Source organism: Odocoileus virginianus, chromosome 10 (assembly GCF_023699985.2).
Source record: "Odocoileus virginianus isolate 20LAN1187 ecotype Illinois chromosome 10, Ovbor_1.2, whole genome shotgun sequence".
In the NCBI taxonomy this organism is placed as follows: Eukaryota; Metazoa; Chordata; class Mammalia; order Artiodactyla; family Cervidae; genus Odocoileus; species Odocoileus virginianus.
The window spans coordinates 60,995,843-61,572,558 of NC_069683.1; the positions used below are offsets into that span (position 1 = coordinate 60,995,843).

At 41.1% G+C, this 576,716-nt stretch overlaps 3 protein-coding genes, 1 long non-coding RNA gene and 1 other non-coding gene across 13 annotated transcripts; 2 read left to right on the top strand and 3 right to left on the bottom strand.

Annotated features, from left to right (window-relative positions):
- Positions 1-28,855: 28,855 nt before the first annotated feature.
- On the bottom strand, positions 28,856-421,625 carry MAML2 (mastermind like transcriptional coactivator 2). The gene is made up of 5 exons (XM_070473659.1): positions 420,273-421,625; positions 157,689-159,218; positions 49,137-49,340; positions 37,601-37,712; positions 28,856-33,238 (listed from the first exon to the last, which is right to left on the bottom strand). The coding sequence occupies exons 1-5, from the start codon at positions 420,786-420,788 to the stop codon at positions 32,220-32,222; spliced, it is 3,381 nt and encodes a 1,126-aa protein (XP_070329760.1). The 5' UTR covers positions 420,789-421,625; the 3' UTR covers positions 28,856-32,219.
- Positions 156,726-163,047, top strand: LOC139037201 (uncharacterized). Its single transcript, XR_011490061.1, has 4 exons — positions 156,726-156,907; positions 159,208-159,272; positions 160,930-161,043; positions 161,526-163,047. It is a non-coding gene; the product is annotated as an uncharacterized lncRNA (long non-coding RNA).
- Positions 421,626-425,486: 3,861 nt separating the features above from the next.
- On the bottom strand, positions 425,487-457,246 carry CCDC82 (coiled-coil domain containing 82). 9 transcript variants are annotated; one of them, XM_020891899.2, is made up of 10 exons: positions 457,154-457,246; positions 456,669-456,853; positions 454,832-454,915; positions 451,378-452,108; positions 450,681-450,894; positions 440,746-440,838; positions 439,311-439,435; positions 436,196-436,366; positions 430,501-430,686; positions 425,487-426,748 (listed from the first exon to the last, which is right to left on the bottom strand). In XM_020891899.2, exons 4-10 carry the CDS (start codon positions 452,092-452,094, stop codon positions 426,683-426,685), a joined length of 1,572 nt encoding a protein of 523 aa, XP_020747558.2. In that variant the 5' UTR covers positions 452,095-452,108; positions 454,832-454,915; positions 456,669-456,853; positions 457,154-457,246; the 3' UTR covers positions 425,487-426,682. The 9 variants fall into 9 exon arrangements, 7 of the variants coding, with proteins under 7 accessions (XP_020747558.2, XP_070329761.1, XP_070329762.1 ...); XM_070473660.1 differs by lacking the exon at positions 457,154-457,246 and having other exon boundaries at positions 456,669-457,066; XM_020891903.2 differs by lacking the exons at positions 425,487-426,748; positions 457,154-457,246 and adding an exon at positions 426,808-430,116 and having other exon boundaries at positions 456,669-457,069.
- A 78-nt stretch (positions 457,247-457,324) lies between these two features.
- Positions 457,325-461,182, top strand: JRKL (JRK like). The gene has a single exon (XM_020891904.2). The coding sequence runs from the start codon at positions 457,938-457,940 to the stop codon at positions 459,510-459,512; it is 1,575 nt and encodes a 524-aa protein (XP_020747563.1). The 5' UTR covers positions 457,325-457,937; the 3' UTR covers positions 459,513-461,182.
- A 101,042-nt stretch (positions 461,183-562,224) lies between these two features.
- TRNAE-UUC (transfer RNA glutamic acid (anticodon UUC)) lies at positions 562,225-562,296 on the bottom strand. The gene has a single exon. It is a non-coding gene; the product is annotated as a tRNA-Glu (tRNA).
- Positions 562,297-576,716: the final 14,420 nt, after the last annotated feature.

Genomic DNA, 576,716 nt, shown 5'->3' on the forward strand with positions numbered 1-576,716 from the left:
ATCACTGGAGAACTATAAATCTAAACCATGATGAGATTCTGCTTCTTACCCACTGAGATGGCTACTATTAAAAACTCCCCAAGTAACAAATATTGGTGAGGATATGGAGAAATTGGAATGCTGTGCACTATTGATGGGGTTCTAAAATGCGTCAGTACAATGTTGGAGGTCCCTCAAAAAATTAAATGCAAAACTATCAGACCAAGAGGTCATGGCAACCCACTCCAGTATTCTTGCTTGGAGAATCCCATGGACAGAGGAGCCTGGTGGGCTATAGTTCATAAAGTTGCAAAGAGTGAGACGTGACTGCAGAGACAGCATGTACACACGCATGATCCAGCATCCTGCTTCTGGATATATATGCAAAGGAATTTAAAGTGGGATCTCAAAGATGTATCTGTACACCTATATCATAGTGGCAATATGTACGATAGTCAAGAGGTGGCAGCAACCCAAATGCCCATCAACAGATGAATGACTAAACAAATATGTTATACATATATGCAATGGAATACTATTTAGGCTTAAAACGGAAATGAGTTCTATCATATGATATAACATGGATGAACCTTGAGGATACTATGTATTGAAATATGAAAAATGAAATAAGCTAGTCACAAAAAGACAAATACTGTATGATTCCACTTACATGAGGCAAATAAAGTAGTCAGCTTCTTAGAAACAGAAAATAGAATGGTGGTTGCCAGGGGCTGGGAGGCATGGGGAAAGGGGAGTGTAGAGGGGGAGTGTTCAGGGGGTGTAGAGTTTCAGTTTTGCAAGATGAAAAAATTTCTAGACATCTGTTATACAATGAATACATAGAGTGGACACCACTGTACTGTATACTTAAAAATTGTTAAGATAGTAAATTTTGTGTTATGTATATTTACTACAAAAAAATAAGTCAATATAAACAGGACTGCCATATGATCCAGCAATTCCTCTTGTGTTTCAAAAGATTAGAAGTATGGCCATTATTTACCTTTCTGATGATTCAGATGTTACACAGTTGAATTCAGCTTCTGTCTGGGCCAGAACTTAGTCACAGATCAAGCACTTACTGCAAGAGGAACTTAGAAGTACAGCGTTTAAATATATGCATTTATTCATTTTCTATTGTTGTATAACAAGTAATCACAAATTCAGTAGCCTAGCCTGACACATATTTATTATGTCACAGTTTTTGAGGGGCTTCTTGTGGCTCTGACAGTAAAGAATCTGCCTGCGATGCAGGAGACCTGGGTTTGATCCCTGGGTTGGGAAGATCCCCTGGAGAAAGCATTGGCTGCCCACTCCAGTATTCTTGCCTGGAGAATCCCATGGACACAGGAGCCTGGCGGGCTACAGTCCATGGGGTTGCAAAGAATAGGACACTAGCAACTGACACTTTCACTTTCACAGTTTTTGTGGATCAGGAGTCTTGGCAAGATTTCACTGGGTATTTTGCTCAGGATCTCACTAAACTGAAATCAAAATGTCAACCAGATTTTCTTCTCATCTGAAGACTTGACTGGGACAATCTGCTTACAAGCTAATTCAGGTTATTGCAAAATACCCGCACTTTTGCTGTGTAATGCGATCTTTCACAGGAGTGAAATCTCACCACATTCACAAATTCGGCCATACTCAGGGTGAGGGGTTTTACAAGATCTGTACACCAGTGTTAAGAATCTGTGATTGATCTGTCCATTTTAGTGCCCATTGGTCCAAATTTTTTTAAATAATTTTAATTGTGCAAAATGAAGGAAATGGATATTGGGGACAATTAAAATGGTCTGAGAGCAGTCAACTTCCACTTTGGTGAGACCATTGTTATGGCCCCTGTGAAATTGTTCATCTCTTGAGTGTTAATACCTCTAGGTCACCTAAGCACAAAAAGGAGATGGAAGCAGGCATTATTCAAATAGATAGTTAGGTATAACAGTGAGTGAAACCACTCTCACTTCTATGCTTGAGTTACAGACCCATATGTGTCAAAGAGGGAACGTGCACCATATACTGGAAGCTGTCTCAGGATGCGTTGTATTCTGTGTGAAAGAACATCAATCTTCTAGATATAGTTCCTTGGACAGTGTTATAAGTGAGTCTTCACTATATATTCACTATTCTATAATAATAATACCAGCTTCTTCTGGATGACAGGACATGGTAATACCCTGAATCTGATGGAAATTACCCATTGTCCCACTTTAGCTGTAAAATGAGCCCATTATTCAAATGCAGTGTTATGTGGGATGGTAGCAAATAAGGCTTTTTGTTAATTCTGAGGACGTTGGTGCTGGGCAAAAGCATGACAGACAGAGAAAATAAAATTAAGCATCCAGATTAAACAGACTGGGGTTTCCCAGGTGGCATATTGGTAATGAATCTACCTTCCAATGCAGGAGACGCAGGTTCGATCCCTGGCTTAGGAAGATCCCTTGGAGGAGGAACTGGAAACCCCTCCAGTATTCTCGCCTGGGAAATCCATGGACAGAGGAGCCTGGCAGGCTACAGTCTGTGGGGTTGCAAAAGAGTCCATGGGATGGCAAAACAGTTGGACTCAACTTAGCAAGTAAATAACAACAACAACTAGACAGAATAAGTATTAATATCTATTCTTCTGAAGGCAAATAGTTGCCACTTCATAATTGCTATGAGTAACGTAGACTGTTTATACTGGGTGATCAGTTGCTCCCTTCCAGGTATGATACCATATTGAAAATTCAGCATTAATCTTTGCTATTGGTTTGTTAGACATTCAGCAGTAGAGGTCACTAGATGAGCTTTGTTCAAACAGAAAGTCCATGTTGGTCAGTCCATCTTTAGCTTAGATTCCTGCCGTATATAAGCTCATTGAACAAGTTAAGTACTAGGGTTTGCTAAGAAAAGAAAGCTCTCACTAATAGCCACAAAATAGGTCATCTTGTAGACCTAAACAGACATTTCTCCAAAGAAGACATACAGATGGCTAATAAACACATGAAAAAATGCTCAGCATTGCTTATTATTAGAGAAATGAAAATCAAAACTACAATGATACATCACCTCACATGGATCAGAATGGGCATCATCAAAAAATCTACAAACAATAAATGCTGGAGAGGATGTGGAGAAAAGGGAACCCTCTTGCAATTTTGGTGGGAATGTAAATTTATACAGCCCCTATGGAGAACAGTATGGAGATTTCTTTAAAAACTAGGAATCCTATCATATGACCCAACAATCTCATTACTGGGCATATACCCTGAGAAAATCATAGTTGAAACAAGATGCATGTACCCCAATATTCATTGCAGCATTGTTTACAATAACCAGGACATGGAAGAAACCTAGTTGTCCATTGACAGATGAATGGATAAACAAGTTGTGGTACATATATTGTTGCTGTTTAGTCTCTAAGCTAGTCTGACTCTTTGCGACTCCATGGATTGCAGCATGCCAGGCTTCCCTGTCCTTCACTGTATACAATGGAATATTACACAGTCATAAAAAGGAATGAATTTGAGTCACTTCTAGTGAGGTGGATGAATCTAGAGCCTGTTATACAGAGTGAAATAAGTCAGAAAGAGAAAAACAAATATCGTATATTCACACACATGTATACGGAATCGAGAAAAGTGATAGTGATGAACATATGTGTAGGGCAGCAGTAGAGACACCGACATAGAGAACAGACTTGTGGACATGGTGGGGGAAGGAGACCGTGGAACGAATTGAGAGAGTAGCTTGGAAACATCCATTATCATATGCAAAATAGATAGCCAGTAGGAATGTGCTGTGTGACACAGGGAAATCAAGCAGGTGCTCTGTGACAGCCTAGAGGGGTGGGATGGAAGGTTCCAGAGGGAGGGAACATAGGGGTACCTACAGCTGTTTCATGTTGAAGTATGTCAGAAACCAACACAACACTGCAAAGTAGTTATCCTTCAATTAAAAATGAATACATTCTAAACATAGATCATCTTATCGTTAGATTGTTTGGGCCTCTTCCCTTGTAGATTCTTCTGGGTGGGCATTTTCATAGAATAAAAATTTTCACACTCTGGACCCATTCCAAGACATCAATCTACAATTTCTTCCTAGGATTCCTTGTTATCAGTCTTCCAATCTGATTTATTCCCCTTACTTGAGTCTTTGGCCAGTTTGACACTAACCATAAATTGACATAGAGCTAAAATTATGACCAGCTCTCCTTATAACCTAAGTGAACAACAAAAGAGAGCTCCCTACGATAGAGCAGAATCCACAGTAACATCTGAATGTTGTTAAATATTATTTTGAGTAAAAAATAAAAGGTAGTAGAAAAAATAGTTCAGAAAACACCATAAATGGTATTAAGAGAACTACAGTGCAAACATAGAATGTGAATCTGTGTCTTTCAAGACCAGTAGCTCCGTATAGCAAAGAAGACAATGACAACCCACTCCAGTACTCTTGCCTGGAAAATCCCATGGATGGAGGAACCCGGTGGGCTGCAATCCACGGGGTCGTGAAGAGTCGGACACAAATGAAGTGACTTAGCAGCAGCAGCAGTTCCGTATAGCCGAAGTCGGTACAGCACTGTGAATCAACTATATGTCAATTAAAAAATAAAAGACAAGGGTATCCATAAATGTAAATATTTTACAAAATCAGTCAAAAAGAAGAGCAAAATGTTGAAATGCAATGACAAATATGGCAGATAATATTTCCCAAATATTGTGGCAGAAATAAACCTATCCCACTCCCCCTTCTTACAATGTGATGTTAATACTTCTCCATCAAGAGAGGGAGGCTATGTTCTTTGCTTTTAAATCTAGATGAGATTATGACTACCAAAATAAGTGACGTTTTGCGACTTCTGAGCTACATCATGAAAGATACGGTTTCCACCTGACTTTCTGTCTCAAGATAGTTGCCCTTGGAACCGACCCAGTTGGGGAAGTCACATGGAGATGTTCCAGCTGTTAGCCAACATCGATGGCTAAAGTTCTAGCCAGCATTTTGCATCAACTGCAAGAAATGTGAGTGAATAAGCATTCAACTGATTCTAGCCCCCAGCCATTAAATCTCTGTTAGCCTTTGAGTTACTTAGTTATAGTGAAAGAGAAAAAAGTTATGCCCTCTGTGCCCTGTTGAAAATATAGAAAATATGTGACCACAACAAAAGGTCATTATATGTCATTTAATTTGGGGATTATTTTGCTCCATAGCCACAGAGCGCCAGAAAAGTAAATGCCTAAAATTGGACTTTATTGGCCTGGCACTCAATTATCCCATAGTCCACAATATGTTGTCTATTATAGTGAGTTAACAAATAGAAGCATGAAGGAATCAAAGATTGTATGTCATTTTCAAGCTCACAATACAGATTAAGTTTTTATTGTTATTATTTAAAGAGCAATTATTATATAGCTGTGATATATAATAAACAAGATGCATTCAGAACAATGGGACAGATAACCAGCTTCATATAGGATTATCAGGGCAACTTGAGGTAATAGTTTACTAAATTATTCAACGTTTTTGAGAAGTAACACTCAATACTGAGAAGACTGCAGTGAAATAAGTAAATTCATATCTGATTGAGAACATTGAAAACTGAAGAAATCATGTTAGTAATATGGCAAGACGCGACAAAATCCATAAAGATATTCACACCAATTTATGCAGTAATTCTACTATTAAGGATTTGCCGATTAAACGAGAAGGGGGAGGGTGGGAAGGAGGGAGAGAGAATGAAACTCTTCATTGCAGCAGTATCTTTAGAAACAAACAATAAAAGTGTCCAAGAATAGGGGAGAAATAAGGGGCAGTACATCTAAACAATAGATTATAGCCACTCAAGTAATAATTAAGAGGGACTTCCCTGGTGGTCCAGTGGCTAAGACTCCACACTCCCAATGCAGGGGGTCCAATATCGATCCCTGCTCGTGGAACTAGATCCCACATGCCGCAATTAAGACTAGGTGCAGCCAAATAAATATTTAATAATAATAATAATTAAGAAAAACTACTTAGAAACATGAAAATGTGTTTATAGTATTAAGAGAAAGAATATTTGTTCAGTTGCTAAGTTACTTCCAACTCTACGACCCCATGGACTGCAGCATGCTAGGCTTCCCTGTCCTTCACCATCTCCCATAGTTTACTCAAACTCATGTCCATTGAGTCAGTGATGCCATCCAACCGTCTCATCCTCTGTCGTCCCCTTCTCCTCCTGCCTTCAGTCTTTCCCAGGATCAGGTTCTTTTCCAATGAGTCGGCTCTTCACATCAGGTGGCCAAAGTATAAATATCCCTTTATTACAATTGCATAATATACATGTATTTCATTACCGAAGCAATGAACATGAACTTGGGCAAACTCCAGGAGATGGTGGGGGACGGGGAGGCCTGGCATGCTGCAGTCCACAGGGTTGTGAAGAGTCAGACATGACGTGGAGACTGAACAACAATATACACACATATAGTCTTATGGATTGGAGCTAGACAAGAAGATATCACAAGGCACAATGAAGACTAGAGTGTCATCCAAAACCAAACTTATGTAGGTGTGAGGATTAATTATATGGTAAAAGTGATTTCAAAGCAGTGGAGAATGAATGGCTTTTCAAGTCAGACATGACTGAGCGACTGAACTGAATACAATTGGTTATCCATTGTGGGAAACATTAAAAAGATAGATGATAGATAGATACATATATCTTTAGTCAATCAGAACTCTTTTTATTTATGATTTGAGGTAGAAACTAGCTATACATCTTACAAAGAATAGGAAAAACAGTAGTACTAGAAGAAAATACAGAAGACTTTTTAGAATTTTTGGTAGAAAAGACATTAAGCAAGACAGAAGAGCAGAAACCAAAAACGGAAAGCCTAACAGATTTAAATATGTAAACATATGAAACTTCTTTCTGTGAGTGATACTGTAAACAAAAACAAAAGTGACAGCCTGGAATAAAATCTTTGCTATGTATAAAATAAAAAGGAGAAATATGGCCATAGTATATGGAGTGTCTATAAACCATGGGAAAGGCAACAATTCAGCAGGAAAATGGACAGAGAACAAAAAAGCATATTTCATGAAAAAAATACAATTAGCCAATAGCATATACATTAAAATATGCAACACCTCATGGATAATAGGGTAAATGACAATGAAAGTAGCAGTGACTTTTTCACTCATTGGATAGGCAAAAATAAACATTGATAATAACTAATGTTTGCAAATATCCAAAAAAAGATGCTTGTGTACTATTAGATGCTTGTATACTGTCAGAGAATGTATAATATGGCACAGCCTTATTGGGAGATTTTTTGACTATACTATTGAAATTAATATGCTCTTTGACCAGACACTCCACTTACAGGAGTTTAACTTAGTAAAATATACTTACTAGTACAGGAAGATATATGTATGTGTTAAAGAGTGCTCATTATAGACACACAAGCATTATAATGTCCTCCTACTGGGAAAGATTGAAGGCAGGAGGACATTATAGACACACGAGCACACAATAGATATACCTTAATTATCCATTATAAAATACTACATTACCACACAACTATCCAAAGACATATTGTTAACAAAAGTAAACAAAAAATAAATATAAGTAAAGTAAAATATATTTGATTAATATGTATTTAGAAAAAATGAAATTAAATTTAATTTAAATTCATGAATATAAATGAATGTTAAAAGATTTGCAAGAACAAGTATTGCTAGTAATCATTATCACTTCTTGGAAAGGAAAATTAGTCATATTGAGAAAGATAAGGGTGAAATGGAATTTTTACTTCCTACTGTATATATTTTGATACATTATAAAATTTTGATATCAAGCATCTATTTATGTAAATTGAAAAGCAATGAAAATCAAGAGGAAAGAAAGTGTATTATAAAGGTATCTAAAATGATCTTTAATAATAATCATTGATATAATGCATTATTACAAATAATTTTTAAAGCTCTTTCATATACACAGTATTATCCTTTACAACAATTCTATGAGATAGTTAAGTAGATAGATATTATTATCCTCATTTTATAGTTGAGGAAACACTCTTAGAGAAGTTAAGTAATTTGCTATGCTTTGTATTTATTGTATTCACTGAAAATGCTGTCTCTTTCCTCATCTTGAGATAGAGGCAAATATAAAAAGGCATTTGTAGTTTAATAGAGGCAAATGTAGTTTATGAGAGCTTATACTGAAAAGATAGACATGTGGCTTTAGTGCATTTTGATAACTTTGAAGAAAACTAACTAACTAGAATGATCTTAGGATCACGATATATAATCAAAGTATGAATGTAATATAAACAATAAGATGCTATGGAAATAGTAGTTATAGTGGTCCTGCTGAGTAGCAGATGGCTTAACAGAGCTAGAAATCCTGAGCAGAATCCATGCTTTAATATTTCTTAGTGAATATAGACCAGTCATCTAACAGCTCTGCACTCCTATAAAATGTAGCAAGTCTTCCCTCTGCTTCCCCATCTTCCTACATGAGCACACACATACACATCGGAATGTGAGAATTAAATGAGATGATACACATAAAAGCATCTGGTGTGGTGCCTGACATGTTTAGAACAGGTTACACATGTTCTAAAAATAGTAGTTTTCTATCTAGTTCATTAAAAGAATAAAGGGACATACAGTCTAAGTCAGACCAAAGAAGAACGGAGGACTGAACATTGCTGAAATTTTGTCAGTAATTGAAGACCCCGGCATCTAGTTGACCTTGGGGATGTGTTAAACAACATCAACAGCTATCTGAAACACATTTCAAAAAGTCTCTATGTTTGAATCTATTAATCTCATACTTTCAGATGATATGATCTCTTTAACTGTGATTTACTTTATCAACTGTCACCTCCCCATTGAGTAAGCTGAATTGTCTCAGCTTGATCACAGTTCCTAAACTACACATCTGTGGACATGTTGCCTTCCGTCTTTGATTCATTAAAATTACTTTCACATTCATGGCATTTTCATGACTCTTTGATATATTACTTCAGGCACTGGGAAGCAGATAAAAGATTTCTGGCATCTTGGGAAGGATGAATTTGTCCTGGAGGAGATTGCATCTTGATGTATTGTTATTGAATCTCCTGGAAAGTGTTGTATGAACTGTCAAGCCTTGGTACCTGCTTTGAGCATCTAATGTTGGATATCTAATGTATATCACATTTATGTGGTGTGAGTTGTCTATACGCCCAAGGTCATCTACTGCATTTTTGCTCCAGCTCGTAATAACTAAAGGGGGTGTATGAGACAACCACCTCTCCTTGACCTTAAATGAAGATTGTGTTTGGAGCGAAAACTAATCAGAAACCTACTTGTCTTCACTTAGGGCTGCCATTACTTTGAAACATTCAGAACTGAAGGTAAAATTGAGTCAGAATGACTTGGAGTTTTTTGGTGTTTTGCTTTTTTCTCTCTTGTCATAACATGATGATTTTGACACATCTTTACTAACAACTTTTCTATCCTAATATTAATGCCCTCACACCTCCATCAAACCTTTGTTCACATGTCTCCTTCTCGAGACATTTCACATAAATTCTACAAACAGCCCTGCACTTCTATCTTCCTTATCCTCTTCTAATTTATTTCATTCTACTTATCATGATAGTCATGTACATTACTTATTTATTCCATTTATTGTTATTATCTGTCACCTCTAACTAGGAATCCTTGTTGGTTGTAGAAAAGAGCTTGGCAAAAAGTGGGCATTTGACAACACGTATTTTTTCTTTTGAATTTCTTTATTTCTTTTTGGTTGCACTGGTTCTTCACTGCTGAGCCCCGAAGGTGAGCAGGGGCCACTCCCTAGTTGCGGTGCATGGGATTCTCACTGTGGCAGCTTCTCTTGTTGTGGAGCACAGTCTCGAGGGCACACAGCCTTGCCACACTTTTGTGGCCAACTGGGTTAGTTGCTCCAGAGCACGTGCAATCTTCCTGGACCAGGAACCTAGCCCGTACGTACCCTGTGCTGGGAGGCAGATTCCCAACCACTGGACCACAAGGGAAGTCCCAATAAACACATATTTGAATGAATGAATGAATGAATATATCTCTCAGGCACTTCCAAGAGAATTCTTGATCTGATTTGATAGTGTTCATGAGAACACTGCCTAATCACAAGGGAAAATGGTATTCACTGTCAACAATGTTTTGGGTGAGGGAGGGATGACTTCCTGAAGAATATGTTCTCTTGGCAGAATATATTTGTATTCTTTCCCCTACCAGGCAATCTGTCCATCACTAGGTTTAGTGATTCATGTTCTACAATGCATGTTCATTTCTTTGTAATGCTTTCACATTATTCCTCATCTACAGTTGTCTGTATATTTCAAGATATAACATCTGTGCAGTATGACAAAGATAAAAAACTAACAACGTTTTTTGCAGTACCCAAAAATGGATCTTTGGATCTGCATATAATAGAGATCTTCAGATCTCTGCTTCTGAATTTCAAAGCTTGAATTCTATCATCACATGGCCATGTTGATAAACGTTATTCATACACTCAAAAGGACTTACAGCAAATTAAGTACTGATTTTTTAAAAAATTGAGAAGCAAAATAATGGGAAATCACAAAAAATCAGTGACATGCTTAGGAGTAATTTAATGACAGAGTAGAAACACCAACAACTCCTCGCCCCCACCCCCTGCATCTCAGGGCTACAGTTGCAAAATATGAAGAATTCATATATGTGTTTGCTGGGAAGGTCAGCAAAAGGAAACTTGCATGTAGCATTTGACGGGGAAAAAAAAAGATTAATGCAAACAACTTGGAAGGAAGATAACCATGAAACGTTGCTTCCGGAGCCCAAATCTATTTAATTAAGCCCTTGGAATACAACTTCAGGTTTAATAAACCCTTTCCGTATTGAAAACAGATTCACTAAGAATATTTAAACAGGTCTAAACTGGTGCAGTTGACTTCAAAAAACAAAGAACCTAAGCTAAAAAGAGAAACAAACCAGAGATACTGACTTAATAATTCATCTTTGCTATAGATGAGGGAATTTACTAGAAGGTTGCCTTCTTCATCTACATTTTGTTTTTTAAATATTTATCAGAATCTCACCTTTTCCATACAAAAGAGATTGCATAATCAGTTATATCATCCTCATTATCAGAAAGGAGGAATCATGAATTTTTCAGAAGAAAGAAAAGCTTTTTATAGTACTGAAGATATATCTCACAAAAATTTTATGTAAAGGATATAAAAAAAAAAAGTGAAAGCCACTCAGTCGTGTCCAACTCCTTACAACCCCATGGACTGTAGCCCACCAGGCTCCTCTGTCCAGGGAATTCCAGGCAGAAATACTGGAGTGGGTTGTCATGCCCTTCTCCAGGGGATCTTTACAACCGAGAGATCTTCCCAAACTGGTGATCAAACTCAGGTCTCCCACATTGCGGGCAGATTCTTTACCGTTTGAGTTGCTCAGAAACCCAAAGGATATAAAGTAATGTATGAAACAGCATTTTTGTGGTAAGTTCAGTAGTTTATGTGGCTCTTTGTTGTAATAATTTTTAAATGAACATAGGTAACATGATCAGAAATAAGTTTAAGGTAGTTTGGAAGCACTGAATAGGGATAACTGGCTCAACCTAAGGTCTAGGGGAGGCTTCCTAGAGGAAATGAGTTCAGCCACTCAGTCGTGTCCGATTCTTTGCCACCCCGTGGACTGCAGCACACCAGGCTTCCCTGTCCTTCACCAACCCCTGGAGCTTGCTCAAACTCATGTCCATCAAGTCGGTGATGCCATCCAACCATCTCATCCTCTGTCATCCCCTTCTTGTCCTGCCTTCCATCTTTCCCAGCCTCAGGGTCTTTTCCAATGAGTTAGTTCTTTGCGTCATGGCCAACGTACTGGAGTTTCAGCTTCAACATCAGTCCTTCCAATGAATATTCAGGACTGATTTCCTTTAGGATTGACTAGTTTGATCTCCTTGCAGTCCAAGGGACTCTCAAGAGTCTTCTCCAACACCACAGTTCAAAAGCATCAATTCTTCGGCACTCAGCTTTCTTTATGGTCTAACTCTCACATCCATACATGACTACAGGAAAAACCAAAGCTTTGACTAGACAGACCTTTGTTAGCAAAGTAATTTCTCTGCTTTTTAATTTAAAAACTTTTAATTTTTAATTAAAAAATATGCTGTTTAGGTTGACCATAGCTTTTCTCCCAAGGAGCAAGTGTCTTTTAATTTCACGGCTGCAATCACCATCTGCAGTGATTTTGCCGCACCCCAAAATAAAGTCTCTCACTGTTTCCCCATCTATTTGCCATGAAGTGATGGGAATGGATTCCACAGTCTTAGTTTTTTTAATGTTGAGTTTTAAGCCAGTTTTTCACTCTCCTCTTTCACCTTCATCAAGAGGCTCTTTAGTTCCTCTTTGCTTTCTGCCATAAGGATGGTGATATCTGCGTATCTGAGGTAATTGATATTTCTCCCTGCAATCTTGGTTCCAGATTGTGCTTCATCCAGCCCAGCATTTCTCGTGATGTACTCTGCATGTAAGTGAAATAAGCAGGGTGACAATATACTGCCTTGACGTACTCCTTTTCCTATTTGAAAACAGTCCATTGTTCCATGTCTGGTTCTAGCTGTTGCTTCCTGACCTACATACAGATTTCTCAGGAGACAGGTTAGGTGGTCTGGTATTCCCGTCTCATGAAGAATTTTCCACAGTTTGTGGTGATCCACACAGTCAAAGGCTTTGGCATAGTCAATAAAGCAGAAGTAGATGTTTTTCTGGAACTCTCTTGCTTTTTTGATGATCCAACAGATGTTGGCAATTTTACCTCTGGTTCCTCTGCCTTTTCTAAATCCAACTTGAACATCTGGAAGTTCTCGGTTCACTTACTGTTGAAGCCTGACTTGGAGAATTTTGAGCGTTACTTTGCTAGTGTGTGAAATGAGTGCAGTTGTGTGGTAGTTTGAACATTCTTTGGCATTGCCTTTCTTTGGGATTGGAATGAAAACTGACCTTTTCCAATCCTGCAGCCTCTGCTGAGTTTTCCAAATTTGCTGGCACATTGAGTGCAGCACTTTCACAGCATCATCGTTCAGGATTTGAAATAGCTCAACTGGAATTCCATCACCTCCACTCACTTTGTCCATACTTTGTTCTGAGTGACGCTCTTAAGAGGAGATGATGATCTCTTGAAATTGAAATATATGAGTTAGCCAGGTGAAAAAAGGCAGGAAGGGTATTGCAACAAAGTAAACAGAATATCTATGACTTGCTCTTAAAATAAGCTGATGTTCAAATAGTTATATAGCATAGTTAATGTGTTTGGTATATTTTATTTTCTTTTTTTTTGGCTTCATCTGCATGGTGTGTGGGATCTTAGTTCTTAGTTCCCTGAACCTGTTCCCCCTATAGTGTGAGCTCTGAGTCTTAACCACGAAGCACCAAGGAAGTCCCTGATTTCTTATTAATATGAGTAATTAAGCAAAAATTGCAGCCACTACCATTCTAAAAATCTCAATTAAGTTATTTCATTGAGTTATTTCAAACCAAATTTGACCTGGTTCCCATGAGAAGAGAGAGAAATTTGGGGAAAATACTAATAGGTCACATAGTATAATGTGCTCACAGCTGTCCTTCAAATCCCTGTGACATTCCTAAAATATAAAACACTGTGAGATGGATTTAGGGAAGCATAGAGTCCTTAAAATAACACAAACTGGGCCCTTCCTTTGGAGTTAGAGGTTCCAGGGTACAACATATGCAGATTATAAATGCAACTGCATCGGATACTCTTTTTTTATCATCCACCTCATGACTCTCGAAAAGTAATTGCAGTTGGTAGTATCTTCTAGGTTGATCATCCCCATCTTTTTTATCCAAGTGTAACCGAGATGATTTCTAGAATAAAGAATGGATGATTTAGAATGGCTCCATTCGTCATAGGATTGGCTCCAAATCTATGAAGAAGAGCAAAAGATATAGATAGAGCTGACATATTTCCACTCTGGTCCAATAGAATAGTTTATGAGGTGGTGATTTAAGGCTAATGCTTCAGCTAAAAATAAAGACTATTTGCTTTCCTAGACTGTTGTCTGTGTTTGGAAGCCTTGGTCAACTAGTATAATGGCCAAAGGTGGCAGGATAAAACTTTGAAATTAGGGATCATAAACGTATCAGGACTAATACTATACACTTAAATAATCCTTTTTTAGCATTGCTTTGATAACAAGGCAAATCGGATAGATCTTTGGAGGCAGACTGATAAAAGTATATTTAAAGCTTTGTGTTTTGACATACTGTGCCCTCCTAAATTAAAAATAATTTACTGATGATTTAAAACCATCTACTTACTTGCTGAAATTAATCCTGCTGATGAATTAACCAGCTGGATGACCCTGAGAAACTTATTTACTCCCTCTTTGCTTTACGTTCTACTTTAGTACTAAAGAAATAATAAAAACTTCATAGAAATTTTAAAGATGAAATTAGGACATGCTAAATGTGTGTCTAATATAAAGAAAAAACTTAGTAAGTATAAATTGTTAAACGTGTAGTTGTTATTATTATCAATATGTAGAATGATCTGAAAATAGACCCTCTCAACTCCCCCTTTCACTAGAATAAATATTGATTGGATAAATGAAGGTTTAGTTATGTATCACCTTATAAAAATAGTACTTTTTTCACTGCTCAAATGGATCTTCTATAGGTAAATATTTTTATCCAATTTATACATTCAAGGACTTCAACATTTAAAGAAATAGGGTGGGGACTGGAATGTTCTAAGGGAAGTTGGATGGACTAGGCAGGGTACACTAGAGACAAACCCATCCAGCTTCCATTACTCAGGCTGTGGACAGTCCTTACAGCTTCTTCCCTTATATTAGCTGTTTGGCATTTAATAAGTTTCAAGAGCAGAAAGGAGTAAGAAATAAAGTGTAATACACTCAATGTATTTTAAAATAATCTTTAAAATGTTAATTAAATAATATATTGATGAAAGAGAAATGTAAATACCTTTTATCATTAAAAATATTCATCTTTGTTTCATTTAAAATAAATTTAAAAACAAAGAGAGAAATGTAAGCAGATGGAATAGTACAGTAGAAGCAAATATGGGATATAGGAAGTGAAAAGAAGAAAGAAGGATTAAGAATTATTGATACATCCAGTAAAATAATTACAACTGGAGGACTGACAGATGAAATAGTTGAAATAATAAAATAGGCTGAAACTGTATGACTATATCACCAACGTGTGATGTTAGGTGGTGGTGGTTTTGTCGCTAAGAGACTCTTTTGTGACCCTATGGACTATAGCCCATCGGACTCCTCGGTCCATGGGATTTCCCAAGCAAGAATACTGGAGTGGGTTGCCATTTCCTTCTCCAGGGGCTTTTCCTGACCCAGGGACTGAACCTCGTCTCCTGCATCGGCAGGTGGATTCCTCACCAGTGAGCCATCAGGGAAGCCTGTGATTTTAGGTAGAGCTGATTTAAAAAAAAATACATATAAGTTAAATGGGAATATTAGGGAGTTCCCTGGTGGTGCAGCAGCTAAGAATCAATTCTCCCAATGCAGGGGACCCAGGTTCAATCCCTAGTCTGTTAACTGCATCTCACATGCCGCAGCTGAGAGATCATATGCCACTACTAAAGATCCCGCCTGTTGCCATGAAGACCAAAGATCTGACATGCTGCAGCTAAGACCTGGCTCAGCCAAACAAAATAGAATAAACAAATAATATATATATATATATGTATTTTAAAAGCCTGCTTTATAAAAAGAAAAACAAAAGCAAAAACGGGGGAGAGGGTAATAAGTCAGCACTAACAGAAAGGTAATAGGAAGATTCCAGTGAAAGTAGATAAAACGTCTAGAAGAGTCTCAGCTGCTTTTGTCTTCCCAAGTTTTCCTCAAAGATGCCTTAGGCTAATACCCTCAGAACACAGACCAGTATTCTGTGACTCTGCTCTATGCCTTAAGCCTCAAAAGCAGCTTTTAAACTACAGCTATCTATTCATCTTCCTCCAAAATAGCAGAAGTCAGGTGGTTTCCCTTACTCTGACCCTCTCATTTGAAAACTTATGTTTTTGATATCATTATCTGCAAATTACCCGATATTATGTGAGACAGTGCTCCTGAAATGTCTTTGGTCTCCGTAGCACTTTAGTGAGGCCAAGCAAACAGACAATCTCTGAAAAAACTGGTGCTGATCTTGAAGAGAAATCAGTAACACGTTAGACTTTTATTATCATATAGAAAGTATTTTTTCATTGCAAATGCAAATATATCAAGGTTTGAATTTTATAGAAATGGATATTCTTTTAAAGTCCAGCCAGAATACCCTCTTTGGTTAAATTACATAGGACAGCATTTGTCTAACTATACCATAGAATGTCAATAGGGATTATGTGAAAAAACTCAAATAAAATTTTAGGAAATTGTAGTTTTAAAAATAAGTTAAACAGTTTTGTTTACTAAAGAAAACTTTCAAAACACCATATATAAGTGTCCCTTATATAGATTTAAGAATGCATTCTAGTACTTTTCAACCTAATCTGACAATGGAAGCCCTTTGTGTGTTGCAAAGCTCGGAACTAGTAGTTCATGAAATATACTTTGGGAAGTGCAGCTTTAAGAACTATACACAGAGATGGGAATTCTAGTTCTCTAATAAAGGCTTTAGATTCTTTTAATCCAACTGTGTTATTAAAAGACTAAGAGGAAATATCCATAATGTAGTTTCTGACTTTATATTGCAGTAGGATGAGAAGCATCAGATATTTGGAAAAATGATAGAGTTAAATGAACTTTAAAAAAAACCTGAACTTTCTGAATGGAGCACTACATGTTTTAACTTTAAACAAAACAGTTTGAACATATTTCTCGGAGGTGAAATACATCTTGACTGTTTTGAATTTTTTTTTTTAAACAAAGAAATACACACATGCAGTGTTTTATTTGTTTAATAACTCGCAACCAGTGTTGGTGAAATTTCGAGATACAAATTTTTACCCTTTTTTTTTTGAGATGATCAGCTTTTCTCTCCCTGTCACAAAGAGAGTTCATGTCACTGCCCAAGTGCAAATAACTTCTTCAGGAAAGAAAAACTACTGTGAAACATGCACAAGTTTGATGTTCTAAGACATCTGTGGGCACAATGGACATTCAGAACTCCCCAGTACGCATTATTTTATAAGCCTTTGCATATTTAGTTTTCAAATTCTATTATTATTGTACATAAAAGAAGTGAAACTTTTTCTCCCTAATATTATCCATAACCTTTGAAATGCTAACTTGAGAGCCTTTGAAATGAGTTTTGAAAAAATCTTAATAACCAATATCATGATAGATATGTAACACTAAATGAATTCACTCAGTCACTGCCCTTTAACAGCTATGTTTTTTTCCTTATAACCTTTCATGCTAATGTTTACAACTGTCTCCTCCATGAATATACTCTCTGGGTTAGATAAGGGATGTGGAATTTTTTCCATAATAAAGTAGTCATCTGGATTGAATTGTCAGAATCCAATCTGCACATCACTCTTACTTTGTTTTGTGGAATGAACAAAGACGTCTACTTCGACACACTCAGAGCAGGGCTAAGACATCCTTCAAACCTCCTGATTATTCCAAAGATTAACAAAAATTCCATGCTGACTTTGACGAAAAGACTAGATATAATCTTCTATTTTTCCAGTAAGTGTTGAAAGGCAGAATCACACAAATGGAGACACATTTATAAATGAGGTTCATGTATCTCTCTCTCTTTTTATATATTTAACATTTTCTTCAGTGCTTTGTAAAGTGACATGTTGCTTTCAAGCTAGTGTATGAGTGAGTAATGAGTTAAAACTACTTTGAAGATTATTTATGTTGTGTCCATTCACATTGGAGATAATCTTCCTTAATATTTAAGCCTTGCATCTTCTCAGGAATGAATGTTAAGGATCAAGCTTACTTTTCAAACATATATAACCTCTGTACCATTCTATCCTCACCTCCCAATAGTTCTCAAAGCCTTATGCAAATTAAAAAAATTTAGTTTATCCCTTAATGTTTAGTAGAATAGATGTCTTCCTGTATGATGTCAACAGAGTTGGTAGTTGGTCAGTTAATTTTAGAAAGAAAATAAAATTGGATTAAAGAGAAAATTATATATCTGTGCATACATAAATTATATACATACAAATATACATACACATTAAAAGTTTTAACAAAAAGTAAATTTTAAATACTAAAATATGTAGCTTATAAAGCACCTTTGTACATAAATTTTTTGATGTGAAGACCCAGGCCTTTCTTTTTGGTATTGTTTTGCAAATGGGAGGACTCTGAACCCTTTCTTGCATAAATCACATATGTAATGCATCTTGTATGATTTCAAGCTCTGATTTCACTAAAATGGGGTGAAAACAAAACACTTGTTAAGCAATCTGAGTGCAAAATCCTTGCACTTAGTGAATTGTTTGATTAATTGCAATCTTCCTTCTGTCTTTCACATACCTAATATGACAGCACTTAAAAATTGTTTGTCATGAAGTATATCAAATACAAAGTATAAATAAAATGCATATGTATAATTTAAAGAATAACTGGCATACACACAACCAAGTTAAGAAATAGAATATTTCCAGTACCTTAAATGCCCTTTCTGTTACACACCCCAGAGGCAACTATTAGAATGACTAGGAGAATGATAATCATCCTCCTGCTTTTCTGTCCAGTGTTGCTGTCCTATTTGCATCTTTAAAGTATATCTTTAGTTTGCTTTTTAAATGCGAAACAGAATAGACCTGTATTTTGGTGACTTGCTTCTTCCCCTTAACATTGTGGTGATGTGTGTAGCTAATTCTCTTCTGCAGCATAGCATTCTATTTCAGGACAACACTTCAATTTACCCATTCTACCATTGATGGACAATTTGGGCTTTTAGCTTAATTCTCCCCAAAGTAGATCCTAAGGCAAAGATTTGGGTATAAGCAGCTTTTCTGGGACGTGATTCTGGGAAGCATTGTAAAATAGGAGGAAGTAAGACTCAGAAAGAAGAAAAGCTGATAAAATATGTGTTCACGAACAAGTGATCACTATGGTTTTATTCCTGCTGGCAGCTCTGAAAGAGTACGAAGCACACAGAAGATTTATCCACTAAGGGAGGTGGAACTTAGAATATTTATCCACCCATTCCTGTCCTAAATTGGTTGAACATCACCCTAGGCCATCAGCTCCCCTTATAGCTTGTCCCTGTGTGGGTTGCTGAGGGTGCCCGGAAGCAGAGATACACAGGAAGCAATCATCTTGCACAAGAGCTGTCCAGGATAGGTGGAGAGAATAAAGTGGAGTCCTTCTTGGATCTGCTACAAAGCAGCCATTGTACCACTCAGATCCACTCAAGCCCTGCAATAGTTTCACTCTGTCCTGTCACTGATTCTTCAAGGTTCAAGATACAGTTCCCTGAAAAGGGGAAAAAACAATAAAGCACTAAACAACGGGTGAGTTAATGGGCCAAAGTATAGTCCCTACGGCTGAGGTTGGTCCTAAGACTATTATTAATATTCATCAACCCCTTTACCGCCCATTATAAATTTCTCTTGGTCAGAAATTCTCAAGGAGCTTGCCTTCGTGGGGCGATCCACTCCATCATCTTTGAGGGAACTGAATTCTTGGTTACTTTGCCTTTGTAAAGACTGGATTGTAGAAATTGTCTATATGCTACTATCATTGACATGGAAGCACCAGGAAGTATCCTTGCAAATCCCTCAGCATTGGATAAAGTTGAAGACACTAAAATATGGAATCTTCCTGTCCAAGAACCTGGTATGACTTTCTATTCTATTCTTTCTATTCATTTTAAAATGATTTTTATTAAAATTTAATCTTTTTATTCATACAGAGTTTTATTTATATTCAATACATCTTAAATTTTTGTTTTTGATGTTATCATGAATGATGTTTCTCAAGTTATACTTTTTAATAGTTGGTAGTATACAAAATTCCTTCTATGTATCAATTTAGTATTAAAAAAATACTCCTTGGATTCTTTGGGGGTTTTCTAGATAATCATATCTATTAGTGATTATCCAAATAATGTTTATTTTGTCCTTCTTATGCAATGTTTATGTGTTTTATTTCTTTTCTCATTTCATTGCGTTGAGTAGACTGATTGAGAGTGATGATAGCTGGCATCTTTATCTTGTTCCTATCAAGTTTTAAAATATCAAACCAAACATATTCCCGGGAGAGACCCAACTTGGTTATAATGTAGTATGCTTTTTATATATTATACTACTGGGTTGTGTTGACTAAAATTTGGTTTAGGGATTTTCAAAACTATGCTCATGAGTGTGGCCAGTCTGTAATTTTCCTATCATGTGCCTTCCATCCATGTCTTGTTTTGGCACCAAGGTTATGCCAGCTTCAGAAAGTAAGTTGGAAAGTATTACTTGTTTTTCAGTTCTATGGAAAAATTCATGTAAAATTGAACTTAACTGTTCTTTGACTGTTTAGTAAAATCTTTCTGTTAAGCTGCTTTGTTCTGCTGTTTTCCTTATAGTAAGATTTTGAACGAGTATCCCAGTTGCTTCAATGTTTCATGTTATCCGGGTTCTCCATTTTTTATTAAATCAGTTTTGATGAGTAGTATTTTGTGGTAGTTCATCCATTATCTCTAAATTTTCTAATGTATTGCCATAAATTGATTCATAGTAGTGAATAGTTATATTTACCTGGCTTGGGAAGATCCCCTGGAGGACGACATGACAACCTACTTCAGTATGCTTGCCTAGAGGATCCTACAGTAAGAGGAGCCTGGCGGGCTACAGCCCATGGGGTCACAAACAGTCAGACACAACTGAGCGACTGAGCACAGCATACTTCTAACTTTTCAAGTTAGATTTTTAAAATTTATTCTTAGCCTTTTTTTCCCAGACAAAAAATGTTTAAGGGAATAAATTTCTCTTCAAGAATGCCTTAACCAACATACATTTTCTATTTTTGTTTAGTTACAAACACTTTGTATACTGTTAGAGTTCTTTCATTGATCTGTGAGTTGTTAAGATTTTTAGAACATTTTCAAGTGAGTGGAGTTTTCCAAATAATTTTAAAGTTCATTTCTAATTTAAGTGAATTGGGAATGGTGAATGTGGTCAGTGTAATACCGATGCTTTGAAATTTGATAAGACTATTTCATGGTATATAATGTTATTAATTTTTATGAATATTCTCTGCACACTTAAACATTTACTAGGGACAGTTTTCAATTTGTGCTGCTATTTCTAAGCTTCTGTTTCTTTCTTTCTGTTTATTTCATTTATATGTATTAAGTTTAGGGGGTTTTTGGTGTCTGTTCTTTCCAACATCTGGGTCTTCTACTGTCGTTTATGCTGGTTCTCACTTATAATGCTTTGTTTACCTGTATGTTTTGTGATTTTCGATAATGGATCTGATGCTGGTTTTCTCTGGAACTTAGTGAAAAACTTCTGAAACTTCCTAAGAGCAACTGGGCTTCCCTGGTGGCTCAGTGGTTAAAAAAAAAGAAAGAAAGAAAGAAAGAAAGAAATCCACCTGCAATGCAGGAGACTCGGGAGATGTAGGTTCGATCCCTGGGTTGGGAAGATCTCCTGGAGGAGAGAATGACAACCCACTCCAATAGTCTCACCAGAAAAATCCCATAGACAGAGGAGCCTGGCAGGCTTGGGGTCACAAAGAGTCAGACATGACTGAGCAACTAAGCACAAAGAGGAATTGCATTTGTTTTCTTTTTCCTGAGAGCACAACCAACCTGAGGATAACTCACATAAAATTCTACACTCATGTTTTTTGTTTGTTTGTTTGTTTTGGAATGTGCAAATTTCTGTGTATATAAATCCAAGCTCATTTGAATGCTGACTTGATTATGTTAGGGCTTCCTTGGTGGTTCAGTGGTAAAGAATCTGCCTGCCAATGTAGGAGACCTGGGTTCAATCCCTGGGTCAGAAAGATCCCCTGGAGAAGGAAATGGCAACCCACTCCAGTATTCTTACCTGGACAATTCCATGGGCAGAAGGGCCTGGAAGGCTGCAGTCTGTGGGACTGCAAAGAGTTGGACACTAATGAATGACTGAGCACTTCCAGGGAAGGATTCATCCCCTTTGTACCGGAGCATGGTTTATTTCATTTTCACCCTTATGCTGTGGTTTTATAATTTTGGATTAGTGGCTTTTTGTAGGGATCTTTTCATTGGACTTCTTATCTTGAACATGCCCTTGCCTCTATATCCTGTTCCCACACCCTGTGAAGTTGCCAAAATCCAAATTCAAGGTCTCCAGATTTTAGCAGAAACTGTCAGGGCCAAAGTTGTTATTGACACTTGCTTATGTTCAGGGATTCCTGGTCTTGCTTCATTTCTGGGCATGGCATATTGGTTACTTTGGCGGCAACTCACTGAGATCTATTTTTTTTTTAATGCCCCTTTATTTTTTCTTTTTAAAATAGTTTTATTGTGCTATAAATCACAGAACATAAAATTGATTCGTTTGATACATCCAATTCAGTGTTTTTTATATACTTATTATATGTATGTGTCTGTATAAACATCCTACTAGTTCTGTGATTCTTTTTCTCTGGAGATCTATCCTGATATTAATATTGTAGCTATCTTTTCATTTCATTGATCATTGCCTTGGCTCACAAAAGTTTTTTCTTTGGATGAAGTCCAATCCACCTATTTTTGTTGTTGTTGCTTAAGTTTTTGGTGTCATATCTAAGAAACTATGGCTCAGATGGTGAAGAATCAACCTGCCAATGCAGACAAGGGTTCGATCCCTGGATCAGGAAGATCCCCTGGAAAAGGGAATGGCTACCCTCTCCAGTATGCTTGCCTAGAGAATCCCACGAAAGGAGCCTGCTGGGCTACAGTCCACAGGGCTGCAAAGATCTGGACACCACTGGGAGACTAAGCACAAGAAATCTTGCCTAATCCAAGGTCATGGAGATCTATATCTGGTTTTTCCTAAGAACTTTATACAGTTCTTAATTTAGGTCTTGTGAACCATTTTAAGTTCACTTTTGTATATGGTATGAGGTAGGAGTCCTACCCCATTCTTTTGCATGTGGATATCCAATGTCCCCACACTATTTTTGAAAAGACTGTTTCCCCTCCTTGAATTGTCTTGGCATTTTCAAAAATTGTTTGATTGTAAATGTGGGGATTTATTTTTCTACTCTCAATTCTACTCCATGGGTCTTTATGATTATGCTTATGCCAGCCACACATAGTTTTTATTTTTGTAGCTTTTCAGTAAGTTTGGAATCTTCCTTTTATTTTAAAATTTAGTATTTTAGTTAGGATGGCCTTTCAGTGTATCTCATCTGCATACCACAACAAATCTAAATCAATCACTGTTTATATTCATTCATTTATTCACAATAAAATGTGTTAGTGAAAACTCCAAATAATTTAACTTAGTTTTAATTTCTAAGAATCTATTTCAGATATATAAAAAGGCATCGAAAACAGCAGTCACGTAATTTTTCATTGGAAAATAACATAATTTGAGTCCCTCGTGTGTACCTTCTCAATCACATTTCTCTATAATCCCTCAAAGATGATTAACATCTCGAATTCATTTGTTTTTCATTCTCATGCATGTCTTTATACTTGTATTTACCATCATTTCCAACCACCTGTTTCCCTTGCTATTGTTTGCTATAGTGGCTACAACTTTAAATCCTTAATACCCAGCCTCTGGTAAAGATCTGAAAGGCTATAGACACAGTCATCGCTAATGAGGTGTGGTAGAAGTCTCTGAGGCGGAGTGACCTTTCCCGAGTGGAAAACTAAAGGTTTTCTGTAAGCAACACTTTTTGCGCTTCATAATTTTGCCTTTCATGTTGCCAGCTTGGGACACAGACTTGAGGCTAAGGTAACTTTCTTGTCATCACAAGGTGACAAGAATGAGGAAGAAGACATCTATGCTTCCTCACGCAGTAGGGAAGAACAAGTCTGACTCTACAGTAGCTCTGTTCCTTTTATTTAAACCTTGTGCTCTGAAGAAAGTGAAAGTGTTAGTCACTCAGTCGTGTCTGACTCTTCGCTCATCTCAGGATGCCGTAATCATCCCATTCAGCTTCTCAGCTCATCCATCACCCATGGAACCAATCCTTAGCACCAATTCCTTGCATCGGAGTTTCTCTGACACTTTAACGATTTGAAGTGGCTCTTATTTCCCTGACTAGAAGCCGGTGATGCTTTTTGACAAGCTGAACTCTCAGTCCTAAACTAAAATGACCGCACACTCAAACAGATGAGCATGGTAGTGGGAGATATAATTGGGACTTGAGATAAGTCAGATCCCCTGGGCCCCACCCCAACACCTACTGTAATATACTTCCTGAGGAAAGGGGTGATTATTCTCATTGTAAAATGCAGCTGGCATGCATCCTGAGGAAAGAGGGGAGTTCCTAATGCTTCTCCTGCCCAGACCATTGATGTGAAGGCTCCAAGGCAGAAAAGTCTTGATCTTCTTGGTCGGAAGGATGTGATGTTTACATGTCAGTTTCTCTTCCAAATAGAACTCCTATTACCATCATCCTATTCTTTCTCCACCTGCATACATGGGAGGGAATAAACATCTTTTGAGCTTAGATTGCTGGTTCATCTTGACCCGGCAAAAGAGAGCGTATCTCACTAGGGTGTGTGGGACTAGGAGGTGGATGCAGTAAGTAGGTTTGATTTGGAAGTTGTTGAGTATGCTTGAGTTGTTGGTGAGATTTTGACACTGACGATGTGAGAAAACCAGTGTGTGTGGAAATACTGCAATACTGCAGTCAAAAAATGCTAGTACACATTTGGGGTTTTATTTTCAATGTCTTTATCTCCCTCCCTTGCCCTCTGCCCTCCTTCTGTCCCTACTTCCTTCTCTCTTCTTCTTGCTGCAAGAAGGAGTCAATTCTGACTCCAGGTTGGAGTTATTTCTTTGACTTGCTTTCCATTGCTTTTGTTATTATAATCATACATAAAGGCCTGCTTCAGAGAATCCTGCTCCTCGCCTGCCCTTTAAAGTTCCTTAGTTCAGGACCTTGTCCACCTGTGGATGTCAGGAAGAAAGAAATGAACACATTCCCCCCACATGGCTTGCCATTCTAGGGGGTATTTGCAAGATTAATGGCCTTTTTACTTTGTTTCCTTACCTCCCCCCATCTCTGATCTCTGATGCATAAAAGAACCTGGCATCCAGACCCAGGTAAGACAGTTATTTGGAGATATTACTCTGCAATCTTCTCAGTCAGCCAGCTCTCCAAATAAAGTAATTCCTTGCCTCAATACCTCTTGGATTCATTGGCCTGACATGTGGCAAGCAGAGCGAGCTTGGACTCAGTAACCCTCTTTTTTTCTGACAATACAGATTTTCTTTTGAGAAATCACCTCTTTTCTACCCTTAGTTCATATAGTTCGGTAGTATTAACACTTCGTCTGCCTCTAGGGAAAGGCATTTGACTCCGGACTTGCTAATCAGACCTCACCTCTCTGGCCAAAGTGATTGTCTGGGAATGGGCACATGCCCGAATCAAAGCTTGTGAGATGCAAAGTTGGTCACACGAGACTGGGAGTTCCAAGGATTTGTCTGGAGCTTCTAGCAACCATCTTGCCACCATGAAGAGGGGCCTGCCTGAGAAAGTAGTCAAGAGAACAGGGCAGCAAAGGTGAGGGACAGAAAAGAACCAATTCTTGATGACGTTGTTACCTGCTGGATTCAGCTGTGCCTAAATCCAGAACTAGCACCTGGCCTTTGTAGTTACGTCCACCAGTAAATTCTTTTCACTAAGCCTGCTTGAGGTCTTTTTCTCCCTTTTTCCCTTTCTCCTTCTATCCTTTTTGCTGAGAGAACCCTGTAAAAACCTTCTATGTGTTTACAGTCATTTACATACTATTCTCTCTTTCTCCTTTCCTTTTACTGATAGAATTCTAAGTATTGTAAAAAAGTTTCTACATAGTCATGCATATCCCCGCACTAATGTGGAGAAGGAAATGGCAACCCACTCCAGTATTCTTGCCTGGAGAATCCCTTGGACAGAGGAGCCTGGTGAGCTGCCGTCTATGGGTTGCAAAGAGTCGGACACGACTGAAGAGACTTAGCAGCAGCAGCAGCGGCACTAATGATGATTCAATTTGGCAAAAAGGAAACTCAACAAAAGGCTGCTTTTAATATTATTGCATGCAGGTTAGAAACGACAGCATTTAGTTTTAAAAATCTGAGGTCAGTATGTTTTCTTAATTCTCACGGTGTGGTGTTTTAGTAATGTTATTATTGACAATGAAGTTAATAGTAGGGCATTACCTGTACTTTGTCTCTTATAGGAACTTAGGGAGTGTATTTAAAAGATATTATACTGCCATTTAAAACTCACGAAAGTCCATTATTATATAGCCAATGAAGTACACTGCTCATTGTATGTATGAAGTATGGAATTTCTTCTCACTGGTAGGCAAATAGTTTGTGAAATTCTATGATCTCACAAGAAAATGACCATTTACTATCACACCCCAGCTTTTGATTTTCAGGACTGGTATTTAGTCAGTGGGCACCTACATCTATGTTATTTTTCTATTTGTCTATAGACAAGTTCTGGCTTACTTTTGATGAAATGTCATTCTCATGTGATCTAATTTTCAAGAAGGATGCTTTGGTAAATAAAGGTGACTAGAAATCTGAAATTTTTCAAAAGGTTGATTGGACAGTGATTTCTGTATTTTGAAAATGATGCTTTGAGTCTTTTCGGTTAACTTTCCACTTAGCTTTGCAAAAAAAATCAATCACAGAGTTTTAAGAGTTGGGAAGAAGTGAGAATCATCTCAGCCCCTAGTCCTCATCTTGGAGTGAGGAAACACAGTCACAGAGATATAAAATGGAAATAGCAGATACACCATTTAAGCCTGTGTACTACCTTTGGCAAGCACAGAGGAAGACGCTGAGCTTTCTCTTGCTTTTGCACTCATATGTCTACCCTCTTTCTTCTCAGGTATCCTTCTATGGGTACATACTAGGATTGATTTGATAATTTTAGAATTATATATTTCATCTTTATTTTTGCTGTCTTTTATTTCCTTTTTTCCCCCCTGCACTTAAAATCGGTAAATTTTATGGTATGTGAATTACATCCCAATGTATCTTTTAAAAGTAAAGTAAGGTTATAAACCATTTGCATATTATATATGTTGAAAATATACTTTTCCATTTGTCTTAGGCCAGGGAAAGAATCTACCCGCAATGCAGCAGCTGAAGGACATGCAGGTTCGATTCCCTGGGTCAGGAAGATCTCCTGGAGGAGGGCCTAGAAAACCACTCTCATATTCTTGCCTGGAGAACCCATGGACAGACAAGCCTGACAGGCTATACAGTCCATGGCGTCACAGAGTGTCGGACACAACTGAAGTGACTTAGCAGGCAGGTAGGCAGTCTTTGTTTAGTACAGAAAAATTAAGTATCTGTGTGATCAAATCTGTTAATCTTTTTTTTAAAATTTGTTTTTTTATTTCAATAAAATATTATTATCCTTTTGGATAACTACTTCACAGAATTTTGTTGTCTTCTGTCAAACCTCAACATGAATCAGCCATAGGTACACATATATCCCCTCCCTTTTGAACTTCTCTCCCATCTCCCTCCCCACCCCACCCCTCTAGGTTGATGAAAAAGTAGTTGTAATGCCTATTGCTTTCACACCCCTCCAGCCTGTGACTCCCACCACCCCCGTATCTCAGAGTTTCTGTCACCCACCAGAGTTTGTCTCATTCTTATTTTTCTATTTTCTTTTCCAAATTCAACTCATCGGGAAGCCATTAGAACGACCCATTCAATAGCTCAGCTCCTTCATTCATTCATTCCATCACAAACACAAACACTTGTGTTGTCCCATGTTTATCATCTATGCCTTATATAAATTATGAATAAATATCATATGTAGTGTGTTTCCATATCTATGAAGTGTATATTGATGCACATTTAAAAGTTTTCCAATTTAGACTTCCCCACTTCTTTTCTCTCATGAGGTTTTCCTTCAACTTTGACTTTGCTTCATCTCTTCCCTCCCAACAGTACAAACTGCATCCTGGAGGAGTTTCTTGCCTTTGTCTTTTCTACCTAGGAATTTTTTGTTGTCATCCATTTTATTTTCCTTGGCTCATTTCTGGCATTTGGAAACACGTTTGCCCTGTGGCACCCTTAACAATACTGGGTAGTACAAGGAAGATTAGCAAAAAAGAAAATATAAAAATGTGTCCATTGGCCTAACCTCACCAAGGGCTTTCAGATGGCCTTTCTCGTTCCTGGACACTTTTGGTACCTGATGTCCTTCTTGGGTGAAGGAGTAAGTCTTTGTAAATCATGAATAACAATGGATCCTGTTGACTATGGGTTTTTTTTTTTTTTCTTTTTTTTTTTATGTGCTTCTTTTGTTATCTTTTAAAAAATTTTTATTTATTTATTTTTATTGAAGGATAATTGCTTTACAGAATTTTGCTGTTTTCTGTCAAACCTCAACATGAACCAGCCATAGGTATACATACACCCCCTCCCTTTTGAAACTCCCTCCCATCTCCCTCCCCATCCCACCCCTCTAGGTTGATACAGAGCCCCTGATTCAGTTTCCTGAGCCAGATAGGAAATTCCTGTTGGCTATCTATTTTACATATGGTAATGTAAGCTTCCATGGTACTCTTTCCACACATCTCACCTGCTCCTCCCCTCTCCCCATGTCCATAAGTCTATTCTCTATGTCTGTTTCTCCATTGCTGCCCTGTAAATAAATTCTTCAGTATCATTTTTCTAGATTCCATATATCTGTGTTAGAATCTTTCTCTTTGATGCTGACTTTATTTGTTTACAACCTTCCAGAGTCATTGGACAGGCATTGGACATAAAATATCAATTTTATTATTGCTCCATTAATAATGCTAATAAAAAGGATAATGTCACACATCTTTTTTTGGCAGAGGAGGGAGGGACAATGGAACCCCAACAACATAATTCAACAGTTGAGCGAGAAAATTTGATAGAAAGGTTCCCCTTGTCTCCTGCAAAGGCCCATCTTTCTCTCAATCTCCTTGACTCCCAAGAAGGACTGTGTAAATATGCTCAGTGAGGCTGTGTTTACCTTGTTTGGTGTTCAGTCAGCCTGGTTGACCAAATGCCACACAGCAGGCCAGGCAAGGGTTCACCATGCCTGAGAATTAGGCAATGTTTCTCCAGTATTTGGTAGTTGCTGTGGATGTGGGATCTTAATACAAACTTTCTAAGTGAAATAAAGAATACTGAAATGAGACAAGTCAGCACTTCACTAGTGGTAGAAGCTTCCCAAAGAATAAATTTGCCCATCAGAACTTTCTGTGATAGTGCAACAGTATTGTTGGTGACTGAAACATGATTTCATACAAGAGAACCACTTCGGAATTTTTTAAGCTATTTTTTTTAACACATGAAATTATACACGATACAAAATACTTGTCTTACAAGTTGAAATCTTTACAGTTATGGGTACAGTTACAGTAATGCAAGTAATATTAGTGCATTCACTTAGAACAGAGTTATCTGTCTTCATTGGGCTTAACACAAAGCCAAGAATGAATTATTTGCTTAAATTACTTTCTAGTCTTTGAATTTAAAAAAAAGGAAAAATTACTTCTACCTCATGGATACTGTGTTAGAATGATAAGCAGTGCCAACAATTAAGAAGTCTGGTATTTCTATAAAAGGGAGATTGCATTCCCATAGCTTTTAAGTTGTAAATCCTGAAGTTTTGGCTGCAAATGTCTATCAAATCGTCATTATCTCAGCTTACATCATCTTTGGTAATAGGCTGCCAACAAACAGAAACTATAGACTACACCGTTTTTTTTTTCCAAAGAATCCTGTATTTTAATGAATAGCTGAATAAATAGACATTAATTATGAAATTCACATTAAGATAGAAGAAAATCCAAACATTCTGATTGCTTTATCTCTTAAATTTGATATCTACTACAAAAACATACTATTTATGTTAGGGTAAAAATAAGCTGAATCACAGGAGTGTAACTGGGACGTGCTGGCAGATATATATACAGTAACATGGAGAAGCCATAAAACAAAAGTGTTCATATGTACATAAATTCTTCCTTACTTTTTTGCATGGAGAAACACTGTTTTATAAAAATGGGAAAACACAGTAGAACATGCAACAAGGACAATACACTGTGCGCAGCAGAATAAACAAGACACGGGAACTATGGGCTTAAAAGAGGATTTGGGAGCCGGAAAAATAAAAAGGAAAGAGTTGAAACCTGGAATGCTTTCTTATTGAGGTTTCAGAATATAAATTTGTCTAACAAGCCTCTTGATAGTTTTCAAAAGTTCCCACTTGACCATCTAGGGTGAAGTGTAAGAGCTAAAAATAAACCATCATATTATACAAAACTTTGTATATTAGCATACAAAAGGTAACAATTTACTTTTTGTATAAAATATAACCTTTTGATAGTATATTTATTTCACATATGTATAAATATAACCCAAAGAATATGCTTTAAGTATTTCTACCAAAATATTCTTTACAAAAGTTTACAAAACAAGTAATTTATTTATATTTACAACCTAGCACAGAAAAGATTCTGGGCCAGTGATGTTGGTATTGTGTAAAAGAAAGAGAGTGCTTCTAGACATTTTAAAGATCACAAGAGGGCTTTGCAGAACTTTCAAAATGTGTTCTTCCTAGAACAAGTATTTAAAGAGTTATTAAATGATTTCAGTTAAATATCTTTTGATAATTGAATATGTGAGTATATAACTAAACAGGCTAAAGATAACCTGTGTTCCTCTGTAATGAGGAAAATGATAGTAATATTTTGCATACATCCCAAATCAGCATACATATTCCCCATTTTATAGCTGATCTGTTTCAATTCAGCAGGAACTCTTTCTTTGATACAGTGCTCTGCCCTGAGGGAGAAAACCTGGATATGAAGGGCCCATCTAGCATGTGGCAATGATTCATCACATCAGGGACAACAGAATGAGCAGACTGCTACTGACAGATCACATTCTATTTAGTTGTTCATCCAAATAATGTGTCTAAATAAGGCCAGATTGTTTTTTGTTTTGTTTTGTTTCAATTACACTTTCCTTCAAACCCTATGACATAGATATGTACCCACCATCCCTGGTTCTGACCTTTTGCTTCTTATCTTCAACCAAAACATGACACTTTATAATTTCAGTTTTGGTCTCTAAACTTCCTTTTCTTACAAATCAGTCACTGACCATCAAAATAAGCAGACAGGGCCAGGTTCAGTTTCACTCAGTATGGAAACTAACCAGCAGGCATCGTCAACAATAAGTAACACCTCAGGCTATTTGTGGTTAATACATCTCCTTTAAAGCAATGCCCAATGGAGTGTTTTCTCTTTTAAATAGTGGGATCTGATGCAGACTGGTGTGCACTAATATTTCAGTATGATTAGGACAGACCATAATTGAAGCTTAAGATTCAGAAACTGGGTTTGGAAACTGGTTGTGGAAAAAAGTTGACCAGTTCTGTGTTCCTGTTCCTTACTAGACACAGCATCTTGCTGAAGGACAGGATCGGTGGGAAAACTGGAAAAGTAAGGGATGAATCTGAGGAAGAAAGTTGAGAGTCCACTGGATATTCTCTGTGTTCTCCGGTTTTCCCTCACTTAGGTCACTGGTTACTCCAAACAAATCTATAACATTTCAACCAACCCTGGAAGTTTTAGGAAACCTAAATGAAAAGATGGAGTGGAGAGGTTAAACCACACATACATCTGTTGGAGCAGATTAAGGAATTTGTTGCTCGTTGCTTGGAACGAGTACCTCTGCATGGGATTTAAACGAGCTACAAGTCCTATTCCTTTTCTTTTGGGGAGAAGAGGACCTTGGGAAGCCTATTTTATACAACTAATTGTACATCGACAATGTTTGTTTGGATAAACATTGTCCAAACATTGTTTATCCAAACAATGTTCTGTTTGGATAAACTGGATACTGTGCCCTGGGGTTTAGATAGGCAAAGGTGATCCCAATGCTTTACTTCCAGGTTTGAGATTTAAAACAAGCATTTGGACCAAAACGTTCACCACTACAGTTACTTTCTGCTGTCCATTTTTTAGCCAAGGTATCTTCCCTAGAGTCCAACTAAAAGTCAACAGTTTGGCCTTTCCAGAGTCCTTGTAAAATACTGCCTTCTAGTGCTTGCAGTTTGTGAACTGTCTCCCTCTTCTCCTCTAGGAGTTGTTCCCCAAGATTTCATCAAGATTGATGTCTTTCATCCAGTCATCATTACCAGGCTCTGTCTTCAATAAAGAATCGATGAAATCAGCATCACTGTTTAGGGCAGGGCCCATGTTATCAGTCTGCTGGTTGAGAAAGTCAAAGGCTAAGTCGCTGCCATGGTCAGTTCCTTGAAATGCCCTGGAACTTTGGTTGGGTGAAGGAAAACCGCCGGCTGCCAGGGAGGGTGGCTGGCTGACTGTCCTCGGCTGGCTCAGCCCTGTCCCTGCCTGGTTCATCGTCGGCAAAATCTGTGTGCTTAGCTGATTTGGTCTGAGATTCAGACTTCGGAGCGGACCCATGTTTTGTCCATTTAGTGTCTGGCTCATCTGGTTCATGGGTCTCATTTGCACGGCTGGTGTTAACTGATTAGAAGGAGCCACTGCTCTCTGGGAAAACTGCTGGCTGCCTACCGCCTGTTGCAGTGACTGGTTTGGCGCATAGGCTGTGGTCGTGCCGGTGGGGAAGCGCACTCCTGCAGACTTCAGCGCCTCCTGTTGTTTGGCTGTTGCTTCTTGAGAGGCCCAGTTGGGTGCTGCCGTGTTGGACGTGATCATTACATTCGATGTTCTCTGTGCTGGCATGCTGGCCATGCTGTGGGTTAAATTTGGTCTTAATGGTTGCGAACTGCCAACAGATCCAGCCCCAAAAGTGGCCACATTATTATTGTTGTTATTACTGGGCCCTAAAGTGGGCGGCCGCGGCATCAGAGGGCTGCTTTGATTTGCTATCAGTTGGTTCGGGTTCCTCGGCTGGGTCAGTTGACTCATTCCTGGAGTGACGCTGTATGTGCTGGGCTGACCACAAGGCAGGTTCCCATACATCCCTACATTCTGAACGCCTGTGGGTAAGGACGGCATTCGTGTCCCATGAGGAGGAGACATGAGGCTGGAATTCGGAGTTAGGATGGTGTGCGTTGAAACTGGGTTTGCCAAAGCCTGGTTAGAGTTTAAATTTGCTGTCGATGATCCACCTAAGAAAAAGAAGAGAATTATGTTAGTTCATAACAGCAGGTTATCTCCTCTCTTACAGCAGTTGACAACAGCTCATCGGCTCTGAGGCTGCCTTTGGGTGTAAGAACAAAGTAAGAGAAATAAGCATCACAGCGTATTACATGAAAGGAATGACAGCTTTTGGGGGGAAGCATCACCCTAAGTTATCCCTTGGTCAAGAGTTTACACATTATAGAAAAAAGACTGGAAATAGAATGGTTCTATTTTTCAGGCTTTACTCTCCTTCTGGAAACACTGAGGAATGATAGTCAATCTTCCATTCTGAATTACCTTTACTCTGTTTCAAGACCAAAGACTACAACTTTGACTTCCCAGCTGTCCTAAAATCCATCCTACTGGTTACCCCGGGGTCCAAATTAGAACATGTGGATGCATCTCATACATGGCTACTAGATCAATGGTCCAAATCTATGGCCTGAAAATCATGTCCAGTTTTCATCTTTATCATCCCCACTCAAGAATTTGCCACAAGATGGGTAAATTCCCATCTCTTCAAACATTTGGAATTCAGTGCAATCCCTGTTTCAGTGATAATCTCCATACGGAGAGTACTCTGCTCTAGGAGGTAGTTATCATGGCATCAGTATCCACACACCATGAGCTACTTTCACTCATGCCATTTCCTTCTCACAGGATGCCCTTCTTACTTCACCAAGTCCTATCTTTTCTTCAAAGGCTCAGGCCAAGGTCCAGGCTCCTTCATTAAGCTTTCCCGGATATTCCAGCCTCCTCTCCCAAGCAGCATTTGCTCTTTCAAGTTTTACTTAGCATTTAGCTTCTGTACTGGGAAATCCACGGAGCTACAGTTGAGGCTACATCGATGCCTGTAAATAAGTGATTGAATGTGGGACTGTTCAACCACAGCCTGCTAAATAGGGAGGCTCCACCCTATTAGATGGTGATTAATCAATACATTGAAATCTTCCTGGCTTGGGGAGGTTAAAATCATCATGGGAAAGACATCTTGAGAGGTAAAAATGGAATGCCAGAAAGGTAAATAAAAATGCTTGCTAGATGATAAGTTACATGAGAGAAAGAATTTTTGCCTGTTTTGTTCACTATCATATTCTTGAACTGTAGTGGATGGTGCATTCAACTGATAATTATTCAATTGATAATTATTGAATGAATGAATGAGACAATGAAACAAAGCTATAACTTGGAAATCAGAGATACTGAGAAACAGATAATTAGACACATATGAAAATAAGAATGGCAGTGTGTGAAAAAAGAATGGCTGCAATTATAACCCAAGGCTATCCCCTACTGCTTGAGGATAGCTAGCATGGTACACACCTTGAAAGACAGAAGTCCTTGCTGTTTGTTTAAAAATATGTGCTACTAGACTACATTCCTCTTGAGGCAGGAGCTGTCTCTTGTGTCTCCTTGTATCTCCAGGTTTAGCACAGGGCCCTGACTGTGTTTGCAGGGCAGTGTTTAATGAAGAGGGATCAGAGTCAGATAGGAGATACTTGGACAATAACTCAGAGTTCACAGGCTGCTAATGACATTAAGCAATATCATCTTGGTATCTGGAGGTTTCACAAAAAGGCAATTTCCATTATAGAAACGCTATGGAAAACACTTTAGAGGCTTTAAAAATCACTCCCTGTAGATGCCCCCTATTTTAACAATATGCTCTGAAAAGGTTTGTGAGTAGAGCTGTGCTTTTTTATGTTTTCCAAAACATTTATTGTTAGGGTCGCTTAAGTAGCAAACATCTGGGGTGACATTAGCATAGAATCAATTTTGCAAAAGTTCAACTCAATTCAGTTTTCCAAAGGTGATAGCCTGTAAGACCAAAGTCTAGGATGGTGATGGTTATGGAGTGAACATGTTGTATTAAGAAGACATCTTTCAAAAGTTGATATATTTGGCTGGTGTTATTGTCTTTTTTTTTTCTTTTCAAAATTTGCACCCTTTATTTAGGTTACTTTACACTCTTAAAAATTATTCATTTATTTATCATTCAAAGTGTTTTTTAAACTGGAGTATAATTGCTTTACAGTGTGTGCACACACACATTATTTATTAATTAAAATGTATTCATTATTTATCAAAGTATTTTTTAAACTGGAGTATAAGTGCATTATTACCACGTTGTCTTATTTCCTGCTGTAAACATGAATCAGCTATATGTATACATGTACCCCCTCCCACTCCCCCATCCTACCCCTCTAGAGAGCTATATTTTTAAACGATCAGAAGAGAATTTCCATATAGATCACAAAATATTAATCACAGTCAACATTTAGAAGCTCCTGATATGTGGTAGAAATTGTTCTAGGTGCTTTTCATACAGCATTTCTAAGATTAACATCTGGCCGAAGTGACTATTATTGTCCTCAGATTGAAATAAAGAATGATAAAAGAGTTTATGTTGTGCTTGATGTTTATTTCATTCTTAGAAGACATGGGAAATACAGCACTCTAGAGCAGTGATTCTTACCCATCTGGGAGTTAGCAGCTAGATTCTAAAGATGCCTCCCTTACGAAATGCCCATATACACTGTGGAAGAGACTTATAGGTCTAAATAACCAACCTCCATGTCTCCCTTAGAAACACAGCCTTCATTCTGCAGCAATGTGCCCAGCTGAAAAGCCACAATTTGCCAAACTTCTTTGCTGATGGGGTGGGGGTGGGGGGTGTCCATAAGAATAAATTCTGGCTAAAGGTAGAAATTACTAGTTGAGTATTCACAAAAACCCTACTTTAAAAAGGGAATCTGATTCATTTGGAAGGCCATTTTACCTCTTCCCTTCTTTCATCTTTCTGCCTGGAATATGGAAACGAAGCTGGGTGATGTGGTGGCCACCAGGCAACCTTTACAATGGAAGCTACATGCTCAAGAAGGCAGAGTAGAAAAATAAAGAAGCCTGGACCCCTGATAACATGATAGAGCCACTAACCAGCCTCTCCCTGCTCTCGCTGGGGATCTTACATGGCTGGGGAAAAAAAACCCCAAACGTTCGCTTTGAATGTGGCATAGTATTTCAAAGTGCGCTTAGCTTACCCCAAGCCCACTGGTGGGCCAAGAAGGCTGTGGTATAAGAAGCCATGCTCCAAATAAAACCCATCTTGTCATTCAGCCTCCTTGAGGACAGACTCAAACAGCGAATCCTGTTTTTGCCCCGAGGCAAAGGAATCTTAGAGAATGGAATACATATATCCCACTCCTGATTTTAGTGGAAAGAGGCAATCTAGTGCATTTGAAAGAGTCGAAATAAATAGAACAATATATTGGCTACTACACTTAACAGGATTGGAAAATATTAATGAACAGAAATATTCACATACCCCTCCCTCTTTAGAGCATCTCCTTTATGGTTTCCTGGACAGATGAAGATAACAGGTAAAGCAGAGAGAATCTGGGACACTCAAGGACAAGCTTAATTGACATGAGAAGGTCCAGGGAGTTCTGGATAGAAAAGTCTGGAATAGATGCTGACTAGGAGAAAGCAGGGGCCACACAGGCTAGGTTTGAGAGAGGTTTTTTAGAGTTCAGAGACTGGAAGGAGAGAGATTTTAGGGGTAGTGTCTGTCATCTGTGTTATATTGAGAGATCTGTTAAGAAGTTTTGCTTTATATATACATATATATATATATATATATACACATAGCTTTATATATACATATATATGTGTGTGTGTGTATATATATATGTATTTGGCTGCACTAAATCTTAGTTGCAGTATGCCAACTCTTCACTGAGACATGTGGGATTCTAATTCCCTGACCAGGGATCAAACCTGGGCCCCAGGAATTGGGAGCTAGGGACCTTAACCACTGGACCACGAGGGAAGTCCCTTGCTTTATATTTTACATGTAATCCACCTTTGGTATTTTTGAGAGACTTCCTAAAGACATAATTTGCTTTTCAATTATTTTTTGGTAATAGGGCTATTTGTCTTAGGGAGATGAGCCCAAAGTGGAGACAGAAACATTGGACTCTATGTAAATTACAAATGGGACCGTGAGGGTGAAACATCTGCTTATCTTACACTGTCTGAGTCAAAATATGCTGTTGGGAGAAAAATGGTTGAACCTAGCATTTAGAAAATATTTATGCTTTTTAGACTCTCAGAGGTAATCCCGAGAGCAGTGAAAACCATGAATGAGGAACAAAAATAAGTTAGAAAAACTAATGCCTGGACCAAAAAATAGTCCAGTTCGGTCCTTATTGAAAGTTAAATGGGAGCTAGAGAAGGAGTCTAATAAAGATGTTACAATTAAATATGAAATGAGGAAAGGAGGGAATACTAACAACTGAACAGTGTTCTTTTCACAGTTAGGATTTTTATTAATTTTTAAGAACACTTACCAGAATACTGAGCAGCTGGTTGCATGTTGCCCACATTTCTTCTTTGGTCTTTATAATCTGGGGGTGGCCTTGTCAAATGTCTGTTTATCTGATCTTGTGGAGCAATTTTCTCCTAGAAAACACAAATGAAAATATAATAAACTGCATTGTTAGTTTCTCACTTGTAAAAATGTATAGATTGTTATTCAAAAACATAAGAATATTATTATTCAAAAGGTAACAAATTCTGAATAAATAATATTATTCAAAAGGTAAGAAAAATTTTGCAGTCATAGTCAAGAATCACGGATCTTAGTTTTTTGGGTTTTTTTTTTTTCATGTTGTCAAGTCAGTGGCGAATCATGGACCTTATTTAGAGACTGATCTTTTAGATTTCAATTTCCTTCATAAAAGTTTAGTTTCTACCTCTCGTTAACATGCAACATGTGTTTTGAGTCTAGTAACTACTCTCATTTTCTTTACTTTGCAATTAACTTTCAGAGAGGACAGATTTCCTGTGACTTCAGAGATGGGTATTTCTAGTTTTGTTTTGTAGCACACCTGATATATTTCGGTACTTTTATGTACTTCTGGTCCCACCATGTGTGGAAGGTGTAGGAATAAGACTGTCAGACAAAATGCAGGACACTCAGGTATTCTGTGTTTTTATTTGCTAAATTTGGCAACCTGAGAGATAGGAGGAGATAACCTATCAGACAACTGACATAGGCATTCTGTACATATTATCTCATTTTCCCCTTCATAAGGTTGATTAGGGCAAAGGCTAATAGAGTTTTGTCAAGAGAATGCACTGGTCATAGCAAACACCCTTTTCCAACAACACAAGTGAAGACTCTATACATGGACATCACCAGATGCTCAACACTGAAATCAGATTGATTATATTCTTTGCAGCCAAAGATGGAGAAGCTCTATACAGTCAGCAAAAACAAGACCAGGAGCTGACTGTGGCTCAGATCATGAACTTCTTATTGCCAAATTCAGACTTAAATTGAAGAAAGTAGGGAAAACCACTAGACCATTCAGGTATGACCTAAATCAAATCCCTTATGATTATACAATGGAAGTGAGAAATAGATTTAAGGGACTAGATCAGATAGACAGAGTGCCTGATGAACTATGGACAGAGGTATGTGACATTGTACAGGAGACAGGGATCAAGACCATCCCAATGGGAGAAATGCTGGGCTGGAAGAAGCACAAGCTGGAATCAAGATTACCGGGAGAAATATCAATAACCTCAGATATGCAGATGACACCACCCTTATGGCAGAAAGTGAAGAGGAACTAAAAAGCCTTTGATGAAAGTGAAAGAAGAGAGTGAAAAAGTTGGTTTAAAGCTCAACATTCAGAAAACTAAGATCATGGCATCTGGTCCCATCACTTCATGGAAAATAGATAGGGAAACAGTGGAAACAGTGTCAGACTTTATTTTTTTGGGCTCCAAAATCACTGCAGATGGTGATTGCAGCCATGAAATTAAAATACGCTTGCTCCTTGGAAGGAAAGCTATGAATAACCTAGACAGCATATTAAAAAGCAGAAACATTACTTTGCCAACAAAGGTCCGTCTAGTCAAGGCTATGGTTTTTCCAGTGGTCATGTGTGGATGTGAGAGTTGGACTATAAAGAAAGCTGAGTGTCGAAGAATGGATGCTTCTGAACTGTGGTGTTGGAGAAGACTCTTGAGAGTCCCTTGGACTGCAAGGAGATCCAACCAGTCCATCCTAAAGGAGATCAGTCCTGGGTGTTCATTGGAAGGACTGATGCTGAAGCTGAAACTCCAATCTTTGGCCACCTGATGCGAAGAGCTGACTCATTGGAAAAGACCCTGATGCTGGGAGGGATTGGGGGCGGGAGGAGAAGGGGACGACAGAGGATGAGATGGTTGGATGGCATCACCGACTGGACGAACATGAGTTTGAGTAAACTCCAGGAGTAGGTGATGGACAGGGAGGCCTCGTGTGCTGCGATTCATGGGGTCGCAGAGTCGGACACGACTGAGCGACTGAACTGAACTGAACGGAAGGTTGATTATTCCCACTTATACATAAGGAATGGAAGTGTTAGGTAGGAAGTCAGGCCCGAGGGGTGGCCTGTCCGAAAAGGATGCATACTGATCTCTAAACCCCACCCCAGACACGCCCCAATGTGGCACAGAACTCACAGATACGCTGCAAAATAACCAGGGACGGGTCCAACTCCTGCGCATGCGCCCTAGGCACCCAATAATACAAACTGACCACTGGGGCTTCTCCAACTCCAGGGCATGGCCATTGATGCAAAGTTGCATCCTCAAGTGACCTTAGGCAGCCGGGAGTCTATTAAGGGTTCATAAATAGTCTATACACACATGCATCTGATTATAACAGGCTGAATTATGGGAAAGACAACCTGTTGTTATGTAATTCGCAACTGTCAATCAAAACTGTCAGTCCACACCCAGCTAAGTGAATATGTAAAAGCCACGTCTTTAACAACCTCCCCCACTCCGCCCCCACCTCATCATTCTGGCGCCAATACCCCCCTGGGCTTGGCACACCTCTCTCTTGAGGTTCTCTTTCTGTTATTTCTTCTCTTTCTGTTCTTCCTTCAATAAACTTGTTTTGGCCATGGGTAAGACCTCAGCTGCTTCTTTGTGTCTTTACCAAGGCCCATGGAGGAAGGGTCCTTTTCGACCTCCCGAAATCCATGAACAGAAGCTTCCTTAGTTTGAGTAACGTGTCCAAGATCACACAGTAGCAAAACTGAAACCCGATGCTGAGTCAAAAACAGGCTTTCTGATCACGATACAAGGGTCTCTCGCTGCTTCGTTTCTCTGCACCCCATTCTCAAGAGTCCAGACATTTCGCAGATTCCCTGCTTTTCTTCTTTCTGGTATCAGCCACCTTTAGATCTTTAGAGTAGGTGAGTTTGGAGGCCAACAGAGGAAATAGGGGCATTCTTTTTATATGAGGCCAAGTGCTAGTCACCCAGTCGTGTCTGAATCTTTGCAACCCCATGGACCGCAGCTCCGCAGGCTGCTCTGTCCATGGAATTCTCCTTCAAGAATACTGGAGTGGGCTGCCATTCACTTCTAAGGGGACCTTCCCAACCCAGGGACCGAACATGGGTCTCTCGAGTTGCAGGCACATTCTTTATCATCTGAGCCACCTGGGAAGGCCCATATGAGGCCAAAGAACAGCATGAATGCAGTAGGGAAGAACAAGTCTAACTCCACATTAGCTCGGCTCCTTTTCCTTCAACCTTTGTGCTCTGCCGGCTGTGCTTAGTCATGCTGGCTCCGCACCTTCTGTAAGAGAATGTTGCCTAGAGCCTGAAATGTATGAGATATCCCATTCTTGGGGCTCTGATCTTTAAAAGTCCATTCATACAGAGATAAAAAAATTGCAGAACAGATAATAACATCTGTCTTGTTAGAGGTTTTCAGGAACATTGTCACCTGACCTACCTGGACAGTTGCAAAAACAAAGAATTCTGACACCAAGAAGTTTGGCATAACTGACCACTCCCTCCCTCACCTTGCCTTTAGAAGTGCTTCGCTGAAACCCTTCTGGGGTTATGGAGTTTTGGGGCATGAGCCGCCTGTCCCCTTGGCCCTGCAATAAATCTTTCTCTGTTCCAAGCTCTGACGTTTTGTGTTGCTTGCACTCACTGTGTGTCAGGGACATGGATTTGTGTTCAGTAACAGGAATACACCTGTTGGGTTTACCATTCATTGGAGGGAGGACGAAAACACATCATGAGGGACAATAGAGTGTCTCAGCAGAACTGTATTAGAATATTACAGGATTTGGGCTTTGATTGGGTGACTTAGGGTGGGTCTAAGGAAGCGAGGATTTGTTCTAGGTTGTAAGCAATCTGAAAGTGAGGTTGATGCTAGCACTGAGTAAAAAACTACATGTCATGCATTCAGCAAAAGATGGGATATTTTCGTATTTTGTGAGTTGCACAGTGACCTTGTATGTGTTTGTTTGTAGACGAAATTATGAAGTGGCCCTCTTTTTTCTCATTTTATCATGGTCTCAGAGCAATACTGTCTGAGCTTCATATTCTGTAAAACTGTTTAAGTCCAACAGAAAACAAAATAGCCTGGCTGTGAGTTTCATATCAGTTCTGGACATCAGGAAATGCTTTTGTCTTTCTCAGTATGGATCAGGAAGTTTATAGAATCTTTCACTGCAACTTTACATGAAGCTCAAAGAAACTCAATTTTTCCAAGATAAAAATAAGTGGCATAAGTTCAGTTCAGTTCAGTCACTCAGTCCTGTCCGACTCTTAGTGACCCCATGGACTGCAGCACTCCAGGCCTCCCTGTCCATCACCAGCTCCCAGAGTTTACTCAAACTCATGCCCATCGAGTCAGTGATGCCATCCAGCCATCTCATCCTCTGTTGTTCCCTTCTCCTCCTGCCCCCAATCCCTCCCAGCATCAGGGTCTTTTCCAATAAGTCGACTGTTCGCATGAGGTAGCCAAAGTACTAGAGTTTCAGCTTCAGCATCAGTCCTTCCAATGAACACCAAGGACTGATCTCCTTTAGGATGGACTGGTTGGATCTCCTTGCAGTCCAAGGGACTCTCAAGAGTCTTCTCCAACACCACAGTTCAAGAGCATCAATTATTTGGCGCTCAGCCTTCTTTATGATCCACTCTCACATCCATACATGACCACTGGAAAAACCACAGCTTTGACTACATGGACCTTTGTTGGCAAGGTAATGTCTCTGCTTTTTAATATGCTGTCTAGATTGGTCATAGCTTTTCTTCCAAGGAGTAAGCCTCTTTTAATTTCATGGCTGCAGTCACCATCTGCAGTGATTCTGGAGCCCAGAAAAATAAAATCTGTCACTGATTTCATTGTTTCCCCATCTATTTCCCATGAAGTGATGGGACCAGATGCCATGATCTTAGTTTTTTGAATGTTGAGTTTTAAGCCAGCTTTTTTACTCTCCTCTTTCACTTTCATCAAGAGGCTCTTTAGTTCCTACTTTCTGCCATAAGGATGGTGTCATCTGCATATCTGAGGTTATTGATATTTCTCCCTGAAATCTTGATTACAGCTTGTGCTTCATCCAACCCAGCATTTCACATGATTTACTCTGCATATAAGTTAAATAAGCAGGGTGACAATGTACAGCCTTGAAGTACTCCTTTCCCAATTTGGAACCAGTCTGTTGTTCCATGTCCAGTTCTAACTTTTGCTTCTTGTCCTGCATACAGATTTCTCAGGCAGGTAAGGTGGTCTGGTGTTTAAGAATTTTTCCATCTCTTCAAGAATTTCCAGTTTGTTCTGATCCACACAAAGGCTTTGGTGTAATCAATAAAGCAGAAGTAGATGTTTTTCTGGAACTCTCTTGCTTTTTCGATGATCCAACAGATGTTGGCATTTGATGTATGGTTTCTCTCTTTTCTAAATCCAGTTTGAACATCTGGAAGTTCTTGGTTCATGTACTGTTGAAGCCTAGGTTGAAGAATTTTGAGCATTACTTTGCTAGCGTGTGAGATGAGTGCAATTGTGTGGTAGTTTGAACATCCTTTGGCATTACCTTTCTTTGCAATTGAAATGAAAACCTTTTCCAGTCCTGTGGCCACTGCTGAGTTTTCCAAATTTGCTGGCATGTTGAGGGCAGCACTTTCACAGCATCATCTTTTAGGATTTGAAATAGTTCAACTGGAATTCCATCACCTCCACTAGCTTTGTTCGTAGTGATGCTTCCTAAGGTCCCCTTGACTTCACATTCCAGGATAATCTGGCTCTAGGTGAGTGATCACACTATCATGGTCATCTGGGTCATGAAGATCTTTTCTGTATAGTTCTTCTGTGTATTCTTGCCACCTTTTCTTATAATCTTCTGCTTCTGTTAGGCCCATACCATTTCTGTCCTTTATTGTGCCCATCTTTGCATGAAATATTCCCTTGGAATCTGTAATTTTCTTGAAGAAATCTCTAGTCTTTCCCATTCTATTGTTTTCCTCTGTTTTTTGCATTGATCATTGAGGAAGGCTTTCTTATCTCTCCTTGCTATTCTTTGGAACTCTGCATTCAAATGGGGATATTTTTTCTTTTCTCCTTTGCCTTTAGCTTCTCTTCTTTTCACAGCTACTTGTAAGGCCTCCTCAGACAATCATTTAGCCTTTTTGCATTTCTTTTCCTTGGGGATGGTCTTGATCACTGCCTCCTGTACAATGTCAGGAACCTCCATCCGTAGTTCTTCAGGCACTCTGTCTATCAGATCTAACCCCTTGAATCTATATGTCACTTCCACTGTATAATCATAAGGGATTTGATTTAGGTCATACCTGAATGGCTTAGTGGTTTTCCCTAAGTTCCTTAATTTAAGGCTGCATTTGGCAATAAGGAGTTCATGACTGGAGCCATAGTCAGCTCCTGGTCTGGTTTTTGCTGACTGTATAGAGCTTCTCCAGCTTCAGTGGCAAAGAATGTAATCAGTCTGATTTCAGTATTGACCATCTGGTGATGTCCATGGGTACAGTCATCGCTTTCATTGTTGGAAGAGGGTGTCTGCTATGACTCGGGCGTTCTCTTGGCAAAACTCTGTTAGCCTTTGCCTTGCTTCCTTTTGTACTCCAAGGCCAAACTTGCATGTTATTCCAGGTATTTCTTGACTTCCTCCTACTTTTGCATTCTAGTCCCCTATGATGAAAAGTACATCATTTTCGGGTGTTAGTTCTAGAAGGTCTTGTAGGTCCTCATAGAACCATTCAACTTCAGTTTCTTAGATATTATTGGTCGGGGAAAAACCTTGGATTACTGTGCTAGTGAATGGTTTGCCTTGGAAACAAACAGATCATTCTGTTGTTTTTGCAATTGCATCCAAGTTCTGTATTTCAGACTCTTGTTGACTATGATGGCTACTCCATTTCTTCTAAGGGATTCTTGCTCACAATAGTAGATACAATATAGTTACAGAAAAATCAATAAATAGAAAAGAAAACCTTGTAACAGATGGATAAATTAGATGGAAGTCAAATGTGGGCTACCTAATTTAGAACCCACTTAAACCATGTATTTCTCAGTTTCCCATCAAATTCCAAACCTTCTAAGTTGAATAAATCAACTATAAAGGGGAAAAGAAAGTGGCTTTAAAACAACAACAAACCAAATTCAAATTCTTGTTTCTAAGGAGAAAGACTTGAAAGGCTCAGAGGGAATTTGGGGCATCAAGTAATTCATATAAAACACAATTTTGATGAGCTAAGTGTAAATGAATCAGAAACATATGGCTTACATTTCTTTTAAACATGGGTTTACAAATTAAGGGAAAAAGTGGTTGGTGAAACTCTTTCTGGTTTTGCCCAAACCCTAAATGTTCAAGAAACAGCTTGAGATGTTCCATGAACCCAAATGTGGTGATATTCAACCATTCCTGCTGTAAACTATTGTGCAAGCTGACAGTTTTGATTTTTATGCCAAGTATGGGACTTTCTGAAGTCTTCTCTTTTTCAGAGGCATCCATCCTATTTTCTTATGTAATTAGGTGTTTTTGTTCAAGAAAACAGAATTCATGCACATACACATGTGATAATTAGGTCCTTGGTTCTCCATTAAGGACTAGATTTCAAATCTGGATTTATTTTTGTACATATTCAACCTACTTATTGATGTTTTGTTCTTCTGAGGGGTTACTTAGGTTGTTCAAAGAGTAGCATATATATCTCTGGAAACCGAGTTTCTTAAAGTACCTGTTCACAAATAAGTTAGAGTTCCTGGCCTTAAATATGGGCTGTGATAGGACTGCCACCTTGTCACTTTATGGTGCTCCCTTCGTGGTGAAGAGCAACACTGAATGAAGCCTGCTCCATTTGCAAGAGAATGGCATCCCCATTCTAAGCAAGTGTAAACCCACAGACCACCCCTGTGCAACATGAAATTTAACTTCACAACTAGTGTCTCATATTCTGATATCTTGGACCCAAAAAGCTAACATAGAAATCATCTTCTGTGGCCCATATCTGTCTTGCTTCAGTTTTTCCATCTCAAAATGCAAAATGTGGATAATTCTAGGACCTCCCTCAAACTCCTCTTGAAAGGATTAATCCTTTTAATTCTGTAAAAACTCTGCATGGTGCCTGGCACGTAAGTAGTAGGTACCCAAAACACGTTGGTAATTCTGATGCCTGTTGTTAACAAGTTCTACTCATCTCTCTTCTTTGTGTCTCACTGGTGGGAGAATAATAGAGAATAAGGATAATACACTTTTATGAGAAAAATGTCTCAATTTAGGAGTCTATCTAGTCTTGCCAACTGACTGCAAATGACTACAAAGCATATGCTAATGTAAAGCGGCATCAAAGACGGTTTCTTCCTGGATATGCTAAAAAGCACAGGCACCCTCAATGGTGGCCAAACAAAAAGAAATGTGAATGGCTTATAAAAATCACAAAAACAGCAGCCTCATTCCCATTCACCTCCCATAGCTTATGCCCCTGCCCTTTGCACCTGCCCCAGTGGTGACTCAACCGGGGCTCCACAGGAGCCAGGATGGGGCCAGGTCAAGACCCTCAAGGGACATCTCCTCGCCTTTTAATGCGAGCTGAAAATCCAGAAATTCAGCCTCTGCCTGCTGGAAGTCAACAAATTAGTAGTGTTGATGGCAATGATGAACGTGTACCCAGTGAGCCAATCTTAGATTATCTGTTTTTTTAATCTACTGCCCTTGTTTCCAAGCTGTACTGTTTATTGTTAGGTAATTAGAATAGGGAAAAGGAGTCCAAAATGGCGGTGGCTAAAAGACAAGGGAGGAAAAAGCCCGCAAAAATAGAACAGAGGAAGGTCAAAGGAAGGTCTGAGGACCGGAGTGAGGACTTCAGGTAGAACAGCGCTCCTGCCTAAGCCCAATTTGCATGGGGCAGGCCCCGGGGGAAGAAAAAAACATATAAACATATAAAAAGAGGAGCCCTCTCTCTGTCTCCCACACCTGCATATGCTCTTTCTCTCTCTCTCTCTACCCCACACGCTGGCGTGCTCCTCCACTCTCTCCTCTTCTTCGAGGATGGATTCTCCTGCTATTTCCTAAATAAAACAGAGCTGTAACACTGATTTGTCTAAGAGCTATGACACGGTTTGTCCAAGACCCGAGAGCTGTGACACGCCAAGGGGACTTTAATGTCCGTCGCTCCAAATCTTTGTTGTGACGAGACAAAGAACCGAGGAGCATACACTCGCCTGACATTTATGAAGATCATCAGAAGGGAGGGAGTGGGTAGGAGGAATGGAGTTTTCAAAACAATGATTTATGGTAGAAATTAGTTGTGTCATTTAGCCATCCGGTCAGTGGGTCCCCTATACCTTAGGGCAGCATTCAAGTTCACCTGTAAGTTTATTTCTCACTATTCCTTATTTGAGTCAAATAAATTTATTTCTCACTATTTCTTTTCACATGCTCTGGACTCTAAAATTAATTTCATTTTGTCATATCTTTAAAAAATGATTGCTATATTATGATTTGTACTTTTCACTATAAATTAAATATTTCATAATACAGTCTCAAACTAACCAACAAATACACACATTAGGCTATACCTTTTGGTCTCTTTACCAACTGAGCTATCAGAAATGGCAACCCACTCCAGTACTCTTGCCTGGAAAATTCCATGGACTGAAGAGCCTGGTAGGCTATACAGGCCACGGGGTTGCAAAGAGTTGGACACGACTGAGCGACTTCACTTTTGGTCTCTGGCCACCCTCCTGACCCAGGGATCAAATCCATAACTCCTGCATTGTAGGCGGCTTCTTTATTGTCTGAACCATCAGGGAAGCCCCCCCAAAAACCAACTCTTTGGGACCCTATGGACTGTAGCCCACCAGGCTCCTCTGTTCATGGGGTTTCCCAGGCAAGAATACTGGAATGGGTTGCTATTTCCTTCTCCAGGGAATCTTCCCAACCCAGGGATCAAACCTATGTCTTTCTCATTGGCAGGCAGAATCTTTTCCACTGAGCCTCCTGGGGAGCCCTTTATACCTTTATTATAATGCAAATCAAATCTGAACCAAGTACTTATTTGTTGCTAAGTTACTTCAGTCAGGTCTGACTCTTTGCGACCCTATGAACCGTAGCCTGCCAGGCTCCTCTGTCCCTGGGATTCTCTAGCCAAGAATACTGGAGTGGGTTGCCATGCCCTCCTCCAGGGGATCTTCCTGAACCAGGGATTGAACCCACATCTCTTTAGTCTCCTGAATTGGCAGGCAGGTTCTTTACCACTAGTGCTACTTGGAAAGTGCTTATTATGCTGCAAATCAAGTCTGAATCAAGTACTTGTTTAAAATGCTTTGAAGTCCTCTCCATTGCTTTTCAGACAGTGCAAATTCTGATTTGCAAATGCCTCTGGTCTCTGAAATCTGGCTTCCCAAACTTTCATTCCCTATCTGTGTACATATGACCTCCCTCAGCAAGCCCAGTATGTTGTATACTTCATTGTGCTTGAGTCTTTGAATATGCTGGTTCTTCTGGTTGGACGCTTCCCTGTTCTTCCTTCCATCTCCTTCTTCACCTTCAGATCTTCGGTAGCTCTAACTTCCTCTCTGAAACCATTTCTGGTGTTTTCCACATCACAGTGTTTAATCATAGATATTACAATTGCCGGTTTGACTCCCCCAGAAGGCTCTAAGCCCCTTAAGCACAAAGACAGGGTTGTCTTGTTTATGGCTGTAGCCCCATTGTGAATTAGTAAATGTTTACCAAATGAATTATAGCCCTTGTTACACCTGGGCTTCTGCTCGCTACAAAGCTCCTTGAGGATAAATTTGTCCTTATCGTATTTTCTGTGTACCTTAGCTCTATCAATCTGGAGATGGTTAATTTTCCTCTTTCTTCTTTAATTTGGCCAAACAGTTTGAAAGGAATGAAGAAAATCTGGAGAAAGGGCTTTGGTCTTAGGAGGCAGGAAGGGTTTGGATCAGTTGTTGAATGTATGAGTTTGAGACTACAGAAGGGACGAGCAGATACTTGGGTAATAGGTGGGAGAGAATGATCTTGCCTTTAAGGTAAGGCCACTTAAATGTGAAGAAAGTGGGAAATACACTTTCAATTTCCTTAAAAAAAAAAAATTTCTATTCTGAGATGCTTTATTTTGGAAGCCAAATTTTAAGTTTTGGAACTCCACACTGGTTTTTAAAGCTGCTTTGAAAACTCTTTTATCTCTGAAATCAGTTTGGATTTGAGTTGATTAAAGTTTTGTCCCTATTTTCTGCCCCTCGGCACTGTGGAACAACACTGGTTTCTTTTTCCTGATTCCAAGGCCCATGTGGCGGTTCTGAACATTCCTGGGCTGGGCAGGGCTAATCAGTCCAGGTGCTGTGGATTCCAACTGTCCAGCACCTGGTAAATCAAGTTTGTTTTTTTCTTCCCCCTGTAGCACTGTATGTATGGAATTAATCTCTCTTACAGTAAAGACGCCCTGGTTGCTGTGCCATAGACGGACACATATACAAGTGCAGCAAGTAGAAATGGAAACTGATGAATTCCCTCTGTTGGGTGAACAGGTATGCACAGTAGGAATTAGGAGAACATTTTACCGCATCAGCCAGCATCTGCTGCTGGAGGAGAAGCTGCTGCTTCTGCTCCATGATCTGCCTCTGTAGAGTCTGTTTCTTTCCCATCAATTGCTGATTCAACAGTGATTGCTGGGAGTTCATGTAACCACTTCCAGTGTTTGGATTTGAGCAGGGGTTGGGACTTGGACTGGGGCCCGCGTTCTGGCCTACCACAGAGTGTTGATCCTGAAAAAGAGAAAGGGAGGGGGGCGGAAAGCTACTGTGAATTAAAAGAAAAAAAGTCACGCCGAGATCATAAGCTTAGATTCCAAACATTTTTCAGCTTGTTAAGATCAAACAAGGTTAATGGGTTGGAGATCAGAGAATCGCTTTTTAAACGTAGGAGAAATAATTGCATGTCACAGCAACCAAAGCAGCTGGGTTAATGACATTAAGGCACTGGAAAAGCTCTCATATGACTCTGATGGTGGAACCTCCACATTCCAGAAGGTGTTTATGGAACCTCGAAGAAAATTGTCGTAAAAACATACGACAAACCTCTCAATTGCTCAGGAACAAACACATCATAAAGCAACAAGTTCCTCCTTTTCCCTAAAGTTAGCCCATATCACGGCTGATCCTGCAATAAAAATCATTTCAATTCATGTATTTAAATGTTGAATAACCATTTTGGACAGAAAGGGCCTAGCTTTCTGTGATAAGGAGAACCTGTGAGTTTCTATTTCACAAACACTGAAACTTGTTAGGGATTTCACCTTTCAGGGGTTTGTTTCCCTGGTGGCTCAGATGATAAAGAATCTGCCTGCAATGCAGGAGACCCAGGTTCAATCCCTGGGTTGGCAAGATCCCTGGAGGAGGGCATGGCAACCCTTTCCAGTATTCTTGCCTGGAGAATTTCCTGGATAGAGGAACCTGGAGGGTTAGTGTCCAGATTTGTTAATTTTCCTCCCTGATCAATAAGACAAGAACTGCAGCACGTTAAATTAAAAGAACACCACTGACAATTAGAAGTTATTGGTAAAAGACTCACAGTTGCCTATTAAATAGTATTGGTGAACTGCCATTCTGATTAGAGGTATCTATCAATCTTTTGGCATTGACAGGTCAGGACATTGCAGGGCACAAAGCTAAACCCAGCCAGAGATTTTACTAATTCCCAATGGTCTGTGTGTATAGGATTGAGCTGTACACTGTTGGGGTTACAAGAAAACTACAAAACATAGTCCTCATTTTGGAGAATTTACCAGGAAGAAGTGACATGTTTACACATCAAATACAAGAAAGTATAAACTCAAGTTTTAGATAAATGATACAAGTACTAAATCAAAGGATCTGCCTTGCTCCAGAAAACTGAGGCTACAGATCAGGTACCTACTCAGGCGATTCTAATGCTCATGGGTCCAGAGAATACTCTTTGAGAAACACTAGATATATGGGAGCAATAAAATCCAACTTTCATTCCCACCTGGACTGTGTGAGGTTACAAGAGATTAAAAAGATAAAGCTGCTCCCATGATGACTGATGAGTGGTAAGCAGTAGGTACTCCATGTGTGGACTTGCCTTCTCTTTCTTTAGTTATCTATTGAGCTTAAAAAAGAAAAAAAAAAAAAAAAAAAAAGCCACCAGTCCAAAGCCTGGGTATGTATATGGTCTTGCTTTAGTAATCCCTGGGGATACAGAATTCACCAACTGCCTCAAAGGCAAAGGAATACAAAATAATTCTAAAATGACCATGCACTAGGGTTTGATACAGGCCAGTCACTGTGCTTAATAAGGGGCTTCCCAAGTGGCTCAGTGGTAAAGAATCTGCCTGCCAACGCAGGAGACCTGGGTTCAATCCCTGGGTCAGGAAGATCCCCTGGAGCAGGAAATGCTAACCCACCCCAGCACTCTTGCCTGGGAAACCCCACAGACAGAGGGGCTTGAGGGGCTACAGTCCATGGGGTCACAAAAGAGCCAGACACGACTGAACAGGAGCCTGACACACACTGTGCTGAGTGGCTTAGTGTATGGCTCAGCTGGCTTAATGGCCCAGGTGGTTTATCTCAATTCATCCTCCTCACAGAACAATGAGCAAGAACTAGCATTTTCATCCTAATTTTGCAGATGAGAAATCTGCCTCTGAGAGATCACTTGGCTCTAAGTAGCTGAGGAATATTAAGCCAGGCCTGCCTGACTCCAGAAATCCAGTTCTCAATCACTGTACTGTCTCTTAGTTGAGTCAGGAAGAGATAGAGCTTCATACTCTGGGCCAAGCCATCTCTGTGCAGCCAACGTGTGTTGCGCATTCCTTTCAGGGGTGACTCTCAATCAGGCACCTGGAAAGAGCATGTTTTGGGGAGAAAGGCACAGCTGGGGGTACTGGTGGTCCTCCTCATCCGTTCATGAAAAATAATTAGAGTCAGCACTGAGGTAGGAAAGCTCTGACAAACCTAGACAGCATATTAAAAAATAGAGACATCACTTTGCCAACAAAGGTCTGTATAGTCAAAGCTATGGTCTTTCCAGTAGTCATGTATGGATGTGAGAGTTGGAACATAAAGAAGGCTGAGTCTCAAAGAACTGATGCTTTCAAATTGTGGTGCTGGAGAAGGCTCTTGAGAGTCCTTTGGACAGCAAGGAGATCAAAGCAGTGCATCCTAAAGGAAATCAACCTTGAATATTCACTGGAATGGCTGATGCTGAAGCTGAAGCTCCAATACTTTGGCCACGTGATGTGAAGAGCCAACTCACTGGAAAAGACCCTGATGCTGGGAAGGATTGAGGGTAGGAGGAGAAGAGGGCAACAAAGGCTGATATGGTTGGATGGCATCACCGACTCAATGGACAAGTATTTGAGCAAATTCCAGGAGATGGCGAAGAACAGGGAAGCCTGGGATGCTGCAGTCCATGGGGTCGCAAGGAATCAGACATGACTGACTAGACAACAACTGAGGCAGGAACATCCTCTGAGCAGCATAAAGGAACAGAACTGTTCCTAACACATCTGTGCCCAACGTTCAGTCAGAGCTCTCAGCCTTAAATCTATTACGACTCTTGGGAAAGATGGTTCTGCAAGCCACCAAGACTCTCCCATGGAGTGTGCATCTCTGTGGATTAGGGGTTCAGTTTAGGGTCCTGCTACTTTGCTCTTTGCTGTGCTGTTTCTATCATCCAATTTAACAGAGCAATCAGTATACATTTACTATGTACTATGTCTTAATTTCCTCATATAAAATGAAGGTAATTTTATTTATGACCTAAGATTACGCTGGATGAAATTTAGAACAGTTCTAGGCACTAGATGAATTGTAGCCATTACTATTTTTCTTATTTCCCCATTGCTGTATTTGTGTAGAGCAGAGATACTTTGGAAACTGCTGCTTTTGTGAAGGAACTTGTGCTGGATGCGCACTTGGACTACATGTGTGCTATGTTCAGCGCCCATCACTTTAGAAACACCCCTCTGCAGGTGGCCACAGTCCCCACTGTGCCTTATTTTATTACTTGCACCCTTTCCCCCTCATTTCTATTAGTTATCTGGCCCACGTGCGCATTTGAAGTTAAGATCTCTGGCTTTATATTTTAAAGAAGACATACAGATGGCCAACAGGCACATGGAAAGATGCTCACCATCCCTCATTATTAGAGAAATCACAACTACACTGTGGTATCACCTCACACCACGCAGAAAGACCAACATCAAAAAATCTACTAACAATAAATGGGAGAGGATATGGAGAAAAGGGAATCTTCCTGTTGATGGGAATGTACACTGGTGTGGCCCCTGTGGAGGACAGTTCCTAAAAAAGCTAAAGATAGAGTTACCATTGATCTGGAAGAGATGAAAATTCTATTTTGATGGGTGATTTTTAATAATTTCATTTAGCAAATATTATTTAGTATCTATTGTGATTCAGGTACTATGCTAAATGCAAACTGTACAAAGAAGAATGACCTAATTTATTGTGTATTGATTGGAAGTTAATTTTTTACAACTCCATGAAATTAAAGGGAAATTAATATAATTAAATAACTGTTGGCTATATTGGTAAGTGGAATGTGAAAGCAATTAAGAGAACTGATTGTTGTTGATTTCAGCATTATACTCCATGAAAACTGTTTTAGCAGAAATGTTAAATTTAAAAAAATAATTGGAAAAGATACATGCACCCCAATATTCACAGTGGCACTCTTTACAATAGCCATGACATGGAATAGCCTCCATGGCCATCAACACTCACATGGATAAAGAAGATGTGGTATATAAGCATGCATGTGTGCTATGTAGCTTCAGTTGTGTCCAACTCTTTGTGACACTATGGACTGCAGTCCATCAGATTCCCCTGTCCATGGGATTCTCCAGGCAATAACACTCAGGTGGGTTGTCATGCCCTCCTCCAAGGTATCTTTCCGACCCAGGAATCAAACTGGCATCTCCTGTGGCTCCTGCATTGCAGGTGGATTCTTTCCTGCTGAGCCATCTGGGAAACCCATGTGTACCTATATGTATACACACACACACACACACACACACACACACACACTGGAATATTACTCGGCCATAAAAAAGAATAAAATTATGCCATTTACAGCAACATGGATAGACCTAGAGATTATCATACTAAGTGAAGTAAATCAGACAAAGACAAATATATGATACACTTATATGTGGAATCTAAAAATATGATACAAATGAACTTATTTACAAAACAGAAACACATTCTCAGACATAGAAAAAAAACATAGTTACCAAAGGGGACAGGAGTATGGAGAAAGGAATAAATTAGAAATTTGGGATTAGCAGATACTACTATACATAAAATAGATAAACAACAAGGTCCTACTATAGCACAGGAAACTATAATCAATATCTTGTAATGAATTATAATGTTTCTATAATATCTTGTATAATATTGAATATATATATAAATATGTGTGTGTGTGTGTGTGTGTGTGTGTCTATGTGTTAGTTGCTCAGCTGTGTCTGACTCTTTTCAACCACCATGAACTATAGTCTGCCAGACTATTCTGTCCATGGAATTCTCCAGGCAAGAATATTGGGGTGTGTTGCCATTCCCTTCTCCAGGGGATCTTCCTGACCTAGGGACCGAACCTGCAGGCAGATTCTTTACCATCTGAGCCACCAGGGAAGCCCATATGTGTATATATGGGTTTATATATATATATATAAACTGAATCACTTTGCTGTACACCGCAAACAAACACAACATTGTAAATCAACTATAGTTCAATGAGAAAAGGATCTCCAGGGACTTCCCTGATGGCCTGGTGGTTAAGATGCCGCAGTCCCAATGCAGGGAGCATTGATGAACTATCTCATGTGATGCGCAGCATGGCCAGAAAAGAAAAAGAATCTCTGTGGCTTATATTTTATCTGGGAATCTATGATACATACACCACAAGCACCACATATATACTGAAATTCACTGCAGTGAAAAGCAATGTATAATAACTTGCATTAGGTGGTATGACACTAGTGCCTAAGAATTAAAGTCTAGATCTCCTTATGCCCAGTCTTGTCACCTGTGCATCCATCCATCCATCCATTAATGAATTTGATAAATTTTACTGAGTATCTCCTATGTGCTAGGCAGTCCTCTATGTTCTGAAGACTAAGAACATATTTAGGGGAAAACAAAGAGAAAGAAAAGTGGTGGACTGAATGCTTGATGTTGGCAGAATTGGTGAACACCATCAACATAATTTCCAGTGAAATCTGGAAAACCACCCTCTGCTAAGATTTATAAAAGATCTGCATGCCAAGAAAATGTAACTGTTTCTTTCTCTCTCTAATCAAACAGATGGACTATGCCAAATTTAGTCTCATTCCTTTACAATACTAAAAGATACAAAAATAAAGACAAGCTCTCTTTTGGAATTTTGTAGATTTTTAAACCTTGTAGTTTGTAGCCCGTGGGCCTTACCATGTATTCTACCATACACGTTCTTTCTGCTCATGATGGAAGGAATATTCGGCTGCCGCTACATTTTTTTGCCCTTATGTTAGCTATGAAACACAAAACACCTCCTTACACAGGCTTGCTGTCATTGCCAAGATGTTGTGCAAACTTTAGTACATAAAATATTTTGAAAGAAAAATATGCTTCCATCCGTTGGCTTTGATTTCCATACTCAGCCTCACTCTTTGCCTTACACTCAGCCCATGAAGAACTTGACTTAATAGAAACCACCTGTTTCTCCTTCAACACTCATTTTCTCCTCAAAAGCTTGAAGACCGTGGTAAAAGGGCACAATCTCAGCCTGTATGTGACTGTGTGTGTGTGTGTGTGTGTGTGTGTGTGTGTGTGTGTGTGTGTGTGTGTGTGACTGTGAATGAATTAAGCTATTTTTATTAATGTCATCTTTTATATGTTAGAAAACTTATTTCTTAGAGACTAGTGCAAATTATGAACTTGAATGATCTTTCATTTTGTGTGGTTTTTTTTTCTGTTTTTCCAATAAATTATGGTGTTTGATGCTAACATACAAAACAGGCTTCTGATCCTATCCTCCTGGGATTTAATATAAATTTACGTTTAATATGCACTTACAGTTTTCCACATCTGATTGTGTGTGTATGTCTGTCTGTGATATGTATTTAAGATTTTGAATTTCTTTTACAGCACCGGCCAAGCAACTGAGTTACGGTTGTATGCCAAGTACTTAAACATGGTTAAAGATTCTGAATTTTCATTTCAGCCCTTCACAGGACTGCTAGACCTGTATCTTTTTAATAAAATTCTGCCAATAATCAAACTATATCTTCAGAATTATTATCTTCCTCTACTCTTATTCATTCAACAGATATTTGTTGAACATCTATGGTGCCTCATGCATTTTCCAGGTCTTGGGGATCAAAAACCACTCAGCTGGTTGAAAAACCCTGAAGTTTGTCTATGCTTCCAAGTTTTCCAACTGGACTATGGATGGGGAATTTATCTTCCAGAATGGTCTCGAGGATGTTAGGAGATCATGTACATGATGACCAAACCTTTTAGCTGGATAAATCAAAACATGCTCACAAGTGAGTGGCAGCATGTAAGGTTGATTAATGTTTATAGGAAACTGGATACATATTTTAATGTATGGAAAATATGGTAAACGTATACTTTCCAAATGAGTTACTTTATTGACTTCAGATCTTGTCCATGGATCAGCATGGAAAGCACTAACTTGACAAGATCACAAACTGTGTCAATGAAATCTGGCAGAAGATTAAGGAAACACCTGAACTCTTCTAAATGAGAACCTCTTTTCCTTAGAGGACAAATTACCTGTCCTTATTATCACCTAAGGACTTCTTGGTGGCTCATTGGTAAAGAATCTGCCTGCAATGCAGGAGACGCAGGAGACTTGGGTTTGATCTCTGGGTTGGAAAGACCCTCTGGAGGGCTACAGTCCATGGGTCGCAAAGAGTCAGACACAACTGAAGTGACTGAGCATGCATGCATGCCTTATCACCTGTTTCCCTTTAAACATCTTCAAGTACTTTTGAAAAAAATGTCCAAATTAAAAATTAGAAGCAAACTCCACTATTTTAGTCCTAACAGCTAATTCACCAATACCCTCTTCTTTACAATTTTCAGACATAAAATAATTAAAGAGTATGTATGAAGGAAACCCCGCAAATCTCAGTAACAAACACCAGAGTATAGACCTGGCCCCAGGTCTGACTTTGATAAAATGGCTCTGTAAGTCATGGTCAATATGCGAGCAATCTTTTTTAAGATCTTTTTAAAAAATGTTAGCTAATAAAAATGTCAGAATTTCCTCTTTCATTTAAAAGGCATGCAGGGGTTCTGTGAAGCAGGATTGATTTCAGCAAAAGGTAGGATGGGGTCCAGTTAGACATGTCCTAAAGCAGCAAACAAAAATATCCTTGGTTGTATTGAAGTATGTTGAAAAATTAAGACTCATTGAATTCAGTCAGCTTTACTGTTAAAGCAGTTTTGTGGGCTGAACAGTGACATAATAAGTTTCACAAAGCAAGAAGTTATCAGACAACCATTGTTCTCTTAATATTAAAAAAAAAACAAACTAATAATCTGGGCATCTGGGTAAAATGAGCTCTCTGTTTCTCTTGACTTATTCTGGAAGGGGAGTATATAATGGTTTTTTTCCCCCACAAAAATGAAGTAATGTAAGTTACTTAGGATCCATGAGAGTGTTTTGGCGTGGAATGACTGCCCTTTCTTTTTCTTGGCTCCTAGAGCGAAGCATCTGCAATTTGCAAAACAAATTCAAGATAAAGTACCCAGCTGGGCAAGTCTGTACAGTAGATCTCACAAACTGGTTTGCTGTTTCAATCAATCTTTCTCTTTCCCTCCCTTGTCTCTTTCCCTCTTCTTCTTTCCCTGTCTCCGTGAACTAACAGCTCAACTGTTCCTCCAGGCTATTCATCTTCTGAGCTATTTGCTTATGAAGCCATTTATTTATCTCTATGCCTGAGAAACAAGCTGCCTTAACTGTTTCAGATTCCCGACAAGACCGCAGGCCCACTTAAGATACTTATTTGGGGGTATGGAGGGTGAGGTGGCTGCGAGTGGCTAAAATAAATGAAAAGTTATTGTTTGACACAACAATAGTGACAATGATAAGAGAACGAAGATCAGGAAGTCCTCCAGGAAACAACCTTTAAACAGAAAGACTGGAGGGATAGAACACTGCTGTCTTTGGGTTTCCAATCATTTATTTCAAGGGTCGTTAAGCTATGACATGATCAGTCATATGATTATGACATGATCAGTTGAATCCAACTCGCTACCTTTTTTGGTAAATAAAATTTTATTGGAACATAGCCATACACATTCATTTATATATTGTCTGCAGCTGGTTCCACGCTGTGACACAGTTGAATAGTTCTGACAGAGGCCTTATGACCCACAAGCCTAAAATATTTGCTATCTGGGCCTCTGTGGAAAACAATGTGCTGACCTTCGCTCTATTTGGCTGTACTATCCAAGTCATGCTAAGTATTTTGGTCTTTTACATTAAACTGATAAAATGCCTTAGAGAAAAGTACCCAGCAATTTTGGTAGGAACAGGCAAGTTGGGAATTAAGAAATATCTATCATGAGGTCACCAACTCATAGCATCAATGACTCAATGGACATGACTTTGGGCAAACTCCGGGAGATGGTGAAGGAGGGGAAGCCTGGCATGTTTCAGTCCACGGGGTCGGAAAAAGTCGGACACAACTTAGCAAGTGAACGAGAACAGCAACAATCATGAGATCTGTTTACAATAGCCCTCCACTCCAACCACCACTGTGAGTAGTGGAAACTGAAAAGCAACTTACATCATTCATCCAACTGCATTTTACAGTTGAAGACACTGTCCAGAAAGGTTAAGGAATTGACTTATAACAAAGCTACAAAACCCAATGAAAAGATGAAAAACCATATCCAAATCCAGGGAAATACATTCAAGAGAAATGAATGGAATAAAGTCTATATGCTTGAGAGAATGATAGCTTGTTGGATACAACTAGCTCACTGGGGGCTGGGGGATGGGTCGGGAGATATTGAAAGGTAGAATATGCAAACACGGAAGGATGTATTTCTATTAATGTTTTTCTTTATCCTTTGGAACTCTGAACAGTAACTGCTTTTCTCTTCTATTTGATAGGGCATTTTTCTTTGCTTTGCTCAGAACCTTCTCCTCTACCCCGCAGGGAAACCCTGATCACATGTTTACAATCTGTTTGGTTCAAATGATTAGAATGAGTTTGTGGTCACTTAGAGTTCATTCTTCAGATGTTACCTAATTTTCAAGTCACCCGAACACTGTGTCTATTCTTAGCCTCTGGGGTGGACATTTACTTTGGGTTGGCACAGAAGAACAGTTCCATGAGGGAGGAAGCAGCATTCAGGTGGGAGCGTGGCCAGGAACAAAACGTCAGCGGGTCAGGATGGAGTGGGAAGTGTTTGGTAACTCAGGGGAAGAAATGAGAACGTTTTCTTAAAAGAGAAACTCTTCAACTTCAGAAGGGCTCTTTGTGGCAGACCTGAAATGTCTGCTCTCTAACAGCTTTTCACTTGCTCCCCCTAGAGCAGTGGTTTCAAACTTCTCTTTGGATAACAGTGTCCGTTGAGGATTTTACCAAGCTGTGGATTCGGTCTCTACGGCCCTCCCATCAAGTACACACACAGCCAACAATTTCGTTTATAATTTCAGGGTGCTTACAAATCTTTAAAACATTCACAGACCATCCAGAGACCTCAGGTTGAGCACTCCACCTCCCATCCCTCAAAGGTTGGTGTTTAGGAAAGAAGAGAAATGATTTCCCCCTTGGATACACTCTCTATACTGCAAGTCTGGGTTAAAGCCATTCATGGATCCTCCCTGCCTTTGAAATCAATCCTAACTCCCCCAGATAGTAGAGAATTAAGGCCTTCTATGATCTGGCCTCTGTACGTTTCCTCCCATTTCATCTCTCAACATGCCCTTTATTTACTTTACACCATAGTGATATTAAACCACTCGAAATCTTCCAGTATCCCAGACCTCTCTCTCCTCTCCACAATTTTCTACATGCTTACATCCTTTCTGCCTGGGAGACTCTTCCCATGTCTTCCCTACCAAGTAAACACTCACTCATTCCAGGCTCAGCTCAGATGTCATTCTTCGGGGAATCTTCTCTGACTCCCCAAGGCTGTGCAGTGACCTCTCCTATGCTCCCCTAACCGCTGGTACTGATCTGTTAGGTAGCATTTCTCACCCTGTATCCCAGTCACTTGTTTGCTTATATCTATCTCCCGTTACAAATGCTTAGAATTATAAATGTCCATCACGATATTCCCAGGGTACAGTGGACTCGATGCATTTTTTTGTATAAATAAATACATGAAAAAATGAAGACGTGGCAAGTAGCAAATGAGGACAGGACTTGCTGTCAGGCCAATGGGATGAAAATGCTGGCTCTTTCCAAAGGCCACTGGAAAGCCAGTGCAGAAGAGAAGGCAAAGGTGGAGTGAAGCTGCTAAATCCAGTGTTACTTAAATGGATGTGCCGCCTGAGACAGGGCCAGGGCATAAAGGATGTGTTAGGAAGGAAAAGAGCTAGTGGTGAGTGATGATGGAGGTTTTGACGATGATGATGATGACAATGACAATTACTGCCTGTCTGTGTTGTTAGGCGGGAGGAAGGCTCACTGATGAAATACAATTTCTACTGACAGTTACCAGATTTGAAAGCTATATGCCAGGGCATGCATTGCAGGCGTGACATTTATTACCTCTTTAATTTCCACACTAACTCTGTTTAAATTATGATTCCAACTTTAAAGAGGAGGAGACAGGCTAAGAAATTTGATTCTTTTTTCAACACGTATGCCGTGAAAATGCAAAATACTTTGAAGGCTTAATAAAACAAGGTAAAAGGCAAAAATTAAAAAAAAATCCCTCTGTTCTAAAAGCAGTTTGAGTGGGTAGGTAGCAATGGTGAAACGGTCATTCTGGAATCAAACAAAACTAGGTTCAAATCCCAATTCCATTTTTTCCCAAAGTTGTATGTGGGTTCTAATACCTCAAAAGGTGGTGGTTAAAAAAAAATGACATAAAGTAAATGAAGGGCTTCATATAGTAGCAGATGTGCAGTAGACTTGGAATAAATATTAATATTTCCTCAAGTCAATTTGATATTTACTGAATATGAATACAAATATAAACATAGACACAACAAGGCATAGATCTAAATAATATACAATTTCTGATTGTCAGATAGTGAGGAGAGTGTGATCTTTGTAATAATATCAGCAATAAACCAGCAAGCATTAATCATCCAGTGGAGAAGGAAATGGAAACCCAGTCCAGTTTTCTTGCCTGGGGAATCCCATGGACAGTGTAACGTGGTGGGTTGCAGTCCATGGGGTTGCAAAGAGTTGGACACAACTTAGTGACTGAACAACAACGATAATCATCCAGAGATGTGCTCAGTGAGTAGAATTTAACAACAGCTAAGTATTATCACCACTGCCTCCACCAACTAAAACAAGACTAGGAACTTGTGTTTAAGCATACTTTTATTCTTTGTTGAGTTTATTCTATAAATTGTGTCATATTAATCCCCCTTTCTTCTTTCTTTGTATAATGGATAACTACATTAAGCTTATAATGCCTGTTTATAAAAACATTTATTTCAGAGCAACACACGTTAGGAACCAGTTTTATACCCTAAGGTCTTCCCCGGTGACTCACATAGTGAAGGATCCTCCTGCAGTGCAGGAGACTGGGGTTCAATCCCTGGGTCGGGAAGATCCCCCGGGGCAGGACATGGCAACCCGCTCCAGTGTTCCTGCCTGGAGAATCCCATGGACAGAGCAGCCTTGGCGGGCTGCAGTCCATGGGGTCGCAAAGATTTGGACATGACTGAGCGACTAACACATACACCCCAAACTTGTCCCATTCCTCTAGAAATGTTTCAGAAAGTATTATGGTTTTGAATGGGATGTGTTATCAGCATTTTCTGTTCTTATTAAAAGTTAAGGTAATCCAGTAACAAATAGTAATGGAGAATAAAGAAGGGATAACACCACAGTTCAAAAGGAGCCAAAAAAATCTCTTTTAAAGGGATGGTTTTTAAATCAAAATGATGTCCAAATTACATATGAAACAAATCTGGAATTTTTAAGATTTCCAAAGATGGCTTCTATACCTTGAAAAAAAATATAAGATTTTTTCCTTTGGAAATAGAACAAAAATCAACATGGAATTTTGGCCCTAGAATTTCAAGTTAATAAAAGTTTTATAAACTACTTTTAGCTTTTTATATCTTTAGATTGGAGAGATGAGAAACCTAAGAAAATTCTCACACATCTCATGTGATATTTCATGGCAAAAATACTATAATGATGAAAAATGCTGCTTTTGTAGTCGGAATGCCTGGGTTGAAATGTTTCCTCCATAACTTACTAATTGTTCTTGGGCAAGTTATAAAAGCCTCTATGTCTCAATTCTTAACTATTAAGGGGTAACTAATTAATAACCCCTTCCTCATACGATTGCCGTGTTGGCTTAAATTAGATTATGTAGGTAAAACATGTCTCTGGGTCAGAGCAGGTATTCAAGAAAAGTTAGCACCTATTTACACTATTGTTTTCTTTGACCATTTTAACTTCTTACACATTATAACATTCTTTCATTGATTCTTGTATGAATTTGTTTCCTGTGACCTGTGAACCTTGTTAATTTAGGAGTCCTCTCTTCTTACCTCCCTGGGCTTTACTTTCTCCAACTTTAAGAGAAGGAAGTTAGGTTAAAATCTCAAAATTCCATTCTAGTGCTAGAATAGTTGGAATTCCATTTGTATTGAAATCAAGGTGACAATAAATACCCCTGTGATGAAATAATTTGATTCCTTTTTTCTATTGAGTCTGGAATGCAATCTAACAACAGGACATGCGGTGGTTTTATATATAGTGAACAAATATAAGATTGATCCAGGTGGGAGTGGGGAGTGGGGAGTCAGACAGCTTATCTTCTTAAGTGACTGAGGGAAATGAATTGAGCTTGGAGACAGAAATGTTGAAAGATATATTAAACCGAATAATGAACCTGTTCATATGTATCTGTGTGGAAGATACAACCATATAGACACAACTATATGGCAAGTAGAACCATATATATACAGCTTTGTTAATAATATCTGTCTTTACTGAACTGATTCTGTAAAGGAATCTGTATTTTTTCTTGATTCTGTAAAATTTATCTACAAAATATATTGCTAGAGGTAATTTTCACGATTTGAATATCCATTCTGCACTAGAATATATGAAGTGTATTGACCTGCAAAGTAGCCTACAAATTCTGATGTGTCTCCTCTTATGGAAAAGGAGAGAACCTCTTAGTTATTGCAGGTTGTCTGCTGTTGTTTAGTCACTAACTTGTCTCCAACTTTTTTGCGACCCCATCGACTGTAGCCCGCCAGGCTCCTCCATCCAGGGAATTTCCAGGCAAGAATACTGGGGTGGGTTGCCATCTCCTTCTCCAGGGGATCTTCCTGACCCAGGGACTGAACTTGCATCTCCTGCATTGGCAGATGGATTCTTTACCACTGTGCTGCCAGGGAAGCCCTGCAGGTTGTCTGACAGACATAGAAATTTAAATGCAATGATATGGGATGGGGAATACATGTAAATCCATGGCTGATTCATGTCAATGACAAAAACCACTACAATATTGTAAAGTAATTAGCCTCCAACTAATAAAAATAAATGAAAAAAAATAAATAAATGCAACGATACAGTACAGTGACTATTGCCATTGTTCTCAAACATGTCCATCTATTCTAATGTGACATGATTAGCTATTTTTGAATGTATTATTAAAATGACCACAAAGGGCATTAAAAAAGGAGCCATCTGCTCTCTGTTAAATGTAGCCCTGAAGTCTCCCTTGGATTAGTGAAGCAAGCCACTAAATACTTCAGTGGGACTTCAAAAAGCTGAGTTCTCCCTAATAATCACTATGGGATGAACTTCAAAAGCTTAGAGGTTTCACTTGGATCAATTCCCAGAAAATCAAGTTATTTACCAAATCTTATTTATGCAAACTATACAAACACATTTTGATCTGTAGAGTACTAAAATAATGTTTTAGGAAAATGATAACCTTAAATGGAAAGTCTACCACATAGGAATGGGAAAGGTCAACTTTCTTCGGTCTGATTATCTTTTCTGTCTACACTGGTCAAATCATATGTACACCTATTACCAGATCTGCTATTACTGTATGAGTATGAATCTAGAAAAACACCTAAAATTTGACTAATTATATTGAGTGATAAAATAAAGCGTATCTAACACACACACACACACACACACACACACACACACACACAGTATTTTAACTTCTCTGTTTTTGCTGTTTGGAATTACAAGGTGGAGTAGACTGAATTATTTTTAGATGTCAACCACTTTTTAAGACATTTTTTCATCTACAAAAACTTCTAGTTACAAATTTGGGCTTACAAGCTGACTCTTCATATTAATTCATTTGAGTAGAGAATTCAGACAAAGGTATTAGAGAATTCAGACAAAGTCACATAGGTAACTGGGGTAACTGGTGTTGCTTGAGTCTCAAAGATATTTTGTGTTTATTTTATAGACTATAAAACTTATTTGCTTAAATGTTCATTTTCTCTTACCACACTATTATTACTTTAAGAATATGGACTGTTTTATTCATCTATGCATCCCCACTAGCATACATAAGCCTGACATAATATGGATACTCAGTATATATTTGTATAAATAATAAATAATCACTTGAAAATCAAACTTCATTTATAACATGATTTGTAGTTATTTAGGTTTTATTAGAAAGTAACATGGCTATCACAAACTTCAGTGAAAGGCAAATATCAGTATCAAGTATACAAAATGCTTTGCCCAAGAATATTTCTTATTATTTGTCAGTTCAAGACACTATAAAATCTTCTTATGATTAAAATTGTGAACTTTAATTCAGCATATACAGGGTTATCTGAACTTTTAACCTTTTTTCTCAGCAATCTGGGTATGTTGATTGTGGATTCTGTTATATAACTGGAAACAGATCCTTGATTGGAACATAACTGTCCAGTGATTTTTCAACTGGGTAAACATTTGTGGCTTATGTTCCTAACTGCTGATCAGAAGAGAATGTAGGAAGGGAGACTGATACATTATACAGTTTCCAATGTTTATACTTTTTTGTGTTTTCCAGATCCATGTGGTACTTTCTAAAAAGATATACATCTGGGCCTGCAACAGCTCTTCAACTCCTGGCTGGATCCAAATAACAGTTCATTTAGTATCTATCTGAGCATTTCTGAACATTTAAATCAAACTGTGACTACATTTGAACCAATTGGATTCCTTTTATAATTTGAAAATATTGCTATCTAGCCATCCACATAAGACAAAATAAACACAGAAATAATTTTAAAAATTTCTAGCTTGTCCATAAACTTAACAGAACTTGGGCCAAATAGGCGAAATGCCACAACACTGAATATCATGGAAAGTTAAAATCAGTCAACTATTTTTTTGGCTTGTGTATCTCCAAATAATTGGTTTGCAAAAGTTATGGTGGTTCAGATGTTAAAAAACACGCCTGCAAAGCAGGAAACCTGGGTTTGATCCCTGGGTTGGGCAGATACCCTGGAGAAGGGAATGGCAACCCACTCTAGTATTTGCGTCTGAAGAATTCCATGGACAGAGAAGCCTGGCGGGCTATAGTCCATGGGGGTCTCAGAGTTGGACACGACCGAGCCACTCACACTTTCATAGTTTTTACCCTTTAGAATCATTCAAGTAGTTTTTTTTTGGCCTATGTGTTACCAAAAAATTGGCTTATAAAAGTTATTTAAATTAACTAAATCAACCAGTTGTGGTATAAGCTGCAGCTTGATTATCTTATCTAAAGACTTAATTTACCTGATAGATTTTTAGTTGAAATTCATCACATTGATCTAATCCTTGCCAGGTCTTGACTTCAGACCTTGTAGACACAGCTGTGTTGACAGCATTTTAAAAAGTTGATTTTTTTTTTTAAGATATTGGGCAAGCATTAGTATTCCACTTTAGAAAGGTAATTAAATTAATAAATATTTTGAGGGTTAAGTAAGTTTAAAATATTTTGAGTTCTTTAGAAGCAAAGTAATACTATTATTATTATTATTATTTTGGTCATGCCACATGGCTTGTGAAATCTTAGTTCCCAACCAGGGATCGAACCTGGGTCCTGGCATTGAAAGCTCTGAGTCCTAACCACTGGACACCCAGGGAGTTTCTCCCCAAAACACTGTTAAATATAATATTAATATAGCTATCCAGATCATATGATAGGAGGGACAAGTCAGTTCCTTTAAAATAAATACCTATCACTTAACACTAAGATGATCATTCTCTTGTATCTCAGTCCTTCTGTACCTCAATGCTGCAACTTTTCCTTGGCCTTTCAAAAATCTGAATGTATTTCTCACACATTTTCTTTACCTTAATCATTTTTTTTGGCAGCTGGATTCATGGTTTTGTCCCAGGAAATATGACATTCATTCATATACTGTGCTATAGATTTCCATACCAAGAAGGTGGTAATCTTTGGATTTCCCCTGGTCCTTGGTCATAAAAGAAAGTGGGATGGTCACTGCTTTTAGAGGAAAAAAGCAATAAATCTGGATAATACAGCTTATTTTAGTAACTTAATTGTATTTATGGCTTATAAAAGATTAAAGAGAGGCTATTGGTATGTAGTGAATAGCTTTTAGTCAAATTTAACATCAGTGAAACTAACTTGTGTACTTAACTACTACATTGGTCATTAGAGGATAGAAGAAAACAACATGGGCAGTGATATATATAGTCCCTTCAGTTCTTAGGGAAGCCATGAAAAGTATGGTAATTTACTTGTAAGCATCTGTTATAGTAAAGGAAGGCAGTAGTGTTTCTATTTAAATGCAAAGAATAATTCACACTGTTGTATAGAGAGTGATTTATTTTGATACGTACCTTTTATCCCCCTAGGATTTTAAGCTAGTTACTAGAAATATTGCTCAAGGACATCTTTTCAAGGATCTACCTTACAAAATGGTCAAGTATTCCTTACCATTTATATCTCTGGTCAAGGATGAAAACACAGTCAGGCCTACCAAGATTTATAAAGCTTGTCTTTATTGAAAGATATTCCTTAGTGGGTTGCAGTTCCATGAACTGAATCAAGAATGATTTGTAGCTTTGAGGATAATCCACTTGCTGCAAATTATAATATGTCTTAAATGAACAAATCAGTTACAATTATCGTTATCATTGTGAACCTCCTGATTTCGGTCTCAGTTTAGGATATTTCCCCATTGTAACTTCAACACATAAATACTGTGGTCAGAGAAAATTTACATTCTATATCTTTAATTATATGTGGATACTTATATAAACATAGAGGCAAGACTATGAAAATTGAAGTATTTACAGGTGACATATATATTGTGACTATTCTGGCAAGCAAGCTGGATTTCTATTTAGAGATTTAAATGAAAAACTGGTTTCCTGTCTGGGAGGATTAAAACAAATCAACTGGGAGATACAGGGGCTGATGAACTGGCCTTTCCCGGGCCCCTTCCTACCTTTATATATAGGGGGCACTCTGGAAGAGGCAGGGTCTTGGGTGCTACAGGACTCTTGCTGATGTCAGTGCAACATCCATAGTTTCCTGCGGACTAGGGAGAAACATAGCATGCCAACAGAGGCAATATTTTAGATTGCTGGAGTTCCAAACAATCCCTACTCGACTTCCCTGATTACCCTGTAGATGAGTTAAACGGAATAGAGAGCAAAAAGGAGAGAAGAAGGAACTTCCTCGGTGGCCGAGTGGGTCAGAATCTGCCTTTCACTGTAGGAGATGTGGGTTCGATGCCTGGCCGGGGAACTAAGATCTCACAGGCGTTGGGGCCACTGGGTGCATCTGTCACAACTAGAAAGCATGTGTCGCAACTAAGGCCTGAGGCAGTCAAAATTAATTAATTAATTAATTTTTTTAAAAGGAGAGAAGAGTGGGGACACGTGATACTCCGAACCAAATAGTTACATATTATGAAAACCAGAAGAAAAGTTGCTTCATGTAGTCATCACAAAGCTACAGCAAGCTTTTCTGTCAGAGAGAAGTAGTTATGGCTAGGGATTAGTAGTTATAATCTGAGAATGTCACCAACAGTTTTAGTTATTCTATATCTTTTAGTACTTTCACATAGGTGTATATTTATAAAGTAATGTCATGATAATGATGCAATGATGGTTATGAGTTTTAAAGTCTTTTAAGGTCACATTAAGTTATTCTAGAAGAATAACTTTTCACATTTAAAAAGTTTTTTCTTCCTGTAAAATGTTCCATTGATCTTTTATAGCAATAAAATAAAGATTCAAAGACAGTTATGCAAAAGTCTAGAAACCAAGTAGACAATGACAGAATACATGCGATTTTTTTCCCCTTAGTCTTTGGGAAAATGGCAATATATCCTTCAGCCTTTCACACGATTTGGTGCTTAAGCATCTGTTTTGCAGGACACAACTGAACATTTTATTTATTGAAGGCAAGAGAAATGGTAACACAACTTAAAATTTTAATTTCCGAACATCTGTGTTGCCAAAAAGGTGTGCATGTATGTGGTTGGGGGAGAGTCTTTATACCGTTACATTCTTAAAATCTACGTTTATCTACTTTTATTATAAAAATTCTCTGTTCTTTGTTTGCTAAAATCTCATATGCTATAATTCAGCGTAGCCAAACTCTAGGATATCTGCTCTCTATTTTGGGAATGGAGGAACATTTGGTAAACAGCAGGTCCAGAGCCTCTTCTCAAAGCACCACTAGCAGGCACTGTTAGAGCATTTTCATTCAAGTTTATTCTGTTCGGGCAAAAAGGGAACAGCGACTTACATCCACTGAGGATCAGTGAACACAATCTCATAGCAACAGACACCAAAACAGTCCCTCATTACAAGCCTTGTCCAACAATCAAGTCTTTAACAAGAACAAAGGTTGACAGTGATTAATCATTAGGCGGTTCCTTGTTCCTTGATGCACGTGTTCTCAGCAGCCTCCCTGCAGAGGCAGTCTGGCATATTTCCTGTCTCTGCACTCCACTGTGCCATGTCTGAAGGGACGCCTAGGCAGCCGTCTCACTATTTTAATTTCAAATGCTCCAAACATCTACAGAGTTTCTATGTGCACATGTCTTGACTTTTATTCCAAGCCTGGCAGACTCTGAATGGATATAGGGAGTGAGAATATAATAAGCCATTAACTCCACATCTGCTTACTAGATTATGTTCAAAGATGGTAGGAGAAATTGATTAAACACTGCTTTCTGGAATAAACCTTTGAAATCTGTTTGTTTCCTTAAACAACACAATGACAAGTTGATATAATTTAGTTGTGCAGTGAACATAACTTCACTACTGTTTCCACATAAGAATAACTTCTATGTTGACAAAGCACCATGTTTTGAAAAGCAGTAAAAATATTTTCAGAATTCCTCCTTCAAAAGACTCTGTTTCACAAGGCAATGGAGTTGTAATGTTAACTAACACCATTACCGTTTTACTCAGCTGTGCTTTTTAGTTACTTGACTAGATACTACTTATCTGTCTTAGTTGGTCATGTAATAGTATATTCATCTTAATAGATGATTTGGAGGTTCTATTTTTTTCTTGTTCAGCATGTAAATATCACTAACAGGAACCATGTTGCCTATGAACTAGGAGGGCAGATGAAGAGGAAAGAGTAGCTATGAGACAGCTTCTAGGAGGCAAGGGGCAAGGGCGAATGCAAGTAACAACAAAATTACCATGGGAAGTCAGTTATAAAAACAAATACATTTTTTTTCCCCAATAACAAGCATCACATCTAACAAAATTCAAAATGAAGTAATCCTGAGGATTCTCTGTAGTTATTAACTCCACTTTTCCAACAGGTCAAAATTAAGTAATAGCAGGTCTCCTATAGTTCAAGTAGAAGATTTTACCTAGTATGTCTACCATATAAAAGCTAAAGTATGAAATCCAATCACAAAATATAAAATATGCAATTCTCCTGATGTACTCAGTGTTTTAGAATACAGCTGAGTTAATTAATAATTTCTTTAAGCTGAGTTATACTCACTAAGGAGGATGACAATGACATTCTACAAACAAAAAGGCCATCTTATTATTGGTAATTAAGCTCTTCACACAAATGTATGTGACAGGGATGACATAATGGTCGTTGACTCATGTTAAGATCAAAAGCAGCCTGTTAGGAAACCCCAATCAGAAAATGAACATCTTTTGACTGGGGCCTCCTGGGATCAACATTTAAAACTAACAACAGTGAACTCTGAACTGTGAAGGAAAGCAATGATGAACTATAGAAGGAAAGTTTTCAGGGCTTGCGATGGTCTTAGACTCTATTTTACAAACCAACCAATCTTGATAATTTCAACTGAATTCAACTTGGGGTAATCTACGCTAACTGGTTCCATGTATCTCGAGAGTTAGGGTAAATTCACCTCACAACACACAAATTACTTTTAAAATACAACAATGGGCTTGAACTTTTTGCTTATCTTCAATCTTTTTCCAATTACAAGCTAAGCTTGTAACATTTGGGGGCTTATGTCAAAGTGTTTGGACAAAAACCTAAATCAATTACAAGTTAAGGGACTCTCAAACTATGTGTAGATGGCATGGAACACTAAAGCAAGTTATATATCATGGGTATGCAAATCTCAAGGAAACGCCAATACATATTTATTTGAGTCATGATACATAGATAACAACACGGCTCTCATGCATGGGGAACTATTGGTCAGTCGCCATTCTGAGCATTTTATGGACCGTCATATTTCATAACCAAATAAAACTTCTATAGTAGGTGCTATTAATATCCCCATTTTACACATGAGAGAACTGACATTTAGAGACATTAAATAAGTCATCTAAATAGTAAGTGATGGATCTAAAGTTTTAACTCAGGCAGCCTGACTCCAGAGCCCTGCTGTAATATTCAGTTCAGTTGAGTTCAGTTGCTCAGTTGTGTCCAACTCTTTGTGATCCCACGGACTGCAGCACGCCAGGCTTCCCTGTCCATCACCAACTCCCAGAGCTTGCTCAAACTTGTGTCCATTGAGCTGGTGATGCCATCCAACCATCTCATCCTCTACTGTCCCCTTCTCTTCCTGCCTTCAACCTTACCCAGCATCAGGGTCTTTTTACAATGAGTCAGCTCTATAAAATGAGTATGCGAAATAATACAAATCTAACTCAGCCAGAAGGCTTCCCAGGTGGCTCAGTGGTAAAGAATCCACCTGCCAAGCAGGAGACATGGGTTTGATCGCTGGGTTAGGAAGATACCCTGGAGAAGGAAATGGCAACCCACTCTAGTATTCGTATCTGGGAAATCCCACGGACAGAGAAGCCTGGTGGGCTACAGTCCATGGAGTTGCAAAGAGTCAGTCGTGACTTAGAGACTAACCACCACCAACAAACTCAGCCAGAGTCTTTGTTATAAAGTAGTGTTATATATATACTTTTGGCACATAATATGAAAATATAAGCCAATGTGATCTAGTGAACCAAATAAACAATTTGAAGATATAGGGCCTGCATTTGCTCTAGGAGTAACAGCACACTGAATAAGTTGTTTAATTTTTTTGTACTCTAATTTCTCATCTGTAAAAGTAGAATGATGCTTAATTCCTAGGGTAGCATATGAGATAATACATGCAAAAATCACTTCATAAACACTATTCCAGTTGGCTAAAAGAAAAGCATGAAACTGCAGACACATTTTCTGTTGAGCCAATCCAATCTAATAAATGAGGGAGAGCACAGAATAATGAAATGGAAGTGTTAAGAAGGCAACTCATGGAGGCATATTAACTCTGACCCATGGATGTTAAAATGTGTAGAAGACTGTTTGAATCACAGGGAAGACAGAAGCCAAAGTTAATTTTCTGTAGGCATTATGGCACAGTTTGCTAAGAATGTGGACTTTGCACTTAAACTTCAGGTTAAATCCTGGGCAAGTTGTGTGTATGTGTTTGCACGTTCAGTCACTTCAGTCACAACTGATTCTTTGTGACCCTATGGACTGTAGCCTGCCAGGCTTCTCTGTCCATGAGATTCTCCAAGCAAGAAGAGGGGAGTGGGCTGACCTGCCCTCCTCCAGGGGATCTTCCTGACTCAGGGATTGAAATTGTGTCTCCTGCGTCTCCTCATTGAAGGCGGATTCATTACTCACTGAGCTACCTGGGACGCCTGGGCAAGATACTTAAGATCTCTGTTTTTCTCAATAGTGAAATGGAGATGGTGAATGTAGAGACTGCAGCAGATACAGTGTTATATTATAACATATATTATATATTATATTATAATATATATTATATATATAAACAGTGTTTCGTATTAACATAGCTCATAGTTAATACTGGTGACTATTATAATTGCTATTTAATTTATCATGTCATTACAGTTTAAAAGAAAGAGTAAATTTTAGGAGAGGTATACATCAGAGACCACATATTTGTGGCTTCCAGAGCCAAAAACAAAGGAAGCTAAGTCCCTGGGAAATACACATTAAAAAAACGGCATTGGGGGCTGTCTTTAGGTTTATCATCAGGTTGGTTCTCTGGCTCAAAGCTAAATCTTTACACAAACTTATTGACCTCAACAGCTCTTTTTGGTACTTCAGATTGGGTCTCTGTGACTGTGTGGATAGACATAGATAGTTTCATGCAATGCAGTGTTATTGATCAACTTATGACCTAGCTCTCTGCCCAGTCATGAGGACAGACATTGCCTAATTTTATCTGGTGGTGGTTGGGAGTGATTCATATTGGGAGAGAACTGAGCCCAAGAAATTAAGTAGAAGGGAAGGACTAGAAGATGAAAACTAGAGACCAAAGAGTCCCAAAGCTAGAGATCTTACTCCTCCCTGCAGCAGGAAGCTTGAGGTGATCAGTTTATCAGGACCTTTCATAGACCTGGTCCCCTCCAACGTGCCCTCTGACACCCTACTCCTGCCAATGTTTGAATCTCTTCCTCCCCAAGTTTGAAGGGAGCATGTCCACCCTCTCTGGCAAAAGAATGTTAATTGTGGGAATGTGGGATTCCCTCATAGCTCAGGGCTTCCCTCATAGCTCAGCTAGTAAAGAATCTGCCTACAATGCAGGAGACCCCGGTTAGATTCCTGGGTTGGCAAGACCCTGTGGAGAAGGGATAGGTTACCCACTCCAGTATTCTTGGCCTCCCTTGTGGCTCAGCTGGTAAAGAATCCACCTGCAATGTGGGAAACCTGGGTTCGATCCCTAGGTTGGGAAGATCCCCTGGAGAAGGGAAAGGCTACCCACTCCAGTATTCTGGCCTGGAGAATTCTATACAGCCCATGGGGATGCAAAGAATCAGACATGACTGAGTGACTTTCACTTTCTTGCTAGCTATAATAATACCTTACAAGGGCTTCTGGAAATAGAGGGCTTCTTAGGTCCATTGGGATATAAAGACTCAGAATGCTGGTCTAGGTTGCATTTGCACTGAATTATGGGATAGAGGAACATAAAGAAAGGCTTCCCAGGTGGCGATGGTGGTCAAGAATCTGCCTGCCAAATCAGGAGACTCAGGAGACATGGGTTTGATCCCTGGGTTGGAAAGATCCCCTGGAGAAGGAAATGGCAACTCACTCCAGTATTCTTGCCTGGAAAATTTCATGGACAGAAGAGACTGGTGGATTACAGTACATGGAGTCGCAAAGAGTCAGACACAACCAAACATGCACATGCACACACACACAAATAAGTCCTAAAAGATGAGAGTTGAGAATTGACCATTGAAATGGACAACTGGGTATCACTGATGGTTTTGACAAGAGCTATTTCACTGGAAGTCTAGAGATAAGACCCTTAGTGGAATGGGTTCAGGATAGAATGAGAAGAGGTGAGAGTCAGGATTTTGAAGAACTTTTTCAAGGAGTACTGATGAAAAGGAGGGCAGAAAAATAGAGAGGTAGCAGAAAGAAACATGGAGGTTTTGTTTGCTTGGGTTTATATGCTTATGAAAGTAATTTAAGGGGAAATGGCAAATGCCTTAGTAATGTAAACACTTACCTTATTCTTTTTCATCTGCTTCATAATACATGCAGTTTTGCACATTAGTTTTGCTTATATAGAAAACAATACTACTAATAAGTATTAGTAGTGAGGTTATAAAAGTACCAATGATAGTTTTTCGTTATCTTGATCATAGCCATCATTTTCAATGTAAATGTGATATCTAAGGGCTTGGTCTCTAATACCTTTGAAATAGGCAGCTATTAGCTTCATCTTGAAGTCTTCTGGTTGGAAATGCTTGCTGGATATGTTCCAAAAATTATAGACAAGGTTTTGAATAAAGTACACATTATGGGGAAAATGTTATAGAAAGAATTAGCCATTCCAGTCAGTTCAGATATAACTCTTGGCATATCAAATTTTATCTGGGCTAAGGTAACTCAGCTTTCTGAGTCTCATACAAACACATTTAAATTGCCTATTACAGCTACATCAGCAGTGAAAGGCTAACGACAGCAGTAATAATAATGTAGATGTTGAACCAGAGAGCTGGCAGTGAACAGTGGATGCACTAGCTGCTGGAAACAGCACAGCTTGGGGAACAGGTCAGATTCAGAAGACCCGAATATTAGAAGGATGTGGTAGCACATGGTAGTCCATTTTGGGAGAAACTTTTGTTGAAATAAAAAAATCTAGTTGCTAGTTTATAAATCTCCCACCGCAGTCATGACTTAAAAGACATGAGATTTTGGTTGTCATCGTGAATCCCCTGGTTTTGGAATTTATGCTATTCCGTTGTCTAGTGCCATTTAATGAGGCTACGGAGAGCTTTTGGTCAATGGATCCCTGTTCTACATGGCCAATGCTGGGGGCGCAAGTCATTGAAGGGTAGTGCATGTAGATGGAACAATTTTGCACATGCAGATTTAGCAGGGGAAAGGAAGAGCAACAGAGAAGGGGCCTCCTGTGTCCTTACCTCATTTTAAACAATTTTTTAAGTGGAGGAAAATTGCTTTACAAAGTTGTGTTGGTTTCTGCTGCATGACAACGCAGATCAGCCATGTGCTGAGCTGTGCTTAGTCGCTCAGCTGTGTCCAACTCTTTGTGACCCCATGGACTGTAGCCCACCAGGCTCCTCTGTCCATGGGGATGCTCCAGGCAAGAATACTGGAGGGGGTTGCCATGCCCTCCTCCAGGGAAGCTTCCCAACCCAGGGGTCGAACCCAGGTCTCCTGCACTACAGCTGGATTCTTTACTGTCCTCAAACAGTCACCAGGGAAGCCCAAGAATACTGGAGTGGGGAGCCTATCCCTCCTCCAGGGGATATTCCTGACCCAGGAATCAAACCGGGGTCTCCTGCATTGCAGGCGGATTCTTTATCAGCTGAGCTACCAGGGAAGCCCCAAATCAGCTGTAACTATACACATATCGCCTCCCTCTTGATTCTCCCTCTCCTCCCCACACCTCACCCTTTTCGGCCACCACAGGGAGCCAGGCGGGACTCCCCGTTTTATGCAGCAGCTTCCCGATGGCTCTCTGGTTTACATCTGATAGTATATATGTGTCGATGCTACCTTCTCCGTTTGTCCCACTGTGTCCACAAGTCCGTTCTCTACATCTGCGTCTCCATTCCTTCCCTGCAAACAGGTTCATCAATACCACTTTTATAGATTCTATATATGGTACAGAGTGAAGTAAGTCAGAAAGGGAAGAACAAATATAGCATATTTACACGCATCTATGGAATCTTCCCTCACTTCTAAATGCCAGCTACGGCCACAAGACCATCTCCGAGTGAAAGAGTATAAAAGGCACAAGATTCCTTCAAACTCCTTTTCCCTGCTTCTACATCTTCCCCTCTTTGTCATCAGATTTTCATTTTTCTTAAATAATTCTCTTCTGCACACGTCCTGCCGGTTCCCAGGCCCAGCATCCCTCTTCCCATGAAGCTGGGTTTTAAATGTGGTCCTGAAGCAAGTCTTTGGTTCTGAAAGTAAGGCGATGCCTTCGTTCCGAGACCAAGTTCACACCTCGAAGCTGGTTCTGATTTGAGGGGCCCTTTCAGGTGTGGGCGAACACGTTCTGGTCTCTGCAGCACGGACTCCCCAGGGTGAGAGGCACTGTCTAGCTTTTGCCTTCCTGGGTCCCATGACCGTGCTCCCTGTCTGCCTAGATTTCTGCCGCTGCTCCTGCTTCTCTAGCCAGATGATCCACCCGCCAGTCAGGACACCCTGAAGACACTGTTGAATTTCACTGCACTGAATGAATAACTGTATTCCCACCAGTTATCTTTTGCTGTGTACTGTCTGCCGCAGTGATCTCTATTGCTGGCCCCTGTCCCGAATCTGTCCCCCAATCCCAAAGGCTGCCCTGTTATAATCAGGAAATTTTGTCCCAGTTTCCTGCCTTTCCATTCTGCCCTGAATCATTGCAGTTAAATGGGCCATGTGTATTTGTGTCCAGAGACATAACAGATGGGATCTTGGGGATTATGGTGGCAAACGGAGAGCAGAGGGCTTTTAGAAGGATTAGTCTTTCGCCTGGTGGGGAGTGTAGAGAAGGATACTGGGGAGCTGATTTGAAAATGGTCACTTGGCCCCATGAGCATATGTGATGGTTGCTGGATTCAGTCCACTCTCACTGTCCCTGTCTGTCTGTAAAAGAAAGAACCCTAGCCTGAAAGTCAAAAACACAGGGTTGAGTGCCAGCTGTGTCATTTACTGGCTCTGTGACCTCACACAGCTAAATTAACCTCTCTGAGTCTATCTGCTCAGGTGTAAAATGAAGCTAATAACACATCCTTAATGAGGTTGGGACGATCCCCTGGAGGAGAGCGTGGCAACCCACTCCAGTATTCTCGCCTGGAGAATCCCATGGACAGAAGAGCCCAGCGGGCTACAGTCCACGGGGTCGCACAGAGTTGGACATGACTGAAGTGACTTAGCATGCATGCACACAATGCAGCCCTTAATGAGGCTGACGGGGGTCTTGTAAAGATCACGTGTGAAGATCATGTGTTTGCAGAAGCACTGAGCCTACTATAAAGAAGTTGATTAACAATAGGTAGTATTAAGGCAATGAGGGTGGAACAGACAGAGGAAGATGAACTAGTCCCGGGGCATCAGGCTGAACCTTAGAAATAAGTGATGGTGGCCTCTTTATATTTGAATAGAACCAGGCAATTGTCACATTGTAGGAAAGGGATGTGAAAGATCCTGGGTCCAAAGAACTCAAGGAATGCAGGGGTCCCCTGGGATTGGAGGTATGTAGACCTGAAACAAGATTCAGTGAAGAAGAGCGTTTAGGACCCTGAAGTCCTAACCTCTCTGCAGAGGGTGGACCAGAGTCAACTATCCCTGGCAGGACACTGAGCTAATTAGGCTACTCCTGACAGCCCGGACCTTCTTCTCCCCGGCAAGTCCAACCTTGCGGCTTCTCCTGATCTGCAGCTGCGCTGGGCAGATGTGCAAGGGGATAAGCTACAGATGGCACTGTTGCCATGGGATGGAGTCACTGCTTGCCTGTCTTCTTGCCAGGTAGCCTGGAAGCCTCTGGAGGACCTCCTTGCTCTTCAATGAATTCCCAGTGCACCCACTTGCTGAGCCCAGCCCTGTCTCCTCACCTTTCCAGCACATTCCCACACATGTGGAAGCTTTGGCGGCTGCCAGGGAGCCAGGCATCAGCAGTTGGCAAGGCTCCCCAGACTGGAGCCTGGACCACCCAGGTAGTCAGAAGGCTGATGTGGAATGTGGGAGAGAAGCGAGGCTGGACCGCATTGTTGCATGGGGTGTCCCATCCGTGGGAGGGGAATCTTTGGGGCCATGAGGGAAATGCAGACAGACTCCCTGAGTTCTCACAAGAGGCCCTGGAAACATGGGGTGGGGGTGGGGGTGGCCACTCATCACCAGGTTTCTATTAGGCAGATTTTCCTTGAGAGTTGCTCACAGTGCAAACGTCATCAGGCTTCGAGCAAGACGAATATGCCAGGCAGAGGTAAGGGAGGCCCAGGAGGCCCTCTTCCCAGGGAAGAGGTGGAAAGAATCAAGTTATTGAGATGCTTCTAACACGAGGTGGTGAACAAGAGGCAATTTTGCTGAATAAGGCTGGAATCACCTTTGAAATGGATAAGTCTCCTGCAGGAAAGTGACAGATTAATTAAACTGCAAACTCAATCAGTTGTCTAGGGTTGAAGAAAATGAAGATATAGGATGATCATAAAAATGGAACATCCAGATATCAAAGGCACAAAATAGCTGAAGCAAAGCCTAGGGATAAGCTGGTTAAGGGAGATTTCAGCAGTGTTTTAGAGAACTAAAACAGTGAGGGGAAGATCTATTTTTTAATAGACAAGAGTTCTTATTCAGGGTAAAAAATCTTATATTGACAGTGAAAGAGTTACAGTAGTAGAGAAGGTCATTTTTTTTTAAAAATATAGTTGATCTACAATAATATGTTAGTTTCAGACATACAGGCAGTGATTCAGATGTAAATACATACAATATAATACATACATATATTATATATTCTTTTTCAGATTCTTTTCTCTTATATGTTCTTATAAAATAATACAGTTTCCTATTCTATGCAGTCAGATTATTTTATATACAGTAGTGTGTATATGTTAATCCCAACCTCCTAATTTATACCCCCACTTTCACCTTTGGTAACCGTTAAGTTTCTTGAGAAGGTCATTTCTGCAAAGTGCCAGGGCCTTAGATGGTTTACAGACTCAACTCCATGACTTCCTAACTGTGATCTTGTGCATGTTTTCCTCTATATGAACTGGAAACCTTAGTGATGCCAAATCACAGGGATAGCATAGGCTTAAAGCAGATCATGTATATGAAAGTTCTCTCTAATCCACAATGTTCAAACAAATGTTAGCTATCATTATCAAAGAATTTCTCTCGTTTCTTACACTGTATTTTTTATATCTTCTAGGTGTGCAGCTACATGTCCACACTGCAAAAAGCCATCTGCTTGCTGAGTAGTTTGGTGGTAGGGGGAGATAAAAGGAATTAATTAAAAGACTTTCTTTGGCTTCCTACTGACTATAGAGCAAATTTCCAACCATTTTATCTGCGTGTGTGTGTGAAAGTCACTCAGTAGTGTCTGATCCTTTGCAACCCCATGGACTATAGCCCATCAGGCTCCTCTGTCCATGGAGTTTTCCTGGCGAGAATACTGGAGCGGGTAGCCATTTCCTTCTCAGGTCAATCTTCCTGACCCAGAGATTGAACACAGGTCTCCAGCACTGTAGGCAGATTCTTCACCATCTGAGTCACCAGGGCAGTTCATTTTATATGGCAGAGATATTATCTCCCCAGCTTGTGTCTAAGCATCAATTTTGGCCACCTTACCCATTCACCTTATGGAATGTCTCTGAAGTGTTCTCTGAATTGTTGCAGTATTTTCATGACTCGGACTCTGAACACGTTGTTCTGGAGACCCACAATGCCCCTTCTGTGTTTCTTCACATGCTTGCCTCTTATTCCATCCTCAACATCCAGCTTTGATGCCACCTTGGGAAACCCTCGCCTAAGGCAAATTCATCACGTCCTCTCAGTGTTCCCTCAGCAGTTTGTTCAGACTCTGTCATAGCCTCTGACAGTAACAGCAGAAAAACAGAGAGCAAATAAGCCACAGTAACACTTACTGGGGGCTTACAATGTTCCAGACACCTTAAGATACATTATAGATAGATAATCTCATCGACTCTTCAACACATTTTTCCTAACTTAATGCTGTTGTTTTCCTCACTTTTTAGATGAGAAAACTGAGGCTCAGAGAGATTGAGTAATCATCCTCAGTTAGACTATAAGCAAGTCATTAACTTGCTTCCAATTTCAAATGCAGTAATCAATCCTAGACTCGTGTGCGTAATCCCTCTCTGCTGCTATGTTATGATTTGCTCATTTGTTAGTCTTCTCATTTTCCATTAGATCAAGTATATCTAAAGAAGAGGAATCATACTTTAGCTAGCAGTGTACATGCAGATCCTCAATAAATGTTTGCTGAAAATAGAAATGCACTCACAGAACTGGGAAACAAACTTGTGGGCACCAAAGGGGAGAGGGAAGGAGAAGGATAAATTAGGGGTATGGAATTAACAGATACAAATTTCCATATATAAAACAGATAAACTATAAGTATATACTGTATACCTCAGAGGATTGTACCCATTGTCTTGCAATAACCTATAATAGAATATAACCTACAAAAATATTGAATCACTACGTACATCTGAAACTAACACAATGTTGTAAATCAGCTGTATTTCAGTTAAAAAATGTTTCCTGAATAAAAGCATTTGTTTATCAATATGGGTTCTCATATTGAGTTCCCAAGATGGCAGAGTAGAGGGATGTGCACTCATCTTGTCCTGCGAGAACTCCAAAAGTACAACTCACTGCTGAACAACCATCGACAGGAGAATGTTGGGTCCCACCAAAAAAAAGATGCTCCATGTCCAAGGGCAAAGGAGAAGTCCCAGCAAGATGGTAGGACAGGTGAAATCGCATTTAGAATCAAATCCCATACCCACCAGAGATGCTCGGAGGGCTCAAAAAAAACCTTGTGTGCACCAGGAGACCCCACAGAGACGGAGTTTGAATGTCTCCTGCAGAGGTGCAGGTCAGCAGTGGATGCTGCAGGGGCAGGGGCTCTGGGTGCAGCAGACCTGGGTGTGGCATAAGCCCTCTCGGAGGAGGTCGCCGTTAACCCCACCACAGAGCCGCCAGATCTTACACAGGACTGGGGAAACAGACTCTTGGAGGGCACAAACAGAACCTTGTGTGCACCAGGACCCAGGAGAAAGGAGCAGGGACCCCACAAGAGACTGACCCAGACTCGCCTGTGAGTGTGGAAAAGTCCCCAGGAAGGTGTGGTCAGCAGTGGCCTGCTGCAGGGCTGGGGGCACTGAGTGTGGCGGTTTATGCACGGGACCTTTTGAGCGAAGTGGCCATTATCTTCATCACCTCCACCATAGTTTGGTCTCAGGTCAAACAACAGGGAGGGAACACAGCCCTGCCCATCAACAGAAAATTGGATTAAAGATTTACTGAGCATGGCCCCGCCCATCAGAACAAGACCAAGTTTCCCCCTCAATCAGTCTCTCCCATCAGGAAGCTTCCATAAGCCTCTTATCCTTCTCCATCATAGGGCAGACAGAATGAAAACCACAATCACAGGAAACTAATCAAACTGATCACACGGACCACAGCCTTGCCTAACTCAATGAAACTATGAGCCATGCCGTGTAGGGCCACCCAAGATGGATGTGTCATGGTGGAGAGTTCTGGCAGAATGTGGTCCACTGGAGAAGGAAATGGAAAACCACTTCAGTATTCTTGCCTTGAGAACCCCATGAACAGTATGAAAAGGCAAAAAGATAGGACACTGAAAGATGAACTCCCCACGCTGGTAGGTACCCAATATGCTACTGGAGAAGAGTGGAGAAATAACTCCAGAAAGAATGAAGAGATGGAGCCAAAGCAAAAACAACACCCAGTTGTGGATATGACTGGTGATGGAAGTAAAGTCCGAGGCTATAAAGAGACTGGAACCTGGAATGTTAGGTCCATGACTTAAGGCAAATTGGAAGTGGTCAAACAGGAGATGGCAATAGTGAACATTGACATTTTAGGAATCAGTGAACTAAAATGGACTGGAATGGGCTAATTTAACTCAGATGATCATTATATCCACCACTGTGGGCAAGAACCCGTTAGAAGAAATGGAGTAGCCATCACAGTCAACAAAAGAGTCCAAATGCTGTTCTTAGGTGCAATCTCAAAAATGACAGAATGATCTCTGTTTGTTTCCAAGGCAAACCATTCAATATCACAGTAATCCAAGTCTATGCCCCAACCAGTAATGCTGAAGAAGTTGAAGTTGAATGGTTCTATGAAGACCTACAAGACCTTCTAGAACTAACACCCCAAAAAGATGTCCTTTTCATCATAGGGGACTGGAATGCAAAAGTAGGAAGTCATGAAACACCTGGAGTAACAGGCAAATTTGGCCATGGGGTACAAAATGAAGCAGGACAAAGGCTAACAGAACTTTGCCAAGAGAACGCACTGGTCATAGCAAACGCTCTCTTCCAACAACACAAGAGAAGACTCTACACATGGACATCACTGGTATTTCAGTCAATACCGAAATCAGACTGGTTATATTATTTTCAGCCAAAGATGGAGAAGCTCTATACAGTCAGCAAAAACAAGACCAAGAGCTGACTGTGGCTCAGATCATGAATTTATTGCCAAATTCAGACTTAAATTAAAGAAAGTGGGGAAAACCACTTGACCATTCCGGTATGACCTAAATAAAATCTTACAACTATACAGTGGAAGTGTGAAATAGATTCAAGGGATTAGATCTGATAGACAGCGTGCTTGAAGAACTATGGACAGAGATTCGTGACATTGTATAGGAGGCAGAGATCAAGACCATCCCCAAGAAAAAGAAATGCAAAAAGGCAAAATGGTTGCTTGAGGAGGCTTTACAAATAGCTGAGAAAAAAAGAGAAGCTAAAGGCAAAGGAGAAAAGGAAAGATATACCCATTTGAATGCAAAGTTCCAAAGAATAGCAAGGAGAGATAAGAAAGCCTTCCTTAGTGAACAGTGCAAAGAAATAGAGGAAAACAATAGAATGGGAAAGACTAGAGATCTCTACAATAAAATCAGAGATACCAAGAGAACATTTCATGCAAAGATGGGCACAATAAAGGACAGAAATGGTATGGACCTAACAGAAGCAGAAGATATTAAAGAGGTGGTAAGAATACATAGAAGAACTGTACAAAAAAGATCTTCATGAACCAGATAACTACAGTGGTGTGATCACTCACCAAGAGCCAGACATCCTGGTGTCTGAAGTCAAATGGGCCTTAGGAAGCATCACTACGAACAAAGCTAGTGGAGGTGATGGAACTCCAGTCGAGCTATTTCAAATCCTAAAAGATGATGCTGTGAAAGTGCTGCCCTCAACATGCCAGCAAATTTGGAAAACTCAGCAGTGGCCACAGGACTGGAAAAGGTCAGTTTTTATTCCAATCTCAAAGAAAGTCAATGCCAAAGAATGTTCAAACTACCGCACAATTGCACTCATCTCACATGCTATCAAGGCAATGCTTAAAATTCTGCAAGCCAGGATTTAACAGTACGTGAACAGAGAACTTCCAGATGTTAAGGCTGGGTTTAGAAAAGGCAGAGGAACTAGAGATCAAATTGCTAACATCTGTTGGATCATTGAAAAATCAAGAGAGTTTCAGAAAAACATCTACTTCTTCTTTATTGACTATGCCAAAGCTTTTGATTGTGTGAATCACAACAAACAGGAAAATTCTTAAAGAGATGGGAACACCAGACCACCTGACCTGCCTCTTGAGAAATCTGTATGCAGGCCAAGAAGCAACAGTTATAACCTGACATGAAACAACAAACTGGTTTCGAATTGGGAAAGGAGTACATCAAGGCTGTATATTGTCACCCTGCATTTCACTTATATGCAGAGTATATCATGAGAAATGCTGGGCTGGATGAACCACTAGCTGGAATCAGAATGTCAGGAGAGAGATCAATAACCCCAGATATGCAGATGACACCACCCTTATAGCAGAAAGTGAAGAGGAACTAAAGAGCCTCTTGATGAAAGTGAAAGAGGGCAGTGAAAAAGCTGGCTTAAAGCTCAACATTCAAAAAACTAAGACCATGGCATCTGTTCCCATCACTTCATGGCAAATAGATGGGGAAACAATAGAAACAGTGACAGAGGTCATTTTGGGGGGCTCCAAAATTACTGTAGATGGTGACTGCAGCCATGAAATTAAAAGATGCTTACTCCCTGGAAGAAAAGCTCTGACCAACCTAGTCAGCATATTAAAAAGTAGAGACATTACTTTCCCAACAAAGGTCTGTCTTGTCAAACTCTGGTTTTTCCAGTAGTCATGTATGGATGTGAGATTTGGACCATAAAGAAAGCTGAGTGCTGAAGAATTGATGCTTTTGAACTGTGGTGTTGGAGAAGACTCTTGAGAGTCCCTTGGACTGCAAGGAGATCCAACCAATCAATCCTAAAGAAAATCAATCCTGAATATTCATTGGAAGGGCTGTTGCTCAAGCTGAAGCTCCAGTACTTTGGCCACCTGATGCGAAGAACTGACTCATTGGAAAAGACCCTGATGCTGGCAAAGACTGAAGGCAGGAGGAGAAGGGGATGACAGAGGATGAGATGGTTGGATGGCATTACTGAATCAATGGACATGTGTTTGAGTAAGCTCCGGGAGTTGGTGATGGACAGGGAAGCCTGGCGTGTTGCAGCCCATGGGGTCCAAAGAGTAGGACATGACTGAGCGACTGAACTGACTGAGTAAAAAGCATAAGATGGGCTCATTAAACAGCCATAAAATGTCAATATTCTCTAAGAATTGAAGTCATATGTACCACTTAAGAGAGACAATAGTTAACATTTGATTGGCTCCTTGGACATCATTTTCTCTGTGTCTCATCCTTTTGGCAACACCACTGAAAGCATCAGCTTCCCATGAGGTGAGATGCTCCCAACACTCCCCTTGCTATGAAATGATTCGCAGTCAGCAGCACCCTGTAGGGCAGGAGGCTGGACGTCTTCCTTCGTCCTTCATGTAACCTCCTCTGTGAAAGTCCCTTGTAATAGTGATCAAAAGTATTCCTTTTGCATCTGTGTGCTCAGCACACATAGCCACAATGGAATATAGAGAATATATGAGAATATCTTTATATTTATATCTCTATTACTTTGTCAGCAATGGTCCATCTAGTCAAGGCTATGGTTTTTCCAGTGGTCATGTATGGATGTGAGAGTTGGACTAAAGAAAGCTGAGCGCAGAAGAATTGATGCTTTTGAATTGTGGTGTTGGAGAAGATTCTTGAGAGTCCCTTGGGCTGCAAGGAGATCCAACCAGTCCATCCTAAAGGAGATCAGTCCTGGGTGTTCATTGGAAGGACTGTTGTTGAAGCTGAAACTCCAATACTTTGGTTACCTGAGACAAAGAGCTGACTTGTTGGAAAAGACCCTGATGCTGGGAAAGATTGAGTGCAGGAGGGGAAGGGGACGACAGGGGATGAGATGGTTTGATGGTATCGCCGACTCAATGGACATGGGTTTGGGTGGACTCTGGGAGTTGGTGACGGACAGGGAGGCCTGGCGTGCTGCGGTTCATGGGATCACAAAGAGTCGGACGCGACTGAGGGACTGAACTACTAGATAGGGGAAGGGAAAGAAGAAATGATGTTGGGGTACAGTAGGTACAACATGAGGTGGGACTGAGGTGGTCCCTGGGTGGCCAGAGGGAGAAACGTTTCATATACAATGGATTTTTTTAGTATCCTAATAATAAGATAGACATCTCATCAAATCTCCATTCCATCACTAACATCTCTCCCAGTCTCTGGCATGTAGAAGGTACTTAATAAGTATTTCATGAATGAATGAAGAAGTGAATGAACAGCAGTGTGAGAAGTTTCTTCTCCTACCTGTAGGAAGGGCAGGGAGCTGGGAGTCTGGATTCAGAGCTTCGCTAGGATAAAATGAGAAGCTGAGCTCCTTAGGCAGCAGCTGAGACTCTTGCCATCAGTACCTGTTTGAAGGATATCTGTGCCTCTGGAGCTTCTGGGTAAGGTGACAATGTACAGGGTTGAGCTCATGGGACTTTGATCACTGAACTGGCTACAGTCTATAAAGAGAGCTCTCTTGTAAATAAACTAGACTTCAATAAAAAGAAAAAAGAAGGAAAGAAAGAAGGAAGGAGGGAAAGGAGCACCGAACAATCAATCCTGTGAACAAACTTGACATTTTCTCATTCATTCATCCAATTCACCAAATTTTTATAGAGTGTTGTCACAGCTAGACCCTGTGCCATGCACTTCACATACATTATTCTCAAATACTTAAAACAGCTCTAAGAGGCGTATACCATGATTACCCCAGTTCCAAGATGGGGAAGCTGAGTCTCAGAATTGAGTTCTCAAGGATACACAGCACACAGCTGATCTATGATTTCAACTTTTCACCTGATGAACCCCGACCTCAAAGGCTACTCATTCCTTCCATTACACTTGTTTTCACCTTAGGAACTCAAAATTGAGCAGCAGGGTAAGCTGGAAAACAGACACAGTGTGAAGAGTGTTCTGACCACAGTGCACAGTGCAACCCAGAGGAGGGGCGTCTACCTCGGACTGGAGGAGGAAGGACCCAGGAAGGAATCCTCCTCCAGGGGACGATATGCCAGGTCTAGGAGAAGAGTTAGGAGTTCATCAGCCGAAAAAGGCAGAAATACAAAGGAAGCATAGCACATTCTGATTCATTTTCCTCCAGTTTGTATGATGGACTCATTATAAACGAGGCACCAAGAATGTCTGCTGCTGTTGCTGCTAAGTCGCTTCAGTCGTGTCCGACTCTGTGCGACCCCATAGACGGCAGCCCACCAGGCTCCCCTGTCCCTGGGATTCTCCAGGCAATAACACTGGAGTGGGTTGCCATTTCCTTCTCCAATGCATGAAAGTGAAAAGTGAAAGTGAAATTGCTCAGTTGTGTCTGACTCTTAGCGACCCCATGGACTGCAGCCCACCAGGCTCCTCCATCCATGGGATTTTCCAGGCAAGAGTACTGGAGTGGGGTGCCATTGCCTTCTCCCGAGAATGTCTAGCTGTCTGCATGTCTCTACATTATTTGAACCAATGCAGGGGAACCATCCACAGTTTGAGTACACTTGTGCTAAATATTAGACACTTTTTTATATAAATATTTTTAAATTCTAATCTGCTTCCTCAAGACATTTATGCTCCATTTGCCACAGCACCCCTGCACAGCCACGATTCTCTCTGCCTGAAAGGCTCTTCTATTCTCCCTTATAAACATTTTACCAATTGTCCTAGGCCAATTCCTATTTATTCTTCAAGGCTCAGGTTAAACACCACTTCCTCTGGGAGGCCTTCCCGATCTCAGGGTTAGGTCAGGTCCCCTGAGAGTGTCCCCTAAATCTCTCCCATCTTTACACTCATCATGCTTTCTTCCCCATTGACGTAATTGTCTATCATCTCCTGTACAAACTCCATGAGAGCCTAAGGTTGTCTCATTTACTCCCATATTCTCAGTGATCAACAAAGTAGTACATGATAGGCACACAGTAAATATTTGTAAAAGCAATAAATGAATGACCATGTTTTTGATAAGTCTTTTCTTATAAAAAAGAAAATTAAAAAGCAAAGCCTGATATCTAGGAAGTAGTCAAAAGAATAAAAACAAGAATTTTTTATTCTAAGAAAAGGCAAGGTAAAAAAAAGAATAAAATAATGCCATTTGCAGCAACATGGATTGGACCTAGAGATTATTATACCAAGTGAAGTAAATTGGGCAGAGAAAAACATTATATGATATAACTTATACATGGAATCTAAAAAAATGATACAAATAAACTTATTTACAAAATAGAAACAAATTCACAGGCATACAGTTACCAAAAGGAAGAGGTGAGGGGTGAGGCATAAATTAGGAATTTGGGATTAACATATACACACTACTATATATAAAATAGATAAACAACAAGGACTTACTGTATAGCACAAGGAACTCTAATTAATATTTTGTGATAACCTGTATGGAAAAGGAATCTGAAAAAGAATATATATGTATATATGTATATCCATATATGAATCACTATGCTATAAACCTGAAGCTAACACACTATTGTAAATCAACTATACTTCAATTTAAAAAAAAAGGATGTGAGTGATGACAACTTAAATGTTGTCCTAAAGGGATTAATAACATACACCATTATGGAAATATACACAATGGTATTCTTTTTCTTCTGGTTTTCACATTTTATTTTTACTTATATTTAAATTACCATTAAAGGCTAAACTGAAAGGCAGAGTAAAACATGACACATGTGTAGAATTTATAGAATTGCATCCTTTTTTTACCTCCCACCAGTACTTCCTTAAACACATAGTAATTTGCCAGATCTCATCAATAGTAGAATCCAGTTTTCATATATTCCCAACACATGGGCCTTTTTGTTGAAAAAAAAAAAAAAAAGGGTTATAAAAATGTTACTCATCACGTTCAGGGCGGCGCTGCTCTTCGCCAGATTTATGGCATCTGAATAGCATGGAAAGGAAATCCTGCAAGCAGAGGTATTCTCTTTTCAGGCCCCACTTACTATATTCTAAACATTTTGATCTGAATTTTACATTTTTAAGTGGCTCAATTTTTCATTTCAGTCCAAAAGTCCCCGCCTGTTTCTGAAATTTGCAACATCTGCTAGGGAAGTGAGGAGTGAAACAATTTTTTGAAGATCAAGAAATGAAAAAAAAAAAAATCTTTCTTGAAGGATTGTGGATTTTCAATTTGTTCCACATGAGACTATTCCAGGAAATTACCTTTTAACTGGTACTCTTCTCATTTTGTTTGGTATTATTCCCCTGATAGGGATGGACTGTGATCTGAGAGATTTTCATTATGTAAAAATTCTACTGGTCTGTCTTCCAAAGACAGTATCCGGGTTTCTAGCTGTTTGCCATCTCAGTGGGATTCTCTATGTATGTGGGAGACCACATTTTTTTTTCACTTTCTAAAATGAGTCATAATTAAGACAAAATTATTCTTTCCTGTGAACAAACTTTACAGAGGATAGTGTATCTAGATAATGTAGTTTTCCAATTACTGGATATTGGTCAAGGATAGTAATAGGAAAAACTCTAAGAAAAAAATGGGCCAGGTTAGCACATATCCCCTCATCTGTTTTCCCATCTTCTCCTCTGACCCTGTCTCTCTGTGGGCTGGAAATCCCCACCATTAGTCATTCACTGGCTTAAAGCTCTCACTTTCTATGTTCAGTTGACATCTTATAAGCTTGGTGAATGAAAGATTTCAAGGGCTGAAAGAAGGGCTTAGAAGTCACATCTAGAGACACCATCTCATGTCAAGTAGAGCATTTATTTTTTTCATTTTGTATGTCGACAGGTAACAAAATATTATGTTTGGAAGAACTTTTTTTATATACTCATTCTAAAATTCATGTGGAATGATAAAATTTCAAAAATAACTACCATATTTTTGAAAAAAAAAGAAAGATAAAATAGGGGGAATTACTCTCGCAGGTATATGATGACTTTTCATTGTAATTTAAACACTGTGAATTGGCTTTGGAAGAAATGAAAAGATCAACAGAATAGAATAGAGTCTAGAAATAGACTCACAAACACAAGGAAGGTTGTCATATGGAGAGGAAGGACATTATAAATTCACAATAAAAGAATAGAAGTATTTAATAAATGTTTCTCTGACAACTGTCCACCCAAATGGGAAACATAATTAACATCTCCACATCTATGGGAAATTGTAATTAAACCAAACTGAAACAATTTATTTACAACAAAATATCTCAAAGTCATTGATATGCTAAGGTGAATTATTAATTTCAAGAAAGAATAATTCCTTTACATATTTAAAAACAAACAGTTCTTAAAAAGTTTTTCTCACAATAAATCTTGGCAAAATGTAGACTAAAAGATTCCCTGGATCCAGTTTTATGCATTTGGTACTTGCCCACAGTACATGGCATAGTTATGGTACAGGTAAAGGGTTTAATATACCAGTTACTTGATTTTTGTGTTACATTATCTAGTTCTTTGTACATCAGTGGGCCAAGATAGGGACATGTTATCACTCCATCTAAAAGTGAACCCACGGCCTTAAATTTCCTCAAATTAAAAATAGCCAAGGTAAGTCCTGGCTAGACTATGGACCAGCTAGAACTCTTCAACACTGAGGTCAGGAAAGCAAAATGGTTGCAAACACTTTGGAAAACAGTTTGACAGACTTTTAAAAACATACACTTAACACCTGATCCAATAGTCCCAGTCCTAGGTATTTACCTAAGAAAAATAAAAATTTAGGTTCCCACAAATACCAAATTGGGACCAAGCAAAATATCCCTTAGCTGGTGAATGTTTAAATAAACTGATATACTCATACAGTGCAATACAACTAAGCACTGAAAAGGAGAAACTATTCATACATACAACTACGTGAATCTCAAATGCATGATACGAAGGGAAAGTATGTAAATTATAAACCTATATTTTTTTAAATGGCAAAACCTTTTCAAAATAGCCTATAGCTTTATTTTCTAAAATAAAAAATATATATATAACATTTGCTCTTAAAACTTTTTCTTTAGTGGCAAGGAATGTATCACTCTAACCTCCCAAGATGGCTGCAGCTCACAATTTTACTCAAATCCCTCTTCCTGACCTTTACTTTGTATCTGAGTTGGCTTCCAAAACCCTACCTGGGGACATGGGGACACTTACATCTGCTACCACTTCTCTGGCTCGGTGAGTCAAGAATCCACCTGCAGCGCAGGAGACACAGGATGAGCAGGTTGAATCCCTGGGTTGGGAAGATCCCCTGGAGGAGAGCATGGCAACCCAGTCCAGTATTACTGCCTGGAGAATCCCATGGACAGAGGAGCCTGGCGGGCTGCAGTCCACGGGGTCCCAAAGAGCTGGACACGACTGAGCGCAGGACAGCACCACTTCTGCACTGCCTACTGCTATATTGCCTTATCTTTTTTTTTTAATATTTATTTTTATTTATTTATTTGGCTGTGCCAGGTCTCAGTTGCAGCATGTGGGATCTGGCTCCCTCCCAAGGGAATGAGCCTGGGCCCCCTGCATTGGAGCACAGAGTCATATTCCCTGGACCACCACGGGAGTCCTGATACTGCCTTAACTTCTAGTTCTTTCTCCGTGTCTTATCTTCTCTAGATTTGAAGTTCCAGGCAATAAAGAACCATGCCTTCCTTGTACCCACCAGATTGCCTATTAAAATGCCTGGCAGGAGTGCTATTAAAAATGCTTAATAAATAACCTGTAAGCCTATGAGTCCTTCAAAGACTGTGAGCTCCTTGCAGACAGGGGTTGTGCACATACAGTTCTGACCTAGCCGTGCTGCGCTGCAATGCTCAAGAACTGCTTTTTAGTCATTATTGAATGAAAAGGACTCCCAGGGATTCTGATTATGCTTACGCTTTTGTTAAGAGGTGGAGGGAGAGGAGAAACTGGTTGTTGAGAGCAGACCTGGGCTCTGGGGAAAGGACTCACGAGAGGAGGAGAGCAGGGTGTACCCTGAGACGTGTCTTGGCAAACCTGGTGGCAGGGGTGAACGTGCAGCCTTCCAGGCTGCAGGGCTAGGTTTCATTTCTTATCATGAGCATTTTCGGAGAACTCTTGGGAGGGAGCTACTCGACTTGAATCCAACTGGAATGACTAACTGGGGATGGGCTGCAACACTGCACGTGTCCAACTGTGTTTCTCAGGTTTGAAACTGTTCCCAGAAGCAAGGACTATGAAGGTTTCGTTTGTTAAGCAGGAAAATAAAAGCATTTTATAAAAGGTTTTAAGGCAAATCTTTTCTTCTCTTTTATTCTTATCTCCCCCTACTGTTGGCCAATCCCAGGAAGTTTTAATCTCTTTTGGGAAAGAGCAATATTCCTTATAACTATTTTTCTTAAATCAGATTAAGTGGAAGCAGTGAATCCATTTTATTTGATGCATTTTATAAGGTTTTAATTGTTATAATTATAGTTAAACAGCTCAGCATCCTAAACACCTTAGTCCTTTAGGTGGCCTAAGGGGAATTGGTCTCATAAGGATGTTTAATAACATAATGAACCCTTGTAAAGCCAGAGTTTTATGCTCTTTGTATCTGATGACTAACACACTGGATCCAGGAAGCACAGAATCAGACCTCCAGTTCCTTGTTCTTTCGTTGCTTCTGAAACAGCACAGCCAGCCGGCTAGGGCATTTGGTCAAATACTTCGATGTGTGTGTTTGCATGTAATTTCTTCTGGTTTAAAAGTTTGATATTAATTAAAAAAAATTTGTTATTTATTAAACCATTTAAAAGTGACTCCATCAGCTTATTAGAAACCTCCTTCTCACTTAACGCAAAAAAGCTTTGTGGTAATAGAAAAGTAATAAGAAAAGTCCTGTAACATTTCAAGTTCGGCTCCTTATCCTCAAATTATTTTTGATACGTTATTGAGTAATCATGATAGTTTAGGTATGATGTGAAATTTTAAAGGCATAGTCTAAGGAAAAAGATAAGTGCTATTCCTCAGCATGGGCCTCAGACCATCCACTGTGAATTGGAGTCAGATGTTTGCCTAGTTGCCTATCAGAGAATCAAAGTCTGATCTAACATATAGAGCCCGTCAGTTTTGCCCTGGACCCCAGTCATTGTAACTATGGTTCTTTCCATATGTGCTCTAGGTCACATGGGGACATAGGGGTGTCTGGGAGGTTTAGTTTAAAAGTTTAAAAAGATTCTCTGCTTTTCAGTATGACCTGAGCTCTTCTCATAGGCAAAGGGACTGGAATTAAGAATAGATGCACGTCATCACTGTGTATGGAAAGGGACCAAATGGAAAGCTATCTAGAGGAAGCAGAGTTGGAATTTGACTACTAAATAAAAGCATTTGCATAACGACCACAAAGAAAAAATACTGGACTCTGAGAATTGTTTGCTAGTCTGTAAGGAGGCAATCAAGATAAGAGTGAAATAGGTCAAGAAAGGGTCGGTTGACTATCATCAGTGGAAGGCATATGGAAAATAAACAGAACTAGACTAGAATAAAGCTACTGGGAGCCAAGTAAAAGTAATTTAAAATTTTAATTTTAAAATTTGAAATAGAATACCTAAATAAAATAGCATGTGTTTCAGGCATGCCCATTATTTTCTTGTAACACTTTCCTTTGGAACAGTGTGCTTTGCCTGCTGATACTGCTGCTGCTAAGTCACTTCAGTCGTGTCCGACTCTGTGCAACCCCACAGATGGCAGCCCAACAGGCTGCCCCGTCCCTGGGATTCTCCAGGTAAGAACACTGGAGTGGGTTGCCATTTCCTTCTCCAGTGCATGAAAGTGAAAAGTGAAAGGGAAGAGGCTCAGTCATGTCTGACTCTTAGTGACCCCATGGACAGCAGCCTACCAGGCTTCTCCGTCCATGGGATTTTCCAGACAAGAGTATTGGAGTGGGCTGCCACTGCCTTCTCTGGTGCTTTAACTAGGTCAATCAAATTCCTAGTTTTTTTTTTTTTTTTTTTTTTAAGGATGTGGATTCTATGGAACACACGTAGGTTTAGTCTGTCTGTTGTTGGTTCCTGGACTTGTGGTGTAAGAATTGGCATTAAGGTAACCCAAAGCTCTTGCAGGCTGAAGTTAGTGGGCAAAAGAAACTAAGATCCTCGAAGACAGAAGAATGAAAGAGACAATGAGGTCTAGAGAGAAATATAGAGATGCTACTGCGACTTTCTCATTTTCTTGAATCTCAGTATCCTCCCAATATTGGGTTCTCTAACACTTCATTGTATCCATCCAGAAAATATTTTTTTTTCATTTATTTTTATTAGTTGGAGGCTAATTACTCCAGAAAGCCTTTTATTCAAGAGAGGTTGAGGAGATTTCTGTTCCCTGAAATCAAGCACTGTCTCACATACAGAGATGAGATGGAGACTGACAACCTTAGAAGAGGTTGACCTGCATTGTAATCCTGGCTTCAATCATGAGATCCTGGGCAAGTTACATAATCTATTGTAAAGCCAGCAGGTAACAAACCAAAAATCCTTCATCTAATGAGTGATTTAAGCCCATCAGAATGATATCAAACACAGTTCAGTTCAATTCAGTTCAGTTGCTCAGTTGTGTCCAACTATTTGCTTCCCCATGGACTGGAGGACGTCAGGCTTCCCTGTCCATCACCAACTCTGGGAGCCTGCTCAAACTCATGTCCATCATGTCGGTGATGCCATCCAATGATCTCACCCTCTTTCCTTCAATCTTTCCCAGCATCAGGGTATTTTCCAATGAGTCAGTTCTTCGCATCAGGTGGCCAAAGTATTGGAGTTTCAGCTTCAGCAACAGTCCTTCCAATAAATATTCAGGATTGATTTCATTATGATTGACTGGTTGGATCTCCTTTCAGTCCAGGGGACTCTCAAGAGTATTCTCCAACACCACAATTCAAAAGCATCAATTCCTCAGCACTCAGCTTTCTTTATGGTCCAACTCTCACATCCCTACATGACTACTGGAAAAACCATAGCTTTGACTAGACAGACCTTTGTCAGGAAAGTAATGTCTCTGCTTTTTAATATGCTGTCTAGGTTGGTCACAGCTTTTCTTTCAAGGAGCAAGTGTCTTTTAATTTCATGGCTGCAGTCACCATCTGCAGTGATTTTGGAACCCAAGAAAATAAAGCCTGTCACTGTTTCCATTGTTTCCTCATCTATTTTCCCAGAAGTGATAGGACTGGAAGCCATGATCTTAGTTTTCTGAATGTTGAGCTTTCAGCCAACTTTCTCACTCTCCTCTTTCACTTTCATCAAGAGGCTCTTTAGTTCCTCTTCGCTTTCTGCCATAAGGGTGGTGTCATCTGTATATCGGAGGTTATTGATATTTCTCCCTGCAATCTTGATTCCAGCTTGTGCATCTTCCAGCCTGACATTTTGCATGATGTACTCTGCATATAAGTTAAATAAGCAGGGTGACAATATACAGTCTTGATGTAGCCCTTTCTCAATTTGGAACCAGTCTATTGTTCCATGTCAGCTTCTAACTGTTACTTCTTGACTTGCATACAGATTTCACAGGAGGCAGGTCAGGTGGCCTGGTATTCCCATCTGTTGAAGAATTTTCCACAGTTTGTTGTGATCCACACAGTCAAAGGCTTTGGCGTAGTCAATAAAGCAAAAACAGAGGTTTTTCTGGAACCCTCTTGCTTTTTTGATGATCCAGTAGATGTTGGCAATTTGAGCTCTGGTTCCTCAGCCTTTTCTCAATCCAGCTTGAACATCTGGAATTTCTCGGTTCACTTACTGTTGAAGCCTGACTTGGAGAATTTTGAGGGTTACTTTGCTAGCGTGTGAGATGAGTGCAACTGTGTGCTACTTTGAACATTCTTTGGCATTGCCTTTCTTTGGGATTGGAGTGAAAACTGACCTTTGCAAGTCCTGTGGTAACTGCTGAGTTTTCCAAACTTGCTGGTATACTGAGTGCAGCACTATCACAGCATCATCTTTTAGGATTTGAAAGAGCTCAACTGGAATTCCATCTCCTCCACTAGCTTTGTTTGTAGTGATGCTTCCTAAGGTCCACTTGACCTCAGACTCCAGGATGTCTGGCTCTAGGTGAGTGATCACACCATTGTGATTATCTGGGTCGTGAAGATCTTTTTTGTACAGTTCTTCTGTGTATTCTTATCACCTCTTCTTAATATCTTCTGCTTCTGTTAGGTTCCCACCATTTCTGTCCTTTATTGTGCCCATCTTTGCATGAAATTTTCCCTTGGTATCTCTAATTTTCTTAAAGATATCTAGTCTTTCCCATTCTATTGTTTTCCTCTTTTTCTTTGCATTGATCACTGAGGAAGGCTTTCTTATCTCTCCTTGCTATTCTTTGGAACTTTGCATTCAAATGGGTATATCTTTCCTTTTCTCCTTTGCCTTTAGCTTCTCTTTTTTTCTCAGCTATTTGTAAGGCCTCCTCAAGCAACCATTTTGCCTTTTTGCATTTTTTTTTTCTCTTGGGGATGGTCTTGATCCCTGCTTCCTGTACAATGTCATGAACCTCTATCTATAGTTCTTCAGGCACTCAGTCTATCAGATCTAATCCCTTGAATCTATTTGTCACTTCCACTGTATAATCATAAGGGATTTGATTAAGGTCATACCTGAATGGTCTAGTGGTTTCCCCCACTTCCTTCAATTTAAGTCTGAATTTGGCAATAAGGAGTTCATGATCTGAGCCACAGTCAGCTCTTGGTCTTGTTTTTGCCGACTGTATAGAGCTTCTCCATCTTTGGCTGCAAAGAATATAATCAATCTGATTTCAGTATTGACCATCTGGTGATGTCCATGTGTAGAGTCTTCTCTTGTGTTGTTGGAAGAGGGTGTTGGCTATGACCAGTGCATTCTCTTGGCAGAACTCTATTAGCCATTGCCCTGCTTCATTCTGTACTCCAAGGCCAAATTTGCCTGTTACTCCAAGTGTTTCATGACTTCCTACTTTTGCATTCCAGTCCCCGATAATGAAAAGGACATCTATTTTGGGTGTTAGTTATAGAAGGTTTTGTAGGTCTTCATAGTACTGTTCAACTTCAGCTTCTTCAGCATAACTGGTTGGGGCATAGGCTTGGATTACTGTGATATTGAATGGTTTGCCTTGGAAACAAACAGAGATCATTCTGTCCTTTTGAGATTGTATCAAAGAACTGCATTTCAGACTCTTTTGTTGACCATGATGGCTACTTCATTTCTTCTAAGGGATTATTGCCCACAGTAGTAGATATAATGGTCATCTGAGTTAAATTCACCCATTAAAGCCCATTTTAGTTCACTGATTCCTAAAATGTTGATGTTCACTCTTGCTATCTCCTATTTGACTTGATTTGACTTGATTTATGGACCTATCGTTCCAGGTTCCTATGCAATGTTGCTCTTTACAGCATAGGACTTTGCTTCCATCACCAGTCACTTCCACAACTGGGTGTTGTTTTTGCCTTGGCTCTGTCTCTTAATTCTTTCTGGAGTTATTTCTCCACTGATCTCCAGTAGCATTTTGGGCACCTACCGATCTGGGGAGGTCATCTTTCAGTGTCCTATCTTTTTGCCTTTTCATACTGTTCATGGGGTTCTCAAGGCAAGAATACTGAAGTGGTTTGCCATTCCCTTCTCCAGTGGACCAAACACAGTTAGACAATCACGAAAAGCTGGGTTTAAGATAATCCTGTCTATAGGATGGAGCCATTGAAACAAGATGGTTGTTGTGGTTCTGACAACCTGTTTTTGTGGCCTGAGGTTTAAGTGGTTCTGGAGTAGTTCTTTCTGCTCACTCTAGAGAGTTCTATTTACTCTCAGAATGAGCAGTGATTTATCATTCAACCATTTTAAACCCTTTTAGCACTGTTCTGTGCGGGAATATGATGGTGAAGAACACAACAACCATCTGACCCACAGCCACTGGGACTGGCCTGGTGACCACCACAGTCACAGTTATAGTGAGGTGCCACAATGGAAGACAAGGTGTTAGGTGCACATAACAGGATGGTAACAGGAGTACACTGTGATCTTGGGTTTAGCCTTACCTCTTTCTTATAAACTAGATAATAGTAATAGGGCTGATGGTTAGGGAAGTTAGATCTCAAGGTTTGAAAAGATAACCAATATTTTTTAATGACTGTAAATGCAAAGTCAGCTTTAAAAGTTGTAAAAAAAAAATTGGCTGAAAAAATTTTTTTGAAAATATGTTGAATCATGTAACTTTAAAATTAGAGATTTAAGCAAGTGGTTCCATTTGGACTTGGAGTCAAGCTGCTTATGAAACATAACCATGAAAATGTTCACCCCAAATAATGCTCAGTGTCCCAAATCCTCCAGAAATGACTGTCCGTTGCTGACGTCCACGTGCACGAGGCCTTGTGGTTTTAGCTGCTAAGTCGTGTCTGACTCTTTTGCGACCCCATGGACTGTAGCCCGCCAGGCACCTCTGCCCATGGGATTTCCCAGGCAAGAATACTGGAGTGGGTTGCCATTTCCTACTCCAGGGGATCTTCCCGAGCCAGGGATTGAACTCACATCTCCTGCGTTGGCAGGTGGATTCTTTACCACTGAGCCACCAGGGAAGTGCTGCTTCCCAGTGAATCAAAGTAAGACACCCCCTGACACTGGCAGACATCAGAAGGTGCTCTCCCTCTAGCCTCGACTCCCAGTTCAGAGGTCTGCAATCTGAGACACAGAGCACCACCGTAGTAGGCAAGTGAAAGCAAAGCAGACAGTTTTGACCATGATCTACCTCGGAAATTTGATTCCAAACGTCGCCTAGGTGGTTCCTGCGCTGTACTTATGAGCCAGTGGCCCTGGGTTCTTGCCAGGACTCACTTGGAGACCAATCAGCAGATGCATTCTGGGGTGTTTCTGCCCACAAGCAAAACTTTGGCTTGTTTTTCTGCACAGCAACGAATGTCTCAGAGAAACCTTTGGCTTTGCAGTTTCCCTGCTGCTTTTAAACCTGTAAAGCTAAGTGCCGCACCCACCATAAAATAAGAATAAATGCTCTTTTCACCTTTTAAAATTCACCAGTGGCTATGAGAATTCTGGCTAAATTTATCCAAGAGTCCAAGAGTCCAAGTGTTCCCTCTCTCTCATACACACACACAGGCATTTTGAGACAAAAACACTCAGACACAGTTGTAAGACAGTTACAACTGTGAGGGCTGTTTGCAAATTCAGCCTTATTACATGTCTCTGCCGCTGGCTGATGACCACGGAAAACCAATAAATATTTACTTAAGGAGGGAGAGATTAGGGAGCAAAGAAACACAGAATGATACTAGCATTGCTGAGTTTTAAGGCCATCACAAGTCATCTAGCGCAATTCACAGAGGACATGCGAAGCGGAAGAGATAAAAAATACACAGACAGTCAGAAGCGGGGGGAGCTGTGTTCAAAGGCTGCTCATTCATGGAGTCTGGATGCATGTTACCACGTAGGATGTACTCTCACTGGGCATTCTGAGCCTTCGTTCTATTCCCTTAACTGCTATTTGTTTATAGCAAAGCTTACAAACCTGTCTTTGCTATTTTAGCTCCGAATCCTGACAGCAACCAAACATCCCAAGAGACAGCTTTGTTAATAGTGTGAAGATCACTAGATATATATTAAAATTAGGCAGCACAGAGCCGTGAAGATATATACTATATTAACATAGGAAAGAGACTTGAAAATCTACAGTCTTCTGTCATTGATCGAATGATACTGCACTATTCTGGTGTTCATATTTTAATTTAGTTTAATTCTATAAAATTATGAAACAAAGTCAGGTAAATGTTAGGAGTTTAATAAATATGTACTGGATATGAAAATTAAGGAATCTGAAATGACATGTTCCAAACTGAATTTTATGAATTCTAGTGTTTTGTGCTTTATTAATGTGTATATCATGGGAGAAACACACATTAGAAAATCATGAATTAGGTGTTTTGTTTTTTACTGTGAGACTTAGCAATGTTATACTGGTAAATATTATGACTCCTCTTTACTTCTTATACTTATTTGACCACAGAACCATATATGTGTGGTGTAACAGATTTTGCATAATTCAGTTCGGGATATATTCTATTTAACACATTTTAGAAATGCTTCTTTCAGTAAAAATATGAAATGGATTAATAAATGACAAAATCTTGAATAAATTCAATCACTCAGAATTTTCTGCATCTAAAACAGTAAGCTAGGCACCCAAGCCTTATCCCAAGGAACACACACACACACACACACACACACACACACACACACGACTCACACAAGACTCACACAGAAGCCTGCTCTAACAGCGGGCCATCTGCACTTGCTGGTTCCTCTGCCTGGAATGTGCTTCCTCATAGTTCACTTCCTTACTTATCTGCGTCTCTCCTCCAGTGTTGTTGATATAGGGAAGTCTTCCTCATAACTTATCTAAAACAGCACCATGTGTGTGTGTGTGTGTGTGTTCAGTCACTCAGGTGTGTTCAAATCTTTGCGACTCCATGGATTGTAGCCCGCCAGACTTCTCTGTCCATGGGATTCCCCGGGCAAGAATATTGGAGTGGACTGCCATGCCCTTCTTCAGGGGATCTTCCTGATCCAGGGATTGAGTTTGTGTCTCTTGCGTCTCCTGCATTGGCAGGCAGATTCTTTACCACTGAGCCACCAATCATTTTCCAACTCTTTATCTTAATTTCTTTCAAAGAACTCCAAATAATTGTACACACGTATTTATTAGTTTATTGTCTATTTACCTATGGAATTTAGTCCCATGAAAGATAATTTTTGAATTGAATTTTTGAATTTTTCAGGACTCGAATTTCAGCCTTGAATTTTTCAGGACTTAAAATAGCATCTGGGACTTCCCTGGTGGCTCAGACGGTAAAGAATCTGTCTGCAATGCAGGAGACCCGGGTTCTATTCCTGGGTTGGGAAGATCCCCTGGAGAATGGAATGGTTACCCACTCCAGTACCCTTGCCTGGAAAATTCCATGGATGGCGGAGCCTGGCAGGCTTCAGTCCGGGGGACACAAAGAGTCAGACACGACTGAGTGACTTCACTTTTAAAATATCAGATGCTCAATAAATATTTGGCAAATGAATGAATAAAAACAATTCCAGAAGAGTATCATAGAAAGAGTAAAAATAAGACGCTAGAGGAATTTAGGTTGAGGTTTTTAAAGAGAGGCATTATGGAGAAGATGGCATATGAACTTGCCTTTGAAGATGGGAAGGTTTCCAATACAGGTCAGATGACATAAATATTCTAGGATAAGGAAAAAGCCCTCTTAGTTAAAAGTGCTGAAGTAGCTTTGAGAAGCAGCTTTGAGACAGGCATGGGAATGACCGTCACAGCCTTGGGGCTAGCAGCCTACCCACCACACTTGGGAAGGGGGACTGCCAAGGCAACACTGGACCTCGACCAGGTTCCACTTGCATCTTTGAGTCTAGGCCGTTCTATTCATGCCTTCTGATGCAATGCTTTGTTCATTCATTCTGATACTTATTGAGTGCCAGGTACACTTCAAGGTCATATAGAGGCAGAAGTGAGCAAAATGCAGCAAAATCCCTGCTCCTCCTACACTCTAATGGGGAAAGAATGTGATAAACACTATAGTTGCAGCTTATATTAGAAAGTGATAAGTATTACGGAAACATGGAGTAAGGGAGATGAGAAGTATCTCTGGGGAAGAGCTGCACTTTGAAAATTTTATTGGAGTATAATATACGTGTAGAAAAGTACACACATTGAGATTTCCTTGGTGGTCCAGTGGCTAAGACTTCGAGCTCCCAACGCAGTGGACCCAGGTTTGATCCCTGGTCAGGCAACTAAATTCCACATGCTATAACTAAAGACCCCACCTGTGGCAACTAAGACCTGGGGAAGCCAAATAAATAAATAATATTAATAAAGAAAAGTGCACATACCATTAATGAGCCACTCTCTGAATTTTCACACACTGAACTAACCCTGTGTACCCAGCATGAAGAGTAGAAAACTGAATCTTCCCAAGAACCCAGAAACACTTCTTGTGCTCCTCTAGGAACCAACTCCCAAGCCAAAGGTAGCCGTTCAGTTCAGTTCAGTTCAGTTCAGTTCAGTCGCTCAGTCATGTCTGACTCTTTGCAACCCCATGAATCGCAGCACGCCAGGCCTCCCTGTCCATCACCTACTCCCGGAGTTTACTCAAACCCATGCCCATGAGTCGGTGATGCCATCCAGCCATCTCATCCTCTGTCGTCCCCTTCTCCTCCTGCCCCCAATCCCTCCCAGCATCAGGGTCTTTTTCAATGAGTCAACTCTTCGCATGAGGTGGCCACAGTATGGGAGCTTCAGCTTCAACATCTTTCCTTCCAATGAACACCCAGGACTGATCTCATTTAGGATGGACTGGTTGGATCTCCTTGCAGTCCAAGGGACTCTCAAGAGTCTTCTCCAACCGTTACCTGACTCCAAATCATAGAGCTCAGTGTGGCCTGTTTCTGCTCTTTTATACAAATGGAATTGTCTGTTAAGAAGTCTTTTTTAATCAGACTGCTTTTCAGGCAGCATTAGGTTTACAAGACTCATCCATGTTGTTGCATATGGCTGTAGGTTAATCATTCACTTTGATGATTATATGGTATATTTCAGGGTGTGATTATATCACACTTGACCCTTTCAGTTCTTCATGGGCATTTGGATATTTTCTACCTGTTGGCTACTGTAAATATCCCTGCTATGAACATTCTGATGTATGACTTTTGGTGGGGGTGTGGATTTAAATAGGTTTGAAAGTGAAAGTCACTCAGTTGTGTCCAACTCTTTGTGACCTGATGGACTATATAGTCCATGAAATTCTCCAGGCCAGAATACTGGAGTGGGTAGCCTTTCCCTTCTCCAGGGAATCTTCACAACCCAGGAATTGAACCGAGGTCTCCTGCATTGCAGGTGGATTCTTTACCAACTGAGCCAGGAGGGAGCCCTTAAATAGGAATATCAGGGTAAAACTCATTAAGAAGAGGATGTTCAAACTAAAACTTGAAGGATCTCAGGAAGTCAGACATGGTAATCTGGAAAACAGTAGTGCAGTCAGTGAGGACACTCATGAGGCAACACATGGAAGCAACCTAAATGTCCACTGACAGATGAATGGATAAAGAAGATGGGGTACATATACAGACGGACCTAGAGAGTGTCGTACTCTGTGAAGTAAGGCAGACAGAGAAAGGTAAATATCATATGGTGCTGCTCATATGTGGAATCTAAAAAAATGATACAAATGAACTTATTTACAAAACAGAAATTGAGTCACATATGTAGAAAATAAACCTATATTACCAAGAGGGAAAAAGAAGGATAGGGATAAACTGGGAGATTGGGATTGATATGTATACACTACTATATATAAAATAGATAACCAATAAAAATCTGCCATATAGTATAGGGAACTATGTTCAATATCCCGTAATAACCTATAATGGAAAAGAATATGAAAAATTATATTATATATATATATATATATATATATATATATATAAAATGGAATCATTCTGCTGTACATCTGAAACTAACAGAACATTGTAACTCAGCTATGTGAAAAGTGAAAAGTGAAAAAGTCAAGAGTGTTAGTTGCTCAGTCGCATCCGACTCTTTGTGAACCCAAGCACTGTAACCTGCCAGGGTCCTCTGTCTGTGGGATTCTCCAGACAAGAATACTGGAGTGGGCTGTCAGTCCCTTCTCCAGGGGATCTTCCTGACTCAGGGATTGAACCTGGGTCTCCTGCATTGCAGGCAGATTCTCTACCATCTGAGCCCCCAGAAAAGCCCCAAGAATCCTGGAGTGGGTAGCCATTCCCTTCTCCAGGGGATCAACTCAGCTATTCTTCAATCAAAAACAGAGTGTGCCTAATGTGTGAGAAACAGGAAGGAAGTCAAAGGAGCGGGAGTGAGTGGAGAGAGAGGGGAGGTGGAAGATCTAGTGTTTTTCCTGAAGGGTCTTTCAAATCTCTTCTTCTCCCTTAGTTTCCACTGTCTTCCCTGATCTGGGCCCGCCTCTCCTCACATGGACTGCGGCCTCAGCCTCCTAACCCGACTTTGAATGCCCACTGGTCTTCCACCCTGAAGTCAGAATTACCCTTTTAACCTTTTCTGTCACTTCTTTGTTAAAAGTCTCACTGTGCTTCCCTACTGGATGAAGTCCAAACCTTTAGTCTAAAAATCAAAGTCCTTCACCATTGGGTCACCTCCTACTTATATCTTTAAGTCAGGGTTGTGTCTCATTTATCCAATGCTACAGGGCAGAATCAAACCCTGGCTAATATTATGCTGATTATTAGCCAATGCTTAACATTCTGTAACCCAGGTACTGCCTTTAAGTTAGGGTGAGGTCCATTGCGGAACGGGCTTCCCAGGTGGTGCAAGTGGTAAAGAACCCACCTGCCAATGCAGGAGATGTAAGAGATGCAGGTTTGATCCCTGGGTTGGGAAGATCCCCTGGAGGAGGGCATGGCAATCCACTCTAGTATTTGTGCCTGGAGAATCCCATGGACAGAGGAGCCTGTGGGGCTTCCATCCATAAGGTCACAAAGAGCTGGACTTGACTGAAGTGACTTAGCACACACACAAGCACCGCTGGGGAACATATGAAAAACACCATCTTCTTTTAGCTCAGCTAACTTATTCCTCTATTTACATGTTAACCTAGGGAGCGAAGGAGCAACAACAAACACTGATATCATTTTACAGGCAGAAACACAAAAGATTAGACACATTAGCAAGTGGATTTGAGCTCTAACTAGCAAAATAGGCTTCCTCTCATAGAATCAGTGCAATGACTAGACAGGGAGGTCCAAAGAGAAGGTTCAAACCCTCTGTCCAGGAACAGAAAAGCACTTGAAAAGAAGGAGCAACATAAAGAAGCCTTATAAAAATTCTCAAGTGGAAATGTGAAGCAAACTTTGCCATCTGGGTTACAGAGAAAGAGCTGCAAGGGCTGCCAAATGCACGTTCATGGTCATTGGTGGGAAACCTGGTTTCCCCATATAAAGGGAAAGGATTCCAGAACGTATGCTGCACACAGATGGCAAAGCAATTTGCATTTAACATAAAAATTTTCCCACCAGAGGAAGAGCAGAATCAGTCAGAAATCCCTGCTAATTTCCTCTGGTTAAAACAACAACCAAAACTACATGGGCAATAAAATATCTGGTTGAATAATTCAACAAAGAAAAAATATCTTAGGGGCAATTATTACAGACAAGCCACTGTGCTCAGCAAAAATGGTGTTACAGAGGTGACTATGGCAGATGGTTTTCTTTCTAGGAACTTCCAGCTGAAAGGAGTAGAAAGACACATTATACGTAGGAAGAAAGTTGAGAGGAGACTTCCAGCAGAAGCTCTTGAGGAAAGGATTCTATAAGTGATTTTAGTCACTATGGGATGCCCCTTCCACGGCTTTAAAATAAGCAGACAGAGGTGAGTGGCTATGTTGGTCAGGTGAGTAGGGGGCCAGGGCCTGGGATTCTGGGAGCAAAGTATTTGGTGCCAGAGAGAAATCCCAGAAATCACACCTTGCTTTGCACCAGCATGAAGGCTAAGGTTAAGGTATAATTTCTAGATTGTATTGCTACTCTGGGGGCAAGATAAGTAACAGAAACCAAGCTGTGGGCCAGAACAGAGTCTGAAAAAAATCCAGGAGCTCAGAAGTGCTGGTATCTGGCTGGGCAAGAGAGAGGCATATCTGGAAGAATTTGGAGGTAGAATATGGGTGTCTGCAGCAGTTTTCCATGTGGTTGCACTGATGTCTTAAGATTCTGGAGAATATAGAACAGAACAGAACATAAGGCCTCTCTGCCAGGACACGTAGGGTGGTTATGAAGGTTTCCTGACCCCAATTTTCCCCTTCCTGGGCACCGCTTGATGAGACCTGAATCTCACCATTCTTAGAGTATCAGATGCCTACCATTCTCTTCCCTCCATCCTTTCTCATGTATTTATTGAATGGACATTATATACCAGGCATTGTGCTCAGCTTGGGAATTTCTATTAAAACATAAATACCCCAGAAAGGGCAAAGCCTTAAACATGTCACAGGCTGAGTTCTCAATAACTACTTTTCGAATGAAGGCATGAGGCCACCGTCAGCAAACAGCTGGGGAAAGACTGTGACTGCAAGCCAGGAGGGAGGGACAGAGCAGGTAGCTGAGAGGGTGCAGCATCTGGCTGCTGAAAGGAGGCGAATGGAGAGGGAAAGAGGTCTTTCTGGCATGTTTTTCTGACTGCGCAGTGTTGTTCAGAGCTGAATCTGGCTCAGTTCTTCGGAAATAAGAGATGCTAAGGAAAAAAACAAAAAAAAATCTGTCCAAGTCCTTGAAGATGAGTTTCTTCCCCCTTTATCCACTATAAGGAGAGGGCTCTTGTTCCAGATGAGGACCTCGGAATGACCCTTTGTGAATCAAGGGGCTGGCTGCATCTGTGATTCTCTTGATCCATGAGCACCCCCTGGTCAGGACCCCGACATACGTGGTCACGCGAGTTTTGCCCACATAAGAGTACCCAGGTGATGGACCAAGAGGGGACTAAATATATCCAGCCTGTATTTTGCTAGGCTTTGTACTTGGCGTAGGGTGAGGGGTGGGGGTGTGGATAAGCCCTGAGGAAGGGGAACATTTTTCTACTTTTCTCAGAAGTAGTTCTGTCTCTGGAGGTTTTCTAGTTGGTCCTGGGAAAGTCATGGGTCACTAAACACTGGGCAAATTCTGTCCTACTCATTGCATGCTAAGTCACCTCAGTCCTGACTCTGCTACCCCGTGGACTGTAGCCCACCAAGTTCCTCTATCCATGGGATGCTCCAAGCAAGAATACTGGAATGCATTGCCATGTCCTCCTCCAGGGGATCTTCCTGACCCAGGGATTGAACCTGCCTCTCTCATGTCTCCTGCATTGAAAGACAGGTTCTTTACCACAAGCGCCACCTGGGAAGCCATCTGGGAAGTCCTGCTCATTAGGTTCTATGTTAACTCTTAGATTTAGGACAAAAAGCCATCCTTGGCAGTTGGCAGAGCCCACTCTCTAATGTTGGCACAGAGGGACTTGGGGGACAGTGTGGTGCTTGCATATATTTAAAACGGAAAAGAGAACAGGACTGGGGCTGAAGATCCCTGGTGAATCCTTGTCCCAGCACCCCCTCCCTGTATGGCAGTGGGGAGGTCACCTCTTAGTCCCCATCTGTAACACGAAGGGTGTAGATTAGGGAATCTCTGAAGTCCCTTGCAACCTCAGATTTCGATGATCCTCTTCTAATGCCATCAGAGATGAAGGCCTTCATCCTTTCAACAGTCCTTTCTTGCCATTAAAAACCAGTTTCAAAAAAGAAACCCACTAACTTCACTCTAAGTCTTGTGGTTGGAATAGGTTGGAATCAGAGTTATCCAGGTATACTCCAGAGATAACACTGAGAGAATTTACCTTCTCGATTCCTTTGGAAAGTAAGACAAAGATAAGAAATGCTAATCGAAGGCTATCGCACAAGAGAGAAAATGAAAAAAGAATTTGGCAAGTATTGGAAAGTGTCTCTGGGGCTGATCAAAAAAATCTTTGATTCAGTCCAGTCTAGTTCTTAACTTATGCACTGGGTCACAGAGGGAACTGTAATTCACCAAATAGAAGGAAGATTTTTGTTACCCTTCTAACAGCGTTAAATGGAAAGTGCCCTCCAAATGGGTGAAACTCCCTTATAGGGCCTAGAAGATAAGTCAAGAGAGACACCGGTGACCGGAAGAAACACGTGGTTGCGAAGTGAGGTAATGATGGGAGTTTTCCCCTCTTAACCTTTTGTTGCCCCCTCTCTAGTTTTCTACCAGTCAGCAGACTTCTGCTTTTTTCTTGTTTCCACTTCTGTTACGGTTTTTGGTCTTGCCCTTGGCTTTCTCTTTTGCTCGGTCTTATTTCTCAACGAAAGGCTGTTCAACCGCAGGACTGACTTTCGAAAGAACGGGTCTGTTTCCTGCTCCTTCTTTTTCTCTGCTCGCCGGCTGCCATGCCAGCAGGCAGGGCTGATCAGTCGGGAGAAGCTGGTGGGGGATGAGTCTGGGGTTGGAGCGGGAGGAGGAGGAGGGAGGGGGCGGGCGGTGGGGGTGGAGGAGCAGGGGGAGGAGTCCGAGCAGCCCAGGTGAGGCCGCGGCAGAGCTAATGAGAAGCATATGCCGCCAACCATTTGAAAGGCTGGCTTGAGCCAAGGGAAGTGATGAATTGCAAGAATGTGTTGTGTTTAGAGCCGAGGAGCTGGCAGAAATAGCCTAGTTAGAGGACTAGGATGGAAGTTTTTTTTTTTTTTTTTTTTAAGAACTCAGACTTAAAAATACATTTCTCTTTGTCAGCAAAATGTTCTAGTTTCAAAACTATGAATGGTAGATTACCTCTGTCAAACTAATGCATTCCTTTTTCACCTCAATTTTTCTAAGACATATAACTTCCATTCAAATGAAAAGACAAATGTTTCCAATAAATGGGCTTATGGGATAGTGGAGTTCTGAGCTACTTCGAACATTTTTAATACACAGGACACTCTCCGTCCTTGAATTTGCATAAGCAAACGGCATGTATATCAGAGGTCCCTGGGGAAGACAGGTAAAATCTGAGCATAAATCCAGGAAGACTTGCTCTTTCTTTCCCTGTTCTTCCTTCCTTCCCTCCCACAATTGTGTGTATAGTATCTTCTAAGTGCCAGGGTCTCCTTAGGGAAAGACATGGTGCAGAAATGGAATCTCGATCATCATCTCCAACAACTATGCCCTTCAGATGAGCTGGGATGATTATCAAGCCTCTCCCAGAGGCCTATAGACTACAACTTTCTTTAATGTTTAGTCCTCAGAATCATAGCCCTGACTTTCTAATGATGTATTTGTTAGGTTATACTCTGGAGAAAGAGCTCAGCCCAGCTCAGGTCAGAACCTGATGACGGGAAGAATGAATGTTTCAGTTGAAACTCTCAGTGGATGTGTATCAGAGCTTGCCTTTGGAATCCTCCACCTCCCCTTTCTCATCTTTTTCCCCGGGTTTATAGTGCTGCTCCTGACTACTCAGTTCTCAGCTAAGTGACAGGAGTACAGAATCCTCACAGTTATCACTCACTCTCGTTTCCCCTGGGGTGTGGCATAGGGCTGGCCCTTAACAGCTAATCAAATAGTTGTTGAATGAATCCATGAATGTTCCCCCCCTCCAACCTCAAATGCCCCTGTTCAAAATTTCCTTTCAATTTCTTGCTACTCAACCAACTCACTTCCCAATCCAAACTCCAAGCAGTTTTATCTCAAATCCCAGTTCTGCCATCTTGTCATAGGAAACCTTGGGCAGACCATCCCATTCTCTAAGACCCTGTTCCTCATCATTCAGTGGGATTAACTGAAATTTACAGGTATGCTCTGAGGATCCACTAGGTGATTGATGATTTAAATAAAATGCCTAGCCCACCTCTTAGCACATAGGAAGCTTTCAATAGATATTATCTCTGTGTGTGTTAGTCACTCAGTTGTGTCCAACTCTTTGTGACCGCATGGACTGTCTGTCCATGGGATTTCCCAGGCAAGAATACTAGAGTGGGTAGCCATTCCCTTCTCCAGGGGATCTTCCTCATCCAGGGATCAAACCCTGCATTGCGGGCAGATTTTTTTTTTACTGCTGCACCACCTGGGAAGATGATTTAAATAAATACTAGAAAAAGAAATTGCTTAAAGGAAGTCATGCTAAGGTATGAATAAGGAATGGCTTGTCTTCATGGTCTGTGGCAGAAAATATGGAAGTAGTAGCTGGGATAGGTTGGAGAGGCTTAGACCTCTTAGGGTTTCTCTCCACTCTGTGCTGTTTCCATTCATCACATCCTATTTGGACAGTCAGGACCCACTCTAGCTACCATGACACTCTAGACTAGGTGCCATTATGAGGTGTTCCACTTTGAAACACTGCTAACCCTCACATACACTGCAATTCATATTATCTAACCTTTATTTAATGGGAGAGCAAGTTAACAGAAATCAAAGAAATCTGGATTGAGAAATAAGATTGTAAAAGAATAAAAAAAGGTATTATAAAACTACATGATTAAGGAAACAATGTAAATAAATATCAATTCTCTGTTTTTCCTTTGATGTCCCCAGTTAAATAAACTTTAGGGGTGAAACTATTCTGATAAAATCCATCCTGTATTTGCTATAAAACTAATCTTTTGTACTTTAATTCAGAAAGGAAGGAAATGATTTTAACTAAAAAAATTTTTTTTGCACATAGAGGTCATTTTATTCACACACTTCTTTTCTGAGAGAATGTCTTAAGAGGGGTTGAAGGAAATAAAGTGAATTATAAAGTTTTATTACATTTACCTTCACCGAAAAAGTATATGATTGAATGGATTTCTTCAAGTTTCCTTAAAGTGATTTTATCTGACAGAACCAAAGTCATTCATTTTCTTTTTTTCCCTTCTTTTAGATTGGCATGATCTACGAGAAAACACGCATTTATGGGTTCAAAATGCCGACATGTCTACATCTCTCCCCACACTCCATGCAAGTTTTAAAATTTATTTGACAATTAAACTGCCCAGTTTAGAATTTTTCTTGCCAACTGCAAATTCTTTCCTGCACAGATCTGTGAATTAATCAGAACAAAGTAGGAACGTGCTAGCCGTAAGTAGAAGAATTTAGCTTAATTTTTCTTTTTGGCAGGAATACATGTTCAAGTACAATATAAGTAGACAAAACATGGAGTTGAAATTTTGGGGAAAAGCTATTAAACTTTCCACTATAATAAACCAGTGATGCTTCTAATATCTCAAAGAGAATTTTATTGATTTGGAACCCGTTCTCATGCTATTTAGCATGTCTTCAAGGTAGATAATGAGTTGTAATTACTGCTCCTTTGAAAGGGCTCTGACAAGACCAGCTGTGGTGACTTCAGAATGTGCATGCTATGCCTATTTTTCTTTAGTTCCCTTTGTACTTTATGCCCTTTTTTTCCTGGCGATATTTTAGAATAGATAACAATATAAAATAGAGAAAAGAAATTCAAATAAAATGAGAACTTCCTTTTGTTTCACATATATTTCCATCTAAACTCTTTTTCCTATTTCAATAAAATCCCTTTTTCTTTTTGGGGAAAGGAGGTAAAAATAATTTTTAAAGGCAATGTAAAATCCATTCCTACTGCATTTACAGATTGGCTAAATGGGGATAATGTATAACTAGTAAGCCACCTCCCTGAAGATATCACAGAACAAAGAACATGAGACCCAGTCTAATATTAATACTAAACATGGCCTAGTCCCTGGCTCTGCCACTAGTTGGGTGACAGTTGGGAAAGTCTTCTATTCTTTCTGAGTTTTGGTTTCTGCTGAGAAATATAGTTAGTGATATTTGATGACTAAATGAGAGAGTGTAAGTAAAGCACTTTGTTAATAATTTAATAAATAGAAACTATTATCATCACTGGGACAGGGAAATGAATATACTAAGACAAGTTGGTACTCACCAAATTCTCTGGGCTTCTCAGATGATGCTAGTGGTAAAGAACAGCCCTGTAATGCAGGAGACTTAAGAGACCTGGGTTTGATCCCTGGGTCAGAAAGATCCCCTGGAGGAGGGCATGGCAACCCACTCCAGTATTCTAGCCTGGAGAATCCCATGGACAGAGGAGCCTGGCTGGCTACGGTCCATAGGGTTGCAAAGATGCGACTGAAATGACTTTGCACACACAGAAACTTTCTACCACATCATGGCTGTTTAAAAGATGAAATGATCGGAGAGTTTAGTGGTTCCCATGGGTCAAAAGAAGTATCTCCCCAACTACTTTTAGTAAAGATGGCTATCATCACTAATAATATAAACCAGGGAAGTTGAGACTGCTCTGTGCTCCCCACTTAGGAAGATCTGATGCCACTCACTCGTATTTGGAATTCACTCCCATTCACTGAACAGGAAAACTAGTTTGAGTTTTTACTATCGTCCTTTCAATGCTTTGCGTCTTTTAATTTCATTTATCCTCCCAACAAATCTGTAAGGAAGGGCAAAACTCAGAAGATCCTTAATGGTGTGACTTCTAGGCTAGGATAATCTATTAAGACGATACGGGTCCAAGGAAACTGAAATCTTTTGTGTGTTTGTAAAAGTGAGTGTGTGTGTAGAGACCTAACTGTGCTTGGTCTCTGAAGAACAAGATTGCTGAATGGAAGTGGGGGTGGGTGACAGTGGGGGTAGGCTAGTGTCGAGAATTACTGTGCTTGACTCTTGGTTGTTGAAGGGAGGGTGCAGAATGTGGCCACACCTATATAAGTCTACTTTGGGAAATATATCTGGCAGGTATGAGATGTAAGAATGAGTTTTTCACAGGGATGCCGTATAGGTTTCTCAGACTGCGCTGTAAGTAACTATTTAGATGGAGTGGGCATAGAGTTAAAAACTCTTTCCCTTTTTGCATGAGAATCTGACCTTTGGTTAACTTCTTAGCTTGGTTTCCCTAGAAACAGATAAAGATGGTATGTGTCAACTATGTTACTAGGCAACACTGCATATGGTAAAAAAATGACCCCTCATTGGTAGACTGCATCTGGACTGGGGGGTGGGGGGAGAAGTACAAATGAACTGTAAGTACCTGATGGGAATGCCAGGCTTTGGACTCCTCTGAGTGCAGCAGTTCTTGTAACTAGAAGTCCCTTGAGAGGACCCTGCAAGCTGTGTCTTTGGAGTTGCTATAAGAGTTATTGACTGCTGCGGCATATAAGGCTTTTTTACGCAAAGGCAGCTCCTTCACCTGCCCAGCGTGGAGTCCATCAGCTTACACCTGCGCTGGTAGGGGCTCTGGTTACAGGAGAATGTATGAGGCTGATCTGCTGGCAACTATAGTTCCTATCTTATATCCTTCTCGGGAGGCTGATGTCAAACATGGTGCAACAGTAGCCTTGTGAGTCTGAATGTCTAGCTGTGCCTAAGGAACTGCCGGCTGGATGTTGCAAGGTGGTTTAGTGTCATGGTGACTTCCTTTGTGCAACATGTGAGGCATGACTTTCTAGGAGGGGATCTGGAAAGAATGAGATTTTTTTCTTTGGTAGTGCCTTTATCCACATAAACTAAAATTCATTTATCTAGCCAGCCAGCCAGCCAGCCAGCCAGCCAACCAACCAGCCAGTATTCATTAAGAATCTACAATGTACCAAGAATTGTGCTAGATACAAAGATATACAAGGTCCTTTCTCTTACTTAGCCTTCATATCTTATAGAAAAAGGTATGTATTGATTATTAGTAGTAATAGTAATATTAGTGGCCAATATTTATTAAAATACCAGATACTATGTTAAATGGGCTTTCCAGGTGGTGCTAGTGATAAAGAACATGCCTGCCAATGCAGGGACATAACAGACGCAGGTTCGATCTCTGGGTTGGAAAGATCCCCTGGAGAAAGGCAAGGCAACCCACTCCAGTATTCTTGTCTGGAGAACCCCAGGGACAGAGGAGCCTGGCAGGCTACAGTCCATGGGGTAGCAAAGAGTCGGACACGACTGAAGTGACTTCGCATGCATGCACTGTGTTAAACACTTGACATGGATCATCTCATCTAATCCTTAATAAGAATTCTGTAAAGCGGGTATTCTATATATTTCATAGACAGTGAAGTTGAGGCATAGAGAGGTTGCCTCAAACTTACAACTCTAGTGTGGAGTCTGAACTCAGGTGGTCTGGCTTAACTGGCATATTATGTAATATGGGTGTGCACTTTAATAGTAATTAGCTATTACGAATATGTACTAAATTATTTTCATACATGAATAAATAAGGGAATCAGAAGCCAATCTTCTCTTTTCTACACCCTGAAAGTGAAAGTGAAAGTCGCTCAGTCGTGTGTGCCTCTTTGTCGGACTCTTTGTGATCCCATGGTGTATACAGTCCATGGAATTCTCCAGGCTAGAATATTGGGGTGGGTGGCCTTTCCCTTCTTCAGGGGATCGTCCCAACCCAGGGATCAAGCCCAGATCTCCTGCATTGCAGGCGGATTCTTTACCAGCTGAGCCACCAGGGAAACCCTAACGCCTCAGATGAACGACTCTACCCTACTTCTGCCCAGTCTTTACTAAACATGGCCTTGACCACCAAGGACTTCCTACAGGAATTTTTCATGAAGGCGCTCCTGCCTCTCCATCTCCTACAATGCCTGAGAGCCTGCCAATTATTTGCATTAATAGGCAACTGCTCAGGAGGCATCAGCATAACCAGGGATATATAGGTCAAGGGCAAAAAAAGGGCTGAAATTTACCTGGATCTGACTGTGGGTCAGGCCCGAGTCTCTCCTTCTCCAGAGAAATCTTAAGCTACTCTTTGATCCACTCTGATCAGCTTCCTTTTCTACTTCTGAAGGGCCTGGCTCAAAACTTAGCACTATGACACTCTGTCTCCAACAATTCCTTTTAGAAACAAGATCATGAGGTAACATATGTCAAGTGACAAGCACTGTACCTGTCATGTCATAATCACTCTATGCTGTTGTTGTTCATTGCTAACTTGTGTCTGACTCTTTGTGACCCAGTACGCCAGCTTCACCTGTCCTCCACCATCTCCCAGAGTTTGCTCAAATTCATGTCCATTGAGTCGGTGATGCCATCCAACCAACTCATGCTCTATATAAGCACTCTCTAAAGCACAGCTGTTATAATTCTTTCTTTCCTGTTGTCCACAAAATGCTGAAAATTATCAGAAAGGCAGGCATTTCAGTGGCTTTAGCACCTAATATCCTCTTTAACCATGTAGCTTCTTTGTGTGTCTGTCAAGAATCCTTGTTAGGTGCTCACTGGCTGGGCCGTGAGGTCTCAGAGACAAGACAGAGGTCCTCCCCTTCCATCAGGATGCCTGCGGCACACTTAGGAACACAGACTGGGAAATCTGAAAGTGCCTCAGGAACCCTTACAAAGAGGCTCCCACCACACAGAAATCCAAGTCTCTCCAAGCTCTCCAAGTCTCCTCCAGGAGAGAGGCTCGTTGAACTATGGAGGAAGTTAGCTGTTACTAATACGAACGAAGCCATTTCACATAAATAAGGGAACCAGAAGTCCATCTCCTCTCTGCCACACCCCAGTGCCTCAGATTGAACCACCCCCCTCTGTTTCTGCCTGGCCTTCACTAACACAGCCTTGACCAGCAGCCAACCTGCCTCAGGTCCAAACACTCTGTCATGAGGAGAAACCGTAATGCTGGGCGGTGCTACCTTCCTGTCAAGCCATTTGGGTCTTTTCTGGGTCTGGGGTCTCAGGCCAGTTTCCCACTTTGCGATTTCCTTCAAGTCCTAAAAGAACAGAGAACTTGTCTCCAGATTCCACTTCCAGAGATGCTCCGAAGATTCAGTGCCCATCCGAGATTTCGAGACCTCAAGTTCCTGGACTTCTTTGCCGAGGATGAGTCCCGGAGTCAAAAGTAATCCAAGACGAAAGACCTCAGGAGAAGGCCCTCCTCGGATGGGCTTGTCTGGTCTGGATGTCTTGGACTGAGACTTCAGAGCTGGTGTGTCAGGGAACCTGACACTGAATGGTGGACGAGCCCGGACCCTGCTCAGCGCTCAGGTCACCGAATGTCCACTGGGCAGGTATCTGCTACAGTTCAGGGCAGAATGCTGATGACGCCAAGGTGCCTTCCACTGAAAAATTCAGACTCATTTATTGTTCCCGTAAGATAGAACACACTCGGCAGTTCCGCAGCGGAGGCAGGGGTGGGGCGGGGAACCACATTGATTCTCAAGCTCTCACAGAAGAAATGTTCACTATGTCCTCTAGCCTGGAGTTCTAACATGTCTGACTCAATGAAGAAAAATGCCATCAACTGCCACCAGAGCCTCCCCAAATGAGAATTCTGTAGCAGAGTGATCCTGATTATCTCAGAAGCCCCAGACAGAAATGGAAACAATATAAATAAACATAAAAGAAAATAGAGGTGCTGTAACACGACTATAAATTGCTCTTCGCCCCAACTTTCCTCCAGTCATCCAGGGCAAAAGAGGGAAGTTGGTCTTTGTGGCAGAGAATAGACCAACAGCTGTTCTATATCCTGCCAAGAGGAGAGAGACTTATTATAAATAAAAGCCAACAATATGTCCTCTGGGACCAGAGACTCAGCCAGTCGGAGGGGGGTGGTGTGGAGGGGAAAGGGAGGGTTAATGGGATGTGGGGGGGTGACCAACACAGCCCAGGATGAGTTAGGAGAAACCCTATCAAATTTTCCTGTGTACTTATGTTTCTATTACCTCATTAGGGTGATTACATAATGCCACTCCATTTATAAACTAAAAGGGAAATAGGGGCAGCATTCTCATTAGTAGTGGCTGATGCGAGACATTAACCCACCAGTAAGTCATGTGGGCGAACAACAAATATGTTTGGGAGCATCTTTTCTTTCTCTCTTCATCTGTTCAGTATTTTGTCTGCTCCTTCCCTCGTTTTAGCCATATATATGGATCTGTGACTCGGAAATGGAGATGGAGCCGACAACTTGGGTGCCCTCTCTCTGAGAGTTCTTCATGTTAGTCATTTACAGACTGGGTTTTACTGTTGTGTAGTCTACGGGTAGATGGGATAAAAAAGAACCATCTTCTAGCAATCTGTGGGTCACTTCCTGCAAACTCCGCACAGGGCTTCCAAGCCAGTTAGTTGCAGACTGAAGTTCTGAAATTTTGCACTTCTTAGGATGTTTTTCTACTTGCAGAGAAACACTCTTCTTTCACAGACTGCCTTGTCAATGTCCGAATTCTACATTGTAACTCTAGACGGAGATATTTTGGGGGGGGGCTTCTGTTTATGGATATACTATTAATTTGCATCTCAATTTTTAAAATAGCTAACTAGGAGAGTAAAATGGGCTTACCTGGTGGCTCAGACAGTTAAGAATCTGCCTGCAGTGCAGGAGACCCGGGTTCGATCCCTGGGTCAAAAGGTCCCCTGGAAAAGGGAATGGCAATCCACTCCAGTATCCTTGCCTGGAGAATCCCATGGACAGAGGAGCCTGGTGGGCTACAGTCCATGGGGTCGCAAAGAGTCAGACCAAGCAACTAACAACAAATAGGACAGAAAGATTCATCAAGTACTATTTAACAGAAGAAGTTACCGAGTCCCTAAAACGTGAAGTAACCTGCTTTAGATAATCAGAGGAAGAGCCCAGGCTGGGATCCAGAATTAATAGGAGTTACCTAGACTGTGATTGTAATACATAATTTCTAAGGGAGGTTGTGTCATTTAAGGCATGTCTGCTTTATCCATGGGTCTTCTAATGAGGGGGTGGTGTGGGGGTGTTAGGTGGAGATCAATAGTTTTCACGGGTCCTTGGAGAACGAATTAGCTGTTTAGCCTGTATTTATGTCTAACATGTGGTTTTGATTTGATACACTTATCCTTTATTCCTACATAACCCTATTTCATCTCTGTCTCTTTCCATTTTCTTTTATATTATCTCTGTTTTAATTTGAGTGGTTTCCAAATGTATTATTACAAGTTACCCTTTCCCTGAAGATGAGCACTTATTTTGCATTTGTTCTCATGATTGGAAAACTAGGTGAAAAGTCTGAGGGATATAATATTGTGTATGAATAGGAAGGGATATCTTTCTTCAGAGTAGAAACAAAAATAAATTTCAACATTTAGACTGCAGACAATAAATTTGGGACATTGCACTGTAGCTGGGGCCTGGAGATTGCTACGGATGTTGGCTTAAATTAGCAATCAGTCCCCTCTTGAAGGCATACCGTTTCATACGTTTTCTCTTCAGTTTTTGGTTACAGTATCTTAACTAACCAGCAGATGGCATCTGCTTCAAAACTCTCATAAATTCCATTTACTTTTCAAGACAAACAAGATACTAACATATTGAAACCTCCTTTAATTGACTCCTACATTTGATACCTACAAAAGCCTGCTAGAAACATACTTAAGACTAGACAATTAATTCCCTTTGGGAAGGTAAGAGTCATTCTTTTTTCCTTGCCAAGCCCATGGCAGCATCATGGCTAGTAGGAAAACCTCGGTCATTTGAAAGGAAACATAATCAGAATTAGACCCAGAAGCTCTCTTTAAAAACCTATTGCTTTAGTTACTTTCAGCAGCAAACAAGAGCTGAGTATTAAAGGCAGATTCAGAAAAACAAAGCTAGTCCTAAACCTCCTCTGAGAAAGAGAGAAGGAAAAAAAAAAGCGGGGGGGAGCCAGTTCCTATAAGAAGCAAGGGGTAAATGAATACACAAAGCTTTATGGATAGTTACCATACAGAGCCTTCTTTACTGCGTATGAAGAGATGGGTGTGATTGAATGACTTCTAATGTTTAATGACACCTTTGCTCCAGTGCTTTGTAAAGCTCACACATGAATACACTGATCCATTTCCAGATGATCCTGGGGGCCCCATCCTTTTGTGTCAGGCACAAAGAAAAAGGAGAGAGAGGGAGGGACAGAGACGAAGAAACAGCCCATGTAACCAAGCTCCGAACATGATTTAAACAACCAACTTAGTAAACATCAATCTTAGGATGTGTTGTGTGAAATGGAGTCATACTCCAAAAGAAATGTTGGCTACATTTAAAAGATCACTTGGTCGAAAGAAAATGCCAAGTTGAATTTCCAAGCAGTAAGTCATCTTTCTACAAGAAGCTGACAAGACAAAAGCAACAATGGTGAAAAGATGGTTCCTCTGGAAAAAAAAAAAAGTGTTATAACCCTGCTAGTTTTTTTTTTTTTAAATAAGAGTCTGGTCCTCTTGTTTTACATTACATATTTGCTAGGGATCAAGGTGGCTCTGAAAAGAGCAAGGGGTTAGAAATCGGGACTGCTGTGACTTGCTGTGCTATAGGATGTGAAGACAGTCGCCTCCCTGGACCTCAGTTTCCGTCTGTGTAGCAGAAGAGGGTTGGGTCCGAGGACCTTGGGGTTTCTTCTCAGTGAATGTTTCCTCTGATATGCCTCCCTGTGGCCATGGAGCGCCTCTTAGCCCCAAGTGTAAGCGTGAGTCACAAGGATGGACAGTGGGAGCTTGGACGGGGGTAGGGTCTGGAACTCGTTTGCCAAAACTGAGCCATTGGAAAGGTATGCAGCTCGGAAGAATTTTAGAATCCTTTGAGTTGCACTTTCCCCCTTTTAATTCCATGGCTCTTTTCTGAGAAACAAAATAGAAGCTCAGCTTTGGAAGCAAAGTCTCAGTAATAAATCCGTTTTGTTCTCCCTCTCAGCTCAAAAATCAAGTACGTTTTGACCGTTCAATTCTTTGCGTAGAGCATCATGCACGTCTGTGATTCTCTTAAGTTTGAGATTTAAAAATGCCTGACACCTCCTCCTGCCTCAGCCGCAGTTCATATATACAACGGATTCTTGAGAAATGCAGAGTTAGAATGTTTGAAGCAGCTGAATACTGATTTCTATGAAAGCTGAAAGTGTACAGTACCAATAAAACGTATCTTTGACATCTTGGCTTCCAGAGAAACACACTTCCTTTGTTCATTCACAAGTCTACTCTATTTCCACCTCAGATTTAATTATCGTCCCAGTTCTCATTTGCGTATGTGTAGGCTACCATTCACAGTGCGCCTACATGCATGCGGGGAGGCACAAATCTTTTCATTCAAAAACAAAACAAAAAAAAAGTGGACAAGCCATTTTGACTGCATAGTATGTGCACTAGACAAAGCTCCAAAGATGTTGGTTCCAAGAATACCAGTGTCCTTGCAATAAAATTTGCTGTTTGTTGCATTCATCTGTATCGCTTAGTTGAGACTTGCAACTATGTGTCAGATGCACAAAAGAATTAATTTTTTCTATTAAACCCTGAGCTGCTGGAATTGGGAGGACCTTTAGAAAATAATCTAGTCCAATCTCCTCATTTTACAGATGAGGAAAATGAGACCCAGAGATGAAAAGGATCTGCCCCAATTCACTGAGATGGATAGTAGGAGAAGGGAGACTCGGATATTTTTAAACTTCTGCATTAGAATAGGTAACACATTCACGGTTATCACACCCGCCAGATCCACACATCTCTCCATCCAAAACCACATCACCTTGGAGTTGATCTAGACCTGGTAAACAAAATGAAATATCCCTGTTCTTCAGGAAGCTCAGAGTACAGTTGAATTTGACCCTTACTAACCTTCTGGTGAAAAAAGTTTTATAGCTGTTCTTAACAAGTTTTAAAAAAATTAACATTATTACAACGAACGTTCCATTTTCCTTGGTCTCCAAATACAGCAACACTGCATTTATTTGACTTGGGCCGTGCACGAGGTCTTTCAAGTAAGTAAATTCTACAGACCACTGAAATCAAAACTTTTCAACAGAACTCTTCTTTAAAGACTATTTCCTATTGCCCTGCCTTGGGAAACAAAGGATATTGAACATGACTTAATTGCTTTTTTTTTTTTAAAACAAGACTCAGAGTGATCTCTTAGGAATATCCATTATCATACTGGACAGTGACACTGCCCTGTGTCTAATTTTCCAGGTCTCTCTCTTTTTTAAATAGCACTTCAGAAGAGTCAGACTTTTTAAAACATTTAAATTAATTTATTTATTAAATGTATTTTTGGCTGGACTGGGTCTGCGTGGCTGCACAGGCTTTCCTCTGCTTGTGATGCCTCCTCTGTGGTCGGCACAGGCCCAGTCCCTCCACGGCATGTGGGCTCCTCCGGGGGCAGGGATCAAACCCCCATCTCCTGCGCTGATAGGCAGACTCCCCCCCCACGGAGCTACCAGGGAAGCCCCCAGATCTCTCTTCCAATCTCAGGCGGTTGACACTGGTCACACTGCAGGTTGTGTTAATTTGCAGGGCCAAGAGTCATTTCTGAAAATTCATTAATAATTTTATCTTAAATCTGTGTCAGAGGCAATGAGGCTCCAGGAAGGGTCTGAGGTGTAGGATACACGACTTTAACGGGCATGTTTGGGACCCCACATGACAGGTTTTCTTTTCTGATCACGTCCAAGCTTAGGACAGTGCAGGGAGGGTTGGGGATGCCATGCCTTTGGAGCGGGCTGGCCAACACTGCCCGCTTCACACCAGGATCTGTCATCGTATCCCCAGAGCAGAGACCACTGATGAGGCCACAGACCCTCAAGCAGTTTCCAGCAAGAGGGAGATCGCCTCTCTGAGGTGCTTGCCTTAAGGAGAACCCAGTTCTCTCTATTTCGCTTTAGGAACCACCAGAACTCTGCCCAGCTGCCTGCCAGGATACCTCTTGCCCCACGGAGTTCAAGTCCGCCAGGCCCAGGTTCCACTTAGAGCGGGACCACACCAAGTCCTATGCCAAGGCCTTTACGCGCCAGGGATGCACGTGTCACAGCTCTGTGAAGTAAACGTCACTATCTCACTTTACGGGAGGAACCTAAGGCACAGAGAACTGGGGCGATTTCCCTAAAGTAGGCTAGCAAGTGGGGAACTGGGGCTCTTGACTTGACTCTCTTTGCCATGGACATTCAGCCCAAGATGGCGACTGCAAAACTATGACTAAAACAGAAATGAAATTTCTTCAGTCACGTTCCATTTATACCTGATGACAGCACCAGGTTTGAAAATGAGAGCTGCATGGTAGTAAGCAGCAATTTTAAGAAAAATTTCAAGCTGGATTTTAGCTGACTTCTTATCCCTCTATAGACCTTGATTCAAGTTTTCTAATCCCCTATTTTCATGACCTCTGTGTACGCTTTATGGTGAATTATCAGGCCATGGAAAGCAAAAAGAAGCCCAAATTATGTGAGAAGCATAGAAGTGGATAAGATGAACCTCTCTCATGTATTCCCAAAACATTTCCTGGGAGCTCACCATGGAACAGACATTCTCCTAGTCACCAAAGACTTAAAAAGATGGGAAGAAAGTGGTCCCTGCCTTTGGGTTTCTGATTATCCCATGGGAGACTTAGGGTTACCCATGCATTCAATGCTAGAACAGAAATATGCCTAACACTGAACTCTGTAGAAAGAGCTGATCAATGAACTAGGACTAGTCTGTTGAGCAAAGCCAGAAGGCAAGGGGAAGGGTACTTTCGGCAGAGGGAACCACAGACAGAGACAAGAATGAAGGCGCTTCGTGTGGTGCAGCTACCACGGCTGAAGACAAGAGTTGGAGTGGTGAGGTGAGGAGGGTGTGTCCTGAAGCTTCAAAGAGTTCTAGAAAATGATTCCATCATAATAAAGCCCATTTTTATAAATGCAATCACTAAGTGAACGTAGGACTGAATTTTCTGGCACAACTGTAAGTTGAAATTTTTGGAGAAAGGACACTTTACACTCCAGTGAATTGGTGATGCTCTGATATCTCCAAGAGAAACCGAGCCATTCAGAATCTGCCCCATGCTATTTAGCACGTTTCCCTTCAATTACACATTTTGGTCCCCATGTCTCTGTCAGTGGATCTGGACTTTTTAGACCATATAATCCTGTTTTGTTTTTTTTTTTTAATAGAAAATAACACTATCTATATTATCACACAGCAGAAAAGCACCCAAATAACCATTTTATGACATTTCCATGGGAAACATTAATGCAAGAACAGAGGGCCTGTATCTAAATGAGAAAAAGACCTAATGAGAAGAAAATGGGAATTTGAGTGAAAATTACAGGGTGTTGTGCTTTTTTTTCACGAGTATAAATGTGCTGCAGTCCTTTAAAGCTGAAGCCCTCCTTTTAAAGACTGAAGTGCCAGGTTCAATGTTACTACTACTTGGGAGAAAATTAAATCATCACTTTTACAGTCATTGCTAAGTTTTACGTCACTGACAGTAGTCTTGTGTCTGGAATCTACAAGAGTTACTCCTTTCAAAACTGTGCAAGGCAGTAGCTCAAACAGTGGATAATCCAAACCTGTATCTTGAATATCATAATCTGTTTCTCATGATACCAGAGGAAAGTAGCGTTCTTCAGTGTCATGGAAAGGGAAACCAAGAAGCAAGATTCTGGGTCTCATGAGAACTTGGACCTGGAATCAGTAGCTTTGACTCCCATGTTATTCTCAAATTGAAATCTGTGCATATGTAAAGATGAAAGGAACTCAATGAGCAGATAGCTGTGCCCTGTGTATCTGGTGATTTGGGGACAATCACTATTTGCTTGATCATTTCTCCTTGAGGAACTTGGCTGTCAAATTCCCAAGAAAATGCTTCCATGGAGATGCATTTAGAAATCCTCTAAGTTTGTCTTAAGCACAGTGACAGCTATTCTTTTGATGACAAGAAGTCGTCTGCCTGCACTGTTCTTCCCCTCAGGTTTTTCTGGATGAAGTTGCTCAGTTGCTTAGTCGTGTCTGACTCTTTGTGACCCTGTGGACCTCAGCACGCCAGGCTCCCCTGTCCTTCACTGCCTCCTGGAGTTTGCTCAGATTTATGTCCATTGAGTCGATGATGCCATCCAACCATCTCATCCTCTGTTGTCCCCTTCTCCTTTTGCCTTCAGTCTTCCCCAGCATCAGGGTCTTTTCCAGTGAGTCTGCTCTTCACATCAGGTGGCCAAAGGATTGGTATTTCAGCTTCAGCATCAGCCCTTCCAATGGATATTCAGGGTTGATTTCCTTGACGATTGGCTGGCTTGACCTCCTTGCAGTCCAGGGGACTCTTAAGAGTCTCCTCTAGCATCACGATTTTCCAGTACCACTATTTTGGATGAAGAGATGGTGTGATTTCTTGAGATGGGTGAAGGACAAAAATTTACCCAAGAGAGTGAGCATCTGAAGGGTAACTAAGGGCTGGAGACAGGAAACCAAAGTAACGCAGGCCCTTTTCCTGAATAATGTCATGAGAAGAGGAAAATACAAAAGTGGGAAAGCAAGTTTGAAAAGATGAAAACAGTTCTCTATTAAGTGCACCAGTTGTTCAAATAGAATAAAGGAAGTCAGACTTGTTTCCTTGAAATATGGGTGTCTACCACCAGTCTGGTTTTGACACCTGGATATCAGGACACCAACATAGAGTGGAGGATCCGCCAATTCTATGAGACCAGCAGCTTCCTTTCTGTAGGAAAGGTGTAAACACCTGAATGTCAGAGCTCCAAAAGAAATATTTCCAGATAAGTAATTTCCATTTCAAACAAAACTTCCTTTGTTCCTTCTTTCTCTGTTTTTTCCATCTTCTCTTCCCTTTTTCCAGTTTTCTCATTTCTGATGCTTTCTCTGTGTTAGGAGGAAGTATCTCAGATGAATCGTGCTTAATATAAATATGTGGTGTGCTCAGTCGTGTCTGACTCTTTGCAACCCCAGGGACTGTGGCCCACCAGGCTCCTCTGTCCATGGGATTCTCCAGGCAAGAATACTGGAGTGGGTTGTTATTCCTTTCTCCAGGGGATCTTCCCAAGCCAGGGATCAAACTCGAGTCTCTTGCATCTCCTGCATTGGCAGGTGGATTCTTTACCACAGAGCTGCTTGGAAAGCCATACTATAAATATACCCCATAGGTATAAAGGTAACAAAAGAAGAAAAACCGATTTCTCTGTCATTCTTCTAGTACTTCTCCATGAGCAAAAAAGCCTTTGCTTTTCACTTTATCTGGCTTAGAGAGGTGCAAGCTTCCCAGCTGCACATGGGGTACACTTTCTGATAGACAAGTTGATCGCTGTGAGTAACAATAATGCTAACTGAAAACAACAGATCCAAAGGGTGACCAGAGATTACTTAACCTCAGGGATAGAGGGTTCTTTAAAGCAGCGTGAGACACGTTTACTGAAAACCTGCCACGTTCCAAGTAAGGTGAATCAGACAGTTAGCACGAAAGTGGTGCTCAGCACAGGCACGTCACTGAAGAGAAGTCTCAGAACGAAATACGAAGCCTGCACCCTGGGAGAGAGAAGTTCCACTCTCACCCCGATTCAAAGAAAAAAGTTTATTTCAAAGAGAAATGGCTGTTTTAGCCACTGCATGAAAAAAATCCAACAGCTCCTTGCCCTGATGTTCTTTTCATGCATTTAGTCAATAAAGAGAAAGTAAATAGAAAGTTCGAGAGGGGCGGGAGCAGGGTACTTTTCGTCTTGGTTCATCTTACAGAGAATGACTCAAAAGAAAAAGAAAGTTGCTACAACTGTGATGTGGCATTTATAATAAATGGCTCAACCTCATAAGGGCCAGACACTTGGCGATTTAACTGGTAATGCCAGGGGGATGATGTAGAATTTCCTGTACTGTTTTAACTTCTCAATAAGCATGTAGACACGGCAGCGAAGCCCAGGTAAAAAGTTCACAGCTGGAGGGGGTGTATAGGAAGTGCTCTGGAAAGCTGTAAGCTTACATAGGCATCCGGCTGGAAATGGCCCTGGAAGACGGGCTGGGGGAGGGTGGTGTTGGGGGGGTCACACATGGTAATAATTTGAAATTTACAGAATATGGGTTTTAAGCACTACGGTAAAAGTAGCAGAGTTTTCTCCCAACTGGGTTCTGAAATATGGCCTGGCAGAAGGATGGGGAATGTACAAATAGCACCAGTTAACAGAATCTGGGTGTGCTGAAACAGTACGGCTATTAATTTTACTTTTTAAGGTATCCAGGAGGGCAAGCACCCTTCACCACCAGCTCTCCTCATCCAAAGAGTGCCCATTTTTTTTCTTTATTTTTTATTGGGGGTATAGCCAATGAATATACAATGTGATAATTTCAGGTGAGGGGTGAAGGGACTCAGCCATACACGTGGTGGTGCTGGTTTAGTGGCTAAGTCGTGTCCGACTCTAGCGACCACATGGACTGTAGCCTGCCCGGCTCCTCTGTCCGTAGGATTCTCCAGGCAAGAATACTGGAGCGGGTGGCCACACATGTACATGTACCCATTCTCCCCCAAACTCCCCTGCCATCCAGGCGGCACCTAACCACGGGGTTCCCTGAGCCACTGTAGGTCCTCATCGGTTACCCATTTTAACTAGAGCCGAGTGGACCCGTCCACCTCAAACTCCCTAACAGTCCCCCACCCAAAGGCTGCCTATTTTTAAGATGAGTCTCAACTACACTCCCTCTTTTAAAGTCTCACCTAAAACTTTGTACCCAAGAGTATTCTTTTCTACCTAGACCTTCTTTAACCATGTCCTTCTCTTTGTGACCCCTTTCCTCCCCTTCAGCCTCTCCCACCGTGAGATTATAATCATCTCCATGACAAGGACCAACTCCTATTCTCTGTTACCCTGAAGCCAAGGATGACTATGTTGCCAACATTCCCCCCGTTCCCCGCAACCCACAATAAACATTTTAGTGGCTTCCCATTGACTTTAGGATCAAGCCTAACAAGCTCTTTAACGTGGCTCGTACAAGGGTCTCCATAATTCGGCCCCAGTCTGATCCACCCGCCAGTCTGCCTCTGGCCCTTGACCTGTCTTTTCTTGCTAGCACATTCCTGCTGTCTCACCCCTTTGGGTGACTTTGTGTGTGCCGTTCCCCTGCCTGGGATAAGCTGCCTGCCCATCCCTGCCCACCTCTGTCTGCTGCTGACTCCCTCCTCACGGCTCCTAGTCTTCTTCGGGGACACTTTCACACCCCCAACAAAGTTACGCATCCCCAAACTTTCCTGTATTTCCGCTCTCACAGCTCACGCCTCATTTTTATTATTTGTATCTGCTTTAGTGTCTGTTTTCCAGCTCGATGGCAAATTCTAGGAAGTCAGGGTCCCCCCCACCCAGCCCTCTACCTTCAGTGCCTAGGGCATAAGGCTTCGATGTATGGTTCTAGTATATGAGAACTCAATAAATGTTATTATTTGAGTCAATGAATGAATGAATGAATAGCCACTGTAATAAGCACCACCATGTGCTGAGTGCTTACTAGGTGCCAATGAGCATGCCACATATTTTATACACATTTTGCCACTTAACCATCACAGTGGTCCCATTATTGCCTCTGATACATATTATTACTCCTGTTTATAGACGAGAAAACCAAGTCTTGGAGAGGTTGTTAATGACTCTGGTTACCTAGCTGGAAAAGGACAAAGCTGGGGTCTGTGCCCAAGGCTGCCTCACTCCAAAACCTAGGACTTTTTATGGGGTCATAGGTTTCTCAAATAGCTACCCAGTAAATGCTCATTAAAAAAATACACAGAGTACTGAGTAGAGTTCCCTGTGCTATACAGTAGGTTTTATTGGTTACCTATTTTACATGTAGTAGTGTATCTACGTCAATCCCAACTGCCCAGTTTATCCCTTCCTCTCACTTTCTTCTCTGCTAACCATAAGTTTGCTTTCTACATCTGTGATTCTATTATGGGAAGAGAATCTAAAAGAGAGTGGAGATGTATACATATATGTGTGTGTTTATATATATATATAATGGATTCACTTTGCTAGTCAGCAGAAACTAACACAATACTGTAAAATCAACTATATGCCAAAAAATTAATTAAAAAAATACACACATACAGAAAGACTTATGAATATATAAAGTTCTTCTGATTTGAGAATTCCTTTGTAACAGTATTTGATATGAATTAATGTGATTAGAACTAATTCCAACAAAGTCTCTAAATTCCTCACCCAAATCCAGTCCTAAATTTCTTTTTCTTTTTTTTTTTCCAATTAATACAATGTCTTCTGGACCAGAGTTCAACCAAGGGTTTCACTTCTGCTCAGATGTTGCCTAAGTGCTTGGAAGTGAGATGAGTTCATGTCTGTACAACCAGCCAAGGATGGCCAGAAATCTTTTACCAAAGGGATCTGAGGCTCGTGGCTGGCCAGCTATGGGTCACCATTGTATGACACCTTCTTATTCTGTTGCCCAAAAGATACATGATTTGATGCAGTACCAGGTTAGGACCAAGGTTCCTAAGAATGACAATACTTACTTCTCATATTATAAAACGTGCAAGGTTAGGTTACAGCGCATCAGCTTCATATAAGGAAGCTCTCCACTAAGAGGATGACTCAGAAATTGGCCACCTGTCTTCCTGGAGGATGGATGGATGGAAGTAGCAGCTGGGCGAGTACAGATCAAGTCCACTCTCGAAAATGATGGGCACTTTAGGTGGATAGTTAGACAAGAGGACTTCTAATGTCCTTCCAAATTCTGCGAGGAGGAAAGTTTGATGAAATGTTTACATAAAGTATTTTCTGGCTTTGTTTGAATGATGAAAAATACTTGTGAAATATATATGTACATATTGAATATATTCAAGCTCTGGATTCAGACATCCCTGAGTTCAAGTCCTTTCTCTATCCTTACCAGCTATGTGCCTTGGATAAATCTCTGGGCCTCTCTAAGCCTCAGTTTCCTTTTCCATGAATAATAAAATTCACCTTTATACTTGTAGAAGACAATCTATTCAGACTGTTGGATATTCAGGTGCATTATCTTGTGAAGTTAAATAATCCCCACACACCTCATTGTGCTGTAATATGTGGAAGATAATAATAATATCTTTCTCCAAAAATTATTACAAGGATTAAATGAATTAAAAACGTAAAGTGCTTGAACTGTGTTTGGCACAGAATAAATCTTCAACTGGTTTTAATTACTGTTATTATGATCATGGAAAAAACTTATTTTTTCTAAAAACTTTTCATGTAGGAGTTTCATACTGCATAAACTCCATTGCTGTTTGTCCTTTTGCGTGAATTCTAACCGTGGAATAAAAGTTTAGAAATGATTAGAATTCATGCTGTAAACTGGGAAGCCAACTTCTTAACAAGGGACTGTATTCTTAAAAAGCGAGAAGGAATGTTTTTGTGTCAAAGTGGACAGGAAATAGCTGATTTCCAGAACCTAGAGTATCAGAACAAAAGTGATCTTTTGGTAACGATTTGGAAAACGTTCTGAATACATGTCTCGCAGATTATAAAATGCTTATATGTATCTTTTTATTGAATAAAAAAGGTACAAGAAGAGCTACTAAGGAATGTGTTGGTTTTATCAAATATTTATCCCAAAGCCGAGATGAATGGAGTTCTTCTAATGCATTCATGTTTACAGATACTAACTCTCATGGCACAGTGGGGCAGAGTGTGCTTGCTTTTCTAAATCTCCTGTGTCATGCCTGGTGTACAATGCGCTCTCTGTCTCTGCCTGCCTCTCTCCTCTCTGTCTCTCTTCTCTCTGTCTGTCTCTCTCTCAAACACACCCGCACACGGGCACACACACACACACACACACACACGCACACACACACACACACACGCACACGCATGCACACAGAGCAAAGAACCTTAGCTTGGCCTTTAGTTTTCCAAAGTCCCCTGGGATGGCAACATAGAGACCTAGCAAGAAGAGTCATGATTCATTCCATGAATCTCTCCAATATTCATAGAGGGTGATTCAGGTCTCCTCTGGGGAGTTGCCTTGTATTGTGAACTTTCATGTTCCAGGCACTGCTTAACAAAAACAGTCTCATTTAATCCTTATAATAATCATGTACGGAGGATAAAACTCTCATTCTATAGACGATAAAACACGAGAGTGGAGGTACTTTGGTGACAGTCACACAGCAGGGACTGGCACAGTCAGGATTTGAACCAAAGTCTGTCTGACGGCAAAACCGATGCTCTTAATCACTCTCTGCACTGCCCCGTGTTGGGAGCCAAGGAGGGCAGAGCTGGTGCTGGCAGGATTCGGCCACCTCCAGCCTTCTCCTTACGTTCATGCTTGGTCCAGGCTCAACATGGAAACCAGTTAAGCTGGCCTTTGACCCACCCAGCCTCGTAGGCCCACTCCCCTTTGCCTCCTCAACCTCTTCCAAAAAGGATTGAAAACTTTGCTTAAAAGAGTCAGTGACTAGTAATCACTAGGTACCCTGCCAGGGAGCTGTGCAATTCAATCAGCAGCAAAACCAGTGGTTCTTCTTCAGAAAATCAACCCTGCAGGGACACTGGTATCTTCCTCTGCGCATCTGACTCTTCTTAGCACTGCCCGGGCCTTGCTGATCGGACACCAGTGCTACAGAAAACTCTCATGGTGACAACGAGCGTGCAAACAGCGTCGCCACGTGCTGAATGACTCACTGGGGCTGGCACACGCCGCTATTCTGAGGGTACGAGAGCTCTGATGTTGTCATGGAAGAGCAGCAGCTCCTGAAGGAGGACAGGACCAAGGTCTTCATCCTCAAAGGATGCTCTGCCCCTGCTGAGCAGGCACTGAGTAAGCTCAGCGCCACCGAGGCTCGTGGAGGAGGAAAGGGAGGGTGCAGCGAAACAAAGGCGAAAACGGTGTTGCAGAAGGACTGGATGAGCAGCTAGACTCAGCCTTGAGCCACCTGTCTGTAGACCCTTTCTACATGCTCCTTGGCTTCCCAGGGGGTTCAGTGGTAAAGAATCTAGCTGTCATGCGGAAGATGCAGGTTCAACCCCTGGGTCGAGAAGATCCCCTGGAGAAGGAAATGGCAACCCACTCCAGGATTCCTGCCTGGGAAATCCCACGGAGAGAGGAGCCTGGCGTGTTTGCAACAGTCTGTGGGGTTGCAAAAGAGTCAGACACTACTTAGTGACTTCAACAACAACAACAGGCTCTTTATTGATGAAGGCCTAGTGATGTCTCCTTGGATAAGAGTTGACCTAAAGTGAGATCAGATCGCACTGAATCATGGAACCAGACTTCTAGGAGCAGATTATATTGGATGAGGAGTAGGATGAAAAGTCTTCTACAAGTTCAACAAATATTGATCGAGCATTTCCTAAGTGCCAGACACTGAGATATTGGGTAGACAATAGTGAGTGAGACTAAAAGAGCTCCTCGTTTTCACGGTGCTTACATTCTAGCCAGGGCAGACAGTCAGAAACAGACAAGTAAACTGAACAGTGGGTCCTTAGGTGATGGGAACTATGGAGAAAAAGGAACCTGGTAAGAAAACTAGAGAGGCGGCTGGAGAGAGACTCAGAAGTGCACGTTGAGATGAGCAGGAGCTTGGCACGTTTCGCGGGGGTGAGTGTGGCTGGAGAGAGTGATGGAGTTTCCATCAGAGGAGAGGGGTGTGTGTGTGTGTGCATATGCGTGTGTTCCTGCACCTGCAATTTTACAGTCAGATCCTGTAAAGACCTTGAGGACTTAGGCATTTCCCCCTAGTGAGATGGAAACTGGAGGAGGGCTCAGCCGGGACACACTTGATAGAACGCGTGGCCAGACTTTCCCAGAGCTCAGGGCAGCCTACTGCAGACATCTAACTTGCCTTCCCAAACAGGCCCACTGGCGCCACCCTGCAGAACTCTTGCCTGCGGCTGATGAACTTCCATTTACATGCATTTTTCTCTAGCCATAGCATCTCCAGTGTCAGGGCCCAGCTGTCCAGTAGGGCTTGACACTACTCTAAAAACAGCTCTTAAAGACTGCCTTTCAAAATGTCTTCTTCCCTGAAACAGGGCATGAATTTCAAGAGATAACAATGGGCCATTTCTATTGAAGCAAATGTGTTTCTTGCACCCAACAGCAAGGCCCTAGAACAGTAACGTTTCTATTCCAGAAAGAGAGTCTATTTTGTCAGCAAGAACCCTTTAAAACCCAAAGCTGTCACATGATCCCCTTATCTATGAAGGATAAGTAAAAACCCAATACACGAAACATTTCTGCTGAAAATCATATCCCTTTTGGATTTTGTTTTAAAATCTCTCATTGATAAACAGGATTTAGAATCTCAAAATTGCCTCAAAAGTCTTGCTAGGAGAGTCAAAGGAAGGAAAGGAAATGATTGTTTATCAGGGCCTACTGAATTCTTTGAATATGATATTTTGTGTTAATGTGAATGCTGGAACAGAGACAGGAAAATGCATATCCAGGAATACCTGTCTTGTTTTAGCTTTCATTTCAAATCCATCTTACTTATACATTCCCAAAGAACAGCTTCAAATACCATATTCTGTAAGTTTGTGGTTTCAAGTTGCTGATCTAAGGTCTTGCTGACCTCTGGACAGAATTTTAACGTTTTTCCCCCATTTGTCAGCCTGAGGGTGATGACAGAATCAAGTAATGCTTATAAATAGGACCAAATAAACAGAAAATTCTCTCCTAGGAAAGATGCAGTTTGAGGAAGAAATTATCTGCCTAGGACAGTTTTTTAAAAAAACTTCTCATCCACTGACATTTCTGGTTCAACAACTTTTATTCTTAAGGTAGTCAAATGTCAACAAAAGTGTTACTTCTTAATTATCTGAATATCCTGAGTCATAATAGTAATGCATCTATCACTTCACTTAGGAAATGTTCTATTCTCAATGACAGTTATTTTTATGAGAATCTTTACACAGTCATTGAAAGGAAGATGATTTTCCTTTGATGATTCTCTCTACTACAGTAACTGACCTCAGTTGATTCCCTTCAAAATTACGTAAGAAAGCCTGACTTTTCAAAGCTGGAGATAAAGCAAGTCTGTGAACTTCCCCCCTCCTGGTACTTCCCCTAGAACTGTAGTTCTCAACTCTGTTGCACAGCAGAATTTCCTGGGGGAGCTTTAAATATATTTCTAGAAAAAGAGAGAGAGAAAAGATAACCAGGCTCAAACTGAAGAGATTCTGAGTTGAGTGATCCGAGGTGGCCATATGTGTGTGTGCTGAGTCACTTCAGTTGTGTTTGACCCTTCGCGATTCTATGGACCGTAGCCGGCCAGGCTCCTCTGTCCATGGGATTCTCCAGGCAAGAATATTGGAGTGGGTTGGGGTGCCCTCCTCCAGGGGATCTTCCCGACCCAGGGATTGAACCCACATCTCTTACATCTCCTGCACTGGCAGGCAGGTACTTTACCACTAGTGTCACCTGGGACGCCCTCAAGAAAGTATGCGAAAACACTTATTTAGGACCCCCCAAGGAAGTAACTTTGCACAAGATCAGAATTCTCAGATGAGAAGGTAGAGGAAGAAGCTTGTAGCCTGTGAGATGTCAGTTGTGATCTTATGTGACCTCTCTGGGAAAGGTCAGTTTTCATTCCAATCCCAAAGAAAGGCAATGCCAAAGAATGTTCAAAGTACCACAAAATTGCACCCATCTCACACGCTAGTAAAGTAATGCTCCAAATTCTCCAACCTAGCTTCAACAGTACGTGAATTGAGAACTTTCAGATGTTCAAGCTGGATTTAGAAAAGGCAGAGGAACCAGAGATCAAATTGCCAAAATCTGTTGGATCATCAAAAAAGCAAGAGAGTTTCAGAAAAACATCTACTTCTGCTTCATTGACTATGCTAAAACCTTTGACTGTGTGGATCACACAAACTGTGGAAAATTCTTCAAGAGACGGGAATACCAGACCACCAGACCTGCTTCCTGAGAAACCTATATGCAGGTCAGGAAGCAACAGTTAGAACTGGACATGGAACAACAAACTGGTTCCAAATTGGGAAAGGAGTATGTCAAGACTGTATATTGTCACCCTGCTTATTTAACTTATATGCAGAGTATATCATGTGAAATGTCAGGCTGGAAGAAGCACAAGCTGGAATCAAGATTGCTGGGAGAAATATCAATAACCTCAGATACGCAGATGACACCACCCTTATGGCAGAAAGGGAAGAGGAACTAAAGAGCCTCTTGATGAAAGTGAAAGAGGAGAGTGAAAAAGCTGGCTTAAAGCTCAACATTCAGAAAACTAAGATCATGGCATCTGGTTCCATCACTTCATGGCAAATAGATGGTGAAAAAATTGAAACAGTGACAGACTTAATTTTCTTGAGAGCCAGTTGGACTGCAAACCAGTTTGGACTGATCAAACTGGTTTGGTTTGGGCTAATCAAACCTGTCAGTCCTAAATGAAGTCAGTCCTGTATATACATTGGAAGGACTGATGCTGAAGCTGAAGCTCCAGTTCTTTGGCTACTTGATGAGAAGAGCTGACTCATTAGAAAAGACCCTGATGCTGGGAAAGATTGTGGGCAGGAGGAGAAGGGGGTGACAGAGGATGAGATAGTTGGATGGCATCACTGACTTGATGGACATGAGTTTGAGTAAGCTCCAGGAGTTGGTAGTGGACAGGGAAGCCTGGTGTGCTGCAGTCCATGGGGTTGCAAAGAGTCGGACATGACTGAGCAACTGAACAGACTGACCTTATTCGTACTGATGGGCTGTAGAGACATAGGCATTTGTGTGCACTGGGTATTACCCCATCCTTTTATTTCTTCAGTCACCAAACCCCATGTCTTCCATCTGTACCACCCCAAAGGCCCCATTTCCTTTCTCCACCCAAGTCCATCCTGCATGTGCCTAATATACAGAGATAGATTAAAAGAGGTCAACATGACATTTCACCACTGGCCATTCTGAAGATTGGTTGTCTTCACGGGCAGTTGATCACACTAGTCACAGCCATAGAAAAATTGCCCTGCGAGGCAGCTTTCTCTAATTGCATCAGCAGACCCTTAGGGAGGAGTCCTTCCTTCATTTATCTTGGCTGTTGAGCCAAATACACCGCAAAGCCTTAAAATGCATATTGCATTACAAAAATAAAGGAAACTGAGTTGGTGGAGTATAAGATTTGGGGAGACAAGAGATGTATTTTGTTTAATCTTCGCTTTTTTTAAAAATGAAAATTCCAAGCTGTTATGGAATTTCTCAGATTCCTCAGTGATAGTCACCATTTGCCATCTACACTGATCTTGCCTAGGCCAGTTGCTGAATAATGATCTTATTAAGTCAGGTCACATTTCTGTATAGTAAAACCTTGTTTCAGTGTATATCTTGAGGGTATATACGTCGAGGGACTTTTGCATGCGTCTTACATAGAATTATGTGTATCTTTGGTAATACTTCAATTCTAGAGATTTACGGGAAGTTGACCTTGGGGGTCCATTATTATTCTGGAAATCAGATCACTGTTCTCTAATCAGGGGTATGATGAGTGAATCAACTTGGAGAAGCTACTAAATTTCTCTTGTGTTCATGAAAAGGGAGTAATGACTTTATTAGAAACATCTCTAAGGTTCATCCCACCTCTACTGAACCTACATTGGAGCATTTACAGAGTTGAAATAGGGGAAACAATGGAAACAGTGTCAGACTTTATTTTGGGGGGCTCCAAAATCACTGCAGATGGTGATTGCAGCCATGAAATTAAAAGACGCTTATTCCCTGGAAGAAAAGTTATGACCAACCTAGATAGCATATTAAAAAGCAGAGACATTACTTTGCCAGCAAAGGTCCATCTAGTCAAGGCTATGGTTTTTCCAGTGGTCATGGATGGATGTGAGAGTTGGACTGTGAAGAAAGCTGAGTGCTGAAGAATTGATGCTTTTGAGCTGTGGTGTTGGAGAAGCCTCTTGAAGAGTCCCTTGGACTGCAAGGAGATCCAACCAGTCCATCCTAAAGGAGACCAGTCCTCGGTGTTCATTGGAAGGACTGATGCTGAAGCTGAAACTCCAATACTTTGGCCACCTCATGCGAAGAGCTGACTCACTGGAAAAGTCCCTGATGCTGGGAGGGACTGGTGGCAGGAGAAGAAGGGATCGACAGAGGATGAGATGGTTGGATGGCATCATCAACTCGATGGACATGAGTTTGGGTAAACTCCGGGAGTTGGTGATGGACAGGGAGGCCTGGCATGCTGTGATTCATGGGGTGCAAAGAGTCGGACAGGACTGAGCGACTGAACTGAACTGAAGCTATTTTTGCCCCCCTCAGCCAGGGTGAGGTTCAGCAAGGAAAAAAGGAAGAGGGTTGAGTCTGCTCAACTTCAAAGAGCTCTCTCTCTAGGAAAGGGCTGTTTTCTAAAAACTTACTTCATTCTAAGAACAGATTTACTACAAAATGAACTCTGTACGGAACCAGGGATCCAATCTCATGCCAAAGTGACTGTGCCTTTAAAGCAATGAATGCCAAAGCTGGCCTCTTGCCCTGAGCTGCCAGAGGAAGCAAGAAGGCAAATCCAAACCTCCCAAAGTGATAAACTCCATTTGTCACCTTCTCACATGTGCCTCCAAGACTAAACGTGTCTCTCGGTGGCTCCATTTCAGTTAAGTACTTTTAGACCTCAGTCCAAACCCCTTCTCTTAGGATTTGGCTCAAAATATTGATAATCATAAATTTCCATATTTATATTTCCAATCTGTGACGACTTAAAAAAACTATTATGGAAACCAAGTACAATCTTAGGGAACAGACTGTGTATTTAATTTATACAATGAGACTTGGGCTGCAACATTAATACTGTAACAATACTGAATAATTTAACTAAACTGTATTACATTCTTTGTGCTGTAAATTCTGTTACTTTTGAGTCTGGGGCAAAATCATCCATTGAGCCTTGCAAAAAAGACTTTCATTTTGCTTTTACATTCTCCTGTCGCTTTGACATCTCCATTTGAAAAATCTGAGTTCCTTGTTGCTAGATTCACTTCTAACGGAAGGAGTCACTTCAACTAAAACAATGACAATTTAATGGTGTGAAGGACATAGACTATTTTGGGTGGACATAATATGATGTGGTTGGCAGTGCCTTCCATGTTCTAGTTGGCTGGGTGCTGGAAAACATGAACACCTACAGTCCAGTGAAGGAGGCAGTGATGCCTCTCTGGTTGGCTTTTCATTTATTTACTCATTTGTAAATTCCAGGGTTGTGCTTAAAACGTAGAGTTGGAAGGAGCCGCAGAGATCATCTCATCTAACGGTGTTCTATGGACAGGTACCCATTTCCAAGTAGGTTTTCAGTTACCAATGGAACCAAAATAGAACCCTTGTGTTGTGAGTCTTTCAGATTGCTAAATTTAAAGGATTGACACTTACTCAGCAGGTTTTTTTTTTTTCACTTTTTAAATGCTAAGATGCATTTTCTTTCATGAAACAATGGTAGTAGTCAAGTGGTGGTTGTTTTCATGTTTAGTGCCTTTACACAGGAAAATGAAATATAGCAAATTCATGTCAGCCTCCCTATTCTAAAGATGACCTTGAAAGATAGAAGTCTGGGGACCACACATCTGGTCTGATCATCTATTTCATGTGATGTGGGGGAAAGGAGGCCGAGTGGTTACTAGTTTGCAAGCAGCCACCCGATTCATCAATGGCATCAGAGTTCTGTGGCTGTGGACTGTCTCATACTCTGGAGGTGGAGCAGTGGGCGAGGAAAGCACAGGCTGTACCCACCACACTCAGCCGGCTACCCGGAAACAATGGTAATATGGGATTCTGTGTATAAAGTTCTTGTTCTTTTTTGGTGTCATGAGAGTTACAACCAATAGCTGAGAAATGTAATTTCCATCAAGAAACAACCAGCAAAAAAGTAACCAAGGCGAATGGTCCCAAAAGATTCACCTCTTCAATAGACTCTATCTTTGGCGAGATCAATGTGGAGGAAAGATTCAGGGTTAGTGCACTGTTTGTGCAGGTTATGATGGTGGTGTCAAGGCCACCTAAAGTCAATCACTTTTGCAACAACCCTTGGGTTCCATCTTTCTGTCTGCATCAATCATGGAGATGCTGGGTACTGCGAGAGGAATGAAAAGTGTACTGATGAGCATCCTTAATATGAAAAAGATTTCAAGCCGTTTTTGACACTGGAATAAAAGTTAGATTTCTGTGTCTGAGATCTCAAGTTATCTTCGTTAAATGGCTCTCTCTAATTGAATCAGCAAACCCTTACGGGAAAGACTTTTCTTCCTTTCTGTTGTCTGTTATGCCTAGCACACCAAGAGTGCTCAATAAATAATGCTATATGGATACAGGAGGCCAAGGAGAGGGTGTAATATATTTTGCTTTGGATTGTTCCTCTGAAAGAAAGGAATTAAATGACAGAGTGACAAAAGGAGTAAGTAGCAAAGAAATGTAAGAGGAAACTTGAGGGTGACTATTTCACTCTGTAAAGCATTGCTATGTGGTCAATTATATATTAGCTTTCAGTTCTGAAGTTTAGAAATTCAATGCTAGATACCATACAGCTGATCAATAGATTACCCAGAGTAGCTATTGATAATATGTCATATTTTCTTCCTGATGTAATTTTCTCCCAAAGAAATTCATAGACTATTATTATTGATATTGTGCTACCCTGGCAGCAAACTTGAAATGTAAGGAAATAGGATTCTATTCATTATTTATTATTAGGGAAGTTAATAAATCAGGAAGGGAACTAATACAGTTGTCTGTCATCAGTAGGGTTCTCACAAGTTCAACCTTCCTTTGTTTTCTTTTAGAAAGGGTGTTTATAAGTATTAAACAGTTTAGTAAGTTGTCTGATGTCTTGCTTCCCACAGGGAGTCTACTGTCTTCACTTCTGCGTCATAGGTTCCTCAGTACTCCATCAATCACTGAACATAGGTGATGGTGGTGTTCAGTCGCTAGCCTTGTCCGACTCTTTGCAACCCCATGGCCTGCAGCACGCCAGGCCTCCTGGTCCCTCATATCTCTTGGAGTTGCCCAAGTTCATGTCCATTGAATTGGTGATGCCATCAAACCATCACACCCTCTGTTGACACCTCCTTTTGCCCTCAATCTTTCCCAGAATCAGGGTCTTTTCTAATGTCAGTTCTTCACATAAGGTATTGGAGCTTCAGCTTCAGCATCAGTCCTTCCAATGAGTATTCAGGATTGGTTTCCTTTAGGACTGACTGGTTTGCTCTCCTTGCAGCCCAAGGGACTCTCAAGAGTCTCCTCCAGTGCCACAGTTCAAAAGCATCAGTTCTTCAGCGCTCAGACTTCTCTATGGTCCACCCCCCACATGTGTACATGACCACTGGAGCACCGCTGTAGGTGCCTTCAAAGTGCTGGGCTGTGTCCTGCTGGGGTGTATACTGCGGCTGGGGATTGAGAGGTGACAGTTGTTTCGTGAACAAGACAGATCATTCTGGAAAGAGTGAGAAGGGCCGAGCAAGCGGAAGTCAATGGGGGTGGATCTGTCTGACCAGCTTCCTAAAGGAAGTGATGCTGAAGGGGAAACCTGACTGATGAGTAGGAGTTTCCCCAAGTTCTCTTTTTCTTTGTCTTTTCAGGTTATGGGAAAAGCTGCTGGGGTTTGTGGTTGAGAACATACGGTTTCATGTGTCATCTGCTACAATGGTAGATGCGATAAAATGTTTCTCCTCTTCCTAACTGGTGTTCAGATAGTACCTGTCATATCGTCAGTCACAGGCTCACGCATCTGAGCTCCCCGGCCTTGCTGCGCAGCTTCCTCACGGGTCTCTACACTTGAATCATGAAGTGAACCTCGGGGTGTGGGGCGGTGGCATCCTGCGCTGTGAATCCCCTGTGTCCACATGGAGAATCAACTTGTTGACCAACTCTGCTCTTTCCTACGTCAGGGCAATGCGTAGGTGAAAAGCTTCTTCATTTTAAAAGAATTACAAGTTATTCTGACTCTACGGCTGTGAGATGTGAGTCTCACAATCATTTGAAACATCATCCGAGCTGAGTCTCAGAGACACTTCAGGGGGGAAAGACAAGCCTGTAAAAGACAAGCCTGGAAGTGTGAATGGCGCGTATCTTGTAGCTGACTGAACAGAAACGCCAGCCTTGGAGAGAGAAACCAGCTCCCGTCCTAGTCTCTTCACTGCTTTCTATCTGTGTAATTTTAAATTCCACCGATACTATAATGGATGGCTGCTCTCATTCTGAAAAAGCACGGATACATGTATATTCATGACTAAATCGCTTTGCTGTACCCCTGAAACTAATGATTTACAACACTGGAAGTCAACTATAAACTCAAGTGTAAAATAAAAATTAAATTACTGTAAATCAGCTAAAAATTTCAATATAAAATACAAATTAAATTTAAAAAAATCAACATTTACAAGTTACTGATAAGCACTCTGAATCAACAACTCATAGGAGTTATCACTGCTTTACATACATGCCAGATATTTTTCTTTTACCTACCTAATGAATATGATAAGGTGTCACGTTGTTTTAATTTGTATTGCCTGTTTACCAGGAGTATATTTTATCCTGTGTTTATTGGTCTTATTTTCTAAAAAATTTTTCTTTTTTTAACAAAAGATGCCTGTTGGTGTCATGTTCCCAACTTTGTATTGAGGTTTCCTGTTGCTTTTCTCCTATTGATTGGTGTGCAGTTATATGCATGCGTGTAACTATACATATTCTAGGTATTAAGGATTTTTTTAATTCAAAAAAATTTTAAATTGTGCATGTACTATAATGCAGTACTATAATGTACTATATAAAGGCTACTCTCTTTTCACTCACACACACACACACACACACACACACACACACACACACACGGGCACAGCCCTTTAGAGCTGTCTGCTTAACTTCTCCCAGCGACTTCCTCCACTTGGGAGGGGCCGTGGTCCCCCAGGGAAGCCGCGGCATCTGAATTTGGCAGGAAATCCCATTCCCATGGAAGTCAGGGCTGCCCTCACACTCCCAAGGAACAGCTTGCTGAGGTTCTAACCCATTTGCTTCTGGCGTCCCTGGAGGACGTGTGCACCCAAGGTGGACCGAGGAAGGGTCCCTGATATTCCCCAACATCATGTACGCGGGGTGAGAAAACGGCTTGCCTCTAAGTACGAGGAGAAGGAACTCTCTGGGGATCTTCATGAACCCACTGCTCTACAAACATGAACGTCCACGTCAAAATTGGCCGACTGGAGCCTGACTTTTGGGCCTTGGGATGCAATGCTGAGCTCACATCCATTTAGATCTGACCCCATTTCAAGTGTTCAGAGAAATGTGAAAGAATTTTACAGCAGACCCCTCATCACCTACCCTCCTCCACACCGAATGAAAAGTGAGGAGGAAGCACAAATGGCGAGATCTGTGAGTGGCTGGCTTCGTCTGCATGAGCAAACAGAAATAGACAATTTGTCAGAGCTTAAATTGCCTTATAAAGTATCTTTATACCGAGGAAGAGATGGTCAGAAATGCATTTTTTGGCCCCAATTTCCTTTCTTTCTCCCTGGGGGTCTCTTTTTCCCTACATTTTACCCCATCTCTCTGACCCTCTGGTTTTCCCTCCGATTTTGGCAATGTAGGCAGTTTCAATGTCATTGCACATGTGGGTGGAAACCTTATTTTAGGAATAATCGTGGTTGCAAGAGAACTGCTTTTTCAGAAGCAAATAGTTCTGTGCACTTGATTTACAGCACACAAAAAACATAGCCTCATCGGCCAAGTGCTGCCTCCTGGAGCTGGTGTGGAGTCCAGAGCATGGCCTGGTGGGGCCCTGGGCCTGCTGTCTCCCTGGCATATCCCTCACTGCCTGCTGCTCTGTGTGACCCTGTGGGCTGTAGCCCGCCAGGCCCCTCTGTCCATGGGATTCTCAGGATCTTCCCCACCCAGGGACTGAATGCTGGTCTCCTGTGTTACAGGAAGATCCTTCACCTTCTGAGCCACCAGGGAAGCCCCCTTCATAGACTATGGAAATGGAACTGATGGCTCAAAACAGTTTTATCTTGATAAATCAAATAAAATTTAGTCCACAAAACTGGTATAGATGGGCACCTTTAGGTATATAGATAGTAGGTGACTCAGATGGTAAAGAATCTGCCTGCAGTGCAGGAAACCTGGGTTTGATCCCTAGGTTGAGAAGATCCCCTGGAGAAGGGATTGGCAACCCACTCTAGTATTCTCGCCTGGAGAATTTCCTGGACAAAGGAGTCTGGTGGGCTACAGCACATGAGGTCGCAAAGAGTCAGACACAACTGAGTGACTAACACTTTCATACTATCAGTTCAATTCAGTTCAGTCACTCAGTCCTGTCTGACTCTTTGCAACCTCATGAATCGCAGCATGCCAGGCCTCCCTGTTCATCACCAACTTCTGGAGTTTATTCAAACTCATGACCATTGAGTCGGTGATGCCATCCAACCATCTCATCCTCTGTCGTCCCCTTTCTCCTCCTGCCTTCAATCTTTCTCAGCAACAGCATCTTTTCAAATGAGTTAGTTCTTCACATCAGGTAGCCAAAGTATTGGAGTTTCAGCTTCACCATCTGTCCTTCCAATGAATATTCAGGACTGATTTCCTTTAGGATGGACTGGTTGGATCTCCTTGCAGTCCAAGGGACTCTCAAGAGTCTTCTCTAACACCACAGTTCAAAAGCATCAATTCTTCAGCACTCAGCTGTCTTTGTAGTCCAACTCTCACATCCATACATGACCACTGGAAAAACCATAGCCTTGACTAGACAGACCTTTGTTGGCAAAGTAATGTCTCTGCTTTTTAATCTGCTGTCTAGGTTAGTCATAGCTTTACTTCCAAGGAGCAAGTGTCTTTTAATTTCATGGTGGCAGTCACCATCTGCAGTCATTTTGGAGCACAAAAAAATAAAGTCTGTCACTGTTCCCACTGTTTCTCCATCTATTTGCCATGAAGTGATGGAACCAGATGCCATGATCTTAGTTTTCTGAATGTTGAGTTTTAAGCCAACTTTTTCACTCTCCTCTTTCACTTTCATCAAGAGGCTCTTTAGTTCCTCTTCCTTTCTGCCATAAGGGTGGTGTCATCTGCATATCTGAGGTTACTGATATTTTTCCCTGCAATCTTGATTCCAGCTTGTACTTCATCTAGTCCAGCATTTCTCATGATGTACTCTGCACACACGTGAAATAAGTAGGGTGACAATATATAGCCTTGATGTACTCCTTTCTCAATTTGGAACCAGTCTGTTGTTCCATGTCCAGTGCTAACTGTTGCTTCTTGACCTGCATACAGATTATAAATGTCTGTAAATGACCCCTAGGAATGAAGAGCTCTGTGCTCCTTCCTTGTTGATGTTTTATTTTTAATTGGACGATAATTGCTTTACAATGTTGTGTTGGCTTCTGCCATACATCAATATGAATCAGTCATAGGTATACATTTACCCCCTCCTCTTGAACCTCCCTTCCACCTCTTGTCGATGTTCTGACTAATCTCATTTTCCCTCTTCCCTTGGGCTGAGGGCCTGCTTACCTCTGCCATCAAGGTTCAGCAGAAAAATACTCCTATTTTCTGCATTCCAGACTCGGAGCCCGGCTAAGTGGGGAGCCCCTTCCTGGGGGTTTCCATGGCAAAGAGCTCTATACACACCTGGGGTGCACGTGTCTCCCCTGTCCTGTAATCCTCTGCTTCACCAAATAGATTCCATTCCTGATTCCACCACTGCTTCTGGCTCAATCAACATACATTGAACAAATTTTGTTTTTCTTAATGTAATGCTAGAGAAATCACGGTTGGTGCTCTAATCGCTCACCGTCCACATGAGTCAAATAGACTTTAAACACGCTCGCCTGAGGACTTAATAAACTTTCTTTAAATTGTTCCTATGGAAAAATGCACCAGGGGTGCCAAGCAACCAAATTAAAAATGAACTTTTGGAACCCAACACTCCAAAGTGGAGACTGTTCAAAAAGCAGTTACCTGCTTCTAATTTCTGACCGAATGAAAGGGTTCATGTTTCTGTCTCCGAGAGCTGGTGTACTGAAACAGCCGCCAAGATGCTGCTAGAGAACAGTGTTAGGGGTGTGGAGGAACTTCCCCTTTGCTCCAGCCCCAGAATTTTACTGTGTCAAGAGTCTCCCTCCTTTAATGAGAGCTGTAGCCGAAGCGTCAAGCCCGCCAGGTGAGGAAAGCTGTCAGAGGGCTTCACTGTGCCAGCAGGAATGAAATGCACGCATGGTATTTGTTTGCTTCCACATTACTAACATGTCTACTGATTCCATCTTCTTTCAATCATTTAAAAATCCTTTCCTGTGTTTCCACCGCTTGTACTTACTGTCCTGCTTTGTTTCTGAGAGAGCTAACGGTACAGATTTCCAGGCAATGAGAGCTTGGTGTAACCCGCAGGTTTAGAACACAGCCAGAAGCATGTATCATCCCTTCTATGCAGTTAGTTACCCTGGATGTCCCTTTAGGCTGGAGCTAAATGTGATAAATGTCAGCCAATGAACTGACTGGCAGAGAAACCAGAAATCCACCAGGGAGAAGGGCAAAACCACTCACATATTTTCAGTTGTAACCAGATCAGACTGTAACTGCCTAATCCCTAATAAATAGAGGGGGATAAAGAATAGATATCTTCTCTGAAGATGGCTCTGTTCCAGAATTTCAGAGAAAAAATATAATGAAACAATGTACATGGGACTACGAAAATAGATGTTCTGTTAACCAGAGTTAAACTGCACACACACTCACACACACACATGTAACAGGGCAGTCAGCATATTGGGCCAGAAAATTGTCTGACATTGGAGCAAAGACATAGTTGAGCAAACTCCTTGAGGCAAGGATTCTGCATTCATGCTTGTTGGCTAAGAGACACAGTGAATGGAGTGTGGTTAGAAGCAGAAAAACATGATGTGAATTCCAGCTCTGCCACCTGAGAGCTATACGTTGCAGGCAAATTATTAATACCAAGTCACTCTGTTCTTAACTTCCTCATAGATAAAGAGGACAGGGACCTCCCTGCTGGTCTAGTGGATAAGACTCTGCCTGCCGATGCAGGGGACATGGGTTCGATCCCTGGTTCAGGAGGATGCCGCATGCCTCGGAGCAGCTAAGCCCATGTGCCGCAACTACTGAGCTTGAGCTCTAGAGCCCACAAGTCACAAAGAACCCACTGCAGCTACTAAAGCTTGCGTGCCCTAGGGCCTGTGGTCCACCAGAGAAGCCACTGCAATGAGAAGCTCGCATGACACAACTAGAGAGGAGCCCCTGCTCGCTGCAACTAGAGAAAGCCCTTGCAAAAAGCAATGAAGACCCGGTGTAGCCAGAAATAAATAAATAACTTTTTTTAAAAGAGGAAAAACTGATTCTTACTTCTTAGGAATGTCCCATAAGGAGCATTTAGCACACAGTCGGTGCTCAATAATGAAAAGGTCTTTCTCATTTCTTCCTGCACACTCTACAGCTAAGTATGCTTTACAAGGACATTGTCTGTAGTCAACAATTTTTTTGCTTCATGTTTTGAAATTTTTTCCCTATCGTCTCAAACCACTTATGATTTCTACGAAGGGTTCAAGATTTTTAGGAAGCTACTGGCAGACATGTGAAAAGTCAAAGTCGCTCAGTCATGTCCAACTCTCTGCAAACACATGGGCTATAGTCCAGCAGGCTCCTCTGTCCATGGAGTTCTCCAGGCCAGAATATCGGAGGGGGGTAGCCATTCCCTTTTCCAGGGGATCTCCCCGAATCAGGGATTAAACCTGGGTCTCCCACATTGCAGGCAGATTCTTTACCATCTGAGCCACCAATATGAGAGTACATAGACAAACAGAGAAACACAAAGGAGCCAGAAACAGGGACTCTGACAAAGGAAAGACCTGAAGGGGTTCCCAGCATGGTGGCACGAAGGCCTAGGATGATGCTGTGTCAGCAGGCCTAGAGAACAGCCAGCAGGCTCGTCGTGGGGATGGAGGACTCAAGGGGAAACCAACCCAGAAAAGGAAAAGGAGCAGAGAGATTCTCTGACAGGAATCACAGTGAGGAAAATGTGCTGAGATGTTTTACAGAGCTGCTGGCTGGTATGAGAAGACTGAGCCAGAGAGTCAAAGAAACTTCACAAATGAAAAAAAAAGTTGGACACGTCACTCGGGAGAGGAATTATAGTTATATATACTGCTGGTCTTAGCAGGAAACACTGTTTCTCTCTCCATGACCCTGAAAACACTGATAAGGACTTAAGCACAATTTTGACATAACCCTATGGTAGCAGAGGGGGAGAGGTAGAAAGGGCTGGGAATGGAATGAAAATCTTCATCCATTATAATCAGAAGTAGTAGGTAGTGCTCGAAATGAATAAATCAAGGGTATTTGGTATGGATAAAATTAGAAATATGATGCAGAAAAAGCAATTCAAATGATGACAATGTTTCCCCTAGAGACTAAGGGTAGGAGATGGGGGTGCCAGCGAATGGCTTTGCATTTTAGCACTGCTTGTCTTTTAGAATTATGTGCATGTTACTTTGATAAAAATAAAAATTTAAAAATGAAGCCACTAACTATATTTTGGGCTTCCCTGGTGGCTCAGCAGTAAAGAATTCGCCCAATCCAGGAGCTGTGGGTTTGATCCCTGGGTTGGGAAGATCCCTTGGAGTAGGAAATGTAAACCCACTCCAGTACCCTTGCCTTGGGAAACCCCATGGACAGAGGAGCCTGGTGGGCTACGGTCCGTGGAGTTGCAAAGAGTCAGACCTGACTTATTGACTATACAACAGCAACAATTCTATTTTATACACATAAAATTCAGATTATAGAATAAAACTAACAAAAGAAGTAAAGAAGGTCTGATTACTCAAGGTACAATATTGAGCAACAAGTCTGGTTCCAGAATATTCCTGTGCTGTATTTCTCATTCCTACGCAGCCCCTTTTCATACTGTTCATGGAGTTTGCATGAAGCTTCAATACACTGGCCACCAGATGTGAAGAGCTGACTCACTGGAAAAGACCTTGATGCTGGGAAAGATTTAAGGCAGGAGGAGAAGGGGGAGTAAACTTCGGGAGATGGTGAAGGATGGGGAAGCCTGGAGTGCTGCAATTCATGGGGTCGCAAAGAGTTGGACATGAGTTAGTGAACAAGAACAATGCAGCCCCTACCCCACAGCATGTTGATTTGTTGCATGTCTTACAGTAGCTGGCATGGTTTTCTGTATACACAAGGTGCTTAAAATATTTGTTGGATGATAAATATACCAATTGTTGATTTTTTTTCATGGTGATTTTAATGAGCTTGGTGAGTCACATCTGAAGTTTAAAGTTTGGTTTTGTCTTATATGGAGGGAGAAGATTATAGCTTAAATGGATTTGAGAAGTCTCCCTGAAATCTGATTCTGAGGTAGACATTCCACAGGTCTAATCTACTTTACACAGTGCAAGGGTTTGCCAGAGACTCATTCAAAACAATTGATATTTGAGTGAGGCAGTCTAATGGGAATTTTAATTATGCATTCCTATATGATCTCTAAACTCTGCTCTTGGGATAAACCAGAACTCTGGTTTGTAATCTTTGCCCTAAAGGAACCCCGAAAAGGGGAGAAAAGGAAAGAAGTATTCTTGCTAAGAGTGTAAGAAAACCACTGAACAGGGTTGTAGAAAACACTACGTCTGACCGCATTATCTCAGCTTGCTGGGGAAAAGTAGTCACTGAATTAAAATCTAGGATTTTGGCCTCAGATTTCATAATGCAGCTTAATAACAGAAACATCAAAGTAAACACTGCCAGCATCCTCACAAGATTCCCAGTGGAAGACGTCCATCATGTTACCTAACTCCCCCAATGACAAATGGGCCTTTGAATTTACTTCCAGGAAAAACTGTGCTTGCATTGATGAACCAGGACACTTTCTTTTATATTAAAATAAATAAAGAACCCCTACACCCCCACATAATTCCTTTTGCTTTAGTTGTCTGGAAACACAGAGTTAAATGAGAGTTCAGTTTTGGAAATCACCCGTTGCAAGTGTCTACTAACATTTATTGGATTGTTTGAATGGATTTGGTTCGGAGGGTCCTTATTTTGTAAAGAGAAGCAAGCCAGCACTTGTGAATTGCCTACCAGGTGCAGGCCTTGTATTTGTCATATGTCTTATGGGTTATTTCATGAACTGTGTTCAAGAATCCTGTAAAATAGGTGGTGTTCTCACTTACAGATGATGCGGGTCAGTTTCAGGGATATTAAGTGACTTGGCCACAACTGTGGCCATTAAGGCACTTACAACATTTTCAGAAGTAAGTGATGTATACAGTCTCAGTAATGTACATTTGATATTCAGATCAGTGTCAAATTATTCAAGCCTATAATTCAAGACCATACAGCCTTTGATTTCAAGATCACACAGCCTATAACACACTCTCTCACACACACACACACCATAACTTCATTTTATTATCCTTTACCGAGTTTTTAAAATTAATTTTTACTGGAGTATAGTTGATTTATTTCCCTTCCTTCTTTTCTTCTTTCCTCCTCTCGGTTTCTGGGTCTGTATGTTGGGACTTTCTCTGTTAATTCTTGGAGGTACAAAGATGAATGATAAACAAACTCTGGTTTCAAGCTTACTGCTTAGTGGAAGGGTTAAAATACAGACTTAACGACAATTAAAGGTTGAAAAAAGCAATGAGTGCAATAAGAGATGCAGAATGCTTTATGAGTTCAGAGGGAGAAGGGAAATTCCAGGGTCCGAACTCACTAGGAATTCACAGTTCACTGAACTGAGCAGATACTGAACTGGAAGTATAATGCAATGTTCAAGAACTGTACTGGAGGAGTTTTCCCTATGCTGTGTGCACCAAAGGAGGGAGAAACGGGACTTTCTTTCACAGCCTGAGGAAGGCTGATGACAGCAGCATGGGCAATAAGGGTGGGGATGGAGGGGGCCAGGGCTGGTTGTCCAGGACACCTCACAGCTGCCTGCCCTGGTGAATAGGATCTGCAGCCAGTGTAGAAAAGGCAGTGGTTGAGCAAAAGACCCTCAAAGGGAGGAGAGCTGGTACTGAGAAGTGAAGGAGCCTCAACGAGGGACTGGATCTTGGGTAAGGCTGTAATTCCAGCAGGGAGGCCACAAGGGTGTCTGGAACCCCAGCGACTCGTTTCAGCCCTCAGGAGTACAGAGCAAGGCAGAATTTCTTAGACCCGCTCTCCAGCCCACTACTGGGAGGGATGGGGGAATACTGCAATAACATGAACCTGTGGCCAGCAGTAGTGGACACGGAGAAGAACAAGAGGTGTGAATGATCATCAGCGGCCTCCGTGGTACCACCCGGGAGAGTGGACAGGGAAGAATTATACTGACTCAGAGGTCCTGAGTCTGGTTACTGGGAAACTGGGGTGTCACAGGGGAGGCAGGACTGGTGAGAAGTTATTTTGAAAGGGTGTTGAAGACTTGAGCACGCTTGAAGATGGAAAGGTAGCTATAAGAGATCAAACGTATGGACCAAGTCCTCTGGAGCAAGAGCGGAAGTCCAGGGTTGGCCATAGAAAAGCCATGTGTGAGGGGCGGGGTGGGGGGAACAGAGGACCAGTGAACCAGCAGGGACATTCTAGGGTCCCTGCCCCAGACAGAAGGCAGGGGCTTCCTGGGCCCACAGCATGTTCAAAATCTCTGGAATGTTCTTGGCATATAGATTTGGTGAAGGTATCTGTGCCCCTCGCCTGGGGCCCCCCAGTGTATTCCCTACACTGCAACTTTTCTGCAGAGCAAATCTGTTTCTTAAACATTCAACATGTCTGAATTTCGCAGCTACTCTGTGGCAGGCAACAGCTATGCCTCTGTTTAGAAACAACCTGTAGGCTTCTCTCCATAACTTCCTGTTGCCCTCAGGATGAATTCCTAACCTCCTTACAGTGGTGTTTAAGGCTTCTTATGATCTGGCCCCTGCTTACCACTCTAGTCTGACCTGTCCTCTCCTGACCTTGCACTCTGCAGTCCAGCCACATTGAACTGCTTGGAATCTTCCAGAAGAACTCAACCCCTGCCTGGAGGGCCTTTTACCATCTACCTCACTAATTCCTATTCTTCCTTGAGGTAGGCGCTTAGATGATACCTCCTCCAGGAAACTTTTTCTGGTTCCCAAGGCTATACTAGGTGCTTCATCTCTGTATTCCCAGATTACCTGATAGTAACCTCTATCAGAACCGTTATAAAACAACATGATAATCACTTGTTCCTGTCAATTACTTGTGAGGAGGGATTGTGTATGGTCATTATTAGTACTTTATTGATGTTCTATACCTATGGCTGATTCATGTTGAGGTTTAACAGAAAACAACAAAATTCTGTAAAGCAATTATCCTTCAATAAAAAATAAATTTAAAAAAAGCTTAAAAAATCACATGGAATATCATTGATAAAATTCTTTATTGTTCTTATCAACAATATTGGACAGCAAGGAGACTGACCCAGTCAATCCTAAAGGAAATCAAGCCTGAATAGTTGTTGGAAAGACTGAAGCTGAAACTCCAATACTGCGGCCACCAGATGTGAAGAGCTGATTCACTGGAAAAGACCCTGATGCTGGGAAAGATTGAGGGCAGGAGGAGAAGTAGGTGACAGAGGATGAGATGGTTGGATGGCATCGTTGACTCAATGGACATGAGTTTGAGCAAGTTCCAGGAGACAGTGAAGGACAGGGAAGCCTGGAGTGCTGTAGTCCATGGGGTTGTGAAGAGTCGGACATGACTGAGTGACTGAACAGCAACAATTGCTGATAAAACTCTTACTTACATGATTCCCCAGGGTATAGGTCAGTCCAGCTTCCATCAAAAGTGCTTGTGCCTGATCTCTTTCCACAGGATTAACCCAGGAGGCAGCTGAGACTGAACTCTCTGAACTGCTGTCAGGCCCAGGGGGAAATGTCTGAAGGGCAGAGTTGGTATGGAGCAAGGAGGAAGGGCTAGCTCCTTCCCTACCTTCTGAGGAGGAGAGGGGGTGAGTTGGTGACCGTAAGCCCTCAGAACAGAAGGAAGGATGGTGGGCCAGTGGTTCAAGTCCTTTGTTCATTTCTTCAGCAAATATGTTGCAGGTGCCAACCACGGAGTGGGCATATCAGGGACTGCAGTGTGAGAGTGAAAAGAGGGACACGGTTCCTGGCTTCAAGTGGTACGTAGTTCAGTTGAGGAGACACACAAGAGCAAAGATGATGAAAGAGAGGAAGGAGCGGCAACCAGCAGAGAACACAGCATGGGACCTAACTCAGGTTGGGAGGCCAGGGAAACACTGGGCAAGAAATGGTTTAGCTGAGATTGAGAAAGCTTAGGGTTAGGTTAGCCAGCCAGGGTAGAGCAGAGAATGTTCCAGAAAGAAGGAACAGCATGTCTGAAGACCTGCCTCAGGGCAAAAGCCTGGTACTTCTGAGGACTCTGGGGACACGTCTTTTGGAGCGAGCTGGAGGGCACTGTGTCCAGGGGTCTGAGGTCACAGAGGGGTCAAAGGGCGGGCCAAAGGGAAGAAGAATGCTGGGAATAGAAGCCAGTCAACCTGGGGTACTTGGTGGGAGCCAGGTCACATGGGGCTTTCAAAGCTACACAAGGAGCTGTATTTCATTCTGAGAAAATGAAGACCACTTAAGGGGCTGAGGCAGGTGACAGACATGGTTAAATTCCCATTTTAGAATGCTCACTCCACCAGCAGGTCAGGAAGACGGCAAGGATACAGGCCAGACGGCAAAGACTTGATGCAAGAAGGATAATGTTTTGCCCATGGGGGTGTCCACTCAATTCATTCACCTGCGCCAGAGGCTTGCGGGACCCAGAGGTGGCCTGCCAGCTCACCAGGCTCTCCCTAACATGCATCCTTTTCCAGGAAAAGTCTCTTCACTCTTGTTGCCAATAACAACTCCAGTGGCTAAATGTCCTCACCACCCCCGTTTTCCAGGCTTGCCATAAAAGGGGTCTCAGAGGAGTCCAGGGAAAAGAGGCGAGTTCAGAATTGGTCTGTTCCTAAACAGTGAAACAGGAGACGGTACAGACAAAGGCAGAGGGGACTCGACAAAGACTCAGAGACACAAAGTCGAGATGTGAGCCAAAGATGTGTGGGCCACAGGATGCAGGGCCAGAAAAGCTCCTTGTTTACGAAGTACATGTTTCCTAAAGGTGGAGCTGGACTTAAGCTCCTGTGAAAAGCAAACTGTGGAAAATGCCAGTGATTCATGGTGGAGGGGAATCAGCAGTAGAAAGAAAGCGAAACAGGTCAATTACCTCCATCCTGCCATCCCCAGGGACCTCGAAACTTGATTTTTGCAGAATGCACCGGAGAATACTCACTGGCCTCCCTCTATTCTGCTCTAAAGAAGGTGCCACTTTATTGTTCAGATTCACTGCATAAAATACAAATATTCATCCGGAGTTCTCTAATTAGCATCCAGAGAGCTGCCTGGGCTCTGTGGTGTAGGTTGAATCTTCCTTGCTTGCACCACAATGTATTAATAAAAGAGAAAGATGATTCACTCACATCACATCTCTCTGATCCGAGAAGTCTAAATATTTATGTGGTCTTTTGTTTCAAACATAGAACTTATTGTAAGCACCTTCTGAATCTCAAGTCTTTGTGCCTGACTTTAATTAACCATTAATAGGAACATTTACTGATTGGTGCGCAGGCTAAACAGGTTTTGGCTTCCTTTTGATTTCACAAGAAGAATCCACACCACCCCCCTATACCGAACTGATAAGAACTGACATCTGATTAGAAAAGGCAAAACTAATTAGAACTGGTGCAAAGGGGATTGTTTGAGTCACTTACATTAATGCACATTACAGTTAAATATCTGTCAGATTTTCCATTAACCCTCTTGCATTTCCATCTCTAGGATCAAATCTATTTCTTAACCTCATACCCCCTTTTTCCCTAGTTAGAAACTTGGTATTCAACAGGCTAAATTACCACTAATGCTTTAAATGCATAGCTCTTATGGACTGATGCAGCCATGGACAAAGACCTTGAAATGAGAATAATAGAAGCCATTCCCCTAACGATGGATTTAAACCCTATGTATTATGATTACAAGGCCAACATACTCTTCTTGCTACTGTGTTTATTTCTTCATGGAGGGAATCAAGAGTTAATTGTTGCTTTATACCAATTCACTTTATTGTGATCCAAGCTATTGCATACTAGGATGATAAAGTGAAATATGAATGAAAGTGGAATATCCAGCAGAGTTCTAGTCTATAAAAGGTTAAAATATCATGCTCAAAGTTGAACTTGAAAACTTGGGGAAAAGCCCAGATGATTTGTGCTCAGTTACTACATAAAGTGGATTTCAGGATGAGGATGAGATAGTAGGTGTACCCAATGGGAACCCAATAGTATTAGAGAAAGATGTCTCCTTCTGATTAAAAACTCACTGAGGAGAGGAACCATGCCTTCCTGATTTTTAGATGAATGCAATGAGGGTTCTTTGGATCACTTAAGCTTTTAGTTTTCAATTCCAGACACACTGTAGGTTCTCAATAAATTTTCATCATACAAATGAATGAATACATGCAAAAATTATGGTTTCACCCTCTTATAAAACTCTGTGACCCTGAACAGTTTCTGAAATCTTGATGGATCATGTGAAAGGAAAAGAGAGTGATTAAATTTTCTTTATCAGTTCAAAAATCTAACAAAGCCTTTGGATTTTTTGCTTTGCAAACTAAATCACATACCACTCCCTTGGGTTTTTCCCATTTTTATCAGGGGTCAGAGGTACCAGTAAGCCTGGCAACAAATCAGCCTAGTAACAGAAGCAGGAGTAAGTCCACAGTATGATGAAAATAGAGCAACTTGAAAACACTCTCTGATATTTTAATTTTTTAAAACTTACAATATTTTATTTTCTCCCTTACTATATCACACCTTCATCTTTTTTCTCAGTTGTAGTATCAGTAAATACTACTAGTAGAGTAGGGACTCAACAAATATTTTTTTGAATGAATGAATACAGCTATTGCTAGAGTGAAGAATAGAACTGTACTCAGTTTAGCTTAGAATATTTAGTTCTTGGCTCCAGGTTGGGCAAACAGGAGATTAGAGATCTGTAGATTGGGATAAGGCAACTGCAACAAAACTGGCTTAAATTTTGCCTGATGTAGAAAAAACTGAGAATGTAGACAATGGTGAAATGTCAAACAGATATCACAAAGAAAGACCCTATTAGCACAACTCAGACCACCTATAGCTATTTCCTTAGGCGGCATGGTATTTATCACTAGGCTTAAAATCAGATGAGTTACTGACTAACTCTAAGCAAGTTACTTAACCTCTCTAAGCCTCAGTGTCCTCATTTACTGATATTAAAAAAAAGATTAATAATGTCTACCATTGGGATGGTGAAGGACAGGGAAGCCTGGAGTGCTGCAGTCCATGGGGTCACAACGAGTCAGACACGACTGAGTGACTGAACAACAACCATTTGGATGATTTATAAATGGCATAGAGTTGGTACTCTTGTTAAAATAAACCAATGAACACCAATAGAACACAAGCAAAATCTCTTCTGCTAATTTTGCTGGTCAAGAGTTTTCAGTACAAATTATATTAACATATGTGTCTGGAAATTTACTCTCGATTCTGGCCTTAGCACTAGTTTCATGGGGCATCAAAAACAAATTTTGCTTCCTTTGTAAACATAAATGATGTACTATCAAAGATAAAATGAAAATATAAAAATAATGCTCCTTGCCTGCCATGTGCAACATTTGTACCAGCTCTTTCTCCTTTTGCCAGCCTAACCCAGCCAAGGTAAGTCATAATGGAAATCATCAAATGGTTGAGGGTCATTTGTGATGACCACCTAGATTTATCTCCCAAGTCTCTATCCTAATTTCAACTTTAGATTTTAGGTCACTTGTGAAATCATGAGTTTGTTACCATCTTTCAAATTCACTCCTGGATTCTGAGTATACTGACTAATCTTGTTTCCCAGCATTTTTAGGATTTTGGCTAGGTTCTGTCTTTGGCCCTTCATGCTCCTGACTTCCCCTCACTTGATTCTGGCCCCTAAAACCAAACCCTGGCACTAGCCTAACTGACTGACACTTTAACCAACCTCTATCCCCCAGCAAAGGGGTGAATTGAATGTTATATTGTTGTAGAACTATGAATTCACATTCTCCTACTAGAAACGGCATTCCCAGTTGATTGAAGGTTCTATTTTTTCTCTGGAACTTTCTCTGGGCAATTAAAAGGATTCAGAAGCATTGTCAATACATGAGAGAATGCTCCAATGTCAGCTAGGCCAATTGGGAAACAATCTTTTGAGTGTTCATCTTTAAGATTAGCTACACCCAAGACTAACTTAAAGATGAGGGGAGGAGAACACTGTTTGATTTATGCCAATGGTTGATATATAGAGTACTGAAGGATAAACTTGGCTAGGTAGAGAGAGTGGGTTGAAGTTCCTAATATATGATCGAAGAACTTGGCTTTAAACTAAAAAGGAAATGTATAAATTTATGTTTTGGTCATAACAAACCATCCATTCACTGGCTGCCTTCCCTCTCAGAATTTTTAGAGATGGGAAAATTCTAAACCAAATATAGAATCCACTCGAGTTTCATGGCTCTAATGTTAGAAAAAAAAAATTCACACTTTCAAGTGTCTGATTATATAGCTCTGAAAAAGACTGTATTCTAGTTGAAGAGGTTAAGGCTTTGAATTGAACTCTCATGAGCCCTGGTCAACCAATAATTCTCTTACACCTTAAAGGAAGTATTCAGTGACTTGAAGATAAATCAGAACTGCATGCACTGCACCCCTCTCCTGCCCTCTCCCATAACCTTCCAATAGGAAAAAGAAGAAAATTATAGCCAGGAGGGATTTCCATTTGCCAAGCCCCAAACATCAGCAAGACAGAGTTGCTGAAGACATTTTGTGAAACACCAAATACCATTTGTTCTCCCAGCCTCCAGGGAATGGATTACTTAAAACCACTCCAGGCATGGAATGATAAAAATGTCGCCCAACAATTCGATTATGCTGTATCCAACTCTTGGGTGTCATTCACATCTAGAAGAACAGGGTACCCAATAAAGAGAGAAGGACATATGAACCCCTCAATTTCAGCCTCTGCCTGAGCATGCAGCCCTGTGTGGGTTCAGAGTTCTGACGCTGAAGAGAAGGTCATCTTTGCCTAGCCTACTGGGTAAATTCTAAACAAATGATCAACAAATTCAATCTACTATTTTGTAGCAGAGAGCCAAGATTTCCACCATTCCCAAACTAGAGTGTCCCAATTAGCATATCTCATTAGTAAATCTTTCTATGTTTGACACAAAGTGAGTATGACAAGCAGAAAAAAAAAAATCCATGACTACTATTTTTGTTCAGGGTTCTTTAGTTGATAAACATAAGAACTGTTTAATTTCCAATCCCTGTTTGCCCATAACTTTGGTCATGAGTATCAGAGATTTGGCTAATCTGAAATGAGAACACAGTTCTCTACTCTCTGCTATGAATGGCAGAGTTAAAACTACCCTCTTGGAGTTGAGAATACTTGGCAACATACTGGATGAGACAATAAAAATGGAAAAACCTAGAAATATGTACATCCAAGTGAAAATCCCTTCTCAAAATGATCATCTTGGGAAGCAACTCATTTACTTCTTTATTATATTCAGAGAAATTTCACAAAGAAAATTTGCAATGCAGTTCCATCATACTGTAGTTATTCTTTGTTTTTTTGACCCAATGTAGCAATACTCAGTTTGACTGTTTTCAAAAATAACCCTGACAAGATGAATATTACTGTATTGATAATAATCTCCTTGATGTGCTAAAAGCTTTGAAGACAATCCCTGGGAAAAAACTCGGCAACTGTAACAGCACCATGATGAGAATGGGCCCAACCCCTCTAAACATGAATGCTTTCAAGAGGGTGACATTTGACTACAGAACTGTGATACACTTGCTCACAACTCAGACACAGGACACTTGAGTCATACTTCATCAAACTGTTGAGTCGGAAGGGACAATACAGTTCAATTGATAAGGTTGAGGATTAGGCTTTGAATGGAGAGCCACTGCCTGCCAGCCAATGTCACCCACCATTTCTGCTCCCTGAGGTCCTTCTAGAAGATGAAAATTATCTTGGCATCATAAGTGTCGCATGTACCAGGAAAAGTAAAAAACTATCTAACACACTGGAAGATGCTTGTTAGTTTGTCCATTAGCACCCATTGGGGTGCTTGGGCCCTGGGGAGCTGGGGTGGAGGCCAAGGGGTCAGAAATGTGGTGGACAGTTGTTGCTATGAGTGATGGAGGCGGAAATAGGACAGAGGATGTTGGAGGTGGCAGGAAGGCTCCCAAAGAAGGGCTGATGGGGCACCAAAGAGCTATATTTCCTGTTGCACATTGTTTATTTTGGTTAAGCTTCATAATGCTCATTCTCAGGAAGGTCAAAGGTCACACAGATACTTTTTGATTTTTTTTTTTTAACAACTCTGAAGGTAATTCAAGATGAGACTTTACTACCCCCCAAACTTAATTTACTATGTAGATTATGTAAATATGGCTCAGTATTATAAGAAATATTTCTTTTGAGAATTTCACAATGATCTACAAACTCATATCCAAGCAAATCCTACTTGTGAGTGGTACAGCCTCATGGCTGAAAGTACAGCCTTCAAAGTAGACCATTAGAATCATGCGTCTGCTACTTGTTATCCATGTAACTTTGGAAAACTTACTTCTCTGAGCCTCAACTGTTTCAGTTGTAACATGAGAATAATAGTAATTACTTTATATGAGTAAATGAGATACCAGTAAGGGAGACAGAAGTCATGTTAGTCATAAGTAGTCAATAAATCATGACTCTTAGTAATATCTCATTATTTATTATTTCCACTTTTACGATCAGAAGTCCAGGCCCAGGAAAGGCAAATCATTACCCACTCACCATAGTGCTAGACAGAACTAAGGTAAGTTCTCTTTTATTCCTCGAGTACTGCTTATGTTAAAATCTGAGACTTACTACAAGGGATCTCCTACATAAAAGTAATGCTTGTTAAAAATATTTTGATATCATGTAAGGCCTTTTTCATGATAAGCACAGTAGTAGCCAACTTTATACTAGATGCTGGCCTAAGAAAGATATCACCTATTCTCCCCAAATCCTAGGATATACATTATTACCCTCATTTACAGGTGAGAAAACTAAGGCTTACAGAGGTTCACTGGTTTGACTGAGGTTTATACAGCTAGACTATCCGAGTAAGAATTTAAACCCAGATTCAGTCACAGCAAAATGGCTACACATAATATTAGAAAGTAATTCCACAACACTGTTTGTTTTCAAATGATCCCAAAATTACCCATGTTAAAAATGGAACTTTGTAAAGTACACACAGCACTCTACTCCAAGCCCATTCTTCACAATCTACGATGTAGGCGGTTAAGAACCGAGAGCTTTCTGTGGGACACAGCTCTTGAATCCTGGCTGGGTCTGGTTTCCTCCTGGCGTGTATCTAGGGCGAAGGTTAACTTGGCCGCGGTCTGTGCTGCCGGTGGCATTCTGTTCTGGGCAGCAGCCGCACAAACGACTCGAGGAATGTGATTGGAATGAGGCTCTGTGCTGTCACACTGTCCTGACATATTGTTTTGACATGTCACATGCTGTCTTTGTGCTTGGACACTAACAGAGACCTGTCAAATTACATGCACAAAGCAACATCCAGTCTCCCTTCCTGACTTCCTTCCTTCCGTCCTCCCTTCACTTATTCCAGGAAGGATTTTTTCCCTTTCAAATTCCCTGGGGAGCAGCTCTGATTCACCAGTGCTCTGGAGACAGAGCTATCTCCTCACACGATTCCTGTTTGGGGCAGAATAAGATCTCCGCTTTATGTTAACCGCAGGATATAAGGTAACCACAGCCTTTTTTTTTTTTTTTTTTTCTGTTTGTAGTCATGACAATTTCACCCTTTAACATTAACTCACACATTACTTTCTCCAGCAATCTTCCCTGATGTCCCCCTGCTCGGTAAATACCCAGCCTTTGTGCTCCATGTATCATTATCCTTTCCATTCAGTATTAAGATGATTGTCTTAAAAGCCTGTTGCCCTCTCCAGACTGAACTTGAAGACAGAGAACAGGTCTTACTTGTGGGGGGTACTCAAGCCTTATGCAAAAGCGTGGAGTCACAGCAGGATCTACTATGATGGGCTGGACATTTAGACATCTCAGTGGGTTGGTGTGGGTGGATATTTGTCATTCAACACTCTTAATATCACATCTGGCCTTATTTCAGTACTCAGCATAATCACTACATCATACACACGGCAGGGACTCGGAACACGCATGTCGACTTAATGACCGATTTATCGACTGAATGAATAGGCACCAGGCATGGGCATTATCAGAAGATTACTGCCAACTGGACATGCCACTAAAGGCACCGATCCTCAGGCAACATTCTTAACAAGCAAGAGCAGACCCCAGGGACAGTGCCGCTCTACAAGGAAGATGCTCTTGCCTCCGGACGCCTCACGGGAACCGTCAGGAGGCCTTCAGAGGCATCTGTCAGGACCACTGCTGTCTCTGGGGTCTTGATTCTGTCCTGACGCGAGCACAGCGGCAAGCAGAGCATGCTGAGCGGGCTCGGCGGTGTCTGGGGACTCTGGGTGGGGAGCGGCGCGGCCCTTACCTGCCTGTGCTGCGGGGAGACTTGGTACCCCAGTCCCGTGATAGGCTGATTCTGCATCTTCTGCAGGAGGATCTTTTGCTGCAGTGGCAGCGGGGCCCTCAGCAAGGGCTGGTTCGAGAGCGGCTGGGTGGGCTGGGCCGCGGGCTGCGGCGCGGGTGGCTGCGGCTGCGGCTGCTGCGGCGGCGGCGGCTGCTGTTGCGGCGGCGGCTGCGGCTGCGGCTGCTGCGGGGGCTGCTGCGGCGGCTGCACCGTGACGGAGCTCTGCTGCGGCTGCTGCTGGGTGTAATGCAAGAGTGAAGGCTTGCTCTGGGAAGGCAACACGGAAGGCATCTGCTGGTTGGCTTGATCCGAGTTGAAATGGAACAAAGGCTTGGTGCTGCCGTGCCGGGGCTCCATGGCCGGGTGCGGGTTGCTCAGGAAGCTCCGGCTGAGGTCCTGCGGCTTGGGTTGCAGGAGCACGTCCAGCGGCCCCCCCTGGGCCGAGGGGCTGGCCTTGTACAGGTAGTTCGCCATGACCTTCGACGGGTTGCCGCCGCCTGCGACCCCCGGCATGGTGGTGCTCTGGGGGCTGAACGGCTGCTGGCCGAAGGAGGGGCTGGGGATTTTCTCCTGCCCGAAGGGACCTGGGGAGGGCCCTGCCGAGGAGGCCAAGGCCGGCCAGCTGGCGGGCTGGTGCTGCTGCTGTTGCTGGTGCATCCGGACGTGCTGCTGCCTGTTGGCGGCAATCTGCTTGAGCTGCTGGGCGTGGGACACTTCCTGCCAGCTGGGCAGGGCCCGGGCCGCTCCGGAGGCTGGCGGGGGCTGCGCCTGGCTCTGGGGGACCGACGGGATCGGGGATGAAGCGGAGAGGCCCGAGCTGGCCATGGAGAACGGGGGCCCCGCGGATGAGGGCCTCAACTGCGGGGAGCCCGAAGGGCCCTGGGTCAGGCCAGGGGAGTATTCGCTTTTGATCACCGTCTTCTCCAGGGGCAAGGACGGCCGGGGAGTGCTCCGCTGGCTCTGCTGACCCAAGTCGATGTTAAACGGGTCATCCTGCTTTATGGTGGCATTGATCATGTTCTCCAGCTCAAGGTCGCTCATGGGAGGCACAGATATGTTGGTCAGTTCGTTAAACAGCTCCTGCAGTTCGGGATCCATCAGCTGCTCCCCGGGATCATCTCCGTACCGGTTAGAGAAAATATTCTCCTGGGTCACTTGGCCATCCCCGTGCTTGCTGCAAGACAGCGTCTCTCCAGGCTCCTTCTTCACTTCCTTTAAGCCCATGTTGAACAGACCATTTCCAGGAGAGTGGGTAGGAGGGGGCGGCAGCGTGGCAGTCTTTCTCAGGGGTGCTTGGCTCATGGGCAAGGTCCCCGACATCATCTGACTTTGTCCATTATTTACTGGGAGGCCCCCTGGTCCTGCAGCGAGATTTTCGCTGACACGGATTCTTTTGATATCAAGGAACGAGTTGTCGACAAAGCCATTGGGCCTCTTGCTGTTGGCAGGAGACAGGTTAACGATCTGTTTTCTTTTCAAGGAACCCTGGAGCTGAAAGACAGATGGGGAATAGAAAAAAAAACAGAGCATGAGATATTAATCCAGGTATGTGTGTAGTCAAAGGAGACAGAATATTTGAATGTTCTTCCATTTACACGTGTGCAGGATGAATTCAAAAAAGAAAGCACAAATGCGGCCCAGTGTGGAAGATAAGGAAACTTAACAATAGCACAGACAGGGCAAAATGTTTCTGGAGGAGCATGCCAACGAAGGGTGGGAGGTCACAGAGGTTCCCATGATTGGTACCCTGGTCAGTGGGTGAAGAATCCATCACATGTCATTGGGAGTTATTGATAATAACTATGGTTAATCACCAAAGTGGTGCTGTTTTCTGCAACAGGCCAAACTATTCCACACGCATGCACACACAACCACACAGACACAGGCCACTGGACTGAGCATAATTTTGACCAAGATGGGAAACAGCACAGAGTCTAAAGCTGAGACCCAATTTCCAGTTTCTTTTGCAGATTCAATTCCTTCACCACTCTTATCCTCTAAGTGAGTAATTAGAATGTTTGCCTTGCCTAAGGAGACAGTCTCTCTGTTGTTTAACTATTTTTCTTCCTATGATTCTGTGGCTTTGCATTCAAGACCCTGTAGCAACACTGTGTGGGTGCATGGCATCTATGGGATTATCACTTATCATCTGAAACCCTCTAAGCACGGATTTTCCTGGGGATTCATTTTTCATGTGGCCTGTCTCTAAGTCTTTTAGCCAAAGCCGAGGTGTAGAGAGGCAGTACTGCATGATGGTTAAGTACTCAGGCTCTGGAACTAGTTAAGGTGAGCTCAAACCCAATCTGTCACTGAGCGCTAAGTGATTCTGGCTCTTGACTTCTCCAAGCCTCAATTTCCTTACCTGGAAAATGGGCACAGGACCACTTAACTCATAGAAAGACATGAGACACTGGCTATCTAATTTTACGTTTGGTATTGTATATGTTTCAGTGTTACTCTTTCAATCGTCCTACCCTCTCCTTCCCACTCTGTGTCCACAAACTTGTACTGGGAACTCAAATGCAGTGCTCTGTGACAACCCAGAGGTGGGGGATGGGTTGGGAGGCAGGAGGAAGGTTCACAAGGGGTGGGACATACATATACCTATGGCTGATTCAAGTTGGTACATGGCAGAAACCAACACAATGGTGCAAAGCCATTATCCTCCAATTTAAAATTAATACGTTCAAACAAAAAACCAAAACAATTACCAAAAAAGAAAGACATGAGACATGCAAACATTTAGCACAGGCCATCCCCTAGAGAAGGAAATGGCAACCCACTCCAGTATTCTTGCCTGGAAAATCCCATGGACTGAGGATCCTGGTAGGCTACAGTCCATGGGGTCGCAAAGAGTTGGACACAGCTGAGCGCCTTCACTTTCACTTTACCAAAATAAGAACTCAATAAAGTATATTTTATAAAAAATATGGCTTATTATATTCTCAGAGAGGAGCATCTCTCTAAACAGCAACAAAATATCAAAGGACTTCAGTCACTCATTCAGTGATTAGACTGTATTCCATTAACTTCAGACATTATATAGAGAGATTTAAGAACCAGTAAATTAATAAGAAACATAAAATATACACCGTTGATCTTGAGATGCTTGTTGCTTTGCCTCTAAAATGGGAGGCTATATGTAGCAAAATGTGGCTTTCCCAGTGCAGCTGAACCACTTCAATTATTTCTGTTTGCTCAGGATAACCAGAAATTACCTGAGGCAGAAGGACATTTCCCAGATACAAAATTCTATCACTTCTCCCGTCCTCCCTTTTCTCTTACCATCACTCCTCCACCCTCCTGAAGATTCCAGGTAACTTAATTAGAAAGTGAAATTAATATTTTAATTATTACTCTTTAATTTTTAATATTTTAAAAAATATTTATATTTTTAATATTTTAATTTAAAAAATTTAAAATATTTTAAATATGTTTTAATATTTAATATTTTAATTATGAGCACCTATTACTTCAGCCACCTGATGCAAAGAACTGACTCATTTGAAAAGCCCCTGATGCTGGGAAAGATTGAAGGTGGGAGGAGAAGGGGATGACAGAGGATGAGATGGTTGAATGGCATCACCGACTCAATGGACATGAATCTGAGTAAACTCTGGGAGTTGGTGATGGGCAGGGAGGCCTGGTGTGCTGTGGTCCATGCGGATGCAAAGTGTCAGACATGACTGAGTGACTGAACTGAACTGAGCAACTATTACATACCAAGTGTTTAAATTATGATTATGTTATTTTCCTTACTGTTTACAACAACCCCATTAAATATGTTTTACTTCATAGGTAAGGAAACCAAGGCTCAGGGAGGCTAAGTAAGTTGCCCAGTGTCGCACAGCAAGTAGATGGGGAAACAGTGGAAACAGTGACAGACTTTATTTTCTTGGGCTCCAAAATCACTGCAGATGGTGACTGCAGCCATGAAATTAAAAGACGCTTGCTCCTTGGAAGAAAGTTATGTCCAACTTAGACAGCATATTAAAAAGCAGAGACATTACTTTGCCAACAAAGGTCCGTCTAGTCAAGGCTATGGTTTTTCCAGTGGTCATGTATGGATGTGAGAGATGGACTACAAAGAAAGCTGAGTGCCGAAGAATTGATGCTTTTGAACTGTGGTGTTGGAGAAGACTCTTGAGAGTCCCTTGGACTGCAAGGAGATCAAACCAGCCAATCCTAAAGGAAATCAGTCCTGAATATTCATTGGAAGGACTGATGCTGAAGCGGAAATCCCAATACTTTAGCTACCTGATGTGAAGAGCTGACTCATTTGAAAGGGCCCTGATGCTGGAAAAGATTGAAGGTGGGAGGAGAAGGGGATGACAGAGGATGAGATGGTTGGATGGCATCACTGACTCGATCCACATGAGTTTGAGTAAACTCCGGGAGTTGGTGATGGACAGGGTGGCCTGGCATGCTGTGGTTCATGGGGTTGCAAAGAGTCGGACATGACTGAGTGACTGAACTGAACTGAACTGGGCAGTTCTAAAGCATGTGTCATTTCCACTATTTGATGCTGGAGTCAGCTTGTTTAGGGGTAGGGTTTGCCTTGTGTAAGAGGGAGGGGGCAGTGAGCACAGGATGCGGAACCAGAGAATGGTGGGGACACGGTCTAGGGCTGAGTGTGAACAATATGTTCCTTGTCATGTAGTTCAACAATACCTGTTTCATTAATCCATCACCTGAGGTTGTGCCCCTCATAAGTGTATATAGTTACGGAGGATGTACCATGTTCATATAACCAGTGCTTACATTTTACCATTGCTAATGGGTAATCAGGAAAAGGAACCTGACCCAAGCTGGGCTAATCACTCCTTCCAGGAAGATTTTGAAATTGGAGAAAGTGAAGCGAGGCTCTTTTGGGGTGGCTGCGTGGTCATTTATGGGCTTCCCTTGTGGCTCAACAGTAAAGAAACTGCCTGCAATGTGGGAGACCCAGGTTAGATCCCTGGGTTAGGAAGATCCCCTGGAGGAGGAAATGGTAACCCACTCCAGTATTCTTGTCTGGAGAAGTCCATGGACAGAGGAGCCTAGCAGGCTACAGTTCATGGGGTCACAAAGAGTTGGACATGACTGAGCAACTAACACTCTTAACACACTGCTGTTTATAAAACCTGTGAAGTATTGCACCATTAACCAACCAGAACCACAGAGGAAGAAAGTCTGTGGAAAGAGAATGATGGAGAGAGAAAGGACACAAATTTTGAGAGCATCTGAGGGCCTGATTTCAACATGAGGCCACCTCTACTGCTCTCCTTGTTTTCCTTGCTACACTGTGGAATCTTTATAATAAAGTCTCCTTTTTCCTTAAGCTAACATGAGTTGGGCTTCTGTTACTTTCAGCCAAGAGCCCGAACTAATAAGTCCCATGAGATCTAACACTGGGGGATGAGCAGTTTGCAACAAGGGGTAGGGTGCACTTTGTCCCTGGTTGTGGAGCTTTTATTTTCCCCATCTTTGCTGTATCACCATGTTTCCCTGATTCTTAATGTCATCTCTCCCCTGATGGAGGCCAACATTATCACAGAACACTGTCAGTCATCACTACATCTGGCGCCCACTGAAAGTGGTCACTGTTCTCAGGGGGTCAGAAACAGCACACACTGCAGAGAGGCAGCCACGCTGCCTCAAAAGTGGCCATGCTGATTTATTTCAGCACAAGTTACGTTTTGAAGGTTTTTTTTTTTTTTTTCACACTGAGTAAAGAACAAACAAAGGAAAACATTCTTTTTCCAGGTTTGGGTTATTGCCTTTGATTTATTTTCCACTGCTTTGAAAAAACCTGTTCTTCCAGATTCTCCTACAGCTCAGGCCACTCCCTGGGCAGCTCAGTACATACCCTGGGAAGCAGCTCCAGCACTTTCTCTAAGTTATCAGGACTGGAGAGGCAGTGATAGAATTAGCGGTGGTAATAGCAGCAGCAGTAGTAATAATAGCAATAACAACAGTCATTTATTGAGGGCTGTGTGCTAGGCCTTATGCTAAGCTCTTTGCATGGGCTTAGCATATTAATTGTGCTAAATTAAATTAAATCTCATTTAACTCTCACAAACAACTCTTAAGAATCTTTGCAACAACAACTCTATAAGGTTGATACTATTTCTACCCTCTCCCCTCCCTTTCACCGGTGAGCCAGTTGAGGTTGGGAGACTGAATGACTCTTCAAGGTCACACAAATACTAAGCAATAAAGGCCAGAATCAAACCAAGCATTCCCACTGCAGAGCCTGTGCCAGGTAGTAAATGGCACCCAGGCCCTGAAGAGGGAAGTGGTGCCCACACATGGGTATTGAGGACACTGGCCCAGGGTCTAGTCCTGATTCTGGCATTAATTTGTTTTGCTATTTTAGGTAGGAAATTTTCTCTTCTATGGACCATAGTTCCCTCCTTTATAAATAAGGTTAACTCTGAGAATGCTTTCCCAATGAACCCAGAAAATAACAGACACTGAGGGAGTTAGCATCGTTTTTTGAGGCATATGTAACATGGTGTAAGGTCACCACCAAGCATAGCTGGATGGATGACTTAAGCTGGGGAACAGAAGTCCTCCCCAGTGACATGTAGAAGACATCTCCATGGATAAAGAGATTCCACTAGGACTTCATCAGGCATGACCCTTAACCAAGAGAACTGGGAGACAGTCTATGTCCTGCCTTGTGGAAGCTTCTCATGACAGTTACGTCATCAAGACCCAGTGAATGCATAGAGGTAGAGGCACAATACAATCTCAGGGATCCCTAAAGCTCAATCTTTGCTCTGAAATATCTCCTTTGCTGTGCTAAAATGCCTCTATCAGATATCTGGCTTGGAATGATGACACAGAGTCTCAAAAAGTTCTGTGACAAAGCGCAAATATTCTAGAAGGACTAGAGAAGGAGCATAGAGAATCATATCATGAATACCTCAGTGAGAAATCGTTTGCTAGAAAAATTCAGTGCCGCCTCACCAGGCCAGGAATAGTCCTAAGGGAATGAGACTCAATCAGAGGAGTGAAGACATGGGTTTACACTGAGAAAGATGGTGGCTGGACTAAGGAACTTGGGAGCTCCAACAGTGTAGACCTTCCAGGTGGCTGGGAAGATGGGAAGGGTGAGGTCGAGGTAGGGTATATCCTTAAGGCCAGAGGGGCCAGACAATTTCCAGAAAGCAGTTACTAGCATTGAGAAGGCAGAGGAAAGAAATTCCAAAATAAATCTGTCAGTCAGGATGATGCACCCCTTAAATTGCATAGGTACAAGGCCAAGGGACCACAATAGTCTTAGGGACCCATGAAAATGATTTAAGATGGAAGACAAATTGAACTTTTAGGTTGAGGAAATGTTTTAATATATAATGCGCTGTGTTGTCTTAAGTCGTGTCCGACTCTTTGAGACCCTATGGACTGTAGTCTCCCAGGCTCCTCTGTCCATGGGATTCTCCAGGCAAGAATACTGGAGTGGGCTGCCAGGCCCTCGTCCAGGGAGTCTTCCTGACCCAGGAATCAAACCTGTGTCTTGCATCTCCTTCATTGGCAGGTGGGTTCTTTACCACTGCACCACCTGGGAAGCCCTAGTACTGTCTTTATCTTGATGTTAGCACAGTCATAAAATATCATTTTTAATATTTTTATAAGGAAGAAGGGGCCTCCAAAAGCAAGACTGTCCAAGGCCCCCCAGAGGCGCTCCCCTGAGAACTACTGCATTCTGAATGCTTATTTCAAGACAGATGCTCTTCAAACAAGAGTTGTGTACAGTCCCATGTAATCATCTCCTAGCTTTATGCACATGTGTTCTGATGTTCCTCTTACAAGTGAAGAAACGGCCACTCCTAACTTTAAGATCACATAGTGAAAAATATGGAGGCGGGTGGCCAACCTGGTCTGGTTCCAAATTCCTCCTCCTTAATCAGTAACCAGACTGCTCACTTTCCTCTCGGCCTTTCATTCGCCACATGCCAACATTGTTCTCAACGCGGGGCACCCAGAGAACCAAGACAAAGGGGTGACAGACCGGAGACGCATGGCAGGCACGGGGCAGGGGCAAGGGCATTTGGGGCTCAGAGGGACGGACACGAGGGGGAACAGGGTCGTCACTGGTTGGAGGCTGAGAGTGAAAGCTCAGAACATCGCCCTCAAGGAAGGGAAGAGACAAAGGGTCACTTGGTCAGTCAGAAAGATTTACTGAGCATGCAGAGAGGGTTCTGAGCCATCCCCTAGCCAGTGATCTCTGGCAAGGGAGAAAATATGCAGATGACGAAGCTTGTGGCAGCATGTAAAGGCGTCGCGTGAATGCTACATTCCAACGTTTATATTTTCCTAGGTGGACTGAGAGGCACTTTTTTGTTTTGTACAATAAAGCTGCACTCCAAAATTACTATGTTTAAAGTGTGAGATGAGGCATATAATCTCCCCTTTTCACTGGCCATCCGAGGAAGGGACTTCTTTTGGAAAGGATTTCAACGCAGCAAGTCTTGTCTGGGTGGCGTGCAGGACTCACCCTGCTTCCCTTCGCTGAGATCCAGTAGCCTGTTTCCTTTCACTCTCATCCTTGTTCTGACTCTACTTGAACACCTCGATGCTATTTGAGGCCTAAGGTCTCTACCGGGGGAAGGTGTAGGCCTGCTCAGGGCAGGGCCCAGACACAGTGGCCTGCCTGCCCTGAGGGCTTTGGATGGAGGTGCCGAGAAGCCAATGGCCAAGAAAAATCCAACGGTGGAATGGGGCCTGCAGCCCCTGATAAACTCGCCTTTTTGAACAGCTGTGTTCTACTCTTTCAAAGGACTCGAAACATAAACTTCCTGGAGGGATTTAAGAATGCCATGATTGCACAATCCTCTGGTTTCTGTTTCTTTCCCTGCCCCCATCCCTTTCCACAAAATAAATGCATTCTTTGTCTTCCATGCTGCCCTGGAAACAGGGAATATGCTACACAAAGGTAACAATTCAGTCCATAGGTCACCTTTTTTTTTTTTTCCCCTTAAGTAGATTTCTGTCTTTCTCAAGAAGAAATAAATGCGAGAACTAAATTTACCACTGCCTAGGTCTTTAAGGGGGTATCTTGGTCCCATTACCGGTAAACTTTTTGCTCAGGCCATTTTACTCATGGCTGATGAGAGATGGGGTTGAGGGTAACATGAGAAGTGGGCTTCCCTCATAGCTCAGTCAGTAAAGAATCTGCCTGCAATGTGGGAGATCCAGGTTCGATTCCTGGCTCAGGAAGATCCCCTGGAGAAGGAAATGGCAACCCACTCCAGTATTCTTGCCTGGAGAATCCCATGGACAGAGGAGCCTGTGGGCTACAGTCCGTGGGGTCACAAGAGTCAGACATGACTTAGCGACTAAACCACCACCACCAACATGAGGAGACCAACCTCCGCCCCAATAATTTATGACTCTTGATTTGATTCTTGAAATAAAAATGTTTGAGATCCTGAAACAGTCAGTTCCAGCTCATCCCAGTACTTCAAGGTAAGACTGATTCTTCCCTGGCTCACCTGCCCCCACACAAACGAGATGGGATTTTAAAGCTTTCTGCAGAAGACATCAAAAAGCTCCTAGTTCTCATCTGGATGTTGAAGACCTCTGAGCTTCTCCTTTAGTACTCCCCTGTATTGCGAGGTATTGTTTTATGTCCACATAGTAATAAGTGTCCACATAAGTAATAAGTGCCCAGGTGGCACTCATGATAAAGAACCTGGCTGCCAATGCAGGAGACCTAGGAGACACGGGTTCTGTCCCTGGGTTGGGAAGATTCCCCTGGAGGAGGGCATGGCAACCCACCGCAGTATTCCTGCCTGGAGAATCCCATGGCCAGAGAGCCTGACGGCCCACAGACCCTACAGGATTGCCAAGAGTTGGACATGGCTGAAGTGACTTAGCACGCATGCACACACCTTGTCCGACATTGACTGGTTGCTTTTGGTCCTAACCACAGTGCTGGGCACATTACAGGTGTTCAAAGAATAGTTTCTTGGATGATCTCAGTACTTGGGAAGTTGTACCCTTCTAACTGCTGAGCAGTAAAACAATGTTAAGAAGGCTGTGGTAATTATTTTATTAACCAATTCACAAGCAATTTAGTGGTTCCACTAGAGCTGTGCTTTAGTGATCACTTTCCTCTGAACCCTGAAGTCCAGGAATAAGAAGCCCTGAGAACCAGAACCATGTTTTCATCCACATGAACCAAATGTGAAGGAGTGTGTGAAGCTTCATGATGGATTCCACGGGGTGCTGAGCCTCCTAAACGAATGCCAAAGCTGGCATGTAATTCTTGACTCCTTCTCGACTCCATGCCCCATGTGAATGAAACCACTGCAGCTCAAAGAAGTTGGGCATGTTTCCTATATGATTTTCAGGAATTTCCATTTTTACTCCTTCAGAGTAAAGCTTTTTTTTTTTTTGGAGGGGTGGAAGGTGTCAGAGAAAGCATGTTAGAACTATATGGAAAAGTAATTCCGTAGCTTTGTTCCCTAAGGTCTGGACTCTGGGGAACGTGACTACTTAAGTCAATAAAATAGTTATTACTTTTTTTTTTTTTTTATCAAACCAAAGATAAACTTTTCTATAGAAACCAGAGAAGTGCAAATTCAGGATCTTTGTAGAGAAAACAAGTCAACACAGTGTCCTTCTAAAGATGCTAAATGCCAAAGTGTCCCACATTCAAACCTGCTTTAATGCTTCTCCCTCCCTTCATATTGTCATGGCTACTTCTACAAGAGTAACCAGAAGAGCTGGAAATTGCCCCAGAAACACACTCCTCATTACAGGGCAGAGGGAAGGTGTTTCATTATGGCATTTTTCAGTTTGCACACTTTTATCCCTTGTCCTTTGGAGAATGTTTCAAGTCTATCATCAATTCATAAAACATTCACAGAGGGAAGAGGGATGAGACATAGGCTCTCTGAGGCAACTCAGAGATGTGGCCATCTCATTTTTTTCTCTTTAATTGAAATACAGTTGATTCACAGTGATGCATTAGTTTCAGGTATACAGCAAAGGGATTCAATTATACACACATGTGTATCTGTTCTTTTGCAGATCCTTTTCCATGATGGGTTATTACAAGATACTGAATATTGTTCCCTGTGCTATACAGTAGATCTTTGTTGTTTACCTCTTTTATATTCAGCATTGTGTATATAATGCTGTATATTAGGAGTTAATTCCAAACTCCTAATTTATCCCTCTTCTCTTTCCTTTTGGTAGGCATGAATTTATTTTCTATGTCTGTGGGTTTATTGCTGCCTTGTGAATAAGTTTATTTGTATTATTTTTTTCAGATTCCACATACAAGAGATATATGATATTTCAGACATCCTATTTTATCTAGGTGAATGGGAGGCTGTGGGATCTCAAAGGAGGCTGAATTCAGCTGCTAGTGAGCCTGGGATAGGAAGGCTGCTCCCCTCCTGTCCACTGAGCGTGAACCAGTCCCTTCCCTCACTGCAGGACGGGCGCTCAGTACGAGCAGGGACCTTGTGGGAAAGCACCAGCAGTGTGCACGGCCCAGGACAGCACTCCACCGCAGGCGGCTCTCTCCCAGGAGAAGACACAATACTTGAGTCTGAGCCTGTGAGGTGCTTCCTGCTGTCCTGACTGTTACATGCCAGGCATGTGCTAGATAAAGGCAAACTGAAGGCAACAAGACGAGCTTCTCCTCATGTGTAAAACAACATTTGTTTACTCATCCATTCAACAGATATTTACTTAGGACCAAGGAGATGTTCTGTGAGACTGTGCCTTAGGGTTGTTGTTTAGAGCACAAAGAACCTGCAATATTGGTTTTGGAACACAGTGCTCAATACATGTGAGAGCTGATCAAACAAATGAAAAGGAAGGTACCAGTCTGTCTGAAATAAAACGGAAAGTAACAGTGCAATGTGATGGTTTCTCCGCAGAGGGGAGCATGGGATTATAGCTGTGGAGGGGAGTGGCCTTTGCTTGGAAAGATAGGAAGGAGTCCCTCTCCCTTCCAAGGAAATGTCCCCCAGATATACAAATAATATGATTGATTGACGATATTCTGCTACACTGCTAGTGATGGGGTCAACAAAACTTGTTGTCTAGCAACAGGGGAATGTTGAGATGAAATTAAAAAGTTCAAGTAGAAGTATTCTGCCATAAAGAAGGCTGAGAGCTGAAGAATTGATACTTTCAAACTGTGGTGCTGGAGAAGACTCTTGAGAGTCCCTTAGACCAGCAAGGAGATCCAACCAGTCAATACTAAAGGAAATCAACCCTGAATATTCTCTGGAAGTACTGACAGTTAAGCTGAAGCTCCAATATTTTGGCCACCTGATGAGAAGAACGACTCATTGGAAAACACCCTGATGCTGGGAAAGATTGAAGGCAGGAGGAGAAGGGGACAACAGAGGATGAGGTGGTTGGATGGCATCACCGACTCAATGGACATGAGTTTGAGCAAACTTCAGGAGACACTGAAGGACAGGGAAGCCTGGCATGCTGCAGCCCATGGGGTCTCAAAGAGTCGGACACGACTGAGCGACTGAACAACGAATTCTGCCATGTTGTCTACTAGCTTAACCAGTGTCACTCCAGATCTACTTAGCAGTAACCAGTGTGAGTATCCTGGTGACTATCTCCTTGGTCATCCTGACTAGTTGCTACAATCGTCAGAGAGCAGGGCCTGCAGGGCCACCTTTCAGAGATGGACCCTCTGTGTTTGACAGAAAATGAACAGAAGGGTCTGTAAAAGCCTGAAAAACCCAACCACTTTGTGCATAGAAACACTTTAATCATGACTCATTTTTTCACCCAAAATATATTGAAGCAAAAACCAAAGCAAATGCTTTGTCTACGATGTTGACAGTACTCTGGAAATCTCTAAATGTCATGTACAATGTATTAAGTACCATCAATCAAGAGGCTACTCTCCTCCTCAGTCTGGAAGCTTCACTCTAAGCGGCTGAGATCAAGGTCAACGCATCTCCCTTGTGAGGCCTCCCCCTTCTGGTCTCCTTCACGTTCTCTCTTCCTGCTTTAATGATTTTAGCACGATCTGTCTAATAGTGTCTTTGGTCACTGATTCAGGTTTGCCGGTCTTTCCACTTCCTTGTGACTCCAAGGAGTCCATGGAGGAGAGAGCGTTTGTCCATCTCATGTCACAGGAGCTCAGTCCAGCACTAGCTCCAACTCACTGGGGGATGATTGGACTCACTGGGCAGCCAGCGGCCTGGGAACACTCGATGAGCCAGTTTACGGGCCGGCCATGAGCCTCTGCTGTTGGCCATGAGCCACACCCGCTTCATAAACCACAGGACCGCCTCTCAGCCGCTCTCCGTCCAATGGCGGGGCCGCCGGGCGCTGGGCCCGGAAGTCCGGGAGTGAGAGGAGAGGCGCGCGTGTTCGCAGAGCGCGCTCTTTCCTTGTGCTGGCGGCAGCTGGACTCATTCCAGAACGCTGGCCGGTGTGAACATCAGGAACACCCCCCAGCTGGCAGAGAGCGTGCCCTCATAGATCCCAGAGCTGTCGGTCGATTCATTATTTGGGGGGGTTAAACCCGGGTACTGGAAAACTGCCCCCTTTTTATAAAATAATAATAATAAAAAAAATAATAAACCCCTCGGTGACTCCTAATTCCTGGCAGTGTTTCTCTCTCGTCCTCAGTGGTTTGTCCGACTTAAGTGGCTACTAAGCTTCCCTGTTCGCTCAGTCTCCTTGTCTTCGACCGCGTTCTTCCTTCTTCCCTGGGCCCTCTCTGCTTGGGGCACCAAGTGTTTGTTAACCACATTCTGAGAACCTGACCCCGCATTTCGCCTCTCCCCACATAACTGTGCCTCTACCCGCCACATGAATGCCGCGCGTCCCCGTGTGTTCTCATAGCAACGAGACGTCGTCCCTCTCACGCCTAAGCTGCTGTATTACTTCCTAACAATTTCCCCAAACATCACAGGTGACTTCAGCTTCAGGTCTTCAGTGAGGGATGTTCTGGAACTCTCCACTCTCTCTACCCCTTCCCATGCTTACCATAGCGAGCTCCCTTCCCTCCAGTGTCACCCCAGCAGAGGTTCTCCGTGACCACTGACCTCAAATATGCCCTCAGGGTTCTCTTCCATCTCACCCTCTTGACTGTTCCCTCTACAGTGCTTACTGTAGTTTTGGAAGACTCGTGTTCATTTGCTTCCATTTTTTAAGTCCGTCTCCCATGTTATAACGCACCCCAGAGAGGGAGGCTTGGTGACCACTGTACTTCGTGTCTGTCGTGGTGACCATTGAACTTCATCTCTAGTGTAACACAAACCAACAGGAGATAAAAAATTTGTTTAAAGTAAGTGAAAATGTCTAGAAGGAAACACTTCAAGATTCTGAAGTACTTTCTGGTTAGCAGGATGATGATTTTTCCCCTCCCACTTCCCACGTGTCTGTGTCTCCTAATTTTTCTACATAAAGCATATATATTACCTATGGAATTAGGATTGAAGTGACCATGTTATTCAGGAGGGCTGCCCTTACTAAATAACCACGCTTAACGAGAACCTGGTAGGGGGCTTGCTTTTGATGGCAGGACACCCCATCTCCCTGGGCCCCAAGCAGGCTGGATCAAGGTGGACATTTGATTCAAGCAGAACCGTTTTAATGATTATTTTAGTAATCAGAAATTGAAACAAGACCTTCTCAACAGTCTCTGTGCCCTTGAAATGGGAGAGGTGGAGGGCTGCCTGTACTGGAAACATTCTCAGTTGTGTATGTACAGTGAGCGCGGCAGAGAAAGCAAGTCTATGGAGATGGGAGAATGAAACTGACAGTGGAATTGTCAGGATGAGAAGCCATGCTGAAAGAGAGGCGGAGGGGGAAGAAGTGGGGGAGAGACAGACAAACGAGATTCCTGAAGCTTTCCAATTCCTGGTTCTAGCCCTTTGGGAGAGTCAGTTGTATTTCCCACAACTGAGACACCCTGTAACCTTCCAATAAATCTCCCCCCAACACACACACCTATGCCTCGTCTTCCCCTTTTGATACTTTAATTAAGGGGCCTTCTGTTACTAACAACAAACGATTCTCAACCAAAGATGTAATAAAGCCAATAATTATGTTCCAGTTAGAGTTTTCATAAGGTAAATGCACTTTTTTTTTTTTTGATTGATTAAAACTGAAAAGCTGAGCAGAGGCTAAATGCACACATTTACTTTGGTTTCTCTTTCAACTTTCCACGTGTGGTCATTAACGCAGCTCTTCCACAGCCTTTATGAAAGGAGAGCATTATGAATTAAGAATGAGGGCGGCCGTTCCATGACAACAGGATTCTAACAGGGTTACCATTGTCTGCACAGAGCTCGAAAGGGCCTAACCCAGGGGAGGTCCAGAGATGATATCTCCACCAATTCTCCCTTCAGCGCACAAGAACATCCTGAACATAAGACTTCCATCTGAATCATGTTTAGACAACCCAGGTCTGCAACGTGTTAACTGGTTTGGATGCGATCACCTGGAGACAGAGGTGGGAGGGATGAGCAGACCTTTTAAGAGGTCCCTGCAATTTCAGGCTCATCTTTAACTCCATTACAAAGGAATGTTAAGCAGCATTTAGAAGGTAGTTTGGCAAAGTACCTGAAAGCACCTAACAGCTCCTTTGATGTTCTTGGCATTGAGGTCATCACTCTTTTGAAACTTTTGAAGAAATTTTTTTTTTATACCAACTGTATCTAAGTTCAGTGCAGGGTGTTGATGTGCGTTTTCTCTGGTCTAATGTTAACCGGAGTAACTATGAACCATACAGAGAGATGCTCCTTTAGGGAGACCTCAGCTTTCACTCCAGCCTATGTTTATTTTCACATCAAAGACACATCTAAGAGGAAACTGCTTAACTGGCTCTATGAAACATGAAGAGGTTTACAGAGATATTTGGTTATAATTGAAAAAAAAAAAAAAAAAACACACCACCAAAAAAACCCCCAAAACCTACACTTCAGATAATTTAAGCCTTTCATGCCCGGAAATGAGAATGCATAATGGAAGATAGAAAACTTCCTTTGCTTTCCAGGAAGGTCTGAATGCAGATTTTTTTTTTCAAGCAGGAATTAAAATCCCAGTATTTGCCATACATTCATGGGAAATGATTGTTGATGATTTAAAGGACATGAAATGAGGGACAATAAAGCCTTTATAGTGTTTGCAGTTTAACTGCTCTTTGAAGCAATGTCCTATAGCAACACAATGCCCTCACTTTGATCTAACCTGCTCAGCCCAGTAATTACATGACTGAGATGAATTCTCCACCTGACAGGTTCCAGTCCTTCATGTGTGGCCATATTCTTTGAAGAGGGAAAATAAACCCACCTAGATTGGAAAATAAAACTTTAAACAAGTTAAAATTGGGAATCAACAGTAATTCCCTGTGTCAGAGCAGTAGGCTAGGCAGAAAGTCTTTTCCCAGCTGATGAGAACCTGTTTCCCAGGACAGGCTTACGTTCTTTTTGAAACTTATCTTTAAGCTGAAATATGTCACGCTTCCTTTCTGTGAATTCATTTCATGATAAATCAACACTTATCATTCTTAAAATAAATGAGAGCAGAATGTACTAACCTGGGCCTTGAGTTGACTGCTAACTGACTGCTCCCTGATGGAAAAAAAACAACAACCACCTGTCCACCCCATTATGAATGGCCATGGTATAAATCAGACAAGTAAAAGAGCTCATTTTGCACCATTCTGCTAAGAAAACTGTTTACTATCTTGCTTGAGTCTGCTTAAAATATTAAAAGCACAGTCTTAACTCGGAAAGCTCCTAATCCTCCAAAATATTGCTACTGTTTATTTCATTTGCCTTTTAGATACAACCCAGGACAGATTTAAACTGGGAAAGCTCACCAACTGCAACCTTGTAAATTGCTTTTAATCCAGGATGTCAGCAGGATTGATGCTTCTGGGACTTGAGCCCCTATCCCCAAACATACATTTCTTCCCTGTACCTGGCTCACGATTAATATCTCGTATCCACTAGTTGGATTTCTAGAGGATAAAATACTTCCTTATACATGACTGGTTCTCTGCATTTGTCATGTCTCCCTACATGCCATTTCAATCTCAAAGAGGGTCTTTCTTTTCAACCAGTGTATTTCTTTCACTGTCTTCAAATCCCAGATCAAAACGCACCCCTTCTCAGAGCCTAATTGCAATCACTGCTCTACTATTTTGGTCCCCAGTAAGCAACTCTATCCACGATTTGCTTTCTTTGTGTATTTAAGGCTTCTGGTTTATAACTTATTATATCTTTCTCAGTGGCCCGAGAAAGATTATAAACACTGTTTTCTGTCTTCTAATGTCTTTTGAGGCAATAATACATTGTGGTGGTTAAGAGTCCAACCTTCAACCTCAGAGATCTGGATTTAAGTCCTGTCTCTGTCAGAGCCCCTGGAGGAGGAAATGGCAACCCACTCCAGTACTCTTGCCTGGAGAATCCCATGGACAGAGGAGCCTGGTGGGCTATAGTCCATGGGGTCGCAAAGAGTCAGACACAACTGAGAAACTAACACACACTAACACTTCTGTCCTCTATGAGATAGTTTGAATAGCTTAATTAACCTCTCTGAGCCTCAATTTCCTTCTCTGTATAAGGATATAATAGTTCTAACTCAGTAGTTATGTGTGTGTCCAACTCTTTGAAACCCTGTGGACTGTAGCCCTCCAGGCTCCTCTGTCCATGGAATTCTCCAGGCAAGAATACTAGAGTGGGTTGCCATTCCCTGCTCCAGGGGATCTTCCCAACCCAGGGATCAAACCTGGGTCTCCAGCATTGCAGGCAGATTCTTTACCGTCTGAGCTACCAGGGAAGCCCAGCTCAGTTATAGTGGGCCCAGCTCACTAGTTGTAGTGAGTCTCAAATGAGATAATGTCATAAACTCTGTATTCAAAATGTGACAAATAATTAAGTTTTAATAAATATCAGCTATTATTTTCATCTAGTCTTCTGGGTCTCAACAAAACCTGGATGAGTGTTCAGCATACAGCAAAAAAGAGGATGAGGCAACAGCATTCACCAAGGGACCACTCAGTAGAAAGTACTCTTCATATATCATCTCACTGAATTCCAGCTTTCTGACTCGCTATCACTGTGACCATGGGCAAGTCACTTAACTTCTGTACCTCAATTTTCTCATCTGTAAAAGGTAGATATAAAAATGATACTTATAAACATGATGAAAAGGTTAAAGAAATTCATGTAGAGTGCTTAAAACAGCCCTGACATGCAGAAAATGACCGATAATACCAACTATTCTTATCATTACTATTAAATCCTTACTACCTTGAGAGGAGATATAGGGAACCTCATTGTATAATAAGAAAAAATGAGGCTACAAAAATTTAAGCCACTTGACCAAGCTAATAACTGAACCAGATTCATCTGACTGTGAAAATCCATGCTGTTTATGAAATGCATTTACTGGAGAAAATTTCAATTTCATGCTAGGAAGTTATTCCAGGGAAGCCCTGGAGGTACAATGAGGTCCTCAGGTCCATCGCAGGTAAGGCTAAGAGTGAGGCAGGCCTGCAAGGTGGGCAAGAGGTAAGGCCACTGAGAGGCAAGAGATGACCTCACTGGCTTACACAGCATGCAGAGAAAGATGAGCTTAATTGTGGACCCCATACATAGTCATCAAAGGACTAAGCAGGGGAATGACATGAACTGTAAGATATTTTAGAAAAAATACGCTACCAACCAAATATTTGTGAGTGGATTGGAGAAAGGAGAGTTTAAGCCAGCAGACCAGTGAGAATGTCTCAGCTCTCAGTAAGGGATGGTGAGAATTGGACTTGAGGTAAGATGGTGGCAATATAAATGGAGGTGACGGGAAAGAACTTAGGAACCAGACACCAAGTGAACTTTGTGAGTAATTCCACGTGAGATATGTGGGAGATATGAAAAGACAGAAATGTGACAGACAGAAAGGCCAAATCTAGATTCCTGGATTAGTGACTGAATAGATGATGGGGTCATGTGTGAGAAAAAGACGGTAGGGAGAGGAGTATGTTTCATAGTGGGGGTGGAATGTTAATCGTTCAATCATGTCCAACTCTTTGTGATCCCATGGACTGTAGCCTGCCAGGCTCCTCTGTCCATGGGATTCTCCAGGCAAGGATACTGAAGGGGGTCGCCATGTTCTTCTCCAGGGTTCATGATGGGGTTAGGAGGCAAATAATAGGCTTAAGTTGGCACATGTTGGATTGGAGATGTTGTAGGTCACGTGAGCAGAGATGTCTCCTTACTGATTAGATATTTGGGTCTGTAGATCAGGAGCAATCTTTTGGCTGCCTACAGAGTTTGGGTCGAAATGCGTCTAAGCATCAGTGAAAGGAATGAACGAGGTTGTGAGTCCAAACAGAGTTTGGAGTGAGAAGGGAAGAGAGATGGGAAGGGAGCTCTGGGGAGCACCAAAACTAAGGATAGAGCGGTTTTGAGGAATGAGGTAGAGGAGATGAAGAGTTGAAGGAAGAAGGGAGCTTCACAGAGGGAGGCAGCACCCTCACCCAATGATGCAGAGGTCACGTGGAATAAACGCAGAGCTGTGGGAGGGGACATATGTATACCCATGGCTGATTCAAGCTGATGTATGGCAGAAACTGACACAGTGTGTGTGCGTGCTAAGCCTCTCAGTCGTGTTCCACTCTTTGCGACCCTATGGACTGTAGCCCACCAGGCTCCTCCATCCACGGAGGAGGCATGAATACTAGAGTGGGTTGCCAGGACCTCCTCCAGGGGATCTTCCCAACCCAGAGATCGAAACAGCATCTCGTATGTCTCCTGCGAGCTCTTTTCTTTACCACTAGTGCCACCTGGGAAGCCCGACCATCACAATATTGTAAAGTAATTATCCTCCAATTGAAAATAAAACAAACAGAAAAACAATCAGAGCTGTATCCACAGCATCTGATATTTGATGGTGGTTGGGGTAAGAGTCAAATCACAAGGGGCTGAAGACAGACTGGGAAGTCACAGAAGGAAGCAAAGTGAGTACATTATTTTTCCTAAAAGCTTGACTGAAAGAAGGAGAGACAGGATAGCAGTGAGAGGGAGTTACCTGCCTCATCATTTTTAACATCCTTCACAGCAGTCCGTACAATACTTTGTAAGGATGCAGTTAGACATTTTTGAAGGGATGATTCTGTCATCTTGCCTAATTCTGCCCCTTTGTCTCATTCCTTTTCTTCCATGTTTTCTCCTCTTCTCTATTAAGGGAGGTAGTGAGGCTGTTTCCTTGTTCAAATACTAGATAGAGTCCGCCTGTTTTTCCATGAGTAGTTAAACAGATAGCAAGTACTAGGAAATTCTGTATGCATTTGAAATCAGCCAAGAAATAAGAGAAGTCAGGCCCCAAGAACGATAGGTATCACTGAGAAAACAGAAGTGCTGTATCCAAGTATTCTTTTCCTTGGGCTTCGTGTCCAAATAAATGAATATATAGGAAAATCCTGTTTGAGGAACAGCAACAAAAAACTACCCAAAGCAAGATGGATAGCATTGGGTGGCTTCAGTGAAAATTTCAGTAGCACAGATTTGCCGGAAATCTAAGGCTACTAAGTATGAAAATGGAAGTGTTAGTTGCTCAGTCGTGTCTGACTCTTGTGACCTCCGTGGATAGTAGCCCACCAGGCTCCTCTGTCCATGGAATTCTCCAGGCAAGAATACTGGCGTGGGTTGCCATTCTTTTCTCCAGCGAAGCTTCCCAACTCAGGGATCTAACCCTGGTCTCCTGCACTACAGGCAGATTCTTTACCGTCTGAGTCACAAGGGGAGCCAAGGGTACTAGAAACCTATTTAAAATGGAATCCTACTTGATCTTGATAACTAATGATAGTTCAAAGCATTGGGATTGAGTCTAATCGCTTGTTAAATTATGGTCACATATGGGAATTGCTTTTGCCCATATAGGTTCTTGCTACAGAGCAAGAAGGATCTAATGAAGTTTGATCTTTGGATGCCTATCACCATGTATTATCAAGCCTATCATTTTCTCCATCAAAGAAAACACAGTCAGAGAAGAGGGAGAAGACGAGAGAGAGAACAATCCAACAACCTCAATCCATCTATGCATCAATTCAGGCTATTCTCCGTTATCTGTGTTCACCGAACAAGCACACATCATTTCATTTCTTGCTTTGGCTTCTCATCATATTTTTCAACTTTCAATATCATTTAGTAACATTCTTTTTTCCTCCAGGATATCTCGTGTCACAGGTGCCTTTTTCTTTCTCTTTATTACTTTTGGCAGTAGAAAGAGATTTTTTTTCTTCCTCTCTCCCACTGACCTTTGCCTGTTCCTAGCAAATTCATGGCTGGATGGCAAGAGCTCACATGGTCATACGCAGATGCAATTTATCTTTGCACGCAGTTGGTCTGCGTGCATGTGTCTGAGAAGTGTGCTCCTATTGTTTGACTCCTTTTAACTCCACTCAGATCTCTCTAATCACAGTTTGGAATTCACCTGAATTTCCCTGCTGTGAGAGCTGAAAACGCTGACATCAAGTTGCCAGGACCACTACAGCTCTGAAAAGGAAATAGCCCTTCTTTATTGGTGGGACCCGTTAAAAGATATGAATGGGCGGTTTTTTAAGTAAGATGTTGCATACACATGACCTTGAGGTGTTTGACAGTGACACTGCCCCACGTGTTGGCCATCTCCTCCATAATTAAAGAAATGCTTTGTCAAAGAAGGGAGCTGTTTGATTTTCACACCAAATCATTATTCCTGGAATTCAGAGCCCACAGCTTGCTATGCGCAATCCAATGCATAGAAAAGGTTCATAGAAATCTTTTCATGGGGTTAAGAGAGTCTTCGACATTCTAGCTTCATTCTTCTCTGAGGGAGAAATTTTAATTTCTTATGATTTATGTGCCCATTTTCAAGTTTAGTTTTTTTTTTCCCCTCAAAAAAAAAGTTGCTATAGCAACAACCACCCATCACAGGTTCTTCCTTGAGTACTTATAAAAGCTGCCTGTTAACAACAAGCAGATCCCAATGCCACATGGAAGGCCAGGGAGAAACATAAGCATGTCAGATGGAAAAGATAAACTCAATGCGAAAATAAGCAATTTTTGAAATAGCAATGGACGCACCCACTGATTAGATGGGGCACTCCATACAGATGAAGGTGGTTTCTCTACAACAAACAAGCCACCATTTACATGGTGACCAGGCTTGAAGGCCCTTGGGAGAGGTGACAAAGAGGAAATGGGACTCAGGCCACTGCTGAAAAGAGTCCGAGCTCTGGCTTCATGCTTGTGGCGTGCTGGATGACCTGAAGGAACGTCCATCTTGAGAGAGCGGGCTTGGGCCTGCCGCTCTGTGGGCCTGGGGTGACAGCAGGACTCTGTCTAAGAACTGGGCTGTGTCCCCTCCCCTCCTGTGGGGGCAGCTGAATTGGCACAGACAGAATAGACTTGAGGCTGCCACGGGGGGCAGGGAGTAGGGGAGAATGGGGTGGGAGTCTGGGGTTAGCAGACGCAAGCTAGTACATACAGAATGGATAAACAAGGCCCCACAGTACAGCATAGGGAGCTATAGTCAATATCCTGTGATAAACCATGATGGAAAAGAATATCTAAAAGAAGAAAGTGTGTGTGTGTGTGTGTGTAACTGAATCACTTGGCTGCATAACAGAAATTAACACAACACTCTAAATCAATTATACTTCAATTTAAAAAAAAGAAGGCTGGCCCACTGGGTGTGCTCCTTGACTTACCTCAAATTTCACTAATAACCTGTGTGCTGAGTACAGTCTCTGAAAGACCAGCAGGATGTGGACGCCATCTGTGGAACCAAAAAGGGACCAGTCTTCCACCCTTCTCTCCTCTCTGTGCTTCCACTTCCTAGGCCAGGGCCAGGGACGGGGGCTCTGACCTTCCATCCTCGCCCCAGTTTCACCCTCCACGGTTGTGGATTTGACATCCAGGCCGTAGCCCTCCCTTCCTTGCGTAACTGAATTAGTTTGAAGGAAAGCTGGCAGCACATTCCCAAGACTTGACTTGCTCCTCCCCTTCTGTGGAATAAGGAGCATACCTGGTCTAGAGTGAAGCGTCTTCTGAAAGAAGTGGAAAAGGGGAGGCCGGGGGAGAACGTGTCAAAGCCACTGAGTCAGGTGCTGAGAAGAAAAGCTGAGTTTCCCCTTGGGGATTTGTCAGCAAGGCTCTGCCCTCTGCCTTCTGGGCCCACTCTGACTTTGAGTCATGCAGAGTCGGAGAACGACAGGCGAGAAGGCAGACATGTGTTCAGCCTCATCTTTTACAAACGATCCGAATCCAGCCTGCCTTGTGCAGTGCACAGAAACAGCCCTAGGTTTTCTAACAGACACACAAGAAAGATGCAGAAGAGAAGGAAAATAGAATGTCATAGAAAAGTCTTTGAAAGAAAAAAAAAAACATACTTTGTAGGGGTCCCCCCCTTCCTCCACTTTCTTAATGACAACAAAGGGATATTCATGTTTAATCATGCCATTCAAAAAGAAACATTACTGGGGCAAAATTTATATGAGGAAAATTTCCCTGTCCTGCATTGGTTTTATTTCAGACTGCTAGTTACTTTGAGTCTGTATTTTCAGATTCTTTCTTCAAATATCTAGGCCCTTGGGCAGATATATTAGCTCGTTTTATATTGAGAACCTCATTACATCAAGTAAAAAACCCTAAGCCTGATAAAATGATTTACCCCCTCAATTTAACTTTTATTTTGGTCTCCCACCAGCTTCCCTGAAGTGAGTTTGCTGCCAAGTTATAATACTATTTTAGACTGAGTCATCCCGGCACAACTGAGCAGCTTTCACTCTGCTCCTAATGTTTCCCTATCCTTGTTGTTTGAATAAAGAGAATGTGTTCTTCTACGGGTTTGCATTTGAAATGGTTACTAACGAGGGAAAAAAGAAAAAAAATGGAGGCTTAAATCCAGGGTGTTTGGCCCCAAGGGAACACAGAGTCTCCTCCCTGCATCTCTACGGCTCCCTAAAGGCGGGTGGAGGGCTATACATTTTTAAGCTCTTCTGATGCCTAGAAACTGCTGGAAGCGCATGAAGGCAGTGATATATCTGAGTACACAATGCTTCATTTATTCATGGGGAGAAAGTATTTGGAGTCACTCAGAGAGGGTGTGCTTAGAGGCACCTCCTGGAAAAATTAAAAATAAAAATGAAACATTAGGTGAAGTCCTGCTCCAGGAAACTGGCATGCCATCATCAGCATTGTGGGGTTTTGAAAAATAAAAAATAAAAACAGGAATTTAATGAGGGAAATTCAGATCATTCATTCGTTGATTGCCCCGACTTTGCCCGGGGGCAAAAGACGGTCCAGACTGAAACACGTACAATGATGATTTCTGGGGAGGAATCCGGGGTTTCCCAGGTGGCGTTAGTGATAAAGACCCTGCCAGCCAATGGAGGAGACGCAAGAGGTGCAGGTTCAGTCTCTGAGTCTGGAAGATCCCCTGGAGGAGGGCATGGCAACCCACTCTGATAATTTTCCCCAGAGAATCCCGTGGACAGAGGAGCCTGGTGGCCTACAGTCCATAGGGTCACAAGGAGTCAGACACGACTAAAGTGAACAACAAGCTGATTTAGCTTCTCTGTCTCAGGGCCATTGTTTTATCCTAATCTGCTCAACTCCTATTCCTTCTCACTTCCTCCTCCCTCCCCACCCAAAACCTCAGCTCTAAATGAACTCCTGCAAGCAGCTCCAAGTAGTCTTGGTTTTGCAAGTCCCACTCTCGGGGTTCTGGCTCCTTTGGCTGTGATCTCATACGCACACGCCCTCCCTACACATCTAATTGATTTCTGTTGCTGGCTCTGTGGATGGGAAAGCCTGAAATATTTTCAGAAATAAAGAAGCAGCATCTAAAGTTTCACCCAACAGAGAAGCCCCCACCATAAAAGGAAATGGTGGATACTGAAGCATCTCTCTCATTGTTGGACAGCCCTGAGAGCTGGTTCGGTGGCAGATCTGAAGGACACACACTTAGGCGTCCTTGTCAGCAGAAGCAGCTCAGGCCCCATGTGTTGGGCTCCCGTGGTGAGCAGTAGGTTGAGCTGGAATGTGAAACAGAGCCAAGAACTCCAATCCCAACAGCAAAGAGGTAAACAGGAGCGGGGAGGGCGGGGGTGGGAAAAGCTGAGCTGCTGGGATTAAAAACACCTCGCCCCAGAGTCGCCATGGGAAGCAGAGACAGAGAAAGGGAGGCATCATTAGAAACCCAGGGTGTCAGAGTTAGGTTTCTGCCGAGGTTCTGAACCAGGAAAACCAGAGGCAAGAGGGGACCGGTAGGTTCCTGTGTTGGCTGAGGCCAACCTGGGAATTTCAAACACAGCGAAGCGGGGCTGAAGCAGAGGTGGTCTGTTGCTCAGTCGTGTCTGACTCTTTGCGACCCCATGGACTATAGCCCGCCAGGCTCCTCTGTCCATGGGATTTCCCGAGGCAAGAGTACTAGAGCGGGTTGACATTTCCTACTCCAGGGGATATTCATGACCCAGGTATTGGACCCATGTCTCCTGCATTGGCAGGCAGACTCTTTACTCCTGAGCCGCCAGAAAAGCCCACGAAGCCAAGTGGGGCATATTAAATGTTTGCTGATAAGAGGTGAACTTGTTTTTACTTCACTCATCCCCCTTCACTTCACCCTTACTTCTGAGCTAAGTAATCTCAGCTCAGAAATCTAAGATAATTAAATCGACCAATATATGCCTTGCCTGTTACGTCCTATGGACACTCATTCTACAAACACTGACGACCTCTGTCCCACACGTGTGAGAGCTGTGAACAAGCAGACCACAGTCTTCAAAGACTCCAAGGCCCAGGGGTTCAGATCCTGAGTCTTAGTGTCTGTTGGAGCACCATTTTCAAAGGGCCCTATAGAAACTGGCTTTGATGAACCCACACGGCCACTTCAGCACACGCGAGTCAAACCCTGGGGCTCAGGGGTCCCCTGAAGGCTGGTAAACTTTCTCTCCCGCCCTGACAAATCTGAGGCTGGGAAGCCAGGTATCCCCTGGGACTCTGACACAGCATCGTAGGCAGCAAAGAGGCACCAGTCTTGTCCCAACTCTTGCAGCCTCACGGACTGTAGCCTGCCAGGCTCCTCTGTCCATGGAATTCTCCAGGCCAGAATACTGCAGTGGGTAGCCATTCCCTTCTCCAGGATCTTCCCAACCCAGGGATCGAACCCAGGTCTACTGCACTGCAGGCAGATTTTTTTACCTTCTGAGCCCCAGGGAAGCCCAAAGAGGCACCAAGTTCCTGTAAATAATACCAGCTTTCTCAGCGGGAGGCAGGGCGGTGCTTTTTTGTCTCCCTTTATCAAGAGTGGATAATGGACTGGTGCCTGAATTCTATGTGCTTTTCATTCTTAGGCAGACTCTTACCATCCATTTAAATTTGTACATGTCCCTTCCCACTGGACGCATTCATAAAGGGGACTTGAGGAACTGTATGCTTCACCCTCGGGGATGACAGGCCAGGGAGGACAGAGACACAGCTCAAACATTCTAACCTGCACTGCAGGAGGGCCGTATTGTGACTCTGAGGAATCAGAATCAGCCGGTTGCTCCTGGAATGCAGCATGACCCAGAGTCAGCCTGTAGCACCGTGTACCTTGCCTGTGTTCGTGTTCCTCTCTGGTCTGACAACATGGCAAGTAGGAGGTGCTGGCTTCTGTGCGGAATTTAGAGACGGGTTTTGTGCTCAGCTGCTGAGCTTTCTGGTGTTCAGCCACTGGAACATATGGAGCTGAGCTCCCTCCATGTTTGCAGGGTTGGGAGGAAGATGGTGGAAAAATGAAAGAGGTCTCCAAAGCACTTTTCCCCAACAAATGATTCCTCCAGCTAGAATGTGCTCCCCTAAGTGGACCATCACGCTGATTCGTGTGTGTGGCAAAGAGACTGAGACTTCAATATTCAGTCCATTAAGGGAATCACCACATAATGACTCTATTGAGTACTCCCTGCTATGGCAACCCGCTCCAGTATTCTTGCCTGGAGAATCCCAGGGACGGGGGAGCCTGGTGGGCTGCCGTCTACGGGGTCGCACAGAGTCGGACACGACTGAAGCGACTTAGCAGCAGCACCAAATGCAAGGGACTATGGGTAGCCATGCAAAGACATACAGAAATAAAATACAGAGCTCACTAAAATAACAATAACAAAAGCGAAGTTATAGACATATTTTTAAAGAACAAAGGAAAAGCAGTTAGTAAGTCTGTGGTTAATGAGTACATCATTCACAAGTGGTGTACAAATGAACTGACAGTCATGAGTTTAGGTGTCTGAGTGAGTCAGAGTGGCCCAGAAGGTTAAAGTCCAAATTCTTTTCCTGGGTCTAAGCAGACAATTTGAGATGGACGGAGTTGAGATAAGTGATGTGAGGGGAGGACAGTGCAAGGGATGAGAATGTGATGAGCAAACATGGGGAGAAGATAAACAATAAACCCTGCAAGCAGATGAGGACCTGTCCTTCCAGAGCTGATTGCTTTCAGAAAGTAACATGACCTCGGACTCCTTGATGGGTTCAGTACCTGTCGTGCTGTAGAAGCATTCTAGCAAACTCTGGGGCAGAGAAAGAGCTCTGGAACACTGCACCAAGAATAGACAAGGCAAATAAGTGATCTGAAACATCTAACCCATCACTGCCTAGACAATACATAATCCTCTGCTTAGACAGACTAGAAGCACCTTAGAGCAAAGGTGTTCTGTTGTCCACTGAAAGCCCACCCCACCCCAAATGAGTAAATGCTTAAAATAATCATATTTAACTGACAATGAATAAACTCATGCAACCAAGGAACAAAAGGAGGTATAATAATAAGTCTGAGACGGACCTAAGAAATAATTTGATCCAGGCCCTGCCTTTTAACAAGTGAATCCAAACCATCCCAGAGATGTTTCTACTCTCTTCTTAAATCTAGACAGATCAAAGACTCCCTCACTATGGCAAGAAATCATCTTGATGGTTAAGAAAATGTCCTCTATTTGATTCAACCAACATCGGTTAAGCCTCCAATTGTAAGTCACTGGGGCTGTACCGCGGCAGAAGCAAAGCTATATTCAGGTGTTTCGTCTTCTAGAAGCAACAGCAAGCAGGCACACAGAGAGCTTGAACCCAAGGCAGTGAGCGAACTCCTTGAGGGCAAAGACTGTGTCTTTTTCATCTTTAAATCCCGAGAGCCTAGCATGATGACCAGCATACTGTAATTTCTCAATAAATGTTTGTTAAAATGAGAAAGACATGCAAAAGACTAAAAGAAAATGACATGGAAAGACGGATTCACAGTAATGCAGTTGGAGCAATCTTTCGGGTCTGATTTTAGTCTTGAAGGTTGAGAAGGAGCAAAATAAGTCGAGTGAGGCAAGAAAATCTGCCTCTTGCTGGCTCTTTCATGAAACGAATATTTCTGATGAGCAACCACCTCATAATATTTCTATATCACTGAGGACAACAAAAAAGTTGCCTTTTTGGTTTGTTTCTTCCAAGATAAACACAGCCCCCTCCTTTAATTTTTGCTTTCAGCACCTTTCCCCTGTTGTTCCATTCCATTTCTTCTTTTCCTGTGAAAGCTCCCACCATTTCTTTATATCAAAATAAATACAGAACTCCTTATAACTACTGATTATTACAACGTTTGAAAACACTTCTGTGCCCATTACCATATTTGACTTCTACAATAACCCTCTGAGGTGGGTTGAGAAAGTAACAGTAATCTTCTTATAAGGAGCAAGACAGGCAGGCGTGGCATTGTAGTAGGCAGAACAATATCTCCACACCCATCCCCCGCCCCCAAAGATGGCCATGCTCTAATCCCTAGGACCTTTGAATACCTGGTACAAGGGACTTTGCAGGTGTGATTCATTAAAGATCTTGAAATGGGGAGATTAGCTTGGATTTTCCAGGCGGGCTCAATGTCATCACCACAGACCTTATAAGTAAAGTGAGTAACAGCAGAATCGGCTAGATGTGAGGATGCTACACTACTGGCTTTGGAGGTGGGAGGGAGCCATGAATCAAGACACGAAGGCAGCCTGTAGAAGCTGGAAAAGCCAGGGAAGCGATTTTCTTTTAGAGCCTCCAGGAACACAGCCCTGCCAACACATTGACTTTAGTCCAGTGAGACCCATCTTGGACCGGCAATGTAATAAATTCTGTGTTTTTAATGTTAAGCCCCCAAGTCTGTGGTAATTGCTTAGGGCAGCAAGAGAAACTAATACAGGCAAAAAGTTCTCGCGTAGCCCAAGGCTATCAGAGCTGCGTCTAGAGCCCAGGGCAGGCTCCCTCTGCCACCTGGCTCTGTCTTTCTTGGAGTTACCGTATTTACTCTAATGACTCTCCCCTGCCCCTTGTTTCCTTTAAACCACTACTATAACTTGTAATAGTTTTCTTTATTTAAGGAGGAGTTTGTTTATCTCTCTTCCCACCAGAATGTAAGTTCCAGGAGAGGACCTAGGCCTTCAGTCTGCTCACCCTGGAGTCCCTCATGCTTACGATGGTGCTTGGGAAACACTCGGTGCTCAGTACATATGTGTTGGAAAAATCATTCCCTCAAGCTAGACAATAGCTGAGCTGTCTACCGCAGACCTGAAGGATCAGGAGTGATCTGCTTCTTGGGAAGTAAAAGGGAAATTTTGTTGTCCCCATGGCAGAAAGTGAAGAACTAAAGAGCCTCTTGATGAAAGTGAAAGAGGAGAGTGAAAAAGTTGGCTTAAAACTCAACATTCAGAAAACTAAGATCAGGACATGCGGTCCCATCACTTCATAGCAAATAGATGGGGAAACAATGGAAACAATGACAGACTTTGTTTTCCTGGGTTTCAAAATCACTGCAGATGGTGACTGCAGCCATGAAATTAAAAGATATTTGCTCCTTGGAAAAAAAGTTATGACCAACCTAGACAGCAGATTAAAAAGCAGAGACATTACTTTGTCAAAAGGTCCATCTAGTCAAAACTATTATTTTTCCAGTAGTCATGTATAGATGTGAGAGTTGGACTATACAGAAGGCTGAGCACTGAAGAATTGATGCTTTTGAACTGTGGTGTTGGAGAAGGCTCTTAAGAGTCCCTTGGACTGCAAGGAGATCCAACCAGTCCATCCTAAAGGAGATCAGTCCTGGGTGTTCACTGGAAGGACTGATGCTGAAGCTGAAACTCCAATACTTTGGTTACCTGAGACAAAGAGCTGACTTGTTGGAAAAGACCCTGATGCTGGGAAAGATTGAGGGCAGGAGGAGAAGGGGACAACAGAGGATGAGATGGCTGGATGGCATCACCGACTTGATGGACATGAGTTTGAGTAAACTCTGGGAGTTGGTGGTGGACAGGGAGGCCTGGTGTGTTGCAGTCCATAAGGTCATGAAGAGTCAGACACAACTGAGCCACTGAACTGAACTGAAATGAACAAGCGTCATAGCAGAGGCCCCCTCCGCACGTCCAGGTGTGGGCTGGAAGCCCAGGTTTGAAGAGATCACTTGCTGGTGACATTTTAGCTTCTATTTCTCTTATCAATAAGCCTATCTCCCAGTCCCCTAAGCACTTTGTTTCCACCCTACATTTAATTGCTTTTGGATAATTGTATCATTAACTCTTGGAAATGAATAATAAAAAATAAATGAGGTTTGTGTAGGGCTGTGGAGCAGAGGCCCGGGTGAGCCATCTGCAGCTCCTTCCAACTCCTCCTGTCTCTTTCCTCTCTTTATCCTCATCCCCTGCTCTCTCTAACCTTTTGGATTAAGAATCTCAGCCAAGCGAGGCCAAAGAATCAGGATTTTTTAAAGTGCCTCTGCACGTGCACCCCAATGTTCATCGCAGCACTATTTATAATATCCAGGACATGGAAGCAACCTAGATGCCCATCAACAGATGAATGCATAAGGAAGCTGTGGTACATATACACCATGGAATATTACCCAGCCATTAAAAAGAATTCATTTGAAGCAGTTCTAATGAGATGGATGAAACTGGAGTCCATTATACAGAGTGAAGTAAGCCAGAAAGATAAAGACCATTACAGGATACTAACACATATATATGGAATTTAGAAAGATGGCAATGATAACCCTATATGCAAAACAGAAAAAGAGACACAGATGTACAGAACAGACTTTTGGATTCTGTGGGAGAAGGCGAGGGTGGGATGTTTCAAGAGAACAGCATCGAAACATGTATAGTATCTAGGGTGAAACAGATCACCAACCCAGGTTGGATGCATGAGACAAGTGCTCGGGCCTGGTGCACTGGGAAGACTCAGAGGGATCCGGTGGAGAGGGAGGTGGGAGGGGGGATCGGGATGGGGAATACATGTAAATCCATGGCTGATTCATGTCAATGTATGACAAAAACCACTACAATACTGTAAACTAATTAGCCTCCAACTAATAAAAATAAATGAAAAAAATAAATAAATAAAGTGTCTCTGGGTGATTATGAAGATCAGTGAGGGATAGAACACTGACCTGGAGGACAGAATCCTCAGAGACTTAAGGAGAAAACCGAAGAATAAAATTAAATTACATGATTCCTATGTTTACATTGGTTCTTTGTGCCAAGTTGCTCATGGGATGGTGTCTTGCCTTTTGCAATCACTCCAGGACCACTGCTGTGATTCTCAATTTACAAGATGGGAAAATGGGGCAAAGAGAAATCCTCCTAGACAGGTAGCTAGATCCATCACTGATGAATACATACTCATCTGAAGAATGCCAGAGTCAGGAGAAAGTGAAGGAAAACGGGGACACTAAGCCAGGTTTCTGGCTCGTTTCTGGGAGCGCAGAGAGCAGTAAGGGTTCCTGAAGCCATCCATGTCAAGCTGGACCCCACAGATACCTCGCTTCTCTACACCAGCCTGCAGACAGAACCCAAACATCTGTCTGCTCTCACCCTGGACAGCCGGGCTGGCCACGACCGTGACCATATGAAGTCGCTCAGTCGTGTCTGACTCTTTGCGACTCCATGGACTGTAACCTACCAGGCTCCTCTGTCCATGGGATTTTACAGGGATTTTACAGCCAGGCTGGCCAAGAAGCTGCCAGATCATGAGAGAATCACCTCAACTGACAATGGAAGGAGCCACAAGGGTCTCAGATCTTAGAAGTGAGCAGACCTGCTGGGGTATCAGAAATCTTCATCACAGTGTGTTCCCACTGATACGCAGGAGATGATTAGTACTTGTTCAGCTGTGAACTGAACTTCCTGCTGTGGAGGAGGCCATTCACACACGGGGGCATGATTCCTTGTTACCAGGAAGGAAAGACTCATGTTTGTCCGGTGTGTATCATTGCCTGACGGCAAAAAGCATTTCACAGACAGGGACTAGGGTGCAGTGTGCATAAACCCTCAACAAACATGTTCCAAAGAAGCATCACTTTATTTTTTTTTTCATTACTTCAAATCTAAATTTCAGCTTCTCAAACTGTTCCTTGTTAATTATAATGAACTCATCTAGGATTAACTTCTAATCGCTGTGATTAACGGGTGAGTGTCCTGGCAGCCTTCGCACCACCACAGCAAGGCATTCTTTCTGGCAACATGTAAAGAAGAGAGGAGATCAAACTGAAAAGGAAGAGCTGGGAAACCAAGGCACTCTTAGTCTTGTGCCCATTCCATAGTCCTGTCTGCAGGGGTCTTAATTGCCCTCATAACTGGTCTGGCAGTGTTGCCCTGGGGCAATAGCACAGATCCACTAGACATTTCTCTAGACATGTAGACACACCCAGGCTTGGCCTCCTGACTTGCAGATAATCTCTTGGCGTTTCTAAGGCACGATTCCCTACTAATGGGCCAGAAAACCTTCCCCCCTCCCATGGGTGCCATTCAAATCACTTCTGCCTTCTCCCCAGTTGCAGAAAATTCTCCTGTCTGCTTAAGTGCCCTATTGTAAAATGGGTTTGTGGGAGCAGCCACGAAGGGAGGGAAAGAAAACCAGACAAAGGAGACAATTACATAAGAAACGAGGTCGGACGAAGGCAGATCTTTTAGGTCGGTGTGCATGTGTTTTTCCGAGAAACCATAAGCCATTTAGTCATAAGAAATTCTATCTCCACCTCTGCAGTAAAGCATCACACCTGTGGGCCTTTATTTCTAACAGAGGACCCTGTAAAATCCAAGGCAGCAAATCGGAATTCTGTGTGGTTTAGAGGGAATGCAACCACAGATTCCAGCCAGGAGGGAAAAGATCAATTATCCCATTCTTTACATGCCCAGTCTCGCACTCAGAAAGCCCCGTGTAAGTGAAATGTGAGCCACGGTCCTGGCCAGGGCAGAGGAAATGTAAGCTGCAAACCTGGGTTATGCCTAGTGAATGCCCTTTATGGCACTGGAGCTGAAACGACAGGTCTAAGAGCCACTTGCCTGATGCGCTTGATGGGCAAGTGAATGATGTCATGGACCATTTCAGGGACCCGAACTGAGCCATGGGCTGGCTGAATCCATCGGCTGGAAATCCTTTAGTGCTGGAGGCTTCTCCTCTTGGAGACATTTGTGCACAGAACCACCAGGGAGGAGCTGAGGTCCACGGTGGTGAGACACCCTCTCTGTCTCATGACCAGTTACTGCCCCTACTGTTCCAAGCATTCTCTGCCTTGCTTCCCACCTGCTTTGTGTCCATGACAGCCTTGCAGCTGGCTCCCAGGCAGCCTCCTGAAGTAGGAGCCAGGTCTCCAAAAGATGTCACTAGAATTTACCTGGGAAAAGTGTGCCTGAGAGATGTTCAAAGTCTTTTTTTTTTTCCTGGTAATCCCACAATGGCCCATCTCTACACCTAGCTGAGTCCTCCAGGTCAGGAAGCTCGTCTGGTTGCTCACTGCATCCCCGGCACGGCACGCAGTGTCTGGCACCTTAACAAGAGTTCAATAATGCTTGTTGAATAAAGAGGCTGGCAATTTATCATTTGCCCTGGACATGTTTAACAATCCACATGCATCGGGCCTTGTGGTTGCATGCAGCATCCCCATCCTTGCTAAGGGAGTCTGGAACTGTCAAGGAAAGACCTAATTCAGATATGTAACATTTTTAGAGCCAGTTCTAAGAGCTTGTCACAGTCACCCAGGGTTTTGTCTTGAGTCACCAAGAGCTGGGCTGGCAAATAAGGGAAGGAGCAGCCACTCCAGCCTTTATGAACCAGAGAACCATGTGAGCTGAGGAACAGCATCCAAAGACGGGGAAGAAGGGAGAGTGACGAAAGCTTCACGGGTAGGGATGACTTAGAAATGCCCCCATCCTGCCTGCCATGGACCCCCTTCCTATCCTCTCACGGGGCGGCTTCTGCAAGTGTTCCGGAGGACATGCATCCTCTCCCTCCCCTCCACTCACAGTAGTCCTCCTTGTCAGGCACTGAGCTAGAAACTGGCCTGAATAAGACCTACTGCTGCCGGAGTGCTCCCAGCTGACAGGAGGGGTGAGATGATCACTAACTACAATGCTGTGTGTTCTGTGGTTTGACTCCAGTGGGGTAGGTGGGAGAAGCACCTGAGTTAGAGACGGGAAAGAAAGCCTTAACTCCGGCTCTCTTATGATCTTTTATCAGATCAGTTCCAGGTGCCTCATCAGAAAGATGTTCATCATGATATCTACCTTACCTAAGTCAAATGGTTATTTTAAATACTTACTGAGATAATCCCTGGGAAAGCATATTTAAAGGGATAAAACCATATAGCTACATCTTCTCCTCATCATCACCATGCTTTTATTTCAAGTCAGAAGTGTGTGTGTGTGCATGTGTGTTTGTGAGTGGGGGGGGGGGGCGTGCACATATATGTATATACCCAGTGAAAGAGCATGTGATAGTGAGGAGTCACATAGCACAGAAATTCTTAAAAGAGTAAATGTGGATCCAGAAGTCAAATGCTAAACCTGCTATGGTTTGCTAAAAGAAGCTAGTTATGTATTAAGCTCAAATGTAGCTTTTTCTCAACATAATTCCTAACCCAGGGTCTCTTTTGCTTCTTTCTTTCCCCCTAGGTTATCCACTAGTGAGAATAGGTGATGGCCACATTAACTGGCACTTATCCCCTAATCTGGATCATTTATTACCTATCTCATGAGCCACCTTTTATTATTTTATTATTGCCTCTTGATAAAGCATTATGTGCTTGCAGCCATTAAACCACCACTTAGGAAGAGATGACATTGCTGGCTTTTCCTAAGGGGAGTGTTAATTAGTTGCCCTTGAATGACCTGAAAAGTTCATGATTTATGCAGATTCCTGGCCATGGAGGGCGGGAAGCAAATGAGCAGAGAGAAGAGACAGACAGTGAATAGAGACAAGTGATTGAAGCAGAAGCACTTTGCCTCGGACAGGCTGAATTGTGAGGTCCCTGAGCCAGCTGCACAGGGAGGTTGTGGAAACACTTCCCATCGCCGAGTCTCAGGCAGGAGACTGATCTGTCAGCAGAAGGGGCAGGAGAGCTCTGGGGAGGACACCTGGGACGTGCCAGGAGGCTGCTGCTGGAGGCAGGCACTGACTCTGGAACAATGCCCACGTCACAGAGGTGTGCGCTCACACCCGTCTCTCTGGGTCTGCGCTGCAGACGGGGAGGCAGGTTCCACAGTGTTGTGTGCCGTGTTGGCACACGCATTGCTGTCATTGTGCTCAGTCATGTCTGACTCTTTAAGACCACATGGACTGCAGCCCGCCAGGCTCCTCTGTCCATGGAATTCTCTAGAACTGAATACTGAAGTGGGTTGCCATTTCCTCCTCCAGGGGTTCTTCCTAACCGAGGGACTGAACTCGGGTCTCCTGCATTGCAGGCGGATTCTTTACTGTTGGGGAAGCCCCTGGCACACACTTTATGAAATCCTAAATGAATCAGGACTATCTGCCTGTTCTCTGGGTCATGAACGGTTTGCGTTATTTACGACCCCCGGCAGCCCTTGACATTACTAATGGTGAAGTGAGAGGCAAGGAGTAAAGGTTCTTCAGTGAGACCAACATTCAATAAAGCCCTTCATCATCTCCTCTTCCCCTTCCTTGTCATTCTCCAGAACGGCTTTTCTGGTGTTATGTTAGGCCAGGCAGTCATGTGAGTCAGGCCGGAAGGATGAAGGAGAAAATAGGGGATCAAAGCCTCCTTTAGAGAATGTTTACTTGCTGGGAAGCAAAGGGTTCTGGTTGAGACTGCAGTGTTAGCAAGGGAAAGAGGCCGGAAGTGGTCTCCAGCCTTGGTGTCTGCTAATTCACGTGCAGAGCAGGAACCCAGGCTTCAGGGACCCCTGGAAAAGCCTTCTTCTGAGAGTAGTACTTTTGCTGGTGTCCTGACTCATGAGTGGTAACCACAGAGTAAGCATCCATGACGTGCAAGGTGTTATGCCAGGAGGTCTGGAGGATGTGGGACATGATCTCTAGTTACCAGACACTTAGAGTCTAGTTGAAAAGACATGCTGTATGGAAATGAAAAGGTAAAAATGTATGAGAGACAATGACAGCACCCAAAGGAGTAATAGAGAAAGCAAGTACTGGGCCAGGGTTCAGGCAGAGATGTTATCTGAGACGTTGAAAATGAGGGAAGCTGCTCAAGAGTATGCTGTACTTGAGTTGGACTTTCGAGATGGGGATGACCGTGGAAAGTGGAGAGAAAGACAATCATGTCAGATGGGCTGGGACACAACAGAAACCTAATGTACACATTCAGTCACTCCACAGACACCGAAGGAGCACTTCTGCTGTGCTGAGCACTGCGTCAGGCCCTGAGCACGTAAGGCTGACACAAGGTGGTCCCCACCTTCACGGGGTGTTCCGTCTCACCGTAACGGGAGTCAGTTCAGAGTCCGTGTAACCACAGAGGCGTAAGCCAAGTGTTCCTGGAGCATAGGGGAGGCAGGTGATTCTGATCAGGGTGATTAGGAAGAACTTGCCAGGAGAGAGATTATTTGAGCTGAGCCTGAAGGATTCCGAGATGGAAGACCAAGAGGCGAAGAACAGCACGGGGTCAAGGATGGGCACGGGCAAAGACATAAAGGTCTAAAAGTCGGGTCATACTCAAGGATCAATGGCACTGGACACTGTGGTGTGTGGTCCAGGTACCCCAGGACGAGGCAGGCAGGGGGCAGACCACGCCATGAACGCCACGAGAATGTCAGACTGTAGATAACGGAGCCACTGAGCGTCTCTGAGCAGACAACTAAGTTTGATGACAGTGCATGGAGGGGCAGGTGCGGGAAGCAAATGGAGTTTAAAAAGGCTAGAGCAGCAAGGTCAGGGCAGTAATTTCAGGCATGGCTCCTGCAGGGTGCCATAAAACACATGGTTCCCCGATCTCTTGCTGACTCAGTGTTTCCACCTTCAAATTAGGGAAATCACTGCCACTGTTTCTTGAAACCTTTTGTAAAGCCCACCCTGAAAGGAACAGAATACAGGTGGGAAAAACTACCTGAGCAGTTATATGGGCTTCTCCTCACCTGTTTAAAGCGGAAGGGCGACCTGTTGAATGGCACACAGGGAATCATGCTAAGAGGTTGGCCAGCGTGTTAAGACTATAGCTCTCCCTGCTTGGGGACATTTCAATTACTGCTCAGTTAAGAGAAAGCCTTTTCTCTGGATTGAATGGTCCACTATTATTGGATTACTTATTAAAGAGGACTGGTAGGTTGAAGCTGTTTTCACTTAGGGTTTGTATGACATGTTCATAACTGAAATGGAGAGTTGCCATAGTTACCTGTGTGAGCTGTTAAACAGAGCACAATCTCCACTAAAAAAATCTCTCCATCAAGGTCAACTAGACATTTTCAATCAGCACCAAATCATTTGCTGCCTAATGGAAGTTAATGAAATTATTAAAAGAGCAGAAGAACTCGAAAATAACGTTAATATGATCTACTTTATATGTAAGTATCTTTGAGTGACCAGCCATTTCTATGGGGTTTTTACCAGCTGGAAATTCTACAATGTAACTGGACATCTGGAGGGAAGTTTAGAGTGAAAACACATTTGAGTTTTGGCACAGATTACTGCCTTCCAATGCAGCCCATCATTAACAGCTTCTGTACAGTATTGTTCTTCCTCTAGGGGCTATAAAAATGAACCGAACCTTTGTTCAATCTAAACTTCCTTTCTTGGTCAGCTATTCCTGCTGATTTCCCATCCTAGTGAGCTTATTGTTTCCATTGGAAATGTCAGAATGGAGAGAAATACAGACTGCTTGCTTTATAAGCAGCACGTTCCACTCCAGTAGACCAAGGAGAAGAAAACAGACATGTGAATTGAAGTGAATCTTTAGCTCAGTGCTTCTCAAACTTTAATGTGCATATAAGTCACCTGGAGAGCTTGTGAACCTATGGATTCTGAGTCAGCAGGTGTGGAGTAGGGCATGAGAGTCTGTGCTTCTAAAGATCTCCCAGGTGACACCAGAGATGCTGGCCCACAGACTGTGTGAGTAGCACAGTCCTGGTCTGCTTCATCATTTGCCTATTAGCATCACCATAAGCATTACCTCTAAAATGCTGCCACACCACCTTCACACATGACACACAGATGATCTGTCCCATTCACACAGGCGTTGGAGTTGACTGACGTGGTGATGTCACCCAGTTTCCCATCTCATTAAGCCCAGAGGACCTGGGGCTCCCAGGACTCTCAGATACCTCCTGTTGGATTGAAATTTCTATTTACGTTACCATACAGCATCTAACCAGAAGACACTAAGTAACTCAGATGTGGAGCTAATGAAATGTCTTCATCCCAGGCAAAATAGCATTGAACTGATCTTAACTCTTTAACAATGAAAGAAGCACAAATCAAAAATTAATCATTTGGTTCAAAGCAAGTCAGAATTCCACTGATGTGACATTGACAAAATATACATAAAGTAAGTGTGAAATCTAAAATTGCAATTTATTTAAAACATGGAGATTCCTAGTATGGCACAGGCTGACATTTTAACATTATAGTCTATTTTAGGACAATTCATTGTTGGGCTTCCCTTTTTGTTTTTGGTGGGGTAATGTGCTATGTGGGCTTCCCACGTGGCACAGCTATAGAGAATCTGCCTGCTCATGCAGGAGATGCAGGAGGCATGGGTTCAACCCCTGGATCCCTGGGTCAGGAAAATCCTCTGCAGTAGGAAATGACAACCCACTCCAGTATTCTTGCCTGGAGAATCCCATGGATAGAAGAGTTGGGCAGGCTACAGTCCATAGAGTCGCAAAGAGCTGGAGATGACTGAGCATGCACACGTGCCTGATGTGCTATATATCAGTGGCCCCTAAATTCTTTGGGCTTCCCTTGTGGCTCAGCTGGTGAATAATTCACCTGTAATGCGGGACACCTGGCTTCCATCCCTGGGTTGGGAAGATCCCCAGGAGAAGGGGACGGTTACCCACTCCTACTATTCTGGCCTGGAGAATTCCATGGACTATGTCACTAAGAGTTGGACATGACCGAGACTTTCGCTTCGCTACACTTTTTTGGCCCCAGGTACCAGTGTTGTGAAAGACAGTTTTTCCACAGGTAAGGCTGTGGTGAGGTAGAGGGATGCGGGCAGGTTCAGGAAGTGATGTGAGTGACAGGAAATGACGGGGAGCAGCAGATGAAATTTCACTGTCTAGCCCGCCTCTCACCTCCTGCTGTGTGGTCTGGTTCCTAACAGGCCCCAGACCATTTCCAGTCCATGGCCTGGTGGATTGGGGACCTTGCTATACATTATCCAGAGGAACCATCCACACGGTACAAGTACACTAGACAGTGCTTCATTCAAGATTTAACAAGCATCCCACATGGGGCAAAGGTATATGGGGCAACCACTAAATTATAGATTTATATAACTCTATACCAGCCTATACCACGGACAACCTTCCCCCCCCCCGCCCCCATCCCCCCAAACTGATTAATTCCTACTAACCATCTTTTTTTTCTTTTTTAAATTATTTCTTTTTTACTGAAGGATCATTGCTTTACAGAATTTTGCTGTTTTCTGTCAAACCTCAACATGAATCAGCCATAGGTATACATATATCCCCTTCCTTTTGAACCTCCCTCCCATCCCACCCCTCTAGGTTGATACAGAACCCCTGTTTGAGTTTCCTGAGCCATACAGGAAGTTCCCATTGGCTATCTATCTTACATATGGCAATGTAAGTTTCCATGTTACTCTTTCTATACATCTCACTCTCTCCTCCCCTCTCCTCCTGTCCATAAGTCTATTCTCTATGTTTGTTTCTCCACTGCTGTCCTGTAAATAAATTCTTCAGTACCATTTTCCTAGATTCTGTATATATGCATTATAATATGGTATTTATCTTTCTCTTTCTGACTCCAACTTCACTCTGTATCATAGGTTCTAGGTTCATCCATCTCATTAGAATTGACTCAAATGCGTTCCTTTTTATGGTTGAGTAATATTGCATTATGTATATGTACCACAACTTCTTTATCCGTTCATCTGTCAATGGACATCTAGGTAGCTTTCATGTTCTAGCTACTGTAAACACTGCTGCAATGAACAATGGGATACGTGTGTCTTTTTCAATTTTGGTTTCCTCAGGGTATATACCTAGGAGTAGGATTACTGGGTCATTTGGTGGTTTTTTTCCTAGTTTTTTAAGGACTCTCCATACCATGTCTTCCATAGTGGCTGTATCAATTTATATTCCCACCAACAGTGCAAGAACAATCCCTTTTCTCCACACCCTCTCCAGCATTTATTGTTTGTAGACTTTTTGATGAGGGCCAATTTGACTGGTGTCAGGTGATATCTCATTGTAGTCTTGATTTGCATTTCTCTAATAATGAGTGATGTTGAGCATCTTTTCATGTGTTTGTTAGCCATCTGTATGTCTTCTTTGGAGGAATGTCTGTTTAGGTCTTTTTCCCACTTGTTGATTGGATTGTTTGTTTTTCTGGAATTGAGTTGTATGAGCTGCTTGGATATTTTGGAAATCAATCCTTCGTCAGCTGTTTCATTTGCTATTACTTTCTGCCTTTTTGAGGATTGTCTTTTCACCTTGCTTATAGTTTCCTTTGCTGTGCAAAAGCTTTTAAGTTTAATCAGGTCCCACTTATTTACTTTTGTTTTTATTTCCACTACTCTAGGAGGTGGGTCATAGAGAATCTTGCTTTGATTTATGTCATCAAATCTTTTGCTTATATTTTCCTCTAAGAGTTTTATAGTTTCTAGTATTACATTTAGGTCTTTAATCCATTTTGAATTTATCTTTGTGTATGGTGTTAGGAGGTGTTCTAATTTCATTCTTTTATGTGTAGCTGTCCAGTTTTCCCAGCAACATTTATTGAAGAGGCTGTTTTTGCCCCATTGTATATTCTTGCCTCCTTTGTCAAAAATAAGATACCCATAGGTGTGTGGGTTTATTTCTGGGCTTTCTATCTTGTTCCATTGGTCTATATTTCTGTTTCTGGGCCAGTACCATACTGTCTTGATGACTGTAGCTTTGTAGTATAATCTGAAGTCAGGAAGGTGATTCCTCCAGCTCCCTTCTTCTTTCTCAGGACTGCTTTGGCTATTCGGGGTCTTTTGTTTTTCCATATGAATTGTGAAATTTTTTTGTTCTAGTTCTGTGAAAAATGCCATTGGTTATTTGATAGGAATTGCATTGAACCTGTAGGTTGTGTTTGGTAGTATAGTCATTTTCACAATATTGATTCTTCCTACCCAGGAGCATGGAATATCTCTCCATCTGTTTGTGTCATCTTTGATTTCTTTCATTAGTGTCTTATAATTTTCTGTGTACAGTTCTTTTGTCTCCTTAGGTAAGTTTATTCCTACATATTTAATTCTTTTTGTTGCAGTGGTGAATGGCATTGATTCCTTAATTTCTCTTTCTGGTTTTTCATTGTTAGTACATAGAAATGCAAATGATTTCTGTGTATTCATTTTGTATCCTGCAACTTTGCTAAATTCACTGATTAGCTCTAGTAGTTTTCTTATACTATCTTTAGGGTTTTCTATGTACAGTCTCATGTCATCTGCAAACAGTGAGAACTTTATTCTTCTTTTCTGATCTGGATTCCTTTTATTTCTTTTTATTCTCTGATTGCCAAAGCTAGGACTTCTAGAACTATGTTGAATAATACTGGTAAAAGTGGACACCCTTGTCTTGTTCCTGAACTTAGGGGGAATGCTTTCAGTTTTTTACCATGGAGAATAATGTTTGCTGTAGTCTTATCATAAATGGCCTTTACTATGTTGAGGTAGGTTCCTTCTATGCCCATTTTTTGAAAAGTTTTAATCATAAATGGGTGCTGAATTTTGTCAAAGGCTTTTGCTGCATCTATTGACATTATCATATGGTTTTTATCTTTCAATTTGTTAATGTGGTGTATTACATTGATTGATTTGTGTATACTGAAGAATTCTTGCATCCCTGGAATAAACCCAGCTTGCTCATGGTGTATGAGCTTTTTGATGCATTGCTAAATTCTGTTTGCTAAAATTTTGTTGAGAATTTCTGCATCTATGTTCATCAGTGGTATTGGCCTGTAGCTTTCTTCTTTTTCTGTGTTGTTTGTGTCTGGTTTTGGTATCAGGCTGATGGCCTGATAGCATGATTCTACGAGGTGGCCTCATAGAATGATTTTGTAAATGTTCCTTCATCTGCAATTTTTTGAAACAGTTTTAGAAGGATAGGCATTAGCTCTTCTCTAAATGTTTGATAGAAATCTCCTGTGAATACATCTGGTCCTGGGCTTTTTTGGGGGAGATTTTTGATCACAGCTTCAATTTCAGTACTTATAACTGGGTTGTTCATAATTTCTATTTCTTCCTGGTTCAATCTTGAAAGATTGAACTTCTCTAAGAATCTTCCTATTTCTTCCAGGTTTATCTATTTTATTGCCATATAGTTGTTCATAACAGTCTTTTACAATCCTTTGAATTTCTGCATTGTCTGTTTTTCCTTTTTCATTTCTAATTTGTTGATTTGATTCTTCTCCCTTTTTTTCTTGATGAGTCTGGCTAAAGGTTTGTCAATTTTGTTTATCTTCTCAAAGAATCAGTTTTTTGTTTTGTTAATCTTTACTATTCTTTCTTTCATTTCCTTTTCCTTTATTTCTGCTCAGATCTTTATATTTCTTTCCTTCTATTAATTTTGGGGGTTTTTTGTTCTTCTTTTTCCAGTTGTTTTACATGTAAAGTTAGGTTGTCTATTTGATGTTTTTCTTGTTTCTTGAGGTAGGATTTTATTGCTATAAACTTCCCTCTTAAAAACTTTTTTGCTTTTGCTGCATCCCATAGGTTTTGAGTTGTGTTTTCATTGTCATTTGTCTCTAGAAATTTTTTTATTTCCCTTTTGATTTCTTCAGTAACCTGTTGGTTATTTAGAAACATGTTGTTTAATCTCCATGTGTTTGTATTTCTTACACCTTTGTCTTGCAATTGCTATCTAGTCTCATAGCATTGTGGTTGGAGAAGATGCTTGATATGATTTAAATCTTCTTAAATTTACTGAGGTTTGATTTGTGACCCAAGATGTGGTCTGTGCTGGAGAATGTTCTGTGTGCACTTGAGAAGAAGGTGTATTCTTCTGCATTTGGATGGAATGTCCTGAAGATATCAGTGAGATCCACATCATCTAATGTATCATTTAAGACTTGTGTTTCCTTACTAATATTCTGTTTTGATGATCTGTCCATTGGTGTGAGTGGGGTGTTAAGGTCTCCTACTATTATTGTGTCACTGTCAACTTCTCCTTTTATGTCTGTTAGTGTTTGTCTTATGTATTGAGGTGCTCCTATGTTGGGTGCATAGATATTTACAGTTGCTATGTCTTCCTCGTTTATTGATCCCTTGATCATCATGTAGTGTCCTTCCTTATCTCCTATAATCTTTTTTAAGGTCTATTTTGTCTGATACGAGGATTGCTACTCCAGCTTTCTTTTGCTTCCCATTTGCATGGACTGTATTTTTCCCTCCTCTCACTTTCAGTCTATATGTGTCTTGAGGTCTGAAGTGGGTTTCTAGTAGACAGCATATATATGGGTCTTGTTTTTGTATCCACTTGGCCAGTCTGTGTGTTTTTGTTGGAGCATTTAATCCATTTACATTTAAAGTAATTGTTGATATATATGTTCCTATTGCCATTTTCTTAATTGGTTCGGGTTGATTTTGTAGATCTTTTTTCTTCTGTTGTATTTCTTAACTATAGAAGTTCCCCTAACATTTGCTGTAAAGCTGGTTTGGTGGTACTGAATTCTCTTAACTTTTGCTCGTCTGAAATGATTTTTATTTCTCCATCAGTTTTGAACGAGATCCTTGCTGGGTACAGTAATCTTGGTTGTAGATTTTTCCCTTTCAGTACTTTAAATGTATCCTGCCATTCCCTTCTGGCCTTCAGAGTTTCTGCTGATAGATCAATTGTTAAGCGCATGGGGTTTCCCTTGTATGTTACTTGTTGCTTCTCCATTGCTGCTTTTAATATCCTTTGCGTTTAGTCTTGGTCAATTTGATTAGTATGTGTCTTGGCGCGTTTCTTCTTGGGTTTATCCTGTATGGTACTCTTTGTACCTTTTGGACTTGATTGACTATTTCCTTTTCCATGTTGGGGAAATTTTCAACTATAATCTCTTCAAAAAATTTCTCATGCCCTTTGTTTTTCTGTTCTTCTTCTGGGACCCCTATGGTGCATTTGATGTGGTCCCAGAAGTCTCTGAGACTGTCCTCAGCTCTTTTCATCCTTTTTACTTTATTCTGCTTTTCAGAAGTTATTTCCACCATTTTATCTTCCAGGTCACTGATTTGTTCTTCTGTTTCAGATATTCTGCTATTGATTCGTTCTACAGTATTTTTAATTTCAGTAATTGTGTTGTTTGTCTGTATGTTTATTCTTTAATTCTAGGTCTTTGTTAATTGATTCTTGCATATTCTCCATTTTGTTTTCAAGGTTTTTGATCATCTTTATTATCATTATTCTGAATTCTTTTTCAGGTAGTTTGCCTACTTCCTCTTCATTTATTTGGACTTCTGTGTTTCTAGTTTGTTCCTTCATTTGTGCAGTATTTCTCTGCCTTTTCATTGTTTTTTTTTTTTAAGTTATTGTGTTTGAAGTCTACTTTTCCCAGGCTTCAAGGAAAGCTGAATTCTTTCCTTGAAGAAGGTTGAATTCTTTCTTCCTTTTGGTTTCTGCCCTCCTCAGGTTGGTCCAGTGGTTTGTGTGAGCTTCCTATAGGGTGAGATTCGAGCTGAGTGTTTGTTTATTTGCTTGTTTTTCCTCTGATGGGCAAGGCTGAGCGAGGTGGTAATCCTGTCTGCTGATGATTGGGTTTGTATTTTTTTTGTTTGCTGTTTAGATGAGGCATCCTGCACAGGGTGCTACTGGTGGTTGGGTGATCCTGGGTCTTGTATTCAGGTGGTTTACTTCGTGTGAGTTCTGTTTGATATTCCCTGGGGTTGGTTCTCTAGTCCAGGTCCTGGAGTCAGTGCTCCCACCCCAAAGGCTCAGGGCTTGGTCTCTCCTGTTGCTAGAGGCTCCACATTTCATCTGGAAAGGACATAAACCTGGTGATCTTGCTTTAGGACTAGCCCATCCACCTCAGGAGAGGATGACAAGGCCAGGCAGGAAGATGCCACACTTTCTTCTCAGCTTTATCCAAATGGCTCCACACTTATCAGTTACATATAGGAATCCAGTGTCCAGCATGCCAATGTGCTTCTCCATAGAAGCAGTGGAATCGTCGTCTCCCGGGGTCCCTTTGAAGAGCCATGGTTCAGGCCAAGATTAAGGCCGTAATCCCAGCAGGCCTTCCCAGTGCTGGTATAGGGAACCCATGGGCATGGGGCTTGTGAACAGCCAGCCAGAGCTAGGAGGTGGACACAGGGTGAGGATGGAGAGCTGGCAGGTACAGTAAGAGGCCACGCAACTGTAGTTTTACCCCTGGTGTCAGACGCGTCCTAAATCCTACTAACCTTTTTTAAAAGGACACTTAATAATTAGTAAAAAGAGGTCTTCATTTTAGACCAGTGGTTCTCAAACTTTAGAACACATCAAAATTGCCTGCAGGGTTTTTAAAAACACATTGTGCTGCTAAGCCCCAGCCCCAGAATTTATGATTTAAATGTGTCTAGGCTGGTGTCTCAGACATTGCTTTTCCACATGAGCTGATGCTTTTGGTACACACTTTGAGAGACACTGTTCTAGACAACAAGTTTGTGCCCTTGGTTATATATTAAAATCATCAAGGGCAACTTTTGAAAATCCTAACACTTGTGTTGCCATCCAGACAAACGAAATCAAGGTCTCTGGGGTGTGGGATCCAGCTACAAGCAAGTTTTAAAGCTCCCCAGATGGCCCATGGTTTAGCCAAGGCTAAGAACTACTAGGTATGATGGAAAAGTTTTTTTGCAGCTGAGATATACCAAATGATTATCTCAAGCTCAATGTCCCACTTTATGATGATTCCAAGAGCATAACTGAGCAAAATGATGAGCAGATAAAATGTCCAATGACTATAGGAGATATAAGCCTGTGGAAAGTTGCAGTTTTATCACCTGATTTGAAGAGTATTTTCCCAGCATTTACTCTATGTGTGTATGTCCGCAAGCACACACACGTCTGTGTCTTTGGTACTTGGACTCCATGCAGGAATAGGCTGCCAATTGTTCCATGAAGGGCTTCATGTGCAGAAGGCTAAACCAGAGGAGCCACCTACAACACTGAGCCACAGAACCTTCTTCAAGATGACTTCCAAAAGAATGTCATTTTTCTAGTGAAATCATAACAAGGTTCAGAAACCCAGAGGGGATATGTGACACTTTTTCCCCCTTCCTCACTCAACAGCTTTCCCCACCTCATGCCTCATCGCAGTCTTCCAGTTGGCAAGACGTTAGAGAGGGAAAAGAGAGAAGATTCCAAAGTGCTCTAAGTTTGCCAAGCCATGATATGTACCATGGCTTGCTGTTTTAATCTTGAAGAAAGGATCCAATCCAGGGACATGAAAGATGAAGTAACATCTATAACTTGGATTTTAGTTGCAAGAATAATTTGCTATAGTTAGATCATCTGCCATTCCTACATTCAAGGCTTAAGATTTCTTTATAAGGGAAAAAATCTTAAGTTTCTTTAACTCTAAATTACACTTCTTTGTAACTTCTACCCATTGTCTTATACCAATCATCCAGGATCACTCAAAACTGGGATGATTCTTTCTGAAGTTAGAAATACTTACTGAATGTCTACCATGCCAGGTATGGAATGGCTAACAAAGATGAAACAGACTATTTAATTAGGAGTTGAAAGACAAAAACACAAATTATATAGCAGAGATATGGTTATACAAAAGTAGGAGTGAGCAGAACTAGCAGAAAGACTGAAAACTACTTCAGAATAGACAGCATTAAAGGCGTGTCTTGAATGCATATAAAATTTTAGCAGGGTAGGCATGAAAAGATAGCCTTGAGGAAAGGGAGCAGCATAAACAAAGGCAGAGAATGATGAAAAGCTTAATCTCTCTAAAAGACAAAACAATTATAAATATATATGCACATAAAAGCAGCTTCAAAATACACAAATAAAAAACTTTCAGAAGGAATAGAAAACAGTAATAGTTTTTGACTTCCAACTACTATTAGTAGGGTATTGTATACTCTACTTTCAATAATGGATGGAATAACTAGACAGACCATCAAGAGAAGACTTGAATAACCTTTTAAGCCAACAAAACTTAACATAATATAGAGCACTCCACACAACAGTAGAATACATATTCTTCTCAAATGTACATAGAACATTCTTCAAGATAGATCACATATTTAGAATTCCATTTATATGAAATGCCCAGAATATGCAAATTCATAGAGACTGAAAGTAGATTAGTGGTCCAAGAATCCAGAGAAAGGGGGCAATGGTGAGTGACTTTTTTAATGTGTATGAGGTTTTTTGATAGAATAATAGATTTTGGAATTAGATAATGGTGATGGTTGCATAATTTTTAAAATATACTAAAAACAATGCATTGTACACTTCAAAGTTTCTGGTAGGCCAGGGTCACGTATTTGGCAAAGGAACAGAACCCACAGTTAATAGTGTGCACATATACATATTTTGCTCTTGCCCACACCACTTATAGAAAAGGATCTCTAAAACGTTATTCTCTGAGCAGGAAATTAGGGAAAAAATTCATACACAGAATGAAGTCAGGCATTTGAGACAACTTATCTATTCAGTCATTTCTTCTACAAGAATCTACTGAGGATCTACTCTGTGAAAGGTCTTCTGTAAGGTGCTAAGGATTCAGAGGTGAATAAGACAGACAATAATTTGCCAGAGTCTAGGTTTCAGTGAGTCTACACTGGAACTAACCACACTTCAATCTCAGGGATCAAATGTGAGCAGGAAGCATAATTACTTTTGCACTTATAAAGTTATAGCATAATCATCTGATTTTGTGAAGTTTTCTTTTTAAATTTATTTTTAATTGGAATATTATTGATTTACAATGTTGTGTTAGTTGCTGATGTACAAAAACATGAATCAGTTATAAGTATATATATAATCCTTCCGTCTTGGGCCTCCCTCCCACCCCCACATCCTGCCCTCTTGAGAAAGAAACACAGAGCTGGAGGAACCAAGCTCCCTTGACTTCGGATTATACTACAAAGCTACAGGGAATAAGACAGTATGGTACTGGCACAGAACAAGAAATACACAGATCAATGTAGCAGGATAGAAGCCCAGAGATAAGCCTACACACCTATGAACACCTTCTCTTTGACAGAGAAAGCAAGAATATACAATGGGGAAGACAGCCTCTTTATTAAGTGGTGCTGGGAAAACTGGAAAGCTACGTGCAAAATAATGAAATCGAATACTTCCTAACACCATACAAAAAAATAAACTCAAAATGAATTAAAGGCCTAAATGTAAGGCAAACACTATAAAACTTTTAGGGGAAAATGTAGGCAGAACACTCTTTGACATAAACCACAGCAAGATCCTTTTTGACTCACCTCCTACAGTAAAGAAAATAAAAGCAAAAATAAACAAATGGGACCTAATGAAACTTAAAAGCTTTTTATTTTATAGAGTTTGAAGAAACAATATGTGTGAATGATGGTCAGTATAACAATAAAAAAGGAGGAATCTCAAAGAATAGTATGTCTCAGATAGAAATATGAGCCCTTCTGCAAACATAAACCTGTGGGAGAGATACATATGGCATCCTCTTACCCTTCTGATAACAGCACAGCAATGTTCCTACCAAATATTATGGCTCTGATTCCATCGTCTATGAGGAACTTACCTTGTAATCTGTCTCCTTTACACACTGGAAAGTGTGAATCCCTCTGTGCACTTGGGTGTTCTGGTTCTCTGCGGTGTGTTATGGTTCTCACTGGAAAGGTCTGAATTGGCACTTGGGTTTATACATCAGTCTCGTCTGGGTTGAGCAATGTGAACTATCTGGAAGTCTGGCAAGATTTCTATTAAGTCCTGGGACTTAATGATCACACCTGAGATACTGCTACTCTGTGATGTTTGTGGAGAAAACACTAGGATAAAGCTACTTAACCGTGACACATCCTTCAATAATACACAGTGAGTGCTTTATATTCACATGATACTCTGCTTGGAGGTAGGTGAGATACAAGACATATAAGACAAAACAACCTCATGTGGGCACTCCTGGATAAAGATATTTCTTGATAACCTTTACTCAAGGTACTTAAAGCACTTCACAGACATTAATTAAGTTCTGCAAATATCTAATTACACTTAGAATTTTAAATGAAAATCAGTGAGGATATGAATTCATTTGATGTTTAATGGAATGTTTCCTATTAAAAGTTCTTATTGAACTTTTAGGTTCAATATTGAGCATATTAAAAATTACAAGAGAATCATTATAAAGAACTGTTCTATTAATATGAAATTGATATGCTGTTGTCTTTTTTCTAGAAGTCTATATCCTGATTTCAGTCCTTGTTGAACATCATCTGGGAAAAAGTAGCTGAATACATTTGTTCTTATTTTTTATTTGTCTTTATTATTTTTGATTTTAAAGTTCCATAGGCACCTAGATCTGTTATTTCTGGGCCATTTTTTTGTCTCTAGACAAATGCATAGCAATCCATATAATCGTTACACACCTTGATTTTCTTCCCTCTTGGAAGATGATGTGAACATTCACCCTTCTCTAGGCCAGACCACTTGGCAGGGGACTAGTTTAAAATAGTGAATATATTGAAACAGGGAATATTGAATGAAATGGGTTTTATGTTTTTAAGAAACATACTGTACTTCTGAGGAGGAATATGGGCTCTCAATAAAAGTCTTTAATGACTGCTTCTATTACTAGGTAGGAAAGGCTTACAATTATAAAGTGGGCTTCCCTGGTGGCTCAGATGGTAAAGCATCTGCCCCGCAATGCAGGCGACCCAGGTTCTATCCCTGGGTTGGGAAGATCCCCTGGAAGAAGGAAATGGTAACCCATTCCAGTATTCTTGCCTGGAGAATCCCATGGACGGAGGAGCCTGATAGGCTACAGTCCATGGGGTCGCAAAAGAGTCGGACATGACTGAGCGACAATTATAAACTACTGATAACCATTCTTCACATGTGTTTAGTGCCTTACAGTTCATAAAGCCTTTGTAATGATCTCTAAGATGGCTTCAGATTCTATTATTCCATGGATCTGTGACTTATTCAAGACCATACTGCTAGTAAGTATAGGAGACAGAATCCTATTTATTTCCTTTATAGCCCTTATTATAAACTAGAAATACTTTATTTATTTACTTGTTTATTTTCTTTCTCCCCTACCACATTAAAGTTTCTAAGTACTTTAAGATTCTGGAATTACTTATTTGCTTAGAAGATTATGCTTCTTATATATTTAAAATTGGCCACACTCTTGTCCAAATAGTATACTGAAATAAAAGAATGAGCCAATGAAGTTTCACTGTATGTAAATTAATCTATCCTCTTTCTCCCCAAATTCTGACATTGCCAGAGACCTGACACATAGAAATTTTATCATGATATTCTCTATTCTTACCACATTGTGGTAAAAGCGAATGGCATGTTCCAAATAATTCAGCTGCATTTGCCTTCATTTCCTCAGCTAAGAGGGGTAAATAGAAATGGTTACCATGGAAAGACACAAATATCACTGACTGCTATTTCCTCATTGGCCACGATATCATTTATTACAAGAAACAGTAAGGGTTTCTTCTAAGAGGTGAGCTTCAGGCATGTACCACATATTCGATCCACAGTGTCTGAAGCCCCTCAGGCTGTCCAGCCATAGCAGAAAGAGGGATCAGATCACAATAACGGGACATTTACTGAACCTTTGCCCAATGCCAGATGCTGCACCAAAGCTTTCTATACATTATCTCATTTCATACTCATACTAAGCCTATGAATTAGATCTTACTATTAGTGTACCTTTACAGAGGATGAAACTGATACTGAGACATTTTAAACAATTTTTTTCAAGCTCACTCAGCTACTAGGTGGCAGAATTGAGGTCCTAACCCAGATCTTTTTTAACTTTTTAAAACTGTGGTAATGATTTTATGGGAGGTTTGTGCTGGAGATAGAAAAGTAACAGAGTACGTACTCAAAGTAAAGACTGATTTTTCTTATAATTTATGCAGTTTTATTCCTGAATGAGAATGGCATGTTCTCTCCCACCTCTGGAGGAGGCATGACTTGTAACCCAAGTCTTTCTGATTTGAACACGTCAATGTTCAACAGCCACAGGGCAGTATTCCACTGGCCCTCCTCTCTGCCACAGGATTTCAGTGAATCCCATGTCGCGGGTCTCTTGGCCAAATCAGTCCCCTCATGCTCACCTGATATCAGAAGACCCTGGTGTCAGGCAATGGAATGTGTAAGCTGGAGGTCTTGTATTGCATCTTACTTTTCTGCTTTTACTTTGGACATCAGACCAGGGGATCATTTTAACAACGACGACAAAACACATTATAGATTATAATAAAATGAACTGTGGCCCCTGCACCAAGCTAAGGGCCTGGAACACAGTCAGTACTTTTAAGATACATACTGAACTAAATTACTGCTGAACTAAACTTGTCAACTAATCCAGCTGAGGACCAACATGGAACCAAGGAGTCCTGTACTAATGTGCCAGTGAGCCCGCTTATATGTGTCCATCTAAGCACATCTAGGAATCAATCTGATGACCTACAGTAGGAAGGAGTACAAGATTTGTAGGTAGACATATTATTGGAGGGAGTCCAAACAATACCTAAATATAAAGTTATATGGTAAATTACAATTTTCTAAATTGTCTTTTTCCTCACCATCAGGTTTCTCCTCTTCCTCTTTTTACCCTGCAGAATGAGCCACATAATTGTTTCAATTTGCCACTTCCCTCTGACAGATCTAGTTATACACATGCACATAATACATATACACTTACATAAACATGAATTGAAGTCAATTTAGATAACAACTGACAAGAAATTAAATATTTAAAGATGTTGTTGATTATGTCGTTGTCACAAATGTCTAGTTAGCATCCTACACTGGAAAAAAAATCCACCATGATGATTCCATCTTGGCAGTCTTCCTTGCTTCCCCCCAAACTACAACTGCTACATATTTACTTAGAACCTTAATTCACAGTTGTTTATTTCCTGTTTTCACAGCAAAGTTGGGGAAAACATACCTTAGTAAATTTCAAATTTCAGAGTTAATAGCATACTACTGGTATTGTAGGTATTCATTTAACTTTAATGTAAGAAGGTAGGCATCTTTTGTTCTTTTGACTGATGACACAGTTCATTTTCCCCTGAATAATAGACACATTTGAAAATGCATGAAAGCTCACTTTCTGCTTCATTTCCTGTAAATATCTTTACACTTACTTCAAAGCTGACCTTTCATTTAGATTGAAATCCATGTTACTAAAAACTTGCAGAGAAAGGAACTGAATCAATAAGTTGAACATTAAAATAATTTATCTTGCTTGATTTACTGTACCCTGAACACCTTTGAGAGTTTGTAATTTCTGGGGATACCCTGAACAGTCCAAGTGAAATGTCTGCCAAAAATCACATCTGACGAGTGCCCTGTTATTTTTTTTTCTTCCACTGCTGTATTTAAAAAGTGCCATCAGGAAGTTTAACTACAACAATTCTCTTTCACTGTCGTCAACTTTCCATGAGTTCAGGCAGGTCACAGTACAGATCTCAGATACACAGAAAAGTGTAACTGGAAACCGGGTTAAAAGGAAAGGAAATGTTGTGTATACTTAATATCATAGAAATCAAGTATAAAGGAGAGACCACTGAATTGTAGAGTAGAATCAAGTTAACTATCTTAACTGGAAACAGAATTCAAATTACCTTGCGCTTGGTTACTGGAGAGGAAGGAGGAGGCTTTAAAAATAGACACCACTGTTTTCGGCCTTTGTTTAAAATAGTAATTCCCAAGACTAAATTTCTCTTTACTGTCTTTAATATGCCTGGATCAAAAGAAGCAAATCTGACTGGTTTAGGAAAATCTTTAGGGAAAACCTAATTCCTTTTGTTTTCTCAGCAAAGACTTTGGATAAGAGTCTAAGTTTACTTTAGCCTGGTGCATTTTGAGAACTGGACGACACATTTACTGGGAGCCAGAAAGAGCTTCCTCACATGATCTAAGCTGTGGAATTCCTTTGTTTCTTGCCTCTCGGGGAGAAGAATAACAAGCATTGTATTGTCCACAAACTCACTGACCATCCAGTCACCAGCCTAACATACTACACACACTCTGTGTGTGTGTGTGTGTGTGTGTGTGAGAGAGAGAGAGAGAGAGAGGAGGAGGAGAAGGTAGGAGGGAGAGAGACAGTGGAGAAAACTGTACGGGTGTTTATGGCCCATATTAATCCCATAGCTAATGTGTATTATGATGAGCAAGTTAGAAAACTAGAATTGGGCTAACCCTGAAGATTATTAAATATATTGGCCTTTAATACTTCACTCCTTTATTTTTAGACAACCTTTTTAATGTACTAATCATATCAAAAAGGCAGTCTCTTTCCATCAAATAAATTCCATTCCCATACTGCTCCTGACAATATTCCTATACCCATCACGGGATTGTGTTATAATTGTGCTTTGGCCTCTGTGATTCCCATTTTGGGCAGCATGATTCAGAAATGGCTATGGTAAATGTTATTCACCTTAGAGTTATTAGGGCCCAAAGAAGTCTTAATACATCTAGGCTAATAAAAATATAAGATTCTTCTTTTTATATGACTTAAGATCCTTCTATTGTAAGAAAAAATGGAAAGTCTGAAAACGGTGAGGTGAAGCAAAATGGCATATGAAGCAATGAAGAAAAATATGCTTTCCTTTATTCCATGTTGATACCCATATTAGTTCTCTCTCTCCCAAAGCCTCCTCCTTAGTCACCCTCTTCAAGTGCTAATTTCCAGACAGCCACCTGAGCTCATGTTACTGTCCCTGGACTTGGAGATCTTTGCTTCATTCCTAGCGCTAAAGCTTTGTGGTCAAAGGAAGTTATTTATGTCATCTGTAAAAGAAGGAGCAAAAACTACTCTTTATCTTAGGTTCCACAAGGCTACTCAGGAAATTTATGAAAAATCTATTTCAGTGGCTGTTGAGCGCCTAATGGCTGCTAATGGGAGATCTTATTTCAGTCTTCCTGTTTTCCTTACCCCCAAGTGGTCGGCCTGTGTGTTGGAGAGGGTGAGAAAGATGGGGGGAGTTGTGAATGATGTTGCTGGGTGAATGAACCACCAGGGGATGGGTTTGATAATGCACCCTCACTTATGAATGCCCGAGCAGGAAGAACCTGTGAACCACAGCACTAGAAGGGCCCGAGGAGCTTCCTAGTTAGAGACCAGTGGGTTTCTATGACTCCCCTCAAACTTGTGAATCTTGGGGAAACTTTACATTGTTCTAGGCTACTGAGTCCCATCACTACCTTTCTCAAACACTTGGGGAAGAGTCCTATCCTCTACCATACGATGCTGATAAGAACGAGTTCACAACCCATTCTAAAATTTAAGTTGTTTCCTCTTCCTTCTTCCAAGAAGGTGAAAAATAGTTGGTTACACTTTCTTCATACAGTAACTTCCAGCACTCTTGAAAATAGTTACTTAATCATCCTGTAACTTTTGTTGCCTAGGATGTCATTTGATGCTTACAATTCCTTAAAAATGGAATATGCAAGAATCATGTTCTAATAGAAATTTACCCCCTGTATCTATTCATAATGTACCATGGGCCAAATTAGCTCTCCTAACACAAATCTGTACACAAATCAGATATATTAGGCTTATCATCCACACTCTGATAAAAGACAGTGGTACTGGTGGTGGAAATGTAAATTGGTGCAATCACTGTGGAAAACAGGTATGGAGGTTTCTCGAAAAATTAAGAATAGAACTACCATGTGACCCAACAATTCCACTCCTGGGTGTGTAACTAAAAGAAAAAAAAAACCCCAAACACTAATTTGAAAAGATACATGCATCCCAATGTTCGTAACAGCATTATTTACAATTACCACGATATGAAACAATCTAAGGGTCCATCAACAGACGAATGAATGAAGAAAACATAGTACATATGTATAAAGGAATACTACTCAGCCATAAAGAAGAAGGAAATTTTGCCATTTGCAGGAACATGGATGTATTTGGAAGAAATTAGGTTAATTGAAATAAGTCAGACAGGAAAAGATATCACTGCATGATATCACTTGTATGTTGAATTTGGAAAATACAACGAACTAGTGAATAAAAAAAAAAGGCTCATGGATACAGAGAACAAACTCGTGGTCCCCACCGAGGGAGGACGCAGGGGAGGCAGCACGGGGGTAGAGGATTAAGGCACTGGGTGTGAAGCAAACTACGAGGGTAGTTTGCACAACATGGGAAATACAGCCAATATTTTATAATAACTATAAATGGAGCAGAGTAGAGAAAAAGTGAAAGTAATAGTCTCACAGTTGTCTGATTCTTTGCAAGCCCATGGACTACAGCCTGCCAGGGTTCTCTGTCCATGTAATTCTCCAGGCAAGAATACTGGAGTGGGTAGCCATTTCCTTCTCTGGATCGAACCTGGGTCTCCTGCATTGCAGCCAGATTCTTTACTGTCTGAGCCACCAGGGTGTATATATAACCTTTAAAAATTGTGACTCACTGTATTGTACATCTTAATTTATACAATAATATAGTATATGAACTATTTAAAAAAAGACAGAGGTATCAACAATTACTATCTCAAATATTGGCTACATAACAATTCCCTTTTCCTGAGCTGTAAGAGAATATTAAATCTCCAATCACATTAAATTCTTTATCACAAGACTCTTTTGAACCCTAGAGAAAGGGTTTGACACCTGGAAATCAGACTTCTGGGGCTCTATCTTCCCTTTTTACTTCCTCATAATTGCTTCAGTCAGTAGTGACTGCTGCTTTTCAGAACAACAGTATAGAAGCTTTGGCTCTCAAAACAATACCAGACAATGGCAAAGACCAAAATACAGAGAGTCCCAGACTCAGTGATGGCTCAGCCTAATATTTTTCGGTTTACGATGGTGTGAAAATGATACATATTCAACGGAGACCATACCTCACACTGGGAATTCTGACCTTTTCCGGGGCTGGTGATATAGAGTATGTTCGTCTCTGGCTATGCCACAGCTCCGAGGCAGCCAACCATCGCGAGGTAAACAACAGATGCCCTTACAATCACTCTGCTTCCCAGGTGGCTCCAGCGGTAAAGAGCCCATCTGCCAACGCAGCAGACCTAAGAGATTTGAGTTTGATCCTGGAGGAGGATGTGGTAACCCACTCCAGTATTCTGCTCTGGGAAGTCCCATGGACAGAGGAGCCTGGCGGGCTACGGCCCACGGGGCACAAAGAGTCGGACACGACTGAAGTGACTTAGCACCTAACCACATAATCATCCTGTTTTTTCATTTTCAGTACAGAATCCAATAGACTACATGAGATATTCAACACTTTATTATAAAATACGCTCTGTGCTAGATGAATTGGCACAACTGTAGTCAAATATAAGTGTTCTGACCATGTTTAAGGTAGGTAGATAGAGAATCTGCCTGCAGTGCAGGAGACCTGGGTTCAATCCTTGAGTTAGGGATACTCCTTGGAGAAGGGCATGGCAACCCACTCCAGTACTCTTGCCTGGAGAATCCCATGGACAGAGGAGCCTGGCGGGCTACAGTCCATGGGGGTGCACCGAGTCGGACATGACTGAGTGACTCACACACACACAGGCTATGATGTTCAAGTACATTAGACACATTAAATGCATTTCAACTTGAGATATTTTTGACTTAATTTGGGTTTCATCCTGATAAACCCATCATAAGTCAAGGAAGATCTATAATACAAAATAGTTAGGCAAAGGCAAACATTAAGGACCTTTGAAATTTCCATCTCTGTTGCTTATTTCCACTCTTTCCACCCACATCTAATCACTGTGATACAATAAAGACATGGGTATGTGGGTAGTAATGACTGCATAATTTTGTCTTTTTGAAAAAAAAAAGCTATTGAATCAAGGAAGCTGTAAAAAACTAGGAAAACTTATTGAAAACCTTCTGAACAAAAAGTTCCCAAACCTGAGTAAATTGCTGCCGAGGCTTATCACTGATGATGCTTCACTTTCTTTACGTGGTTAATTGCTTCCTTCTTCCATGGATGATTTCATCCCTCTTTATCTCCTCTTGTTTGTCACAAATCCCAGGCATTGGCATGGTTCATCTCGGCCTCCATTAGACTGGTGGCAAGCACAAAAGCCAGGACTGAGGGAAGAAAATTAAGATTCTATCCTGTTCATGTTAATTCATTTTCACATTTCTTGCCTTGGCCTGATTTCATCATACTGTTGACAAATCATATTTTTCTTGTTAGTTATTCAATCCTCAAAGGCTTAACATAAGCCCAGGTAGATGAGGAATAAAGGAAGACAAGAAAACGCCATTATCACCTCTTCTGAGCCACTTAGATTTTTGGGCAGAGCATGAGTAGGCTGAGATGAACCGAGTCCAGTCCCCAGGGCAGAATGGCTAGCAGAAGTCATACAGGGCACACTGGAGCTTGGATTTTCTTTGAATAAAGTCTCAGGAGCTGCCCCATAAGATTCGGCCTGAAGCAGTGGAGCCAGAGGTAGCTTCTAAAATTCCACCTCTCTTATCCTCCAAAGATTTTTCTTTTTTTAAAAAAACATATTTTAAAATTGTTGTTCAGTTGTTTAGTCATGTCTGATTCTTTGCAACCTCATGGACTGCAGCAGGCCAAGCTTACCTGTCCTTCACTATTTTCTGGAGTTTGCTTAAATTCATGTTCATTGAGTTGATGATGTTATCCAGCCACCTCATCCTCTGTTGTCCCCTTCTCCTCCTGCCTTCAATCTTTCCCAGCATTAGGGTCTTTTCCAGTGAGTCAGCTCTTCACATCAGGTGGCCAAAGCATTGGAGCTTCAGCTTCAGCATCAGTCTTTCAAGTGAGTATTTAGGACTGATTTCCTTGACTGATTTAATCTCCATGCTGTCCAAGGGACTCTCAAGGGTCTTCTCCAGTATCACAGTTCAAAAGCATCTATTTTTCAGCTCTCAGCCTTCTGTATGGTCCAACTCTAAACTGTATTCTTTTATTTGCATCAGGCCTTAGTTGCACCATGTGTGATCTTTCATATCAGCATGTGGACTCTAGTTGTGGCATGAGGGCTCATAGTTATGGTACACGGGCTTAGTTGCTCCACAGCATGTGGGATCTTAGTTCCCCAACTAGGGATTGAAACCACATCCCCTGCATTGAGGGGCAGATTCTTAATCACCGGACTACCAGGGAAGTCCCCCAAAGACTTTCACCACTCAAGATATACAAGTAAGACATATCTAGAGTCTAGAACTTGCTGATTTGGTGCTGTATCCTTCCTTAAGAACCGGGAAGGCCGTCTGGATTGGGGTGAGCCTGGGGGTCAGGGGTTCAGAGACAGCTGACAGTTCCATGTGTTCTGTCAAGGGCTGCCCTGGGGCTGTCATTTCAGGGACACACTGGGACTATTACTGTCCCCGCCCTTCCAATGGCTGTTTGTTGCAAGATTGCCTGGTGTAGCAAATAAAAGCGCAGGACACCCAAATAAATGTGCATTTTATGTAAACATCAGACGCCACTTTTTAGTATAAGTATGTCTCATATAACATCCTGCCTGATCTCACCACCCTGTTGACCATTTATATTTTTCTCATTAGTTGTTCAATACTCAAAGGCTTACAACAAGCTCAGGTAGGTGGGGATAAAGGATGACGTGACAATATCGTTATCACTCTGGGGAGGTGTTTACTTTGGGGCCCAAGAGCAGCACTTCTTAAGTATAAGTATATCCCGTGAAGTATTTGGGACATACTTTAAAAATGTATTTGTTGCTTATTAGATATTCAGTTTTAACTGAGTGCCCTGTATTTTACCCCATCAGGACCCTTGACACCTCTCCTGAAATCTAAGGAGCAAAGTCTGCTAATGCACTGAGAGTTTTACTGAGCAGCGAGATCTGCCATTGTGTTAACCCTCAGAATCAGACATATTTGAGTATATCAAATGGACACAGGGAAGGGACATCCCACTAAGGTCCATTTAGATTAGGAGCCAGAGAGTATCCTGAGGAAAAACTCATTCTCAGAAATAAAAACCAAGGTGCATGAGTTTGAACCACTGTCACAGAGAAAGTGGTGATGCTGAGCCTGGTGGATCTCGTATATCAGGCTGCTTTCCTTATCACCTCTTAAGGCCATGCCTAGAATGTCCTAGAAAGAAGGGTGGGGGTGCAAAGACAGAGGGAGTACAATAAGTGAACAAAATGATGCAGCACTTGAGTCCGGGTGCGTGCATCAGTAGAGGGGCCATGACCCACCCAGATGCTGATGTCAGCAGGTGCCCACGCTCTAGCTGATGTTACCAGGGGGGCCAGCCATCGTCAGGGGAATCTGTGGGAAAGCTAGAGGAAACTGGCGAAGGTGAGGGCATAGTCAAGAAAGCTAGTCTGAGAAGATACTAGTCAACCTTTATTAAACACCTACTATTGGAGAAGGAAATGGCAACCCACTCCAATATTCTTGCCTGGACAATCCCATGCACAGAGGAGCCTAGTGGGCTGCAGTTCACAGTGTCACATAGAGTTGGACGACTGAAGCAACTTAGCATGCAAACACCTACTCTGCCGCATGTAGTGGGCTAGATGCCACAAATCTAACATTGAAAAGACATGGTCCCTCACATCACATTGCTCACAGCCCAGCTTAGGAAACCAACAAACTTGAGATGATCACAGGACGATGTGATTAGAGCTATAGAAGTCTGCATGCTCATGAGAGGGCACCCAATTCCTCTTTGCTTGGCTGACGTAGGTGTCCTAGAACGATGGTTTCTAACTGAGGTCCCATGGACCAGTCAGAATGAGTCAGGAGGAAGAGACATTCTTACTATACATAGCATACATACATACTATATATCTCTTCCTCCGTAAGAGATGCCTCTAGAGAATTTCTGATCTATTAGGGAGATATCGAGGAGGCCAAAGTTCCCATGTGAATGGGTGGGAGAGTTCGGGGAGTCCTGATCTGTGTATGTTATCTTGACCTTGTTTTCCTGTTAGGTTACTGTGGCTGCCACTCAACCACTAATGGCTCAGTCTGATCCTTATGTTGAATAAACACCAAGAAGTGTAAATAACACGGAGCTGGAAGACACTTAAACTCTTAGGTCCAAGTGCCATCTAATTGTAGATTTTCAGGAGCACCTCACAGGGATGCACGCATAACAATAAACGGTATATTTTACCATATATGCTGCACTTTGAAAGTTCTTTCTTAATAAAGAAAGTATTGCAAATGTCAAGGAGTTAACATATCCCTCTTCACCACCGTCAGTTCTAGGAAAGGACCCATATGCACAAGCGACCCAAATGCAGCATCGATGAGGTTATGCTGCTCCTCTTGAAGGATCTCTCTGTCAGGTTCTGCAAAGCTGATTTCTTTTCCTCTGGTCAGAGTAGCCTCAAAATAATAGGTTTCAGAATAAGAAAACAACTATTTTTTTTTTGTTTAATCTTAATAATAGGGTATTTCAGGTTTGTCTAATGAAAACCAGAAGCCGATGATCTAACGCAATCAAATACTAGCTTTTGTGCAAAAAAGAAATAGTAAAATAATGTAGGACCTTGTCTAAATAAGAGTTATAAATGATGCCAGCTAAATGGGAAAAAATAGCAATAACCTTTTAAAACATTAATTTAGACTTTTATTGGAATACAAAGGATCTCTAGTGTCTGAAAGCAGGCATTGTCTCTCTCTTTTTATTTCAATAGAACTGTGGCTTGAATACAACACAGCAGGGTGTGTGTTTTCTAAAGTTGGGTCATTATCAGGGTGTTCACTGCTGTTTGCCAATAAGCCTTTATTTGGCAAAGTTTAAAACTGCTGACAAATGAGATTCTTCCTGTAGCAGTATAACATGGTACAGCTAAATATGCCTAATTACAAAAGCCCGACAAGGACAGTGGGAAAATGCACACTTTTGCGAAGATTCACAGGGACAGTCCTCAAATAGGAAACAGGAACACCTCTGAGCCTTTGGGCACCTTGTATCTGCTTCTAATATTAGGAACTTTAAGTTGTAGAGATGTGTGTGATGATTCAAAACAATATCTAATTTTATGCAAAGCTGCAAGGCTCTGGAGGCATTTAAAAGACCGTTTTTACTTCGGCACATGTTGGTCCATGGATATCTGTGGGAGTCTGTAATGTTCCTTCCTGTTCTAATTTGTTCCCGTTCAGAGATGAGCACATTGGAAGACTACTATCCAAACTTCCAAACGCTAATTCCTTACACATACCTTGTGCTTTTTTAGTCTCTATGATTGATGATGGACAAGCTGTTTAGAATTGGGAAGGGGAACCAATGTCCAATCATTTTATCACCATCTGCATCTCCCAGCCCCTCTGAAAGAACAGAAGCCTCACTTGAACTGGCTTTGCTGGGAAAATGTGTGCTGCAAACCTTGCTCTCTAATTATAGCTGGAGGAACACGAGGTTTGTTTGGAATCAGATGTAGCTTTCCACTACCATAATTACACATTTTATTTCAAAACACCTAACTGCAGTGTCTGAAGATGTTAGCCCAATTGTACTAAAGATCAGGCTGGAGTTCTCGCTGGGGAGGGCTGGAGTTTATAAAGGAAGAGGACAGCTTTTGAAATGATGGGCTTTTGAGGGCCTAATAATTTTGTGGCAGGAAGGCAGATAGGTAAAGAAATGAGCACTGGGCTTTCCCTTCAGAGCTTGGAGTCCTCTTCCAAATTCTGATGCCTAACTCATTAGGCTTTTTCTTAACCAGGTAAGGCAATTAACAACTGAAAGCACACTGCTAGTGGATGCTGAGTAACATCAGTCAGGGCCTTGAGGGACACAAACCAAACATATAAATACATCTAGAGAACTCTCATAATATGGTCAGGAAGAATGCTTATGTAGGAAAAAAAACCATCAGTGTTTAACACCAGGGCTAGTTGAAATGTTTAGTCATGGGCAGATCTTCCAGAAACTCTAGGAGGAGGGATTTGGGAGAGGAGAGAGGTTGAGATCAGAAAAATACATGATGGTAGGAGATTCTGTTTAACAATATGTGGAAATGTGCAGAATTTCATCAGCTCAGAGCTCCAGATTTAATCACTAAATAATCCCCCAAATATTTGTGTGGCAACCTTCATGTCGCTGACCTTAGAAGACAGGGAGCCCTGGGCTTGCTATCTGATGAATAGCTCTATTTTTATTGTGGAATTAGAGGAAGTGGAGTAAACTGAGAATGACAGAAATAGTAACAAATAATAAATACGCTCACTGTCCTACTTGGGATCATTTGTTAGGCTATCTGATGGGATAGGTTTCATCACTGGAAGTTTTGAAGAAGATGCCAGATGTATATACCAAGTACTACTCTAAGGCCTTAAAGACATTTCCTTTTATTCTTTTTCACTAGAGTATAATTGCTGTACAATGTTGTATTGGTTTCTGCCATACACAAAGTGAAACAGCTCTGTGTGTGTGTGTGTGTGTGTGTGTGTGTGTATCCTTCCCCTCTCGAGCCTCCTTACCACTCCCCATCCCACCCGCCTAGGTCATCACAGAGCGCCAAGCTGAGCTCCCTGTATTACACAGCAACTTCCCATTAGCTATCTATTTTAAACATGGCTTCCAAGGTGGCGCTAGTGGTAAAGAACCTGCCTGCTAATGCAGGAGACATAAGAGGCCCGAGTTCAATCCCTGGGTTGGGAAGATCCACTGGATGAGGGCATGGCAACTCACCCCAGTATTCTGGTCTGAGAATCCCATAGACAGAGGAGCCTGGCAGACTATACAGTTCATAGGGTCACAAAGAGTTGGACATGACCGAGGTGACTTAGCACAAAAGCACGTGTATGTATGCCAACCCTGATCTCCCAATTCATCCCACCCTCCCCTGTCTCCTACCCAGCCCTATCTCCTACCAATTCCACCCTGTCCACATGTCCCTTCTTTATGTCTGCATCCTTTTATTCTTCTACAAACCCTGTGGAATAAATATTTTCCCTATTTTTGATTCAAGAGGGAAAGAAATGTGATCTAGAGTGAAGTGCAGTGCATTCTTTTAATTCCATTGTTTTCTCAGTGAAGTGGAGTCTCTGCGATCCATTAATAATATTCAAAAGCATCCCTTACATTTGTATGGCATGTAATGTGAATAGTCTTCCAGGAATTTGTAATGCATTACCTTACTGGATTCTCAAAAACAACTCTGTGAGCTGGGCAAAACAGGAACAGTTGCCCTCATTTTAGAGACAATGACACTGAGGCTCAGAGAGTGACCTGCGTTCCTCAAGGCCAGGACCAGAGGCAGCTTCTGTCAGTACTAACCTCGTTTCCTGTTTTCCCTCTGCAGACCTTGAGGGAGACTGAGAACCACCGAACAGCTACCCCCTTATTGTTACCCCTGCACTGATTTGTGGACAATAGTCTCATTAAACACTCATGCTCTCTGGATGGAGCCCAAGAACCCTCCTATCTTTGAAAAAGATCTCTACAGAAACATTTTTCTCTCTCATTTTTCTCCTCCTCCTCATTTAAATGCTAAAATATTTACAGTGATAGGCCAGATAACATCGTGCTGTCTTGTGATTTTTCAGGAAAAAGATGAGAAGCACATGATAACGCTGGGAACTTTCAACAGCCTAGTATAGTAGAAAGAACACTGGTCCAGAATCTCCTCTGTGAATCAGCTGCATAACCTGTCACTTTAAACCTGCTAGGACTCAGTCTCCTAATCTACGAAAGGGACTGTCCTAATAAAATCATGATGTGTAAAGGCTTTAAAAAGTAGTGTGTGTGCTCAGTCATGTCCGACTCTTTGCCACACTATGGACTGTAGCCCACTGGGCTCCTCTGTCCATGGAATTTTCCAGACAAGAATACTGGACTGGATTGCCATTCCTACCCCAGGGGATCTTCCCCACCCAGGGATCGATCCCTCGACTCCTGTGTCTCCTGCATTGGCAGGTGTATTCTTTACCGCTGAGCCGGCTGGGAAGCCCTTAAAAAATAGTACACATATACAAATGTGAAAGATTGCAATCAGAGCAGTTTGTCACACACTAACATGGGGACATGCAGTATGATCACATAAAATATGGATGACTTTTCCATCCACTTCCAACACCCCAAGGTGAAGGGAAAGGTTTACCTGTTGCAATTACTGTGTTAGGGTCCTGTCTTATGTAGGAGCACCTTTGGGATATAAGTTTGAAGCTATTGATAGCAGAAAATTCATGGTTTGAAGAAAGTCAGGTTTCTTATAGGAAATTCTATCTCTTGGAACCCTAAGGTTATGCGATCCGGTAGGTTTCAATGAGAAAAAATGGGAAACTATTCTCCAGATCAGTCTGGCTACTTATGCTTACCACTGTGACTTGTACTTAAAATTACTAGGAAGAATTGGGTATAATATTGCTATTAGTGGGCTTCCCAGGTGGTGCTAGTGGTAAAGAACCTGACTGCCAATGCTGGAGAGGCAAGAGATGTGGGTTCAATCTCTGGATGGGGAAGATACCCTGGAGTAGGAAATGGCAACCCACTCCAGTATTCTTGTCTGGAAAATTCCATGGATAGAGGAGCCCAGAGGGCTACAGTCCATGGGGTCACAAAGATTCGGACATGACTGAGCAACTAAATATGCACACACTTGCATGGCTTAGGATGCAAGTTAGGTCCTCACATGACTGTACCATGGAGGTATAAATGTTTATGGCGAAACTTATTTTGACACTCCCTGTACTTGCTTTAAAAAAAATTTTATCCTAGAATTTATAATAGCCTTAGAAAATGGTTCAAAGATGCATTAACACCCTTCCAACTTATTGCTTCTACAGTTCAAGTCAGAATTTTCTGGATTCAACTCTTCCGTGAGTAAAGGCTGTGCGTTGCAGGTAGAAAAAGTTTATCTACCTTTTGCGCATAATTGAAGAAACAAAGCCAATTAATTTAGCTAAAACTTTCCTTTTTTCTTTCTCTCCCGTGATTTCTGGCTGGGATAAGGTTTTCACCAAAGAAAACTGAATGACTGAGTTACTAGGAAGAGAAAATAAACTAAGAGACGATGGAGGCTTTTTGCCCTCCAGTATGATTTTCAAATCTATTACAGACACATTTGGCGGTATTGTTAGGAGGAAAACATGCGTTTAGGGTATTTCTATTTCATGTCTTGAAGGAGGGGGCACTGTTTTTGAGACAGGACATAGAAAAGAAAGGTCTGATGCATGCTAGTCACAGCACCTGCCACTCTGATAGAACAGCGAGGGGCTTTAAGCACAATGAAAACGAGGAATAAAACGCCGGGTGTTTATCTCCAGCATTGCAGATAGAAATATATCTCCGCCCAACATGAAACACCGCCTTTAACAAGACTGCCCTGCATTCATCTCTCCTGCATACACTTGATGAGCACACCTCATCCGTCACGTTGAGACATGTTAAAAGAAACCATCTTCCCCTGTTCCTTTCTACTTTGAATAAGTAATTATGAAAAACAAATCATGGCCATGTCTCTTTCTTTCTTTAGTTTTATTGGGTTTTGTCTGCCTGTCTCCCATGGACATAAAGAATTGTTCTGTTCATTCAGATCCGATGATTTTCTTTGGGGGGTTGTTTCAGATATAACAGAGGGTCTGATTTTGTCAGGAATGTAGCTCTGGAAGTCTCTAAGAGCAACTATGCATATGAATTTGAGGGCAAAATGTCACCCTCTAAGTGAACTGAATGGAGAAAACACAATAGAAGTCTGTTAAAATGCTGCTTTGGGCAACGAGAATAAAAAAGCCTGATGCGATCATTCTTTCTGAAGGCCTTGGAGGTGCCGACACTAGTGACGACTTGAGGGGCGCCCACCAGCCCGCATTTGGGTATTCTGCAGATTGTACTGCTCTGGATAAAATCCGGGGAGTTCTTTTTTGGAGAAAATGGCCTTCTAGCCTGAAAAGTCTTATTCTGAAATGTACTCAAGCTTAACTGATAAAAAGCAGAACATAGTTGTGTGTGTGTGTGTGTGTGTGTGTGTGTGTGTGTGTGTTGATCAGATTATCTCATCAAGCAGTTTGGAAAGTGAAGGGCAGAGGAGTTGGGACCAAGCTTCAAGTTCACCTACATTTTGATGAATGAGATTCTACTTAGGTAGAAGGTAGAGGGGATTCCCAGGTGGCACTAATGGTAAAGAACCAACCTGCCAATGAAGGAGATAAAAGAGATGCAGGTTTGATTCCTGGGTTGGAAAGATCCCCTAGAGGACTGGCAACCCACTCCAGTATTCTTGCCTGGAGAGTCCCATGGACAGAGGAGCCTGGCAGGCGACAGTCCGTAGGGTCACAAAGAGTCGGACACGACTGGATCAACTTAGCACGCATGCATGCAGGAAGGTAGGGGTATGAAACAGGCCTGTATAATCTGAATGTGAAGTTGGTTTTTGGATCTTGACCTCATATCTAAGCCTATTTCCCTGCAGGATCTCTCTCTTGCTGGCTCCTGAAGCCCTCTAGGACTAACATCGCCCTTACGTGGTGACCTGTGACCCAATCGTGTCCCTCACATTGGATGTCACAGAAGAAAGGGCTTCAAAAGTAAGCCCTCAAGTTGTTGCCTTCCATCTACCTCCATCTGACCCTGTCTGCTCTCTGACTCGTTCTCTTTGTGACTCTTTTCCTCTGTTAGCTGTCTCTCTCCCTTTGTCTCTCCTTGTCACTGTCTTAATCTGATCCCCCTCCATACTCTTAACTGTCACCTCCATGCATAGGACTCCTAAGCCATTGTACTCAGATCTCAATGTCTTTCTGTTTTGCACACCAAAATGTCTAACTACTTGTTGGATATCTTCACCTGGATCTTCTGTACCTCAAAATTACCACGTACCAAACTAGATTTGATTCAAAATGTAAACAACTTCCTTTCTCACCAGACATGACAAAAACAAAAGCCACGGCAACCAGGCGAGTAAAACTGCTCTTCCTCATGACTCATCCATTCATTCATCAAACACTGATGAGCCTCTACCTTGTTAGGACACTGAGGTCGCAAAACTGAAAAAGATAAAACCTATACTCCAGAAGCACGGGGTCAATGACAGGTATGTCATCCGACTACACCATGCTTTGATCAGAGACCTCCCAAGATGTCCTGAGAGCACATGGGTAGGAGACTGAATCTGGCCTGGGGGAAGGGGGTAGGTGAGGGTACCAGGAAGGCATCTAAGCAGAGAGAACACCTGACTTGAGTCGCATGGGTTCTGTAGGAGTTATTCTGATGAGGGCCTTGAGAGATACATTTCCTAGCATTTCTTTCAGAATCAGCCACGTGACACAAGTCCAGGCAGATAGGCAGGCAAGTCCAGAGAACTGTGAGTGGTTCTGGGTGACCAGAGCACAGTCCCAGGGGGAGAGGCATGCTCACAGCACCCATGCCCGCAGTCTGGGGGTCTTAGGGTCAACTGTGACAGCTCCTACACTTCTCCCTCACAGTTTGTAAAGTAGCTGTCAAGCTCACACATTTCACTTTCACCAGATAGTCCTCCACTCTAGCTCAGACCTGCTTTATCTTTCGTTGGGCCAGTGTTCCAAGCCCTGTTTTCCCAGCCTCCGGCCTTCTTCCACTTCAGTGTTTCTGATCTCCCATTACCGCACATTTTTAAAGCCTTCTTGCTCAGACTGTGCTTTGCAGTCCAGTAGCAGGAACATGACCTGGGAGTTTCTGAGAAATGCACACTCTCAAGTCCCTGCCTGAACCCGAATCTGCATCTTAACAAATCCCTTGGTGATGGGAACACAAAGTGAAGTCTGAAAAGCACTGCTCAGAAGCACAGCTTTACTGATATTCCATCACTGCTGAAAAACAAAATCTTCACTGGCTCCCTCATACCCAATGAATGTAGTTTAAAACCCCCCATATAATTTCGGCTTCTTTCCAGCTCCCCAGGACACACTCCTGTTCTGGAACATGCTCCAGCCTTCTCTCTTCACCCCCTTGCCTTTGCTCCTGTTCTCTTCACTTGGAGCCCTCTTTCACTTATCAAACTCTTTTGCTCCACGGGGCTGAGGTGTCTGCTCTTAGATCCTTCCCAGGTGTGTCTCTCTCACCTCTCAATGTCCAAAGTACACAGGCTATTTCTTTTTCAGTCTGTCCTACCTTGCAGTAGAGTTATCAGTGACATTTCCTGACTGCTAGTCATTTATAAGTTCCTGAAAAGCAGAGACCACAGCTTCCCCATATAACTGTTCCTCATGATTTTAGCTAATAGGTGCTCTATACATACTTCTGGGCTTCCCGGGCAACCTGGGAAGAACCTGCATGCTAATGCAGGAGACATAAGAGAAGCGGGTTTGATCCCTGGGTCGGGAAGATCCCCTGGAGGAGGGCATGGCAACCCACTCCAGTAGTCTTGCCTGGAGAATGCCATGGACAGAGGAGCCTGGTGGGCTACAGTCCATGAGGTTGCAAAGAGTCAGACATGACTAAAGCGACTTAGCATACATATTCCTAGGATAAATTATTGAAAAAAAATGTTTGTACTCAAAGGGTGAAAAACAGTAAACACATATTTCTATCGATAGCAAAGAAACCCAATCAGCACTTACTTCGTAACATTTGGGAAATGACCTCCATTGACTTGAAATTACCCATCTGAGAAACAACTTATCCCCAAATACTATAGCTATTAAAAAAGAAGGTGGACAGAGAAACTGACCAACTATTAGAGGTTCTGTTCAAACGTCTACATTTCAAATTTTGTGCCTCCCATTTACTTTAAATATCATAGGGTACACGGCTGGCAAGAATTCTACGTTTTTTGAACATTTTCTCCTCTGTCCCCACTAAAGACAGGGAAAGTGGAAACTAGCCATAAGCCCTTTGATCTTCTTTAATGTATCATGTACAGTTTGTAACTAACTATGTTTCAGTCTCCTGACACATTTACCACAAATATTCCTTTGAGTCAATTTATATAAAGCAAGGAAGAATCATGGCGGGTGTAGCAGAAACGTGCAATTTTCAGGTTAGGAAATACCATGTCGACAGAATGCTGATTTGGACAAAGAAGGAGAGAAGTTTTCCTGGGAGAATACCAATGGAGTTGAACAATGCAGCCCAAACATGTTGGGGCATTCCAGGTGACCAGCTCTCAATGACAAGCCCTCAAGACAAGCAGCTTGCCTGTCTGCCAGAATCTCAGACTGGAAGCAAGGAAAATGCTCAATCTCTCTTTCTCCAAAGGTGGACGGACCAAGGAGGGCAGTTATATTAAGTGATTCTAATTATCACATTCCCACAGCCAGAATGCAGAGTAGCTCTCCCCACTGATTCTCCCAGCAGGAGCCAGCCAGAAGAAAAACTGGGAGGAAGCTTTGGAAATCATCTTCCTTTTTCATACTTAAGTTCAGAGACAGCCAAGCTATGAAATTGAGGGCCCATCTGAATTTTCTGCTTCCATTTCTAGGTGGCTGGGTTTGTTTGCTTGCTTTTTGTTTTGCTTGAGGTCCCAATGAGTTCGGATCCATGAGGCACCCCTGTGACCCAAATGCTACTTGCTCCTAGGCTTGGATCCTTCCCTTCCCAATCAGAACACAGCAGTGGGAGTAGACAGGTGGTCCATGGCATCTCCATTGAGTAAGCAGTGTCTGGAGTGAACCAGCCTGGGTTCGTCTTGACTCTGCTTCTTACTGTTATCATCCTGACACGTGATTGCAACCATTCTGCTTGTTGGACCTTTGATATCCTGATCATTACTAATTTATTAGCACTGTTTTTGATTTTTAAAAATATCATTAACCTTGATTACTGAGTTTGACGCACCCTCTTAAATTTCTCTCCCTAGGAGGAGATTGCCTCCCTTGCCTTACCCTAGCCCTAGCTTTGTGTCTCAGTCTTCTCATCTATAAAATCAAGTGAAACACAATGACCATTTCATTGGATTGATGCAAGGAATAACGGAGATAACACACTTACAGTGTTTGGAACATTGCCTCACAAATGATGTGAACTCTTACTATCATTTCTTTGATGCTGCAAATCTGTTCTTTCCACACTAGAGGAAGCACATTGCAACGATGCTTCTTGAACTTTAGCAGCCTGAGAATCACCTATAGGGCTTGTTAAAACACAAATTCCTAGACACTGTTCACAAAAACTCCGACTATTAGGAGCAGAGTGGGGGTTCAGGAGTCTGCATTTCTAACAAGCTCCTAGGTGTTGCTGTTGCTCTAGACATCAAATTTTGAGTCTGAACAACATGGAGGTTAGGGGTGCTAACCCTATATTTAGTCGAAAATTTGAGTTTAACTTATAGTCAGCCCTTCACATACTCGGTTCCTCCATATACATGGTTCCTTCATATCCCTGGCTTCCCTGGTGGCTCAGATGGAAAAGACTCTGCCTGCAATGCGGGATACCTGGGTCAGGAAGATCCCCTGGAGAAGGAAATGGCAACCCACTCCAGTATTCTTGCCTGGAAAATCCCATGGATGGAGGAGCCTGTCAGCATACAGGCCATGGGGTTGCAAAGAGTTGGACAAGACTGAGCAATTAACAGTTTTATATCCCTGCATCCATGCATACAACCAACCTTGGGTTGTGTAACACCGTAGTGTTTATTTATTGAAAATAAAAATGTGTATAAGTTGACCTGTGCAATTTAAACCCATGTTATTCAAAGGTCAACTGTACTTCACTGCAGGCAATGTAATTGGATAAAGCTTGGATTGATCCTTCACCAGCAACATGTTTGCAATTAATCACCAGCGCATACACTAACTCTCAACTGGGCTGCTCACACAAACATCCTCTGTACAGGTTCACGATGATAAACAGAATCAGCTGCCAACAGCCTCTGCAGCTTTTATCTACATATTATAGCTTTTGCTTTCCTTTAGAACTTCTAGAGCTGCCTCTTATCAGTGCTTATCCTGACTTTGTAAATGAACACTTAGGAAAACTTCTCAGAAGTTTCTGAGACCACCCAACAACAAAGTCTTTTCAGTATGGGTTGTAAAAGAGGTTCAGTATCCCAGTTTAGTGCCATTCAACCAACTCTTACCAGTACCTGCTGGGTGCTGGGCACTGCAGACAGAAAGATGAAGGGACCCATTCTAATGGGACATCATTCTAATGAAGGGCAGGGCAGAGATGCACATGAACAATATTCATAATTCAGGATTACATGCGACAAGACAGCCATATGCAGGGAGGGCTGCAGGGAGCAGAGAGGGCACTTTAGCCTAGTCCGGAGGAGGCATCAGGTGAAGTGACTTCACTTTCTGCCAGGTGTCTGTGAAGCCCCACAGTTTGTAACACTGGCCTCCAGGCCCTCAATTTACTCTGCCAGGGGAGTGCGGATCCTGATGCTTGCTTTCTCTCAGGCACGGCCATGCAGAGTGCTTCTCTGCTTCTCCAGAAGGTAAATCTCACTCCTCAGACCTTCCTGGTGCGCAAGCCTTGGGAAAGATGTCTGCCTAATCTTGGAGTCTAGTTGGTGGATTAAGTCTCCCACCATAGTCCTTTTTTCTTTTTTAATTAATAATGGTGACATTTTCTACTGTATCACAACTTAACATTCTGTAGCAACCTATATGGTAAAAGAATCTGAAAAAAATGGGTATGTGTACACGTATAACTGAATCACTTTGCTGTATACCCGAAACTAACACAACACTGTAGATCAACGATGAAAGAGAAAGTGTTAGTTGCTCAGTTGTGTTTGACACTTTTGTGACCCCATGTACTGTAGCCCATCAGGCTCCTCTGTCCATGGAATTTTCCAGGCAAAAGAATACTGGAGTGGACAGCCATTCCCTTCTCCAGGGAGCAAACCTGGGTCTCTTGCACTGCTGGCAGATTCCTTACTGCCTAAGCCTACCTATACTCCAATACAAAATAAAAATCAAATTAGAAGAAGAATGGTGATGCTTCTCAATTTGTTTGAGGCTCAGTGGGACAGAGGGATGCTGTAGCTTGGGCTCCCTCAGAAACTCCAGCAGAGATTAGTAGCTGAGTTGAGTCAGAAAGACTGATCAGGGGATTTCCCCGGTGGTCCAGCGGTTAAGAATCCGCCCTCCAATGCAGCGGACATGGGTTCGATCCCTGGTCAGGGAAGAAAGATCTCACATGCCGTGGGGCAACTAAGCCCGTGCACTGCAACGAAGAACCCGCCAGCCGGCACAGCCAAAAATAAAAATAGATAAAATAATTAAATAAATATTAAAAGAAGAAGAAGAGGAAGAAGGGGTGAAGGAAGAAAGGTCCTGGGAATGCTGGCGGGGCTCAGAGTGATCTGAGTTCCATCTGCCTTCTTGCTGGTTATGGTTCATCAAAAGGCCCTTTAGGGCAGGGTCAGACTGTCTATTAGGAGACCTCGTGCATTTCTCTGAGTCTCATTTGCCTCCAAACCATACCATGCACTGGACAGGGCTGTAACAATTCACTCAGAACACCTAGGAGGAAAATCTTGGGCTCACCAGAATGGCCTGGTCCCATATTCAGTCACTACCTCCGCAGTCACTTGAACAGGGTTTTGTGCTCTAAGAATGCCTGGGAGGCATCGTCACTTCTTTAGAGAAAGGGCGACAGAAGGAACCGACCCACCCCCACCCCCGCCCCCTCCTGCTTTCGAGAAAGCAGAGATCAGTGAGCTAACTCATGATCTAAACATATCCAGCCCACAAGGCCTGAGCAAAATAATTGCAGCCCGAACAATGGCTCCTGGCTGATGTAGGTCTGAGACGTAAGGGCGGTGTGGCCTCTTTGGATTGAGTACTATCAAGTATTACAAGAGGAAACATAAAAGAAAACACAGCGCATAAACAAGCTCCCTGGATCACTGACATAACGAGCTCTTTCACTTTGCTTGGTAAGCCCCACAGAGCACAAGGGTTCTGCTGACCACCCCCCGCCGCTTCCTATTTCCAGCTCATCGAAGAACTGGCCCTCCGCCTGCCTGCAAACAGGAAGTGCTCCTGGTTTGCTGACACGCTTCGCCTCCGTCACCCAGGGCCTCCATCTGTCCACATGGTCAGATCCCTTCCCTGACCAGGTAGAGGAGCCCCTTTTCTTCTGAGTCCTGCTCGCATCTCTCCCTCAACCCCCTGCGTGGCCTGAAGATGGCTCACACTGGCCCCGGGCCCAGACAGCCTCCTCCCCCCTCCACCCACCACACAGCAAAGGTTCGTTAAATTAGTCACTTGGACTTTCCAGAGTGAAGCTGAAGGTCACTTGCTGTAACTGTCAGCCGGCGAACAGGCCTCTCTGGGGGACGTTTCGGAACCACCGTCTCCTTGAGTGGGAGGCTTGCTCTCGCCGCCATGTTGCTGCCCCCAGACAGCGCATGCGCGCAACGGCCCTCCAGCGAGCAGGCAAGGGCGCCAGCCCGCCCGCCACCCAGGGCTCCCCAGCGACGGGGAGCCGTCGCTGACAGGCCAAGCCAGTTGCCTAAGCAGCTTTTTGTGCTTCATTTTTTTCCAACTTGAAAAACAAGGATACTTAACTTCATCACAGGGTGACCTGAGGACATATTAACCAGTTTCTGAAAACCATCTGAAGAGTTTGACCAGTGGAGGTAAAAGAACGGCCCCTGTTCATCCAGAAGCACTGAGATTAAATAACAACTACAACTCTACCTTCTTTGTTGGAGATGAAAAACAAATTACCGCTGAAAGCAAACCGGGGTCCCTTTATATAATGTTTCATCTCCAAGTTGGAACTTCAGTGTTATGAGGCAATAAAAACAAAACACAGCGGAATCCTAAACTCAGTGTTCTCTTGGCCCCGTGTCTCACGTGCACTGGTGGGTGGACTCTGTAATTACTCTGGTTGAGAAGTCCCCAGCCACGTCTCAGGCCGGCGGGCAGAGCAGACGCGGCACTGGATTAGCAACAGCAGTCACTGGAGAGAGCCATTCCAATGGCTTCCCCGGCAGCATCGTCATGATGCAGCAGAGGAAGAACATGCCAGAAAGCCAGACACTACAAGAAGAGACTGATAAACATTCTGTGCTTTGTATGTCTCTCAAAGCTGGCATTTGGAGAATGCAGTGAAGTTTCTAAACTCCAGAAGCAAAGATATTTGTAGGAGCGGATCAGACCTATACTGCACAAGCTTCATTTCTGACAGGGAGTGGTTCCTGGTTGAGAGAGTGGCTGTCCCACTTGATATTTCAGTGTCCAAAGTGAAGGACTTGCCCTAAAACATCTTGACACAAACACCATGGAGCTTTGTCCATGAAATCACAGAAAATACAGAAAACATTGTTAATCCATCTGTGTCTAGAGTAGGAAATGGCAATCCACTCCAGTATTCTTGCTGGGAAAATCCCCTGGACAGAGGAGGCTGGCAAACTACAGTATTAGGGCTGCAAAGAGTTGGACACAACTGAGCAACTGAGAATACATGCATGTCTAACCACTAGTGGTCTGTGGAACAATGGCAGGTACTACAGTAGGAAAGTAATTTTAATCATGAACCTGGGGACTTTGACAAATTCTCATCAGCCTTCTGTTGAACTAAATGCTAGCTCTTCTACCACCACTGGTTGTTCAACTAACAAAAATGACATACTTATGCAGGAGGCATGAAAATCATATCTTTTAAGTTATCTCTTGCTATATAAAATTGGACTCTTGCAAGTAGCCAAGGAAATGGCAACCCACTCCAGTACTCTTGCCTGGAAAATCCTATGGATGGAGGAGCCTGGCAGGCTACAGTCCATGGGGTCGCAAAGAGTCAAACACGACTGAGCAACTTCACTTTCTAAGTAACCAAATAATTTTACTTATCTATACTTACGATCTTTCATTAACATATCTACTTAATATTAATATAGATAAGTAGATATAAAGCTCACATATGTGGTTCACAAACATTTCAAAGAATTCAAATAAAGAAAAAAGTCTATGTATTTGCTGTTTATATCACCTCTGTGGGTAATAACTTCTATAACCTAACTGATCATTTAAGATTGCATTTTGTTTTTTCTTTCCTTTCATTTTTAACTCCTAAAGTACCTATGTCAGACTTCAAGAGGAGGTCCCTGATTCTTGTATTCCATTCTGTTTTAACTCAGTTCAAGGAGAATTATCTATTGTGTTTCCAGGGCTGTGGTTTTAGTATTCAAACAAAGTATAAATCACATTTCCTGTTCTTAAGTATTTCAAGTCCTGTAGGGAAGGCAAGGCTAAACACAAAACATGTTTTTCTGAAAGGGTACGATTACTGCTAAAAAGAATTATACGGATAAGAGGTGCTACAGAGTTCCATTCCATAGACTCCAAGGTTTGGTGAACACTTATAGTTTATTTACAAAAGAAGGAGTCTTAATTCTCATAGTCTGTTGACATGTGTTGGTTCCCCTAACATGGGGGACCACCCAGTTGTCCTCTGGCTTTGTTCTGTTGGTCCTGGGGTGACCAGGCCCACACATGGAGACAGGCTCTGAAAGCAAGATGCTGCCCAGGTTGACCATCTGTCTAGGTTTTCCTGTGTGACACAGGGGATGTCCGGAGTGATCGAGAATGCTCTCAAAGGTCAGCACACGATGAGCTGCTTGGGAGAGTGTCCAGAGCTGGCAGGAATCTCCACTCCTCAAACCTCTGCAAAGTCTGACGATAGGTCAACAAGAGTGGTCTTGAAATCAGAGCAGATTTCTTTTGTGGGGTGAAGGCTGTAATTGGCAAGTCCTAATTTATGTATGAAGCCTATTTTTTAATTTCACAGAGGAGCTGTCACGAGGTTCAAGCTAGAATGATCAGGAGTGAGACAACCCTGCAGGGAATGAGCCAAGGGCATTGCTCTTCAGTGATCTTCCAGCTCTTGTTAAAATTCTCATTTAGAACACGTATCATTCAGATGCCCAGGTAGATGGAATTTGTTAAGAGGATGTGGGTAAGCCTTTTTCTCAGCCTTACATTTTGGGAAAGGAAATACGATTTGCTGTCTTAGCAGAATAAAGCCTTCTTTGGGGGAAAAAGTCAACGGTAGAGGAAAAATGTGAAAATTCCCAAAGTTGCGCCTTTGAGCCTTCCTAATTAACACAAGAGCACAGCTCTCTTTCTGTTTCCTGTTGACTAGTGGGCAAAGGGTGGCTGCTCTTCCTTATGATCCACAGATGTGAAAAATATTGATTTGTAAGAATCCCTGAGGCCCTAATGAAATTAATATGATTTTCATAAATACAAATTGTATCAGAACTGTTGTCATAAAAACTTGAGTGGGAAGAACAGAAAAGGCAGGAAAAAGTGGAGAAATTTGTGATTAGTTCTGGTTCAGAGTGTTATGGTCCCTTGAATCTTACTGTGAAGCAGTGATCTTTCTAAATATAAACTTCATTAAAAGGTTTGCCATCCACACTTCATCCTCTTGCTGAAGTCCCTGTAGCACGAAGTTCAATGCCTTTAAATCAGCAGCCCTGAATTACCTACCCAGAATAATTTGCTGTTGGTCCCTTACCCCATCGCCTAGCAAGCCAAATTCAATTACCAGCCAAATTCCTAATCCAGTGTTTCTCAAACTTCAGTGAACAAAAGATTGCTGGTCCCCACCCCTGGGGTGGTGCCTGAGAATTTGCATGGCTAATATATTCCCAGATGATGATGGCCTGACAATGCTGGTCCAGGGACCACATTTGAAAAGAGCCACAGATCCATTGCCTTTACTCAGTATGCCCATTCTATTTTATGTAAAATAATATCACATTCTGAATTTATTATAGTTAGTTGGCATGCCCTGCACTGGTCTTGAATTAGGAAACAGTATATGTTCTAATAAACTTTGTTACTCTCTTGCCTACCGCAAGGCTTTTTCACTATAGAAAGGGATCAATAAGAGTTTGTTGTTAAATCAGGGGCGAACAGGGCAGAAATGACTATCTTCAGAGCCTCCAAAATCCCTGAGATGCTTATGATTACAGAATGCACAGAGCTACTTACATCAGGGGAGGAGCCCCCGGCTCCTCCTGCTTCCATGGACACTTCAGGAGGCCATCTACCTCCTCTTTCCCTTTCCAAGTATTCCTGTCAGTTGAGCTTGGTTCACAGTAAAGGGTCAGAAAGCCCTGTACTTTTAATTTAATTTCAATTTTGTATTGGAGTGCATTAATTTGCCATGTTGTGTTAGTTTCAGGCGCACAGCAAAGTGATTCATCTCTACATATGTGTGTAGAGTTGCCAGGTTGTGTCTGACTCTTTGCAACCCCATGGACTGTAGCCCGCCAGGCTCCCCTGTCCATGGGATCTCCCAGGCAAGAATACTGGGGTGGGTTGTCATTGCCTTCTCTAATACATGTACATATACCCATTTTTTTTTTTCAGATTCTTTTCTTATATAGGTCATTACAGAATACTGAGTAGAGTTCCCTGTGTTATATAGTAGATCACTGTTGGTTAGCTATTTTATATATAGTGATGTGTATCCGTTAATCCAAAACTCTTAATTTATCCCTCTCTCCCTCCCCCACCTTTCCCTTTGGGTAACCATAAGTTTGTTTTCTATGTCTGAGTCTGCTTTGTAAATAACTTAGCCTGTACCATCTTTTTTAGATTCCATGTATAAGTGATGTCATATGATATTTGTCTTTTCTCTGTCTTACTTCACCTTGTATGATAATCTCTAGGTCGATTCAAATGGACATACTTTATTCTGTTTTTTAATAGGAAATCCCTGGTTTTGAACCCAACTGTAACACTTTTAAACCCCATGGACTTTGGTAAGTTGATTGACTTAAGCTTCAATTTGCCCGTTTCTAAGATGAAGTCTAATGATCCCTAATTTACAAATTTTTCTTAAGGATTAAATAGAATGATGTATAGAATCTGTGTAGCTCTGTGCCTGCTACAGTAGGGACTCGCTTATACAGCCTCTGTTATTTATCACAAACACAAATTTGGGGGACAGTGTAATTTGCTCTGCACCCTCTAGGGGTGACCCTTGGTACCCACTTGCCTATAAATTACTCTACAAGGCTTGACAAACGGCTGCAGGATAACCTGCGAGTCACTGCCCCTTTCTGTGAGTATCAGTGACCCCAATTTCGGCTGGGGGGATAAATCTTCTTCCATTTTAATAAAATTTCTCAAGCGTCAGTGGAAAGTAGACATGTCACTGCAAGAAGCCTCTAGAAACTGCAGAGCTGAAAGTGGAGAGCATCCCTGAAGACTAGTCTCTGAGAAGACGCCTGTGTCCTGTGATGGGGAACATTTAGAAGCTGAAACAGTACGAATGTGGTGGGGAAAGCAAGGGAATTCAATCTCCTCGGCCTCCCCCGCACAAATCAATCACCAAGGAAATAGACATTTGAGGAAAAAGTTCCTTTAGAATGTATTTCTATTTGTATTTCTATTACCTCATCTCATAAATCTCATTCCTTCCTAGTATGATTCCCTGAGCAGAACAGCCTGGATCTCTTACAGTCTCTTAAAGAGCTCATTTTTGGACTCTGTAAGACAGACAAAGGAGTCTTGGAATCCATCAGATGGGACGGGGGCAGGTTAGAGGACCCAAGAAGGGTCACGTCAGGCTGAGGCGGGATGATGGGAAGCTGACCCTCCAAGTAGCGTCAAGTTTCTGGAATTTTCTACTCTGCTGAAGGAAAAATTCAAGGCAACACAAACATAATTAGAAGATCTGCACTGTAACTTCTTTAAGACTGTATTGTTTCATGTTCGGCATCCGTATGTCCTGAATTTTAGTCAACAAGCACAGTGTCATATTTTATTCCTCTGTTTGAATGGCATCGTTGTGTCCAGAAACTTGCCATAGTTTAGCTCCCAAATTATATCACCCAGCTTGCCTCGTCTCCTACATGATGAGAATTGGAGTAATTTTTGGCTTGGGAAATATAACCATTGCAATACACACCTTTCATTTTGTGAATGAGGAAAGTTATGTCTTAATACAGGTTGGTGTCAGCACCAGGGGACTGAAATCCAGTTTTTCTGACACTCAGTGCATTACTCCCTTCTAATACACTATGCAGCCATTATATTCATTTTAAGCTTTCAAAAGGCTTTTTCTTTAATTAAAGAAGCACTTTAATCCTGACAATATACGTGTTACTCCTGACAATATACATGTATATATATATATAATTTAACTTTATTAACTTTACATATATATTTATGTATAACATCATTGGGGCCATTCTCTTTATCAATCTAAATTTTTATTTTATTTTACTTTATTTTTGTGTGTATGATCAGCATATTCATGCAGAATCAGGCCAGAACTGTTTTTGCATCTATGAGAGGCTGATCGAATCAAGTGTTGGCCTCTCTATTCGGTTTAAAGCATTTCATATGGCTAATAACATACTCAGAAGCCTTCTCCTCCAGGTCTAGCACCTTCTATGTTCTAGGGATGACACTAGGTATTTCATATTAGAAATTTTAAAAACAATAGACCCTACCCTTTATGATTGAGCTTAAGCGACCTGAGAAAGGGTGTCTAGGAAGAGTTCGTAGGCTGTCTTGGACACAAAAAAACCCCTAAGGTCTGATGCAGTTTAATTAAATGACCATCCTTCCCAATTAGCCATGAAAAACACTGCTTGTATAACTATGTCATTATCACTTCCTGCCTGGATTAGTGTAATCCACGATATGCAAGCCTTCTGTGCTCCAGCATTTCCTCTGGGGATTTGCAACTTTTGCAAAACCCCAGCTTTAGAATGCTGGCTAGAGCCAAAGCTTCATTACTCACATTACTCCTATGCCAAGCGAGCTTCCCGTGCTTCCTTGACGGTGCAGCGCACACTGCTAACGCTCTGCCGTTAGAGGGAGGAGCAGAGAGCGCTCCCCCAGACCTGGGGCTGTCTCGGCAGTTTAAACACACACTTCCCGCACCCCAAGCCAAAGCTGCCAAGTGCCAGCCCCAGACAACACATGTGTTCATCTCCTGTTGCCTGTCAAGGAAAAGTTGGACCTCATAGAAATGATTCAGACCCTCAAAAGGATCGACAGGGTTCTTTCTTCCAACTCTACAATTTTGTTTTTCTAGAATAGTTACTTCCTGAGAGACTTCTTCAGAGAGGACAGTTGTCTTTATCCCCATAATATCTTTTTTTTTTCAATCAAAAACTCACCTTTTTTTTTTTTTTTTTTCAGAAATGAAAGAATACTACAGATCAATTAGAAATATTTCAAATGAGGAAACTGCTGCTGAGAAAAAACAGAGAGAGGACATATTTAGACAAGGCCACAGCGAGGATTAGAATCCAAGTCTCTTAACCGGTCTGAAAAACTACTGGGTGGGAGGGAGGGGACATATGGCTGACTCTTGCTGATGTATGGCAGGAACAAACACAATATTGTAAAGCAATTATCCTCCAATTAAAGAAAAAACAACTGCTGTGTCCTCTCTCATAAATCGTTCAGATTCCAGTGACCTGTGCTGTGTGGTCCACCTTCTCCCTCCTCATTTATGGAAAGGGCCGTTTCTATTTACAAGCGCTCCAGCTCCTCGGGACTGTAGTGGAAAGGGTTCTGAATTCCAAACACCATTTCTCATTGATAATATTGCTTAAGTAAATAACTCAAAATAGATTTTCAGCACCAGAGCAGGAAGACGCCCATGAAAGGAAGTCTCAGCTTCTGAAAAAAATACCACCAGGCTTTCGCAAAGCCAAACTGTATGAAACAGATCAAAGAGCTTTACACCGCCTTCTGGTTACGGTCACTCTACCTCTGTGAATCTAGTCATAAAAGCACCGAAATTCAGAGCTGGGAGGGACCTCAGAGATCATCTTGTCAACTCCTTCAGCTTAACGGTGAAGAAAGCGAGACCCAGAGAACACGAGAGACTTGCCTCAGGCACAGAACTAGTTACAAGGAAACTGGTCTGTCTTTTCCATCGTGTTGTCCGGTAACAGAAGGCCGAGGCCACCTGATATATTCAGTGGTTGTGCCAACAAAGCACTTGATATTGAGCTCTTAAATGAAATTCCCAAGAGTGGAGAAGATGCTCTTGATTTTTTTAGTGATACAGATTGTGACGAAGCCCCAAAGTGACCCTGTCCAAAGCAGAAGACCAGCACATGCTAATTTGCAACAATCCCTGGACACCACACAGAAAAAACCACCATCCCACAACATAGGAAAAAGAAAGAAAGAAAGAAAATCACCCCGTCATGGTCTCAAAAGAAGTTGAGTCTGAAATCTGATGTTCACCATTCACCACATACCCTTTGATGTAGATGCTTAAGACAGCTAGTGTAGCACTTTCATAACTAAAGCGAGCACAAAAAAATGTCAAGTTCTACTTTAAAAACAGTAACACTCCCCACACAACTGAGTAGGGGAGAAATTAACCCATCCTTTCTGTTTCTCTCTTCACTGAACTTGGGCTATTTATTTCCTTAAATGTCTGATGCTCAGAACTTTCAAGGGTAAGAACTTTGTAAAATAACAGCTTTTACTAGAAAATTGCACATAATTATTATAGAAAATTTGAAAAAGAAAGTCATCAAGAAAAAAACCAAATAGATCTACATTTTTACCATCTGTAGATAAATACTGTTACTAAAACAAAATCTTTATTAATATTTTAGCTAGACATGCATACACATAGATATTTTTTCAAGGAAATTGGCCTCACATCATTATATATTGTTTTGTAGCCTATTTCTCCTTGTTTTCACATTACAACTTATTTAGAACCTTTTTTTTTTATCCAAGTAGTTATCAAATTTACTGAACATGAGAATCACCTGGATGGCTTGTTAAGACAGAGTTCAAGTCCCACTTCCAGTTTCTAATGTAGTACCTCTATGGTAGACATCCATAATTTTCATTTCTAACAAGTTTCTAGGAGATATTGATGTGGTTGGTTGGGGAATGCCCTTGGAGGGCCATGGTTGTAGTACAATGTAACTTTCTTTTTTTTAACTTGAGGTTGTACATAATTAGATTCTCAGAATAGAGTACCAGCAGCATCTCATTTTCTGATTTCCTAGAGCAACTCAGGGTATTGTAATTTTTAAAACAGTTTTACCAACTTGAGAAAAATAGCACCGTATTGTTGATTTTATTTCTTTGACATCAGTTGAGGTTGAACATTTTCCCACCACATATTTATTTGGCATCAGTATTTATGATTTTGTGAATTGCTCTGCCTTAGGCAGGATATCTGTGTAGGTATGTTGCATAGCACAGACTATGAGGACATCAGCCATCTTAATGGACACAAGGAAAAATCCTATGTAAAATGTTATTTCCTTACAATTCTCCTTAAACACCAGCATCCATTTCTGTCTCTTTTACATATACATACACACACACACACACACACACACACACACACACACCCTCAAATTGTGAAGGACTGCCAGGCTATGGGCAGTCCCAGGGAAACTTCCACTAAGGTGGCAAAAACACACCAGCCTAAAAACCCCCAACTGAATTTGGTGAGTCAGTTCTACTACAAATAGCCAATCGAATTGAGGTAAAGGATAAGTGTTACAATGTTTATGGAGTTAAATTGAAAAGAAGGTGTTTATCTTACTTAATAGGTTTTTCTCCTTGTTTTCTGCTCTGCTCTGGGGGAGGCGCCTGGACTCAGCAGAGCGTGGCTCCCAGGCTGAGTACAAACTGGAAGGAAGAAGGCCTGAGGAAAGAGCTGTCACCGCTGATCTTTGAAAACTTTCCTAACTCGCCACCATGGAAGCCTTAAGGTCGAACACCAACAGCTAAACCTTTGGTGGAGGATTCTGCATTCTTGGGCTCTTTGGCATTCACTGGGGGAAATGTCATGTCTAGATTTTCACAGCTGAAGGAGAGCTGGTGTCCAAAGCATCCAGTACAAAAACACTGTGTTCTAAGTTCAGGCTTGTCTACAGAGTTTTGGGGGCTTCCCAGGTGGCACTAGTGGTGAAGAATCTGCCTGCCAATGTGGGAGACTCAAGAGACATGGGTTCTATCCCTGGGTTGGGAAGATCCCATGGAGAAGGGACTAGCAACCCACTCCAGTATTCTTGTCTGGGAAATTCCATGGACAGTGGAACCTGGCGGGCTACAGTCTGTGGGGTTGCAGAGAGTTGGACACAACTCAGCATGTACACACTCACACCTAAATAGGTCAGAAAGCAAACACACACACACACACCCACAGGATTTTTAAGAATTTTCTTTGCCTAAAATTCTTCTGAATAAATACTAAGTGACTCTTCCACTAGACCAGCACAATTTGAAATTATCTTTCTCTGCTTTGTTTGCCATTCTGACTGCCCACCTCTTAAAAGCAGTGTTTTATGAACACTTCCTTAGTCCTCTTCTTTCCTTTCAGTACTTTCTTCCTAAGGATGTTCTTTGCTCCCACGGCTTCAACTCCCATCCTGAGGCTGATGGCGCCAAACGTCACATCTCATTGGCAAATGCGCTCCTCCACCATCTTGATGAACGCCCTCTGGGAGTTTAGTTTCACTGGAAAGGTTGGAAAAGCTGACAGAAGATGGAAACCTCACCTGTTTAAAAGGAAACTCTTTAACTCTCTCCATCTCAAACTTTCCTTTTTATTTATTTTAATCTCTATTTTATATTTTAATTTTACTCATTTCAGTTAGTGGCATCCCCACTTACATTAAAAATCATGTCTTATCTGGATATCCTGTATTCACTTGGTCTTTGAATCCTGCCTCCTCTGCCTCAAGCAGAGGCAGTCCCTCCCTGTCTACCCCCTGCCCTTAGGCATTAGCTCAGACCTTTCTAATCTCTGACCCTCACTACTTCACCCCTCCTGTCTGGCCTTCCTCCTAGTACACTGCATTCCAATTCGCTTTGTGCCTTCCAAATGGCCTCCAGAAGTGCCTTCCTGTTAAAAAGGATTCTGATCGCCTCACTCCCTGGCCTAAAGATGGCTGCCCAGAGGACTAATCTAAAGTCTTTGGCGTGGCACTGAAGACTTTCCACTACCAGCCTCTTCTTTCTCCCTCCTCACTTCATGCCACCCAGCCTCCCTGGCAAACTTTCCTCTACTCACATGGAATCTCTGTACCCAGAACAAGAGCTATTTTTAACCATGCACTCCTCTAGGTTGTGTGCATTCTTCTTCCTCTTATTTGTCGCAAAATTTCCTCCTTATCTTTCAGTGCCCTCTGAAATGAATCACCTCATTCATTGATTCATTCACTTATTCAACATAATTATTTTTAGCATCTAATAATTGCAAAAAAAAAAAAATCATGCTAAAGGAGCCATACAGACAGGATCCCTGTTATTGGAGAGGTATGGATTCTTCTTGAAGACTTTCTTGACACTTTGGGCAGTTAATGATTTCCTCTTTACCTGCATAGCATTTTGTTCATACCACTATGATGGCAGTTGTGTGTGTATCAGTTACTCAGTCCTGTCCGACTTTTTGCAACCCCATGGACTGTAGCCCGCCAGGCTCCTCTGTCCATGGAATTCTCCAGGCAAGGATACTGGAGTGGGTTGCCATTTTCTCCCCCAGGGATGATGGCAGTTAATAAGCCATAATGTAATTAAGTCGGGATTCCTGATTAGACCCTGAGCTCCTTGGATAAGGGGTGGAAGGCCTGCATTGATGATGGAGACTCACTCATCTCTATACTTGAGGAGGCTCGTCAGTGTAGTGGTTAAGGTCATGAGGTCTTAGACAACTACCTGGGTTTATATTCTGCTTCTACCATTTACAAGCTCTGTAACTTTAGACAATTTAAAGTCTCTCTGTGCTTTGGTTTGTTTCTCTGTTGAGTGAACATAATAGTAGTAATCCACAGGGTTGTAAGGATTAAGAGTTAATATATGAAAGCAATTACATAGAATATGGTAGGTACTCCATTTTTTATTAATTCTATGAGGCTGCTGGTGATAGAAAGCCCTTCATAAAGGCTGACTTAATGAGTGGATGGATATTATTTAAGTATGTTAAAATTTATTTATTTATCTACCTTACTCTAAGATCATACCACCTTATTCACAGGTATGAGAATGGTCAGGGCAGGCGTAACCCACAGCCTAGGGCAGTGATTTTCAAGCTTTAGCATGCTTTAAAATCTCCTAAGGAACCTATTGGGGCTCTGGTTGCTCAGCAGTAAAGAATCCGTCTGCAATGCAATAGCTGCAGGAGATGTGGGTTTGAACTCTGCGTTGGGATGATCCCTTGAAGGAGGGCATGGGAACGCATCCAATATCTCACTTGGAGAGTCCCATGGACAGAGAAGCCTGGTGGGCTACAGTCCATAGCATCAAAAAATGTAGGACATGACGAACGCATGCAAGGAACCAATTTAAATTCATATCTCTGTCCCCTTTCTAACTTACTTTGGAGTCCATCTGAGAATGTGCATTTGTAATAAGCACTGTTTGGATGGATGATCCATAAGCCACACTTTGAGAACTACTAGCCTGGCTGGTACCTCAGACTCTTTCACCTGCTGCTAGTCCCAGGACTACACATTATCTCACATGAGGAAAGGGTTTAGAGGGGTCCTGAAGATCAAAGTAATCTCACAGGATCCTTCTATGGAAGGCAATCAGGGAGGGAAATGAAGTACCTAAAATGGATTCTGTGGAGACCTGCTACAAGGACATCCACGTCACAAAGCACGGCTGATTGTGGGGGTGGATGAAAAATTTCCTAGTAATCCCTCTTGGGTTATTTTCCAAGAACTGGCAACAGAATGATGGTATTTAGGGCATGTAGATTTTGCTGTTCAGGGTTGAGCTTTATCATCAGTTTCATGTTGAGTTAATTTACGATTATTAATCTGCCATAAATTACCAATGTGACATTTGGCAGGTCACTCTGCCTTTCTGGAGCCTCTTCTTTCTATGAAGACTGGCTGGGTTAAAGTTTCTTTAAGAGTGCTTCAATCCTCTTATTCGCTAACTCCTTGGCTGAGAACAGCAAGCCACTGACTGAAGGCCTGAAAGAATCCACGACTCTCCTAAGAGAGAACAGTTGCCTTGGTATTAACCTCAGAGGCAATTTCCAAACGTCAATCGATAGCAACACCCCCAGATTTTGAATGGTGAAGAGAGAGTGCCAGCTCCACTGGGTGGTCTGCGCCAGTGCTCGGCTGAAACAGGAACCAAGAAGCCACCTGAAACAAACAGCTGTTCTCTTCCCTCCTGCCCTGCTGCTCCATCCAGCATGTTCTCCAAAGGCCTCAGTCTCCCATCCTCACGCTCTAGGGATGGCCATCAGGAGGCAGGTGCTTGAGCTCCTCCTTCCTGAAGGATCTCGCTGGGGCCATCTGTAGGAAGTCATCTGCTCACACCCTTGGGAGCAAATCTGAATGTACTAGCAACAGTGAATCCGTGCCTGTTTTTCTGGAAATCCAACTCCCATTCTTGCCTTTATTTCTGTTAGACCATTGTGGTATTGTGATTTATAGTAATAAATATGTATTTGGTCTCTGTTCCAGTTTATGGCGCCGAGCTCCTAGAACTCTTGGAGCTTCCTAAGTGATGAGAGTAATAAAAGCGTCTTTAGTTATGTTAATAGGGCAACTCTTGGACCACATCTAAGGATGGGGGATGGCTGCCCATGGAGCCAAACCTGAGGTTAGAGAGTTGGAACTTTAAGTCCCACTCCCAAATACTCTGGGAGGGGAGAGGGATTGGAGACTGAATCTCATCACCTATAGCCAATGACTAGTCAATCGTACCTTGGTAATGAAGCCTCCATAAGACCTCTAAAGGACAGGGTTTGAGCAACTTCCAGACTGATGAATACATGGAAATTTTGGCATGCCGAGAGAGGAGATGAGGGCTTTGTGTCTTCTCCCCATAGGGTTCTTAGTCATTCAGTTATGTCCGACTCTTTGTGACCCTTTGGACTGGAGCCCGCCAGGCTCCTCTATCCATGGGATTCTCCAGGCAAGAATATTGGAGTGGTTTGCCATTTTCCTCCTCCAGGGGAATCTTCTCAACCCAGGGATCGACCCTGTATCGCCCCGGTCTGCTGCATTGCAGGTGGACTCTTTCCCGGCGGAGCCTTAGGGGAAGCCCTGCCCTATCCACATACTCTGCCCTAGGCATCTCTTCCATCTGGCTGTTCCTGAGTTGTATTCTTTCATATTAAACTGATAATCTAGTAAGCAAAATGTTTCTCTGTGAGCCAGTCCAGCAAATCAATCGAATCCGAGGAGGGGGTGCTTGGAACTTCCAATGAGCAGCCACTCAGAAGCACAGCTAACTTGGGTCTGAAGCTGGGAGGGGCAGTCTTGTGGGACAGAGTCGTTAACCCATGGGACCTGACCCCATCACCAGGAGATGACACCACGACACCATCATCAGAAGGACAGGACACCCAGACAGTGCTGGAGAATTCTTTATTGGTTTGGGAACCACTCTCACTGGAACTGCGGTCAGAATTGCGGCCGTCAGTGGAGAAAGAAAAAGGATTTGGAGAGAAATCTTTTATTATTGTGAGTGGAAAAGACGCTGTTGCTGGGAAAAGATTGAAGGCAAGAGGAGAAGGGGATGACGGAGGATGAAATGGTTGGATGGCACCACCGATTCAACGGACATGAGTTTGAGCAAACTCCGGGAGATGGTAAAGGACAGGGAAGCCTGGAGTGCTGCATCCATGGGGTCGCAAAGAGTGAAGAGCAACTGAACAACAGAAACCTCACATGTAGTAGGGCCTCTGTTGCTGCTGCTCGGCCGTTCAGTCGTGTCCAACTCTTTGCGATCTCACGGACTGTAGCCTGCCAGGCTCCTCTGTCCATGGGGTCTTGAACTAGTCTGCTGTACATTATATTAATACTAAGTGTGGTCCACAGGGAAAGTGCCTTCCAGATGCACGCTTCAGGAGGACCCAACTTGAGACAATGTAGATGCACATCTGCATCACACAGTCCCTTTCTTCAGGGTCAGGGCACAGCAGGCAGGCGGGTGCAACTCTCTACTCCTGCCAAACCCGTGCAGCCGATGCCCCCTTGGCTGATGTGTTCTAAGCACTTAACGAACAAGGAAATCCTAATTTTTTGTCAATTTTCCCTTCTTGGCCCAGATTATGTGACAAAAGATTCTTCTACCCATTAATTAGGTTATAGTGTTTTGCCATTTAAAAACTAATCAGAGACACAGAGAATGCCTAATCAATGCTTTCCATCTTCTCCCAAGTGCCAGTGGAATCATTATTATCATCCCAGTGAAAAGCAGAAAATTGGCCTCTCGGTGAGTTTATTTAGTCTTATCACAGATAGTTTGCCTTCAGATGAAGCTTTTTAGAAAACTAAGGCTAGTTCCAGAACTTCTAGGATGTCTATAACACTGCATTTTGACAGGAAGGTGAGCAAAGGCTATCTTTCATCACAATGAGAGGTTCTAGGGTGGATGCTGGATTACCAGGTGGTGAAAGATGATTTCTTGGCTAAAAGTGTTAGTCATTCAGTTGTGTCCAATTCTGTGACCCCATGGACTGTAGCCCACCAGGCTCTGTCCATGGAATTCTCCAGGCAAGAATACTAGAGTGGATTGCCACTTCCTTCTCCAGGGGATCTTCCTGATTCAGGGATCGAACCCAGGTCTCCTGCATTGGCAGGCAGATTCTTGACCATCTGAACCACCAGGGAAGCCCCACAACAGGTGTGTGCATGCTCAGTCACTCAGTTGTGTCTGACTCTTTGTGACCCTATAGACTGTAGCCCGCCAGGCTCCTCTGTCCATGGAATTTTCCAGGCAAGAATACTGGAGTGGGTTGCCATGCCCTCCTCCAGGGGATCTTCCTGACCCAGGGATCTAACTTGCATCTCTCGCATCTCCTGCATTAGCAGGTGGATTTTTTTTTGCCATTTGAGAAGGCCTTGGCTAAAGCACATGGCTGAAAGCTGTGGAGAGAAAGGGTGAGAGAGGAGCATGGCTTGTTTTTACTTCTTTGTCTACATTTGACTGGGTGCAAACTCCTTCAACCCTCTGTTTCCACCTGTCCGTTCTCTTTCTCACCTGCCTCTTTTCTTCCTCGGTCCTGTGTGCTGATGGGGGGACCAGAGATGGGCCCCTTGCAGAGAAGAGTGAAGCGGGCCATCAGACTGTACGTGGTCTGAGGAGAAGGCCACTGTATTCACTGTTCTTTTCATCTCTCTGATGGCGACATATGGCTTTATCACATAGGTATTCACATCTTCCCCTTGACCCGGCTCCTGCTTCTATGCCTGACTCATTTCTGCTTATGCCTCAAGACTTTGCCCACTCAGAGTAGGTGCTCCTTTTCTGTCTTCCCAAGGCATTGTACTTAATTACTGGCTCATTTTTCTGACAATTCCACTCTATTCTGCAAACTATGAAAGTATCACTGTGTCCAGGGCCTCAGTAAAATGCCTGAATATGACGAGTGTTCAACAAATGCTTTTTAAAATGAATTACTAACAACTGGTGTAAATAAGTGCCACATCAAGGGTAGTGTTTCACTCTGATTGTCAATGCAGACCTGAGATTGATAAAGCAGAAAATAAGTACTGTCCGAAGTTACATTCCAGTGGGAGATGGAACAGTGCCCCCAAACCTGGTAAAATGAGTCAACTCAGAGCTGGAGACAGGGTGATGGTAGAAGCCAAATAATGAATGGCAGAAGCCGAGGGATGGGGGTTAGGCAAGGATAATCAGGACACAAGGGGAGAAACAAGGGCTTTTCTGAGTCTTTGGGGGAGGGGGTCTCTGTGGAAGGCCTTTGCCTTCCATCCTTCAACTTCAGTTCTATCCATCTGAAGACAGAGAACTGATGACTAACCCCTGAATCTGGTGACTTCAGCTAGATGGATGTTTCTTTCGTGGCAGGACCATACCTTCTCTGTCGTTGGTGTTCCAGCAAGAACTTCCCCCAGCAGCTTGTAGAGAGACAAGCTTGAGTAGTAAGTGCTGATGAACAGCATGGCTACCTCTGTCCTTGCTGAGCACTGCTGTATTCCAAAAGTCCAGGCTTGCGCTTGTCACAATATTCATGCTCAGTAAACATCTGCTGAATGGATAAACGAATTTCTAAAACCTTACAGGAGGCCCCTGTCTCCATGGCCAGAGCTGAGTAGTCTTTCAGGGTAGTATTTTCAATGAACCCTCATCAGAATTACTCATGACACATCAACAAAGCAAAAGGAGAGAATAAACCATAATCCGGCAACATTGATCACCTAAGAAAGTACATTGAGAGTTTGGAGGGCCTCCTGATTGAGTGACTTCTGTCTCACTTTTGAAGCCAGATGAAACAATCCCTTTTTAAGAGGTATGTAAGTGACAGGAACAAGGGGACAGCTTCTTTCCTCAAACTGATCTCTGCTCAGGTCCTGTTACTTAGAAGGGAAACTCTGTGTCTGTTAGCCACTGATGACCACATTTCAAAATTTAGGGGAAAACTCCTCCTTTCAAAGCATGCATTTTTTTTTTTTCATCCTCAAATATCAACCTTAAGAACAGTAATATGAAAACACAATACTGGTAGTGGAATAAATTTCACATGAAGCAGCTCATGTGTTAAAAGCATTTACAGCTCCAGAGAACGTGGGTTTACATTTCACTTGTCCTGCTTCAATGTCCTATGAATTGACTCAGCTGGTTTTAATCATCATAATTTTTTTAAGTGGTGGGAATATCTTTCTGTGTGTACATTACCAGATGAGAGACTCTTGCAACAAGAATTTAACACCAGCGAAAGCACATGTGTACAGATGGAAAAACATGAGTAATTCCCTTTCATATGTTTTCCAACCTCTCTGAACATAAAACACCAAGCGCTGAATGGTGGCTAAAATGCCAGGGGTGGATGTCTTTCTAACGGGCATCCTTTTTGCAATTGCCGTGGGTGCTAAGAATGTATTTCCTCCCTGACATCCTTCCCCTCCGTACACACACCAGCGCAGTCATTTTTGGCATTTACAAGCTATCTCTTGTGAGCTTCTAGCCTATGCAAACCTGCCACCCCTCCTCCCCCTTTGCAGAGGCTCTGGAACGCAGGGGGCAGTGGGAAGATGGGTTCCAGAGCCCTTGGTCACACACAGCAGCCATTAGCCACAAAGCATCTTGCAGGAAATGTTTCCCTACCCAAGAAAGAGGCTCTTATATTTGTTCTGTGACATTCAGGAAGCGGGAGAGAAGAAAATGGATTCTAAGGAAAACGGTCTTGGAAATAAGAGATGAGAGAGTTTCAGTGGGCAAAATCACATTTGTAACAGGTTGAGTCTGAGCGACCTGAGTTGAGAAATGAGAAGCCCTGGAGACAGAGGTCTAGAGCTCAGGCCAGTCTGGTTGGAGCGGCATAGAAGTTGAGAGTCATCTGTACTGAGAGGGCAGCTATCGGGGAGGGAAAGGGTGGGAGACACAGCTGAGACTAAACCTTCCGGGCCACCTGCATCTAAGAGGCGATGTGAAGCAGAACGCTGGGTGAAGGAGGCAGAAGGATTCTCAAGAAGAAGAGGTGGACAGGCTCCCTGGATGCCGTGGAAGCAACAGGGAGAAAGGATGTTAGGAGGCAGAAGGGGGATCATCAGCCATGCCAAAGGCTGCAGAGGATTCTAGAAGGTAAGGACAGAAGCTTTCTCCCTTGCCTTCTCTTCTCCAAAATCATCATCTTTCTCCAGCTCACTCCAATACCATTCTGACTGCTCTTGTTGTTTAATGTCTAAGTCATGTCTGACTCTTTTGTGACCCCATGGACTGTAGCCCATCAGGCTCCTCTGTCCATGGGGTTTCCCAGGCAACAATACTGGAGTGGGTTGCCATTTCCTTCTCCAGGGGATCTTCCCAACCCAGGGATTGAACCCACATCTCCTGCATTGCAGGTGGATTCTTTACCACTGAGCCACTAGGGAAGCCCCACTATTCCGATGAGAATCAGCTGAGAGAGGGTCAGAAGACATAGGAGTCTTCTCTGTTATATTAATATATTATGTTTTTGCACTTTTTAAGGAATGTGACCATTTTATCCCCTGCCCCTCTAGAGGACAAGGGGACAGAAGGAAACATGAAGCGTGGCTCCCATGGGCTAAGCAGTATGTGGAGTAAAATGGTAACAGACACATTCAAATAGCAATGACTTAAGAGAAAGTGAGCACCAGAATCATCAAGGCAGGAGTGGGAGGCAACGCAGCCTGCCATCCAGGTCTTCCAGACCGTGGAAGGGTCACACTCACCTCTCTTTTCCTTCGTTCTGTAGAATGAAACCTGCCCAGCTCACTCAGTGGTTGTACAGTCATACATGCTAAGTCACTTCAGTTGTGTCCAATTCTTTGCTACCCTAGGGTCTGTAGCCAGCCAGGCAGACTCCTCTGTCCATGGATTCTCCAGGCAAGGATACAAGCAGTGGGTTGCCACGCCTTTCTCCTGGAGCTCTTCCCAACTCAGGGATCGAAACCGCATCTCTGATGTCTCCTGCATTGGCAGGCCAGTTCTGTACCACTAATGCCATCTGAGAAGCCAAGTTGTTTGGTCACAGAGGATCTAAAAGGCACTACTGGGGGATGTCTGCCTCTTTTGTCCTGGAAGGCACAGAGGTGACAAATGTGCATCCTACAGAAAGACTTCCCTGGGACACACCAGGTTATGGTCATTTCCCTCCTCTGAAATTCCACACTAAACATGGAGGCAGCAATTCTCTTTCTTTATTATTTAAGTGCCCCGCGAGTCTGCTCTCCTGAGTGAAACTAATCTCCTTGAGAATAGTGCCTGTGTCCTAGGCTGGTGGGATACTTACAAAGCCTAAAACGCATTCAATTGATAACCTGAATTAAATGTCTCGTGTGGCATCTGGGATAATTCAAATCTCTCGCTACCATTTCCCTCTGACAGTGGATTTGTTTTAAGGAACACTTTCTTGAGTTGGCCTTCGGCTAGAGTGATATTCTTGGAGCCCATATACCCTAAGGCATTGTTTTGTAATTGCCATTCAGCGTTTGCAAGCATTTTGGGAAACGTGGGGTGAAGCAGCTCCTGACTAGCGTGTGTTGTACGAGCGACGTGGAACAAAGCAGCCAGGGAAAACTAGAGGGAAGGATGGCCCAAACTCCTAGGGCTGACAGCTTCTCAGTCCAAGCCTTCTAATAATGACCACAGAGGAATATTTGTTTTAAGTGTCTTGCGTGCACTTTCATTTCTTCCTCTAGTGCTTGTTTTGTGACCCAGAAAATTTTTACCATCCTTGCAAGAATAAAGGAGTGTCAGGTTTTCTTGCAGGAGAGATGCTATTCCTCATCAAGGGACATGGAAACCAAATTAAACTTTGTTCTGCAATTTAAAAACATATCTCACATGCAAGTCAACAAAAATCTCCCTAGCTCTAGTTGGATTTTTTTTTTTTTTAAATTGTGTACAAAACAAACTACCAGCAAAGCCCCTGGTTGCAGAAACCTTGAGGGGGCCCACAGACCCTGTCACACCCTGGGGGATGGGGAGAAGGCAGGCCTGGGCGATACAGGACTTCCTTCCTCTACTGTAGTGCTTCAGTGTGTTTTGCCCTTAACACACCAAGGAAATGGAAAGTCAGGTGTTTTTTTTTTAATTAATTTTTATTGGAGTATAGTTGATTCACAATGTTGTGTTAGTTTCTGTAGGGCCAAGTGAATCAGTTATACGTATACATATGCCCACTCTTTTTTTAGACTTTTTTCCCCCATTAGAGGCCATTATAGAGTTTTGAGTACAGTTCCTTATACAGTAGGTTCTATTTTATATATAGTAGTATGTATATATAGTTAGTGATAATATACTTTTATATACAGTTACTTATCTACTTTATGTATAGTAGTATGTAGGTGTCAATCCCAATCTCCCAATTTATCCCTCCCCTGCTTCCTCCCCCTTGGTGACCATACGTTTGTTTCCTCTATCTGTGACTCTATTTCTGTTTTGTAAGTAAGTTGAAAGTCAGTTTCTAATGCCTGTGCTGATGTTTGCTGAAATCTCAGTTCCATAATTCACCTCTTGTGAATGCAAAATACAAGCTGCCCCCAATTCACATAACATATATTTGCCTGGGAGAAAGAAGATACCTTGATTTGCATGATGCTTTAGTATGTAGAACACAAAATCACAGGCACCATCTCTCTTAACCTTTGTCCCTACCATATGAGGTATTGTGACCCAAATTTTACAGATGAAGATGAGATTCAGAGATGCTGAGTCATAAGAAGTCATGATGAAAGATGGTATTTGAAGCAGGGTTAAACTCCTTGCCAAGCTCACGCTTACCAAAGCTCATGATGTTGTCTCCATATCTGTGATGTTAGGAGCTTAATATTATAATTCATGGTTCCAAAAGACAGATTTTAAAGTTTAACTTATTATAAAAATGAATAAGCTATCAATTATTGAATGCTTACCTGATGCTAGATACCATATTAGATAACATATATATTATCACACTTAATTCCATGGGATCAAAAGAGTCGGACTTGATTAGCAACTGAACAACAAATCTTAACATAGTTTCTGAGAAAAAAACAGTGTCTTGGCAAGTAAGGCAGGGGGATCATCTCGAGGTAGGAAGGAGCTAAGGTGCCTAGGATCTATTCTGGGGTGCTGCTGCTGATGGTCAGTAGAAAGGAATCATTAATTTAAACATCAGTTACAACCTAACAGTTGAGTTATGTTTTATTTGGTGGAAACTTTAAAGACTTAAGTCCAGGAGGCAGCATCTTAAGTAACCTTGAAAGAACTGCTCCGAGGAGTTGGGGAGGAGTCAGGTTATGTAGACGTTTTCAACAAGGGGCAGGTAGTTGGAACATCAAAAGTATTTTTGTGAATTAAAGGAAATCAGATATCTCATGTATTTGGTGCTTCTCTATGTGTGAGAAGATCCAAAAGTCTGGGTTCAATGAAATCATCCCTTTCATATGCATCTCAGCTCTCTGGGGCCCATATCCAGTGTTTTTTCACATCCTGACCTCCACATTCACCACAGGGAGTGGCTGCAGCCTCCTGGCTGCTGGATAGCAGGTACTGTTCTCCTTCCTGGATGCCCTAAAGGGCTCAGAAATTCATCTTTGGAGGGCCAGAATCACTGATAAATGTGACGTTCTTGTTTCCTGATATGGCAGGAATAGTCCATTTCTCAGAGTTCTTTTGGGTGGGCACAAAGTTTTGACACTCAGAAAGTCTCAGTTCCAGCTCTGTCCTACGAGGGGTCTAAGAGAAGACTGAAAAAGTGAGGTCACCTAGCTGTAACAGAGCTAGATGAGATGATGATTGAGGGAGGGCCATCAAGGGTTCCAAGTGAAAGCCATCAAGTGGTGGGGAGGAAGTAGGTTGGTTGCTTGTGTGTGTGTGTGTATGCTAAATTGCTTCAGTCATGTCCGACTCTTTGCAACCCCATGAACAGTAGCCCGCCAGACTGCCTTGTCCATGGATTCTCCAGGCAAGACTACTGGAGTGGGTTGTCATGCCCTCCTCCAGGGGATCTTCCCAACTCGGGGATCAAATCTCTGTCTCTAATGTCTGCTGCACTGGCAGGTGGGTTCTTTACCACAAGCACTACCTGAGAAGTCCCAGCTTTGTTGCTTGAGGGCCAGACAAATAATGCCAGTCACATTAACCCTTCCAGAGTTTAAAGGGGCCTTGTGGAGTTTGGATGTAGTGATGGTGATGGATGGGAGCTCAAAACGAAAGATTATTTTCTTGACTGATATGCCACCAGGCAAGGGAAATAACAACTGAGCACATCATATGCCAAGCACTATTGTAGGCACTAAAAATACAGAGGTAAAAAGGAGAAAATATCCCTGTCTTTTTAGGACTGATTGTCTCATGGGGAACAAATATACCCTTTGCAGTCCTATTTCAGGCCACAGTGGCCTGAAGAAGCAGGAGTTCCATGTGTGAACCAGACATGGGAATATTTGAGCTGAAGGCCATTTTACCAACATCTCTCCAACATCTCTGTTGCTTTAACTCTTGATTGAACCGTAAAAGTATAGTCGCCACCAAACTGCCTGGTGTATTCAATTTCTTGAGTTCACTTGTCACTGGCAGGAGGCCCTTTGAGGATTATGAATCATTACACAGACCATGTTATTAAATGGGAAAAATATGTTACACTAGAATGTGACTGTCAATTTTCAGGGGCATTACAGTCCCCCGGGAACTGCACCACATCACAACAGGGCAGGGTGACACGGGAAGAGGAGGAAGAAGGAGGGTGACACGTGAGTTCAAGTCTCTTCATAACTTACACGGTAATGAGACAGGTTTTATCCAAAGTAACATTAGCAGCATTTGCAGACAACTATCCAAATGACAACCCACTGCCAAAATTACAAGGCATGTCAGTGTTTAATCCTAAAAAGCTGACAGCGCTGTGGGGGATGGGTCTTCACTTGCGGCCGAGTCTTTCTAGGCCATCAGACGCACTTAGACACACACCTTCCTTCATGCGGAAGCTCCAGTGACATTGAGTCTGTGTCTATTGTTTTCAAATCCCTTTGGATCCAATCAAAACATTTATCCTGAAATTATTAGCAACCATAAGCCCACATTTAATCAAAAGAAGAGCCATAAAAGGTAGAAAGTGGGGTGGGGGAGAAACGAATATCCATGGGAGAAAGTAGAGCTTGGGGATAACTCATTTTTTCATCTTGGGATACAGACAATGGGATTTTTGAGGGGGTTTGTGAGAGAAATGGGAAAGGCTGAAGATCCTGAGACCTTGGTTCTGTATTTGTATGTATTTAAATATGACACTGTGTCTGAGACACAATTTAAATCCTGATGAGATCTATAATTTTATATTCTTTAACTCTCTAAGCCCCTCTAACTCTCTAACTTAAAACACTAATAATAAATTGAAATAGCATCCCTTTAGGGGAATCTTTCTTTTTCCTTTTTTTTTTTTTTTTTTTTTGCTGACACAGCCAGGCTGAGACAGCAACACTTACAAAAACTGTGGGAAAACACATTAAAAGTGATTAGAGAAACAATAAAAGACATCCGTGGGTTTGTACAACTCTCTCAGACAGCTTTATAGGGAGGGATTAAAGACGTGAGCCTCGATTCTGCGGTAAACAGAAGTCGGCTGCCACAGTGAAGACTTGGTCCCACATCAGTGGCTTGTTTTTCCCACCCTTGGGGAAACAGCAGACATGCAGCCTCTGAATGAGAGACCACCTCTCCGAAATGACTCCTGACTGTGATCAGGAGACAGAGCCAGGGATGGTACAAATACATTTGATCTGAAGAGTTAAATTCTCCCCCCCGCCAGCTTCCAGGGATGGCCTCAACGATGCTGTTTCACCAGCCACAGAGAAATATCAGTTAATCCCTAGCAGAGATCAGGAAATGGCTGCAGGAGTGATTCCCTGTGAGGCGAAATATGGGAGCTGGGCAACCAATCTCCTAAAACTCCGGACACCACGAGGAATCAGAGGAAGTCACAAAAGCCAGCTTTAATCAAGCCTGATTGTGGTAAACATAAAAACACACACAGCTGAGGCACAATATCTTATTAACCGTCCCCAGTGTTCCAAAAGCTAGGTGTTAATTGTCTCTTATGCTTCTCTGGACATGTCTGGTACCCAGTTTTGCTGCTGACTTGAACATGGATTAGACGTGAGGAATAACAAAAGGATCAGGAGGATTTCTAGGCAACACGGTCTCTAACAAAAAATGACATGGCTATTGCAGGAAGAAGATAATGCTCTGTGGAATTCTAATTTTGACCCTCTTCTGAAAAAAAAAAAAAAGGAATCCAATTTTCATAATCGTTGTCCAATGAAATGGTCATCCTTGCAGTGCTGCAGGCTGTACACATGTCTGAATTTGATTAGACAGCATCCCAAGAAAGGGTTCATTCTGCTTTTGTCCCTGGGAGCTTAGATCTGTGGGACTGTCTGACAAGTCTGTATTATTCTGCCTGACCTTACATTTCCTTCCCAGCAATGTGGTACTGTGTCTTGTGTCAGTGACCTTACGTTCTAAACGGCTTTAAAATGAAAAGTCTTGGTCACCTGGGCTCATTATAACTAGACATATCCTTCAATCGAAAGAGACATAGTTCACGTGTCCAAAAGAAAGAATGTGAATAGATGTCACAGAAGCCAGGGAATGGTGAAAGTACCTAGGATCAAATCTCAGCATCAAACCCGACTTCAGGGTCTCTAGTCTTCCCATTACCCTCCAAACTCCTTTATTTCTTTAACCCCCGTCCTCAAACTCTTAATAATCTTCGTGTTTCTGCTTCTTTCCACCCAAGTCTACCTGCGGGGAAGGCTCTAACATCAGTAATGGCCTGTCTGGGGCTCAAAGGCAGGTGCCCTCACTAAGCAGCTGTGACTCGTAGCTACTTGGCTGCCACAGAGTCTTATCCTGCTCCTCCATTAGGAGATAGTTGGGAGTTGGCCAACCTCCAGATCAAGATGATGTTTACAGTCTTACATATGTTACAAACACATTAAAAAAAAAAATTCTACCTTTCTGCTAGACCTATACAAACATCAGCTGGTACAGTTGGTGCAACTATTGCAATAACCACGAAAACCTCCCATTACTAGGAAAACCTTTCTTAACTTTCTTCTCTCTTTGCTCTGCCATACTGCCCACCACCCCATCTTATCAAACTTTTCAAATATATTATTTGAAAACAAGCATAAGATGTAAAAAAATATAGCTTTTGGCCAAGTGTCAAAACAGACTTGACACTGTATAGTGACAACTGTCATTAAAGCAGAAGAGCTGCTTCTGGTGGTCTGTGCACTAGCCAGTGCATGCTGGTGGCCATCAGTGACCATCAGATCTCAGCCTGAAAAGGAACGAGTAAAACTCTTTCAGTGCTTTTGTGAAATGTATGGTCACCAATCGATTCTTTTCTACATTTGTCTTCAGCCACCTTTTCTTCATGCAGCATCAAGAGCAAACCACTATCTAATGCAGCAAATCTTCCCTTATATTGCAAATTTCCAAACTCAGGCTTATGACTCATCTATGGTTTCTTAAGTGCTTAAAATGCACCCCCCCCCCAGACTGGTGGGTATAGGGAAAAAAGACTTGCTAACTTCAACAGAGACAGTGGAAAAACTGATGTTAAATTAGAAGAGCTGAATTCTAATTCTGTTCTTTTGATAGATTTTTTGGTGTGATTCTCTATGTACCTCAGTTTCCATTTCTACAAAATAGAATCTAAGATCTTTCCTACCTTCCTCCTAGGTTTTGGTTTATCTTATTAAATAGGTATAAATGCACTTTGGAAATTGTGAGGTTCAAAGCAATGCTTCTGAGAACAAAATCAATCAATCTGGACACTCTTGGTTCAGAACTTTTTGCATTTGACAAATATCTGTTGGGGGACTTCAGTGCGTCAGGCAGATGTCTAGGTATGTAATTGCATATAAGCAATCTTTATCCCTCTCCAAGTTTCTTTCCCCACCAAGTGACTTTCCATCGAACTGACCCAACACACCTCTTCAGAGAATTAAACCACAAAAGCAGGGCATTGCTACTAGAAGCTGATTAATTTCAACTAACATTTGCTAAGCATTGACTATGCTAGTGGTTTCATTTACAATATTTCATCTAATCCTCATAATAACTCCATTATCCTTCATGTCACAGGAACACTGTTTTACAGATGAGAAAACTAACAGCCAAAGCTGTCAAGTAGCTTGCCCAAAGCCACATAGCTAGTGGGAAGGCAGACCTGGGATTCAAACCCAGGCCTTACTGTAAGCTCATTCCAGAATGTTCTTTCTTGCTGGAGAAGCAATGGGGTGAGGGAGCTCCTTACCTTCTACCAGAGGAGCAGGATTTTTTTTTTTTTTTCATTATACCAGTTAATGGTGGTGCAACAATAGGAAACTTTCCGGAAGCCCTTTCTTCTTAAACATCCTTTCTAGAGCTTCTGTATTTAGCATATCTGCTTATATTTTCCAAGGTGATGAGCTTTGCATTTCTTTTATTAACCGACCAGTATTTTTTAGAGCCGTTTTAGGTTTACTGTAAAACTGCACTGAAACGATACATGTAAATCCATGGCTAATTCATTTCAATGTATGACAAAAACCACTGCAATGCTGTAAAGTAATTAGCCTCCAACTAATAAAAATAAATGGAAAAGAAAAAAAAAAACTGCACTGAAACGACACAGTTCCACATACTCCTCCCTTGACTTTGCATTTTTTACATTATTATTTTTCTCTATTTCTATAACCTACTAAGCATGCTTTTCATAAATCCTTGTTGTACCTTTCACTGTCATTTATTTAAAATACCCAGTATTTTGCTGGAGCTGGGTGAGGGATTCAGAAATAAATCAGTAAGTTTGCTTTTCAGACCGACTGTGGGAAAGCTACCTGGACTATACGGAGGTCAAAAGTTTGTATTTGCATCTGCGAAGCAGGGAGAACCTTTGGTGGACTATGTTCCCAGTGTAGCACTTCATCTGTTGTCACCAGACCAGGGCAAGCAACACCCCAGGAGCAATGTTAGAGAAATATGCACGAGCAACGGTAAAGGAGAAGATCTCAACACTTTATAATTCGGTGTCTGTACTAAACCTTGAATTCCAAGTGGAGTACATGGGACCCTGGATACAGTCATGACTTTTACATCTGTCCAACATTTCTAGGATTTTTAAACATTAAAAAAAAGGTACTTCTAGGATTTACCCTTTTTCCCCTTCAGAAGAACTGTCAAGGGAAGTTGTGGAGACAGAGTCCATTCTATGTTTTATTAGTCCAACTGGCACCCAAATCCACTAAATATAGACTTCACATACCTTGATTTTAAAAGTCCATTTGATGTAGGAGTGAGGAATGGTCCACAGAGCTACACACTGCAGTGACAAAGGTCAAGTCAAGTCTGTGATGCTCCCTCGTGTGGTCTATCAGCCTCTGTTACACATGATTTTCGAAAACAATTGGGCCTTGGGAGGACCCAGCCTTCTAGAAAAGGAGCCAGCGAAGTGTTGAAACCAGGGCGCTTTCTCTTGGTTGAACAGCTGCGGCCTGACCAGGTGTCTGGCTGCAGGTTTCTCTCTTTTTATAGCCTGTTTCCAATATGTTGTCACAGGTGCTCGCGTAAGAAGGTGGTGCCTTGCAGTGAGGTTTGGCCATGTCTGTGGGGACTGAATACTAGGTCTTCCACAGAAAAACTGCTGTCCAGGAAATGACCCACGACCGGAGGAATGTTCACACCAATTCCTCAGCCTGGCTCATTCCGGCACTGCTACTGCTTTGGGGTCTAGAACATGGTGTGGGTGGTCGACTAGCAGCCCCAGCATGGCTGGGGAGCTGGCCAGAGACCCAGAAACTCAGGCTTTCCCCGAGACCTAGCCGATCAGAATCTGCATTTCTGCCAGACTAGGGATCCATGTGCATAGGACAAGGAGAAGCCCAGACGCAGAGAACTCAAAATTCCTCCCTTCTGGTAGATGGCATAGTGTACTTTCTTACTTCAGTAAGCAGCATCAGATACTTGCACGCTAGAGGAAATCATACAGCAATAGAGCATAATGAGGTTTTGCTTCTAAACGAATTATATATTAGCTTTTACAAATTGCCTATCAAAACACAGGAGAAACAGAGTACTTTTTGAGTCCCTGGAAAGAAGAGATGCACACAACTGTATTAAAAGAGTGGTCTGGGGATGGCAGAAGGGGCTAATAGAATAATCACTCTGCAAACGTTAGCTACCATGGTGAGTAACTCACATGCATCATCCCATTTTCACAACTCCACTTGGTAGGAACTGTTACCATTCCCATCTTAAAGGCAAAAACTGATGCAGAGAGCTTGAAATCACTTCCCAAGGTGACACGGGTGGTGAGTGTCAGACTCTCAAATGGAACTCAGTGGGTTCTGGCCTCAGAGTCCTACTCCTAACAACTACAGTTCACAGAGCCTCACAGGGAGAGAGTCTTTTTACAAAGGTTTCCATAAGCATAAAATATCATAAGCAGGATGTGACTTGATAAATGCAACTGGATTTAAAGAAACAGGTTTCAGTGACTTTCAAATCACAGCTCAAACAAACAAACAAAACCAATGTGATTCAGCACCTTTGCCCACACTCCCGCTACCCCAGCCCCCTGCCACTTAGCTATTATCTACCCCTCTGTCTTTCCTGGGGCCAAGCTATGTTCCTTTAACTTAATTCCGAACTGCCAGGGGATCCAGGGACCCTCCGAAGGGCTTTTCTCATCTCTGTGACTCAAGCCACTCCTGAGCGCCCCTTTCATTGCCTTCTCCACACCTTTCTTAGAAGTTAAGTGTGATGGAGAAACAAGATATATGAAGTGTACACATAGTAGGTCTAAAAGAAATACTTCTATTTGACTTATTATTGCTCAAATATAGATTCTGAGTTCCTATTTTTTTTTCCTCAGAACTTTAAATTCATCCATTAGCTATGGCAAGAGACATGTATTTGGAATTTCCTTGACATTCATTGAACCAGTGAAGCTGCTCAGTCGGGTCCGACTCTTTGCGATCCCACAGACTGTAGCCTACCAGGCTCCTTCATTAGGTGCCCTTGAAATATCTGTATTTTAAATGAATGAATGAATAAGTGAAAGAATAAGGGTATTAATTTAACTTCCCTTAAGAAATCACAGCCAATTCTATTCTAGGCTGCCTTGGAAGTAAATGCTTGAACTTCCAGTGTCACTTATCCAAAGTGACTAGACGTTTTTTAAGTGTCAGAGTCACGGCCGGGAATGGGCCACTTATTACTGTCCTCCGTCTTGCTCCTTTTTCACCTTGGTCTATGGACTGAGCCTTCCTGAGGAGGTTTTGCTCCTGACTCCCGCACTGTACATACTGATGAATTTGGCTGGCATCTGGCCTGGCACTCAGGCGGCCGAGGTATCCTTGGCCTCTGGCTAAATGGAGTTGTCCCTCAGATGTTTCTGACTTGGCAATGAAGTCTTAGCAACCGGAGTCATCACCACAGCACCCTACTATTTAATCTTTGGTGGAAAGTGATGAACACAGACCTCACTTGTATGAGAATTCTTAGGTTTAGTGAAAGGCACGTGAGAAGCTGCCAAGTCTGTGCTTAGACACAAGCACATGTTTGAAACCCTAAGTTTTCTTTTTCTCGAACTTTCTCTAGTTGGGAGCTTATAAACACAGATGCGAGAGTCTGATTTTAGCAGTTCCTATTACCTTCCTAATTCAGTTTTTAAAATCGACTTTTTCTTGCACAGAAATTAGAAACCAAACAAATCCCCCACCCCCTGGCCACTTCCTCTCTTGAATAATCTAGAGACTTGGGCAATCCTTCCCTTCCCTGGGGATGTGACTGTAGAGTATTATTTTATTGACTCATAATGAAGAACTTCTGATGGGAAAATCAGTCAAGAGGGGAAAATGGCTTGGGGGGGGGGTGGTCCCACAAGCAAAGAGAGAGAAGATATTCTTACTGTGGCAAGTGCAAGAAACCGGCACGAGACGCCCTCGTAGAGGAAAATGCCCTGGAAAATATCAAGTTCTCTACGTGAACTCTATGCCCTTTTTGAGGAAGTCAATTTTCTTCTCCATAAGGTGTAATGAAAATGTGAGCAGTAGCTTGAACCGCTCTAAGATTCGAAGAGGACACGAGCTAGTAAAATGGCATGTAGGCGGGGACTGACAATGGAAATTTGGTGGTGAACACGGAGTGTGGGCAGAGGGAAAAAAAGCACATGTGAAACATCACTGAAAGGAAGCGTCACAGGAAAAAGTTATGAGGCAGCATTCTACAGAGCCAGTCAGAGCCGCATCAAAGTGCTGTGCCCTAGTTCACGAAAAAAAAAAAAAAAAAAAGAATCCAACAAACAAATAAGCAGAAGATTGCAAATGTCCAACGAGCCACTGATGAGAAACCATTCCTATTTGAACTGGACTAACAATCCTGGAATTCAGTCACATCGTATTAGCCAAGAGAAGATTCCAGTTCAAGTGCTAGGGACTGGATTTTTTTTTCTACATCTGGTTCCACTCATAGAAACGACCACCTCTATACCCATCACTCTCCTGACACATCTAGTTTAATAGAAGAGGTGATTTCCCTACTGGTGCCCTGAGGTATGATTTGATGAGAGTTTGGTAATACATGTAAATGGATTTCCATTATAAAATCAAAGCCAATAGGGCCTAATCTAGACTTCTTACTGAAATAGATTTTGTTTCTAAAGTAGTGCACATTTTGTGTAGTGCAAGTTTTGTGCTTATTCATTTACTACCTTTATGTTATCTTTTATTATATGTAATTACATCATGTATATTATATATGCGCTCAGTCATGTCCCACTTTTTGGGGCCCACCCCCCCTCTCATGGACTGTGGCCCACCTGCCAAGCTCCTCTGTCCATTGAATTTTCTAGACAAGAATACTGGAGTGAGTTGCCATCTCCTTCTCCAGTATTTTCATATATTATCTGTATATTTTAGCTTTGTATTTTTTATCCCCAAGAATTACTCTTAGGGGAACATGAGCTTATAAAATAATTTTAAATGGATGGTTTAGATTCTCCAGGTGAAATATCTGAAACAGTCTTTAACACTGTTGTGGGGTAGACTAGAAAGAAAAGAGTCTCCAACCACGATGACTAATTTCAGGTGATTGAAAATCTATGGCCTTGAAATCATGGTAAAATTGGTTAATTTGTGACAGCAAACCTGTTTTACTCCTGACAGATTTGTTAATTCATGTCATGTTTCATCATGTCCATTCTGTAGATACACAGTGCAACTATTAGAACTCCAAATCAACTTACTACCTTGTTGGTTGCAGATTCGATTACAGGTGTCTTTGCTGCATTACCCAGAAACATTTGTAAGAAGTAAAACCTTCATTCAGAAGTGAATACATCACAAGAAGAAATAGCTTTAAAAGATGGAATTAGGATATTTATATTTTTATTCAGTTGGCTTAATCTATTATAAGTATAAAATATTAAAGATGAGTAAAGAATTTTTCTTCTAAAGTTCAGGGCCAAAGCATACTAGGAATTTATGTAGCTGAGGTTAATGATGCATGTTTCTAGATGACATAAAGAAAGAAAAAAATCCTAATTCCTATTTTTTGTAAATCCCTCCTCCTTAAGGAAATGATTTCATACTGAAAAATTTGTTAAGAGGAAATAAAAAAGCCACATGGATGAAGCAATTTTAATACATCACTGAATTTTTTACTTTCAATGGTGAACCTAGATAGAGCCCGTGATATCCTTGTATACAAGATGCAGACAAATTAGGTGAGGGAAGGAGCTGGGGAATACTGATGGGCGGGAGGCAGGTGCCAGGCACCTGTCCATAATTCACAGCCACCGCCTCATTCAGTGTGCTCCCAAGACTTAGGAAGGAAGTATTGTTATAGATGAGCATCTGTTGCTGAGAAATTTTAATGAACTTGTTCAAGGCCATGCAATTAGTGAGGGAAAAGATTGGATTTTGAAATCCACTTCTACTTGACCATAGAACCCATGATCCTACCGGCCACCTCTTTCAGAGGGATTTGTAATGAGTTAAACATCCATACACAGAGCTGATTCACTGAAGAATGACAGCCCGTAAGGCCTTTACAGCACTCCATAGAACTCTGACCTCTTCTCCATCTTGTTTAATAATCTGTGTTGGTGACTTGGTTGAAGTTTGGAAAAACATGCTTAGTCCACTTATCAGTGACATGGAGGTGAGAGCAATAAAAAATATTTTGAGCACAGAATTTGAGTACAGTGCAAAAATATCTCAACAAGTTAGAATCATAAGTCAGCTCTAAAAAGATGTTGTTTAATGGTATAAAAATTAAGTCCCTGCACTTGGACATAAAATATCAATCGTATAAAATGAATAGGGTTGGAGAGAAGAAATCTAACAGGGGCTCATGTGTAAAAAGGATTTAATTTAAATAATCAAAGTTTTACTGAGGGCCTGTTCTGAAAAAGATAATGGGGTACGGAGAGTTTCAGTTGACACAGGTCACTCGATGTCGCTGCTGAAACAACTAATGTTATCTGAGATTGCATATATAAGGTTAGTTCTCAATTCTGCTCTTGCCAAACCCCATGAGGAGTATGCTGCTCAGTTTTTTGGTTTCCCTTTTAGAAAAGAGTTAGGCAAAGTGATACTTGTTTAAAGGTCATGCAAGGCTAGATGGAGAGAGAATCTGAACTACTGTGATATAAGAAAGATGAAACAGAGCTGAGGACATTTAAGCAGTAGAAGATGTACCTTACTCCCGTAAGCTTAAGAGTTGTCTGTAATCAGCTGAAATTCCAGCATGGGAAAGAAGGGTTCAACTAAGTGGGTGTAGACTCAAGTTCTTGTCTAGGACTAATTCATAGACTTATAAGAAGCCCAACTCAGAGGAAATGGACAGCCTCAGGGAATACAAGGTCTGTCGGTGAGAGTGTTAGAGGTCTAGCAGCCCAGCTGGAAGGCCACAGATGGAGATATTCTGGCAGAAATCCCCACATGGATGGATATCCAACTGGATGACATATAAGGCATTTTCACACAAATCCAGATAACTATGTGAAGTTTGGACTTTCGCAGTTGCCCAGACCATGACTAAGCAGAGTCCAAAGGAGGACAGTAGAAGCTACAAACTCAAGTGAGGCTGAGCCTGAGCCTTCCGCAAAGACCAGGGTCAAGGGTGGCCAAGGAACAGGGATGGAACCTGTGACACTACAAGGCAGGGAGCCACATGGTTTCTCTGAAGGCTGGGCTTTGCTCTCACTTTTGAGAAAAGTTATATGCAAAATGCACCAGACCCTCCAAGACAAGGTCCTTACAATCCTCCTCTGTGGTCCTTTATTGCAAGGAGTGTCATTGTGACAGATTTCTTTCTAATTCGATCTAAGGAAGAAGGAACCCATCAGGTAAAGAGCCTTAGAATAGGAGTTAACATCTCCCGCACACAGATATGGTTAAGGTTCAAAGACCTCTATGTGCGTGTCTGAGTGCTCAGTCATGTCTGACTCTTTGTGACCCCCTGGACTGTAGCCCACCAGGTTTCTCTGTCCATGGGATTTCCCAGGCAACACTACTGGAGTGGGTTGCCATTTCCTTCTCCAGAGGATCTTCCCAACCAGGGATTGAACCCCTGTCTCTTGTGTCTCCTGCATTGTAGAAAGATTCTTTACCACTGATCCACCTGGGAAGCTACTTCTAATTGTGAGAATGTAAATTTTATAAAAAATGGAGGTTAAATCTATGATGAGACATTTTGTGATTTTATAATTTCATCCCTTATCTTCCATTGCAAATCTAAACTGTTCAAAGATGATTGTTTTAAGATTAAGAAGAATTCTGTTTCTAAGATAGCATTCCCTGGAATGATCCCTTCTAGATACTTAAACTCACAGGCTTCAAATTATCTGGAGGCAGAGTAAAACTATCTTTTAGTCTTATTAAGGGCAGTTAGATTATCCATAACTGGGATGACCTATACTTGGGACATATGCCAGTATGAATGATCAACTGAACTAGACATTGCCTAGTGACCATGAATCATGGAAATTTAGCTGGCCTTCTTCCTGCAGGCCATCTGACCCTGCCCTTATGTGAGCCAGAATTGAATTATTTTAAGATAAAAATTCTAGTGGAGCATATGCTTTAGAATAATTTACTATACTGTGAACTCTAGGAATGACATCTTTAGGTACACCACTAAAACTCGGGTAAGTGGTTCAGGAACCATTTTGTTCATTCTCTGGCACTTGCTATCTGCCATTGATTAAAACATGTTGTCAGGGAATGGAATTATGTGGCATTGCATTTCGCCGGCTAGAAAGACACCATCAATTTGATCAGACTGCAACATTCACTTGACAGAACACCATGTTAAAGACATGCTGATAGATGTTTGTGAGCTATCCTATACATAATGTCTATAGCTCCAGAAATAAGAAGAAACTGTAGTATAACAGCTAATCCTGTGAGGTTCAAAAAGACAAACTGCACTTTCTGGAACGTTTGCAAAGCAGCCATGTATTTACCAATTTCAAACAAAGCATTTTCCTTTGTAACAAAATGGAAATTTCTCTTCGAAGAGCAAGAGCTTTACTTTTCAGTGGTCTTTATCCTTTTCCTTATAAAATGTGAGGAACACATACTTGACTTTTAACCAGACCGTCTCCTCATTTTCGGGATCTGCATATACTACCCTGACCTGAATTTTAAGAGACGTTAACAAAAGCAGCTGACAAGTTCCACCATGTGGTTTGTTTCTCCTTTCTGTCGTTCCTTTCTAATTCTCACTGTGGCTGTGTCTGCAGAGGGAACAGTCCCCAGAGGGGAGAGGATCTAGGCCTCTTTTTAACTGAACCCAAGCATCCTTTTCACACCCCTACTCTTTGTCTAAATGGAACTGAATGAGACAAAGCGTGGGTCTCTATCCATCAAGGGGTAAACAATCTAGAACTGGCTTCAAAATAAGCAACAAAACCTGATGGTCACTGAAATTAAAAAAAAAGACCAGGCCTCTGTAACAGCACACCAGGCGGTCAGTCCAATAAATTCATGCAAACAAATGGTCAATTGAATTGGAGGAACAGGGAAGCAGAGTGGACGGAGAGTAGGGTGGGGGAGCAGGGGGTATGAGTTAACTAGACCAGTTCAGTAATTTTATTAACAGGTCAGTTCAGTCCCAGTGTTTGAACTGGTGTTACTGTGTATACATAGCAGGAGCCTACATCTGAATAAGCAAAGTGAAGGTGAGAATTTATGAAATTCTCCTCATTATTAGGGAGAGAGTAGCTAGGTGCTCAAATTATGGAGTTAGGGCTCCTTCTTCAGCTTGCATCCACTAGATAATTTCCTCTGTTCTATTTTGTCTGAGCAGAAAAACAAGCCACCTCAGTACAAAGCAGTGTACCGCAAGGAAAGAATAAATTTCTTAAATAATTTGCCCTCTAGTTTACAGCCTAAAGTTGGGTGAGATAAAATCCAGAAAATCTGCAAGTAAAAGAACCACATTTTGAAATTTTGCTTTCTTTTGTTCGGATGAACTAAATGTTCATCTCTTCTTTATTAGCCAAAGGCACAAGAACTAAATACAAAATTCCTTGGGGAAAAATGTTGCTATAGGGCTGAGTCCATTGGCTCCTTTCCCTCCCTTTATTCTCAGGAAGAAAAGACACCGAAGGGAAGGCATTAAAATCCTTTGGAGAGGTTTAGTTCACAGCCCCTCCCTGCCCTGCAACCTCTCCAGTGCCTCTGACATTTAAAGGAACACTGTCAAATTGGTGGGGATTATAATTAGAATTAAAATGCTTAAACATTCCTAATGAGAACAGATACAATTCTGTAATACATATGCTTGCTTGGGAAACAAGAGATTAAAAAATATTCAGACCCTGGATTTTTTTCCTGATTGTTTTTACGTGGGCAAAATGAAATTAGAAAAGGCAAATATTCTGAACAGCGTTGGTATCCAAGCTGTAGCAAATCCTCTGACCTCTCGTTCTTCCTCATCTGTAGGCTTTTTTCCCTACTGACCTGATCTCTGATAGAACCACAAGTCATGCAATTGATCATTCATTCAAAAAATACATATATATATATTATATATTTATAGTTAGACACCCGACACTCTGAAAAAACCTGTGAAAGGATGTTGTATTCCTGAGAAAAATGTGATTAGCATATTTATTACAAATATAGAAATATATACATGTTATAGTACATAAATAAATGTATAAAAATATAATTAATACATTTAAATCTACAGAATAGTCCACAGAGTTCTCTTAGATTTTACCTCTGTTTACAGAAACACCCCCAAGAATTATATACCAAGTATAGTTCACTACTTGGTGGTGCTGGGTAAGTTCCAGTTAGGGCTAAGACTATTCTCCCAAGAAGACCTAAGAAAGTAAGTGGCCAAAGATGGAAAGCTCAGAGGATGAGTCTACAGGAAGGACCAGGGATGGTGGCATTCCCTAATGCCTCCAGTGGTAAAGACCAGAAGAAGATCAATGTGATTCCTCCATCAGCTCACAAACTCAGAAAACTAAGTATGACCTGTCTGTGCCTTCTGAGTGTCTCCTTCACCAAAAAAGAATAATCTCTGCTACTGAACACACAGGCAGAAAGCTGAGTGGAAGAGGGGCATGATTTACTAGAATCCGATGCAAGTGAAAGGCGACTTGCATGAGTAACTGGTTGTGTCCATCTGCTGTGTGGACAAGAATTCCAGATAACTCAGTAAAAAGACAAGTGTGGATGTATATACTTAAAAATGGGATATTAGGAGTTTTTTGGAAAATTATACTCTGATTATCAAACTATAGTCAATTTTTAGACAACAAAAACTACACGTTCTACCATCTTTCCTCTCTTGCTGATTTACAGTGTGACACAAAGAGTTAACATTCGCTCTCTCCCTTAATCCCTACAGCAAGTAGGTTAATGATTAATTGTACCAGTGGGTTTTGTTTATAGAATTGAAACACTGTCATTGTATATGTCAAGAGAATTAAATCTTTCTGATCACCGACACAATCTAAAATGTTTAATTTCACTGCACACAAGTCTACAGAAACAGGCACAGACAGTGCATTTTACAGCACTAAAGCAATCAACAATTAAATTTTTAGAGGGCAAATATAAATAAAGAGGGACTATTGTTAATTAATGCTTTGTACACACAATATTATTAGCAGCTGCATGCCTTTTAAAGCAAGACTGGAAGAGACAATAAGGTTGTTGTTCATGTGCTTTCTCGAAGCAATCAAGAAAATAAATAGTTCATGCCGGTTGGGTGATTTTCATTCTAGGAAAAGTTATCTCCAATCAGCCTCAGAAGTAGACAAGACTTGAAAAAATCATTTTCAAGGTGACCACTGTCCTGGTCTGCATGAACACAAAATCTCTGTGCTGTCTGTTTGCCTATTCATCTCCTTTTTAAAAAATATTTATTTTTTTTTTTTAGCTACGCCAGGTCTTAGTTGTGGCACCTGGAATTTTCGTTGTGTTATGCAGGACTTTGTTTAGTTGCACTGTGTGGGATCCTTCTTAGCTGCCATGTGGGAACTTCAGTTGTCGTATGCGGGATCTAGTTCCTTGACCAGGGAACGAACCCAGGCCCCCTGACTAGGAGCCTGGAGTCTTAACTGCTGGATCATCAGGGAAGTCCCTATTCATCTACTTTCTGATGGCCTGTGTGGACCAAGAAAAGGCGACGTGGGCACCTGCAGAGCAGGCAGGGACTGACCAGAGGTAACGCAGAGGTGGCGCTCAAAGTCCTACCCACTTAAAGCCAACGGCACATGGAGAATCTCACGATATAACAGGACGCCCTGTCCCCATGCTGGTAAGAGGAGGTTCATGCCTGGGTCTAAGTTACTCTTCTACTGTCTCCTCAGATCGGAACAAGAAATTGTTACATCTGGAGGGTGTGTGTATGTGTGTGGGTATGAGCTCAGTCGTGTCCCACTCTTTGTGACCCCATGGACTGTAGCCCGCCAGGCTCCTTTGTCCACAGGATTCTCCTGGCAAGAGTACTGGAGTGGGTTGTCACTTCCTTCTCCAAAGTAAGTTAAACAAAGTTATACATTAAATGCAGTTTGTCCTCTACCTGCTCAGCCTACTTGGAATTCCTGGCCTCTCCTGTTTCAAACTTCTCATTTTTCTACTCCTCACCTACACCTCCTGCAGCCCAATACTCCAATACATCACAAAAGGATCCAATATATGTCTACGTAAATTTAAATCAATGCATCATTCTTGTGGTCCTTGAATTTGAGGCCTCATCTCTAAACCTGCAGTGTTAAGCATTAAGAAGCAAATGGCAGTAGGTATCTAAGGGCAGGAGTTTGTTCAGAGCCTGTAAAAATCACTCCAGGAAAAGGCAGACACGAGTGACCAGCCCAGATCACGAAGGTCTGGTGGCCAGAGCTGCCCACGTGCAAACTGTATTGTCAGGTCCCCCAGCGCCGCCCCACTCACTGAGAACCACAGTCATGTTCTCCAGGACAGATGAAAAGCCAAACAAGATTTAAGTCCCAGGACACATTAGCGATAGTCTATATACCAAGGAACCCCTTGCTCCCCCTTCAACATAACTAATTTTGAATAATAGGAAATAAATCTGGGTCAATTTTTTGGAGCTGTAAATCCAGACCCGGTAACTCTGACCTCCATTAACTTAGCTAGTATTTCAAATTCCATTGTAACAGTTGCTCTGACTCTTTGGGGGCTAGGAGACAATCCAAGTAACCCAAGAGAAGTATTTCTTTCACATGCCTCAAAATCACCACTCCAGAAAGAATGTACGGGGGGGGGGGGGTGGGGGCGGGTGGATGGGGGAGGCTGGAGGAAAAGACACTCTTTAATGTATGGTCCCTTCCTCCCGACTCCTGCCTCTATTGCTTCTTCCTCATCCTTACCGTTTATGTCCCCTCAGCTGATGCTTGAGTATCTTCTATAACATTTCCATATTGTTTTCAGGCCCCTAGGATGATCAGGAGACCAGACCTTACTTACAGACAGCTTCCAGTCTAGCTGGAAAGACAGATCATTAAATAAGCAATCGTAGTAATCGTAGAAAATGCTGTGCTAACTGAGGTGTCAGAAGTTATGGGAAAATCCCCTTCTGAGGGGGTGGGAGTGGAGGCTTCGGAGAGGAAGCGATGATTCAGGAGGTGTAGGAGTTAGCCAGGTAAAGTGTGAGAGAGAGTGGAGGAGGGCGTTCTGGAAGAGGGAATGACGTGGGCAAAGTTCCAGAAGGGAGAGAAATTTGACATGCTGGGGGAAGTGGAAATTCTGTCTGGAGACTCAGACTGAGGAAGCTAAGACCAGGTCAGGAGGAACTGGGTGGCAGAAAGCAATGGGAAGCCCCTGAGTGAGGGGCAGGGATCTGGGAAGTTATCTGATCTATTCGACATTCAGAAGATGGCCAATGGCAATGTGGAGAACGGACTGGAGGGATAGGAAGACTACAGCCAGGATAACATGTTAGAGAGATGTCAACGGACCCTGCAGTCACTGCTTCAGTCCCTGGGACTGCAGCAAGTCTGCTTTCTCTGCACAGCTCAAACTCAGGACTCCGCTGAGGACTTGGAAACGCTCCTTCACATGGTACCTCTGGTCAGACTCACTGACTGGGGCACATTCTAATTCAGGTGTTATATCTTCCCCATGGTTTTCTCTTTCCTCAGAAAGGAGTAAATTCCAGGCGAAACATTACCAGTTTCTAGTTCTTCCTCAGGTGACACAGCTTGTTTAACCAACCCTGAGGTAGACGGAGGGTCCAGGCCTCACACAGCCTGGCAGTTTACCTCAGAAGTGACTTGTTCACATATATCTCTTTTGCTGTGTGGGTCCTGGGACTGAAAAGCATACCCAAGGTGTTCTGTGACTAAGACAAGGGTAGAGAAGGCTTTTCGCCTCCCGTGGAGAGACCACTAGGTCTCTGGAAGTGGGCCGAGCGCTGGCAAGATTCCTTCTTCGTTAGTCACACCATCCCTGGTTTTCAGCTGCCCACACCACTACTCCAAGTAAAGGTGACATGTCCCCACCACACCCGCAGCTAGAGGCGACCAGGTGACTAAGGCATACATGGAAGTGTTGTGAGAGACTTCTGGAAGGAGTCCTTTAAGAGAGGGGCGGTCCCTGCTGCCGCTGTGGCCGCCTCCTCCTCCTTCCTGACTGAGCTTGGAGCAGCGTTCTTGTCCCCCACATGGAGGCCACATGTTGCTGAGGCTGGGAAAACAGTGAGGGGGTGCGTGGATCCCTAACACTGGGAAGTGCCTCCCTCTCCTGGGCCAACCTTTGGGACTTCTTTCATAAGAGAGAGAAACAAACATTTATGCTGTTTAACTTCCTGTGATTTTTGTGTTTTCTGTCACTCACAACCGAAGCTAAAGCTGACTGATACACGTTCCTTACTTGAGATAATTTATCTTTATTAAAGAAGCCTAAGAATTTGCTGCCCTCCCCACCACATCATGTTATGAAATGACTTTTAGCCTTTTCCTTTTGATCGGCCATTAAAGTGGAATGCTTCTTCACTGGAATGACATGTTAAAAATCATTAGGAATCTTCAAAGGAAGACTTGGCTTCAAGGATGGACAAAAAGAGAGGTGAGGTATTACACTGGGGTCTCATTCCTCAAAGCGGTTGTACCCTCTCTAAGATCCAGGTTTCTGGGGCTGTGAGTCTAATGAACAAGAGACGATAAGCTGAGCACGTCTTTGTCTATCACGTAGAACTTGTGCTGAGGAGACGTGAGCTGCTGTGGGGCTATGGTGACTCCACTGTTTCGAAACCTATTTATCAGTGCTTCTGTCTGAGGTCTCACTGGCCCCCTGTAACTCTAGTTTCCCCCACATCCAAAGCCCTGGTGCACTCAGGATTGCTAAATCCAACTCCGCTTAGTCAAAAAGGTTTCTGTTGACTCATGTGAATATGCATCACTGGAAAACCGTGGCAACATTAATTGGCAGAAAGCCAAACCAAACCAGAAGTCTTCACATTTTCTATAAAAGATGAATACAATAATGAATGCAAACATCCATGTATGCTTCGTCAGTTTGGTCTGATGCCAAAATGAAGACCAACCATCTCATTAGGCAAGGTTCAGCTCCCATTCTCTCCAGAAGAGTATCACTTATTAGCATAAAGAGGACTTGCTGAAACTATTTCTTGAGGGATGAGCAGGGGAAGGTCAGGAATCAACTTGGGTAAATGAAGAAATTAAAGAACTTTCTACATATCTGAGGCATTCTGTTATATTGTTATCACTGACTAGAAGTTAGTAATTAAAACATGAATGATCAGTCACAATGTCATCTTGTAAAGGAAAGAACAAATCTGACTCCATATTAGATTTCTTTCTTTTTCATTAACCTTTGCATTCTATTGTTTTTGCTACAGGTTAAGAATGTCGCCTATAGTCTGAATAGCCCATTCTCAAGGCTCTGATCTTTAAAGGTGTAATACTTTTCCATTCATCTAGAGATAAAGAGTTTCAGAACAGAGACTATGGTTGTCTTGTTGGAGGTTTACAGGAACATCATGACTGATCTACCTGGATAGCTGCAAGAACAAACGATTCTACCAAGAAGTTGGCAACAACCAACCACATACCTCCCCTTTTAGTATAAAAGCTTGAATTCTAACTTGGGGGAAAGATGGTTCTTTGGGACACTAGTCCACCATTTTCTCAGTCTATGGCTTTCTAAATAAAGTCACTATTCCTTGCCCCAACAACTCATCTCTGGATTTACTGGCCTGTAATGCAGAGAGCAGTATGAGCTTGGACTCAGTAATAACAATAAAAATGTAAAGATGACTCTCATTAATGACACTGCCAACAATCAGTCTCTTTGCAGACATGAATTTGCTGGCTTAGTGTTCTAGGTGACTGGGACTTTCCCTGGTCAGGACACTACATGGTTGAGCACTATATGCCCCAGCTACAAAAAGGAGAAGCTCCAGCATGGACTTGCTGATATTCCCTGTCCCTGGTTTTGAATCAGATCTCAGAGTAGTCACAATTCTCCTAACAACTACTAGCTCAGCTTCAATCTTTTTCTTCTGTTTCTCTATGAGGAATGAATGGAATCTCTCTTGGGAATTATCCTGTGCCTAAGCGAAAAACAAGAACAAAAGTTCCCACATTTGGAAAACTAAAAGCCTAACAGATTTCATCAGAGAAAGATGTCCTAAGTTAGCATGTTCCTCCCAGAAACACTCCTGCAATTTATTATTTCCTTCAGGTCATGGTTAAGCCTCACACTGCCATTTCTTCCTGCAGACATCTCCACAACTTCTCGGCTCTGAAAAGTTAACCACTGTAGTATTGAGAAGTGTGTGTGTCTGGGGAGGGAGGCAGGGATGGGGTGGAGAAATACTGAAACAGCATTAAGAGTCAGTCTGACTGAAAACAACCCTTTCAGGAAAGACAGCACCAGTGTATAAAGCAATAAAGGACGGGCAGCGGCACCATCCTTTACTCACATAACAGGAACAATGAGGTGGTCAAGGAGGGAAAAACTAGGAAAGGCAATTCATGTAACAAAAGCAACCAAGATGGTGAGTTTTACTTCCGAAATTCTTTGCTTTTATGATTTAGAAGCAATATTTCATAAGATTACAATGACTCATACCTCTTTTGAAAAAAAAGACTGCTTTTGCTTGTCTTTTCCTTTTCTTAATAAAGAAAAGAAAGACCTCATTCACTTATGGCATGAAATCTGAAAATACATTATAAAGGATTAGAGTTGACCCTTGAACAATGTGGGTCTGAACTGCCTGAGTCCACTTAGATGCGGTTGTTTTTCAATAGTAACCATGACAGTACTACCTAGTCCATGGTTGGTTGAATCTGAGGATGTAGAACCAAGGATATGGAGAGTTGATATAAATTGCACGTGGATTAATCCCCATGTTGTTTAAGAGTCATCTGTATTTTCATGAACAAATTCTTCTGAGCAATATATATTTATACTGTTTTACATACTTACAATATGTACCTACTTGAAGAATCTATGTCTCTCTTACATGTAAATGTGAATATTTACAAAGGGGAAGTGGATCTTTGAATTCTCAAGAAAAAAGAAAAAAGGGAGAAAAGTAGGAGGGAGGAGGGGGAAATGAAAGGTGGAAAGGAAGAAGGAGGATATTTAATTCCCTACGGGAATGGACACTCCCCAATTATAACAGTGTCTTACCATGTACAATTCCCTCATAAACTCTGCAACCTTTAGAAATCTATTTGGATTAAGAAACAATTACTTTAAGTTTGGAGTTTTATTCAGGGTGTTCCAAGTTCTGAGACCACTAAACCTACTCCAGAAGAATGACTCACATCAAAGATGTATTTATAGTCAAACAAGTAAAAAGTGTTTGTGAATAAATCAAAATGTCTGTGAATTTAAAAGCCTGTATAGATCAACTGGAGTCATATAAAAGCCTAATAAAGGACCCTGGAAAGTCTCTAATGGAATCATGACACCCTGCAAACCTCATGTGAACCACAGACAAGGAGAAGATTCTGTTTCTGCCATAGTGGATGAGGTAGAAAAATATCATGCAAGAAAAAAATAGCCTTCCAGCAGTTTTATCAGAGTAATCAAGTCCACATGAAAAGGCACAACACGGTCACCAGTCACAGAATCCCAGAATAACATCAGGGGCTCTTTAGGAAGTGCTAATTGCTTCAGTATATTTCTGCAAAACTGGCAAAAATCAGAGGTTGGGAGAGTGGAGGTACAGGCTTGCTTTGGGCAAAGGTATCTGGTGCAAAAGAAAAGCCACTGAGTGGAATCCACCCATAACTCGGTTGTGTTCAAGAGAACATTTTTCAGATGTAGAACATGAGCTCCTAAAGGAAACTCTATTTAAAGAAACAGAATAAGAATGAAATAAATATTGGCTGAGAAAACGAACCTAAATTGTCTCTCTGATCATTTATGAATGACAATATGCAACTGCAAAAACATAATGGACAACAATAATATAACCAAATTCCAAGATATACATTTAACCAACAAATACAATGAACACTTACTAAATGCTAGTCTCTGTTTTAGGCATTGGGGAGTCACTAGTAGACGAAACAGAAAACAGCTCTGACTTCTGTTGATGGTGCTTATACATCAGTGATAAATGCTTTTACCTATCTGAATTGTGGCCTAAACTGATACATATAACACTCTTTAAAGGTGGACATTTTAATGATTCTTCAAATTATTCTTCCATGAATATACTAACTGTACGGTTATACACTTTCTTAAGAATTGTTGATTCTGGAAAAGAATGCATCAAGTACAATCAAATTAGCCCTTAAAATAATATGCAAAATATTTCTTGTCAGATATGGTTTTACATTTATTAGTCTGTATTCATCATCATATATATCTAGATTTTTTAAAGATATTTGTCACCCACAGAACCACCAGCTCTGAGGCTTCATTTAAAAAGAAAGAGATGGCACCCTTTCTCTTGAGGCACTATATTCTAACACAAGAGGTTATAAGACATGAGAAAGACATTTAAACACCAATGGCCAAATGTAAGCATAAGTAATTATATTACTAAGTAAAATGCAAAAAGCATTTGTGGTGTAGACACTGAGATGAATGTGTAACAGCATACTTGGAGGATGGGTGACTCAGCAAAAGTCAGTCGTATACAAAAACAACTAGCCTTTACAAGGATTTACTTGTTGAAATGTTTATCAAAAAATTCAGGGTGGTTATTCTCAATAATGTCAGTATTAACACACTTTAAACTGAAGTCATTTTCTTCTCTTACCTACTATTAGCGAGGGTGCTGGCAGGAAATAGGTGGCACGCTTCAATTAGGATAATTCGTGGAGTGGGTGAAGGGTTAATCACCCAAGTGTAGGTAAGATACAGGGAAATCCCAAGGGCTAGAGCAGGAACCCAGGGCTAATAGCAGAGATGGTCAGCATTTCTAGAAGGACTAGAAGAGGAAGAAGATTCTGAAGCCAAATAAGAGAAAGTCCCACAGAATAGGCTACCTTGAAAGGCAAGAACTTTCTTGCTAGAACAGGGTAAAAACGGGTGGACATGGATCCAAACAGATGAGGCAAATAGAAGGTGTCTGACACATACACAAATGTGCTTGTGCTAAGTCGCATCAGTTGTGTTCCGACACTTTGTGACCCCATGGATTGTAGCCCGCTAGGCTCCTCTGTCCATGGGATTTCCCAAGCAAGAACACTGGAGTGGGTTGTCATTTCCTCCTCCAGGGGATCTTCCTGACCCAGGGATCGAACCCACCTCTCTTCTGTCTCTTGTACTGGCAGGCCGGTTCTTTATCACTAGAGCACTTGCGAAGCCCCATATGCTAGTGCCCAATTAAGTTTATTAAATATTCCTTCAGTATTTTGAATGGCTACCCACTCCAGCATTCCGGCCTAGAGAATTCCATGAACTGTATAGTCCACGGGGTCGCAAAGAGTCAGACACGACTGAGCGACGTTCACTCTTTTCAGTATTTTGAGCACCTACTACATGTCAATCCCTGCACTATGCAAGGAGTCTAAAAGATAAGTCAGTCATGGTATTTGCCCTCAAATAACGGAGCCTAATGTGGATGACAGACATACAGACAGACTGTGTAAAAGGCATTGCCTCAGGCAGACTCTGTAGCAGAAATAGTAGAAAGTGTTGGGAGAAGAAGCACACTGAAGAAGTGCTCTCCTTTGGAAAGGGGACATGATTAAGAAATGGCTGACACAGCCCAACCTGTAATATCAAGTTAATTATATTCAGGATAATAAAGAGGTCGCTGAATTATGGGCTTATAATTCTACTGATAGTGTTTATAAAGATAATAGCAATTGCATTAAGAGGTCTTGGCAAACCCTAAATGTGTTTTGGGTTTTTTAAAACCACAATTCATATCAGAAATTGTTCAATGTCTTCATGTTACAGATGAAGAAATCTGCTTAATCTATTTAGTAGCAGAGAGAGAGAGCAAGGACCCAGGTTTCCTGACTCCCTGCCAGGTAGAAACAATGTTAGCTGAGCCTAAATTATGTCACGTCTCTCTCTCATTCCTCTTCTACTACATTTCTTTTTCATTTTAGCCTCATTCTTTGTACATTGGTTGGAGGGCCTCCTAAAACTGGCATCAATGAAGTTCTTAAGAATTAGAAGCTCAAATACCTAAAATCTGTTACTAAGCAGTACACTTCAGTAATGTGCTTTTCACTCTACTATTTGTGGTAGCCTGTACTTTCCTGGTGTGATTTCTTTTTATATAATGTGTGAATTTTGCAGCATGATGTCAACATGGTGAGATGCATAACCATATGGTTGCCACGCAATTGAATGCTCCAATCTGTGGACTGTCCTTAAGCAATTACTGTAGTGACCTACTTGTTACCATTTATTGTTTTGTTAGTAACAATTATTCAGAGTACTTTAACACAACAGATCCACCCAATATCTTTCATTAAATAATTTCTACAAGACTGTGTAAGAACTCCCAAGGATTCCATAATTGGTTCATCATTAAACACACATCTAGTGTCTAGTATATTTCAGGTACTGCATTTAGGGGTTAAATATGAGATATAGTCACTCCCTTCAAGAAGCTCAAGCTAAGTTTAGTTCAATTTCACCAATTTTAATTGACTCATACTATGTGTCCAAGCACTGTGCTGGTGAAGACATGGTAGTAATCACAGTGTAAGATTCCTGTAGGGGCTGCATTCTATCCCTCTCCCAACACACTGGAGGCCGTCTTGCCATCAGAACCCTGGTCCTTCCTTTCCTAAAGAGGTCAGAGATTCGCCTCCTTCCTTCCATCCCCATTCTTCTTTGTTACTTCTGTAGAAAGACTCCCCAGTTTCTGGCTGAGAGCAAAAACAGCTAAACATTGAGGTACTGATCCCTAAAAGAAAGTAAAATTCCATTTTATTGTTGATCCTTCAAGTGTTTTGTTTGGGTTATCCAAGTAAGCCCTCAACAGAAGATTTTTACACATTTAAGGAGAAATTAGGATTGCATATATGCTGAAAGAAAAATCAATGTCTTCGGCAATAACATGTCATATGAGCTTTCTGGATCTCAATGCCTGCCTAATTTGTGTTTTGAAAAACTTAATTTTCACAATTGGGCAAGTTAAGCAATAAGGGTTTTGATCAGTTACCTAAAATTAGTTCCTCAATCTTTTCAAAAAGCTTTGTGAACATAAAAAACAATTTTAGCTCATATGTCATTAAAAATTGGCTTATTTCAGGCCAAAAGGATAATTGTGGTGATTAATGAGTAGTATTAATACAAGAGAAAAGTAAATAGTTCTGTTGAAAAGTTTTTATTATTGTAGGGATAATGAAATTGCCAGAAGGCCAAGAGTCATCAGGCAATCTATCTCATTTTGCCCTCTTTAGACAAAAAGAAAAATAATGCAGATTCTTTTTTCTTTTATTTTTGCCTGAACATACCACATATAAATATAATTAACTATGTGAGAAAATAGAGACTGTCTTGAGTATGGAATCTGGGGCAAGTCTGCAACTCCATAATACTGTTTATCAAACACTTTCGACATTTCTGGAAATAATAGAGGTATAAAAAGGAATATTAGGAGGATATATGGTTTTAGCAAGGTCTCTTAAAATATTAAGTTTGGTGAATAAAAGAAAGGTAAAAATTATAGAAATAATAAAGTTATGAGGATAAAAAAGGTGAAGGAAAATATCATCCAACCTCCAGAAAAAACACAGTGAATCTGAGCCATACCATTCTTTCAAAGTATCTTAAGGGAAGATGTTAAATCCACTTCCCTTTTTGTTTTCCTAAAAGAGATTTACTCTGTCCTCAATAAAAGGATTTGTTTTCTTGTCACTGCTCCAGTTAGATTTCTCTATTGTAATCTGGAAATCTATGGCTTTGGGGCGCTCTGAGCATTGTTGTGTGCTCTTTCTGCTGTGTAAAGGATGTCATTTCAATTACTCGCTGGTCCATCTTTTAAGTCCTTTAAAGGTTACAGGGCAAATCCTGCCCAAACATTCAATATATTGCTAAAGTTGCTATTTAAAAGTCAATGGGCAGAACCGTCTTAGACTCAGCGACTCTAGGTTCTCATGGTTTTTGGTTTATGCTCGCGACTCCCTCAGTTGAATGGTAAGATGTGGTTACCTTAATGATATTGCTTCATCCTTAAACGAGAGTGGCCAGAAACAAGTTTCAGCCAGCCGGTATCCCATATACCAAACTGATCACAGATTACACGCATTGACATCACCGCCTGGGGCTGCCTCTTTTCACCTACACATAGAGCGGGTCTTTTGTGAGGACTGGTGCTGGCATCCTGGGTAATACCTGTATCACCTCCACTATTCTATCTGCAAGGTGAGGCTGCTTCAGGCCATGCCACTGTGCTCAAAATCTGGGCAGTGTATGCTCGGCTATGAGTAAATCAATGATCATAAAATAGAACAAATTCCCAACCAACTAATCCAAGGGCTTTGAACTTGCCATCATCAAATAGAGAAGGCACTTACAGGATTTTTTTTTTTTACAGTCGATGTACTGATTGTATAAACATATAGAGTCATCACTAACTAGATGCCTCTCAGTTACAGAGTCAACAAAGAACAATTTTTTTAAAAGCCCCTACTTCCTCCCCAGGAAATGGTCTATGTTCAGAGAGGAAGTTGTCTTCCTGTTTTCTCCACACGAGCACTCTTGCAAGGTCTTGGTCTAAACTTCCAAACTCGGAGTCTCCATCGTATGGAATACTCTTAACAACTGGCCACATTTTATAGCAGTGAATTAAAAAAAAAAAGATTTGTTTCCTATGAAACATAAGAAGTGTTATGAGCCTAATTTGTCATCTACTATATTCCTAAATACACTATCCTGCCCCAATCTCCATTGTATTCAATGTAAAGCAAGGGCACTAGATTAATCCATTGGGGCTGTTTGGTCAAAATTTTTTTTTGCAAAATATATCAACCCTGAGTTTCACAATTACTAAAGAAACTTGACAGGGCACCTGCTTTTTATTATTTCAGTGTTTTGTGATACAAACCCAATGTGCCTGGCACCCAAGAATAAAATATATTTCAAGAACGTTTTGTACATTCTGCTCTCAACTTTTAGCATTTCTGGGGCTATTAAAAAGAACTTTCAGAAACAAACAAAAGTCATTTTTTCCCCCTTTTGAGTTTTTAAAGTCAGTTAAGGAGCCTTTGTTTCATTTATTTCACTTGGTGATACTTGAAGTAATAAAATTCAGATAAAATTCGGACTAAAGGCAAGGCTAGACCTAGATGATATTTTCAATGAGATGAATTTTGAGTTTGGTAAATTTTCACTTTTTTTTTTAATGTGTGCTTCTACTTCCAAGTTTATGTCAGTTATCCATGAAATCAAGGTTTTTCAGCGTTTTCCAGAGGACCATCTAAATCAGAACAGAAAAGTGCTTGTTAAAATGCAGATTCCTAGATCTCATCCCAAACCTATCAAATCAGAATCTTTGAGACTAGGCCTGGGAATCTGCATTTGACAGCTGCCCAGTGTGATTACTTAATGATATGATAAAGACATACAGGCTTATCTCTCCCAGGAAGAGTTACTTGTTAATAGCGACTGAAGACCTGATAATCTTTAAAACATACAGCTTTTCTTTCTTCTTTTTTATGGACAAAATATTTTGGGACAAGAAAATATTTTCCATGCCCCTCAAAACCTGTAATAAAAGAAGCTCCATCTTCATTTGCTATTTATAAATCAAACTCTGGAGATCAAACATGTAGAAAAAATAATTCTGACTCTTTATTGGCAGCCTATATAGCATACTGTGATGAGTAGATATTCCAAAAGAATTAACCTGGGGAAAAGCTTTATAATATCTGTAGGCTCTTTTAATCATGACTATTTTGAGACCATTTACACTTGTACAGTGCCCACAAAACTTACTATCAGTTATTTTCTTTTTAATTACCCTTCAGCAGGAAACTATATTTCCTATATCATCTAACAGACCTGAAAATCTCCCACTGTGTTTTAAAAATATATTAGTGGTCATTCCTGACAACTGTCCTGTTTAAAGAAAGAATTTTTAAAATATTTCTACTCAAAGAAGAGTTCTAGTTCCAGGAAACACAAACAAGCACACATTACAGCAAATGAACAAGATTTTTTAAAAAAACTTTCTGTTTTTGGCATAAAGCCAATTAACAATGCTGTGATAGTTTCAAGTGCACAACTAATGGACTCAGCCATACACATACACGTATCCATTCTCTCCCAAACTCCCCTCCCATCCACGCAGCCACAGAGTTCCCTGTGCTGTAGAGTAGGCCCTTCTTGGTTTTCCATTTCAAATACAGCGGAGTGCACATGTTGATCCCAAACTCTCTAACTATCCCTCTCGCTTACCATTACTAGTGGTAACCATAAGTTCATTTTCCAAGCCTTTGAGTCTGTTTTGTAAATATGCTCACTTGTATAACATCCTTTATATGTGGCATCTAAAAAGAAATGATATAAATGTTTAATACTTTGATAGAAAAGCAGACTTTAAAGCAAGCTAATGTGTGGATTTAAACAACAAATACTTTTAGAAAACCAATACTTTGATGATTCTCAATAATGACTATAGTATGTGCCAGATGTCTTATCATTTTAGATGTAGCAAAACAGCTTATACAAATTCATCAAATGATTTATCAATTATTTACTAATTAATATGACACCAAGATGATTGCTGCTGCTGCTGCTGCTAAGTCGCTTCAGTTGTGTCCGACTGTGCGAACCCATAGAAGGCAGCTCACCAGGCTCCTCTGTCCCTGGGATTCTCTAGGCAAGAATATTGGAGTGGGTTGCCATTTCCTTCTCCTATCAAGATGATTAAAAGGCATTAACTCATGTAACACAGAACAACCAGTTAGACTTACAATGAAACAGCTATAAAAAGTGTTGTTTGTCGTTTCCTCCCATGTCATTCAACCTTTCCAAGATTCATTTTACTCATCTGTAAACAGGAATAGTAACAGGAACTGTCTCAAAGAGGTATTGGGAGGGTTAAGTGATGAATGTAAAGTCCTTATCACAGACTCTAGCATATAGTAAGTGCCCGATAAATGTCAGTTATTATAATTATTATCCTTGTTTTCTTATCTCTAGGCACTGTGTTAGACAAAAGCAATTCATGATAGTTTTATAAAACTAATATATCATTCAACTTCTAACACTTATTTAATATTGCAGCATATGTTAATATAATAGGTTTATTTAAGTTTTGAAATTCTTTCTCTCTTCCTTTTCTATAGCTTCATATATGCATTACTTCCTCAAACTACATGTTATATTGACTTCATTCTATCCATCTATTGGGAAACTTTAAGATCGAAAGTCCTCATCTATCTTTGGATTTAATATAATAGTCAGAAATTTGGAGTCAATAAGTGTAAGTACAAAGATTACTTTTTTAAACAATTAAACAATTTAAGTAAATTAAAATTAAACTATAGGGAGACCTGAAAGTTGTTGAAAGCCATAGGGTACAGAAATATTTTTGAAATCCTAACTCTCGACTCTTACATCTTGATGTGACAACAAAGCCATTTGTGAAGGCTCTTCTTGTTAATTAGTTTGTGGAGTGGTAAGTGAATTATTTAGTAAATGACTATCAACAATCAAATATTTCCTCATGGAAATAGAATGATAAATAATTTTCCTTGAGTCTTAATAATAGTCATAAGTGCATTCACTCAATAAATTTTTATTGAATTCCTTCTGTGAGTAAGGCATTGTCCAATATGACAGGGAAATAAAACAGGGAATTTCTTTGAAATTAAAAAAAAAAAGAATATTATTATCTAATCTGATGAGCTGAAAGCTTTACTGGAGAGAGAGAAATAAAAAGAGACCATAACATAAAGTTATGAATAAAGGGAGGTGAACGCACAGAAGATGAAACAAATAATTATTCATGTGAAGTGAAGTCACTCAGTCGTGTCCGACTCTTTGTGAGTCCATGGACTGTAGCTCACCAGGCTCCTCCATCCATGGGGTTTTCCAGGCAAGAACACTGGAGTGGGTTGCCATTTCCTTCTCCAGGGGATCTTCCCCACACAGGGATCGAACCCAGGTCTCCTGCATTGAAGGCAGACGCTTTACCCTCTGAGCCACCAGGGAAGTCCCAATTATTCATGAGAGGGATTTTAAAAGATTCTTAAAGGCTCACTTGCTGGGACCTAAGGGGGAACTGTAAGAAAAGCGAAGATGAGAAACAGGCGTGGGGCCTTTAAGGAAGAAATCACACGTCTCCTGTGTGACAAGCACTTGGGGAAAAGTGGTCAATTCAACCATGCTTGAGACACAGTGGCTCACAGGGTACCCAGTGGACGGAGTGGGAAGAGGTTAGAGTTCGAATCCAGAACTGTGTGTGTGTGTGTGTGTGTGTGTGTGTTAAGAGTTCGAATCCAGAAACTGTGTGTGTGTGTTAGAGTTCGAATCCAGAAACTGTCTGTGTGTGTGTGTTAGAGTTCGAATCCAGAAAGTGTGTGTGTGTGTGTGTGTGTGTATGGAGGGGGGCAAATAAGTTCACTTTTGACCAGAACTTGTTTGATATGTGACTCCCAGGCAGCGGTGTTCAAGGGACATCTGGATCTGGAGGTTAAGAAAGGACTCGGCGTGAAAGATGAAGGACCTGGGAGTCCGTGTCGGAGAGATGGTAGCTGAGGACAAGCGTGTGTACAGGGTCTCCCAGGAGAGCGGCAGAATCAAAAGAGAAGTCCAAGGGCAGATCCCCAAGGAACACCCACATTCAAGCCGTGAGCCGCGGAAGAGGAGCCAGCGGAGAGGCGCAATTAGAGCAGAACGAGACAGGAGGAATCTGGAAGACGACGTGGAGGAGACATTTTAGCAAGTGTAGATGGCTGTTGTTTCCTCCGTCAGTAGCCGCGGGTGAGGCTTCTCTCTCAGGAGGCAGGGCTGCCAACAAGGAGTGAATTCACCACAGTTCCCCACTCTTTCACAATCTCCAGGAGAAGTGCTAGAAGACAGAGAAGGGTCCCATGATAGAGACGGCAGTGGAGAGGAAGAAAGACGGAACAAGACGCTCAGATAACTCATGAATGAGTCATCAGCCCATAAACAGGAGAGAGCTAGCAACATGAGCGGCCCTCCTGAAATAAAGGAGCAAAAAGAGCTCTCAATTAAAAAGAAAAAGGTCTCCCTAAGAATTGAGGCGGCGTAGTAATTTAGACAGTGGCTTTTGAATCGCCGCGTGCACACTGTTTGGGCTAACTCAGTGAGTATTTGCTGGCGGATGAACCAGAGAAAGACACCGTCTCCACAGGGCTTCAGTTTCCTCCCGTGACCACTCAGGATTGGGTCTCACAAGTATCCTACGTGGCAGGACTATTTTTGGCGCACTTTATAGATGAGTTAGCCAAGATGTAGAGAGTTAGGAAATTGGCTCAGACAGGTGACATGCAGCAAAGTTAAGTTTCAGATTTGGGGCTCTCTGTCCACAAAGCTCACGCTTTGCTTCCCATGGGGACTCTTAGAACTTTCAAAGTACTTAAATCTGCTTCATTCCCTCCCCACCCACCCCCGCCTCCATGAATGTAAGGCTATGAGGGAAGCTGGATAAGTATTGTTACCTTCCACAACAGGTAGAGAAACTGAGGATCTGCCTGTCAGTATACAGAACCCAGGTCTTCGAACTCTATTTTATGGCGTTTTAAAGATCAGTAAATGTATTACATTAACAAAAATTAACTTTGCGACCAAAATTAACATCTTGGAAGAAACTACTGCTACTCTTAAAACTGTATTGAATATCTTTCTAGAAATTATAGCACTGTGAATTATAGCAAATGAATCATCTGAGATTCTGTCTTAAGAAGTAGAGATGGCAGTTTAAGTATAGCCCTCTAAAAAGTAGCAGCTTTTCTTCCATCATCTTACTAGTTAATCTTCCTGGGAACAGGCTGATATTTACTCATCCCAAGAGAGTGTTGAATTGTCTGGACTCCAAAAGATACCAAGGATAAGGTTTTAAGTTCCTCACCATTAGTCATCACATGGAGTAAAGTGACAGAGCTCTTTACAGAGGCATTGCTTTTTCTTTGCTCTTAAAATGGCAGCTGAAACAAAATTCAATGGGTTTAAATGAGGAAAAGTCAGCAAAGAATGCCCTCCCTTCCTTAAAAGTGATCTGTTCCCTGGGTAAGATGTGAAATACTCTGCAGTCTCTAGACGACAGGATCAGATAGGCTAACAATGCATTTGAGAGCTTTGCAAAGAAAATGTTAGACAAAATAGATCAGGTTAAAGTGGACACAGACGCCCAACAGCAAATTCTAATTGTTTTCATTCCCAGTCTTGGAACAGAGACAGTTGCAAAAAAAACAACATAGATTGCGTGTTTACGTGTGTGCAGTGAAGGCATTTCCCCCTCATTTATTACTGATGTTCAAAATTTCTGCATAATATAATACATAGGCAGCCTAAATAGTTGAATAACAAAAAGTTAATCCATCCTTAAAACCAGAAAAAGGCACATTTCCAGCATAGATTTTTTTGAGGCCGTGCCCAGGTTATTCTAGAAAACTGATGTAGATAAGAACGAAGTCTTCTGAGTTAAGAAATTCTGGATTCTAATTCCAGTACTTCCATTTCTAGTCATCTAGATCTTAGACAAGTTAACTTTTTTGAGCTTCAGTTTTCTTTCAAGCTCTATAAAACAGAGGAAAAAAGTACTAACTTTTAGGGTTCTTACGAGGATTAAATGTAATAAGGGATGTAAAGTCTCCAGAATCATTTGTTCCCATTTTCCTCTACAGATTCCTTCTTCCTCCCTGAAAGCCTACAACAAAATAGGAAACAGTTGCTGATGTTGGTAAGTAAGCCATGAACTCAATTCCAAGGCAGAAGGTTTAAATAACCAAGAAAACTTCAGGAATTGTTGATGCAGTTATCTTCCAGATGAGAAATGCTCATAGTCATGTGGAACACGTTGTACACTTGCTTGAAGGTCCCTGGCCAAAATTCCCATCTTGAATAGCAGTGGTTGGCTACCCACACTACCCTCTAAATGCAGCTATATTTCAGCAGTTGTCAAAAAACTAACATGTACCGAAAACTGCAAAAAGTTGCCTTTTCCTCCTTAAATTCTCAATCATATCCATTTGCACAAAAATGCCCCCAATGTATGAGTTTTGCCTTTCATGAGAAACAAGACTTTAAACTCAGGTCCACTATGAAGTAGGGGCTGAGGATTCAGGAAGAATCCTGTGCCTTTTGAAGTTAATTACTAGTTTCATCCTCTAGCTGATCTTGGATTGTTGAGCTCAGATCAAGCTGTTCCCTCCCTGAACTTGCCTCACACCTAGAAAAGACCCAGCCTGCAAGAGACATGCCTCTCTGTGCTCCTTTCCTGTACAAAGAGGGAAGGAAGCTACGTGGCTCATGAAATCATGAGTCATTTGTGTAGTAAAGTGAATTGGCCACTCATGTTTGTACAAAGTTGAAACGGGGATGGGCTGAGAATGGGGCAATTTCAACATAGAAATAAATGCTCTCGGAAGAATCTATGCTACTTGAGATGCTGGGGACTGCTGGGTTCACAGTGATGAGGTCCCCATTATGGCCATCCTCCTAAGTCACAAAGCTTTATGGAGGCCTGATGACCTCGCTGACACCAGCAGATGACACATAACATTACTGGTCACGGAGTCCTCTCCCTTCCATTTCCTGTTATTCTTACTTCCTTACTGCTTTGTTTCATGTGTTCTAAGGTCTGACGACCACCTCCATTAGCTGCTCTGAATGAGACACTGGGCCATGATTCCCCTGATGAATACACATTGTTAGCTCTTCTTTGGGGATGAGGACATCCAAGGGAGAAAATGGCCAGTGGCTTGCTCAGTGTGGTGCAGAGGGGAGGAGGCCAACCATGCCCGTGAGCAGCTGCCCACTGAACCATGCCGCCACCTGGACGCCCGCCCCTCTTGCCCTTCCGCCTCCACACCTGCAGCTGAACACAGATGCACCCTGCCCTGTCCCCCACCACTGCCTCGGCTCCTGCCTGCCAGCCCCTCTCCGTAACTCACTTCCTCCCACCCTGGGACTTTTTATCCTCATCATCAAATGACATTTCCGAGTCCAGAAATTGAAAGAGTTATGATTGAGGACCACAGAAGAAATGAGAATGACTTTCTGGTTTTGAGCTTGAGGTCACAAGGGCTCCCAAATATAGTTCAGAAAATTATAACAATAGGAAATTTGAAGGGGGAGATAGGTACTGCACACTTTGAGGCAGAGTTATGGACTCAATTTTCTAAAAAATTATTTAACATCTTGGCAGATCTATGTGTCCCCAGCCAACAGGAACTCCACACACAGTGTCTACACAAGTTTTTCAGTGAGAGCTGAATCCCTTTTAGGCCTGTCTCCTAGACCAAAAGAAGATGATGGAACACTGGAAGCTGGAAGAAGAGTCCCACCGCTACCTGGAGTGAAGAATGGGGAGATTCTAACCTACTCTTCAACATAGACCCTGCACTCATACTTGGCTCTCTTTTCAGTCGATGTCTTGGCTTTTCTGTCCTGAAGTCTGAGCTCCCAGGAAGAGGAGGCTACTGCCTTCTCCTGTTTTAATGCCTCTGTCCCAGCCCATCCAAGTTATACCTTCTCCATGCAGACTTCCCCAATCCTTCCCCCAGAATTTTACTCTCCCTTCTCTCAACTGCCACAGCTTTCACTGCCAGTATCATTAAGTTTAGAGCGTGACAGACAGAGAAGGGCAAATATCATATGATATTGTGTGCATGCGGAATCTTAAGAAAAGATACAAATGAACTTATATACAAAATGGAAATAGACCCAAGACACAGAAAACAAGCTGATGGTTACCAAAGGAGAAAGGGGAGGGGAGGGATAAATCAGGAGTTTGGGATTTAACATACACACACCACTCTACATAAAATAGATAAACAACAAAGACCTACTGAATAGCACAGGGCACTGTACTCAGTAACTTGTAAAAACCTATTAGGGAAAAGAATCTGAAAAAAAGGAAACCAGACTATATGTATATATAGAATTGAATCACTTTGCTGTACGCCTTAAACTAACACAACATCGTGAATCAAGATACTGCAATAAAAAAATAAAAAAATTTTAAAAAGGTTAGAGCTTCGTTATCTAGCTCTTTTAGATATGTCAGTCCCTGGTATTGTATTTGTCTTATACCACCATCCCTCCTCCAAAGTGCCCAGGCCAGTGGCATATTCCAGGTGACATTGAACAAAAGCCTATTGATCACCCATATGTGTCACATGGGCTTCTCAGGTGGCTCAGTGGTAAAGAATCCACCTACCAAGCAGGAAACGCAGGGTATGTCCCTGGGTTGAGAAGATCCCCTGCAGAAGGCAATGGCAACCCACTCCACTATTCTTGCCTAGAGAATCCCATGGACGGAGGAGCCTGGCGGGCTACAGTCCATGGGGTCGCAAACAGTCGGACCCGACTGAGTAACTGGGCATGCGCACATGAGTCATGTATCATGCTCCGTTCCGAGAATAAAAGGTAGAAAAAGACACAGTCCCTGGCCTCCAGAAGTGTGGCGCCCGCTGAGTTAGGAAAGCAAAGAAGCCACTATCGGGAATCCATGTTAAGTGCTTTCTCATAGAGGGTGTGAATGCAGGCTGGAGGCGAGTGGAAAGGAGACTGGGAGACAGTGGAGGGGAGACTGGGAACAGAGGTCGGAGGGTGCTTTTTGAATTAAGTTTTGAAGGCTAAGCGGAGCTTCACCAGGGAGACAAAGGGCAGAGGGGAAACCCACCAGGGGCAGAAGGACACGCAAAAGCAAACAGGCAGAAAGTGGCTAAGGCGTGGGGTGTTCAGAGAATTTGCGAGAATGACTGGAGACCGGGGAATATGACACAAGGCTGCAGGAGGTGTGGAAATAAGGTCCAGACATTCTACTTAAAAGGATGTATGAATGCATTCAACATAATCACTTTACTTGGTTCTTAGCACATTTTACTGCTGCTCGTATTAAAGTATAACAAGAATTTGCTCAGCTGTTTTAGAACTTGTCAGTGTATACCTCTGTGTCATTAAAATGTTTCTCTTGATTCTGGGAAATTTATTGGAGGATGGTGAGAATGCTTACACCTATGCATTTACTAAAAAAACATCTTATACAAGTGTAAATGCATTGTCCATCTTAAAACACACACACACACACACACACACACACACACACACATCATAAGACTAGGTAACTGTCACTTGAAGGTGCTAATGGTACACAATTCACATAGCAGTAAATATACTGTTCCCATTCAGGCCATGGGAGGTAGATACGCTTTCAGATTCATCAGTTTAAAGCTGACGCTTCATACAAAGAACACGAGTCACTGACAGTGTATTCGAGCATCTTCCCTCATTGCCGTATCTGTGCTTTTGTTTTTATGGCTTCCCTTCTATTTTATAGACTCAACCTTTAGGTCCTCCTCTCTTTTTGAAGGTAAGATGACAAGTCACAGATAATGGCAGGAGTGGGTTAAGGCAAATAATGGTTGGCAACTTTCCAGGTGATTACATAGCTGAGAACATGTCACCCTAAAGGAGGTTATCTTTGATAACCACAGCCTGCTTCAGATACGTTACAAACATTAGATTTTACTATGTAGCCACTCTGTTAATTTATGCATCGTTTTCTTGACTGTTCATTTTTAGCAGTATTAACCCAGTGTATTTCAGCACTTCCTTGGTAAGCCTTCCATAGGAAGATTAGAACAATTTTAGTCACTATAAACTATCTAGGCTTAGCAGATGCTGGTAATCTACGGGATTGTGACCTGAAAGGATTTCTGTCCAAATGTGATTTCAAGTGTCTCCCTTTTCAAGACTCCATTTCACATTCTCTCAAATGCTTTACATTCTCTCAAAGTACACTATTTCTCTGCAGAATCCCCTTTTTTGTTTAATAATTACTGGCAAGGTAGATATTAAATTGGTAAATATATTTGCTTTCTGCTTTGGTGGTGTTTGTATTAATTTTGAGTCATTTTGAAAAATGCACTAGAAAAAATTTGGAGTGTGCCTTTAAATTTTTCCACAATGGTGTCAGTGACAGGAGGCAGCTGCAGCGTTGACTTGAATTTGGTTTAAAGGCTGATATTTGACTCCAACTCTAAAAACACTCATCATTCTTACAATGCAATCTGAAGGCACATGCCTCCTCAATGAACCCCTCTTAATCATCATCTTTAATGGGGGCTTTCCTTGGAAATCCAGTTTTCAGTCTGCCTTTTCTGGTACTCAGGGTACAAGGCATGAAATGTATTTTTATCTTGATACAGAACAACTGACTTACTTGGGTCAACCCCAACTATTACCTCAAGATCAGAATTTCTTGAATGAAAATATAAGGTATCAAAACACAAACATTTTACACTGGTTCCACAAAACTATCTTGTGATGTAACTCCTTTCCTGCTCCATTGATTTCATGTGAAAATGGAATACATTTCATAGGACAGTGAAGCCCTAGTGATCATTTTTCCTTTCTTTTTTAGTTGATTTGATGTTTTCAAACAAGGGAGTTCTTGGGACAGTGAAGCCCTAGTGATTATTTTTCCTTTCTTTTTTAGTTGATTTGATGTTTTCAAGCAAGGGAGTTTTTACACAGGTCAAAGAAATTCAAATCTCAGAATTTTCCCTCTAATTCTTATCTTGCTATGGTTGACAGACAAAATGCAGGGGCCCAATGAAATGTGAATTTCAGATAAACAACAAATAGCTTTTTTTAGTATAAGCATCTTCCAGTCAATATTTGGGACTACTTGTACTAAAAAGATCATTGGTTTATCTGAAATTCAAATTTAACTGAGCCTCTTGTATTTTTATTGGCTAAATCTGGCAACCCTATATCTGAGGGCAGTTGAATTATGATCAGAATTACATTATCTCTAGATTGCAGGTCTACTGAATTCCCAAGGGGCCATTCTTTTCATGAGTATGTGCAAAAGCAGAGACTGTTGCACTGGCCATTCCCCAGGGTCCCATGGAGCCATCTGGCTCGGGGTCTAATGGATCTAGAAGACATTGGAGATTAACCAGTCCCTAAAAAGCTACAAGGCAACAAAAATAATGCCCTTCATAGAGTGGGCGCTCCATGTATTTTTGTTGAAATCTTTCATGTTCATTAGTGCCAGTCAAGAGGAATAAGATGATAAAATATGACATCTTAAAAACAGTTTCTACATAACCCTCACCTCGAAATCTAAGCACATCTGATTCTTCAGGAACCAGATATAAATGCTACCTTGTTTAAGAAGCCTCCCCCTATCACCTCACCGCATCTCCCGCCCCATCTTGCCAGCATTTACCATTCACCCCATTCATTTGACATTCGACATAATCTGCTTACTATTCGAACTGACCTTCCATTTATAAATTCCCTGGGGGGAAATCTGTAGGCAGTGGTAGCACAGCGCTGTGATTTAGCACGAGATCCCTAGAGTCAGACCAACTTTGGTTTCAAATGGTGCTCTTCCCTTCTTAGCTCTATAACCCTGGACAAACACATCTCTAAGGTCTCAACTGATTATCTTCATCTCTCAGTAAATTATAGTGTTGAGTTCAGTAAGATGACATATAAGTAGTGTCAACTCTTACAGAGCACTGACCCATGGTAGGTAATCACAGTCAGCATCATCGTCATATTATTATCATTATCTTCTTTGAATCTACACTCCCCAAAGTGTCCATTGCTCATCAGAACCTACAAGAATTGACTGAAGAATCGGCGCCTGAGACTCCAGGCAGAGACTCCAAATTCCCAGTCACCCAGAGAGAGAAAAGCACTGCCTGGGCACGGATAAATGAGCCTCATTCACTCTACAAGGTAAAGATTTCATTTTCTTATTTCTCTGCTCCTCTTCACTCCTCTAAACCTACACATTTATACCACTGCATTGTGCATGTGACAAGCAGGAAAACTAACTGCCTTAGAGACTTGTTTCCTTAGTGGCACCATCATGGGGAGCCCTCTGGGACTCTGGTCACTGCACACTTCCTGCCTGACTCTTTATTGACTATTTGCTGCCTCTTTATTTTTCTCTCAGTCATCAGTGAGGAAGTTGCATAATTTAAAAGCTAAGTGGGACTCACTTTCTTGCAATCCAAAGTCATGCATGCTATTTTGTTTTTCCCCCTGACTGTAACTCCTTTGTAAATGCTGTGGAAAATGTTCTCCTAAATACAAAATGATTTTGTTTTTTTGCATCCTGGAGTATGCATGAGATTGGATTTTTGATACTTGATTTCCAGTTTTACTAGAATCACTAGAGCAACTGGGGATATATATGTTAAAAAGCAAAATGCAAGTTGCAAGTATGTCCTCTGATTTCTCTAGTGGCTTTTTCCAAAAATCACATTCAAAATCCTTTATGTGAAAACAAAACTGTTTGGGGGCATCCATTCATGAGCATAACATTTGCAAAAGTGCAATATCAAGGAGGCTTCTGCTGTGCCAAATTCATTTTTTTTTTTTTTTTTTTGCATTGGGACCCAGTGCCTTTCTCATACCAGGTATTCAAGGAACATTTATTGAGCCAACCAAAGAACAAGTATTTTTTCAAGAAATATTTATTGAGCACTTAGGAGATATACTGCCCTCAAATCTGTTTGCAGTATAGAGTTATTATCACTAACGTCATTAAGAAATAATGATTTCACCACAACATTGTTTATAATGCCGCCATCCAGCAAGCCAGTAACATCAACTCTGGGAGTCTGGGTGATACAGTTCTTAGCTTCTGATTGTTTAGACTTAATGACAATTGACCTCATCATTGTGATTGTTACCCACAGAGAACAACATGTTCCCAAGTCCCCACCAATCTTGTTTCTATTGATTAATAAAGTCATACCAAGCCCATCAAGACTCAGAGGCAGTCTGAAGCCTTCCTTTCCTTCTCTAGCGGTCGTGTTGGTTTTGTGAGCAAAGTGCCCTTCCTGCAACCTTCAGTGGGACCTGTCTGTTCTGTGTCCCCTGTCATTTTGGGAGCAGTTCAACACTGCAGGGGCCAGGCTGACCCCGAGGTTAGAGACCCCACCTCTAAAACGATTACTCTGGGAAAAGCGGGAAATATTGTTTCAATTATAAGGCGAACACACGGACAGCCATGAACCACTTAAGAAGTTGCATGGTAGTTGACTTTAACCACAAAACCAAAATCACTATTTAGCAGTTCGCTTCTGCACAGTATAGGGAAGATGGAGCGGCAGCTCAGTCAAGCTAGCCATTTCTTTATTTATTTTGACTGTTCTCCGGTCCTGATTTTGCTATTAAAGACTTCCAAAGCCTCAGTGTACTTCAGCATTAATAGAAAACAGCTCAATGTGCCCTGTTTGCAGATGCAAATAGACAGCAAGGTGAATACACTTAGGAGCAGGTCCCTTGTACACATGGAGTGAGTGGAGTTTCCAGAGCAGCTCTTCACGTGTCTCCATTCTCCACTGGTTTTCATTCCCCCTTTCCGATACATCACTCCCTCGTGTTTCACCTCATTTCCTCCCTGTTTCCGTCTCTACTTTGTCACCTATTCACTGAGACCCTTGTAATCTTTCTTTTTCTCCGGGTAGGATCTGGCGGCTTTATTAAAACCAGACTATTTCACAAGGGGAAAAAGTTCACAGGTAAAGTCTTCATGCCGGCAGCCTCTATCCCCCACGGCCCCCCCACCCACCCACCCACACCCCCCCACAAGCCATCCAGCTGTTGCAAACCAAAGGACGCTGAATCGCTTACAGGTGATGCTAGGGATCAGTCCCAGCCTTGCAGCCTGAGCCTTGTGCTTTGGAAAGCCACAGGGGATCAAAAACACACACAAAAGAAATGTACTAGCAGACAGGTGGTCACTTGGAATTTGACACTCGGGGCTGCCCAACACCACTAGTCACCGTAAACATCCACTCCTACTGAGGAGCAGTGTTCCGGCTCCAGGGGCGTGCTTCTCTGGATCTCCTGCTTTGCATCTTGGAAGCCCAAGGTGGCTTCCTTCTGAGGGTGGGAAGGGTCCTTCTAGCTTCTGATGCTGCCGAGGTCAGGGGACACTTTGGACGGTGGGGAGATTTGGGCAGTGAAAGCACTTAGGTATGAAAAAGACAAATTAATTAACTTGTCAAGTCTTTCCTCTTGGCATGAATGCAAAAGGATAATGAGAGACCATTTCCCAGTAATGCTGACCTTCCACTTTGCTGCTTCTGTTTGTGTTCTGATTCTTGGTTCCAGCAGTACCTCCTATTAGCAGGATATTCCCCACAGATGCACACGTGGCAGAAGAATATCTTATAATATTAAACAAGTCTTATTATTTTTGAAGTTAAACGAAGGGCTAGAAGTGACCTGTTTGATAGCCTTTGGCAATTAGCTTAACACCAATCATTAGAATTGTTCATAGCTTTATCTTTATAGAAGTATTTAATAAGATTTAAATTTCCCCCAAATAAAATTTTCATTTAAACCATTTTAATTTAAAATCTACATTCATTCATTATACTCCAAATTTTACCTTTTGTTTTACAGAAAAGTGAAGATTTTAGAAGAAAAATAACTTTTGAGAACACGCAAAAATTTTACTTTGTCAGGTTTATGTTTAAGTTACACTTGTGATGAAACTTGTGTCCACCTTGAATAAAATTACATTTTACTTTTAATACTTTAGAATTTAAAGTTTAGATCATGACAGTCAGTAGAAAAAAGCTGCATAAAAATCTCTTCTATGACAACAAGATTAGGATTTGGCATAATGAAGGCAATAAATGAATGTTATAGATTAATAAATACTTTGTTAATTGTGAATAACTTAGTTTTCTTATCATGGAAACATCGCCAATCCAAGAACAGAATATCCAGATGTGCACAACAATAACTAAATCCAGTCATTAGATATTTTGTTGACTCTCAGTCATACAAGAACCCTAGCTTTCCATATATTTTTTCACTTTGTCACTATAAACGTACATGTCAAAGTAGGAAGACAGAATATCTAACTGTTAGCCCGATTTATAATTTTTTAATATTTAGACATATGGTATGTAGGCCACCATTTGTCTTGCTTTGAGCTCCGCAAATGTAAGAGGCCAGGTCTTCTCAATATTTTCTTTCTGAAGCTATTCTCAATAGTACTGGTCTTTTGAACCATCTCTTTATGGTCACTGGTGTAGGTGCAATAGGACTGGATTTTTCTCCCCAGGAACTTAGTTAATGTATGTTCTCAATAGGCAACTGTCTTACAGATAGAGACAAAAGAGAAAAAGACAAGAATACTAAGTTCTTTGGTCTCATAATCAGTTTACTAAAGTATTTTTTGACAGTCTATGTGTACTCTTCAGTATATTTCCATATTTTATGTATAATGTAGGGAAGAGTTATGTATGCATGTTAGAAACATGGTTCTGTGAAGTCAGACAATCCTGGATTTGCACTGTAACTCTGCCGATCGCTTGCAGAGAAATTTATTTCAACTATTTAAGCTTTAATGTCTCGATCAGTAAAACAGTGATGGAAATACACTCATAAGGTTGCACTGAAGACCAGAGATAGTATACACAAAGTACTTAGCAGATAGCAAACATAAAATAAATAGTTATTATAATTCCCACATGTTTTAATTCTTAAAGTATTAGTATGTTCATTCATTTAATAATCCTCCTGTTCAAAATCTTTGGGCAGGTACCAGGGTGAATGGGGCTGGGATGTGGGCAAAATGGATGAAGGAGGTCAACTTTATGGTGATGGTTGGTAACTAGACTTGTAATCACTTTGTAGTGTATAAAGATGCCAAACATACTGCTGTACACAGTGCTCGTGGTAAAGAACCTGCCTGCCTATGCAGGAGATGTAAGAGATGTGGGTTCGATCCTTAGGTCAGGAAGATTCCCTTGGAGGAGGGCATGGCAACCCATTCCAGTATTCTTGCCTGGACTGGCAGGATACAGTCCACAGGATCGCAAAGAATTGGACACAACTGAAATGACTTAGCATGCACACGTGCACACCTGAAACTTACATGATTTAAAAAAACCCCAAGCCCAATCAAACAACATTTTCAGAGCTTTCCACTGCCCAGAGTATTCCTTCTCATGGCATTTGAGTGCTCTAATTTGTCCTTCCATCCTTAAATTCCAGCCTTCCTCTCACCCCATTACAACTCCCCCAGGAGATCTATTCCTTCCTGCCTCTATGTTTTTACTACCATGATTCCATCTATTTGGATGGCCCTTCATCTTCCAAGGGTCAGTTCAAGTGGCACTGCTTGCAAGAAGTCTTCCAATTTTCCAATTTCAATTAAATTTCTTCTCTTTGTGTTCCTATAGCACTATCTCTGTAGCTCTATTAGAAAACTCAATTGAGTGAGCTTGGTATTATATCAAGTTTTGGGTATGCATCCATCATCTCTGCCCCACTATCCACTTCTTCAGGTTAGATTATGTCTTTTTACCTCTGTATCCCTGCCTGTTCTCTTCCCAGTGCATGTAAGTAACACAGTACTTGGTACAAAGTAGGTGCTCTTAATTTTTCAAAATATGAATTTATTGACATCGACTTCAGAGAAATAGAATACAATAGAATGAAAAAAATAAAAATAAAGATTACTATTCAGATTCTTCAAGTACTGGTTATTCTTGGTCTCATGGTTATGAGTTTTCTTGTTGTTTGCTTTTTAAATGGCATGACTTATACTTCAAAACAGTTTGCTGATTTCCAGGAAAAGCACTTTGTCTAAAAGCACTTCTTATTGACAAAGAGAACATTGTGATGTACTGTACCACTTAAAAAACATGTAACTTATGTTAATATATTGGAAAGATTTCAATATTTGGATATCTCAGTGGTTTCCAATGTCCACAAATTCTTTGATATTCCTCCCTTCCAAGGCAGGACCTAAATGTAGGTCTCCCTAAATGTAGGTTTGACTTAGTGACTTACTTTTCTCTTCTAAGAAATAGAATAAAGTGGCAGTGATAGTATGTGACTTGGGAAAGTAGATCATAAAGATGATCTCTCATGGATCACTCCCTCCGGGGGAAGCCAGCTGCCATGTCGTGAGGACAATCTAGCTGTTCTATGGAAAGGCCCACATGGTAGGGTCTCCTGCCAACAGCCGCACAAGTGGGCTTAGATCCTCCAGCCCTGTTCGAGCTTTCAGATGGCTGCAGACCCAGCAGCTGGCCTGGCTACAACCTTATAAGAGACCCCCAGGCAGAACCACGCAGCTAAGTTGCTCGCAGAAACTGTGAGATAATAAACGTCAGTTGCTTCAAGGTGCTAAATTTCATGAAAACTCATATTCATGATAGATAACTGATACAGATAGGATAGAAATATTATGTGCATGCTCACTATAGATATTCACAGTTTAACATCTATGGTCATTAATTTCTGGAAGTGGTGAAAAAATTCGCAGCAGTTACCTAAAATCATGATCTGGAACCCACTTTGTACTACCTGCAGTGCATTCGGTCAACGAATTACATTATAAATACGGATGGAAGTGTCTGCTGTCAGGCAGTCACTATTCTAAGTCTTGGAAACACAAAGACAAATCAGGTAAGGTGCATGTTTTTAAAGGCTCTAAATTCCAGTGTTCTCCACCAACTTACCCACCACAAATAATAAGAGGAGCCCCACCTACTTGAATGGAAAATTATTTAAGAATTATTTTGTGTAACAGAGAAAGAATACAGGTGGAATTCAAGAAAAGGCTCTGGGCCAATTATGATTTTAGCAGGTAGGACCCCACACAATGCCAGGCCTGACAAACAGCTTCAGGCTTTTAAATCAAGGACAGTTGTCTCAGGGTGTGTGACAAATGGAAGTTTGATAAATGGTCTGTCTATCACACAGAAGAACAATCACTGTCAATAATGCCATCCTCAGGGATGAAGGACAGTGACATCAATGGCAGGGAAAATATTCCATTAGTAAAGTGGTCCCTAATTAATACTAATCTGTTCCCTGGAAAAGCTGCTTTAGTGGAAAGATTCCCCACCCCCCACCCCTGCCCCACCCTATGCCAAACTGCTGAGCATTAATTTGGAAAATTTCCCATTTACTTTCAAGAAATATTAAAAAGCTTCACTTAGCAAAAATTAAAAATGAATCTATTTCTTAGCTCACATAATATATAAAGATGAGACTTTTTTTTTTACAGGCAGTGTCAACTCCTAATTGAGCCTATCAGTTAAAAGTAACCACGTTCTATTATTCTCTGAATTGACATTTACTATCCCTTCTTCCTCTTTACCATAAAAATGCATGTATTAAGTACCCAACTGCATGTAATCTTAGTAACTGTAATACAACAACGACAGATGTAGCTCTTGCTTCCCTAAAACCTTGAGCAGTCCATCAGATAAAATTAGCAGAAAGCAAATAAAAAATGCATAAAGAACAGTGAGAGTATTTTCGTATCAATTCATTTGGGGAAACAGTAAGAAATGTTAGGTTCAGTTGAAGAATATGAAGCACCTTGAAGGTGACATTCTCGCTGCAGTTCACATTACCTGTGGACAAGCATTCAGAGACTGAGTCCAGGTCTCTTCAGCCTCAGGGTCTAGTGCTTCCTGCTTTGCACGTTCTCCCCTCTGCCTGGTTTTCAGCCTTTCACCTCTCAGATCTAAGCGCATGTTAACAAACATGGATGCCAAGGGCCAAAGGGGGAGGAGACTCAGACCGACACACTTAGACTGTTACTGACACTGCGTGGAAAACAGACAACTCGTCAACCCTCAGGCTCCAGTACTCTGGCCACCTGGTGCCAAGGGCTGATTCGCTGGAAAAGCCCCTGATGCTGGGAGGGACTGGGGGCAGGAGGAGAAGGGGACGGCAGAGGGTGAGATGGCCGGATGGCATCACCGACTCGACCGACATGAGTTTGGGTAAACTCAGGAAGATAGTGAAGGACAGGGAAGCCTGGGGTGCTACAGTCCATGGGTCGTAAAAGAGTCGGACACGACTTAGCAACTGAACACCACCACCACCGATGAGAACCTACTGGATGGCCCAGGGAACTCTCCTCAGCGCTCTGTGGTGACCTCAGTGGGAAGGAAATCCAAGAAGGGGTATATGTGTATGTATAGCTGATTCACTTTGCTGTACAGTAGAAACTAACACAAAATTATAAAGCAACTATGCTTCAATAAAAATGTAAAAATGATAATAACAAAAAGAGCATGTTTCTCTTTCTCTGGGAAGTACTCCTTAACTTCCCCTAAATAATACCACATATTCTCAGTATGCATCCCTTTCCTTAACCTTATTTATTATAGTTCATGGCTCCCTTAATAACAGAGATACACTCATCTTCGTACCTAGGCATTTTCTGTCCCCATCAACTTTCCTTACTATTACTTGTCACAGATTACAGCTATATATTCATATCATTATTTCATGAGCAGATGAAATAAGTTTCCGGCAATACGGGGAGGAGGGGTGTCTCTTTTCTTCTCTTCTAGTGCCTGGCACATTGTAGGTATGTAAAACAGATGTGACTACGTGAATAAATGAATAAACGAGCAGTGCAGTGTGTGTTCAGAGCCTGAGCTCTCAAGTTAAACATACTTGGGTACAACCCAAGTTCTTACTATTCAGTTATGTGACCTTTGGCATGCGTTTTTCCTCTCTAAGATTCAGTTTCCTCATGGGTAAAATGGAGACAATAATAGCTTCCTCACACGGCTGTCATGAGCTTGAGAAAATGCATACAGTGAATGTATTTAGCTTGAAACCTGGCACAGAATAAGCGCTTAGTAGATTACTGTTGTTGTTGCTGTTATTGTCGTAACTGCTTCTGGTTCTACCTCCAGCCGTGGAATGAAATCATGATGAACTTAATTCTCCAGTTTTCCCCTCTTGGTCAGTAGGGTAGGGAAGAAAGGACTCCTTGCTGAGCTTCTGGTCAGCCTAGTCTCGGTCACTTGTGGCTTCCTGTCACCTCAGCCGCCTGGCTCCCGCCCAGCGGCCTCGGCTAACTTCACCCACCCCTCCCTGTAATCGCTGGGCTGCATTTTTATTTTCCTATAAGTCTTTCTAGACCCACTTCTTTAATTTACTTACTTTTATCTTCTGTGACAGCACCCAGTTCCTAGGACCTGGCATAGCGTCTCTGAAAGGAAATGAATTCACACTCGAAAATGACTGCACTTTCCTGACTTCCAAACACTGTCCCCAGACCAACCGCCTACCCCCTGACTTTCAGGATGACTTCCTGCCCCACTTAGGAGAGTGTCTGGCAAGAAAATGGATGGCTACTGTCCCCCTGTCCCTTGGGACATTTTAGCTTTGGGGACAAACAAGTTTAGTCACCGATGAGGAAGGCCTCATGCAAAGAGAGCTTGCTTGCTCAGTCAGCCGGACCAGACCAGACCAGACAAGCCTGATTTGCCTCAAGGTCCTGGCTCTCGGACCCTCACTGTATTTATAAGTCTTAACAGTGTAACTGTGAATTCCATTCGGGTGATGCTGCTTCTGGCTGGCACAAGGCCATGGTTTCCCGTCGTTCACAAGCAATTTTGAGGCCTGCTGATATGGGCATGGAAACCACTGGGGTTCTTTTATGTAACCGTGTGCATGCATTCTCTTGTTAAGGTTGTTTGGGATATCTTTTAAATGTATTAAATATTTTCTGAAAATATGGCTACTTCCAGTTGGAAAAAAAGAAAAAAAGTGTTTTCTCTTCTTTCACCTCCCAAGATATTGCTTTGCAGTACACCCTATAAAAATAAAGAGCTTTTTACTGAGTTCAGGATTTAAACAAAGACAAAGAAAAAGCAGTTTCTAAGCAGAAAAATGCAACAAAGACTTTACTTCTTACCAAATAACTTAAGAATGTCTGAAGAAAAACATCCCAAAACCTGGCCAGTGCCAGAATTTCTCAGATAAGTAAGAGAGGAGAAAAACACAAATCCAACCCAAAGCACCGAGAAATCTATTAATGGCAAAAAGAAAGCAACATGCAGTCGAAAAAGCTGTTAAATACTTAAAGAATCGAATTCTATTTCCTAGAAAGAGCAGTTATAGCTCAGAGAGTCTCTAAACGCTCTTTTGGAAGCAGTTGGGAAAACCCTACAGGGGTCTGCCTCTTCCTCCAGGAAGCTTTCTGCGACCCCAGGAGCTGCAGGCCTTCCTCTGCATCACCAGTCTCTTCTTAGAGGCACCTTCACCCCATAATGCCTGTGCATCACGCTGCAAAGCATTTCCCATTGTTTAGTCCCTTTTTTGCGATCCCATAGACTGTAGCCCACCAGGATCCTCTGTCCATAGGATTTCTCGGGCAATAGTACTGGAGGGTGTAGCCATTCCCTTCTCCAGAGGATCTTCCAGACTCAGGGAGCGAACCTGCATCTCCTGCACTGCAGGTGGATTTTTAACTTCTGAGACACGGGGGAAGACCAAAGCATTTCCCACCGTGTACCTATAGTCTTTCATCTAGTCTGTCAGCAGCCTGGGTGTAAAATATAGACTTGTATTTTCATTATCCCTACAGCACCTACCAAGATGCCTGGAACACATGAGATCAATAAATATGAACTGATTAACTCACTTCAGAATTCACAAATATTTTCTTTAAACCCATAAAGAATACAAATAGAAAAGAGTGCTTCACTCCATTATACTAGGGAAAAAAAAGTATAATCTGCTATTCCAGACATTTTAAATTATTTAGGGTATTTATTCAACTTTTGGAGAAACTGTGGAATCTTCGGGCTAGAAAGCAAATAGCCACTTGGTGTCTACTTTCATATAACATTCTACCTTGCAAAATCAAAGCTAGATATAAAAGACAGAAAAGTGGATGTGGATATGGAAAACACAAACTTATTTGCTGTGTTTTGGTATCCTAGAATCAGAGAAATCTTCTCTTAAAAAGGAAAATGTTATCTTAGGATACGTTATTCTTATCAGCAGTTGGCAAGTTTTCAAAATTGTTATCCTCAATAGGATAATGTGAAAATTGAAACAGCTTTAAAAAACACTTTTAATGAAATCTGGTCTGATTAATGAAAGATTTTCTACCATATGACTGTCCTTTGGTCCATTTTTAGAAAGAAAATCTTGTGCTCTTTAGAATATGGATATGATAACATTTGTGCAAAAATTTCCAGTTTACAAAAATACATCAAAATGCATTAAAATATTCTTTCAAACATTTATACATTTTATCTTACAAATATATATATTTATATATATTAGTACATATTGACTCTCAGTTTAAAAGCATTATTTCACTTAATGCTCTTTTAATGATTTATACATATGTTCTTTTGATGATTTATGCATATTTCTTTTAAATTTAGGAAACTGAAGTAGCTAACATGTTGGAAGAACAGCACTGCATCTCATTTATTTTATGGCATCCTATCTGCTGAGATTAAGACCAGATTATACTAGCTGTCTTTCTTCAAATGAGCGAGTACACTGAGATTTAATTATTTACTAAAGAGCATAAAGGGGCAACTGATTCTTGGATTTTCTGATTTTCAAGGCTGCTAGCATCAGAATATGATGATTCTGTCTTGGCCAGTCTGAGATTTACAGAGTTACTGGGTTCTCTGATTTCATTCATGTATATTTTTGAGGATGGCTGACAGGAAATGAGTTGATACTAAGCTTAATATGTTGTGATGTCTACAGAATAGATGTGACACTTGCCTGGCTAATTAATGCCTACCTCTCTACCCAGATGGAGGCTTTGTAAGAGATCATCATATTCACTCCTGCACTTCCTTCCTTATTTAATGTTCTCATGGTCACATGAGATCACCAAATGCTCAGGTCCTGAGCTACATTTCCATGTTTAGTAAATCAGGAAATAGTGAAAGATGTGTTTTGTGATTTTCATTCCAAATTTAGATTAGGCATGAGTATTTAACGGCAAGTGAATGGAATGAACAAGAAAGATGTCAAGATTTTAAAATCTGAATTGATATCTAAGACAATTTATAATAAAAACTGCAAGTGTAAGGAATTTTAATCAATATAGTTTTCCTCTCAATGAAAACTCTCCTGATTCTCCCAAGTAGAATCAATTATTTGCTCTTCTATGTCCCACTATTATTCTCATCATGGCACCCAAAACATGTGATTGTACTTGTTTTACACACTTGTCTTTTAAATATGAAGTTACTAAGGAAAGGCATTGCATTTTACTCATCTCTGAATCCCTATTAACCTCAAAAATGCTGGAACATAGTGGATACTAAATATGTTTGCTTCCTAAACACTGAAAAAATAAATGTTTGTGCAGTCAGTGCCATGAAGGATTCTGTACTGGAGCTGGGAGATGATCAATCACTCAATATTTAGTGGTACCTACTATAGGAGGTAGAAGAAGGCAACAGTGAGGTGTACACCCGAGGAGTCAGAAATGACAGAAATGAGATCTCCCTACATATAATGGGAAATCTCCGCTCTGCTCAGAGCAGAGATGAAAAAAAAAAAAAATCAAATTCAAGAGACTAAGACTTGACTGGAAACTAACCAAGTCTATTTAAAGTCTTTAGAAAAAATTTGCTAGTAGGAAAGAAGGTTGGTTGCTCATACATAGGGTCATTGAGAAAGTCACAGAGTAACCATTCATACAAGCGCTGTCTAGAGTTCAAGCTCATCCCACCAAAGGTCACTACCTTTCCAATGCTGTGTGCAGACTTGTTCTTATGGTAAAAACATGTCACCAGTCTTAGAACCAGTCATTAGTCCTTTGTTCTAACCCCTTGAACACTCAAATAATTTGACTAACCACGTTTGCCTTGATTCCATGTTCACCAGGAGTTCTGATGGTTATACTGGAACTCACACAGCTTGCTCAGAGGTAGATGATGTGTTCATCTGAGGACCTGAGTTATCCTAGTTTTCATGTTGAAAATGAATAAACCAGCATTCTAATCAGCTTCCGACAATCAGGTGAAGGTGAGTTTGCCTTAGTTGATGCTGCAACACATGGTATATTCAAGTCATTGTGCCTGTGGGTCTGAGGGCCAGAGTTTAATTTTAACCAACCCTCCAAGGTAATTCCTCCCTGTGGGTACGTGTGGCCCTCCCTAAGCATCACATCTCAGTGATGTGACTCTCATGAGTCCTCATGAGCCATTTGCCTTTTCTTGAAATGGCTGCACAGATGATGTACTTCTTACTATGCTTTAAACCACCAGAGAGTGATCCAAATTAACATATAATTAAGTGAGAAATAGTTTGGCACAAACTGAAAATGCCATACAAATTCCAAAAGAGTAAAGATCTTTGTGGTGGGCAATTATCCAAGGAAAGATCTCTAAAGACCTGTGGTCCTAAGAGAGGGACTTGACGTCTGAGTAGGATGTGAGTGGGTGGAAAGGAGGGGAAGGGAATCTCTACCAGGAGGACACAGGTCCACGGATGTAGGGGCCAGAAGACTTGGGTCACATTATTGGAGTATTAGAACTAGAGATTGGACAACATGCCCTCTCTTTACCCCCTTTTACTAAGTCCTGGAGACCGATGAGAAAAGAAATAAATGTCTTATTTAAGCTTTGAACTCTAGACATTAATAAAACAAAATAAAATGGAACCCAACATCTTAGTATGTGCCTAGTTTCTGAAGAAGGATGAAAAAGAAGTGAAAGTGTTAGTGGTTCAGTTGTGTCCAACTCTTCGCAACCCCATGGACTAGAGCCCAACAGGCTCCTCTATCCATGGAAGTCTCCAGGCAAGAATACTGGAGTGCGTAAGCCATTCCCTTCTTTAGGGCTCTTCCCAACCAGGGATCAAACCTGGGTCTCCTGCATTTCAGGCAGATGCTTATTGCCTGTGTCACCGGGGAAGCCCCCTCAGAAGGATATTAACCTCTTAATAATTTGCTCGCATAGACCAATTTTTTAAATACCGTCAATTATGCAATGAGAACATTTACATGAACTTCTAATGCAAACTGAAGAGAAAAAAAAGTAGCATCCACTACCAAAAGAAAAGCAAGTTTGAATAGTCGGGTTATTTATCATCCCAAATTTATTTTAGAGACCAACATGACCACAGGAAATGAGTGAGGCATTATGGTAATTAATTCTTTATAAAAGGAACATTAAAATAGATAACATTCCTTTTAATTACCCTCCAAATAATTGTTACACATAGATAAAACTATTATCTTTGAAAATGAAACATTTATAGTGGAGGAAAGTTAGATATGTAAATGCTTTCCTCCATTCTTTATAAAATAATACCAAAGTAAAGAAGAAAATGAAAAACTAAAATTACCACTTCTCCCAGATCAACCTTGATTCACAGCTTTTAAAGGTTATACTCCATTTATGGTTATTATAAATATTGGCTATATTCCCCATGTTGTACTCTATATCCTTGTATCTTATTTTATACCTAGTAGTTTGTACCTCTTCAACTCCTTCCCTATACTGCCCCTCCCCTCTTTCCACTGGTAACCACTAGTTTATTCTGTATCTGTGAGTCTGCTTCTTTTTTGTTATATTCACTAGCTGGTTGTATTTTGTGTAGATTCCACATATAAGTGATATAGTACTTCTCTTCTTCTGTCATACTTATTTCACTTAGCATCATCAGGCCAGCTATTGTTAGAGATGTAGGTAATCCCTCTGATTTGCCTCTTAAAGATTTCTATTTCTGTCTCTCCTTCTCTCCCTTTCTCTCTCTCTCTCACACACACACATACACATTCGTTTACACACACATGCAAACTTAAGAAACTTCAACATTTATTTGTTCCAAGAGAAATACTACATAAAAATGTAAGGGTATTTTAGAAAAACTTCCTTTTCATTTCTTAACTGCTATTAAACTGGAAAACTCTTTGGAATCCTGTTTCTGAAAAACATATTTTAAAAAATTTATTTACTTTTAATTGAAAACAAGATTTTTAAAGAGATTACTCAAGTTAATGAAATCCAACAGTGACAACAGAAGATCTCTGTGGTGAGTGGATTTAAATTCTGAAAGGCACATGAAAACATAAATTTTCCACATTTAAGTGAAACAATAGTGACATAAGGACGGTCCAAAGAATGACTCTTCAACACTGAAATTCTCACAACCTTTTCTCAGGAAAGTTATAAAAAGAGTCAGTTTTGCCAGAGTCAGAGCAATTTTATCTAACTAATTGCACCCTCTGGACCTTTGAAAAATTGACATTCTCCATGACAGATCAAATTTGCATGTGGCTCATAAAGAAGCTCCCAAGGAGACTTTCATGCTTATTTCCCTCCTTAAGATCTAGAGTAAAAGTTGGCAAACCATGGCCTGAGGACCAAATGTGGTCCACTGACTGACTTTGTAATTAAAGTTTTATTGGAACACAGACGCACTCATGTTTACATATTGTCTCTGGGGCTACTTTCAGGTACAGGGACAGAGTTGAGTGGTTCTGCCAGTAATCATGTGACTCACAATGCCTAAACTATTTGCTCTCTGGTCCTTTACAGAGCAAAGTTTCCTGTCTCCTGACCTGGAGGAATCTGCATCCCTTCTTTAGACTGAAAGTCAAGATACCTGGATTTTAAACTGCATTCTGCCAGTAAACCTCTATCTGACCTTGGGTAAGTAATCACTTCCCTCAAGGTTGACTTTTTATCTATAAAAGATGGAGAATTAGCCCACGTGATCATCTATTCCTTATTAATTCCCTCTAAATTTCTATGTGACTAGGGTTAAGACCTTTCCTCATTGTATGATATTTTAAAGAAACCCAAATCAGTTTTAAAAAAGCCTTTCCTCAAAACCCAAGTTTACAGTGAAATGTTTCACATCATTTCAAGCATTTAACAACCAAGTGATGATACCCCCTTGCTACCGTATCATGGACATGCCAGAAAGCTGCAGATTAGAGCTGGAAAGAGAATGTAAACAGCAATAAAATCTGTTTCAGACAAGGCAGCACATCTGGCCCACACTTTCCTAGAACAGATGCACCGCACTGCTTGTGCCAGAGATGAATGCTCTTTTCTGTCGTGTTTTTGGTAAGCGAGCGTCCTGTCTCTGCTGCCGCTTTGGAATCCTGAGGGAAATGGCAGGAGGCCTCACACCAAAAAAGCACTTTGCACTGATTACCAAAGCAAAATGTCTTCACCTCAGTAGGAAGGAGGCTGTGCACTCTGCGAACTTGAATGCTACGGGCATATTCTACGTCACATAATTTCTCTCTAGACACGTGACAGAAGGCTACAAAATTAACGAAATCATGATGGAGCAGGAATAGTCTCCTTCCTTCCAAAACTGCCCCAACAACTAAATGAACTTTTGTGTCTGCTGTCTTTACAGAATAAAATACTTGCAATATAATTCTAAAACCCGAACACCTAAAGTGCTTGAAGTAGAGAGCAGAAAAGGCACTAGATCTCAATGCTAATGACTATGATTTTAAAACCAGCAAGCCTATTATCTTCAAAATAAACATTTTTCCCCCATTTCTTTTCTGCCTGGAAAATAAAGGTGTTGGCAGGTATCACTGCATCTCTGAAGCAGAAGTGATTGGTTCTTGGTCTCCATAGCAGGGGATTTTGAATAAGAACGAGCATATGTGGAATTTAGAAAGCATAATGAATGCTCACACGGAAACACTGTATTTTGAAACATGAAGAAGTACTTCACAAATGAGAGTGCTTTCCCAAACCCAAATAACCCTGAATAATAGAGCTTGGTTACCAACATCTCATGCATATCTTCTAAGGGATACTGCCCCAGCTGGCGCTAGTGGTAAAGAATCTGCCTGTCGATGCAGGGGACACAAGAGATAGAGGTTCAATCCCTGCCTGGGTCGGGATGATCCCCTGGAGCAGGAAGTGGCACCCCACTCCAGCATTCTTGCCTGGGAAATCCCACGGAGAGAGGAGCCTGGAGAACTACAGTCCACGGGGGTTGCAAAGAATCAGACATGACTGAGCGCACATGCACACACACGTGATACCCAGCTCTCTGCGTTTAGCACACAGGATAGACTTTTAGCTGGCACCTCTGTCCTCTGTAGTGCCTTTCTTTGCAAGAAAAAGACACTAGTGCACCATCCATCATTTCTGCTAGATCATCTTCCCAAATCCCCGAGAACAGCACTATCTGCTTTTCTCTCTCTCTCTTACAGAGAAACCTCTGAACTGGATGCTAATATTTTGCAGACCAAGCATGAGCCAAAATGGATTAAAAAATCTAAGCTGGCATATCTGCATCAGTCTAAGGAGTTTTCAAAGGAAGAACTGCAGCGTTAAGCTGATTAGCGGAGCTGCGGCTCTCCCTGCCGCCGCCCCTCCCCCAGCCTTGTATTTTACTTTACCTTCACTTCCTGGCCAGTCAGTAATTTTCTCATCCGCTGGGATCCTGCTTAAGTCCCATCTCTGTGATCACACTTCTCTCCAGCCCTCACAATGCTTTGAACATAGAAGGGGCCTATAAATACTGTTGGTTTGTTTTGAGAGTCTTCCTAGATGGGCTCTACCTTCCTTAACGCCTCTGAGGTTTACTGTCTCTCCCACACAATTAACACCTTATTATTCTAAGCACTAAGAGTCTGGCCCACATAACACATTACACTTCTTCTTTATAACTGGTTCATGTGAGTTGGCTTTTTTCCTCCAATGAGACTGTCAGCTCCCAATGGATGAAGCTGTTTTCTGTAATATCTAGTGAACTGTTAGGCAGAAAACATCCCATAAATACTTTTTTTTCCCCCAACCCATAACAGCAGTTTTCATATAGCTTGAAAGCTTACATAGCTTGCCAGTTGTGTTGTGGGTGACTACAAGTTAAACTTTTATATCAGAAACAGCAGTAAGGTCATACAGTGGAAACCCCCAAATGGGATAATTTTAATAAATATATATGGAATGGCAGGGCCAAATGAAAGGGACCGTTTCAGTCATTACTTGCAGGCTGGAATATCTAAATTCATAAGGAAAGAGCTAAGTAAATGAAGAAGGAGATGTAGAGAGAACACATAGTAAGAGTATGAAATTTAACTAACTGATCAAGTACAGGCCGAAACGGTTACAAAACTTAACAGTTCATTCCTTCATTCTTTAATGTAATAATCATTACATGAGTCTGGCTATGGGTATAACCCATTTGGAAAATGACACAATCTTCTACAGTCTGTCCAGTTTCTTCAAGGCTCACAGATTTGCACAGTTCACACCTGCCCATTGTTCAGAACACTTGTGCAATGAGAGGAAACTGCTAAGCTAATGTTTATTTCAACCAACACTTTGGGTGCATCCTGACAACTCAAACATCTGTTTTAAGTAGAAACACCAACCGAGCCGACTTACTACACTGATAAAATTGGGAAATTGCTCAATATTCTGCTTTGTTCTGCTCGTATGAACACAGCCTAATGTTTTCCACGCCACCGAATTAGTACTTAAGTGGTTAAAGGAACCAGAGCAGCTTTTGCATTCTCCATGCCAGCTGTGCTCTAGAGAGAATTAGGCCTGAAATACCCCGCGTGGAGGACAAGCCATTAGTACAGGCTTTACTTGTTTCATTAATATGGAGGAGACAGGAAAACTGTTACTTACACTATTATAGAGTCTGATCTACACACTTTATGCTCGGACACCTCATCTAAGAAACCAGTGACAGGTTTGCATAAAGGGGAAGAGAAGCATTAGGCTCATCAAACACAAAACAAAGTGAGCCAAGGAACATTTGTGTTATGTTTCAAGTCAAATAGCACATTCTTTACTTCCTAGTGAGAGAAGATCTATTTTTTTCTCTAAGTGGCTAACCTCTGGAAACCATTTGAGAGACCAGGGAAAGAGAACCTAATTTTGAACGAAATCTCCAGTGACTCCAAGCCTGGTTGTCTCTGCAGTGGTGTTTTCATGACGGTGTGGTTGTCACTGTTCCGAACGACCCCCGCCCCGCCACCCCCCCGAGAAGTTCAAGTTCAAGTTCAGCTCCTGGATCAACAACTCTTTTTCCAACAGTAGGTGTCATTATAGATACTATGGCTGCAGACGAAACTTCCATTTTAGATATGATACGTCAAAGCATGCTTAGTAATGCTTTTTTTTTGTCCTAGCTTTATTGAGATGTAACTGACACACCATTGTGAGTGTTGAAGGTAGACAACAAGATGATCTGATAAACATTTATCAGATGCAAAATGATTACCACAATAAAGTTAGCTAATACATCCTAACCTCACAGTTACCATTTTTTGGTGTGTGTGTATGTGTCTGTGGTGGGAACATTTAGGATTTACTCTTAATGACTTCCTTTTTTTATGTTTATTTTATTGAAGTATAATTGATTTACAATTTCATGTAAAGTGCAACTTTCAATATACATTGCACTATTGTTAGCTACAGATACCATGCTGTACAGTCGATCCCCATTCATTCATCTTATAAGTGGAAGTGTGGACCTTTTGACCACCATCACTCATTTCTCTCACCTTCCTAGGCCCTGGTAACCCCCAATCTAGTCTCTGTTTCTATAAGTTTGGTAGTTTAGATGCCACATATAAGCGAGGTCATACAGTATTTGTCTGTTGATGAGCCAGGATCTACTAGAAGAGGTAAGACAAGAAATGCGACTTATTCAAGTGTCTGGAATGTACAGAGTCAGTCAGATAAAGAACTTGCTCACAAAATGGGGGAGAGTATTATTGAGTCACTGATGGGGTACAGCTGATGGGAGCTTCTTGGAGAAACCAGACTAAGTGGAAAGGAATTTAACGAGGGGTGTGTTGAAGGGTCATTGTCCAAAGGAATAAGTAGCAACTTTGGGCTTCTGGAGACTGTGGAAAAAACAGAATGAAGAGGTGCATGCCTGCCTGCATGCTAAGTTGCTTCAGTTATGTCCAACTCTGTGACCCTATGGACCACAGCCTGCCAGGCTCCTCTGAGCATGCGATTTCCCAGGCAAGAAAACTGGAGTGGGTTGCCTTGCCCTCCTCCAGTGGATTTTCCCGACACAGGGATGGAACCCACGTCTCTTACATCTACTGCAATGGCAGGCAGGTTCTTTACCACTCACACCACCTGGGCAGCCCAAATGAAGAGGCACTGTGGTCCAAGTCCAAGCTGGAAACAGCATGTAACACCAGGACGAGACCTACGAGGCACAGACTGGCCAGCCAGGGCGGAGGCGGGTTGGCACAAGTACAACTGCAGTAAAAGATGTAAATCATACTAACACCTTTAAGAATGTAGTGTGTGCTGCTGAGTCGCTCACCCATGTCTGACTGTTTGTGATCCCATGGACTGTAGCCCACTAGGCTCCTCTGTCCGTGGGATTCTCCAGGCAAGAACACTGGAGCAGGTTGCCATTTCCTCCTTCAGAGGCTCTTTCCAGCCCAGGGATGGAACCCTCGACTCCTGCGTCTTCTGCACTGGCAGGCAGATTCTTTACCACTGACCACCTGGGAAGCCCTCTTAAGAATGTCGGAACTGTTTTATTAAAGACTCAAGCTCCCACACTTGAACGCACTGATACGGTCTGGCTCAATCCTTCTGATTTTCTATGACATAAATGCTGTGCTATTCTTTCAGGGGCTGGCAGGTAATGTCAGGTTTGGATGATTCAACACGTTAGAAGGAGGGTCTCTAGACAGCAGATCACTGGGGTAAATTTTCTTCCTTCTCCTGGGTGACGGCAGTGCAGCAGACGCAAGTGAATAGCTTTTGACTCTTTTTGGAGTCGTCACCAGCGTTGCCAAGGCTCTAGGGCAGAGCTCTTCAGAAAGCCACGCACAGAATGCGGCAAACACTTTGGATATTTTGGCCAATTTCAGAGTAAAGGCAAATCAATGGGACAGAATCAAGAACTTTCAAAGTTTTGGTTTTCCTAAAAACTGAGGCCATACCTAATGTGATAGTACTTTTTCATGTTTAAGAGTTTACACATTCACTGTGAATTAATGCACTTTGAGTTTCTTTTATGTTTTTCACTTCAAGGTACCAGGGAATCAATTAAAAAAAAGTCACAGATCCTGGTTTCAAAATTCCAAGGCTATCATTTACAAGCTGTCCACATAAAGTTTCAACTTAGAGTCTGTTCTTTATCTTAAGAAAATGGAATAATGGCACCTACATCTTAGAGCACAGTGGTAGCCACTTAACAGAGCAGAATGACGGTCAAAGAGGCAGATACATCAGGATGTTCTCGAATATTTGTATCCCTCTCTCCCTGATCCCTCCCACAGCTATGCTGACCTGCTCATGTCTTCATCACACTTCCAAGCTGCAGTTTTCTCATTGGTAAAATAAGAAAATCATTGATTCTGAACAGAGTGGTTGTAGGGATCAATTGAGATTAAGGGAGTATTTTCTTGTTATTAAAAGCTTCATAGGCACCATCATCAGTTACATTGTATGAGGACATATTAACCAATAACATCTTTCTTTGTTGCTATATAGCAGTTAGATTTATAATCTACATTAAAGACCAAAGCTAAACAAAAGCTAAGGGTCTGTGCCTTAAAATGCTAAATCACCATTAAAGTAAACCATTTGGAAAACACGATTAGCTGTTCAATTTTATACAGTAATGATTCTTTCCCATGTTTTCCTCACAGACCAAAAAAAAAAAAAAAAGAAAATTTGGTTTGTTTTTCACAGTATTAAGAAAAGTTGATGAACTGTCTATGTCAGTGTTATATATTTAGTGGATTTATTATTACTTTTGCAGTGCTTTGGCACAGCTCAATTTTAGATGCAATTACCACATTATAATCTTGGCAAAACCCGCTGTTCCAAATAATGCTCTGATGTACAAATGAGTCTTCCTCACAAATGAAAACTGCCAAGGGAAAGGTACCGTTACAATATATAAAAATGAAAAGTCTCATTGAAGCACAGAATAACTATAAGTTTTACTTCAAAGGCACACACTATATACACACAAACTAAAAAAAAAAAAAAAATGTTATAATTAAGATGTCTAACTCTCCCGAAATAACACTCTAATATATAATAATTCATTGTAGGGTATGTAGGCAGCCTCGATCAAACAGCATCTCCCCACACTGTGAACTAGAAATACTAGACTCAAATGTGTCGAAATAGTTCTGCCACATTTTTACAGAGTATGAAGATAAACACTGTGTGGTCAGAAGATTCTAGAATCATTTTATCACTGACACCATAAATTGGTGTGAGGGCAAGTTTTTATAAAAGTGTGTGCTTATAAATAACTTATAACTTCTATAACTTACAGTATTTTCCTTAGCTCTGCCTCACAATAACACCATACATGGACTTTCTAACATAAAGGGCTTCTTGCTTTAGTAGAGGAACCAGCTCTGAAATGAAGACTAGCAGGACTTACTGTCTACTAGGTGATCCCTCTGGGCAGATAAATGTATACAGCTTTTCTTTCCAATATCTCCTGGACATTAATACAATCAATACAACTGATACAACAGCATTTTGGAAACAATGTTGATGACTACTGCAGTGGTTCCCAGCAGGGGGTAATTCGGACCACTCCCCGCCCCGCCCCCCCCCCACCCAAGATATTTGATGATGCCAAACTCGAATCTAGGCCATCTAGTTGGTAGAGTTCAGAGATGGTGCTAAACATCTTACAATGCACTGGTCAGCCCTCCACTCCCCCCACCCCCAACCAAGGAATTATCCAGTCTAAACTCTGAGTTGCACCAAGGGTGAGAAACATTGTCCTTTGGGGTTTGTATCTCAGGGCTTCCCCTGTGGCTCAACTGGTAAAGAATCTGCCTGCAATCTGGGAGACCTGGGTTCGATCCCTGGGTTGGGAAGATCCCCTGGAGAAAGGAAAGGTTACCCACTCCAGTATTCTGGCCTGGAGAATTATATGGACTGTACAGTCCATGGGGTGGCAAAGAGTCAGACACGACTGAGCCAGTTTCACTTTCACTGACAACATACCAGGTATTGCCCCGTAACACTTCTTTCCTGAGTCAGTAGCCTCGGATCAGTCATTATCGTGAGGGTCGGTATCAGAGCAGGATCCAAACCCTTCATTTCCAGCTGGGATCCGGTAAACAACACAGGAACACTGATCCAGACCAATGAGCTCTTGGTTTGTTTCAGGCTAAGTCTGTGGAATTTTTTTGAAGTTCTAGTTTGGCTTTGTTCAGTCATGTTAGAAAGTACGTAAGTATCATGCCAGTTTAAACTAGTTCATCAGGCCTACTTATGGGCATGTTTTGGTTCAGTTACAGTCTTGACATTTGGGTCTGTTCAGTTCAAGGTGCAGCCCATTCTGCGATTCTGGATTTTGGCTATGGCCATTTGGTTTATGGCCTGCCCACATAGTGTGAGTGAGCAGAGAGCTGTGGCTCACCACCAGTGATGGCCACAGAACCTTCTGTGCTCCAGAGGAGTTAATTTGCTCTCGACTTTGTTTTGCAGGAGGACTTATTAATGCAAGCACCAAACCTAGAGTTTTTAGGATGCATGGACTCCCTACTTTCCGTCACTTGGTGTAAGACTCTAAGACTTCACTAAGAAAACTGGCTTATTTCATGTTATATTTACAAAAAGGTACAAAAGTCTCAAATGTTTCCAAGTTTTCCTGAAACTGTTTGAGTACACTGTGAAAAAAAAAAAAAAGAAGGGAAAAAAAAAGTTCTTAAAAATCTCCAGGGATTTAAAAAAACAACAACAAAAAAACCCACCCCATTTACTCTTATTTTGCAACGGCTCAGGTTGTGAAATCGTCAGGCTGAAAAACACTGCAGGCGTGTTGAGGGTGGCTTTCAGTGACAAGGTTTCCTTAAGGCTGTAAACAAACCAAATTCATTAAGAGAAAGAAACAGAAGTGGCAGATTTCATCATAAAATGGAGAACACATTTTCCAGCTGAATTATAGATACAGCACAAAACGTGGTTGTTTCATTTTTTTAAAACCTCAGTTTCTGCAGGCTGAAACAGAACATTTCAATTGGCTCAGATCAGGAAAGCCATCTGCACCTGCTCACAAAACAGCTTAAAGAAAAAAAAAAAAAAGTCTGCACAAAGGATTTTAACTTACACAGACAGTAAGGAATAGCCTCTGGCCCACAGGCACCCATAAAAGAAGAATCAGTATGAAGCGAAGGAGATCATAATTTTCAAAAAAACTACCAATAAATAATCACCTAAGATCAGCTTATAGCGTTATTTCTGTTTTACCTGTGGTAGCTCCACTTGACTGTCTTGGTTGTATGTTAAAAAGTTAGGCGATTAAAATTCAATTATGAGGGTTTTTCTTTTATGTAGCCTAGGGTTGAATGAATTACTGGCAGGAAACTTTAGCTCATGAACTCAATCAAAAATCCTTTCATTTGTCAGAGCTGCTTCCTGCCCCTCTCCTTTAAACATCTGCTTCTCCAGTTCAGGGACAAAACCAACTCTCTCTGTCCCTCCTTCCCTCCCTCTTTGTTAAAATAATAAGCAATCACCAAAAGTTCCCTTGCAAAAGTTACAGATTTTCTCTTAAACACACGCTTGCTCCCAGTAGAGTTTATTTAATATATCTTTAATAGCTTCCTTGTATGCCTCGCTTCCTTTCCGCTTTTAAATGCTGGAAAATCTCAAGCTGACAAAAGAAGACATTTTTAAAATGCGAACCTTCGCAGGGCTAAGCCCGGTCGGTCTCCAGGCCAATTAGCTGGGAGCAGGGCGGCCCGGCGGGGGAGGGGGCCGGCTGTCGGGAATCGCCTGCACTCCTTAAATGGCTGGCACTTCCTGCCAGAAAAGGCCAGCTCTGCACAAACAGAAATAGGGTGGAAAGAAAACAGGAGGAGTTGCTCAAGTTCCAAACAAGCTGCGCGTGTCCACGCGCGCGCCGAGAGGCAGCCCAGCCGCGGCGCGCGGCCCTCGCCGGAGCTTCGGCCGAGGAGCCCACCGCCCCTTGGCATCAGCCTGGGGCCGGGGGGCGCCCAGGCCGCCGAGAAGGGGGGCCCGGCCGTGCAAGTCAGGGGGGAAGCGGACAGTGCCCTTTGAACAGCCAGCCTGCGCTGAGTGCGACCTAACCCCTCCGGTCGCCTGCGCGCCCTCCATCTGCGCAGAGTCAGGGCAGACCTCAGTGACTTACTCTTTTGCCTAAAAAATCAGGCTGGTTCTTCCTCTAGAGCAGGCTAGGTGAAAGTTTGCACAATCTGGGGGCTATGCTGCCTAATGATCGCAACCCCATTAAAGATCTTTTATTAATAAAATGTTATCACGCTTTTTGGCAATCTCCGTGTCACCCTAGAGGGAAAGACCTATTTTAAGAATGCTTACCTAGAATTTATAAACATTTTAAACTGCACGAAATGATGCTGCTTTAATAAGGCATGGTACATAATACAACCAGCTGTTGTATCGTAGTAAAGCTTCTGAATGTTTTCATATCTAAGCTATGCTTGTAATTCTAAAATTAGATAAAGAAGCTTCCGGTTCTTTTACCCTTCCCTGTTCCTATGGATGGAAGAATTTGAGCTATAGTGATTAGAAAATTACTGGTATCAAATCGGCTACAGTCAATACATTCATAATTCTTACATGTTGTAACGGTTTACTTTTAAATTAAAAAAAATGGGTTATGTGGTTAAAGCCATGTATTCTTATGTTAATATGAGTAATAACAACAGCTAATATTTCTGAGCCCTCACCATGTGCCAACTGTGATACAAAGTTCTTTACATGCATAATTTATTTTAATCTCCACAACCCTGGCTAGAACTATGATTATGCACATTTGAAGAAACAGAGGTTTATATCTTTAATTTGCACTAGTCCTGAGAGTTAGTATGTAGCAAAGCTGTGACTTGTACCTATCCACCTGCACTAAGCAACCACCCATCCATCTATCCAATATTAAATGTCTATTATCTGGAAGATGCATTCAATCAAATAGATAAGACATACACAAAACATTTTTTAAACTTATACATCTATTTTATCAAATTGAAACATAAGAAACAGTATATTTTTAAAAATTCAAAAAAAAAAGTTCAGACATCAGAATAAAATACATACCTACTAAATCATAGAAATGATAAATAGTACAAGAAAAAAAGCAGAAAGTAAAAAAAAAAAACCTGCTAACAAGAAATCCAATATTCCTTTGACATACAAAATCTAACATTCAAGGTACTTCTCAAAAGACCAATTTTTTTCCTTGAATTTTCCAAAGAATTTTCAAAAATAAATTCAGGGAACATTTGGGAATAGCAAGTTTCCAAAACAAAACATGCATAGCTAGATTAGTTTGTCAGTTTTGCCATTTTCTTTTTCAGTGGAAAGTTCATTGGACAAATTACAATCTCACCCCAGACAGGATGTGAGAATGTTTTTGTAAATCACAATTTACGGCATATTAATGTCATGTGAAAGTTTTCCCAAACAAGAACCCACATGAAATTTGGTTATTAAACTTTAAATAAACCTGTTTTCATACCTATAAGCTTCAAGTGGAAATTACCTATAAATGGATTTTTAGATTTCTTTTTAGTTTAATTTCTGAGTGTGGTGGGCAAAAGGTTACATCCTTTATATAAACTTTTGCTTTGGGCTAAAGCCAGTACATCTCTGTTTTGATATTTCATCTGAAATGCATCAAGTTGGTTGAGTTACTTCAATACAACCTTGCATGGGCTATAAAAATGTGGTCCAATTCAACTATTTCTATATTCATGTCAAGCACACTATCATGCTTAATTCTTTGCATGTCACATTCAACAAAAATGTGAGGGCTCATCACATCACCAGGTACTAACTATGCTAAGCACTAAAGACACGAAAGTACATAAAACACAGCCCTATACTGGAAAAAGTTCCTGAGAGACCCAGAAGTAAATTCATCTTAAGAACTGGATAAGTGTCCCAAATGAAGCATGACCCACGTGTGTGGGACTCATCAGAAAAAGTGACTAATTCAGGGAAGGCCCTCTCTACAAAGCATCTCATTTATCCATTCAACCAATATTTATTGGATTTTAAGGGATAAAGCAGATATTTACAGGTGGGGAAGGTCAAAGAAGCATCATATGCAAAATCGTGAAGTTCCGAAAGGGACTTTGAGTTCATTGACACGGGGAAAATATGTACAAAACACAAGAAGAGCACCAGGGCTCAAGCGATCCATCCTTTCCGGGGGTGGAGGAAGGCATCGAGACAGCAGGGGACTTCTGAACTCCACTCCTGTATCCACAAACTCCTCTCGTAAACTGCTAATTCCAAAAGCGGTCAAAGGCACAGTACAGATTAAGTGCCCAATCCCTTTAATATCAAGCCAGTGAGAAAATTCCTGAGACATCTCAGTGAAAGTCCGAATGCAGTCCAGTGGACCTAACTTATTTGCTGAGGAACAATGAAGCACTCCTGCGTGCACAGTAGAGAAAGTTGGGACCATACTCCCTTCAGCATCACACCCAGGAATGGAGCTACGTAAGATGACTGAGAGATGGGGGTTCAAGGGGGCAAGTCTGCTCCGAGGACGCCATGGAGGAAGGACATGCAGCCAGTTTGTCGATTAAGAACGGAGAACCACCTCCCTTAGACCAGCAATTCTCAGACTCCTCACCCTGTCTCAGTTCTGAATTCCAAGTAAAACAAGGGCATGATTCATACCCCCAGTTGCTTTTCTTTTCATGTGTAGCATGATCAAAAGAATAATTATACAGAAAGAAATTCTGCAAAGACAAAAATTGCGTGTGATTTGCCTTACATAAGGACCTCAGTGTGCGCTGGAAACCTCTGATTTGTTCTGTTGACTGGCAGCTTCAGGTTACCAGCAGAGAACAGAGAGCTCTCATTAACATCTTCCTGGGCTCCAACAAACAGAGTCAGCTCAGCACACCACTGTGTCCTGACAAGTATATATCAGATTCAGACCGTGCAAAAAGAATAAACCTCAGTAAACAGTCTGATGACTTCCAAGGAAAGAGAGAGATGGGTCACCCACAGCTCAGTGAAGCGACCCTGGAGAAAGAGCTTTGAGAGCTTGCTAAGAGAAGAATTCTAAGATAGGAGTTCAGTGGCCGAAAAGAAAAATGTCACTATGCTTTTAAACCCTCCCACACGCTCTCGCCTAAAGTCTCATCCTCCTACTCACCCGCCAACCCACGCATAGAAAGCCTAGATCAGGCAGAATAAAGGGCAGATTTCCTATGGGCAAAGTTTAGCATTTTCTAAGGGATGGACTGCCTTGCATCTGCTTTCCAGTCCATTTCAACCTGGTTCACTCCAACTCTTGTACATGCTGCAGATGCTCCTGCCCCACCTATGCAGAAGAGAAAGTGGCTGAAGAAAACCACACACTCAGCATTGCATGCCTCACATTAAATTCTGGACCACTGATCTCATGTGGCTCAGTGGTAAAAGAATCCGCCTGCTGATGCAGGAGACATGGGTTCTATCTCTGGGTCGGGAAGATCCCCTGGAGAAGGAAATGGCAACCCACTCCAGTACTCTTGCCTGGGAAGCCCCATGGACAGAGGAGCCTGGTGGGCTACAGTCCAAGAGTTTGCAAAGAGTCGGACACAACTGAGTGAGTAAACAACAGCCTCAAGCGCACCATCAGTGCCGCCCTATTCCTAGTACATTTCTCCGGTTCCATTCACTCTGTCGTTCTCCTCCACGACTATTCCACATCTTTTCCTCTCTCCTCAAACCTCTAGCACCTTCTGCCCAATTCTCAGTCCCAGTTGCTGGATTACCTTGAATTCTATTTCACTGAGAAAATAGAAGTAAATAGAACTTCTACGATCCCCACCCCCCACAAGACATAAGCCCTTCACTCATTTTTATACCTGCCTTCTCCAGTCTGGCCACCTGTAGCTACTGATGACGTGAACCACATTGAGATGTGCTTTTTTATGTCATATACACAGGATTTTGTAATTTTATCAACCATGAATATAAAATGTCTCATAAATAATTGCTTTCTATTCAGTACAAGTCTTAACAATTTGTATATATTGGGTTAAATCAAAGAACTCAAATTAAAGAACTCAAATTAATGTCTCCCTGTTTGTGTTTTCAACATAGCGACTAGAATTTTGAGATTATAGCTGTGGTTCACACTGTCCTGTCGGCAGGGCTGCCATGTTCTCTGCTGGGACTCCAAGGGGACTGCTGAAACTGAGGCCCCCTCCCTGTGCATTCAACCCTTCCCTTTCTCCCACTCAGGGCCTTCTCTCCACCAGTTCTCACTGCTTTCTTCTTCACCAATTTATAATTGAATCGTTCCCATCACATATAAATATGCTGCTATACCTCCTGTTATTATAAAGAAACCCCCCTCCCAAAAAGAAAACCCAAAACAAACAAACAAAAACTCTTGACCACACATCTTGATCTGGTTACCACCTTATCTCTATATAGCAGAACTCCTCAAAAAATGTTGTCTATACTCACTGTCTCCAGTTCTTCTAGTTTCATCCCCTATGAATCCACTTCCCTCCCCATGCATCCATCAGAACAGCTCCTGGCAAGCAGAGTACATGGGAGCTAGCTGGAGCCAGTGGTTAAATTCAACAATTTTACAAGCTTCCTCTGAAACTATAGGTAGCTTGAAACAGACTATGATGGAAGTATTTACAGCATGGGAATCAGCACACACTACCAACCAGAAGAGCGGCTCTGAATGAAAATCATGACCTTCCCCAAGTTTTATAATCAATCATCAGTCCTCAGATCACCTAATTTATTGGTAGCATTTGGCAGGGACACACTCTCTCTCCTTAACTTCTTTCTCTACTGGTCTTATGGGGCACCGTCTTCTTTCATGTCTTCTTCACTGACTGTTCTTCTGCCTCCTTTGCTAGTTCCAGTTAATCTCTCTGGCTTCTAAGTACTGGAGAGTCTATGCACTCAGTCCAAACATCTCTCTACCTTCCCCCTTAGTATCACTGGATATATGTCATTTATTTCTCCTATTGCTTTTATCACTATAGTATAATATAAAGCTTCTAATCAAGCATGTTATGGTTAGGTATTCGAGCTCAAAACAGCTCTAGATATCAGGTTGGCTTAGTAAACAGTACCCAAACAAACATCTTACAACAGGCTTTTCCTCATAAACAGAATAAGCTAGCCAAAAGTTTTTTACTTTTGTAAGCTTGAGAGATGGGAATACCAGATCACCTGACCTGCCTCTTGAGAGACCTATATGCAGGTCAGGAAGCAACAGTTAGAACTGGACATGGACCAACAGACTGGTCCCAAATAGGAAAAAGAGTACGTAAAGGCTGTATATTGTCACCCTGCTTATTTAACTTATATGCAGAATACATCATGAGAGACGCTGGGCTGGAAGAAGCACAAGCTGGAATTAAGATTGCCAGGAGAAATATCAATAACCTCAGACATGCAGATGACACCACCCATATGGCAGAAAGTGAATAAGAACTAAGAAGCCTCTTGATGAAAGTGAACGAGGAGAATGAAAACGTTGGCTTACAGCTCAACATTCAGAAAACTAAGATCATGGCATCTGGTCCCATCACTTCATGGGAAACAGATGGGGAGACAGTGGAAACAGTGTCAGACTTTATTTTTTTGGGCTCCAAAATCACTGCAGATGGTGACTGCAGCCATGAAATTAAAAGACGCTTACTCCTTGGAAGGAAAGTTATGACCAACCTAGACAGCACATTAAAAAGCAGAGACATTACTTTGCCAACAAAGGTCCGTCTAGTCAAGGCTATGGTTTTTCGAGTGGTCATGTATGGATGTGAGAGTTGGACTGTGAAGAAAGCTGAGCACTGAAAAATTGATGCTTTTGAACTGTGGTGTTGGAGAAGACTCTTGAGAGTCCCTTGGACTGCAAGGAGATCCAACCAGTCCATCCTAAAGGACATCAGTCCTGGGTGTTCATTGGAAAGACTGATGCTGAAGCTGAAACTCCAGTATTTTGGCCACCTCATGTGAAGAGTTGACTCATTGGAAAAGTCCCTGATGCTTGGAGGGGTTGGGGGCAGGAAGAGAAGGGGACAACAGAGGATGAGATGGCTGGATGGCATCACCGACTTGATGGACATGAGTTGGAGCAAACTCTGGGAGTTGGTGATGGACAGGGAGGCCTGGCGTGCTGCGATTCATGGGGTCGCAAAGAGTCGGACACAACTGAGTGACTGAACTGAACTGAACTGAAGCTTTCTTAAATATTTTGTCTGATTTTTTTCTTAAAAAACTCCCAGAAGATATAAGGATGGTGAATGGCCTCCAGTCACTGTTATAGGTCTGTTTGTTTTTGTTTAAGCCAAAACCTATCTATACTTTTTCTCTGGTGTTTTTAGTCTTGTGGTCCTAAATACCCAAATGTACACCTTTAACAGATTTCACCCATGAATTGCATCCAACCTATCCCCTGCCTACTTGACATCTTCTAAGTTGTCTAGTTGGCATATCAAACTAAACATATCCAAAATAAAAATTCTAATTTTCCTCCTCCTTCTTCCCCTGTTGCCAAACATGATGTTTCAATAATATTCCTCAGCTCAATTAATGACAGTTCCAGGTACGCAGCCACACAGGTTGAGTTATCCTTGCTTCTGCACTTCCTTTGACACCTGACATCCAGCACATTGCACTCCTAATGCTCTGTCTTCAAGACATATCCTCTCTTACTTAGAATAAGAGCAAATCCTCCCAGTGGTCTACGAAGCCCTATAAAGTACCCCTGCTACCTCTCTGACCTCGTCTCCCACCCATCTCCTTTAGCTTCCTTCCTCTGATCCGGCTGGAACATCTGTGATGCTACTGGCTCAGAGGCTTTGTCTTTGCTGTTCTGCCTGAACGCTCCTCTCCCAAATGGTCACATGGCCTGCTCTCTGACTTCCTTCTGCAGAACCAACTGAAATTAATCCCCTCCATGGCAACTACCACCTTATGACACGCCATCTTCACCTGTTGGTGTATTTTCTCATCAGCCTAGCCTTAGCAGGCATATTATTTGCTTTGCATTGCTATACCCCTGGCATCCATCAGAATGCTTGGCATCTATTAAAAGTTCAGTCAGTGTTTGTTGAATGAATGAAAAACTGATGTCATATTACCAGCTTGGGATCCTCAAGAAAGCTACTGTCACTTTCTGTTCTGTGTGAAGCATTACCTGATGGACACATCTTGAATGGCATAGCATTTGGTTTTTCCGCCAGGCTACCTTTGCATACAAACTCAGTAGCGAGGGTGAGATAATGAAATCTGACTCAATTCAGAATTAACAGTGATAATGACATTACAAACTGTTTTCTTCTAATATTGCCTTTTTAAATGAGGGATTTGAGGGGTGTATTCGTCTGAAAGCCTTTCAATATCACATCGGGAGTACATGGAGGAAAAACTGATGACAGCAAGTGGAGTTATCCCTAAGACCATGGCCTTGGGTAATTTGTGGAGAGGTGGAGTGAGGGGTGAAAGGAACATAGGGGACAATAAAACATGCCAAAGGTCTTAATAAGAAAATAATCTTTACAGATGAGATATACTTACCAATGGTGACTTTTAATAATGTTTTATGTTTTTTTTTTTTTTGGCTGTGCCATGCAGCATGCAGAATCTTAGTTCCCTGAGCAGGGATTGAATCTCTACCTCTGCAGGAGAAGCTTAGAGTCTTTTTTTGAACTTTTAATTTTATGCTGTGATAGTTTTGGGTGAACACCGGAGGGACTCAGCCATACATATATGTGTATCCATTCTCCCCCACACTCCCCTCACATTCAGGCTGCCACAGAACATTGGGAGCTTGGGGTCTTAACTCTGGACTGCCAGGGAAGGCCCAGCACTGGTGATTTTTACCCCATAACCCCTCTTTCTTTTCTCCATTGATTTGCACAGAAAACCAAGGCTGAAGTTGCATAATGGAAACCATATCTCCCAAACTCCTGTCTCTAAAGTAAACTAAAGGTGATGGGGACAGACGAGAGGTGACTCCCTCATTCTCATCACCTCTGGGATTTTCATAGGGGGAGGTCTCTGGTTTGTCTTGACCTAGAAGTCAGACTACATACTGCGACTCATACACGGTTAGCAGAAATGTGCAGTACCATTTTTTTCTTCAATATACTGGGATAATTATATAGGTAGGCCTGAATTTTAATGATCATTGTAACATTATTTTTATGAGGTATTATGTGATCTAAATTCTTGTTTTATAACTGAATTTTGGGAGTGTATTTATAAATGGGAACATGCTTGCATTGTGATTACTATTAATTAGGTTTCTAGTCAAGCCCAAAAGCCAAGTGGATTTTAGCTTTCTGTGGTGGTAGGAACAATCAGCTGTGATTATTCCTTTGATTTATGAAATATTAGGGGTTCCATCCACAGTTGAAAATGTTTGAGAAGCATCACTGGAAAAAATAGGCCTCTAAATAAGGACAAAACAGGTGCCAGGTAGTATAGGAAGAACTCTCCTACATGTGTGGCTTGGCTGATACCCATTCTGTCTTATAGACTTTGACCCATAAAGTTATTGTTTTTTGTGTTGTTAGGGAATATGTGCTTTTCTCCCTTATTACACACACACACACGCGCGTGCACACACACACACAAAGACATATACAGTAGATAATGACGTTAACAAATATTTATTGAGTCCTAAAAACATACTATACGCTGTGTTGAGCTCTCTACATAATGTAATAGTTACTAGTTACCTCCTACATGTGAACCAAGCATTTAATCCCCACAAAAACGAAAGCAAACCCTCAGGTAATGCTGCTTGCGGGGCACTGTTCTCAGCCGTTTCCCTTTCCTCTCTCCCCTTAGATGCTCAGCACCGCTGTGAAGTGGGTACTGGCATCGTCTCCATCTTCAGATCAGGCAGCTGAGGTACGCAGCGAGGATGAGATTTGCCCAAGGCCGTATCAGCTACAAACAGTACAGCTGGGATTTAAACACAGCAGTCTGGTTTGGGTCATATTCTTAGTCAAGTGGCCCTTGCTGCCCTTTCATAGTGACCTCGAGGCAAGAGTCTTTATTACCTCCCTCTTCCAGATGAGGACCTACATGAAACCCTCTGCACCAGGTTGCTCAGATAGTAGGCAGAGGCCGGATCCAAGATGAGGCATGAAGTGAAAGCCTGGCTTCTCACAACACCGCACGCCCACTCTCACAACTCCCACTGTAATATCTTATCTCTTTAAATGAGTACTTAGTTCCTCAAAGTCGACTGGTGTGCCTTCAGATTATTTTGCATAATCCCCCAACCACAGAAATACCCAAGGCTCTACCTATAACAGATATTCAGTATGGGAAAGAAACTCATATAAAGAGTGATTTCACATGGAAGGCAAAGATGAGCAAAACAAAAAAAAAAAAACAAAAAAAAACCAAAACACCCCATCAACACCACAGCTTCCCTTTGTTTCTGAGAAAAGGCCGATGAAAACTGACTTTGATTTTCTGGGTCTTCCTTTGCTTTGCACCATTAGAGGTAAATCAATGCTAAAATAACTATAGCCACCCACCGGAGATGTGCTGATTTAACATGACAAATGCCAAGGAATTTAGACATTAAATTGATCTTGGAAGCTAAGCTCCCCTTCTAGAACTCCAACAGAAGAGGAATCACAAAATTCACAACAAGTAGAAATCTTCCTATCTGGATTAGAGGTGGGGTTTGTCATTTACTAAAGACAGATACTTATCGCCAGTGCAATCTTGTTTACCAACCAAGCAGCTAAGGTTGTTCTGTACTCAATGGAATGCTGCCTCTTTATAATGTCATTGGCGGGATTGTTGCTGGCAGCACATGGACAGAGGTTGGCCACCAAAATGTGTCTAAAAGGTTTGGAGGCTCTTTTAATATCTTTCTCTTGGTTGAGACGTAAAACTTGGGACGTAAACCCTATTTCCCCTCGAGAAAATGGGCAGCTCTTCCAGCACATGTTTTAAATGATTTATATCGTCTGACAATAGAAAGGTAAATTCTCTCACAGGATTTATGGCACGATTCTCAGCCATCTGAGTTTTGTTGATTTCACCTTGTCTCATTGCTCAGAGAATTACAATTAGATAAAAATGCCTAATGTCAAGACATTCAGTAGCCCCAGCACGGGACATGGTGACTGTTACAAGCATTTTTCTCTGTGAAAATCACCAAAGTTTATACATAACTACCATGCCCTCTACCATACACACATTTTGACACTTTCAGACATATTTAAGGAAGAGATGATAAACTCTTTAACAAGGTAACAGGAATAAATACAGTATGCTGAAAGAATCACCCAAACAGGTTTTTTTGAGATTAAAACTTATGTGGGAATTGTGAAGGAATTTTGACAGGTCCTCTTAAGATTATTTTAAAACACATAGGCAAATTTATTTGAAGTTAAATAATGGCAAAAATCCATTTACAAAAACAAAAATAGTCTTTTGAGACTTTCACTCAAGATAAAGTTCAACTTAATCTATGCAAATAGAGATAGCACTTTCTAGAAAGAGTTATAAAGTCAGTCACACACACAAACCTCAGTGGTGGCTCAAAAACATCCTTTGTTGCCGGACATGAGAAAAACACACTCGCTTCTAAAAAAAGCCATAGGAAGGAAGTGGAAGAACCTCGGGGCGAGTGGGAGTGTGAAAGGAATGCTGGAGCTCTTCCTTTTTTTTTTTAAAACATGTAAGCTTGCTGTGGTCCTTAATAGTAGGGCAGTAGTTCAAGTGAGCAAAGTAAAATCTTTGTGATTTTTTTTTCCTATTCTGTAGGTGCGCTATCAGCCAAATAGATTTGAAAATCCTGATCAAAGTAAGTTGATTCTCTGGCATTAAACTGCCCCAGGGTTAAAATGTTTTTCTAAAAAAGAAAGTCAAACACCTGCATTTGATTCTCATTTCACACATCTCAAAACAACTTAGATTGCCAAAAAAGTATTAAAAGTCATCCGGGCGCAAACACAGGTAAGCAAAGCCTTGTGCTGACAATTTGCTATGTCCCACAACCAGCTGTATCTGTTAGGGGAAAAACTGAAGGCTCTAACACAAATGTGATCATGCCCCTCCTTGCTTAAAATCCTTTGATACCACCTTCTCATTGTGCTAAGGATCAACACAAAATGATCAATATGACTTACAGAGATCTTCATGGCCTGATTGCAGCATAGCTGTCAAGCATAAGACCTGAGCTCATATGGGTTGAACGCTTATTATGTGCTCAGCACAGAAATTCTTTCAGTTAACCCCACAACAATTGAGGTGGAGAGTTTCATTGTTCCCATTTTTCAGAAGAGGGATTAGAGAGGTTGAGTTACTTGCCGAAGATCATGAAGCTGGAGAATGCTGACATCAGACACTGTTTACTGAGGAAACCAATACCAATTCCCAATCCCTTCTCACTGGGCTGCATCCAGGGTCACAGCTGGTAAATCTGCATTCTCACTTTCCCAGCTTTCCTTACTATTTGGGTTGTGTTCTGGCCAGTGACGCATAGGCAGAAGTTCACCAGCGGGTTTCAGAGAAGCTTCTAACTTTTCTGATAAAGAACTTGGCATTGTACACTCTTCCTTGCCCTCTGCCTTCCAATGGCACCGTCATGCCTAGGACCACTCGTGACTCAGACATGACGAAGCGATACCTAACAAAGCCTGTGATGAACTCCTGAGTCTTGCACCAATCCCAAACTGCTTATTTTCAGTCTTTTTCTTTTGTGGGGACAATACATTTACATTGTACTTTATATCCTCCCTGTTTTCCTGGCTCAAATGGTAAAGAATCTGCCTGCAATGCAGGAGACCCAGGTTCGATCCCTGGGTTGGGAGGATCCCCTGGAGGTGGGCATGGCAACCCACTCCAGTCTTCTTGCCTGGAGAATCCCATGGACAGAGGAGCCTGGCGGGCTACAGTTCGTGGGGTTGCAAAGAATCGGACATGACTGAGCGACAAACACACACACAGTGTACTTGCCTGGAGAATCCCACGGACAGAGGAGCCTGGTGGGCTACAGTCCATAGCGTCCCAAAGAGTCAGACATGACTGAAGCGACTTGGCACGCACACATGCACAGCCTCACCAACCTCTGAGTTCCTCAAAACTCCCATGTTCTTTCTGTCCCCAAACATTTACTCTTCCCTCTGCCTGGAGGAATCTCCTACTTATCCTCCAGATCTCAGTTTAAATATCATCTCCTCAGGGAAGCCTTTCTTGATCTTCTTACATCTTCCAGACAAACTCTATTCCCCTTCAATTTATTCACAAAAGCCTATACTTGCCCTCTGTAGCCATAATCACAATTACAAACAAAAGAGTATTTAATGCTCATCTTCCCATGCTACTTGGTAAGCTCAGGAGGTGAAGAATTGTGTTCTGATTGGAGAAAGTAGGCCGTCAATATGTATTTATTGAATTAATCAATAAACATCAGCTAGATATTTATTCTTGAGCTAGACATAAGAGGTCATTCATCTTACACAGCTGAAACCACACGGCGTACCACGCTGGAATATGTCTTATTAGACTCTATTAGCTGCCATAAATCTCTCAACAGAAAGGAAGGGGGGAAACTGAGCTCCACAGGCTGAGTGTGAAGACAGAGGCAATCCCAGTGAGAAAGAAAAGAATGCTTCCGGTCCCAAGATAGTGGTAGTCCCAGAAATAGAAAAATACACCAAGAAGAAAACAGTAACAGCAGGATGGGAGCTGTGAATGAAAGCAGGGAGGGCCTTGTAAAGACACGATTTTCAGGAGGCCAAATATAGGCACAATGGAATATTTTCTGCAATCTCAAGTTTTGCGTTAGGCATTTTGGAGGTTTTTCTGGGAAAACATAACCAACTTTATAGTGGAGTTGTAGGAAAATGTTTCAGTTTATATAAATCTGTCTTATTACCAAATTTCCTATAGCCCATCTATTCCGTAAGCAAGAGGTAACTGGTTTGCATCATCCTTTTAAAACCACAGCTCTTTGTGTCACTGTAACGCTCTCTTATCACCCTGAAATTGATCTTTTTATACTCCTTTCTCCTCCATTAGGGGCTTCCCTGGTGGCTCAGTGGTAAAGAATCTGCCTGCCAAGTAGAAGAACAGGCTTGATACCCAGGTGGGGAAGATTCCCTGGTGAAGGAAATGGCAACTCACTCCAGTATTCTTGCCTGGGAAATCGCATAGACAGAGGAGCCTGGTGGGCTACAGTCCATGGCGTCACAAAAATTTCGGACACACCTTAGCATCTAAAACAACAACAACTCTTCCATTAGACTATAAATTTGAAGGTAGGAGTCTTGCGACTTGTTTAATTTTTGATTTTCAACACAGAGCAAGTGCCAGCACAGAATATGAATTCACTCTATTGTATTATAATGAATCAACAAAATGCATAGGGATGTCAGGCGTTTAGTAAATACACATCAAATTGAATCTTTGATACATGACTTGGAATTGTTTCCCTTCCAAGGTATTTTGTTCAGTGAGCATAGTTAAAAGAGCCTACAATCTACCAAGTCTTCTGTTGTATACAGAAAAACTAGAAAGAAGCCTTTGAGTTTTCGAGACAATATGAATTGAAATGGCAACCTTTTATCATGTGCATACCTCAAGTGCAAAAACAACTCAAAACCTGCAGTTAAAAAAAACAAACCTACAAAATTTCTCTGCTCACCAATTCTAACCATCCTCTATTCTCTCTTAATTCTGTGTCCTGAGAGTGATGGGAAAAGAAGAATGTAAGAAAGAGTAGATTGAAATGTAGAGCAAGGACCATGAAAAGGGAGGGTGAGGATTGGAGAAACAACAGAAAGTACAAAGAATGGATAGTCAATTCTCCCTTATTTTCTCTGGTCTGATAAAAATGCATGCAGATCCTAATTTTATGGCCTACTCAAACTTCATAACTTATTTTAAAAGAAGTTAATTTAAAGCTAAATGCCTTCGATTTTTATAACCAACATGTGTCTGACTTTTGAATCTTTTAGTCCTGTTCATTAAAACCATCAACCAAGTTCTAGAGGTACAGAAGAATACCCTTAGTTGATGATGAATGCAATCTATTTCCTCATTTACAGAAAGTGAAACTTTTTTTAGTGTACATCATAATCTACCTGTGTCATAAATATGCCGTGTTTCATTTGCATAATGTACTAATTAAATACATGTTGATATGAATTCAGTTACCTGAGTGGCTTGTAGAAATGTGAATGGAATCAAGTCCTGATATGGGATGTGACAATGACAAAAAACATACTGGTAGCAAGAAAAAGAAGTTTGCTTTAAATAGCTGAATTATTATTTTCTAGTTTAAAAAAGAGTGAAACTGAAAGAGGCAGCTTGAAGAAGTTTACACGTGTTTGAAACCCACATCCTGTTGTTATCCACCGTGCTGGCACAGAGTAGCTGGGAGGTGAACGTTCTCAACAGGGTCCCGTTAGCTCTTATTTGCAGAAGGCTCCCCCCAAAAAGTCACATCCACTCTCACGCCCCCTCCACATGGCTGGGCAATGGTCCAGGCACTACCGCTGAGCAGCATCATTTACTGAGTAAACATCTAAGCCCAAGAATACAGTGGTCTAACTCAGTGAGCTTAGGCCTTAAGTTTAAAAGATTCTCCATGCTTCATTCCAGCCGCTATCAGCAGATTCCAAATCACCCATGAGCTCAGGCCCATCGGCCTAAGGCTTGAAAGACCTTATAATTATAACCAGAGAGGGCTAATGGCAGTCAGCCGCTGAGAATAAGAGCAACATTAGTGCACCCAGACTTTTGTTCCTTTTTATTTATTTATTTGGTTGAAATGCATGTGTTGTAGCTTCAGGCAGATGCTGGTATCCTAGCCTTTTGTAGAGGAAGGAGGGGGGGATGACTGGTAGGAAGCAAGAGGAAGGCTTGTTGGGTGGGAGCAGAGAATATTTTATAGGCCAAATGACATTTTTTATTGTTGTTGGCCCAACACTTTAAAAACAAAAACACTATTTGTAACTCTGCTCAGCACTGTTTCAAAAGGGTAAAAACAATCCTAACTACCTTACAATCCAAAGAATTGCAGATTGTTGTTTTAAACTTTAAAATGGCTGTATCTTGAATTTCATCCTTTACGTTATTCTATTTAACAAGCACTGACACGTCCTAGGCTACCGCATGTCTTTTTAATTTTCTAAGAGGGGACTGGTCCCCTTCAAGATGTTCCACCAACTCAGCCCTGTTTTCCTCAGATGTTTCTTCGTTTGCTTCTTCTGAATAGCATGTGTTGATAGACTACAGGGACTTGATTAAGATTTATTTTTTAGACAGTGCTTTCCCCTTGCAACTGTGAGCCGGCCTCACTCGGATGGGAAACCAGGGCAAATGCTTCTAATGCACTTTCCTCCAAGCTTCCATCTCAATAACCCTTTAAAATGAAAACTGTCGAGAGTGAAATGAAAAATTTGTTTGCATCTGGAAGCGTTTACACACGGAGGTGTCCTTAGCTTCAGTTGTTTGTCTAGAATTTCCATTTCTGAACCGACTTTCTCCAGTGGGGGTGCCGAAGACAACTGTTGGCAAAATCCTTTCTTTTTTTTTTGCAAAAATCCAGAGGCTCCTTCAAGCTTAATCAGGCTGGAAAGGCTAGCCATGACTCATAAGATTCCCCCGACACACACACAAAAGTCAGAAGTCAGAAGGAGAGCCAATCTCTGATTGCCCAGAGCAGCCACTGGCTTAACTGACAAGTCAGCGTATTGTCATCAAGCCAGTTTCCTGCTTGGAAGACCTTGACTCCTCTTAGCAAAGGTGTCAGCACCTCTTTTCTCGAACAATCTCATCATGAATGACAGGGCCTGAGTCCAACAGAAGATGTCTTTAATCTTTTTATGGTTCAATATAAAGGTTACCTGAAAAAAAGCCTTAGGATACGCTTTCAAGATACTGACTTCTGATTTTTTTTTATAAAACATCAGTGTGTTATGGTTGGATTTGATCATTCTTTTAAAGAAGCAGGGAAGAAGGACTGCTGGACATCCACAGATAGAGTGTATTCAGCAAAACTTCCTATGTGTTGATGTTTGGTAGAAACCAATGCAATACTGTAAAGCAATTATCCTTCAATTAAAACTAAACAATAATTTAAAAAAAACTTCTATCGCCCTAGGGACACCCGCACACATTCCTAAAGACTTGTCAGTCAAAGGACTCTTCTGAAATGCAGGTTCCGACTGGCTTGGGTCACTCTGTGTGGTGTGTTTGTGTTGGGGGCCATCTCCATTGCCTAGCCCTTCATCTGACTTTGAATGACAATATGGCACCTGGAGTTTGAGACTATGAGAGAAAGGAGAGGAAGATCACAGAGTTACTGATCCTGAGCCTTGATATTATTGAGCTACTCAACCAAATACCAACGATGACCTATCTCCAGAAACATGGTAAATGTGAGAAGTAACGTCTCTATTTGTTTTAAGCACCATCAATCAGTGTTTGGTTATTTGCAGCCTCCCGTTTGAGCACACCCCGGGAGATGGTGAAGGACAGGGAAGCCTGGTGTGCCGCCAGTCCATGGGGTCACAAAGAGTCAGACATGACTGACCAACTAAACAACAACGAATGCACCCCCCCCCAAAAAAAAAATAAACTGATTTGGTAGGGGCAACAGACCAAATAAGAAGCTTTTGAGGGACTTCCCTGGTGGTCTAGTGGTTAAGACTTCACCTTCCAATGCAGGGGTGAGGGCACAATCCCCGGTCACGGGCCTAAGATCCCACATGCCTTGCAACCTAAGCAGCAAAACATAAAACAGAAGCAATACTGCAACATATTCAATAAAGACGTTTTAAATGGTCCACATGAAGAGAAAAAAGTCTTTAAAAAAGTTATCTATTCTTAGAAAACTTTGTGGGGAAAGGACAGCTTTGAAAAATTCAAATGAAGCCTAATATTCTTTAGAAGGTAAAAACCAATTTATCATATCCTGCGTGTGCGAGCTTAGTCCCTCAGCCGTATCTGATTCTTTGCAACCCCATGGGTTGTAGCCTGCCAGGCTCCTCTGTCCATGGGATTCTCCAGGCAAGGATACTGGAATAGATTTCTATTTCCTTCTCCAGGGGATCTTCCCAACCCAGAGATCGAACTCCGGTCTCCTGCACTGCAGGCGGACACTTTCCTGGAGCCTCATAATTTGTTTCAAACTTTTATGTCTGCAACAACTTAGCATCATTACACCATCCCCTAGTTCACTTCATTTATTTAGAGGATGGACAAGACATATCATATACTTGTCACTATGCAATTGCTTTTGTTGACTGCATATATTTTTACCCAAGTTTCTAATCTTATTTTTCTGTATAAGGCAAAGATATCAGCTAATGGGATGCTTGGCTTATCCTCAGTCCTTTTTATAATACTGGACCACTATCAGAGAATTTTAAGAGAAATGTAACATAAGGAATCGGAGAGGGTGATGACACCCCACTCCAGGACTCTGGGAGGAGCCTGGAGAAGCCTGGTAGGATGCAGTTCATGGGGTTGCTATAAGTCAGACATGACTGAGTGACTTCGCTTTCATTTTTCACTTTCATGCACTGGAGAAGGAAATGGCAACCCACTCCGGTGTTCTTGCCTGGAGAATCCCAGGGACGGGGGAGCCTGGTGGGCTGCCGTCTATGGGGTCGCACAGAGTCAGACCCGACTGAAGCGACTTAGCAGCAGCAGCAACATAAGGAATGGAAAGAGCAAAACAGTCTTATGTGGTCACTAGCAACCTACGTGACACTGCAAGCTACTTCAACTCTCTGAACCTCATATGGCTCATTTATAAAATGAAGAGTTGAAATTAGGTCATTCTTTCAGTTTTATGTTCTAAAAAGTTTCATTATAAGCAACCAAGTTGTATAATCACAGACAACTGTATAATCCTTGTTTTGACTAACAAGGAAGATGTCATATTTCTAATCCATCACCATGAACAAACATTTAAATTTTAAAACTTATATTTGATAGAGTCAGAGTTCATGAAAATCAATGACATTCTCTGGCTCAAAGAGCCACTTCCCTCCTGATTCATGATTCTTTGTTAGTACTTTCAAAAGGTGGTCTGTGGTCCTTGCATCTGGCTGGGTCCCACTCAAGAGGTACTGGCTAGAATTTCTGGGATGTTACCCAGAATTCTGCCCTGTTCACCAACATCCTGTGACACGATGACCTACACCATAGTCTGAGCACCACTAATTGGACATAAGTGTCACTAAAAGTGAAATTGAGATGTAAGCAGACTAAAATTATACAGACGGTGTGATCGTCAAGGGCTTCCCAAGTGGTTCACTGGTAAGGAACCTGCCTGCCAATGCAGGAGATGCGGGTTCGATCCCTGGGTCAGGAAGATTCCTCTGGAGAAGGAAATGGCAACCCACTCCAGTACTGCCTGGAGAACCCCATGGACAGAGAAGCCTGGCAGGCTACAGTCCATGGGGCTGCAGAGTCAGACACGACTTTACCCATGATGATCAGACAGAAAGCTCAGCCACAAATTCAGCTCTTTATTTTTCTAAATGTGCAGACTTAAAGTAATTTATAGTGTTCTCATAGAGAAGATCAAACTTGACCTTCAATGCAGTCTCGACTGCATACTTAGAATTCACAGAAATCAAAGTAAAAAAACCTCCCCCAGGATTCTGATTCCTGCTCACTTTGTTTCCTCTTGTTTTTCTCTTCCTGTTACCTTTTGTTTTCATTTTTAAAATTTAATCCATGTTTTAAAAACCCTTGTTTTAATGCTCTATTTCATTTGCCACCCCAGAAACGGCAAGTTTTTGGTTGCAAGTGCCATATTTTTATAATTTACTATAATCTTATCTGCCTGCACCTTTTGGCTTGTTTTCAATCCTATTATCCATTAATAAACCAAAGAATTTGCATTTACTTTGCATCTATGTGTTTATAGATCTTTACATGGGTAAGTATGACAGTAATCATTATACTGCTCCTCCAGGAGTTAAAGTTTCAAAATTCCTATTCTAGTTTATGTATTTTATTGGACTGAGTATACTATGGTATTATCATACCTACATAAACAATTTACTTCTCAAGAGTACTTTGTTCACCCTAAGATTAGTTGTACTATCACTTCTTTAACCAATTGTGGTTTATTCAGTTTTATCACAAATCAGTAAAAATAAAATGTTCTGTAAAATCCCATGTCTAATTCAGGTATGTTTTGAATCTACTTCCTATGGCTGCTAAAAGTTGGAGCTAGATCTGTAAGAGAACAACACTGCTTGCTAATGTTTCAAAGCCAATAAGACCATTTGAAAGGCAAGATAAAACAAACCAAAACAAACACATCGAGTAAAAAAAAGGCTGAAGCCCTTATAATTCCAACAATTTAAGAGCGATCTTAGTCATTGTTATTTCATCACAGTAATATGTTCGGCATTTCTAAAGTGTTTCTCAATCAAAAAATGACCGTGTATCTTGCAAAAAATCAAATACTAATGAATCATCCAGAATGCCATAAAAGGAAGTCTGATGTCCACTGTGAAGGATGAAGACCACAGAGGCAGATGACCCCACACTGTGCCCTGCACTCCCCCCACGGGAGAGCAAAGACGGTCCTGAAAGAAGGGGAAAGTGGGGTGGGGTTCTGAGAGTTCACACACCCGTGAGCACAGCATAAATGCCTTCAGTCTACTTAATCTCTGCAGGTGTGGAGGGAGGCTGGGGTGGCACAAGAACGCTTGGAGCAGAGTGGCTGGTCTCATTAAAAGGGGACCCAAAAGGCAGGAGACGAATTAGGAGTTTCGGATTAACAGAAGGACAGTGCTGTATACAAAACGGATAACCAACAAGGACCTACTACATAGCTCAGGGAAACATACTCAGTATTTTGTAATAACCTCTAAGGGAAAAGAATCTAGATACACACACACACACACACACAACTGAATCGTTTTATTGGACACCTGAAACTTATACAACATTGCAGATCAACTATACTTCAATAAAAAATAAATGCAAATGCAAAAATAAAAATGAAAGGGCACCCAATTCGGAATCAAGAGACCTGACTCTGTGTATCCTCATTTCTTAGTTGTGTAACCTTGAGCCTGTTGAAATCTCCCGGATAGAGACTGTGTTTGCCCTCATAATAGCTCTGTAACAGTGTGCTAACATACTTCCTTCTCGGGGCCTTTGTGAGGGAAAATTGAGATAATGTATGAAAATCCCTGTGAAATAAATGTTGGTTCTGACTGTAATTCACATAAGAGCCGGATCACTTCCCTGGATCCTGTAACCTGAGTTGTGGCCACGTGTACCCGAGTGTCTCCTGCCTGGGCTGTCTTTCCTATATTTGCCCGCATTTGCCTCAGCAACTCTGCATCCCCATGGAAACTGGCTGGGTTTATAAAGCCGCCTGGTACACCAAGGTGTTGCCAGCTGTCGCAGAATTGGCTATAACGTGCGGACCCCACCAGTTCATGTCTTGTATGACCCAGACCCCCTACTCAGCTACGCATCTGGAAACTCTGACTCTTGCGTGCTGCAAGAGAAAAAATGATCTCCAAACCAATACCTACCTCTGGCAGGAATGTGCACTGGAACACACTGAGGCAAAAATAAGTCATTCAAGCACAATATGCAACAGTGTGTACAAATATGCTTTATGGCTGAACTTGAGCTTTTTCTGATTGTTAACATGTCCCGTTCTTTTGTGCCACCCACACAAAAATGTGTTCTATTAGCAGTCAGGTTCTATTCCTGACCCTCTTAGTCAGACTGGGCAAGCTGTTTTAATTTCCCTCAGCTTTATTTTATCCATTTTGGAATCTCTCCTCGTGGACTCTACCTTATTGAAGTTTCAAGTTATATCTTTGAAGCTAATAAAGGAGGGTCTGCAAATGAAGCATTAGAAATCGTACCCAATGTTGTAATAAAGAGATGTGATACTGGATCACTTCTCAAGATGCTTCTGAAACGAAAAGGCTGAAAGAAGTGCAAGTCCCTAACATATTTGCTACACTAAATGTTTCTTTAGCCATAAACATAAACCCTTTCATCAGAAGAGGAGTTCTGAACAGCAAGACCCTCTGACTTTAGCAAAAAGTTAGCAGATGGCAGAGACTTAACCATACCAGGGCTATAACATTAACATAAGAAATTCAAATTTCTATGGAAACAAAACATATTATTTAGTCCTTAGGGCATGAAACAAGAGCTTTCCCGGTGGCCCAGTGGTAAAGAATCCTACTGCCAATGCAGGAGACACAGGAGATATGGGTTCGATCCCTGGGTCGGGAAGATCCTCTGGAGAGGGGCATGGCAACCCACTCCAGTATTTGGGCCTGGAGAATCCCACGGACAGAGGAGCCTGGTGGGCTACAGTCCGCGGAGACACAAAGAGTCCGACACAACTGAAGCGACGGGGCAAAGCAGAGGGCACGAAAGAGCGTCAGCTGACTTTTCTTAGGGTCTTGGTAGAAACCGCCACGGAGGAGGGCAGACTCCAGAAGAGGTCAGAAAGCTGGCAGACCAACCGCTCAGCGCAAAGCATCTTATCCATGCAAACGGATGGAAAAGTGAGGCCCCTTTCCTGACCCCAGTGCTCGGAAGAGGAGGGGAGAATCGGCAGGGGCAGAAATGCGACAGGAGAATGGCAGAGATACCTTGCTCATGAATTACTGCTGGAAGTGGGGCAGTCCTTTGAGGGAGCAACTGAGATACGGCCTCTGAGGTAGCTGCGCTGCACTGAAGTCTGCAGCGTGGGAGCTGAGCTCAGGAGAAAAGGGAGCAGGCAACTCAGCAGTGACGACGGCGGCCCTCCTATGTCAGTCCTGGGCTGGGCTTTTAAGAGATGCAGCCTTTCAAAACCCATACTCCGGTGCCATTCTGAGTGTCACTGGTAAGGTGAAATTGACCACATCTCTTGAGAAAAATGAATTGTCTCTCAAAGCAGTCAACCAGTTTCAAATGCAGGCTTCACTTCCAGGAGAGAAGCTGGAAACTGATATGTTATTTCCTAGGTGCTGAGTGGCAGGATGCGCTTCTAAGTTTCCTGTGCCGTGACACCCTTGCCCCCTTCTGGGGCTGGGTGTGTTCCAAGGACACACCTTGATAATCATCATACTCGGGGAGGTGTGTCATAGTGGGGCCCCCCTGTGACGGAATATTCAAGGCATATAAATTTAGAAATACTGGAGACTTACTAAACCATAACCTTATGGAAAAGTAAATCTTCCATTGAGCACATCACATATTCTTTCACATAGTAGGTCCACAGGTAATTTTTAAGAGAATGAAAGAATGGCCACGCAGCCTTCCAAGGAAGGGTATAGCATTCCTAGTGCCTAACTTGTATATGTGCACAATCTAGGAAAAACAAGGAAAAAGATTTCCTTGCAAGTATAGAAAATTTATCAGCTCCTTGGACTTCGATAGAAAATACAGTCTTTAAAAGAAAGGGTGAAAAACAATAATACAGTCAGTACTGAGCCGATGGCTGAGGTACAGAAAAACATTCTAATAGAGAATGAGCTGGTTTCAATAAGCCCTAAGACAAGAGAAAAATCATGTCTTTATTGAATGAAATTCCTACCCCACATATTAAGGCAGTGGCACACACATAGACCGAAGAGAGGAAATATATGATTATAGGTGCTGGACTCGGCCAACACAAATGCAGCATGTGTGTCTATTTCAACAACAATGTGGAACTGCTCCGTTTCTAGCCAGGGGACAAAAGAAAAGGAGGCATCAGGGGAAAACAACAACAACAAAAATCCTTCCCTACAGTTTCCCCAAGGCAACCAGAAAGTGAAACTTAATTAAACAACTGAAATGTAATTACCTACCGCTTACCACACGCGGTGCTGACTTGTGCTTCCCATTCTCCGAGCCTTATTAACTGCCCTGTGCTGCCTGGAGGTGGAAGAGAAGCATTGGATTGGGGTAGCCTTGGCAGGCGGGGGAATGAGGAAAGCACTGCTGACTCTGCTCCCCCTTCAGGGGTTCGATTCCTCCAGGAGCTGGTTTCAGCTGGCCGCACTCCAGGCTGAGACTGTGAGTTGTGTCTGTTTACAAAAAGGGCTGGAGTATATGGTGGACAGACTTATTCCCCCACCAGTGGAGCAGCAAAAACAAAAAGGGGGCTTCTTACACTTCCTGGGCCCTGACTGTGCCTGCTCATTCAGCCCGTTTGTTATTTTTATACTCTGTTTTGAATGACTCAGCAATTCCTCCTATAGGAAGAAGCATCAACATATGGCCCCTGTGAAGCCATATGACATTTGATTTCATCCTGACTCTGCAAACATGCAGTTGGCTTTCTCTTCCTGACAGGCACATAACCGCTATAACCAGGAGGATGTCACCTCTGCTCTCTAGGATTTTAGTTTATTATGAAGGTTCTGCTATGATGGTATTTGGCTAGCTTTATTTAATCATCTGAAACTTCCCCTTCGACCAGAACATAATCAAGCATACATCTTAAAAAGGGTTTCCCTGGTGGCTCAGCTGGAAAGAATCTGCCTGCAATACAGGAGATCCAGGTCCAATCCCTAGATTGGGAAGATCCCCTGGAAGAGGAAATGACAACCCCCTCCAGCATTCTTGCCTGAAGAATCCCATGGACAGAGGAGTCTGGCGGGCTAGAGTCTACAAGGTCGCAAAGAGTTGGACACGACTGAGCGACTGAATGTACACACACACACATCTTAAAGGTAAATATATTTTCTTTCTTGTTTGCCCAGAAACAAACATTTGAAAAGTCAAAAATATGACTTTGGAGGAAAGTAAATGAAACAAACGCTGGACTGCTTGAATGAAGGCATACGTGAATCAGGCTAAATCTCTGAAAACTCAGAAATATCCTCAAAAGTTATAAATCAATGTAATGTCAGCATTATAAGTTCACTTCATTCATGTACCATGTTAAGGACTTGGCCATTTTTAACTGCAGCGGCTGCCAGTTAGAGGAATTCAAAGAAGCACCACTGTTCTCGAAAATGTGAAGTCACCTGTTATTGAAGATGATTAAGAATAATGGTGGGATGAATTCACGATGGGAATTTTATATCAGGTAGATTAAAATGGGTTTCCCTTAGGACTTGTCCAAAGTAAGCATCTATGATTCTGTGGCTATGGTGAGATTTCTGGGACAGCTGGTCACAGGAATCATGATTGTACACATTTGCATCAACTCTCTGCTTGGCCTAAACGGCTGTTGGGTGACATACTCCTGAGATAGTATTTAGATGGGTGTGATACAAAAGGGGCCAAGGTTAAATAGCTCCTTCTTTCTGGCTCTACTCACTTTGGCATATCCTGGTAAATTTGTGCAGCCCATCAGAAAAGGGCCTCTTGCTCTATGTTTCTCTGAAGTGGGTTCATTTGGCTCCCGATCTGTCCTCCCCTTCATTTGCCCCTCCGTTGCATCTCCCTTGGGTGTCCCTCCCTATCTCCTTGATGTCTAAATGTTGGGAGACCCAGAGCTCAGCCCACAGGCTTCTTCTCGAGCCTCATGGCTTTAAATAATGTCTATGATTCTAGTCATTGATAACTGCCAAATTTATATCTCTAACCTAGGTATCTTTTCTGAAGTCCAGACTCATATGTCCAAATGATATCTCTTTTTAGATATCCGAGATTTAACATGTCTAAAATAAGCTCCTAATGTTTTTCCCCAAAGCTTATCTGTGAAGAAGACAGTCTCCTCCTTCTTAGCCCGGAGCAACCCCATCCTTCTACTTGCTCCAGGAGAAAACTTAAGTGTCTTTGTTGATTCCTCCTTCTCCCCTCACAGCCAGCCATTAACAGCACAGTCATTGAGACAGGATATCCAGAAGCCAGCGAACTGTACCACTTCTGCCAATATTGGTCTGTTCCAAGACACCATCATCTCTTATTTGGATTAATACAACAGGCTCCTATACAATCTTTAAATTTATCAGTCTTTCTCCCTCCAGTCTTTTTTTTTAAACACAACAGCCAAAATGATCCATTTAAAACCCATGTCAGATTATGCCACTTCTCTGCTTAAATCTCTCCAAGGAGTTCCCACCTCATTTAGAACAAAAGCTAAAGTTCTCAAAGATGGTCTACAAGGTCCTTCACAATCCATCTCCCACATCCTCTCCCAGACTCCAACACCTCTTTGACATCAGCTCCATCTCTCCCTCCCTGGCTTACTGCTCCAGGCTGGCTGGCCACCTTGCTGTTCCTAGAACCTGCCAGGGATGCCCCTGGCTCAGACCATTTCCTCTTTTAGATCAGGCTGCTGATGCTCTTCCATCCGCTCTGTATGGCACTCTCCCGTACCTCACTCAGGTCCCTGCCCAAAGGCCACCCTCACAGTGAAGCTTGCAGATCTTTCTATTTAAAGCTGGCCCCTCTCTTTGCCTCATATTATTCCACAGCACTTGCCACCATCTAACATTTATTTATTGTACTTTTATTTTGGTTTCCCCACTAGAATGTAAGCTCCAAGAGAGCTGAACTTCTGTTTCCTGTGTGCCTACTACAGTACCTGGCACATGGCAGGAGCTCAGTAAATATTTGTTGAGCTAATTGATCATGTGTTTAAAAACAAAAAACACACCTTGATCCACATACCCACATACTACCTTTCTCTTCCATGCTAAAAGGTTTCCATGATCTCACAAAAGATACCCACCTTACCTGGATGAGAATTTTCAGACATCTTTTAAAATGTAAATGGTCAACTGCCAGAAACTTAGTGCTTCCAAAGTGGTTTGGTGGGTAAAGAATCCACCTGCGACACAGGAGACACAGGTTCAATCCCTGGCTCAGGAAGATCTCCAGGAGGAGGAAATAGCAACCCACTCCAGTACTCTTGCCTGGAGAATCCCACAGACAGAGGAGCCCGGTGGGCTTCAGTCCATGGGGTTGCAAAGAGTCGGACACAACTGAAGCGACTCAGCATGCATGCATGCCAGAAACTTAAGGTTTTAAGAAAACAGACCAGATTATGAGCTAAAAGCAAAAACAAAACCCAAAAAACAACATGTATTTAAATATCTTCCAAGCAAAATCTCAAAAGCAGCCCACCACATATCGTGCGCTTGGCTACGTTGCTTTGCAAAGAGTGGAAACATAAGGAAGCTCTGGAAGTCAGCAAACACCAGTATTTGGCCTTAAACTGATTTAACACACACAAAAATGGCACTGTGCCTTTGCAGACCTGGAATGTAGCATTACAGGTTTTCTCCAAAACAGCTTCATTTACTTAACATTACTCTGACCCTTTAACTTCTAACTTGCTGCACAATTAAGCCATTTAAACCTTCAACTTAGCTCTCTTTGTGCTACAATCTGGGTCTAAAGTGAAGCAAAAACAACCCTACACCTTACTGTTTTGCTAAAGTTTGTTCTGTCCGATGAAGATGTTTGCATATGCAAATTTTAGCACCACATCTGATTAGCATGCAATTGTACGGCTGAGACTGTTTTTTTTTTTTTTTTTACTCTTTCATCCAGTAAATGTTTATTCGGCCCTACTATGTATATCAGGCACACAGAGTCAGGTTTTCCTAGCCCGTTTCAACGCAGAAAGTTTTTATATAGTGCTGATTGCAGTAAAGTTTGTTACCATAGAAACAAGGAGGAAAGTCACAGTCAGAACTGGCATCAAGTTGCATTGAAAGGATGGTACTGTTTTTGACAGCAATGAGAAACAATCTGAATTCTGCACTGTTTATAAATTAAGGCAATAGTCTTGTCTCTCTTGCATGGTCTGTCTTATTTTCCCATAAAATTGCAAAGGTTTTGGAAGAGTCATTTATTTACCTCTTGAGAAGTTAAAAAAAAAACTCAACTTAGATTAAAAGGGACAGAATTCACTAGGTTTCATCAATATTTGGCTTGGGAAAAATTACACTAGCCCAAAATAGTAATTTCATGCAAATGAAAGTAATTTACTTTCACATATTTATACAAATGGTTGTTAATTTTGGAAAGCTTTTTGGTAGCTTTCATCTCTATCCCTTTGTTTACTTTATTTACATTTTCCCTTTCTATTACAAGTTATTCTCCGCAGTGCTAAAAGAAAAAAGAAAAACAAACAAGCAAACACTGAATTTAGGTTAAGATATCTAAGTTTGAGTCTGGATTATTCTACGGCATAGTTATGTGGGTTAAGACAAACAACTCTGTGACCACAAGACTCAGTTTTCTCATCTGTAAAATGGAGAGAAACTTACCAGAATTATTCTGAGGTTTAAATAAAATAACCTTTAAGATGCCTGGTAAAAAGCAAAGAGATATCATATTTGTGACTTAAGGCAAGATGCTTGCCTCTCCCAGGCCTTCATTTCTCATATAAAAAATGAGGATTAAAAACTATAAAATTTTTAGGACTGTTGTGGGATTCAAATCCTTAGTTTAAATTATTATAACACATAATTCATGCTCATTATAAGGTTCAGTTCAGTTCAGTTCAGTCGCTCAGTCGTGTCTGACTCTTTGCGACCCATGGCCTGCAGGGCGGCAGGCCTCCTTGTCCATCACCAACTCCCCGAGTTTACTCAAACTCATGTCCATTGAGTCAGTGATGCCATCCAACTGTCTCATCCTCTGTCATCCCCTTCTCCGGCCCTCAATCTTTCCCAGCATCAGGGTCTTTTCCAGTGAGTCAGCTCTTCGCATTAGGTGGCCAAAGTATTGGAGTTTCAGCTTCAGCATCAGTCTTTCCAATGAACACCCAGGACTGATGTCCTTTAGGATGGACTGGTTGGATCTCCATGCAGTCCAAGGGACTCTCAAGAGTCTTCTCCAACACCCCATAGTTCAAAAACATCAATTCTTCAGCACTCAGCTTTCTTTATAGTCCTACTCTCACATCCGTACATGAGTACTTGAAAAACCATAGCTTTGCCTAGACGGACCTTTGTTGGCAAAGTAATGTCTTTGCTTTTTAATATGCTGTCTAGGTTGGTCATAACTTTCCTTCCAAGGAGCAAGCATCTTTTAATTTCATTGCTGCAGTCACCATTATAAGATAATATCATTCAATTGTCCTGTCTCTTTGGAGTTTTGCAAATTTGCTTGGTAGTTTCATTTATTCTTAGTTCTCTTTGAAAGTATTTCTCATCTTTCTCTTTATGGACATCTTTACTTATACCTCTCTATCTCTACTAAGATTTTCTTATTATTATATTTGTATTTCTCTGATCTTCATAAAAAAATTTAGTGCATTTATACAATTTTTTTCTTTATATTTTATGAATCTCATAGTTATATCTACTGTGAATTTTAAAAAAAAACCAGAAATATTAAATTAGGTCACTTATCAATTACATATATTTCTAAATGAAAAGGGTAGCAATGGTGAATTGCATTGGAAAACTAAAACATTATTTGAAACAGAATCTGCATAGAGTGATGTAGTTCATATAGCTATATGCTCATACAACTATTCTTTTTTTACATTTTTAATTTCTTTTAAAAAGATAATCTTTTGTAAATATTCAAACAATACAAAAAACTCTAAAGAGAAACAAGTATCACCTGCATCCAGCCACCTAGAGGTCATTACGATGAAGGTTTTGTTGAACCGCTGTCATTAATCCCATTGCATATATGTAAATACACATTAGACATGTATGTGTGTGCATACTCAGTCATGTCCAACTCTTTGCAACCCCATGGACTGTAGCCTGCCAGGCTCCTCTGTCCGTGGGATTGTCCAGGCAAGAATACTGGAGTGGTTGGCTATGCCCTCCTTCAGGGGATCTTCCTGACTAAGGGATCGAACCTGCAACTCATTATACTGCATCGGCAGGTGGGTTCTTTACGACTAGCACCACCTGGGAAGCCCTAGATATGTATAATTTCACATAAATGGGTTCATGTACAAATGATATTTTGGTGCCTCCTTTTTCATTTAATATCTTGACAGGTTAATTCCAAGTTAGTATAATATATATATATATATATATATCCTAAATTTAAATGGTTGGATAACATTACATCATATAGAGCTCTCAGGGAAGCCTGACTCTTTGCAACCCCATGGACTATACAGTCCATGGATTTCTCCAGGCCAGAATACTGGAGTGGGTAGCCTTTCCCTTCTCCAGGGGATCTTCCCAACCCAGGAATTGAACTGGGGTCTCCTGCATTGCAGGCAGATTCTTTACCATCTGAGCTATCAGGGAAGCCCTAATATATATAAATGTCCTGAATTTTAATGGTTGCATAATATTCCATTATATAAATGTATCTTAATATAGTCAATTCCTTATGGGTGGACATTAAGGTTACTTCCCCCTTCCAACTACGAACAACACTACTGCAGAGAATAACATTTATGCCAGATCCCTTCAGAATAATGGCTCAGAACATGTTTGATGAACTAGTTTTTAAACACATCCTAACTTACACATTTTCCTTTGTCCACAAACCAAGGAATATTTTTTCCTTGTAGAATTCAAACCTTGCAACACCTTAAAGTGAAGTTCACTATCAGTGCTGCTGTAAGTCCAACTCTCCATGTGGGACAGTGGAAAAGGGCAGAAAAACTGTATTGCCTGACCTATGGCTTTTCAGTAATTTAAACATTCTTGCAGTATAAATAGTAGCGCTTAGACCAAAATGCTTCCTTATGCTACAAATCAGTAAAAATATTTCATTTCCATTTTTACTCATTTCTATGTCTACTTTAACTGAACATTTTCAGTCCATAGAACACCCTATTCACAACCTCCAGAAATGTACATTTCTTCAGAAACAGGATTTTACAATGACTGGGAAAAGTCTAGCCTGGTGGATGTGTTAAGAATTCATAAAGTTCAAGGCAAGAAAGAGGGCAGGGAAATCACAATTTTCAAATCTCCTGTCCATGCAAATTAGCGCAGGATCTCAAGGAAAAAATATGAAATATAAATAACAAGTCTTCTGGCTCATTCTCCATTTCTAGAGAAAGCAATAATGGGGGGGGGGGCGATAGTGTAAGAGACTTTTGTTTCGTTTTCTTCCTTTAGCGTGATTAATTCTACTTTGTGGAAGACTATGCATATTCACTCTGGGTCCCTGATAACTCCGCACTGCCGTGTTGTACTCTGGCCGTTCCTCATCCTGAGATGATGGGGAGAGGATCACAAAAACAGTTTCTTTCACTTGTCAATGCCCCCCCCCCCCCTTTTTTAAGCTTAGTCCTAAAATCCAAAGGAGAAGGAAATGGCAACCCACTCCAGTACTCATGCCCGGAAAATCCCATGGATGGAGGAGCCTCATAGGCTACAGTCCATGGGGTTGCAAAGAGTCAGACATGACTGAGTGACTTCACTTTTTAAAATCCAAAACGGGCTTCCCTGGGGGCTCAGTAGTAAAGAAACCATCTGGCAATGCAGGAGCCACAGGAGACACGGGTTCAATCCCTGAGTGGGGAAGATCCTCTGGAGGAGAAAATGGCAACCCACTCCAGTATTCTTCCTTGGAGAATCCCACAGACAGAGGAACCTGGTGGGCTACAGTCCATGGGGTCACAAAGAGTTGAACACCACTTACTGACTAAACTACAACAAAAATCCAAAGCAGTGGGTCACTTTTAAGGAAGGAAACATGCTTGTCTGTCCTTGAACAGAGCACCCCCAAAGCCAACAGTGATGTGTTAAAGTCATGCCAACCTGTGTTGATACCCATGGTACCAACCAAACAAGATTATATACTTGGGACAGATTATCCAATCCTGGTAGCTTCTGAGATTGATGGAGTTAAATTAATCCACACTTTAGAATATCTATGCCTTTAAAACACCAATCAGGCAGAAGCCACTTGAGAAACAGCTACCCCCCCCAAAAAAAGAGGGGAAAATATGGTTATTTCTCCATTTCCATAATTATTTCTCCCCTTCTCTTCCATATAAACAGATGATATAGCTTCTTAGATGAAAAAAAAAAAAAGAAAGCTTTTAATCCCTGTTCTGTGTAATGCAACAAACTAAACAGTACAAAACTAAATCTGGACAGTACTGTGATAAATTCATAAGAGTCATTCATTCACTCATCCAACTGATATTTATCTAGTGTTTAGCTCATATGTGGAAGTGAAGTGAAAGACGCTTAGTCATGTCCAATTCTTTGCGATCCCACTATACAGTCCATGGAATTCTGCAGGTCAGAATACTGGAGTGGGTAGCCTATCACCTCTCCAGCGGATCCTCCCGACTCAGGAATCGAACCAGGGTCTCCTGCATTGCAGGTGGATTCTTTACCAGCTGAGCCATCAGGGAAACCCCATATGTGAAAGTACGATCTAATGCAGAGAGCAGGGTAGAGACACAAAACAGGGTCTATATTTTGTAAAAGCTCACAGTTTGAGAGATAAGCAGCTGCGTAGATATCTATGATTCAAGGCAATATATTCAGAGTGTCACTTCAGTGCCACAAGCCCATGTAAAAGAGTGAAGGATCACTCCTGAAGAGCAACGGAAAATTGCTTTGTGGAGGACGCACCATTTTTACCTGGCCAGGAACTACTGCAAACTCAAGACAGCTGTATCTAAAATACTTTTTAGATACAGAATAAACAGAATAAAAGGTATCTTAGCAGATTTAAATGTTTAAGTGCTAACCTGGCATCATGAAAAAGTTAATAACAAAGTTAACATGGCCTGGCACATAACAGGTGCTCTGTAAATGCTAATAATCCTTCGGTAGATTTTTCTCTTAACCCCAGGAAGTAGTTGTCAAACTAGGGTAACCACTACGGTCACCAGGAGGATTTGATAAAATAGAGGGCTAAACATTAGTGGTAAAGAGCTGACCTGCCAATGCAGGAGACATAAGAGATGTGGGTTCAATCCCTGAGTCGGGAAGATCCCTTGGAGGAAGGCATGGCAACCCACTCCAGTAGTCTTGCCTGGAGAATCCCATGGACACAGAAGCCTGGTGGGCTACGGTCCATAGGGTAGCAAAGAGCTGAACAAAACTGAAGCAACTTAGCACGCACAGACTCCATCCCCAGGGTCTCCAGTTCAGACAGTCTGGGATGGAGTCCAGTGATCTGCACCTGTAACAAGTTCCCAGGTGACGCTGCTGCTCTTCCGGGGACCGCACTTGGAGAAGCACTGCCCTAGGGAACAGTTCAGGTGCTGTGGGAATACGCGTCTGTAATTTTTCACATCAGAAATAGGTTTCATAGGTCCCAGCTTTTAAACTGCGTTTTTCTTTTTAATGTTTTACTAAAGAAAAGGGGGAAGAAAAGTAACGCCATTTTACATAGACCTGATCTTTTGGTAAGTCTGGGCAACGACTTCCCATGTGGAGTAAATTAATCTTTCATGCATGCTTTGTGCTCTGGAAAAAGTAAACAGATTCTGTTCACCATTTACCAAATGCTTCATCTGTTGCTGGTCACTGTGCTAATAAGCCCATCAGAACCAGTCTCTGCCTTGAGGAACTCACAGTGAAGTGAGGTGGACAGCCCAGCAAAACAGAGTTCAATGTGCGAAGTGCAGCCATGGGATACGTAAAACCATACGATGGCTGAGTATTAGGAGAGGGTGAAAGAGGAGCAAACTCAGGTTGGAGAGCTGGGGAGGTGGTGGATCTTTCCTAATAAGATGACCCATGATTCCCTGAGCACTGAAGCATGAACAGGAGTTTTCTAAACAAAGACTGCAAGAACATTCCAGGTGGGGGGAACAGCACAGCGACATTAAGGGAGTTTTGTGTTTCTTTTTTGGCTCAGTCACTCAGTCATGTCTGACTCTTTGTGACCCTGTGGACCATAGCATGCCAGGCTTCTCTGACCTTCACCATGTCCTGGAGTTTGCTCAAACTCATGTCCACTGAGTTGATGATGTCATCCAACCATCTCATCCTCTGTCGTCCCCTTCTCCTCCTGCCCTCAATCTTTCCCAGCATCAGGGTCTTTTCTAATAAGTTGGCTCTTCATATTAGGTGCCAAAGCACTGGAGCTTCAGCATCAGTCCTTCCAATATAGTTCTTGTGTTTCTAGGGCTGCTAACAACTTTGTTCAGCAACATCACATTACAGAGGTTTTTGTGTACTTTGCTGATGGTTTTGAATTAATGATAAACATTTTAAGAAACCCACCCTGGCAGCTTCATATTGGGAGGGAGTAGCCTGAAAGCAGGGTAACTGCTTGGGATATTTTTGTTGCAGTAAAAGTGAGTAAATGTGAGATTAGGAACAGCTAACATTGTGGCAGTGGGGATAATCGAGAAGATAGGAGAGGTGAGAGAGGAAAGCAGCAGAAAATAGAGGAACTGGGTCATTTATAGAAAACTGAAAGCTGAGTGAGGGTGGAACTTACAAGAACCCTCACATTTCTGCAGGAGGATTCTTTATTGTCCCAGCCACCAGGGATCTGGCTGGGATGAAAAGACCATCGTTGACTATCATAAAGAATATGGGAGAAAGAACAAATTTGTGAGTTTAGGACACTGAAGTGGACATGACCACCAGGTGTCATCCAAGGAGACGTGAGAATCACACAGCTGACCATGTGGGTTTGGGCACAGGATCAAGGATTTAAAACCCTCAACTTATCCACCATCACCCAGGAGAGAGCGGAGAGTGAGTGACTCTACTATCAAGTTGATTGTAGATGATATTTTCATTATAGGGAGAGAGGCAATATCAAGAAAGTCTCCCCATTGCTGGGGTGGACTTTGCAGTGTTCAGGGCATAAACTCACAGTCTGTCCTTAATGATGACCTTTTGTTCATTCCTACACTCAGTACACAGAAGACGCAAAGGAGATGCTGTATATCGCAGTCCTCTGCAAACTACAGTTCTGTACAAAATTTAAGAGAAGACACACAAGGAGGGGAGAAAGAGGAAGACCACTGACCAACTTCTCAGGACTTAGCCAAGCACTAAGATGGTGAATCTAGTTCTCACTGATTCTTATTCACCTGGACTTCCTCCAGTACCCTAACATGTTTTTCATGAAAGCACTTTTTCCTTTTATGAATGCACCATACCTATGGCTCACCTGTGTCTTTGCTGACCCAAAGGTTTGAACAACCTGGAACTGGCAGCAGGAACTATTGTGGGGCTGATATAGGAGCAGCTGTATGTCCCTACACAGATGAGGATGTACCGTAACCCACGGCGTGTTTGTGGGGCTGATATAGGAGCAGCTGTATGTCCCTACACAGATGAGGATGTACCGTAACCCACGGCGTGTCTGTGTCCTTAGGGGAACTAAGCACTTTGTAAAGGGATTTTTCTGCATCTCAAAAAAGTTATAGAGGAAATGGTAACTACAAGAGCTCATTTCTCTTATTTGAGTGAGGGCATTATCAGAAATAATACTTTATTCAGGCCATTTTACGCTGGGATCAGTTCTACTCTAAATGTATCTGTCATGTACAAAATGCAACTATAAATAGGTTCACATAGAGATAGAGCTCTACACAGCCATTAACAGACTCACACACAATCATTCTTTCATTCCAGGTGTCAACTGTTGTGTTGTTTTGCCCAGTTTAGACACAGGTTGTGGGTTTTCAAACTAATTTTGGAAAGCAGACACTGTGGAGTTGGAAGGTGGAGTAAAAAGAAAACAGAAAAATTAGTATTCATGCCCCTCTGGCCTTATATTTCTCACAGAAAGGGGAAATAGTCTAAAATTATTTAATTAAAAAAAAACTTTAAAGGAATGCAATGATGCAGTAATTTCTCCATGTCACCTTCTAGAAATGTGTTTTCTGGCCAGTGAAAAGGTACAGATTTTGAAACTGTTATTGAACCCCTTCTTTCTCCTGCACAATGCCCAGACTCATTTCTTTTCTTCAGATTTTTACTATTCTGGTTGGTTTGTTCCATTTTATATCCTCTATGTTTTTAAATTTCCTTCCTAGGAGGTCAGAGATGATTTCATGGAATCACGGAAACTGGTAATTGAAAGGGATCTTAGTACATCAGCAATCTGCCTGACAGACAGTCAAGTGGGTTGGGGCTTGAACCCGCCTTATAACGAAGTCTTCACTTGCCTCACACCAAGCTATTTCCATTACTTAAAGACAACCACACCATGCCCTATTTGCAACATGAACTGGAAATTTATATTGAGTCATAACGATGAGTGGTGGCTAGAAGTCCTTTCCCCCGGTATAATTTAATTTTGAACTCAGTTTAATTTACCTTCGTGATCCCATTTGCAGCCTATACCCTTTTCATACGGCACACACATCTCTCACTCTCAACTGTGAGCTCCCAGGGTAGGTACCACATCTTCACTTCCGTATCCCCAACACCTAACAGGATACACTAGAGGAACACAGGACGTATTTAACTCTCAGACGAAGGAACTGCAGTTTGCAATGGTAGTTTCAAATGGAGCACATGGGAACATTATTTAAGTAGCAGTGATATTAAAAGGGAAATTAGCGTACTTACTCTTTGCAGCTTTTCAAATCACGTACTTACAAGTTTCGCTTTTAAGTGGACCACAAAACTGGACATTCAACATGGTTGTCACTGGGAGTAATCTTAAAAATATTGAACAATCTAACTGAATATGGGGGGAGCCATTAAAGAACCCACTCGCTGATTCAAGAGATGTAAGAGATGCAGGTTTGATCCCTGGGTTGGGAAAACCCCCTGGAGGAGGGTATGGCAACCCATTCTAGTATTCTTGCCTGGAGAATGCCATGGACAGAGGAGCCTGGCGGGCTACCATCTGCAGGGAAGCACAGAGCTGGACACCACTGAAGCAACTTAGCACAGGCCCAGCACACAGTTCCCACAAGCAGCCACGTGAGGGTAATTCCCGGGGAGGACAGCCACGGCTGGGGAGGACGGGGGATGGGACAGACAGCACTTGCCCAAGAGGCTGCTAGTGTTACTGCCAAGAGTGCATTCTCCCCGGGGGTCGAATGGCTGTGGTTGGGGAGGAGGAGCAAGCAGCCCTGGGGCTCTCACACAGTAACCCCAGAGCCTCGCTAGGGCAGCCCCTCACGCCCCATCGAGGCCTCCCAGGGGTCCCTCCCGCCTGGGCTCGCAGGATGGCGGGAGGCACTGGTTGTGGGGAAAGGAACAGTGGCTTCTACCCACATTTATCAGCTGAATTAGGGGTCGTCAAAAATAGAAAATCTGCCTCTGATTTTCAAGGGGGAATTATTTTATATTTTGCAGTGAAAGTTGGATGGATTCCCCACTTTAAGACCCTCTGATATACTGAACAAACTACCATAACGACCAAAGAAACAAGAGTTGAAAAGAAAGAAATGCCTGTGTGTCTGTATTTGGGGTGTGAATGCCCCTCGTGGCGGCATTCTCCACTGCACAAGAGACTCACAAAATTCACAACAGAATTTTTTTTTTTACTTCAAGCCACTTGAGTGATTTATTTTTTAATATGAAAATCTGTTTCCAACGCAACTTTTCAAGGACACATCTACTGCCTAAGACAAGGTATACTGATGTGCACCCTCATAGAGCAGGCCAGGTCAGGTCAGGTGGTCAAAACTGGAACAGAAGTTTGTAGCAATTTTCCTGATTTAAAAAAAAATTTTTTTTTAAGCACATTCTGTTTAAAGTAGTCTTTCCTTCTTTATGTCAGAAGATATACTTTCTGCTGGAAATTTGGAGAGGGAATAGTAAGATTTCTTGGTTCAAATAAGGCAGAAAATCTTGCTTAGAAAACATAACTAAGATCAGATATCATCTTCCTACAACAGTAATCATGTTGAATTTTTATAATTCAAATCTAAATAAATTAAAAAAAATATACACTACATTTCAGAGGTAATTTCCTTCATGAATTAGTATATTACTTTCAAAAACTTGAATGTGAACTCAGTCACCACCCCTAAATCCCCTCTCCCCTTTTCAATTCAACCTTAAAGTATACACTTGCAAAATTTCTTCCTCTTATATTCTCCTTTAAAGGCCAGTTTCTAGCAGACAATTCAACCAACTGCTGTATTTTTCCATATATGATGCCAGGGAATAGAAACAAGTGAGATAGTTTCTTATATGATATAATTGTTTCCACTAAAAATTCAGGAAGGCAGGAACCAATCCATCAACAAGGGCAAACAAAAGATTGTGTAATCCACAAACTTTAACTTTTGATCACTTATAAAACTGAAACCTAAATAAGCCATAAACTAAGGAGATGGTAACTGTCAAGGTGTAGGGTTTCTTCTTCATTCCCTGCAGAATTATTAAACTTTATACTCTCTGTGGCCTTAAGATCTAATACCAAAATTACAATTGCAGCCTCTTTGTCTATTTTAATGTCACATCCTTTTTTTTTTTTTTTAAACCAGAAATTAAGCAAGGGCAACTCCATTTTAAAGTGCCTTTTTTGGGGGAAGATGTGTGAGGTTAGTACTACTTTCTATGATGTCTACTTACAGGGTTAATATAGAATATCAAGATACCCTTATACCAATAAAAATGAAATGTGCTATAATCTCTGCAAATGAAAACTGACGCTACTGAAACTATCCCATAGCCCTCAAAGAACTAAGTTTGAGTCTCCAGCTGGAGAAGTCATTAAGAAGGTGAGAAATGTGATTGAAGCCAGCATTTAAGAAGCTAGAAGAGGTACATGATGACTCATGGACCTACTGGACCAACCAACAGCTTTCCTCTACATTCCAAAGCCCTGCTGTTTTCACAAGTCACCAATCATTCTCAATGGAGCAATTATGCACTAGCGATTTTCCCCTGCTTTCTTTTACATTTCAATCTCTTCTTCACTTATTTACGTACTTTGGCCAACCTGATGCAAAGACCTAACTCATTAGAAAAGACCCTGATGCTGGGAAAGATAGAAGGCAGGAGGAGAAGGGGACGACAGAGGACGAGATGGCTGGATGGCATCACCAACTCAATGGACATGAGTTTGAGAAAGCTCTAGGAGATGGTGAAGGACAGGGAAGTCTGGCGGTCTGTAGTCCATGGGGTCACAAAGAGTTGGATATAACTGAGCGAGTGAACAACAGCAACAACAGCTAAATGTATTCATTGTGCTCATCTAAAAATAATGCTATTCTGATCTCTAATTCCTTTCCTAGGAACTATTTCTTTTTTACACTATTAATATTTTTGAAAGAATTTTTCACAAATGCTATGTCCACAATCTCTACTGCCCTATCTATAACTTCCATTCTCCAAACTTCACTGAAAGTACGTGTCCCTCTGTTCTCTAGATGTTCATGTATATCCTTTTGATTATTACACTTTTCTTTCCATCCTCATCCTCTTACATACTTCTGCAGCATCTGATTCTATAGAATATCACTTTTGTTCTTAAGACTCCTTTCTCCCTTGCCTACTAGTCAAGAGGAAAATCACTTCTCCATGCAGAGCCTTGGAATCTAGGCAATTTCCTAATTTAATAATAAACTTGCAATTTATCTACTTGGTAAGATCTTCCACCTCTACAAATTTCATCTTCAAAGACATGCATGTAGTTTTCAATCACCGTCCTTAGACTTAAGTCCTCTCCAGAGGCCTGGACCCATAGTTCAACTGTCCAATAAACATTTCCATCTGCTATTTCACCTGCTAATACTCCTAACTCCACACGTTCCATATCAAACGTCACCATCTCTAGCCCATTTTTCCTCCTGTTCTTGTTCCTACTTTTTTTTCAATGGTTCCATCTTTCTAAGTGAACAATGGCTTCTTCTCTTTCAGTTTCTTCTTTTTTAGTCCTCAATACTAAATTGATAAGCCATTCTCCAAAGGAGAGATGTGGAAATATAGCAGTGAATCAAGCAAAGACACTGAATGCTTCCTGAGGATAGAACTAGTTGTTTGGGGCTTTGAGAGTCAACACCAGTCTGATGGTACCAAAGGACCTGTGATAGCATTTAGTTCGGCTTGAAAACAGTTTTTGAGCGTGACTTATGCCTGCAGAACCCCAGGGACGGGGAAGCCTGGTGGGCTGCCGTCTATGGGGTTGCACAGAGTCGGACACGACTGAAGTGACTTAGCAGCAGCAGCAGCATCAGTATGCAGGACTAGAACTCTGCTAGCAATGCAGACTTCCTTCCCCAGGAATTAATGAAAGAATGGTATGAGCTTGAATCAGTGTCTTAACTTTCTTGAACAATCTCCATGAATATTTGTTCCTAATGAAGAGTCAATCTCTTGGGAGTTCCCATCATTACATAGCGGTTAGGACTCGTACTTTCACTGCTGAGGACCCAGGTTCAATCCTTGGTCCGGGAACTAAGATCTCGTGGCACAGTCAGAAAAAAAAAGAAAGAGAGAATGTCTTCACTTTTTCTAATTCAGCATTTTACAGTGATAATATGGGAAAGGAAATGGCAACTGACTCCAGTATTCTTGCCTGGGAAACCCTATGGCCAGAGAAGCCTGGCGGGTAACCCCAAACAAAAACAACAACAGAACATGTAAGGTGCTAGGTGCTGTTGAAGCACTTTAAAAATATTTTCTCTGCTAATCCTCATCACTAGCCTATGAGACACCCATCATTACCTACTGAATGATGTCACGTAAGACTTCATGGAGTTGTGCAGCGCACAATCTGTGCAACCGTGTTCTTGGCCTGATTTTTCATTTTACAAATGAAGATATTCAACCACAGAGAGAGGTTAAGGAACTTGTCCAAAATCATGCAGCTACTAAGCCAGTATTAAGCAAGGATTCAAACCATGTAAACGGCTATTCTGACATCTAATTCTCTGCTTAATCATTACACCAAACCACCTCTTCTCGTGAAGCACATATTGAAAACACTTGCTTTTACATCTGTCTCCTCACTTAGAATGTGAATCCCACTAAAGGAAGAAATTTAGTTTCTTAAATTGTTATTCTTAGTATTTATAAAAAGAGCCTAGAATCTGGCATATAGCATACACTCAATAAATTGTGGCTAATATCATTCATTTTTATCATTCTTATTATAGATCTGTCACAAAATCAGTTATCAATTAATGTTTGTTGAATAAATGACTATGCTAACTCTCTAGTGTGTCAAAATAAATACATGAGAAAAATAAGTATGTGGTGAGGATGGTGAATAACTTTTGCTTCGTATAAGCTTTCTGATTAACCTCTGAGACAGAAACCTATTCAACCATTCCAATGGGGAACCACGCAATTTAAACAAATCCTTACACTGTCATGGTATCGACCAGTGATCTTAACATGGCTCCCAAATTATGCAGTCATGGATAGTTGTATATTTTAGAGCTAAAGAAAAGGTAAGAATGTATTCACAAGAGAGGGCAGTCTGATGGAATGTTTCAGGGATGAAACTGAATGGATGGAGATATTGTGCAAAGAAATCAGCAGCGAGCACTTAACAGATCCGAAGAAGAAAAGATGTAAACCGAGGTTCCAAGAGTAAAGATGATTGTCACCAGAGAGTTTCATAAAGGAGACCACAGACAACCTGTTATTACGTGTGTTACACCATGGGAGAAAGTGAAAAGCAATAGCTCTCTTAAATTTATTTGATTAATAACATCTGCTAAAATTCTCTTTAACAAATGACCACAGCCAGAAGTATATATGTCCTAAAGAGAAGCTGTTGGTAGCTAAAAGGCCCTTTGGGGGAAATTCATCTGATGAAAACCCTCAGGAGGATGCAGGGGGATTATGTGAATACATATGTCTACTTCTATCCTTGGATGGGATACATTTTTAAAAGCAAAACAAAATTCAATGTTCGGTGGGCAGGGCCTTACCAGTGGTTTTAGGACTGGCAACCTAAGCAAAATATACTAAGAAAACTTAATTTCACATAATTATAGAAACATAAACTTTGATTTTTGTCTTTTATTCTAGTTTGAAAGATTTCTATGAGAGGGCAGAAATTTTAAATATAATATTGATTTTAGAATTAAAACACAGGGAGCTGGAACAGTCCTAATAGACAATCTAGTGCAAGTAGATTACTTACAGTAAGTGAACTTACAAAGTAGAGTCATTAAATACTCAGTCATCTTAGTAAGGAAAGAATCAAGCACTGATGTTATCTTTTCATGTTCTCACCATCATAATACTCTCCTTTTGATACATTTTATTGTTTAATTCCATGTTAGATTAAATAGCTAAAAGGCTAAGGAAAAACTAGTCCTTTATTTTCATACTAACTCACAAAGACTGCATGAAAGGAGGGGCTTATCAACTGGATCATTAAATACACTTTGCTTGCAAATTTGTGGAACTGAGACACTGAATCCCAAAAGGGCCCCATGTGAACTCTGAGGCAAAGTGGAATGGTATCCTGACACATTTATCACTGTCACTGAAATATTTACATCGGGTGCTATAAATCTGAATGACAAATCTTGGAAAGCACCTGAAAACCACAGGAAATATTCTATTCTTGCTTAATATATGGAAATACTTAATGGCAGAAAAAGAACTCAGAGTTCAGAGCAGACATGCAGTATCTTTTAACACGAGCGGGATCCTGTTACTGGAGGCTGGATATCTACTGTTCTGCAGATTATGTGAATTGGCTACCATCTAGAACAAGGAATAAAAGAGACAAGTACATTTTCCACCTGGCCTGTACAATGATAATCAAACTGCTAAGCAGTAGATGGTAATAGCATGATTCTTCATGTAATACCAAGTCTGACTGCTCACTAGCCTCCAATGTGAATTTAAATTAAGCTATTGAGGGTAACAAATATGTGGCATACAAATACTCAGGCATTATGAATTAAAATGCATTTTCATGATTTCCAGAAAGTTCAGCAAAACTCTAAACATTTTTATATTATACAGTGAAGGTCACCCTGGAATGATAAGGTCACATTTAAGTTAAAAATGTAACTTTCCTTTCATCCTAAGTGAAAGAAGTCAGACAAAGACAAATATCATATAATGTCAGTTATGTGTGCGATCTAATAAAAAATTATACAAATGGACTTAATACAAAACAGAAACAAACTCACAGATCTCAAATTTATGGTTACCAAAGGGGAAACATGGCGGGGGGTGGGGTGGGGAGTGATAAATTAGGAGATTGGGATTATCATATATACACTGCAATATATAAAATAGAAAACTAATAAGGATCTCCTGTATATATACAGCACAGAATTATTATTCTGTAATAACATATATGGAAAAAGCATCTAACAAGAATGGAGATATATATACATATATATATATATATCTGATTCATTTTGCTGTACACCTAAAACTAACACAACATTGTAAGTCACCTATATTTCAATAAAAATTTTTTAGAAGATGAAAAAAATGTAACTTTCCTACTAATAAGTGAAGTCAGCAGGTGTTGAATTCTTAATGTTCTTCATATTTTGTGTTTTTCTGACTATATGGCTGTGGCATGCACTTAAGTAGGGTTAGAGTTATGAGGAAAGGCAGCATGATATGGGTAAAGCCTGCTTCGTTTTCTAACCTTTGAAGTCTATGTTCAGTTTTAGTATTTTAGTCATGAAATGGCACAAGGATAGAAAATGACTTGGACTGATATTGAAGCTTTTAGTTCTACCTGACATTTGGCTTTCAAAAACCATGACTGGGAATGAGATGGCTGTGTTCAGCCTGTATGTTTGTTTTTTTTTTTTTTTCTGGTTCATCTTTTTAACTCCATGCAGAATCTAATCTCACCTAAGTAACATTACTTTGATTTATGCATGAGTCAATTAAGCTTCAGGAATAACTGAACTTTTATATGATTAGACAGATTATAAAATTAACTGGAATAGCTACACTGCCTAGAACCTTCGTAGGCACTTCGTAAATTTTGTGCAATTCTATATAACTCATGTGAATGAAAAATGATTTTTTAGTTGCTGACAGATTTGAAATATGGAGTCCAGAGTTTTAATATATCCATAAATGTTAACCTTCTTGGTTTCTTTTGATGCCTAAAACAATCAAACTTTAGTTAAGAGAAGACTATGCTTATAATCACTAAGCCTCTTGCATTGGGTATTTATTTAATACCCATTGGGTATTCATAAACCTAGCTCACCTGAGAGCTTTGGAGAGAATTCATGGAATATAAAGTGTAGGCAGGACAGGGTAATGTGGCTAGATTTGTTTTTAAGAGCATGTTTTTTTTATTTGGCATCATGTATTTATTTGATGTGTCTAACTTTCTCAGTGAACTGGGCACACACATCACATATTCAGAGGAACAGAATTTCCTTTCTTTGATCATTTTGAATGGTTTGCTTTTGATTACTTAATGTCCTTTTTATTACATAGAACTACTTGAAATGTTCGGAGGGAGATTGAGTATAAATATCAACTAAATTAGTACCTGGAATCAGGGGGAAAGGTCCTCTAACCTCCCCCACTTTTCTGAAATGTAATAGTAGCGTATTTTATTCCTTCATTAGCTTTTCGGAGAGAATGAACAGCAAGTACTATTGGGCCACCTCCTCTTGATGGCTGATAACCACTCGGCCCCATAGAATAACGGGGAAATGTTGGTACTTTGGGCAATATCTTACACCCTGGGGGCACTTAATGGTCTTTATTCTCCCCAGAGCTTTTCTCACATCCAGGTAATATGTTGAACTCTAAGAGCGATGCAGTTACTCTTCCAACCCGGTGGAGTACCGTTTGATTTACCACTCTGCCGCACAAAATGGTACCCTGGCGGCTTGAAAACGACAGTGGGGAGAATGTGGCTCATTAAATAGTAATTGATGCTACTACCAGCATTAGTGCTACTGCCAGAATAACTGTGGTGCTTCCATTCTGCTTCTTCCATGAGCCTGAGAATAAGCACCGTTCATCCCCATGGACAGCCAATTGCCAGGCAAGCCTGGTGGACGCACAGAGGCCAAGCTGACTGATAAGGCAATCAAGATTTCAAGATTCTAATGTGCTCCATGTTGCCTGAATCACACTCTACCTCCACAATCCACAAATGCATTACAAATCCTCACAAATCCTGATGAGATATTGTTTCATGTAAGTAAAATTTCAGGTATTTGATATTTACCCTTGAAGAGCCAAATTTTCCTACTTTCACAAATGAGCCTGGGAATTTTTCAGAAATTGTCTTACACACTGCCTACTTGTTTAAAGAATATTTTGACCATATCCAGTCTGTTTAAATAACTGAGAACCACCATTATGAACAATAATTATTACACTGTACTGAAAAGTGGCAAAGCCCCCAAACCATTCCACATGTAATGCAACGTGCCACAGTCTCTGGCTACTGGGCTTTTCTGTTTTGTTTCATTTTGCTTTTTATAATTTTTCTGACTCTTTCCATCTTATTAGGCTTGTCATTTTTTGCTGAGATCATGATATCAGAGAATTTTTTTTTTTTTGTAGATGAATTCATCTAATTCCTGAAGGTATAAAATATTTGAAAAAAATGTTGTTTGGTAATTAAAGGCTTGGAAAATAGTATTTTTTAAGAACTACATGATATTTACTTTTTAAAACAAATTTAAAAAATTTTTAATGGAGGATATTTACTTTACAAAATTGTGTTAGTTTCTGCCATATATCAACATGAATCTGCCATAGGTATACATATGTCCCCTCCCTTCCACCTCCCACCCCATCCCAACCCTTGAGTGCTTCAGTGAACACTGGGGTACATGTATCTTTTTCAATTATGGCTTCCTCAGGGTATTTGCCCGGGAGTGGGATGGCTGGGTCATATGGTTGTTTTATTCCTGGTTTTTTAAGGAATCTGCATAGTGTTCTCCACAGTGACTGTATTAACTTACATTCCCACCAACAATGCAAGAGGGCTCCCTTTTCTCCACACCTTCCCCAGCATTTATTGCTTGTAGATTTTTTGATGATGGTCAGTCCGACCAGTGTGAGGTGACACCTCATTGTAGTTTTGACTGCATTTCTCTAATAATGAGTGATGTTGAGCATTTTTTCATGTGTTTACTAGCCATCTGTATGTCTCCTTTGGAGAGATATCTGTTTAGCTCTTCTGCCTACTGTTTGATTGGGTTGTTTTTCTGGTATTGAGCTGCATGAGCTGCTTGTATATTTGGAGATTAATCCTTTGCCAGTTGTTTCATTTGCTCTATGGTACATATGAAAGTGAAAGTGAAGTTGCTCAGTCGTGTCCGACTTTTTGCGACCCCGTGGACTGTAGCCTGCCAGGCTTCTCTGTCCATGGGATTCTCCAGGCAAGAACACTAGAGTGGGTTACCATTTCCTTCTCCAGGGGATCTTCCTGACCCAGGGATCGAACCTGGGTCTCCCGCATTGGAGGCAGACACTTTTAACCTGTGAGCCACCAGGGAAGCCCATCATACATATATATAATTGGAATATTACTCAGCCATAGAAAGGAACACATTGAGTCAGTTCTAATGAGATGGATAAATCTAGACCTGATTATACAGAGTGAAGTAAGTCAGAAAGAGAAGAACAAGTGTCATGTATTAAGGCATGTATATGGAATCTAGAAAGATGGTATGATGAAGCCACGTGTAGGGCAGCAATGGAGACGCAGATACAGTGAACAGACTCGTGGACACAGTGCGGGAGTGAGAGTGAGCGACAAATTGAAAGACTAACATTGAAATGGATACATTACCATAAGGAAAATAGATAATGGGAATTTGATTCACTCAAACCTGGTGCTTTGTAATATACATATTAGTTCCTCATAAGCATTGTGTTGTTTATTGCCTGGTCCGTGGACATATTCTATATTCCTGAGATTTCAGGAAAATAACTTCCAGATAAGTGAAATCTTAGTTGATATGACTCAAAACACTGTTTTTAGAATATTATTTTTCCCCTCATTTTTGGTATTACTTTACTGATGCCTCCTTGGACCTTTTTGGAAACTTCCGTGAGTGTGTGCACATGTATAATATTTGTACATGCACATAAAGGGGTTTGTGTGTGTGCCCATGTCACCTTTTTATTCAGGAAACATTGCTGCTAATCACAATCACTTTGAAAGGTATAAGAACATCTGCCAATGTAAAAGATAACCACTTGCTATTACAATTTTCATCTCTTGGATGTATATCACCTTTGGCCAGGACCTCCTGCAACACCAGAAGATAGACTCTGAGATGTCTAGCTCTCTCCTGCCACAGTTCTGTGTGCCACTAGAACATCTTGTTGCAGCATATATTAGGAATGTCAAATATTAGGAAAAGCACTATTATTAGGAATCTTTAGGAATACTTGAATACTAAAGTGCCACCATTCGGTGAACACATATAACAAATTACCTCCTATATGTTATTGCCATGCACCATTCTACTTTGCAGCATGGAACCACTGCTGTCTTCCTTGGATGGAACTCAGCTAAGTCAGTTTCTCTTAGCTAATCATATTTACTGTTGAGTAAGGCAGCATATAATTGGTTCAGTGTAAAAAAACCCTGAATTTATCACAGAATCATAAAAGTCTAGTACTATATTTTAAGTGGTTTTAAAAATAACACTTTGAGTAGCAGGAATAGGCAGACTTGAAGGAAAAAAAAAGAGAAGTCTGTGAAGGGAAGGAAATTAATTTTCATCCATTGGATGTCCACTGTGCACTGGGGATTGCACTAAATGCTAGAGACACTTTTCCTCACTTAATCCAAAAGACAATGCTATAGGGTGGCTATTATTACCCCATTTTGTAGAGGAGAAAACTGAAACCAGAAATAGTGCATTCATTTTTCCCAAGCTTATGTTTATTAAATAGAACAGTCATTATGTAAACCTAGGTCTACTTGACTCTGAAGACTGGGTTCTTTCCACTGCTGTACTCCATGATGCCTCTCTTCTGTAGAAATTTCCCTGTATATCTGTTGCCAAAATTCATTTAGATGCATTAGTCATTCCCAGAAACACTTAAAGACTAGCCTGTTCTGACACCTATTCTGAAACTATTTCAAAAAATTGCAGAGGAGAGAACACTTCCAAATGTATTCTGTAAGGCCATCATCACCTTGACACCAAAACCAGACAAAGATATCATAAAAAAAAAGAAAATGACAGGCCAATATCACTGATGAACATTTATCCCAGTAATGCAAGGATTTTTCAGTTTGCAAATCAATCAATGTGATATACCCCATTAGCAAATTGAAGAATAAAAGCCATTTGATCATCTCAATGGATAGCGATTAATATTTTGATAAAACTCAACATGCATTTATGGGAAAAACTCTTCAGAAAGTGGGTATAGAGGGAAACTATCTCAACATAATAAATGCCATATGTGACAAACCCACAGCTAACATCGTAATCAATGGTGAAAAGCTGAAAGCGTTTCCTCTAAGATCAAGTACAAGACAAGGATGCCCATTCTTGCCACTTTTAGTCAGCATAGTTTTGGAAGTTCTGGCCACAGTGATCAGAGAGGAAAAAAATTAGAGGAATCCAAAATGGAAAAGGAGTAAAACTGTCAGTGTTTGCAGATGACATGATGCTACACAAAGTCAAGAGACTACCAGAAAACTGCTAGAGCTCATTAATGAATTCTATAAAGTTGCTGGATTAATTAATTGATGTACACAAATCTGTCACATTTCTGTACATGAACAATGACATATCAGAAAGAAAAATTAAGGAAACAATCTCATTTACTATCACATCAAGAAGAATAAAATACCTAGGAAAAAACCTACCTAAGGAGGAAAAGACCTCTGCTTCAAAAACTGTAAGATGCTGAGAAACTGAAGTGTCTGTAAGATGCTGAATGAAACTGAAAACAACACAAACAGATGGAAAGATATACCATGTTCTTGGATGGGAAGAATCATATTCTTAAAATGACCATACTACCCACGGTAATCTATAGATTCAATGCAATCTGTATCAAATCACCAATGGCATTTTTCGCAGAACTAGAACAAAATTTTTTAAAATTTGTATGTTAATACAAAAGACCCCAAATAGTCCAAACAATATTGAGAAAGAAGAATGCAGCTGGAGGAATCTGACTCCCTGACTTCACTATATTACAAAGCTACAGTAATCAAAACAGTATGATACCTGCACTAAAATGGACTTATAGATCAACCAAACAGAATAGAAAGTCCACAAATAAACCTGTGCTTTTGCTTTTGGTTTGCATGCATGCTCAGTTGTGTCCAACTCTGTGCAACCCCATGGACTGTAGCCCACCAGTCTCCTCTATCCTTGGGATTTCCTAGGCAAGAATACTGGAGTGGGTTGCCATTTCCTCCTCCAGGGATCTTCTTAACCCATGGATTGAACCCATCTCTTGCATCAGCAGGCTGATTCTTAACCTCTAGCACCACCTGGGAATTAATCAATTAATGAATAACAAAGGAGGCAAAAGATACAATGGGGAAAAGATAGTCTCTTCAGTACATGGTGCTGGGAAAACTGGACAGCTACATGTGAAAAATAATGAAATTAGAACATTCTTTGAGACTATATACAAAAATAAATTTAAAATGGATTAAGACCTAAATATAAGACCAGTTAGTATGAAACTCCTAAAGGAAAACATATGCAGAACACTCTTTGACATGAATCACAGCAATATTTATTTTGGATATGTCTCCTGGAGTTTTGGAAATAGAAACAAAAATAAATAAGTTGGACTTAATTAAACTTAAAAACTTTTGCACAGCAAAAGAAACCATACACAAAATGAAAAGACTGGGAGAAGACATTTGCAAATGATGCTACCAACAAGGGATTAATTTCCAGAACATACAAACAGCTCAAACAAAAAAAAAAAAAAAAATTAAAAAATGGACAGAAGATCAAAATACAGATTTCTCCAAAGAAGACATACAGATGGTCAACATATACTTGAAAAGATGCTCAATATAGCTAATTATTAGAGAAATGCTAATCAAAACTACAATAAAGTATCACCTCACACCAGTCAGAATGACCATCATTAAAAAGCATACAAACAATAAACGCCAGACAGAGTGTGGAGAAAGAGAAATCCTCCTATATTGTTGGTGGGAATGTAAACTGGTGTAGCTACTATCAAGAACAGAATGGAAATTCCTTAAAAAACTAGAAAACTGTAATTTGAAAAGGTACTTGTACCCCAGTTCTCAGCAGCACTGTTTACAATAGCTAAAACATGGAAGCTACCTAAGAGTCCATCAACAGATGAATGGATAAAGAAGATGTGGTATATATGCACAATCAAATATAATCAGCCATAAAAAGAATGAAATAATGCCATTTGCAGAAACATGGATGAACCTAGAGATTATCATATGAAGTGAAGTAAGTCAGAGAATGACAAATATCATATGCTATCACTTATATGTGGAATATAAAAAAATTTAAATGAACTTATTTATGAAACAGAAATAGATTCATAGATACAAAAAAACTTATGCTTAGCAGAGGGGATAGTGAGAATGCAGGAAGAGAAATTAAGAGTTTGGGATTAACATATACACACTATTATGAATAAAATAGATAAATAATAAAAATCTACTGCTAGCATAGGGAACTATATTCAACATCTTGCATAACCTTTGCCCATGAATAGCATGAAAAGGCAAAAAGATATGATATTGGAAGATGAGCCTCCCAGGTCAGATGGTGTCCAATATACTACTGGGGAAGAGCATGGCGCAACTACTATTAGCTCTAGAAAGAACAAAGCAGTTGGGCCAAGTGGAAATGAAGCTTAGTTGTGGATGTGTCTGGTGGTGAAAGTCTGATTCTGTAAAGGACAATACTGCATGGGAAACCAGAATGTTAGACACATGAATCAAGGCAAATTGGATGTATTCAAGCAGGAGACAGCCAGATTGAAAATCAACATCTTAGGAATCAGTGGGTGAATGGGCAAATTGAATTCAGATGACCATTATATGTACTACTGTGGGCAAGAATCCCTTAGAAGAAATGGAGTAGCCCTCACTGTCAACAAAAAAAGTCTGAAATGCAGTCCTTGGGTGCAACCTCAAAAATGATAGGTGATCTCAGGTCGTTTCCAAGGCAAACCATTCAACATCACAGTAATCCAAGTCTATGCCCCAATCACTGATACTGAAGAAGCTGAAGTTGACCAGTTATGTGAAGACCTACAATACCTTCTAGAACTAACATCGAAGAAAGATGTTCTTTTCATCATAGAGGACTGGAATACAAAAGTAAAAAGTCAAGAGACACCCAGAATAACATGTAAATTTGGCCTTGGAGTACAAAAATGAAGCAGGGCAAAGGCTAACAGAGTTTTGCCAAGAGAACTCCCTAGTCATAGGAAACACCCTTTTCCAACAACTCAAGAGATGTTTCTACATATGGACATCACAGATGGTCAGTACTGAAATTAGATTGATATGTTCTTTGCAGCCAATGATGGAGAAGCTTTATACAGTCAGCAAAAACAAGACTTGGAGAGGACTGCAACTCAGATCAAGAGCTCCTTATTGCAAAATTCAGCATTAAATTGAAGAAAGTAGGGAAAACCCCTAGGCCATTCAGATATGACCTAAATCAAATCCCTTATGATTATACAGTGGAGGTGATGAATAGTTTCATGGGATTAGATCTGGTAGACAGAGAGCCTGAAGAACTATGGACAGACGTTTGTAACAATGTACCAGAGACAGTGACCAAAACCATTCCAAAGTAAAAGAAATGCAAGAAGGCAAAGTGGGTGTCTGAGGAGGTTTTACAAATAGCTGAGGAAAGAAGAGAAGTGAAAGGCAAGGGATAAAGGGAAGGATATATCCAACTGAATACAGAGTTTCAGAGAATAGTAAGGAGACATAAGAAGGTCTTCCCAAATGAACAATGAAAGAAATAGAGGAAAACAACAGAATGGAAAACATTAGAGATCTCTTTTAGAATACTGGAGATATCAAGTTACATTTCATGCAAGGATGGGCACGATAAATGACATATGGTAAAGACCTAACAGAAACAGAAGAGATAAGAAGAGATGGCAAGAATACACAGAAGAACAGAAGAATTATACAATAAAGGTCTTAATGACCCAGATAACCACAATGGTGTGATCAGTCACCTAGAGCTGGACATTCTAGAGTGTGAAGTCAAGTGGGCCATGATTATGAACAAAGCTAATGGAGGTCATGGAATTTTAGCTGGGATTTCAGATCCTAAAAGATGATGCTGTTAAGGTGCTGCACTCGATATATCAGCAAATTTGAAAAATCAGCAGCGGTCACAGGACCGGAAAAGGTCAGTTTTCATTCCAATCCTGAAAAAGGACAATGAGAATTTTCCATACAATTGCTCTCATTTCACATGCTAGCAGGGTGCGGCTCAAAATCCTTCAAACTAGACTTCAGCAGTTTGTGAACCGAGAACTTTCAGATGTACAAGCTGGGTTTAGAAAAGGCAGTGGAACCAGAGATCAAATTGCCAACATTCACTGGATCATAGAAAAAGGAAAGGAGTTCCAGAAAAACATCTATTTCTGCTTTGACTGTTTGGATCACAACAAATTGTGGAAAATTCTTAAAGAGATGGGAGTACCAGATCACTTACTTGTTTTTCTGAGAAACCTGTATGCAAGTCAAGAAGCAGCAGTTAGAACTGGACGTGGAACAACTGACTGATTCAAAATTGGGAAAGGAGGATGACAAAGTTGTATATCATCACCCTGCTTATCTAATTTATATCATATAAAATGTCAGGCTGGGTGAATTACAAGCTGGAATCAAAACTGCCTGGAGGAATATCAACTACCTTAGATATGCATATAATACCACTCTAATGGCAGAAAGTAAAGAGGAACTAAAGAGCCTCTTGATGAAGGTGAAAGAGAAGAGTGAAAAAGTTGACTACAAACTCAACATTTAAAAAATGAAGATCATGGCATCTGGTCCCATCACTTCATGACAAATGGAAGACGAAAAGGTGGAAGCAGGACAGATTTTTATTTTCTTGCACTTCAAAATCACTGCGGATGATGACTACAGTCATGGCATTAAAAGACACTTGCTCCTTGGAAGGAAAGCTATGACCTAGACAGCATATTAAAAAACAGAGACATCAGTTTGCCAACAAAGGTCTGTGTAGTCAAAGCTATGGTTTTTCCAGTACTCATGTATGGAAGTAAGAGCTGGAACATAAAGAAGGCTGAGCGACAAAGAATTGATACTTTTGAATCATGGTATTAGAACTCTTGAGAGTCACTTGGACTGCAAGAAGATCAAACAAGTCAACCCTAAAGGAAATCAGTCCTGAATATTCATTGGAAGGACAGATGCTGAAGCTGAAGCTCCAATACTTTGGCCATTCTATGTGAAGAGCTGACTCACTGGAAAAGACCCTGATGCTGGGAAAGAGAGGAGAAGGGGATGACAGAGGATGAGATTGTTGGATGACATCACCGACTCAATGAACATGAATTTGAGCAAACTCCAGGAGTTAGTGGAGGACAGAAGACCCTGGCGTGCTGCAGTCCACGGGGTCGCAAAGAGGCAGACATGATTTAGCGACTGAACAACAAATAACCTATAACAGAAAAGAATCTGAGAAAGAATATACATATATATACACACATACATACATACATATAACTGAATTATTTTGCTATATACCTGAAGCTAACACAACATTGTAAATTAACTGAACTTCAATTTAAAAAGACTATTCCTTTTTTTTTTACAATAATAATTTAATCTTTTTCTATTCCTCTATTCCCTCCAGTGCATTGATATATGGCTATTGAGATGGCAGGGAAATCTGTGAATAAGTCTGCTCTTTTAACAGCACAGTGTGAGTTTACAGGACTGGAATATAAAAACAAGTGAAGAAATAGGGATCAAAGTCTAGCAAAGTCTCACATAAGATAGCCCCAAAAATACCCAAGTAAATTCAAGTTACTGAAAGTGAATCTGATATATGAGTTAATCATTACTTGTAAATTTTCTACCTTATGTTGATTTTTTTCAAATATTATACTGCCTTTCAAATGAAAATTAAACATATATCACTTGGATTATGCTTGAAAACAGTATCCATACCTTACAATATGGACATTTTTTGAAACAACAGCTATGAAGTCATGTGCAACTATGTGTTCTTTAAAAAGAATCACTAGTGAAAATGGGCATGACATTACCTTTGCCATGTCTAAACTATCTACATTTTTACTGTGAAAGCATCCACAAGCAAAGTTTCTGCCCAATTCAGTAGGCGTGTTATACATACTAAAAATCTGGAGCTTGCTCATTTTAATCCACTTATCAAGTACTAAGTGTGAGCCTGTGGCAGATTAGAATATATATTCAAAACCAAAACAAGCAAATAAAACCCACTGTAATCAGATGCAAAGTTTTGTTACATCTTTTAATTCATTAGAACAATGAATAATTTTTGTCAGTCTCCCATATGCTGAAAGGGAGTAAGGGCATAGGGTTTGCATTTTTGGTCATCTGAAGCATGTTAAATCATACAACTTTTCTGATGCACATTAAGATAATAACTCTAAATAAGTCAAATGCTTTACTAAAAAGAGAAAGTTTGAAGCATTGCCAACTAAAAGGAAATAGCAACAGTAACAAGAGCAGGACTTCAACCTTGAAAACTCAAGCAGTAGGGACCCTCAGAAACGTCAGGCTGAAAAAATTAGACACAGCTTAACAGCCCATGGAAAGTATACAGAACAATAATCATTTTGAGAGCATGCCATTCTCATGTGTCAGCTCAATCAAAGGAAGTGAAAGTGAAACAGTCACATCTGAACAGACTGGTCAAAGTTTCAAATAAAAATGAAAACACTGAAGGTTTTATACATTTAGCAGAGGAGTAGAGAAGAAAACTATAAAATGATTTAAATGGTTCATACATCCAGGGTCTACAAAAGTGGATTGGACAAATACTTTCTCAGCCCTTTATTTAACCTTGGCTATTCAGGCAAGCACTGACTATCCAGTTGCAGCTAGAAAATAAATGCTGAATGCCCAAAGTTTAGAAAGTACTCTGGAGGGATACTAGTGAATTTTAAGTATTATTTTCAGCATTGGCTTAGCTTTCAATTTTTAAACAGTTCCTCAAAAGACTAATATCTTCTTTCTTAATTATTCTTGCCCCAAAGCAGTTCTGTCCCCTAGAAATAAGTACTTCATAAAGGAAACCCATACAAATGCCAAGCTTAAATATTTTCCTTTTGACAACAATGCCAGCTCCAGAAACGTTGTACAAAGAGCTGAGATGTGAATTTTCTGTCCTCTGGAACAAGGATGTTCTATCAAAGGTAACCCATTATAAGAAAACATTTAATGTGTGTGTTTTTTTTAACACACATCAATTAATTCTAAAGATGTGGTTGCCCTAATACCAAAACCACATGGTAAACTTGGGGTGGAAGAAAAAGAAACAACCATTTTGTGAAATTTTCATCAGTTGTAGCTAAATGATCAGCATCTTGTTATGAGTGTCTTCTGTATGAATTTTTACAGGGAAAAACTTTAAGGATTCTAAAGGAAAGAGATGGCAGAAATGACTATTTCTAAGAAGCTCACTGTTTATTCAGAGGTACAGTAACCATATGTCCCACAAGTAAAAAATCTTAACTTTATATAATTCTCATATAATTTTGATAAGAAGAGAATCTCTTCTAGAATAAACAAGGAGATAGCATTTACTGAAAACTCACAATATGCTAGGGAGCATGCTTTATCCTTTATATGCATTGTCTTGATTCATCGACACTATAATGTAAACAGTATTATTACCTCCATTTAACAAATGAGAAAAACAAGGCTCAGGGAGGCTATGAAAATTGCTCTCTGTCACCAAACTAATAAATGGCATTTGGGAACCCAAGCTGTTGGATTTCAAGGGTCTGTGTCTCTAACGCCTAAGAGAATTTACTAGGAAATGAGGTATTTGAATACAAGTTAATTTTGTTCCCTTTGGCCAAGAAGACTGAATTCAGTGTAATGACAGAAGCCTCAATATAAGGGCATATTTAGGAATTTCTCCCAGTTGTAGAAATACAGTTTCAAATAATCTTGTCCAGCTAAAGTTTAGTCAGACGCTCCACCAAAACTGAGGTAACACTAGGTGAATGAAAGGCTTATTTAGTTTGGATTTAACTTTGAAATATGTAAATGTAATTTCTATTACAAATTCACTTTTGCAATAGTCAGAATTTTTCTGAAAACACTGATATTTTAAGAGAGTTTTAAAGAGTCACAGAAAAACCACAGGTGAATAAACTTTCAACAAAAACAGACGGTCAGGATAAAATGTTTTACTATATATAGAAACATAAAAATGAACTAGCATTTTCCAAACTAATTCGTAAGGCCAGATTCACACCAATGCATTCAAAACTGCTTCCTGCATGCCCAAGTGAGTTGAGCTATAAACAGAAGACAATCCACACAGACACACTGCGGAAGGCCCAAGAGTAACAACTAAATGTCCATCATCTGCAGTCAGTTTCATCCCAAGACCCTCAGAAGCCTACATTATTATTTAACCTGGCAGCACAATAGTGATTAAATGTTCAGTCATGTTATTTGATAAAATCCCAACTGTGTATTAAACTGCATTGTGGTTTCAATCAAATTACCACTGTTCTGCTGCTCACGTACACACACACACACATACATGAACATACATGTACCCAGGGGTGTCTGATGAAAGTGTTAAAAATAAACAATAAAGCAGTGGCTTCAATACTAATACCCAAGTAAACTGCTGATCACTCCTCTAACACAAATTCTTCTTTGCAGGCTTTGCACTACTTCTTAGTGGTTTTCAAGCTATTTTGACTGTAACCCACAGCAAGAAATGTATCTTAGATCATACCCAGGACATACACACACACAACTGGGACAAAATTTCAGAAAGTAATACTCACTCTTACCAATGCAATTCATTAATTTCTGCTCCATTTCACTTTTTCTTGTGGTTACAACTCACTAATTTGGTTTCGTGACCAACCAATGGGTCATGGCCCACAAGTTGAAAATCACTACCCTCAAGTGCCTAACTGTCCGGTCAAAAGTTTAAGGATGAAGTACAGATGTGAATAAGAGAAAGAAGGGATTAGAATGTTAGAGTATTCATTGTTAAACTCTAAAATGTTTAAAGAACATAGAATTATGAACCTTGTTAATTGTACTGCATCATAATGGACAAAAGGGAAAGGAACATTTTGGGTTGGTGGCCAAGAAATAATTCAAGATATTTGAAATGACCCTTGAATGACAAAGAAAAAATAGTATAATATCCACTGAACAAACAGGAAAACTGAAAGAAAAGAGGACAAATGCTTCATTTGTTTACTCAGTCCACAGTAGAATCCTCACACGAATTGAATCCTTATTGTGGTACCCAGTCAACTCTTAACAGAAAGAACACCTTCCTTTCTATAAAACTGCAAAGTCTATATCAATAATAAAATTATGGCAATTATAGGTCTGGTCAAAGCAGGAGCCCAAACTATCAGAGAATGTTTCATTCAGTTCAGTTCAGTTCAGTCGCTCAGTCGTGTCCAACTCTTTGTGACTCCATGAATCATAGCACACCAGGCCTCCCTGTCCATCACCAACTCCCGGAGTTTACTCAAATTCATGCCCATCGAGTCGGTGATGCCATCCAGCCATCTCATCCTCTGTCGTCCCCTTTCTCCTCCCGCCCCCAATCCCTCCCAGCATCAGGGTCTTTTCCAATGAGTCAGCTCTTCGCATGAGGTGGCCAAAGTATTGGAGTTTCAGCTTCAGCATCAGTCCTTCCAATGAACACCCAGGACTGATCTCCTTTAGGATGAACTGGTTGGATCTCCTTGTAGTTCAAGGGACTCCCAAGACTCTTCTCCAACACCACAGTTCAAAAGCATCAATTTTTCGGTGCTCAGCTTTCTTTATAGTCCAACTCTCACATCCATACATGACCACTGGAAAAGCCATAGCCTTGACCAGACGGACCTTTGTTGGCAAAGTAATGTCTCTGCTTTTTAATCTGCTGTCTAGGTTGGTCATCACTTTCCTTTAATTCCTATTATATAAGAAACAGTGATGACCTTGGCTATAGCACCTAGGATATCAAAAGAACAGGTACAAACTGGCCAGTGACTCACTCAGTAGATGGCATAGACTAACTTCCTCTCTCTGCTCTTGTCTTTTCACAGAGCACAGCAGTAGGCACTCAGTAAATGTTTGCAAAATAACAGAACAATACTGGCACCTGTGGCAGAAACAGATATATATATATATATATATTTTTTTTTTTTTTTGGATATGTTTACTTACTATAGAAAGCAACACCCAGGGGCTTTATTTGCAGTCTGTTAACCTGTTTTTGTCTTCACAATTCTAAAGTCTAAAAACTTCATAGAAGTATTTCTGGTATGCCGATGATGCTTTATAAAAGGGGAGAAATATATAAATACCCATATGTTAAAATTTCTTTTTAAATGCAGTTATAAAGATTTCCATTTCCTTTATTTTTATAGACTATAAATCCTACTCCATGCCCTAACTCCTGCCTTTCACTTATCACCCATACCCCATCTTCACCTTCTCATTGCTTCCCCCAATTTCCCAGAAACCTACTATGCCCAGGAAACAGGACCATTTTAGTATTTCCCCCCAACGTCTGTATGATCATATTGAAAGCTACAAGCCTTTCTGCAGCACTGATACTATCTTGGCAGCTATGTGATATAAAGACGTTTTCTAAGTGCTTCAATTAGTAAACAGCATGCTACATGCTCCAACTGGGGTAAATTAAAAATGAAATGTGTAGAAGAGTCAAATGATTACAACTATTTAAAGAAAGTTTTCTGCAGAAAAAGCATGAGGATGGAAAGGCTAAGGGATCGGGAGAAGAATGCTAGTAACTGATGGTATGAAGTTCTGGATGAATAGAAATGGGCTGAGTTAAAGGCTAGCCTTGAACAGGAAGAGGGTCCCTCCCTTTGAGACTCAAGGAATGTATAAACACAGGGTAGGTACTCTCTGCTGAGAAGGCACTGAAAAGTTGTGGACTCAAGAGCTGATGGCCTGTTTTCTCTGCTAGATCCACAAGGCAAGGCCATTTGCTACAAACACTGTGATTATATGAGAGGAGATAACTAAGCAGATGAAGAGCTAATGAGTTTCCATTATGTGTTAGTCAGTATGCTAGGTCATATATCCATATATTTATATCTATATTACATAAAATACATGTTACAGATGTTAATATATGTATGTTTTATTATATACCCATATATATTTATTATTGTGTCAAACAATTTATAACAAAAAAAATCAAGTTAGCACTAATATTCCAATTTTACAAAAGAGGAAAGCGTGGCTTGGAGAGGTTTGTTATCTGTCCAAATTCACAATGTGGTAGAGCCAGAATGTGAACTCAATCTATCTGACTATAATCATAAATCCCAAGGGAAATGAAAGAGAGGCAACAAGTTAAAAGATCATAGAATGTTATTTATGGGTCCTGCCAAGATCAGAAACTAGATATTCAGAATAGCACAAAGTACGGTTGGTATTCAGAAGGCAGCTTGTAGGGTCAATCCCACAATGAGAGTTTTGCAGAGTAGATATATACGAAAGATGCTGCCTGTGCACCCGCCCGTGGATTCTTGGCACCCACCTTTCCTCTGCACACGGACAACTTCTTAACATACAAGCAGCTGGGACCCTTGGGGCTTTCTCCAGCAGTGGAAGCAGGCTTGGCCTTTAGACAAGGAAGGGACAAGAAGTTCTAGGGAAGAAGTTCCCCTGGAAGCATCCCTCAGCCCATGACCCATGGATGTTGGTGAAGAACTACGCCTCTGGTGGGAAGGCAACCCTGAGACATGCGGCACACATTCGCCCGAGCTCCACAGTCAAGCTGAGCCCTGGTTACCTGCAGCAGCAACCTGCTTAACACACCTGTCACGGCTTCCTTCTCTCCATCTCACTTCCCCACGTCCTTACACGGACCTCCCAGAATCACCTCCTGAGGCCACTATCTCCACTCAGTTCCTCATGATCCAGCTTCTGGGGAGTCAAAACCAAAACAATGAGAAAAGGTGCTAAAGAAGTCACAGAATTGAAAGTGCTGTGGGAGAGTTAATTCCCCTGCCACCCTTGAGACTTCAGTGTGGGTAAAACAAGAAAAAGAATCAAGAGGAAGTGGAGAGAGGTAGACACCGTGGAATGGTCAAGATGGCTGAGGCCTCCATAATGAAGACAGGAGGTGAGACACCGGGGACGTGGAAACAGGGGAGATCGTGTGATAGTTAGAGTTTGAGATTTCACTGACAGGACAGGCTGAGGTGTCGATAAAGTCAAGGGTGAGACCATGGGAATCCAGTTCTCAGTGGAGCTGAGGTGAACGCTAATGAAATCAGAAGTCACGAAACTAAGAGCTGGAGTGTTTGAAGCATTTCCTTCAGGAATGTGAAATCTGCTGGGGTGATGACAGTAGTTGGGAGGAAGAGAAACCTTGGCGGCTGTCAAAGCGTGGAAGTGACCTGAATAGAGGCAGACAGCTACGACAAAACGTATTAAAGGCAATAAAGCTGAATGGTGTGAATTTCAGAGGAGGAGGGAGAAGCTGAAAGAGGCAGTGTGGAATTAAGATAACGCTGACAAGTTATCGTGGTACATCAGTGCTTTGAGGTACATCAAGCTCCTCCATCTTTTATCTGAGAGGAAAAGAAGGAATGAAATTTTCGTAGGAGAGAACCAGGTTTCACTGAAGGGCTGGAGGTAAGGCAGTGGCATGCCACGTGGAAACAGGATGGGGAGAGGTTTTTTGCACAAAGGATAAGAGTTTTCGGCATGCACAGTGGAAAGAACTGGAAGGGAAGTCAGTGAAAGGACAATAAGCTATTGGGAGAAAGGGAGGCTCCCTGGACCAGATGACATCATTATGGAGGGTTCATGACCACAGAGATTGGGGAGGTGAGCAGGATGGAGTGGGGGACTAGACATAACCTGGTAAAAGGCCAGGATGCTGGTGCCATACAGCAGAGTCAAGAATGGGAACTTTGGAGTCAGACTCTGAAGTCAGGTCCTGAATCTGTTATTGACTCTGGGACCTTGGTGACTTTGGGATCCTGGTCACATTACCTAAATGGCTATGCCTCAGTGTGGGTGATCTTCACCACGGGAATAGGAATATGTGGAGGATAAAATGTAAAATGCTTAGCTCCACTTCTAGCTCCCAGTAAGCACTCAATAAATGCTAAATATTTTTTATTATAGCTAGCCACTTGATTTTGAGTGAATCCTCTGGTACAAAGGATTTTAATACCAACTGACCAACGGTCTCAGGTATTATTTGGACTCTATCACGCAAAAATTAAACAGAGAGATTGATTGGTGAAAATAGATTCCTTTTTCCTAGAAATTAGCAATTCTGAATCTGTGTAAATGTCAGCTTTCCTGTCAGTAGAACTGGGACTACAGTAAAGTGTAGAATTTATGAAGACACTCACACCGAGTGAGTGCAGGACTTGAGAATGCATTCACTCTTAAATTTTATGCCCTATGTGTCTTGATTTCCTCATTCTAATCTTGGCCCTGTCTGTGAATAACTCCCTTTAGACTAGGTTGGTAGTAATCAGATTCTAGGGCAGAACCATTCAACTTACAGACCGTGGGGCCAAACCAATCAATTTCAGTCTATGGACACATATTAAAAGCAGAATGAATATCTCGCCACTCTGTGTATGACCCAAGACTAACTGATATGAACAAATATATTTCTCAGAACTTTTCCCTAGAGTTTATATATGCTAACAAATTCCTAACTTATATGATGCATCTTTTCACTGCTGTAAATTAAAGCATATGCCCCAGTGACTCAGACGGTAGAGAAACTGCCTGCAACACAGGAGACCTGGGTTTGATCCCTGGGTCAGGAAGATCCCCTGGAGAAAGAAATGACAATCCACTCCAGTATTCTTGCCTGAAAAAGTCCACGGACAGAGGAGCCTGGAGGGCTACAGTCCATGGGGTCGCAAAGAGTCAGACACGACTGAATGACTAACACTTTACTATCTGTTAATAGATCTGTTTGTTATACCATCATCAAGGGCTTTCCAGGTGTTGCTATCGGTAAAGAATTTGCCTGCCAATGCAGGAGACACAAGAGACTCGGGTTGGATCCCTAGGTCAGGAAGATTCCCCTGGAGGAGGAAATGGCAATCCACTCCAGTATTCTTGCCTGGAAAATTCCATGGACAGAGGAGCCTGGGGGGCCACAGTCTATGGGGTTGCAAGAGTCGGACACGACTTGAGCGACTAAGCATACGTGCATGCCATCATCAAAGATATTCTACGAAACACAAAGCTGGGGAAATTATTCAGTCACTTTATGAACTGTGCTTCTTGGATTCATACTCAGGTAATACACTCAGGTGCTGACGTTGTTGTTGTTTAGTCACTAAGTCATGTCTGACTCTTTTTCAACCCCATGGACTATAGACTGCCAGGTTCCTCTGTGCTGACAATTTTACTTAAAAAAAAAAAAATTAATGGCACTGGCAGAGAAAAATCTAACCATAATTCACACATTTTACAGTCATTATCACCTGCCATATATAACTTGGCAGTTGCTTTCTGCCTACTACATAAACATTGAAGAGCTATTGCAACCTCATTCTTCACACCTTAAAGTCTTTATTTGGGTTTCATATACACTTTCTGTGTGTGTGCTAGTCATTGTGCAAAGAACTTTCTCATGTGTTACATCATTAATCCTCATCAAAGCCCCAACAAGTATTTCCATTTATTAAGATATTTCTACTTAGTGTTAAAGACACAGATTTGCTTTCATGCTTCAGTCGCTTCATGCAGTCAATATTTTCAATGCGTGTTAACTACTGCAACAAAATAACGCGAGTTGTCTCTGTTGACACTGACTTTCTAAGAGAGACGTGTTGTTGATTAAAATTACTCGATTTTAAAAATATAGGAAAGTTTGGATTACAAAGAGAAGAGGAAAAAAATCTCACCATATCCTACACATGTGTTGTTTTGGCCTGCTTCGAATCCACTCTTCCCTCTTCCCTGTGAATAGTATCCTCCCTACTTCCCTAGCGTTGCCACCCGCTCCTTCTGCATTTGATCTGGGTGGGACTGTTGATCATGGCCCTTGTTCCACTGCTCACAAAGTGGACATGTGATCCGAGCCATAGCCAAGAGACTCTGATTCTCTGGAGATTGAGGAGAATGACACCTGGACAGAAATCAGGTAGAACTGACTCACCCCTGAGGAGGGACCCTTGAGACAGGACTTTCCGGTTCCTGCTGCCTGGAGCCTCAGAGCTGTCCTCATTCCTGTCCTTCCCAAGGCTTGGTTATTCAGACTTTTCTCGGATTCTGTGAGCAACCCCCTGTCCCTCTAACAAATTACATCATTGATTAAATGAGCCAGAGTCATGTCTGTTGCTCACAACCAAAGACTATACACAAAGACACACCATCTTAAGACTTCTGTTATAATTTATCTCTATTATTTTCCAGGGCTTTTCATAATCCTATTTTCATATAGGTAAAATTCACTTAATTATGTTCCTGTTGTACATATGGATGTTTCCAAGCTTTTCTATTATTATAATAAATAATCTTACAATGATTATTTTCATGCATATCACTTTTTCCATATTTTGGATTCTTTCCTCTGAGAGATTCCCAGAAATGACTTTACTGAGTCAGAGGGCACAAATATTATTGTGGCTCTTGAAAGATATTCCCAAAATGTTTTCTAAAAGGGCTCTGCCAATTTATAATGAATTCGACGACTCATTTTTACTAGACTTCTGGTCAGCACTGACCATCTATGTAAATTTTGACATTGAAGCTGTTTCCTTCACTCATCTTGCTAGAATTATAGTTATCTCTATAGTAAAATAGCAAGTTTTCCTTAACAAATGAGTCATAGAGTAAGGAGCCAGTAGGAACCAGTTTTCATGAGTTCTGCTATAGCACACATGAGTTTTGTGTGCTATACCAACACAAAAAACTGTGGAGACAGCCATCCTAATAATTCTTTATGGTGCATCTAAGAATTTTTAAATAAAGGAAAACAAAGGGACCTGTTTTCCTTTCCTCTTTTGAGCTATTTCCAAGAGTATATCTTAGTGGTAGTGACTATGTCACAGGCCTTTGGACAAGATAGTAAGTGTCTTATAACAATAGACCCCCCCCGCCCACACACACACCAAATGAGCCCTAGAGGGACACAGATGGGCAGCAGCTGCCCTTGGTATCCATACAAGGCCAGGGTAGTTCTTTGACTCCTGGGTTCACTCTAGATTCTAGAGATGACACCTTTCCCCTCCTACCTGACCTCTGATCTAAGCATCTGACAAGGTGAAAACAAACATTCAATAGCATGACAGCTCTAGGTCAGTGAGTCCTATATGAGTAAGTACTTAGTGCACAATTACTATTTACAAGAAAGTAAAGAGTAGAAAAATTTACAAGGAATTCTTTACAAGAAATTCTTCTTCCTCAATCCAGCACCTTTTGATGCTCACAGGATCCACCTGTTCCAGTCCTTTGAATCTCTGAAGGCTGCTTGGTCCTACTTCTTACAAGTCAGCTTCGACCCCCTCCTTGACCCCAGAGTTACAATTCTGACACCAGTTCTCCTGTTGAGGCCGGGTTCACATTCTCACTGCTCAGAATGAGGAGTCAGGATGACTTCTACTACTGTTGTTTCCAGTAAAGTAACAAACTTAGAATTCACCCGACACTGGGATTCACAAAATTCAGAGTCTGTAAGGAAATTCAGATTTTTTTCTGTAGGCCAAAGGTGCCATTTAAAAGACTTAAAGCAGGGACTTGATAAAACAAGTGATGTATTTAAGACAGTTAACTTGCAAAAGGAAGGGAGATATGTTGAAAGGATAAGTGGGCAGTTTGGAAGTATTGCAAGAGTTAAAATACAAAATGGGAAGTGGGCTGAAGTGAATTTAGAAAAGAGAGAGATGCTCCCACCCTGTCTATCCAGCGCTGTTTCCTGAGAGTAAAACTAAGGTTTGTCTTACAACTAGAAGAACATCCTTTTACGTTTTGTGGCATCTATTTCCAAAAGTTGTTCACACTTCCCATTAGCCCTAATTTCCTTAACAACATTTTATAGATCTACAAGTAATTAATATATTCAAATAACTCTTCTTGAACCAGGCAGAGGAGCCATGCAGACCTGAGTAGATAACTGCAGTCCCAGATCACACTGAGACTACACCAGGTTCATCCAGGAAGAAGGCTCATTGGAAAAGAAAAGTCTAAATGTGTCTGTGCCACGTTATGCTCTTATGTGTTATGCTATTTATGCTTCTATTCAAGGAGCTACTGACTTAATCACTTTTTGAAATTTCCAGAGCCCCAGAAGGCTGCAATTCCCTTGACTGAGAATGGCATTCTGAAATATATATAGGTCAAGGAATTCCCAAGTATGATGGAGGAATTATCCCATTTGTAACGAGTTCTTAATGCAAAAATAAAGTTCTGAGATTTAAAAAAAAATCACTTTTATTCATTTTAAGTGGCTTTCAAATTTTTGAGTAACTTTTAAAATATTTAAAAATTAAAGATAATGCATTTTAAAACAATAAATAAAAAGTAAAACTGTGGAGACAGTAAAAAGATCAATAGTTGCAAGGGGTCAGGAGGAGGGAAGGATGAACAGGTGGTACACAGATTTTTAGGGCAGTGAAACTCTTCTGTGTGATACTATAATGGTGGACACATGTTATTGTACATTTGTCAAAACTCATAGAAGATCCGACACCCAAAGTGAAGCCTAATGTAAACTATGGACCTTGAGTATTAATGATGTGTCAATGAAGGTTCATCAGTTGTAACATATGTACCACTCCAGGGGCAGGTTGTTGAAGAGGGGGTAGCTATGAATGTGTGGGTCAGAGAGTATATATATGGAAAAATCTCTGTACCTTCAACGCTGCTGTGAACCTAAAATTTTTCTTAAAAATATAAGGTCTATTTAAAAGACAATGATGACAACGATGATGATAATGAGACAATTTGTCTTATATTAAAATACATGTGAAGCTGTACTAAACAGAAAACACTTGGGAGAAAAAAAATCAATTTCCTAACCCCCAAAACCTAGATATCTGTAACTTACTATTTGAGTCATCTAGTACAGGAATTTTTTCCCTGTATTATAAAAAACTATTCTGAACAGTTAATTGGAAATATAGTAACTGAAAATTAAAGCAGATTAAAATATCTATTTCTCCATAAAATATGTCCCTCTAAGGTCAAATTCAGTGGAAATAAATAGCTAATCTGGCAACAAATACAAGAATAACGCTCTGAAAAGTGTTTCCAAAAGATAAACTGAACTACTCCTAGAAAACGGACATATTAAAAATATATATATATGTAAATCATCTGCTAGAAATCATACACTTTCTTTATTCACCCACCTATGAAAGCCTTTCAAATCTTAAAAAAAAAATAAAATAAAATGAACAGTGAAAGTTTATCATGTGAAATTTTTATTCCAGTATTTTAAGACATGAAAAATACCTTTATTCTTGTTATGCCACAAGACAGGTACTTCATTTATCTGCAACATATATATTTCTTACAAGTCTCTGGATGAGAATAAATTGAGAAAACATGGAGTACTTCAGTGGTATCTTTGTGATCACTGTTCAGGCCCAGGCCTCCGACACCAAACGAAGAAGAGTTAACATGTTGACATCTGTTTTAGGCTAAAAATGGAAATCGTGAAGTTCTCTCCCCTTCCAAGAGTTCCCTGGAATGGATCAAAAGGCTTCAAAAGACTTGGCACCAAGGGAACTTCGAGGCAATGTCTACACAGCACAAAATGAAATGGAGACTTGGCATCTTCCTAAAGAATGAGGGCTGTGTTGACTACTGCAGAAAGAGGGCCACAGCCAGCATTTGGGGACCTGAAAAGCCGAAATAATTTACAAAGCTCCATAGTTTTTCTTTACGTGAATCTATATATCAGCTTGCCATACAACCCCAACAAAAAACTCCTGGCCTTTGGCGTGACTGGACAATGACTAAACATCTAGGCAGGACCACGTTCTAAGCTGGACCCTGCGGCACACATGGACGAATCTCCCAGATAAGTGAGGCAAAGGCCTGTCTGAAGTCTGAATTGAGAAGCAACCTTCCCAAACGGCTACTTTTTTTTTTTTTCACACCAAATCAACTCTGCCTGTGAAGTTTTGCTTTTCTTGAAGCTGAGTCAAGATGAACTAGCATTTGCGGGCGGAATGGTCATTTGAGAGCACACCATTCTCCACAAGGGGTCTTTCTATGTAAAGCAGAAGCAGTTTTGCTTTGCCTTTGAGTTGGGGTGAGCGCAAAGAATTGACTTGTTTTTCCTCCAAAGGTAAAAGAGCCAACCCAGAGACTAGCAAAATGTTGGCTTTGTTTATCATTTCCAAGTTGAAATAAAGCATAATGTGAATACTCAGTGCTCTATCTTTCCCTGATTAAAGCGATCCTGCCCTTTGAATTGCTACTCAGGATACTGTTCCGTGCGGCTCACTCACAGGGCTGTAATAAGTCACAACAGCTTGGCACCTCGCCCAACAAAACACAAACTCTCCTGAAGTCTTGAGCTTTCCCATGGCAACACCACAGTCACCAACACAGCAAACAATCGCTCCCATCCCTACCCCCGCTCCCCTTTCCTAACAGCAAAGGGTATCATTGCAGCCAGCCTCCTAGAACTGTGCTCATTATCATCTCTGAAAGGAGATAGCGACAGAGATCAAGTTGCCTTCAGTGCTGAACTTAAAATGAGATCAAAGGCAGGATAGCTCCAGGAGCACACGGAAGTTTTACATATACTTTCACTTTAAAAGAAAAGTGAGAAGCCGTATGTAAAGTATATTCCTGAAGGTTTAATGTGCTTTGCTGCCTTGATTATCAAGTGGCTCTGGCTGGCCCGCAACCTTCATACAAAACCCCCATTCACGTTAGCCCGGGCTCTCTCCACAGCGGAGAGGGGGAAATGCCATCTTAAAGCTGCAGCTCCGACACATTCCTCAAACTGTAACATTGGAACCGTTTTCAAACCTCAGCTGCTTTCTCCAGCAGAATGCTCATTCTGCTCAGATGGGAAGGCCGCCTAGAGCACGGTGGCAGCTTCCTATGGCAGATTAAAGCGGTGCCACTTCCTTTACAACCGCCTCTTTTCAGATTCAAATAACATCCTTGGGGGTGACAATCTCTTCTCATAAGAAGTGTCTGGGCTCCCACAAATCCCCTACAATGATCATCTCTCCTTGTGTATTAATTTGATTTTCAGGCGACGGATGGCCCATGAGAGTTCAGGAGCAGAACTAAAACTAAACCCAAGTGAATGAATGATCTGTGACTCATGGGTGGAGATCACTTTACTGGGGGGTGGGGAAGGCAAGGCAGAGAGTCTCAGCTTCGTGTGGTTTTGAATGCTGATTGTTCCATTCTGAATTCTAGCGAGGGCCTGCACATACTCCTGGAGGTTTTATAATTCTAGACTCAAACCTTAAACAGTGCTATAGATTACACCTGGGATCCCCACAGCCTCAGAATTAGAATAAAAATTTCAGAGCAAATTTCATTTCAGCACAGCTACAATTTGGGGGGGTTAGTCCATGTAATAAAAACTATAAAACACTAATGACAAAGTATGGAAGTAATTATACCTAGGTATTTCAATGATATCCTAAACCAGGAGGGAAAAAAATCCTGTGATTTGCTAAACAATAGCAGAATTCTGAAATGTAACTGAAGCCTTTTGAAGATACATATGGGTGACTGCTGTGTTATTTAAGACTCTACATGTATTCGAATATGAACCCACCAAGTCTATTCAAGTGATGATTTAAATAATTATGATATTACTCTAAACTCTGACATCACTTTTTCACTTACTACAGACTCCATTATGTTTTATTTTCTATTATCCAATCATTTCCCAACCCCCTCAATCTAATGATGTAATATTTATCAATAAGAAACCGATCACAGATATAAACCACTGAGCTAAAAAAAAAAAGGTATGGAACAGAGTTGCTCTAGCATCCCAGAATGCACTTTCCAAGATTATTTCCATAGCTAATTCCTACTCCTCTATGTTAAATTTAAAGACAGCTGGACTCTGTGGTCAAAAATTACTTGCTATTACAGTATTTTTTTGTGTTTGCTTGCTTTTAATCTATTTCTCTATTAAAATCTAAAGTCCTACATGTAACTCCATGGCTGATTCATGTCAATGTATGACAAAACCCACTGCAATGTTGTGAAGTAATTAGCCGCCAACTAATAAAAATAAACGAAAAAAAAAAAAAAAGAATCTAAAGTCCTTGAAGTCAGGAATTATGTCCCTAAACTGGTGTCTTGAATACAATGGATATTGAACAAATAATGGTTGAATGAATGAATACAATGGATATTGAACAAATATTTGTTGAATGAATGAATCCTTCATTTATACACAGTAAACAACACATGTGCTATATACTTTCTGCTCTGCATATTCCTGTTCAAATTTAAAAGTCTGCAACAAAAAGAAATAAAACAAAACAAAGACAATTCACTGCTTAAGTTCAGCAAAGTAAAGAGCTAAAGAGAGAGAGAGAAAAAAAGAGAATCAAGTGTCCTTGGTGGAGTTAGCTGACAATGTTTTCATCAGTATGTCTTGAAATTTCTGGATGAATATTTTTGGGTTTTTGGAGAGAATAAACTCCCACAGAAATGAGTAATCCATTGTATCTGACATCATACTGAGATCTGGAATGCTATTGTATTTTACTGTGAAGGGCTTGACAATGCATTCACACTCAGAGGCCCAAGCCTCAAAACTGCCCTTCAGTTTAACCCGGTAGATGTGGTTTTGTAGGAAAACTGTAGTAACTGTATAATTTTATCACACATTATTCTGCTCATAATTATGAATGATTCATTCTTACCTACAACCACGGAATCTGTACAGAGAGAGGCATACAACTCAGTACCAAGATTACTGAGACCATCATGGATGGTGATGACGGTGATGATGGGGTGATGGGGATGATGGTTATCGAACCTACTACTGAGCACACCTTCTCACTTAGTCCTCACAGTAATCCTGTTAGGCAGGTTCAATTACATCATCATTTGATAGAAGGGGAATTAATGCCTTAGAATGAAATCATTTCTCTCAGTTTGCTCAGTTAATAAACGGTAGAGCTTGGATTCTTTCTACTGCCCAAGGCCTTAACTATTATCATATTACATCTCCCAAATGGATGATTTTTGAGACTCTTATTAATTTCCAACATTTGCATGATGACAGATAGGAAGAATACTTGCTACTTGCTCTTTTAAAAACTAATGTCACATTTGGAGCCAAGGAGTTATAAGTTTATGTTGTGATTATGTCAAAAAGGAAATTTTACTATAGATACATAGAGAACTAGTATGCAAAGGAGACTACTCCAGAGGAAACAACCAACACTGTTATTGTTGTATCAGAACTGTAAAGTTTTTTTTTTTTAATTTTACGAATTTATTTATTTTTGGCGGTGCTGGGTCTTCCCCGCTGCGCAGGCTTTTCTCTGATTGTCAGGCGACGGCTTCCCTCTAGTTGTGGTTGTGTAGGCTTCTCGCTGTGGCGGCTCCTCTTGTGGAGCGCAGACCCAGGGCCCGCGGCCTTCAGTAGCCGGGGCCTGTGGTTGCGGTTCCTGGGCTCTAGTGTGCGTTCAGTAGGTGCGGCACACGGGTGCAGCGTGTGGGGTCTTCCTGAATCAGGGATCTAACCCGTGTCTCCTGCATCGGCAGGCGGATTCTTTACCACCGAGCTACCAAAGAAAGACTCTAAAGTTTGTTTTCTCTTTTAAACAAAGTAATCTAAAAACCAGTATGTGGAAAGTCAGTCACTTAAAAGGGCTAAAAATACTGAAACAACCTTTTGGAGATTCATTCTGCTTAAGAATTCATCAGGGTTTCCACCATCTCGACAACGTTGTTACCTTCGGGGTAGCTAGAGAATGTCAGATTTCACCCCAGTGTGAGCTGAAACTGCCAGGAACATGAAATCCCTGGAGTCATTTTTCAAGTTACCACATTGTTACACACGAATCAAAAATTTTCAGTACATGGAAGATAAATAAATATTAAAGCCCTATTCAGAAAGCGTGACTTCTTGGATATATTTTCTAAAAAAAGAATTATTAAAGCAAGAAACACGTAAGCGTTTTCCTCCTAGTTTTAAGTTGGCAATACTATGGTATCAGTGATTAGAAGACACTTCCTCATAGTCACAGAAAGCACTAGATTAAACAGTCTGGACTCTGACTGACTCTTCACTCTGCTTAAATCAATCCAAACCAAGTGTCCTCTTGGGACTGTTTCCTCCTATGCAAAGACAGGAGAGATCATCACCTCCTCTGATTCCACAGGGTCGTTCTAAGGATCAAAGAAGAAATTCCTTTATAAGCTATAACCTGCTATGCAAATGCACAGGATGCTTAGCACACATATTTTCACAACACCACTTATGCAAATGCTGATGAGTGCATTAACCATATGCCAAAAAAGTGGCAATAGATAGCTCAGGAAAGCATGTAATAATACTAATGGCCAACACTTAATGGAGTTCCAACTATGTCTAGGCACTAGGCTTAGCACTTTACGTGTTTTTATCTCATTTAATTCTCACAATACCTTTTTATGAGTTCTTATTCCATTTTATACATAAGAACACTGTAGCTCAAAGAGGTTAGGTAATTTGCCCACAGTAAAATCCAGGTCTGAATAGCTCTTCATCACTCTACTACATTTCACTATGTTTATTTACAATATATTGACTCAGAGTTTGAGAAATTATGTAAGCACATTCCTGGCACGCAGTAGAATCATATACGAAACAACAAGAGGCTGAAGAGTGGGAAAAAAGAGAAATTGGATAGTCACAAAATAGTTTAATTCCACTTTATGAAATCATTAGAAATCTTTATTACCTAAGATATTCTTGCAAAGCATCTTATAAAATCACACTGTGATTTCTGAAATAGCTCCCACTTTGAATGTTAGTCATTGCTGAGATATGAATGTACAACTTGCAACCTCCCCCCATGGGGATGGCAGCAGTGGCTGGTGCTACAGATGGCTAGAGACCGTGCAACCTAGACTGGGTTCTCATAGCTGAGGCCAGCAAAGACCTCTCTTCCTGATTTTCCAAGATCCATCCTTAAGTTTAAACTACAGTCTCACATGTAGAAGGTATTACAGGAAAATGTATGCCAAGTTATACACAGTGTGCTTACAAGCTTTGGGGATCTAACTTGCTTATAATAGGGGGACTACCTCTGTGATGCTGAGTTTCACTCTGAGTTGGGCAATTAAAAGTTGCCTGTATTTGATTTTCTAAATGATTTTTCCCAGATCCTTCTTATGCTTTTTATCAGGAGGTCTTTTTTCTTTTTTCCTATTACTGTAGTATTTGATTTTAAGAACAAAGATATCTTTTCTTGCCAGGGTAGTATGTAAGCATAAAAAAAGAGGTTATAGACACCAGATAAAGGCCTATGTAACCAGAATGCATGAATGGCCCATATTTCTCCAAGTTCATCATCTTACAAAGGGAACGTTCAAAGCAAAAGATAGGCTGTCTCAGGCCAAGTCCTTAAGGGCATTTTCTCTTTCAATCATCCAGTGAGAATCCAGAAAGGTGGGCTTTTTGTGTATGAGAAGCGATTGCAATTCAATATTAAGGACCTTAAAACACCACTGGATTCATCTTTAAAACTGATTTATCAGAGACTGCATTGACAATGGTAGGCCTAGAGAGCTCTCCCAGAGGATGTACAATATGTGTTTCAAAATCTAGCCGCTGTTCAAACTAAGTAGGCTGATCTGGACAATGGTTGCCAACATATATTGTGAAATGAGTTTCCCTATAGGAGATCATAAGGGAGGGGGAGGAAAGTAATATTGAGGCCATCTATCTTATTTTCTTTAATTGTGGTAAAATATATGCAACATAAAATCTACCATTTTATTTATTTGCTTTTTCTGATACACTAATTAAAAAAATTTTTTAAAATATATATATTTTTTTACTGAAGTATAGTTGGTTTACAATGTTTTGTTAGTTTCAAGTACACAATAAAGTGATACAGTTATATACATATATGCAGCATAATGGTAAAGAATCTGCCTGCCAATGCAGGAGCTGCAGGAGACATGGGTTCGATCCCTGGGTCAGGAAGATCCTCTGGAGTAGGAAATGGCAACGCACTCTAGTATTCTTGCCTGGAAAATTCCATGGACGGAGGAGCCTGGTGGGCTACAGTCCACGGGGCTACAGAGTGGGACATGACTGAGCACACAAATATACATATTTCTGTATATATATTCTTTATAGATTCTTTTAACTTACCATTTAACTCTAAAAATGTTTTAATCATTTTTAAGTGTACAGCTCTGTGGCAATAACTACATTCATACTGCTGAAATACCATTAGTGCCATCCATCTCCAGTCAGTCCATGTATGCTTACCTGTTGTGAAAATTAGCCTTTGATGGCTTTCTTATCAGGAATTAATTCCAGCTAGTTACATACTATACTGTGACAGAGAAACAAATAGCTAAGTTGGAATCTGATCAAGTCCATCCTGTTATTAAAGCTCTATGAGTCATATCGCCTCTTTCATTAGAATAACAACTATATTCGCTATTTCTCCAAAAATGTAGTGGCACCAGATAAAATAATGATTTTTAAAACAGTGGGTGCTTGGAAGTGTTAGACTTTGCTAAAAACTTCACATACATCAACTAAGTAAGCCTCGCCATGTTTAACTATCTTTATTATTCATATTACATGTGAAGGAGAATGAGATACAGAGGTTAGGGAAGCTGTCAGGGTCCCACAAGTAGCAAGGTGTAGAGCTGGGGTGCATACCCGAAACCATCTGACTCCGAAGACTGAGTCCAACCAAACGGTTCACAGAGTTCACCGCAGCAGCAGCTGCATCACCTGGGAAGCTGTCAGAAATGCAAATCCTCAAGCCCCGCCCCTGAGTCGCTGAATCAGAAACTCAAGGCGGGGGGAGGAGCAACATAGGTCTAACAAGCCCTCCGGTGGGGCTGGGAGGCTCACTGAGGTTTAAGAACGATTGCATGTACACCCATGGCTGATTCATGTCAATGTATGGCAAAATCCACTACAGTACTGTAAAGTAATTAGCCTCCAATAAAAAAAAAAAAACATTGCCATAACCACTGTCTCATTGCATTTCCCTTTTCTCAAGCTTCTTTCTTCATTTGCCAAGATCCACTGCGAGTTTCAGGCACACAGTCTCCATTTTCGTGCTCCACCTAAGCCTAGCCTCCCAGAAATTGCCCCATTCTTCAAACGGACGTCCCCCTTCCTCTCTTCTAGTCTGTCTTCCTCCCGTTAAGGATTCCTCTGTCGTGCCACTGGTTCCTGCTATTATTTAGTAGAAGAGCAAACTTAATGAACAAATCCTATGAGGTTTTGTTTCATTTATTCATTCAACAAGTATTTACAGTGCCCTATAATATTTTCAGTATTTTAGGAAGTGATCTTGGTATCCGGGAGACATTTATGAATAAAAGACAAAGATCCCTGTCCTCACGTAGGTTCCCATATGTTATTGAAAATGTTGGTAACGACCTAGAAGGGTGGGATGGGGAGGGAGGTGGGAGGGATGTTCAAGTGGGAGGGGATATAGGTAAACTTACGTCTGATTCATGTTGATGTTTGGTAGAAACCAACATAATACTGTAAAGCAATTGTCCTTGAAATTAAAGTTTTTTTAAAAGTTAAAAAAAAAGAAAATGCAGGTATTTGGGCCCTGCCACACATTCAGATTCTCTAGCTGTGAGACAGAACCCCAGAATCCGCATTTTGTCAAGCATTCCAGGTGATTCTGATGCCTGAATCAGGTGCTCTGTATATTCTGAAAACACGCCCTGGAGTAGTTTGGTTAGGAGCACCCAGTAATTTGCGTGTTTTTTTCTAGGTTTCTTCTGCTTGTTTTTTTCCCTCAGTGGGGTCTTCAGGTGGGAAATGAAGAGAAAAAACTTGAGGTACACCGAAGCAGAATGCTTTCAAGAAGGGAAACTTTCCAAGGCCTCCTGGGACTAGTTCTGCAGAGGGGATCTTGCTCAGCTTGAACCCTGGCTGCTGAGATTTTTACAGATAACAACACCGAGGCAAAGCGGCTCTGGTAGCCCCACCAGCCAGCCCACACAGCTTCTGGGAAGACATGTGCAGCCTGCAGACCCTGGCATGGGCAACATTTCTGGATTTTTCCACAGTCCACACCTTTAACTCTGCATGGTAGTTTGGAATCATTTTCAAGTCATCTTGGAAGCCCCCTGTTTCCTAATACGAATAAGACCAGTTTGTTTCCTGTTTCCTCATACCAGAGATTTTATTGACGAGGCCTCACCCTCTCCCAGACAATCACTGCATCCTCCCCGTGTTGGCGACCACGCCGTGTCTGAGAGGGATAATGAGCCCTCTGCCCCATGCCACTGCCACGGCCTTCTCTTTGTTTCAATTCCTTCTGCTGCGATAACCTAAAACACAGGGAAAATATTTCAACTTTTTCCTCCCTTTTCCAAGAGGCCTCCCAAATTCCTGCCTGGTGTAAAATCCTGTTCCATTATTCTGTTCAGAAGATAATGGAGACTTACTTTGTACCCAGAATAAACATGAGGCCCCGAACGGTTCACAGGGGAAGCTGCCGTGGGCGTGGCAGGGGCAGGCAGGACTCCATACCCGCCCGCAGCCGTCCAGACTCTAGGCCAGGGGGCAAATGAAGTCAGCAGCCTGAGCTGGAACTGGGCGACACAGAAGCCGGGAGGAAATGTGTTCTTACAACGTACAAGACCAAACACTGGTGCTACTCGAAACAACAGGCAGCTTCTACCTATCAACTCTAGAGCTTCTATCCAGGTGCCCAGGAGGCACTGGGAAGCTTCTGAGATACACAGTATCAGGTTCCTAATCTAATTCCAGCAACCTGGGCCATTTACCTCAGTTCTAAAGAACATGCTAAAAAAGAGCTTCTCAGCCAGACAGGTTTTGCCCCCAAGGGACAATTGGCAATTTCTGACTGTGGTCATGGTATAGTTCCATGTGTATAGAAAGTGCTGAATTAATATTTACTGAAAGGATAAGGGACTAAATGGTAGCAAAGAATATTTTGTGGGAGAATATGGTTATCTTTATTGTAAACCTCAAAGATTAGAAATGATACACCCCCAAAATTCCTAAATAACACATTCTGGTCGTCTATAAAGTGTATTTTGTTGTTGTTGTTCAGTAGCTAAGTCTTGTCTGATTCTTTGCGACCTCATGGACTGTAGCCTGCCAAGCTCCTCTGTCCATGGGATTTCCCAGGCAAGAATACTGGAGTGGGCTGCCATGTCCTTCTCCAGGGGATCTTTCTGACTCGGGGATCAAACCCAAGTCTGCTGCATTGGCAGGTAGGTTCTTTACCACTGAGCCACCAGGGGAGCCATATAAAATATATTTATGTTGATCTAATTTATTTCACACTTGTTTGTTCATTCAGCCTGCTACCTCTTGGGATTAGATTTCCCATAAATTTAGTATGTACTATATAAAACAGAACTACCATTTATTTATTCAAAGGCTAGCTCTTTTGAACTGTAACATTTGAGCTAGCCCTTGAGTCCCAGGATGTTGAGAATGGCTTCCACATTTCTTTCATATGCCCCTTTAAAGAATTTTGTCTCTTTGAAATCAGAGTGCTTTCATGTTCTATTGGTCCGTGCTGGTGGTTTGTCCTCAGCATTAACTCACCTATACTGACAGATCAGAATGACCTACCTCTCTTCCTTCATGGAGCCCAGGAGACCCAACAGAGAAGGGAGCAGTCTGGCATGGCCCTGAGGACACCTGGCCCAAAACCTCCTTATCACCCTGTGCTGGGCTATGCAGCTCAGCTCAAGTGTCCGCAGGCACAAGGGGGCTGGCTGCGAGGAAGCTGTGGAGACCCTGCTTCAGCTTTCTATAACTTAACTTCAGAATGCATTTCTTTCCAAAGATCTGATCAACAGTCAGACCGAGTCAAGAAAGTTGCCCAAAGCACCAGTGAACTGTGATAACCACATGTTCTATCACATGGACCCAGCCTTGCTCTCACTTGGGCAATATGTCAGCCCGCGACTTCTCTGAAGAACAGAATCACAGCATCTACGGTTCCTCAAATTTCAGTCTGGGTCAGTGAGTCACTTGTGGCACAGTCCTACATTGCCTTCCGTTGAATATTCTAGAAGGATGACTGCTTGGAAAACAGAAGCAGTTATTCCCACTAATAATCCTTCTTCATACTCTAGGAAGTCAGAGTACCTCTGCTCATTCGACAAGCGACCAAACACTCACCACAGATACACTGGTGAAGAAGAGAATGCCCTCTAAAGAGGATGATGGACCAAAATGGGAAAAAAAAAAAAGTAAATTTTAAAGAGTGTGTTTTTATCGCTCAGTTGTGTCCAACTCTTTGCAACCCTATGGACTATAGCCCACCAGGTTCCTCTGTCCATGGGATTCTCCAGGCAAGAACACTGGAGTCGGTTGCCATTTCCTTCTCCAAATTTTAAAAAGACAATGCAAATTGTAATGACTATTGTACAGAAAACAAAGAAAGGGCAAAAATACAGAATATCAGGAGAGAAACCTCTTTAGAAGGGATATTTAGCAAGATCATGATTTAAGTAGAAATCTAAAAATTAAGTGGGAGCCAGTTAGGTGACAAGTTAGAGAAATCACCCAAGAAAGGGCTCTAGGAAGGAAAGACCTTGACTGACTTGGATAGATAAGTGCTCCACACGTGGCTGGAGCATGGTAAGCCAGGGCAAGGGTGGCTTGAGAAATACAGCAGGGAGCAGACTGTACAGGACTCATAAGCTTGGGCAAAGGGTTTGGACTTTATTTTAAATGCAACAGGCGGCCACTGAAGACTTTCAAGCAGGGTCAGGATGTGAAGCAGAGGGTATGGGCTTCCCTAGTGGTCAGACTGTAAAGAATCTGCCTGCCAATACAGGAGACCTAAGAAATGCAGGTTTGATCCCTGGGTGGGGAAGATCCCCTGGAGGAGGGTATGGCAACCCCCTCCGGTATCCTTGCCTGGAGAATCCCATGGACAGAGGAGCCTGGTGGGTTATGATCCATGGAGTTGCAAAGAGTCGGACATGACTGAAGCGACTTAGCACGCACACACACACATGACGTGAACACTCTCATGTAGCAAGGTCACTTGTGTGGCCGCATGTGTACCAACAGGGACATGGGTTCATTGGCTGTTGCAGCAGCTGACTGTAGAAAAGGAACTGACCTGGACCAGGATGGCGACCAGACAGAGGATTCAAGCTATGTCTTGGAGGAATCGAGAAAGCGATCCAGCAGGCAGAGAAAATCAGAGAACCAGATGATTCCTCTGCTGTTGGGGCTCCAAGTGTACTTCCTACCCTGGTGGGCAGTCACATTTCAAGGTTAAGCACTCAGCCTCTTGGCCTTCCTTATCTTTCCAAGCCCTCTGGTTTTACTTGTCGTTCAGCTTCAGGCCTACATTCCACAGATATTCCTGGGCGTCCTGTTCCTGCTTGCATTTTTAAATGGTGCCCATGGAAAGTAGTAAATGGTTCCAATGGGTCACACAGAAAGCTGACAGATTTTCCACAGAATGGAAGGTGCACCTTCACAAATCTCTGCTTTGGTGCCTTCCAAAGCACCCAGGAAGCGCAGAGAATCACCCACTGCTCTAAAATACCTACGGCTCAAAAGCCAAAAGAATGTGTTTCCCATCTGATCTCCACAAATGTCAAATGTTTAAGCCGAGGTGATTTCAAAACTTTACAAGACTTGGAGTTATTCTGAAGCCTGTGCCTCCAAACGTGGCTTGAGACCCTTCTAGAAAGATCCCACGTCAGAGCTCCTGAATTTCTGCTGGTGGAGCTCAGCAATTTAACACACTCCCCAGTGACTGCTATATACAGTAGTGCTGAGGAGTGAAGTCCTGGAAGCTGCAAATATCTTTCCCTGAGAAAAACAATGTGATGATCTACACTGATTAACTTAGAAAACTGATAGAGTGGAGGGAGGAAAAAGTGCTTCCTGGGATCTTCTTTTTCGGCTTGTTTATTTTTTTTATTGTTCAAGTTGCTAGGCGATTTACATACTCTCACAGGTTGGTATTATTCTCATTTTCTATATGAATAGGCTTGGATAGGTTAAAAAATACCATTCCTCAAGGTCACAGTATCAGAGTCAGGATTCAAACTCAAGACTGTTTGACTTCAAGCATCTGTTCCTTGCTCCCCAGTCCTCTCCACCCTCCTGGTGTCTTCAGAATTCCTTTCCTCTTAAACTAATCCAGAGTCCAGAGCCCACAACTGCCTGGAAATTGGTAACATTTGTTCATGTCTTTCAATAGTTGAAGAGATTATGTATCACCCATGTATAGATTTCTTGCCCAGTGAAATGGGGTGGGGCGAGTAAAATGCACAGAGTTCCAAATTACCATTTATCTCCAAGAACTATACTGTACCTATCAAGATTCCCTGGTGGCTCAGATGGGAAAGAATCTGCCTGCAATGCAAGAGACGTGGGTTCGATCCCAGGGTTGGGAAGACTCCCTGGAGAAAGAAATGGCTATCCATTCCAGTATTCTTGCCTGGAGAAGTCCATGGATAGAGGAGCCTGGTGGGTTACAGTTCATGGGGTCGCAATGAGTCGTACACAACTGAGTGACTGACACTTTTCCCTCCACTAAAATATACCGAGCTGCTCAATCTGTATATTCTTTCTGGGGCTGGCAGTCACAAGGGTCCCTTCCTCCTCACTGCCAGTTTCTCTAATGGTATTACTCCAGGAAGGAAAGTGAGAGAGGAACCCAGAGCGAGGCCACAGGCTTCCCAGCCTTGGGAAGGCAGGCATCTCTGTGACAGGAAGCAGCTGCCCGCTCAGTGAAAAGTCAGGGGTTTCCTAGCTCAGGGACCCAAGACTAACATGAGAGAGAAACCCCTGAGCACATGAGCCTGTCTTCTCCGGGTTGCTTTGCTGACAGATGACTCATCAGTAAAGTATATTCAAAAGAAACAGCATCGGTAGGGAACCAGCAGGTGGATATTGAAAATATTTTTACACTTCTAAACTGTAAACTCCTGATGATAAACCAAAGGCTTCAGCACAAGTTATGAAGCCCAGATTGCGCTATTCCCACTTAACACACACTAGCGGCAGCCATACTTCTGGAACTAACATCACATTGCTTCTTAATGTCTTGAATGGTTTAGTGTGGGTTGAACTAGGGGTCACTTCTGACAGCACCTTTGGTAATGAGTCTGTGTGCGGTACACAGATGCAGTCAGAATGAAGAAAAGGCAGATAAGACTGAGTGATATCTATGTACCAAATCTTAAGATGAGTGCTTTCAGTCATTTATGGCTTACAGCTCCAAGAAGGATGACATTGTTCGCACCATTTTACAGATGACAAAACTGAGAGTCAGATGAGTTAAACAACACACCCAAGAGAGCACAGTAAGAAAGCAGAAGAGTGTGACTCAAATCTGGGAGGTTACGGCTCTCAAACCTTTATTCTTATGTAATGCAGGCTACTTCCCTTAATTCTTAAGTAAAGTACTCTACTTCCTCACTTAGTGATCAAAGACAAAGAAGTCATCATTTAAGACAGCGAGTTAATAAAAGAATGTAATCACTAGAGAGATTATATTGTTAGGACATATTTCAAGAAGTCTACCTTTATTCTGGCTGATAAAATAGTTACTGCTGTTTCAGTTGAAGCTGGTCAAATGCAAGTCAGCCTGCAACAATGGTGTGAGACCCAGGTACTTATTGTAATCACTTGGACCCACAGATCCATGGAATCTGCTACATGCAAAGCAGAATATAAAATAGAGTGTAAGATTCATGAGGGTGAGGACCTTTGTTTTACTCCCTCATGTATCCCAAGTGCCCATAGCTGGCTGTCAATAAACACAAGTGAAATGAATGAAAGGCCTAGTCTTAGAATAGTCAGGAGTATAATCGTCCTTAACGTCATAGTGGGAGACATGGCAGCCTGGCTCATGGGCCAGTGTTTACTCATTAATATATTAACTCGCCTCCTAGATGGCTCCCAACAATACCTACTCCTGGTGCTCCCGTCTCGCGCTCTCTCCTCCCACCCTGTATCAGGGTGGGTCCATGTGGCCAACAGAATATGGTGCAAGCAAATGTGCATCCCTTCTGAGACGAGGTTGTAAAAAAACAGTGATCCCCGAGCTGGCTTTCTCCCTCTTGGCCCACGCTGTCTACGGGAAGCGAGCTGCTGTGACCGAGAACACACAGGCAGCCTGTGGAGAGGTCAGGGAGGCCAGGGACCAAGGGCCAGCAGGGAGCCGAGCCCTGCCAACCACCATGCAAGCGAATTTATTTATTTGTTTAAACTTTTTATTTTATATTGGAGGACAGCTGATTAACAATGCTTGTAATATTTTCAGGAGGACAGCAAAGGGACTCAACCACGCATATACACGTATCCATTCTCCCCCAAACCCCCCTCCCATCCAGGCTGCCACGTAACCCTGGGCAGGGTTCCCTGTGCCCTACAGAAGGCCACTGTTGGTTATCCGTTTTAAACATAACTCTGCTACCTGTCAACCCCAATATGTGAGTGAATTTAGAAGTAGATTCCCCATCTTCAGTCAGTCCTTGAGGTGACTACAACCTCAAGAGACACCTGGAACTAGCAAGCCCCAATTCCTGACCCTTAAAACTACATGAGGTAGGACGTGTTTACTGTTTTCAGCAGCTAAGTGTTGGGGTAATTTGTTATGCATCAATAGATAACTGATACAAGTAACTCATCTTTTTATTCATTAACAAGAAATCCAACTTTTGAACAAAAATCCATGCTAAAAACTTTTTTATAAAGAATTTCTAAGAATTTAATTCTGTAAATTCTTCTCCCACCCGAAAGTTTTAAAAACATAAATACATGTTCTTCTTATTCATGACGGCCACTTTTTCTTCGCTAATCACTGAACAGTCAAGTGCATATGTTTTAGTTACAGGGGGCACAGATGTGGTCTTATGGTTCTGTTATTCTGAAAGAGGTTCAGATCAGGGGCAAGTACCCTCCTCTCCCATGGGAGGGAAGAGATATTCTTACTCATCTTTAGGAGAAATTTTCCTACTGATATTAAATTAATGTTAATTCTATTTTAAGTTTTTATAAACTCACATTCAATAGTGGAGGAAGTACAACCCATTAAACAAAATGATTAGATCCCTTTCAGGTTGTAATAAGTATCACAAACTCAATGAACATATCACAGCTCATACAGAGAAGACTTACCCTGAGAGAGAATTGGTTGTAATTTTTCTGAATTCAGCAAATTACCTAAAGTGGTACTTTGCTCAAAAGATTATGCAAAATGACTCAGTGAAAACCATCAGATTATGCTGCAGAAGCTACAGACAACCCTCCAGGATAGTTTAAGGAGATAAGAGACACGCAAACTAGGCAATGATGCTTTTTCCACCAAAAGGGTGTTACGAATTAGGATATAACTATGAAGGACTTGCAGTTCAACAAGGGGAAAATAAAATGAAGTGGAATTAACTCCTTGTTACACTGATTGGTTTATGTTACCTGTCACCTAATACCCCACTGGAGACCTAATAATGAAGTACAATCAAAGGTCTGATGACCCACTAGGAGTCTAGGGAAAAAGAGTCATTATGAAATGTACCACTTTCAGTATCACAACAGCCCTAAAGCAACCCTGGTAGTGGCCTAAAGAACACAGTTTTGAGCTCATTCCCTAACTCTCTGGTATACTCCAGTTCATAGCAACTCAAGATGGAAGCTCAGGGCTTCCCTGGTGGCTCAGTGGTTAAGGCTTCACCTTCTAATGCAGGGGTGTGGGTTCGATCCCTGGTCAGGGAACTAAGACCCCACTTGCCTTATGGCCAGAAAACCAAATAAGACAAACAAACATAAAACAGAAACAATATTATAACAAATTCAACAAAGACTAAAAGTGGTCCATATCAAAGTGAAGTGCAAGTCACTCGGTTGTGTCCGACTCTTCGCGACCTTGTGGACTGTAGCCCGTCAGGCTCCTCTGTCCATGGGATCCTCCAGGCAAGGATGCTGGAGTGGGTTGCCATTTCCTTCTCTAGGGGATCTTCCCAACCCAGGGATGGAACTCGGCTCTCCTGCACTGCAGGTAGATGCTGTACTGTCTGAGCGAGTCTAAGACAGTCCACATTAAAAAAAAAGAGAAGGAAGTCCCTTTCATTGACTCTGGAGATGACCCTAGCAGAACGGCCTGGCCTGTCCCTGAGCAGATGCGGCAGGAGCAGCGGGCACGAGGCCACTGTGAGGCTGTCTGTTTCTCTCCCCTGCCCACGTTCTTCTGGCATGGAGACGTGATCTTGTCAATTTCTGGATTTATATATGTGAGAGTCCTCCATTCGTTATCACTTTAAGAAGATGGAGACAAGAAGAACTTGTGAGGGTCATGTGCATGTTTAACGGAAGGAATGTCCACCAGGACCAGAAGGTTATTGTCTTTGAAAACACAAGAAAAGGTGAGTGACTTGAAAGTCAGAGCAGGAAGAGTGGCAGTGAGACGTCACACCACATGACAAGGGCCACGGAGGCCAGTGTCCTCAGCCGTCGTGGAGTCCACCTGCCGCCGGCGTAGGCACTCGTCTGTCTGGGACATGGGGAGGACGCAACAGCTAGAGGCAGCCTGAGGGGTAAGAATAACACTGAGGAAGGATGCCTCCCGGCAGGATCTGTACGGAAAAGATGCCTTCATCAACTGGCCAGATTTCCAAGCCAGACATCTTCCATGGCATGTGGCTGCCCACTGGGCTCATGACCCCTGAAACACACACACTCCCGTGTGTGTTTATTCTCTCCACCTCGTAAATGCGGCCAATCTTGGAAGCACAGTTGCTTTTCTCTTGCAAAAGATTTCAAGAAAGGCTCAGCCCTCAAGGAAAGCTGGTATTTCTTTTATGATGGAGCACAAAAATTTGCCTAACGTTACTTTTAGAATCTTAAATCACAAGTGGAAGACGTCAAAGTTGAACCCCTCCTTTTGAACACTTAAATTCCTTAAGTTTTAGGGCTATAAGTCACATTCTCCTCAAAAGATTAAAATGTGTTTGTTATACTTGCTGAAATTCCTCCCAGAGATAAAAGAAATAAACATATTTGTGATTCCTTCACCAAATTTCTCAATAAGATTTTAAGGAGGCATCAATGATCCATGTATATAGGTGCACATTGACGAGTCTGGGATATTATTTATATTCTCTTAATGGGACCTATACAGTACAGTACAGACCAGAATTAAGAGTGTGCAGGAAATATGTCCATAGAAAGCTTTTATTCTAAATATAGAAGATTATAAGGACATAAGCAATTTACTCTGTGTACTGGACTGCTTTTCTTTGGGACTTTCTGGTCAACCATGTAAACAAGTGTAGCAACCATTATTCCCTCCATGCAAGTCTGATGGGCATATGTCAAAGTAAAATGACCTAGCAGTTCCATTCCTTCCTCCCCTCAAATTACCAATATGACTGGACCATCAAATTAAGCAACTAAATGCCAAATTTTCTTTTTTTAGATTGCACAGAGTTTTGAGTTAGACGAGTGGAAAAACAGTTCCAAAGTCTGAGCTTTTTTTTTTTTTTATATAACAACTTTTCAACAGTTAAACCACTTTTGGTAAATATGAGTAAAGAAAGCGAGTTCCCAGTCACAGCACATGTTTACAACTAAGTTAAAGGCTCTTAAAAATAGGGTGTTTGATGGTCCACTGCCAAAATGCGAACTGCAGCAGCCTGGAGTGCACAGCTAATAATAAAGAGTCAGTGTTGCTATGAAAAATCCCCGAGACGAGGCTCCAATTCAGCTTTGCCCTTTCCATTGCAAAGCTCCCCACGATGACCCTGAGACATAAATGTGGACTTAAGAGGTCAAGGTGGGAGGGAAGGGAGGCTCAAAATGGTGGGCGGTCACTTAAAAACACAGGAAAATGCTGCAGGACAGGGCTCATAACAACACAGCAAAACAGAGTGGAGAGTCCAGTCACTACCTGAGGACTGCTTGCCTTTTGGAAAGAAGAAAACGTTTAGATAGATAACAAATTAGATAACAAAAGCCCAAGTTAAAGGAACTACGTTAGGCATGAAGAAACCTTGCTTGTTGTTTAGATTCCTGAAGCCAGAATGAACACGCAAAAGAAAGGAAACATCCATATCTCCGAGAACTGGCTGCCCTGTGCAGACTGAAGAATCATACTACCCTAGTTTCCCTGGACCCTTCTTCCCAAAACCACAAGCCTCAGCTCCAGGTTCTTTGGCCCTTGGAATTTTTGGAGAATCTGACAAAGCTATGGACCAGGTTCGCATGGAAAATGTGTGTACGCCGTCACACAAAATTCTGCATTCAATTCAGGGAGTGCCAAAACTCAAGATGCTACATCCCTTATCTTCTAGGGCGAGGGTGTCCAACCCCAGCTCACCTCCCCTGGCACAAGGCTGCAACCTATTAGGGACTGGGCTGGCTGCACAGCAGGAGGTGAGCAGGGGGCAAGCAAGCACAGCTTCATCTGCAGTTTCCCATCACTTCCCATCACTCACATTACCTCCTGAAACATCTCCTCTCCCCACTTCTCGGGTGCATGGAAAAACTGTCTTCCACAAAACTAGTCCCTAGTGCCTAGTTGGGGAAAAGGCTGGGGACTGCTATTCCAGGGTCAAAGCAGGCTCTTGATAATATGCAAATACTCTCCAAGGGACCACAGAACCACTCCATTCCTGGTGCCTACTCTGGGCTGAACACAATCGCTTAATACAAATTTGCTAAAAACGTTTTAAAAGCAACTATAGCAGGATTTGATTCCCCAAAGAAAGTTCCAGTGATCTCATTCATGTTTAGGGCATGATTTGCTCATTTCTACATTGTTTCTGTCTCTGCTTCTACCAAAACTGGATTTCCTTCAGAATACTGACCATGAGTACTGGCATCTCCAGAATTTCCATGTCAAAGGGGGTTGGGGGTAGTAATCTTATTGCAAGTTAGGGAGGAAGTGCAGCTGAGTACACTGCACCTTACAAAATACTGAAGAAAGCCTCAGTGACCTTATCTGAGCTCTTGAGAGAAAGCAGATGTTAATAGTGTCTTCATGGGACTCACCTGTCTTCAAGACACCACCAATGAACTTACATAAATCTAAATTTCTTCTATAAAGGCCCCACTCACAGTGTAATCAGTTCTTGATACATTCCTCCATGGGAAAAGTCAACATTTCACCAGGAATCTATATTCAAGATCCTCCAGGTTTGGATTCCTGAATCTTGAGGGTATCAGTAATGAACCACCATGGCCCTCTTTCCCACTCAGTTTGGATATTGCCTTAGAATCCTTTAGGCAGTCCTCTGGGTAACTACTACCAATCTCCCCTGGCATGCAAGTTGAAACATATTTGTTACTCACAGATCCTATATGTTCAAGCATTTTCTATCTTTTCAAAAACAGGAAAATGGCAACTGTCTCAAAGAATAATCTGTGGCCCATAGGCATTCATTCTGAATTCTATCTGTACTTCAGACGATGATCCTAATCATTATTGACTTTCAAATGTCTCATTGAACGTGGCTTCCAAACTCAAGCCTGGGTCATGTGTGAGCTGGAGTCTGACATCGTATGATTACCTTCTCTTAGATGTAGTCAGATACCATGACTAGATACATGGGCGGTGGCATCATTCACTCTGTTCATACCCAGCCTCCACATGCATGACTGAACAACCTGGCCGATATTTCCATCTCATGCCTCAACTTCCTCATCTGTCCAATGGAGATAAGGTCATACCTACCTGCTTCATCATGGATTATGAGGAAATATGAGTTAATACTCAAAAAACACTTAGAAGAGTGCCTGACATGTTAAACACTTAGTAAGTATAATTTTAAAATGTTGAACCAAAAGAATATCTTAAAGATCAATGTTTCACAGTGGGTGCACCGTACATTTAATCGCAGAAATATAAAGGATTGGGTCCCTTCAATAATGCGTGCTCACCACATTTACCAAATGATTGTTTACAAGAGGTTTGATACTACTGTAATAGTGGAACTACATAGAAAATTAGGTACTTTGCCATCTTGAAACAAAAATTGTAACAATTATGAATGCCTATATTTTCTCCAGGTACTGAGAAGACACCCATCAGCCTGGAAAGCACATTCAACCTGGATCTGAGTACATTCAAAATCACTTTTCAGCAGAGAGCTGCTGGTCTCTCTTTTAAGCTGCTTCTAAGATCTGCATCCAAAATAAGCAACAGCAAGGAGAAAAACTTAGACCAATCTTGGTTTTAGAGATGAATCTGCTTCTTTGATTCAGGATCAAGTTTCTCTTCATAGCAACCTTGGAGCCCTTTTCCCCCAGACCTGCGGGTTGACTCACCAGACTCATAAGAAAAAAAGTGTAGGCTTTCATGAATTAAAACAGTTTTCTCACTTCAACTTGTATTCTGACAAATTAATGAATTAAAAACTAAACAAAGCAAGACTCTCTTTTTCCAGTTTCTCTTGTTCTAGATTGGATGTGCCCAGGGTGTCTGACATCCTCATGCCATTCATGATTGCCATTCTTTCTAGGCGAGTCATTGCTTCAAAAATATGTGTGGGTGTGCTTCTGGGAGCTCAAGACACTCAATGTCCTCATCGTAGATGCAAATTCAGTGGTGCATTTGGGGCCCAGCTACTGCACTCTGCCAGCTGGGCGCCCCGCAGAACCCAGGGGTCAGGATGGCTCTGGTCACTAGTGGAGTTAGCACAGGCCAGGGAGCCACTTCGCTGTCTCTAAAATGGGTATAATAATACCCCAGGGGATAAACAGAGATAGTTTGTGTATACACATGTGACAAACTGCAGATTTGCTATTCAAAAGTAAGATATTATTAGCATTCCTCAGCTGCTGTGACTTTGTTTCCCATAATTAGAATTAAAAGCTACACTCACGGCATTCGCAGCACAGGGCTTCTGTGAGAACTGTACGGCTTGTGTACGTGTAGGGAGACAGGACGGTGACTGGTGCAAATGCCAGCCCTCGCTTCTGCCTGCTGTCTGACATCCTGCTGTGCTTCCCTCTCCTTTCGGTCCTGGTGCTAACTTCCTGACCATCGCTTTTCTGTTTCTATAGCTGAAGACAGATAATATTCTTCTTTTCCTCCAAAGGAGCCTTTCAGCCATTTCTCCTTAATTCTCAAACTTCAGTGACATCCAACAAAACAATCACAACCATCCCAGGGGACAGAAGGCGGCTGACACGGCCCTCCTGCCTAGGAGCATCAGAACCAGCATCTTGCAAGCCTGGCCAAAGCAGCACCCGGCCTGGACCGGCAGGAACCCCTGTGCAGGCAGCTGTCCCGGCCCAGAGCAGGCACCTGAAAAAGAGTCCATCTCCCAACGGATCATTCCTTTGCTTCCTCTCTGTCCCTACACCCTTTCCCACTAAAATATAAACTCCATCCAACAGGAACTCTGTCTCTCCTGTGTGGTCCAAGGGCCTGACACAGGACCCAGCAGACAGTAGGCGCTCAATACGTGTCACTTCTATTCCAGAATCCTTTCCTTTGCACCAACATTTTCTCCTCACATGATAGTGGGCTACAAAATTACAATCTGGGAACAATCTTAGATCATCATGTCCCTTTATCCTTCAAATAACTGTGGCACTGAAGCCATGTTTTAATCACACTTAGACATATAAATATATGCCTTATATTTATATATATATATACACTTGATATATTATATACTTCATATATACACACATATAAAGACATAAAGATGTTTATATATATTATATATATATAATATAGCTATACACATGTGCCTTAGAGTTTATATATATGTTACATATGTTTTATATATATGTTTTTACTCATGTCTATATTATTTACATATGTGTATATATTATATATAATATATATAATTACATATGCTGTTGTTTAGTAGCTAAGTCATGTCTGACTCTTTTGCGAGCCCATGGACAGCAGCCCACCAGGCTCCTCTGTCCATGGGATTTCCCAGGCAAGAATAACAGAGTGGGCTGCCATTTCCTTCTCCAGGGGATCTTCCTGACCCGGAGATCAAACCCACAGCTCCTGGTTGGCAGGCGGACTCTTTACCATTGAGCCACCTGGGAAGCCCCCACATAATTATGCATACATACATATATACTATGCATATTACATACATAATACATACACATAAATATAATATACCCAAAATTAAACAGGAGGTGGAGACTCTGGAGGCCCATCACTTGTTCCTTCATCTCTTTCCTACTTCCATCCCTAAAGGATTCATAAGACATTTCTAGTTTTAAAAGTCACTAATCCTAGTCATTCACGCAACAAATATTTACTGTGAATCCAAAACATCCCAGGAACTGCTCAGCGCTGGGAATACATGGGGTGAACAAGACTGACAAGATCCCTGGTCTCACACAGCTTACATCCCGTGGAGAAAGACAGGAAGCGCACAGTGAATAAGGAATCAGCATGAACTCAGACAGTGATAAAAGTTATGAAGACAACAAAACTTCTATGAAGGGGATGGGGAAGACGTGAGAGAAGAGATCAATCATGCACGTCTCCATGAGTTAAGAGCAGCCAGGGCGGTCTCTCCACGGAGGTGGTACACAGGCCAAAAAGTGTGTTTCAAGAATAATCCAGCCAAGCAAAGAGTTGATGAATGCACATCTTTGGTGTTGCAGACAGGGATGCTAAGAAACAAAAGAGGACTGGTCCCAAGGTCATGCTGTTAGTCAGCAGTGAAATCTGGACCAAATGGAGATCTGTCACTCCACACTTACCACTGGGATATAATATTCTCTTTCCTACTTTCTGCAATTTGGCATACTCTTGCCTTCTGGAGCAATTTTCTTTCAAAAGAATTTTCCCTATACTCTTTCATACATTTCCTCACTTCTATTTTCTCTGTAAAGTCACCCATATAATCAACTTGTGTCTCTACATGTTAATAATACTATACTATATGGATGAAAAATAACCATGGTAAACAAAGGGTGTCTGTGTGTAATGAGAATTTGGGGCACATTTTCTAAGCAAAAGTAATACCCAATCTACTGGGTAACAAAAGCAACACAACTTCTTTTATCTTAGAATTTTTAAAAAGAAAAGCTGCATTGCAAAACGTAATATGAAACATTTTTTACTTAAAAAAAAAAATCTTAGAAGTAAAACTAAGGAGTTTAGAAGTTCCTAGGAAAAATATCAGCATCCCAGGTGGAGCCAATGGTAAAGAACCTGCCTGTAAATCCAGGAAATTTAATAGATTTGGGTTCAATCCCAGGTCAGGAAGAAACCCTGGAGGAGGGCATGGCAACCCACTCCAGTATTCTTGCCTGGAGAATCCCATGGGCAGAGGAGCGTGTGGGCTACAGTCCATGGGGTTGCCAAGAGTCAGACATGACTGAAGCGACTGAGCTGGCATGAACAGGAAAAATATCACCATGTCTCTGGCTCTGCTCTAACAGAGAAGCCGAGTGTGTCTACCATTTGAGACAAAATAAACAACCACAGCTAACGCCCCATCTATCTCGCTTTGTGAAAGAAAATGCGCTGGACTCAACCGGGAGCCAAAGATGTGATCCATAGGACTCCAAGATTCTAGAAGCTATAAAGATTCAATCTGTAGAGCTGTGCTCTAAGTCAAGGGATAGGGAGGAAAAGGGTAGTAGTAAAGAAATTCTCAAGATTGAATATTTGGTTGGGTAAATTTTCCTTTCTTGGTTTAGAGCAGATTCTGTGCATTTCTTTTTTCCAGTTCTATTCAATCCTTAAACAGATCTGAGTTTTAAGGGCTTAGGATTGCCCTTGGAAAACAGATGATCACACTCTCTGTTTAGGGTTTTAGTGATATGGGGGAAAAAAAAGTAGGCAATGGATTGAATTCCCCTCCTCCAGGTCAATTTCTCAGTGACTCTCTTTTGTAGTTCCCATTTAAAGCAGAAACATGTTTTAAAAATGAAGTGGTGACATATAAAATCCCATCCATCAATCTGCATTTTTCAATTGTTGTATGTATAAAAGAGAGACAAAGAAATGGAGAGACTGATGCATACAGAAAAAAGATTACTCAATTTCTGAGGAAGGAAGGCTCTACAAGAATATTTTTCTTTACAGTTTACATTTTATATTTCTTGTAATTACTTCACAGGGGTACTAGATTGGAAAACTTCTTTACCCACAGAAATGTTCCAAGTGTAGTTGGGAGGATCTGGGTGAAGAAAATTAGTGTTTTCCCCCCAAAGTCAATTTAATAAATCAAACTCTAGTCCTACAACTGTGTTTCTCATACTGGAATCCTAAATCCCATTAAATAGGGTCAGATACAGAGTGATATACAGTAGAATTTTGAGTCCTTTAGACAGCAAGGAGATCAAATGCTCAGTTAGTAAAGAATCCGCCTGCAATGCAGGAGACCCCCGTTCATTTCCAGGTTGGGAAGATCCCCTGGAGAAGGGATAGGCTACCCACTCCAGTATTCTTGGGCTTCCCTTGTGGCTCAGCTGGAAAAGAATTCGCCTGCAATGTGGGAGACCTAGGTTTGATCTCTGGGTTGGGAAGATCCCTGGAGAAGAGAAAGGCTACCCACTTTGGCATTCTGGCCTGGAGAATTCCATGGACTGTATAGTCCAAGGGGTCACAGAGTCAGACGCGACTGACAGACTTTCACTTTCACTTTCATAATGTGATATAGTCCTTTGGACTACAAGATCAAATCGCTCAATCCTAAAGGAAATCAGCCTGAATATTCATTGGGACGACTGATGCTGCAGTTGAAGCTCCAATACTTTGGCCACCTGATGTGAAGAGCTGACTCACTGGAAAAGACCCTGATGCTGGGAAAGACTGGAGGCAAAAGCAGAGGATGAGATGGTTAGATAGCATCACTGATTCAATGGACATGAATTTGAGCAAACACCTGGAGAAAGTGGAGGACAGAGGAGCCTGGCGTGCTGGAGTCCATGACATTGAAAAGAGTTGGACCGGACTTAGCTGCTGAACAAGAATGTAGAGTTACATGTTCATGACTTCTAGGAATGGTGCTGAGCAATTAACATGGCTGTGCCCTCGCCCTATGCCACAGCTGGCTGGACCCTGCTTCCAAGATTACTTCAGACCCTCCTTATGAACACTTCCTCTAAAAACCAAAACAAAACATTTTCACCCTTGTCACCTCTTCTTTCCATTCTTCCTGTTCATGCTCAGTCACTCAGTTGTGTTCGACTCTTTGCACCCCTATGGACTATAGCCCGCCAGTTTCCTCTGTCCATGGGATTTCCCAGGCAAAAATATTGGAGTGAATTGCCATTTCTGCCCCAGGGGTTCTTCCCCACCCAGGGATCAAAGCAGCATCTCCTGCTTGGCAGTTCAGTTTCTCAGCTGTGTCCAACTCTTTGCGACCCCATGGACTGCAGCACACCAGGCTTTCCTGTTCATCACCAACTCCACAGTTCAAAAGCATCAATTCTTTGGCGCTCAATGCTTGGCAGGCAGATTCTTTACCACTGAGCCACGTGGGAGCCCCTCCATTCTTCCTAGCAGATACCTTTAAGAAGAAATTGAAGGTTGAAAAACAGAAGCAAGGTATCAGGGAAGTTATTCAAAGCATATCACCTGAAAAGGGGCCTTAGAGGCAGACCAAGACACTCACCAAGTGCCCCTCATTGTTTTTCCAAGAAAGAAAGTTAGCATCCAGGGATGTAAAAGGACTTGACTAAATTGCTACTAATTGGTATCAGTGGGAGCACTGATATCAGGGGGACCTTCAACATTCAATTCCCAGGCCAGTCCTCTCAATTATCACTAATAAGTATAAGAAGGAAAATATAGTACTACTATATCACTCCCTCTTTATTTATTTGTTCATTTATTGTGATTCATAAGAGGGAAACAATGAGGCACTCAGAATAATTTGATACCAAAAAAAAAAAACCAAAAACAATAACAAGGGTAGACATTAGACACTCTGCTCTTCAAGACAGAATATGCTTACTTTCCCCCAGACATCACACTCACGGGCAAAGTCTTCTGTGACCTGGAAGACGGAAGGCAATTCCATCGCCCGTACAGATCTGCTACGCTGCTCGACTCTCCCGAGGGCAGTATAAGAGTGCAAGAGGAGTGACGTCTTTCTGAGGTTAACCTTTTTCTGTTTCTAGAGGAGACAACGGAAGGCAGTGGTGTTCTGTAGAGTGTAACAAGAATCCTGGAAATTTGGTAGCTAGGAGCGCACCAAGCCATCATCCAGAAGGAAAAAATAAATTGTGCAGAGAAGCAGTCAGCTGGTGGAGCCTCTGAGAACACTGATGTCCATGAAGTGAAAGTGAGATGGTACAATAACAGGGTTCGGAGCTGAGTTATAACACAGTGTGAAGAGGCTAAGGACGAAGCAAGGAAACTGATGTCTGTTAAGGTCTGCCACGTGCCAGACAACATGCTGGGTTCTTTTATGTATTATTATCATCACACAATCCTCACAACCTTTGGAGATAATTTCTATTATCACAAAAAGCAGAAAGTGAGTCTTCAAAGATGTTAAGTAACCAGTCCTGAGACCAGACTGGCCTCCACGCTGAGGTGTTCTAGTTGATTCAGCCAACTGCTGCTAAGTTGCAAACCATCTTCAAAACTTAGTGGCTTGAAGCAATTACGCAATATTTCCCATGATCGTCTAAGCTGTCTGGGCAGGTGCTCTGCTGACGCCACCCGGGCCCATTCACTCACCTGGCTGCACTGAGCCAGAGGATTGGTTGATCGAACATGGCCTCACTCCTGTGTTGGCAGTGGGTGCTGGTGAGAGGCTGGGGCACCTCGGTTCTCAGCATGTGGACACTCATCCTCCAACAGGCGAGACCAGCTTCGTGATACGGTGGTCTCAGTGTCCCAAGCAGGTTGTTTTATTTTTGCATTGGTTTGCTTGCCATTTTACTAAAGTATGATTGACAATAAAGAGCTGTATCTATTTAACATATACAACTCCATGAGTTGGGGATAAGTAAACACCTAGGAAACAATCATCACCTTCAAGGTCAAAAACATATCCATCACTTCCCAATGTTTTCTCCTGTCCTCCATTTTTATTTACTTACTTGTTTGTTTATGGTAAAAACACTTAAGACCTACCCTTAACAAATTTTAAACCCAGAAGGGCTTTTTAAAGCCCATCCTCAGAAGTACCATGATGCCATTTTCTGTCACATCCTCTTGGTTAAAACAAGTCACAAGGCTATTCAAGGTTCAAGGGAAGAAAGAGCATCAACTTCCCAATGGAAGGAGAGTTAAAGTCACATTACGAAGGGGCATATGGCATGGAAGGAATCATGTGATCACTTAAAAAACAACTCACCATAAGCTCTGGACTCTGTGTTCTTTCTACTACCAAAGTGAAGTGAAAGTTATTCAGTCGTGTCTGACTCTTTGTGACCCCACGGACTATAGAGTCTAAGGAATTCTCCAGGCCAGAATACTGGACTGGGTAGCCTTTCACTTCTCCAGAATTCTCCAGGCCAGAATACTGGACTGGGTAGCCTTTCACTTCTCCAGGGGATCTTCCCAACCCAGGGATCCTAAGCCCAGGGTCTCCTGCATTGCAGGCAGATTCTTTACCAGCTGAGACACAAGGGAAGCCCAAGAATACTGGGGTGGGTATCTGATCCCTTCTCCAGCGAATCTTCCTGACCCAGGAATCGAACCGGGGTCTCCTGCATTGCAAACCCTGAATATAAATCCCACACTACTCTTCAGTGTTCTTTTTATATATTTATTAATGGGACTACTTTTTATAATCTGGAATAGATGTCAGAAAACTTCTAGCTCTATCTTTACTGCTATTGGAACCTAGAGTGTTTGTTTTTAAATGGGTCTCACTTTTCTCACTTGTGAGAAAAGGATTTGATCCGTTATCTTTCAAAGGACTTATGAGACTATACGTTGATAGAATAGTGTCTATTTTTAGATCAATATGAACTAGCCCTCTTGGGGGAGGGGCAAGATGGAGATGAGAGAAGGTTAGCAATGAGATGGCTTCTATTTTGCCACGTGCTCCCTCTTTCATTGCTGTAGGTTTGGAATTGGGGGCAGAAACATCCTTCCCATGGGTGGTTGAAATCTTCCATGATCTGGGTGCTGTTCTGATCATTTCCATTTATTATATTCCAAGACGGCGTGGGTCCTCCCGCATTATACCAAGATTAAGAGTACAAGTCCTCACTCTAAGCGCATCTAGACCAGGTTAGGCAAAACATTTCCCACACAACACACACTCACAGCAGCGAAGCCGACAGCGGAGGCAAGAAGGCTCTTGAGCTGGTCTCTTCCTGAGGGAGCTGGGAGCGTTCTCTGAAAGATATTGTTGCCTAGTCTTTGGGAGATCAGGTTCCCAAGGAGAACACTAATGTTTAATTCAGCACAAAGACAGCTCAGAATCTCTCTCTGGGGGACTGAGCCTGCAAAAAGACCCACATGCAAAGAATCTAAGTGAGAAAAGGAAGCTCTTGTCGGTGCAGTGACTACAGGACTTGGGCGCCAACTCTCCTAAACAAGCGCTTCTGCCTGGGTTTCCGTCAGGAGGACTGCTGATCTTTCTCGTTTACCCTTGGGTCTGTACTTTGCTCTTTTTCAACACGTCTGTGAAACAACCAAAGAGAATAACACCACCGGCACACGGGTTGTGCTGTCTGAAATTACACAGTGCAGCGTGGCAATCAGATGTGCAAGCCTTAGCCGGTTTAGCAAGTATGGGCCTACTTAGGTGAACAACAACGAAAAATCAGCTTCTCAGCTGCTCAGCCAGAGAATGTTTTTATTTTTACATAATTTAGACTCCAGAGACTTCCAGAAATGAGCAGTGTACATTGAAGTATGGCAATCGTCATTCCAAAGACACAGTACAGCACACACTGTATTCAATTAAGCCACTTCTGTGCACCCTCGTTACCATGACGCTAAGAGATTATACTATGCATCCAACAAACCCCTGGTAAGTTATTAGCAGCTGAAGCAAACTTTGGCCTTAAGTAAATTTTCTGGGAAAAAAAAAGAAAAGACATGTAATTAACTTTCTGTTCAAATCCTTCAGAACTACCTGAAAAGAAGCCTGTTGTGCAGTGAGGAATTCAAGATGCTGGGCTTCGTGTGGCTGAGAGTTATTAGAGCGCTGCAAAACTCAACCACATTTCTGACAAAAGAGAACTTTTAAAAACGACAATGTTAATGAGTCCACATTAACATAGGAACCGGCTGTGACTGAGGAAGCAAGAACACGGTTAAGAACAAATATCAAACACAACGAACCCAACACAAGTTTGATTCTACCTTTCCACAGAATATTATCCTTCAAGAGGAGGAGCAGGGTCTGAGTTTAAATGACGGGGAATAAAGAGACTGAAAGAAAAGTTTTAAATCCAGTCTGTGCTTGGAGTTAGAACCAGCAAATCTGTCCTTGTTCAAACATCATCCACCGAGAACAAGACTATTCTCATTCTAATCCTGTCACTTCTTCACAGAAACACTGAGCTTTTGATTAAGAAGCGTCCTCACAGAAACTTGCTTTGAAGCCTTGGCAACGTTTTCCTCGCGTTTCTTACGGAAAGTCACACTTGAGGAGGTACTGAGCGAAGAAGAGACTCCAAGCGAGGAACCACATCAAGGGGGAAGTTTTCAGCATGCTCCAGGCCGGGGTTGGGGAGAGGGCAGATCCGAGCCGCCTGTGTGTGCGCAGCTGCGGTGAGAGGACCGATTCCCTAGCAACTTGAGAGAGGGACCTGGCTTTCAAAAGCGCACATTTAAATCTCCACAGCAGGGAACTGCTACCTCTTTGTGACTCTGTGACCAGATTCCCTTAAGAATTATTCATCAGTCTGAATGAATAATTCAGTTAAATTGGTAAATTTCGACTCTTCCATTCTAATCATTCCAAATTCTCAACAGATAGTCTCAATTTCTTATTGACTCACACAACCCACCCACCACACCCGCCGGGCAACTGAATGGAAACCGAGCCTTTCTTCTTGAAGAGGCAAGGAGTCAACCTCTGACTCTAGTCAAGTTCTAGATGAGGAGTCCTGCAGTCCCAGGAGTGGAAGAGATAGGAATTGATCCTGTTCTGAAGACGGGTACTATTCAACCCATTTCAGAGAAATGTAAACCTGCCCCAGACAGCATCTGCATAGTAAACTCCTTAAGGAAACTGGATAATGTGGCATACTTCACCATCCATTTAAAATAAATAAAAAGAGAAAAGCCATATCCTTCCACAAACTATCCCTGACATCACTTTGGAGGTAGAATCCTGAGCGGGGAAACCGTGACTCTGACTTGCATATGTCACTTCTCACGTTAATAAGAGCAAGTTAAAAGTTATTGAGCCTCCTCTAGGTGCTAGGAAGTTACCTCACTCACTCACCAACCCTCTGTAGTCAGTTCTAGGACTATCATTCCATTTTACAGGTGAGAAAACTGGGACTGGAGAGTTTAATTAGCTAAGAAGTGGTGAGCCACTGAGAGAGGAGCTGTGATTGAAACCGGGTAGTCTCACCCCCACCCCAGATTCTTAAGTGCTATGCTTATCTTGCCTCCGTCAGCTGATGTTAAAACATCCCCACCCATTTCAGACTGTAAATTCTAAAAAGACAAAGGCTATATCAAATTGCTCATTGTGGATACATTCACTGTCTTGGTATAGAATAAATTATTTATTGAATTAATGGATAAGTTCCCCCAACTCTAAAGAGCACCCATGTTCACAATAGAAATTTCAGGACTTTTGCTAAAACCATTAAGACCCACGGGGACCACAGTGCATGTCAAATACTGTTATAGCCATGCCTTTGACCCTACTCTCTAGCTTTATTCAAGCCTCACTGAGAATTATGCAAACCTCTCTCTACATCCTCTCTCCAAGGAAACAGAACAGCTTTCATTCTTTCCACCCGACCCTTGGATATGCCCTTGGATATGCGTAAGAAAGGGCCAGAGCTGAGTGGTGGAGAGAGAGCCCGCCTAGTATCTTAGCATCTGTGCCTAGTATCTTAGCATCCTGCCTGGAATCAAGGAGGGAAGGAGTTGCTAGTTCTTCCCCTCGGCCATCCACTCTACGGGGAGCCTTCCCTGTGCTCTACGAACATGGACCAAATAGGGGAAACTGCTATTGACCAACCTCCGGGCAAGGAAAATATCTGTGACGCACCGGCAATTAAAAAGCAAGGAAGAAAGCCAGCGCATCTCAAAGACCATCTGGACTCACAGCTTCTTATAAATTTCTGCACATGATTTTTGTTTGTTTGTTTTAGTGAAAAGACCTTTTCCAAGTTAGTAAACTCATTTGTTGGAAAGGTCAGCTTACACATCCAGAGAACCCACGGGGGCAATCCTGATTTGCGCTGGAAGGCCTAGCCAGCCTGAGAAGAGAGGTGTAGCTGGTTCTGCTTCTTTTAGCTTCTCTTCTGCGTCGAGCAACTGTGCTTTTAAAACCATCTCCTTTCGATGCCAAAGGCCGTGTCACGCTGTATATAACTCACAGTGAATGGGAGAAGTGTGTAAATAGCAAGGCATTAAGCAGCTCAAGGGACTTGAAGATAGGTAATACAGAACACTTAGGCAGTGCGCGATGAGAAGAGGCTGCTGGAGGGGAAATGTAATACTTGTCTTCAAGTATATGAAGGATTGTTATTGCTTCAGAGACACTGACTCCTCTGGGCCTTCCTTGCCAGACCATTTCCCAGGGCCTCTGATACACTCTTTCCTGGGGGCTCAGATGGTAAAGAATCTGCCTGCAATGCAGGAGACTCGGGTTTGATCCCCGGGTTGGGAAGATCCCCTGGAGAAGGGAATGGTTGCCCACTTCAGTATCCTTGCCTGGAGAATCCCAAGGACAGAGGAGCCCGGTGAGCTACAGTCCACGGGGTCACAAACAGTCGGAGGCAACAGAGTGCCTTTCACTTCACTGATGCACTCTCGCTGGAGCTCGAGACCCTCTGGGGTGGGGGGGGTCGACCTCGCATGGGCCCCTAAGTGCTCACACCTAACCACAGGGTCAGCCAGGCTCCACTCTCTGTCCCCGAACACCCAAAGTTTACCCAGATCTGCACTCACTGAACCCGGTGCTCACTTCCACTTTCTCGCTTGCTCTTCCCATGCCTGCTGGGAACCCACATTCTACATGCAGCACCACCTGACCTGGGTTTGACTCTCTCTGCTACCGGACTACTAACAGCACTCTTGTTCTGAGCACCCACTATGTGTCAGGCACTACATTAACTGTTTTGCTAAAGAATATTAGCTTTCTTTTGCAGATGAAGATTTCCCAGGTGGTGCAGTGGTAAAGAATTCACCTGCCAGTGCAGAAGTAGGCTAGAGATGTGGGTTTGATCTCTGTGTCAGGAAGATCCCCTGGAGGAGGGCATGGCAACCCACTCCAGCATTCTTTCCTGGAGAATCCCATGGACAGAGGAGCCTGGCAGGACGCGACTTAGTGACTAAACAACAACAACAAAAATCCCAAACAGCAATATCACAGAGGGCCACTTTTAAGGAAGGAAACATCCTTGTCCATCCTTGAACAGAGCACTTCCAAAGCCAAGGGTGCTCTGTTAAGATCATATCTGCTTGTATTGATGCCCATAGTTCCAACCAAACACGATTTTATACTTGAGACAGATTATAACAACTACCCAATTTGGGATGCTGATGAGTAACAGATGAAGATGCTCATGCTCTAAAGAAGAAAATTATTTCCCCAAGCTCACACAGGTAGTACATGTGAAATAGGGGTCACACAAGATCCAACTAGAAAATCTACACATGAAATTCTTCTCTTATCAAACCTTTAAGCCTCAGTTTCCTTATTTGTAAACTAGTCAAATGTTGCTTACTCACCTCTCTCTTTTTTTGAGCATTACATAAATATATAATAACAGTGTCTGGATAATCTAGGGCTCAATAAATATTTACTCCTCTCTCTCTGAATTTCTTTATCAGTTTTCGTCCATTCTACCTAGTTAAGCATTTCACTGTTACTGTGTAAACATGGTCTTGATTTGCTAACTAGCCTGTAAGTAAGAACGGACTAGATCTTTAGCTGTATTTCCCTATTCTCCCACAGAACCTGTTAACGTGTGAGGGAAATCATCATGAAAATGCAGAAGAAAGAACTCAGAAATGTTTTCCTTAAACATGATCCTACCTATGAATGTATAAAACAGACAGGATTAAAGCACACGGAAGTAGTAGAGTCTACTTGGAATGGTTTAGCTGCCATGCATAGCAGAACTGGATGGTTTTGTTTTTTTTCCCCAAATTTCCTTAATAAGCTTTTGGAGATTAAATAGCAGGGCTAAACACACACACACACCACCACCAACAACAATGAAAACAAAAACAGCTACTCAAGCTACTTCATTTGAAAACCCATGTTTGTCTTGTAACTTAACAAAAGGTTTACCGGCATAGGGGAGTCATACGGCATCAAACTTTAAGCTTTAGGAAAACTTGATAAACATCACCTAGCAATGACATTATTTCAAAGAAAACAGAGGCCTCCTATAAACAAACACTGACCTAAACAAGCAAGACGTCTTGGTGACATAATTACACTACTCTGCTGGCAAAACAAGCTTTCTATCCATTTTTGATAAAGGATTGTACCAACTTCTCTCTTCACTGGAACTCTTTTGCCTTTGTGAGATCTTATATTTACTGGAAAGAAGTCATAGGAAGGTCCTGGATAAATAAGAACTCTCTCTTTATTACTTTGTTCTGGAAAACAGAACAAAAATAGGTCAGTTCTTAAGGAAATGATGGCTGCATATATAAATAATGTAAACACTCCTATCACTGTCCCAGGGAGGATATTCATCACATGGACAGCTACAGACTCCCAGATCTGGCCAATGAAGTGTTTCTATTCTCAGCCCCCCTCCCACGCACAGCCCTCCAATTCTGAATTGTCAATTGGAAACTTGATTATTATCAGTTAAAAATAACTGGGGAACTCTGGCAATGATTTAACTTGTTTGACTTTCTTAAGCTAACAATTAACATTTTAGACTATTGTTGACAAAATATTTAACTTTCCTGTGCCATTTGTGCAAACGACTTTTCTAATATTCCTGACACACTCTGACAGACACACCTTTCTGAAGCTGCTTAGGTCTGTGCAGGGGCCATAAAAGACCCTAACACTTTCACACTGTTGCACATTTTAACTAGGATTTCCTGGGACCTCTGAGAACGCTTAAGTACACTGATATCTCAGTTTTATCTTGACAGCACTGAATTTGAAATATAATCCCTCTATTGACAATAAGAGCTATTTCACTATTTAAAACAGACAACTGAAAGCTTAAGTACACTTTTAATCCCTGGAAAAACTGGTATTATGATTCCTTGTTTAGCATTTATTATTAGTAATACTAGTAATAATGCCTTGCATTTCTGCAGTGCTTAATTTTTTCCAAAGACTATCCAGAAACACACATTCATTTGTTTTCTCAACAAGCCAGGGCAGCATTATTGTTCTGTCTTGCAGATGATTGCTAAGTAACTTGTCCTGGGTCACCCAGCTGGTTAGTGATCAAGCAGGCCCAGAACCGAGGATACAGATTCCTTGTCCGATCTGTTTTCTTTCCTCCACACTATGTTAGGGAGAAGATAATCTCTGAAGCCAAAGATGACTTGGAACCACTTATCTATCTATCCTAGCAACACAGTCTAAGCAACAACAACAACAAAAAAGAGCCTGTCTCAGGCAAAAAGGAAAGATTAATAATGCACCACGGAAGCTCTAAACCTTTCTGTTCCATGGACCAGCAATTATTCAGCTTCACAGTTCATTCAAAGATTCAAACATACTTCACCAGGAAATGATTTAGCGCTGAAAGCCTGCTCCAAGTGGTTAGAAAGACAGACCTGCTTAAACCCTTACAATCCAGGCCCTCCGAAAGGCCTGTTCCTGCCATCTCTGCAGTAAAGAGGCTTCCTCTGAACTTGTACTTGAGCTAAATGAAGAAATTGGCTGAGTAAGGGCTGCAGAATTAGGCTATGTGGACAGAATTAGAACCGGCTTGGAGGTTATTCTGACATTGTTCTGGAAACTTAGGCTATTGAAAATCTCAGACATTGTACATGTCTTGCAGTATCACCCCCCTCAAAGTCAACAATCAGCCGAAGAATGCAGGTTCTCTTGCCACTCTCACTGAAATATTACTGCCTATATCCAAGGCATTGTATCAGCAGGTATGCAGGATACAGACCTCTCGTCTGAGGGCACTGTGCATGTTCAATTTTAGATGATCAATATGTTCTCCCTTTCTTCAAAGGACATTTATGGCCACTTAGGGCATACGAATAAACTATTAAAGGGATACCTTCCACACACCCAGACAGAAATAAATCTGGTTATGGACAGAGCAGTAAGAAAGAATTCTGACACCCATTCTGTGCAAAGGCCCCTTTAAATGGATGGTGTTTCTGAAAAGAAGAGGAGCCTCAGTGAAATGAGACCAGCAGATTTAACAGGCTTAGTGAATCACTCCCAAACGCCCAGGCCTCCCCTTTGGACACAATGTTATCAGGTTAATACAGTACTTGCATCACCATCTCTGAGTACTATGCTGAGTAACAAAGCGCCAAATTTAGAAGCTAAAATGGAGAAGGGAATTTCCAATAACCAAAAAGGGGGTGGTGGATCACCCCTTGCCATGGCACAGGTCTGCAGTGAAAAACCACCATCAGAAATACACTGGTCTTTTCACTCCTTACATGAACAGCACATCTCATCAATCCTCAAGGTGCTTGGGGAGGGAGCCCCTCTAAGCGGGTGTTTCAGGAGATGACTGGTAGTGAGGAGAGAGAAAGCAGATTCCCCTTTAGAAAAGGGGTGAGAAAGCAGTTACCTCTGGCTTCTATAGCACCAAGCCTCCAGCCGAGAGAGGCCAGACGCTGCCGGCACGGACACTGCTGTCATAAAGTTACAGTCGCCACTGAAGTTGGTTTCATTTCGCATCCCCAAAACCCCAAGAAAAAGAGACAGCCTCAGCTTCCTTCCAAGTGGGATGAGAGCAAAAAAACCGAGAGAACAAGGCCATAAGCAGACACCTTCCTTGCAGCCGCTGGGATGTGAAGGCCACATCCAGGCTTGGCACCCAGGACAGAGGTCTGTCTTCTCTGGGGCTGGGTGCCTAGTTCCCTGTATCACCCCAGAAACACTTACCAGGAGACTGTGAAGCATACAAGGCTGTATTATTGGGAGACTTGCAGACAGATTATAAATTTACTGAGGACAATCAAGGCATTTAGATGCTTTTGGCCACAAATGCCAGTGACACAGACACATACAAACCTCATTCTTCTTTCCATTCGAGTGATTCTTTACCCGCTCCCCCCACCCCCAGCATCTTTCTTTCACGAAACAAACTCCCATTGCTGTCGCAGGGAATTCCAGAGAGAGGTGAGGATACAGCAGGTGGAAAGGAATGGAAATTAGGCCTGAAAGCATGAAATAACCCCACGGGCTAACTGTATCCAAGGATAAAACAACAAACATTGAGCAGTTTAACTGTTAGCTGTTATCTCTCGTCTGGAATTGGCACCAGGAAGTTGCAGTTCTAGGCATCCCAGGCAAAATGTGTGTGTGGTGGAACAGAACAGAACCAATTCAGCCCCCAGGCTTTCTAGAAACTTCACGACCCAGGCCAAGGATAAGGAGAAGCCACAGAGAAGCATCCAGCGGCCTGGCTAGGGGATGCCCTCTCCCCAGAGCTCCTTCTCAAGCCCCCTCCAAGAAAGAGCTCGACTTAGTGCCTTCCTCTCCTTTGGGCTTTTTGAGGACATTTCAGCTTGGCTGGCCATTTCCTGTTGCTGACTTTCATTAGGGCTGGCTTGGGCACGTGGGAGCTGTTCTGCGAGTGGACACAGGACTTCCGAAGCCCCAAGGAACGCAGAAACGGAGGAAGCTTGCAGGGTCACAGGGCCGCGGGGCTCCACCTTCTACCCAGAGGCCAGGGCCCCAGCAGCTTTGCGGGGAAAGCCCGCACAAGCCGGCGATCACCCGACCAGGACTGGCACAGGAACCAATGAGTCAACGGCTACTCCCTCTGGGGTGGGGTGTGTCTGCGCCTCTGAGGAAGAACTTCCAGCCAGAAACCGAATCACAACTCTCAGGTAGGGTACTCTGTCGCCAGGAGTGGCAGAGGACAAGGCACTTTCTAGGAGGACAAACGAAACAGCCCCTTGGCGCCTGCACACTTCAGTGAAGGCTGCAAGTCAGCACTCTCTGATTGCAGTGCCTGCGGAAAGAAGCTAGGTGGGGACAGTGGGGGAGTCTGGAAGAAACCAGGGAGCAGGCCTCTCAGAAACATTCCCTCACACGTCTTGGGGAGAATTCCCCGAGTTTTTGAGTGAGGCGGCGCTCAGGGAACTTGCTCTGTTAGGGATGACCACTTGTGTTCTCTTGACCAAGGAGAAGGGGCCACTTCAAAGAAGGAAAGGGAAATGGGACAAGAAGGAAAAGGCTTGGCTAAAGGTCAGCTGGACTGGCTGCTAAACAAACGCTTTCAGGCTAAGTGTGACTTGTCGGGCCTAATCAGCCCTGGCCTGCCAAAGTGAGAGGCTCCTTGAGGCAAGGCCTTCTTCAGTGGCTCAGATCTTGCCGCTTGGGGCCAACTCTTCTGCAGTCTGCGGACCCCAGAGAAAACTCTGGAAAACTCAAGTTTCTCATCCCTTAAGAATTACTCTACAGGTGGAAGGACACCAACGCATACGCAACCGCAGCACGTGACGAAGAAGGTTTAACAACACGGCACCAACCGGCCGCCCAGCGGCCTTTGGGGTGGTCAGGAGGGCCCGGGGCCCCCCGCACTGTCGTCCACTTGGCATCAGGCCGAGGCCAGCGTCCGCCCTGACCGAAGGCCACGGGACCGCCGCCGGAACGAGGAGAAAACCAGGGGTCTTACCGCAATGAGGGCCGAGTTCCTCTGGTCCCCCGGGGCGGAGGCCGGCGGCTGTGGCTGCTGCTCGCCGTCGATCCCACCGCTGCCACCACTGCTGCCGCTGCTCCGCAGGTGCTGCTGGTGGTGACGGTAGTCCGGCGGCGGCGCCGGGGCCGCGGGCGCTGCCGTCGGGGGCGCCGGCGGAGGGGCGGCGGGCGCCGGCGGGGCCGCTGTGGCGGGCGCGGTGGAGGCCGTGGCCTTGGCGTGCTTGCCGGCCTTCCTGGCCCCCTGGCCGTGCTGCACGAGGCTCAGGAGCTGCAGGGTACTCTCTCTCTCCCGGTCCGAGCTCTCGGCCCTGCCCCGCTCGTAGCGGCCTTCACAGCTCAGGTGGTGCTGGCGGCAGACGGCGATGCGCGCTCGAAGGCGCTCCACGATGGCACTGTGCACTCTCGGGGTGACCGAGCCCCCTCCCAGGAGCCCCGCCCCGGGGGCCCCCCCCAGCCCTCCCGTGGGGGCCTGCGGGGGCGCTGTGTCCCCCATCTTCCTGGACACAATGACGGCTGCCTGTGGGATGGTGAGGTGGTGGGAGGCTACGGCTGGTTAGCACAGGCAAGTCTGCCTTTGACAACGTGCGCTCAATGCTCAGGACCACATGAATAGGGGTCTGCAGAGGCTGGGGGCGCTGGGGGGGCGTAGTGGAGAAGGAATGGGGGAGGGGAGTGAGTAAAAAGAGGGTGAGGAGAGAGAATAGAAACCAATGGCAGAGGGATAAGTTGGAAACAAGCCCTGATCAGCTTGCTCTAATTGTATCTGACAGCTCTGGAGAAGTTGGAGAGAGTTAGTGGGGATTCCCCCCGCCCCCCCAACTCAGCAAGCTGACAAGAGCCACTGGGTACTTTGTAAACACACGATCTGGGGGTTAGAGCAAGAATTCAGGGATTGTCAAGCAAGAGACAGGAACAGACAGCAAAGGGAATTGTGAGAGGTATTACAGAGAGCTGGACTCCCCCCTCGCCTCGTTGTTTCCGAAGATTCTTTTATGGGGATGTTTCTGCAGAGAAACCCATATCTGCCATGGTCTCTGTAACCCACGGCCTTTACTTTTCCTCAATTTTTTTTTTTAAAGTGCTGTTTCAGAAGCTTTTTGAAGTCAATGTTCAAAACGTACAAAAATCAAACAGAGACTGTCTTTTGGCTTTTAATCCCCCCCCCCCCCTTTCCTTTTGCTCCGGTGTTTTCTCCTCTTTGGGGGTGCTGTAGGATGTGGTCTTCTCCCCAAAGAGGGAGACAGCTTTTCAATTGTTAATGTCAGTAACTGGACTTCTGGACCATGCTTTTTTCTTCAGCTAATCCAATCACCGGTAAAATCCTCATTCCCTCTAAGGTTTCCCAGCCTTAAATGAAAGCAGTCTGAAGTCACTAGCCACTGAGAGAGAGATCCTTCAACACATTTTTTTTTTTTCTTCTTTCCCGCTTACGTTTCTAGTCCTCACCCCCGGCTCGATTCTAATACAGTATCAAGAGAGACAAACTCTTCCGAGAGTAATTTACAAACGATGGTCAAACTTACAAACTTCCAGCAAATTGCACCGAGTCATGTCCAGCCACTTTTCTGTCCACTTTTGTACATTCCATCCCCGGCCAGTGGATCTGAGGGTCTGGACTCGCAATAAGCAATGTGGTTCTATCTCTTGGATTGCTCCGCTTTTAGAGATGGAAAAGAAAGTAGCCGGTCTTTTCCTTTCTCTTTTTCCCGTCTGTTGTTCGCCGCTGGGCTGACACTGGCTCCGCCGCCCGGAGTCACGGCGATACACAGGCTTTCATTGTGCTCCGATAGGAGAGGGAGAGAAAGAGAGAGAGTGAGACAGAGGGAGAAAGAGAGAGCCAGCGAGCTGCAGGGGGGTGGGGGGCGGAGGGCGGGGGAGCGCTCGCCCGAGGCTCCCTGGTGGAAGGCGGGTGCCACTGCACGGGCGAGCGAGGCGGCCGGCGCGGGGAAAGGGGAACGCAGAGGGCCTCCCAGCGGCAAGAAGTGGAGGATCCCGAAGCCTGCGCATCTCGGCGTCGGCGCGCGCAGCTCGCACTCCGGCTCGGCTCGGGCAGGAGAGGGGGGGGACGTTGGGGAAATTCCCCAACCTCTACCCGACTACTTCACCAGCCCGAAATGGTGCAGAAATTCCCGGCCAGGGGATGTATTTTCCCTACCAGACCTCCGTTACGCTCCTCCCCCACCCCCCCCGAGGATATCACTTTCATTTTTCAGTATGTTGTCTTTGACACCCCTGGGCACGCTAGCGAGAGCTGGGTGAGCACGGAGGAAATGTTCCTGGGTGTCAGAAAGGGAGGCGTAGGGTGTGTGCGTATTGGGGAAACAGAGGAGTGGGTGCAGAGAAGAAATTACATCGTTAGCTCCTACAGGGCAGGCGAGTGTCTGTCTACCTGCTCGCCTGTTTTGTCTGTCTCTGGCTAAGTCAATCTGGGTGATTACAAGCAAATCAGCAAGAATAAAACATGCTACCACGATGACATTACACATATCAGTTCTCAGAAAGGAAAAAAAAAACAAAAAAAAACAAAGACTTTTCTGAAAATACAAGATTCCCTATGACAAACCTAATGCAAGATCTGGGGCCTTCACGGTAGTCTGTTTACATATATAACAAGGAAAATCATTATGCAGCAGTCCAGTTTCAAGAAGTTCACTAACACAAAACAAATAGATCTCTGACACACACAGTTGTCTCATCTTCAGATAATTCTACCTTTAAGCTCTCAAAATGTATGTTGGATTCTGCTGATTACCAGTTATGGAGGATAAAATAAAGTGAGCACAGTATTACTCTAGTCAGGACCATATAGTCTGTTATGCTCATTTGGAAGTCATTTGGATTTGAGGTGTCAAGCAATGGGGCTTTAATTTAAACCACCTCTGGCATCTGTTACAAGATCCTGCTTCAAATTGAGCTGTGGATAGAAATGAATAAGATCACTGCAAACATTTTAAGCCTGGATTTATCTACAGTTTAGTTCTTGATAGGCTTGCTTACATTAGTTCATTTTCACGAATTCTAGAATGTTATTTTGGAATTTGGGACAACTGCATTCTGATGGAATGTAACTTTTTACTTTTCATTGGAACATACTGCTGTCTGTCCCTTCCAAGGCTGTTCCTCACCACTCATGGAGAAAGGCAGAAATATCTTTTTAAGGTATGCAAATCTGAAAGGAGAACTCTCTCATGAGGTGTCATTAAAATGTGAAGGAGTTCTGATCATTTTAGACTTGGTTTTTAAAAAGGTGTATTCATTAGACATTATCTTCTGTTACTATCAGCACTTTATATTCAGCAATCATATTTGATAAAAGAGAAACACTTCAATAAATTTAAACTTACTGTTCACTCTACAGTCCTGCAGTAGCATGACTTTGATTAACAGTTTTTGGTCAAAGCTGCTATTTCTAAATGATGTAAACTTTTATTTCTAAGCTAGACAAGGACACACCTTAAAAACTTGTCCAGCAACAATTTAATAAATTTTCCTACTATATTCTAGTGATGTAGGACACTCCTTTACAGCATCTTTTGTGCACATTTGCCCTTTACAGCCATTTCATTTCAAGCTGACATCATTATCATCCACATCCTCGTTTCCACTCACGTCACTACTATTTATTTAGTCACTGTTTCAGGCACAGTACTTTGCATGTATCTCCCTCAATCGACCAACAATCCTGAGGGAGAGAAATTATTAACCCCATTTATAAATGAGGAAACTGAGGCTTATTGAAAATAAACTATTTAACTAGGAAGTAACAACAGATCAGGACTCGAACTCAAGCCTAATTTCAAACCTATCCTTTCTTAACCACTGGACTTGCTGCCTCAGTATCAAGGGTGAAAAGAGTTACAGGGAAACCAGACTATACCCAGAATAGCTCAAGGGCTGCAGTTACACCTCAATCAACATGCTGGAGTCTAAGCAAGTCCTATAATACCTCCAAGAAACGAGTAGTGAATAGAACTACTCATCTGAGTATGAGAGCAGACAAGTGAGAAAATATGCTCAATTACGTCCAGCTGCCAATAAAATAAACTTTTTTTCCTTCTCTTCCCCTTTTATGGAACTGTTTCCTCTTTTATCCCTAAAGCTTTTATAAGAGCCCTACCAATTTTTTTAAAGCATTAGTTCATTTGTCCATCTGTCTTCATCATCTTTACTGTTCATAGCTACCTAACATAAAGCATTTAATGCCATAGTGATAAATGTCAAGATCTCAAAAGTTCATAGATAGGAGACTTGTAAGCTTACAAACTATTTTTTGTTATATAGAATCAGTGCTATCAAAGATGATGATGATAAAATAATACAGTACCTCATAATACCTACTAAAGTTAATTCCGATTTTTCAACATTGTTTTCTTTTAGACCACTTGCTTTTGGCCCCCTGATCCATGCTAATTCTCATTTCCTGACAGCCTGTCTCTTTGCAGTTCTTTTGGTGTAATCATGTACAAAAAAGTCGCTTGTACTCTCCAAACACCTACTGAAGAAGCTTGCTCCGTTGCAGTGACCTCAGACATCAGCAAAACTACTTATCAGCATTTCCTGATCAACAGTCAGAATACTGTTCTAACAAGAAAAATGTTTCAAGTCAACAAGAGGCATGACCTAGGGACTGAGTCAGCTGCCATAAAAAGTCCTTAAAGTCATTAGTGCTTTCATTTTTATAAATTAAGTGAATGCTATTTATAAGAATAGATAAATATTTTTAACGGTCAGTTGGTACGTTCACTCCTCAGTTGGTTCAAACTTGCCTGTAGTGTCACATATGAGAAATGATGCTCCTGAGGTCTTCAGAGATACTTTAGAGATCATTCTTTTGTTTTCCCTGGACTTCTTTTTTGACAAATCATTCACGATCTTCACCCTTCCCAACTGGCCATCACTTTTTCTCTAAACTCTGCCATATATCTTTTTGGATACTATCACTATATCTTCAACTTTCAACTGTACCTTCATATAGCTAAGGATTATTTCCATATAACAGACAAGTAAGAATACGAATAGATGTGTGATTTAAAATTTCTATTTCATACTTTTTAAAAAGGTATGCACTCTTCACATGAAAAGTCAGCAGCAGTATTTTTGCAACTTTATAAGTTCTTTCTACCTGTTTTGTTTACAATTGTAATAGGGATAATACTGGAAAATTAATTGTAGAAAATATTAAATCTCTATGTAAGGACTTAATACAATGCAATTTTTAATGTATATAATGAAGACCATTCCATGAACCACATAATAGATGAAGCAAAGCTCAACTGACACCTGAAGAAACAAGGATCTAAAATTCACAAGGAACTAGACCCTAACAGAACAGCACTTTTAAGAATTAAAGATACAGAATAGCCAGGGTCCATTTGTTCATTCTGAAACCATTTTACTTTATTATATTAAGGGAAAATTTAGAAGTGCAATTTAGAAGCAATGTAGATGCCAAAATGTGACTTTAAACTATTTTTGGCAGAATTTGTCTCTCTGAATTCTTCTGATCCTAGTAAATACTTTTAGGGGAAGAGTAATGGATAAAAATAAATAAAATACATCTTATTCATGTACCTGTAGACAAAATTGGACAGGAAAAAGAAAGAACGTTATGACCTATGCAAATACGTATCGTGAAATTATTCCTGAATGTAAGGATTGGAAGACTTTGCAGGCCTGAAATATATTTGTAAGGAAAACTTTGTAAAAGGGAAAAAAGCATTCCTCTACTTGGAATGGGTAAGCTATAGTCTGATTGTAATGCCAGAGAATTTAGTTGAACATAACACTGAGGCTTCTTCCATGGCCCACTGATTTAGATAATGATGGCAGTAAAAAATATGTTAGTGAAGACCATTTAATACTGCAGAAGGGTAATAAGCAGATCTGGGCAGGAATGCACATAGATGTTAATCTAAATACATTTTTAAAAAACATGGTTTTCTAATAAACTGACAGGACATGAACAGCTCATTCACTTGATAGTCATCTGATATAAAGGCATTGTTATATAACTTTAAAATACACTTAAAAGTTAGGCTTGTGTTTTCTATGTACAGTAGATAAAAGTTTTATTAGACTGCAGAATGTTGTTTCATGGAAATTAAGATAAACATGTTTCACACAAGACATTTTGCCATGAAGTGCAGTGCAGTTGCTCAGTCGTGTCCGACTCTTTGTGACCCCATGGACTGTAGCCTACTAGGCTCCTCGGTCCATGGGATTTTCCAGGCAAGAGTACTGGAGTGGGTTGCCATTTCCTTCTCCAATTTTGCCATGAAGCTATACATAAAATATATAAATATGTCACATGATACAGAGAAACAAGACTTGTGATCTTCACATTTACAGGAATTTACAAAATCTTCTCTGAAGGAAATGTGTTAAAATTCAGTCAAACTTCTCATCTTGAAAGTAATCCGCAAAATTGAGATATTCTTGAAGTTGTTCATATTTCTGTGTATACAATAAAAAAGCTAGTTATTTTACTCAAAGCAGTGAAGATAAACTAGGCCTTTTGAATCTACAGACAAATAGTAACAAGTTTATTTCATGGCAATCATGAACAAATATCTTTTTATTATAAACAGGGACTCAATTTCAAATAAGCATTTCTAATTCATAGAAAGCATTGGTAAGAGATCAAAATGAACATTATTATTAACTTCATAACTGTCTGATAAATTATAAGTTTTCTATTATCATATTTGTAGTAGAAGTGTATCAACTTCAAATAACTTATTCAATAAAAATTTGTTTAACACATAACATATATCAAATACTTTGCTAATGCATGCATGCATGCTAAGTTGCTTCAGTCATGTCTGACTCTTTGCGGCCCTATGGACTGTAGCCCGCCAGGCTCCTCCATCCATGGGATTTTCCAGGGAAGAACACTGGAGTGGATTGCCATGCCCTTTCCATTGCATTCCCTGCCTCTAAGGAGAACAGAGTTCACCAACGACAACCAATAACAAGGGGCATAAAGAAGTATAGACACTGCTGTGAGGGTTCGGAAGAGGGGTTATGGTTAGCTGAGGTGACCAGGAAGAGTGGCGTTTGAGCTATCCTAGGGAAAAAGACTTGGTAGGCGACCATCTGGTGGAGAGTTTTCTCTAGGAGACAGAAGTCCACAAAACAGTGACAACAGAAAAGTACGGAGTTTGACTGCAGTTCGAGGTTTTCCAGGGGAACTGAGAAGACTGAACCAAAGAGGTGGTCAGAGAATAAAAAGTATGAAATGTTAGGTTATAGAGTTTAGCAATAATGTGACAGGCAATGGAAAGCTGCCAAAGGTGTTAGGGCAGGAAACTGACACAATCTGAGGTGTATATATATATGTTTTTTTTAAAGGGTAAAACATCCAGTCTAGAATGGTTTGGCAGCTAGTCATGAGTCTACTATAATAATTTAGGTAATGAAGGCCTAAATCTGAGTGACAGCAATGACGATGGAGAGTAAAGACCAGGGCCGGACAAGAGGAGAGAGGAGCTGGGACGGTTTGGAGATTTCAAGGTTGACAGAGTTCAAGTGCTTCCTTCCGCTGAGGAGATGAACTGACCTAATAGTTTCTTAACTCTCCTTATGAGCTCTTCTTCTGCTTCCAATAAAAGGAGAGACGATGTTGATAACTCTGACGTTTATGGTGATAGGGACTGAGACCTGATGTTCCTATGGACATACTTTTTTCACTTCCTGGTGTTATGTGTTCACTACCCTATCCCAACAATCCTGTCTTCAACTGCCCTGGAAGTCCCACCATCAAAGGTACTCTCAAAGAAAAATTGTTTGTCAGCATTTGCCAGTGGCATATGACATTATGTTCTTCACTTCCAATTTAGAATGAGGCATGTTATTACTATTATATGTTATATATTTTGATTTTATCATAATTTTCCTATCATTCCATCTTTTCTTACACTTGAATTGCTCCTATCCTTTTAATATCGTTAGGTTAAAATCAGATCTCCTAGTTCAACTGTTAGGAGGAAGAATAAGAAGAATGAAGTCATTCTAGTTGGCAGGTCTTTGGGAAGAAATTCTGAGAGATCCCAAGATAATGGAAGAAAAATGCCTGGAGGAAGAAGAGGCAGGTAAGGGAAAAAGCGAGGTGTGAAACAAGCTGGGGGGACAGACAGGAACAGAGTTCGTACAGTGTGAGAGCGGAGGCTCACATGGTAACTGAGCGCTAAGGGCAGAGAGAGGCGTGGATGCGCCACTCAAGGAGCACAGAGCCCAGGTATTCTCAAGGTTCAGGAGAGCTGCGGCCAAGAGGAGGGCGTGCACCGCAGGAGCGCGGGCAGTGCTACTACTCAAAGGCAAACACATCTGACGGGGCGGCGGGGTGATGTGGAGAAATGCCAGGGCATCTGGTGAATTCTGCACTTTAATCGCTGCACAAAAAGCTACCTATGGGCTTACACTGGCTAATAAACTTCTTTGGTTTCTAGGAAATCTTTTGAGAATATCTACTGATAAATATTTTTAAAGTAGGAGAGCTCTCAAAAAGAAAATGAAGTTCTTTGGTATTTTATGTGAAAAAATATGCATGTTGTCCTAAATATGCACCATCCTGAAATACTTTCAACGCCCAATGCTGTGTTATTTTTTAAAGCATAATGTGACTCTTGGCTTTCTTAAGAATCTTTTTCTTCTTGCAGGTCCCTTCTGTTGTCACAAACTTTGTTAAGCTTTCTCTAAGGTATATGATTTGGAAATGCTTTTACTTTTTTCTGTAAGAAGTTTAATGTTCTTTCCCATATATAAAAATTATTATATAGTATATACAATGCAGGGTGATTTTGCTACACCTAGTACATAATTCTTTTAACTGGTGTCCCAAAGGTCTTTTAACTCCACTAAAGGGTTGGTTAACAGTTCAATGCATCAATAAATGCATTGAATTTCATGCACTTAAGAATTTCATGTCACTGAGGAAAACGAAGTTGGGACTTACTGGATAAGTGATGGCTCTTCCCCACAGCAAATGAAAATGCAGAGAGACGGATAGGGAGGAAAGAACTGTGAGTGAGAGAGAGAACTGGAAGCAAAGTAAAAGATACAAAGCTGAAGAGAGTAAAATGAAAGCAAGACGACTGAAGGGTCAAGATGTGGGGAGCAGGCAAGGAGATCCCCGGCTGGTGGTTTGTGGTGGGTGGATAACTGTCAAAAGGGAAACCAATCTTGATGTCATTCTCCGGCCCAGGACACCCCTGTGGAACATGTCACGTCCTAAGAAGTTCCTGTTTTGTTTGTTCTCATTTTCTTTCCCTTGGCTCCTAAGTTTATTCTCTAAGCTCTTTTTATTTTCCTCTTTTACAAATTTCCCGATGATATAAATAACCCAGGCTTTTTTTTTTTAAGATTAAATATACTGTTGATCTGAGTATCAACTCCTATCTGAGTCAATACCTGAAAATCTCCTATCTGTTCTCTCTTATACAGTCATGTAACTAGACTTGCTTTAGAAGACTGCAATCATGTTAGCATCCTTGCATTCTTTCCATGTACCATAACAATTCTAAAAGCTCTGTGAGTAGACCAGAGCTTATGAGCTGCCAGCAGATCTTCGGGAATCCAGTGCACTCTTCAAAATCCCCACTTTATCCTTGATATCAAATTTAGTGATCAACAGGATATGGGGGAATCAAAATCAGTGCCGTGGCCTGAAACCTCTGCATTCCCCTTGATCTTCAGTTAGAGTGCTCACTGCTCAGTCCCATGTCCTCAAGAAGAGGATGTGGGTGGTATTAGAACTGGCAGCCGAGATCCTTTCCTCAGACTGGCATCAGAGGCTTCTTCACTCTCAGGTCACAAGAACTGTTCTAAAGATAGGAAGCAGACAAGCAGAGGTGAGTCCTATACTTTGTCAAAGAAAATAAAGGGACTTAATATATATGTAAGGAAAACCACACATACATAAAAGTGAAAGGACAGAGGTCCTTCATTAAAGGACTGTATTACTCCTGATTAAAATTCATCTGATGAGCTAAGTGAATGCTTAGAACATCAGGGCACCTATTCAGGGTACGACAATGATAAGCGTGGAAGGAATGGGTGGAAGAAGAGAAAATACAAAGACAGGGAGAGCAGGAGAGGTTCTCTTTTAAAAGTCACTGTCTTCTATTCTCATAATTCACATCCTTTCGCTGATCAGTAGTAGGCTCCAGAACCTACTGAATGAAATGGTTCTTCTATATTCACCTTACCTCTCTAATCCAGCCACTGTTTCTTGACTGATTGAAAATTCTTTTCACTGTTTCTTTAACCTGTTCATCCTCAACCTCTTCTGTCTTTGCAATGGAGCAACACTCTTGGTACAGCTCGAATTTAAAATGTTTCAGTTTATGGTAAATTCTGGTTCGCTCAGCACAAATTCTGCCAACAGTAAACACCTAAATCAAGAAATAAAACATCACCTGCTATATGAAATGAATATATAGTAGTGAATATACAGCCTTTCTGGTTTTCAGATTTTCTTTAAAAGTAGAATCCATGCACCATTTTTCAAAATTTTTTATACAATAATTCCTTTACCTTCTTTTATTTATACAACCAGAATAACAAAAAAAGTGAGCAACTGCTGTTTCAAGTACTGAGTTAAGCACTGGAGACACAGAAATAAAATATGTGCCTCCTCTATCGGGAATTTATACTGCTGGGAGAAAAAACCAAATGATCACAAATCAACATGCCAAATGCAATGCACGAGAGGCAATCAAGGTACAGAGAAGGGACAATTAACACAATCCAGAAAGTAGAAAAATCTAAATTAGGTAATGTGTGAACTAAGTCTTTAGAAAACAGTTAGCCAAGTTTGGGAAAGAGGAGAAAGATGGCTTGTAAGGCAAAAGGACAACCATACCTCAAAGCAAGAAAAGCACGCAAGCTACTATACATACAGTTACTGAGGTAAAAATGCTTGAATTATGATAATTTTCTAGCTTATAAACCAGCAATCCCTAACATTTTTGGCACTGGGAACCAGGTTCACGGAAAACAACCCCCCTCTCCCCCCACAGACCTGGACAGGGGAATGATTTTGGGATAATTCAAATGCATTACATTTATTGTGAACTTTATTTCTATCATTATTACATCAGCTCCACCTCAGATATCAGGTGTTAGATTCTTGAGGTTGGGGACTCCTGTTACAAACAATATGTAAACTGAAACAGGCTCTCATACCAATATCAAAAATAGAGAGCTTTTAACCAAATATTTTTTTCTAAAATATTCTGCAAGTAAAAAATAACTTTGCGTTTAGTTATATTTTTTATCTTAATTAATGTGTGCTAAGTCACTTCAGTTGTTTCTGACTCTTTCCGACCCCATGGACTGTACCCCTCCAGGCTCCTGTCCATGGGATCCTCCAGGCAAGAATACTCGAGTGGCCTGCCATTGCCTTCTCCAGAGATCTTCCCCACCCAGGGACTGGACCTGCATCTCTTACCTCTCCTGCATTGGCAGGAGGGTTCTTTACCACTAGTGCCAGCTGGGAAGCCCTAATACTGGAGTGGGTTGCCATGTTCTCCTCCAGGGGATCTTCCCAACCCAGGGATCACACCCAGGTCTCCCACATTGCAGGCAGATTCTTCACCATCTGAGCCCCCAGGGAAGCCCAAGAATCCTGGAGTGGGCAGCCCACCCCTTCTCCAGGGGACCTTCCCAGCCGAGGGGTCAAACTGGGGTCTCCTGCATTGCAGGTGGATTCCTTACCATCTGAGCCACCCAGGAAGCCCCTTAATTAATGTGTCTGATGTCATTATAAACATTACTATTTTATTATTAGCAAACTGTAAAAATTTTGACTTCTATGTTTATGTGGACTTCTAGGATCTCATGATTAAGAATACTCTTCTTGTGAAGTCAACCATCCATTCATTCTCTTTTAGAATGTTTTGAATGTATACTTTGTTATACACACCTATAGCTAAAACTGGAAAACAGTGTCACTGCACTGACCAAATTAAATGTAATTGTACCTACATTATTTCACCCATTGTAGAAAATGCATCAGAAAGGACTTCAAACTTTATAACATGACCAATCTTGTTCTCATGGAGTAACCTCAGGAAATAGACAAACTTCTTCCTAACTTATGTATTTGTCTTTGTGTCTACATACATGATGGGTTATACTATCGTGAATTCAGTAAGAATGATATAGTTACATTATTGACCTATGCAACTTGTATTCTATCTGGCAAAGAACTGTGCTCTTTTTCTGAAGTCACACCATAGGGATCACACAGGCTATGAGGTAAATAAAAAATACAAAAGATGGCAAAAATGAATAAAACTTAAATATGATGGTCAGTAACAGTCGGCTTTGATGCATCGTCTTGTGAAGATGGCATTTGGGATATCTTCTAATGTTTCTTAAAAATTTCAAAATGCTGAGGAAAAGCACATACATATTTCTGTTTATGATTTGGGAAAATCTGTTTTTCAGATCATCGGAAACAATCAGGTATTACTGTTCATGGCTTGCTTACTCTAAGTATTGTTCCCATTGAAACATCTTCATCAAACCAGTCATATAAATTACAGTTCATTTGCCAATACCTTTGAGTAAAAAGATACCACAACAGTTGCAGTGAACTCTATGGGGAAGTCCACTTCTACCATTTAAGTAGATGATGCAGGAGAAATCTCCGATGGCTGGTCTGGATAAAATATGGTAGAAGAATAATATAATTTTTTGTTTTTAATACATTGTATTCTGTATTTCCACAAAACAAGAACTTATCTGTATAGAGATTTTGAGTTGGAACAAAAGGAAAGGAGAAGTGTTTAAGGTTTTCTATTTTAATTTCTTTTTCCAGTATGAAACAAAACTATCTATTGAAAATCCTTTTCATTTCTAATTCCTACCCTCTTGGTGTCTACTTTACATTTAGTTTATTGACACTGGAGGTCAATAAACCCAAAATTACCTTTAGAATATTCTCATACTATTTTTTTCCCCAAACATGAGCACATTTTATATGGAAGAGCCTAAATCACTGTGAGTAAGGCTTCGTAAAAGCAGTAAATAGTACACAGTTGCTGCATACACTGCAAGTAGACCTCTCCTTTCACCCCTTCCCTGTTTTAGTGTATTGTTACAGCCAACTATACCTTATGAATTAATGTATATAATACAACACAGCTTATACTGTAGCCTTCTATTTACATGAAGTTCTAAAAACAAGTAAATTAAATCTATATTGCTAGAAGAGTGTCCTTAAATGTCCAGAAATGTGTTTAGAGAGTACTTTTAATTAACTGATTGCATTTCTAAACAGTAAGGACACTACTTGGGGGAAATTATCTGGTGGTTCTGTGGTTAGGACACAGTGTTTTCACTGCCAAGGGCCCAACAAGTTCAGTCTCTGGTTGGGGAACTAATATCCCACAAGCCACACGGTGCAGCCAAAAGAAAAAGAAAAAAAAATAGAGACGCTAGTCTCACAAGATAGATAATATTTAAAAACGCCAGAGAGAAAGAGAAATGGCAAGTTCTGTGATGATTATCTCAAAGCAGATAAGTGATATATAAATGATAACTAATCCACTGTGTAGGGTTAGTATAGTTCTATGAACTGATCAATCTGAAGATAACTGAATCATCTCAGTTATCAGTGTGAACTAGGGGCCTGACACAACCAAAGATTAATCAGAAGCAAAGCTAAAAATTGTCATCAAATTTTCCTAAAGCAGAAGATGGTGACTGTGAAGCAATAGAAATAATCTGCTCTGTAATTTATTAGATACAACACGTGGAAATGTAAATTAACACTGTTTAACAAACTAAAGCAAGGAAATACAATGAAACATGCATTACGCACATTTTTAACAGGTTTTTAACACTGTGGGTAGCTTTTTGAGGTATTTCTTTAGGCCCTCATATACAGAGAAGCAACCAGTTCCTTAAAGAAATTAAAGTATGGAGAAGAAAAAGAAAATATCTTCAAGGAAAGAGGAAGGATGGGAAGAAATCTACTGTCTATTCCCAGATCTCTAAGAACACTGGGCTTCCCTGGTGGCACAGACGTAAAGAATCTGTCTGCAATGCAGGAGACCTGGGTTTGATCTCTGAGTTGGGAAGATCCCCTGGAGAGGGCATGGCAACCCACTCCAGCATTCTTGCCTGGAGAATCCCACGGACAGAGGTGCCTGGCGGGCTACAGTCCATGGGGTCGCAAAGAGTCGGACACGACTGAGCGACAAAGCACAGCTAAAACCCTAAGTGCAACAAGCTGAGTTAAGGGATTCTACTCCCTCTCGGCCTGTTCTCTGCATGGATGCATGACACGTGGTGGCTCGGATGGTAAAAGAATCTGCCTGCAGTGCAGGAGAACTGGGTTCACTCCATGGCTTGGGAAGATCCTCTGGAGAAGGGAATGGCTACCCACTCCAGTATTCTTGCCTGGAGAATTCTATGGACAGAGGAGCCATACAGTCCATGGGGTCGCAAAGAGTCGGACTCACTGAGCGACTGACACTTTCACTTTTCACCTTTTTTATTACACATGGCCATCTGCCTGAAACTTAATGCTTCTTCTCACTGGATCTTAAGTGTCTTGAGGAGTCTGGACAGACTCTGGGCAAAACTGAAAAACTTGTTAGTACTCCTGACTGCCTTTCAGATCGCATGTCTCTTTCCTCCAGGTGATTTCCTTCTTCTCTAATGCCCTTAGGTATCACCACAAGCTGGTGGTCCAGGGTTCTGATCTCAGTACCCTATCCAAGACTGTTGTAGCTAAAACTACAGCCACCCCTCACTCTCCTCAGGGGTTGCTTCCAGGACCCTCCCTGATGCCAAAATCCACAGCTGCCCAAGTCTTACATTTGGGCTTCTCTATCTGCAGATTAAACCAACCACAGGTGTAAAAATAGTATGGTTAAACCGTGAACAACATACACTTGAACTGCATGGACCCATGTAGATATGGATTTTTTAAAATAAAGATACAGTTGGTCCTCTGTATCAGTGGATGAGGAATCCACAGAGGGAAGTCCAGAGAAAGCTCTCAATTTTATTATTTTTTGTACTTGTAATCATTTTACAAAGAGTAAAAAAATAAATAGTAGTCTGCATCTGCATCTTTTTTTTTCTGTCTTCACATGCACTGTTCTGCTCTTGTTTATCAAATACTTTTCTTCAAATATTTCAAATATTTTCTTCTGTTTTGTCTATTCATTCAAAATTAATAGTACTTTAAATATACAGAGATGGTTCTAGGCTCTGAAACACTTCTGATGTAGTGTAAGTTGAAGCACAGTTTTCCTTCAAACCTCATTATTGGGGTGAATTTCAAAGTGTTAGTCACTCATTTGTATCCAACTCTGTGCGACCCAGTGGACTGTACCCCGCCAGGCTCCTCTGTCCATGGGATTCTCTAGGCAAGAATACTGGAGTGAATTGCCATGCCCTCCCTCCAGGGGATCTGCCCAACCCAGGTATCAAACCTGGTCTCCCACATTGCAGGCAGACTCTTTACCATCTATAGGCATCTTTAATTATTTGTTTGTAGATTGTCAATTTGGTAGATGATCTGCCCTAAAATTTCCATTGGGGTCAAATTCTCCTTGGGATTCAAAAAGGATTTCTGCCTCCTCTGGCTCAGTTACCTCCCTTTCATCCTTGTCCCCTCTCCCTCACACCCCTCACCCTCACCTAGTTTGGGTGAAGCACACTTAGACAATATGCACTGATTTCAGTACCTGACTGAATTTAGAGTGAATCTGCTGTATAATACACATTTTCACATTAAAAAATGGCACACTCTTTCCCCGTGCTCTTTTTTCTTTTCCTGGTGCTTTCTCCATTTGTGAAAAGAACTTAGGGTTAACTGTGCAGGCTTATTTAGTGAAAATTCTAATTTTTGAGAATTAAAATGAGGGGGGGGGAAAATACCTGTTTATCGTGTGACATGAAATCATCTGTCTCCATGGTCCTGGTGTTATACAGCTTTCCTGATAAATGCACCGAGTATGTACAGTGGCGATGCAGCCCACAAGCCTGGCAGGAACAGTTCTCAGGATTCTTCGGTTGGATACTTACACTAGAATAATTTTCTACTCGCTCCTGAAAATAATTTCAAAATGTAATGAAACTTTAAAGGATAAGAAAGACAACAACAAAATAAAACATAAGAGCCCAACCAAACTAAAACTAAGAATAGGAATCATAATAATAGAATAAGATGTAAGAGCAAAACACACTGGTATGTCTCACTTTAGTATTTAGCACACAGGAGGTGTTTGACAAGATACATTTAAATTTTAAAAATAAATTTATAATTTAGGCTGTTGAAAAGAAATCAGATGAAGAAAGAAACTAGCTTCATTTCTCTCAAACTTCTAAGTTACTACTAAGGTTTTAATTTACATCTTATCTCTCTTCTTATCTCCAGATGTTGTGATTAGTTAAAATAGGAAAGAATGAGCAGAAAAAAAATTCAGGATAATATAATTAAAAGATCAGTTCATTTAGGTTAATAAAAATCGAGAAAAAAACAAGATCACATTTAGTCTCCATTGCATGAATTATATTTTCCACAAAATATCCCAGAAATAATTCAATTCTCCTATAGTTGCTTACTAAAGTACTATGAAAACAAACAAGTTTGAACTAGGATTGCTAGGTTGCCAGTATTGCTATGGCCAGTCTAATAGCTGAGTTAGCAATGAACAAACAGAGAAAATATTTGGCATTCATAAATAAGCTTTATTAAGCTGTGAAATTACTTGTGCTTGAGCAGTTTTGCTTAGGCTCTAGGCCTGTGCTAGACACTCCTATTCTAATTAGTAGTGTGGATTAGCTTACCACAGTATCTGAGCTGCACACAATGAGCATATTAACAAGGTCACTAATCTGTATTCTCTATCAGCCTGACAGTAATTAAGTATACAGTGGAGTTTCCTTTTTACATTTATAATTCACAACAACATTGTCTTGTGCGTTTTAGTGTTTCTCTGACCTCATGGTACTTCATGACATGTGTCACTACGGGCTGACACTCAGAGTCAACAGGTGACTAGCCACCTGCCCCCTCCTGCTCCTCGGGAACTCACAGCCCAGCCCAAGATGAGAGTTCCGCCAGCCTGGCTCCCTGAATGACGGCCACTGACAGAGCGCCCCCGCCGACTCACAGCGAACACACAAGTGAAGAATGAACTCTGCTTAGTTAAGCTGTTGAGGTTTCCGTTGCTGCTTTACTTTGTCACATTATTTATTTTTCGCAGCATAACTTAACTTATTTTGAACAAGATCGTACTGAATTGATTATCTATGTGTCTAAATTTTTAAGCTAATATTATCTTGTAACTTACAGTTATTATTTCAACAGTGGGTTATCCAAATTCCACATAACCTATCATAGTATGCAAAACATATTACAGCAGAATTGATGGGCTTTGAAGTCTGAGAAACCCTAGACCTAAGGTTTGTGCTTGGTTCAAACAATGGCCTGACTAATATTAGCTGTGTAACCTTACATTATTCAGTTTTTCTGGGTCACAATTTTCTCATTTCTAAAATAGAGGAAATAGTAGTACCTTTCTTGGGGGGTTACTCTGAAGGTCAGATAAGATATTTTACTTTGCATATAAATTACTTGGCAAAATTAAATGATCAATATGCTTTTATTTCTATTAAAGACAACGATATATATTATACCATATCTTAAAAGTTGTGCCATGTACTTTACCTTAAAAATTAGTAAATATTTTCCTTTAAAGTGGGTAAGTATTTTCTCTATCAGAGGAAGAAACTGGAATTCATGGAAGTTAAAATCACTCAAAGTCAAAAAGAAATACATGGTGACTCTAAACTCAACTGAGTGAAAGTCACTCAATCGTGTCCGACTCTTTGTGACCCCATGGACTATCCAGTCCATGGAATTCTCCAGGCCAGAATACTGGAGTGGGTAGCATTTCCCTTCTCCAGGGGATCTTCCCAACCCAGGGATTGAACCCAGGTCTTCCACATTGCAAGCAGATTCTTTACCAGCTGAGCCACCAGGGAAGCCCCCTAAACTCAATCTATCCTCCAAATTGAAGTCTTCTCTTTTTTTTTTTTTTGTAATCCCATAACTGTCCCTTAAACCTAAACCATCTGTAGCTAATTTATCTTCAAGTAATACAAGCCTGAACAGGCACTGGATGAAGCCAAATCTCCTGACACAAATGAGGTAGAGTAGCTAATGATTTAGGTGCTAGAAAGACTATATGGAACTTGAACTTCTACTATCTTGCCTTTTTCTTCTTGCTAATTATTAAAAGATAAAAAGTTAGAAGTAGGGAGGAAAAAAAGTCTTGTAAATCATATAAGACAGCCTGTACTATTAGAGATGATAAAACAGAAATCTAGGGGGATAACATGGAATCAATTAGATCTTATAAATTAAAAAGAATATTCTCCTAAATTGATAGAATTACAAAATCTTAAGGTGGAGAAAGATGTCAAAGACCACGTAGGTCAGGGCTTCCCTAATTATATTATGGGAACCAATATCCTAGAAGGTAATAATAGGTATTTTATGAAAAGGAGCCTCATAGTAAAACACAAATTTGAAAGTATTATATTCTATATTGCCCTCTAGAAGACTTACAGTATAAATTCACACATTAATGCTTCTTGAAAAGCCCTCCAGCAGTTAAGTTAAACCTACTGTTTCTCGACCTTCTTTAACAGTGGAACTCTTTTTACTGAAATAGTTAACATCCTGTGAGACAAGTTCCTCATTTTACCAGATGGGTTAAGCCCTAGAGATGTTTTAAAGTTATCATTTATAACTACTTAATTATTGGATAGATATAACAAGTGGGAATGATTAAAACAATTATAACCTTAGAAGAGACAAGAAACAAGCTGATTATCTAACAAAGAAAAATGCTAATAATTTAGAAGATTAAATTTAGAAGATGAGTTAAAGAAGTGTGACTGGTTACTGAAATCCCGAGAAGACTGCCACTTCTATCCCACCCCACCCTCAACCAGAGGTTCAAAAACAAGTAAAACTGTATACCTTGTATTGCTCTTTCCAACGACTTCTAGAGACTAAACTCTCTAAACGAGGCTGAACAAAGCGGTTATCCAAATAATGAAGAGAAGTCAACATATCTTGTGCATACGATTTCTGCCTGGTGCCATCTGTTCAGGGGGACAATAACAACACCAACAAAAACAATCACTTTGCCCTTATAAAATATTTAAACAATGGAATAAAGATTTCTTCCCATAGCTTTAAGCAGATACTTGGTTGGTTGATTAGAAACATTTTAAATTAAAAAAAAAAAAGAAAATCATTCCATCAGAGTATTAGGGAATGGAAGAAACCACACAGGCCCTCTAACTGTTCCCTGAACACCTCAAACTTATTCTTTTCTAAGGCTCTTTACACTTGCTGTGCTCTCTGCTAGATTCATGCATTGCTTCCTCCCTCACTTCATTCAGGTTTCTGTTCACAAGATAACACTTGGGAGACCTTTTTGAGCAATCTAACACAGACTTTCCTGTCCTATATACTCTTGATCTCCTTATCCTGTTTTGTAATTTTTCAAGAACTAATCCCTAGCTGACATCATATCATATTATATATTTGTTTACTCATTGTCTGTCTCTCCCAACTTCAAGAGAGACTTCAAGCAACACAAGGGCAAGATCTGTCTATGTCATATAGTTACTGCCGTATTCCTGCAGTTTTTCTCAAATAATGCCTGGCCCTTAGTAGACACTCAATGGATATTTGTTCAATCAAGTTTGAATGAAATCTTGCTTAGGCATGTAGGTAGATATTCAGCATTATTTATAGTCTTTATTAAGAGCCAGATTCTGAGCTAGATGCAAGGGGTATGTATATAGAAAGTATGGTTCTTCCCACACTCTTGAAGAAGGGAGGAAGGCAAAAATACAGTTTCAATACATTTGAGAAGTGCATATATATCAGTGCCACCATATTCAGGATAACAGCATAGATGAGGGAGTGAGAAATATTAAGTGGGTCACAGATAACGTTCATAGTGGAAATTACACTCGCTTAGAAAATCTAGAGTAGAAAAGGATTATACTCTAATGAGAAACAGCAAGGCACAAAAGCATAAAAAAGCATATAACTTTTGGTGAAATTAAAGGAGCTTAGCGCTTAGGCTGGGACAATGCAAGTATGTTGTTACCCTATTGCTTTATTAATATATGCCCTATATCCTCAAGTTTACTGTGGAACTCTCAAAGGAGAGGGAAAATATTTCTTTTGTACTTTCACATATCACAAATAATAAACACTAACAAGTTTGCGATGTGAATGGACTTTTGGTGTAGCTGATCCTAGACAGAACAATTGGAGGGCCTTAAGATTGGGTATCCTTAGTTTTATTTAATATACACATACAAATATAGAACAATAAGATTGTTTAAAAATTGGAAAAAAAACCCTGATTGCTCCATTTATATTATTAACTTACCATATAATGTTCCCAGAAAACATTCATCTAGAGCATTGATCAGAAGAGCCTTCACAACTCTTTCAAAGTGAGTATAGTGGTCACTAAAAGAATCTGAAATTAATTTAAAATAAATATTAGAATCTGGCAGACAAAACAGTTATCTGAATACAATGGGTTCCCTTCTCCAAGGCTAAGAAATTAATGCTATAAATTGAAATTGCTTAATTATTCTAATTTTCTAGCTGGCTCAGTGATTTGCCCAGTCACTGAGAAAATCTCCATTTTCCAGATTTACTGACTTATAATCCAAAGTTTCAAGTTCTTATTTCAAATCATCTTCACTTTTCAAACTTATTAAGGGAAAACTATTCAGGTAATATTAAGATATTTTGTAGAAAAAATCAAAATCATCCCCTATGCACTCAAATTTAATTATCAACTTGACAATTACAGCAAGGAAGAAAACCTCTAACGGCAGATTGCTCAGTATGTGAATGAACTCCTCTCTTACTCCTTATCTCTAAAATATGTTACATATGAAATTGTTCAGGAAATTGCTACCCTAGCCAGAACCACAATGGCTACAAAAACTCAATATCCTTTCTGATGTCACAGCTTTAGGATTTTCCACATCAATTAAGAAAAGTTATGTCTCCTCTTTTTCATGCCAAACTGAGTTAGTGGGAAAGTAGGCTTTTACTTTCCCACTAACTCAGTTTGGCCCACGGAATCATCTCTTGTGGTGGGTCAGGCGAAATGATGAGAGAGAAGGTTCCTACTGTTTCCCATTTCTCTTGGGTCAAGGTTTACTATGGCTGTGGAAGTGTTCTCTGTCAAACACGACCCCTTCTTTGATCCAAGCTGTCATCAAAGAACACCTGTCCCTGCTCTGGGCATTGTGAAGACATTAACAACTGCTTGAGTGTTTCCAGAAAAGTAGACGATGCTCAACAAGGGATTAAAGCAAAATAAAACTGATCAATAGTATTAGCATCCATGAGTGATTCTGACTTTGATTTCAGTTGAAATAAAGATGAAATTTAACATGAAGAAATCTTTTAATTTACATTTTAGTTACTAAAAGGGTTGTATAAATCTTAGACTTCAGGGAAACTTTTAGTATGCAACCATCTTTAAGAAAACACCTTATTGAGGTACTAGAGTTGTCAAAATAAAGCAGTAATAAAACTACTGGATAATAGCATATAATTTGCACTGGGGACCATAGGCTTTAAAAGCCTATGTTTAATTGAAAATTTCAAAAAAACTAACAATAGCCATTATGAATACAATTGGAAAATGAAGTGATAGTTTAATAGTATTCAATTTCGACTAGACTTTCACCAACCTTTGGGGATAAAAGTATAGTGTTGGTACATACTTGATTTATGAGTGTTAAAATGAATTTAAATTCTGTCTAGCACATCCCAAACTGAATTAGGTGAAAGATGTTCTGGAAATAGTAACTGTTGTGTTGAGAAAAAAAATCAAATGGACCCTCCTTCACATGTGTTTAACTATCAAAAAACTGAAATAGAATTAAAAATTTTTATTCCACTGAATCTATCATCAGTCTTAAATATGCTAATGCCCAGTGTTACTCATCTGTTACAGACTTTGAATAACTGATGCTCTATTTCAAAGATAGTGCTAATAGTGTTTAAGATTGGGAGTGAAAGAATAGGGCAGAGATCAGAATTATCTGAGGAGTTCTTCTAAACACAGCAAGCCTTTCCTACTCATGTGTGTCAGAATCTCCTTCACAAGAATCAGGAGGAGGGCCTTGATTTTATTGTGCTTGAATGGATGGGTAGGTGGTGGTGGAATTATGCTCCTGGAATAATTTTTTCTCAAGCTGAATAAAAATATTACTGAGCAGGTAAAGGCCAGGCAACATTTTATGCACTTGCATACACTGCTTTATTTCTGACAACAAACCTACAAGGTAATATCAATAATCTCAGTTTATTTCTCATTGAGGAAACAGATACAGAGAGGATGAAAAACTTCCCAAAGATGACAGAACCAGTAAATGTTGGAACCAAGGCTGGAACAGACAACCTGACTCTAGATTTCATGTTACAATCCCCTACAAAGATATCATTTTGCATGGTAGTTAGATGTGATCCTTTCATACTTCAGAATGTGTAATTTTAGAGTTGGGTGGGAAATTGAAGAAAATAAAACTCAAATCCTTTATGTTAGGATTAATCCTTTATCTTAGGATTCATGACACTCATGATGATGAAATAATTTATCCAAGCTTACACAACTAGATAGAAGCAGAGCCAAATCCTGACCTCCTCCAGAGCTTTTCTCATCATTTTAATCCCTATGTTGGATGGGTTTCTATAGGATACCCCAGGAATACTGTTTAAAACTTCCTCCTTGATTACAAAAAAATTCAAAAGGATACAGGAGAAAATCAACAATATTCATGTTTAGGCATTTTTATTTTTACAAGGTAATCAACTCCCCCATATTCAATCATCAGTCGGTTTAGTCCTTCTGTTGATTTTCTGTGCATCCTTTATCATGCATTTCACATATATGCTAAGATTTTATTTAGCATCTGACCTTCCCACTACTGATTCTGTTTTCTCACTTCAGTACTATTCCTTTACTTACTGAAATTTTATAATTATTTTTTTATCTGGTGGGGGCAAGTTTGAAAATGTTATTTATTCTCATACATTTGTTCTTCCAAGCAAACTTTAAGACTGTGTTCACAAAGCTTCTGAATGAAAGAAATTCAGAAGACAGAACTTCTTGTATAATTTATTAATACCTCCCATAAGCATTCTTATCTCTTTTACTCACATTTCCTTTTCTATTCCACAGTAAACTTTATCCCTGTACCTATAAAGCTATGCTTTTCTTCTTAAGATTAGGCCTAGTAGCTATTTTGTTCACTAGAGTAAATGGAATTTTCCCACATTATATCTTCTAAATAATTATTGACAGTATATAAGAAAACTATTGAATGTTATGCATTTATTGTGCATTAGTCATTCTTGAGACCTTTTTCTAAGGAACATGAGCTTCCTGGAAAATCACAGAGCTGGAGAGAGAGATACTGTTTGCAAATTCCTGGGCACTGACTGCTTTCTCCCTTAACTCTGAGGAGGATGTGGTCTTGCTAGTGCTAAGTTTATTTCTAGAACCAAGAGAGGTTTATAAGTATTCTGTTTGGTAGAGGCACATGGATTGTTGGTGTACTTTCATGTCAAATGGAGATATGAGCCCAGAGTAAAAGGGCAGGGGCAGAGCAATAAAAGGAACCCTTTTTCTATTCTAACAGGTGTCCATCTATTTAGAGAAAAAAGAACTTAGGAAAAATATGGGAATAGATGCTGTCTCTACTCCTGCTCTCAATATATGCACATCCTTTCTCTCAACTTTTGTATCTGTGGTTAAGTAAGTCAGAAACTGATAGCTTGTATATGTAGTCATATTATGTTCAGTAATATATGTATTTTCCTTTTCCGTAGTTGTATTTCTTATTTTACTTTTGTGTCTGTTGCATTGTTGAAAACATCTAGAACAAAGCATGCAATATTATTGTCTTGTTCTTTAAAGAGAATATCTTTAGCGCTTCATTACAATGTTGGATTTCAGTAAAGATATTCTTTGTTATGTAAAGGACATATGGTCATACTATTTTTAAGACTTAAATTAGGTGTGGGCATTGAATTTTATCAAGTACTTTTAAAGAATCTATTGAAATTATTATTTCTTTTGATATATGTAACACATTAATATGGCACCTAATATTAGGCCATTTTTATAACTCTAATGGTTAGAGAACTTTTTCTTTACACTTGTAACCACAAACATATTTCCTTCATATGCCTATTTGAAAATCTTTTTCATCAACTTAGGATGTGAGACTCTTTAATCTGCCACAAACAACTGCATTTGGCAACTCAAGTTATGTTTTCTTCTATCATACCTTTGAACTCACATCTGCACCTCTTTATATCCAAAAACAAGGTAAGCCTTTTTAGTACATTCAAATTTCCTTTTTCATATCTAAGGTTATATAATTTTCTTTAGATTTTCATTTGTTATTTTCCCAGCTAAGAATTTGTGAAAGTGTCTTCATTTCTATTCCTTTATGTTATCTTCTCGGCAGAAATGTTTTTCCCTCTTTACACTAGAAACTTCTTGGGTTTAACCTACATATTATTGATGAGATTTCTAAACCGCTAACTCGGCTCTCTACTGCTTCCAATATATACTTCATTTCCGATTTTATACTTTTCATTTTCTGGCAGTTTATCCTTAACTACTTCCCTTTCATCTCAAATTGTTCTCTCCTTATGATTTATTTCTTTTTCTTAAGATTGCAAGGCAAATGCTTTGTACAATTTTCTTATGTTTCCTTTAATGAAACATTTTTTCATGAGCATTTTTTTTGCTTGGGTCTTCAGGGTAACGTCACCTTTCCTTTGTGCCATATGATTTTACAGGTATTTTTTATTTATCTTAGAACAAGAGGAGAAGTTCTCCAGAGGAGAGGATTTAATATTTAACATAAATGGTTGTGAGATTGGTCTTAGTCCTATACAGTGTACTGACAGAATGATTCTGCTTAATTGCTAGGTGGAGACCAAGTTAATGTTCACTCAATCTAACTTCCAGTAATCTAGAAAGTATTTGTCTACCAAGGCACTAGTAGACTGAGATGTACTCTGATAATTTACTATTTGGTTCTCTGTCACTGTGAACATATGATAAAGCACCGGAAAAATAATATAATTTTAATATCTACAAATCACAAAGTGTTCCTCTCTACCTGTGCATCAGATTACCATGTGAACCATACAGATCTGGAATTAAATGAGCCACTGCTAGTCCATCCCTTTACTTCCTTTGATATCTTCTCTGGGAGTTGCAGTCTCAGAATAAATATGAATAAATAATAATAGGGATTGATGAGAAGAGGAAAATACTATGATCATCTTTAAGTCCTTGAACCATATATTTGGAAGGAAACTATTCTAAAGTGCTACAGGTGAACATACCTCTCAGAGCCAAATGGCAGACAGCAAGGAAGTGAGAAAATGTCTTCCTATAGTAGAACTGTTCTCTTCAAAAAGGTAAAATTGGATATGCCACTGATGGTCTCAATTGAGAACTGAATTTGGAGTTACGAAATGTCTCTCCCAAATTCTGATCACATGTTGAATATGAGTAGTTGTCAGTGTTCCTATAGAGGTTGAGGCAGACGGTAGAATGAATCTGGGAATACCAACCTAACTCAGGTCAGAGAACTGTGTTCATATTCATCCTACAGATTATTGCTTTAATGAGAAAATATATTTTGATTTTCTAATGTAAGTATTAACTTACAGCAACTTTTAGAACATAATCCCTTGGCATGTAAAAATTACATATACTTACTATATTCATAAATGGCAGTCACTAACAAGTATTAAAAACATTAACCAAGTCATTAATTATCATCTTAAAATATGTACATTGTTTTTCCTGATGTTTTAATAAATCTAGTAATACTTAACATTTTTCTGTCTTTAGGAACCTTCAGTTGGTATGTTTATTTTAATCATTCATCCATCCAACTAATAAGTTCCTATAATGTGTCAGCAGGTCTAATGTGTATTAGCATTACAAAGAGAAGACAAGTTGATTAACTACCTAGGTTATTTTTTGAAAGTGGGGATGGCCATTTGGATTTCTTTACTGAGTTTTACTTTTTCACATACCATAAAATTCACTCTTTTTGGTGCACAGTTCTATGACCAAAACACAAAGTTGTGTAACCACCAAGACAATGAAAAACACAACTTCTATCACCACCCCAAATTTCCTTATGCTCCCTCTTAATCATTTAGATTTGTACATATTGAGTCTGAGGTGTCTGAAAGACACTGTGATGAAAATGTTCAGTAAGAAGATTAAAAAATTGGGCCTTACACTATGGAGAAGTCTGTGCTGGAAATAAAAGCTTGGGAACTTCCCCAGAAATTAGGCTGAAGTTATGGGGCAGAGAATGCCTGAAGCCCAAGTAAAATGAAGGCAGTGTGAGGATAAAACTGTTAAAAACATCAATATTTACACGGCAAATGGAAAAAGAGGAATGCAATATTATAAAGAGGAAGACAAGAAGCTAAAAAAAACACAAAACCTGAAAATGAGAACTGTCAATGGCTAGTGGCAAAACACACAGCAATATCAGGTTAACATAAGGACCAAAGAGCATTTTGGCAACTTAAACGTTGTCACTAACTTTAGTAAGAGCAATTTCACTGGACTTATGGCTGTAACAGTCTAAGTACAGTGCTTTGCAGTTATTGGGGGAAACTGAACAAAAAGATAAGTTTAGAACAGTAGGTAACAAAACATGACAACTCAAGGGAAGAAAGGAATTAATACGGTTACCAGTTGAGAAAAGGGAGACTGTGAGGAGAGAGTCAGAAGGAAAAGCTGTAATTAAGAACACAAAAGACAAAATGTATTGCATAAAAATTAGGTACATCTCCTTCTAAGGTGGAGATGATCAGTGTTAAAAACAAGCACAGGGCTCCCTGATATTTACCCAAATGAACTGAAAACTTATGTCCATAGATAAATTTTTACACAATATTTATAGCAGCTTTATTCATAATTGCCAAAACCTGGAAGCAACCAAAACATCCCTCAACAAGTGAACGGATAAACAAACTGTGGTACATCCATACAATGGAATATTATTCAGTGATAAAAGGAAATGAGCTATCATGCACATTAAGACATGGAGGAAATTTAAATGCATTATTAACTGAAATATGCCAATCTGAAAAGGCTACATGCTGTATGATTCCCATGATAAGAACATTTTGGCAAAGGCAAAACTATGGAGACATTGAAAAGGTCAGTGGTTGCTAGGGGTTCAGAGGTGGGAGGGAGGGATGAGTAGGTGGAGAACAGGATAATTTTAGGAGTGAAACTGTTCTGTTATTGTAACGGTGGATACCTGTTGCATCAGTATACACTTCTCAAACCCACAGAATGTACAACACAAAGAGTGAGCCTAGATGCAAACTATGACCTACAGTTAATAATGTATCAATGATCAATACTGGCTCATCAATTGCACCAGATACATCAAGATCATGCAAGATGTTAATAACAGGGCAACCGTGTGTGATGGGTTATATAGAAACTCTGTACTTTCCACTCAACTTTTCAGTAAATCTAAAACTTCCCTTAAAAAACCAAAGGTAAGCATTAAAGTGTAGAGAAGAGAGTTAAGATACTTTCCATGTGCTGGACTTTTATTTGGAGCGGCTATAACTGTGTGGTTGTTGTTGAGCTGCTAAGTCATGTCTGAATCTTTTGCAACCCCCATGGACTGTAGCCCACCAGGCTCCTCTGTCCATGGGATTACCTAGGCAAGAATACTGGAGTGGGTTGCCATTCCCTTTTCCAGAGGATCTTCCAAACCCAGGGATCGAACCTGCATCTCCTGCATTACAGGTGGGTTCTTTACCAATGAGCTACCAGGGAAGCCCCTATGAGTAGGTATCTCTCAGTAAATGTTCTATCACATCCTAGATACTAATATCCAGAATGATGGGACACGTCCCAACTGACTTTCTCTGAGATCAAATGTCCTGATGGCATGTGAACCAGTGCTTACTGATATAAAGAAAACACTCATTAATTTTCAACATACAGATGCCTATGCCTATCACTGGCATCTCTATAACTGATTTCTTGATTTTCTTGAAATTTAATTCATATCTCTATCTACTATTTAAATCACAGTATCTAAATTGAATCATATTAAACTTAACTTTAGTAAACATGCCTTTTAAATTCCTTTTGGAAATATGCATTCTTGAAGGGAAAAAAAAATTTTCATCCAACATCCTGTTTCTACCACAGTTGTAAAACATCGTAACAGTCTTTAAATTTATGTACAATTATAGGAACCAGAACAATAATATACACATTTAAAGACACTCTAATATTTTAGGGTCCTATTATTTATTATATGTAAATATAAATTATTCTAATCTCCTAACAGGTTTCACTGCGTAACACTTCAAAAGTCCAGATAACACCAGTGGTTCTCAAAGTGTGGTCTACAGACCCCTGTAAGTCTCTAAGTCCATTTAAGGGGATCGGTGAAGTCAAAGCCCTAATATTAAGATAATTATCTGTTGTTTTTGCATTTTGACATTGTCACTGATGGTGCAAAAGTAACTATGGATAAGGCAGCTGGCTCCTTAACATGAATCATGGCTGTGGAATCATACTACTAGTAATCACTATAGTCACCACTGCTAGGTATTCAGTAAAAAAGCTACTTTCATTTAAAAATGTCCATGAGGAAGCAGTAAAAACTTACCATTTATATTAAGTCATGAATCTGAATATACATCTTTTAAAACTAAGTTGGGAGCCTCATTTTTCAGATTTATTTGAAACACCAAGTTTACCTGAAAGAACTGTTGACCAACTATGGTTATTCAGGCATCTGCCAAATATTTTATTAAAAATGAACAAAGAGAATCTGTCATTTCAAGAACTCACAGTGTTTGTTACCAAGGATAAAAACTGGTATTTGAGCAGAGATCAGAATTTTGAAAAACTTGTATTTGCTACTATGAGCTTGACAATTTCCCAATACCTAAAGAATTTTTTGATGATACTGGTGGTGATATCAGTAAATGTGATTTTTAAAATATTATATAGTGGAATGTGTCAAAATATGGAAGATTCCCTCATAGCTCAGTTGGTAAAGAATCTGCCTGCCATGCAGGGGACCCAGGTTCAATTCCTGGGTTGGGAAGATCCCCTGGAGAAGGAAATGGCAACCCATTCCACTATTCTTGCCTGTGGAGAATCCCATGGACAGAGGAGCCTGGTGGGCTACAGTCCACGGGGTCGCAAGAGTCAGAAACGACTGAGTGACTAAAGAGAGAGAGAGATATAACCAGTATATAGACTTCCCTGGTGGCTCAGACGGTAAAGCATCTGCCTATAATGCAGGAGACCAGGGTTCGATCCCTGCGTCAGGAAGATCCTCTGGAGAAGGAAATGGCAACCCACTCCAGTACTCTTGCCTGGAAAATCCCATGGACAGAGGAGCCTGGCGAGCTAGTCTATGGAGTCACAAAGAGTTGGACAGGACTGAGCAACTTCACTTTCACTTTCATATAACCAGTGAACCAATATTTTCCAAAGAACCAATGCATGATGTTACAAAATCATGAATAGGTAAAAGATCCATTCAAATTGAAAGACATATCAATGGAATGAAATGTAAGTACTAAAAGTTAATTTATATGCTTTCAGACTCCAAATTGCAACTAATCTTTAAGAAACTTAAGAACAAGTTCTTTAAGAAACTTGTTGAATTTTGGTGCAGTGTCAGTGAGAATATCCACAATTATTTTGAAAATGCTTTAAAAACAACCCTCCTTTTTCCAGCTATCTACTTCTACAAAACAAAATTGCTTTCCTCTAATTTAACGTCAATACAGACTGAATGCAAAAGCTGATACAAGAATCCAGCTGCCTGTACTAGGCTAGATATTAAATATAAATGTGAAACAATGCCATTCTTCTCATTTTTTTGGAGAAGTTATTTTTTCATGAGTGTTATCTATATTAACATGTAATGAGCTTATCACATGAGAATTTTAAGTCATTTAATTAATAAATATATTTTAAATTTCTCTTTTGTATTTCTACAATGGTAGATGTTGATAGAAATAACCCACAGAAACAAAAGCTCTTTAGGGTTCTCTATTATTTTTAAGAGTAAAGGGTTCTCACAAACCACTAGAATAAACTATTATTAGACAGATAAAGTTACCTGAAAATGAAACCATAGTTCCTAATCAAAGATTTAGAATATGACAGTAAAAGGCTGATTCAATACTCAATATACTATAATAATTAGAGTAAGTCATAAAACATCTCGATATTTAACTTACAAAGAGAATTCTGTTTTACTAATTTCAGTTGTGAGGTAGTCAATTGTTCTCCTCGTTGGCTTTTATTTTCTTCATCACCCTCCTCATCTTGTACTACAAAGTCATCAATAATATAATTATCTCCATCTTCACCAGATTCATAATCATTGTCTTCTTCCTCTTCCTCCTCAACATCATTTTCATCACTGCTGGGGGAGGATTTCTTTTCAGAGTCCTAATTAAATTAAAACATCTTTTAATAAAGTGTACCTTTAAAATTGTCACTATGGATGTGAAATTAAAAGATCAAGTCTGAAACAAAAAATGATCTGTAGAAAATAATTTCATACTTAAAGGTTGAAAAAAATCTTGTCATGTTAGATGTTGAACTTTTGAAATTAGGACAAAGATAACATACCCCAGTAAGTGATAAAATGTTTAAAATGGACATTAAGGTAATAAGTAGAAATAAAAAATGGGAAAAGTCATACAAAACAAAATCTTTAAATTTCTAAAAAAACAGTGAAGGAATGAGGCTCATAATAAAATATTATTAGATGCAATACTGCAACCAAACATGCCCAAGGATACTTGACTAAAAAATAAATTCTAGAATTACTGCAAAAGAGAACAGACTCAGGACTTTGATTTTTATAAAAGTTAAATAATTTAAATAAAAATTTAAAAACAGTAACAAAACCAATAAAATATAACACACCTCAAACTCTCTACTACTATTACGTCTCTGACGAGATCTCTGTTTTGAGAGTTCTTTCAGTTTCTGCAGCTGTTCTCGCTTTCTTGTGGCTGAAGTTTTTTCAGGATTTTTTTGCTCCATCTCCACTGAAGAACATTCGTCTTCAACCACTCTACGTGGACGTTTAACACCCACTTTGCTAACTAGGATATCACTGTCATCACTCTCATCACTGTCACACATTACAGAGGAGATCCTTTTCCTCTTCCCTCGCTTGATGTGTTCTTCTTCTAAATCCTCCTCTGTTATTTGTCCAGTGTGTTTGCTGAGATCACCCTCCTCTTGACCTGAACCCTTTTCATGATCTGCTAAATCAATACTTCCATGCCTAGTTTTGTTCTTTTCTTCATATATTGAACTGTTGTCAGTGTTAATGAGATGCTTACTGTTGTTTCCTTCACCTTCAACATTAATTAATTTAAGCTCTCTTTCATTTTCTGGCTTCTTAATGCAATCAGGCCCCTTGTTACTGTCTGGATCTTCGTCACTGTCAACACTTTCATTACTGTCAGCACTTTCATCACTCTCAAGCTCGTCACCACTCTCAAGCTCATCATCACTCTCACATAATTGCAAGAGACTACTTCTTTTAGTCCGCCTCCAATCGACTCGAGATTTCTGTTCATGCTCTTGAGTTTTAGAATTACTCCTTGTTTCACGTCTTCTAACATGTACCATTTTCACTTAAGCTTCTACAAAATAAAGTTATTAGGAATATAATAATGACAATCAGATTACAACAACGAACGCATTTGTAGTACAGACTATATTTATTTGATGTTATTAAATGGTTCACAAAGGTAAAATCACATGAAATAACTGCATGAAGATGGCAGAATACTTATTCAACAAATAATTCATTGACCATCTATGAAAGCATCATACGAACATCTGTTCTGAATTATGCTGTGTATGTTTTAAGGAAAGAGGTTCATACAAAAATCATGGTCTTGTTCTTCAGTTATTATCCATGTGTAGAACTAAAACACTGAAACATAATAATTAAGAAAAATACAAGGTAGAATTCATTTAGTACAAAATGAGTGATAAAAAGTAACTGCAATAAAAGTGTAAAGATGCAGGTAGATCAGAACAGCAAGTGTTTCACTGAAGATTTTGTTTAACAGTTATGACCTGATACACCTCTGAAGAATTGATAAATTTGAACAGAAAGAAGGAAAGAAAAAGGGATTTCAAGCAGGAAAAAATGATAAAAGTAAAAATTTTGGCACTGACAACAAACCCGTTTAGTAAGTAAGTATGACCAAAAAGACACACAAACAGGCTTTATGCTGGAAAAAAGGGATTGAGATAGAAAAGTAGGGTGGCATTACAGAACGATTCCTCCCATAAGCAAAGAAGGATTCTGAACAGAGAAATGAATTTTAACACAAAAGATTAATCATATGTATGAAGAAAGTTATAGAATAGTAATAGACATAAAAAGTCAGTGGTGCAAAACTGAGCGATAACTTATCTACTAAGATTTCAGTCTTTATATACTTCAGTAAAATGGTAATGGCTTAAACCATTAAAAACTAAAGGTACAACATAATCCAATAGAAAACTTACTAACAATCCAGTAACATGGGTGAAAAAACAGTTGAATGGCGAACCAGAGTACAGTATTTGGAAGGAAAACAAATGCTCTAAGCTTCTGATTCAGAAAAGGGTGAAACAAAGTGAAAATGTTAGTTAACTCAGCTGTGTCTGACTCTTTGTGATCCTATGGACTACCGCCCGGCAGGCTCCTCTGTCCATGGGATTCTCCAGGCAAGAATACTGGAGTGGGATGCCATTACCTTCTCCAGGGGAATCTTCCCGATCCAGGAATTGAACTTGGCTCTCCTGCACTGCAGGCAGTCTTTAACACTGAGCCACTAGGAGCACCATCAAAATCATCACAAGTATAAAGGAACAATTAGAAACAAGATAACTAGAAAAACAGTAATATATATATATATATATACACATACACTTCTACGGCTGCTAAGGAAAAGAGAAATATGATCACAATGCAATAAGATGACCTCAAAACACTCATGTAAGAACTTATGTATTTAACTGTGTGCTACCTCCTTTAAAGAAATCACTTTATGAGGTTGATTGTTCTAATATTTCTACCATGGCACAGAATATTCTGGAGATTTTCTGAAAACCATACTTTCAAAAAATATGAAAATACTCACACTTTGTTTTTTATCCCAAAGAGAGGCTTAAATATCCACTTTATTCATTTGTCCTAGTCAGAAGGGACTGTTACTAGCTTCCAGAAATTAAATCTAATTTGAAAAGATGAAGACTAACTACCATTAAAGATATTTTTTAAATGTGCTACAAACTGACATTCCAAGACTAGAATGTCACATCTTTTTTGAGCAATGGAAGTGTTACTGAACCAAGTTTATGGCTCCCCGAGATGATTACTTTTATTTGGTGGGGGAGAGAGATATCACCTATTTGATTGTACAGATTCTGTTATGTTTATAAAACAATGTAACTGCTTCTAAAATGGTAACAACTCATACAAAATAAGAACAGTTGCTAAGACTATACAAAAGAAATTATAATGTAGGCAATCTCATACAGTAACTGCTACAAGATATATTCAGCATTGTAATAGCAATAGAACAAATCCTAGCCCATAGACCAAATATTCTGCTATTTGAAATTACTCAGATTGCATCTTACAGAAGATATGTATTAAAATAAGCGAAGAATAAAACTGTACTTTTTCGAAGATCTCTATATTGCTTTACAAAGTATGGATTTTTGTACTCCATAATGCTTCAAAATATGTCCACCCAGTTTCTCTTTCAAGTTTTAAACTGATTACTGTTTCTTTTTATTAAGCACTAGGTAAAATTATACATGTTGTATTTTGAAGCCATGTAGTACAAAGAAGGATTTTTTAAGCACATATAGTTATAAATTTGTACAAGCTAACTGTATATGTACTTTTCACTGTAATAAGAAGGTAAGGCTGTTTTAGAAAAATCTCTCTGAATTGGGAGAAGTAATGGAAAAAAAATTTATGAAAACCAAAGACAAATATGGCCTCAGCAGATACACAAAAGAGTGGCCTGCTGGAACATTAAAGTAAAAGATGCCTTTTATTAGTACTCAAAAGCAGTTTCATACACACTACATGTTTATCTCACAAAACTGTACCATGTGAAAAACAGCTATTTATCGTATCAAGAGGTGACTCTTACAATGGTAGAAACAACTAAGAATGTCACACTATACAAATACCTGTGACTGCCACAGAGTTAAGCTATTAAAACACCCTTTATGTATTTTCAGGGCATTTTCAGATATATTTTAAAGTCCTGACAACGATCCTAGGAGGAAGATATCATCTATCTTCAATTATAAAAGTCAAAGCCAAGGACATAGAGTTTAAATGACTTACCAAAGATCACACAGCTCGTTAGTGACAGAACAGGGATTAGAAACCAGGTCTTCTGATTCCCAGTCCAGCGTTACACAATGACTGCTGCCAATATTATATTTGTACAAAGTAGGAAAAGTTATGCTCTCAAAAAGTCATTATTGTATCTGTCATTCATTCTAAATTTTAGTTTCAAAAAATAATCATTAAAATAGTCTGAGTAAGTTTACAAACATGCTTTTTCAATTATGTAACTGAGCATGTGAGTTAGGCCAAAAACTTCTAAAAATTATTTATCCAAAACGCAAAACAAGAATGTGCAACAGAGATGAAAATTTGAAGGCTTCCCTCTACCACCTTACTGACAACACTGATTACAAAATTTAAGGGATTCCCCATTGAATCCAAATGTAAAGATTCCAAAGAAAGGTAGTCTCTGGTGAGAAAAAATTGATTTTGGAAAACTTCAGTGTTGAATATTGAGGAGGCAAACTTTACCTAAACAAAATTTCATTTGGCCAAGTGCCAAATTTCCAGGGCCTCTTTCATATGCCAAAACTGCTGTTTATGTCAATATATTATGTCAAAAATTCTGTCATTGAAAAAGATAATTTGATTATGGCTGGCTCTTTTTTAAAATTGTGGATACTTTTACTTTGTGAGCTGGGGAGAGAAGGATGACAGAGGGAAAAGGTGAGTGAACTGAACCTGAGGAGAGAAATGAAAGGTTGATGGGTAAAACATCTCTTGAGCATGAGAATTCACTCAGAAAACAGTCCAGGCAAATGGATGTAATTTCTATATAGGCTGAGTATACACTCAATTTCTTGAAATCAAAGTTTAAGCAAAATTTTAATGATACCTAACCTTTTAGGCAAAGAGAAAAATAGAAGCTCCAAACAGAAAGCATTAAGTAAGTGAATGAAGATTATCAGTACTATCACATCTTTGTGCTTCATGGTGAAAATCACTTAAGATGCATTTACTATCTTTTCTGCCAAACAATGTCAGGGCAATAACCCATAAGGCGTGTGATCTTTCGCTAACACTGGGGTAACTAAACGGGGTACTTTGATGCTACCTGAATTTCTCATCAGAAGAAATAACCTTTATTCTAGACTTTGAGGTTAATTCATCAAAAAAAAGATTTATTCTAGGAATCATCCACTTGCCCTATGAAAATGTAGGTGGTAGTTTAAAAATTAAAAATTTGAAGGTCAGTGGAACCTCCACCATTACCTGAAATTCCACCTGAAGGGATATGCCCTATCTGAAAAACATTACCTACCCCTCCTTAAGGTTTCCTTTTGTATGCCAGTTCGAAGAGGAAACCGTGACAAACCAAAGCACTGAATGTACACAGTATGCGCGGGCACCAATTCGGAGCTGGGGCGTTTCTCGAAGAATTCAACCACATGGTCTCAGCCCCCATGGAGCTCACAATCTCATGAAAGGAACATCTAAACAAGCCAGAGTAATACATGATTTAAGGGCTCCCAGAATATGATTCCTTTTTTTTTTTTTTTTGCTCTTATCATATTGCTGGGAACAAATGCATCATAGTTCTTCCACGAAAACAGGGCACCACTACACGACACAAGTAGGAAAATAGCAAGAAATATATAGAAAAAGCTAATGTCCCCCACTTAGGCTCACCGTTCAGTGTTCCACAATTTCGCATAGAGTGAATCCTGCCAGCTGGCATCCCAGACTACTATAGCATTCATCGAAATCTATAACCCTGAAGATGGTTCGCTAAATTCAGCAGGGCTGAGGGGTTGAGGAAGAAACAGAGCCTCTCGGGAGCTAACAGCAGAGTGCAACACCAGATACTCTGGTTGTATCTCGTGATACAAACCTGGCTCCTCCGCGGGACACAGACGCCTGGCGCAGCAAGCCCGCCCGACCGCCACTCGCCACCTGATGGGAAGGGCGCCGCAGCTGGAACGCGGGACCCTCCGACACGGCTTGGCGAGGACGCGCGCGGGACGTCACAGACCCCCAGAGCTTACAGGCGCTCGACCCCCAGAAAGCAACCGAGATCTGGAAAGACCAGAAGAGCGCGCGAAGTCACCCTCCGCGTCCCGTGCATCCGGCCGGCCCACTTCCCCTTCGCGGAATGAGCGAGCGACAAGCCCGTCGCAGCCCGGGCCCCGCGGCGCGCTAGGCACGCGAAGCGCAGTGCGGGAAGCAGTCCCGCCCACCCCGAGCGCGCCCGCGGGAACGTTTTCCGCCTGCAGGCGGAGAGGAGCGGCTTCCCCCGCCCCTCCAACAAATCCTCAGCAGCCGGAGCAAAAGCGAGTCCCCGCCCCGAGGGAGCGCGCACCGCCCCTGCGCTCTCACCTTTCAAACCTCCTCAGCCTCAGCCTCAGCCTCCGCCTCCGCCTCCGCCTCCGCCCAGGTACCCAAGTCCGGACGGGCGACGCTCCTCCTCCTTCCGGGCGCCAAGGGAAGTCCCGCCTCTGGGCGGGGCGAGGGGCGGAGCCGCGCGGCGGGAGGGGGCGTCTTCCGGGAGCGGCCGCTAGTGGGAGGAGCGGCTGCCGAGCGTTAGGCTGGGCGCCGCCGAGGGGTCCTGGTTCCGACTGAGGTTGGGAGAGGGTCTCGGCGGGCTTGTGAGGGGCCGGGAGGACTGTGCAGACTAAGTAAGCCCGACGCGGGAAGTGGGGCTTGCTGTGGAAAGGTCTGGCTGCTGGGGAAGGAATCCAGCGTCACGTCCCTCTGGGGAAGGGGGCCAGTCCCCGACTCCCTGACTCTTCCGCTCTCGGCGGTAACTTTGGGGTGTGGCAGAGGTTAGTGACGGCTGTTGACCCGCGATCTGGGCCTGAAGGAGGTTTGTGGTCGCGATGGGGAGCTAGTCTTTCTCGCGGCCTCTCGGGGAATAAAACAGATGTTTGTAATCCGGATTATCCGCGGTGACTTGGGCCTCCTCAGCTGCCCAAGTAAAGTTAAGGCCTGAGCCCTGAAACTTCCGCCAGCCAAGTCCAGCTAGGGACGGGGTGAGGGCCACCGGCTTCCTGGTGAGGTTGAAAGAGTGTGTGTAAGGTTGTGTTAAAGTGAGTCAGTGAGAGTAGGCAGAATTTTGTGAGTTGCTTCCGTGAGTGTGCGACCTGGGTCCCACAGCCTCACCATGTCAGGGAAACGGAAGCGTGTGGTGTTGACCATTAAAGATAAGCTTGATATAATAAAGAAACTTGAAGATGGAGGTTCTTCCAAACAACTGGCAGTGATTTATGGAATTGGCGAAACGACAGTTCGAGACATAAGGAAAAATAAGGAAAAGATCATAACTTATGCAAGCAGTTCAGACTCCACAAGTCTTCTGGCTAAGAGGAAATCTATGAAACCATCCATGTACGAGGAACTGGACAAAGCGATGCTAGAATGGTTCAACCAGCAAAGAGCAAAAGGGAATCCCGTGTCTGGACCAATTTGTGCAAAAAGGGCAGAGTTCTTCTTTTATGCTTTGGGAATGGATGGTGATTTTAACCCCTCTGCCGGTTGGTTAACTCGTTTTAAGCAGCGGCACAGCATTAGAGAGATTAATATTAGAAATGAAAGATTAAGTGGAGATGAGACTGCTGTGGAGGATTTTTGCAGCAACTTTCGAGACTATATTGAACGAGAGAATTTGCAGCCCGAGCAAATCTACAATGCAGATGAAACTGGACTGTTTTGGAAATGCCTGCCTTCCAGGACTTCGGTAATCAAAGGTAAATGCACAGTACCTGGGCACAAGTCAATGGAAGAAAGAGTCACTATCATGTGTTGTGCCAATGCCACAGGTTTACACAAACTTAAGCTTTGTGTTGTGGGGAAAGCAAAGAAGCCTCGCTCCTTCAAGTCAACTGACACCTCAAACCTGCCAGTCTCTTATTTCAGCCAAAAAGGCGCATGGATGGATCTTTCCATTTTCCGACAGTGGTTTGATAAGATTTTTGTGCCCCAAGTTCGAGAGCACTTAAGATCCAAAGGGTTGCAAGAAAAGGCTGTACTCCTATTGGATAATTCACCAACACATCCAAATGAAAACGTCCTGAGGTCAGATGATGGCCAAATATTTGCTAAATATTTACCACCTAATGTGGCTTCCTTGATTCAGCCCTTGAATCAGGGAGTCATAGCTACAATGAAGAGAAACTACCGAGCACGTCTTCTCCAGAACAACTTGGAAGAAGGCAATGACCTGAGATCATTCTGGAAGAAGCTAACTCTACTAGATGCACTTTATGAAATAGCAATGGCATGGAATTTAGTAAAGCCAGTTACAATCAGCAGAGCATGGAAGAAGATTCTCCCTACCATAGAGGAGAAAGAAGGCCTGGACTTTGATGAAGAAGATATCTCAGTGGCTGCCATTGCTACCATTTTACAACACACCAAAGGATTAGAAAATGTGCCTACTGAGAACATTGAAAAATGGCTTGAAGTGGACAGTACTGAACCAGGCTATGAAGTCTTAACTGACAGCGAAATCATCAAAAGAGCACAAGGTCAGACAGATGAATCCAGTGAAGATGAGGAGGAGGAAATAGAACTGATTCCAGAGAAACATATTAATCATGCAGCTGCTCTCCAATGGACTGAAAATTTATTGGATTATCTAGAACAACAAGGTGATATGATTCTGCCTGATAGACTGGTGATACGTAAACTTCGAGCCACCATCAGAAATAAACAAAAGATGGCAAACTCAAGTCAGTAATGGCATATCTGCTTTAGCATTGTTTTGGTAATTGTGTAACTCTTGACCTCTTTGCAATATGGCTTTACTTGGTGTTCTGAGTTCTCAGACACAGCCCTGTGAAATATAGATACAAAAAAAAAAAAAGTATCTGAAGCGGTTTAAGGATTATGTGTTTTGTAGCATCTGTCCCTTTATTTGTGTAGATAATCAGAAGCTGATTCTGTATAGGTGTAAGTTACATATGCATATGTATTCACTTTCATAGACCTACAATTATCCCTTCCATTACAGTGATATTCCATAAATTTTCTAGCAGAAGTTACAGGTAACAGTGAACAGACAGAGCACTTTCCTGAAATCCTTTGTTTGCTGTGTGAGGGCAGCCACAGTAATCTTTTATTGTGCTAACCATCTTAAGTGATTATTTGTATATTTGGAATGAGTGATCTATAATAATTCAAAATGAGAAAACTGGACTGTGAATTAATAAAGTAACTTAGGAATCATGCTTTTCTTTGTTTTAGAGGAGAGATTTCTCTGGAAATGAAGTAAATATAGGAAGTGGTTGCTAACTTCGAAAGCTAGAAAACTTAGAAAACTATTGGAAAGCTGATATTCTGACTTATTCATTTGTAAAAGCAGGGAGGTGAAAATTTGGGGAACTTTAGGTTATTTATAAAAAGGGAATAAATAGACTTGTCTTAATTGGATCTTATTATATTATTAACTGGATAACAGTATAGGTCTAGTATTTATTCACCTAATTATAGTACAGGTTTTGTAATGTCACCTATGGTTATGTGAGCACCCACCTATATGTGAGGGAATATTTTGGGTATTTGTAAGTTTTTTTTCTTTTTTACGATATACTTAAAAGTGTTATAATTTGAAAAGTTTGGTGATACTTTCTCCTTTTATATGATGTGAAAAGAAGAATGAAAGTTTTTATTTTTAATAAGCCATAAATTATGATCTGTTATGAGGAAAGCAGAAATAATTATGGAAAGTGACAGATTCTAAGGAATGTAATCATTATTATTTTGACATTTGTAAAATGGTATTTCAGATAAAGTGGTTTGTCAGAATTTTGATACTTGTTTAACAATGTAGGTTTACTCAAGGCATTGAAAAGACTTTGCCTATATAAATATTAATTTCATTTGTAATTTAAAAATTTTGGCCCTAAATTAAAAAAAAGTCATTTTTGAAATGTTTTAACTTTTTCCTTGAAACACTTGCATTTTGTAGTGACTTTCTAAAGCTTTCTAAAGTGAATTCTAAAGTTTCAGAAATATTTGTAGCTTTCCATAATTTCTGTTCTTTATGATGTATGTTTAGATTTTTAAAAAAGACTTATCTGTGTCAACAACTGTTTAAAATTGTGTTTGTTGCATGAATTGCCTCAGTAAACAGAAGAGAAAGCATCAGAAATTAGCATACATATTGAATCAGATAATTACACATTCTGGTGTAAATTAAATTGTATATAAAAGTATTTTTCATTTTTCTAAGATGAAAATAGGTACTAAAAATCTTGGAATTTCTGGATTTGCTCAGTTTTAAAATTAACCTTGTGAGTGAAATTCAGCTGTATCATTGCCACCTAGTGGTGAAGTTAACATGACTGTTAAGCTGTGTGGTTTTAAACTTTAATATCTAGTAAAAGATTCACTGTGTTGTGGCCTTGAGTGTGAATCTTGTGACTCTTTCTCTATCCTGTGAGAAACCACTCTTCATTGTTAGGCTTATAGCTATTTGCTCGTTTCTGAAAACTGTCAACAATGGTAGATAAAAAGTTCTGTTTTGGACTCTTCTTAAAACATTATTATAAAAGCTGCCAATTACTGAATACCATATTATGTTCTAAGCAGTGTATTTCTATCACTAACCCCCAAATTATGAATTAGATGGAAATACTGATGCTCAGTTTATACTTTTAATTGCTGAAGACCACTTGGCTACAGGTAAGAATTTAAATTATAAATTATCCATAGGGTCTCAATCTCACTAGTCTTACGAGGTTTTCTCCTTGGTGAGCCTTGATCAGCTGCATTACAGAGTTTCTCTAATCCCACACTCCTAATAGCCAAGAAAGCTCTGAGAGTAGGATTACCTGCAAGGGATGATGCAGGAATTAAGAAACTTCCTTTATGAGAGATTTGGGCTTTTGTGGGGGTAGATGGGAGAAGGGGATGGAATTCCTTGCTGTATTTAAAGGGGAAGAGTGGTTCATGTCCTAGAGATCTTGAAATCAAGGTAGAAAAATAATGTATTTGAAAAGAACAAAGCCATCTGGTCTACTTATAAGCATTTAAAACAGCCAACATAATGTGATACGAATTATGTAAGGAAACCATTATGATTTAGTTGGCTTATTAATTCCTTCAGTGGCTTCTGCTCTGTATACCCTCTATATTTTAAGGTTTTGGTCTTTACTACTACTGAGTGACTTCCCATTTCCATTACCTCCTTGCTTAAGATCCCAAATTTGCTTCCAGTCACCCAGTTGTCAGAAGTACAGATTTGTGTCTTCAGTTGAGAAGCAGTATTCCAGTCTGGATGGGAAATTTAAATTGTTGCTCAGATTCTTTAGAGAGAGTAAAGAATATACTCTGCCTATTAACTTCCTTCTATCAGAAATGATACACATTATTTCTGTTCATGTTCTAATGATAAGCACTCATCATCTGGCCCTACCTTGATGCAGGGGATGCTCTAGAGTAACTCCCTAAGAGGCAGGTGCTTCCTAATATATGCCTGGATTCTTGCATCAGGTCTCCTGTTTGTTATATCCATATTCCTGGTCCTCAGCTCTCATAGCCTCATTATATAGAATACAATTTTCTCACACATTGTTTATGGTCCTGCAAAAGTTTACCTTCCTGTTTTAAGGATAGCTATGCTGCTGCTAAGTGGCTTCAGTCATGTCCGACTCTGTGCAGCCCCATAGATGGCAGCCCACCAGGCTCCTCTGTCCCTGGGATTCTCCAGGCAAGAATACTGGAGTGGCTTGCCATTTCCTTCTCCAATGCATGCATGCATGCTAAGTGGTTTCAGTCATGTCCAACTCCATGTGATCCTATGGAGAGCAGCCCACCAGTCTCCTCTGTCCACGGGATTCTCTAGGCAAGAATGCTGGAGTGGGTTGCCATTTCCTTCTCCAAGGATAGCTATACTTGGTTCTTTTTAAGGCACATACATATTTGTCTATTATTTGTATATTTGATGTAAGATAAGAATGAAACATCTGCTGTCTCTGTTTATCTTGATATCAGAAGTCCTAACCATGTGATATTGGACACGTCTCTAAATCTCTGAGTCTTATCTTTAAGATGGGATAATAATACGGATTGTTAAGATTAAATAAAATAATGTACAATACTGTGTGAACTAATATGTTAGTTTTTATATTATTAATAGGAAAGATTAAAGGACTAGTTCAGTTGATAAATGATGCCCGACTCTTTGAGACCCCCATGGACTGTAGAACACCAGACTACTCTGCCCTCCACTGTCTCCGGGAATTTGCTCAGACTCATGTTCATTGAGTCAGTGAAGCTATCTAACCTCACCCTCTGCTGCCATCCTCTGCTTTTGCCTTTGATCTTTCCCTGCACCAGGGTCTTTTCCAATGAGTTGGCTCTGTGCATCAGGTGGCCAAAGCACTGGAACGTCAGCTTCAGCATCAGTCCTTCCCATGAATATTCAGGGTTGATTGCCTTTAGGATTGACTGCTTTTATCTCCTTGCTGCCCAAGGGACTCTGCAGAGTGTGCTCAAGCCCACAGTTTGAAAGCATCAATTCTTTGGTCCTTGGCCTTCTTTATGGTCCAACTCACACCCATACAACTATTGGAGAAACCATAGTTTGACTATACAGACCTTTGTTGGCAAAGTGATGTCTCTGCTTTTTAATATGCTGTCTAGGTTTGTCATAGCTTTTCTTCCAAGGAGCAAGTGTCTTTTGATTTTAGGTCTGCAGTCACTGTCCACAGTGATTTTGGAGACCAAGAAAATAAAATCTGTCACTGTTTCCACTTTTTCCCAAGATATTTGCCATGAAGTGATGGGACTGGACACCATGATTTTTGTTTTTAGAATGTTGAGTTTTAAATGAGCTTTTTCATTCTCCGTTCACACTCAGTTCAGTTCAGTCGCTCAGTCATCTCCAACTTTGTGTGACCCCATGAACTGCAGGGCACCAAGCTTCCCTGTCCATCACCAACTCCTGGAGCTTGCTCAGACTCATGTCAATTGAGCTGGTGATGCCATCTGACCATCTCATCCTTAGTTATCCTCTTCTTCTGCCTTCAGTATTTCCTAGCATAGGATCTTTTCCAATGAGTCAGTTCTTTGGTGGCCAAAGTATTGGAGTTTCTGCTTTAGCATCAGTCCTTCCAATGAATGTTCAGGACTCGTTTCCTTTAGAATTGACTGGTTTTATCTCCTTGCAGTCCAAGGGACTCTCGGGAGTCTTCTCCAACACCACAGTTCAAAAGCATCAGTTCTTCAGTGCTCAGCTTGCTTTATGGTCTGACACTCACATCCATACATGACTACTGGGAAAACCATAGCTTTGACTATATGGATCTTTGTCAGCAAAGTAATATCTCTGATTTTTAATATGCTGTCTAGGTTGGTCATAGCTTTCCTTCCAAGGAGCAAGAGTCTTAATTTCATTGCTGCAGTCTCCATCTGCAGTGATTTTGAAGCCCAGGAAAATAGTCAGCCACTGTTTACACTGTTTCCCCATCTATTTGCTATGAAGTGATGGGACTGGATGCCATGATCTTAGTTTTTTAAATGTTGAGTTTTAAGCTAGCTTTTTCACTCTTCTCTTTCAGTTTCATCAAGTGGGTCTTTAGTTCTGCTTTGCTTTCTGCCATAAGAGTGGTGTCATCTGCATATCTGGGGTTATTGATATTTCTCCTAGCAATCTTCATTCCAGCTGTGCTTCATCCAGCCTGGCATTTCACATGGTGTTTGCTGCATATAAGGTAAATAAGCAGGGTGACAATATTCAGACTTGACATACTCCTTTCCCAATTTGGAACCAGTCCATTATTCCATGTCTGGTTCTAACTGTTGCTTCTTGACCTGCATACAAGTTTCTCAGGAGGCATGTAAGGTCATCTGGTATTCTCATTTCTTCAAGAATTTCCCACAATTTGTTGTGATCCACACAAAGGCTTTAGCATAGTCAATGAAATAGAAGTAGATGTTTTTTCTGGAAATCACTTGCTTTTTGTATGATCCACCAGATGTTGGCAATTATCTCTTGTTCCTTTGTCTTTTCTAAATCCAGCGTGAACATCTGGAAATTCTTAGTTTACATACTGTTGAAGCCTAGCTTGAAGAATTTTGAGCATTACTTTGCTACTGTGTGAGATGAGTGCAATTGTGTGGTAGTTTGAATATCCTTTGGCATTGCCTTTCTTTGGGATTGGAATGAAAACTGACCCTTTCCAGTCCTGTGGCCCCTGCTGAGTTTTCCAAATTTGCTGGCATGTCAAGTGCAGCACTTTCACAGGATCATCTTTTAGGATTTGAAATAGCTCAATTGGAATTCCGTCACCTCCACTGGCTTTGTTCATATTGATGCTTCCTAAGACCCACTTGATTTTGCACTCCAGGGTGTCTGGCTATAGGTGAGTGATCACACCATCGGGGTTATGGGTCATTAAGATCTTTTTTAATATAGTTCTTTGTATTCTTGCCACCTCTTCTTAATATCTTCTGCTTCTTTTATTCTTTTACATTTCTGTCCTTTATTGTGCCCATCTTTGCATGAAATGTTTCCTTGGTATCCCTAGTTTTCTTGAAGAGATCTCTAGTCTTTCCTATTCTATTGTTTTCCTCTATTTCTTTGTGTTAATCACTGAGGAAGACTTTCTTATCTCTTCTTGCTATTCATTGAAACTCTCCATTCAGATGGGTGTATCTTTCCTTTTCTCCTTTGTTTTTCACTTCTCTTCTCAGCTATTTGTAAGGCCTCCTCAGACAACTGTTTTGCCTTTTTGCATTTCTTTTTCTTGGGGATGGTCTTGATCACTGCCTCCTGTACAATGTCATGAACCTCCATCCATAGTTCATCAGGCACTCTGTCTGTCAGATCTAATCCCTTGAATCTATTTCTTACTTCCACTGTATAATCATAAGGGATTTGATTTAGGTCATACCTGAATGGTCTTACTTACTTACTTTCTTACTTTCCTTACTTTCTTCAATTTAAGTCTGAATTTTGCAGTAAAGAGTTCATGATCTGAGCCAGTCAGCTCCCTGTCATGTTTTTGCTGACTGTATAGTTTCTTCATCTTTGGCTGCAAAGAATATAATCAGTCTGATTTCAATGTTGGCCATCTGGTGATGTCCATGTGTAGAGTCTTCTCTTGTGTTGTTGGAAGAGGGTGTTTGCTATAACCAGTGTGTTCTCTTGGCAAAATTCTGTTAGCTTTTGCCCTACTTCATTCTGTACTCCAAGGTCAAACTTGCCTATTACTCCAGGTATCTCTTGGCTTCATGCTTTTGCCTTCCAGTTCCCTATGATGTAAAGGACATCTTTTTTTTTTTGTTTTTTCTAGAAGGTCTTGTAGGTCTTCATACAACCGTTCAACTTGAGCTTCTTCAGCATTACTGCTTGGGGCATAGATTTGGATTACTGTGATGTTGAATGGTTTGCCTTGGAAATGAACAGAGATCATTCTGCCATTTTTGAGATTACATCCAAGTACTGCATTTCAGACTTGTTGACTATGAGGGCTACTCCATTTCCTCTAAGGGATTCTTGCCTACAGTAGTAGATGTAATATTCATCTGAATTAAAATTGCCCGTTCTAGTCCATTTAGTTCACTGATTCCTATCTCCTGTTTGACCACATCCAATTTACCTTTATTCATGGACCTAACATTCCAGGTTCCTAGTCAATATTCTTTACAGCATCAGACTTTACTTCCATCACCAGTCACATCCACAGCTGGGCATTGGTTTTGCTTTGGCTCAGCCTCTTCATTCCTTCTGGAGCTATTTTGCCACTCTTCTCCAGTAGCACACTACCAACCTGGGGAGTTCATCTTTCTGTGTCATATCCTCTTGCTTTTTCATACTGTTCATAGGGTTCTCAAGGCGAGACTGAAGTGGTTTGCCATTCCCTTCTCCAGTGGAGCATGTTTGGTCAGAACTTTCCACCATGACCCATCCATCTTGGGTGGTCCTACATGGTGTGGCTCATAGTTCCGTTGAGTTGGACAAAGCTGTGGTCTATGTGATCACTTTGGTTAGTTTCCTGTTATCACACAGCAATCTTGAGTCCAGTTAAGTAAGCAAGGTGACAGTGTACAGTCTCGATGTATTCCCTTCCCAATTTTGAACCAGTCTATGGTTTCACGTCTGATTCTAACTGTTGCTTCTTGACTTGCATACAAGTTTCTCAGGAGGCAGGTAAGGTGGTCTGCTATTCCCATCTCTTTAAGAATTTTCCACAATTTGTTGTGGTCCACGTAGTCAAAGGCTTTAGTGTAGTCAAGGATGCAGAAGTAGATATTATTTTGGAATTCTCCTGCTTTTTGTGGCTTCCCTGGTGGCTCAGATGCTCAAGAATCCTCTGACAGTGCAGGAAACCTGGGTTCTATCCCTGGATCAGGAAGACCTCCTTGAGAAGGAAATGGCAACCCACTTCAGTATTCTTGCCTGGAGAATTCCATGGCCAGAGGAGCCTGGTGGGCTACAGTCCATGGGGTTGCAAACAGTCAGATGTGACTAAGCAGCTAACACTTTCACTTACTGCCTTTTGAGTGATCCAGTGGATATTGCCGAGTTGATCTCAGGTTCCTCTACCTTTTCTAAATCTAACTTTTACAGCTGGGATTTCTCGGTTCCTGTACTGCTAGAGGACATGAAAGATGAAGAGTGGGAGTGTGAGATAATTGGAAGTATAGGGGTTTGTGGTCAAAGGGAAGAGCTAAAGGTCAAGATTGGCAACTTTAAGCATTGATATTTGCCATGTGTTGATCCCGCTCCAGTACTTTCTTGGATAATCTCATGGATAGAGAGAGGAACCTGGTAGGCTGCAGTCATGGGATCGCTAGGAGTCAAACACGACTGAGTGACTTCACTTTGACTTTTCACTTTCATACATTGGAGAAGGAAATGGCAACCCACTCCAGTGTTTTTGCCTGGAGAATCCCAAGGACAGGGGAGCCTGGCGGGCTGCCGTCTGTGGGGTTGCACAGAGTCGGAAATGACTGAAGCAACTTAGCAGTAGCAGCAGCACAGTAAATATATACAATCAGACTCTGGTGCTCTGTTTTCAATGTTCTAGGCTTCTTTCTCTTATTTTAGTGTGAATAAAAGGGTTAATCTTCACTGCATATGAGACAGAAGTCAAGACACTTATTTTTTCATGTTATAATTATAAATTGTTAGTACATTCAAGCGTTCGACTGTGTGGATCACAATAAACTGGAAAATTCTGAAGGAGATGGGAATACCAGACCACCTGACCTGCCTCTTGAGAAACCTATATGCAGGTCAGGAGCCAACAGTTAGAACTGGACATGGAACAACAGACTGGTTCCAAATAGGAAAAGGAGTACGTCAAGGCTGTATATTGTCACCCTGTTTATTTAACTTATATGCAGAGTACATCATGAGAAACCCTGGGCTGGAAGAAGCACAAGCTAGAATCAAGATTGCCGGGAGAAATATCAGTAACCTCAGATATGCAGATGACACCACCCTTATGGCAGAAAGTGAAGAGGAACTAAAAAGCCTCTTGATGAGAGTGAAATGAGAGTGAAAAAGTTGGCTTAAAGCTTAACATTCAGAAAACTAAGATCATGGCATCTGGCCCCATCACCTCATGGGAAATAGATGGGGAGACAATGGAAACAGTGTCAGACTTTTTATTTTGGGGGGCTCCAAAATCACTGCAGATGGTGACTGCAGCCATGAAATTAAAAGTCGCTTACTCCTTGGAAGGAAAGTTATGACCAAACTAGATAGCATATTAAAAAGCAAAGACATTACTTTGCCAACAAAGGTCCGTCAAGGCTATGGTTTTTCCAGTGGTCATGTATTGATGTGAGATTTGGATAGTGAAGAAAGCTGAGCACCGGAAATTTGATGCTTTTGAACTATGGTGTTGGAGAAGACTCTTGAGAGTCCCTTGGACTGCAAGGAGATCCAACGAGTCCATCCTGAAGGAGATCAGTCGTGGGTGTTGATTGGAAGGACTGATGCTGAAGCTGAAACTCCAGTACTTTGGCCACCTCATGCGAAGAGTTGACTCATTGGAAAAGACCCTGATGCTTGGAGGGATTGGGGGCAGGAGGAGAAGGTGGGGGACAGAGGATGAGATGGCTGGAAGACTGAACTGAACTGTACATTCTCAATTTGAAGACATCTCCATTAGGGGAGAGTGGCATTTCAGTAAATCCTAAAGTTATAAAACAAAAAGATCAAATTTGGTTGCAAATAACTTCAGTCAGTTCAGTTCAGTCGCTCAGTCGTGTCCAACTCTTTGTGACCCCATGAATCGCAGCACTCCAGGCCTCCCTGTCCATCACAAACTCCCGGAGTTTACTCACACTCATGCCCATTGAGTTGGTGATGCCATCTAGCCATCTCATCCTCTGTCGTCCGCTTCTCCTCCTGCCCCCAATCCCTCCCAGCATCAGGGTCTTTTCCAATGAGTCAACTCTTCACATGAGGTGGCCAAAGTACTGGAGTTTAACTTCAGCATCAGTCCTTCCAATGAACACCTAGGACTGATCTCCTTTAGGATGGACTGGTTGGATCTCCTTGCAGTCCAAGGGATTCTCAAGAGTCTTCTCCAACACCACAGTTCAAAAGCATCAATTTTTCTGCGCTCAGCTCTCTTCACAGTCCAACTCACACATCCAGACATGACCACTGAAAAAACCATAGCCTTGACGGACCTTTGTTGGCAAAGTAATGTTTCTGCTTTTTAATATGCTATCTAGTTTGATCAAAACTTTCCTTCCAAGGAGTAAGCGTCTTTTAATTTCATGGCTGCAGTCACCATCTGCAGTGATTTTGGAGCCCCCCAAAATAAAGTCCGCCACTGTTTCCACTGTCTCCCCATCTATTTCCTATGAGGTGATGGGGCCAGATGCCATGATCTTAGTTTTCTGAATGTTAAGCTTTAAGCCAACTTTTTCAGTATCCTCTTTCACTTTCATCAAGAGGCTTTTTAGTTCCTCTTCACTTTCTGCCATAAGGGTAGTGTCATCTGCATATCTGAGGTTACTGGTATTTCTCCCGGCAATCTTGATTCCAGCTTGTGCTTCTTCCAGCCCAGGGTTTCTCATGATGTACTCTGCATATAAGTTAAATAAGCAGGGTGACAATATACAGCCTTGACGTACTCCTTTTCCTATTTGGAACCAGTCTGTTGTTCCATGTCCAGTTCTAACTGTTGGCTCCTAACCTGCATATAGGTTTCTCAAGAGGCAGGTCAGGTGGTCTGGTATTCCCATCTCCTTCAGAATTTTCCACGGATTATTGTGATCTATACAGTCGAAGGCTTTGGCATAGTCAATAAAGCAGAAATAGATGTTTTTCTGGAACTCTCTTGCTTTTTCGATGATCCAGCGGATATCGGCAATTTGATCTCTGGTTCCTCTGCCTTTTCAGAAACCAGCTTGAAAATCTGGAAGCTCTCGGTTCACGTATCGCTGAAGCCTGGCTTGGAGAATTTTGAGCATTACTAGCGTGTGAGATGAGTGCAATGTGGGGTAGTTTGAGCATTCTTTGGGATTGCCTTTCTTAGGGATTAGAATGAAAACGGACCTTTTCCAGTCCTGTGTCCACTGCTGAGTTTTCCAAATTTGCTGGCATATTGAGTGCAGCACTTTCACAGCGTCATCTTTCAGGATTTGGAATAGTTCAACTGGAATTCTATCACATCCACTAGCTTTGTTCATAGTAATGCTTTCTAAAGCTTACTTGACTTCACATTCCAGGATGTCTGGCTCTAGGTGATTGATCACACCATTGTGATTATCTGGGTCATGAAGATCTTTTTTGTACAGTTCTTCTGTGTATTCTTGCCACCTCTTCTTAATATCTTCTGCTTCTGTTAGGTCCATACCATTTCTGTCCTTTATCGAACCTATCTTTGCCTGCAATGTTACCTTGGTATCTCTAATTTTCTTGAATAGATCTCTAGTCTTTCCCATTTTGTTGTTTTCCTCTATTTCTTTGCACTGATCTCTGAGGAAGGCTTTCTTATCTCTCTTGGCTATTCTTTGGAACTCTACATTCAAATGGGAATATCTTTCCTTTTCTCCTTTGCTTTTTGCTTCTCTTCTTTTCACAGCTATTTGTAAGGCCTCCTCAGACAACCATTTTGCCTTTTTGCATTTCTCTTCCACGGGGATGGTCTTGCTCCCTGTCTCCTGTACAATGTCATGAACCTCCATCCATAGTTCATCAGGCTCTCTATCAGATCTAGTCCCTTAAATCTATTTCTCACTTCCACTGTATAGTGATAAGGGATTTGATTTAGGTCATACCTGAATGGTCTAGTGGTTTTCCCTACTTTCTTCAGTTTAAGTCTGAATTTGGCAATAAGGAGTTCATGATCTGAGCCACAGTCATCTCCCAGTCTTGTTTTGCTGACTGTATAGAGCTTCTCCATCTTTGGCTGCAAAGAATATAATCAATCGGATTTAGGTTTTGACCATCTGGTGATGTCCATGTGTAGAGTCTTGTCTTGTGTTGCTGGAAGAGGGTGTTTGCTATGACCAGTGTGTTCTCTTGGCAAAACTCTCTGCCCTGCTTCATTCCATACTCCAAGGCCAAATTTGCCTGTTACTCCAGGTGTTTCTTGACTTCCTACTTTTGCATTCCAGTCCCCTATAATGAAAAGAACATCTTTTTTGGGTGTTAGTTCTAAAATATCTTGTAGGTCTTCATAGAACTGTCCAACTTCAGCTTCTTCAGCATTACTGGTTGGGGCATAGGCTTGGATTACCATGATATTGAATGGTTTCCCTTGGAAACGAACAGAGATCATTCTGTCGTTTTTGAGATTGCATCCAAAAGTACTGCTTTTTGGACTCTTTTGTTGACTATGATGGCTACTCCATTTCTTCTAAGGGATTCCTGCCCACAGTAGTAGATACAATGGTCATCTGAGTTAATTTCACCCATTCCAGTCCATTTTCGTTCGCTGATTCCTAGAGTGTCGACATTCGCTCTTGTTATCTCCTGCTTGACCACTTCCAATTTGCCTTGATTCATGGACCTAACATTCCAGGTTCCTATGCCAAATTACTCTTTCCAGCATCGGACCTTGCTTCTATCACCAGTCCCATCCACAACTAGGTATTGTTTTTTGCTTTGGCTCCATCCCTTCATTCTTTCAGGAGTTATTTCTCCACTGATCTCCAGTAGCATATTGGGCACCTACCGTCCTGAGGAGTTTCTCTTTCTGTATCCTATCATTTTGCCTTTTCATCCTGTTCATGGGGTTCTCAAGGCAAGAATACTGAAGTGGTTTGCCATTCCCTTCTCCAGTGGACCACATTCTGTCAGATCTCTCCACCATGACCCGTCCGTCTTGGATTGCCCCACAAGGCATGGCTTAGTTTTATTGAGTTAGACAAGACTTGGTCCTGTGATCAGATTGGCCAGTATAACTTACAAGTATACAAATATCAATCTGAAAAGGAGTGATGTATAAGTAAAGGATATCAGATTAGTGACAAGCCTTTATACAATTTATCCTTTTGAATGAGGAAAATAAAAATATGTTTATTAAATGAATCATCACAATGATGGAAAATTTATTTTTAATACATTTTGGAAGTATGATCATACTGGGATAATTTCAGGTTGACTGAGAACAGTTTGTGGTTTTAATTTCCATTGAAAAGAACCCAAATAGCAGAGGGACTCTACTTTTTCATTAATCACATTTTTACAAAAGATGAGAGAGATGGTTGGTATTCGATGCCACTCTGATATTAAGGAATAAATGGTATCAAGCAGCCAAGTAACTCTTCCATTCCCCCTTTTTATACATAATGCATTTTGTCTCTCAATCTAACAAAGCTTATGCCTTCATAGCAGCTGATTGTTGCCTATAGCCTTAGCTTCAGTTCTCTTCCTTCTACTGTTTGATCTCTACATCCTCACAGAATAATGGTAAAGACCCTAAATGGATTTGTCTGGTACTCTTATTGACACAAGTGATAGGGAATTGTCAGTACATATTATATGGGGGGAAATGTACATATTTCATTCTTTATAAAAAAACTTATTTGATAAGGCCTTTTTTTTTTATGAGGCATGTAAAGACACATTTTTTGTTGTTGTAGAAAAATATGAGAGCTCCTTGGCAACTGAAAACAAAGAGCTGTATTTGACCATTTAATTAAACATAATTTTCTATTTTCACTTGAATATTTACAGTTAGCTTATTTTTATTCTGTATATTATAGATACTTTAACAAATGAAACAACTGAATGTGATATAGAAAAATAAATTATCCATCAGTTAATTTTTTAGCTATATTTTTACCCTGGTAAGTAGAATCTCCTTTTTTTCTAATCTTAAAGGGAAAAAATGTTTCGTAGAAGAAAAAATATGTCCCTTAGATAAACATTTACCCTCTTTTAATTCAAGTACTCTGTAAGTTCCTTTAATGTTTGTATGAAATTTTGTCATTTATTCATTCATTTGTTCATTCACCCCAAATATTTAACTACTCCATAACCAAAAATTTAAAATAATCATTCCCCAGTTTTTTCATGCAGGTTTGTGTGATCAGGAGCTTTAGATTTAATCATACATTTTGCATGTTAGAAAAATGACAGTTGTACTTTAGTGATCAATGAGATAATGAAGTTTTTTGATAATTTTTAGCATACAAATTGGTTCTTAAAACCAGAATTATTTTGAGGTTATCATTTAGAAGTGCTTATGATATGTAGGGCTTCACTGTTGACTCAGACAGTAAAGAGTCCACCTGCAATGCAGGAGACTCAGGTTTGAACCCTGGGTAGGGAAGATCCCCTGGAGAAGGAAATAGCATCCCACTCCAGTATTCTTGCCTGGAGAATCCCATGGACAGAGGAGCCTGGCAGGTTACAGTCCATGAGGTTGCAAAGAGTTGGACATGACTGAGCAACTAACTAAATATTTGGTTTCTGTAAACACTTGATACAAATAATATACTTTTGGACATACATCCCAGATATTTTTACAAAATACCCATTCTGTATTACCTAGAGATTAAAGCAGGCTTAAAAAAAGGAAAAATCCAAATACAAATAAAAGCAAAAAGTTTCAAGTATTCTATAATGGTTATATTCAAAAAGTATTAAAATACCTAGATAGGAGCTTTGTCTTAAATGAATTTTCATGAAATCTCTCTCAAAGTAATAAATATTTTATCGAATTGGACAGATGCCTGGTCTCTAATGTGTCTTTTGTTTTTACTTTTGTTTTAATATCAGTCATATATCCTAGAGCTAACAGAGTTGCCTTCTAATCAGACTGCTGTCACCTTTCTGGCTTAAATAGTTGGAATATATGAATTTAGTCTAATAATATCTTAAAACTGATTTGGATTAACAAAGAGGCCTGCAGATATTCTAAAGAGGAAGTTAATTTTCAGGGATTCTATATATTTCTTGTCAGTTCATGACAATATACAAAGTTACATAACATTTTATAAAAGGGTAACACACAAAAAGCTCCAAAATAAAAGCAGACACGTGGAACATTTCTGTTTACTAGATTAGGATACCCTTTTCTAATAGTTAAAACTAAGTAGCACTAAAAAATTCCATACATGATTGAGTATGATAAATTATATCATCTAATGAATTAAAATTTATCAAAGACAACTGGTGTTCTTTTGTCCAAATCTGCTCAACACCATATGTGTAAGAGAAGAATACAGTTTGTGGGAGCTAGTGTAAAAAAAAAAAGGCTATGGATAGTTTAATATCAACCAGTAATTAATGCAGTGTACATTAACAATATAATGCTTAATGAATATTTACAGAGGGCTTATATATGCCAGACATTGCTCTAGGTACTTGGAATTCAGCGGAGACAGTTATGTATTGCTCTTAGCCCATGGTAACACTCAACAAATTATTTTATTTCCCTGTGGATCTGATAACAACAGAGAATTAGTTTGTGGCTCAATAAAAGGATTAATCTAGTACTAGAGTTATCTTCAGATATAATTGACTTCCTTCAAAAGTATGGAGTTTTCCATCACTTGTAGAGCTAGAAGATTCATTAGACAGCCTATTCACTAGACCTTTTTAAAGAAGGGGTTCAGTCACCATGTTTGTTGAATGAGATTACCTTTTCAACCATAAGGCTCCACGATTCTTTCACACTGACTTGTCATAGGGTGAGTGCTGATCATACTACCAAATAGCAGTAAAAATACTTTTAGAAATTTTCACTTATGCATTCAATAAATATTTACTCAGTACTTGTGTGCACTGTTCTAACCCTTAAGGAACTATCTTTAACAATAAGTATGATGATTTTTGGAATGAAGCCTTTTATTTGATTTCTCTGATTTCAAAGAACCACATTTTGCCATCAAAATACACCAATTTAGAATCTTAAAAAGAACAATGCAAATACAGAAAGAATTAGACAATAAACATGAGACAGGTAATATGCCTGTCTTTCAATGATATTTTATGCTGAAATTCACAGGGATTTGTAGGGGCTTCTATGTTGAATGCATAGATATTTACAAGTATTATATTCTCTTGTTGGATTGATCCCCTTAACATTATGTAATACTCTTCTCTTTTAACATTCTTTGTTTTAAAGTATATTTTGTCTAATGTAAATATGCCATCCCTGCTTTCTTTTCATTTCCATTTGCATGGGATATCTTTTTCCATCCGTTCACTTTAATTTTGCGTGTGTTTTTAGATCTAAAGTGAGTCTCCTGTAGTCATCTTGTATATAGGTCTTGTTTTATATCCCTTTATTCATACTATGTCTTTACTTAAACATTTAGTCCATTTACATTCAATATAATTATTAATAAATGTATTTCTTGCCATTTTATTGCTTTTTGGTTGTCTTTAAAATTCTCTGTTCCTTTCTTCTCGTTCTGTTCTCTTGTTATTTGATGACTTTCTTTGGTATTAACTTTTATTCCTTTCTCCTTATTTTTTGAGTATCTGTTATTGGTTTTTTGCTTTTGGTTACCTTGAGGTTACTATATAACAATCTCTGTTTATAGAAGTTGATTTTTAGTAGATGGTCACTTAAGTTTGAACTCATTTAAAAATAACTGCATTTTTACACCCTTGCTAATGTTTTATGGTTTTGATAATTTATATTTTGAAATTTTGTGTAGTACCTTATTTTGGATGCTTTTGGTTTTTACTATTTTTGTCTTTTAACCTTCTTTCCAGTTTTATGGGTAGTTGATCCACTATCTTTCATATATATTTGCCTTTACCAGTGGGTTTTTTTTTTCTTTCACAATTTTTTTGTAGTTAGAACTTTTTCTTTCTTTAAAATAAACATTCTTTTTTTTTTTTTTTTTTGGTAAGGACACTTCAGTGGTGATGAATTTCTTTAGCTTTGCTTGTCAAGGAAATTCCTTATCTGTATTTCAATTCTGAATGATAACTTTGCTGGTTAGGGTGTTTTTGGTTGTAAGTTTTTACCTTTAAGTACTTCCCTGTTGGCTCAGGTGGTGAAGAATCTGCGTGCAATGCAGGAGACTCGAGTTTAATTCCTGGACCATGAAGATCCCCTGGAGAAGGGAGTGACAATCCACTCCAGTTTTCTTGCCTAGAGAATTCCATGTATAGAGGAGCCTGGCAGGCTACAGTCTATGGAATCTCAAAGAGTCAGACATAACTGAGCACTTTCACTTTGAATATATTAACTTTTGACATTTTAATTATAGTGTGTCTTGGTGTGGGTCAATTTAGGTTATTCTTTTGGGGAATCTTTGCTTCCTGGAATTGGATACCTGTTTGCCAGGTTAGGATAATTTTCAACCATTAATTCTTTGAATAGGTTTTCTGTCCTCTGTCTCTTCTCCTTCTGGGATCATTACAGTGCAAATGTTAGTATGCTTGATGTTGTCCCAGAGATTGCTTAAACTAATCTTGTTTTGGGGAATTCTTTTTCCTTTTGCTTTGCTGATTGTGTTTCTACCCTGCCTTTTTTCTTCTGCAACCTCTCATTTGCTGTTGATTTCCTGTAGCATGTTTTTCATTTCAGTTATTGCCTTCAGTTCTGATTATTTTTAATATTTTCTCTTTGCTGACATTCTCAGTGAGTTCATTCATTCTTCTTCCATGTTTTGTGAGGATCTTTATGACTCTGTAAATTCTTTATTTCTGTTTGTTTATCTCTGTTTTACTTATTTTTTTCCTTGAAATGTTGTCTTGTTCTTTTGTTTGTAAGGTATTCTTTTGTCTGTTCATTTTACCTAATTCTCTCTGTGTTTATTTCTATATATTAGATATATCAACTACATTTCCCAGTCTTGAAAGAGTAGCCTCATGTAGAATATGTCCTTTGGGGCCCAGTGGCACAATTCCCTATGGTCACTTTATCTAGGTACTCCAGGTCTATCCCCTCTGTGGGCTGTGTGCCCCCTCTTCTTGTGGTTGGGCTGAGACTGCTGCAGGCATGCTAGTATGTTGGACTGGTCTCCTGCAGCAAGAGCCTTTTTATGGGGCACTGATGCTGTTCAAGACCACTCACCAGGTGGGATAGGACTGATTCCCTGGAGCAGGAACTACTTGGAGGAGTGCTGTGGCTGGCCAGTGCTGCCTCCCAAGTGGGATGAAGTACAGGCCACTTTGGAGGGGCAGCTGGTATAGTGAATTGAGAAATGGTGGCACTCAGGGTTATGCTTGGGCAAGGCATAGTGTTAGCTAGGTTGATGAAGGGGGACAGAAATGGTGCCTGCCAGTGCTGGGGCAGCTAGGTGGAAGGAGAACAAAATAATGCTGCTTGCCTTCATTTCCAGTCCAGGAGAAAATTCTGTCATATCCCTGTCCTTCTGATGCATACTATAAAATCAGTCAATGAATCTCCTTCTTATATGACCAAGTGCTTTTCAACCTGCTGATTCAGTACTGGAACTTGGAGCAGGAATGTGCATAAGCTCTTCAAGAGTGGAATTTTGGTTTCCCATAACTGTTCAAATCTCCTGGACATAAACCAGATATTATGTAGGCTAGTCTTCCTGATGAAGGTCTCCCATGCTGGGGGGGGCAACTGTGGGGTTCAGACCCCTCATTCCTCAAGAGGGACCTCCACAATTGTGATATCCCTCCTGCTTGTGGGTTGCCAATTGGGAGTGTGGGTTCTGACTAGACACCATCTCTTCCCCTCTTACCCTTCTTGATGTGGCCTTTAAAAAATAGTTTTCAAGTCATTCTCGAGATAGTTGCACTACATGAAGTTGTATTTTGGCGTGTCAATGAAGGACAAGAGCTCAGTATCTTCTATTCTACCATTTTGATTCAGATCTCATGAGATTTATTTTCTTAAAACATTCATGACAACAGGACTCCATTTGTTTGAATTTATCTTTAAAATGCTAACTGTGATTTACATCTTTGGACTCTTTTTAAAATTTTTAGCCAAAGTGAAGTTAAAATTTTGTAGATTGGGTTTATAATTATCTTTTTGCTCAGAAAAATCAAAGAGGAGGAATGATGAATACCAAATACTTTATTTATTGGCTGTAATTCAAAACCATAAATTACAAGGAGGACTCAATTAGAAGTTGTTATGCAACCCACATATGCATTGATTTACTTCATTCAGTAATTTCTTTATTCAATCATTTATGTGACAAAAATCTTTAAAGTTTATACAGAGGTTAGCTAAGGTAGGATATGTTAAGATAAATAAGACAACCCCTGATTTGGAGTTTAGGGTCATAATTCCATCTTCAATATTAAGATCATTAGAGTTTCCCACATCCACAATAGAAGCTTGGACTGTGTAGGTAATGAAAAGATTTTCTGATAAAATCCCTTAAAATGTCAAAAGTACCTTAGATGACTAGACTACCTAGATATATGCACCTTATGCAGAGTTTTATTTGAAACTTACAGTGTTATACTAGAGCTCCAGTTAATTTCACAAAGCCACTTTGAATAATATCCATTACAAAGTATCATAAAATGTGATAAGATTACCTGTTTTTTATTAATAGACTTATTTTTAGAAGAGTTCTGAGTATACAAAAAAATTATACAGAAGGTATAGAGAGTTCTCATATGCCTCCTCTTCCCTACTGCTCCTACGCCCCAACAGATTGATGGTGGTGGGTTCGTCTCTAAGTCATGTTGGATCCTTGCTACCTCATGGACTGTAGCCTGCCAGGCCCCTCTGTCCATGGAATTTCCCAAGCAAAATTACTGGAGTGCATTGCCATTTCCTTCTCCAGGGGATCCTCCTGATCTAGAGATCAAACCTGTGTCTCCTTCATTGCAGGCAGTCTTTACCACTGAGCCACCAGGCAAGTTCCCCCCACAGTTTACCCAGTTACTAATATCTTGCATTAGTGTTGCACATTTGTTATAATCAGTGAACTGATAATTAAACACTATTATTAAGTAACGCCAAAGTATTGGAGTTTCAGCTTCAACATCAGTCTTTCCAATGAATATTCAGGACTGATCTCCTTTAGGATGGACTGGTTGGATGTCCTTGCAGTCCAAGGGACTCTCAAGAGTCTTCTTCAACACCACAGTTCAAAAGCATCAATTCTTTGGTGCTCAGCTTTCTTTATAGTCCAACTCTCACATTCATACATGACTACTGGAAAAACCATAGCCTTGACTAGATGGACCTTTGTCGGAACATAATGTCTCTGTTTTTTAATATGCTGTCTAGGTTGGTCATAGCTTTTCTTCCAAGGAGTAAGCATCTTTTAATTTCATGGCCACAGTCATCATCTGCAGTGATTTTGGAGCCCCCCAAAATAAAGTCTGCCACTGTTTTCCACTGTTTCTCCATCTATTTGCCATGAAGTTATGGGACCAGATGCCATGATCTTAGTTTTCTTTACACTATTGAAGGACATTTTGATTTCTTCCAATTTTTGGCAGTTATGAATGAAACCGCTATAAACATTTGTATGCAGGGTTTTGTGTGGACAGAAATTTTCAGCTCACTTGGGTAAATAACTAGGATTGCAATTGCTGAACCCTACAGTAAGATTATGTTTAGCTTTGTGAGAAACTACCATACTGTTTTCCAAAGTAGTTGTATCATTTTGCATTCTTACTAGCCATGAGTGAGAGTTCCTGTTATCAAACTCTCACTAGTATTTGGTTCTGTCAGTGTTATGCATAGTAGCCATTCTAATGTAGTGATTTCACTGTTTTAATTTATAATTCCATAATATTTAATGATGAGTATGTTTTCATTTATAATTCCATAATATTTAATGATGAGTATGTTTTCATAAGCTTATTTGTCATTTATATGTTTTCTTTGATGAGCTGCACATTTAGATGTTGGCCTAGTTTTAAATTAGATTATTTGTTTTCTTAGTCTTGGGTTTTAAATGTTCTTAATATATTTTGGATACACGATACATGTTCTTTTATGAAATATATGATTTGTGATTTGTAAATACTCTCATAGTCTGTGGTTTTTCATTACCACTATTTTTGGAAGAGCAGAAATTTTAATGAAGTCCAATTTACCAATATTTTCTTAAATATTTTCTTAAATATTCTTGGTGTTGTATCTAAAAAAGGTGTTCACCCAATACCAATGATCCTACATGCAAGACAGCCAAGGAGACACAAATGTAAAGAACAGACTTTTGGACTCAGCAGGAGAAAGTGGGGGGGTGGGTGATTTGAGAGAATACCACTGAAACATGTACATTAGCATTTGTAAAATAGGTTACCAGTGCAAGTTCGGTGCATGAAGCAGGACACCCAAAGCTGGCACTCTGGGATAACCCAGAGGGATAGGTGGGGAGGAGGTGGGAGGGGGATTCAGGATAGGGAGACATATGTATACTTGTGGCTGATTCATGCTTAAGTATGGCAAAAATCATCACAATATTGTAAAGTAATTATTCTCAAAATAAATTAATTAATTAAAAAAATAAAACAAAAGTCTTCACCAAACCCAAGATCACCTAGATTTTCTACAATACTATCTTCTGGAAGTCTTATAATTTTGCATTTTACATTTAAGCCTGTAAAGCAATTTGAGTTAATTTTGTATAAAGCTTGTAAAGTCTGTCCAGATTCATTTCTCTGCAAATGGGTGTCTAGTAGGTCCACACCATTTATTGAAGAGTGTCCCGTTTCTGTAGAATTTTTTTGGTCCTTTGTCCAAGGTCAGTTCACTACACCTGTGTGCATATATTAGGGCTGCTTATTTGTTTCCAGTAAACTATTTGTCTATTTTTTTTTGCCAACACCACACTGTTTTGATTATATAGCTTTATAGTAAGTCATGTGGTATTGGTTCTCTTCCTGTTCTTCAGCTTCAATACTGTTCTTTCTATTCTGCGTCTTTTACCTCTCCATATAAATTATAGAATCAAGTTGTCAGTATCCATAAAATAATTTACTGGGATACTGATTGAGATTTCATTGAAACTATAGATCAGAGTGGGAAGAACTGACATCTTGTCATTATTGAGGTCCTCCTATCCTTAAACATTGAATATCTCTCCACTTATTAAATCTTTTTTGATTTTTCTATCAGAGTTTTGTAGTTTTCCTCATGTAGATCTTGTACACATCTTACTGGGTTTATCCCCAAGTATTTCATTTTTTATTGGTGCCATTGTAAATGGTGGTGTTTTTTCTAATTTCAAATTCCAACAATTCATTGCTAGTAGCTGGAAAGCAATTTGTTTTTGTATGTTAGCCTTACACAGTGCAATTTGTTCAGATTTTGTACATAAACAATCATGTTATCTGTGAACAAAGGCAATTTTATTTCTTCCCTAACCCATATGCTTTTATTTCTGTTTCTCATTTTATTGCGTTAGCCAGAACTTTCAATATGATGTTGAATAGGAGTAGTAAGAGGGGATATGGTTACTTTTTTTTTTAATTTATTTTTTTATTGAAGGTAATTGCTTTACAGAATTTTATTGTTTTCTGTCAAACATGAACATGAATCAGCCATAGGTATACATATGTCCCCTCCCTTTTGAACCTCCCTCCCATCTCCCTCCCATCCCACCCCTCTAGGTTGATACAGAGCTCCTGTTTGAGTTTCCTGAGCCAGACAGCAAATTCCCCTTGGCTATCTATTTTACATATGCTAATGTAAGTTTCCATGTTACTCTCCCCACACATCTCACCCTCTCCTCCCCTTTCCCCATGTTCATAAGTCTGTTCTCTATGCCTGTTTCTCCTTTGTTGCCCTGTAAATACATTCTTCAGTACCATTTTTCTAGATTCCGTATATGTGCGTTAGAATATGATATTTATTTTTCTCTTTCTGACACACTTCACTCTGTATAATAGGTTCTAGGTTCATCCACCTCATTAGACCTGACTCAAAGGCATTCATTTTTATGGCCGAGTAATATTTCATTGTGTATATATACCACAACTTCTTTATCCATTCATCTGTTGATGGACATCTAAGTTGCTTCCATGTTCTAGCTATTGAAAATAGTGCTGCAGTGAACAGTGGGATACATGTGTCTTTTTCAATTTTGGTTTCCTCAGGGTATATGCCTAGGACTGGGATTGCTGGGTCATATGGTGGTTTTATTCCAAGTTTTTAAAGGAATCTCCATACCGTCTTCCATAGTGGCTGTATCAATTTACATTCCCACCAACGGAGTAAGAGTGTTCCCTTTTCTCCACACCCTCTCCAGCATTTATTGTTTGTAGACTTTTTGATGAGGACCATTCCAACTGGTGTGAGGTGATATCTCATTGTGGTTTTCATTTGCATTTTTCTAATAATGACCAATGTTGAGCAGATTTTCATGTGTTTGTTAGTCATCTGTATGTCTTCTTTGGAGGAATGTCTGTTTAGGTTGTCTTCCCAATTTTTGACTGGGTTGTTTGTTTTACTAGTATTGAGTTATGTGAGCTGTTTATATATTTTGGAAATTAATCCTTTGCCAGTTGTTTCATTTGCTATTATTTTCTCCCATTCTGAGGGTTGTCTTTTCACCTTGCTTATAGTTTCCTTTGCTATGCAAAAGCCTTTAAGTTTAATCAGGTCCCTCTTGTTTACTTTTGTTTTTCTTTCCATTACTCTAGGAGCTGGGTCATAGAGGACCTTGCTTTGATTTATGTCATCAAGTGTTCTGCCTATGTTTTCCTCTAAGAGTTTTACAGTCTTTGGTCTTACATTTAGATCTTTAATCCATTTTGAGTTTATATTTGTGTATGGTGTTAGGAAGTGTTCTAATTTCATTCTTTTACTTGTAGCTGTCCACTTTTCCCAGCACCATTCTTTGAAGAGGCTGTCTTTGCCTCGTTGTATATTCTTGCCTTCATTGTAAAAAATAAGGAACCCATAGGTGCACGCGTTTGTCTTGGCTTTCTATCTTGTTCCATTGGTCTATATTTCTGCTTTTGTGCCAGTACCGTACTGTCTTTAGCTTTGTAGTATAATCTGAAGTCAGGAAGATTGATTTCTCCAACTCCCTTCTTCTTTCTCAAGACTTCTTTGGATATTGGGGTCTTTTGTGTTTCCATATGAATTGTGAATTTTTTTGGTCTAGTTCCTTGAAAAATCCCATTGGTAATTTGATATGGATAACATTGAATCTGTAGATTGCATTTGTCTGTATAGTCGTTTTCACAATATTGATTCTTCCTACCCAAGAGCATGGAATATCTTTCCATCTGTTTATGTCATCCTTGTTTTCTTTCATCAGTTTCTTACAATTTTCTGTGTATAGTTCTTTTGTCTCCTTAGGCAAGTTTATTCCTAAATATTTCTTTTTGTTGTAATGGTGAATGGGATTGATTCCTTAATTTCTCTTTCTGATTTTTCTTTGTTAGTATATAGAAATGCAAGTGATTTCTATGTATTGATTTTGTATCCTGCAATTTTGCTAAATTGACTGATTATCTCTAGTAATTTTCTAATATTATCTTTAGGGTTTTTTATGTACAGTATCATGTCATTTGCAATGAGAGCTTTACTTCTTTTCTGTTCTGGACTCCTTTTATTTCTTTTTCTTCCCTGATTGCTATAGCTAGGACTTCCAGAACTATGCAGAAGAATAGTGGTGAAAGTGGACACCCTTGTCTTGTTCCTGTTCTTAGGGGGAATGCTTTCAGTATTTCACCATTGAGAATAATGTTTGCTGTAGGATTGTCATATATGGCCTTTACTATGTTTAGGTAGTTTCCTTCTCTGCATATTTTTTGAAGAGTTTTAATGGTAAGTGGGTGCTGAATTTTGTCAAAGGCTTTTTCTGCTTCTATTGAGATTATCATATGGTTTTCAATCTTTCAGTGTGTTAATATGGTTTATCACATTGATTGATTTGCATATATTGAAGAGTCCTTGCATTACAGGAATAAACCCAACTTGATCATGATATATGAGCTTTTTGATGAGTTTCTGAATTCTGCTTACTAAAATTTTGTTGAGGATTTTTGCATTTATGTTCATCAGTGATATTGGCCTATAGTTTTCTTTTTCTGTGTTGTCTTTGTCTGGTTCTGGTTTCAGGATGATGGTGGCCTCATAGAATGAGTTTGGAAGTGTTCCTTCATCTGCAATTTTTTGAAAGAGTTTTAGAAGGATAGGCATTAGCTCTTCTCTAAATGTTTGATAGAATTCTCCTGTGAAGCCATCTGGTCCTGGGCTTTTGTTTTGGGGGAGATTTTTGATCACAGCTTCAATTTCAGTGCTTGTAATTGGGTTGTTCAAAGTCTGTCCATTTCTTTGAGGTTATCCATTTTATTGTGAAATAGTTGTTCATAACTATTATGTTCAGCAACATAAATAGTTGTTCATAACTTGGTGGCTGCGACTGCACATGAGCACAGCCTAGAGGAGCTATCTCATATCCAAGGTCAGGGGTGGTGGCCGAGAGGAGTTCCCCAGTGTCTGAGGTAAGAAGTGGTGGCTCTGCTTTGCTGGAGCAGCCGTGAGGAGAGACCCTATGTCCAAGGTAAGAGAAACCCAGGTAAGACAGTAGGCACTGAGAGAGGGGATCAGGGGGCAGACAGCCTGAAACTACAGTCACAGACAACTGGCCAGTCTGATCACATGACCACAGCCTTGTCTAACTCAGTGAAACTGAGCCATGCTGTGTGGGGCCACCCAAGGTGGATGGGTCATGGTGGAGAGGTCTGACAGAATGTGGTCCACTGGAGAAGGGAAGGGTAAACCACTTCAGTATTCTTGCCTTGAGAACCCCATGAACAGTATGAAAATGCAAAAAGATAGGACACTGAAAGAGGAACTCCCCAGGTCGGTAGGTGCCCAATATGCAACTGGAGATCAGTGGAGAAATAACTCCAGAAAGAATGAAGGGATGGAGCCAAAGCAAAACAACACTCAGCTCTGAATGGGACTGGTGATAGAAGCAAGGTTCGATGCTATAAAGAGCAATATTGCATAGGAACCTGGAATGTTAGGTCCATGAATCAAGGCAAATTGGAAGTGGTCAAACAGGAGATAACAAGAGTGAACATCAACATTCTAGGAATCAGTGAACTAAGATGGACTAGAAGGGGTGAATCTAACTCAGATGACCATTAAATCTACTACTGTGGGCAGGAGTCCCTTAGAAGAAATGGAGTAGCCATCAAGGTCAATAAAAGAGTCCGAAATGCAGTACTTGGATGCAATCTCAAAGACGACAGAATGATCTCTGTTTGTTCTCAAGGCAAACCATTCAATATCACGGTAATTCAAGTCTATGCCCTGACCAGTAATGCCGAAGAAGCTGAAGTTGAACAGTTCTCTGAAGACCTACAAGACCTTTTAGAACTAACACCCCAAAAAATGTCCTTTTCATTATAGGGAACTGAAATGCAAAAGTAGGAAGTCAAGAAACACCTGGAGTAACAGGCAAATTTGCCCTTGGAGTATGGAATGAAGCAGGACAAAGGGTCATAGAGTTCTGCCAAGAGAACACACTGGTCTTAGCAAACACCCTCTTCCAACAACATAAGAGAAGACTCTACACATGGACATCACCAGATGAATGACACCGAAATCAGATTGATTATATTCTTTGCAGCCAAAGATGGCGAGCTCTATACAGTCAGCAAAAACAAGACTGGGAACTGACTGTGGCTCGGATCAGGAACTCCTTATTGCCAAATTCAGACTGAAATTGGAGAAAGTGGAGAAAATCACTATACCATTGAGGTATGACCTAAATCAATCCCTTATTACTATACAGTGGGAGTGAGAAATAGATTTAAGGGACTAGATCTGATAGCGTCCCTGATGAACCATGGGTGGAGGTTCGTGACATTGTACAGGAGGCAAGAATCAAGACAATCCCCAAGAAAAAGAAATGCAACAAAGCAAAATGGTTGTCTGAGGAGGCCTTACAAATAGCTGTGAAAAGATGTGAAGTGAAAAGCAACGGAGAAAAGGAAAGATATACCCATTAGAATGCAGAGTTCCAAGGATAGCAAGAAGAGATAAGAAAGCCTCCCTCAGTGATCAATGCAAAGAAATAGAGGAAAACAATAGAATGGGAAAGACTAGAGATCTTGTCAAGAAAATTAGAGATACTAAGGGAACATTTCATGCAAGGTGGGCTCAATAAAGGGCAGAAATGGTAATGGACCTAACAGAAGCAGAAGATATTAAGAAGAGGTGCCAAGAATACACAGAAGAACTGTACAAAAAAGATCTTCACAACCCAGATAATCATGATGGTGTGATCACTCACCTAGAGCCAGACATCCTGGAATGTGAAGGCAGGTGGGCCTTAGGAAGCATCACTATGAACAAAGCGAGTGGAGGTGATAGAATTCCAGTTGAGCTATTTCAAATCCTGAAAGATGATGCTGTGAAAGTGCTGCACTCAATATGCCAGCAAATATGGAAAACTCAGCAGTGGTCACAGGACTGGAAAAGGTCAGTTTTCATTCCAATCCCAAAGAAAGACAACCCCAAAGAATGCTCAAACTACTGCACAATTGCACTCATCTCACACGCTAGTAAAGTAATGCTCAAAATTCTCCAAGCCACGCTTCAGCAATACATGAACCATGAACTTCCAGATGTTCAAGTTGGATTTAGAAAAAGCAGAAGAACCAGAGATCAAATTGCCAACACCCGATGGATCATGGAAAAAGCAAGAGGGTTCCATAAAAATGTCTATTTCTGCTTTATTGACTATGCCAAAGCCTTCGACTGTGTGGATCACAATAAACTGTGGAAAATTCTGAAAGAGATGGGCGTACCAGACCACCTGACCTGCCTCTTGAGAAACCTGTATGCAGGTCAGGAAGTAACAGTTAGAACTGGACGTGGAACAACAAACTGGTTCCAAATAGGAAAAGGAGTATGTCAAGGCTGTATATTGTCACCCTGCTTATTTAACTTATATGCAGAATACATCATGAGAAATGCTAGGCTGGAAGAAGCACAAGCTGGATCAAGATTGCTGGGAGAAATATCAATAACCTCAGATATGCAGATGACACCACCCTTATGGCAGAAAGTGAAGAACTCAAGAACCTCTTGATGAAAGTGAAAGAGGAGAGTGAAAAAGTTGGCTTAAAGCTCAACATTCAGAAAACTAAGAGTGTGGCATTGGTCCCATCACTTCATGGCAGATGGGGAAAGAGTGGAAACACTGGCTGACTTTATTTTTCTGGACTCCAAAATCACTGCAGATTGTGATTGCAGACATGAAATTAAAAGACACTTACTCCTTGGAAGGAAAGTTATAACCAAACTAGATAGCATATTAAAAAGCAGAGACATTACTTTGCCAACAAAGGTCCGTCTAGTCAAGGCTATGGTTTTTCCAGTGGTCATGTATGGATGTGAGAGTTGGACTATAAAGGAAGCTGAGCACCAAAGAATATTAGCTTTTGAACTATGGTGCTGGAGAAGACTCTTGAGAGTCCCTTGGCCTGCAAGGAGATCCAACCAGTCCATCCTAAAGGAGATCAGTCCTGGGTGTTCATTGGAAGGACTGATGTTGAAGCTGAAACTCCAATACATTGGCCACCTGATGTGAAGAGCTGACACATTTGAAAGGACCACGGTGCTGGGAAAGATTGAGGGCAGGAGGCGAAGGGGATGACAGAGGATAAGATGGTTGGATGGCATCATTGACTCAATGGACATGGGTTCGGGTGGACTCCGGGAGTTGGGGATGGACAGGGAGACCCGGCATGCTGCGGTTCATGGGGTTGCAAAGAGTCTGACATGACTGAGCGACTGAACTGAACTGAACTGTTCATAATAGTCTCTTATAATTCTTTTATTTCTGCATTGTCTGTTGTAACCCCTCCATTTTCATTTCTAATTTTGTTGATTTGATTCTTCTCTGTTTTTCCTGATGAGTCTGGCTAACGGTTTGTCGATTTTGTTAATCTTCTCAAGGAACCAGGTTTTCATTATATTAATCTTTACTATTGTTTCTTTCATTTCTTTTTCCTTTATTTCTGCTCATATCTTTATGATTTCTTTCCTTCTACTAATTTTGTTTTTGTTTTTTTTTGTTTGTTTGTTTGTCCTTCTTTTTCCAGTTGTTTTAGGTGTCTTGAGATAGGATTGTATTACTATAAACTTTCCTCTTAGAACTGCTTTTGTTGCATCCCATAGGTTTTGAGTTGTTGTGTTTTCATTGTCATTTGTTTCTAGAATTTTTTTTTTTCCCCTTTTGATTTCTTCAGTAATCTGTTGGTTATTTAGCAATGTGTTGTTTAATCTTCGTGTGTTTGTGTTTCTTAGAGGTTTTTTCCTTGTAACTGATATCTAGTTTCATTACATTGTGGTCAGAGAAGACGGTTGACTGATTTCAATCTTAAATTTACTGAGGTTTGATTTGTGACCCAAGATATGGTCTATCCTGGAGAATGTTCCATATGCACTTGAGAATAAACTATATTCTTCTGCATTTGGATGGAATGGCCTGAAAATATCAGTGAGATCCATCTCATGAAATGTATCATTTAAGACTTGTATTTCCTTTTTAATTTTCTGTTTGATGATCTGTCCTTTGGTGTCACTGGGGTGGTAAAGCCTCCCAATATTATTGTGTTACTGTCAATTTCTCCTTTTATGTCTGTTAGTGTTTGTCTTATATATTGAGGTGCCCCTATGTTGGGTACATAGATATTTACAATTGTTATGTCTTCATTTGGATTGATCCCTTGATCATTATGTAGTGTCCTTTCTTACCTCTTGTAACCTTCTTTATCTTAAGGTCTATTTTGTCTGATATGAAGATTGCTACTCCAGCTTTCTTTTGCTTCCCATTTGCATGGAATATATTTTGCCATCCTCCCACTTTTAGTCTATATGTGTCTTTAGGTCTGAAGTGGGTTTCTTGTAGAGAGCATATATATGGATCTTGTTTTTGTATCCATTCAGCCAGTATGTGTCTTTTGTTTGGAGCATTTAAACCATTTACTTTTAAAGTAATTATTGGTATACATGTTCTTATTGCCATTTTTTTAACTGTTTGGGGTTGATTTTGTAGATCTTTTTTCTTCTATTTCTTGACAATATAAGTCCCTTTAACATTTGTTGTAAAGCTGGTTTGGTGGTACTGAATTCTCTTAACTTTTGCTTGTCTGAAAGGCCTATTATTTCTCTATCAATTTTGAATGAGATCCTTGCCAGGTACAGTAATCTTGGTTGTAAAAATTTCCCTTTTGGTACTTTAAATATATCCTGCCATTCCCTCTAGCCTGCAGAGTTTCTGTTGAAAGATCAGCTGTTAAGTGTATAGGGTTTCCATTGTATTTTCCTTGTTGCTTCTCCATTGGTGCTTTTAATATTCTTTCTTTGTGTTTAGTATTTGTTAGTCTGATTAATATGTGTCTCGGCATGTTTCTCCTTAGGTTTATCCAGTATGGGACTCTTTGTGCCTCTTGGACTTGACTGACGATTTCCTTTTTCATGTTGGGGAAATTTTCAACTATAATCTATTCAAAAATTTTCTCATACCCTTTGTTTTTCTCTTCTTTTCCCAGGACCCCTACAGTTCAAAAGTTCATGTATTTGATAATGTCTCAGAGGTCTCTGAGACTATCCTCAGTTCTTTTCATTCTTTTTACTTTATTCTGCTCTTCAGAAATTATTTCTACCATTTTATCTTCCAGCTCACTGATTCATTCTTCTCCTTCAGATATTCTGCTATTGATTCCTTCTAGAGTATTTTTAATTTTAGTAATTGTGTTGTTTGTTTCTGTATGTTTATTCTTTAATTCTTCTAGGTCTTTGTTAATTGATTCTTGCATTTTCTCTATTTTGTTTTCAAGGTTTTTTATAATCTTTACTATTATTTTTCTGAATTCTTTTTCAGGTAGATTGCCTATTTCCTCCTCATTTATTTGTTTCTAGTTTGTTCCTTTATTTGTGTAGTATTTCTCTGCCTTTTCTTTTTCTTTCTTTCTTTTTTTTTTTTTTTAAACTTATTGCATTTTAAAACTTATCTCCTTTTCCCAGGCTTCAAGGTTGAATTCTTTCTTCCTTTTGGTTTCTCCCCTCCTAAGGTTGGTCCAGTGGTTTGTGTAAGCTTCGGATAGTGTAAGATTTGTGCTAATTTTTTGTTTGTTGTTTGTTTTTCCGCTGGTGGGCAAGGCTGAGTGAGGTGGTAATCCTGTCTGCCGATGATTGGGTTTGTATTTTAGTTTTGTTTGTTGTTTAGATGAGGCGGCCTTCATAGGGTGCTTCTGGTGGTCGGGTCATGCTGGGTCTTGTATTCAAGTGGTTTCCTTTGTGTGACTTCTCACTATTTGATACTCCCTAAGGTTAGTTCTCTGGTAGTCTAGGGTCTTGGAGTCCGTGTTCCCACTCCAAAGGCTCAAAGGTTCATCTCTGGTCAGGAACAAAGATTCCACAAGTGGTTTGTTATGGCATTAAGTGAGATTAAAACAAATATCCATAAACGAGAAACCAAACATGAACCCCAGACCAATGGCAGTTATAAAATCAGGCAAATAATAATTAAAATAATGGAATATACATATGTACATATACACCCATGAACAAAGTCAAAACAGTCCAACAAAAATAAATAGAATAGATTGACCTGGTGGACAAAGGAAATAAATTATATTTACCAGTTAAGAACAAAACTAACTAAAGCAGAAACTGTAAAGCAAAAGTAAAGCAAGGTGACAGGTAGGGGAATAAAGCAATGGAAACTAAGCTAACAAATACGTTGAGAGAAATGGAAAGAAAGAAAAGAAAGGATATATATGCAAAGTTACTTAGAGGAAGATGAAGAAGATTTATATACATTAAAGATTAACTGCAAGGAGAAAAGAACAGTAGGAAAGGCAAACAAAGGAATAAATGTAGAAAATATTGTAGGCTTAAAAAAAATTAAAATTAAAAAAAAAAAAAGAAGAAAGAGGGAAAAAAAACAAAAAACTCTACAGAACTTCAAAAGTCCAACATAGAGGCAGTGGTTTATAACAACAGTAATAAGTGTGATAGAATATACACATATACATATACACCCATAAGCAAAATCAAGTCAGTCCAACAAAAATAAAGTACAATAGATTGATCTGGTGAACAGAGGAAACCATAAATTATATCTACCAGAACAAAGCTAACTAATGCACAAACTGGAAAACGAAAGTCAAGAAGATGCCAATTCGGGAATAAGGCAATGAAAATAAAACTAATAAATATGTTGAGAGAGAAGGAAAGAAAGAATAGAAAGAAAGAATAGATATGCAAAGTTAAATAGAGGCAGATAAAGAAGATTTATATACATTAAAGGTTAATTGCAAGGGAAAAGAACAGCAGGAAAAGCAAAGGAAGGTATAAATGTAGAGAAAATAATAGGCTTAAAAAATTAAAATTAAAAAAGAGAAAAAAGAGGTGTGTGTGGGGGGACTCCCCAGAACAGCAAAAGCCCAATGTAGAGGCAGAGATTTATAACAAGAATAAAAAATGTGACTTAGGAAAAAAAAGCTCAAAATCTTAACTAGATATCATAATGTCAATAAAATTGCCAAATACAACAGAGAGGGAAAAAAGAAAAAAAGAGAAATAAGAAAAAATTCAAAAGAATCTACAGAACAAGTCAAAACGTCATAAATATTTTTCTTGAGTCACTGCTGTCGGAGTCCTTCCCTGCTGGGAGTCAGTCCCCCTCCCCTCCCTAGGACGCCCTCCAACACGGTGCTGGTCTCTGGACCTGCTGTGGGGGCAGCTCAGATCCTAATCTTGTCCTACTCCTATGTGTTCTTGCCTCCAATTTCCACGGCCATCAAAACTAGTGCGTTTTCTTTTGTGGGAGCTCTCAATGCCCTTTTGTATATTCCATAGACACAGTGTCTGCCTAGCTGATCGTGTGGATTTAATCCCCAGCTTGTACAGCTGGTGGGAAGGTTTGGGGTCTTCTTCCTTAGCCACACTGGCCCTGGGTTTCAGTTGTGGTTTTATTTCCACCTCTGCATGTGGGTCGTCCCCTGGGGTTTGCCCCTGGGGCTGCCCTGGAGGACTTGGGTTTGCCCCTGTGAGGGCCAGGCGTGGAGGCGGTGCAGCTGCTTGGGTCGCAGGGGTTCTGGCAGCACCAGGTACTCAGGGGGGTTGGCGGCTAGGGCAGCAGGAAATACAGTGCTCTAGAAGGGTATGGCATCCAGTGTTGGCCAATACACTCCAGTATTCTTGCCTGGAGAACCCCTGACAGAGAAGCCTGGCAGGTCACATTCTACAGGGTTGCGAGGAGTCGGACACTACCAATATGACCCTGTACACATAGACGCAAGAATTTTTTTGCCTGTGGCAGCTCTACCCCAGTGAGAATTGAGCATGAAGGCGGTACAGCTGCCTGATTTACAGGGACCCTGGCATCGCAAAATGTTTAGGGACACGGATTGCCTCTACCACAGGAGTTATGGCCCTATCAGAGTCTTTTTTCGAGCCTCTTGTAGCTGGCGATTAGAAGGCCTCTTTGGCCAGTCTTTCTCCGTAGCTCCGCCTGTTCAGACACTTAGAGGGCTCCTTTGCCTGGAGTCCTTCTCTGTTTTTCAGTGAGTCAGTCACATAGAGGGGCCCCCTGGCTGGAGTCCTACTCTGTAGTTCAGTTCATCAGGTGTTTGGTGGACCAGCCTCTCTACTGTTCAGCTGCAGATGCTGGCGTGTGGGGAGAGAGGCTATGGTGATGGTTCCACCCCCTACTCGTGACTCAGCAGTGTCGCCTTGCTTCCCTGGCTGCCTGGCTTTCCTCCACAGGCATTTCCCACCACAGTCTCCTCCCTCACATCTCCTTGATCCATCTCTCCACAGTCAACAGCAGCCCTTGCCCTGGGATTGCTCCACAATCCCCAAACTCCAGCTCCCAGCCACTGCGCCTTCCAGGAGACCTGCGTCCCTGTCCAGGGTATGCATGGCTGCGGCAAGGACTGTCTGATTCTCATTCCATTTAGGCTGCCACAGATCAGCTGTTTCACTCTCAGCCTTAAATGTTTCTCTTCTGACTCAGATAATTGCCCCGATGTGGGGATTGTACCCCTGATTCCGTTCCCCCGCCCACCAAGGGCAGGTCCAGTCCTACTAACACTCCAGTTTTCCCCCCTACTTCCTTAGTCCTCCCAAGTTTTATTTGGTTCTACATATTCTTTTTTTTTTTCATTTATTTTTATTAGTTGGAGACTAATTACTTTACAATATTGTAGTGGTTTTTGCATGGTTCTACATATTCTTTTGCGCTGGTCAGAGACTCCTGTCCACTCTCAGCAGGAGTTCTGCATGCACTTCTGTGTCTGAAGGTGTCTTCCTGGTGTATCTGTGGAGAGAGATGTACTCCACGTCCACCCACTCCCCCGCCATCTTGTTCTCTCCATTATAACTTTTAAAAAATAAATTTTATTGTTTCATGAATTTGATAGTGAAATTAAGCAACTTAGTTCCATGTTGGATAAAATACAAAGTTTTGATCAATAGATAACTAAGTCAAATTCTCCCTGCAGACTGTAATTTCTGACTGGTATAGTACATCAAAATGAGATTTGCTTTTCTACTTAAGTCTGTCCAAAAATCATGTAAATCAATTGAATAGGAGATTCGTCTTGTATCAACTTCAAGGCATCCAGAGGAAAAAAAAGTATTTATAAACTCACTCTCTCTCTCACACACACACCTATACCCTACTCAGGGAACATATAAAACACATAGTGTTTTTCTATATCTTAATTTGGTTTAATAATAATGGCTACTTAAAAAATCAAACATTTAGTGGATTTAAGGGAGAGAAATAGGAGAAGTTAAATAGAGTTAAAGGGTAGGAAAAGAAAGAAATATTTTTGAGACTGTGAACTACCTGAATCTTGTGCTATCTAAAGATTTTTTTAAATGGAAAAAACAGAAGAGATAAGGAAGAATAGAAACAGAAAGGAGGGCATACACACATGTTCATAAGACTAATGCAGACATGACTGTTTGATCCTGGGATTGTAACAGGAGCTGGACACAATTTAGAGAGACAATTATGGGGATAACAGAGTCACAGCATAGGAGGCACACATACAGAACAACAGAGAAACAGAAGGAAAGGACAGTCAACACCTAGAAGATAACACACACACCACGCACACACACCCTAGTGAAGATGCGTATAAAAGACAAATGTGCAAAGAGAGGAGACGCAACATAACTCATACTTCCCTGACACATTTTAACTGGAAGTCACTGTTACAATTTTGTTATTTAAATAGTTTTGAATCTAACTTCATTTGGAACTATAGAGGATCTCGAACTCTTGATTTTTGAGGAAGTATTAATTAAGCCCTATGAAGAAAGTTTAAAGGGAGAAAAAAGGCCATTTTAAATGGAGTAACATCCCCATCTTGTGGTGTTTCAGAATATTGACTCTGCTTTTTAATGGCATTTCGAGTTTACATAATTAAACGATAGCTAACTTGATTATTCTTGGGAACAGGGGAGAGTAATGCAGAGAACGTTGAATCTGCAATTTTTCAACCTATTAAAATTTTAATGGAAGAGTTATACTAGTAAACAGTAGGTGCTAATTATTTAATAGTTAACTGTTCAGTGTTTGCCTTAACTCACCAAGGTCAGAACAAGAGTCAAGAGGTGATCCACATTTGAATTTACCTTTTCTTAAGTTTATTGACTGGAGGTTTCATTTTTTAATATTACAAAATCTCGTTTTCTTGCATGTCATGATATAATGAAAAGCTAGGACCACTAGTGCCGCCGACAACAATTCTTACCTTCAGTTCATTTCAGTCACTCATTCATGCTTGACTCTTTGAGACCCCATGGACTGCAGAACGCCAGGCTTCCCTGTCCGTAACCAACTCCTGGAGCTTGTTCAAACTCATGTGCATTGAGCCGGTGATGCCATCCAATCATCTTATCCTCTGTCATCCCCTTCTCCTCTTGCCTTCAGTCTTTCCCAGCATCAGAGTCTTTTCTAGTGAGTTAGCTCTTCCCATCAGGTGGCCAAATTATTGGAGCTTCAGTTTTAGCATCAGTCCTTCCAATGAATATTCAGGACTGATCCCCTTTAGGATGGACTGGTTGGATCTCGTTGCAGTCCTAGGGAGTCTCAAGAGTCTTCTCCAACACCACAGTTCAAAAGCATCAATTCTTCAGTTCTCAGCCTTCTTAATGGTCCAACTCTCACATCCATACGTGACTACTGGAAAACCCATAGCTTTGACTAGACAGACCTTAGCTGGCAAAGTAATGTCTCTGCTTTTTAACATCTAGGTTGGTCATAGCTTTTCTTCCAAGGAGCAAGTGTCTTAATTTCAAGGCTACAGTCACCATCTGCAGTGATTTTGGAGCCCAAGAAAATAAAGTCTATCACTGTTTCCATTGTTTCCCATCTATTTGCCATGAAGTGATGGGACCAGATGCCATGATCTTTGTTTTTTGACTGTTGAGTTTTAAGCCAGCTTTTTCACTCTCCTCTTTTTCTTACATTATTACACTCCAGTGCTTTTGCCTGGGACCCATCTGGTTACCTGTAATATGGAGTGGAGTCTCTGAAAATGCATGGTTAGGAATGTAAGTGCATTCTTTATTATCTTACTTTTTTTGATTTGGTTCTTTGGCATAAGAGGTTTTATTTTTAATTAATCCATGATTTAAAGTATTCACTGAAATGCTGCTGATGTGCCAAAACTGTGTAACTAGGAATATAAAAGTAAGGAAGGTGAGATACAGCCCCTACCCTTCAGATGCTTATAGTCTAATAGGAGCACAGACAAACACAGGAGTCACAGTGAAAAATAAGGTGATTTGGATGGGGATTAAGATGGCAGAGGAAGAAGAGAGGATGTGTAGCTTGCCTCCTCCCATAAATATGTCAAAAATACATCTACATGTGGAACAATTCTCATGGAAAACTATCTGCAAACTGGCAGAATGCCTATATAACCAAGGCTACAAAAAATATTCCCACATAATCAAATAGCGTGAAAAAAAAAAAAAACCCAAAATATTGAGTTGGGACCTGTGCTCCTGGGAAGGGAGTAAGATGAAAAGAAGGCTGTATAGGGACAGACACTTGTCCAGGGGGATGAGTGGGTTAAGCCAGAGGCTTACTGTCCCAGTTTTGGGATCTTATGCAGGGAAGACAAGATATCCTTGGCTGCTTGGAGAACTGCTAGACAAGTAAAAAGGCTGGAGAAGACAAGACATCACTCATGGGCATGCATGGGTATGGCTTGCCCCCAGAGAGGGTGGAGAGAGCTCTGTCCTTGTTGCAGCCACCTCAGTGCACTCCTCAATCTAAGGTAAGCAAATGCATCTTCCCCGCTCAATTCAGGCCACAGCTTGGCAGCAGATCTAGCATCACCAGCAACTGGGAAAAAACTTAAACGAGGGATGCGGAGGCAGTCTGGGCATCTGGGATGTAGTCCAGGTGGGGCAGTGGTGGCCACTTTTAGCATTTAAGCAGCGCCCCAGAAGCAACCCCCTTCTGTTAGCACAGCCACCTGAATTCCTACAACCACCGTGAACTCCAGTCCCAGCCAACTGAATGCTCCGGCACCATTCACTCCACACAGCACTGTACTAATCTGGGATGACCACATTTGGGTAAAGGGTGCAACCTTGGGGTGCATCTGAGTGGAATCATAGATGCTTACACAGGCAGTACATTGGACCTCTGTAAGCTCACACGCCTCAAATTACATCAGCACTCCCTTTCACTGGGGCAAAGGCCCCAGTTCAGGGAGGAGGAAAATCACACTTTTAACAGGGAACAAAGCCTGCTTGAGTCCAACTTCGGGGCTTCTGCTCTAGCAGCTTGGGAGCAGATCACATCCCTGACAGGGCCACTGAGCAGAAAGGAACTCCCACCTCATACCCTGTGCAGGCTTTAGCTCCTCAAACACCAGCCACACCCTCTATCAAGGTGATAGTGGCCAGTACACCATAAGGAAAGGTATAGCTGGTGTCCAGATCAAAGTTCGCCCTGGCACTGAAGACATTTAGCACATACAGCTTATATGGGGATGGTCCCACATGAAAACACCTCTTCAAAATCGTGATAGATACATGTTTCACCTAAGTTCATAGAAACAGAGAAAGTTAAATAAAACAATAAGGCAGAGCAACTACTCCCAACTGAAAAAGCAAGAGAAAACTCTCCCCCCAAAACCCCTGAGAAACAGAGAGAATCAGTTTATCATACTTGCAGTTCAAAAATTTGGTAGTAAAAATTCTTACTGAACAGAACAGACAGGAGAAGCAAAAAGAACTACAGTCTTACAGCCCATGGAACAGAAAACACAATCACAGAAAGTGAGACAAAATGAAATGGCAGAGGAATAAGTCCCACAAGAAGGATCAGGATAAACCCCCCAAAAAACAACAACTAAGTAATGCAGAGATGGGCAATTTTCCAAAAAAAGAATTCAGAATGATGATAGTGAAGATGACTCAGGATCTCCGAAAAAAATGGAGGCAATGATTGAGAAGATACAATAAAAGCTTAACAGAGACCTGCTGCTAAGTTGCTTCAGCCGTGGCCGACTCTGTGCAACCCCATAGACCGCAGCCCACCAGGCTCCCCCGTCCCTGGGATTCTCCAGGCAAGAACAGTGGGGTGAGTTGCCATTTCCTTCTCCAGTGCATGAAAGTGAAAAGTGAAAGAGAAGTTGCTCAGTCATGTCTGATGCTTAGCGACCCCATGGACTGCAGCCTACCAGGCTCCTTCGTCCATGGGATTTTCCAGGCAAGAGTACTGGAAGACCTAGAAGAACTAAAATACAAACAGTGTTGAACAATACAGTAACTGAAATGAAAAATGCACTAGAAGGAATCAATAGCAGAATAACTAAGGCAGAAGAACATGTAAATGACCTGGAAGATAGAATGGTGTAAATCACTGCCATGGAAAAGAATGAAGAAAAAAATGTATAAAAAAACAAAAAACAAAAATGAAGACAGTTTAAAGTAACTCTGGGGCAATATTAAAAACACCAGCATTTGCATTAAAGAGGTCCCAGAAGGAGAAGAAAGAGAGAAAGGGCCTGAGAAGATAATTGAAGAGATAGTTGCTGAATTCTTCTGAATTCTAGGGAAAGGAAACAGTGACCCAAGTCCAGGAAGCACAGAGAGTCCCAGGCAAGATAAACCCAAGGAAGAACATGCTGAGACTAATCAAGTTGGCAAAATTAAAGACAAATAAAAAGTATTTAAAAGCAACAAGGAAAAAACAACAAACATACAAGAGAACTCCTCATAAGGTTATTAGCTGACTTCTCAGCAGAAACTCTGAAAGCCAGAAGGGAGTGGCATGATATATTCAAAGTGATGAAAGGGAAGAACCTATTAGTAAGAATACCCAGCAAGGCTCTCTTTCAAATTTGACATAGAAATCAAAAACTTTCAGTTCAGTCCAGTCGCTCAGTCGTGTCCGACTCTTTGCGACCCTATGAATCACAGCACGCCAGGCCTCCCTGTCCATCACTAACTCCTGGAGTTCACTCAAACTCATGCCCATCGAGTCGGTGATGCCATCCAGCCATCTTACCCTCTGTCGCCCCCTTCTCCTCCTGCCCCCAATCCCTCCCAGCATCAGGGTCTTTTCCAATGAGTCAACTCTTCACATGTGGTGGCCAAAGTACTGGAGTTTCAGCTTCAGCATCAGTCTTTCCAGTGAACACCCAGGACTGATCTCCTTTAGGATGGACTGGTTGGATCTCCTTGCAGTCCAAGGGACTCTCAAGAGTCTTCTCCAACACCACAGTTCAAAAGCATTAATTTTTCGGTGCTCAGCTTTCTATCACAGTCCAACTCTCACATCCATACATGACCACTGGAAAAACCATAGCCTTGACCAGACGGACCTTTGTTGGCAAAGTAATGTCTTTGCTTTTTAATATGCTATCTAGGTTGGTCATAATCTTCCTTCCAAGGAGTAAGCATCTTTTAATTTCATGGCTGCAATCACCATCTGCAGTGATTTTGGAACCCTCCATAAATAAATTCTGACACTGTTTCCACTGTCTCCCCATCTATTTGCCTTGAATTGATGGGACCAGATGCCATGATCTTAGTTTTCTGAATGTTGAGCTTTAAGCCAAAAGCTTTACTGACCAGGAAAAGCTAAAGGAATTCAGCACCACCAGACCAGCTTTGCAACAAATGCTAAAGAAACTTCTCTAGGTGGAAAAGAGACTAGCAATGTAAGACAACTTTGTACATATACAGACTGCTGTATCAAAACCTCATGGGAACAGCAAACCCCAAACCTACAATAGATACAAAGAAAAAAGTAAAAGCAACCCAAACAGAACAGTAAAGATGGTCATCAAACCCTAAGAGAAGAGACCAAGAGAGGAAGGGAAGAAAAATGACATATAAGAGCAAACCCAAAAGAATTAACAAAATGGTAATAGGAACATACGTATCAATAATTATCTTAAATGAAAGTGGAATAAATGCTCCAAGCAAAAGACATAGACTGGTTGAATAGATCCAAAAACAAGACCTGCTTATATGCTGTTTATAAGAGATCCATTTCAGACCTAGCGACACAGGCATACTGAAAGTGACAGGATGGAAAAAGTATTCCATAAAAATGGAAATTGAAAGAAAGCTGGAGTAGCAATACTCATTATCAGACAAAATAGACTTTACAGAATATTATAATAGATGAAGAATGTCTACATAATGATCAGGGGATCAATTCAGGAAGAAGACACAACAATTGTAAATATATATATATACAGAACTTAGGACCACCTTGATATATAAGGCAAGTCATAACAGGCATAAAGGGAGAAATTGAAAATCAATAAGGAAACACTGGCCTTAAATGACACATTAGGCCAATGGATTTAAATGACATTCATAGAGCATTCCATTCAAAAGAAGTGGAATACAACATTCATTTCATGTACACATGGACTATTCTCCAAGACTGACAAAAGCTGGGTCACAAAATGAGCTTTGGTGAATTTAAGAAAACTGAAATCTTATCAAACATCTTTTCCTATTACAGTAATATGATATTAGAAGTAAACTATAAGAAAACAAATTGTAAAAACCATGAACACGTGCAGGATAAAAATATGCTAGAAAAAAACAATAGATTACTAAAGAAATCAAAGAGGAAATTTAAACATACCTGGACAAATGAAAATAACAATACAATGATTCAAAATCTATGAGATACAGCAAAAACAGTTCTAAGAGGGACATTTATAGCAATACAATTTTACCTCATGAAACAAAAAAATCTCAAACAACCTAACTTTTCCCTGGAATGGATAAATTTAACTCAGATGATCATTGTACCTACTAGTGTGGGCAAGAATCCCTAGAAGAAATGGAGTAGCCCTCATCATAAACAAAAGAGCCCAAAACGCAGTACTTGGATGCAATCTCAAAAACGACAGAATGATCTCTGTTTGTTTCCAAGCCAAACCATTCAACATCACAGCAGTCCAAGTCTACACCCTAACCAGTCATGCTGAAGAAGCTGAAGTTGAATGGTTCTATGAAGACCTACAAGACCTTCTAGAACTAACACCCAAAAAAGATGATCTCTTCATTATAGGGGACTGGAATGCAAAAGTAGGAAGTCAAGAGATACCTGGAGTAGCAGGCAAATTTGGCCTTGGAGTACAAAATGAAGCAGGGCAAAGGCTAACAGAGTTTTGCCAAGAGAACGCACTGGTCATAGCAAACACGCTCTTCCAACAACATAAGAGAAGGCACTATACATGGACATCCCCAGATGGTCAACACCGAAATCAGATTGATTATATTCTCTGCAGCCAAAGATGGAGAAGCTCTATACAGTCAGCAAAAACAAGACCAGGAGCTGACTGTGGTTCAGATCATGAACTACTTATTGCAAAATTCATACTTAAATTGAAGAAAGTAGGGAAAACCACTAGACCATTCAGGTATGACCTAAATCAAATCCCTTATGGTTATACAGTGGACGTGACAAATAGATTCAAGGGATTAGATCTGATATACAGAGTGCCTGATGAACTATGGATGGAGGTTCCTGACATTGTACAGGAGGCAGTGATCAAGACCATCCCCAAGAAAAAGAAATGCAAAGAGGCAAAATGGTTGTCTGAGAAGACTTTACAGGTAGCTGAGAAAAGAAGATAAGCTAAAGGCAAAGGAGAAAAGGAAATATATAAGCATCTGAATGCAGAGTTCCAAAGAATAGCAAGGAGAGATAAGAAAGCCTTCCTTGGTGATCAATGCAAGGAAATAGAGGAAAATGATAGAATGGGAAAGACTAGAGATTTCCTCAAGAAAATTAGAGATACCAAGGGAACATTTCATGCAAAGATGGGCACAATAAAGGACTTAACAGAATGGTATGGACTTAACAGAAGCAGACAATATTAAGAAGAGGTGTCAAGAATACACAGAAGAACTGTACAAAAAAGATCTTCATGACCCAGACAACCACTCACCTAGAGCCAGACATCCTAGAATGCGAAGTCAAGTAGGCCTTATCAAGCATCACTACAAACAAAGCTAGTGGAAGTGATGGAATTCCAGTTGAGCTATTTCAAATGCTAAAAGATGATGCTGTGAAAGTGCTGCACTCAATATGCCAGCAAGTTTGGAAGACTCAGAAGTGGCCATAGGACTGGAAAAGGTCAGTTTTCATTCTAATCCCAAAGAAAGGCAATACCAAAGAATGTTCCTACCACACGAGTGCATTCATCTTGCACGCTAGCAAAGTAATGCTTAAAATACTCCAAGCCAGGCCTCAACAGTACGTGAACTGTGAACTTCCAGATGTTGAAGCTGGATTTAGAAAAGGCAGAGGAACCAGAGATCAAATTGCCAACATTGTTGGATCATCAAAAAATCAAGAAATTTCTAGAAAAACATCTACTTCTGCTTCATGGACTGTGCTAAAGTCCATGGTGACTGTGTAGATCACACAGACTGTGGAAAATTCTGAAAGATGGGAATACCAGACCGTCTACCTGCCTCCTGAGAAATCTATATGGTCAGGAAGCAATGGTTAGAACCAGACATGTAACAACAGACTGGTTCCAAATCAGGAAAGGAGTACATCAAGGCTGTGTGTTGTCACCCTGCTTATTTCACTTATATGCAGAGTACATCATGGGAGATTCTCAGCTAGATGAAGAACTAGCTGGAATCAAGATTGCTGGGAGTAATATCAATAACCTCAAGCTATGCAGATGACACTGCCCTTATGGCAGAAAGCGAAGAAGAACTAAAGAGCCTCTAGATGAAAGTGAAAAAGGAGAGTGAAAAATTTGACTTAAAACTAAACATTCAGAAAACTAAGATCATGGCATCCGGTCCCATCACTTCATGGCAAATAGATGGGAAAGCAATGGAAACAGTGATAGACTTTATTTTCTTGGGTTCCAAAATCATTGCAGATGCCTTGCTCCTTGGAAGGAAAGCTATTACCAACCTTGACAGCATATTAAAAAGCAGAGACATTACTTTGCCAACAAAGGTCCATTTAGTCAAGGCTATGGTTTTTCCAGTAGTCATGTATGAATGTGACGGTCGGGCTACAAAGAAAGCTGAGCGCCAAAAAAATTTTAGCTTTTGAACTGTGTTGTTGGAAAAGACTCTTTGAGAATCCTTTGGGCTGCATGATCCAACCAGTCCATCCTAAAGGAAATCAGTCCTGAATAATCATTGGAAGGACTGATGCTGAAGCTGAAGCTCCAATATGTTGGCCACCTGATGTGAAGAACTGAGTCATTGGAAAAGACCCTGATGCTGGCAAGATTGAAGGCGAGAGGAGAAAGGGGCGACAGAGGATGAGATGGTTGGATGGCAATATCGGCTCAATGGATAGGAGTTTGAGTAAGCTCCAGGAATGGACAGGGAATCTGGCATGCTGGAGACCACGGGGTCACAAAGAGTCGGACATGACTGAGAGACTGAACTGAACTGTACTGAACTTTTCCCATAAAGCAACTAGAGAAAGAAGAACAAACAAAACCTAAAGCTAGTAGAAGAAAAAAATATCATTAAGATCAGAGCAGAAGTAAATGAAATAGAGACAAAGAAAACAATAGCAAAGAACAATGAAACTAAAAACTGTTTCTTTGAGAAGATAAACTGAATTAGTAAGTCTTTTGCCAGACTCATCAAGAAAAAAAGAAGAGGACTCAATAAAATTAGAGCTGAAAAAGGGGAAGTTGCAACTGACACCACAGAAATACAAAGAATCATAAGAGATTACTACAAGCAACCATATGCCAATAAAATGGACAACCTAGAAGAAATGGACAAATTCTTATAAAGGTAAAATCTCCGAAGACTGAACCAGGAAGAAATAGAAATATGAACAGACCAATCACAAGTACTGAAATCAAAACTTGGTTAAAAAACTGCCAACAAACAAAAGTCCAGGACTAGATGGTTTCACAGGTAAATTCTGTCAAACATCTTGAGAAGAAATAACACCTATCCTTCTGAAACTGTTCCAAAAGACTTCAGAGGAAGGAAAACTTCCAAATTTCATTCTATGAAGCCACTATCACCCTGATACCAAATCCAAAGGTACCACAAAAAATGAAAATTACAGGCTAAGATCACGGATGAACATAGACACAAAAATACTCAACAAATACTAGCAATCCAAATCCAACAATACATTAAAAGGATCACGCACCATGATCGAGTGGGAATTATCCCAAGGATGCAAGGATTTTTCAATATCTGCAAATCAATCAGTGTGACACATCACATCAACAAACTGAAGAATACATACCACATGATCATCTCAATAGATGCAGAAAAACTTTTGACAAAATTCGGTACCATTTTATGGTAAAAACTCTCCAGAAAGTGGGCATAGAGGGAACATATCTCAACACAATAATGCCATATACTATAAACCTATAGCTAACATCATACTCAATAGTAAAAAGCTGAAACCATTTCCTCTAAGATCAGGAAAAAAGATGTCTACTCTCACCATTTTATTCAATGTAGTTTTGGAAGTCTTAGCTATAGCAGTCAGAGAAGAAAAAGAAATGAATCCAAATAGGAAACGAAGAAGTAAAACTGTCACTGTTTGTAAATGATACTAAACGTAGAGAACCCAAAAGATGCTACCAGAAAACTACTAAAGCTCATCAGTGACTTTGGTAAAATTGCAGGTTACAAAATTAATACACAGAAATCTGTTGCATTTCTGTACACTGACAATGTAAGATCAGAAAGAGAACTTCAAGAAACAATCCCTTTACCATCATATAAAAAGCAATAAAATACCTAGAAATAAACCTATCTAAGGAGACAAAAGCCCTGTACTCCAAAAACTGTAAAACACTTATGAAAGAAATCAAAGATGACACAAAGAGAAGGAAAAATATACCATGTTCTTGGATTAGAAGAATTAATATTGCCAAAATGACTATACTACTCAAGGCAATCTATAGATTCAGTGAAATCCCTATCAAATTACCAATGGCATTTTCCAGAGAACTAGAACAAAAAAAATCTTAAAAATTTATGGGGACACAAAAGATCCTGAATTAGCCAAAGCAATCTTGAGGAAAAAAAAAATGGAGCTGGAAGAATCAGACTATTTGACTTAAAACTACACTATGAAGCTGTTGTTATCTAAGCACTGTGATCTTGGCACAAAAATAGAAATATGTATACCAATGGAACCCCAGAAATAAAGCCCAGAAATAAAACCACACACCTATGGTCAATTAATCTACAACAAAGATGGCAAGACTATATAGTGGAGGGAAGACCATCTTTTCAAAAAATGGTGCTGAGAAAACTAGACAGATATGCCAAAAAAAGAAAGAAAGAAAGAAAGAAATTAGAACATCAACACTATACACAAAAATAGTGGATTAAAGACATAAATATGAGGCCAGACATAAAAACTCCAAGTGGAAAACTGAGGCAGAACACTGTTTGACATGAATCTCAGCATTATCTTTTTGATTTGTCTCCCAGAGTAATAGAAATAAAAACCAAAAACAAATAGGACTTAGTTCAGTTCAGTTCAGTCACTCAGTTGTGTCCGAATCTTTGCAACCCCATGAATCACAGCACGCCAGGCCTCCCTATCCATCACCAACTCCCAGAGTTCACTCTAACTCATGCCCATCGAGTCGGTGATGCCATCCAGCCATCTCATCCTCTGTCGCCCCCTTCTCCTCCTGCCCCCAATCCCTCCCAGCATCAGGGTCTTTTCCAATGAGTCAACTCTTCACATGTGGTGGCCAAAGTACTGGAGTTTCAGCTTCAGCATCCGTCCTTCCAATGAACACTCAGGACTGATCTCCTTTAGGATGGACTGGTTGGATCTCCTTGCAGTCCAAGGGACTCTCAAGAGTCTTCTCCAACACCACAGTTCAAGAGTCTTCTCCAACACCACAGTTCAAAAGCATCAAATTTTTCAGTGCTCAGCTTTCTTCACAGTCCAACTCTCACATCCATACACGAGCACTGGAAAAACCATAGCCTTGACCAGACGGACCTTTGTTGGCAAAGTAATGTCTTTGCTTTTTAATATGCTATCTAGGTTGGTCATAATCTTCCTTCCAAGGAGTAAGCATCTTTTAATTTCATGGCTGCAATCACCAACCACAGTGATTTTGGAGCCCCCCAAAATAGTCTGACACTGTTTCCACTGTCTCCCCATCTATTTCCCATGAGGTGATGGGGCCAGATGCCAAGATCTTAGTTTTCTGAATGTTGAGCTTTAAGCCAACATTTTCACTCTCCTCTTTCACTTTCATCAAGAGGCTTTTTAGTTCCCCTTCACTCTCTGCCATAAGGGTGGTGTCATCTGCATATCTGAGATTATTGACATTTCTCCCGGCAATCTGGATTCCAGCTTGTGCTTCTTCCAGCCCAGCGTTTCTCATGTTGTACTTTGCATATAAGTTAAATAAGCAGGGTGACAATAAACAGCCTTGACGTACTCCTTTTCTTATTTGGAACCAGTCTGTTGTTCCAGGTCCAGTTCTAACTGTTGCTTCCTGACCTGCATACAGGTTTCTCAAGAGGCAAGTCAGGTGGTCTGGTATTCCCATCTCTTTCAGAATTTTCCACAGTTTATTGTGATCCACACAGTCGAAGGCTTTGGCGTAGTCAATAAAGAAGAAATAGATGTTTTTCTGGAACTCTCTTGCTTTTTCGATGATCCAGCGGATATTGGCAATCCTCTGCCTTTTCTAAAACCAGCTTGAATATCTGGAAGTTCTCGGTTCACATATTGCTGAAACCTGGCTTGAAGAATTTTGAGCATTACTTTACTAGCGTGTGAGATGAGTGCAATTGTGCAGTAGTTTGAGCAATCTTTGGGATTACCTTTCTTAGGGATTGGAATGAAAACGGACCTTTTCCAGTCCTGTGGCCACTGCTGAGTTTTCCAAATTTGCTGGCATATTGAGTACAGCACTTTCACAGCATCATCTTTCAGGAATTGAAATAGCTCAACTGGAATTCCATCACATCCACTAGCTTTTTTCATAGTGATTCTTTCTAAGGCCAACTTGACTTCACATTCCAGGATGTCTGGCTCTAGGTGAGTGATCACACCATTGTGATTATCTGGGTTGTGAAGATCTTTTTTGTACAGTTCTTCCGTGTATTGTTGCCACCTCTTCTTAATATCTTCTGCTTCTGTTAGGCCCATACCATTTCTGTCCTTTATCGAACCCATCTTTGCCTGAAATGTTCCCTTGATATCTCTAATTTTCTTGAAGAGATCTCTAGTCTTTCCCATTTTGTTGTTTTCCTCTATTTCTTTGCATTGATCGCTGAGGAAGGCTTTCTTATCTCTCTTGGATATTCTTTGGAACTCTACATTCAAATGGGAATATCTTTCCTTTCCTCCTTTGCTTTTTGCTTCTCTTATTTTCACAGCTATTTGTAAGGCCTCCTCAGACAACCATTTTGCCTTTTTGCATTTCTCTTCCACGGGGATGGTCTTGATCCCTGTCTCCTGTACAATGTCATGAACCTCCGTCCATAGTTCATCAGGCTCACTGTCTATCAGATCTAGTCCCTTAAATCTATTTCTCACTTCCACTGTATAGTCATAAGGGATTTGATTTAGGTCATACCTGAATGGTCTAGTGGTTTTCCCTACTTTCTTCAGTTTAAGTCTGAATTTGGCATTAAGGAGTTCATGATCTGAGCCACAGTCAGCTCCTGGTCTTGTTTTTGCTGACTGTATAGAGCTTCTCCATCTTTGGCTGCAAAGAATATAATCAATCTGATTTCGGTGTTGATCATCTGGTGATGTCCATGTGTAGAGTCTTCTCTTGTGTTGTTGGAAGAGCGTGTTTGCTATGACCAGTGCATTCTCTTGGAAAAACTCTTTTAGCCCTTGCCCTGCTTCATTCCATACTCCAAGGCCAAATTTGCCTGTTACTCCAGGTGTTCCCTGACATTCCACTTTTGCATTCCAGTCCCCTATAATGAAAAGGACATCTTTTTTGGGTGTTAGTTCTAAAAGGTCTTGTAAGTCTTCATAGAACTGTTCACCTTCAGTTTCTTCAGCGTTACTGGTTGGGGCATAGGCTTGGATTACTGTGATATTGTATGGCTTGCCTTGGAAACCAACAAAGATCATTCTGTCGTCTTTGAGATTGCATCCAAGTACTGCATTTCAGACTCTTTTGTTGACCTTGATGGCTACTCCATCTCCTCTAAGGGACTCCTGCCCACAGTAGTAGATATAATGGTCATCTGAGTTAAATTTACCCATTCCAGTCCATTTTACTTCGCTGATTCCTAGAATGTCGACATTCATTCTTGCCATCTCCTGCTTGACCACTTCCAATTTGCCTTTATTCATGGACCTAACATTTCAGGTTCCTATGCAATATTAGTCTTTACAGCATCAGACCTTGCTTCTATCACCAGTCCCATCCATAACTGGGTATTGTTTTTGCTTTGGCTCCATCCCTTCATTCTTTCTGGAGTTATTTCTCCACTGATCTCCAGTAGCATATTGGGCACCTACTGACCTGGAGAGTTCCTCTTTCAGTATCCTATCATTTTGCCTTCTCATACTGTTCATGGGGTTCTCAAGGCAAGAATACTGAAGTGGTTTGCCGTTCCCTTCTCCAGTGGACCACATTCTGTCAGACCTCTCCACCATGACCCGTCTGTCTTGGGTGGCCCCACACAGCATGGCTTAGATTCATTGAGTTAGACAAGGCTGTAGTCCTGTGATCAGATTGGCTAGTTTCTGTGATTGTGGTTTCAGCGTGTCTGCCCTCTGATGCCCTCTCACAACACCTACTGTCTTACTTGGGTTTCTCTTACCTTGGACGTGGGGTATCTCTTCACGGCTGCTCCAGCAAAGTGCAGCCGCTGCTCCTTACCTTGGACGAGGGGTATCTTCTCACGGCCGCCCCTCTTGACCTTGAACGTGGAGTAGCTCCTCTCAGCCCTCCTGCAACCCACAGCAGCCGCTCCTTGGAGGTGGGGTAGCTCCTCTTCACTGCTGCCCCTGCCCTAGGGCGTGTGGTAGGTCTTCTCAGCCGCTGCCCCTGACCTCGGAGGTGGGGTAGCTCCTCTAGGCCTCCGCCCCATTAGACTCAAAACCTTTTGCATAACAAAGGAAACCATAAACAAAATGAAAAAAACAACCCTCAGAATTGGAGAAAATATTTCCAAATGATGTGACTGATAAGGGATTAGACTCCAAAATTTACAAACAGCTCAGGTGGCTTAATATTATGAAAACAAGTAAACTTATCAAAAAATGGGCTGAAGACCTAAATAGAAATTTCTCCAAAGAAGACATACAGATGGCCAAGATGCACATGAAAAGACGTGTTCACCATCACTAATTATTGGAGAAGTGCAAATCAAAACTGCAATGACACCAGTCAGAATGGCTTTCATAAAACAATCCACAAACAATAAGTGTGTGAGAGAAACAAGGGTATGAGAGAAATAGACTTTTCTTAAGTAGGACCTCAAAAATTGAAGACAGTAAGCAAAGTTTGGTTGATTTTATTACATAATTATTGATATTGACTGAATAAATATATGTAAAATAACTGCAAACTTTTTGGAAAGAGAAATGAGTGGTAAAAACTTGAAACATTTAGAGAAGCCAACTTATTTTTAATGTCTTCATATAAAAGAGAGCTTACAAATCAATAAGAAAGATATCATCAGGCAATTCATAAGTTAAACTATAGGCTTACATCAAAAAACGTTCAATTTTGTGAGTAGTGAGAACATTATATGAAAATATGTAAAATGGTGTTAAGAAAGTGAGATTCCATATTTTTAGACATCAAATTATAAAACATAAGAAATTAATTAGGATCCTTTATTGCCAAAGATGTTGAAATGAGGGTAAATTGGATGAAATATTCTTGAAAGCATTTTAGCAATGGTTGTTTTCTTAAATTAGAGATTTGCACAACTTTCAATCCATTAATTCTGCCTTCAGGAATTCATCCCAAGGAAAGAACTATGGATATGGACTAAGGTTGTGTTACAAAGATATTGTTCATAAGAAGAGAAATTAAAGAACAACCTGCTTAACAATTTGGGACTGGCTATGTAAATTAATTTTGATATACTATAAAAACAAGTGATCTTGTAGAAGACTGTTTATTGGCATGGAAAAACTAATTTTGTCATAAGAAATGAATCACAAAACTTTGTAATTCTTGTTTCCATTTCTGTATTTAAAATGCATATATCCCCTAAAACAGTAGAGGGAAAGTTTACAATAAGATGTCCATAGTAAAATTTATGTGATGACTTTAATGATAATGCCTTTTCCCTTTGCATAGATACATTTTCCAAAAGTTTTTACAATACACATTTATTAATTTTGCAACAACAAAAAATGAAAACCTATGCAATTATTTTTAAAAATTCTCTTGTAAGAAACATCAAATTATGTAAAGAATGATTCAGGGTTAATAAACCTGATTATCTGTAATAGCATTTCTGAGTCAAATTTTGTCTGGATTCATGTTTAGAGCAGAATGTTCTTTCTTTTGGAAAAGCCACCTTGTGTGTATACAAATATAGAATGTAATGAAAAAATAGAAATGCTTGAAAAATGGCAAAATAAACTGTTCAAAGGATTGAATTACTCTTTCAGTTCAGTTCAGTTCAGTCACTTAGTTGTGTCCGACTTTTTGTGACCCCATGGACCACAGCTGGCCAAGCCTCCCTGTCCATCACCAACTCTGGGAGTCTACTTATACTCATCTCCATTGAGTTGGTGATGCCACCCAACCACCTCATCCTCTGTCATCCCCTTCTCCTCCTGCCTTCCATCTTTCCCATCATCGGGGTCTTTTCAAATGAGTCAGCTCTTTGCATCAGGTGGCCAAAGTATTGAAATTTCAGCTTCAACATCAGTCCTTCCAATGAACGTCCAGGACTGATCTCCTTTAGGATGGACTGGTTGGATCTTCTTGCAGTCCAAGGGACTCTCGAGAGTCTTCTCCAACACCACAGTTCAAAAGCATCAATTCTTTGGGGCTCAGCTTTCTTTATAGTCCAACTCTCACATCCATACATGACTACTGGAAAACCATAGCCTTGACTAGGTGGACCTTTGTTGGCAAAGTAATGTCTCTGCTTTTTAATATGCTATCTAGGTTGGTCATAACTTTACTTCCAAGGAGTAAGCATCTTTTAATTTCATGGCTGCAGTCACAATCTGCAGTGATTTTGGAGCCCAAGAAAATAAAGTCAGCCACTGTTTCCCCATTTATTTGCCATGAAGTGATGGGACCAGATGCCATGATCTTAGTTTTGTGAATTTTGAGCTTTAAGCCAGCTTTTTCACTCTCCTCTTTCACTTTCATCAAGTGTCACTCTAGTTCTTCACTTTCTGCCATAAGGGTGGTGTCATCTGCATGTCTGAGGTTATTGCTATTTCTCCTGGCAATCTTGATTCCAGCTTGTGAAATATTGTCTTTATGTTGCAGGAAGAATTCTCAGTATTTTTTTTTTTTTGGAGAGATAATTCTTTTGTAAATGAAAAATTTAATTTGCAATATGCCTTCACCGTGTGTGAACATGTGGGCAAATGTGGGTGTACATGTTTTTATTTTTATGTTCATTTATTTATTTGTATGTTTGATATATGTATGTTTGGTTGTGTTTGAGCAGTATTTTACAGATGTCATAAATTTAGGCCAAAAATACGGCAGGGATGAATGCTGGCAGGGAAAGACCATGAGACAGAACTAAACTAGTTTGTAGATGCTCAATCTGGTGAGACTGCCATGGGGTCAAGGCTGGGTCCACCACTATGGGTACCAAGTGGACTATGTGTTGAAGGAGGTGGATTTTCCTATTATAAATTCTCTGTAATAGGAAATGAGGATGAGAAGGTAGCCCTCTGAGCTGGTTACAGAAGGATCTCCTTTTGTGACTATCCCCTTGAATCTAGTGTAGATATTCTTGTAGACAGGCAGTGGTGGTTGGAAGTTTTCTTTGCCACAAGGAATCAGCCTAGTAGCTACACATGGAGGTTCCCTGCAAAAGCCTCATGAGAATGATACAGGATGCCTGGACTCATATAAAGTAGCCAAAGGTAAGGTGATTTTTTTATTTTATGTGTTGTAAATTCCCTTCACTTATTCCATAAAGCTCTGATGCAAAAACTGGCATAGGTTCTGATAAAGATAATTAATCATACCTGTATCCATGCTTAGAAAGGATTTGAGGCAGCAATCATTCTACTTGAATCTCTCTTCCAGAAAAATCTGATTTAATTAGCCTGGAGCACCAGAATTTTTAAGAGTAGCCCAGTTGATTCTATGTGCCAATTTGAGAATTGTCAAGGGAAGCCTGGTGGCTCAAATGGTAAAGAGTTTGACTGTGATGCAGGAGACCCAGGTTCGATCCCTGGGTCAGGAAGATCCCCTGGAGAAGGGAATCCCATGGACAGAGAGGAGACCAGCGGGCTCCAGCCCATGGAGTCACAGAGAGTCAGACATGACTGAGCAACTGACACTTTCACTTCTATTTGAGAACTGCCTTTTTAGAGACTAGTGTGGAAGAGGGAGCAACCCCAGTGTTACCAAACCATGTGCATTTGCCAACATGCAGCAAACCAAACGCTGAGATGCTGAGGTTTACAGCCTAGAAAGAGTTTACTCATGTGGCAGTCAGTCAAGGAAATGGGAGTACAATTATCAAATTTGCTTCCCTGAAGTTGTGGTGGTTGGGATATGTATGGGTAAGCAAGATGGTCTTAGGTTTGGGGAAAGGTTCTTGGAGGCAGGGAGGAGGTGAAGTAATTGATATTTTGAGATGGTGCTTCTGGACGACATGTTTCTGTATATTCACAATGGAGGTGAACTGAGGGCAGAGTTTTCCAGTCCTCTGACATCAACAGGCCATTCATCAGACATCTGTAAGGCCCAGGTTTAGGGCTGGTGGTCCCAACTGGCTGTAGCTGGCTCACACTGGGGAGAAGTGAAAGTGTGAAAGTAGCCCACCAGGCTCCTCTGTCCATGGAATTCTCCAGGCAAGAATACTGGAGTGTGTTGCCATTTTCTTCTCCAGAGGATCTTCCTGACTCAGGGGTTGAATCTGGGTCTCCTGGATTGCAGGCAGTTTCTTTACTGTCTGGGCCCTCAGGGAAGCCCCCACACTGGGCAGAAGCTGACTCCAAGTTCCTGTAAAACAACTGGTCTGCGTGAAACTGGGAAGGCAGTTTACAAGCGAGGGAGTTTTAACAAGCTGTTCCCTTATCTGCTGACCTGTAAGACAAGTTCAAGAATGTCTGTTGCTTACCAGACATTACATCTTGTTAACTGTATGGAGTATAGTTTCAGCAGCAACTCAGAGATGATTTGGTTGTTACCTAATTGCTGGCAGCAGAGTCCTGAGTCCAGGGAGGCCACGGTTAGAAGGGTAAGTGCAGTACAGAGTTACACAAGAGCAACAGTCAGGCATTGACAGGAATCTGCAAATACTGTGCTTCCTAGGATAGGGTATTTCACGGAGAAGGAGCCTGAGGTCTTGCTACTATGCAAGTAAAGGCTATTATGATTTTAGCATTACACGTTATGAAATAGAGAGGAACAAATCTGACTCCATATTGGATCTGTTTCTTTAACTTTTGTATTCTAACTGCTTTTACTACAAGTTAATCACTATAAAGAGATGTTGTCTATATAAGGTATACATAATGGTGCATCTCTGGGAACCCTACCTCCCATGCCTGATGTTAAGCTAAGATATCTTTGTTTAGCTCACAGGAACCATCCTGACTAGGTGCAGCTGTGAATGGCTGCAGGAAGTAAGAAATTAACACATCCCTTAAGAAGTCTGGCTGGAACCAGGAAACTTGTACAACAACTTCTTTCCTTTTTCACTTTACCTCCTCAGTTCCCTGTCTTTGTTCTATAAAAGAAACTAGCATCCAAAACCTGGGAAAGATGGTTCTTTGGGGCACTAATCCACCATATTCTTGGTCTGCAGGCTTTCCAAATAAAGTTGCTATATCCCATCCTAACAACTCAGTTCTTGACTTATTGGACTATCATACAGTGAGGTGTACAAGCTTGGGCTTGGTTTGAACTTTATAAACACATAACAATTCCTATGAAGAAGAGTCTTTAGATGAAAATATTTAAGTTCAAGGAGTCTGAAGTCACATGATGTTAGAAACATTTATGCCTATATTTGATAGGTATTTCCCATATAAAAGATATTTCCCATATGTTTAATGTATGAATGAGTAAGAAAGCTGACGTTGTTTATGCCTTGCCATACCTGGGCTGCCTAGCAAACCATAGGTACTGACTTCTACAGCAAGACTTCATTCCACTTTTGCAGTTCTAGAAACATTCCAAATCACATTATAAGTTTTCCCACATTTAAGACCAAGAACAATAGCAAAATCCCACACCTAAACCCTCTCTGAAAGGAGATGACCCAACCAATTTCTCTATTCTGTTCCAAGTCCAGCATCTTTGGGTAGTGTTTATTACACCAGGTCAAGTTTGAATGGGCTCTTCTTGACCCTGCAGTTGTGGCTAAATGACAAACAATATATATTGGAAGAGAAATGGAGAGTTGTCCAGCAGCTTAAGTACAGAGGCTCACTCCTTCTCTTCTAGAAGGAATGGCTGCATCTGGACCCACAGTAATAGCTTTTTCCAGCAGTCACAGCAGCTGCTACTTACAAGTAATAAAGTGATGGCAGCTGGCATTCTTAGACAATTCTCAACTGCACGGGTATTTCTACTTAGACTCGTTGGTGCCTAAATCCTTTTAATTTATAATGCTTATCCCAAATTTATCATGATTGCATTTTAAGAGAGTCAAGAGTCAGGATCCTGCAATAGGAAAGAATAAGTCTGACTCCATATTACAACTATTTCTTTTACTTTAACCTTTGTATTCTATTGCTTTTGCTTTAAAAAGGCTGCCTATAGCCTGAAATATACAGGATAGCCCATTTCAAGCCTCTGATCCTTAAGGCTGTAACACTTCTCCTTTCAAATAGAAATAAAAAATTGCAAAATAGAGAATAACATTTGTCTTGTTGGAACAAGACAGGAACATTGTGACATGACCTACATGGACAGCTTCAACAACAAAGGATTCTGGCCCAAGAAGTGTGCACAGCCAGATACACCCCTCCTCTTTTAAATGTAAAAGAAGTCTGAATTCTACTTTGATAAGATGATTCTCTAGGACATTAGTCCACCATCTTCTCAGACTCCTGGCTTTCTGAATAAAGTTGTTATTCCTTGCCCCAACACCTCATCTCCTGGTTGTGCATTGACCAGAATGAGTTTGGACTCAGTAGCAATCCCTCTTCTGCAGACGAGGACCTGTGGTGTGTGGAGTATGATGTGCTTATTTTTTTAGACTCCCCTTTGATGAGAGAAAGCAAACTCTATGCCTCGGAATTCTAATTCTTGATATCTATGTTTTTTCAGTAAATCCAGCTCATTATATTTTTATACATGACACTAGAATTTGTCCTCACTCACCTTTAATAATAATAAAAATTCCTATTTCATAGAAGGAAATGAGTGCAGTAAAATTGCTGCACTGTTAGATGTATTACATCTGCTAGATAGATATCTAAAGGATCTCCCTGCTCTGCAAGCAGACTGATTTTCTCCAGGTGACAGATTTTTTTTTTACAGGTTCTGCTTGCCAGGAATATTTCCCTGGCTCACCGTGGATATCTAAAGAAACTCCCTGCTCTGCCAGCAGACTGATTTCCTCCAGGTGACAGACTAATTTTTTTTACGGGTTCTCCTTACCAGGAGTATCTCCCTGGTCCACCATCATCAATGACTAACTATCCTTGAGTCTGGTATAGATGAGTATTCCCCCTCTGAAGTATAAAGATTCCTTCGGGTCTTTTATATTGTGTCTTCTGGCATACAGTCCTTTTCTGATCACAGAACCTGACCTCTCTAAAGGAAATGAATGTATTTGGGTTATAACTGCACACCTTGTAACCAAGCAGGACTCTATGGTGTTTTCTGGGACAGACATCCCCCCAATTCCATGTCCTCTATCTGCCTCTTGCTTGTAGAAAGCTTTAGTCTCCCAGGCCTCCTCTGAGTCACAAAAGGCTGGCTTAAGAATGAACAATTGAAAGAATGTGAGCATGTAGTAACAAAGAAAACAGCAGTTGGGCCAGGAGACTCAGTAACCATTTAAACAGTAAATCAGCCACATGGCAGTCACAGAATCTTTAATTCCTCAGTGAAGGACATAGATAACAGTGTCTGATCCACATCCCTGAATTGTTCTGCAGATACTAAAATGTCCACCAGATGGAAGCAGCTAACTTCGTGATGACCATGAGCATGTAGACCCTAGACTGACTAGAGACTAAGGACTGATGTTAACCCCTGTGAAAGCAGCCCGTTACCTCACCCTCAACCAATCAGAGAATTGTGCACAAGCTGATCATGCACCCTGCACCTCTGCCTTTGAAAACATTTTCCTGAAACCCATCAAGGAGTTAAGGGTCTTTTGAATATTAGCCACCCGTCCTCCTTGCTTGGTGCCTGCAGTAAATACTGTATTTTGCTTCCACAACCTGGGATCAGTATATTGACTTTACTGTGCATGGGGGAATGTCCCCAAGTTTGGTAACAATCTTAGCCTACCATACCCCTATCCTTTCTTCTCCCAGCGACAGAGATGGACATGTGCCCCCAAACCAGGGCTGTCAAGACTCCTTCTCAAACCCTCTTCAGGGGATTTGCGGATGTTCTCATACAACAGGAGCTGTCAGGCTAGTACTTTGCCAGCCTTGGGGTGCTGGGGATGCTCACGCCTGCTTCATGAGGGGAGTGTGAGGGACACAGTATTTGTGCCCTCCATCCAGCTGTGCCTCAGGGCAGTGTAACTTCCGGACATTTTAGCTGAAGTGGCCCCCAAATACCTTTTTATTGCTTAAGTGAAATTCTGTCAGGTGTAGTCAGTAGTCTGCCTAATTTCATTAGGGCTTTACTGCTTTAGCCGAATACTTTCTTGGCAAGTTTATAAAGACTGGGAATTGCTCTAGGAATTGAGCCATCACAGGACCTTCTTGGTCAAGTCTGTGTTTTCCCTGGCAATTAAACTCTTTTAAGATCCAACAAGTGCCAGAAATCTTATTGAGTCACGATTCCAGAATCCGGATCCTGCCTCTGAAGTTTCTGTCTCTTGGCAACAGCAGCTGCCTCTCCCTGAAGCGCTAGGTCACAGCTGAATACTTTTGTTTTCGTTGCTGCCTTTAAAACAATAGGTATGAGGGAATATATAGGCTTTACTTATGAGTATTATTATAATAATATTTTGTATTAACTATGAAAGGATAGGAGTTTGGGGGATATAATATTTTTAGTATATCTGCATTGTTTTAGTTATTCTATGAAAATCAACATTTTAAAGTTGAAATGTTTTGAATTTTGAAAAGCCTGGATTCTGATTAAAATTCTCAAAGCAAACATTAGAATTTCTTTACATTTAAAAACTATGATGTTATATTTTAATAAAGCTGTTTTTCTTCAAGTTCTGCAGAGGCTTTAAAAATGTTTAAATATATATATGGATTATATGTAGAAAAGTAGATATTGTTGATAATATGATTTAATAATTACTTTTTAAAGTTTAAATGGCATAAACTTCATTAGCAAGTAAGAAAAATGGGAGATATTTTGAATAATGAGGTCTATCAGAAACTACTGAGAGGTAGACTAATTTATTCACAGATGGTTTCATATTAATTAAATTGTAACATATTTACTGAAATCAGTTTTAGAGTTGTTTTCTTTGCTAGTTAATTCTGACTAAATTTCATAATAAAACTTAGCTCTTATGATTTGCACTTAGCAATCACATAAGCAAGACATAGCTTGCTTTAAGAAATGCCAAAATATGAAATATTAACTTCTGATAGATGATGAAGATGAAAGAAAATATCCTTGGGAAGAAAGGTTTTTTCAATGAACTAATCACATCTTAAATAGTTCTACTAGTGATTTATTTTCTAACATGTGCCTTTAGCAATTGTATTAGTTTTTTTATCTCTGTGTAACATGGCCATAAACTCAGCAGCAGAAAGCAATCCCCATTTAGCAATTCATGGTTCTGTGTGTCGAAAGTCTGGTGTGGCGTGCAGGTGGCCTTTGCTCTGGGTCTCACTGCTTGCAATCAGAGTTCCGGCCAGACTGGGTTACTTTTGGAGCCCCTGGGGATGATCTCAGGTTGTTGGAAGACTTTGGTTCCTTGTGGTTATAGGACTTTTTTTTTTTTTTTTTCCTGTTTTCTTACTGGCTGTCAGCTGAAGACTGCTCTCAGCTCCTAGATACCACCTGCATTCCTTGCCATTTGGCTTCCTCCATCTTCAAAATGAGAAACAAAGAATTTCTGTTGCACCAAACCCCCACCCCTACCCCATCTTTGAAGCTCTTTCACCAGGAGGAGACAAGTTCCTTTTACAGCTTCAACTAATTAGGTCAGGCCTACTGAAGGCCCATTGAACATATTTACCTGTCTTAAGGTCTGCTGATTTGGCACTTTTATTATACCTGTATACTTCTCCACAGCAGCACCAAATTAGTGCCTGATTGAGTCACTGGGAGAAACGGGTGGGAATATTTTGCATACAAAAGGGGTGGGAATATTTTGCATACAAAAGGGGTGGGAATATTTTGGGAGCTATCCCGAATTCTACCTATTACAGCAGTAAAGTGCACCATGACTAGATTTTTTTTTCTTTTTCTTTTTTTTTATTAGTTGGAGGCTAATTACTTTACAATATTGTAGTGGTTTTTGTCATAAATTGACATGAATCAGCCATGGATTTACATGTATTCCCCATCCCCATCCCCCCTCCCACCTCCCTCTCCACCCGATCCCTCTGGGTCTTCCCAGTGCACCAGCCCTGAGCACTTGTCTCATGCATCTAACCTGGGCTGGTGATCTGTTTCACCCTAGATAATACACATGTTTCAATGCTGTTCTCTTGAAACATCCCACCCTCGCCTTCTCCCACAGAGTCCACAAGTCTGTTCTGTACATCTGTGTCTCTTTTTCTGTTTTGCATATAGGGTTATCATTACCATCTTTCTAAATTCCATATATATGTGTTAGTATACTGTATTGGTCTTTATTCTTCTGGCTTACTTCACTCTGTATAATGGGCTCCAGTTTCATCCATCTCATTAGAACTGATTCAAATGAATTCTTTTTAATGGCTGAGTAATATTCCATGGTGTATATGTACCACAGCTTCCTTATCCATTCGTCTGCTGATGGGCATCTAGGTTGCTTCCATGTCCTGGCTATTATAAACAGTGCTGCGATGAACATTGGGGTGCACGTGTCTCTTTCAGATCTGGTTTCCTCGGTGTGTATGCCCAGAAGTGGGATTGCTGGGTCATATGGCAGTTCTATTTCCAGTTTTTTAAGGAATCTCCACACTGTTCTCCATAGCGGCTATACTAGTTTGCATTCCCACCAACAGTGTAAGAGGGTTCCCTTTTCTCCACACCCTCTCCAGCATTTATTGCTTGTAGACTTTTGGATAGCAGCCATCCTGACTGGCGTATAATGGTACCTCATTGTGGTTTTGATTTGCATTTCTCTGATAATGAGTGATGTTGAGCATCTTTTCATGTGTTTGTTAGCCATCTGTATGTCTTCTTTGGAGAAATGTCTGTTTAGTTCTTTGGCCCATTTTTTAATTGGGTCATTTATTTTTCTGGAGTTGAGCTGGAGGAGTTGCTTGTATATTTTTGAGATTAATCCTTTGTTGCTTCGTTTGCTATTATTTTCTTCCAATCTGAGGGTTGTCTTTTCACCTTGCTTATAGTTTCCTTTGTTGTGCAAAAGCTTTTAGGTTTCATTAGGCCCCATTTGTTTATTCTTGCTTTTATTTCCAATATTCTGGGAGGTGGGTCATAGAGGATCCTGCTGTGATTTATTTCAGAGAGTGTTTTTCCTATTTCTCCTCTAGGAGTTCTATAGTTTCTAGTCTTTCATTTAGATCTTTAATCCAGTTTGAGTTTATTTTTGTGTATGGTGTTAGAAAGTGTTCTAGTTTCATTCTTTTACAAGTGGTTGACCAGTTTTCCCAGCACCACTTGTTAAAGAGGTTGTCTTTTTTCCATTGTATATCCTTGCCTCCTTTGTCAAAGATAAGGTGACATGACTAGATTTTAAAAATTCACTTAAAAATATGATTCATGTCAATGTATGGCAAAAACCACTACAATATTGTAAAGTAATTAGCCTCCAACTAATAAAAATAAATGAAAAAACAAAAAAAAGAAAAAATATTATTTCTAGTTCAAAATAAGAGGTTACTCGGAAGACTTAAAAGCATGGTGGGCACGAATAACTTTGGATGTTTATGAAGGGTGAGCTTGGGAATCTATAAGCACATGTCCTAGCTTGGAGCAGGGTAGGGTGCTCACTTGAGTTTTTCTGACCTCACATATGGCTTTGTTTCCTTACAGGAAAGTGCCAGTCATAGGAGACTGGCAGCACCCACGTCAGCCTCTTCTCTTTCATCTCTGTATCCTCCTTCTCAGAAGCAGAAATGCAGTCCCAAAGGCCTAGCTATACTTTGAATTAATTCACTTTATCTCTCCTGAGGCTAAGCTGCAGAAACACTGCTCATATTCTTCCAGCTACTTAATCTCTTTTTCTCATTTCAAACTTCAAAATATTCTTTTAAAAAAGCATCATACCAAAACCTTCCCCAAAGCCAAACAGCATAAGCAGTTCTGCTTTCTGGAGCCCAGTGCCCTAGTGAAGTTTCATGATGTTGTCCCCAGTCATTACAGAAGTGTTAAATCACAGTGTATACACTGCTGAAGAAGTAGGATAATATGTAAAACTGCCACATTTCTAGTTAGCTGTCATCCCATACAGAATCACTTTGTGCCAAGAGATTCATTCATTTCAGAATCAAGTTCATTAGTTGTCACTGCTTTATTATGGATTTTCTGCCTCAGTGGTGAGTTAGGGACTGCTGTAATTTAGAGGTTACTGTGGTCCACCTTTGGGTCATCAGCTCCAGGTATTTATCCCTGAGTCACCAGATCTCAAGTCTATAGATGTACCTTAACCAGCAAGGCTGTATGAGAAGTGATGCATGAGGGTTCCAGTTCAAGTTGTTCTGGGTTAAAATCCTAGTTCTTCTGCTTACTAACTAAAATCATTTAATGTTTCTGTGGTTTAGTTTCCTATCTTACTAGGTGCACTCTTAGTGTAACTGGTGAGCAATAAGTGCTTACTATGTTAGACATTATTTTACCTACCCCCACCTCCTGCATGCATGCTAAGTTGCTTCAGTCGTGTCTGACTGAAACTCTATGGACTGTAGCCCACCAGGCTTCTTTGTTCATGGGACTCTCCAGGCAAGAATACTGGAGTGTGTTGCCATGCCCTCCTCCAGGGAATCTTCCCCACCCAGGGTTCGAACCCATGTGTCTTAACATCTCCTGCATTGGCAAGCGGGCTCTTTACAAATTAGCACCACCTGCATTGAGGTTTTGAAGCCTGTTGACATGCTTCTTGTCCTTTGGCTCAAGAGCTGGCAGAGCTGGATCCAAGTGATGAGGCGTCTCTTTTAAAATATGTCCAGAATCTAACCAGTTCTCCCCCCTGCCATCCCCCCATGACCACCACCACTATCACCATGTTCCCCACAACCCACCTGCCCTACATAATTGCAAAGACCTCCCAACTGCCCTCCCTGTTTCTATTGTTGCTCCCCTATAATCTGTCCTTTATATAATAGCCAGGATGGTGATGATCCTTTAAAAATATGAGTTTGGTCAAGATTGTTCCTCCTTTCAGAATCCTGCAATCATTTTCTGATTTATTCAGTGTAAAAAATGAAAACGCTTACAATGGCCAGAGACCCTTTGTTGTCTGGTGCCCCATTAACTCTTTGACTTTCCTCCCGCTCACTGGGCTCCTGCCATGCTGGTCTCTTTGCTCTTCCTCAGTCATTCCTAGGCCTGCTTTCACCTCAAATTCTTTGCAAGTACTGTGTGCTGTGTCTGAAATGCTCCTCCTCGGATATGAGCCTTCTCCTTATATCTTTGATCATGTCTCCTTCTCAGAGACGTTCACCATGACCCTCTCCTCTCATGCTCTTGATCTCCCTCACCTTGTGCTGCCCTTACTTTTTCCATAGGCTGTATCATAATTTCTACACATTACATATTTTACTTATTTAGTATGGCCTCTAGTTTCTGTTTCCATAGGCTAGCATATTAGCATCATGGCAGGGATATTATCTGTTGTGTTCTCTCATGTATCCCACATGCCTGACAGCTAGTAGGGGCTCAGTAAGTACACATGAGCCTTGAACAACAAGTGAGGGTTGGGAGGTTAGGGGTGCTGGCCCTCCATGCACTCAAAAATTCACATATAACTTACCTGTGAGTGTGTGTGTGTGCTAAGTTACTTCAGTCAGATCCAACTCTGTGACCCTATGGGCTATAGCCCACCAGGCTCCTCTGTCCATGGGATTCTCCAGGCAAAAATACTGGAGTGGGTTGCCATGCCCTCCTGCAGGAGATCTTCCTGACCCAGGGGTCGAACTCTTATCTCTTACATCTTCTGCATTGGTAGGCACATTCTTTACCACTGGAGCCACCTGGGAAGCCCACATGGAACTTTCAGTTGGCCCTTATATCTGTGGTTCCTCAGTACCAGATTTAACCAACCCCAGTTCATGCAGTACTGTACTATTCACTGCTGGAAAACATCCTTGGATAAGTGGCCCTGCACAGTTTGAACCTGTGTTGTTCAAGGCTCAATCGTATATTTTGAATTAAAGAATAAATGGATGCTGTTCTGGGAAGCCAAAGATAGAGGAAGATGGATGTGATGACCATTTAACAGCTGGTATATCACAAAGAGCAATGCAGAATTTTAAATAAGAAGAGCATGGATCAAAGAGGCAGATGGCTGCAAAATTTGATTACAGCAACCAAAGTACCATCTGAATCTGCTGGTTCTAAATTAACCTTTTCAGACATATGTAGATATTTAAGAAGTAATCTAGTGCTCTACCGAGAGCCTCATCTTAGGTGTTGAATAGACATTTTGATTGACTTGCTGTCACCTCCGTAATTATCTAAACTCAGGTGTGTCTATGAGGCAACCTACTAATCACAGTTCAGGCAGGTGGTGAAAGGGAAGACACTGGGACTTAAGGTTGATCAGTGATCTGAATTATAGTTTCTACCTAAGAAGTCGTGGTAGACACATGACATTGGGACTTTGAATTCCTACAGACATGGGTTTGAGTTCCAGCTCTTGTCATTTTGTTGTATGGCCTTGGTTAGGGCTTTTACACCTCAAGCCTTCAACTCTCTCTGCTGCAAAGTAGGGAAAAGTAATATTATCCTAAAAATCAGAAATAGTTTTGTGAAAGTAAGCCTTTAATAAATAGTAGACATTGTTGCTTTGTTATTGTTGTTGATTATACTTAGATAACTAGGCTTAATTTAGATTTAGATTAGTGTTTATATCTGCTACAGGCTGAATTATGCCTCCCTGCTCCCAATTCACATACTAAAGTCCAAATCCCCAATGTAACTGGGTTTGGGGATAAGGCCTATAAGGAGGTAATTAAGGTTACCTTATGACTTATAAGGTCTTCCCTGTGGCTCAGCTGGTAAAGAATCCACCTGCAATGCAGGAGACCTGGGTTCAATCCCTGTGTTGGGAAGATCCTCTGGAGAAGGGAAAGGCCACCCACTCCAGTATCCTGGCCTGGAGAATTCCATGGGCTGTGTAAGTCCATGGGGTCGCAGAGTCGGACACGACTGAGTGACTGAACTGAACTGATGACTTATACAGTGAAGTCATAAAGATGGGGTAATGATCCAGTGGATCAGTGTCTTTGTTAGAGGAAGCACCAAAGAGTCCGTTTTCACTCTCTCTTTCTTACATGGAGGATGCACTGAGAAGGTGGCCGTCAACAAGTCAGAAAGAGAGCTCTTACCGGAAACCTAAAAGGTTGATACCCTCATCTTGAGCTTCCCAGCCTCCACTGTGTGAAATACATTTTTGTTGTTGAAGGAATCCAGTCTGTGGCATTCTGCTATAGCAGCCCAAGCTGCCTAAAACAGTATCTGATGGTGTTTCATAGAGTGAGGTTTTAGGTGAAGCTTCAGTATGTAGATAGCATCCAAGAGAACACTGATGGTGATAGAATTATTCTCAAGGCCCATGCATTGTATGGACTCCTGCAAGTGGTCTGGGATTCCAGGAAAGACTCTTGTTTCAGCAGAAAAGGGAGCTACTACTCAGGACCTGAGGTGGAAGATTGGCAATGGACTGGGCATGTGGCCAGTGAGGACGTAGCCTACTCTCCCACATCTGGACTCATGCCAGATTTCAGATGTTATTTCTTTCTCTGCTCATGTCTTTTGATGAGTCAGACAAAAGTGAGCCTATGGATGAAGGGCACTAGTGCCCAGAGCTGACTAGGGCCAAGAAAAGTGAAGACAGGTAAGTTATCTGTGGCTATATTCACCCTCATTAGACTTTACAGGGCGTCCCAGGTGGCACTGGTGGTAAGGAATCTGCCTGCCAAAGCAGGAGACACAGGAGATGCGGGTTCAATCCCTGGATCAGGAAGATGCCCTGGAGTAGGAAGTGACAACCCACTCCAGTATTCTTGCCTGGAAAAATTCCACAGACAGAGGAGCCTGGCGGACTGCAGTCAATGGGATCACGAAGAGTTGGATGTTACTGAGCACACACACAGCACATACAGGGACTTTACAGAGCTTTTAAAGATAAAACCTAACACCACTAAACCTGAGAATGTGCGTTGTTTCATAGTTATAGCTGCATGTTTGTTGTTATTTAAAAATATTTCATATATAATTAATAGGACTGAAAGTGGCTGTCTAGCTATGTCTAATGGACTCAATTCTCTAAGATATCACTGAGAGTTTGGTACGAGATCTTTTATGATTGCTTCCTGGGCAATCTTCTCTAGCAATTGTCCTTCACTCGAGGTCTGGGTTGTGGTTCTCACTGTGTCTTTATTTCTACTCTCAGTGTATTGATTGCTTAGCATTGATAATATTTCCTGAAGCTCGAGAGATTTATCCTCCAAATTGGATATTGTCATTTCCCTTGCTTGGGTAGGCTAAATATCTGAATTTGCCCTAATTAGAATTGACTGTTCTGGATTGACAAAGAGCTAAGGCATGATAAGCATAAGGAGTAAACTTCAGTACTCTCAAATCAATACTTTTCCATTTGGTTTATGACAATTCAGAAAGTTCCATAATATCTTTTAAAGAAATAATTTGGAAAATTTTTCAAAATATAAAGCGCACATGCAAAGCATATTTACTACAGTATGCAGATTCACTTAAACTCATTTTAGTCAATATCCTTTTATATAGGTTTAAACTCTCCACTACATTCAATAGAAATAGTTTAATAAAAATAAGTGTAATTTTATAGATGGACATGTACACACTGATATGTTTTTAATGGATAACTGACAAGGACCTACTGTGTAGCACATGGAACTCTGCTCAATGTTGTGTGGTGGCCTGGATGGGAGGGTTAGGGGGAGAATGGATACATGGATATGTATGGCTGAGTTCCACTGATGTTCACCTGGAACTATCACAACATTGTTAATTGGCTATACCCCAATACAAAATAGAAGTTTAAAAAAGTAAGTGTAAGTCATATTGCGAAGCACGGAAGAATATCAGGAGGAAGAAAGCAGTCCTTAGCTCGTAGTAGATGTTAGAGGCAAGTTGAATAGCAAACATAACCCAGTGTGAAATCTGGTAGGGAGTCAGAAACTCATGGGGTACTTTAGGGTCAAAGAGCAGTGCCACTGAACATAGCCAGGTGGTGTCATGACATTTTCTTAAATAAGTGCCACTTATGTTCGTTGTTGAAAGATAAATGGAAATTATCCAGGTGGCTGGGGAAAGAAGAGTAAGACACTGCAGACAGAGGCAGGAGTGTGTTCAAAGGTCTAAAAAAGTAGGTATGGTTGAAAGAAATTTATGTATATTATGAGAGTAAAGTATTGTAGGTGATGAGGCTAAGGCCAGACAATAAAAATCATATTTTATAAATGCTGGAGAGGGTGTAGACAAAAGGGAACCCTCTTACACTGTTGGTGGGAATGCAAACTAGTACAGCCACTATGGAGAACAGTGTGGAGATTCCTTAAAAAACTGGAAATAGAACTGCCATATGACCCAGCAATCCTACTTCTGGGCATACACACCAAGGAAACCAGATCTGAAAGAGACACGTGCACCCCAATGTTCATTGCAGCACTGTCTATAATAGCCAGGACATGGAAGCAACCTAGATGCGCATCAGCAGACAAATGGATAAGGAAGCTGTGGTACATATACACCATGGAATACTACTCAGTCATTAAAAAGAATTCATTTGAATCAGTTCTAATGAGATGGATGAAACTGGAGCCCATTATACAGAGTGAAGTAAGCCAGAAAGATAAACACCAATACTGTATACTAACACATATATATGGAATTTAGAAAGATGGTAATGATAACCATATATGCAAAACAGAAAAAGAGACTCAGATGGACAAAACAGACTTTGGGACTCTGTGGGAGAAGGCGAGGGTGGGATGTTCTGAGAGAATAGCATTGAAACAAGTATACTGTCAAGGGTGAAACAGACCACCAGCCCAGGTTGGATGCATGAGACAAGTGCTCAGGGCTGGTGTACTGGGAAGACCCAGAGGGATGAGGTTGGGAGGGAGGCAGGAGGGGGGATCGGGATGGGGAACACATGTGAATCCATGGCTGATTCATGTCAATGTATGACAAAAACCACTACAATATTGCAAAGTAATTAGCCTCCAACTAATAAAAATAAAAAGAAAAAAAGAAAATAAAAATCATATTTTAGGACATTTGGATGAAGGAATAGGATGTGTTCATAGAAAGTGAGGTGTTGTGATTATTTTTGTACTTCAGAAATTTCATTGGCAATTAGTGAAAGCTACCGATCTTTTTGTATTTATTCCTCATCACAATCTTGTGTCCAGATGAGTATTTGTAATACATTGGACTTTACTACAAAGATAGTACTTTTGTGCTCTCCCCTTATTTATACCTTGTAATTTTATCTATATTTAATTTTTAATTATTCACTGTGGCTAACAATGGCAGGATAGATGTTGTATTAACTTGAATAATGGTCCTTCTAATCCATTTTTAGCCTGAGAATTTTACTTGTTAAATGGGAACATGTTCAAAAGAAATCATGTGACTACTAAGAGCTGAAATCAAATTTTTCTTGTCTCTGTACTGTATAATACTGTAACTAGATGTTTCTTGTTCTTATATCAATCAGTGCTGGGACCAGGTAAAAATAACTTGGTTATCTGCTTTAAGAAATGCCTTCTCATGCAAAAAAGAAAAGTAAATCATTGAAACAGCTTACTTAACAGGACTAATAGCTTGCCCATCAAGACACCTTACCTCAGTGCATCTTGGTAGAGGCACTTGGATGATAATAACAATAATGATAAAACTCTGACCGATTTCAACCAGTTTCCATTTGCAAGACCACCATAAAACTACTCAACCAAGATCTTGAAGCCCTACCAATACTCTGCCTTAACTTCTCATTTTGAGCCATTTTAAAGATTCTATCAAAGTTACTGGCCCACAGATTTTATTGGGAGGAACTGACAGTCAATACTATTCTGCTGTAAATTACCTTTGGCAGCCTACTGTTAGAATATAATTTCCTCTATGGTATTCTGATAAAGTTTCTGCAGCAACATTGCTTATAGGATAGTACTTGAAGACTTGATGAGAGATGCAGAATTAGATGAGAGCATAAATTAACTAAGTCATTTACTTTTTGCAAACACAATTCTATCAAATAAAATGAGGTAGCTGGTGGCAGAGAGAGAGATTTTGAGTGGTGGTGGGAGAGAAGTCTCATATATCTTGCTGAAGTATACAGTTCATTCTCTGAACTCTTAAGGACGCCTGTAGTTCTGAAAATGAACAGAAGAAATTGTTTACATAAGGTTGATCAATACTTCTCTATGTTCTATGATTGCCCTACTATATTATAATTAGAATTAATCTGTCAGTCTCTCATCCACTCCACATAGAAGTTCCTTGAGAGAGAAGCTATGTATTATATATTTCTATTTATTTTCCATCTAGCATACTGCCTAACAGATACTTAATAAATTTTGTTGGAAGTCTTCCCTGGTGGTCCAGTGGTTAAGAACCCACCTTCCAATGCAGAGGATGTGGGTTTGATCCCTGGTTGGGGAACTAAGATCCCATGTTTCATGGGGCATCTAAGCCCATGCACCACAACTGCTGAACCTGTGTGCTCTGGAGTCCACATGGGATACTAGAGAAGCCCGAGTGTCACAACCAAGATGCAGCACAGCCTTGCCCCAAGAGTTATTAACAAATAAATTTGTCGAATAGATGAATGAACACTGTCTCTGCTGCCTTCACTCACCTCCTGAAATTCTACCCTCTCTCAATCACCAGTCTTTCCATTGAGTTGGTCTCAAGCCCATTTCCTCTTGGACACTATGCCCGACCTGAAACTTTTCAAAGTTAATTTCACATGCTGATTTTGCTGTAGTGAAGAACAGAATTTTTTTTTTTCTTCCCTTCATTGATTTTATGTACTGGAGGGATGCTTGAATTCTAGCTGGTCATGACTTGAACTTGGAGCTAAATAGCAAATTTTAAAGTTGCAGACACTGCTATCTATTGATTTCATGTGCCCCGTGCTCCTCCTCCCCCCCTGCCCTCCCATTTAACTTGTATTCCCTCGTTACACACACTTCACTTTTACATTCATGAATCTCTTCTGAATATGCAAGCTTCTCTTTTCCTTCCTTGCAACGTCATCACAGGAACCTTGCTTCATGACATCAGCACTAGTTCCTTTGGCCTCCTGTCTTGCGCTCTCTGCCCCTGCTGCCTCACCTTTCTCCCTTTCATCCAAGGAGTTACTTTCTGTTGAATTATTGTGATGGCCTGAATTTCTCCAAGCCATCAGCGCCATTGAGGCATGTTGCTCTTTGTCTCTAGGGTATCGATAAGCCCGTATTAAAGCCTAAAACGAGGCTCTGAAGGAAGGTGAGCAAATCTGATACCATGGGGCCGGATCAGTACCTAAGCTGCCAATCACCTTGTGATGGCTGCATGTAGTAGATGCCATCCTGATGACGAAGTACACAAATACTGAGGTTTGAGGGGTACCAAGCGGTTCACTCATCTCCAAATATCTTATTTACCAGCTGTTAAAATTCCTAATGATCAAAGTTCAAAGGCCATCATTTAGTTTAAAAAATCTTTCAAAAAATGTAAAGGTCACAGAAAAAGATAACATAACTTCACACTTATGATGTCCACCATAACTTTAGTGGAGTTAGCTTTATAAAGGTGAAAGAGTCTCGGTATCAGATCCAGCTTTGAGGAACTGAACCATAGACCAAAACTCTGGAGAGGAGACAGGTATTCAAAGTTGAATTTCAGATACTTTGAGGAAAGTGCACTGCAGTTTATAATGACTCTCAGTCCCATTCCCCATCAGGACCTCAGACCTCTCTTAGAGCTTCTCTTCTTTCCTCTAGTGTCTGTAGGAAATTATCTAGAAATTTCTGTGTCAGTTCTTTTTCTATCTGTTCTGTCATTTCTTTGTCTCCTTAGTTGCCGGCTTTGGAATCCTCATGTCCATTCTGTCCAAGGCTACAGCTGATACGCCTGGGGATTGCTTCTTGCAGTCCTGGAACTCTGACTTCTGTCATATTTATGCTCTCAGCACTGCACAAGACTGCGGTAAGGCGCAGTGTAGGCAAGGCGTAGGGCTTTAGAACAGCCGTGGGATAAAGAAGGAAATGGCAACTCACGGAGCAACTTGCTGTTGTTTAGTCGTAAGTTGGGTCTGACCCTTTGTGACAACATGGACTGTATCCCACCAGTTTCCTCTGTTCATGGGGTTCTCCAAGCATAAGAATACCTGAGTGGGTTGCCATTTCCTTCTCCAGGGGATCTTCCCAACCCAGGGATTGAATTCACATCTTTTATATCTCCACCGGTGAGCCACCAGAGAAGCCCATAGGCAGCAACTTATAATTGCCAAAAAGTGGCTATTCTTTGAAAACTCAGGTCAGCTCTATCCTTGCCAGTTTCTGTGTCAGAGATCACTAGTGTCTCTCATATATGGTTCTCCTCTCATTCTGAGTTCTCAGAATATAATTTTACCCCCCTTGCAGTTGGTAAGGCCACAAGATTAGTTCTGATCAATGGTTTGTGAATGGAAGCAGCATCAACTCAGGGTGTGGGGTGATCCCAGGCAAAAATTATTTTCAAGACTCCTGCCTATATAAACAACGTAAATATATATTATACAGTTGTGGGGTCATTTAAGTATAGTTATTTATCAATGAAGATTGAGACTAGTGGTTAGAGAAGAAATACCTATGTATTTGATTATTGTTCAATCAGAGCAAATAAAGATTTTTGTAGTGTCCAGGCACCATCTCTTTCCATTCAAGATCAAGAACCATCTTTTGGACTTCTTTATTATCAAATGCACCATTTCTGGCTAATTTCATATCTCCCACTGGGAGAAAAAGATGGCGCCACCGTTATTACAAAGCTATGGCCATTAGGAAACTTTTTGTCTTGAAACAATATAGGTCTTTCTGCTTCTGTGCTTGTCTAGTTCCCTGTGTTTCATGCTGGTCACACCATCTTTTCTGATACTGCATTACCTATTCTGCCACTTCTGAATACTGGCTTCTAATAATTCTCTCAATGGTTGTTGCTAGGCTTTTCTGTTGATGACCACACATATAAGTGTGAACCCTGTATGAAAGAAAACGTACCAGCCATGTCTTCTTTTCAGTCTTTAAGGATGCACTCCTTGCATTTCTAGAATCTGATCTCTTTCAAAATATGTGCAGACAGCATCCCTGAATTCCACACACTGACACCAGCAGGGAGGATAGGCCACAGGGCAGAGTGAGAAGAGTGGTCCCATTCACACGGGGACTGTCTGGTCCCTTGTCTGGCACTGCTTCAGACAGACTCAGAAGAATATGGTATCGCTGCCATAATTGGAAGCAAAAGAAAACCTCAATTGAAAAAGTCCATTGACATCAAGGAGTAGTGATCTAAAATTTCACCCTTGAAAAAGACATATACCCTTTCTTCCCGACTCTCTGTCATGTGACGCAGAGCCTGCAAAAGGGGTGGTATCCGTGCTGCAGGTCAGAGTGGGAGATATAGAGTAAGAGCGCCTGCTGTCACCCTTAGGTGGCATCTATACACTGGAGATGGCATCGTGAGCTGAACACAGAGCTGGCATAAAGGCCCAAACATGTTTAAGCCCAAGGGATGGTGGGGGGAACAGATGGTAGCTCAGAACACATTTTTGACCAATATGAGTGAGAATCACCACACATGAACATGCCATCACCATTCTGGCAGGCTGATCTGGTGTAATCCTATAAAAGTCAGATCCTGCTGGCAAGCAGGATTAGTCTGCTGCACCAGACTGGCCTCCTGGAACCAGAGCCAGACTCATGGTACCACGGTGCTTCCATGGGCACAGGTCTTGGGGCTCCTGGGACATCTGGTTGATTCCGTGTATGGGATACAGGATCAGAAATTTCCAAGAGGAGAAATGAGGGCTAGGGCCCTTGTAGGTCCTGGTCTGGGCTGAGAACCTCCTGGATCACACTGCGAGCCCCAGCCAAATCCCAGGCACTGACGTGGCACTCCAAATTTCAGAGATTCCTAAGGTGTGGCCCACATCAAAAAAAGAGCAGTGCTGAGTAAACATGACATGCTCACTCCTGGCCTGAAACACAGAAAACCCCATATGTACTTCCCCTTTTCCTGCTGCAGCAATAAGGGAGCTGCATGTTTCAAATTGTGCAGCTAATGGTAGGTGTGGGGAGCAGAGCTTCTTGCTGTTCCCAAGGGACACGTAATGTGAGTGAGAAATAAACTAGTTTTGTGTTAAGCCTATGGGGGTTTAAACCACAAGAAAACCAATCCTACCCTGACTAATACAGATCCTGTACATGGTTCTAGCTCTCCAGCCTCTGCGCTTAATCGTTCCTGCTTTATAAGGTTGAACTGAAATAAACACATGTCCAGTTAGAAAGGTGAATGTTAGTTATTATTTTTATTATTACTGGTTATTTGTTCTTGTGTTGGGGTCTAGCCTAACAGTTAGCTTGGGACTTCCTCAGTGGTTAAGAACCAATGTCAAGTGGTTAAGACTCTGTGCTCCCAAGGGAGAGAGTGCAAGTTCTGTCCCTCGCTGGGGAATTAAGATCCCACAAGCAGTGTGACATGGTCAGAGAGAGAGAGAGAGAGAGAGAGAGAGAGAGAGAGATAAAGCTTAAAAAATATCATTAAACAGTGAGCTATCCATTGTGACTGAATATTTCTTCAGTTGACTAGATCAAGACCTGCCCTTTGCGTTTTCTTTTCTTGTCCCGTAACTACTTTTTTAAACAATGATAGATAGTGAAAAATTTTATTCCTACTAATGAGAAAGTTCCATCCTTCACTGTTAAGGGGATAGCCTCTGTCTGCGCAATAATTTAATGTACAAAACATTTATTGAAACCCAATTAAGCTCAGTTGTGGGGTGCAGAATGAGCTTTACACACCATAGTATTTGTAAACTCTGGTTGAGTGCCTACAGTTTGCCAGGCAAAAGTCTAAGTGTTTTACGTATAGCAACTCATGTAATTGTCCTTATACAACCCTGTGTCACAGTCACTATAGTTTTTACTCTGCCTATTATGAAGGAGAGAGGTGCAGCTTTGTTCAAAGTCATGGAGCTACTAAGTGTTTGATTTAGCTTCAGCGTGAGCAGTCTGGTTTCAGAGTCTATGCTCTTAACCTGGTAACAGATCAACCTGAGGCACATGCTTCACCCTCCCTTGCCTTTTCTTTCCTCCTCCGTCCCTCCCTTCCTCCCCCTTTCCTTTCTTTTTTATTCCTTCCTTTCTTCTTTCTTTCTCTCCTTCCTTTTTTTTCTTTCTTCCTTCCTCCTTTCTTTCTTTCCTTCTTCCTTCCTTTCTTTCTTTCTGACTGTGCTCCTACAAGGAACTGATCAGAGATCTTGAAGCATCATCATGTAGTCTTCTGGATCTTACCTTCAGAATTCTCAAGAACATGTAGACACAAATTTCCTCAAAACCAATGGGTGAATAATGGTTATTTGAGGCTTAATGAACCTTTACTACAAGGCAGCGTTTGAGTCTTCATTCACTTATCCAGGAGATACTGACAGAGTGCCTACCACGTGCCAAGCAGCATGACAGGCATGAGTGGATAAGGCGGGCTCTGCCCTGAAAAAATCTCAGATGCACTTGAAGCCTCCTGACAAGTTTTGGCAGCCCTTATCATCCAGGTTTAGGGTACCCTGCCACAGTTAGTAATTGCCTTGAAGTATCCATATTCTTGGGTCTGCAACTTCATGGACTGCAGCATGGCAGGCAACTCTGTCTGTGGAAATCTCCAGGCAAGAATGCTGGAGTGGATCACCATTTCCTTTTCCAGGGGATCTTCCTGAGCCCAGGGATCAAACCTGCATTTCCTGCCTCTCCTGTATTGCTGGTGGACTCTTTATTCCTAAATAAAGAAGCCCTTATTCTGGGGAAGCCCATATTCTGCCCATGCCTATTTATTTATAGTAAATTGTCCAGTGTAAAGTATGCACTGCAAATAAAATTCTGCCCATAGAACCAGTAAGGGGAGATGTATGACCCAAAGGATGAGAAGAGGGATCTCTGGGTAGAAGAGGTTTGTGGAAAGTACTTCATGTAGTCTTTGCCAACCTCTGTATAGGTGGCACTCATGGTGAAGAATCCATCTGCCAATGCCGGAGATATAAGATATGTGGGTTTGATCCCAGGATCAGGAAGATCCCCTGGAGGAGGACATGGCAGCCCACTGGAGTGGGCTCACTCCAGTACTGTTCCCTGGAGAATCCCAAAGACAGAGGAGGCTGGTGGGCTACAGTCCGAAGAGTCACAAAGAGTCAGACATGACTGAAGTGACTTAGCAAGCAAGCCCAAATGAAGTAAAGGAAGGGGGAAGGAGCCCCGTCTCTGGTTTGGCAGGGCACCAGGGCAGGGGAGTAGGGAGCAAACAACAAATAAACACAATCCCAAAGCAGCAGCTGAGAGTTTTACTGCTTGGAAAGTTAGTCATCTCAGTCAGGGAGTCTCAGAGCCTGACATCAAATTTATTGTTGACAAGACTGGTATAGAAACTTTTGGAAACAGATCCGGCGACTGCTTTCATGTCAGTCTTGGTGGGCAGGTTTTTGTCCCCTGAGGGGGAGATTCTCCTGAAGTTTATTTGATGCTGCCTCAGTGGGTGAAGGAGAGGTGCTCACAGGGGACCCTGAGGACGAGCCACCGTTTCTTTGCAGCATTTCCCCCTTCAAACCACAGACATGCGCTAAGTGGTCCTTATTGGTTGCTGTGCCAGGCATGGCTTGGAAAGCAATGAATAAGATGTAGGCTCTGTACTCCGGGAGCACTCAGTCTACACGGGTGGACATTTCCCAGCTGCCACTAGTGGTAAAGAACCGCCTGTAATTGCAGGAGATGCAGGAGACACGGGTTTGATGGCTGGGTTGGGAAGATGCCCTGGGGAAGGGAATGGCAACCACTCCAGTATTCTCACCTGAGAAATCCCACAGACAGAGGAACCTGGCAGGCTACAGTCCTTGGGGTCACAGAGTCAGACATGACTAACCAACCGAGCACAAACACACACACACTTCCATAAATGACAACAGTGATACAATGAGGTTTGTGTACTGGGGTAACAGGGTTATTAAGGATGTCAGAGGAAGGGCACTTCTTAAGAAGGAAGTTGGGGGTGCAGATGGAGAATAGAAAGAACTCCTGCAAATCTTCAGATGAGGCTAAATTACATTTTAACATTTCATTTTCCAGATTATGCCTCCTAGCTGATGTGGCCTTGAGAGCAACATCTGTCAAATATGATTGTATAGCCTCTTGATTTTTGATCTCTAAAGAAACAGGGTGCATATCTTTCGAGTTTCTTTGTAATTGCACTCAGCATCATACTCCCTCTGCTTGCCACTGATAATACGAGCAAGCTTCTGATTTAAGCACAGAGATGCTATTGACCTCACCAGACCTCTGCACTGAAAATAGATCTTTGGTGAAAAGAAGGCAATGTAATGTAAAATAGGACCTCATTTTGACCCTTATCTAGTGGTAGAACTGCTCTCTATTTATTTTCAAGTGTTTTGCATCACCAGCATATTTTAAAGACTGACTCTTAACTATTTTTCAAGGAAAGTAAAACTGCATGAAACAATCAGAGAAGTTCAAAAAGATGGATAAGCTTGTAAAGGGCAGAGGTTGACTGACTACAGAGAATTCAAATGATTTTCCTTGCTGAATAAGGGAAGGTCTTTCTTTGCTAAAAGGAGAGTCACTGGAGAAGGTGGGACAAGTATCTATTTGTTAGCAATTAGCCTTTCAGTTGAAGAATAGATGAGAGGCTTAATCCTAGCAAGCAGAAATTGGGTAACTGTGGGCAGAAGAGATGGCAGGGGAGGTTCTTGAAATGGAGATAAAAGGCTACAGCTATTCACGCTTTGTGAAAACAATATGGATTCAAGTGGAGCTAACTGGTGAAGAGGATGAAGATTCTAGAGTTAGACAGAAACGTTATGAAATACATTGACATGAATCAGCCATGGATGAAACCCCTGGCTCTGTTCTCTACCTCACCAATCTTGTGCCAAATTACTTGACTTATTTAAGATTACTTATTTAAAGATAGATAAATACTTGATAATAGTTTTGAAGTAGAATAATCATTTTTATTGCATTAAGTTGTGTGATGATTCAAGCTGATGATGAACCGAGCCTGGCACAAAGTATATGCTTAATAAAGAGGAGTTATTTACCCTTTAAAATGTTGATGGCCATCTCATTATTATGTGAACACAGACTTCTTAGTGCTTGGGTTATGATAACAGTGTGAAGTATTCTACATAATCAGGCCAGGAGGATGAGCCAAAGGAAGAAGCATGTAGGTCTTCTTACCCATGGATGACAGGAGGTAGGAACTTTTTCTTGCTAGACAGATCTTGAAAAAAATGTGAGGTGAGAGCTACAGTAGCCATCTTATAGCCACAGGGAAAAAGCCTGGAATATCTATGAATAGCTCTGAGAAGCAGGAGAGGAAAGGAAGTACAGTGAAACAAAAATCAAGAGTCTCAAATGCATTCCTTTTTATGGCTGAGTAATATTCCATTGTGTATATGTACCACAACTTCCTTATCATTCATCTGTTGATGGACATCTAGGTTGCTTCCATGTTCTAGCTATTGTGAATAGTGCTGCAATGAACAATGGGATACATGTGTCTCTTTCAATTTTGGTTTCCTCAGGGTATATGCCTAGAAGTGGGATTGCTGGGTCATATAGTGGTTTTAGTCCTAGTTTTTAAAGGAATCTCCATACCATCAGCTCTAATGAGGCGAATGAACATAGAACCTATTAGAGTGAAGTGAGTCAGAAAGAGAAAGATACATATCATATTCTAACACATACATACAGAATCTAGAAAAATGGCACTGAAGAATTTATTTACAGGGCAGCAATGGAGAAGCAGACATAGAAAATAGACTTGTGGACATGGGGAGAGGGGAGGAGAGGGTGAGATGTATGGAAAGAGTAACAGGGAAACTTACATTGCCATATGTAACATAGCCAACAGGAATTTGCTTATGGCTCAGGAAACTCAAACAGGGGCTCTGTGTCAACCTAGAGGGTGGGATGGGGAGGGAGATGGGAGAGAGGTTCAGAGGGGAGGGGATGTATGTGTACCTGTGGCTGATTCATGTTGAGGTTTGACAGAAAACAACAGAATTCTGTAAAGCAATGATCCTTCAATAAAAAGTAAATAGATTAAAAAGAGACAGAGAGAGAGAGAGAGATAGAGAGTCTCATTCCAGATAATATCATTTGATTGGTGAATCTGGTCAGCCTAAAATTGGCATTACCCCTGAATTTTCTCATTCTTGAGGCAATGCTTTTGGAGTTTAACCTTCTTTGAGTTTTCTGATACTTGACATAATAGAGTCCATATAAAAAATAATAAGTCACATCTTTTAGTTTTTGATAGGAAGAAGAGCATTTTCCTCCCTCCTTTCCTCTCTTGGATGTAGACATGAAGCTTGGAGCTGTATTAGCTGATTATCAACCATGAGGCAAAAAAACTCGAAGAAAATGCTAAAAGGAGCTTTGGAATCCCTGTCCTGACCTTACAGAGCCAGAACTCTGCCAAGCTCACTTCTTGCATTAGTTTGCTAGGGCTGCCATACAAAGTAGCACAGAGTGGGAGGCTTACACAATAGAAATTTATCTCCTCACAATTCCGGAGGTTAAGTCTGAGATCAGTGTTTCAGCAAGATTGATTTCTCCCAAGGCTTCCGGCCTTGACTTGTAGATGGCCATCCTCTCCACGTTTCTTCACATGGTCTCCTTTTGTGTGTTACTGTGTTGTAATCTCCTCTTATAAGGACACCAGCCATATGGTATTGGAATCCATCTCAGCGACTTTCTTCAACTCAAAGATCTCATCTCCAAATACAGTCACATTCTGATGTACTGGGGAGGAGTTTAGGACTTCAACATAGAAATTCTGGGGAAAAACAATTCAACCTGTAACACTTTTAGCGCAGAAAAGTGACACCTACAATAGTAATATTTCAGATTATGTTATTCATACTTTAACACTATGTAATAGTTAAAAACTAATGAGAGAACAGCATCGAAACATGTATATTATCTAGGGTGAAACAGATCACCAGCCCGGGTTGGATGCATGAGACAAGTGCTCCGGGCTGGTGCACTGGGAAGACCCAGAGGGATGGGATGGGGAGGAAGGTGGGAGGGGGGATTGGGATGGGGAATACATGTAAATCCATGGCTGATTCATGTCAATGTATGGCAAAAACCACTACAATATTGTGAAGTAATTAGCCTCCAACTAATAAAAATAAATGGAAAAAAAACATTAAAAAAAAACAAAACTAATGGAGGTTGTATATTAATGGATATATGTGGAATCTAGAAAGATAGTACAAGTGAACCCATTTGTAAAGCAGAAACAGAGATACAAGTGTAGAGAACAAAGGTAAGGACACCAAAGGAGGAAAGGGGGGTGGAGCATGAATTGGCAGATTGGAGTTGACATAGACACACTGCTATATATAAAATGGATGGCTAATGAGAATCTACGGTGAAGCACAGGGAACTCTGTGCTATATGGTGAGCTAAATGGAAAGGAACTCCCCCAAAGAGGGCATATGTGTTACATATGGCTGATTCAGTTTGCTCTATAGCAGAAACTAACACACCGTGGTAAAGCAACTAAACTCAAAAAAAAAAAAAAAAAAAAAAGAAAGAAAAAACCGATGGAGGAAGTGCTTTATACTTTCCATTTCTTCTAGCTTGTGATCTCATGTTTTGGTAAAACTCATAATACTCAAGAGAAAGATATTTGGAGACGAAATTTATTTTGCTTCTGAGTTCAGGGAACAAAGATTCTGTTTCTCTTTAATTTTCGTTTTAAAGATTGATTTTTCCGGAACTCCAGGAAATAAGTTTAGGTCTTTCAGAGCTTAGGAAGACCGTAGGAGAAGGAGAAATTTTTAAAAAAGTAATACAGACTAGGCTTTATAAGGGCAAGATCCCATTCTGATAGAAGTCTAACCAGTGGGATTAATGAATTGCTTCTGCCAATACCAGAGCATTTTTTGGACTACTGAATGCCAAAAAAAAAAAGAAAAAAAAAGCAACCCCTGCTTCACTCCAAGACCATATTGCTACCTTTCAACTCTAAACCTTGAGCTGGTGACTGTAAATGTTGATATTTTCAGCTATACAGTGGGCACATTGCCCTGGTTCTTTAGAGAGCCCTCAAGCAGACCAACTCAAGCACTTGGGCAGAGCATTCCTCTTCAGGGGACGAAAACCGTGTAACTTAGATCCTAGCTCTGTTAGTGGAAAGAAGAAATACATGTCTAAGTGCTGAAAAGAAAAGTCAGCTTTTAGAATACTGACCATGACTTATTTCTGAAAAGAATAGAATTCACTCTATATTTACATTATTGTTGATACAAAGTATTAAGAATCTAACCATGATTTATTTTCTAATAGCTTCTAATTTCTCAAGAGGCAGTCATATTTGAAATGAGATTTGAATAATGAAGAGAAGTCCAGTGTTTGAACATTATTCGTATAGATACAGTAAAGCCTTAATGAATTTTTCTTCCAAGATTTTAATATAAGGCCCGATCCTATATCTCTACATGAATTGAATGCTTGTATCTTCTTCTTCTTCTTCTTCTTTTTTTTATGGAATTTTGGCTCCATTAAACTTAGCAGCAGAGAGCTGAACCAGAACTGAACAGGAGCGGCCTTTCCACCAGCTGTATGTTTTGTCCAGCAGAGTGCACCTGGAGCTCACACATAAATGGCAGCCACAGCATTTAAAGTATCTGTTTCATTGCCTCGGTGATTCTTAATTAACACAAAGCATCAGGGTTTCATTGACACCAATAAAATGAGGTGACTGCGACCTTGATTAATAAAATGTGTAATCATCTCGGAAATATCGGGAGTTAGAAACTTGTTAGATATTTCTTCTTGGTGATTACACTGGCCAGTAATCAATAAAAACAAAATCTAAATTGCAGATTGCTCCAGTTCAGTCTCCAGGGTAAAAACTTTATTTCTTCTTAGAAATAAAATTGAATATACATTTGTGACAGGTTAAGGATTAGAGAGTAAGATTAAATAGCATCTTTTATTACTATGTGAGGCGTATTGAATTGTCTGATACTTCTCAATATCAAATAAACAAGTTTCAGGCTCAGGGGAAAGGAACATTAGAATGTTATTGATATGTTTCTAAAATTCTACTTTTTCAATTTCAGGGTCCAGATCAAGAAGCATAAACGAGGAAATTGGAAATCCCACATTGTTCTATTTCCGAGTGAAAAGCTTTGATTCACCACTAGAGGACACTATTCACCCTCTCATCTTTCTGGAGGCTTCAGCCCAGCAGGGCTCGCTTTCAAATGAAAGAAACTGCATTTACTAAGGTTTGTGATTTGTTTAGAAATAAAAAGAAGAACCCCCATGATTCTGGGCAGATTCCCCCCCCCCCCCAAAGCTCCTGTTGATTGTGATGCAAAGTCTTTAACTGCATCAAATTTAAATTGGAGGAATTCAGCAAATTAGGATTGCCTGTGCAACTATTCATAAAAGACACTTCACCATCACAAATTTTTTAGTTTTACATAATGGACAAAGTACAAAATTAAGAAACTTCATGTTTAGAAACATATTATATTGATCACTATGGTACCGTATCTTTGTGATGTTGTACACCACAAAGTCAAGTAATTCATTGGTGTCTTTTTCTCCCTTTTCCCCCCCAGAATTATGAGTATATAATTGATCTCATAAAGATCCTGCTCATTGCACTAATTTTCTGGGCTTGGTCTAGCATATCCGCAACTCTGAGGTTTTATAACTGGTTTATCATTAATGTATGTGGTAGATGGTATTGTTATTTGAAAATTTTACTCCACCTTCTTCCTGGGAGAAAATACTAACCCATTCCATCATGCTGAACTTGGTCAACAGAATGTGAGAAGTAATTATGCTGCTTTCAAGCAAAAGCGTTAAATGTGATTCAATACCGCTTGCTCTTCCTTTTTGTCTCAGAATGCATACCTTATGCATAGTGGCTACCCCTTCAGCCTGGGTCCCTGCATGTGAAGATAGTACATGAAATAGAGCCCAAGTATTCATAACTGAGAGCTCCCCTGGTAGCTCATATGGTAAAGAATCTGCCTGCAATGCAGGAGACCTGGGTCCCTGGGTCGGGAAGAACCCACTGCAGTATTCTTGCTTGGAGAATTCCATGGACAGAAGAGCCTGGAGAACTACAGTTCATGGGGTTACAAAGAGTTGGACGTGACTGAGCGACTAACACTTTACTTTTTATTCAGAGTTGAGTGGCACCTGCTGACACATGAAGTCAGCAAGAATTGTGTTGTTGCTAGGCACTGAGTTTGGGGGTTGTTTTTTGTGCAGCAAGCTGAGTAATATAAAAATGGATATGAGGAGTGGGGTGCTTTTGTAGGAAAATAAAAATAGGTGGCAACTGCTTCTAGATAAAACTGTAGGTGGTGGGAAAAACTACTGTGGGAAACTGAAAAGAGTGATCAGATCAAAGTAATAGAATTTTTTTCTTCTGCAGCAGCAATAACTTGGGAGGCAGATAGCCTATGTGATGAACTTATTATAGCTTTAGGTGGAAAGGTGTTTAAACAGAATTGTCCTAGTGTGAGTTAGTTGTTATTTGCTGCATTTGACAGGCTATTTAACAAATGAAATGAATCCAGAAAATAACTGGTCTACTTGCAAGATGGAACTAAAGAGAAAATAGCCTCAAATTCTGGGATTTTAGGGTAGAAAAATGGAACCGTTTTTAATGTTCAACCGGTCAAAGGTCAAATGGAGAAATACTTTGAGCCAAAACCACTAATTAAGACACCGGCTGAGATGAAATTACAGGAGTGGCTGCAATTCCTAGAGTCAGAATACTGGAAGAACTGATCAAGCCTGTAGCACCATTTATTAAGTCTAGAGCAAACCTTACACCCACCAAAGAAGTGTGGTGGAGATAGCTGCAGATGGAAATGAAGTCCAAGAGAGGAAAATTTGTTAAAATCCTTGCAAGAGTTGTGCCAAAAGCCCTGTCCTACACCATTAAAAGAGACTGTGATATTTCGAGACTATTTGTGCAAGAAGCAGGCTGAGAAATCTGATCATTCTTTGTGGGTGGCAGAGTCTCTAACATCCTTCATGCGTGCATGCTAAGTCACTTCAGTCGTGTCCAACTCTTTGTGATGCTAGGGACCTGCCAGGCTTCTCTGAAGATTCTTCAGGCAAGAATACTGGATTGTATGTCCATGCCCTCCTCCAGGGGAATCTTCCCCACTCAGGCATCAAATCCAAGCCTCTTACGTCTCCTGCACTGGCAGGTGGGTTCTATACCACTAGCCCCACCTGCGAAGCCCAGAATGCCCTCCATAGATTCATCCAATAGTGTTAATGGAAGGTGTCCTGGAGGATGGAGTCCAGAACCACAGAGAATGAGGGACCGGGGTGCTGCCCATGGGTAGTAGGACCCATGGAACATTCCCTCCCCTAAGGTGGGACTCATGATGTTTGCCCAGCAAAATCTCAAAGTTGCTGCATAACAGTGATGGCTAAATATTTCTCATCTTTCCTCTTTGTGAGTGGTGGTTTTCAATGCAGCTATTTTGTCCCCTTCCACCACTGTATGTGGGTGTGTGTGTGTTGTTTCAAGCCTGGTTTAGAGACTACCATGAGATCTTCAACCTAGTTCCTAAAGCCACTATGGAATGAGACTTTTTGGGTGTATTTCTTGCAAGCAGGTGAGTACTTTTGAGTAAGAAGGGAAAGAAGGTAAATATTCATGAAAGGTCTGTGATAGATTGTATTATTGTCTTCAAATATTTCTTCCCTTCCCTTTTCCTGGGCAGAGAGTATTTTCCTGCTCCATTGATATTGGATTGGGCTAGACCATGTGACTTTTTTTGGGGACTAATGGACTATGAGCCAGTAACACATATGCTATATTTAAACAGAAGCTTCAGATGTGATTGCCTCTTGTTCTTCGCCTCTGCCCTAAAAATGAGCATCTCCCATGTGGGGTTGTGCCTCTATCTGAGGTGCTTGAATGAAAGGACACACAGAATGGGGCTGCAGTCCTAGTCCATTCACAGGTGCAGACATGGGACAGGAAATAAATGTTTGCTGTCACAAGCTACTGAGACTTGGGTTGTTTGTTTCTCAGTGAATTGCCTAATGCAGTGCTTGAGACCTTGTCTGAAACCCCTTTGCAGTTTTGTTCAAAGGAGAGAGTGACATCCAAATAGGGTTTTGCCTTTTCAAAAGGAATAATTTTAAAGATAACATTCCAAGAAATCTTAGCTTATATGCAACATAAAATAAAATGTCTTTTTCCTTATCAAAATGAAGCAAACACGTACTGATACTGGAAACGTCAACACAACATATTTCCAATTGGAAGATAATTCCACAGTAGAATAAAAGATGATTGGTTTATTTAGTATAAGACTCTCCAAATTATTTGTTGTGAAATAATGAGTCAGATCAAGCCATTTGGAATGCCTTTCCTTAAGAGTGAACTGGCCACTTTTGAACACTACATGTGAATTATTGACAGAACATGCACCACTGAGAAATGTCTGTTTAGTGTCTCAGCTCAAAGCTGAACAAGCGATTCTCCAGCTTGGTAGCATGTCAACACTAGAGTGGAGGATGATTTAGGAGTACAACCTATATGACATGGTCCTAGTAGTGAATTCAAACATTTGCTGACAGTTGTCTTCTTTTACAGATCTGAGTGAATACAAGATTTGTTGTTGTTCAATCACTAAGCCATGTCTGACTCTTTTTGACCCCATGGACTATCGCCTGCCAATGCAGGAGATGCAAGAGACGTGGATTTGACCTCTGGGTCAGGAGGATCCCCTGGAGAAGGGAATGGCAACCACTTCTGTGTTCTTGCATGGAGAATACCACAGACAGAGGAACCTGGCTGGCTACAGTCCAGGGGGTCACAAAGGGTTGGACACAACTTAGCAACTTAACAACAACAACCACAAATATGAGAGAGCTAAAGATGGAGTTACAGGTACCACCCCAATAAGCTCACAAAACCTTGGATGAATTTTGTCTGTGCTTCAAGCCATAATGTAAGTTGCATTTAGAACCACACTCCACATTTGAACCTCTTCTGTTGTGTGGAAGGGTAGCAGAGATGAGGCAGAAAGCTCTTGAACTCCCGAAAAAAAGTGGTGTGACTTTTAACAGTGATAACAATAGCAACAACTGCAAATCAAAGATCAGAGTTAGAGCATCGGTAAGCAGGGACATATGCTCCTCTGGTTTGGAAATAGGGTCAGTGGGGGAAATGGGGAGAGGAACCTAAGAACAGGCTAAAGACAGTGAAAAAGATTCTTCTGCCCCAAATAATCTCACACTCCAGTTTTTCTATTTGGGTCAATACAAATCATCTTCTAAAAGGAAAAAAAAATCCAGTAGGAAAAGTAGACGTTTAACTTCTCTAAGGCCATAGAGAATAGTTCCCCAAGAGTTTGGCAAGTCCAGGGAGGGAGATCTCTCTGGAGCTGGAGTGTTAAGGGGTTCGGAAGCCTGGGTGAGGTGACAGAGCTGTGCCCAGCCACAGCCTTGGGCTCTAAGCTACCCTGGGCCTGTGCGGTCGCTTGGTTCAGATGGGAGTGAAGCACATCATGTCCGTGAGTGCCTAGGGAACCCCTGAAGTATGCCTTCTCCTGTGCTAAATCCCACTAGGAACATAGTCACTCCCCCAAGCATATCCCCCATAAGGACTTCTGTCTGGATTACTTCTGTAAAAAAATTTTTTTTATTGGTGAATAGTTGATTTACAATTTTGGGTTAGTTTCTCTATAGCAAAGTGATTCAGTTATATGTATACATACATCTACTTTTTTTTTTTTTTTTTAGATTCTTTCCCATATAGACCATTATAGAGTACTGGGTAGAGTTCCCAGTACTATGCAGTAGGTAGTTATCTATTTTATATATAGTAATATATATATGTCCATCCCAAACTCCTAATTTATCCCCTCCCTTATCCCCTGGCAACTGTGTTTATTTTCTACATCTGTGATCCTATTTCTATTTTGTACCTAGATTCCTTTGTACCCTTATTTTTTAAAAAGATTCTACATATAAGCAGTGTATGTGTGTGTGTGTGCGTGCTCGCGCTCGCTCAGTCATGTCTGACTCTTTGTGACCCCATGGGCTGTAGCCCACCAGGCTCTTCTGTCCGTGGAATTCTTCAGGCAAGGACTCTGGAGTGGGTTGCCATTTCCTCTTCCAGGGGATTTTCCTGATCCAGGAATCAAATCACATCTCCTGCAGCTCCTGCACTGGCCGGGGGATTCTTTACCACTGTGCCACCTGAGCGTGTGATATTTATCTTTCTCTGTCTTACTTGGCTTCCCAGGTGGTGGTGCATACACCATCTGACTTTCTTCATTCAGTATAACAATCTCTGTTTCCATCCATGTTCCTGCAGATGGCATTATTTCAATCTTTTTTAATGGCTGAATAATATTCCATTGTGTGTGTGTGTGTGTACCACATCTTCTTTATTCATTCATCTGTGGATGGACATTTAGATGGCTTGGCTGTTATAAATACAGCTGCACTGAACATTGGGGTATCTTGTTGAATTATGTATCTTGTATCTTGTTGAATTATGGTTTTGAGGTATAGGCCCAGGAGTGGGATTGCTAGATTGCTTTTTGCATTCTGTCAGCCACAAATACTTATTGACCCTTTAATGTCCATCTCCAACATGGTTGATTCCCTTGGCAGATTAAGCTCCAACCTCCCACCTGATTCTCTACCCTACCTCGTCCTACCCAGGGCTCTCCTGGGTCCTTCTCACATCACACCATCTGTTTGGGTACCAGAGACACTGAAGACAACACCCAAGATTTATTCATCTTTACAGCCCGCATCCCTGTATCTGAGCATCTTAACACGTAATGGATATTGAAGAAAAGCTAACTCTTGGGGTGGAGAAAGAAGAGAGGCAATCAGAAAAATTACAAAGATGCCAAAACATAGCAGCAGGTGGTTTTCCAAACAAACTTCATCACTGTGAAATTTTCCCTGGAGTGACAGTGAGCCCAAGTGCTTCTGAGAATCACGAGGCTTGCAGGTTCTTGGTACCTGGGAAGAGTCCTAGAGTGATGTTATACTAGAAGATGTTTGTTTGTGGCAGGCCGTGGGTGTGTGGTGTTTTGTCCACGATGCCCATCTTGTCTTTGACTTATAGACATAGCAGTTAGGTGAGGACCTGTGGCGTCCTGGAGTCCTGCCTCTTTACCCACAAAGGAGGTTGATTATTTTGGATCCAAAAACCTCTCTTTTTCTCACTTTTGCATGCCAGATTGGCTGCAGAAGTGTTATGGACATTTCCCAGCTTTTTTTTTCCTGCTCAAAGCTGTGCTTTCTCTTTTATGGTACATTTCCTTTGCTTTGATCTGCTTGTGGTCACCCCCACTTTGGCTTATAAAATAGCAGGCTGTCGTGCCTCCTCTCTGTACAATCTGCCCGGTGATGCTAGTGGCAGAAGGCTTTGCTTTTTTTTGCCAGCTACACTAGTTTTCCTGTTGTGCTGCAAAGGTGCCACTATTTATTTACTGGAGAGTGTATGGTGTATGAGAAGAGGGATTAAGAAAGAACAAGACAGAAAGATGGAAGGAGAGAACAGACGGAGAGTGGCAGGCAGACGGGACCAAGAGAAAGAGACAGGGACGGGGTGGGGGCAGTATTCCTTGCTGGACAGTGCTGAGAATATCATTTTATTTAAGCTTAGGTTAAGCTGTGAAGTCAGTGGACGGAATGCCCCTCTGCCTTATTTGGGAATTTTTTGCCTCTAGTTGCTTCTTCCATATTTCCATCCTGCATGCCGTTCCTTCGTTTTCCACAATGTCATACCTCACTGGATAGTGCCAGGACTTTGAAAAATTGCTGCCATTTATTGAATGCCCACTTGGCCAAATACTGTGGGTGTCTTATGTCTCATTGTCACAAAAGTATCACAATATAGGACCAGAACTAGTTTCAGTACTCCATCCTCAGGCTGGGAAGAAAAAGGTAAATCAAAAGCTCTAATCTGAGAGACTATGGTCTTAATGAATGTGCTGACTCTTCAGATGACATAACAGCTTCATTCATTCAAATGACTTTTTCCCATAGAAATTCTGAAGGAGAGACATTTTGGGGGAATTCGGCAGGCACTTCTGGTGCCTCCCCTGGTGGTTCAGATGGTAAAGAGTCTGCCCACGATGTGGGAGATGGGGTTTGATCCCTGGTTAAGGAAGATTCCCTGGAGAAGGAAATGGCAACCCACTCCAGTATTTTTGCCTGGAGAATCCCATGGTCAGAGGAGCCTGGTGAACTATAGTCCACAGGGTCGCAAAGCATCCGACATGACTTAGTGCCTAACGCTTTCACTTTCAGCAGGCCCAGGTACCCTAAGGGGTACAGTTGTATTCAGAGGACCTTTTCAGTATAAGTCTCCACCTCTCTGAATGCTTCTTAATAGTGCCCAGAAGCCAGATGGGATTCTATGCAGGTGAGGGTCTCAATCATCACTTATTTCTGCTCAGGCTTGACATGACAATAAACTCTTACTCAAGTCTGCTTAGATATAGAGAATCAAGGACTCTTGGGTTTGAAGGAATCTTAAAAAATATTAAATCTAATGCAATGATTTCTAATCTGGGGCATACATCAAAATCATTTTTCAAGCTGCAAAATGGCATATTCTCAGGTCCAATACTATAAGATCTTTGTTTTGTAGGTCTTGGGTGGTGTCTGGTTTCAACAAATGATTCTGAAGTGCAACCAGGTGAAAAGACGTAAGTCTAATTTACTTCTCATGATGTGCAAATACTTTCTTGCTTGATTTGATTTTCTATGTCTTCATTACTGCATCTCTGGGAAATATGCAGAAAGCAGAACATGAGGCTTGTTTTCTGTTCAGTTCCACAAAGAAAACTGGTGACTAGGGCATTGCATTAGGAATGACTAACTCTTCAAGCTTATTGGAATAGCCCACTGTATTAATTATTCAATATATTTCCTTTCAAAAGAGCTATTTCACCACTTCCTATGTCTCTTCCTAGGTAGTAATAATGAGGACATAGATACTCCTGGATAATTGGGTCAAGTGTTTCATAAACTTCCTTTTAATGTGGAATAAATTTCAGGGAAAAGGGAAGCAGAGAAACGAAGATCTTGATTCTAGCTCTGCTGATGAAGGCTGTAGGTTTGCGTGTATCAGCTTATGTCTCTGAATCTCACTCTTTTGCTATTTGACTAATGGACTGCAAGAACACTTTCAGTTCTAGAACCCCAAACTCTCACAGGACTTTCCAGTCTCCTAATTGCTGTCTTGAATATGGGCATAACTCTAGCATCTGTTGTTACATTGTCTTTCTCTGGATTCCTGCTACACTCAGAGGCCTCCATAGTAGAATATCTGTATCCTGAAATACCATTCCTTGTGTCATGGAATTTATCTTTGAAAAGATATGTGAGATGCAGTATCATTTCATTCATCTTTCCCCTATCCTGCAGTTGAAATTATAGTGCTGAACATATGTAAGAAGAAAATAAATACAAAGAATCATGGACTTTTGCAGTTGGAAACCACTTTAGAGATCACTGATTCTGCCCATTTAATTATACATGTGAAGAAGTGGCAGCCAAGAGCTGGTAACTGCTTATGCAGGCAGCCAGTGACAGAATGAGGTTTGTAACTAGCTTTGTTGACTTTCTGGGCAAGCATATTTTCTCTGCCGCACATTTTTGGTTGTTTGAGTAGAAGACAATGGATTAGCAACATTAATACCAACAAAATAGACCATATCTTAATGATTGATTATCGATTTCTCTTGTTTACAGAATGGAATAATTTCATCCTTTTATATGATATTTTATATTACACATTATTTTTTGTTTTTATCAATGAAAAACTCAAAATACCATGAAGAGAATATCTAGATGGTCTTCAGACTGGCTTATATGATCATTATTAAGAAGAAAAGACACAGCTATTTTTAAAAGATTGGAGGAGAATTTAGATAAGGAAAAATGAAGGTCATAAAAGTCTATTGTATGTTACAGTAGGAAAACCAGCTTTATCTTCTGGATTCAGCAGCACACATTTGTTAAGAGACTAGATTATGTTTTTAAAAATGAAGAAATGATGTGATTAACATTTTTCTTGCTTAAAGTTAAAAATAGAAAGTGTTGACTTCAGTCATCAATTGTTGGGTACTGAGGAGAGGGGACATGAATTCAGTGAGGCAAGCTCAGCTTGTTTTCAATCAAATATCACTAGGTAAGCACCATTCTCTGCCCCCTATGTTCTGGGTTTTCCCTTAACTGCTGGACTAGTACACTCTCAGATAATTTTAACCTTGTGTTTTTTTTTTTTTAAAGTTGTTAGCCTTGCTCTATAAATAGATTTCCGAGAATGCCAAGTTCTAATAATAACCATTTTTTTTTCTCCTGAGAAATTAAACCATTTTATGGCCACTATTAAAATCACTAAAATTAATTTCAGTTTCTGAAATTTGTCCTTGTATTCTATAAGGTAGTGGTGCTGCCCTTTTAATTCATATATGCTTCTGATATTACTTTATGCCATTGGTTCCCAACCAGGGACTAGTTGCCTCCCTAGAGACATTTGGCAATGTCTGGAGATATTTTTGGTTGTTACAACTGGTAAGGTGGGACTGTGTATACTACAGGCATCTTGTGGGTAGATGTCAGAGGTACTGCAAAAAATCCTGCAGTGCTCAGGACAGCCTCTCACAACAAAGAATTGTTTGGCCCCAAATGTCAATAGCATTGAGGTTGAGTAACCTTGCTCTGTAATACAGATTTACATAGAGATATTGCCTTATCCATATAGGTAAGAATCATTGATAATTTAAATCGACATGCAACAATCTACACCAAATAATCAGTGTCTGATACTCTGTTAATCTTGCTTGTCACAGTTTGTTCATTTGTCAAGGTTATAAGCTGATGTTTTGCTCTTGAGAGTATGAGCACACCTGTTTCTCCTCAAAAATAAAATGAATATGAAGGAAGTTTTCAGCATTCCCAATTCTTTGGGCCATTTTTGGTTAAGATTTTCAGCACTTAGGTCCTAGTAAAAAGGACTTTTACAAATTAGTCACCACCAAAGCTTAGTAAATGGTCTCCTAGTCCCTGATCTTGGAAACAGGCTTGCGATAACATGCCAATTTACTCATTTAGTCACTGCTCCTGCAAGACTCCAATGCTAATCCCATTTTTACTTACTGTTTGTAGCAACTATTAATGGTGAGATTAAAGAGAAAGACTCTTTTTTAAGAGCTAAAAAATCTTGTCAGTGTCTCTGTGATTTCAATTCCTAGTGCACTGTGATTCTGCATTTAAATTTAATTTCAAAACAGTTGTAATGGCAAATTAGTTTCTTTCTATTAGTTAAGTGATTATACACCAATCAGGACCAAATACATACACTATTAAGTTTATAATTTTATTTGAGAATTTCACAGTCCACTTCATCTTCTTTAGATCTCTTTGCATGCTCCCTGACTTTCACATTTCATCTTGAAGGGAGTATTTTACCAAATGTTTAAACATGGTTAACTTGGTTGTGATTATTTTGTCAGGTTCAAAAGTGAATCAAACAGATGATGTGTTCCCAAGGTCTTAATGACTCAGAACCCGGCCAGAATCTAGTTTAACAGTGAGTGAAATTTACTGTTGATAACAATTCTCTGGTGAAGATGCAGTGGCTTGGTTTTTCTCTCCATTTCCTTTTAAAAACTTTTATTTTATTTTTGAGTTTTCCATCTTCTTTTACTTTTTTCTTTTTAATTAATTTTTTGAAGGATATTAATAACCACAAATATGCAGATGACACCACCCTTATGGCAAAAAGTGAAGAAGAACTAAAGAGCCTCTTGACGAAAGTGAAAGAGGAGAATGAAAAAGTTGGCTTAAAGCTCAGCATTCAGAAAATTAAAATCATGGAATCCGGTCCCATCATTTCATAGCAAATAGATGGGGAAAGAGTGGAAAGAGTAACAGACTTTATTTTTTTGGGTTGCAAAATCACTGCAAATGGTGACTGCAACCATGAAATTAAAAGATGCTTGCTACTTGAAAGAAAGCTATGACCAATATAGACAGCATATTAAAAAGCAGAGACGTTACTTTGCCAACAAAGGTCTGTCTAGTCAAGGCTATGGTTTTTCCAGTGGTCATGTATGGATGTGAGAGTTGGACTATTAAAGAAAGCTGAGCGCCGAAGAATTGATGCTTTTGAACTGTGGTGTTGGAGAAGACTCTTGAGAGTCCCTTGGACTGCAAGGAGATCCAACCAGTCCATCCTGAAGGAGATAAGTCCTGGGTGTTCATTGGAAGGACTGATGCTGAAGCTGAAACTCCAATACTTTGGCCACCTGATGCCAAGAGCTGACTTATTTGAAAAGACGCTGATGCTGGGAAAGATTGAAGGCAGGAGGAGAAGGGGACGGCAGAGGATGAGATGGTTGGATGGCATCACCGACTCAATGGACATGGGTTTGAGTAAACTCCGGGAGCTGGTGAGAGACAAGGGAGGCCTGGTGTGCGGCAGGCTATGGGATCACAGAGTCAGACATGACTGAGCAATTGAACTGAACCGAACTGAATTGCTTTACAGAATTTTGTTGCTTTCTGTCAAGCCTCAAATGAATCAGCCATAGGTGTACATATATCCCCTCCCTCCCATCTCCCTCCCCATCCCACCCTCTAGGTTGACACAGAGCCCCTCTTTGAGTTTCCTGAGTCATACAGCAAACTCCTGTAGGCTATCTATCTTACATATGGTAATGTAAGTTTCCATGTTACTGTTTCCACACATCTCACCCTCTCCTCCCCTCTCCCTATGTCCATAATTCTATTCTCTATGTCTGTTTCTCCATTGCTGCCCTTTAAATAAATTCTTCAGTACAATTTTTCTAGATTCCATATATGTACATTAGAATATGATATTTATCCTTTTCTTTCTGACTCACTTCACTCTGTATAATAGGTTCTAGGTTCATCCACCTCATTAAAACTGACTCAAATGCATTCCTTTTTATGACTGAGTAATATTTCCAATAGTCAGGTATGGATGTGAAAGTTGGACTATAAAGAAAGCTGAGCACTGAAGAATTGATGCGTTTGAACTGTGGTGTTGGAGAAGACTCTTAAGAGTCCCTTGGACTGCAAGGAGATCCAACCAGTCCATCCTAAAGGAGATCAGTCCTGGGTGTTCAGTGGAAGGACTGATGCTGAAGCTGAAACTCCAATAATTTGGCCACCTGATGCCAAGAGCTGACTTATTTGAAAAGACGCTGATGCTGGGAAAGATTGAAGGCAGGAGGAGAAGGGGATGACAGAGGATGAGATGGTTGGATGGCATCACTGACTCCATGGACATGAGTTTGAGTAAACTCAGGGAGTTGGTGATGGACAGGGAGGCCATGGACATGTTGCAGTCCATGGGGTCACAAAGAGTCGGATATCACTGAGTGACTGGAGTGAACTGAACTGAATATTCCGTTGTGTTTATGTACTACAACTTCTTTATCATTCATCTGTTGATGGACATCTAGGTTGTTTCCATGTTCTAGCTATTGTAAATAGTACTGCAGTGAACAATGGGATACATGTGTCTTTTTCAATTTTGGTTTCCTCAGGGTATGTGCCTAGGAGTGGGATTGCTGGTGGTTTTATTACTAGTTTTTTTTTTTTTTAAAGGAATCTCCATACCATCTTTCATAGTGGCTGTATCAATTTACATTCCCACCAACAGTGCAAGAGCATGCCCTTTTCTCCACACTCTCTCTAGCATTTATTGTGTGTAGACTTTTTGATGAGGGCTATTCTGACTGATGTGAGGTGATATCTCTTTTTGGTTTTGATTTGCATTTCTCTAGTAATGAGCGGTGTTGAGCATCTTTTCATGTGTTTGTTAGCCATCTGTATGTCTTCTTTGAAGAAATGTCTGTTTAGGTCGTTTTTCCACTTTTTAATTGGGTTGTTTGTTTTTCTGGCATTGAGTTGTAGGAGCTGCTTGCATATGTTGGGAATTAATCCTTTGTCAGTTGTTTCAGTTGCTATTATTTTCTCCCATTCTGAGGGTTGTCTTTTCACCTTGCTTATAGTTTCCTTTGCTGTGCAAAAACTTTTAAGTTTAATCAGGTCTCACTTGTTTATGTTTGCTTTTATTTCTGTTACTCTAGGAGGTGGGTTATAGAGGATCTTGCTTTGATTTATGTCATCGAGTGTTCTGCCTATATTTTCCTCTAAGAGTTTTATAGTCTTTTGTCTTACATTTAGATATTTAATCCATTTTGAGTTTATCTTTGTGTATGGTGTTAGGAAGTGTTCTAATTTCATTCTTTCACATGTAGCTGTCAACTTTTCCCAGCACCAATTATTGAAGAGGCTGTCTTTGCCTCATTGTATATTCTTGCTTCCTTTGTCAAAAATAAGGTACTCACAGTTGCTTGGGTTTGTCTGGGCTTTCTATCTTGTTCCATTGGTCTATATTTCTGTTTTTGTGCCAGTACCATACTGTCTTGATGACTGTAGCTTTGCAGTATTTAGTTTTGTAGTATAAGCTGAAGTGAGGAAAGTTGGTTTTTCCAGCTCCATTTTTCTTTCTCAAGACTGCTTTGGCTATTCAGGGTCTTTTGTGTTTCCATATGAATTGTGAAAGTTTTTGTTCTATTTCTGCGAAAAATGTGAGTGGCAATTTGATAGGGATCATATTGAATCTGTAGATTGCATCTGTTAGTATAGTCATTTTCACAATTTTGATTCTTCCTACCCAGGAACATGGATTATCTCTCTATATCTTTATGTTGTCTTTGATTTCTTTCATCAGTGTCTTATAATTTTCTGTATAAAGTTCTTTTGTCTCCCTAGGTAAGTTTATTACTAGATATTTAATTCTTTTTGTGGCAATGGTGAATGGGATTGATTCCTTAATTTCTCCTTCTGATTTTTCATTGTTAGTATATAGAAATGCAAGTGATTTCTCTGTATTGATTTTGTATCCTGCAACTTTGCTAAACTCACTGATTAGCTCTAGTAATTTTCTGATATTATCTTTAGGGTTTTCTATGTGCAGGATCATGTCATCTGCAAACAGTGAGAGCTTTACCTCTTCTTTTCCAATCTGGATTCCTTTTATTTCTTTTTCTTTTCTGATTGCTGTAGCTGGGACTTCCAGAACTATGTGGAGTAATAGTGGTGAAAGTGGACACCCTTGTCTTGTTCCTGATCTTAGGGGGAATGCTTTCAGTATTTCACCATTGAGAATACTGTTTGCCATAGGCTTATTATATATGGCCTTTACTATATTGAGGTAGTTTTCTTCTCTGCCCATTTTTTAAGAGTTTTAATCATAAATCTGTGCTCAATTTTGTCAAAGGTTTTTATGCATCTATTGAGATTATCATATGGTTTTTATCTTTCATTGTGTTATTATGGTGTATCACATTAATTGATTTGTGTATATTGAAGTATCCTTGCATTCCAGGAATAAACCCAACTTGTCATAGTGTATGAGTTTTTTGATGTGTTGCTGAATTTTGTTTTCTAAAGTTTTGTTGAGGATTTTTGCATCTATGTTCATCAGTGATATTGGCCTGTATTTTCTTTTCCTATGTTGTCTTTGTCTGGTTTTGGTTTCAGGGTGATGGTGGCCTTATAAAATGAGTTTGGAAGTGTTCCTTCCTCTGTGATTTTTTGAAAGAGTTTTAGAAGGATAGGAATTTGCCCTGCATAAATGTTTGACAGAATTCTCCTGTGAAGCCATCTGGTCCTGGGCTTTTGTTTTTTTGGAAATTTTTTATTTCAATTTCAGTGCTTGTAATTGTGTTGTTCAAAGTTTCTGTTTCTTCCTGTTTCAGTCTTATAAGATTGAACTTTTAAGAATCTGTCCATTTCTTTGAGGTTAGCCATTTTATTGCCATATAGTTGTTTATAATAGTCTCTTGTAATCCTTTGTATTTCTGCAATGTCTGTTGTAACTTCTTTTTCATTTCTAACTTTGTTGATTTGATTCTTCTCTCTCTTTTGTTTTTTTCTTGATGAGTCTGGCTAAAGACTTGTCAATTTTGTTTATCTTGTCAAAGAACCAACTTTTAGTTTTATTAATTGGTACTATTGTTTCTTTTTTTTTTTTCATTTGCTTCTGCTTGAATCTTTATGATATCTTTCCTTCCACTAATTTTTCATTGTTGCTGTTGTTCTTCTTTACCCAGTTGTTTTAGGTGTAGAGTTAGGTTGTCTATTCTGTTTTTCTTAATTCTTGAGGTAGGGCAGTATTGTATAAACTTCCCTCTGAGAATGGCTTTTGCTGCATCCAATAGGTTTTGCATTGTGTTTTCATTGTCACTTGTTTCTGGAAATTTTTTGAATCCCTTTTGATTTCATCAGTAAACTTTTGGTTATTCAGAAACGTGTTGTTGAGTCTCCATGTGTTTGTGTTTCTTACACTTTTTTTCTTGTAATTGATATCTAGTCTCATAGCATTGTGGTTGGAGAAGATGCTTGATATGATTTCAATCTTCTTAAATTTACTGAGGTTTGATTTGTGAACCCAGATGTGGTCTATCCTGGAGAATGTTCCATGTGCACTTGAGAAGAAGGTGTATTCTTCTGCATTTGGATCGAGTGTCCTGAAGATATCAATGAAATCCATCTTATGTAATGTATCATTTAAGACTTGTGTTTCCTTATTAATTTTCTGTTTTGAAGATCTGTCCATTGGTGTGAGTGGGGTGTTAAGGTCTCCCACTATTATTGTGTTACTGTCAATTTCTCCTTTTATGTCTGTTAGTGTTTGTCTTATGTATCGAGGTGCTCCTATGTTGGGTGCATAGATATTTACAATTGTTATGTCTTCCTCTTGGATTGATCCCTTGATCTTTATGTAGTGTCCTTCCTTATCTCTTGTGATCTTTATTTTAAAGTCTATTAAAATAGATATGAAGTATTTATTAAAATAGATACGCCAGCTTTCTTTTGCTTCCCATTTGCATGGAATGTATTTTTACATCCTCTCACTTTCAGTCTATATGTGTCTTTAGGTCCGAAGTGAGTTTCTTGTGGAAAGCATGTATATGGGTCTTGTTTTTGCATCCATTCAGCCAAACTGTGCCTTTTGGTTGGAGCACTTAATCTAATCACATTTAAAGTATATCTTCCTGTTGCCATTTTCTTAATTGTTTGGGGTTGATTTTATAGATCTTCTTTCTTCTCTTGTATTTCTTGACTATGTAAGTGCCCTTAATGTTTGTTGTAAAGCTGGTTTGGTGGTACTGAATTCTCTTAACTTTTGCTTGTCTGAAAAGTTTTTTTTTCTCTGTCAATTTTGAATGAGATCCTTGCTAGGTACAGTAATATTGGTTGTCGATTTTTCACTTTCAGTACTTTAAATATATCCTGCCATTCCCTTCTGGCCTGCAAAGTTTCTGCTGATAGATCAGCTGTTAAATGTATGGGGTTTCCTTTATATGTTACTGGTTGCTTCTCCCTTGCTGCTTTTAATATTTTTTCTTTGTGTTTAGTCTTTGTTAGTTTGATTAGTATGTGTCTTGGTGTGTTTCTCCTTGGGTTTTTTCTATATGGGACTCTTTGTGCCTCTTGGACTTGATTGACTATTTCCTTTTCCATGTTGGGAAATTTTTAACTATAATCTCTTCAAAATTTTCTCACACCCTTTCTTTTTCTCTTCTTCTCCTGGGACCCTTATAATTTGAATGTTGGTGCATTTGATATTGTCCCAGAAGTCTCTGAGACTATTCTCAGTTCTTTTCATTCTCTTTACTTTATTCTGCTCTTCAGAAGTTATTTCCACCATTTTATCTTCCAGCTCACTGATTCATTCTTCTGCTTCAGATATTCTGCTATTGATTCCTTCTAGAGTATTTTTAATTTCAGTAATTGTGTTGTTTGTCTCTGTATGTTTATTCTTTAATTCTTCTAGGTGTTTGTTAATTGATTCTTGTATTTTCTCCATTTTGTTTTCAAGGTTTTGGATCATGTTTACTATCATTATTCTGAATCCTTTTTCAGGTAGTTTGCCTAATTCCTCTTCATTTATTTGGACTTCTGTGTTTCTAGTTTGTTCCTTCATTTGTGTAGCATTTCTCTGCCTCTTCATTATTTTTTTAACTTATTGTGTTTGAGGTCTCCTTTTCCCAGGCTTCAAGGTTGACCACTTTCTTTCTTTTGGTTTCTGCCCTCCTAAGTTTGGTCCAGTGGCTTGTGTAGGCTGAGATTTGTGCTGAATTTTTCTTTGTTTGTTCATTTGTTTTTCCTTTGCTGGGCAAGGCTGAATGAGGTGATAATCCTGTCTGCCAATGATTGGGTTTATATTTTATTTATTATTATTTTTTCATTTATTTTTATTAGTTGGAGGCTAATTACTTTGCAATATTGTAGTGGTTTTTGTCATACATTGACATGAATCAGCCATGGATTTACATGTGTTCCCCATCCTGATCCTCCCCTCCCACCTCCTTCTCCACCTGATTCCTCTGGGTCTTCCCAGTGCACCAGGCCCGAGCACTTGTCTCATGCATCCAGCCTGGGCTGGTGATCTGTTTCACCCTAGATAATATACATGATTCGATGCTGTTCTCTCTAAACATCCCACCCTCGCTTTCTCCCACAGAGTCCAAAATTCTGTTCTGTACATCTGTGTCTCTTTTTCTGTTTTGCTTATAGGGTTGTCATTACCATCTTTCTAAATTCCATATGTATGCGTTAGTATACTGTATTGGTGTTTATCTTTCTGGCTTACTTCACTCTATATAATGGGCTCCAGTTTCATCCATCTCATTAGAACTGATTCAAATGAATTCTTTTTAATGGCTGAGTAATATCCCATGGTGTATATGTACCATAGTTTCCTTATCCATTCGTCTGCTGATGGGTTTATATTTTAGTTTTCTTTGTTGTTTAGATGAGGCGTCCTGCATGGGGTGCTAATGGTGGTTGGGTGATGCTTGATTTTGTATTCAAGTGGTTTCCTTTGTGTGAGTTCTCACTATCTGATACCCCCTAGGGTTAGTTCTCTGGTAGTCTAGGGTCTTGCAGTCAGTGCTCTTACTCCAAAGGCTCAGGGCTTGATCTCTGGTCAGGAACAAAGATTCCACAAATGGTTTGTTATGGCATTAAGTGAGATTAAAACAGATATCCAAAAATGAGAAACCAAAGATGAATCCCAGACAAATGGCAGATACAAAATCAGGCAAATAATCATTAAAATAATGGAGTATACACATATACATATATACCCATGAGTAAAGTCATAACAGTCCAACAAAAATTAAATGCAGTAGATTGACTCAGTGAACAAAGGAAATAAAAAATTATGTTTACCAGAAAAGAACAAAACTAACTAAAGCACAAACTGGAAAACAAAACTAAAGCCAGGTGCCAAGTGGGGAATAAAGCCATGAAAACAAAATTAACCAATATTTTGAGGAACAGAAAGAAAGAATAGATGTACAAAGTTAAATAGAGTTAGATGAAGATTTATATACACTAAGATTAACTGTAAGGGGAAAAGAACAGTAGGAAAGGCAAACAAAGGAATAAATGTAGACAAAATATAATATATTTAAAAAATTAAAAGTTAAAATTATAAACAGAGAAAAAAACAAAGGAAGAAGAAAGGGGGGGAAAAAAAAGGAAAACTCAACAGAAATGCAAAAGCCCAACATAGGGGCAGAGGTCTATAACAATAATAAAAAATGTGACTGAGAAAAAGAAAAGGAAAAAAAACTCAAAAGATTAATTACATTTCATACTGCCAATAAAATCACAACTACAACAGATGGGGAAAAATGGAAAAAAAGAAAAGAAAAGAAAAATCCAAAAGAATTTACAGAACAAGTTAAAACATGAGAATAACAAATATTTTTCCTGAGTCATTGCTGTCAGAGTCCTTCCCTGCTGGGAGTCAGTCCCCCTCACCTCCCTAGGATGCCCTGCGACACTGTGCTGGTCTCTGGACCTGCTGTGGGGGCAGCTCAGATTCTAATCTGGTTCTCCTCCTGTGTGTGCTTCCCTCCGACGTCCACGGCTAATAGAACTCGTGCGTTTTCTTTTGTGGGAGCTCTCAATGTCCTTTTATATATTCCATAGACAGAGTCTGCCTCGTTGATCTTGTGGATTTAATCTGCAGTGTGTACAGCTGATGGGAAGGTTTGGGGTCTTCTTCCTTAGCCACACTGCCTCTGGGTTTCAGCTGTGGTTTTATTTCCACCTCTGCATGTGGGCTGTCCATTGGGGTTTGCTCCTGACGCTGCCCTCGTGGGGCAGGTTTGCCCCTGCGAGGCCAGGCGTGGAGGCGGTGCAGCTGCCTGGGTCGCAGGGGTTCTGGCAGCACCGGGTTCTCAGGGGGGGTTGGCGGCTGGGGCAGCAGGAAATATGGTGCTCTAGAAGGGAATGGCAGCCAGTGTTGGCCAATACGCTCCAGTATTCTAACCCCTTCCCTGACAGTGAAGCCTGGCAGGCCACAGTCTACAGGGTCTACAAGGGTCAGACACTACCGAGGTGACCCCGTGTGCACAGATGCAAGACTTTTTGCCTGTGGCAGCTCTGCCCCAGTGAGACTTGAGCGTGAAGGTGGCGCAGCTGCTTGATTTGCGTGGACGTTGGTGGTGCCAAGTGTGCAGGACACGGACTGCCTCCGCTGCAGGCGTTACGGTCCCGTCAGAGTCTTTCTTCCAGCCTCTTGTAGCTGATGATCAGAAGGCCTCTTTGGCCAGTCTTTCGCCATGGCTTCGCCCATTTGGGCACCTAGAGGGCTCTCTTGCCTGGGGTCCTTCTCTGTCATTCTGTGTTTCAGGCACACAGAGGGGCCCCTGGCTGGAGTCCTTCTCTGTAGCTCAGTGTCAGGCGTTTGACGGGCCAGCCTCTCTACTGTTTGGCTACCATGCTGGCGTGTGGGGAGAGAGGCTATGGTGATGGCTCCACCCCCACGTGTGACTCAGCAGTGTCGCCTTGCTTCCATGCCTGGCTTTCCTCCACAGGCATTTCCCATCAGTCTCCTCCCTCACATCCCCTTGATCCTTCTCTCCACAGTCAACAGCAGCCCTTGCCCTGGGATTGCTCCACAATCCCTCAACTCCAGCTCCCAGCCACTGCGCCTTCCAGGGGACCTGCATCCCTGTCCGGGGTATGTATGACTGTGGCAAGGACTGTCTGATTCTCATTCCATTTAGGCTGCTGCAGATCAGCTGTTTCACTCTCAGCCTTAAATGTTTCTCCTCTGACTCAGACAATTGCTGCGTTGTGGGGATTGGACCCCTGCTTCAGTTCTCCACCGCGGAGGGCAAGTCCAGTCCTACTAATACTCCTGTTTTTCACCCTAGTTCCTTCATCCTACCGAGTTTTGTGTGGGTCTGTATGTTCTTTTCTGCTGATCAGGTCCTCCTGTCCACTCTCAGCTGGTGTTCTGCATGTACCTCTGTGTCTGAAGATGTATTCTTGATGTATCTGTGGAGAGAGATGTACTTCACATCCATCTACTCCTCATCCATCTTGTTTACTCTTATTTTATTTTTAATTGGAGAATAAAAACAGATAGCCAGTGGGAATCGCTATATGCCACAGGGAACCCAAAGATGTGCTCTGTGACAGTCTATCCATTTCTTAGTGAATGAGGCTTTGACTTTCTGCCATCTCTTTGTCACAACAAAGACCACACATTTAAATAGGTTAGCCATGATGCAGTGGCCAGATTTAGAGAAAATCCTTGCAAAGTTACACAGATAGATAGAAAGGATTTGAATTCTGCTACCTTTTCTGGGAACCAAATTGCAGCAAAGCAGTATTTATTTCTTTAGATAGATTTGTTTGTCTTCATAGAACTTGAATTCTATATCACATTGTAATTATTTTATGATGCAGCTTGCTTGCTATTGCAACTCAATTATATTTACCCAACAGATATTTATTAGGAGTTTGCAATCTCATTCAAGTTGTAGCAGTTCCATAGAGTAACAGCTTGAGAGGGAGCATGGTGAGTGTGTAAGAAGGTTTCTGGATGTCAGCAAGCAGTCAATGTGGCACAAGGAGACAGTGCCAAGGCCCTGGAGTTGGACAGACCCCCCTGTTCAGAGCTAAACTCGAGGCTGTACCTGCATGAAACCTTGGAATATTGTTTAACTTCTCTTTGTATGGGTTTCCTTATGTATTTAATGGTGAGCTCCCTAGTCTACTTGTCAACAGCAGAGATGCTAAAATCAGACTGTGTACTTTTAACTTCGGGCATACGTCAGAGATATTGCAGGTTCACTTCAAGATGGCTGCAATAAAGTGAATATTGCAAAAAAGTGAGTTGCAGGAATGTTTTGGTTTCCCTGTGTATGTAAAAGTTATATTTACACTATACTATATTCTTTTAAGTGTGCAATAGCATTATCTTGAAAAAGTACATATTTGCATGCTCAGTCAATCTGACTTTTGCAACCCCATGGACTGTAGCCTGGCTAATCTGCCAGGCTCCTCTATCCATGGGATTTTTCAGGCAAGAATACTGGAGTGGGTTGCCATTTCCTGCTCCAAGGAATCTTCCTGACCCAGGTATCAAAACCACATCACTTGTGTCTCCAGTATTAGCAGGCTGATTCTGTAACTGAGCCACCAGGCAAGTCCCTCTAATCCCCTCAAAAGTACATACCTTATTTTAAAAGTACTTTATTTAAAAAGAACCTCTTTGAATTGAAAAATATTTTATTGCTAAAGAATGCCAAAACAATTACAATAATAACATCAAAGATCACTTATCAGAAATCATCATCATAAATATAATAATGAAGATTTTTTAAATATTGAGAGAATTACTAGATGGAGAAGGCACTGGCGACCCACTCCAGTCCTCTTGCCTGGAAAGTCCCATGGACAGAGGAGCCTGGTGGGCTACAGTCCATGGGGTCTCTGAGAGTCGGACACGACTTCACTTTCACTTTTCACTTTCCTCCATTGGAGAGGGAAATGTCGACCCACTCTAGTGTTCTTCCCTGGAGGATCCCAGGGACGGAGGAGCCTGGTGGGCTGCCGTCTATGGGGTCGCAAAAAGTTGGACACGACTGAAGAGACTTAGCAGCAGCAGCAGCAGAATTACTAGGATATGACACAGAGACATGAAGTGAGCAAATGCTATCAGAAACATGGCACCAATAGATGTGATAAACAAAGGGTTGCACAAACCTTCAATTTGTATTAAAAAAAAAACACACAGTATCTAGGAAACACAATAAAGCACAATAAAATGAGATATACCTGACTTGTGCAATATTAGTCAGGTACCTTAACCATGCCAGGCTTCCACTTAGTCCACTAAAAATATGACTGAATGTTATCATGTATTTTAAAAACTCTTAGTATAATTTGTAGCCCACAGTAGGTGGTCAGTGAATGATAGGAGTCATCATCACCATCTTCATCAGATAGCTAATATGCCATTACTACAAGTATTTAATCAGTGGCTAACTGTCTTCTTTTAGGGTGATATCTAGAATATCCATTAAGACAGTATTGGTTTGATTTAGATTACCTCTTTTGTGGTGCTGTGAATAATATTCCAATAGTAAAACTATGGTTACTGGGCAGAAGATATTTTTAGGCAAAAGCACCTTCACACCATGTGGGCAATTGCCACTGCTATGTATATGTACATGAAGCTGACACCTGAGAATCCCAGTTAACTTTCTGTTCCCTAGATTAAACTATTTAAATAATTAATTTGGCTTGTCCTGGGGATTTCCACGTGGCATGCAAGATCTTAGTTCTCTGACCAGGGATTGAACCTGGGCCACCACAGTGAAAATGTAGAGTCCTAACTACTGGACCATCAGGGAATTCTAAACGATTCTTGAAAAAAAATTTTTTTAAAAAATTTTAGCTGCTCTCTTTTGAATCATTTCCAAATTCTATACATCTCCCTTGAATTAAGGGAGAAAATCCAGAAATGCACATTCAAGTGCAAAAAATCCAGAAATGCCACATGAATTCCTCATTTTATTGCTTCTCTTATTTATGAATCTCAAAGAATAAAGTTCACTTTTCCCCACTAATAACAGAAGCACTCCTGAAACCTGTTTAGCTTGAGGTCAGCAATGTCCGTGACTCATTTCGTAGCTCCATAATGTCAACTGTTTCCAATCCTAAATTTTTGCACTTTGTTTTTCATTTCAAAATGCTCTTTTACACTAGTTCAAAGTTATGATTTTTATTTCTGACTCCTCCTGTTGCCAGGGTCATTTGGAAGCCTAATTTTATCTTCTCAGGGTGAATTACTCAACTCTCTCTTCCACACTGGTGGCCATGTATCTGTGGATGTAGTGAAGAGCACTTTCTCCCCAAAATGAAGGATGGAAGAAAATGTTAAATAGCTTCAGGATGATCTTCTGCATGAATTTCAGTTAAAAATTTCAGGGTCATCTTCAATAAAATTTACTTAAATCAATTAAAACAAACAAAATACTCTTATAAGCTATGTGAACATGAAAGGGCAGTTGTTCATTCATGTTTGAATCTTTGCAACCGTGTGGACTGAACTGTAGCCTGCCAGACTCCCCTGTTCATGGGATTCTCCAGGCAAGAATACTGGAGTGGGTTGCTATTCCATTTTCCAGGCGATCTTCCCAACCTGGAGATCAAACCTGGATCTCCTGCATTGCAGGCAGATTCTTTACTGTCTGAGCCCCCAGGGAAGATATGAGGATTACTTAAGTGTTTAGAATAAGGAAATTTATTCGTACCAGTTGAGAATTGAACATTGTACTTTTGGACTGGTCTTTTGACACGGAGTAAGCTTATTTAACTTATGTGCAGAGCACATCATGTGAAATGCCATGCTGGATGAAGCACAAGCTGGAATCAAGATTGCCGGGAGAAATATCAATAACCTCAGATATGCAGATGACACCACCCTTATGGCAGAAAGTGAAGAAGAACTAAAGAGCCTCTTGATGAAAGTGAAAGAGGAGAATGAAAAAGCTGGCTTAAAACTGAACATTCATAAAACTAAGATCATGGGATCTAGCCCCATCACTTCATGTTCAATAGATGGGGAAACAATGGAAACAGTGGCAGACTCTATTTTCTTGGGCTCCAAAATCACTGCAGATGGTGACTGCAACCATGAAATTAAAAGACTCTTGCTCCTTGGAAGAAAAGCAACGACAAACCTGGACAGCATATTAAAATGCAGAATCATCACTTAGCTGACCAAGGTCCGTATAGTCAAAGCTATAGTTTTTCCAGTAGTCATGTATGGATGTGAGATTTGGACCATAAGAAGGCTGAGCACCAAAGATGTTTTTGAATTATGGTGTTGGAGAAGACTCCTGAGTGTCCCTTAGAGAGCAAGGAGATCAAAACAGTCAATCCTAAAGGGAATCAACCCTGAATATTCATTGGAAGGGCTGATGCTGAAGCTGAAGCTCCAATACTTTGCCCACCTGATGTGAAAAACGGACTCATTGGAAATGACCCTGATGCTGGGAAAGACTGAAGGCAAGAGGAGAAGGGGATGGCAGAGGATGAGATGGTTGGATGACATCACTGACTCAATAGACATGAGCTAAAGCAGCCTCTGTGAGATGGTGAAGGACAGGGAAGCCTGGCATGCTGCAGTCCATGAGATTGCAAACAGTCAGAAACAATTTAATGACTGAACAACAACAAGGGTATTTTTAATGACATACTCTATCAGTTAAAATACCTTCCTCAACCAGGAGCTTCTACCACCTGAAATACAGCAGAGACTAGAAAGTCAGCCTCGAATTCCTGAACAGATTGTTTTACAGTCCAAACCTCAAGTACTTTACTCTTGGGACTTGAAAAGAGCTGCAGTGACCCAAACGCAGGCTCAATTTCCTTTTACTTTTCACATACTATGTTAAGCATGTCTTTTATTTTCATCATTCTGATGCTTTGATATCTGGGGCCTTGCTAGCACCGGGGGACTTGCCCCACCTGGGTTTTGGCAGTTTCTAGAGATAGTAAAACACTTCCCTGTGAGTGTGCTTTTCAGATACAAACCAACCAATGCAAAGCTCACACCTGCAGCCACCTTCTGCATGTAGCTCTCCCTATCCACCTGCTCTGGGTCACCACGGGATTAGCTACTAGACACTAGGGGCAAGCTGCTGACATTAGTCAGGTAGCCAAGCCTCAGCTGGCTTACCCTGTCTTGCTTGTTTCTTCTTGTGGAAACCACAATAAATGCTCTTTCCCACAGTTTCTCCCTTTCCTCTTTTGACTGACCCATGTTGCCCTGCATGGGGTACCATGCCCTCTCTTCCTGGCAACCGAGAGTAATAAACTATCTTTCCAGTGATAATCATCTCCTGATCTGTTGCCCTTGCCACACCAATGTAATAATAAAACCTACGAAAACACATATTAGGCTTTCTAGTTTCTTAAATTACGGCAAGTATAGGCATCACGAGTTGAAACTGGAGGAAGGTTGCAGTCTCCTGTGTGTTGCTGTTGTTGGGTCACTCAGTCGTGTCTGACTCTTTGCAGCCCCGTGGACTGCAGCACGCTGGGCTTCCCTGTCTTTACCATCTCCCAGAGCTTGCTCAAACTCATGCCTATTGAGTCAGTGATGCCATCCAACCATCTCATCCTCTGCATCCCCTTCTCTTCCTGCCTTCAATCGTTCCCAGCATCGGGGTCTTTTCTAATGAGTCAGCTCTTCGCATCAGGTGGCCAAAGTATTGGAGCTTCAGCTTCAGCATCAGTCTCTGTTGGTGGTACTATAAAATGCCATGTCTTATTTGTTGAATAAATGTCTTCTTGCCCAGTCATGTAAAGCAGGGGACAACCCCTGGGCCATGAACCTGTACCAGTCTGTGGCCCGTCAGGAACTGGGCCACACAGCAGGAGGTGAGCAGCGGGCAAGAGAGCGAAAATTCATCTGTGTTTAAAGCTGCTCCCCTTGCTTGCATTACCACCTGAACTCAGGAAAACAAGTTCAAGGGCCCCAGTGATGATGCATTATGGTGAACTGTGTCCATTACATATCACAACATAATAATAATAGCAATAAAGTACACAATAAATGTCATGCATTTGAATCATCCCAAAACCAATCCCCCCACCTCAGTCATGGAAAAATTGTCTTCCACAAAACTGCTCCCTGGTGCCAAAAATGTTGTGGACTTCTGATATAAACGATGTATGCGTGCCGGCTAAGTCACTTCAGTTGTGTCTGACTCTTTATGACCATATGTACTGTAGCCTGCCAGGCTCCTTTGTCCATGGAATTCTCCAGTCAAGAATACTGGGGTGGGGTTTCCATGCCCTCCTCCAGGGAATCTTCCTAACCCAGAGATTGAACCCACATCTCTTACATCTCCTGCATTGGTGGTGGTTGGGGTGGAGAGTCTTTATTACTTGTGCCATCTGGGAAGGCCCAAAGAATATATAAGCAGAACCAAACTTCAACTGAACTGAAAACAAAGTAAGATGTGCTTCTGCCTGGTTTATTTTATCTAATTTTTTTTTTTTTTTTGCACTTTTAACCCTTATACGTTGCCTCCAACCTCACATTTTGAACCTTTTGTGTGTTCTGACCTTGGCTGAACAGAACCGCATTCCCATTTTGGTGTCACTAAATGACAATAATGATGTCAACAACAATACAGTGGCAGTACAAAAAAATAATAAGAAAACACTATAAGACGAACTTTTTACTAAGTGCTTTATGTTTGTTATTTTGAACCTTTCAACAAACACTGAAATATTGGCTTTTTGTTAACTCCTTGTTACAGGTGAATACACACATTTATGGAGGTCATACAACTTCTGCCAAATCACAAAACCAGAAACTAACAGAACCTGGATTCAGATGTGCACTGTATGTCACATCATTTTGTGCCGTAAACTCAATGACTTTCCCCCATGGAGAATTCACTAATCCCTTATTCTCACTTTGAAACCACAGAGCTTATATTTCATATAATACTTAAACAGTCACAATTGTCTTAGAGATAGGTGTATATGATTATCAGTTCAACTATATGTGAACTATATGGAAGTAGTAGCTATTCCTTATCTTTGTAGTCATCACAGCACTTAGCCCGGGGCATTGAGATTAAAGTGTACAATAAATATTTGTTGAATGTTTTGAATTGAGAATCGAATGCATTAACGCCTGTTAAATCTGTTTGTAAGGTGCTACCCATATGAAAGATAATCTGATTATTTGAATCATGTACTTTGTAGAGAAGAAAAAGGGATAGAGTGGTGATATGGGGGGCCCATTCCAGAGGCTTTCAAGTCTTTTTTAAAATAAAGTCATCAAAAGATGAATAATGGAATTTCAATTTAAAGTGGGATTTTGTTAGTCACCTCTGGTACTGACTTTACTATATTTCCACTAAAAAATTTAAGAAGTTAAAGAAAAAAGATAAAATCCTCTAGCAATATGGAAAGCAAAGACAAGAAAAAAAACCAAAACTGCCCAAATCTGGGGAAAAGTTATTCTAAGAGGATAACTGTGCTTCTATAAGTTAGTTGGATTCAGTTCAATTACAAATAAGAGATTCACAGTGCCTGAAACATAACAGCATTTATTGTTTAAGAAATAGCCTTAAGTTAGGTATTCTCTGCATGCTTCCATTACCTGACATCAACATCAAGAAGTCAGGATCTTTCATTTATTCCTAGTGCTATCCTCAGTGTTTTGGTATTTTGTCCTCAGGTTTTCACTTCATTGTACCAGGTTAGCTGCCACAGCTCCAGCTATTTCATCCCAAAACAACATTATCTCAGCAGGAAGGAAGGGGAAAGGGACAAAAAAAAAAAAAAAAAAAAAAAGAAAAAAGAAAACAAAAAAACTATTTCCTTACAGGCTTCTCTTTTATTATGAAAGGAAAACCTTCCCGTCCCCCCGCAAGTCTTCAGTAGACTTTACATCATTACCTGGAACTGGGTCACATGATCACCCCCTCAGTTCAGTTCGGTTCAGCCCTTCAATCGTGTCTGACTCTTTGCGACCCCATGGACTGCAGCACGCCAGGTTTCCCTGTCCATTACCAACTCCCAGAGTTACTCAAACGCAAGTTCATCAAGTCGGTGATGCCATCCAACCACCTCATCCTCTGTCGCCCTCTTTTGGTCCTGCCTTCAATCTTTTCCAGCATCAGGGTCTTTTCCAGTAAATCAGTTCTTCACAACATGTGGCCAAAGTATTGCAGCTTCAGCTTCAGCATTAGTCCTTCCAATGAATATTCAGGACTCATTTCCTTTAGGATGACTGGTTGGATCTCCTTACAGTCCAAGGCACTCTCGAGAGTGTTCTCCAACGCCACAGTTCAAAAGCATGAATTCTTTTGATCACCCTCTAGCTTACTCACTTTCAAAGGTAATACATTAGTGGTGACCAATAATTGGTCTAGGTATAAGCACACTGTCACACACATAAGCACCCAATCAAGGTTCTTTTAGCAAGGAAGAATGGGAAAATGTCTATTGTACCAGCAACCAACAGTGTCAGTCATAAAACTGGATTGAGAAAAAATCTTACCTCTTATGTGCTTTGCCTCATAGAACATAGAAGCCCTACCTATCTGGATGAGTGTTAGAAGATACTTCTTTCTCACCTGGATATCTGGACAGAGAGCCTGGATTAGTGCCCACCAGAAAACTAAGCAGTAATTCTTATATTCTCAAGTCTCTTCTTAAGATTGTTGGTTCTCTGATTCACCTATACTTTTGAATTCCTATGCACACTTTTCTACTTAAGAAAGACCATAGCTTTAAGAACATGAAGCATGAGGTAGGAGAAATTTACAACTGTCTCTTATATTCTTGCAAGTTTAGTGTCCATAGATAAAAGATCGGATTTGGGAATATGAATTGATTGGAAATGGAACATTCTGGAGATTATAACTTTTCATGAGCTGTATTGCTTCAGAGTATTAGAGCATCAGACTGTGGGGATTATCTGAAATTCTTCCTTCCATTTATCAAAACAGGCACTATGGATGAAGGCATGTTCCATCCTGGAAATTGAATGCATTTGGGACGTATAATATGTCCAGTATTAATATTTGAGAAGGTAGTTTAAACAAAGAAAACCTAAATTAATAGTGAACAATGCAGTGGCATCTACATATCTTTTCTATAGTTAATGATTTCTTCTTACTTGAGTAAGACAAGAGAAAAAGAAATAACATGCAGGTCTTACATGTAAATATCACAAAACGAAGGCAAAATCATACTGAAATTTGAAGTATATCTTTTAAATGAACTACTTCAGGTATCAAATTAATAATTTAAATATGCTTGCTCTCTAGTATATAGTATTTGACATATTGTAGTCACAAGATGAGAACAGTTGAGACAATAAAATGAGATATAAGTAAAAATGGATGCTCTGAGGAAGCCTTGCAAGGAAACGTTTTAATATCATCTCTGAGGGCAAAACTTGGCCCTCCCGAGTTTTGCTTCCTCACATTTCCTAACATTAGGAAGCATATTTCTTGTGCTATACCTGTTGCTACAAAGTTTAGATGACGTTTCTTCACTTGTTTGATCATAATACTGTTATAAACAACATTTGTTTAAGCAGCTAAATTTTTAAAAATGGGATACTCTTAGAGGAGAATTTAAGTAAAAATCATTAGTAAATAGATGTAAATTTATACTTACTTTCATAAAATATCTAGAGGCATTAAAAAAAATCTCATAAAATTTTTAGTGGCTTAAAATGAAAAAGTTTTATTTCTTACTCATGGCACGGTTTCCATCTTGGAAGAGGGGGCTCTTCTGTGTATAATCTGCATTCCAGGTTCTAGGCTATCAGAGCAGTCATTATTTGGATCACTGCCAGGCATCATGGAAGAGGAAAAAAATGACCTATGCATGGTCATGCCCTTGGCTGTTAAAAATTCTGGATCATAAGTGATTTGTGTTACTTTTATTCACAACTCAATTTCCAGATCAAATAAACTCAACCATCCAGAAAGAAACCAAGAAGGGGTAAAATCCTACTTTGATTGGAAGAGGTGGGGCTGGAGATTATAGTGCCCATCACTAAAAATAATCACATTCTACCTATCTGGTCACAAATATTTAGCTTATTCTTTCCTACAGGTAACATATACTATCTTTCGCCCATGGGAGAAAATTAAAAAAAATTAATTCAGAGCTCCACTCCTGCTGCTTGGAATGGAGCCTGGTCCCTGCGGAGCTGGAACTCCTGGTTCAGTGTCTCTTTCTCTGCAGTTCCTGAGCTACCCTATGAGAGGACCCTGCCCACCATGGGCACTTGCCAGGTCATCTATAGACATGGTGCTCCTAATGTAACCTTCTCACGGAGTCTCTTAATAGCGTGTGGACTCCTATAAGGCTAGTTAGCATCACAACTTTGGTTGAATTGGGTCTGAGATTGGCCATCACTTTGGCTTCCAGACAGTGCCTGAGTGAGTGGACATAGATGGGACATGGGTCTCCTCAGGACATACTGGAACTTCAGCTTCTGGACAGCACCAAGCCCTGTCTGTGTCGACAGGGGTCCAGTATCTTCAGGACCTGCTAGGAGGCACCACTGCGGGAGTGAAAGGTGAAGGAGAAGTGAGGAGAAGTGTCCTATATATGACTGACTGCTGAGGGGGTCCGTTTTCAGATGACCCTGCAGAGGAAAGGCTTGATGTGGAAAGTTGTGGATTTTAGGTAGCTCTGTGCGTGGTGTAGACAGTTCCAAGTGTCTTTGTTGTGTGGTTTCTCATTTCCTTGGTATCATTTATTGAGGGTCCTTTCCCTGGTATATGTCCAGGGCAGCTTGTCATAAATTATTTGATCACACAGACATGGATTTATTTCTGCATTTTCTGGTCTGTTTGTCTTGTGCATGTGCCTGCTTTTGTACCAATTCTATACCTTTTTGGTTCCTGTAACTTAGATATGTAGTCAGAGAGCGAGTTGACTCAAACTGTGCTCTCCTTTTTTAGGGTTGCTTTGGCTCTTTGGGGTCCTTTTTGATTCCACATAAATGATAGGGTTCTTTGTTCTGTTTCTCTGAAAAATGCTACTTTAATTGTGTTAGAGATTGAACTGAATGTATACACTGCTTAGGCTGGCTAGACGTTTGACAATATTCTTCCAATGCATGATCACAAAATATTTTTTCTATTTACAGTTTTCTTCTTCAGCTCATTTATTAGTGTCTTGCAGTTTTCATTATGTCATTGGTTCAATTTATACCTAGGTGTAGCGAGAGAGAAAATTAGCCAAGATGGGTGTTCAGGCTCTCTGGCCCCACATTTTGTAAGTAATGACTACGTAACAGCTGAGATCCTTTATAGCACTGCACAGGTACATCACGAGGTACTTGCTTGGTCATGGGCTGCTTTGTGTGGTACACCCGTGTGAGCTCCATCTAAGAAAAGCGGCGGCTGGGAGAGAATACTGTGATGACCGCTGTGCCAGCCGAGAGGAGTTGTGTTATGTCAGGTTATGCTGTGGCTGCGGCGTCAACCAGGAGAGAATGAACGTGTCTGCAGTTCCTATGGCTCCTTGGGTCTCCTTCCAGCCTCTTGGCTCATCCCCTGCCTACCCTGGGTTCAGCGAACAGTGAGGACAGCGAGATACAGTGAGACAACTGGCGCCAGGAGCAGGATGAAGAGCAATACAACTTGCATAGCTGGCGGATACCCAGCGGGTAGATGAGCCTGAGGCTCCACTGGATGGAGGAAGCCAGTGACCACTATGTGGCATGTTGCCACGATCCTCTTGGCGTGGGCTCAGGCAGAAGACCCGGAAGCGGTGGACGGGTCATCGGATAGCCTTGAAAAGGCGTTACAAGCGGTGAGTTCCCGTTTGCCAAACAAGGCGGTATGGACTGCCGCTGGCACCACGGGGTGGGTTTTCCTGACTGCTCTGAAGGTTAATATGGACAGTGCCCTCCATGATGCCGTGCTGGAGCGCGACATGCAGAGAGGCTTGGAAGAACTAGAGCAATGTATATTGGCATTAGAGCAAGAACCCCGTGGCCCTGAAGAACGCAGCATCTCTGACAGCGCGGTGGTAAGTGGCGGTGATGATGAACATTGTGAGACTAAGGATGTTGGTGATGCACGTTGTGAGACTGTGGGTCCCCGCTTGACAGCGAGGCCTGTTGTGCAGCAGAAAGTGAAGCGTGAGCAGCCTATGGCCTGGGGGGCATCCTCAAGGGGCCCCCGATGTGACCGAATTCACGGCGTATTGAACATGTAGTCAGGTGGAGCTGGTTGACTTGGGTAAGCAGTTTTCCCAAACGTAAGGGGAACCTTGGCAGCTTGGCTTTTGCGACTCTGGGACACAGGGTTGGGCCTGGCACCTGTGGTGGGGGTTTGCGGGTCCTTACTGAGAGAAATAGAGGGACATCATGTGAGATGCCGTTCTGAACGTGTGAGGACCCCAAAGGGGGCCTGAGCCGGCAGGGGCCCATCCGGGTTACGTGGATGCAGATGTGGGTCGATTGTGTACACTGATGAGGTGTACTATAAAGGTTGTGTCCTGTGATGGAGATTTAGGTTGTGTCTGTAGATTGAGTGTAACAGTGACCTGTGAAGACTGTGTCCTGTGATGTGCTACTAACCTCTGATTCTCTCGCAGATTTAGAACACTGTGAAAGCATTTGCAATCTTGTGGGTGGGCTGTGAATGCCACAAAAATCCCCTCTTTGAAGGGGTGGCCCCGTGCCTATGGGGGATTTGAGCTGCAAGTCCAAGGGTCATTGTTACTTGCCAAGGGAATATTGCAGAAGATGGGCTGCATGTAGAACATGAGCTGAGAGACCATGAAGGGGCAGAGTGTGGGGAGAGAGAAAATTAGCCAAGATGGGATGTTCAGGCTCTCTTGGCCCACGTTTTGTAGATAATGACAACGTAACAGCTGAGATCATTTATAGCACGGCACAGGCACATCACGAGATACTCGCTTTGTCACGGGCTACTCTGTGTGGTACACCTGTGTGAGCGCCACCTAAGAAAAGAAGCAACCAGGAGAGAATACTGTGATGACCTCTGTGCCATCCAGGAGAAAGGTGGTGTTAGGTTAGGTTATGCTATGGCTGCTACTGTGGCTGCAGCGTCAACCAGGAGAGAAGAAATGTGTCTGCAGCTCCTGGGGCTCCTTGAGTCTCCTTCTAGCCTCTTAGCTCGGGCCTTGCCTACCCTGGGTTCAGTGAACAGTGAGGACGGTGAGATACAGTGAGACACCTGGTGACACGAACAAGATGAAGAATAATGCACTAGGTATTTTGTTCTTTTTGATGCAATTGTAAATGGAATTGCTTCCTAAATTTTCCCTTCTGATGCTTCTACTTCTTTATTAGTGTATAGCAACTCAACTGCTTTCTGTGTATTGCTTTTGCATTATGCAGCTTTACTAAATTCATGTATTACTTGTACTATTTGGTGGTTTGATGTGGAAAATTGTAATTCAAAAATCCCATTGCTTCTACCATATCTCAAGTCGTTCACAGCACAGATGACATAGTGACTACTAACATAATCTTCCCATATTACCTCTTAATAACATATAGATAGCAATCAGCTTAACCATTTTGAGTAAACTGAATCTGAGTAGGGCTTGGCCCCTGTAATGAAGCTTGACGTCTTATTTTACTTTTCTGGCATGGTACTGACATGTTTGTTTTGAAAAGTTATTTACTTTCTAAACATACAGAAAACTTGCAGTAGCAGTAAATGTACTCTTATCTGTAAGTTCAGTGTCCTCAATCCTCATTGATTTATGACACATGCCAATTTAAAGGACAACTTCCATTATGTTTTACCCTCAAAAGGAACACTCTCCCACAGAACACCCACTTAACCCACAAATGAGAAGTCATTGGGATTTTCACCTTCTATAATAAATTCCACTAGCCCACTTCCACTTTCACCACCTGCCCCAGAGCATGAAAATATCTTTTTCCATTCTCATCCAGTTTTGTTTTTCTTGAAGTGTTCTTGAGACTTTCCCTCATTTTCACAACCTTGATGGAATTAAAACACATAAGATGAGTATGTTCTGGGTGAACTTTTCTGTATGACTTCTTTCACGTAGAATGTTTTCAACATTCATGTATAGCATGTGTCAGTACTTCATTCATGTTTTCCACGATGAGTAAATCTATTGTGCATGCTTGTGTGCCAGTTGTGTCCAACTCTTTGCCACCCTATGAACTGTAGCCCACCAGGCTCCTCTGTCCATGGGGTTGTCCAGACAAGAATACTGGAGTCGGATGCCATTTCCCTTTCCAGGGGATCTTCCTGACCCAGGGATTGAACCTGAGTCTCCTGTATCTCCTGTATTGGCAGATGGATTCTTTACCACTAGTGCCAGCTGGGAAGCCATTTAAAGTGCATAGTTCTGTGACATTAACTATATTTACATTATTGCACAAATATCTTTACCATCCATCTCTCATTTTTTCCAAGTGACACTGCATCCATTAAACACTACTCTCTTCAACCCTTGTCAACCACATTCTACCTTATATCTCTAAATCTCACCTCTCTGGATACTTCAGAAAAATGCAACAATTTTCCTTTTGTGACCAGGTTAATTCACTTAGCATGACGAGTTTATGGCTCATACACGTGGTGGAATTGTCTGAATTTCCTTAGTTCTTGAGGCTAAATAATATCCCTTTGTATATATATCACATTTTGTTTATAGATTCATCCATCCATGCACACTTGGGTTGCATTCACATTTTGGCTGGTAATGTGAATAGCAGCATAGTAATGCTGCTATGAATACAGGTGTACAAATATATGTTTCAATTTCTACTTTCAAAACTTGAATATATGCACTGAAGTGGAATTAACAGATTGTTCATTAATTTATGTTTACGTTTTTGGCAAACCGCCATACTGTTTTCTAGATCAGATGCACCATTTTACTCCGTTTTTGTATATGACAGAATGATATGGAATTTTATAGATCTATCCCCCTTTTGCTAATCCATTCATTCACTGATGGATAGTCCAATTGTTTCTATCATTGGGCCAATGTCAACAATGCTGTTGTAAATATTTGTGTACAAGTTTTTATTGAACACCTGATTTCAATTCTTTGTGGCATATGTCTAGGAATGGCATTCTTGAACCAAATTGTAATTTTATTTTTCTATTTTTTAAGGAAATGCCAAACTACTGTACATAATGTCTGCACCAATTTACATTTCCACAAGCAATGTGTAAAAGGTTCTAATTTCTCTACATATTATTGCCAGCATTTTTATTTATTTGTTCTTGATTATAATCATTTATTGCATGTGAAAAAACAACATTATCTAGTCCTAACAACCAGTTGCAACATAATGTAACATCCAGTTATTGTCTAGGATTTTCTGATCATTCAAGATGGTTTCTATATTGTGGAAGTTAGGAGGAGGCCATAGTGATTTCATTAGGTCCAGATGTGGCTCCTCTTAATCCATAGATCTGTGAGCTAAAAGATTAGCTATGTGTTTTTCAAACCAAATATACAATGGTTGAGCAGGACAAGCAGAATAAACATTCTTGTTTGGTAATAGAGAGGAAGACTCACAGAAGTCATTAGTTCACAGCCATTCTAAGCACCATTATTAGGGAGAATTTGCAAGGGCTTGCTACCCTATTTGCCTCAGTCCTGATTCTGGTTCCTAAGAGGGGTCCTCAGTCCATGGTTCTCTAGGCTCTAGCTCTAACATCTCTGGGGCTCTTCCTTTTTCATTATCCTCTTTGACTCTACCTAAAACTGAGAATTAGAGTATGTGCCTTCCCTTTGGTTGATCTGCTTTTCAGTCTGCTTCCTTTTCACAGGACAAGTCAAAGCTCCATTCTTAAAAATTCAAGAATTTCTTCTCCCCTTTCCTCACCAACTCTCTATTTCCTTACTCTTCTTTCACAGGCTCCAGATTTATTTGACTTACAGGTATTTTTAAAATGTAGGCTTCTTATTTGTGATTCCATCCCCTCCATTTGTCAGTAAGCATACTCTACCTATCTATCTGAGAGAGAACTACACATAAGGTTTGTTTCTCCTTGAATAATTTAAGGATTTACACTGTTCCACCTTAATCCATTCAGAGATTTTTAACAATGAGTCTAAGGACATACCTTGATGTAATTCTTGCCGTTAGATTAAGTTCTAATTTTTTTTTTTGGGGGATTGATAAACACTTACCTCTTCCAGTTCTGCTGCTGCTGCTGCTGCTAAGTCACTTCAGTCGTGGCCGACTCTGTGTGACCCCATAGACAGCAGCCCACCAGGCTCCACCATCCTTGGGATTCTAGGAGTCCCTAAATATAAATTTCTAACCTATGTTATTCCTGCTTGAAACTGGAACAGTTTTTTTTTTTTTTTCCTGAGCCTACTTTTTTCTTTTAGTACTTTGCAAAGTACAACAAACAGCAACTGGGACACATTGCTAACCTCCTAGGAGAAATGCAAGGTCGTTAGATGTGGAGTCTGTCTTATAAATTATAGCATTCAGGGTCGTGGTGGTAAATGTTTAATAGCCAGCTCTTCATTAAAAAAAAGCCTTGATTTGTAGTGCTTCTCAATTTCAGTGGTATAAATTCTCACACTATGGCAGATTTAAGTTAGCGACATGCATTACAAAACCTGAAGTTGGGAAGAGATACTTACAATTATCTCTTGGATGCTCTTTTGGACACAGCCAGCTCTAGCACACTACTGACTGCAGGTGATTGTTTTACCAAATATTTCATAATTGCTTCACATGGAGTGTCATCCTTCCAGTGTCTCTCACAACATGCTGCTTGGCCCAAATCTAATGCCATAAACTTTAGATTATTTTTAATTACAACTCTTATGTTCTAGGTGCCAACTTCTCTACTCATTAGAATAGGTTGCAGTAGCAGATAAAAGCAAAATCTCTGTGGTTTTTTTTTTTTTAAAGGTTTATTTCTCATCCATACTACCATGCCCATTCCAGTATTCCTGGGACCAAAACCCAGGTACTACCACCTGAACTTCCAGATGTTCAAGAGGAATAAGAGATCAAATTGCCAACATCCACTGGATCATCAAAAAAGTAAGAGAGTTCCAGAAAAACACCTTTTTCTGCTTTTATTGACTATGCCAAAGCCTTTGACTGTGTGGATCACAATAAACTGTGGAAAATTCTGAAAGAGATGGGAATACCAGACCACCTGACCTGCCTCTTGAGAAACCTGTATGCAGGTCAGGAAGCAAGAGTTAGAACTGGACATGGAACAACAGACTGGTTCCAAATAGGTAAAGGAGTACATCAAGGCTGTAT

Excerpts from the sequence above, each read along its gene's own strand:
- MAML2 (XM_070473659.1), bottom strand. The coding sequence starts at position 420,788 with ATGGGGGACACAGCGCCCCCGCAGGCCCCCACGGGAGGGCTGGGGGGG. Across the intron at positions 159,219-420,272 it reads GGAACTCGGCCCTCATTGCG|CTCCAGGGTTCCTTGAAAAG; the intron begins GTAAGACCCCTG and ends TCTGTCTTTCAG. Across the intron at positions 49,341-157,688 it reads TCTCCCCGCAGCACAGGCAG|GATCAACACTCTGTGGTAGG; the intron begins GTAAGGGCCGCG and ends TCTCTTTTTCAG.
- CCDC82 (XM_020891899.2), bottom strand. The coding sequence starts at position 452,094 with ATGGTACATGTTAGAAGACGTGAAACAAGGAGTAATTCTAAAACTCAA. Across the intron at positions 436,367-439,310 it reads GTTGGAAAGAGCAATACAAG|GAGCGAGTAGAAAATTATTC; the intron begins GTATACAGTTTT and ends AATTATTTTCAG. Across the intron at positions 430,687-436,195 it reads TCATGTCACACGATAAACAG|GTGTTTACTGTTGGCAGAAT; the intron begins GTATTTTCCCCC and ends TTCTTGATTTAG.
- JRKL (XM_020891904.2), top strand. The coding sequence starts at position 457,938 with ATGTCAGGGAAACGGAAGCGTGTGGTGTTGACCATTAAAGATAAGCTT.